Below are 576,716 nucleotides of genomic sequence, written 5' to 3'. Positions count from 1 at the left end.
CCCTCTCTCCATTGAAGGCAGTGCCGCTTGAGGCAAAGCACTCAACTTGCCACATGGTAGCTGCGCCCCTGTATAGACCCCTCAAAATAACTTCAAGTGTGATGTGGTCCCTAAAAAAATGGTGTTGTAAAAATGAGAAATTGCTGGTCAAATTTTAACCCTTATAACTCCCTAACAAAAAAAATGTTGGTTCCAAAATTGTGGTGATTTAAAGTAGGCATGTGGGAAATGTTACTTATTATGTATTTAGTGTGACATATCTGTTTGATTTAAGGGCATGAAAATTAAAATTTGGAAAATTGCAAAATTTTCAAAATTTACGCCAAATTTCCATTTTTTTCACAAATAAATGCAGGTAATATCAAAGAAATTTTACCACTGTCATGAAGTACAGTATGTCGCGAGAAAACAGTGTAAGAATCATCAGGATCCATTGAAGCGTTACAGAGTTATAACCTCATAAATGGACAGTGGTCAGAATTGTAAAAATTGGCCCGTCATTAACGTGCAATCCACCCTTGAGGGTTAAGGGGTTAATGACCTAAAGAGAGGCGGGACCACAGTCTCCAACACTACTGTTAGCAAGGGCTCCTTCTCAATTGCGAGAAATACGTCCGAGTCTCACAAGTTAAAACCCTGCTCTGGCGCCAGCACTCCAGAGCAGAGAGTGCAGCCACACAGCAATACATGGAGCTGCACGCTCCGCTCTGCAGTGCCGGCCCCAGAGCAGGGTTTTAACCTGTGAGACTTGGACGTATTTCTCGCAAGTGAGAAGGAGCCTTAACACACTATCCCATCATGGATTAAATCCTGCAGGGCATGCAAGGTCCCCCTGCTCTCACCAGCTATGTTCTGGTACATTTGAAATTTACCAATGACCATCTGGATGATCTGGAGGCATGGGAGAAGGTCATGCAGTCAGATGAAGCCAAAATAAAACTTTTGGCATCAACTCCACTCAACATGTTTGGAAGTCTGCTTTCCATGTGTGTAGCCAGGAGAAATTTTTTTCTCCTAATAGTGGACAATTAACATTTGTTATTTGAGGTTTTTTGTTCCCCTCTGGATCTTTTACCTATCTCTGGATCAACATGTTAGGGTATATATTGAACTCGATGGACTTATGACTGACACCTTTAACCTGAAGAATTATGATACTCTCAATGTGTGAACCTAGCCTGGAAGGTCATTCATTTCTAGATACTTGTGCTGTATATTTTTTAGTAACATTTTAAGGACAGCATGGTGGTTCAGTGGTTTGCACTGTTGCTTTGCAGTGCTGGGGTCCTGGGTTCAATCTCTCCAAGAACATTATTTACAAGGTGTTTGTAAATGTTCCCTATGTTTTCCTCCAATAGTCCAAAGACATACTGATAAGGAATTTAGATTATGAGCCCCATTGGGGTCAGTGATGATAAAATAATGTATGTAAAACATTGTGGAATATGATGGTACTAGATAAGCAAAGCACAATGAATAAATAATAATACTACATTTATATATATGTATTTTAATTGGTTGTTTTATGAATCAATAACGTGCATGTCATTTGTGAGAAAAAAACATACACATGGTAAATAGACTATGTGCTGTATCTATGCTTTTCCTCACATCTTTGGTTTTACAAATATAGCTTCAGTGCAATGCACTTTTTGTTTTATGGGACTCTAGGGAGATGACAAAGCTTTTTGAAAGAAACTTAGCTCTTAGAATGAAGCTGTTTTCAGCACTTAATCCAAGGAATGTGCAGGATTGTTCCCAGCTAAAAAAGCCTTTGGGACTGACCTGGATGATCCCAATAAACATGTAATGGGACTATGTCTCGCCATTGAAGCCTGACTTGCAGTTACTCAGCAATATGATTCATTTATTGGATAAGATAGCCTAGGTTTACAGCTTTAGACAAATGTTGCAAATTCTTGAAATCTAGCCATATAACTGTATTTTTATTCAAACATTTTAAAGTGCATACATTTATTAATTGTCATGATTTTACATGTTCTTTCTCACAATCTAGTTGTAATAGGTGGATAATTTTCATTCACACACTTAATAATTTACTGTATCATATAAATATACCTAATTTGGACGTGTCCATGTGTCTGTGCATAATGAGTCATCCACAGCTGAACAGCAACTTAGGTATCCATATCACATCGGGATCTGTGGAAGCGCTGTGTGCGCAAAACAGCTGTCATCCTGTGGTCAACATGATCTCCCTGTCCATATCGCACATGTCCTAATAAAGACTAATCTGTTTTAGTGGGCTTGGTGAGTGCAAACCGTTTTTTTTTCTTTTTTTCTAGGTATCCATAGTTACTACCACTAGCAGCTAACTGCCTGGGTGCAACCATGGATACCTAAGGAGAGGAGCTCTCCCTGGTGATGAATTAAGGCATAAGCCTTTTTTGCAACACTCAGGCAACACTGAGGCAACACTGCGAGGCAACATTGCAAATATGGATCAAATTGAGCACGCTGCTGCATGTAGAGAAGCAAATCGCATACGGATGCATAACCTGCATCTTAATGAAACAGAAGAAAAATTAAATTGTTGAAGAACTGCTGATGCAGCCCGACAGAGGGCAGCCAGAGCAAGAGAAACGAATGAAGTAACTGAATCATGTAGCATCTAATGCTGCACGATAACGAGCAACTCTCAATGCACAAAGTGATACACATATTTCACAAAAAAGAGAACAAGATAGAATACGTGTCCAAAAACCAAGAGCCACTCGACAATGGTAAGTAATATTTGCCTCCAGAGGACTTCTCAATCAAATTGATGAGACACGTATTGAAGAGTGCTATGCAGGCGAACTGACATTTCGATGTCAGTTCTGCCAATGTAAAAATTTCAAAGACAAAATGGCGCAGGACAAAACATTCCTTTCCTGCTGCAAGAGGGGGTGCATCAAATTTCGTCCCATTCGTATGGATGATGAATTAGTCAAGTTGATGAAAGGAGAGCATCAGCACTCCAATAACGTTATGGCTATTATAAGGCAATACAATAGCTCGCTTGCTCTGGCATCAATTGGAGCACAAGTAGCGCCACCTTCTGAACATGGTCCATATGGTTTTCAAATTCATGGACAAATTTACCACAGAACTGCCCCATTGCATGCCGCTGTGGGTAATACTCCCAAGTTTGCCCAGATTTATATCTTGGACAGTAAAGAAGCATTAAGTACAAGAAGTCAAGCAAATAAAAAGTGCCTCCCAGCACTGCTATCATCTCTTGGAGAGAAAGTGAAAGCAATTAACCCACTCGTAAGAGCCTTCACAATGATGAGGGAATTTGAAATAGAGCAAGAGAGGATTGCTTAAATAGAAAATCACGATCCACTCAAAATAACAATGTCACTTACAAATGACTACAATGATGACCAGAGGTGCTACAATGCACCAAAGTGCTATGAAGTAGCTATAATTTATCAAAATGCAATAGGTGAACCCCCATTTAATAGGGACATCAAAGTTCACCTCAAAAGTGAAAACCAAACTGTTCAAATTGGCTTTCATCACAGAAAGTGTGATGCAATGACACATCCACTTCTATTCCCATATGGGGACAGTGGATGGACAATAAATTTGACAACTCCAATTGCACTAAGTTTGCAACATCAAGGAATTGGTGACATTCATCTACCATCCATACCAGTGGATCAATATCGACAAGAAAAAAATCACCCTGTTGCAGTACTATGCATACTCGCTTGCCATTTGTGATTTCAATCCCCTTTTAAATGCTGGGAAGTTGATCCAGCAATTTATCTTTGACAGTTATGTCAAAATTGAATCCGACAGGATAGAATGTATAAAACAAAATCAAAAGGTATTACGCGTCGACAGTTATGTTGGCATTATGGATCTGTCACGGGGGAACTGGGTAGACTAAGGCTGGTTACCCGGGCCCCTGCGATATCCCTCAGGCTAGGGAAACCCTGTCTGTCCCTTTCCCAGAAGTTACACTAAAGATGTGCATGTCTGGGCCGCCAGTCCTGACCCTGACTCCTGTTTCAGCCCTAAGCTGAAACCACCACCCGCCACCCAGTGAAGAGACCACACACCAATCCCCACAGAAAGCACAGACAGGGAAAACTGAAAAACACACCACGCTGCAGACATACAGGAATACACTATAATGTGCACAGGGCAAAACAAATACAAATAGGAAGGAGGAATATGACAAAGGATTATACACCACCAGATACGATATTCCAGCAACAAGACCACCACTCCAGACTGGAATTACCAGGCATAAAGCAAAAGCTATAATCGGCGATGCCCAAAGTCCAGCGTGACTATTTAAAGGCCGTGGGCATGACCCAGCCTCCAACCTGATTACCAGCTAGATTAACCCTGAGCAAGCTGGATAAAATCTAGCTGACGCCACTGAGCGTGTAGTGGACGTAAGTGGAATTACTGCTGTCTGTCGGACGCCCTAGTGTGAACAGCGTCCGACATGACAGGATCACATCCATAATGCTGAGTTACATCAAGGGCTAAAAGCTGGAACACCAGTAATTTTACAGTCCACTTTCATTGGAAGCCAATCAATTTTGAGATATGTGCCTCAATAAAAAGTGTTAAATATCTCTTCAAATATGTATACAAAAGACAAGACTGTGCCAATATCAAGTTTGATACATTAAACTGGAATGAACCAGCCATGTACCTAGATTCTCGGTATATAAGCACCCAAGAGGGCATGTGGAGAATCAGAAAAAATAAAATGAATGATGCTTCACATACTATTAAAAGGCTTGCTGTTCACCTTGAAAACATGCAGCAAGTGATTTTCAAAGATGGTAATGTGGATATGGTTATTTTGGACTCAAAAGCCTCTACTCTGCAGGCTTATTTTGAGCTAAACAGAGTTGATGCATCCATCAGTCAGTACTTGCACAGTGAAATCCCTGAACACTATGTCTGGGATAAAAAAAAAAGCTGTACCAGAAGGATGGAAAAAACGACAGGCTCAATTTGGGAAAACAATTGCCCGAATGTATACAGTCTCGTTAACAGATGGTGAGCTTTATTACCTAAGACTCCTTTTACTTCACGAAAGAGGATCAAAGTCTTATGCTGACTTAAGGTAACAAACAGAATTTGGTCAAGCCGCACCCAATACTAACATAGTCTCCACGGACATCAGGGCGCACGTCCACACCAGGGGGTCCAGCCCAGTAGAAGAAGTCCACGATAAATATTGAAAGAGGACAGCGCCACATCAGGAAGTGATAGACAGCAATATACTTTATTCTGCCTCCTGCGGCAACGTTTCGGTCCGAGGACCTTTTTCAAGCACAGTACAAGCATGTTTCAACCACCATTATATACCAATAGGTCCACCCCCATGGTTAACAAACAGCCAATGAGGGTGTCACAAACAAATAGAAAAAAATAGCGATATTCCAAACACCATAAAAGTACATAAAAACAATACAAAATCTCCAACAAACAATACTCAACCCCCTTACATATAGGAAACCACCTCTTGATCGATCCTTTTAATGTATCCCACCTCATAAATCCAGCATACATGTTCCCGGCTTCCCTCATGTAAACATACACCATCATCCTATTGGGGCAATGCATCAGTGGTTACCATGGTTCCGTGGGTGTGTACAAAACGGGCACAGCCAAATCAGGCCACAGCGCTGGTCCCATGTGACCGCACTGTGTTCAATACACAGCGCCCATCACCCCACAGAGAGCACCACTGCATGCGCAGTAGTGGTGCTCTCTGTGGGGTGATGGGCACTGTGTATTGAACACAGTGCGGTCACATGGGACCAGCGCTGTGGCCTGATTTGGCTGCGCCCGTTTTGTACACACCCACGGAACCATGGTAACCACTGATGCATTGCCCCAATAGGATGATGGTGTATGTTTACATGAGGGAAGCCGGGAACATGTACGCTGGATTTATGAGGTGGGATACATTAAAAGGATCGATCAAGAGGTGGTTTCCTATATGTAAGGGGGTTGAGTATTGTTTGTTGGAGATTTTGTATTGTTTTTATGTACTTTTATGGTGTTTGGAATATCGCTATTTTTTTCTATTTGTTTGTGACACCCTCATTGGCTGTTTGTTAACCATGGGGGTGGACCTATTGGTATATAATGGTGGTTGAAACATGCTTGTACTGTGCTTGAAAAAGGTCCTCGGACCGAAACGTTGCCGCAGGAGGCAGAATAAAGTATATTGCTGTCTATCACTTCCTGATGTGGCGCTGTCCTCTTTCAATATTTATTATGCTGACTTAAGGACTGTCAATGGAGTCGTACATGACATGTATAAAAATACGTGCATTGATCTTCATCTTTTGGAAGATGATTCCAAATGGGAAGATGGTATGACGGATGCAATCGCTTTCCAAATGCCCTACCAACTTTGTGAATTATTTGCTATAATTTGTGTATATGGGGAACCAGCTAAACCATTGGCATTATGGCAAAAATATAAAACCGAATTTATGGAGGATTACACCAGGCGGTATACTCCAGAAATTGCGCAGTAACTGGCTCTTTGTGATATTAATGAAGTGCTCTTAAGCAATAAAAAGTCCTGTGCTGACTACGGATTGCCAACTCCAGTAAATGTTCCAGATGAAGTACTGGACCAACTAAATTAATCTGTAACGAAGCAGGAGGTTGAACAATTGAAAGCTATGCTTAATAAAGCTCAGAAATCAGCTTTTGATGCAATTATACAAGAAGTTAATGCTGCATCACTGCCAGACAACACTAGCTCACACTGTTTTTTTCTGGAAGGTCCCAGGAGGCAGTGTTAAGACATTTTTGTACAATTGCTTGCACAAGACACTACAAGCAGAAAAAGAAGTCTATTTGCTCAGTAGCTTCCACTGGATTGGCGACTACATTACTACAAAACGGTAGCACCTACCATTCCAAGTTTGGCCTTGTAATTACAACAAATGACACCACAGTGTCAAAAATTAAGCCAACCTCACTTCAAGCAAAGGAGCTTAGGGAGTCATCTGTCATTATTTGGGACGAAGAAGCAATGACTCCCTGTTTTAATATGACTGCTGTGGATAATTTGTTCCAAGACGTGTGGAAAAAAAAGACCATTTGGTGGAAAAGTTTTCATAAACGATAGTGACTTTCGTCAAATCCTACCAATAGTGGAAGGTGGAAAAAGAGTCCAAATTGTACAGTCCACCATTAAATACTCAAAATCATGGAATCAGTTTTCACAGTTCCAGTTATAATAGAATATGAAAACGTCTCAGGTAGTGTTGAGCGATACCGTCCGATACTTGAAAGTATCGGTATCGGAAAGTATCGGCCGATACCGGCAAAGTATCGGATCTAATCCGATACCGATACCCGATACCAATACAAGTCAATGGGACTCAAGTATCGGACGGTATTCCTGATGGTTCCCAGGGTCTGAAGGAGAGGAAACTCTCCTTCAGGCCCTGGGATCCATATTAATGTGTAAAATAAAGAATTAAAATAAAAAATATTGCTATACTCACCTCTCCGACGCAGCCTGGACCTCACCGAGGGAACCGGCAGTGTTCTGTGCTTAAAATGCACGCGTTTACTTCCTTCCGTGACGTCACGGCTTGTGATTGGTCGCGTGCCGTGACGTAATTTCAGGTCCTGAATGCCTATTTCTGCATTCAGGACCTGAAATTACGTCACGGCTTGCTGTGATTGGTCGCGTCGCGGTCACATGGGCGGCACGCAACCAATCACAAGCCGTGACGTAATTTTAAAATGCGCGCGTGTCCTGCCTCCCGTGACGTCACGGCTTGTGATTGGTCGCGTCGCCCATGTGACCGCGACGCGACCAATCACAAGCCGGAACGTAATTTTAAAATCCTGAATGCCTAGAATTAGGCATCCAGGACCTGAAAATTACGTCACGGCTTGCTGTGATTGGTCGCGTCGCGGCCACATGGTCGGCACGCGACCAATCTTAGCCAAGATCAAGGTGAACACTCAACATATCACTTAGTCGACATAAGAAGAGGAGGGTGTGATTCTCACAGATTACCCTGTAGAGTTTCTTAACTCTTTGAATCACACTGGGATGCCTCTTCATGAACTAAAGCTGAAACCATGAGAAGTAATTATGCTCCTACGTAATCTTAACAGAAAGCGTGGCCTTTGTAATGGCACAAGGCTTTATGTGAAATGCTTAAAAGCAAATGTTATTCATGCTGTTGCTTTAACTGGAAAAGCAAAGGGTCAGACAGTTCTTCTTATTCCAAGAATTGACCTGATTTCCAAAGATAAAAACTTGCCAGTCCAGGTGTGACGGCGTCAGTTTCCTGTCATGTTAGCTTTTGCAATGACCATCAATAAATCTCAGGGACAGTCCTTGGATATTTTAGGAATTTATTTGCCTCTCCAAGTGTTTTCACATGGGCAGTTATATGTGGCTTTCTCCAGGGGAAGGAAAAGCCAACAAATAAGGGTCAAAATATTTGAGACACAGAAGCAAGGTAAACTTATCCCTAACGGTGACAAATGGTTTACTATTAACTGTGTGTGCATAGAAGTCTTTTATTAAGCTTTTTAATAATTGTAAAGGCCAAAACATTTTGTACACAAAAGTGGGACTAACTCCTAGCCGCGGTCTACGGACCACACATTGGGCATGGGCAGGGCCTTGGGGACAGATCCCAAGTGCACTCAACCATGTGAAATAGCTTACGCTCAGGAACATTGAGGAATAGCGCTATCGGATAGCTCTACCCATTCATTTCCTTTAGGAATAGGGCTATGGGATATCTCTACCCATTCACTTTCTTCATGGATAGCGCTATTGGATAGCTCTACACGAACAGTATTAACTACAGAGCTTTTTCATACACAAGGTAGGAGTGGCAGGAGAGGTACACCAGGTATTTATGTTTGCTATTAGTCTGCACTTACGCCAGTCTGGTCCATGGGTCCACCCCATTGCAAGGTCAGTCTGCTGCGTGGTTACACCCCATTGTGTGGTTCGTAATCACAGCACGCCCCAAGGGCGCGCAATCACTCATTTATTCTAGCAACGGTCGGACAAAAGATTATTATAAACCTCATACCAGGTTTCGTGTCACACTCCAAAAGCATACTGATAGGGAATATAGATTGTGAGCCCCAATGGGGACAGTGATGATGTCTGTAAAGCGCTATGGAATATGATGTCGCTATGTAAGAAAAGCATAATAAATAAATACTAACAAATAGGACTTTAGTATTGATGACCAATCCTAAAGATAGGTCATCAATTTCAGATGAGGGTTCATAGTCTGACTTTTGTTTGTCAGCTGATTTCAGCAATGACAACCACAACACAATATACAGAGCTGTACCCCATCCAATGTGCCAAAATCCCTGTAACATAGCTGATATGTGAGTGTGGCAAAAGTAGGACTTTTACTGATCTTATATTGATAGCTTATCCTGTCATCAGTATATAAATCACAGAAATCCCATTAAACTCATTATAATATATCATTTCTTTTTGTTTCTCCGGGATTAAGAAAATAGAAGAGAATGTTCTATAATACATTAAAAGTGGTTATTTCAAGTCATTTCAGGTTAGCTCCATAGAAACTAGACTTTCTTCTTGAATATGCACAAAGTATACACATTATGGGATATAAATTTTACAATCAGTTTATAATTAACATGCAACTCTCATTAAATCGCAATTACAAGGTTTTTTGAGACAATTAATTTGCTGTCTCGTTCATAGTAGTGTGGGCTGCTTGAAGAAATCTAGCACACTGAATCATACAGTCAAATTTGTTCTCTTCAGATGCAGAGAAGTGGACAGAAAATGTACTAATCATAACACTTATTATAGTTATTAATATGTTGAATCCAGAAGTAATTAAATGTACAGTACACTCCTCATGGGCACTGAAATGACGAAGTATTCATGAGGAAAGGTCACACCTACCCTACTCCTTTGTTTATAATGTATGGTGGCATAATGTACAGTAGCCAGACCCCTCTAATCTTCATTCCTGGTACACTAGCAACGTGACATTTTTCTACACAACAAGGTCAGTCTGGATGCTGCTCCTGCTACTTTGAGCAGCCTGCATGGCCTAGACTTACTTCTATGGTCTGCAGTGTCTCTGGACTTGTCTCCCATTAAGCACATATGGAATGTCATTGGTCAGCAATTGCAAAAGCAGCTGCCAGCAGTGGGTCCTGATGATTAGTGTGCCCATGTTCATTCAGCATTGAAAAAACGTCAGACAATCATTTATAACTTAATTGTTTTTAAGCCAAGGCATCTAATTAAACATATTTTTTCACATGGAGCTCATACTCAAAACTAAATAGATCAAAATTAACATAAATTTCCATCCTGTGAATTCCTTAAGTCCACGACTTTTCCTTCTAGTTGTTGCAATTTCGATTTTGGTGCATTTAAAGAATTTTTTTTAGGTATATAGAAAATGATAAAATAAGTTCGTAAAAGATTTCATCTCTATTTTATATGTTTATTTGTAAAATGAGCGTATATAATTTCATTCATTAGACCAGGAGCCCTAACTTTAACAATATGAAACATCATCATCATTCACTGATGACACATAATATTTTACACATATCTGCTATCATTTAAAAATAAACAAATGGAATACTTTGTGCAATATGTTGTTCAAACAGGACTGCATAGCACGTGAAAAGATCGTCTACCTTCTACGTTCATATAAAAATTGAAATAATATTTGATACTTGCCTAACAATAGCATTGATTCCAAGGATAGTTATTGGCTACAGTGGTCAAAGGTCTGTATCAAAGCATCTTGGTGTACCGAACCGTTCTCAGTGCATTCGGTTCAGACTGTATGGGCATGTGACCACTAAAGCTACACACTATCAATGGCTTGTTCAATGCTGCAGTCAGTGCTTACATATCCCTGGTACCGGCAATTTAATACAACAGTTATAGATATGGTCACAAGACTTGCAAAATTATACCCAGGAAAAAATAGCATTTGAGATTTGAACCCAACCTCCCAAAGTGGAAATGTAAAATACAAGATTCAACTGATAGAAAGGTAAAGATAGGAAAGCTGGCAGTGATTGTTCAGTGCTGCTTGCCTGCTGCGTTTCAATTACACATAGTTTTTGCATTCAAGTAGAAGGAAGCCAAAAATATTGCTAAATGAAGGAAAAAACATTTAACTCAGTCACTGCCTCCAAAAGTGTACAAACTACTGATTATTTACATACTTGTTATATAAGGCTATATTAGTCAAATCTAAAATATGTACTTGTAACACCAATACTGCAAGCTGTTTCCACTGTTGTGTTTTGAGCATGTTATGTGCCTACCATTTCTAGGTCCATTCTTTTTGGTAAGAGATAAATTATGTTAAACAATTATAAAACCATAGTATAACAAATACAGTCATTTTGTTATGTGACTATCTACCCAACAGAATGTGCATGACTGTTTTATTAATAAATTTGACTTAAATTTGTTGCCCAATGAAAAAAATACATTTTAATCAATAGATCTTGGTAAAAACTAAGTTCCACAATTGGATATGTTAAAAAAGTGTCCCTGTGCTGAGATAATCTTATAACTGTGGCAAGGCTATGTACTTTGTAATGGCTGTGTCAAAATGTGAAGCAAAATAGTTGTCACATATCACAGCTACTGGGCAGGGGAGGAAGCAAAAGCGAGTATACAGACATTACAGCAGCAACTGATATCTGTGAGTTAAAAAAAAATTCCCAACCTGTATTTAAAGATCGGCAGAACAATGTTTTACCTCACAGAAATATTCAGCTGCGATGCCATATTATCCTGACTGTACAGGGTGGGCCATTTATATCAACTTCCTGTTTGTGGCACATTATGGGAGGGAGAAAACTTTTTTAGATGGGTGGTGACCATGGCGGCCAATTTGAAGTCAGCCATTTTGGATCCAACTTTATTTTTTCCAATGGGAAGAGGGTTCTGTGTCACATCAAACTTACTGAGAATTTCACAAGAAAAACAATGATGTGCTTGGTTTTAATTTTATTATTTCATGCGTTATTTACAAGTTTCCCTTTGTTTACAGCCATTGACATGTCGCAGAGGTTAACACTTGAGGAAAGGATAGAAATTGTGTTGATGTCTGGTGAACACAGTACCTGGGTCATTACAGCAGATTTCAATGCAAGACACCCTATGAGACCACCCATCTCCCATGCTACAGTTAGCAAACTGCTTACCAAATTTCGTGAAACAGGATCAGTGTTGGATTTGCCAAAATGTGGATGCAAGAAAGCTGTCACTAATGAAAAAACATCAGTAGCTGAAGATGCACTGAAGATGGCACATTCCCTGAAGATGGCATGTTCCCTGAGTTTTTCCAGCAAGACGGTGCACACATTATGGGTGTCAGGTCTGAGTATTCCTACATGAACAGTTTCCTGGAAAAGTGGATTGGTCATCGTGGTCCAGTTGAATGGCCAGCAATGTCTCCCAATCTGACCCCGTTAGACTTTTATCTTTGCGGTCACCTGAAGGCAATTATCTATGCTGTGAAGATATGAAATGTGCAGCATCTGAAACAACGGATGCTGGAAGCCCATGCTAGCATTTCTTCTGCAGTGTTGCTATCAGTTTGTAAAGAGTGGGAGAAAAGGATTGCATTGACAATCCTACACAATGGGCAGCACTTATAACACATTTTCTAAGTGGTCATAAACTTGTAAACAACTCATGAAAGAATAAAGTTACGTTAAAACCAAGTGCACCATTGTTTTTCTTGTCAAATTATCAATAAGTTTGATGCATCACATGACCGTCTTCCCATTGGATAAAATAAAGTTGGATCCAAAATGACCGACTTCAAAATGGGTGCTATGGTCACACCCTTCTTGAAAAGTTTTCTCCCTCCCATATACTAATGTGCCACAAACAGGAAGTTAATATCACCAATAGTGTTGAGCATTCCGATGCTGCAAGTATCGGGTATCGGCCGATACTTGCTGTATCGGAATTCCGATACCGGGATTCCGATACTCTTGTGGTATTGGGTATCTGGTATCGCAACAACATTAATGTTAAAATGTGTAAAAGAGAGAATTAAAATAAAAAATATCGCTATACTCACCTCTCCGACGCAGCCGGGACCTCAGCGATGGAACCGGCAGCGTTGTTTGTTTAAAATTCGCGCTATTACTTGGTTACGTGAATTCCCGGCTTGTGATTGGTCAGGTCGGCCACGTTGCCGGGACGCGGACCAATCACAGCAAGCCGTGACGAAATTACGTCACGGCTTGCTGTGATTGGTCCGCGTCCCGGCAATATGGCCGCCCTGACCAATCACAAGCCGTGACGTCACGGGAGGCTGGACACGCGCCCATTTTAAAATGAGCGCGTCCAGCCTCCCGGCTTGTGATTGGTTGACCGCGGCGCAACCAATCACAAGCCGTGACGTCACGGGAGGCTGGACACGCGCCCATTTTAAAATGAGCGCGTCCAGCCTCCCGGCTTGTGATTGGTTGACCGCGGCGCAACCAATCACAAGCCGTGACGTCACGGGAGGCTGGACACGCGCCCATTTTAAAATGAGCGCGTCCAGCCTCCCGGCTTGTGATTGGTTGACCGCGGCGCAACCAATCACAAGCCGTGACGTCACGGGAGGCTGGACACGCGCCCATTTTAAAATGAGCGCGTCCAGCCTCCCGGCTTGTGATTGGTTGACCGCGGCGCAACCAATCACAAGCCGTGATGTCACGGGAGGCTGGACACGCGCCCATTTTAAAATGAGCGCGTGTCCAGCCTCCCGTGACGTCACGGCTTGTGATTGGTCAGGGCGGCCATGTTGCCGGGACGCGGACCAATCACAGCAAGCCGTGACGTAATTTCGTCACGGCTTGCTGTGATTGGTCCGCGTCCCGGCAACATGGCCGACCTGACCAATCACAAGCCGGGAATTCACGTAACCAAGTAATAGCGCGAATTTTAAACAAACAACGCTGCCGGTTCCCTCGCTGAAGTCCCGGCTGCGTCGGAGAGGTGAGTATAGCGATATTTTTTATTTTAATTCTTTCTTTTACACATTTATATGGTTCCCAGGGCCTGAAGGAGAGTTTCCTCTCCTTCAGACCCTGGGAACCATCAGGAATACCGTCCGATACATGAGTCCCATTGACTTGTATTGGTATCGGGTATCGGTATCGGATTGGATCCGATATTTTGCCGGTATCGGCCGATACTTTCCGATACCGATACTTTCAAGTATCGGACGGTATCGCTCAACACTAATCACCAACCATTCCCATTTTGTTTTGGTGTATCCATATAAATGGCCCACCCTGTATACTCTTTTATGCTTCCTCCACTGGTCAGAAGCTGCAATATGTGCCAAACATGTAGCTGCATTGTTTTTGAAAGAATATTCCTAATTATTAGTAAAAGAACAAGTGAAAATACCAATGGATGGGGTAATGCAAAAGAAACAAAATAATACATACCACTGCATTTTTCAGTAAGAATGTTTTTTCAAGCAGGAAAAATTAAAATAGCACCAACCACCCAAGCAATAGTACTACCAAACACTGATATACAATTTGCAGAGTTGTGGTCATGTGCCAAATAACTTCTCTTCCTTCTCTGAAAATGGTTGACTCACCCTAGTCTACCAGTCTGCAGTCACTCTATGTGACTGCAGACTTGTAAGTCCTCACATTGCATGCATAGCATGCTGTGAGTTTTTTCTGATGCTGTTTATGAGAGCAGGCTTTCATGTGACCGCAAGCATGTAAGTTGCATGCTTCCTGCCACATTCTGATTCTCACACAATCACATCTAGTTGTCGCGTGACCACATGTATGCATCTGCATACTTGCAGTCATGTGCCTCCTTTCTGTGAGACAACAAAATCTGACAGCGTGCAAGGCATGTGATGTCAAGATTCACAACTCTGCAGTCATATAGAGTGACCACAGACTTGTTGCTTAGGGCCGGACACCTACTTTAACATTAAGATTCAAAGAACCACAAAGTAGCTAGTTGAGATGTGACCACAAATTTGCAAATCCCAGATGAGTGATCTTATGAACCAGCAAGCAGAGCTGAATCCTAAAATTTACTATATTTTAGCAATACTGTAAAATACAGTGCTAAATGAAAATTAGCTATGGTACAAAAAACCCTTTAAAGCAAACTTGTCAGCAGGATTTTGCTAAGTAACCTACAGGCATTGTCAGGTTGGCAGTGTTATACTGATTAAAATGTTAACTGGGGTGAAAAAATACGTCTTGTGAAATCAGTGTTATGAGTTTTCAGCTAATGAGATGCTCGTGTTCTGGGGATATCTTCCTGCTCTATCTTGCTCTAATCCAGAGAAACCAGGGAAAGACCCACAGGCTGCCCTGAAGCACAAACAGTCTGTCTCTATGCAAAGGAACATGTTTGTGCTTTGGGGTGGGCCTATGGGAAGATCTTTCCTTGGTTTCCCTGGCTTAAGGTACCTTCACACTAAGCGACTTTGCAACGAGAACGACAACGATCCGTGACGTTGCAGCGTCCTGGATAGCGATATCGTTGTGTTTGACATGCAGCAGTGATCTGGATCCCGCTGTGATATCGCTGGTCATTGCTGAAAGTCCAGAACTTTATTTGGTCGTCAGATCGGCGTGTATCATCGTGTTTGACAGCAAAAGCAACGATGCCAGCAATGTTTTACAATGGTAACCAGGGTAAATATCGGGTTACTAAGCGCAGGGCGCGCTTAGTAACCCGATATTTACCCTGGTCACCATTGTAAAAGTAAAAAAAAAACACTACATACTCACCCTCTGATGTCTGTCACGTCCCCCGGCGTCCGTGCTGCTGCTCAGAGCTTCCTGCACTGAATGTGTCAGTGCCGGCCGTAAAGCAAAGCACAGCGGTGACGTCACCGCTGTGCTTTAGGGCCGGCGCTTACACAGTGCAGGGAAGCGGACGCCGGGGGACGCGGCAGACACCGGAATGTAAGTATGTAGTGTTTGGTTTTTTTTACATTTACACTGGTAACCAGGGTAAACATCGAGTTACTAAGCGTGGCCCTGCGCTTAGTAACCCGATGTTTACCCTGGTTACCCGGGGACTTTGGCATCGTTGGTCGCTGGAGAGCTGTCTGTGTGACAGCTCTCCAGCGACCACACAGCGACGCTGCAGCGATCGGCATCGTTGTCGATATCGTTGCAGTGTCGCTTAATGTGACGGTACCTTTAGAGCAGGAAGATAAGACTTTGCCTACAGTGCTGCCCATGAGCATGGGCTTCCTATTAGCTGCAAACTTCTAACACTGATTACACAAGAACAATAAAACAGATTTCTTCACCCCAGGTATCATTCTTATCAGTTTAACACTGCCAACCTAATAGTGTCTATAGGTTACTTAAGGTACCTTCACACTAAGCGACGCTGCAACGATATCGACAACGATGCCGATCGCTGCAGCATCGGTGTTTGGTCGCTGGAGAGCTGTCACACAGACAGCTCTCCAGCGACCAATGATGCTGAAGTCCCCGGGTAACCAAGGTAAACATCGGGTTGCTAAGCGCAGGGCCGCACTTAGTAACCCGATGTTTACCCTGGCTACCAGTGTTAAATGTAAAAAACAAACACTACATACTTACATTTGCATTCCCCGGCGTCCGCTTCCCTGCACTGTGTAAGCGCCGGCAGTACAGAGCACAGCGGTGGCGTCACCGCTGTTCTTTGCTTTCCGGCCGGCACTGACATACTCAGTGCAGGAAGCTCTGAGCAGCAACGCGGACGCCGGGGGACGTGACAGACATCAGAGGGTGAGTATGTACTGTTTTTCTTTTTACTTTTACAATGGTGACCAGGGTAAATATCGGGTTACTAAGCGCGGCCCTGCGCTTAGTAACCCGATATTTACCCTGGTTACCATTGTAAAACATTGCTGGCATCGTTGCTTTTGCTGTCAAACACGACGATACACGCCGATCTGACGACCAAATAAAGTTCTGAACTTTCAGCAACGACCAGTAGGGTTGAGCGAAACGGGTCGTTCATTTTCAAAAGTCGCCGACTTTTGGCAAAGTCGGGTTTCATGAAACCCGATCCGACCCCTGTGCGTGGTCGGCCATGCGGTACGCGACTTTCGCGCCAATGTCGCGTTTCAATGACGTGAAAAGCGCCATTTCTCAGCCAATGAAGGTGAATGCAGAGTGTGGGCAGCGTGATGATATAGGTCCTGGTCCCCACCATCTTAGAGAAGGGCATTGCAGTGATTGGCTTGCTGTCTGCGGCGTCACAGGGGCTATAAAGGGGCGTTCCCGCCGACCGCCATCTCACTGCTGCTGCTCTGAGCTTAGGGAGAGGTTGCTGCCGCTTCGTCAGAAGCAGGGAGAGCGTTAGGCAGGGTCCATTAACCACCAAACTGCTTGTGCTGTAGCGATTTCCACTGTCCAACACCACCTTCGGTGTGCAGGGACAGTGGAAGCTACATTTTTTTTTTTTCCTCAGCGCTGTAGCTCATTGGGCTGCCCTAGAAGGCTCCCTGATAGCTGCATTGCTGTGTGTACGCCACTGTGCAAACCAACTGCTTTTTTCAAAGCACAAATCCTCTTGTTCCTTCCTTTCTGCACAGCTATCTTTTTTGTTTGTCCACACTTTTTATTTAATTTGTGCATCAGTCCACTCCTTATTGCTGCCTGCCATACCTGGCTGAGATTACTGCAGGGAGATAGTAATTGTAGGACAGTCCCTGTTTTTTTTTTGTGGGAGATTAAGATTGGCATTTCTGCTAGGGTGCCATCCCTGTGTGTGCCATCTCTCACTCAGTGGGCCATAGAAAGCCTATTTATTTTTTTGCTTGATTTGGGTTCTAAAATCTACCTGAAAAAAAATCACTACATCAATCAGTGGGAGAAAAATATTGGCCTCAGGGCTTGTGTGCCACTCCTGACTCCTGTGTGTGCCATCTCTCAAATTGTGGGCCATAGAAAGCCTATTTATTTTTTTGCTTGATTTGGGTTCTAACATCTACCTGAAAAAAAACACTACATCAATCAGTGGGAGAAAAATATTGGCCTCAGGGCTTGTGTGCCACTCCTGACTCCTGTGTGTGCCATCTCTCACTCAGTGGGCCATAGAAAGCCTTTTTTTTTTTTGCTTGATTTGGGTTCTAAAATCTACCTGAAAAAAATCACTACATCAATCAGTGGGAGAAAAATATTGGCCTCAGGGCTTGTGTGCCACTCCTGACTCCTGTGTGTGCCATCTCTCTCTCTCAAATTGTGGGCCATAGAAAGCCTATTTATTTTTTTGCTTGATTTGGGTTCTAACATCTACCTGAAAAAAAAATCACTACATCAATCAGTGGGAGAAAAATATTGGCCTCAGGGCTTGTGTGCCACTCCTGACTCCTGTGTGTGCCATCTCTCTCTCTCAAATTGTGGGCCATAGAAAGCCTTTTTTTAAAATTATTATTTGGTTTCTAAATTGTCCCTGAAAAAATCATTTTATCTTATTTGTTTTCTAAAGTCTCCCTGAAAAAAAATAAAAAAAATAAAACAGTGGGAGATTAATATTGCCCTTTCTGCTTGTGTGCCAGTCTTGACTCCTGGGTGTGCCATCTCTCTCTCTCAAATTGTGGGCCATAGAAAGCCTATTTATTTTTTTGCTTGATTTGGGTTCTAAAATCTACCTGGAAAAAAAACACTACATCAATCAGTGGGAGAAAAATATTGGCCTCAGGGCTTGTGTGCCACTCCTGACTCCTGTGTGTGCCATCTCTCTCTCTCAAATTGGGGGCCATAGAAAGCCTATTTATTTTTTTGCTTGATTTGGGTTCTAACATCTACCCGAAAAAAAATCACTACATCAATCAGTGGGAGAAAAATATTGGCCTCAGGGCTTGTTTGCCACTCCTGACTCCTGTGTGTGCCATCTCTCACTCAGTGGGCCATAGAAAGCCTTTTTTTTTTATTATTTGGTTTCTAAATTGTCCCTGAAAAAATCATTTTATCTTATTTGTTTTCTAAAGTCTCCCTGAAAAAAAAATAAAATAAATAAAACAGTGGGAGATTAATATTGACAGTTGTGCTTGAGTGACAGTCCTGCGTGTGTGGCATCTCTGTGATTTGGTGCCACAGAAAACAGAGTGTGTAACATTGGGCCTGATTTTCCTTGTGGTCTCACCAACCTGTAAAGGGATATTGAAATCATACTGAAGTTATAGCTCACCGTGTAAGTTGTTTGACAGCAACAAATAAAGTTACTTTGGTTAATTTTTTAAAACAATGAGGAAGTCTGGTGCAAGAGGTCGTGGCCGTGGGCGTTCATTGTCAGCTGGTAATGATGGTAGTGGTAGTGGAGCATCAGGTGGTCGTGGGGATAAAAATATTACACCTAAGTCTGGAGCTGTGGGGACAGGTTCGTCGTCTGGCTACACAAGGCCTCGAACGCTCTCTTTTCTGGGAGTAGGAAAACCGCTTTTAAAGCCGGAGCAGCAACAGCAAGTTTTGGCTTACCTTGCAGACTCAGCCTCTAGCTCTTTTGCCTCCTCTTCTGAAACTGGTAAATGTAAAAACAGCGCGTCGCTTGTGGATGTTCACGGTCAGGGACAAGTCGCTTCCTTGTCCTCTTCAGCAAAAACAACAACAAGAGAGAAGGATGCAGCAGGCGACACAACGGGTTACTCGATGGAGCTCTTTACACATACCGTCCCTGGCTTAGAAAGTGAAACACTTAACAGGCCATGCCCATTACAAGTAGATTCTGACATGGAGTGCACTGATGCACAGCCACAGCCAGAGTACTATGCTGCTCCTTTGACTCAGACCACAACATTGCCCTCTCAGGGTACTGATCCACAATCAGACCCTGATGAGACTATGTTGCCCCGCCACGAACGCTATACCACCGACCGACACGGTGACACAGACGAAGTTGCACACGAGCTCGAAGAGGAGGTAATAGATGACCCAGTTTTTGACCCCGATTGGCAGCCATTGGGGGAACAGGGTGCAGGCGGCAGTAGTTCAGAAGCGGAGGTGGAGGAGGGGCCGCAGCAGGCATCAACATCGCAACAGGTTCCATCTGCCAGTCCTGTATCTGGGCCAAAACGCATGTCAAAGCCAAAACCTGTTGGAGGACAGCGTGGCCATCCGGTTAAAGCTCAGTCTGCAATCCCTGAAAAGGGATCCGATGCTAGGAAGAGTGCAGTCTGGCATTTTTTTAAACAACATCCAATTGATCAGCGCAAAGTCATCTGTCAAAAATGTTCAACTAGCTTAAGCAGAGGTCAGAATCTGAAAAGTCTCAATACTAGTTGCATGCATAGACACTTAACCACCATGCATTTTCAAGCCTGGACTAACTACCAAATGTCCCTTAAGGTTGTAGCACCCTCGGCCAATGAAGCTAGTCAGCAACGCAACATCCCTTCCGTCACTGTAAGGCCACCATTTTCCACACCACCGGCAGTATCTGTGCAGGTTTCTTTGCCAGCCAAAAGCAGTCAGGGTCAGGGAATCACCAGTTTTGTAGGAGGAAATATTGCATCTAGGGCACCGGCGGAAACAATACCGTCTCCAACCGTCTCTCAGTCTGCCATGTCCACCGGCACACCCGAAAGTTCCACGATCTCCAGCTCTCCAGTCCAGCTCACCCTACATGAGACTCTGGTTAGAAAAAGGAAGTACTTATCCTCGCATCCGCGTTCACAGGGTTTTAACGCCCACATAGCTAGACTAATCTCGTTAGAGTTGATGCCCTACCGGTTAGTTGAAAGCGAAGCTTTCAAAGCCCTGATGGAGTACGCTGAACCCCGATACGAGCTACCCAGTCGACACTTTTTTGCCAGAAAAGCCATCCCAGCCCTGCACCAGCATGTTAAACAGCGCATCGTCCATGCACTCAGGCAATCTGTGAGTACAAAGGTGCACCTGACTACAGATGCATGGACCAGTAGGCATGGCCAGGGACGTTATGTGTCCATCACGGCACACTGGGTGAATGTGGTGGATGCAGGGTCCACAGGGGACATCAATTTCGGGACAGTTGTGCCTAGCCCACGGTCTAGGAAACAGTTGGCTGTAGGCGTTCGCACCCCCTCCTCCTCCTCCTCGTCCTCCTGCAGAAGCTACAGCTCTTCCACAGACCGCAGTCGGCCAACCACTCCATCGGCAGATGACACTGTTGCACACCAGTGGTCCCATTATGGGCCAGCTACTGGCAAGCGTCAGCAGGCTGTATTGGCTATGAAGTGTTTGGGCGACAACAGACACACCGCGGAAGTTCTGTCCGAGTTCTTGCAACAAGAAACGCAGTCGTGGCTGGGCACAGTAGATCTTGAGGCAGGCAAGGTAGTGAGTGATAACGGAAGGAATTTCATGGCTGCCATCTCCCTTTCCCAACTGAAACACATTCCTTGCCTGGCTCACACCTTAAACCTGGTGGTGCAGTGCTTATTGAAAACTTATCCTGGGTTCTCCGACCTGCTCCTCAAAGTGCGTGGACTTTGCTCACATATCCGACATTCGCCTGTACTCTCCAGCCGTATGCAGACCTATCAGCGGTCTTTGAACCTTCCCCAGCATCGCCTAATCATAGACGTTGCAACAAGGTGGAACTCAACACTGCACATGCTTCAGAGACTGTGCCAACAGAGGCGGGCTGTTATGTTTTTGTGGGAGGATACACATACACGGGCAGGCAGTAGGATGGCAGACATGGAGTTGTCTGGTGTGCAGTGGTCGAAGATACAAGACATGTGTCAAGTCCTTCAGTGTTTTGAGGAATGCACACGGCTGGTTAGTGCAGACAATGCCATAATAAGCATGAGCATCCCCCTAATGTGTCTGCTGATGCAAAGTTTGATGCACATAAAGGATCAGGCGTCTGCACCAGAGGAAGAGGAAAGCCTTGATGACAGTCAGCCATTGTCTGGTCAGGGCAGTGTACAGGACGAGGTAGCGGGCGAAGAGGAGGAGGAGGACGAGGAGGATGATGGGGATGAGTATATTTTTAATGAGGAAGCTTTCCTGGGGGCACTGGAAATTGGTTGCGTGGCAAGGCCGGGTTCTGGTTTTTTGAGGGACACAAGGGACGTAGATTTGCCTGAAACTGCCCCTCAACCAATCACAACCGGAGATTTGACAACTGGAACTTTGGCCCACATGGCGGATTATGCCTTACGTATCCTAAAAAGGGACACACGCATTACGAAAATGATGAACGATGACGATTACTGGTTGGCCTGCCTCCTTGATCCACGCTATAAAGGCAGATTGCAAAATATTATGCCACATGAGAACTTGGAACTAATATTAGCAACCAAACAATCAACTCTTGTTGACCGTTTGCTTCAGGCATTCCCAGCACACAGCGCACGTGATCGTTCTCACACGAGCTCCAGGGGCCAGCAGACTAGGAGTGTTAGGGGTGCACACATCAGAAGTGGCGTTGGACAGAGGGGTTTTCTGACCAGGTTGTGGAGTGATTTTGCTATGACCGCAGACAGGACAGGTACTGCTGCATCAATTGAAAGTGACAGGAGACAACATTTGTCCAGTATGGTTACTAACTATTTTTCATCCCTTATCGATGTTCTCCCTCAACCGTCATTCCCATTTGATTACTGGGCATCAAAATTAGACACCTGGCCAGAATTGGCAGAATATGCATTGCAGGAGCTTGCTTGCCCGGCAGCTAGTGTCCTATCAGAAAGAGTATTCAGTGCTGCAGGTTCAATATTAACCGAAAAAAGGACTCGTCTGGCTACCCAAAATGTTGATGATCTAACATTCATTAAAATGAACCACAACTGGATTTCGAAATCTTTTGCCCCACCTTGCCCGGCCGACACCTAGCTTTCCTATGAAAAGCTCTTGCCTGTGGACTACTGTGAATTACTTTTCTAATGTCTAATTTGCTGCAGCTGATTGTCCAGCATATGACATGTTTACACCTCCCTAAATGGCCAAACTCCCCACACGGGGCCGTGGTATCGCGACTTGGCGCAAGCACCCGTGAGACTGCTGTTTGTCTGAAGAGGTGGGTGTGCTCGCTTTTGGTCGACGGCATTGCTACTGGGTCCCTCATAGTACAATAAAGTGTCTCTGGTGGTGGTGGTGCGCACCCAACGTCAGACACACTGTTGTAACATGAGGGGCCCTGGGCCTGTACCACCGGCCACAAGAGAGTTCACCCACCCCCAGGTCAAACATTGCTCTACCACTTCCACAGTTATCTCTCACACTTCCACCAATGTTTAGTCTATGCGCTGACATCCTTCCATACCTGCCACTGACAATACCATTGTGTTGACATGTATGATGGTACTTAACATAGTCAGGGGCAGTGTCCTCTATTTACCACAGTAAATACTTTGCGCTAAATTAGTAGGTCTGAAACAACGCAGAGGATCCCACCCCTGAACCTAATGATTGCACCCTTTAGTGTTTTTGTTTTGTTTTAATGCGAGACATTCACATTTATTTGTTGTTTTGGACTACTAACTGGCAGACACTCATTACAATCGGCCTCCGTTGACCAGACCACTGCTGCCCGTGTACCCCTGGAACCTATTTTACAGTGCATAGAGCCTGCCCATTTTATTATGTTAGGCCTTCGAAGCCTGTCTGCGGTCCCTTCTTCCACTAGGCCTCCACTGACCAGACCACTGCTGCCCGTGTACCCCTGGAACCAATTATAAAGTGCCTACAGCCTGCCCATTTTATTATGTTAGGCCTTCGAAGCCTGTCTGCGGTCCCTCCTTCCACTAGGCCTCCACTGACCAGACCACTGCTGCCCGTGTACCCCTGGAACCAATTATAAAGTGCCTACAGCCAGCCCATTTTATTATGTTAGGCCTTCGAAGCCTGTCTGCGGTCCCTCCTTCCACTAGGCCTCCACTGACCAGACCACTGCTGCCCATGTACCCCTGGAACCAATTATAAAGTGCCTACAGCCTGCCCATTTTATTATGTTAGGCCTTCGAAGCCTGTCTGCGGTCCCTCCTTCCACTAGGCCTCCACTGACCAGACCACTGCTGCCCGTGTACCCCTGGAACCAATTATAAAGTGCCTACAGCCAGCCCATTTTATTATGTTAGGCCTTCGAAGCCTGTCTGAGGTCCCTCCTTCCACTAGGCCTCCACTGACCAGACCACTGCTGCCCGTGTACCCCTGGAACCTATTTTACAGTGCATAGAACCTGCCCATTTTATTATGTTAGGCCTTCAAAGCCTGTCTGCGGTCCCTCCTTCCACTAGGCCTCCACTGACCAGACCACTGCTGCCCGTGTACCCCTGGAACCAATTATAAAGTGCCTACAGCCTGCCCATTTTATTATGTTAGGCCTTCGAAGCCTGTCTGCGGTCCCTCCTTCCACTAGGCCTCCACTGACCAGACCACTGCTGCCCGTGTACCCCTGGAACCTATTTTACAGTGCATAGAACCTGCCCATTTTATTATGTTAGGCCTTCGAAGCCTGTCTGCGGTCCCTCCTTCCACTAGGCCTCCACTGACCAGACCACTGCTGCCCGTGTACCCCTGGAACCTATTTTACAGTGCATAGAAGCTTCCCATTTTATTATGTTAGGCCTTCGAAGCCTGTCTGCGGTCCCTCCTTCCACTAGGCCTCCACTGACCAGACCACTGCTGCCCGTGTACCCCTGGAACCAATTATAAAGTGCCTACAGCCTGCCCATTTTATTATGTTAGGCCTTCGAAGCCTGTCTGCGGTCCCTCCTTCCACTAGGCCTCCACTGACCAGACCACTGCTGCCCGTGTACCCCTGGAACCAATTATAAAGTGCCTACAGCCTGCCCATTTTATTATGTTAGGCCTTCGAAGCCTGTCTGCGGTCCCTCCTTCCACTAGGCCTCCACTGACCAGACCACTGCTGCCCGTGTACCCCTGGAACCAATTATAAAGTGCCTACAGCCTGCCTATTTTATTATGTTAGGCCTTCGAAGCCTGTCTGCGGTCCCTCCTTCCACTAGGCCTCCACTGACCAGACCACTGCTGCCCGTGTACCCCTGGAACCTATTTTACAGTGCATAGAGCCTGCCCATTTTATTATGTTAGGCCTTCGAAGCCTGTCTGCGGTCCCTCCTTCCACTATGCCTCCACTGACCAGACCACTGCTGCCCGTGTACCCCTGGAACCTATTTTACAGTGCATAGAGCCTTTTTTTTAATTTTATTTAATATAAATAAAGCCATGATGGACTACGCTGTACCACGCTATGAGCTACCCAATTGACAATTCTTTTGCGAGAAAAGCCATCCCACCCCTCCACCAGCATGTTAAAGACCACATTGTCCTTGCATTCTGTCAATCTGTGAGTCCAAAGGTACACCTGACAACAGACACATGGACCTGTAGGCATGGCCACGGAAGGTTACTTGTCCTTTGTGGCGCAATGGGTTAATGTATTGGATGCATGGTCCACACAGGGGACAGCCTGGTAAGTCTGTCTGCAGTCCCTAATTCAAGTTGTCCTCAAATGAATAAATCTGAGCTTCCACCTTCTGGCTCTCATTAAGTGCTGTTTTTTAAAAGATTGTTGGTTCCGGCCTACTAACGGTGTCTGCCCCTCCCTGGTGTTTGCTCTCAACTGAATAAAGCTGAGCTTCAACCTTCTGGCTTTGGGCCTATAGTATCAGATATTAAACTGCATTTGGCCTTCAACTTTGGTTACGGCCTACTAACGGTGTCTGCCCCTGCCTGGTGTTTGCCCTCAACTGAATAAAGCTGAGCTTCAACCTTCTGGCTCTCATTAAGTGCTGTTATTTTAAAAATTGGTGGTTAGGGCCTACTAACGGTGTCTGCCCCTCCCTGGTGTTTGCTCTCAACTGAATAAAGCTGAGCTTCAACCTTCTGGCTTTGGGCCTATAGTATCAGATATTAAACTGCATTTGGCCTTCAACATTGGTTACGGCCTACTAATGGTGTCTGCTCCTGCCTGGTGTTTGCCCTCAACTGAATAAAGCTGAGCTTCAACCTTCTGGCTCTCATTAAGTCCTGTTATTTTAAAAATTGGTGGTTAGGGCCTACTAACGGTGTCTGCCCCTCCCTGGTGTTTGCTCTCCACTGAATAAAGCTGAGCTTCAACCTTCTGGCTTTGGGCCTATAGTATCAGATATTAAACTGCATTTGGCCTTCAACATTGGTTACGGCCTACTAACGGTGTCTGCCCCTGCCTGGTGTTGGTCCTCAACTGAATAAAGCTGAGCTTCAACCTTCTGGCTCTCATTAAGTGCTGTTTTTTTTAAAATTGGTGGTTAGGGCCTACTAACGGTGTCTGCCCCTCCCTGGTGTTTGCTCTCAACTGAATAAAGCTGAGCTTCATCCTTCTGGCTCTCATTAAGTGCTGTGTTTTCAAAAATTGTTGGTTAGGGCCTACTAACGGTGTCTGCCCCTCCCTGGTGTTGTCCTCAACTGAATAAAGCTGAGCTTCTACCTTCTGGCTCTGATTAAGCTTTTTTTTTTTTTTTTAAATTGCTGGATGGGGCCTTAATACCTCTGTTTTCTGCTCCCTGGTGTTTGTCCTCAACTGAATAAAGCTGAGCTTCAACCTTCTGGCTCTCATTAAGTGCTGTTATTTTAAAAATTGGTGGTTAGGGCCTACTAACGGTGTCTGCCCCTCCCTGGTGTTTGCCCTCAACTGAATAAAGCTGAGCTTCAACTTTCTGGCTTTGGGCCTATAGTATCAGATATTAAACTGCATTTGGCCTACTAGTGTGGTTGGGCCCTTAAAACAGTGTCTGCTGTTCCTGGGTTTGCTACTCCACTGAACAAAGCAATGCCGCCTGTTTAGTCCTGTCCTGTTACCAATTTTGAACTGCATTTAGCCTACTTTATTCTTTGGCCCTATATCTGTTTCCTCCTCATCCTGCCCATTGCCCAGCCACTGCTAGATGAGTCTGCTGGTACATTGACCTAGACCACTACATTCCCCTTGCACTCTACACAGCCAGAATCTGACCCTGCTGAAAGTAAGGTTCCCCTTCCCGCATGTTATACCACCTTACACAGGGACAAAGAGGAAGGTGCAGATGAAAGTGCAGGTTCCTTCATCAGGTGGGGGGGGCATACTCGTTGGCGACGTCACTGGCACAGGGCCCCTCAGAGTACGCAAAAGTGTCGCTGCTGGTGGGAGGCGCCCCCGCCGTGCAAACACACCGCTGTGCTTTGAGGGGCCCTGTGCCAGTGCCAATGCGAACAAGTGTGCCCCCCTGCTTGCTCAGGATCACAGCACTTGCAACGTTGAAATACTTTCCTCTCCCTGCTCCACCGCCGTGACGTAGTCCACGATTCCTGGGCCCACTAAAACCTTGAACCAGCCCTACCCCCCACAAATTTGCCAAATGACCCCCAAGTTCCATTGAACAACTATTATTATAAAGTTAATTAAGATTGACAAGCTTCAGAAACAAGAATGGATGTTTTTGGCATTAAAATGGGCACTGTAGGTGTTTTCCTGGCCTCCACTCACTGTCGACTATGCTTCCCCATTGACTTGCATTGGGTTTCGTGTTTCGGTCGATCCCCGACTGCGCTCGACTCGACTCTGGACAAAGTCGGGTTTCACAAAACCCGACTCGACCTTAAAAAAATGAAAGTCGCTCAACCCTAACGACCAGCGATATCACAGCAGGATCCAGATCGCTGCTGCGTGTCAAACACAACGATATCGCTAGCCAGGACGCTGCAACGTCACGGATCGCTAGCGATATCGTTTAGTGTGAAGGTACCTTTAAGAAAATCCTGCAAACAGGTTCACTTTAAAGATAACGCTTTGGTTTTTTTTAGTATAGATGAGTGTGTCCTCAGAATTAAGTTCTCTGGTGGGCCCTTTTTTTCCTAGACTGACACTGTATGGTTGTGTGCATGCTTGAATTAAATATATGCTTGTGCTCTGTATAAATGCGAGCACATTGTATTAGCATGTCAATATTTTATATATGTGTGCCAATGTGAATGTATATTATTATTATCATCATTATTATTATTATTTGTTATTATTATAGCACCATTTATTCCATCGCGCTTTACATGTGAGGAGAGGTGTACATAATAAAACAAGTACAGTAATATTAGACTATACAAGTCACCACTGGTACAGGAGGAGAAAGGACCCTGCCCGCGAGGGCTCACACTCTACAAGGAATGGGTGAGGATACAGTAGGCAAGGGTAGAGCTGGTCGTGCCATGGTTTGGTGGTTACTACAGGTTGTAGGCTTGTCGGAAGAGGTAGGTCTTCAGGTTCTTTTTGAAGGTTTTCATGGTAGGCGAGAGTTTGATATGTTGTGGTAGAGAGTTCCAGAGTAGGGATGATGCACAAGAGAAGTCTTGTATGCGATTGTAGGAAGAAGAGATAAGAGGGGAGTTGAGAAGGAATTCTTGTGAGGATCGGAGGTTGCGTGCAGGTAAATACCAGGTAACGAGGTCACAGATGTATGGAGGACACAGGTTGTGGATTGCTTTGTATGTCATGGTTAGGGTTTTCAACTGGATTCTTTGGGTAATGGGAAGCCAGTGCAGGGATTGACAGAGGGGAGAGGCTGGGGAATAGTGGAAGGACAGGTGGATTAGTCAGGCAGAAGAGTTTAGAATAGATTGGAGGGGTGCGAGAGTATTAGAGGGGAGGCCACAGAGCAAGAGGTTGCAGTAGGCAAGGTGGGAGATGATGAGGGCATGCACTATGGTTTTTGCAGATTTTGGTTGAAGAATGTATGGATCCAGGAAATATTTCTGAGGTGAAGTCAGCAAGAAGTGGAAAGGGCTTGGATAAGTGGTTTGAAGGAGAGATCAGTGTCAATGATTACCCCGAGGTGGCGAGCTTATGGGACTGGAGAGAGTGAACAGCCATTTACATTAATGGATAGGTCTGTTGGGTGAGTCGAGTGAGATGGGGAAAGATCATGAATTCTGTTTTGTCCATATTCAATTTTAGAAATCTAGCGGGGAAGAAGGATGAAATAGCAGCCAGGAATTGTGGGATTCTGGTTAGTCGGGAGGTGATTTCTGATCCAGAGATGTAGATCTGTGTGTCATCAGCATAGAGGTGATATTGAAAGCTTTGAGACTCTATGAGCTGTCCCAGGCTTCAGGTGTAAATGGAGAAGAGCAGAGGCCCTAAGACTGAACCCTGAACCTTATGAGTGAGCAGGAGACACTGAATGTTCGGTCTGTTTGGTATGATGAGATCCAAGATAGGGCCATGTCAGTGATGCCAAGAGATGAGATGGTATGTAATAATATGGAATGGTCCACTGTGTCAAAGTCAGAAGACAGGTCTAGGAGGAGAACAGATAAGTGTTGCTTGGCTTTTGCAGTTAGTAGGTCATTGGTGACTTTAGTTAGGGTAGTTTCAGTGGAGTGATGCACCAGAAGCCAGATTGTAAGCAGTCAAAGAGGGAGCAAGAAAAGAGGTTGGAGGACAGTTCAAGATGGACTTGTTGTTCCAGTAGTTTTGAGGCATAGGGGAGAAGTGATATGGGGCAATAGCTAGATGTAGAGGATGGGTCAAGAGAGGCCTTTTTGAGGATAGGTGTGATTGAGGCATGTTTAAAACTTGAAGGGAAAAGAACAGTTGTTAGTGATAGGTTGGGTTGGGATGAAGAATGTGGTGAGTTTTGGAGTGAAGTGGGATGGGATAGGGTCAAGTCCACAGGTCGATGGTGAGATGTGATCTTGAGAGTAGAGTGGAGAGTCAATCTTCTGAAATGGTGGAGAAGTTGGTTTTGGAAGAGGAGGGCTGAGCAGTTAGGAGGAAGAGCTCTGGGGGTTGTCGACCAAAGCTGTCTCTGAAGTTATCAATCTTCTGCTTGAAAAATGAGGCTGAGATGAGTGGAGAAAGAGGAGGTGCTGGGGCATGGAGGATAGAATTGAAAGTGTTGATTAACTGTTTAGTGTTGTGAAACAGGGAGGATATGAAAGATGAGAAGTTGGTTTGTTTTGCTGCAGCGAGTGTGGCCTTGAAAGTAGTTACGGACTGTTTGAATGAAATGAAGTGCTCGTTGGAGTGGGATATTTTCCATCTCCGCTCAGCAACCCTGGTAACCCGTCTCAGTTCTTTGGTCAGGCTGGTGTGCCAGGGCTGTCTGTTGATTTTGCCAGCTTTGGTATGTGCAAGAGGGGCAACCGATTCCAGTGCTACAGCTATTGTGATGTTATATAGAGCATCAGCGGCATCCGCATTGTGTAGGGAACTTATGTCTGCAAGAGGGAGAAGGGATTCAGATAGTGAATGTAGATCGAGGAGTTTAAGATTTCCACGAGGGTGTGCAAGTTTGTGAAGTGGAGATTGTGGCCAAGGATAGAGAGGGAAGAGAATGTAAGAAGGTTGTGGTTGGAAAGAGGTACAGGTGAGTTAGAGAGGTTAGATAGGGATCAGAGGCGGGTGAAGATGAGGACCAATGTGTGGCCATCTTTGTGAGTGGCTGCAGAAGACCATTGATTGATGCCGAAGGAGGAAATGAAAGATAGATGTTTAGTGGCAGCTGAAAGGGAAGTGTCAATGGGGATGTTGAAGTCACCCATGATGATAGTGGAGAGTCAGCAGAGAGGAAATGAAGTAGCCAAGTGGTGAAGTGGTCAATGAACGTTTTGGCTTGCCCTGGAGGGTGGTAAATGACAGCCAGTTGGAGGTTGGAGGGGGAATAGATACTCGCTCGCAGAGTGCACCTCAAAGTAAGGGAGGGTAACAGAGGGTGGCAGTGGGATTGGGGTGAAGGAACAGTTATCTGATAGGAGAAAACCAACTCCTCCACCATGCTTGCTGGTGCTCCTGTTAGTAGGACTGGGCTGGGCGAATGGGTATAAGGTTAGAAAGGTTACGGAAAGTTGTGATAGAGCATGGATGGGAGGTAAAAATGACTGTGGGAATGTGGTGAGGAGGACCAGGACTTGGAGAAATATCACGGGCAGTGAAGAGGTTGAATAGATAGGCGTGTACACAGCTTTTGTAGGTGCCAGAGTAGGTTCCTACACCATTAACATATATTAAGAGACTCGGCACTCAACTTAAGTGATCAGATAATTTAATGTTGTCCACACTAGTAGTAGGTAAAATTTTTTGGTCTTACATCAGACCTTCATTAGTTACTACAAACAAGATACAAAAATTTGAAAAAAAATAAATAATAAACAAAACAAAGTATATACAAAAAACAAAGACATAGTCAAAAATAAATTGCACTAGTAATTGAGATCAATGCTAGAGGACATAGTAGCTAGAACCAGTCAGATCATCTCAGGCATGGAAAAATAGTCTCAGGTAGTGAAAAAAAAAATAAAGTGTAGAGAAATGAGGACCCTAGAAGTGAGGCCAGAAAGGCCAGAAAGTATTTGGTGGAGGAAAGGCAGGACATACCAGGGCAAAGTAAGGTTATTAGATCAGGTGGACCAATAATCTTGGTTGATCACTAGATCTACAATAAAAATAATGTAAGTCATGTGGAAGCATATAGGAACGCAGTGTACAATCTAATGATTAGCAGCACATACCATTAAACATTCGGTGACATGAAATAGTGGGGCAAGGGTTGTCAGACCTGAATGAAAGCAGATACAGATAGCTATAGTATTTACAGATAACCGGACATAAAATAAAGCTGGAGCTCACTGGTAGCAAGTTCAGAAAATAGTGAGCTATGCTGGTGACTAACCTGTGCACATGTAGGGTTAAGTGCGACGTGCTTCAGTGGCATGTGCGGACACGGTGTCCACCGCTGGTCCTGTGTGAGAGAGCTGTACAGGGGGTGGAAAAAGGGAAGGGGCAGGCTCTGGTGGCTGAGTACAGCCAATCAGCCTCATGGTGTGCTGATACAGGACATGACATCACCAGAAGGACGTGGATGTATGTTCCAAGGGAGAATTATGCATTCCACCATTGTTAATGAGCATTCCACAGCGTTCCAAAGGCAGGAATTGGACACAGTGAGGAGTTTGCAGGTTAAAGGGGACACTATTTCATAAGAGAGTGAAATAAAGTACAGTCCAGAGTGCAGTGGAGGATGATTCTTAATAAAGTCGATTCTAGGAAAAATCAGAAAAGAATTTATATTACAAACATCACTATGTCTATGCTTTATATGTACCAAACATATTTAGTGATATGGTAAATGATTAATCAAAATTGTGAAGTGACATATACATTCCGGCTACTGAGAGGAAGAACTTCCTGTGGATACCAATAACAAAAACATATTATATAAATGACAAGAGCTCGTACTACCTATTAAGCCCTTTGGGAGATAAAGTGTCAAGTGTGTGTATCCAGAATGCCTTTCGGCGTTTTAGCTGTTTTATGTGATTTCCCCCCCCCCTCTCCTAGGTTGTGGAACTTGTTCCAAGATCTGGAACTTCAGTTGGGATATTTTATATCTCTGTCGCCCTAATCCACTCCCGTCTGGACTACTGTAATGCTCTATTAATTGGCCTCCCCCTCATGCGACTTTCCCCTCTCCAGTCTATCCTTAATGCAGCAGCCAGGGTTGTCCATCTGGCTAATCGTTACTCGGACGTGTCCGCTCTTCGCCAGTCATTACACTGGCTGCCCATTCATTACAGAATACAATTCAAAGTACTTGTTCTCACCCACAAAGCTCTCCACAGTGCGGCACCCCCTTACATCTCCTCCCTCATTTCTGTCTATCGGCCTAGCCGACCGCTGCGCTCTGCAAACGACTTTCGACTAACCTCTGCACTAATCCATACCTCACACTCCCGACTCCAAGACTTCTCCCATGCTGTGCCAATCCTCTGGAATGCTCTACCCCAAGATATTAGGACCAGCCACAATTTGCATAGTTTTAGGCGCTCGCTCAAAACACATTTGTTCAGAGCGGCCTATCACCTTCACTAATCAAACTCATTTTATGTTTGTGTGTGTGTGTAGCCCATTTGCTATCTCCATCTACCCCCCACCCCCTGAAGATGGCTGGACCATCATTGTAAATACATCATTGTAAATACACACCTGTACTTTGTATCTCCCCACCTTATTGTAGATTGTAAGCTCTCACGAGCAGGGTCGTCTTATTTTGTTTTATTCTGCTTTATTACTGTATTGTTAACATTGTTACCTATGACTGTTGTGTTTGAAACTGTTAAACTGTAAAGCGCTGCGGAATATGTTGGCGCTATATAAATAAAGATTATTATTATTATTATTATTATTATTATTATTATTATTAAATGGTGGGGATAGGGAGTAACGTATTCATGCAATGAATTGTACTCTTATGTTTTGAAATGCGGTCTTTTACTGATTGTGTTGTTTCCCCCACGTACATCAAACCGCATGGGCACTTGATAACATAAATGGCAAAAGAAGTATCGCATTTGAAATAGTCCCAAATTGTATACGTTTTGCCCGTATAAGGGTGGTAAACATGTTTGCCCTTTTGTACATTACTGCACTGTGTTCAGTGCAGGCATGGGAACATTCCTACTCTAGGGCTTTGTAAAAAAGTTGTCTTTTGGTGGATCTATCAGGTCCAATGTCTGCCCTTAAAAGAGTATCTCTAAGATTGGGAGCTCGCCTAAAACATGGTAAGAAGGGTCTGGAAAAGTCAGGAATGTCGGGATATACCGCATGGAGAAGAGGCCAGTGCTTACGGATGACTTTATGAAGTCTGTAGGCAAAAGAGTGATATGAATGAACAAAGGGAATTCTATCCATTCTAGTATGGACTGAGTTGGAAGTTGCTGATTTTGATTTATTCAAGATAGATTGGGGATAACCTCTTTCTCTGAATTTGGTGTTCATTTCTTCTAGAAAGGTTACATGAGTATCGTCCTTGGAAACAATGCGATTAACGTGTTGGAATTGTGATTTGGGAATAGACGATTTCATGGGAGAGGGTAAAAGCTATCAAAATGTAATAGACTATTCCGGTCTGTGACCTTTACATAGAGTTCAGTGGACAATACCATCAGGGTTTTTAATAACCATAGTATCTATATAATTAATTCTAGATTTGTCGTGAGAAAGAGTGAAGGTTAGACCCAGCCATGAGTGGTTAAGGAAGTTGTGAAAAGCAGATAAGGACTCAAACAAGCCCCCCCATTTGCAGAATACATCATCTATATAACACTTCCATGTAATGACGTTGTCAAGGAAGAGAGGACAGGTATATATGATGGACTCCTCAAAATCAGCCATATAACTATTAGCATAGGGGGGTGCTACATTTGAGCCCATTACAGTACCACGAGTCTGTAAAAATAAATCATCCTGGAAAAGAAAGAAGTTCTTTGTAAGAACTAATGACAGGAGCTCTATACACATGTCAACCTGTTCGGTATCCATGCCTGAAGACTGTAGCAGTCGTTTGACTGATGATGTGCCATATTCATGGAGAATTGAGGTGTATAGGTCTTTGACATCTAGAATGACCAATATGCAGTCCTTGGGTATCTGACCAATGGTGTTAAATACCTGTAAAAAGGCCCCAGTGTCAAGCAAAAATGACTTAGTCTTTTTAATCAGTGGAGTAAGGATCTTCTGCAGATAGACAGAAATGGGAGATAGGATGGACTCGGTTGAGGCCACTATGGGCCTCCCTGGGCGGTGTTATAGATTTTTATGGATCTTGGGCAAAATGTAAAAGACTGGCATCATCAGATTGTGTTTAGTGAGAAAATCACAGGTCTTTTGATCCAAAATACCCATATCCTTATATTTGTGCAGGGTGTCAGCAATGAGTGTTCTGACACTATTAGTGGGATCATGTTGTACCTTACATTAGATGGTGTTGTTTTCAAGTTGCCTGCATACTTCAGAGATGTAATAGGAGCGGTCCATCACCACTATTGCACTCTCTTTATCTGCTGGCTTGATGAGTACTTTATCATCATCTTGCAGGGTTTTTAATGCTTGGTGGTTTGTTGCTGAGAGATTTGGGGGATAAAACAAATTACCTTTATCCATATCACATTTCATGTCTTGGAGAGAGTTTTGTTCAAAGCCTATGAAGGTTTCTAGAGCATGAGACCTGTGTGGTGGTCTATAAAGGCTTTTAGATCTTAGAACAAGACTTGCAATTGATAATGGATTAGTGTCGGGTATTGGTTCAGTATTTAGGACTGAATTATCACGTGGTTTGCAAACATGTACCTTAAGTCTGAGAGTACGAAAAAATCCCTGTAGGTCCATATCAAGATCAAAGATTCTACATTTATAGGAGGGACAGAAAGATAGTCCCTTTTGTAAGACATTATACTCTGCAATTCCCTATGTTCGTGAGAAGATATTTATTACTAACGGGCACATACTTGTGACCGGGTTGTGCAGAATGGATTTTCCCTTGGACGTGTGCCCCCGCCTGGTCCTCTTCTCCTTTGGGGTCACCTTTTCTGACCTAAAAAAGACAGTGGATTAGAGGAAGGGACCCCTCATTCCTGCTCTGAACCACAGGTGGAGAGTTTGGTTATTTATTTTGACCATGTCTTTGTTAATTGTATATACTTTGTTTTGTTTATTATTTATTTTTTCCTAATTTTTGTATCTTGTTTGTAGTAACTGATGAAGGTCTGATGTAAGACCGAAACGTTTTACTTACTACTAGTGTGAACAACATTAAATTATCTGATCAATTAAGTTGAGTGCCGAGGTTCTTAATATAGGGCAGTGAAGAGGAGCAGAGAAAGTGTTAGCAGGTGGGAGCAGGAGAGGGCATGAGAGGGCTGTCTGTATTTGGGGACAGAAGATTGCATGTTGAGGAACAGTTCTGAGGAGGAGGTGAGATGGAAGGAGAGAATTGAAGAAGAGATGAACATTTCCTTACTAGCTGTAGGGATTAGGGGGTTAGTATAAAGTGAAGGATTATAGGGGTGAGAGTGAAATCAAACAGAAACTGTTTACAGTGACTATCAAGTTGCCCTCAGTTCCCTTCTAGTTCAATTCTGGATTAATTCTGAGCTTCACACTTGTATGACACACACTTATATGATGCACGGGGCAGACTGACGTCTTGGCAGACTTATGCTATGCAATATATGTGCAACAAAGTACATTCAGGTGTGAAGCAGTGGGGAGTGGTCTGTACTCATCTTGGTCAGATAATTAAAAGTAAGCCATATGCATACGATCCAGGCAGAGTAAACAAAGTCATAAATAAGAGTGGGAGCATTTCAGGGGTCAGTTGAAAAGCATACCAAGTTTTGGCAACAGGCTGAGGTAGGAAAGATCAGTGTGGAAAAGCTGGATGATGTAATTATATGATGCACGGGGCAGACGTGGATGTGCAAATGCAGGTGGGATATGATGCAGGGATGCAGCCACAAGTCCTGAACAAGACTGGATATATATATATATATATATATATATATATATATATATATATATATATATATATACCATATTTTTCGCTTTGTAAGACACACTTTTTTCCCCCAAACTTGGGGGGAAAATGGGGGTGCATCTTAGAAAGCGAACATGCCTTACCGAGATCGTGGGTGCAGGCCACAGGCTGGGATGAGGGGGTGTCCAGGTGTTTCCAGGTGCCCTGAGGTTGCTGGCCTGTGCTGCGGGGGCCTCTGATGCCCAGCAGTGCTGCATGGGTGTCTGATGCCCAGCAGTGCTGCATGGGTGTCTGGCGCTGCCTGGGCTCTGCTGACATTTTGTGGCAGGCCAGAGCCCCGGCACTTCCACGGTTCCATGTGCTGTGGTCTCCGGGAATATGACCGCCGCCAGGGACGGTGCATGCGCAGATTGTGATCTCGGGGATCAAGATCTCAAGAGATGAGATTTCAGCGCTGAAATTTCTTCTCTTGAGATCTTGATCCCGAGATCACCATCTGTGCATGCGCCGCCCCCAGCAGCGGCCATATTCCCGGAGACCACAGCACATGGAACCGTGGATGTGCCGGGGCTCTTGCCTGCCGCAAAATGTCAGCAGAGCCCCGGGCAGCGCCAGACACCCATGCAGCACCGCTGGGCACTGGAGGCCCCCCGCAGCACAGGCCAGCAACCGCAGGGCACCCAGAGACACCCCTGCAGCAGCACTGGACACCTCTGCTGCAGCACCGGACACCCCTGCAGCAGCACCGGACACCTCTGCAGCTGCACCGGACATCCCTGCAGCAGCTTTCTGCACATCAGAACACCCCCTCATCCCAGCCAGCGGTCTGCAGCATCCTCAACTCCTGCCTCCTCCAGCAGCGACCCTGGGACCCCGCTTCACCGCAGCCACCATGCCCGGTAAGGAATAAGATGTAAGGACTATAAAAATCACCACTATTTTATTAAAAAATATTTTTTTCTTATTTTTCTTCTCAAAATTTGGGGTGTGTCTTATAATCCGAAAAATGTGGTATATATATATATATATATATATATATATATATATATATATATATATATATATATATATATATATATATATGAAAAAAAGAAAGACAGGACAAAAAAAATTGAAAAAAAAATATTTTTTTTTGTGCTGTCTTTCTTTTTTTCATCTATTACCAAAGACCATTTCAACAGTGGTTGGGAAGACGCTGCACTACAGTTTGGTAATATAAGATGCTGTTCCGATTTTGAACTATATATATATATATATATATATATATATATACATATATATATATATATACATATATATATCTATATACAGCTCTGGCAAAACTTAAGAGACCACCACATCAAACCCTGTCATGAGCAGCCTAATCTCCAGGCCTGAACCCCATTGAAAACCTCTGGAATGTAATCAATAGGATGATGGATGGTCACAAGCCATCAAACAAAGGAGAACTGCTTAAATGTTTGCACCAGGAGCAGTGTGAAAGACTGGTGGAAAGCATGCAAAGACGCATGAAAGCTGTAATTAAAAAATTATGGTTATTCCACAAAATATTGATTTCTGAACTCTTCTGGAGTTAAAACATTAGTATTGTTGTTTCTAAATGATTATGAACTTGTTTTCTTTGCATTATTTGAGGTCTGAAAGCTCTGATTTTTTTTTGTAATTTTGACCACTTCTCCTTTTCAGAAAAAAATACAAAATGTATTGCTTTTAAATTCAGAGACATGATGTCAATAGTTTATAGAATAAATTAAAAATGTACATTTAACTCAAAAATATACCTATAAAGAAAAAAATCAGACAATCTGAACATTTTGCAGTGGTCTCTTAGTTTTTACCAGAGCTGTATACATATGTAAATAGCTCTAGTTTATATGATAGATAGATAGATAGATAGATAGATAGATAGATAGATAGATAGATAGATAGATAGATAGATAGATAGATAGATAGATAGATAGATAGATTTTCAGGTCGTAAGTAAAGCATTCTGCAATGCTCAGATGCTAAATAAATCAATTAATAAACACAATCTTGACTTTTGCTATATGGAAGGTCATCCACCACTATTCGCATAGTTGTGTATACATCTATAGCTCTGTCGTTTGCAGCTGTGCACCATGAAATATGCTTGTTTTCAAAACTGTAAAGTTAATGCCACTGAGCAGACCGTATAAATCTAACAGCTATGGCATAGAGAAATATCAAGTCAGCTTAATGAAGCCACTGACCTCGAGTTCAATGGCATGCAGGAAAAATGTATTTGTTGTGTAAGCCATCTGCAGCTACCTCCAAAAATATTGCACGTGACGAGTGGCATTTGTAAATGATCGACGTCAGTCAAGGATGATTATGACTATGTATGCATGAAACCAGACTGTAGATTTACACAGTTTGCAAATCAACATAATTACAGCCTCCCTAGACTCGTTCACATATGTTTGTCCTACTATACAAGAAGTGATCTCAGGGTAGTCTAGCACCTCATCTTTAATTCTTCCCTTAAGCACAAATAAACTATAGATCTAGGAGACTTTATCGCTATGAAGAGCAATGCTAAAGCAACCAGTGAAAATTGCATGGATGAATAAGGAACCAAAGTGTTAGACATCACACAGATGGTGGAAAGAATAAAGATGAGGCAAATGCTTTATAAAAGCAATTTTGGAAGCAAGCCTTTTTATTAATATGAAAAGTCATGTTTTAATAGATGATTGAGTCACAGTTGATCTCTAGATAATATGACTAGGAGAGGCATTTATATAACATATGTTATATTAAAGTGCTTAAAGTGTTCTTCCTCTGGATGCTAAATATACAAATCCAAAAAAGTTGGGATGTTGAGTAACACGTAAAAAAAACCAGAATGCAATTATTTGGAAATCTTTTATAGCCATATTTTATTCCCAATAGAACATAGAGCACAGATCAGAAGGAGAGGAGAAAATTAGACATTGTTCCTTTTAATTTGAAAACTTAATTATTTTAGAAATGAATGGCAGCAACACACCATCTAAAAAAGTTAAGACAAGGTTAACATAGCTGTAAAAGTTAGTACAAATGATACTAATTAAAACAACTGAAGGGAATATTTTCAACTAAGTCTTATGACTTTGTATAAAACAAGCATGTTAGAAAGGTAGTCTCTCAGAAGCAAAAATGGATGGTGATTCACCAACAACTGTGTCCAAAAATTGTGGCACAATTTTAGAAATCTTTTCCTCAATGTAAATTTGTAAATAGTTTGAACATCCTAATATCTATAGCTCATAATGTCATCAAAACATATAGATTTTGGAGAAATATATGTGCACAAAGTACAAGGCTGAAGGGGCTGAAAGTCAATATTGTATGATTGTGATCTGTGGGCTCTCAGGTGATGCTGCATTAAAAACAGGCGTGATTTAGAATGTAAATCACTGCATGTGCTCAGCAATTCTTCCATAATTTATCTGTGAATACAGTTTAACATGCAATCCAGATATGTAAGTTAAAGCTCTATCATGCAGAGAAGAAGCCATATATCAACACAATCCAGAAATGCTGCCATCTTCTCTGGACCAAAGCTCATATAAAATGAAAAACTGTTCTATGAACAGATTGATCAAAATGTGAAATTCTTTGTGGAAACCATAGTCTTACAGGACTTAAGATGGTCTATTCAGCTCGTTATCAGTGCATGGCTCAGAAGGATGCATCTCTAATGCTATGGGGTTATATTGGTGCCTATGGCATGGTCAGTTTACATATCTTCAAAGACACTATTGATGCTGAATATTGTATACAGGTTTTAGAACAATATATGCTCCCATCCATTTAACATCTATTTCAATGAAGGTTTTACTTATTGTAACAAGACAATGCTGAACCATATATTTCATCCATCACAGTATGACTTTGTAGAAGAAGAGTTTTGGTGAACTGGCCACCTGGCAAGACCTTTTTACCAATAGAAAACATTTGGTGCATTACGAAATGAAAAATCCATCAAAGTTGATCCAGGACTGTTGAGCAGCTAGAATCCTACATCAGACAAGAATGGGCCCACATTTCTCTCCCAAAACTACCACAATTGGTCTCCTCACCAGATGAGACACAAAAAGAAGAGGGGATGCGACACAATGGTAAACAAGGCTCAGTCACAACTTTTATGAGATGCGTTGCAGACCATCAGTTTCTAAATAAGTTAATTTTGTCAAATGAAATGGAAAAATGTCCAACGATCAACTGTGTTAGGGCTAGCGGAACGCACCGATTAAATATAGATGTTATTATTGGTGCGTTCGCAGCCCGGGGTCCACCGTGCAGGAGGAACCTGCTGCTAGCGAATGGCAGCACTATATGGCGGTTTAAGCGAACTCTGCTATTTCACAGTCGCACGGAATCAAGACACTGTGCCCTGTTAACCCCACAGTAGTTCACAGCTAACTGCCGAGCTGAAGGCAGACTGTGGTCACGCAAACATACAATCTCCTCTCTGGAGGAGCCAGTATTCTAGGTGCTTATTTCAGCCGGGGCCCTAAATCCACGCACACAATCTCCTCGCCGGAGGTGCCGGCATTCTAGGGGCTTATTTCAGCTGAGTCCCTGAACACACATAAATGTGACCACACTGGTGCATGCACATAACAGATTTGATACTAGCACATGGCCGTGCGGCCATGCGAACCCTTTATAGCTGCAGCAGGTACATGACCTTCCAAGAAGGACCAATGAGATGCTACCACAGAGCCTGAGCACCTTCAGGACCTTTCTGGAGGACCAATGGCTTTTGCTGCAGTATCAAAGCATGTAACCCTCGACCTCCAATAGGAGATCTCACCCTGGGCATGCTCAGAAGGTGAAAAGCAGGACTTAGTCCCAAAAGCGTCTGCTCGCCGCTGCCCAGCTCTGGTCTTAATGGCAGAACCTGGAAGAACAGCAGTAACCAGGTGCAGAGTATCTGCCTGAGTCAGATGCTGGGACCAACGTCTCTGCTGAGCAGGCTCCACTGCGGCTGGAGAAGGATGGGAGACCGCAGTGGAGATGGCTCAAGATTCCCCCTGTGCAGAGGTGGGAACTCAACACCTAACATTACCCCCCCTTTAGGGCTCCCCCCCTCCTTGGACCTCGCTATGTTCGAATGCAGCAATGATCTGCAGAGCTCGAATATGCTCAGCAGGCTCCCACGACCTGTCCTCTGGGCCATAACCCCTCCAATCCACCAAATAAATTTTTTTGCCACGTACCACCTTGCACCCCAAGATAGCGTTCACCTCGTAATCATCCGAAGATGAACCCGATGTCCCGGCAGATGACTCAGAAAACTGGGACATGTATACGGGCTTCAAGAGGGACACATGAAAGGTGTCGGTGATACCCAGGCGTGGAGGAAGGGCCAGACGGTAGACCACAGGGTTAACCTGTTTGAGGACCTTGAAGGGACCCAAGTAGCGAGGTGCAAACTTAGTGGACTCAACTTGCAGCCTGATGTTACGGGCGGAGGGCCACACCAAGTCGCCAGGAGCAAAGATTGCTGTGGGATGCCGATGTGCATCGGCGGAGGACCTCATTCTCTCCTTGGAGGCCCGGATTGCATCCTGAGTGCGGTCCCAAATGTCCCGTGCCTCCACAGCCCAGTCTGCCACCCTGGAGTCAGCAGAAGACACGGGCATAGGCACAGGAACCCGCGGATGCTGACCATAATTAAGGAGGAATTGAGTCTGACCAGTGGAGTCGGCTACGGCGTTGTTAAGTGCAAACTCCGCCCATGGTAGCAAGGATGCCCAGTCATCCTGCCTAGCAGAAACAAAATGTCGCAGATATGTGACCAGAGTCTGGTTGGCCCTCTCTACCAACCTATTCGTCTCAGGATGATAGGCTGAAGAGAGATTCAACTCAATGCTGAGTAGACGACAAAGCTGTCTCCAGAACCGAGATGCAAACTGGGGACCCCGGTCACTGACAATTTGGTCCGGCATACCGTGTAGGCGAAAGACATGTTTAATAAACAACACTGCCAGAGCCCATGCAGAAGGTAGCCGTGGAAGAGGCACCAAATGCACCATTTTGGAAAAATGGTCGGTGATCACCCAAATAATGGTGCAGCCACGGGACTTGGGCAAGCCCACCACAAAGTCCATCCCGACCATCTCCCAGGGCCTGTCTGCCACCGGCATGGGATAAAGTAAGGCAGCTGGCCATTGTCAAGGAGACTTATTTTTGGCGCAGGAGACACACACCCGAATATAGTCTCCGATGTCACGGGCCATATGCGGCCACCAGTATGTCCTCGCCAGAAGCTCAGATGTCCTTTTGGTCCCAAAGTGTCCACCCACCCTGGACGAGTGAGCCCAAGAGAGAACCTCCGGTCGCAAATTTGCTGGCACGAAAGTCTTACCCAGGGGCACAGACTCTAGCGAAACCGGAACCACGGTCCTCAGACTCTCAGAAGGGTCAATAAGCCGAGGTTCCTCCTCCTCCTCCTCCACTGATGACACTACGGAGCGGGAGAGAGCATCGGCACAAATGTTCTTCTCCCCGGAGAGAAAATGGAGGGTGAAATGGAACCGGGAGAAGAACAGGGACCATCTGGCCTGGCGAGAATTTAGCCTCTGGCCAGTCTGAATATAGACCAAGTTATTGTGGTCGGTGAAAAACTTGGAAGGGAAAACGAGCCCCCTCCAAGAGATGTCTCCACTCCGAGAAGGCCAACTTCATAGCTAGCAACTCCCTGTCCCCGATGGAATAAATCCTCTCCGCCGGTGTGAAGGTCTTAGAGAAAAAGAAGCAGGGATGCTTCCAACCTTGAGCATCCTTTTGGAATAGGACTGCTCCAGCACCAACAGATGAGGCATCCACCTCCATTATGAAAGGTTTATCTACATCGGGGCGATGTAGAATGGGAGCACTAGCATAGTGGGACTTAATAGAGAGGAAGGCCTTGGTGACCTCTTCCGACCACAACTTGGGATTTGCTCCCTTTTTGGTGAGGGCAACCAAAGGAGCTACCAAAGTTGAGAAGTGGGGAATGAACTGGTGACAGTAAATAATGAACCCCGTAAAGCGCTGCAACGCTTTGAGAGAATGGGGTTCTTGCCAGTCCATCACAGCCTGTAGCTTGGCAGGAACCTTAGCCAATCCTTGGGCCGAGATGATATAGCCTAGGAAAGGCAAAGACTCCTGCTCAAACACACACTTCTCCAACTTGGCATAGAGGGAATTTGCCCGTAGGAGGTTGAAAACTTTGCACACATCTCTCCGGTGGGAGTCTATACCTGGAGAGTAGATGAGAATATCATCCAGGTAGACTACAACTGAGGTGGAGAGCATATCCCGGAAGATATCAATAGCAAAGTCTTGGAAAATGGCGGGGGCATTACAAAGCCCAAAGGACATCACCAGATATTCATAGTGCCCATCTCTGGTGTTAAAAGCCGTCTTCCATTGGTCCCCCTCACGGACTCGAATCAGGTTGTAAGCACCCCACAGATCTAGTTTAGTAAACACTCTTGCTCACCGAAGCCTGTCAAAAAGCTCAGATATCAGGGGCAGAGGGTACTTGTTCTTAACGGTGATGGCGTTAAGACCCCTGTAATCTATGCATGGATGTAATTCTCCATTCTTCTTCTGCACGAAGAAGAAACCAGCCCCTGCAGGTGACACAGACTTCCTAATGAATCCCCTTGCCAGATTCTCCTGGATGTACTGAGACATTGCCTCCGTCTCTGGGAGAGACAATGGGTAGACTCGACCCCGGGGAGTGTTATGAACTATACTTTTTGGCTCCCTCTTGTGGTCACTAGCGGTATGGCTCTTGGATACTCTTTCCCCAGGTTGGTAGTCACCTGGTTCGTTAAGACTCTGGGTGTTTCTATTTAAACTTCCTGGAGTCTTAGTCCATTGCCTGGCATCCATGTAATCAGTCCTTGTCTGGTTGCTCTTGTCTACTGGTCCTGATTTTTGCAACATAAGCTAAGTCCTGCTTTCTTGTTTTTTTGTTATTTGTATTATTCTGTTTTTGTCCAGCTTGTTCATAATGTGATTCCTGATTTTGCTGGAAGCTCTAAGGGGGCTGATATTCTCCCCCCATACCGTTAGTCGGTACGGGGGTTCTTGGATATTCAGCGTGGATATTTTTGTAGGGTTTTTCGCTGACCACATAAGTCCGCTTTCTATATTTCTGCTATTATTTAGTGGGCCTCTCTTTGCTGAATCTAGTTCATACTTACGTTTGTCCTTTCCTCTTACCTCACCGTTATTATTTGTTGGGGGCCTGTATCTACTTTGGGGTACCTTTCTCTGGAGGCAAGTGAGGTCTGTATTTTCTCTGAAAGGGTTAGTTAGATCTCCGGCTGGCGCGAGACGTCTAGAACCAACGTAGGTACGTTCCCCGGCTGCTATTAGTTGTGGGCTAGGATCAGGTATGTGGTCAGCTCAGTTACCACCTCCCTAAGAGCTAGTTTTTATGTTTGCAGACTTTGCTGAAGACCCTGAGATCCTCTGCCATTAGGATCACAACAGTATGCCAGGCCAGTGAATAGTTAATGCATTGCAGAAGTGGGATTAAAAGAAAAGAAGTTCTGAGTTTTTTTTTTTTTTTTCTTCCTTCCCCTTTATCTCTGAATGGCTTGAAACTCTGCTGCAGACATGAATGTGCAAACTCTGATTACTAGTGTGGATCAGCTTGCTGCTCGTGTGCAGGGCATTCAGGATTTTGTTACTAGCAGTCCTATGTCAGAACCTAAGATTCCTATTCCTGAGCTGTTCTCTGGAGATCGATTTAAATTTAGGAATTTTAGGAATAATTGTAAATTGTTTCTATCTTTGAGACCTCGTTCGTCTGGAGACTCAGCTCAGCAAGTTAAAATTGTTATCTCCTTCTTGCGGGGCGACCCTCAGGATTGGGCTTTCTCATTGGCGCCAGGAGATCCGGCATTGGCGAATATTGATGCATTTTTTCTGGCGCTCGGATTGCTTTATGAGGAGCCTAATCTTGAAATTCAGGCAGAGAAGGCTTTGCTGGCTATTTCTCAGGGCCAGGATGAAGCCGAAGTGTATTGCCAAAAATTTCGGAAATGGTCCGTGCTTACTCAGTGGAATGAGTGTGCTCTGGCCGCAAATTTCAGAAATGGCCTTTCTGAAACCATTAAGAATGTGATGGTGGGCTTTCCCATTCCTACAAGTCTGAATGATTCTATGACGCTGGCCATTCAGATTGATCGGCGTTTGCGGGAGCGCAAATCCGCTAATCCTTTGGCGGTGTTGTCTGAACAGACGCCTGATTTAATGCAATGTGATAGAATTCAGACTAGAACTGAACGGCAAAATCATAGACGTCAGAATGGGTTGTGTTTTTACTGTGGTGATTCTACACATGTTATATCAGCATGCTCTAAACGCCTAACAAAGTTTGTTAGTCCTGTCGCCGTTGGTAACTTGCAGCCTAAATTTATTTTGTCTGTGACTTTAATTTGCTCATTGTCTTCCTACCCTGTTATGGCGTTTGTGGATTCAGGCGCTGCCCTGAGTCTTATGGACCTGTCGTTTGCCAGGCACTGTGGTTTTGTCCTGGAGCCTTTGGAAAATCCTATTCCTCTTAGAGGAATTGATGCTACGCCATTGGCGGAGAATAAACCGCAGTATTGGACACAGGTGACCATGTGTATGACTCCTGAACATCGGGAGGTGATTCGTTTTCTTGTTCTGCATAAGATGCATGATTTGGTCGTTTTGGGTCTGCCATGGTTACAGGCTCATAATCCTGTTCTGGATTGGAGGGCTATGTCTGTGTCAAGTTGGGGTTGTCAGGGAATTCATTGCGATTCCCCGTCGGTGTCTATTGCTTCCTCCACTCCTTCAGAAGTTCCTGAGTATTTGCTTGACTATCAGGATGTGTTCAGTGAGTCCAGGTCCAGTGCTCTTCCTCCTCATAGGGACTGTGACTGCGCTATAGATTTGATTCCTGGTAGTAAGTTTCCTAAGGGACGATTATTTAATCTGTCGGTACCTGAGCATGCCGCGATGCGTTCTTATATAAAGGAGTCTTTGGAGAAGGGACATATTCGTCCATCCTCTTCCCCTCTTGGTGCGGGATTCTTTTTTGTGGCCAAGAAAGATGGATTTTTGAGACCTTGTATAGACTATCGGCTTCTGAATAAAATCACGGTTAAATTTCAATACCCTCTGCCACTATTGTCGGACTTGTTTGCTCGGATTAAGGGTGCCTGTTGGTTCACCAAGATAGATCTTCGTGGTGCGTACAACCTTGTGCGCATTAGGCAGGGAGATGAATGGAAAACTGCATTTAATACGCCCGAAGGTCATTTTGAGTACTTGGTGATGCCTTTTGGGCTCTCTAATGCTCCTTCAGTGTTTCAATCCTTTATGCATGACATCTTCCGGAAGTATCTAGATAAATTTGTGATTGTTTATCTGGATGACATTTTAGTTTTTTCTGATGATTGGGATTCTCATGTAAAGCAGGTCAGGATGGTGTTTCAGGTTTTGCGTGATAATGCTTTGTTTGTGAAGGGCTCAAAGTGTCTCTTTGGAGTGCAGAAGGTTCCTTTTTTGGGTTTTATTTTTTCCCCTTCTGCTGTGGAGATGGACCCAGTCAAGGTCCGAGCTATTCATGATTGGACTCAACCCACGTCTGTTAAGAGTCTTCAGAAGTTTTTGGGTTTTGCTAATTTCTACCGTCGTTTTATTGCTAACTTTTCTAGCGTTGTTAAACCTCTGACGGATATGACCAAGAAAGGTTCTGATGTCGCTAATTGGGCTCCTGCGGCCATTGAGGCCTTCCGGGAGCTGAAGCACCGGTTTACTTCGGCGCCTGTTTTGTGCCAGCCTGATGTCTCACTTCCCTTTCAGGTTGAAGTGGATGCTTCTGAGATCAGTGCAGGAGCTGTTTTGTCGCAGAGAGGCTCTGGTTGCTCTGTGATGAAACCATGTGCTTTCTTTTCCAGGAAGTTTTCGCCGGCTGAGCGGAACTATGATGTTGGTAATCGGGAGTTGTTGGCCATGAAGTGGGCATTTGAGGAGTGGCGTCATTGGCTCGAGGGAGCTAAGCATCGTGTGGTGGTCTTGACTAGTGTTGAGCATTCCGATACTGCAAGTATCGGGTATCGGCCGATACTTGCTGTATCGGAATTTCCGATACCGAGATCCGATACTTTTGTGGTATCGGGTATCGGGTATCGCAACAACATTAATGTAATAATGTGTAAAAAAGAGAATTAAAATAAAAAATATCGCTATACTCACCTGTCCGACGCAGCCGGGACCTCAGCGAGGGAACCGGCAGCGTTGTTTGTTTAAATTTCGCGCTTTTACTTGGTTACGTGAAGTCCCGGCTTGTGATTGGTCAGGGCGGCCATGTTGCCGGGACGCGGACCAATCACAGCAAGCCGTGACGAAATTACGTCACGGCTTGCTGTGATTGGTCCGCGTCCCGGCAACATGGCCGCCATTAACCAATCACAAGCCGTGACGTCACGGGAGGCTGGACATGCGCGTATTTTGAAAAGCGCGCGTGTCCAGCCTCCCGTGACGTCACGGCTTGTGATTGGTCAGGGCGGCCATGTTGCCGGGACGCGGACCAATCACAGCAAGCCGTGACGAAATTACGTCACGGCTTGCTGTGATTGGTCCGCGTCCCGGCAACATGGCCGCCATTAACCAATCACAAGCCGTGATGTCACGGGAGGCTGGACATGTGCGTATTTTGAAAAGCGCGCGTGTCCAGCCTCCAGTGACGTCCCGGCAACATGGCCGCCATTAACCAATCACAAGCCGTGACGTCACGGGAGGCTGGACATGCGCGTATTTTGAAAAGCGCGCGTGTCCAACCTCCCGTGACGTCACGGCTTGTGATTGGTCAGGGCGGCCATGTTGCCGGGACGCGGACCAATCACAGCAAGCCGTGACGTAATTTCGTCACGGCTTGCTGTGATTGGTCCGCGTCCCGGCAACATGGCCGCCCTGACCAATCACAAGCCGGGACCTCACGTAACCAAGTAAAAGCGCGAATTTTAAACAAACAACGCTGCCGGTTCCCTCGCTGAGGTCCCGGCTGCGTCGGACAGGTGAGTATAGCGATATTTTTTATTTTAATTCTTTCTTTTACACATTAATATGGTTCCCAGGGCCTGAAGGAGAGTTTCCTCTCCTTCAGACCCTGGGAACCATCAGGAATACCGTCCGATACCTGAGTCCCATTGACTTGTATTGGTATCGGGTATCGGTATCGGATTGGATCCGATACTTTGCCGGTATCGGCCGATACTTTCCGATACCGATACTTTCAAGTATCGGACGGTATCGCTCAACACTAGTCTTGACTGATCACAAAAATCTGATGTACCTCGAGTCTGCTAAACGCCTGAATCCTAGACAGGCTCGTTGGTCATTGTTTTTCTCCCGTTTTGACTTTGTGGTCTCATACCTGCCTGGTTCGAAAAATGTGAAGGCTGATGCTCTCTCTAGGAGCTTTGTGCCTGACTCTCCTGGAGTCTCAGAGCCGGCTGGTATTCTTAAAGAGGGAGTGATTTTGTCGGCTATTTCTCCTGATTTGCGACGTGTGTTGCAGAGATTTCAGGCTGGTAGACCTGACTCTTGTCCACCTGATAGACTGTTTGTTCCTGATAAATGGACCAGCAGAGTTATTTCCGAGGTTCATTCCTCGGTGTTGGCAGGGCATCCTGGGATTTTTGGTACCAGAGATTTGGTGGCTAGGTCCTTTTGGTGGCCTTCCTTGTCACGGGATGTGCGTTCTTTTGTGCAGTCCTGTGGGACTTGTGCTCGGGCTAAGCCTTGCTGTTCTCGTGCCAGCGGGTTGCTTTTGCCCTTGCCCGTCCCGAAGAGGCCTTGGACACACATTTCCATGGATTTCATTTCAGATCTTCCGGTGTCTCAGGGAATGTCTGTCATCTGGGTGGTGTGTGATCGTTTTTCCAAGATGGTCCATTTGGTGCCCTTGCCTAAGTTGCCTTCCTCTTCCAATCTGGTTCCTTTGTTTTTTCAGAATGTGGTTTGTTTACACGGCATTCCTGAGAATATCGTGTCTGACAGAGGATCCCAGTTTGTGTCCAGATTCTGGCGATCTTTTTGTGCTAAGATGGGCATTGATCTGTCGTTCTCGTCTGCCTTTCATCCTCAGACTAATGGCCAAACGGAGCGAACTAATCAGACGCTGGAGGCTTATTTGAGATGTTTTGTTTCTGCGGATCAGGATGATTGGGTGACCTTCTTGCCATTGGCTGAGTTTGCCCTCAATAATCGGGCTAGTTCCGCTACTTTGGTTTCGCCATTTTTCTGCAACTCTGGTTTTCATCCTCGTTTCTCCTCGGGTCATGTTGAGCCTTCTGACTGTCCTGGGGTGGATTCCGTGGTTGATAGGTTGCAGCGGACTTGGAATCATGTAGTGGACAACTTGAAGTTGTCACAGGAGAAGGCTCAGCGTTTTGCCAACCGCCGCCGCGGTGTGGGTCCCCGACTTCGTGTTGGGGATTTGGTTTGGTTGTCTTCTCGGTTTGTCCCTCTGAAGGTTTCCTCTCCTAAGTTTAAGCCTCGCTTTATTGGTCCTTATAGAATTTTGGAGGTCCTTAATCCGGTGTCTTTTCGTTTGGATCTTCCTGTGTCGTTTGCCATTCACAATGTGTTCCATAGGTCTTTGTTGGGGCGGTACATTGTGCCTGTGGTTCCTGCTGTTGACCCTCCTGCTCCGGTCTTGGTTGAGGGCGAGTTGGAGTATGTGGTGGAGAAGATCTTAGATTCTCGTCTCTCTAGACGGAGGTTTCAGTATCTGGTCAAATGGAAGGGCTATGGTCAGGAGGATAATTCCTGGGTGGTCGCCTCTGATGTTCATGCGGCCGATATGGTTCGTGCCTTTCACGCTGCCCATCCTGATCGCCCTGGTGGTCGTAGTGAGGGTTCGGTGACCCCTCCTTAAAGGGGGGGTACTGTTATGAACTATACTTTTTGGCTCCCTCTTGTGGTCACTAGCGGTATGGCTCTTGGATACTCTTTCCCCAGGTTGGTAGTCACCTGGTTCGTTAAGACTCTGGGTGTTTCTATTTAAACTTCCTGGAGTCTTAGTCCATTGCCTGGCATCCATGTAATCAGTCCTTGTCTGGTTGCTCTTGTCTACTGGTCCTGATTTTTGCAACATAAGCTAAGTCCTGCTTTCTTGTTTTTTTGTTATTTGTATTATACTGTTTTTGTCCAGCTTGTTCATAATGTGATTCCTGATTTTGCTGGAAGCTCTAAGGGGGCTGATATTCTCCCCCCATACCATTAGTCGGTACGGGGGTTCTTGGATATTCAGCGTGGATATTTTTGTAGGGTTTTTCGCTGACCACATAAGTCCGCTTTCTATATTTCTGCTATTATTTAGTGGGCTTCTCTTTGCTGAATCTAGTTCATACTTACGTTTGTCCTTTCCTCTTACCTCACCGTTATTATTTGTTGGGGGCCTGTATCTACTTTGGGGTACCTTTCTCTGGAGGCAAGTGAGGTCTGTATTTTCTCTGAAAGGGTTAGTTAGATCTCCGGCTGGCGCGAGACGTCTAGAACCAACGTAGGTACGTTCCCCGGCTGCTATTAGTTGTGGGCTAGGATCAGGTATGTGGTCAGCTCAGTTACCACCTCCCTAAGAGCTAGTTTTTATGTTTGCAGACTTTGCTGAAGACCCTGAGATCCTCTGCCATTAGGATCACAACAGGGGAGGCTCAGCAGCAGGCAAGAGGTCAATAGGACAGTTATAGGGGCGGTGAGGCGGAAGAGTCTCCACTGCCCTTTTGGAGAACACGTCCACATAGGGCCAATATTGCTTGGGGAGAGAGGAGAGATCTGGGGGTACCTCTATAGTAGCAACCTGAACGCATTCCCTCAGACATCTACCCCCACAAGATTCACTCCATCCCAAAATCCTTCCTGTGGACCACTCAATATGAGGAGAGTGGTACCGTAGCCAAGGTATCCCTAAGAGGACCTCATCAATTCGCTCAGGAATGACGAGCAGAGATATTATCTCCTGATGAGATGGGACAAAGATAGTGTAAATGGGATGGTCTGGTGTGTAATCTGTGAGGGCAGTGTCGACCCATTCACCACTCGTACGGTCACTGGTTGGGCAAGCATCAAGAGAGGTATTGCGTGTTGTTGGCAGAAGACATAAAATTGCCCTCCGCCCTGGAATCCACGCAAAGCTCTACCGAATGAGTGGATGGGTCAATGGTAATTGTCCCCTTAAAGGACAATTTGGAGGCAAACGTCGCCATGTCTAGTGAACCTCCACCTACTACCACTAGACGCTGACATTTCCCCGACCGCTGAGGACATCTGGTGGCAAAATGTCCAGACTGCCGGCAAACATGACAGACCCTAAGTGCGTGAGCGGTCCGGGACTTAAGTCCCGCTCGTAGCACCTCCATGGCTTCATGTGACTTGGGTGCCTGGACCGGAGATTCCAAAGGTTTGGCGAAGGTGGGAGCCAGCCGAAACCTCTGCCTACACTGGGCTCGCTCTAACCTCCGCTCATTAAAAAGGAGGTCAATAGGAGTAGATACAGCTATTAACTCCTCCAGTGTGGCGGGAATCTCCCTAGTGGCCAGAGCGTCCTTAACATGGTCAGCCAGCCTCCTCCAAAATATAGGGATGAGGACTTTATCTGACCACTCCAGCTCAGATGCTAAGGTGCGGAAGTGGATGGCAAAATGGCTGACCAAGGATGAGCCCTGAGTCAATGCCAACAGTTGGAGCGCCGTATCAGGGGTGACTCGAGGTCCTAAAAAGACCTGTTTCAGAGTGCTCAGAAACAGCAGAGCACTGCACCATATGATCACCACGCTCCCACAGCGGCGTAGCCCACTCCAACGCCCTGTCCGACAGGAGAGACATAATGAATCCCACCTTTGCCCGCTCTGTAGGGAAACGTGCAGCCAGGAGCTCGAGGTGTATAGAGCACTGGCTCACGAAACCCCTACATGATTTGCCATCACCAGAAAAATTTTCTGGCAGCGGGAGGCGAGATAGGGTCGGAACAGGAGTGGCAGTGGACAAAGCTGCTGCAGCCATGCTAGCAGCCTGAACAGCTACTGTGGTAACATGTAGCTGAGGTTGTGCATTCGAGAGCCACCAACCTACCATCCAGCTGCTGGATGTACCGCAAAGATTGCTGTTTGTCCGCCATTGCTAGCCAGACCCTGGCGCTAGTATTATGTTAGGGCTAGCGGAACGCACCGAGTAAATATAGATGTTATTATTGGTGCGTTCGCAGCCCGGGGTCCACCGTGCAGGAGGAACCTGCTGCTAGTGAATGACGGCACTATATGGTGGTTTAAGCGAACTCTGTTACTTCACAGAGTCGCACGGAAACAAGACGCTGTGCCCTGTTAACCCCACAGGAGTTCACAGCTAACTGCCGAGCTGAAGGCAGTCTGTGGTCACGCAAACATACAATCTCCTCACCGGAGAAGCCGGTATTCTAGGGGCTTATTTCAGCCAGGGCCCTAAATCCACGCACACAATCTCCTCGCCAGAGGTGCTGGCATTCTAGGGGCTTATTTCAGCCCCTGAACACACATAAATGTGACCACACTGGCGCATGCACATAACAGATTTGATACTATCAAAGCATGTGACCCTCGACCTCCAATAAGAGATCTCACCCTGGGCATGCTCAGAAGGTGAAAAGCAGGACTTAGTCCCAAAAGCGTCTGCTCGCTGCTGCCCAGCACTGGTCTTAATGGCAGAACCTGGAAGAACAGCAGTAACCAGGCGCAGAGTATCTGTCTGAGTCAGACGCTGGGACCGACGTCTCCGCTGAGCAGGCTCCACTGTGGCTGGAGAAGGATGGGAGACCGCAGTGGAGATGGCTCGAGATTCCCCTCGTGCAGAGGCGGGAACTCGTCACCTAACAAACTGTTCTATGTTTTGTTGTGAATAATGTAAGGCTAAGGCTACTTTCACACTAGCGTCGGGAACAACCCGTCGCCGTGCGTCGGGCCGACGTTCCCGACACTAGCGTGGTCTCCGCCGCACAACGGGGGCAGCGGATGCATTTTTCCCACGCATCCGCTGCCCCATTGTGAGGTGCGGGGAAGTGCGGGGAGGTGGGGGCGGAGTTCCGGCCGCGCATGCGCGGTCGGAAAAAGCGGACCGTCGGGAGCAAAAAACGTTACATGTAACGTTTTTTTCTCCCAACGGTCCGCTACCACACGCCCAAGCGTCGCAAAACGGACGCACCGTTTGGCAATGCGTCGCAAATGCGTCGCTAATGTTAGTCTATGACGAAAAAACGTATCCAGCAAGAACTTTTGCTGGATGCGTAGTTTCGGCAAAACGACGCATTTGCGACGTATTGCAGTTAACGCTAGTGTGAAAGTAGCCTAACAGAGATTTCCAAACCACTGCATTGTTATTTCCTATACATTTTACACAACTTCACAATATTTTTATATTGGAATTATACTGTAAATTTTGATGTTCCTTTGCTTTGTAAATTAAAATTACTTCTGATATTTATTTAGAAAATTTTAGAACTGATATTTTAAACAGAACTAAATCAGTGGTTGTGAGTGTATGCAGATATATGAGATTTTTATGTATCCATCAAAACTTATGGGCAACGTAAAGTGGATTTATAGCAAGTGATCCATAATCAGAAAATTAAATAACTTCTGTAAAAAGCAAATCAAGGCAGCAAAAATTGAGACAGAGAGACTCATTGCCAGAGAGAGTAAAAATAATCCCAAAATATTCTTTAACTACATAAATAGTAAAAAACTAAAAAATGAAAGTGTTGGCCCCCTTAAAAATAGTCTGGGTGAAATGGTGGATGAGGATGAGGAAAAAGCCAATATGCTAAATGAATTTTTTTCATCAGTATTTACACAAGAAAATCCCATGGCAGACAATATGATCAGTGATAACAAAAATTCCCCATTAAGTGTCACCTGCTTAACCAAGCAGGAAGTATGGCGGCGTCTAAAAATCACTAAAATTGACAAATCTCCGGGCCCGGATGGGATACACCCCCGAGTACTGCAGGAATTAAGTACAGTCATTGATAGACCATTATTTTTAATCTTTAAAGAGTCCATAATAACAGGGTCTGTACCACAGGACTGGCGTATAGCAAATGTGGTGCCAATATTCAAAAAGGGGACAAAAACTGAACTCGGAAATTATAGGCCAGTAAGCTTAACCTCTACTGTGGGTAAAATCCTGGGGGGCATTCTAAGGGATGTTATACTGGAGTATCTGAAGAGGAATAACCTCATGACCCAGTATCAACACGGGTTTACTAGGGACCGTTCATGTCAGACTAATTTGATCAGCTTCTATGAAGAGGTAAGTTCCGGACCGGACCAGGGGAACCCGGTAGATGTAGTGTATATGGACTTTTCAAAAGCCTTTGATACAGTGCCACACAAAAGGTTGATACATAAAATGAGAATAATGGGGATAGGGAAAAATATGTGTAAGTGGGTTGAGAGCTGGCTCAGGGATATAAAACAAAGTGTGGTTATTAATGGAGCACACTCGGACTGGGTCGCGGTTAGCAGTGGGGTACCACAGGGGTCAGTATTGGGCCCTCTTCTTTTTAACATATTTATTAATGACCTTGTAGGGGGCATTCAGAGTAGAATTTCAACATTTGCAGATGACACTAAACTCTGCAGGGTAATCAATACAGGGGAGGACAATTTTATATTACAGGATGATTTATGTAAACTAGAAGCTTGGGCTGATAAATGGCAAATGAGCTTTAATGGGGATAAATGTAAGGTCATGCACTTGGGTACAAGTAATAAGATGTATAACTATGTGCTTAATTCTAAAACTCTGGGCAAAACCGTCAATGAAAAAGACCTGGGTGTATGGGTGGATGACAAACTCATATTCAGTGGCCAGTGTCAGGCAGCTGCTACAAAGGCAAATAAAATAATGGGATGTATTAAAAGAGGCATAGATGCTCATGAGGAGAACATAATTTTACCTCTATACAAGTCACTAGTTCGACCACACTTAGAATACTGTGCACAGTTCTGGTCTCCGGTGTATAAGAAAGACATAGCTGAACTAGAGCGGGTCCAGAGAAGAGCGACCAAGGTTATTAGAGGACTGGGGGGTCTGCAATACCAAGATAGGTTATTACACTTGGGGCTGTTTAGTTTGGAAAAACGAAGACTAAGGGGTGATCTTATTTTAATGTATAAATATATGAGGGGACAGTACAAAGACCTTTCTGATGATCTTTTTAATCATAGACCTGAGACGGGGACAAGGGGGCATCCTCTACGTCTGGAGGAAAGAAGGTTTAAGCATAATAACAGACGCGGATTCTTTACTGTAAGAGCAGTGAGACTATGGAACTCTCTGCCGTATGATGTTGTAATGAGTGATTCGTTACTTAAATTTAAGAGGGGACTGGATGCCTTTCTTGAAAAGTATAATGTTACAGGGTATATTCACTAGATTCCTTGATAGGGCATTGATCCAGGGAACTAGTCTGATTGCCGTAGGTGGAGTCGGGAAGGAATTTTTTTCCCCAATGTGGAGCTTACTCTTTGCCACATGTTTTTTTTTGCCTTCCTCTGGATCAACATGTTAGGGCATGTTAGGTTAGGCTATGGGTTGAACTAGATGGACTTAAAGTCTTCCTTCAACCTTAATAACTATGTAACTATATATGGTCATATGCATCAGCCCTGAGCAGAATATAGTAAAAGCTGTATTATGACAGGAAATGGAAAAATTATGTTTTAAAAAAAGAGGCTAATCTTTTAGTATGTGAGGGTCACACGGGCTGACGTGTTCTGTCACAATCGAAGACAATGGTAACATGGGTCCTTCTTGGTTTTTGTGGGATGTTATTTGCTCTTTATGTTTCTTGCTATATAATAATAATAATAATAATAATAATCTTTATTTATATTTTATTCCGCAGCGCTTTACAGTTTAACAGTTTCAAACACAACAGTCATAAGTAACAACATTAACAATACAATAATTAAAGCAAAATAAGATGACCCTGCTCGTGAGAGCTTACTATCTACAATAAGGTGGGGGAAATACAAAGTACAGGTGTGTATTTACAATGATGGTAATATATACCCTCAGATGACTCAGGAACCACTGATGTAATGTGTTGGCAAGGAGGGATTCTATTCATTTTATAATAAAGTGAACTTTGCTGTTGGAACTAGTGTAACACATACAGTAGGTAGCAGCTACAAGGCTTGGTTTTTACATAATGTTCTGTTTTCACAGAGGCACAGACATATCAATTTCATGTGATGGCATATTAATTGTAAATAACATTTCAGCAATATGTCATAGGTGACTTGAATATTCCATTCTTTTTATCTATGCTTCACTAATCACAGCCCACTTCTGTGTGGTACCTGTGCCCCAACCTGGCAAGTCCAGTATTTTTTTACTCCCACCTACATGTTGCCACTTCAACCCAACTTTGCCTGTGCTTTCTCAGTGTTACCCCCAACCCACAGCCGTGCCTCCTTAGGATCCCAGCCATACCCACTGCAGCTCTCCTTCATTGTCTGTCCCTCTTTTCAGGATCCAGGATTTTCTGTCCTTATTAGGATCCAGACTACATTTTTATCCAGTACAGTTACAGGGCTTGCTACCTCAGAAATCTCCTCCTTGCACACACACCCAATATGCTACCAAGTTTGTCACACTCCCAACAACTGTCTTTGTTCTCTTCACATCTGTAGTAGCTGTTGACTCACTCTAAACAGGAAGTAACTCTCTTCTTAGGGTACGTGCCCACGATTAGGAATAGCAATGTTTTATAGCTCACCTGCACTGTGTCCAAAATGCTGCGTTCTACATTAGAAGCACAGTGGATGGGATTTATAAAAATCCCATGCGTTCTGTGCTTCTATTTTATGCAGTATAAACTCACTCGCAGTGCATGTCAATTATCTGCAGTCCCCGCTGCGTAGTCTTACCCACAGCCATTCACTGGATGCGGTAAATCCGCATGATTCAATGAACACATGTGGATTCATCTGTGTGTTTAGAATGCAGTGTTTTGGTCGCAGTGAAAATATGCTGAATCCAAAACGCTTCTATTTCCTGATCATGGGCAAATAGCCTTACTCTCAAATATTCCCCTTATCTGCAGGGCTGGCTAACTGATAACTCTTCTGTACACTGTATCTACACTGTTACTTTCACTTTGCCAACATAAATGAATAGAGGGGCAATAATGACATACATTAAACGATGGCATCAAACATCAACATATGAAAAATGCAGGAAAATAAGACATATCAGCACTATAAGGGCTTTATGAAAGTGCTCATCCTCTTACCACACTCATACAAGCAAACAAGCATACAGTTTAATACTTTTGTGAAAATTTACACAGCAAGAGAGAGATCTCTAATTCTAGGGGAGATTCTGCCTCTTGGATTAGTCATCCTGGTTGAATTCTCCCTAACTGCTATTTCAAAGTACATTTTTACAAAAATGCTGCAGCTTTTCTGAGCAAACCATACATGTCTGCAACAATGGAGCTTGTCTGATTCATGTCACCTATGGTTTGAACAGCATTAATGAACTCATAGATTCATTTTAGCTATTGTTGGACTGCCCATAGACTTGTCCTGGCAATCAGATGCTCGTTTTTCATGAGTGTGTCCTATTTCAAGTTTTCAAGGATAGAACATGTACCCTTTACAGTTTATAGAGCTGTCACATACGGTATGTTTTGTTACTGTGTTCGCAAAAACTAAAATCATGAAGACATGTCCATTTTTCATCACTGTCATGATTGAAAATCACCCATACAAGTCTATAGGTCCATGAAAATCATGGATATCACACAGGTAAAATCTCTGGACTCTCTCACAAACTTTTGACTTTTAAGTCATTCTGATCCAAAGATGACATGCAAAAACCGCAATTGTGAAATATCACAGAATGTTCTGTGTTTTTTTCATATAAAACTTGTAGCTATTATAATTTATGAAGCCGTTCAAATGTTCATGTATTTTGAGGACCAAGTCCATGATCAGATCTGACAGTGCATGGTTGCCATCTGTGTGATATCCATTTTTCTCTGAGTGATAGAAGAAGCTTCAGAAATCTACATCATTTATATTTGCATACGCAAAAATTTGATAAAACCCTGTCAAAAGTGATGATAAAAATGTACACTGACCAAACTCTGATGAAAGTCTTCTCTAAACCATGGATGCAAATATGTCTGTTTTTTGCATAGTAGAAAAATGACTGATGTTTGAGGGAGACTTAAAGGGAACCTGTCAGCAGATTTTGCCGCTATAAGATGCCGCCACAGCCTTTCAGGGCTTATCTACAGCATTCTATAATGCTGTATATAAGCCCCTAATTCAACCTGCAAGTGAAGAAAAATAAGTTACATTATACTCACCCGGGGGGGTGGTCTGGTCTGATGGGTGTCACAGGTCCGGGGTCCAGTGCCTCCCATATTCTTGCCACACCACCCTCCTGCTTCTTCCTCGCTCCCCGGCAGGTGTGCTTCTCTGCCCTGTTGAGGGCAGAGTAAAGTACTCCAGTGTAAAAGTGCTGGGAAAGGTCAGAGAGACCCGGCACCTGTGCACTGCAATACTTTACTCTGCCCTCAATAAGGCAGAGAAGTATGCCTGCGTAGGAGCGCAAATGCCAGGCAGTGGCCGCATCTTACTGCAAAATCTGCTAACAGGTTCCCTGTAAGGCTGAGTTTTAATTTATTAGTTGTGTCTGGTCAGTTTTTTTTAAGCCTGAGGTGTCCACAGCTGATTCAAAATCCTGTCATTGTGTCATATTCTATATATATTCTATATATTTGCTATAGCCAGACATGAAAAGGTTGCAGGTAGCGTTTTTTCAACTGACTCTAAAAATCCAGCGCAACAACTGATGCTCTGGGGGAATGGAAATGATTCCATTGAAAACTATGGGATCAGATCCCACATCAGTTTGTGTCCAGCATTTTTCCATCATACTGAAGGGAAAAAAAGATGAATTGCAAGATAAATGGAAGCAAAGCTTTACAGCGCATAGCTAGGAAATACCAGAAAAGAAGCCAATTTAGACATATTAATAAGTAAATTAATAACTTAAAAATAAGTCATTCTGAATAACAAATACACAAGACATAGATCTAATTACAAAGGTTAATTAATTATGCCAGGTGCCGTTTAACATTCTTTTGCATAAGATTCTGATTAAAGAGGGTAATTGAACATAATGAGAAAATACAATATTGAGAAAGTCAAATCTATTATGGAAATGTACTAAGCTTGATATGAACTACTCAAAGTCATCTTAGAGGTTATATAAAAGAGCAATTTAATCAGACCTAGAAAAAATACTTGGAAAAAAATTGTAAAAAGTAGAATTCTAATAATAAAGTTTGCTAAATAGTAGTCATACTTATGCCCAAAAGAGGGCAAACTTGGGGAGCCCCACCTGACACTAGAAGGCGGATTCATGAGTCTCTATTGTGAAAAGCAATATAGCTGTAAGAAGCCAGAAAACTTGAAAGAAAACAAAATATGATTGGCATTAGGGTTTTTTCTCCATTAAAATATATTAGATCTGCAAATGTCAACTGTCCATCTTGGTACAACAGATTATTCTTCCATTGCATAACACATAAATGTAGCTAGTCAGAATAACTCTTTAAAGTGTACCTGTGAAGTCAGATAACACAATTAACCTACGTACATAGGGTTAATATGCAGGTTAATAACATTAGAAATGTGCCCAGACACAGTACTTAAAATGTGGCACCCAGGGAATATGAATTTTTAACTCTCCCAGGAGTCACCAGCTTTCAGTCATTCAGGTGTTCCTGCATGGCTACAGATAATGTTCACAGCACTGTAAACAAGCCCCCTCACTTTGATTGAGAGCCAGCTTTGCAGTTTTGCACGCCAACACTGTTGTTGTAAGTGCTGAGGCCTGCTGGCAGCCACCGTGCTCAGTGCTGTGGTGACTGTTGCCATGCCTGTAGTATGACTGAAAGCCGACTCTCAGGAGAAAAAAAGACAATTTTCTCCTGGGTGTCACAATTTCAGTACTGCTGTTAGGCACCTTCATAACACTATAAATCTGCAGATTAACCTCATATCTGCAAGTTAATAGCAATATCCTATCTGTCAGGTTTTGATTTAAAGGGAACATGTCAACAGCAAAATACAGTTAAATCTTCAGTCATCATATTATAGAGCAGGGGAGCTAAGTAGTTTTATACATAATTTTGTGAAAAAAGATTCAGCATAACCCGTGGTTTTCATCATTTTATCATCTTCTCTTTCTGGGATTTTTAATCCAGTGGGTGGTCCTATCAGTGACTGACAGCCTTCTTTGCATAAATGTGCATACAGACATAGATGTCGATCACTGATAGAACCACCTATTGGACCCAGAAAGAGCTGAGGTCTGAGGTTTAAATGATTTAAACACAACCTATACTAATTATTTTCTCGCAAAATGTTATATCTTTCTGCTCTATCATATGGTGACTGCAGCTTCATGGTGACAAATTCCCTTTAAAGAGTTATTCTGACAAGCTACATCTCTGTAATATCCAATGGAAGAATAATCTTGTTGTAGAAAGAACAATTGCATTTACAGATCCAATATATTATAATGGATAGGAAAACAATAATGCCTGTCATGTTTTTTACTCCCATTCCTGGCCACTGCCAGCTATGTTGCTTTTTACAATATATACAAGTGAATCTGGCTTCTACCTTCAGATGGAAGTTCATAAGTTTGCCCTCTTTCAGGTCTACCGTTTGCTACTGTGCAAACTATATTATTAAAATTTTACTTTTTACTATGTTTTATTCCCAGTATTTCTTGTAGTTCGGAATAACCCTGTATCTGCAGGTAAATTACATTATCTGATCTGATTGAGCATTTGAATTTTCCATTTGCATTATGCCAAGATGGATCCACAATTGCTAAGCTTATTAACTAAAATACCATAATGGAACAAAAGACCTCAATGTGGTACACGTCAAGGACACATGAAATAGAATGGATAGGTTGAAGCCATCCCTAACACATTAATAATATGTTTTCTTTAATTATGCAGCTTGTCATTTGTTTTGTGCATATCTGTAAGCTATGGAAGCCTGCAATGGCACTGACCATGAATCATGAATTACAAAAAAAAACTACAAATGTATTCATCTATTGTGCCACAGTGACATTGCAAACTATTAAAGCTAACTTAATGAATCATTTTATGTGTGATGCAAAGCACAATATTACTGTTCAAACAAATATGGTTTTCTTTTGTTGCTCTAATTATTCCTATTGTTGGTGTATCACAAAGTTACGTGGGTTAATGCATTTAATTAAATGTAAAAATATGAACAAATATCAAAATATGTTTCACTGTACAATGGGTGGACATCTGATTTGAGAAATCTTGCTAAAAAAGTTTTCAATATTCTATTTATTATATTTAAATGTTTTTATTAAATTTTTAACATTTTAAATGGGGGAAATACAAGTAAACAAGGAAAATAGGGGAAAAAAACTTAGGGAATTGAAAGAAAGAACAAAACATTAGAAAACTGTCACAATTTCCACAGTGTTTCTGTATTTTTGTTACTTTGTGTCGAGGCAGTCAGTCTGTGCTGGGTCTGTGCTGCAATCACCTGTGTTCATTTTCCTTAACCCCTTAATCCCATATTATGTACTATCCCGTCAAGGTGACCTGGGACTTAATTCCCAGGGACGGGATAGTACATCATAACGATCGGCCGCGCTCACGGGGAGAGCGCGGCCGATCGCGGCCGGGTGTCAGCTGACTATCGCAGCTGACATCCGGCACTATTTGCCAGGAGTGGTCACGGACCGCCCCGGCACATTAACCCCCGGAACATTGCGATCAAACATGATCGCAGCGTTCCGGGGGCATAGGGAAGCATAACGCAGGAAGGGGGCTCCCTGCGTTCTTCCCTGAGACCCTCGGTACAAAGCGATGTGCTCACCTTTCACCGAGTGTCTCCTCCATGCAGGCCCCAGATCCAAAATGGACGTGGGGCTGCATCCAGGTCCTGCAGGGAGGTGGCTTACCAGCGCCTGCTCAGAGCAAGTGCTGGTAAGCCTGCAGCCCTGCATGTCAGATCGCTGATCTGACACTGTGCTCTGCAAAGCAGAGATCTGACCTTATAACATGATGCCTCCCCTGTGGCAATGTTATAAAGTAAAAAAAATATATTCACATGTGTAAAAAAAAATAATTCCTAAATAAAAAATTATATATATTGTTCAAATTAATACATTCCTTTATCTAAATTAAAAAAAAAAAACAATAAAAGTACACATATTTAGTATCGCCGCTTCCGTAGCAACCCAACCTATAAAACTGTCCCACTAGTTAACCCCTTCAGTGAACACCTTAAAAAAAGAAACGAGGCAAAAAACAACGCTTTATTATCATACTGCCGAACAAAAAGTGGAATAGCACGCGATCAAAAACACAGATATAAATAACCATTGTACCACTAAAAACTTCATCTTGTCCCGCAAAAAAAGAGGCAGCACCATACAGCGTCATCAGCGAAAAAATAAAAAAGTTATAGTCCTCAGAATAAAGCGATGCAAAAATAATTATTTTTTCTATAAAATAGTTTTTATCGTATAAAAGCGCCAAAACATAAAAAAATGTTATAAATGAGGTATCGATGTAATCGTACTGACCCACAGAATGAAACTGCTTTATCCATTTTACCAAACACGGAATGGTATAAATGCCCCACCCAAAAGAAATTCATGAATTGCTGGTATTTGTTCATTCCGTCTCCCAAAAATCGTAATAAAAAGCGATTAAAAACGTCACATGCCTGAAAATGTTACCAATAAAAACGTCAACTCATCCCACAAAAAAAATACCTCACATGACTCTGTGGGCCAAAATATGGAAAAATTATAGCTCTCAAAATGAGGTAACGCAAAAAAATATTTTTTGCAATAAAAAGCGTCTTTTAGTGTGGGACAGCTGCCTATCATAAAAATCCGCTAAAAAAGCCACTATAAAAGTTAATCAAACCCCCCTTCATCACCCCGTTAGTGAGGGAAAAATACAAAATTTAAAAAAAATTATTTATTTCCATTTAGGGTTATGGCTAGGGTTAGGGCTAGGGTTAGGGATAGGGTTGGGGTTAGGGTTGGGGCTAGGGTTGGGGCTAAAGTTAGGGTAAGGGTTGGAGCTAGGGTTGGGGCTAGGGTTAGGGTTAGGGCTAGGGTTAGGGATAGTGTTAGGGTTAGGGTTGGGGCTGGGGTTGGGTCTAGGGTTAGGGTTAGGGCTAGGGTTAGGGCTAGGGATAGGGTTAGGGCTAGGGTTAGGGCTATGGTTAGGGTTAGGGTTGGGGCTAGGGTTGGGGCTGGGGTTAGGGCAAGGGTTAGGGTTAGGGCTAGGGTTAGGGTTGGGGCCAGGGTTGGGGCTGTTATGATCCGGTGACCTTGGAGCCGCATGAGACTTTCTCAGGAGTAGGTGGAACCTGTACTGACCGCAAACCCTAAACTGTCACCACAACTAGAAGTAGCCGTGGGGTGTACCTAACACATCCTAGACACCTCGACACAGCCGGAGGACTAAATGCCCCTATAGATGGAAATGGGAATTCTATCTTGCCTCAAAGCAGAACCCCAAAGGATAGGCAGCCCCCCACAAATATTGACTTTGAGTATTAGAGGAAAGACACACGCAGGCAGAAATCAGGATTTAGCAAAAGAGGCTACGCTAGCTAAATAGAAAAGGATAGGACAGAATACTAAGCGGTCAGTATTAAAACCCTAAAAATATCCACAGCAGATGATACAAAAATTCCACCATCTAACTAAAGACATGGAAGGTACATATGCATCTCCTGAGAATCCAACTTGACTGAAATATCCAAACACAGTCTAAGCTGGACAAGAAAAAACATTGAATAGTACTGAATTGTAAAGCACACAGCATGTGTGCTGCAGAAACAAACCCAGACACTTATCTTTGCTGATTTGGCAGCAGGGCAGGAGGAACCAGACAGAGATGAAAAACCTCCAAGAACAATGGACAACTGGCAAGGGCTAATGAATCCTGCACACCTAAATATCCCAGTCAGAGCTGCAATCAGCAGGGACACCTGCCCAGGATTGCAACCCAGGGACAACTGCATTACTACCAACAACCACCGGAGGGAACCCAAGAGCAGAATTCACAACATGGGGCTAGGGTTGGGGCTAGGGTTAGGGCGAGGGTTAGGGCTAGGGTTAGGGTTAGGGTTAGGGTTAGGGCCAGGGTTAGGGCTAGGGTTAGGGTTTGGATTACATTTACAATTGGGATTAGGGTTAGGGGTGTGTCAGGGTTAGGGGTGTGGTTAGAGTTATGGTTGGGATTAGGGATAGGGGTGTGTTGGAGTTAGGGGTGTGGTTAGAGTTGGGGTTAGGGGTGTGGTTGGGATTTTGGGTGTGTTTGGGTTAGGGTTTCAGTTAGAATTGGGGGTTTCTACTGTTTAGGCACATCAGGGCTCTCCAAACATGACATGGCATCCGATCTTAATTCCAGCCAATTCTGTGTTGAAAAAGTAAAACAGTGCTCCTTCCCTTCTGAGCTATCCCGTGCGCCTAAACAGGGGTTTACCCCAACATATGGGGTATCAGCGTACTCAGGACAACTTGGACAACAACTTCTGCTGTCCAATTTCTCTTGTTAGCCTTGGGAAAATAAAAATTTGGTGGGCTAAAAAACAATTTTTGTGGGAAAAAAATATTTTTTATTTCCACGGCTCTGCGTTATAAACTGTAGTGAAATATTTGGGGGTTCAAAATTCTCACAACACATCTAGATAAGTTCCTTAGAGGGGTCTAAGTTCCAATATGGGGTCACTTGTGGGAGGTTTCTACTGTTTAGGTACATTAGGGGCTCTGCAGATGCAACGTGACTCCTGCAGACCAATCCATCTAAGTGTGCATTCCAAATGATAATCTTTAATATTCTTTATGTTTATATAGTGCTAACATATTCCGCAGTGCTTTAGAGTTTGCACTGATTATTGTCGTTGTCCCCGTTGGGGCTCACAATCTAAATTCCCTATCAGTATGTCTTTGGAATGTGGGAGGAAACCCACGCAAACACGGAGAGAACATACAAACTCTTTGCAGATGTTGTCCTTTGTGGGGCTTGAACCCAGGACTCCAGTGCTGCAAGGCTGCTGTGCTGTCCACGGCGCCACCGTGCTGTCCATATGCCCAAATGGCGCTCCTTCCCTTCCGAGCTCTGCCATGCGCCCAAACGGTGGTTCCCCCCACATATGGGGTATCAGCGTACTCAGGACAAATTGGACAACAACTTTTGGGGACCTGTTACTCTTGGGAAAATACAAAACTGGGTGATAAAGATAATTTTTGTGGAAAAAAATGATGTTTTATTTTCACGGCTCTGCGTTATTAAAATAAAACAAATTGGAGCTGAAGTAAATTTTTTGTGAAAAAAAATTAAATGTTAATTTTTTTAAACATTCCAAAATTTCCTGAGAAAAACCTGAAGGGTTAATAAGCTTCTTGAATGTGGTTTTGAGCACCTTGAGGGGTGCAGTTTTTAGAATGGTGTCACACTTTGTTATTTTCTATCATATAGAACCCTCAAAATGACTTCAAATGTGATGTGGTCCCTAAAAAAAATGGTGTTGTAAAAATGAGAAATTGCTGGTCAACTTTTAACCCTTATAACTCCCTAACAATAAAAAATGTTGTTTCCAAAATTGTGCTGATGCAAAATAGACATGTGGGAAATGTTACTTATTAAGCATTTTGTGTGATATATCTCTGTGATTTAAGGGCATAAAAATTAAAAGTTGGAAAATTATGAAATTTTCAAAATTTTCGCCAAATTTCAATTTTTAAAAAAAATAAACGCAGGTAATATCAAAGAAATTTTACCACTATCATGAAGTACAATATGTCTCGAGAAAACATTGTCAGAATCACCAGTATCTGTTGAAGCGTTCCAGAGTTATAACCTCATAAAAGGACAATGGTCAGAATTGCAAAAATTGGCCCGGTCATTAACGTGCAAACCACCCTCGGGGCTTAAGTGGTTAATCAGGCTTCTAGTTAAGAATTTTAGTTCCTTCACCCAGTGTCAATCGTACACTTGCTGCTGCCTGTGGAACATTGATCCCTCTGCGTTCTGTGCCTGAACCTGATTGACTTAATTCTCTTTGCAGACTCTGACCCTTTGCTTGTGACCTGACTTTTCTTGTGTCTGCTCCCGTATCTGTTTTGTCCCTCAGGCTTTCCTGGCCTCAGCTAGTGTATTGAATTTAGTTTCTGACTTTTCTTTGTTGTACTGTGCCATTTCCTGGACTTGACCTCACTTTCCTTACAGTTAGTAGTACATTTACTGCCGTGACTCGCATCACATTACGATTAAGTGTTAAATTTTATTCAGTTTCCCACCTATTGATCCGTTACATACTTTGTGGGATCAGGTGGCGAATCTGACTCAGTTAGTCCAAGATTTAGCCTTGGAACAACACAAACTGGCTTCCTTTCATGCTCAGTTACAGGGCCAGATTTCTGGTATTCTTAATGCCCCTCAGAATCCCTCTCCTCAGTCCGTTGTTATGATTCCTGTACCAATTGACATCTCGATCAGCCCCCTTGAACCTGCTTTTGCACTCCCTGACAAGTTTTCAGGAGAAAAGGACCCATCCAGAATTTTTAAAAAGAGTTACAAATTATTGTTTTCCTTGCGCCCCCATTCATCAGGGAATGAGTCACAGCGGGCGGGAATTATAATGTCACTTTTGTGGGGGGGTCCCCAGACCTGGGCATTTTCCCTACCCTCACTTGCTCCTGATAATCTTTTGGTGGATGCCTTTTTTGATGCTTTAGGACAGATTTATGATGAACCTGACAGGGTCAAGGTGGCAGAGCCAAGGGTCATGAACCTAACACAGGGGAACGGCACAGCAGAAGACTATTGTACAGGGTTCCTGCAGCTGTTTGAGAGGACAGGGAGCTTCTGACAATGATACTTCTTAGATTTGGGAGTATAAACTGATGATGACCTTTGACACACTCAGTTTAGGAATGAATGTGTCACATGAATTTATGTCTTTTTACATCAATTAAGGAATTTGCTCCTCAGACCATGTGGGGCATCATAACACAGTACCAGACTCATTCACTGTGGCGCAGTGGATAGCACAGCAGCCTTGCAGCGCTGGAGTCCTGGGTTCAAACCCCACTAAGGACAACATCTGCAAAGAGTTTGTATGTTCTCTCCGTGTTTACATGGGTTTCCTCCCACATTCTAAAGATATACTGATAGGGAATTTAGATTGTGAGCCCCAATGGGGACAGCGATGATAATGTGTAATGCGCTGTGAAATATGTTAGCACTATATAAAAATAAAGATTATTATTTAGAGGAGCATAAAATATTAAGACTTCCTTACCTATGAACTGTTACAATATTTATGAATATAACTGTTTATCACTCTCACATAATGGTAATTCTGCTTCAAGTCACCTGTCTTATCTATGGCATTATTTCTGTTCTGTATTGTGCATAAATATGTCATTCTTCAGAATTTATTTTAGTCTATGCCTGATGAAGGGACCTGAGTAGTCTTAAAAGCTTGCTATTTGTTACCATCTTTTCAGTTAGCCATTAAAAGGTATCAACTAGTGATGAGCGAATATACTCGTTACTCGAGACTTCCCGAGCATGCTCGGGTGTCCTCCGAGTATTTGTAAGTGCTCGGAGATTTAGTTTTCCATGCAGCAGCTGAATGATTTACATGTTAGCCAGCTTGATTACATGTGGGGATTCCCTAGCAACCAGGCAACCCCCACATGTACTTATGTTGGCTAGTAGCTGTAAATCTTTCAGCTGCGGCGATGAAAACTAAATTTCCGAGCACTTACAAATACTCGGAGGACACCCGAGCGTGCTCGGGAAATCTCGAGTAGCGAGTATATTCGCTCATCACTAGTATCAACCACTGAGGACTCTCAATTCTAAATATTTTTCTATCTACTGCATAACACGGTACCAAGATATAAATCTTTCCTATACATGTATGTGAGGAAGTTGGTACTTGCAGGTAAAAGCAGAAAAAGTCACACCAAGTTGAGTCTTTTAGGTCAGCAAGCCTGATATATATTGTGCAAGAGGCGTGGTTAGGTGAACATCATTGTAATGTAGTTAAATGACACATCGAGGCCCAAAAGGACATGACTGAAATTGAATCTGTGAGTGAAATTACCCAGTATAGAACCAAAACCCAATAGTTATGCAGACATGCCCAGAAGAGCAAAAGGGGAGTAAAAGAGAGGAATAGGTGAACCTAAATGGATAGAAGATAAGTGTCATATAGATAACAAGGAAGATGTAAAAGAAACATGAAAATATACTTATAGAAGAAAATCAAGGAAAGAAAAGGGAAAAAGCAGTGAAGAAAAGTATGAAATTATATCAGTGTGGTTGCAGCAAGCCCATGGGAACTGAGGCCAAATTAGAGGTTTCGTGATAAATGAGCTTGTGGACTCAAGAGACAGCACATATGTAATAGTGATCAGAAAGAGATTCCACTTTAATGGAATGCGGGTGGAGGTTACATACACCGCTGGACAGTGAGGACTTTACGCCAAGAAGGAAGCAACTGGTTTCTGGGATTTAGACAGGGATGTGGCTAAGTGACTTAATTCAGTTTCTCTGGCACTTGGATTGTGTAGGAGTGGGGTCTCCATGTGAAGGTGCTACATGATAGATTTAGAGCGTAACATGGGGAAGACAAAATTGATCCTGATTTCCTGCAACAGATAAATAAGTTACTACGTGAGTATATTTTTAAGACATCAGTGAGGGAAATGGAAAAAATAAAAAAACTATTGTAACATATTAAGCCCAAATGTATAAACTAAAGATAAGCTAAAATAATTTAATAAGTAATCTCATATTTTCTATTGAGACCATGTGGTTCCATTGTCTGCAAGATATTGTTTGCATATGATTCACATTTCTTGAGTTTACTGATCTTGTTGTTGCCACTTCTGGCAAACTTAAGTTGGAATATTGCATGGCCAGAAGATATAAAATGGGTGGGTATAACTAACTTGGTGTGTTACATCTAATTGTTGATTTGTGTTGCGAAATGTGATCTCAGATATGCTTGATCTGAGATCGCATGGACTTTTAATCTGGTACACAACATATGATGAGTCGCAGATGATGAAACCTTTTCTCGGGTAAGCTTTGTCTGAATGAGGATGAATAAAGAAATGTCACTTAATCAAATTTGAGCATTGGAAGCAGTGTAGGCATGGGTCAGTTCCCTGAGGCCTCTTTCACACTTCAGCGTCTCCGGTATGTGTACTGACAGTTTTCTCACGTACCGGAGACACTGACACATGTAGACCCATTCAAATGAATGGGTCTATGCACATGTCTCCGTGTTTTCACGGACCGTGTGTCCATGTTGAAAACACAGAGACATGTCCGCTTATCTCTGGCAGCACGTACAGAAATACATCCTGCACATGTGCACACGGAGAACAGTGTGCACTCTCCTCCGTGTGCATGTACCGCCCACACGAGGTACCGGAATTATATGGACGTGTGAAACCGGCCTTACATTAGGCAGTAAGAGTGCTCTGAATGCATATTTTAATTGTAGGGACAATATCAGACCTAACCAAATGTTTCCGAAGATTGTTTGGTCTTTTATTGCTTATTAGTGGTGGAGGTTGAAACTCGGGGATATTCGGACCGGCTTTGCTTAAATGACTCCAGTGTCTTAAAATGCACTGTTTTATTTTATACACGAAAGGATGGTAATTATTGATAATGGTTACTATTTTGAGATTCCTTATCTTGAGATTAGATATTTCTGTAGTTGTCAAAGTGTCCTGGAGTTATTAGTGTTATAGAATTTTTGTCGCATTACTACTTGGTATGTTATATGTGTGCATTCAAGAGGTACTATACAATTGACTCTATATTGTTGAGATTTGGGTACAGATTTCTTAACATGCAAAGGATGGCAACTTGAACAGTGCGAAAAATTGTTCTAATGAGCACAATTCATTTACTGGCAGTAGTACAGGCTTGTCCACACACATTCTATCAATGGCCGCCACTCGGTACTGTACTGCCTACAGTAGCCAGTGAGAGACACTTACCCTGAACATGGATGGAAACCGCAAACTGCTGTACATTACAGCATGACAATTCCACGGTCTCACACTATCACGCCTTCCAAAGTGGTTGTCAGCATTATATGAAAGCTGACAATTTGCAACAATGCCCACGATTGATGCTAGAGCTGTTTGCTGTGTATTTAATGCCTCTGATGTTGCTGTTAATAGTGAGGGAGGATGCTCCCTCTCTGCTTCGATCGGCACAACGTAAATGCAATTACATTTGCGGCGCCCCAGTGTCCTGGTTGTCGCAGTGATGTCATTATCCTTTCAAGGGAGAAATGATGTCATGTCTGAAGGCAATGAAAGACAACCACATTCAGGTATCACACACATGCAACATGTTCACACTCCAGACCAGAAAGGGGAGCTCTAAGCCTGTTTAGGGTGAACTCCCCTATTTTAACATCCTGATCTGGAGGTAAAGGGGGTTCAGAGTTCAGTTCCTGTCAGGCAGACAGAAGGAGAGGAGCTCTGCTGGCATGAAGTGCTGCAATTCCTGGGAAAAGACACAAAAAGGTGAACATACTGCAGAGTGTGCAGGAAAGCAAAGCACAGGAGAGAAATACCAGAGGGAGATCAGCCAAGAACAAGCTTCTCCTTTCTGAGGCGCAGGAGCCGGTAGCCAGGATACCGAGGAAGCAATTGTCTACAAGCCTTGCTTCAGAGACTGGCAGGACAGTTAATTCCACATTGGCTGCCCGACTATATACCCAGGAGGCACAGTGGCAACTGTGGGGGCCGGGGCGTCTCTAGGGTCCCTATAAAAAGCCTAAGGCCATCAGTCATACGGGTTTGTCCTATCCATACCATCTGGGGGACAGAGAGGAAGACATAACATCTAGAACATTTACAACAGTTGTGAGGACCTCACCGAGAAGCTCAGCAGGGAGGTACTACAACACACAGGTGCTAGAGGAAGGCTACTGATTTCCACCTGGATAAGGGGACTCTGGATTTGCCTTCAGACTGACCGGACTCTGTCTGCCCTGTCATCTGGCGCTCTGGGCTGAGGAAGCCATCTGAAGTCTTCAGTAAACAAGGTAAAAGACTGCAAACCCGTCTCCTCATTCTTTACTGCACCTTGCCCATATATAAATTCTTTTACTGGACACCCCTGAGGGCCACGGACTGGGTCAGCCACCGTGACATCCCCCGAACCGAAGGACCCGGTACCGAGTAGCCCATTGCCTTATCCTGGGGGCGATCCACATTGTGTTGATGATTTCCATGGTGATCATAGGTCAAAAGATGGCCACAGGGTCACCCAGATGCGGTGGACTGTAAGTTCCTGCTCAAGGCTGACACCCCTCAGTTCTGTGTGTGATACTGATCTAATGCCCTGCAATGCAAATGCATTGCAGCATACTGGGTCAGCTATCAGGGTAGGGAAACTTGATAGTCCATCCTGGGACATGGTAAAAAAGTAAATACAAAACTTTTTAAAAATTCAAAAAATATTTTTAAATATTATCCCTATTAAATACATATGTATATTTTAAAAAATAGAGAAATAAAGTAAACATATTTGGTATTGCTTTGTCTGGAATGACCTGACCTATAAAACTGTCCCACTAGTTAACCCCTTCAGAGGACAGCTTAAAAAATGGGCAAAAAACTATGCTTTTTCATCATACCGCTAAACAAAAAATGGAATAAAATACGATTAAAAAGTTGAATGGAAATAAAAATAGTATAACTGAAAATGCCATCTTGTCCCTCAAAAAACAAAAAACACTCTCTGCATAGAGTGATGGAAAGACAAATTGTTTTTATTGTGTAAAAGCGCCATAACATAAAAAAATGATATAAATGTGGTATCTCTGTGCTCATACTGACCCGAAGAATAAATTTGCCTTATTTATATCACATGTGAACAGCATAAAAAATAAACCCAAAAAACATTTCCCTGTTTTTTCATTCTGTCTCACAAAAATTGGGAATAAAAAGCATTTAAAAAATGTTATCTGACTGAAAATGATACCAAAAAAATGACATGTCCCTCAAAATAACAGTGCTCACATGTATCAAATATAGAAAAATTATAGCTCTCAAAATATGGAGATACAAAAACTTTGTTTCACAAAGTAAGCGTCTTTTAGTTTGTAATTGTGAAACATAAAAACTATATAAATCTGATATCACTGTAATCGCACCAACCAGAGGAATAAAGTCATCTAATCAATTATAAAGTGGGGGAAATAAGTAGTTGATCCCTTGATGATTTTGTAAGTTTTCCCACTGATAACGACATGAACAGTCTATAATTTTAAAGGTAAGTTAATTTTAACATTGAGAGATAGAATATCAAAAACAAAAATCCAGAAAATCACATTGTATAAATTTTGTAAATTTATTTGCATTTTGCAGTGAAAAATAAGTATTTGATCCCCTACCAACCATTAAGGGTATGCGCATACTTAGTTTTGAGCTGTGCAGATTTTTCCTCAGCGGATTTGAGAAATCCACAGGTAAAAGGCACTGCGTTTTACCTGCGGATTTACTGCGGATCTACCGTGGATTTTGTGCGGATTCCACCTGCGGTTTTACACCTGCGGATTCCTATTATGGAGCAGGTGTAAATCGCTGCGGAGTCCACACAAAGAATTGACATGCTGAGGAATGTAACCCGCAATGTTTCCTGGGCGTTTTTTTCTGCAGCATGGGCACTGCGGATTGCGTTTTCCATAATTTTACATTGTACTGTAAACGCACGGAAAGCTGCTGCAGACCCGCAGCTGCAGATCCGCTGCGGATCCGCAGCAAAATCTGCAACGTGTGCACATAGCCTAAGAGTTCTGGCTCCTACAGACCAGTTAGACGCTCCTAATCAACTCGTTACCTCCAATAAAAACAGCTGTCTTACATAGTCACCTTTATAAAAGACTACTATCCACAGACTCAATTAATCAGTAAGACTCTAACCTCTACAACATGGGCAAAACTAATGATCTTTATAAGATGTCAGGGACATGATCATAAGTGAAAACATCGTGTGCACAGTCACTATATGGTGCATAGACTAGGTTCCCAGACCATCAATACAAATCAAAAAAGAAGTCTAGCACTCATCTTCAGCAAACGTGGAATAGATTTATTTGTAGCACTTGAAACGTTTCAGTCCAAAGGGACTTTCATCAGTCACGTGCTAATGATAGCCAGTAGGGCTGTGTTCATGGGGAAAGAAACAGTACCCAATCAATGTACAAAGACGCCGCCACACTATAGGGCACAAAGGATAGGAGTAATATAACTTAGGCAGAGTGCTAGTATGGTGGGGCGATGACCACCTAGACTTGCGGTGGATTCCGTGTCTGGAGGCCGTGCCTCGCTTTCCCCTGTTACCATCATCCTCAGATTGCAAGTGTTTTACTTTATAGGTGGTCATCTCCCCACCATACTAGCACTCTGCCTAAGTTATATTACTCCTATCCTTTGTGCCCTATAGTGTGGTGGCGTCTTTGTACATTGATTGGGTACTGTTTCTTTCCCCATGAACACAGCCCTACTGGCTATCTTTTGCACGTGACTGATGAAAGTCCCTTTGGACTGAAACGTTTCTAGTGCTACAAATAAATCTATTCCACGTTTGCTGAAGATGAGTGCTAGACTTCTTTTTTGATTTATAGGGACATGATCATAGACCTGCACAAAGCTGAAATGGGCTACAAAACCATAAGGTAAGACGTTAGGTGAGAAGAAGACAACTGTTGGTGCAATAGTAATAAAATGGAAATAATACAAAATGACTGTCAATTGACATCGATATGGGGCACCATGCAAAATATCACTTCTTGGGGTATCCTTGATCATGAGGAAGGTGAGAGATCAGCCTAAAACTACACAGGGTGAATTTGTTAATGATTTCAAGGCAGCTAGGACCACAGTCACCAAGTAAACATTGGTAACACATTATGCTGTAAAGGTTTAAAATCCTGTAGTGCCTTCAAGGTTATCCTGCTCAAAAAGGCACATGTGCAGGCCCGTCTGCAGTTTGCCAATGAACACATGGATGATTCTGTGAGTGATTGGGAGAAGGTGCTGTGGTCAGATGAGAAAAAAAATTGAGGTCTTTGGCATTAACTCAACTCGCCGTGTTTGGAGGAAGAGAAATCCTGCCTATGACCCAAAGAACACTATCCCCACTGTCAAGCATTAAGGTGGAAACATTATTTTCCATGTCACCACCTGACAGCACCATGGAGGATGTCCTTCTTATCCACAGTGGGACAGGAAACCACAAGAGTTTAAAAGGACCCTCCCACTACCACCCTTCAGTGTTTTTCCTGTCCCACTGCAGATAGGAACGGCGAGAGAACATGGATCAAACCATTCCGAGTGGAGAGTGAGGGTCAGGGGCCTCGGCCTCTCCCTTCCCACCTAAAGACCTCTGTAAGCTGACACCCACCCGGTGGGTCCTTCAGCATACCCAGTGTAGCGCTGCTCCTGGAGTGTGGGTCGCTTCCTCCTGATGGGGTTCTCGACCCTTGGTGATGCCCCAGATGTACCTGAGTCGGGGCCACCTCTGTGGATGCCGCTGCTTCATCACGCGGTCTCGGGAGGGAAAATGTTTATGACAGGATATCTCAGGATGCCAAGTGCTGCAGATCCGGGTTGCGGCGCTCATCACTTCCGGGTCGCAGCCAGCAGCAGGCAGGGCAGCGTCTCCTTCTCAGATTTGGATACAGGCAGGAATGCTTCCGGGGCAGGTCAGAGGGTGCGGCACGGCGTTCCAGCTTCCAGGATCCCCGCATATAAGGAAGGCTAAGAAGTCAGGAAAATATAGGAAGTGCCCTATTTGTGCCATAAGGCTAAAAGATTCCTGGCAGAAACCCCTATGTGAGGCATGCACCCTTCTAGATTGTGGGCACGGATGAGTTCCTGGGGGCAGTAAGACAAACTAAGCAGATTGAGGAGCCCCTAGCGATTTGCTCAGTACAGGATGAGATGTTTGGGGGGCTACGTTCTCAGACCTCAAAAGTCTTCCCAGTGAACTCCCATATTTGGTCTATGATCTTAGAGGAATAGGAGGAGGCAGAGAAGAGACTAACAAATCCCAGAGACTTTAGGCTTCGCCTACCGTTCAACCCTGAGGAAATCAAATACTGGAAAGATATTCCCAAAATAGATATTCTATTAGCCAAGGTTTCCAAGAGAACGGCCATCCCCTTTGAGGACTCCTCTAATCTAAAGGAGCCTATGGACCAAAAGACAGATGTGGTCTTGAAAAGAGATTGGGAAAGTTCAGCGGCTGTCATACGCGCAAATATAGCAGCAAAATCGGTATCACATTCTATGCATTTGTGGATAGACAATCTGGAGGAGCAGCTGTCAGCCAAGACTCCTAGAGAGACTATACTGAAATCCCTTCCCCTACTAAAGCTGGCAACTGACTTCCTAGCAGATGCTTCTGCGGAGTCGGTCAGATTCACGGCCAGGAGTCAGTCCCTGTCCAAAGCAGCCAGAAGGGCCATCTGGCTAAAAAACTGGTCAGGGGATATGCAGTCAAAGAATAATCTTTGCTCTATCCTTCTCTCAGGGGAAGGGTCTTTGGGCCCATCCTCGATGATATTTTAGAGAAAGCCTCGGATGAAAAGAAGGGGTTTCCAGAGGAAAACCATTGAAAATATCAGCCATTTTGTAGATCCCATTATAGTCAGAAAACAGACTACAGGGGGAAAGGGAAGCAGGGAAGATGGAGCTATCCCAAAGTTGGGGACACCAGAGTCAGGAATAAAGATTCCATCTTCTCAGGTTCAGGATCAGGTTTCCGAAGGAAATGACACCACCAGGGTAGGGGGCATCTAGTTGGGTTCCTGGAGGGATGGCGGGAGGTTACTACAAGTCCTTGGGTCCTGCAGGTGATCTCTCAGGGATACAGAATAGAATTTCACTCTTTCCCTTCAAAATGATTCCTCGTATCCAGCTTCCATCTTGTTTTAGCCTCCCCTATGTGGTCAGACATTCAGGGCTTCCTAGATGTAGTGGCAATTGTTCCGGTACCCCCTCTAGAAGAAGGAAGGGGGCATTACTCAGGCCTCCTTTCAATAAAAAATCATCTGGGGAATCCAGAATGATAATAAACTTCAGACATTTAAACAGATGGTTAAAATACAAGAGGTTCAAGATGGAATCTATAAGATCCACGGTTCCTCTCTTAGGAAAAGGGGTGGTAATGTGTACTTTAGACCTAAAGATTGCATATTACCACATCCCAATTTACTCAGGCCACCAGAAGTACCTCTGATTTGCAGTGGAAAAGGAGGGCAGGATTTACCAACATCAGTTTCGCTGCTTCCCCTTTGGCCTAGCATCAGCCCCCAGAGTGTTCACAAAGCTAAACGTGGAAGTGGTTGCCTATCTGAGAAATCAGAGCATCACGGTTGTCCCTTACCTAGATGATTTTTTGGTAGTGGCAGACTCTGTAGGTCAGCTCAGGATTAATTGTCAGTCTTTGATCTCCACACTGCAGAAATTGGGGTGGATCGTGAACTGGTCAAAGTCAGATCTAGTACTCAAGCCAAGAATAAAGTTTTTGGGAGTTATGCTTGACTCGGGGGTAAGAATGTCCTTTTTATCCAGAAGAAATACTAACTGGCATCATGAAGAAGATTCATCATTTTGCAAGGAGACGGGTCTCCATCAGGGGTGCAATGAAGATCCTGGGACTAATGACAGCCTGCATTCCTCGTGTAAACTGGAGCCAGTTTAATTCTCGACGGTTACAGCAGGCGGTCCTCGCATCCTGGGACAGGAAGCAGAGCTTGCTGGACAGAGAAATAGGCCTATCCCCTCTAGTGAAGAGATCCCTGTATTGATGGAACATTCCCAGGAATCTCCGGGCCAGTGTTTCGTGGGTTCAATCTCCTGAAGTCTCAGTCACCACGGACACAAGTCAGCAAGGATGGGGAGGACATGTCCAAGGAATATACTACCAGGGACAGTAGGGAATCCTCAAACTACAGAGAACTACATGCAGTCTGGAAGGTCCTATCCTCCGCCCAGTCCTTAGTGAAAAACAAACACGTGAAGGTACTGTCAGACAATACAACGACGGTAGCCTTCCTTTGTCATCAGGGCAGTCCAAGACATTCAGCACTACAATGTCTAGCAGGATGGATCTTCAGGTGGGCAGAGAATTCAGTTCTCTCAATCTCGGTGGTACACCTGGAGTGTACCAGAAACCAGGTCGCAGACTTCCTGAGCAGGAAGAAGGTGATCGCAACAGAATGGGAATTGAACAACGAGGTGTTTAATGAGTTATGCTAGTGCTGGGGAAGACCAGATGTAGACCTATTTGCAGTCAGACAGAATGCAAAAGTCAGGACCTCCTACTCCTTGATCCCTCTGGGAGGCCCAGCGGGGATTGATGCCCTTTCACAGTCATAGAGCAGGGGTCTGTTGTGCACATTCCCTCCTCTCACACTGATACCAAGGACTCTCAGAAAGATATATGAGGACAGAGCCAGGGACATTCTCGTGGAACCCTTCTGGCCAAAGAGGAGTTGGTTCCCCTTACGAGAAGAAGTTGTCAGAAGGAGAACCCATTCTTCTGCCAAGAAGAAGAGACCTGCTCCATCAGTGTCCGGTTCTGTACCAGAACCCAGAAACCCTCCAGTTATTAGCCTGGATCCTGAGTGTCAGGTCCTAAAAGCTAAAGGTCTGTCAGATGAGGTTATCTGTACCCTACAAGCAAGTAGAAATACAGTGACTTCCGCAATTTATACGAAAATATGGAAGAAATTCTGCAGCTACTGTGGAGAGGCGACAGTTGATACTGACCACCCTGATATTCCCAAGATCCTTGACTTTTTACAATCAGGGTTTAGGAAAGTTCTTAGGCCCAGTACTCTAAGGGTGGCAGCCCTTAGTGTATTCTATGACTCTACCCTGTCATCACACCTTTGGATAAGTCGATTCTCCAGGGCGGTTCACTGGTTAAATCCTTTAATAAGAAAAACTGTCCCACCTTGAGACCTTAATCTAGTCCTTAGCGAGCTATGCAGGCACCCGTATGATCTAGTGAAGGACCTGAAGATTAGTAGACTTTCACTTAAAACTGAATTTCTAGTGGCCATCACGTCAGCAAGGAGGCTAGGAGAGCTTCAGGCCCTATCTATTCAGTACCCTTTTTTTGTAGGTTTTCGACGACAGTCTGGTCTTGAGACTTGATCCAGCTTTTCTTCCAAAGGTTGTCTCAGATTCAAATATAAATCAGGAGGTGGTACTTCCCTCATTTTGACAACTCCCTAAAAATCAGAAGGAAAGTTTCTACCATAATCTGGATGTTAGGGAGACAGTACTTAGATATTTAGAGACAACTAGGGCCTGGAGACAGGATAATAATCTATTTGCTCAGTTCAGGGGTCCAAATAAGGGGATAAAAACATCAAAGTCAACTATTGCGAGATGGATCAGATCCACAATTAGCTTAGCCTATGAGGCACAGGTTAAGAGTCCCCCAGAGAGTCTTAAAGCACATTCATCTAGGGCCATGGCCGCTTCATGGGCAGAGAAAGATGGGGCTTTGGCAGAACAGATCTGCAGGGCAACATCTTGGTCCAGTCTCAGTACGTTCTCTAGGCATTATAAACTAGATGTGGTGTCGACACAATTAGGGTTCAGCAGAAAGGTGCTTCAGGCAGTAGTCCCACCATAGGACCAATTTCTTTTGGTACTTCTCCATGGTGTTGTCAGGTGGTGACCTGGAAAATGGTAATTAGACATACCGGTAATTGTATTTCCAGGAATCCATCCTGACAGAACTATCAGTTTTCCTCCCTACTGTAATCACTCCATACTAATGTAATGTAACATTTGTATAATGAATTCTTTTTTGAATAAAATTCTCTTTTTTGCATCCATACCAGATGTGTTACTTTGGAAAATCACTGAAGGGTGGTAGGGGGAGGGTCCTTTTAAACTCTTGTGGTTTCCTGTCCCACTATGGATAAGAAGGATGTACTCCATGGTGCTGTCAGGATGGATTCCTGGAAATTCAATTACTGGTAGGTCTAATTACCGTTTTTTGCTGTGTTTCTCTGCTAAGTACACAGGACTACTTCAACACATCAGTGGGAGAATGGATGGAGCCCTGTACCATATAATCCTGAGTGACAATCTCCTTCGCTATGCCAGGACATTAAAAATGGGTTGTGGGTGGGTCTTTAAGCAAGACAATGACATAAAACATACAGCCAAGGCAACAAAGGAGTGGCTCAAAAAGAATCACATTAAGGAGTGGCCTAGCTAGTCTCCAGACCTTAATCCCATAAAAAACTTATGGAGGAAGTTGAAGCTCCAAGTTGCCAAATGACAGCCTCAAAATCTTAATGATTTAGAGATGATCTGCAAAGAGGAGTGGACCAAAATTCCTCCTGACATGTGCGCAAACCTCTTCATCAACTACAGAAAAGTCTGACTGCTGTGCTTGCCAACAAGGGTTTTGCCACCAAGTATTAAGTCTTGTTTGCCAGAGGGATCAAATACTTATTTCTCACTACAAAATGCAAATAAATGTACATAATTTATACAATTTTATTTTTGATATTCTATCTCTCAATGTTAAAATTAACGTACCCTTAAAATTATAGACTGTTCATGTCCTTGTCAGTGGGCAAATTTACAAAATAAGCAAGGGATCAAATATTTATTTACCCCACTGTACCACATGAGGAATGGCATAAAAAACAATTAAAAACAATTTTCACCTGCTGTTGATCTGTTCATTCTGCCTCACAAAGATTGCATTAAGGATCTTCTCACATTTATCCTACGCTCTACGCTGAGTGCTTACATTGGGGTTTCGAAGTAAATTTCTGAAATAAGTGATTCAGACAGAACCACTGAATGTAGGTAAGAGCGTTTTTACTACAGAAAGGAAAATATTTAGCCCTGACAAGTGCTATTGTTATAATGGTGCAGCAGCGGTATACAAGTAGTGCAATAGCAATATTAACCCCTTCATGACAGGAGTTTTTTTCAGTTTTGCATTTAGGTTTTTCACTCCCCTCCTTCCCAAAGCCATAATTTTTTTTTATTTTTCAGTCAATATGGCCAGGTGAGGGCTTATTTTTTGCAGGAAGAGTTGTACTTTTTAAATACATCATTGGTTCCATTGGTTTTACCATGTCTTGTACAGGAGAATGGGGAAAAAAATCCAAGTGTGGTGAAATTGCAAAAAAAAGTGCAATCCCACACTTGTTTTCTGTTTGGCTTTTTTGCTAAGTTCGCTACATGCTAAAACTGACCTGCCATTATGATTCTCCAGGTCATTATGAGTTCATAGACACAAAACACATCTAGGTTATTTTTAATCTAAGTGGTAAAAAAAATTCCAAACTTTGCTAAAAAAATAAAAAAATTGCGCAATTTAACGATACCCGTAGCATCTCCATTTTTTGTGATCTCGGGTTGGGTAAGGGCTTATTTTTTGCATGCCGAGCTGCCGTTTTTAATGATACCATTTCAGCACAGATACATTCTTTTGATCGCTCGTTATTGCATTTTAATGCAATGTTGCGAAGACCAAAAAAAAAGTAATTCTGGCTTTTTGAATTTTTTTCTCACTACGCCCTTTAGTGATCAGTGTAAAGTTTCATATGTGGGATGTACCACCAGAAAGCTCAAAATGAGAATCTCTGCATCCACCTTTGAGCAAGGATTTTAATCACGCTATATTTATATGCACCAATAAAGAATTTCAAGATTTTAGGAGCTGGAGTACACACCTTTTCCTCATCTTCCATTGCTGCACGTCTTGGTCGGGACGAAATCTCCGTGCTCCTTCGTTCTGTCGGTGAACTGGCTGTGGCTTTTAGCCTTATTTTTCTATGTATTAATATGTCCGATGTCAGTAAGGGGTTAAACCTTCCCTAGATTACTCTAAGGCCGGGATCACACATGCTAGAAACACGGCCCAGTCTCCCATGTTAATACCCGACCCTGCCGCCTACACCCCAGAGCGGAGCATGCTGCCACATAGCAATACATGGAGCCACACGCTCTTCTCCGGAAGGCAGGCGGCAGGGCCAGGTATTAACATGTGAGACTCGGCCGTGTTTCTCGCATGTGTGATCCTAATCCAAAACTTCCTCTCCACGGAATGCATGTAATAGTAGTTTTACTAGGTAAAGGAAAATATTTAGCCCTAAGATTGACTGTTGTTTTTAGGTTGCAGAAGCAGTATACCTACACACATGGTCAAAACTGTTGGTACCCCTCATTTAATGACAGAAAAAAACACAATGGTCACAGTAATAACTTGAATCTAACAAAAATAATAATAAATAAAAAATCTAGGGAAATTAACAAATGAAAGTTGGACATTGCTTTTCAACCATGCTTTCACAGAATTAAAAAAAAAATAAAACTCATGAAATAGGCCTGGACAGAAATGATGGTACGCTGAAAATAAAGTGACAAAAGGGACATGCTAAATCAAGATGTGTCCACTAACTAGCATCACAGGTGTCTACAATCTTGGAATCATTGAGTGGGCCTGTATATAGGGCTACAGATACTCAGTGTGCTGTTTGGTGACATGGTGTGTATCACACTCAACATGGACCAAAGGAAATAAGATCTTGCATTCTATGCAAGCCTGGGAGTGGCCCCCCTGTTTCTGAGCTACAGATTGTATATAAGGCTTTCCCAGACTGGTGTTTCACTGGTTGGGCCCAGTTCTTTTGTCTGCCCTTATTCACACTGAGGTCAACATTGACACATGGTAAGGTTTTAATATTAGTCAGTGTAGGTTCATCCCAATCAGAGTTACTGTACCTTGTTGTGGTGGGATATCTTTATTTTTGATCAAAAACAGTGTTACTAAAAACTCTGTCTTATTTAAATGAAGTTCCACAAAGTCAACTATCACTGAAGCCCTCTACCAGTCAGGACTTTATGGCAAACTGGCCTCATGGAAGCCTCTCTTCAGTGCAAGACATATGAAAGTCCACATAGAGTTTGCTAAAAAAACAAATGAAGGACTCCCAAGATTATTTGGTCTGATGAGACAAAGATAGACCTTTTGGGTGATAATTCTAAGTGGTATGTGTGGAGAAAACCAGACACTGCTCATTACCTGCCCAATACAATCCCAACAGTGAAACATAGTTGTGGCAGCATCATGTTATGGGGGTGCTTTTCAGAAGCAGGGACAGGATGACAGGTTGTCATTGAAGGAAACATGAATGCTGCTAAGCATAAATTGGCTGCTGTGGCTATTCTTATCCAAAGACAAATGGTTGTGGATTGTCCTTTATTTTGAGATGGGGGACACCAGGAAGAATGGTAGGTGTCTGGGTTGTAAGTCATGGGATGTCGACCTTTCCAGAGTCAAGTAGCTGTTGGACGAGACCCGGAGGGTTGGAGGTAAGCGGGCATGACACTGACAGGGAGGAAGTAATGAAATGGGGAAAATGAGAAAAAGCAGGGGGGGAAAGGAAGTGACATAGACAGAGGGTAAGTTGGGGCAATAAAAATGATGTCAATACTGAGCAAAGGGTCTGAATACTTATGACCTTGTGATATTTCAGTTTTTCTTTTACAATAAATTTGCAAATTTCTACATTTCTGTTTTTTTCAGTCAAGATGGGGTGCAGAGTGTACATGAGAAATAAAATGTTTTGAATTTACTAAATGGCTTCAATGAAACAATGAGTGAAAAAATTAAAGTGGTATGTATACTTTCCATACTTCTCTCTCTCTCTCTACATATATATATATATATATATATATATATAGTATATAATTTATATTATATATACTGTAGATACACACACACACATACAGTAGGCTAGCATCACACTAGCGTACGGGAGTGCTATGGATGGCAGCGTACTTCCTCCCTTCTTCCTCCCTGAAACCACACCTGCACTCCGCATACACCTCCTTGCGTCCTGGCATGCCCTGCGTACCTATCTTTATCATTGGCTATGCAGGGATGTACACTGTGAGCGGATGCCTCATATTCGCCATTTGGACGCTGCACCGACCGCAACAAAATGCAACGTTTCATTTGGCGCCGTCTAAACGGCGCATGTGGAGGCATCCGCAAACAGCTTACGTCCCTGCGTACCCAATGATAAAGATAGGTACGCAGGGCACCGCAGGATGCAAGAAGGCATAGGTGGAGCGTAGGCAGATCATAGGCGTGGTTTCAGGGAAGAAGAAGGGAAGAAGTATGCTGTCATCCGCAGCACTCCTGTACGCTAGTGTGAAACTAGCTATGCATATATACATATATACTTACATTCTTGCATACACATGACTATATACTTTTCGCTTCTCAGCATTCTTATGTCAGGAGTGATGTAGGGGATATGTCAAGCGTCTATCACCAATGTGGATGTGAAGTGAGATAGGTTATTGCACTACAGATGAGGACACAGGATTGCTCATCTGTCAGTTTCAGTGCTGGAATAAATGAATGACCGAGGTCAGTTCTGGGGCAGATCGCTAATAAGGATGGGTGAACCCGAACTGTAAAGTTCGGGACCTTTCCGAACACATGGTGTTCGGTCACACGGTCCTGAACATGGGTTTCCATGGGAAACAGTTTGGGTCCAGTTTGGGCTGTAAAATAAAAACAGAAAATTAACCCCTTTGAGACAAAGCCTGTTTTCACCTAAATGACAGGGCCAATTCTTAGGCTATGTGCACACGTTGCGGTTTTTACCGCAGAACCACAGCGATTTTGATGCTGCGGGTCCGCAGCAGTTTCCATTGTATTTACAGTTACATGTAAACCTATGGAAACCGCAATCCGCTGTGCACATGCTGCTGGAAAAACCGCGCAGAAATAAAGCGGTTTACATTCCGCAGCATGTCACTTCTTTTGTGCAGAATCGCGGTGATTCTGCACACAAAGGAAAGCATTGATCCGCTTACTTCCTGCATGGGGCTATGCCCACGATGCGGAAAGTAAGAGGATCATGTGCAGATGGTACCTGGGGTGGAGGAGAGGAGACTCTCCTCCAGGCCCTGGGAAACATATTTGTGTAAAAAAAAAGAATTAAAATAAAAAATAATGATATACTCATCTCTCAGCGCTGCACGCGGCCGTCCGGTTGCAGGGTTGCTGTGCGAGCAGGACCTGCGATGACGTCGTGGTCACATGACCGTGACATCACGAAGGTCCTTCTCGCACAGCATCTTTGGAACCGGACCGCCGCGTGCAGCGCCGAGGAGATCGGGACGTCAGAGGTTGAGTATATAACCATTTTTTAAATTATTTTAAACATTACTATTGATGCTGCATATTGCTGCATATGCAGCATCAATAGTAGGAGTAAACCCGCAGTGGAAACCGCAAGACAAACCGCGATAAATCTGCAGGGATAACCGCAGCGGTTTTGCCCTGCAGATTTATCAAATCCGCTGCGGGAGAACCCGCAGAGGATCCTCCCTACGTGTGCACATAGCCTTACAATTCTGACCACTGTAAATTTATATGGTTATAACTCTGGAACGCTTCAACGGATCCTGGTGATTCTGACACTATTTTTTCGTGACATATTATACTTTATGATAGTCATAAAATTTCTTCAATATGACTTGCGTTTATTTGTGAAAAAAATGGAAATTTGGCGAACATTATGAAAATTTAGCAATTTTCAAACTGTTCGTTTTTATGCCCTTAAACTAGGGAGTAATTTCACACAAAATAGTTAATAACATTTCCCACATTTCTGCTTTACATTAGCACAATTTTGGAAACATAAATGTTTTTCTTAGGATGTTGTAAAGGTTAAAAGTTGACCAGTGATTTCTCATTTTTACATCAAAATTTAAAAAAACATTTTTTTAATTTATTTATTTTTTTTCTTTATTTGGGGATTTAAAAAAAAATATTGCCCCAGGTTGGGACATCACTATATTACATATCAGCAAACTGACAGGTAGTGAAGGAGGCTTGCTGGTGCCTGTTCTCAGCAGGCACTTGTAAGCCACCTAACTGCAGGACCCGGAAGGACCACGTGACCATCTTAGGGCCAGAGGTCTCCATGAAGACCATGGAAATAACACGATCACATCACGTTATTCTGATGGAAGCGTGCAGGGAGCCCTCGTCTCTGCACGATGCCCCTATATGTTGCTGGCACTACTGACAGCTGCATCAGAGGGGTTAAATGTCCATGATCGGTGCTAGCACCAATTGTAGGCATTGCTGCGGGGTGTCAGCTGTCACATACAGCTGACACCCACACGCGGTCACCGCTGCGATCACGGCACCGTACTAGTACTGCTGCTGGCAGAAATGCAGTTCCCGCAGCGCAGTACTAGTATGACACATGTTGCGAGCTGGTTAGTAATAAACATTATAATTATACTTACCTGTCCAGTGACACATCTTCTCGTCCAGGTGTCTCCCGGCTGCATCTGCTTCCAGGACCGCTCATTACCTTCTGCCGGTATTCACTGCACTCGGCAGGCTTCATTTTTTTCGCAGTGTTCATGCAGTGACGTTACCACAAGAACACTGCTGGAAAAAGCTGAAGACTGCCGAGTGCAGTGAATACTGCCGACAGTTAATGAGCGGCCCCGGAAGCAGATATGGCCTAGAGACAGCGGGACGGGAGGACGCATCACTGGACAGGTAATTATAATTATAATGTTTATTAGTAATTTTCTGTTTTTTTACAGCTCCCCCTCTCCATCCAATAGGTGTAAATTCTGAGGTCAAGGTTCAGACACAAGTCCGTGTCATGGCCGACCCCGAACTCAAACTTTACAAAAATCTTGGGCAAACCTGCTGATCCTGTACATCAAGGGGTTCCCCCATCACTAATCACTAACAGCTAGTAAGTGTGTGGTGAGTGGGCAAAAGGCATTATTGGACTCTGAGGCCAATGGCAAGTGTACCTTGGGCTGTGAGCTTGGAAAAAAAGTCCAGTATATTACAATACAGCACAATTTATCTAAAAAATGTATTTTGAGGGCAGCCTCATTAAATTTTACTGTTAAATGTTGTTATCACTGCTTAAAAGGGTACTCTTATATAGGTATGGGTGGCTCAGTGATTAGCACTGATGCTTTGCAGCATTGGAGTCCTGCATTCACATCCAACCTAGGACAACATCTGCAAGGAGTTTGTATGTTCTCCTCTTGTTTTTGAGGGTTTCCTCTGGGTATTTGGTTTCCTCTCACACTCCAAACACATACTGAAAGGGAATTTAGCTTGTGAACCCTGACGTCACCGCACAAACAGTGCCGGAAAACGACGAAGACTGCCGAGTAAAGTGAATACCGCTGGAACTTAATGAGTGGCCCTGGAAGCAGACAGCGGGAAGGGAGGACGCGTCGCTAGACAGGTAAGTATAATTATAATTTTTATTATTAATTTTATGCTTTGTTTTACAGGCACTGGGCCCAAACCAGACCCAAACTGTAATATGGGTTTCCCATGAAAACTCGTGTTCAGGACCTTGAGACCAAACTCTGTGTTCGGGACCTTGTGACCAAACGCTGTGTTCCGTACAAGTCCAGAACTTTACAGTTCAGGTTCATCCATCCCTAGTCATGACCTGTGTTGTTTAAGAATACTGTACTTGTTTTCATTATGTACACTCCTCCTCACATGTAAAGCGCCATGGCATAAATGGCACTATAATAATAAATAATACTCCTCTCGTAGAGGAGGTTATAAGCATGTGCCCCCTCCTTAGCATATATTTGTTATATTTGGTTTGGCATAATAAAAATTATACTTTTATACTTCTGGAAGAGTTTGATGTGTTTGACTTGTTTATATCTGTATGATCTTTAGATGTCTGTGTGATTCGTTGTCCACAAGTAAGACAAATGCTTACATTAGAGAGATTTCTACTTATAGACTTTTGGCATCTATTGAGCAGCACTTAATAAGAGTAGTAAAGTCACATAGTACCTATCTTCCCCAGCTCTTTACACTTCCACAGTGCTCCTCCGCACTCTGTGTATTGTCTGCAGTGTGGACTTCTTGACTACTGCTCTTGTACATTGTAGAAAAATAATTAGAATTGAGAGTACTCAGTGGTTGATACCTTTTTAATGGCTAACTGAAAAGATGGTAACAAACTTTAAGTTTCGAGACTACTCAGTTCCCTTCATCAGGCATAGACTAATAGAAAAATCTGAAGAATCACATATTTATGCACAATACAGCCCAGAAATAATGCCATGTATAAGACAGGTGACGTGAAGCAGAACTACCATTATATGAGAGTGATAAACAGTTATGTCCATAAATATTGGAACAGTTCATTGATAAGGAGTGTGAATGTTTTATTGTCCTCTGATTGGGGTCTGGTTCTGTGTTGTGATGCCCCCACAAGGTCTGATGAGCAAATTCCTTAATTTATGTAAAAAGACATCCATGTGACACATTCATTCCTTTTTCTATCTACTGGCTAACACGGTACCAAGATATATATATTTTCTTGCACACTGTAGCCATTCAGTGAGCTAAGAGGATCTTGCCATATACGTTGGCAGGATTGTTGAACTCAATGACTGACTGCACCAGTGGTATAGAGGTGACACTTTACCACCTATTATTTTAATAACAGAGCTGATCAAAAGAGGATAGAAGTTTATAAGTGAAAATCCCTGGAAATATAACATTAATTATATTGATGTTGCCTTCATAATTATCTGAGTTATTTACATTTTCTGGCATATTGCTATTTTTTAATCTTTAATTTAAAGATTAGAATTTAAAGAGTTCTTTAGTTTTAAATCTGACTCTTTATGACCCTTTATTTCCAATTCACTTCACTTTTTCAAAATAGGGATATTAATGGGAAATGGTCTGTTTGGACAGAACTTGTTCTGCATTGATTAATTGTAGTAAAAAAGTAACAGTAATAGTCAAAAGTGCTAAAGTACAAGAAAATAAAAACGTCCATTTGCATTTATCAGTAATTGAGTACAAAAATGAGCTTGAAACAGTAATTTAAGGCAATTTCAGCAAGAAATCTTCTTTTAAGCGGTCATGCATGAATGCAGTTTTTTTCAGTAGACCAGCCATGTGGAAGACAATGAAAAAGATGCTTTAAGCCATACCGTGTAATCCCCAATGATGGTCATATAAGTATTTCTAGTACACCAGGGAAGCACTTTCTTGTACTTGTATTTGCTATTAGGAATGTCCACCCTAAGCTCTGAGACTGGCTGGCTGCATTATATACTCAAATAAACTGAGCTTTGACATGTTTGTACGAAAAACCTCAAATTTGATAGAAATTACATGGGATCTTCAAAGATTTTTAGCTGAAGGCTTTAAAAAAGATTATTAAGTTTTTGAATGGTAAATAAGATTTGAAAAGCAAAAAGAGATTTGGGATTTTATCAATAAAAGGAAGTTTCTTTGAACAGTTAGGCATGATGTGGGAAGCAAAGAAACTTGACTGAATACTAGAGATTAGATTAATGGTTTACAAGTTTTACATTTAAAAAGTGAGACGCAATATTCTTTATGGATAACTACAAAGGTAAGAAAATTTAAAATGACAGTAGTCCATACGTTAAGGTGATCCTTATGAAAACCACAACAAATTCCCATGGAGAATATGTGACAATGTGTTCTCATATATTGGGGAGAAAAATACTAACTAAGGCTGGATTCATAAATCCATGTTATAATGCCAGTGCTCAGTCACTCTTGTAGGTATATATCACATAGGTTTTGGAGATCTAGCAAGCCCCTCGGCAGGGGCAAGCAAATCCAATATAATGACAAAAAGCCAGCATCTCCGATAAAATTTTGGGAGCTTTATTACACTTTCATTAAAATCAGGTTGCAAACAGGACAGTGTTCTTGTGTTGACGCATTTTGACTTGAACAGTCTTAATCGTAACATGCCCCTCATATGTTGTTTCCTCATTTAAAAACAATAACACACTCCCTTTTCATAGAAATGAATTCCATAACAATACCAACAATAATAAAAATAAAAATATGATTTTGAATTTTGTCACCTCGTATAGCAATCAATTTAAATGCATCAAACGATTTCCTTAAAATATAACTGTCATTACTCAATCAGGATGAGGTTTTAACTAAGATTCTTGGACAAGGCTGGAGTTTTGTTTTGTAAAAATGGGCAAGTCTTTGGGAGACTTTCTTTCTCCCAGTCTTTCTGAAAATAAACGCACTTTAGCTAAAATGCATGGTTTGTCAATATACTAATATACTAATATTACCAATTATATTACCAATACTAATAAATAATAAATAATAATAATAAATATTAATAATAAATAATAATATAATAATAATAATAATAATAATAATAATAATAATAATAATAAATAATAATAAATAATACTAATAAAACCAATTTTATCAATAGTAAAATATCAAAATCTTTCAAAATCAAATATTTTATTAATTGTGATACCACACATGTTTTATATGCCATAGTATACACAGAGTGTGACTTTATGTATATAGGATGTAGCCACCAGAAAGTTAAAAACAAGGATTACGGACATTAAAAAAGAAAAAAACTGTTAACACTTTGGCACTGTCAAACTTTTTCTGAATTGCATGAAGGAAGTTTAGAGGCTTTCTCTTTTTCAGCTGTGCTATAGATATTAAACCCAAACATGAAGGGGACTGGAGAAAAATCTTATTAAAAAATGAGGCATCATGGATAATGAAATTAAATATTTGGTTACCTTTGGTACTTAATTATAGGAATTATCTTATGTATATTTATTAAAGATTTTTTTTTACGTTTCGCTGTGTTTTTTGTTTTCTTTTTTTGTTTTCTTCTTTTGTTATGTGAATCATTGTTCAATTTTTGGAGTATTGTGCATGTTTTGCCATTTTAATTTATTGATTCACTACATGTTTTTGCACATAATTTATCAATTTTCGTGATGTCACTGCGAGAGGAGTGTGTTAATGTTTTTAATGTTTTTAAATGAGGAAACAATATACAAGGGATATGTTACAATTAAGACTGTTCAAGTTAAAACTTATCAACACAGAACACTGTTCTGTTTGTCACCTTATTTTAATGAAAGTGTATTAAAACTTTCAAGATTTTATAGGAGACGCCGTCTTTTTTTCTTTACATTGGGCTCATATTGAAAAGCCCTGCCAAACTGACCAATCTCTGGGACTAAACTAGGTGACTTTTATGCATGTATGAGGCATTTAGTTCCAATCAATAGTCCTACCAGTCTGCCTTGGTATTGCAAGATAGGTTATGACACTTGGGGCTATTTAGTTTGGAAAAACGAAGGCTAAGGGGTGATTTTAATATATAAATATATGAGGACAGTACAAAGACCTTTCTGATGATCTTTTTAATCATAGACCTGAGACAGAGACAAGGGGGCATCCTCTACATCTGGAGGAAAGAAGGTTTAAGCATAATAACAGAAACAGACGTGGATTCTTTACTGTAAGAGCAGTGAGACTATGGAACTCTCTGCCGTATGATGTTGTAATGAATGATTCATTACTAAAAATTTAGGAGGGGACTGGATACCTTTCTTGAAAAGTATAATGTTACAGGTTATATATATTAGATTCCTTGATAGGGCGTTGATGCAGGGAACTAGTCTGATTGCCGTATGTGGAATCGGGAAGCAATTTTTTCCCCAATGTGGAGCTTACTCTTTGCCACATGGGTTTTTTTTGCCAGCCCTCTGGATCAACATGTTAGGGCATGTTAGGTTAGGCTATGGGTTGAACTAGATGGACTTAAAGTCTTCCTTCAACCTCAATAACTATGTTACTATGTTACTAAAAATGATCAACATAAATCACAACTAATATCCCATGGAGGTCTGGAGTTGGAATGATGCTCAAAATCAAAGTGGAAAATGAAGTTACATGCTGATCCAACTTCAGTGGAAATGCCACAATACAAGGAAATGATGCTCAGTAGTGTGTGTGGCCTCCACATGCCTGTATGATCTCCCTACAATGCCTGGGCACACTCCTGATGAGGCGATGGATGGTCTCCTGAGTGATCTCCTCCCAGACCTGGACTAAAGTTTTCGCCAACTCCTGGAATGTCTGTGGTGCAATTTGACATTGGTGGATGGAGAGAGCTATGATGTCCCGGATGTGTTCAATTAGATTCAGGTCTGGGGAACGTTTGGGCAAGTCCATAGGTTCAATGCCTTCATCTTGCAGGAACTGCTTACACACTCTAGCCACATGAGGTCTGGCATTGTCCTGCATTAGGAGGAACCCAGGGCCAACCGCACCAGCATATGGTCTCACAAGGGGTCTGAGGATCTCATCTCGGTACCTAATGGCAGTCAGGCTACCTCTGGCGAGCACATGGAGTGCTGTGTGGCCTTCCAAAGAAATGCCACACCACACCATTACTGACCTACTGCCAAACCTGTCATGCTGAAGGACGTTGCAAGCAGCAGATCGCTCTCCACGGCGTATCCAGACTCTGTCACATCTGTCACATGTGCTCAGTGTGAACCTGCTTTCATCTGTGAACAGCCAATGGTGAATTTGCCAATCCTTGTGTTCTGTGGCAAATGCAAAGCATCCTGCATGGTGTTGGGCTGTGAGCACAACCCCCATCTGTGGACGTCGGGCACTCAGACCATCCTCATGGAGTTGGTTTCTAACCGTTTGTGCAGACACATGCAAATTTGTGGCCTGCTGGAGGTCATTTTGCAGGGCTCTGGCAGTGCTCCTCCTGTTCATCCATGCACAAAGGCAGAGGTAGCGGTCCTGCTGCTGGGTTGTTGCCCTCCTATGGCCCCCTCCATGTCTCCTGGTGTACTGGTCTGTCTCCTGGTAGCGCCTCCAGCCTGGCACATTGATGTGCCATCCTGTATGGACTGCACTACCCGAGCCATTTTTGTGGGTTGTAGAGTCTGTCTTCTGCTACTACGAGTGTGAAAGCACAACCAACATTCAAAAGTGACCAAAATATCAGCCAGAAAGCTTTGGTACTGAGATGTGGTCTGTGGTCCCCACCTGCAGAACTACTCCTTTATTGGGTGTGTCTTGATAATTGCCAATAATTTCCATCTGTTGTCTGTTCCATTTGCACGACATCATGTGAAATTGATAGTCAAACTGTGTCGCTTCCTAAGTGGACAGTTTGATCTCACAGAGGTTTGATTTACTTGGAGTTATATTCTGTTGTTTAACCGTTCCCTTTATTTTTGGGAGCAGTGTGTGTATATATATATATATATATGTATATATATATATATATATATATATATATATATATATATATATATATATATATATATATATATATATATATATATATATATATATATATATATAGCAAGCACATGGATTTGCAAACTTTCTCTCAAATTTTTATATTGTTTTATACATTGAATGTAAAAATTTTGTTTAAACAAACTGCTATAAATGCACCATGTTACCCAGGAGTATATTTTATCAGAAAATATAGTAAAATATGTGAAAACACATCCTTAAACAAACTGTTTTGCATTCACAGTATAAATATGTGACTATCACTTGGCATCTAAAAATATGTTTATAGGAATTTTGGAAATAGCTGAACAGATAATACTCTATAATTCGTTTTTTTGCTTCACAGTCCAATAAGCCTTATAAAACTGAGATGACCTTTAGCGGCACTTAAAACTCACTATCCACTTGGAAGAGAAAAAAATATATAGTAGGATCACATTTTGAATCAAAGAATGGTCTTGTGCGTGAAAGGAAAGAAAATTTAGATCCTAGAAGGCACAGGTTGGCTGCTGTAGTAGTTAGTATCTTGAATCTGGTGACTTTATGACTCTTAGATTGTCAATGGTACAATAAATTTCTACACCTTCCCCTTGTTATCTAAAGGAACCCTTGATTCATTTCCTATAATAACTGTCATACCTAATTTTTTGATGTTAATAGTGTTGAAGTGTGTGAATAGCCAGACTAACATACTATCCTAGCTCAGCTACAAAGCCTAGATTTATTGATATTATGCTGAAGAGTAATATTTATTAGACAGAAATATGTGTCCTCGTGTCATGGCTTGAAATAAAAGCAGTGCTGGAGCATAAAGAATGGAGACTATTGGAAAAGTGTCTTAAAAGGCTCTTAAAGGCTCTTAGAAATGAATATTTATATGATTTAAACCTCCATTTCCTGCTCTAATATTTAGTAGCATTATAAAGAGGACACCTGTAGCATCTACAGTCAGTGCAGAATGGACAATTTAAAGATGGGGACTAATCTACTAAGAAGCTTTGTGAAATAAAAAATGTTCGGTTAATTACATGGCACTGAAGTGACATTTCACTAAAGAGCTGTAATAACCATTAATCTGTTGTTGAGATTGCTTTTGGATTTATTAACTGGTATATGTCTGAGTGTATATATGTATAAAAACTCATACCATAATACACAAACCCACTTCATACGAAACTATGGGGTCATATCATTAAAAGGGGTATTGTACATGGCAGTCTTAATGTAGGGGCATGTAGGCGCAATATGCGGCTAACTTATTAAGAGCCATACACCACTTAATAAATTAGCCACATCTTACAAATGCTGTGCATCTCCACCAGAGATCTACTTTAGCCAGTGACTAGAGTACGTTTCATGTAAATTTTCTTGAGCTATAGCTTTAGGATGCTCTATCTTGACTATGCCCTAATCATTTTGGTGAAACTAGGCGTGACATGTGTAAAAGCGCACACAAAACATATTTCTGGCATAAACAACTTAATGAATCTGCCTAAATTGGTTCACTTATATTTTCACTTTAATTCAAACTTTTTACTGCTCTTTAAAAACAAAACCTGAGGGCTGAAAATATATGAACAGCCATACTGATAAGTAGAGATGGGTGGATTTATCAAGTTTGAGTCGTCTCATTTTATGATATTGGCAAATTCGAAAATTTAGAGATTTGATTCAGGGTTCACAAAAATAGAAAAAAAAACTTGACCTGCACCATTTCCCACATTACTGAAGCATATGGGAGAAGTCAAAAGTTATTTTGCATTGCCATGCAGACTTCTACATAATGCACTGCAGCTATGACATGTTAAAGATTATTATACCTTGTACAGTGGTGGACCTGGTCCATCACAGATCAGGGGTTTCCATTGGAGCAGTGGCAGAGTATTTTTCAATCTCCTGAGTCACTGAGTAAGTCTCTTTCCCCTGTATAGTGGTATGGAGAGCAGGGTTCTGTCTCATGTAGGGTGTAAGCTGTTACGTCAGTAGGATTCTCTTTCATTTTATCCCCTTTAGGGTGTATACTCTTCTTATTAGCAGGATTTCATCCATTTCTTGTATAGTTTAAGCTCTTATGGTCAACAGAATCCACTCTCTCTCATGCAGGGTGTTAGCGCTTATAATATGCAGGGTCCTCTCTCTACTGTAGGGCATTAGCTGTTATGGTTAGCATGGTTCTCTCTCATTTTATCCCCTCCAGGATATATGCTCATATTAGTATGATTTCCTCCATTTCCTGTAGAGTGTACACTTTTATGGTCAGCCTAGTACTCTCTCTCTCTCTTCCCTTTAAAAGCGTAAGCTCTAATGGGTAGTGGCGTTATCTCGCTCTCTCCTGTAGAGTGTTAACTGTTATGGTCATCAGAGTTTTCTCTCTCTTTCTCCTAGAGAGTGTAAGCTCATGTGCAAATTTAATCACATCAAATCAATTTTTTGGAGAAAATTCAGCAAAGTCGGGGATTTTGAATTTCAAAAGATCCTCTCTCCAATCACTATTTGTGAAGAACCCGCACCTCGCAACCCTGCCTGACGTCGCTTTTATGTTGGAGATATCATGCGGTACGGTCTCCCCACATGACCAATGTGAAGTTATGTCCCCCTGGGGTTGCATAAGTTCAGCTCGGCACAGTTTTACACAGACACCCCCTCTGACCACACGTACAGTTAGGCACAATAAGTGAGAGAGTGCGGCCCACACAGCTGCGGGCATGACACAACACTTGCTCATAACCCTGACAGACTGAGAAGCCATTTTCACTAGCACCAGTGAAACAGAGCTGCCATTTGTTTCAGATGTCAGGACTTTTGACACTGCTTTTTCCATGTGCCTCCTGATGAACTTGAATTATGGAAAGGAAACACATCAAGGCTGTCTATGAGGCTGTCTATGAACAGTAGGAAATGTCAGATAAGTCAAAATTTACTGATCACTAGTGTTGAGCATTCCGATACCGCAAGTATCGGGTATCGGCCGATACTTGTGGTATCGGAATTCCGATACCGAGTTCCGATATTTTTGTGGTATCGGAAATCGGAATCGTAAGTTCCCAGTGTATGGTTCCCAGGGTCTGGAGGAGAGGAGACTCTCCTTCAGGCCCTGGGATCCATATTCATGTAAAAAATAAAGAATTAAAATAAAAAATATGGATATACTCACCCGTCCGGCGGCCCCTGGACCTTACCGATTGTAACCGGCAGCCTCCGTTCCTAAGAATGAGGAGTTTAGGACCCTCGATGATGTCGCGGCTTGTGAGTGAGTGAGTATATCCATATTTTTTATTTTAATTCTTTATTTTTTACATGAATATGGATCCCAGGGACTGAAGGAGAGTTTCCTCTCCTTCAGACCCTGGGAACCATCCAGGATAGCTTCCGATATTTGTGTCCCATTGATTTGTATTGGTATCGGGTATCGGTATCGGCGATATCCGATATTTTTCGGGAATCGGCCGATACTATCCGATACCGATACTTTCAAGTATCGGAAGGTATCGCTCAACACTACTGCTCACTTCATTATGTTTGTCTATGTATGGGGTAATTATCTTTTAAATGGTTTGTACCGTGTCTATAACCTTGGACTATGCAAGACTATTTATTTGCATTTAATATAGTCAATGTGAATCTGTTATTTTTCAGACCGTGTTAAGGTTTATCTGTTTAAATATGCTTTGGTGATTGTTTGGTATTGGTGTGACAAACCAAATAAGTGGAGGGGGGCCATATACAGTTCTTGAGAAAGAGGGATGTTGCCCTCGAAACGCGTCGGGATTGGCCCCTGCATACGTCCTTTAGTTACGGACAGGTGACGTCACCACCTTTCCACGCCCCCTGCTCACCTCCCTATGCTGTCAGCGGCGCCATCGGCCAGGACTAATGCTGACACACGGCGGCGGGTTTTGTCCGGGGGACTGCAACTTCTGGGAGGACGCTCCCATTGCTAAGGATCTTTTGGACTGTGAATGAGGACACCGACAGACAAGTGGCCATTATTTACACAGGACGACACTTCATGTTGTGAGTGCCATTCAGCGCGGCAACCTTTTACATTACACACTAATTCTAAACATACAAGTAAATGAAAACTAAAAGAAATAACATTTTGCGACAAAGACTAGCAAAATATACTAGGGAGTCAAAATGGCTCCCTTTGGTAATTAAAGGTAAATTTTGAAAAAAGGTACTCTTTTTTTTCAAAAATTATTTATTTTTTCAAAATCTTTTTTCACATCCTAAATGAGTATAAATCACCGAGTCTCAAGCCGGAATTCAGAAAAATGTAGTCATAGAAGAGACATAAAAACTGCAAGGAGTCAAAATGACTCCATCGGTAGTTCTAGTTTAAAGGAGGGAGAGCTATAAGGGTTAGTGAGAGTCAGCCATCAGTGAGCAGGGGCACCACATTGCATAAAAGCTAGGATGCCAACCTCCGCAGCAAGGTAGGGACACCTAATAGGGATATTTGAGGGTGAGCAGCCTACTAGGTCCAAACTTTACTAATCCCCTGAGCATGAAGGTTATCTACTATTTTTTTAATCTCTGTTTATCTGGTCGTTTTTATTGGTTATTGTAATTTGACTATGGGCCTTGTTATTGAATACAATCTTTGCTCTTGAATGGACTAATGTGAGTCTTATTCAAATTGTTTTTTTTTTAGAAACTCACTCTACAAATCTCTCCCCCCAACCCTTTTCTTTGACTTTTTCATCAGACTACCTGTACAGTGAAGTTAACTCCTCTGATTAAAAGTTTGGCTTTTTGAACTTACTCCTATCAAATGTGATGCCCCTTTGGTATGATATCGGTTGAGTTTATAGGGTTCTAGGGGACACTTTGGTGAGCCACCAGAGAGGGGGGTGCCAATTTGCATTAAATCTGGGAGCTAACCTCTGTTATAAGGAAGGTGTGACTCTAGAGAGGTTATAGGGTAAGTAAGGTTTTGCATCTGTGGTTGTTCAGCTGGTTCACACCACACTAATTGATTTGTGTACATTAGTGATGAGCGAGTGTTCTCGTTGCTCGGGTGGTCTCCGAATATTTGTAACTGCTCAGAGATTTAGTTTTCCTTGCCTCAGCAGCATGATTTACAGCTAATAGACAGCTTGAATACATGTTGGGATTGCCTAGCAACCAGGCAACCCCTACATGTACTGAGGCTGGCAAGCAGCCGTAAATCATGCAGCTGCATCAACAAAAACTAAATCTCCGAGCAGTTACAGATACTCGGAGACCACCAGAGCGTGCTTGAGAATACCCGAGCAACGAGTACATTTGCTCATCACTACTGTACATCATCATGTTTCGGCCAGAATTTTGACTTTTGTCTGGTTGGGCATTATATGTAGTTCTAGTTCATTTTTGCTTTTAACATTAGTTTATTAAAAGTTAATTTTTAAGGTATTAGTTTATTCTGATGAGCCTTGCTTTCATTAATCCCACTTATATAAAGTTTGCAAGCTTGCACCAATGAAACAGAGCCTTGCAAACCACCAGTTCCTTGTTAGATATACCTGTTTTTTAAAGGGATTATACTGGGCCGGAACCCAGCCCCAGTAGAATTGAAGTTAAGCCAAGAACACGGACATGTAGATTCAAGAGCCATATAAAAGAGCAGCCCATTGTTAAAGTATATATTCAATCACCTTAAGGGCACACTGGACAAAACACTGTATACACGATAGTTTACATATACAATTGCTTGATCTTCTGCCATGTTAGCTGGACCACATGAGGATCTGGGGTGCCACCTCAGAAGTGAATAGCAAGCAAGGCAAAGATAGAGAGCACATGACCTTACACATACATTTAACCCCTTGGCCAGTCACTCCTTTTCCTGCCTCCTGGATGGTCCTAATCCTTCCTCCCCTGGAGTTTTTTTTAGCTAAAATTCCAAAACCTATGAAGGATCATAACTTGCCAACGGAAGGAAACAGGGTGGTTGTCTTGATGCCATCAGATCCAGCCAAGCCCTTGTTACCCTTTTAGACCAAACACAGTTTGCTACCTGGTTCAACGAGCCATTCTGCGTATCTCTACATCCTGTGGGTGCTAGAAAGGATTGATAACCTGGCATGTGTTTGGTCATTCCAGAGATCTCAAAAATGTAACCGGTATACAGCTAAAGGGGCTCATTCCAAGGGGTTTGCGAGTGCAAGTGTTCCCATCCTTTCCTGTGGAGGATGGTGACATTAGGGAAAGGTGGGAGGAATGTGCTAGTAGATGCTCTGTGGGATTCATGGAGATACTTAAAGAGATGAACGCCAAGTCACTTAAGGAAATGGAGGTGGAGATAGAGGTTTTACAATCTACTATTAAGAAAGAGATGTCCAGTGAGACCTTAAAGAAATTCACTAATGATATGGATAAGGAGGTCCAGAAGTGGGTGGAGGACATCCAACAGATGAAATCAAAAAAATTCCAGCGTGACACCAATGATAAACAAACGAATAGAATGTATAAGTGGAGAAATGGAAATGAACGTTCTCGCTCATATCATCGTAACGAGTCACGCTCCAGATCCCGATCTGCGTCATACAAGTCAGTGGAGAATGGTCATGGAGGAAGAATGGGCCCCCGTGATGGGAATAAGGATGGTGCTCAGGGGAGTGACAGGATGATCACTAGACAGAATACCAAGAAGGGGTCAGTGGTGAAACAGTCGGATGGTCGGCCCCAGGGGGGATTACAGGTAATCAATTTGTCCGACCATGTCCTCTCCAGCAGCCAACTGAGTGTCCTTGGTAGGGGCCTTTCTTTTTCACCTACTAATGGCTTTAATTTTTTTACAGTCTTAAAGGACCTCCACCTCTTTTCTCGGAAATTAGTGCTGAAGAAGCTGCACTCTGGAAAGGGACAGGGATTGGAACCTCTGGACTGCACTGAGGAGGAGACCCTCCAGATTTTGGAGGAGTTATTGGAGGAGCAAGCAATCGCATCTAGAGGTGAGTTTCCATCGGCAATACTACCCAGATCCACAAGGTTTCCTCCCTTGTCTCTTTGCCCCGCGGTGGAGGTATTTACCAAGTTGGTAACGGAAGATTTTAAGAAACTCTCCACACGGAGGCAATTTGATAACCTGACGAGAGATGAAAGAGAAGCCGTTAAGCAGTTACAATCAATGAAAGATGTGGTTTTCAAGGCAGCAGACAAGGGGGGAAACATTGTGGTCTGGCCGTTGCAAAAATATGAAAAGGAAGCATTTAGACAGCTTCGTAATAATAATATCTATACAAAGCTCTCCTTTAATCCGGTGGTCTCCTTCTCTGAGCAGCTGCAGAGGATATTGTATCGGGCATTTGAGGATGGGACTATAAACAAAAAGGTTTTGGAGGGCCTGATGGTTGAATTTCCCAAGGTCCCAACTTTCTACCTCCTTCCGAAGGTCCACAAGGACCCGGTCAACCCCCCTGGGCGTCAGATTGTGTCAGGAATGCAGGGTTTATGTGACCCCATATGTAAGTTTATAGATCATTATTTAAAAACATTGGTGGAAACTTTGCCTTCCTTTGTTAAAGACACAACGGATGTCCTGACTACGGTTGACGGGGTCTTTGTGGAGCAGGGGACTCTCCTGGTAACGGCTGATGTGGAGGCCCTTTATACCTGTATCGATCACTCGGACGGCCTGCGGGCAGTTCGCTTCTTTCTGGGGGCCTCCGACCTGGACGGCCCTTTGTGTGAGCTTATCCTTGAGCTGTTGGAATTTGTCCTTACACACAATTTTTTTACTTTTAAAGATATATTTTACCAACAAAAGCACGGCGCAGCCATGGGTGAGGCATGTGCGCCCGCGTACGCCAACCTCTTCCTGGGCTTCTGGGAGAGGTTGGTTTTTGGTGACGCGGGGGCAGGGGCCGCCGACCATGTGCTGTGTTGGCTGCGCTATATTGATGATGTTTTGTTTTTTTGGCGGGGGACAGAACAACAGCTCAGGGATTTTATGGCTGTGCTCAATTTGAACTCTTTCAATATCAGACTCACTTACAAATATGATTATGGTACAATTAATGTTTTGGATATCTGTTTAAAGGTGGGTCCTGATTTATCTATTGAAACTGATGTATTTCGGAAAGAAACGGCTGTCAATTCGCTGGTACAATCATCATCTGGGCACAGCCAAGCCACGATTAGGGCCGTCCCGGTCGGACAGTTCCTCCGGATGAGGCGAATCTGCTCGACGGATTATACGTTTCAACAACAGGCTGATGATTTGAGTAGACGTTTCCAACAAAGGAAACGAAAAGAAACGATGATCACAAGGCCAAAGAGTATGAAAAATAACCAAATTTTATTAAATAACACCCATATAAAAACATAGATCACAGTGTAAAATAGGGGAAGCACACCTATCCATAAGACACCATCATACATAACATATTACGCGCATACCTAGGATATATGTAATGATAGCCTGCAGTGATATGTTCGGGCGGTGCAAATATACAGACTGACCAAATGGCACTAATGTAAGTCTATAATGACAACTTGCTATGACATATTGGGACAATATAGGTGCATAAACTAACCAAATGATCCTAATATAGGTCTATAATGACATGTAGCCCAATCATTGTCCACAAGATAATCTCACTCAGTCATATGCAGTATATAACTGCACAGCAAAGGCCCGTCCATAATACACTGCTGCCCAAAGTATAAACCTCCGCCCCCATACTATATAGTACACATGGCTAAAAAGCCTTGTAGTGCCCGTATAATACCTGCTCAGTGTGGTGGGGGACCGTGGTCACTCCTGCGGTAGCGCGTGCGCCCCGACGCGCGTTTCGGTCACCTTTCTCAAGGGGCCGATCTATGTTTTTATGTGGGTGTTATTTAATAAAATTTGGTTATTTTTCATACTCTTTGGCCTTGTGATCATCGTTTCTTTTCGTTTTCTATGTAGTAATTGACGATAGGCTTCTATGTCCTATTATTTCTAAGCATGGTATACAACTTGGTATTCAGTGCCTTATTGTAAATTATTGTATTACCATGGGTATGTGTCATATTTACCTTTGTTTCCAACAAAGGGGCTACAGTAAATGTTGTGTTCGATATGGGTATAATAGGGCCAGGAGGACCCCACGTAACCAATTATTATACAACAAAAGAAAGAAGGAGGGTGGGGACAAAGCAATCAGATTTATATCTGAATACAACCACGACTGGAACAACATCAGAGCCATCCTAAGAAAACATTGGCTTATTTTAAGCACTCAGCCCTCCCTGGGCCCGTTTCTATCCGACTGTCCACTTATGACTCCACGGCGGGCCAGAAATTTAAAGGATCTGTTGGTCAAAAGTCACTATATTGCACCAACTACTAGCTTATTCGGTGCATCAAGACCAATCAGGGGGTGCCATACGTGTGGCCACTGTCTGGCCTGTACCAATGTCCTGCGCAGTACCTCCTTTCACTCTGCAGATGGAAAAAGGGAATTTCAAATCAAGGAGTACATCTCTTGCAGTAGTGAGAATGTGGTGTACTATGCTACTTGTGGCTGCCCACTAATATATGTGGGTCTGACTTCCAGGGAACTGAGAGTGAGAGTGAGGGAACATGTGCGGGGCATTGGCGCAGCAAAGACAGTGGAGGATCTATCTGAGCTAACCACTATTCCCAGGCACTTTAAAGAAGTTTACAACTGTGACCCACGGAGCTTTAAGGTGCGTGGGATTGATTTGATCCACATGGGTATAAGGGGTGGTAACGTGAAGCAACTCCTGGCTCAGCGTGAACTTAAATGGATTGTTACTCTGGACAGTGTTAAGCCCCATGGTTTAAATGAAGCCCTAAATTTTGCTCCATTCCTGTAATGCCCGAATTAGGTGTAGGTTATTTTAGGGATTTCTTTTGTGGTTTTTCCCTCCTGTTTGTTGTTTTCTTTTATCTTTATTAATATTTTTTCTATTTCTTATTTTTCTTTTTGTATTTAGTGATTTTATTTTTTCGGATCTATTATCCCTGGTGAAGATGGTCGTAATTAATTTCTATCATTCTACGATGACACTATACTCCGCAGCAACTGTGGAACTGTAATATTGTTCGAATTGCATTTATGTATGCCACAATATATGTTATTTGGATTATTACCTGTGCTGTGTTAAAAATTAAAGATTTATAGCTTTTGGTATGGTGGTAATCACAGGCTGTGGAGCGCGTGCGTGCACTTGCCTCCCTCCCTTCGCCTCTAGTGTCCGGCCATTATACATCTGTGATTGGTTTGTTGGTTGCTGGGGTTACCTGGTTGCCACTTGCCGATTTCCAGATGCTGGCCGGGCCGCGGGGCTGAGGGGGGGCATGCGCCGGCACAAGCAGCATGGTGGGTATCCGGTCACATGATGGTCATGTGACTTAGGATTGATGGGATATAAGGTCCTGTAGGTTAGGAAACAACACTTCCTAACAGCAGGAATAGCAGTGAAACGCGCGTCGGGGGTGACGCCCAATCCAGGGATTCCATTATTGGGTAAGACTTTGCTTGTGCTCCGATAGGGGGGTTTCTTTGAAGCCAGGTGGTATGTTACTTACATTGCCCCTCCGGGCACCCTCCATTACAGCCTGTACTGGATCACGTTTTCTGGCCGGCCCCCTTTCAGAATTTTAGCCTTATTGGCAATCATACACTACGGTTGATATAGGGTGGTCCATGGCAACTTGGTCTGTATGTTAGGGTGGTGTGGAGGGATTGCATATCTTTCTTTTATATATTTACATATGCCAACGTTTGGCTGCTAATTTGAAATATATGGTGTATATATATATTTGGTGTTTTCATTTGGTGTCTTTTAAGTGTGTCTGTTTTTAATTGTGTCTTAATAAAGTTTACAATTTTGCTATATATACTCCCGTTGTCCTCCTTTATATATACAGCTAGGATGTACGATAACTCCATGATCTCCTTATGAAATTCTGACTGTGAAAATAAGAATGAAGCAGCTACTCAGTGTCATGTGATCCTTGTCACAAGCAAAATTGCTGGGGGCATTTTTCTTTTCTTCTTGAAGCTGATGAGGCTACACCACCAGCTGGGCCAGGTGTCCTGTTTCAGCTGCACATTTTGAAGAAGGAGTGTAACCTTGGATATGATACAGCTGATGAGCATGACATTAAATCATGTTGTTTACATTATTGATAAGCCAAACTTCCCAATGTAAAAAGAAAAATATTAGTATTATTCTTGTGCCTGAACCTACACATGTGTGTCCAATAATTCTGACCAGCTAACATCAAAGAAATTAATTAGGACTTTTGTGTGCTGTTATTCTTTGAAATTTTGGCAACAACTTGGTTTCTTTCTTACTTTTCTTCTATCAAATAATAATAAATTATCTTTGCATAATTTATGCTACATGTTTAGCATTTTGGATTGTACCCAAGCACGAATAATTAATATGTTTAATTTGAATCTCTTCTTCATCTATGATCTCAAATGGGTCTAAGTCAATTGAAAGGTGTTTCACAATAAGTAAGGAGTCTGCATCTAAATGTATTGCTGGCAATAAATACAGTTGCTTGTGTAATTTCTTGTCATATATTACACGCTTTCAATTTTTTTATTTGGCAGTTTGACGGCCTAAATGTCCTCACCAGGTGTAGTGCAATTTCATAATTCTTTTTGCACATAATTGCAGCAATATGTCTTATATTGTACTCTGTATAGAAATGTGTCTAGTTTATTACATCATATTTTGCAATATACAATATTTTGAGTCTACTGATTTCTTAATTACTTCGCCCCAAAGACTGTTTTCATCTTCTTATCCAGGCCTAAATTTACAATTCTAACAAGTGTCAATTTATTTGGTAATAACTCTGGAATAATTCAACGAATCCCAGTAACTCTGAAATTGTTTTTTGTGAGACATTGTACATTAGTAGTACATTTATGTCAACTTTTATTTTGTTTATTTGTGAAAATATTGGAATTTTGATGAAAATGTTAAAAATTTCACAATTTTCAAACTTTCAATTTTTATATCTTTAAACCAGTTAGTCATGCTATACAATGTAAGTTAGAAATAACATTTCCCAAATGTCATCATTACATCAGTATTATTTTTTTTTAGGAATTTTGAAGTTTTAAAAGTTTATAGTCAATTCCTCCTTTTTCCAACAGAATTTACAAAATGACCACATCACATTTGAAGGGACTATGAGGGGCCTATATGACAGAAAATACAAAAAAGTGACAATATCTTAAAAATTGCACTCAAAGTGTTCAAAACCACATTCAAAAATAACCAATAACCCTTTAGGTGCTTCACATGAATTAAAGAAATGTGGAAGGAAAAAAATAAACATTCTGATTTTTCCCACAAAAATGTTCATTTGTTCCCAAATGTTACATTTTTACATGGTTAACAGAAGAAACTGCATAGTACAATTTGTTAAACAAATTCTCCTGAATATGCCAATATCCTATATGTGAAGGAAAACTACTGTGTGGGCACACGGCATGGCTTGGAAAGAAAGGAATGCCATTTGACTTTTGGAGTGCAAAAATTGGCTGGAAAATAAAGTGGACACCATGTTGAGTTTGCAGAGCCCCTGATGTGCCTAAACAGTAGAAACTCCCCAAAAGTGACTCATTTTGGAAACTACACCTGTGAAGGAAATTAGCTATCACCCAATCTGAACCCACAGGTTCTTTACAAAATGTTATAATGTTGAGCAATTGAAAAATAAATTTTTACCACCAAAATGTTCCTTTAGTCCCAAATATTTAATTTTCATGGATAATAGAAGAAATTTGATAAAATTTGTTCCGCAATTTCTCCTAAGTATGCTGTTACCCCATATGTTATGGAAAGTTACTGTTTGGGCGCACAGTAGATCTCAGAACGGAAGAAGCACCAGTTGACTTTTGGTTCGCAAAATTGTCTGGAATAGAGGATGCAAAATTATGTTCACAGAGCCTCTGATATGCATAATCAGTGTTAATCCCACATGTGACTCCATTTTGGAAACTAGACCTCTTGAGAAATTCATATTGCATTGTAGTGAACATTTATAACCCTCCGTTGATTCACAGAATTGGGCTCAGTCAATTTAAAATGACTATTTTTTCCACTAAAATGTTATTTTGGCCCCAAATTTTCAATTTTCAAAAGAGATAATAGGAGAATATGGAACACAAGGTATGTTACACAATTTCTCCAGAGTATGCCAATATGTCATATGTTGTTGAAAACTACTTTTCAGGCACAGTGCAAAGCTCAGAAGGCATGGAATGCCATATTGTAGTTCAGATTTTGCTGGAATGGGTTGAAGGTGCCATGTTACATTGGTGGAGCCACTAAGGTGCGAGAATAGCAGAACCCCCCATAAGCAACCTCATTTTACAAACTATACCTCTCAATGAATTCATATAGTGGTGCAGTGATAATATTAATGCCAAATGTGTGAAACAGACTTTTATACCATTGGGAGGTGAATAAAATATACAGTGGGTATGGAAAGTATTCAGACCCCTTTAAATGTTTCACTCTTTGTTTAATTGCAGACATTTGGTACATTCAAACAAGTTCATTTTTTCTCATTAATGTACACTCTGCACCCCATCTTGACTGAAAAGAACACAAAATGTAGAAATTTTTGCAAATGTATTAAGAAAAAAAACTGAAATATTACATGGTCATAAATAGGGTTGAATGACCTTTAGTTTTTTAGGGTCGAGTCAGGTTTTGTGAAACCCGACTGTCTTAAAAGTCGAGTCGAGTGAAATCGGCCGACCACCGTGAAAAGTCGGGTTTCGGCCGAAACACGAAACCCAATGAAGGAATTTTTTTTGTTGTTGTTGTATTTTTTATGTTCTCTCTCTCTCTCTCTCTCTCTCTCTCTCTCTCTCTCCCCCCTCCGTCCCAGCACAGAAAATTTCGTATTGCACATTCCAAATCCCTACTGCGCACAAGCGATAACATGACGATAGGCGTTCACTCCCCTAAGACCTATGTCATCACTCTGCCCACACTCATTCATTGGCTGAAAAAAATGGCGCTAAACGCGTCATACGAAACGCGACTTTGGCGCCAAGATCGCGTACCGCATGGCCGACCCCGCACAGGGATCGGGTTGGGTTTCATGAGACGCCGACTTTGCCAAAAGTCGGCGACTTATGAAAATGCACGACCCGTTTCGCTCAACCCTAGTCATAAATATTCAGACCCTTTGCTCAGTATTGAGTGGCAGCAACTTTTTGAGCCAGTACAGCCATGAGTCTTCTTGGGAATGATGCAACAAGTTTTTAACACCTGGATTTGGGGATCCTCTGACATTCTTCCTTGCAGATCCTCTCCAGAACCATTAGGTTGGATGGTGAACATTGGTAGACAGCCATTTTTTGGTCTCTCCAGAGGTGCTCAATTGGGGTTAGGTCAGGGATCTGGTTGGGCCAGTCAAGAATCATCACAGAGTTGTTCTGAAGTCCCTCTTTTGTTATTTTAGCTGTGTGCTTAGTGTATTTCTCTTGTTGAACGGTGAATCTTTGGCCAACAAAGAAGCGGAAGTAAAACGTGCGTTGGAGTGGTGTGTGTGGGGGCAGAGGTGTGTCAGTTCCGGTTGGTATCGTAGTCTTAATATGCACTTGTCTATTGCTTTTTACTTATGTAGGACTTCATTTTCTTCAGGGTATTTTGAACATTTGGTTTTTCACAAATGAGTTTAATTTGATTGATTATTTATCATATTCATCATGCACTAACACATATTTAATCATGGAGATTATTTAGTATAAGCACTCTGCTTTTTATTTTAAGAATTTTTATTCATCATAAATAATTCATTTTCTTTACTATATATATTTTTTTCATATATTTATTTCACCCCCAATGGTGCATAGATTACCACTAATTATTTGATGATTTATTTTATTCCCTGCACATACAATGTAATTTAATATTTTTTTTATTGTTTATTATATTTTTTTAATTCCATTTACTATTTTAATTTTTAATCCGTTTTTAGCTGCTTTAATAAAAGTCTCATGTCTTTAATGTGATTTTTCGCTATTATGTCTTTGTGTATAAATAAAGCATTTATTAAATTATATATTTGTCTTTGATGAATATTTATTTGGGATTATATTTTGGTGAACCTTTGGCCAAGTCTAAGGTTCAAAGGACTCTGGAAGAGTATGTCATCAAGGATACCTCTGCACTTGGCCGCATTCATGTTTCCTTCAATGGCAACCAGTCATCCTGTCCCTGCAGCTGAAAAGCACCCCATAGCACGATGCTGCCACCACCATGTTTCACTGTTGGGATTGTATTGGGCAGGTGATGAGCAGTGCCTGGTTTTCTCCACACATACCTCTTAGAATTATCACTAAAAAGGTCTATCTTTGTCTCATCAGACCAGAGAATTTTTTTTCTCATAGTCTGGGAGTCCTTCATGTGTTTTTTCGCAAACTCTATGCGGGCTATGATATGTCTTGCACTGAGGAAAGGCTACCATCTGGCCACCCTGCCATAAAGGCCTGAGTGGTGGAGGGCTGCGGTGATAGTTAACTTTGTGGAACTTTCTCCCATTTCCATATTACATCTCTTGATCTAAGCCACAGTGATCTTGGGGTTCTTCTTTACCTCTCTCACCAAGGCTCTTCTCCCACGATTGCGCAGATTGGCTGGATGGCCAGGTCTAGGAAGACTTCTGGTGGTCCCAAACTTCTTCCATTTAAGGATTATGGAGGCCACTGTGCTATTAGGAACCTTGAGTACTGCAGACATTCTTTTGTAACCTTGTCCAGATCTGTGCCTTGTCACAATTTTGTCTCTGAGCTTGTTAGCCAGTTCCTTTGACCTCATCATTCCCATTTGGCCTGACATGCACTGTGAACTATGAGGTCTTATACAAACAGGTGTGTGCCTTTCTAAATCAAGTCCTTTCAGTTTAATTAAACATAGCTGGACTCCAATGAAGGAGTAGAACCATCTCAAGTACGATCACAAGGAAATGGACAGCATGTGACTTAAATATGAGCAAAGGGTCTGAATACTTATGAACATGTGATATTTCAGTTTTTCTTTTTTAATAAATTTGCAAAAATTTCTACATTTCTGTTTTTTCAGTCAAGATGGGTACAGAGTGTACATTAATGAGAAAAAAATGAACTTTTTTGAATTTACCAAATGGCTACAATGAAGCAAAGAGTGAAACATTTACAGGGGTCTGAATACTTTCCATACCCACTGTAATTATATTTTTTCCTCCAAAATTTTTGTCTTCGCTTCTGATTTTGCATTGTCCTATGGAGAAATGGGTAAAATGGCACCAACATTTGTCACATAATTTCTGCTGAAGATAGCAATTCCCCATATGCGGCTCTACAGTACTGCTTAGCTACACGGCGTAACTTCAAATGTAAGGAGTGCTATTTGACTCTTGGAGAATAAATTATTGTACCATAGTTTGCAGCTCCATATGCAGAGCTCATAAGTCAGAGAAAAGCAAAATCGCCCCTTCAAGTGACCCCATTTTGGAAATCAGTCCCCTCTGGGAATTTATCTACAGGTGCAGTAACGATTTTTAGTCTATGAATGTTTGTCAGAAACAAGCAGTAGTGAATGCTTCTCAGTGAAAATTAGAAATCTTCCATTGTAGAGCTCATACATTTAGCCCAGCACGTGCTTCTTGAGACATGCACCCCATAAATAAATTTGGTTTTCATCACTACAGAAATGCCAAATGTGGATGCTAACTGCAGTTAAGCACACTGTGGAGCTCAGAAGGGAGGAGGGATTTGAATTTGGGAGTTCAGAATTCCCTGAATTTCTTTTGGGGGACAAGGCACCATTGTGTTTTTCAAGAGTCTTTGTACCATCAGTAATGTGAAAGTCCCATATATATTCAGTCTGACCTCTTTTCAATGGTGTCCTTCTTTTCAGAGGACCTCAAATCTGTTGTTGACTGCTTTTTTATACATGCTTAAAAAGATGGACACCGCTGTATCATATTTCAGACGGCATCCATAGTGTCATTATCTACCTCATTATAAGGAATCTTCCATCACTCATTTCGTTTAAATCATATATTACAGAGATTTACAAGAAAACTCCAGTGTAAATGCTCAACGTAGAGTGCAGGAAAAATGTGAGCTGAGCCTTACTGCTATCTTTGGGAGGCAGAATTAACAAATGAACAGTAGGTACAGAATTGTTTCTTACACTGTTTCTTGCACAGTATAAGTGATTAGACAACTTTACTCTTCAGATCGGTGCAATTACATTGATACCATGTCTATATAGATTTTTTATGATTAGCTGCTACCACACACATAAAAATGCTTTTTTTACAAAACATAGTTTTTGGATTGCCATTTTTTCAGAGCTATAATTTTCTACACTTTTCTACAAAGTCACGTGAAAGCTTGTTTTTTGCGGGAGGAGTTGATGTTTTTAATGGTATCATTTTCAGTTGCATAATATTTTTGATCTCTTTCTATTCTGATTTTTGAGAAGCAGAATAAGTAGGTTGTAAAAGTGAAAGCAGTTGGCACACTGCTTGTGCTGTTTGCATGTTAAAGCCATTATTCTCTATCATAAATATATAACTTATTTACTGGCACATGCTAATTTTACCATAACCATTTCATATGTAAAATCTACTATATAAAAAAGGATAAACACGCTTCTCCAAAAACTAAAGCCTGAAGCTTGTTCATTCAAATGTATTATTTCCAGTTGTTAGATATGATTCTGCTAAATATTGTACAGTACTTTTTTCAATATGATCTGGTTCTATGTATGTTGACATGAGCCTATAATAGACCAAAGGTATGGAGCACCTGTATGGGAAAAAGATTATTAAACTTTAGCTGGCCACTGTACCAATGGTACCAATAAAAACGTCAATTTGTCCCACAAAAAACAAGATCTCATATGACTCTGTGGGACAAAATATGGAAAAATTATAGCTCTCAAAATGTGGTGATGCAAAAATGATTTTCTTGCAATAAAAAGCGTCTTATAGCGTGTGACAGCTGCCAAACATTAAAAAAATACAAAAACCTTCTCAAAATAGTAAATCAAACCCCCCTTTATCACCCCCTTAGTAAGGGAAAAATAATAAAATTAAAAAATGTATTTATTTCCATTTTCCCATTAAGGTTAGGGTCAGGGGTTAGGGTTGGGGCTAAAGTTAGTATTAGGGTTGGGGCTAAAGTTAGGGTTGGGGCTGGAGTTGGGGTTAGGGTTTCAATATGTTTAAGGCTGGGATTAGGGTTAGGGTTGGGACCAGTATTGGGATTAGGGGTGTGTTGGGGTTAGGGGTTTATTGGGGTTAGGGATGTGGTTAGGGTTGGCATTAGGGTTAGGGGTGTGTTGAGGTCAGGGTTGTGTTGGGGTTAGGGTTGTGGATAGGGTTGGAATTATGGTTAGGGGTTAGGGTTGGAGTTAGAATTGGGGGTTTCCACTGTTTAGGCACATGAGGGGCTCTCCAAACGTGACATGGTGTTTGATCTCAATTCCAGCCAATTCTGCGCTGAAAAAGTAAAGTGGTGCTCTTTCCCTTCTGAGCTCTGCCGTGTGTCCAAACAGTGGTTTACCCCCACATATGGGGCATCAGCGTACTCAGGACCAATTGCACAACAACTTTTGCATTCCAATTTCTCCTGTTACCCTTGGAAAAATAAATTTGGGGGCTAAACTATCATTTTTGTGAGGAGAAAAAAAAAGATTTTATATTTTCATGGCTCTGCGTTATAGACTTTAGTAAAACACTTGGGCGTTCAAAGTTTTCCCAACACATCTACATAAGTTCCTTAGTGGGGTGTAGTTTCCAATATAGGGTCACTTGTGGGGGGTGTCTACTGTTTAGGTACATCAGGGGCTCTGCAAACGCAATTTGACGCCCGCAGACCATTCCATCAAAGTCTGCATTCCAAAACGGTGCTCCTTCCCTTCCGAGCTCTGCCATGCACCCAAACAGTGGTTCCCTAGACATATGGGGTATCAATGTAATCAGGACAAATTGCAAAACAAGTTTTGGGGTCCAATTTCTCCTGTTACCCTTGGAAAAATAAAAAATTGGGGGCGAAAATATCATTTTTGTGAAAAAATATGATTTTATATTTTTATGGCTCTACATTATAAATTTCTGTGAAGCACTCGGGGGTTGAACATGCTCACCACACATCTAGGTAAGTTCATTAGGGGGTCTACATTCCAAAATGGTGTCACTTGTGGGGGGTTTCCACTGTTTAGGCACATTAGGGGCCCTCCAAACGCTACAAGGCATCCAATCTAAATTCCTGCCAATTTTGCACTGAAAAGTCAAACGGCACTCCTTCCCTTTCAAGCTCTGCCAGTAGTTTACCCCCACATATGGGGTATCAGCGTACTTAGAACAAATTGTACAGCAACTTTTGGGGTTCAATTTTTCCTGTCACCCTTCGTAAAATAAAACAATTTAGATCTGAAACAAAAAATTTTGTGAAAAAAAGTTAAATGTTCATTTTTTCTAAACATTCCAAAAATTCCTGTGAAGCACCTGAAGGGTTAGTAAACTTATTGAATGTGGTTTTGAGCTCCTTGAGGGGTGCAGTTTTTAGAATGGTGTCACTTTTGGGTATTTTCTATCATATAGACCCCTCAAAGTGACTTCAAATGTAAAGTGATCCCTAAAATATGGTCTTGTAAAAATGAGAAATCACTGGTCAAACTTTAACCCTTATAACTCCCTAACAAAAAAAGTTTCCAAAATTGTGCTGATGTAAAGTAGACATGTGGGAAATGTTACTTATTATGTATTTAGTGTGACATATCTGTGTGATTTAAGGGCATGAAAATTCAAAGTTGGAAAATTGCAAAATTTTCAAAACTTTCGTAAAATTTCCATTTTTTCCACAAATAAACGCAAGTCAAAACAAAAAGAAATTTTTCCGCTTTGATGACGTACAATATGTCTTGAGAAAACAATGTCAGAATCACCAGGATCCATTGAAGCATTCCAGAGAAATAACCTCATAAAAAGACAGTGGTAAAAATTGGCCCAGTCATTAACGTGCAAACCACCCTTGGGGGTAAAAGGGGTTAATGAGGCCCTCCAGTTGTTGCCTTGAAAAGTCTATGGACAACTTTACATATAACTTTTTCCTGACTTTTAACTTTGTGCAAAGCCTTTATAAGTGTAGGAGTACACTATTATTATTATTTAATATTATAACGCCATTTATTCCATGGCACTTAATATGTGAGGAGGGGTATACCTAATAAAAACAAGGATAATAATCTTAAACAATACAAGTCATGATGGGTACAGTTGGAGAGAGAACCCTGCCAACGAGGGCACACAATCTACAAGGGATGGGTGAGGAAACAGTAAGTGAGGGTAGAGCTAGTCGTGCAGCGGTTTGGTCAATTGGCAGTTACTGCAGGTTGTAGGCTTGTCGGAAGAGGTAGGTCTTCACGTTTCGATGGTAGGTGAGAGTCTAATATGTTGTGGTAGGGAGTTCCAGAGTAGGGATGATGCGCAAGAGAAATCTTGTATGCGATTGTGGGAAGAAGAGATAAGAGGGGAGTAGAGAAGGAGATCTTGTAAGGATCAGAGGTTGCATGCTGGTAAGTACTGGGAGATGAAGTAACAGATGTATGCAGGAGACAGGTTGTGGATGGCTTTGTATGTCATGGTTAGGGTTTAGTAATTGAGTCTCTGGGCAATGGGGAGCCAGTGAAGAGATTGACAGAGGGGAGAGGCCAGGGAATAGCGGGGGACAGGTGGTTTAGTCGGGCAGTAGAGTTTAGAATAGATTGGAGGGGTGCGAGCGTGTTTGAGGGGAGGCCACAGAGCAGGAGGTTGCAGTAGTCAAGGTGGGAGATGATGAGGGCATGGACTAGGGTTTTTGCAGATTCTTGGTTTAGGAATAGTGTTGAGCATTCCAATACCGCAAGTATCGGGTATCGGCCGATACTTGCGGTATCGGAATTCCGATACCGAGATCTGATACTTTTGTGGTATCGGGAATTGGAATCGGAAGTTTCCAGTGTATGGTTCCCAGGGTCTGAAGGAGAGGAAACTCTCCTTCAGGCCCTGGGATCCATATGAATGTGTAAAATAAAGAATTAAAATAAAAAATATCGATATACTCACCTGTCCGGAGGCCCCTGGACATCACCGCTGGTAACCGGCAGCCTTATTTGTTTAAAATGAGCGCGTTCAGCACCTTCCATGATGTCACGGCTTCTGATTGGTCGCGTGCCGCTCATGTGACCGCCACGCGACCAATCACAAGCCGCGACATCATCCCTCAGGTCCTAAATTCCCTTCTAGGAATTTAGGACCTGAGGGATGACGTCACGGCTTCTGATTGGTCGCGTGGCAGTCACATGAGAGGCACGCGACCAATCAGAAGCCGTGACGTCATGGAAGGTGCTGAACGCGCTCATTTTAAGCAAAGAAGGCTGCCGGTTCACAGCGGTAAGGTCCAGGCTGCGTCGGAGAGGTGAGTATATCAATATTTTTTATTTTAATTCTTTATTTTACACATTAATATGGATCCCAGGGCCTGAAGGAGAGTTTCCTCTCCTTCAGACCCTGGGAACCATCAGGGATACCTTCCGATACTTGAGTCCCATTGACTTGTATTGGTATCGGGTATCGGTATCGGATCAGATCCGATACTTTGCCGGTATCGGCCGATACTTTCTGATACCGATACTTTCAAGTATCGGACGGTATCGCTCAACACTATTTAGGAATGTATGGATCCCGGAAATATTTTTGAGTTGAAGTCGGCAGGAAGTGGAAAGGGCTTTAATATGTGGTTTGAAGGAGATCAGTGTCAAGGATTACCCCGAGACAGCGAGCTTGTGGGACGGGGGAGAGTGAGTAACCATTTACTGTAATGGATAGGTCTGATGGGGGGGTCACGTGAGATGGGGGAAAGATGATGAATTCTGTTTTGTCCATTTTCAGTTTTAGAAAACTAGCGGGGAAGAAGGATGAAATAATGGACAGACATTGAGGGATTCTGGTTAGTAGCCTTGTGTAGGGTTGAGCGACTTTCATTTTTTTAAGATCGAGTAGGGTTTTGGGAAACCCGATTTTGTCCAGAGTCGAGTCGAGTGCAGTCGGCCGATTATCGCTAAAAGTCGGGGATCGACCGAAACACGAAACCCAATGCAAGTCAATGGGGAAGCATAGTCGGCAGTGAGTGGAGGCCAGGAAAACACCTACAGTGCCCATTTTAATGCCAAAAACATCCATTCTTGTTTCTGAAGCTTGCCAATCTTAATTAACTGTATAATAATAGTTGGGCATAAGGAATTGGGGGAAAGTTGTGGGGGGAGTAGGGCTGGCTCAAGTTTTTCGTGGGCCCAGGAAATGCGGACTACGTCACGGCGGTGTTGCAGGGAAAGGTAAGTATTTAAAAGTTGCAAGTGCTGTGATCCTGAGCAAGCAGGGGGGGCCCACTCGTTCGCATTGCCACTGGCACAGGGCCCCTCAAAGTACGGCGGTGTGTTTGCATGGCGGGGGCGCCTCCCACCAGCAGCGACACTTTTGCGTACTCTGAGGGGCCCTGTGCCAGTGACGTCGCCAACGAGTATGCCCCCCCACCTGATGAAGGAACCTGCACTTTCATCTGCACCTTCCTCTTTGTCCCTGTGTAAGGTGGTATAACATGCGGGAAGGGGAACCTTACTTTCAGCAGGGTCAGATTCTGGCTGTGTAGAGTACAAGGGGAATGTAGTGGTCTAGGTCAATGTACCAGCAGACTCATTTAGCAGTGGCTGGGCAATGGGCAGGATGAGGAGGAAACAGATATAGGGCCAAAGAATAAAGTAGGCTACATGCAGTTCAAAATTGGTAACAGGACTAAACAGGCGGCATTGCTTTGTTCAGTGGAGTAGCAAACCCAAGAGCAGCAGACACTGTTTCAAGGGCCTAACCACACTAGTAGGCCAAATGCAGTTTAATATCTGATAGTATAGGGCGAAAGCCAGAATGTGGAAGCTCAGCTTTGTTCAGTTGAGGACAACACCAGGGAGGGGCAGACACCTTTAGTAGGCCGGAAAAGCCTATTGCATTTTTTAAAATGGTAATTTGGAGCAGAAGGTTGAAGCTCAGCTTTATTTAGTTGAGGGCAACACCAGGGAGGGGCAGAAGCCGTTAGTAGGCCCTAACCACCATTTTTTTTTTTTTTAAAACCACTTAATGAGAGCCGGAAGGTTGAAGCTCAGCTTTATTTAGTTGAGGACAACACCAGGGAGGGGCAGAAGCCGTTAGTAGGCCCTAACCACCATTTTTTTTTTAAAACCACATAATGAGAGCCGGAAGGTTGAAGCTCAGCTTTATTTAGTTGAGGACAACACCAGGGAGGGGCAGAAGCCGTTAGTAGGCCCTAACCACCATTTTTTTTTTAAAACCACTTAATGAGAGCCGGAAGGTTGAAGCTCAGCTTTATTTAGTTGAGGACAACACCAGGGAGGGGCAGAAGCCGTTAGTAGGCCCTAACCACCATTTTTTTTTTTTTTAAAACCACATAATGAGAGCCGGAAGGTTGAAGCTCAGCTTTATTTAGTTGAGGACAACACCAGGGAGGGGCAGAAGCCGTTAGTAGGCCCTAACCACCATTTTTTTTTTAAAACCACTTAATGAGAGCCGGAAGGTTGAAGCTCAGCTTTATTTAGTTGAGGACAACACCAGGGAGGGGCAGAAGCCGTTAGTAGGCCCTAACCACCATTTTTTTTTTTTAAACCACATAATGAGAGCCGGAAGGTTGAAGCTCAGCTTTATTTAGTTGAGGACAACACCAGGGAGGGGCAGAAGCCGTTAGTAGGCCCTAACCACCAATTTTTTTTTTTTTAAAACCACTTAATGAGAGCCGGAAGGTTGAAGCTCAGCTTTATTTAGTTGAGGACAACACCAGGGAGGGGCAGAAGCCGTTAGTAGGCCCTAACCACCATTTTTTTTTAAAAACCACTTAATGAGAGCCGGAAGGTTGAAGCTCAGCTTTATTTAGTTGAGGACAACACCAGGGAGGGGCAGAAGCCGTTAGTAGGCCCTAACCACCATTTTTTTTTTTAAAACCACATAATGAGAGCCGGAAGGTTGAAGCTCAGCTTTATTTAGTTGAGGACAACACCAGGGAGGGGCAGAAGCCGTTAGTAGGCCCTAACCACCATTTTTTTTTTTTTTAAAACCACTTAATGAGAGCCGGAAGGTTGAAGCTCAGCTTTATTTAGTTGAGGACAACACCAGGGAGGGGCAGAAGCCGTTAGTAGGCCCTAACCACCATTTTTTTTTAAAAACCACTTAATGAGAGCCGGAAGGTTGAAGCTCAGCTTTATTTAGTTGAGGACAACACCAGGGAGGGGCAGAAGCCGTTAGTAGGCCCTAACCACCATTTTTTTTTTAAAACCACTTAATGAGAGCCGGAAGGTTGAAGCTCAGCTTTATTTAGTTGAGGACAACACCAGGGAGGGGCAGAAGCCGTTAGTAGGCCCTAACCACCATTTTTTTTTTTTAAACCACATAATGAGAGCCGGAAGGTTGAAGCTCAGCTTTATTTAGTTGAGGACAACACCAGGGAGGGGCAGAAGCCGTTAGTAGGCCCTAACCACCAATTTTTTTTTTTTTAAAACCACTTAATGAGAGCCGGAAGGTTGAAGCTCAGCTTTATTTAGTTGAGGACAACACCAGGGAGGGGCAGAAGCCGTTAGTAGGCCCTAACCAAAGTTGAAGGCCAAATGCAGTTTAATTTCTGATACTATAGGCCGAAAGCCAGAAGGTGGAAGTTCCGATTTAGACAGTGGAGGACAATTTGAATTAGGGACTGCAGACAGACTTAGTAGGCTGTCCCCTGTGGACCATGCATCCACCACATTAACCCATTGCGCCGTAATGGACACGTAATCTTCCGTGGCCATGCCTACAGGTCCATGCGTCTGTTGTCAGGTGCACCTTTGTACTCACAGATTGCCAGAGTGCATGGACAATGCGGTCTTCTACATGCTGGTGGAGGGTTGGGATGGCTTTTCTCGCAAAAGAAGTGTCGACTGGTTAGCTTGTAGCGTGGTACAGCGTAGTCCATCATGGCCTTATTAATAGTAAATAAAATATATAACTAGGCTCTATGAACTTTTAAATAGGTTCCAGGGGTACACGGGCAGCATTGGTGTGGTCAGTGGAGGAGTATTGCAAGTAGGGGCTGCAGACAGGCTATCAAAGGCCTAAAATAACAAACAGTAGGCAGTCATGGCAGTTTTACATCGGTTACATGGATACACAGGCAGGCACTCCAGGCAGCATTGTGCTCAGTGGAGGAGTATTGCAAGTAGGGGCCGCAGACAGGCTATCAAAGGCCTAAAATAACAAACAGTAGGCAGTCATGGCAGTTTTACATCGGTTACATGGATACACAGGCAGGCACTCCAGGCAGCATTGTGGTCAGTGGAGGAGTATTGCAAGTAGGGGCCGCAGACAGGCTATCAAAGGCCTAAAATAACAAACAGTAGGCAGTCATGGCAGTTTTACATCGGTTACATGGATACACAGGCAGCTAGGTGGTGAGTGGAGGAGTATTTAAAGTAAGGACCGCAGACAGGCTATCAAAGGCCTAACATAACAAACAATAGGCTCATGGCAGTTTTACAGCGGTTACATGGATACACGGGCAGGCAGCTTGGTGGTGAGTGGAGGAGTATTTAAAGTATGGACCGCAGACAGGCTTCGAAGGCCTAACACAATAAAATGGGCTGGCTGTAGGCACTTTAAAATTGGTTCCAGGGGTACACGGGCAGCAGTGGTCTGGTCAGTGGAGGACTAGTGGAAGTATGGACCGCAGACAGGCTTCGAAGGCCTAACACAATAAAATGGGCTGGCTGTAGGCACTTTAAAATTGGTTCCAGGGGTACACGGGCAGCAGTGGTCTGGTCAGTGGAGGCCTAGTGGAAGGAGGGACCGCAGACAGGCTTCGAAGGCCTAACACAATAAAATGGGCTGGCTGTAGGCACTTTAAAATTGGTTCCAGGGGTACACGGGCAGCAGTGGTCTGGTCAGTGGAGGCCTAGTGGAAGGAGGGACCGCAGACAGGCTTCGAAGGCCTAACACAATAAAATGGGCTGGCTGTAGGCACTTTAAAATTGGTTCCAGGGGTACACGGGCAGCAGTGGTCTGGTCAGTGGAGGCCTAGTGGAAGTATGGACCGCAGACAGGCTTCGAAGGCCTAACACAATAAAATGGGCTGGCTGTAGGCACTTTAAAATTGGTTCCAGGGGTACACGGGCAGCAGTGGTCTGGTCAGTGGAGGCCTAGTGGAAGGAGGGACCGCAGACAGGCTTCGAAGGCCTAACACAATAAAATGGGCTGGCTGTAGGCACTTTAAAATTGGTTCCAGGGGTACACGGGCAGCAGTGGTCTGGTCAGTGGAGGCCTAGTGGAAGGAGGGACCGCAGACAGGCTTCGAAGGCCTAACACAATAAAATGGGCTGGCTGTAGGCACTTTAAAATTGGTTCCAGGGGTACACGGGCAGCAGTGGTCTGGTCAGTGGAGGCCTAGTGGAAGGAGGGACCGCAGACAGGCTTCGAAGGCCTAACACAATAAAATGGGCTGGCTGTAGGCACTTTAAAATTGGTTCCAGGGGTACACGGGCAGCAGTGGTCTGGTCAGTGGAGGCCTAGTGGAAGGAGGGACCGCAGACAGGCTTCGAAGGCCTAACACAATAAAATGGGCTGGCTGTAGGCACTTTAAAATTGGTTCCAGGGGTACACGGGCAGCAGTGGTCTGGTCAGTGGAGGCCTAGTGGAAGTATGGACCGCAGACAGGCTTCGAAGGCCTAACACAATAAAATGGGCTGGCTGTAGGCACTTTAAAATTGGTTCCAGGGGTACACGGGCAGCAGTGGTCTGGTCAGTGGAGGACTAGTGGAAGTATGGACCGCAGACAGGCTTCGAAGGCCTAACACAATAAAATGGGCTGGCTGTAGGCACTTTAAAATTGGTTCCAGGGGTACACGGGCAGCAGTGGTCTGGTCAGTGGAGGACTAGTGGAAGGAGGGAGCGCAGAAAGGCTTCAAAGGCCTAAAATAACAAACAATAGGCTCATGGCAGTTTTACAGCGGTTACATGGATACACGGGCAGGCAGCTTGGTGGTCAGTGGAGGAGTAGGGACCGCAGACAGGCTATCAAAGGCCTAAAATAACAAACAATAGGCTCATGGCAGTTTTACAGCGGTTACATGGATACACGGGCAGGCAGCTTGGTGCTGAGTGGAGGAGTAGTGCAAGGAGTGTCTGTCCCAGTACTCCCAAAATATAAATAGATGTTAATGTCTCGCAAAACAACCAAAACAAAAAAAAAGATGGCATACTTAGGTACAGGGGTGGGCTCATCTGCTGTGTTTCTGACATAGTAATTTGGCAGTAACTATTTAATGGTGCCAATATAGGACACAGACACAGACTACTTTAAGTTGCATCATAGATGTCTACAAATTTGTATTGTCAGTGCCAGACATTGAATGATGTCAGCGAATAGACTAAAGATTGGTGGAGCTGTGCGACATAATTTTGCACGTAGTACAGCCCAGTTTGAGCTGGGGTAGGGGGGAACTCTCTTGAGGCCGGCGGGACCGCCCCAGGGCCACTCATGTTACAACGGTGTGTCTGACGTTGGGTGCGCACCACCACCGCCAGAGACACTACATTGTACTATGAGGGACCCAGTAGCAATGCCGTCAACCAAAAGCGAGCACACCCACCTCTTCAGACAAACAGCAGTCTCACGGGTGCTTGCGCCAAGTCGCGATACCACGGCCCCGTGTGGGGAGTTTGGCCATTTAGGGAGGTGTAAACATGTCGTATGCTGTACAATCTGCAGCAGCAAATTAGACATTAGAAAAGTAATTCACAGGCAAGAGCTTTTCATAGGAAAGCTAGGTGTCGGCCGGGCAAGGTGGGGCAAAAGATTTTGAAATCCAGTTGTGGTTCATTTTAATGAATGTTAGATCGTCAACATTTTGGGTAGCCAGACGAGTCCTTTTTTCGGTTAATATTGACCCTGCAGCACTGAATACTCTTTCTGATAGGACACTTGCTGCCGGGCAAGCAAGCTCCTGCAATGCATATTCTGCCAATTCTGGCCAGGTGTCTAATTTGGAGGCCCAGTAATCAAATGGGAATGACGGTTGAGGGAGAACATCGATAAGGGATGAAAAATAGTTAGTAACCATACTGGACAAATGTTGTCTCCTGTCACTTTCAATTGATGCAGCAGTACCTGTCCTGTCTGCGGTCATAGCAAAATCACTCCACAACCTGGTCAGAAAACCCCTCTGTCCAACGCCACTTCTGATGTGTGCACCCCTAACACTCCTAGTCTGCTGCCCCCTGGAGCTCGTGTGAGAACGATCACGTGCGCTGTGTGCTGGGAATGCCTGAAGCAAACGGTCAACAAGAGTTGATTGTTTGGTTGCTAATATTAGTTCCAAGTTCTCATGTGGCATAACATTTTGCAATTTGCCTTTATAGCGTGGATCAAGGAGGCAGGCCAACCAGTAATCGTCATCGTTCATCATTTTCGTAATGCGTGTGTCCCTTTGTAGGATACGTAAGGCATAATCCGCCATGTGGGCCAAAGTTCCACTTGTCAAATCTCCGGTTGTGATTGGTTGAGGGGCAGTTGCAGGCAAATCTACGTCACTTGTGTCCCTCAAAAAACCAGAACCCGGCCGTGACACGCAACCAATTTCCTGTGCCCCCGTGAAAGTTTCCGCATTAAAAATATACTCATCCCCATCATCCTCCTCGTCCTCCACCTCCTCTTCGCCCGCTACCTCGTCCTGTACACTGCCCTGACCAGACAATGGCTGACTGTCATCAAGGCTTCCCTCTTCCTCTGGTGCAGACGCCTGCTCCTTTATGTGCGTCAAACTTTGCATCAGCAGACGCATTAGGGGGATGCTCATGCTTATTACGGCGTTGTCTGCACTAACCAGCCGTGTGCATTCCTCAAAACACTGAAGGACTTGACACATGTCTTGTATCTTCGACCACTGCACACCTGACAACTCCATGTCTGCCATCCTACTGCCTGCCCGTGTATCCTCCCACAAATAAATAACAGCACGCCTCTGTTCGCACAGTCTCTGAAGCATGTGCAGTGTTGAGTTCCACCTTGTTGCAACGTCTATGATTAGGCGATGCTGGGGAAGGTTCAAAGACCGCTGATAGGTCTGCATACGGCTGGCGTGTACAGGCGAACGTCGGATATGTGAGCAAAGTGCACGCACTTTGAGGAGCAGGTCGGAGAACCCAGGATAAGTTTTCAATAAGCACTGCACCACCAGGTTTAAGGTGTGAGCCAGGCAAGGAATGTGTTTCAGTTGGGAAAGGGAGATGGCAGCCATGAAATTCCTTCCGTTATCACTCACTACCTTGCCTGCCTCAAGATCTACTGTGCCCAGCCACGACTGCGTTTCTTGTTGCAAGAACTCGGACAGAACTTCCGCGGTGTGTCTGTTGTCGCCCAAACACTTCATAGCCAATACAGCCTGCTGACGCTTGGCAGTAGCTGGCCCATAATGGGACAACTGGTGTGCAACAGTGTCATCTGCCGATGGAGTGGTTGGCCGACTGCGTTCTGTGGAAGAGCTGTAGCTTCTGCAGGAGGACGAGGAGGAGGAGGAGGGGGTGCGAACGCCTACAGCCAACTGTTTCCTAGACCGTGGGCTAGGCACAACTGTCCCTAAATTGATGTCGCCTGTGGACCCTGCATCCACCACATTCACCCAGTGTGCCGTGATGGACACATAACGTCCCTGGCCATGCCTACTGGTCCATGCATCTGTAGTCAGGTGCACCTTTGTACTCACAGATTGCCTGAGTGCATGGACGATGCGCTGTTTAACATGCTGGTGCAGGGCTGGGATGGCTTTTCTGGAAAAAAAGTGTCGACTGGGTAGCTCGTATCGTGGTTCAGCGTACTCCATCAGGGCTTTGAAAGCTTCGCTTTCAACTAACCGGTAGGGCATCATCTCTAACGAGATTAGTCTAGCTATGTGGGCGTTAAAACCCTGTGTACGCGGATGCGAGGATAAGTACTTCCTTTTTCTAACCAGAGTCTCATGTAGGGTGAGCTGGACTGGAGAGCTGTAGATCGTGGAACTTTCGGGTGTGCCGGTGGACATGGCAGACTGAGAGACGGTTGGAGACGGTATTGTTTCCGCCGGTGCCCTACATGCAATATTTCCTCCTACAAAACTGGTGATTCCCTGACCCTGACTGCTTTTGGCTGGCAAAGAAACCTGCACAGATACTGCCGGTGGTGCGGAAAATGGTGGCCTTACAGTGACGGAAGGGATGTTGCGTTGCTGACTAGCTTCATTGGCCGAGGGTGCTACAACCTTGAGGGACGTTTGGTAGTTAGTCCAGGCTTGAGAATGCATGGTGGTTAAGTGTCTATGCATGCAACTAGTATTTAGACTTTTCAGATTCTGACCTCTGCTTAAGCTAGTTGAACATTTTTGACAGATGACTTTGCGCTGATCAGTTGGATGTTGTTTAAAAAAATGCCAGACTGCACTCTTCCTAGACTCTGATCCCTTTTCAGGGATTGCAGACTGAGCTTTAACCGGATGGCAACGCTGTGCTCCAACAGATTTTGGCTTTGACACGCGTTTTGGTCCAGATACGGGCCCGGCAGATGGAACCTGTTGCGATGTTGATGCCTGCTGCGGCCCCTCCTCCACCTCCGCTTCTGAACTACTGCCGCCTGCACCCTGTTCCCCCAATGGCTGCCAATCGGGGTCAATAACTGGGTCATCTATTACCTCCTCTTCGAGCTCGTGTGCAACTTCGTCTGTGTCACTGTGTCGGTCGGTGGTATAGCGTTCGTGGCGGGGCAACATAGTCTCATCAGGGTCTGATTGTGGATCTGTACCCTGAGAGGGCAATGTGGTGGTCTGAGTCAAAGGAGCAGCATAGTACTCTGGCTGTGGCTGTGCATCAGTGCACTCCATGTCAGAATATACTTGTAATGGGCATGGCCTGTTAAATGTTTCACTTTCTAAGCCAGGGACGGTATGTGTAAAGAGCTCCATGGAGTGACCCGTTGTGTCGCCTGCTGCATCCTTCTCTCTTGTTGTAGTTTTTGCTGAGGAGGACAAGGAAGCGACTTGTCCCTGACCGTGAACATCCACAAGCGACGCGCTGCTTTTACATTTACCAGTTTCGGAAGAGGAGGCAAAAGAGCTAGAGGCTGAGTCTGCAATGTAAGCCAAAACTTGCTGTTGCTGCTCCGCCTTTAAAAGCGGTTTTCCTACTCCCAGAAAAGAGAGCGTTCGAGGCCTTGTGTAGCCTGACGACGAAACTGGCTCCACAGCTCCAGACTTAGGTGGAATATTTTTATCCCCACGACCACCTGATGCTCCACTACCACTACCATCATTACCAGCTGACAATGAACGCCCACGACGACCTCTTGCACCAGACTTCCTCATTGTTTTAAAATCTTAACCAAAGTAACTTTATTTGTTGCTATCAAACAACTTACACGGTGAGCTATAACTTCAGTATGATTTCAATATCCCTTAACAGGTTGGTGAGACCACAAGGAAAATCAGGCACAATGTTACACACTCTGTTTTCTGTGGCACAAAATCACAGAGATGACACACACGCAGGACTGTCACTCAAGCACTAATGTCAATATTAATCTCCCACCTAATTTATTTATTTTTTTTTCTCAGGGAGACTTTAGAAACCAAATAATATTAAAAAAAAAAAAAAAAAGGCTTTCTATGGCCCACAATTAGAGAGAGAGAGGTGGCACAACCAGGAGTCAAGACTGGCGCACAAGCTGAAAGGGCAATATTACTCTCCCACTGTTTTTTATGTTTTTTTTGTTTTTTTCAGGGAGACTTTAGGAACCAAATAATATTAAAAAAACCAAAAAAAAAAAAGGCTTTCTATGGCCCACTGAATGAAAGGGAGAGAGGTGGCACACCCAGGAGTCAAGACTGGCACACAAGCTGAAAGGGCAATATTACTCTCCCACTGTTTTTTTAGGTTTTTTTTTTTTTTTCAGGGAGAATTAGAAACCAAATAATATTAAAAAAAAAAAAAATAGGCTTTCTATGGCCCACTGAATGAAAGGGAGAGAGGTGGCACACCCAGGAGTCAAGACTGGCACACAAGCTGAAAGGGCAATATTACTCTCCCACTGTTTTTTTATGTATTTTTTGTTTTTTCAGGGAGACTTTAGAAACCCAATAATATTTTAAAAAAAAAATAAATAGGCTTTCTATGGCCCACTGAATGAGAGGGAGAGAGGTGGCACACCCAGGAGTCAAGACTGGCACACAAGCTGAAAGGGCAATATTACTCTCCCACTGTTTTTTTAGGTTTTTTTTTTTTTTCAGGGAGACTTTAGAAACCAAATAATATTAAAAAAAAAAAAAAAAAAAAAAAAAATAGGCTTGCTATAGCCCACTGAATGAGAGATAGCACACACAGCAGTGGCACACAAGCCCTTACTGAGGCCAATATTTTTCTCCCACTGATTGATGTAGTGTTTTTGTGTTGAGGTAGAATTTAGAACACAAATCACGGAAAAAATAAATAGGCTTTCTATGGCCCACTGAATGAAAGGGAGAGAGGTGGCACACCCAGGAGTCAAGACTGGCACACAAGCTGAAAGGGCAATATTACTCTCCCACTGTTTTTTTATGTATTTTTTGTTTTTTCAGGGAGACTTTAGAAACCCAATAATATTTAAAAAAAAAAATAAATAGGCTTTCTATGGCCCACTGAATGAGAGGGAGAGAGGTGGCACACCCAGGAGTCAAGACTGGCACACAAGCTGAAAGGGCAATATTACTCTCCCACTGTTTTTTTAGGTTTTTTTTTTTTTTTCAGGGAGAATTAGAAACCAAATAATATTAAAAAAAAAAAAATAGGCTTTCTATGGCCCACTGAATGAAAGGGAGAGAGGTGGCACACCCAGGAGTCAAGACTGGCACACAAGCTGAAAGGGCAATATTACTCTCCCACTGTTTTTTTATGTATTTTTTGTTTTTTTCAGGGAGACTTTAGAAACCCAATAATATTTAAAAAAAAAAATAAATAGGCTTTCTATGGCCCACTGAATGAGAGGGAGAGAGGTGGCACACCCAGGAGTCAAGACTGGCACACAAGCTGAAAGGGCAATATTACTCTCCCACTGTTTTTTTAGGTTTTTTTTTTTTTTCAGGGAGACTTTTGAAACCAAATAATATTAAAAAAAAAAAAAAAAAAAAAATATAGGCTTGCTATAGCCCACTGAATGATAGCGCACACACAGCAGTGGCACACAAGCCCTGACTGAGGCCAATATTTTTCTCCCACTGATTGATGTAGTGTTTCTGTGTTGAGGTAGATTTTAGAACACAAATCACGGAAAAAATAAATAGGCTTTCTATGGCCCACTCAGTGAGAGATGGCACACACAGGGATGGCACTGTAGCAGAAATGCCAATCTTAATCTCCCACAAAAAAAAAACAAAAAAAAAAAAAAACTGTCCTACAATTACTATCTCCCTGCAGTAATGTAAGCCAGGTATGGCAGGCAGCAATAGGAGTGGACTGATGCACAAATTAAATAAAAAGTGTGGACAAACAAAAAAGATAGCTGTGCAGAAAGGAAGGAACAAGAGGATATGTGCTTTGAAAAAAGCAGTTGGTTTCCACAGTGGCGTACACACAGCAATACAGCTATCACGGAGCCTTCTAGGGCAGCCCAATGAGCTACAGCGCTGAGGGGAAAAAAAAAAAAAAATAGCTTCCACTGTTCCTGCACACCGAAGGTGGTGTTGGACAGTGGAAATCGCTGCAGCACAAGCGGTTTGGTGGTTAGTGGACCCTGCCTAACGCTCTCCCTGCTTCTGACGAAGCGGCAGCAACCTGTCCCTAAGCTCAGATCAGCAGCAGTAAGATGGCGGTCGGCGGGAACGCCCCTTTATAGCCCCTGTGACGCCGCAGACAGCAAGCCAATCACTGCAATGCCCTTCTCTAAGATGGTGGGGACCAGGATCTATGTCATCACGCTGCCCACACTCTGCGTTCACCTTCATTGGCTGAGAAATGGCGCTTTTCGCGTCATTGAAACGCGACTTTGGCGCGAAAGTCGCGTACCGCATGGCCGACAAGCACAGGGGTCGGATCGGGTTTCATGAGACGCCGACTTAGCCAAAAGTCGGCGACTTTTGAAAATGATCGACCCGTTTCGCTCAACCCTAGCCTTGTGGTATCTGGTCCAGAGAGGTAGATTTGTGTGTCATCAGCAAAAAGGTGATACTGAAAGCCATGAGATTCTATGAGCTGTCCCAGGCCAAAGGTATAAATGGAGAAGAGCAGGGGTCCTAGGACTGAACCTTTACGGGACTCCGACAGATAGGGGGCGAGGTGAGGAGGTGGTGTGTGAGTGGGAGACGCTGAATGTCCAGTCTGTTAGGTATGACGAGAACCAGGATAGAGACAAGTCTGTACTGCCAAGGGATGAGAGGGTCTGTAATAATAGGGAATGGTCCACTGTGTAAAAGGCAGAGGACAGGTCCAGGAGGAGCAGGACAGAGCAGTGTCGCTTTCCCTTGGCAGTTAATAGGTCATTGGTGACTTTAGTTAGGGCAGTTTCAATGGAGTGGTGTGACCGAATCCAGATTGTAAGTGGTCGAAGAGGGAGCAGGAAGAGAGATGGGAGGACAGTTCAAGATGGACGTGTTGTTCCAGTAGTTTTGAGGCATAGAGGAGAAGTGATATATAGCTAGATGCAAAGGATGGGTCAAGAGACGCCTTTCTGAGAATAGGTGTGATTGAGGCATGTTTAAAGCTTGAGGGAAAAACACCAGTTGTTAGTGACAGGTTGATGAGATGGGTCAGGGTTGGGACGAAAACTGTGGCGAGGTTTAGGATGAAGTAGGATGGGATCGAGTCAAGTGCACAGGTGGTGAAATGCGATCTTGAGAGTAGAGTGGGGAGTCGATCTTCTGTAATGGTGGAGAAGTGGGTTTTGGAGGAGGAGTGCTGGGAAGTTGGGAGGAAGGGCTCTGGGGGTTGACGACCAAAACTGTCTCTGATGTTATCAATCTTCTGCTTGAAAAATGATGCAAAGCCTTCAGCTGACATGAGTGGAGAGGGAAAAAGTGCTGGGGGCGGAGGAGAGAATTGAAGGTGTTGAATAACTGTTTAGGGTTGTGAGACAGGGAATATATGAGATATGAGAAGTAGGTTTGTTTAGCTGTGGCGAGTGTGGCCTTGAAAGTAGTGAGGGACTGAATAAATGTGATGAAGTGCTCATTGGAGTGGGATCTTTTCCATCTCTGCTCAGCAGCCCTGGAAGCTCGCCTCAGTTCTTTGGTCAGGCTGGTGTGCCAGGGCTGTCTGTTGATTAAGTGAGCTTTAGTATGTGTGAGAGGGGCAACAGATTCCATAGCTACAGCTATTGTTGTGTAATACAGAGCAGCAGCGGCCTCTGCATTGTGTAGAGAACTTATGTCTATAAGAGGGAGAAGGGATTCAGCGTGTGAGTGTACATCAACTACACATTCAAAATATTTCAATGAAGCCCTCCAGTTGTTGCCTTCAAGGGTCTATGGATGACTGCATTACCCTCCTTATAATTTTTTATGGCTTTGCACCAAGTTCAGAGTCTTTATGAGTGTAAAAGTACCACAACTACACTTTCTTAATATTTGAATGAGGTATTAGATTTTGGGCCTTCGGGGGTACATGGATGACCCTTCTTGTATTTTTTAAGGCTTTTGCATTGTCTGTAGAGCTTTTATGAGCGTGTAAGCATCACAACTATACTTTGTTTATAATATTTGAATGAGGTACTACGGTTGGTCCCTCCAATGGTGTATGGATGTTGCTTCTAATTTTATGCAGCCTAAACACTTAGTGTATTGCTTTTATGAGTCTAGCAGTATGACTACATGACAATTTGAACAGAATGTGTATGAAGCCCTCCTTTTCATCTAATACAGGGTTTATTTGAGTTTTTCCTTTATAAATTACACTGAAGTTTTAACCCCTTAACGACTGCCGATAAGCCTTTTAACGGTGGCAGTGAAGGTTACTTATTCCTCAGGGCCGCTTTTTAACAGCCCTGAGAAATAAGTGTATAGCTCCCCCAGTGTAAGAATTTCTTCAGGGTCTCGGCAACTGGGGTTACTGTGACCCTAGAGATCTGCCAGCCAGCAACCAGCAATAATGGGAAATTTTTCCTATTGGTTCTTTTTGATCAATGTGATAGACCCTACCACAGTGATAAAAACAAAAATAATAGTAAATCAAACCCCCCTTTATCACCCCCTTAGCTAGGTAAAAATAATACAATAAAAATGTATTTATTTCCATTTTTCCATTAGGGTTAGGGTTGGGCTAAAGTTAAGGTTTGGCTAAAGTTAGGGTTAGGGTAGGGCTAGCATTAGGGTTGGGGCTAGGATTAGGATTGGGGCTAGGATTAGGGTTAGCGTTAGTGTTGGGCTAAAGTTAGAGTCGGACTAGGTTTAGGGTTGGTATAGGGATAGGGTTAGGGCTAGAGTTAGGGTTGGGCTAAAGTTATGGTTGGGCTAAAGTTAGTGTTGGGCTAAAGTTAGGGTTGGGCTAGGGTTAGGGTTGTGATTACGGTTATGTTGTGGTTATGGTTGGAATGACAATTGGGGTTGGGATTAGGGTCGGGGGTGTGTTAGGGTTATGGTTGTGGTTGGGGTTGGGATTAGCGATAGGGGTTTGTTGGGGTTAGAGTTGTGGTTAGGGTTATGGTTAGGATTAGGATTAGTCACGTGTTGGGGTTAGTGTTGGAATTAGAATTGGGGGGTTCCACTGTTTAGGTACATCAGGGGTCTCCAAACCCGACATGGCGCTGCCATTGATTCCAGACAATTTTGAGTTCAAAAAGTCAAACAATGCTCTCTCCCTTCTGAGCCCTGCCATGCGCCCAAACAGTGTCTTTCCCCCACATACGAGGTATTGGCGTACTCAGGAGAAATTGCACAACAAATTCTGTGGTCCATTTTCTCCTTGATACCCTTGTGATAATAAAAAAAATTTGGTTCCAAATAAATTTTTTGCAAAAAAAGTAAAATGTTCATTTTTTTCCTTCCACATTGCTTTAGTTCTCGTGAAGCACTTGAAAAGTTAATAAACTTCTTGAATGTGGTTTTGTGCACTTTGAGGGGTGCAGTTTTTAGAATGGTGTCACTTTTTGTTATTTTTTGTTATATCGACCCCCAAAACTAATTTCAAATGTGAGGTGGTCCCTAAAAAAATGGTTTTGTAAATTTTGAATGAAAAATGAGAAATCACTGGTCAACTTTAAAACCCTTATAACTTCCTAACAAAAAAAAATTTGCTTCCAAAATTCTGCTGATGTAAATTTGACATGAGGTAAATGTTATTTATTAACTATTTTTCGTGACATCATGCTCTGATATAAGGGTACAAAAAAAATAAATGTTTGAAAATTGCAAAATTTTCTACATTTTTGCCAAATTTCCTTATTTTCATAAATAAACGCAAGATATATTGAAGAAATGTTATCACTAACATGAAGTACAATGTGTCACGAAAAAGCTATCTCAGAATCAGTTGGATAGGTTGAAGCATTCCAGAGCTATAACTTCATAAAGTGAAAGTGGTCAGAATTGTAAAAATTGGCATAGTCATTCACTACCAAATTGGCTCTGTCACTAAGGAGTTTCATTATTTAATAAAGATTTAAATTTTGCTATACTTAAAGGGACACTGTCACCCCCTCCAGCCGTTATAAACTAAAAGAGCCACTTGTGCAGCAGTAATGCCGCAGTCTAACAAGGTGACTCTTTTAGTTTTGTTGGTGTTATTCCCACAATAAAGGTATTGATAAAGTAGCTCTTTGTACCTGGAGGCGGGTCTGAAGCCTCCTCTTTGAAGCGCCCAACCGCCGTCAGTCATCTCTTCTGTGTTGATTTTCGCCGCCCCCTCAGCGCTGTTATTGTCTGAAATCCTGCACCTGCGCTCTACTCTTCTGCCTTGCGCAGGCGCATAGAGCATTTGCCATCCTAATGCTGGTGCCGGGTTCTGTTCTGCGCCTGTGCGAGCAGTGCGGCCACCCTGTTACTGAATCCCCGCCCCGCACTGTGTTATGCATTATGCACAGTGTGGGGCTGGGATTCCTGGGCATGCGCACTGCACTTGTCAGACGCTCCCCAGGTCCCCCGCCTTTCAGCGTTGCCGGAATATACAGGTATCCTTGCCGGCGTTTGGAACAGCCACACAGAACAACGCTGGAAGGCGGGGGACCTGGGGAGCGTCTGACAAGCACAGTGCGCATGCCCAGGAATCCCAGCCCCGCACTGTGCATAATGCATAACACAGTGCGGGGCGGGGATTCAGTAGCAGGGTAGCCGCACTGCCCGCACAGGCACAGAACGGAACCCGGCACCAGCGCTAGGACGGCAAATGCTCTATGCGCCTGCGCAAGGCAGAAGAGTAGAGCGCAGGTGCAGGATTTCAGACAATAACAGCGCTGAGAGGGCGGCGAAAATCAACACAGAAGAGATGACTGACGGCGGTTGGGCGCTTCAAAGAGGAGGCTTCAGACCCGCCTCCAGGTACAAAGAGAGGTATTTGAGCTACTTTATAAATACCTTTATTGTGGAAATAACACCAACAAAAACTAAAAGAGTCACCTTGTTAGACTGCAGCATTACTGCTGCACAAGGTGGCTCTTTTAGTTTATAACGGCTGGAGAAGGTGACAGTGTCCCTTTAAGTTAATATTGTTTTAAATAATTTTGAATTTTGCCTTATATTCAAGTCATTATGCAGGAAAGAATGTTTCTGAACTTTTTTCCCATATACTCCAATTTCTTATGGATTTTGAATGTTTCATTGTCAGTCTTTAAAGTGGAGTAAAAGTATGACACTGTTGTTATCAACAGCGATCTGGGAGTCAATGATGCTTCCAGGGGACTTCCCCATTCTTTTCTCCTTCAATTCAGTACTTTTTTATCCATTTCAACATTTTCACTGCCCCCAGATTTCCTTGTAGGGTCTGCTGGAAAAATTCTCGGATTTCCCATTGACTCCAATAATACTTGTTACTTGAAACAAGCATTGAACATTAGGAATTGCTCAGTTAGAGTAACAAGCATCCGAGCATTTTAGTGCTTGCTCATCCCTAATGTACATCCATTATGTCTTTTCTAAGTTGTTCAATAGGTTACCTAAACATAAATAAAATCTTTTCTTAAGAATGTATAAATAAATATTGTCAACAAATGCAAGAATCAAGATTGAAAACTAGTTTGCCTGGGCAGGAATATTTATTGGACTAATTAATCTGTTTTGCTTGATATGAATGACCTCCCATAGGACAGATTGTATAATCAAGATCATTATTCTATTTTTGCTTTAAAGCAGTGGCAAACAGCCTCCTATGACTGCTGTCAGGGCTGCATAATTAATTAACCATTAACATGAGGAACCCAATGTCTGATTCAGATTACTAGCTAGGGACTATATATTCATTTACAAACCATTTCAAGACCCTTGCTATTCTAATATGCCCTGCAACAAAATTAAGTTTTGAAAACATATTATTTAGAAATGATTCAGTATTGCTATTACTTTTATAACTAAGCCAGTGTTCATTGCCATCATAACCTATTTGACAATCTCATTTTTGTTTTTACAAGTGAAGGCTACAGTGGAAAATCTGTAATATTCAAAACAATAAATTATCAACTTTTTTTTTAAAAAAAGAAATAAACTACAAAGCAACATGTCACCCAGCATATTAAATCATTGTCATGTTCGCATTCCCTGAACCTGCAGCTGACCATAGATAGCAGGAGGAATTAATAACTGGAGGGGAAATATATTTCAGAACTATATGAATAGAACAATTTTGGCAAGTTTCAAGAACTGCTGGATTTTGCATAGTTCATTGTCATTTAAAACAAGTTTCATGGTGATTTTAAGTTTGATATTTGCCTTAAAGGGGTAATTTTCTACTGGATAATCATTTTTCAATGCCGCCAGTGAGCTAACGTCTACGTACAGCCTGGCCACTGATGGACTGCAGGCTTCATAGTTCCATCAGACACAACAGGTCTATCTAAGGGCACTGTGGAAGTTACAACACATCAAGGACCACTGATAGGCTGGAGTGTTTCCTTGCCATAAACAACATCACAAGATTACAGGAGGACTCTTTGTTTTTTCATTTAACACATTGCTGACATTCCAAAGGAAAGATTCAGTCGTTGACAATTCCTTTAAAGCTGGTATAAGTATAAAATGCTTTATAAAGCAATGATTACATGCATAACTATAATCTGTTACCCATTTTCGTTCTGGATTTTTGATTGAATATTGCAATAAAATTTTACAGGATAAAGTTCAATCTAAGTCACTTTCTTTGCATTCAACTTCAACCTGGTTGCATTAGCATTTTTTTTTTTTTTAATCTAATGTGTGTTGAAAATCCTGTAAAATAGTCATGTAACCTCACTGCCATAGCAAATACCAAACTGCACACATTTTTGTTGTGTCACAGTTGTGCAACCTTATGTTACACAACCAAAGTCTCCTCGTAACCCCCTTACTTAAAGGGGTTTATCTATATAAAACAGGTGTCCAACCCACAGCGATCAGCAGAATGGGGAACTCTTATCCCTGTAAGAATAGAGAATTAGGGCGCATGTTTGACGACAGCTCCATTCACTCCCTAATGCTGTGTTTGGCTCACCCTCCAGCAAACCCTCATCCATCCCTCATCCATCCCTCATCCATCTATCAGCAGTGTGATACCCACTATCCTTCTGTGTAGGCATGAATAAACTATTTCACATTGGTGAGGCTAAATCATTGCAACTCATATAAATAACAACAATTTTACAGTTAGATTGTGTTTTATCTGTTTTTGAATATTCACTTGAATTTATATTTTTTTTAAATTTAGTATTATTCCTCTTCACACATCCGTATAAAACACTTATATGAAAAACTGGTAAGAGTGTCATCAGGGTTTTCCATCAGTCTTTCATCCTTTCATCAGTGTGTCTGTTTCAGGCCACGTGCACACGTTCAGTATTTGGTCAGTATTTTACATCAGTATTTGCAAGACAAAACCAGGAGTGGGTGATAAATACAGAAGTGGTGACGTGTTTCTATTGTACTTTTCTTCTGATTGTTCCACTCTTGGTCTTGGCTTACAAATACTAAGGTAAAGAACATGGCATGGCCTAACCCTTAGTTTGTCATCAGTGTTTTTTCGGCATGGATAAAGAAATAAATAAATTACTAAACTGCTCCTATACTTTAAAATGTTAAACATGGACAGTACATCAACGCCATCTGTGTGCTCTACGTATTTTTCATGGGCCTGCAGACTTATATTGGCCCTTCTCATCCATGCTGCTGGAAAAAAAAGACATCTCCATGTGTTGTATATGAACTCATGGTCCATGTAAAAGCAGGGATATGTGCACATCTCCATAGGTGATAATGGGAACAGGTGGTATCCGTCAACAATATGAATAACACACTTACTGGAAAAAATGGATGTGTGAAGGAGGCCTTAAAAAGGGCCGCTGAGAAAATTCACATTATTTAATTACCAGAGAATGGAAAATAGTAATCATGGAAGCCATTTTTTATTTAAATCTGTGTGCCAATTTCTGCACAAGGGCACGAGCCAGTGCAGGGGAGTTCACACCAGTCAATCCACAGAAAATCCTAATTTTTATGATAAATATAGGATAATAATAATGAAATTAGAAACCATTTAGTTATGGATTTTTTCAATTTTTTTTTAACATTTTGTACCCCATCCTGTGCTGGGCCTCACCAAGGGAATACAAACCAGTCAATGCCCTGAAAATCCTTATTCTTACCTAGAATGATGAAGGGATAAGTAGTTATAAGAAATAAGTTGGATGCCATATGCAGCCTCACTGTAGCCTACGATTTTTATGGAAACAATGCAATTCTGTTACATAAGAAACTGTAAATGGTCTTGTTTTTCTGTTATTTGTTTGATTTCACTTGGTAAATGTCTATTTTTTATTTATTTTTTTTAATATTTTTTAACACAGTTTCCATTTTACCAAAATGACCACTCAAGAAACTTGCCAAAAAAAACAGCAGCATTAACAGGCCGTAGTATTGGTGTGTACCAATTGCAATTAATTGACTATTTGTATGCACACTTTGTGATGCAGAAAGACACACCAGTTTTGGTGACTCGACAAATACCACCACCTTTATCTACTCCTGAGCTGCATTCCACATGTGTGTCTATCATCTCTTGACTCCATCTATAAACTCCCAAAAGAACCATTTTAATTGCTTCCGTGCTGTATTTAAATGAAGATAGTCTGGTCCAATAAACATTCTCTCCTTGGCTTCTGTGCCTTCTCTCTGCTCCTAGTCACCATCCTCTGGCTATAATTGACCTGAATGACGCATCCTGAGTCATCCACATAGCGAAACAAGATTTCACACCCATGCAGTAGTCTTGCAGAGCAAAAAACATCACTGCGCAAGCGCCAAGCAACATCATTTTCAGTGGCAGGGTATGTTGGAGTTAGAAGGCGCCCCTCGGCATTTGCGCTGTGATGCTTTATGTTCTGCCCACATTAGGGTAGAGCAAATTGCACCTGCTCCTGCGCGGGCCTGCGAGGTTACTGCACATGCGCATCATCGTGTTCTTCTCTAGCTGATGCAATCATCTGCAATGTGTATAAAGGCGGTGACCATTTTAGATGATTTTCGGAAAGCTAATTACAAATTGTTCCATCTATCTTGGTTACATGAATTCCTAAAACTTTGAGACAAACTGCACATCAAATTGATTATCTCATCTCTAGTCTTCTAGTCGTCTCTGGAGTTTCATCATCTACCCTAATTGTGAATGTCCAAGAAGTAGCACCTGGAATATCTACACACTCCACCCCTTGTATTATTGTTGCAGTGCGGTGCTACAACATTGACATTGATTAAAATAACATACAGCTTAGTACCTTATCAATTACAAACAAATCAATAAACTCTTTTCCTACTTTTTCCAATTAAAAGGGCATGGAAAAAAAGAGGAAGACAAACAATGATAGCTAATCAATGGCTATTTCTGCTCCAGTAATCAAAAGGGGCAGGATGATGGGTCTTTTGTCAATAACACCGAACCTTTCTTGTAGCTTCTTCTGTCTACAATAATTCTTATCGTTTGCTTGTGTAAAGATTGAACAGCTTTTGAGTTTTAACACTTTGCAAACATTTATCACAAAAATAAAGTTTAGAATCAAAACTTCATATATTTAGAGGAGAAAGTTCAGCAATATATACACACACATATATATATATATATATATATATATATATATATATATATATATATATGTATATATAGTGTCTGGTACATTAAATAAGATCCAGTTTTTATTTGCTTTGTGGTAATTGAATGAAGAAAATCATTATGTTCTGCTGACACTTGTGTTGGGGAAGCCTCTGTCAGGGTTTTTCTTCATCCTTTCTGCAGGGTATTTATATTTAAGAAGAATAAATCCATTTCTAATGCTATAAATTCTGACTGCATGTCTGACATGACAGGTTCCTTTAAACTGTTTTGGTGCAGAGAGAAGAACTATGAATTTACCCCTTAAATTTGTAGTCAGGAGACGACCATTCCCTGCAAAAGAGAAGGTTGGATTTGCAGTAAAGCTAGAGTGGGTTATTGTATTGTTTTAAAGACATATAATGCAAGACCACTCAATCAATTGTTTAGAAAATATCAATAAATCTACAGATGGATGAGTCTTTTGAAAATGAATTTTGCCAGATTCGCCAAAATTTTCCAGGAAAATGTAAAAAGCCATCCAACTCCAATATCTGGATAACACTATTCTCTATTCCTCGCGCAATCTTCTTCTTCACAGTTATGATGTCATATATATTATCTGTGGTTTCTCCAGTGTTTTATGGCTTTTTCGTCTTATCTCAGGGGTGCAAACTGACAGCTTGGGGCGACTATACTAGACGTGTGAATGGATCCCTCTTATATGGTGACAAAGCTGCACAGTTTACATATGGTGTGTGTATATATATTTTTTCCATAATTTACTATATTATTATGTATAGCACAGACTATTATTACATAGCATCTAGTGATGAGTGAATGTGCTCACCACTATGCTCGGTGTACTCGGCGAGCACCAAGTATTTCCGAGATTATTCGGCGGGAGCTGGGGTCGCCGCCCTGCAATTCTGGTGCTCTTTAGAGTGCCAATGACAATGCAAGGATTGTCTGCCATACACTGTAAGGCCTGTCCCACACGTCCAGATAATTCTGGTACCGGAAAAAATCGGTACCGGAGTTATCCATGTCCGTGTGTCTGTGAGCTCACGTAGGCCATCCGTGTGGCACACGTGCGGCAGCCGTGTGCCGCCTGGGTACCACACAGACAGTGCAGGAGAGACAGCGCTGCAGTAAGCGCTGTCCCCCCAGCATGGTGATGAAGCCGCCATTCATCCGCTCTCTCCAGCGCTCGCTGGGGAGAAGGGATGAAAAATCTTTTTTTTGTTGTTTTTATGTGTTTAAAATAAACTTTAGGGCATCCTCCCCCCTCCCACCCCCTGTGCGCCCGGCCGCCGGCATTAAAATACTCACCCGCCTCCCTCGACGCTTTCTCTCCGCCCCGCAGATTCTCCTGCACTGAGCGGTCACATGGTGCCGCCCATTACAGTTGATGAATATGCGGCTCCACCTCCCATAGGGAGAGAATGGATTAATGGCGGCTTCAGCACCATGCTGGGGGGACAGCGCTTACTGTACGCGCTGTCTCCAGCACGGCACACGGACTGCACACGGAAAACATCCATGTGCGTTACGTGTTTTACACGGACCCATTGACTTTAATGGGTCCGTGTAATATGTGCGCTCCCACGAACACTGACATGTCTCCATGTTTGGCACACGGAGACACGGTCCGCAAAAAATCAATGACATCTGCACAGATGCATTGATTTCAATGTGTCTACGTGTGTCAGTGGCTCCGGTACGTGAGGAAACTGTTACCTCACGTAGCGGAGCCACTGACGTGTGAAACCGGCCTAATGCTGCAGCCATCCTTGTGGTATTACAGTGATTGGCTGGCCGCACAGCATCATCAGGTCTATAAGAGACCTGGCGCCGCCCTGCTCGCGTCATTCTGCTCAGAACTTAGTGAGTGTAGGGAGAGCTGCTGCTGAGATAGGGTCAGAATCGTCCTTTTAATAGTTAGTGCAGGTCTGCACCTCTTCAGTCCACAACTCCTGAGAAACCAACAGTCCTTTTTAGGGCTAATTTGGGGGTCCAGAGATTGCAGCACTAGGTAGGCAGGGGAGGCTATGTGCACATATCCACATCAGTGCAAGGTCTGCAGGCACTGTATGTGCGTACATAGCTCTCACTGCATACCTCCAAAAGCTCCATCCCTGTCTCCTGCTGCTTATTTAATATATGCCTAGCTGCAGTTTTCTCTGGCAATTTTTTTTTTCACCTTATACCTGCTCCTTTTATTCTAAAGCAATCCATAGCCCCCTTACTTCAATATTTATTTGCTTGGTCACGCTGCAGACTACAGCCAGGTTATTGTAATCGAAGAGGGTGCAAATCTAAGAATTTTTTTTTCTGCCCCAGGCATCAGATGTGAGTGCGCCAAAAAATCTTTTTTTTGTGTGTCATAGCCAACTTGTTCACAAAATTCAGTTGTGCCCACAAAAATCAAGGCCACATTTAGATCCATCTGTTATTTCAGGCTGGTGGTTGGTGTAATTGTGGTGGAAAAATCGTAGCTTTGCAGACATAAGTTTTCTAGTTTTGTCTGCTAGCCTTGTTTGACATTTTTTTTTTAATTCACCAAAAAAAAAAAAAGAATACAATCTGTTATGTCAGGCTGAGGCCTGGTGTATCTGTGTTGGAAAAATCCTAGTTTTGCAGGCATGCATAGCATAGTTCTGTGTGCTAGCCTTGTTCTACTCTTTTTTTTTCAAAAATTCACCAAAAAGAAAAATAAAAATGGACTGGTGTATCTGTGGTGGAAAAATTGTTTTTTCGCAGGCATAAGTTTCCTAGTTCTGTCTGCTAGCCTTGCTCCACTCATTTTTTTTTTCAAAAATTCAGCAAAAACAAAAATAAAAATTTATACAGTCTGTTATGTCAGGCTGAGGCCTGGTGTATCTGTGGTGGAAAAATCGTAGCTTTGCAGGCATACATAGCATAGTTCTGTGTGCTAGCTTTGTTCTACTCATTTTTTATTTGTTTCCAAATTTCACAAACAACAGGAAAAAATATATACAGTCTGTTATGTCAGACTGAGGCCTGGCGTATCTGTGGTGGAAAAATTGTAGCTTTGCAGGCATAAGTTTCCTAGTTCTGTCTGCTAGCCTTGATCCACTCATTTTTTTTCCCAAAAATTCAACAAAAAGCAAAAAAAATGTATACAGTCTGTTATGTCACGCTGAGGCCTGGTGTATCTGTGTTGGAAAAATCGTAGTTTTGCAGGCATACATAGCATAGTTCTGTGTGCTAGCCTTGTTCTAATTTTCTTTTTTTTCAAAAATTCACCAAAAACAAAAAAAAATGTATACAGTCTGTTATGTCAGGCTGAGGCCTGGTGTATCTGTGGTAGAAAAATCTCAGCTTCGCAGGCATACTTAGCAGAGTTCTGTGTGCTAACCTTGTTCTACTCATTTTTTATTTGTTTCCCAATGTCATAAACAACAGAAAAAAAATTATGCAATCTGTTATGTTAGGCTGAAGCCTGGTATATCTGTGGAAGAAAAATCGCAGCTTCGCAGGCATAAGTTTCCTAGTTATGTCTGCTATCCTTGTTCCACTCATTTTGTTTTAAAAAATTCACCAAAAGCCAAAAAAAGTGTATACTGTCTGTGATGTCAGGCTAAGGCATGGTGTATCTGTGGAGGAAAAATCATAGCTTCGCAGGCATACGTTTCCTAGTTCTGTCTGCTAGCCTTCTTCCACTCATTTTTTTTCAAATATTCACCAAAAAACAATGTATACAGTCTGTTATGTCAGGCCTTTTGTATCTGTGTTGGAAAAATTGTAGCTTCCCAGGCATATGTAGCATAGTTCTGTGAGCTAGCTTTGTTCTACTCATTTTTTATTTGTTTCCAAATTTGACAAGCAACAAGAAAAAAAATTATAGTGTGTGTTATGTCAGGCTGAGGCCTGGTGTATCTGTGGTGGAAAAATCATAGCTTCACAGGCATAAGTTTCCTATCTCTGTTTGCTAGCCTTGTTCTCATTTTTTTTTCCAAATTTCACATACATCAGAAAAAAAAAATTATACAGTCTGTTATCTGGGGCTGCGGCCTGGTGTATCTGTGGTGCAAAAATCGTAGCTTTGCAGGCATACTGATCAGATATAATTTTACTCCAAATAAATACATTTGTCTTGCGCTTTTGAAATAGTTCAGTAGTCCATTTAAAATGGGTAAGGCAAGGGGCAAGGAACGGGGAAGTGGATGTGATGCTGATGGTGCATGCAGAGGAGGAGGCCATGGCCAAGCTGAAAGTGGGCCACAACAAAGACCCAAATCTTCTCACTCGACCTTCCTGTCCCAGTTTCTAGGGGACCACAGCACATCACTATTGAAACCAGAGCAGTGTGAAACGGTTGTCGGTTGGATAGCGGATAATGCTTCCAGTCACTTAGCCAGCACCACCACCACCATGTCTTCCACTCGGTTAAGTCTGAGTAGCCGTGAGTTTGGACCAGATATTCCTCACCCTAATCCTCCTTCCTCCCACCATGCCGCTTGCCCTGAGACAACTGATCCCACACTTGGACACTCTGAAGAGCTGTTTAGTTTTCCATTTAAAGATTCCGGACACTCGGCCGGTCAACTTGAAGTGGGGCCAGATGAGATCGCATGTAGCGATGCCCAAAGTTTTGACCAGCCACGTCAGATGATGATGATGGTGGGAAAGTGTCACAAGTGGTGGACGATGAAAGCTTTCTGCAACCTGATGGCGGCGGCCATCCCAAGGTACTCAGTCCCCAGTCGCCACTATATCTCCCTGTGTGCCGTACCGGCATTACGCCAGCATGTGTCCCACAACATTAGCTGTGCCCTCAACAATGCTGTTACTGGGAAAGTCCACCTAACCATGGACACGTGGACAAGTGCTTCTGGGCAGGGATGGTACATCTCAGTGACGGCACACTGGGTTAACATAGTGACATCTAGGACCCAGTCGGACCTTGGAATGGAACACATCCTCCCCACGCCAAAGGTTGTGGGCCCTACGTCAATCAGGGTTACCCCCACAGTCTGCAGCTTCTGCACCTCCTCCTCTTCAGCCTCAATCTATGAAATCAACACATCAGTCAGAAGCTGGAGGCACTGCAGCATTGCCTCAGCCAAGCGGCAACAGGCTGTGCTGAAGCTGATCTGCAAAGGTGACAAACCGCACAATGCAGAAGAGTTGTGGACAGCGCTGAAAGAGCAGTCAGATATTTGGATGAGACTGCTGAACCTACAGCCAGGCATGGTCATGTCTGACAATGACCAGAACCTGGTGGCGGCTCTGAGGCAAGGTGAGCTCACACACGTACCTTGCCTGGCCCATGTACTTAACCTCGTAGTTCAATGTTTTCTGAAAAGCTACCCGGATCTGCCAGATCTGTTAGTAAAATCACTCCATCTGTCTGACTGTTTTATAAAGTCAGCTACAGCTTCAGCCGCCCTTGCTGTGCTTCAGCAGCATTTGCAGCTTCTGGCTCACTGACTGGTGTGTGATGTCCCCACGCGTTGGAACTTTACACTTCATATGTTGGAAAGGATTTGTGAGGAGAAGAGGGCAGTTGTTGACGACCAACATCAAAAAGGCCGTCAATATTCAGTTCAGACTCCACACATAAGACCACTGGAGTTGACATGGATGTCAGACATATGTACTGCACCATCCTACAAATCTTTGAGGACTGCACCAAGATGGTGAGTAGCAATGATGCCATAATTACCGTCATCCTGCCGCTTCTCAGCATTCTGAAAACCTCTCTGCTCACAATTAAAGAGGATGCATTGTAGGCAGAACATGAAGACATGGAGCAAGGAAACATTCAGTTGGGTTACACTCAGCCCAGCCTCATGTCTTCCCAACGTGGATTTGTAGGCAATGAGGAAGAGGAGGAAGAATAGGAGCTACTATCATGTGCTATAGACGGTACTACAAGCACAGCTGTCACAACGTCTGTTCGGGGGGATGGCCGGAGGATGAGGAGGAGGAGGACAGCATGGTCTGTCATCCTGTTGGTGAGGACACGGACATCTTGCCTGTTAGCAGTCTGGCATGCATGGCTGACTTTATGTTGTGCTGCGTTTCACGTGACCCTCACATTATAAACATTTTTGATGACACTAATTATTGGTTGGTGACACCTCTAGACCCACGCTACAAGGCGAACTTTTAATCTCTTCTGCCAGAGGCAGAGAAGTGTGCTAAAATGTTGCAGTACCAGAGGGCCCTTGTAACCGAATTACTTAAAAAATTCCCATGTGAGAATGCTGGCAGCAGATGTCAGAATTTGTTGCACAAACAAGGAGTCCAAGCAAGAGAGACAGAAGTACAATCCAGCTCAGGCAGGGGAACAATGGCAAAGTTCTGGCACAGTTTTCTCAGACCCTCCCATCATGCCGGCACAGAGGCAAGGGGTGCTGGAACAAGAAGTGCAATGTTTGGGAAGATGCTGAGGGAGTACCTTGCAGATCATACAAACGTCCTCCGTGCCTTTTAATTATCGGGTATGCAAGCTGGACACATGGCATGAACTGGCTCTCTATGCCTTGAAGGTCCTGGCCTGCCCTGCTGCTTGCGTTCTGTCAGAGCAGGTTTTTAGAGCTGCTGGTGGAATTATAACAGATAAGCACATCCACCTGTCAACTGAAAATGCTGACAGGCTGACTCTTATAAAAATGAACAAGGGCTGGATTGGGCAAGACTTCTGTACACCACCAAGTAAAAACAGCAAAACATAACCTGTAATACATTGTCTTTTTTGTGGCGGTGTATTGTCATGCACCTCTCCCCAACCACACATGGGTATCTGCTTCCTGATTTGGTCTGTTTGGTGTTATCCTCCTCCTTATCCTCATCCTCATCATCCACAACCAATACAACACCAGGATGAATGTATTCCGTGATGCTAAAGTCACTGAATTTTTGAGCAAAGTTGTTTTTATAAAGCCCGTTTCTAATTGGAAACCAAAATAAACTGCCCCAGGGGGAACTGCCATCAAAATGAGATGTACGTATATTTTTCCCATTTATTCTTATATTTTACAGTTTTAATATCTCTGAACCGTCCTTTTACGACATAGTGTATTCCTCTACAATATGAAAGTATTGAAATACTATTATATTAAATTTGTATTTATATCCCTGTCTCTGAGCTGTTGCTAGGGACAAACATATCTCCCTTTTGTTATTTACTTTCATTGGTGGGTTCACATCCTTTATTTATTTGTTTGATTTCAGTATGATTTATCTTTATGTCTCCTCATTCTCCACCACTAGATCACCAGACTTAACGTGTTCTGTGCTGCTACAGGCAGTCCAATTTTTGCAAGGGTGTCTATGATGCCCATAGTATATTTTAAAAAATGTATCCCCCTTGGGGAAATGTTTGTCAGCCCATGCACTGCGTGTATGGGCATTACAAGTCTAGGAGTCACACTCCTTTACATTGGGCCTAGTTTTTAATGAGGCATTCAGCAATATCTCCTCATTCTCCACCACTAGATCAACAGGGTTAACATGTTCTGTGCTGCTATAGGCAGTCCAATTTTTGGCAAGGGTGTCTATTATGTCCATAGTATATTTTTTTAAAAATGTATTCCCTTTGGGGAAATGTTTGTCAGCCCATGCACTGCGTGTATGGGCATTACAAGTCTATGAGACACACTCCTTTACATTGGGCCTAGTTTTTAATGAGGCCTTCAGCAATGTCTCATCATTCTCCGCCACTAGATCAACAAGATTAACGTGTTCTGTGCTGCTATAGGCAGTCCAATTTTTGGCAAGGGTGTCTATGATGCCCATAGTATATTTTAAAAAAATGTATCCCCTTTGGGGAAATGTTTGTCAGCCCATGCACTGCGTGTATGGGCATTACAAGTCTAGGAGGCACACTCCTTTACATTGGGCCTAGTTTTTAATAATGCCTTCCTCAACAGATCATCATTCTCTGCCACTAGAACACCATGGTGAACGTTTTCCGTGCTGCTACAGCCATTCAATTTTTGTGCAAGGGCATTTATGATCCCCATAAATAATTTTTCAATATTGTAACCCCCATGGGGAAATGTTTGTCAGCTCATGCACTTAGTGTTAGGGCTGGCGGAACGCACCAAATAATTATAAAGATTGAATAAGGTGCGTTCGCAGCCCTGGGTCCACCGTGCTGATATGATACCTGCTGCTAGGTAATGGCAGACAGTAAATGGAGGTATAATGAAAACACACATGGGTTAGCTACACCCGGTATGAAGGAAGAGAACCCTGTTGCATCACAGGGCCGCAATACCGCAGAGGAAACGCAAGTATAGAGTCACAGAACTCTGCCCCAAGACCCAGGATTAGAGTCCCTCTTGACCACTTGCGTTCGGCACCGGAGCTGCGGTGCCAGGTAAAATAAACACAAATAGATTTAGCGCACTGGGTGCAGCACCCCTCTGGCGGACACCACTAACCGCCTTAATTAGGGACAGGTAAGCACACTGGTTGCGCACGGTGCCGCACTGGCTAACGCTGCATATAGATGCTATTAGATTGTGTCTGGTGCTGGATGGCACTAACTGGCGCTAGATAGCTCCAACATTCGCAAGCATTCATCAACACTAGAGATAGGTATGATTCGGAGCTTTCACCAGAACAGGCATACATCCCCACACACACAATAACTGATTAATACTTGTGCATGGCCGTACGGCCATGCTAACCTTTTATAGCAGAAGATCTTCCTAGAGCATGTGACCCCCGACATCCAATGAGAGGTCATCCCTTGGGCATGCTCAGAAGAAGAAAAGCAGGACTTAGTCCCAGGAGTGCCTGCTCACCGCTGATCAGTACTGGTTATGATGGCTGAGCCTGGAAAGACAGCAGTAACCAGCTGCACAGTATCAGCTTGAGCCAGGACTGACGTGTCTGCTGAGCAGGCTCACTGTGGCTGGAGGAGAATGGGAGACTGCAGTGGACATGATTCAAAATGCCCCCTGTGCAGCCGAGGGAACTCGACACCTAACACTTAGTGTATGGGAATTACAAATCTAGTATACCCGCTCCTTAACATTGGGCCTAGTTTTTAATAATGCCTTCCTCCACAAATCATCATTCTCTGCCAATAGAACACCATGGTGATCATGTTCTGTGTTGCTACATCCATTCAATTTTTGGGCAATGGCATCTATGATCCCCATGAATAATTTTTTAATAATGTAACCCCCATAGGGAAATGTTTGTCAGCCCATGCACTTAGTGTATGGGCATTACAAGTCTAGAAGACCAGCTCCTTAACATTGGGCCTAGTTTTTAATAATGCCTTCCTCCACATATCATCATTCTCTGCCACTAGAACACCATGGTGAACATGTTCTGTTCTGCTACAGCCATTCAATTTTTGGGCAAGGGTGTCTATGATCCCTATAAATAATTTTTCAAAAATGTACCCCCCATGGGGCAATGTTTGGAAGCCAATGCACCTGGTGTATGGGCATTACAAGTTTCGAAGACCCACTCCTTTGTAATGGGAAAATTGTTTTTATGAGGCCCTCCTCCATGATTCTACTAGAGGGGATTGTGTTGCATGCAAATTTGGGTCAAGGCGGCCCTTGCATAAAGATGCATAAGGAAACAGTATGGCACGAACAACTGAAGAATGTGAAGTGGGTTTTCCTGTGGCCATCTAGTACCTGGGTTCAAAGGCTTATCGCGTTGCATATGATTTGGTAGCAAGGTAGGCCTTGCATTCAATGCAACTTTTTTCAGGAGGCCCTCCTGTACCTCTCGTGAAAGGAGTATTGGGGTGCTTTGTAATTCTTGGCAGCCCAGTCACTCACTGCATAGGCAATAATGGCATAGGAGACCCAATGTTTAATAATGTCCCTTTAAGAATATTAATGCTGCCTGATCCCCCTCTAAAAATAGGCTTTGTGATTTTAAGAGTACCTCCTTCAGAAATTAAACAAGATGTGTCTCCTTATGTGTCACACACCACATGGCCAGCTAGGGTTGTTAAATGTTACAATGACGTTTCCCAGTAAATGCATTTGTATGGGTTGAAAGCAATGTGAAAGTTGAAAAACACATCAAAAACGCTACTTGTGAACATATCCCAAGTGGTGAAGGAACATTTCAGTTTGGGGTAAATTATTTTATCTTTATATACAAGTCATTACCCTGGAAAGGATGAACCTTAACATATTTCCCAGCAAAATCCATTTTGGTTTCGTTTTTTGTATGTTTTTTGGTGCACCTGTAAAAATGGCGTGGAACTCTGACAACATTGCTTACGGCTGTGACCTAGGAGTCAGAAATGCTTCCAGGGGTGATCCCCATGATGTTCTTGTCATTTCTGCAGTGTATTCATCATTTTCAGATGTTTTTAGACCATAAAAGAACCCCCGGGTCGGGTTTTCCATAGACTTACATTGGGATCGTTGCTCGGGTCGAGTACCCGAGTATTCCAGTTTGCTCGACCCAAGCATTTTAGTGCTCACTCATCACTAATAGCATCATTTCTTGTTATGTACAGCATCATCCCTTTTTAAACAACAACCCATCATGTTATGTACAGCACCATCCTTTATTATGTAGCATCTTCTCTTGTAATGTATAGCAATGTTACTTATATAGCTTATACTTTTGTTATGTTTAAAATTTATAAGGCCCTCTTTTATTACATACTATAGCTTCCTCATTTGTTGTTAATAATGCTCTATCTTTATTTTATAGCCTCGACCTTTCTTAGATATAAAATAACTGCTGATGAAATTTGAAAGTGATTAATTTTAAATGAAGAAGACTAATTTACTTGTCTTCTGTCACTGCCTGCTACATCTATTTTATTTTACAGTATATCTAACAAGAGATGACTCTATGTAATAAAGAGTGTTGTGAATAACAAAAATAACAAGAGTGTGTGCTATGTGAGGGACAGTGCTATTAATAACAAGAGATGATAATATGCAATAAAGGGGTGGCACTATACATAACAGAGGTCACTGTATAATAAGGGGTGGTACCATAAATAACTAGAAAGGATGCTTTGTAATAAGGGATGGCACTGTGCATCGCAAAAGAGGATTCTTATAATAAGTGACAGTGCTATACATAATAAAAGGAGACTGTGTAATTAAGCACAGCTTGTTCTCTGTTGTTCCTTCGTCATCTGGTTAGACGTTTTTCGACATCTTCTAGTCATGACTAGCCTTGCCATACTGATTACCACAGCCCTGAAAATAACAAGGTCACATATATTGTATATATACATTTGCCTCCTGAATAGAAAATACCCCACAATGAGCCCTGGAATACAATTACTGTATGTTCCACACCATTTCTATACAATTATCCCTGCACAATTCAAAATACAAAATTGATAATCTAGCACTGTGCCCACCATTACCTATAATTTACGCTACCCAATAAAAATAAATTAATCAGCCACTGTGACGCTCCCTCCAATTTATCGAAGTCTTTGTATAGTGTTATAATGAATTGGGGGTTGGTAGAAAATGCTAATCAGGGACATTTAATGAATTGGTGAGGTAGGAGAGGAATCTATTGGGGACGTAAAATAAATTTGAGCCTAGAAGAAAAGTCTCTGGTAGCATTTTCCCATTTACCCCAATTCATTATAACTCCCAGATAGCATTGTATCCCTCATTTTCCTCATTGTACTTTCTCACTTTCTCTTAATTATGTAAAAAACAATCCACATGATCGCCACATGGCATTGCTTCCTTCCTCTTCTTGCCAGGTATTTTATAAATTATACATGTGGTATGATGACATCATTATGCAGCGCATATGTGCATCATGGAGAAAGCACCAGGCAGGAAGCTGAGAATGATTTCCTGTTGTTCTCCTACTATTCTCTACCATAGGCAAGAAAGCTGCAGAACGCTCTCTGTATGGCTTGCTGCTAATGATGAGGACAATGTGGCCATGGGATCCCTGTAACCTTGAGCCATGAGCAACAGGCCAGACTGCCCTCATTATCCCCTTGGTCTTTTGCCTTCGGTGGTGTTTAAATTCGAGTGTTGCCCTGTGTGAATTAATTACATCATCTCCATTGTGCTATTTAAGGCCCATTTAGACACATTCCTGTGTCTTGGGATTGAGACTCTAGTTCTATGTTCGGTGTGCTCTATGATCTGGGTTTTTTGTGTTTGTGCTTGCATTCATTCCTGATAAGTTCCACTTCATCCACCCTTGAGATTCCTGTGTGCCAAGTTCTTGCTGCCCACTTGCCTTTCTGCTTGCTGCATCAATGCTCAGGGTCCATGTGTCCACCCAGACCAGAGGCTTAAAGAATCCACCTCACCAGGTGAGCCTAAAGGGTAATCTGTAAACATCAAGCATGATCAAACATGCTTTTTTTTTGTTGCTTTAATAGTTAATATAGTAAAAATGCAGTAGCAACAGATATCAGCTTAGAAAATCTAAAAAAACTATTTAATAAGGATGTTTAAGTGTTAACACCTATTAAAGAAAGGTCATCTTAATGTTTAGCACTTAATGATTTTGCATTGGTACATTTCATTACAACAAGAATAGCTTTAACTAACTGTACACCTTTTTTTTTTTTTTTTTTTACAAACTAGATAGTTGCATTTTTAACAGAGCTATTAATTTTAGATCCAAAATAGAAACTGGTACTTAATAGACAAAGGTAGGAAGGCAAAATACAATAATCTCCACAGCATAAACAATCTTATTTCCGTTCCTTCAAACTACAGTATGCTCCAGCTGCAAGTCATCAAGCACCTTATACGAGCCGTCCATCTGTACTACAGGACTATTTTATTGCTAATATTATGGTTCCTTTATCATAGATTTATTAGCGAGAAAACAGGAAACAATTGTTTGCATACAGATCAGTCAGCCAATCAATGGCCAGAAAAGTAATTGATCCCTTGCCCTGTCTATTGTAATTTTTGTAAATTTTTAATGGACTTAAAATAAAGAAAGAACTATTTTACCAGACGCTGGAACAACAACTTTTTTTTTTCCTTAAGTATATTATCTGGTGTGGATCCACCTGGTTCCATGCAATCTGGACTTCAAATACTAGGTGAGCTGGCTTTCTCATTACTATACCAGAAAAGTAATACCTGACAATTAAAATGTATAATATTTATATTAACAGGAAAAACAAACAGATTATTAATGGCAAATGGGATTTGTGTACAACTTATTACTGTAAACTGAAGATTACATCTTAGATGTGTGTTTGTACTGAGGATTTTTAGTAGTATGTCAATGAATGGAAGAGAAAAAATGGAGTATAAAGGTACTAGTGACCATATAGTATGACAGACAATCTGAATACTATAAAATGTAATATATAAAATATTTAATATGTGAACAAAATTACATTAAAACAATTAAAAAGCAAAAAATAATGATTTTTTTTTTGCAATAGGAGAAACTAATGTGTCCATCACAAATTATGTGGAGATCCTCACCATCTCCTTACAAACCAATATGGAACAAAATACAAAAATATATACTATGATAAATAGCCAGAAGAAAAAATGAAAAACAAAATGAAAAGCAGCCAGTCAAGAAGTACAAAATAAGGAATAGAAGAAATAAAATAAAAAAAATGGTCATAGTATGACAATAGATCATAAAAGAATTGGGTAAATCTAATAAAATAATACAGATACCAGATCAAATATATGTGTCTGACCTTGTAGTGCTTCCCAGAAAATATAAGAAGGAAGGAAGGAAGAGAGTATGAGCCCCACATGTTTACACACCAGCTATTCTATTTATTGCTTTTTGGGTGTATGGCATAGTACCTTGTTATCTGGGTGGTGCTAATCCATCTTTTTTTATTGTAGCTTTTTTGTAAGTTTGCAGTGAATTGTATGGAAAAACAAGCAGAAATATATGAGTTGTATATTTAAGACCAGTAGCCATAATATAGCAATTGGGACAATATGGACATAATATGTTATGTATAGCTCAAGGTATTTTTAGTTACTTCATTAATTTAATACAGCAAACAACAGTTCAAGATTCTTCTAAGATCAACCATCTTTCATGTTTTGACCTACATAGAGATGGTAGAGCCATAGAAGTAAGAGACAGGCTGTGAAGTAGTAGAGTACTATCAAGTAGAAAACTTCTATTGACCCCTTGTAGTTAGAAATGGAAGTGTATCCCTGAGATTACTTGAGACCGGAGAATGTCTTAGGGCTCCTTCTCACTTGCGAGCAACTCGGATGAATCTCGCATGGTAAAAACCCAGCTCTGCACCCGGCACTCAGATCGGAGCGTGCGGCCACATAGGAATACATGCAGCTGCACACTCTGCTCCTCTGTGCCTGCAGCAGCGCCGGGTATTGCCGTGCGAGACTCATCCAAGTCTCGCACAAGTGAGAAGGAGCCCTTAGAGCCAAAAGGGCAGGGTTGCCAAATTGTCATTCTTGACATTCTGCCTATAGTGTGTTATGATCCTAGTGGCTTAGGATCACAAATCTAACCAGCTAAGTAGAAAATAATAGGACAAGCTCTGGGGATGTGGTAACTGGACTAACCACAAACCTGATCCTAACCGCACACACTATAGGCAGCCGTGGAACGTTTCCTGAAATCCTAGACGTCTCTTCACGGCCTGAGAAACTGACTACCCCTAAAGAGAAAGTAAAGACCTCACTAGCCTCAGAGAAATCCCCCAGAGATATAGAAGCCCCTCACAAATAATAACAGTGAGTTAAGAGGAAAAGACAAACGCAGAGATGAAACAGGTTAAGCAAATGAGGCCCGCTAACGCTAGATAGCAGAAAATAGCAAGGGATCTGTGCGGTCAGTAAAAAACCCTATGCAACAATATCCACGCAGAGAATGCGAGAACCCCCACACCAACTAACGATGTGGGGGGAGCAACTCAGCACCCCAGAGCACCAGCAAGCAGGGAAATCACATATTAGCAAGCTGGACAAAAACTCATCATATACTAGGAAACATCTTGAACACAGATGAGCAAAAATAAGCAAACAGAACTTAGCTTCTCTTGGAGAGACTGATAACGGATGTAGACAGGAGCAATCAGAATAGCACTGAATACAACGGCAACAGGCAAGGAATGAAGGACCAGGTGGATTAAATAGGAAACCTAACTAGCAGATGACGAGACAGCTGATCCTGCCAGAAACCTGCAAAATAACAAAAAGAGCCACCAGGAGGAGCCCAAAGAGAGAACTCACACAGTACCACTCATGACCACAGGAGGAAGCCCGGAAACAGAGTTCACAACAGTGAGTGTGTGGGAGTCTGTCAGGGTGGACACACTTCCATGTGTCCTGGCTGGACACTGCAGAGTGGCCTGTGTGTTGGATGGTTCCAAGTGGGGACAGACATCCTGAACAGCACACAGAGACCATATTCAGGCTGGAGAGCCTACGTGCAGGACATAGCACAGTCTGTGTGCCCACAGACCTGAGAGAGCGGAGCTCTACTATGGACATTGAGGATTTATCTGTCTGATGTAAGACTGTTTACCTGTTGTTCCTGTTGCTATGTGGTTTATGGAGCAATAAACCCTGTGAACTTTTAATGGAACGTGTCTCCTGAGTGTCACCCGCCGCACCTGAGCGAGTACAACCCCTACAATTGGTGTTTCGAATGCGGGCAACGATCCAAGGAACACATGTTGCAGCTCTGGCTGGTCTGAGCCAGAAGAGTGGATGGTCTTGACAACCGTGAGTAAATACTGACCGGGGTCAGTGAGAACTGCTGTTTATGGGATACCTCTGAGGAGAAGAGGGATCCGGGAACCTGTGTGGCAATGACAGGTAAAAGATGGAGATCCATGATGTACTGACCGGGGTTAGAGTGAAAAAAGAGAGAGACATTGTGTGTGGGCACCTCTGAGGCCAAGGGGTGTCCAGGAACCCGTGAAGGTTGCCACTGGGTAACGGTCTGAAAACCGTGTATTATGCTGATAGGGATCAGTGAGAAACTGTGTTTGGGCTGTAAAGCTGGGTGTGAACAGACAGAAGTCTGTGCTGTGCTGACTGGGGTCAGTGAGAGTGTTTTTTTTTCTATAAAGCACGAGTCCATGTATTTCTTTTTTTCTTCTCTGATCAACTTGCTGTGGCTCGGTGGGGCCACGAAGACTGAAGGCGTCTGGCGGTAACTCGGCGGGGTTACGAAGTTTGCTGTGGATCGGCGGGTCCACGAAGTCTGCGGTGCAGAGCCTTGTGAAGTGTAGCTGCAGTTGCAGAAAAAAGAGAAAAAAAAAACATTGCTGGACTAGGTCGTGCAGACTCTTAAAGGGCCAGTGCCAACCTAAAGAGACATATACTGTGGAAATATTGGGGCTTTTGAGTACTGTGGAGAAGTCCATAGGGTGTACCCCAGAGTGGGGTGGTGTCCCTAAAGGGGGTGGAGTCCCAAAAACAGAGCAGTGACCCAAATAATTATGATTGGCAAAAAAAGGGGCCGGGCATCCCAAAAAAGGGGCGATGTCCCAAAAGGGGGTAGTTGCCCAAAAGGGGGTGGAGTCCCTAAAGGGGGTGGTGGCCCTAAAGGAGAAAATAGCCCACAAGGGGGTGGTGGCCCTAAAAGGGGCAGAGTCCAAAAAGGGGATGGTGACCCAAAAAGGAGTGGAGCTTTCAAAAGGGGAACAGCAATGTTTGTGTTTTACGTATTCCGAGTGCGGCATAGACTTCCCGTTTGATGACAGGCCGCAGGTGTGTACTGTTATGTTACACCATGAAGGAGTTTCTGTACTGCTGGACTCAATGAGTCAGGTGACTCTAATGGGAACTCCTCTCGTTCTCTGTCTAACCGAGAAAACGGTCAAGGTTAGCTGCATCCATGGGGTCAGTGTGGACTATACTGTGGACAGAGTGATCATTGATTTGTTCAAAAGTGTAGAGTGCCAAGATGGCGGTATAACACCAAACTTGTTCTACCCCTTTGAGAGGGGCCGGGACTTTGTGATCTTTGAAGACATATGGGAAGTTGACGCAGTGTGTGGTTATTCAGAGGAGAGACGGAATGCTCATATTGAAGCCCCACTACAGCAGCAGGCTGTGGGGATTCCTGTTATTGGGATGTGTAAAGAGGAAGTAGTGCCACCTAATGTCAATAGTCCAGAGCTACGGGTGACTGGAAGAAAGTGTGGGTCTGACACCTGTTTAAGTGGGGACTTGTTGTTCCAGGATGACAGGGTGAGAGGGGGTGACTCCTATTCAGACTTTGACTCAAACGCAAAGGGAAAAGAGTGCAGTAAGGGGGAGCCAAGTAAAAATGACACATCTTCATCTCGTCGTGGGGGCCGCGGAAAGACGGGGTCACGTGCAGATCACGTTATCGTCCCTGATGAGGGGGTTACTTTATCTCTGACAAACCGTAGCACTGAGGTAGTTAGTGATGGGCTGGGTTTAGAACAGACCTGTAGTAGACCCACATTTGCAATGCCCGGAAAGAGTGAAGTGGCTCAGTATGATGATGGAGCAGCCCCCAAATGCAGGGCAGTGGGGTACTCAGTACCGGGTCCCTCGGTCTCGGTTCTAGGGGTGTCACGGTGGCCCGACCCAGTCCGTGGCCCTGCTAAGGGGCGCCCAAATACAGGTGTAGGTGAGAGTTTGTCAAGTGTTCATGACGCCACCTGTGGTATTCGGTCAGGATGACCGATGCTGCTAGGGGTCCGCTGGGGTAATGGAATGGCAGCTAGATGGTGTAACTTCCCACAGGTGAAGTATGTCCCCAGGGCTTCCCTTGATGAGTAGATGGTAATGGTGTAGGTCGCAATAAATGACGAGGACACAGGGTTGCAGTCTCTTTACCTTTTTACTGAAGGCTTCGGCATCCACAATCCAGAGCACTGCTAACAGGGCTGGCTGAGACCGGCCAGTCCGAAGGCACATCCAGAGTTCCCTTTGCAGGTGGACATCAGTAGCCTTCCTACTAGCGCCTGTGTTGTAGTACCTCCCTGCTGAGCACCACAGGATAGTCCTCACAACTGTCGTGTATGTTTCTGTTCTCTCTCTCCGTTTCCAGATGGTATGGATAGGACACACCCATATGACGGGGTAGGCCTGGAGTTATTTTATAGGGACCCTAGAGACGCCCCTCTCCCACAATTGCCTCCGTTGTCTTCATTAGGTGTAAAGGTGAGACAGCCAACCTAGAGTTAACTGCCCTGCCATAGTTCAAAGTAATGCGTAGAGCCTATTACTTCCTCGGCGTTCCGACCACCGGCTACTCGCCTAAGAAGGATGTTGCCAATCTTGGGGCATGACTCCTCCTGGTTCTATCACCTTTGTGCTGTGATCTCGTTTCTCACTTCTCCACAATATACTTCACTTCATGTCCTTTCTTAGGATGCCGCCGCAATGAGGTGCAGGCACGGCTCCGTAACGATCTGTCTCATGCTAGGCCACTGTCAGGATCCCACCCCTGACAGAGACCTCCCTGAGCCTTCCCAAGCAACTCTCTCTCTCTCACTAGATGTTACCTGGGCAAAACCCAGTCAGCTTCTCCCTAACTTCCTATCCGACTCCCAGTTTTACCAGAGTGTGAGGAGTGGCCTAATACATAGAACCTTTTGCTCCCCCTGGTGGCCGGAGTGTGAAGTGTAGTGTGTGACTGTGATACCTGGTCAGGTGAACTCCTTTAGTGCCATCAGACGTACCATCACTCCCCCTTGTGGAAGAGCAACAATACTGCAACAACCATGACTCTGGGGCGCTGCACTGAAGGCTCCAGAGTACCTGAAGCTGAAAAGATGGAGAACTCTGAAGTTACCAAGAGTCAAGAGGTATCTAAGAGTAAACAGACAGAGAGCCCTGCAGAGACCATAGATGTGGGTGGGCAAGAGACCTCATCTGAAAGTTCAATTAAAGAACTGGTGGTGCGACATGTGCTAGCCATAAGAGAGCAGGACCATAACATAGAGCTGCTTAAAAAAACAGTTGAAAGAGAAAGGGTCCTGAGGCAAGCAATTGAGCACAGAGTGGGTGACCTAGAGAAGGAAGTCTCGGAGCTCAGAGGTCACCTGTCAGCATGTCAAACCATAAATAAGGCCGCATTAAAAGATATGAAGGTGCTCAGAGAGGCCCAAGAGAAGAATCAGCAAGAGCTTCTCCAGAGAGAGGATGAGCGTCGCTGCTTGGAAGAAGAGCAAGATAAAGTTCTCCAAGAGCTCAAGACAAAGGAGACTAATCAACAGCTCCAGAAATCCATGGATGACCAGGAAATCAAACTGTTGCGATCTCCCGATCTGATCGCTATGAATGAGAGTGAGCTGGAGAGGCTGACCAAAGAAGGGGCCTCCACAGAGGAAGAAATCCAGCAAGGGAAGTGCCACGCAGATGGCCGAACAAAGGACATCAAGGTCTTGGAAAACTGCACTGACGCTAAGGATGAGGAGGTCCAACGATATGACCAAGAAGGCGAGACTTCGATCTTCAAGTGCGTAATGGACGTACCCAAAGACATGCAAGAAGCATGTGCCAGTGAGGAGGTGCATGAAGCATTTAAAAGGGCGGTCGAAGCATGTAGGGTGCACTGGGCTCCTGAGACTCATCAACTGGTCATATTGTCAACTAGGGAAGTCACAGTGAAGTGGGTGGCTGTCCTGAGTGAGATGCATCTACAATGCCTCCACACAAAACAAATGATCATGTTGAAGAATAAGGAAGCCGCTCGACATCTGGAGCTAGCAAGAGAAGCTCAAAGTCGGTTGGGTATTGTAGAAGATGTCGTGCAAGTGCCCAGAGGTCTGGTGAGGAATGTCATCGGAAGATTTGGCAAGGTGATGCAAGAGATGGTGAATAGGTCCGGTGTTATGAGAGTGAGCATTCCGGCTGATGATGAAGCCCAGGTCATGGGTGAAGATGGGATGGTTCCATTCCTTGTCGTCGGATCCATGGAGAGCCTTGGGAATATCCAAATGCTCCTGGGGTATCGTGTGGCATACCTGAAGCAGATAGAGCAGCTAAGACGTGAGAGGGAGCAGATCAATATAGAGCTGCAAGGATTGGCAAACAGATTGCCACCACCTTCAACTCGCGGTCTAGAGAGACATAGAGGTTCTCTAAAGACTGGAAGTCCTCAAGCTGAAGTTAACAAAGGATATAGAGGTAAAGGGAAGACCTGCTCTCCGAAGAAAGACAATAGGAGAGGTCAACAACAGAGAGAGAACCGAAGGTGGTCAGATGGAAGAGCTAGAAATAGTGACTCCTCAGTTAGTTCAGGGCTCAGTGACCGAAGCGGGAGATCCTGTAGCAGAGGAAATGACAAGGGGTCGTCTTTATCAAAGGGTGTGACGGAAATGGTTGACGAATGCCGACGAAAGGGTTCAGTAACAGGCCCTGACTTTGACAGACAGTTTGACTGTTAGGGACGACTGAGAAGGATCTCTGGTAGGGTAATAGAAAGTGCCAAGCCCCACAGCTTTAGGCAGAAGGGGGGAATATGTGGCATAGCGACTGGTCATGTGGTTAATGGGCGGTATGTATTGCAGAGGTGGGTGGCCCTGTGATGGAAGCCTGGGTGTGTTTTGCTCAAGCAGATCTACTGCTGAGGGATTTGTTTACATTGGGAAGGCTTCCAGGTGATTGGAGAGATGGGTGGGTCCAGTCACCTACAAACCCACCCAAAGAGGCGTGTTTGAACACCTAAGATGGTTTTGTGTTGAAGGACCTTTGGTGAGGTCACGCTCACCTGACTGGCCATGTGACAGGTACCTGGGTGTGGTTACACCTATGTAAAGGAGGTGTGTGTAGCACATGGTGTGAGTGTGTGGGAGTCTGTCAGGGTGGACACACTTTCATGTGTCCTGGCTGGACACTGCAGAGTGGCCTGTGTGTTGGACGGTTCCAAGTGGGGACAGACATCCTGAACAGCACACAGATACCATATTCAGGCTGGAGAGCCTACGTGCTGGACATAGCACAGTCTGTGTGCCCACAGACCTGAGAGAGCGGTTGTCCTGGCTGGACACTGCAGAGTGGCCTGTGTGTTGGACGGTTCCAAGTGGGGACAGACTTCCTGAACAGCACACAGAGACCATATTCAGGCTGGAGAGCCTACGTGCTGGACATAGCACAGTCTGTGTGCCCACAGACCTGAGAGAGCGGAGCTCTACTATGGATGTTGAGGATTCATCTGTCTGATGTAAGACTGTTTACCTGTTGTTCCTGTTGCTATGTGGTTTATGTAGCAATAAACCCTGTGAACTTTTAATGGAACGTGTCTCCTGAGTGTCACCCACCGCACCTGAGCGAGTACAACCCCTACACCAGTTTAAGGCCCGGTTCACACATTCAATATTTGGTCAGTATTTCACATCAGTATTTGAAAGGCAAAACCAGGAGTGAGACAATCAGAGGAAAAGTATAATAGAAACCCGTCACCACTTCTGTTTTTTTCACCCGCTCCTAGTTTTGTCTCACAAATACTGATGTAAAATACTGACCAAATACTGAATGTTTGAATGTGGCCTAATGCAAATTAGCTATAGAACCATTTATTTATAGCACAGGCATTTGAATGCCTAAACATGTACCATACTTTAATAGTAGGCCACCGATCACATGACTGTGGAATTATCTCCTATGGATCTGAGCACAGCTATTCAGTTGGTCATAAAAGTAATAGCTTTCTTTAGATGCGTAGCATCAATCACAGCATTCAAATTGACATGTTATTTGGACATGGCTTATTAATATTATAATATTCAGTCATTAATTACTAATCAGGTTCCTTTGGCACTTCTTAGCTGTTTAGAATAATGACATACACAACCCATTTGTCACAGATTTTCAAACTGGTAATCATCTAATGCATGATAATTAGTATTTGCAGAGAATAACTAATTTATAGCTTTTCATAAATTCTGACAACAAATATTAATTGCCATGCACGCTTTTAGATTTAAAGTAGTTTTCATAACTGTATTTCAATTAATAGGGTGTTAGTTTTCTGCCTGTTTTGATATATGCTATAGAATTTGTCATTTAAAATATATTTGTGGAATATAAAGTCAGATGCAGTACTGTAGATGAAACATGTGCTTGAATTGACAAAGCAGTTTTTACATAGAAGCAGTTTCTCTCCTCCCTAAATTGATAAAAATATAAAAATAATCTAAATGGGTTAAATAAAGATCTACTGGTTATATCTATTCTACCAGAAAAGATGATGATGGACTTCCTGTAAATAAATTATAGAGCTACTTTTTCTTATTAGAGCAATGCTGCTTATTTCATGTTCCCTTCATATTGCCCACTAAAACACTCTATATAAGCAGACCGTGACAGTCTTATAACTTTCTAAGAGATATAATTGTTATGGTCAATGTACCAGATAGTGACAACAGTATTTTTAGACTATCTGCATGAAGTTCATGAAAAGGGGTTGTCTGGTCTAAAACAATAAGTCTGCAGTCACTCTGTTTGATTGCAGACTTTTGAGCCCCCTCTCCCGCATGCACTGTGTGCTGTGAGAATTGACTGATTTCTCAGATTGAAACGGTGGTGATGTACAGTAAAGAACAAAAGTTTGGACACTCCTTCTCATTTAGAGATTTTTCTGTATTTTCATGACTATGAAAATTGTACATTCACACTGAAGGCATCAAAACTATGAATTAACACATGTGGAATTATATACTTAACAAAAAAGTGTGAAACAACTGAAAATATGTCTTATATTCTAGGTTCTTCAAAGTAGCCACCTTTTGCTTTGATGACTGCTTTGCACACTCTTGGCATTCTCTTGATGAGCTTCAAGAGGTAGTCACCGGGAATGATCTTCCAACAATTTTGAAGGAGTTTCCAGAGATGCTTAGCACTTGTTCGGCCTTTTGCCTTCACTCTGCGGTCCAGCTCACCCCAAACCATCTCAATTGGGTTCAGGTCTGGTGACTGTGGAGGCAAGGTCATCTGGTGTACCACCCCATCACTCTCTTTCTTGGTCAAATAGCCCTTACACAGCCTTACACAGCCTTACACAAACATCACTATATCAGTAACTTCCCTGAGTCTGCTGTTGGCATGTGTCATAAAGTTAGTATAAAAAATTCTATTGGATAAATAAATAACATATGTTTATCTAGCAGTTGTGCGACTTGTGCAAAGCCTGCAGAAATACGCAAACGTCTCTATTTACCAGCAAAAACAATGTCCTTACTCTGCTGTTACAAAGAGAAAAGACTAGACTAATGATGGTATGCACACCGGAAAATTAAACAAAATCAGAAAACTTTTATTACACCTCAAAAAAGACAGACACAGATAAAACCATTTAAAAGGGCCTAAGATATAGGACCGATAAGCGACACCCCTATATATCACAAATAAAGTATAGTACAACCAAAAAAACATTGTAATTATAAGCAAATATGCATAATATAATAGGCTATACAGATATAAATAACAAAATGTCTCTTGCTCATAGGTTAAATAAGTCAAATCTCCTAGTATTGAACCAAAACAAAAAGAATGTAATGACACACAATGTGCTGCAAACATATACACACATAATTGAAACCCTATAAAAAGGCATGACTATAATGAGTAACAGTGTTATCTAAGCATGCTCAATGCCCGGAAATCCCAAATACCAATATTCATATCACAATGTTAGGCTTGAATGTAGGCACAGACCCCACAATGATATATACGGCTATACATTAAATAAAAGTATTGTCTGAGCATGCTATTATATTATGCATATTTGCTTATAATTACAACTTTTTTGGGTTGTACTATACTTTATTTGTGATATATAGGGGTGTCGCTTATCAGTCCTATATCTTAGGCCCTTTTAAATGGTTTTATCTGTGTCTGTCTTTTTTGAGGTGTAATAATAAAAGTTTTCTGATTTTGTTTAATTTTCGGGTGTGCATACCATCATTAGTCTAGTCTTTTCTCTTTTTTGCTGTATCTAGTTTGCCTTACAGACTAGGTTTTGCACCCTGTATCATCATCAGTATAGGGGTGCACCCCTTTTACATATACTTACTCTGCTGTTGGCATGTGTCACAAAGGCAATATATAAAAAAATTGTATTGGTTTCATAAATAGCTAATATTTATCTAGCAGTGGTGCGACTGGCATAAAGCCTGAAAAGATACGCAAACATCACTATTTACCAGTAATTTACCTGAGTCTGCTGTTGGAGTGTGCCATAAAGGCAATATAAAAAAATTATATTGGTTAAATATATAGCGTACATTTATCAATCAGTTGTGCGACTTGCGCAAAGCCTGCACAGATATGCAAACATTACTACTTACCAGTGCCAATCATTTTCCTCACTCTGCTGTCAGTGTGTGTCATAAAAGAGATATAAAAAAAGAATAAAAATACCTATTGGTTAAATAAATAGCATATATTTATCTAGCAGTTGTGTGACTGGCGCAAAGCCTGCAGAGATATGCAAATATCACTATTTACCAGTGCCAATAATTTTCCTTACTCTGCTGTTAGAGTGTGTCATAAAGGCAATATAAAAAAATTATATTAGTTAAACAAATAACGTACATTTATAAATCAGTTGTGCGACTTGCGCAAAGCCTTCACAGATATGCAAACATTACTATTTACCAGTGCCAATCATTTTCCTTCCTCTGCTGTTGGTGTGTGTCATAAAGGAGATATAAAAAAATAATAACTTCCTATTGGTTAAATAAATAGCATATATTTATCTAGCAGTTGTGCGACTGGCGCAAAGCCTGCAGAGATATTATTTACCAGTGACAATAATTTTTCTTACTCTGCTGTTGGAGTGTGTCATAAAGGTGATATAAAAAATAATAATTTTCTATTGCTTAAATACAGAGCGTATATTTATCTAGCAGTTGTGTGACTGGCGCAAAGCCTGCAGGGATATGCAAATGTCACTATTTACCAGTAATTTCCCTGGTTGGCGTGTGTTATAAAGTCGGTATAAAAAAATCTGTTGGTTAAATAAATAACGTATATTTATTTAGCAGTTGTGTGACTTGGGCAAAGCCTGCAGAAATACGCAAACATAACTATTTACCAATCCAAAAAATGTCCTTACTCTGCTGTTGTTATGTGTCATAAAGGCAATATATGAAAAAATAATTTTCTATTGGTTAAATGAATAGCGAATAATTATCTTGCAGTTGTGCGACTGGCACAAAGCCTTCAAAGATATGCAAACGTCACTATTTAACAGTAATTTCTCTGAGTCTGCTATTGGAGTGTGTTGTGAAGGCAATATAAAAAAATTCTATTGGTTAAATAAATAGCTTATATTTCTCAATCAGTTGTGCGACTTATGCAAAGCCTGCAAAGATATGCAAACATTACGATTTACCAGTGCCAGTCATTTTTATTACTCTGCTGTTGGTGCATGTCATAAAGGTGATATAAAAAAATACTAAATTCCTATTGGTTAAATAATAGCGTATATTTATCAAGCAGTTGTGCGACTGGTGCAAAGCCTGCAGAGATACACAAACTTCACTATCTACCACTAATTTCCCTTAGTCTGTTTTTGCCGTATGTTATAAAGCTCATAGCTAAAAAAATTACTCACACATTGCTAGATACAGGGAATTTGTACATAACACCTCTGCGAGGGTACGTGTGAAAAATAAAGCCAGGATTTTTATTACGGCACATTTAATATGAGAAAGGGTGTAGTTAAGGAACAGGGACATGGATGTGATGGTGTTTGTCAATGCCGTGTGACAGATAAGAAGGTGAATTTATCTCATTCTATCTTCCTGTCAAAATTTGGTCTGCGCACTACACCACTGACGAACCAAGACAAGTGCGAGGATGTTTTGGGTTGGATGGCAGATAATGACTCCAGTGTGTTGACAAGCAGTACCACCGAGTCTTCCACATGGTTCGGTTTCAGTAGCTGAGAGGCTGGGCCTCACAATTCTCAACCACAGTTTCACAGAGCCCCCCCGCACTAGGCTAGATAATAGGCCAAGGGTGCCTTGTTCCCCTGTATGGCAGTTTTTTTATGAAAGTTCTTCACACAAAACAAGTGTAATTTGCAGCATCTAACATACCAAGCTGAGAAGAGGCAAGAACACTGCCAACCTGAGCACCAACAGCATGCAGAAGCACATGGCAGCCAAGTACCCCAGTAGGTGGGTGGAACGCCTGGGTAATAAATCTGCGTCTGAGGGTATGTGACAGGTCTACCATATGGAACTGTCCTGAAGCATAAAGAATGCCAAATTGGGTAATAAAGTGCAAGAGTAATAACATAAAACAGGACTGCCATATAATTAAGAAGTTCAGAACCTACCCATAATGTAGTATAATGCCTATCCACGATGCTACAAATGCCCCGATGCGTGTTTCGCTGATGTGCTTTCTCAAGGGGAGTGTATGTCGTATCATACCTCATCCTGTTTTTAAATCATCTGGCCAGGAATAGAGCAAATCCTGTGTTGCGAGTGTCACCACTGTCCCCGGGTCCCAGGTGCATTGTATTCAGGCACTCAGCCCCGGCGTGTGTGGAGAAAATGCCCCGTGACATCATATACACAGGCCGGAGGTTGAATTAGGCCTTTGGGCAATGCAGGAACAGCGGAGACAGTGTGCAAACACATCACCATTTTCCTGAAGCCAGATAATCACTATCATCTAGCATCCTGTGTCCGACATACTGCCCATGCGTGAGCAAGTTGACATTTTTTAGAAGTCTATTGGCGGCAGCCATTTTGGATTGTATAAAAATGGTGTATAGTGAAAAATACAAGGAAAGAAGGCTGAATAATATGCAGAAAAGGTCTCAGCCATTCATGGTAAATATAGTTGCAAAAGTGAAAAGAATCATTTAATATATATGGTGAGAGAATTTAGAAAAATGTACTATAAAGTGCAAAAAGAGAGGGAAAAAAGGGGTTATATAGGAAAAATCATAAATCAATGAAAAATACATATAACATGATATGCAATACATAAAGACTGATACATAAATAATTACAGTGTAAAACAAATAACAGATGTTATCCCAATGTACTGATGTGAAAGTTTGTGATATACAAAGGGAATCCCCATTTATTCCGGTGCTAACATCACGTTTGTCTGGAGGTTCCAATTTTCCGGATACTGACAGAGGCAAACAAAAAGACAGGATGAATGTGATTAAATTACTAAAATAGATAAGATACAAAACAAATTAATGGACAGACATAAAAAAACATAATTAAAAAAACCCTATAGACTAAGACTATAAAAATGGAGCAAAACTTAATTTCTCATTGAGTCCCAGGGGGAACATAGTTCCCAGGTCAACAATCCACCTGGTTTCAGATTGCACCAGGATTTGTTTCAAATTGCCCCCCGATACCCCCAAATACTCTGTCAATACCTCTGATTTTAAGACACCGAGGATCAGAATTGTGATATTGTCTGAAATGTCTGGGCAAAGACTTCAGCAGCGAAGGATCACCCATCTCTCCCGCAACAAAAATGTTCTCGAACCTGTTCCCTTGTTCTGACATGCAACTCTCTGGATGTTAATCCAATATATATATTTGAACAGGGGCATTGAGTGTAACAGATAACATAGGAGGTAGTGCATGAAATATAATTAGTGATAGTGAATTCATGAGCTCCATCAGCCGAAAGAAATGATTTGGCTCATTGGATATTGTTATGGTTACAAGCCATACAATTTCCTTCCCAAATTGTTAGTTAGATAGGGCATACGTATTCGTTAGCACTTTACATTGTCCAGTGCAAGACCATTGCTGGCTTTTCCCGGCTCCTAAATGAGACTTGTGTCTCTCTGTTAAACTGTTGCTTCAATTAAATTTTCAAAGTTTTGGTAAAAAATAAAATGATGATGGGGTACTGGCCAGTTTCTGTACAGTTTAAGCAGGCTGAAAAGACTAGGTTAATATGCTCCACAAAAACTATTCAGGCCACAGCCTTACACATATTGGAACATGGTCATTGCCATGCTAAGGCCTTTACCTGAGCTCTGTAACACTGCATGTCACCTGAGTAATACACTCCTCATCACTCTCTGGGACATATCCTGTAAATACTCCATAGTTGCTCAAAACCATGCAAAAAGATAAATTCTGCCTGGTTCGGTAGTTTCCAGAAGAAGTGTGTAGGCTTGTGCAGATTGGTCAATGTCACTCCTGTCTCTTTCCCTTGAGGAGGCTGCTTCCAAGTAAAATGAGGCTTGTACATGTTCCTGACATAAGTTTCAGGCCTGACAGACTAAACCACAATACAAACTCTCGCTTGCATACACTATATTCAGAATTTAATTGTAATGCTTATGGTGTCTGACAGAATCCAATTTACTGACATTGAGCATACAGCTCCCCCAACTCCTGTATATATAATACACCTTACAGCAGCTTCATGCGCTATGACAGTGGCTTTATTAAGATCCAGTGGCCAAAATGAACTGTGGAGCTGTCAAAACTCAGGTTTCATTGCATCTGCTGGCCCTCTGAAAATGTCAAATGAGATTGCATAATGACATGGTGGTGGACGTGGTGGTGGTGGCAGTCGAAGCCCAAAATTCAAATGGACATGTTATAGCTGGCACTGTAAAGTGCTGGGGAATATGTATTCCACTATATAGCTAAAAATTTTGAATGAGGGAAGGACCTCTGAAATGGAGGAGTGAGAGCGCTCCCAAATGTATGATATAGGACCACCTAAGGGCCCTTCCTAAACTCAGGTTTCACGGCACCTGTTTTCCCTCTGAAAATGTCAATCGAGAGCCGCATAGTTATATGGCAGTGGATGTGGTAGTGGTGGCAGGCGAAGCTTAAATATCAAATGGGCATGTTTTATCTGGCATTGTAAAGAGATGGGGAATATGTACTCCACTATCTAGCTAACAATTTTGAATGAGGGAGGGACCTCCGAAATGGAAGAGTGAGAACTCTCCCAAATATGATACAGGCCCTTCATAAACTCAGGTTTCACAGCACCTGTTTGCCCTCTGAAAATGTCAAGCAAGGGCCGCAAAATGACAGGGTGGTTGATGTGGTGGTGGTGGTGGCGGGCCAAGTTCCAAATTCAAATGGGAATGTTTTAGCTGGCATTGTAAAGTGATGGGGAATATGTATTCCACTATCTAGCTAACAATTTTGAATGAGGGAGGGACCTCCCAAATATAGGAGAGAGAGTCCTCACAAATGTAAAAGGAAAAGCTAAAGCCAAAATGCTCCTTGTGAACATATGCTAAAGGGGAGGTATAATTTTTTATTATTATTATTTTGTGTTATATACTTGTAATTATGAAGGAAAAAATATTTCTTAGTATTGTTCCCTTTAAAAATAATTTAGGTTTGGTTTGGTAGGTAGGTCTTCTTATAAATCCGTAAAACTAGTGAAATAGTCTGACAACATTATTCCCAGATACCATATGTGAGTCAGAAAGGCATGCAGGCATCTTCTCCATGCTGTTCCCATTTAGTTTTAGCACTTTCCCATCCATTTCAGCTTTTTTCTCAGGTCCATAGACCTGTTTGTTGGGTCCAGCAGAAAAATATTCGGCTTTCCTATTGACTTGCATTGGATTTGTTATTTGGTATGAATACACGGCTATTAGAAATTATTTGTGCCAATTTTCCCAAATCCGAATATTTCACTATTCGCTCATCACTAGTGAAGAGTAAACATATAGGATTTTATTTGGTGGGCCCCCAAAAATCACATTCCAATGCAATGGTATTATGGTTGCAATTTACGGTTAAGTTCTCACAAGTTGTTGTTGAGTTTTGTCAAAGCAAATTATCAGGAAGTTTCAAACACAAAGCAGCATTATTTACCACATGAGTTAGAAATGTAATTAAAAATCTAAGTAACCTAATGTACATAATATATGCATATATACCGCAGGAAATCTACAATGTTAAAAACTCACCAACTACTCATTGTGAGAACGTGACGTTTTATGAAACTGTGATATTTATCTCTTTTTGATTTTGTCATGTTTGAAACACATCTGCTTTCATTTCGATGCTTCTTGGTATTTGGCATTTATAAATCTTTATTGATATAGTCATGTGTAGAGTAAATGCGTTTTAAGTGTTTTTCTTCACCATAAACACACTAAAAACGTATGTGTTTTTTTCCCTTTTACTACAATTCCATGGGGGAAATTCGCAAATAAAACTGAACTTATCTACAAGAAAAGATGACATGTTGTCAATATCAAATACGCACTGCAGATTAGTTTAGGCAGCGTAAATAAAAGCACTGTGCCATGAGATTTCTTGAAAATCTCATCCACTTTGTTAAAACTGTAAAATATTGCATTTTTTTTTGCACAGCGAAAATTTGCAGCATCAAAAACTCATCAAAAATTCTTTGTGTGAATTTAACCTAAATAACAATGAAAATAAAGAGGGTGGCTGCTGAAAAGTTTTTTTTTCTTGGAATGTTCAACTTATGTCTGTAAAGTGCAGTGGAATTAATGATGCTATATAATTGAAATAAATAAATAAATAAATATTTATGGTTAAATTGTTAAGTAGAGATAAGCGAACCTTTCAAGGTTCAGTTTGGTTCGATTCGCCGAACGTTTAGACGTTCGCTAACCATGTTCGCCGAACATACCTGAACGCCATTAAATTCAATAGGACGCCAAACCAAACATATACACAACACATTAATGGGTGACATAAAGATTCCAAACAGTTAAAATTAGGGGCAGACATCATGAAAAGTGGCATAAATTGACCCACAGTCCCACAGTAGAAATCTGCAAATGGCACAGCAGCAGTCAGCCACTGATTATCAATTTCTGGGACACCATTTATAGCTTGGAATTGAAGTTTCAAAGAGGAACTGGTGATTAAGGGAGCGGTGTAAGCCATTTTAGCTGGGAGCCCTGATACCTCATGCAACACATTGAATTTTTTTTCAGCCACATTCAGATGACACAAACATCAATTTCATACAGTACTATTGCTAGAAATATGTAAAAAAAATAACACAGGTAGTAGACTGATCAATGGATCCACAGTTGAACCTTTTATAATGGCACAGAGGCAGTCATGGGCCAAGCGTGAGGAATCAGGGTTTGGCCCAGCATTTACAGCTTGGAATTGAAGTTTCAATGAGGGCCTGGTAGATATGAGAGTGGTGTAAGCCTTTTTAGCTGGGAGCCCTGATACTTTATGCAACACCTCCATTTTTTTCCAGCCACACTCAGATGGTGCAAACATCATTTTCATACAGTACTATTGGTGGAAACATGTATGGAAAGTAACACAGGTAGTTGACTGAAAGTAAGATCAGCCCTGCCTGTCTGGGAGCCCTACTTTCATAGGTAACCCACCAGATGTAGACTGAACTTGGAGTCTCCACATTTCAAAGAAACTTTGGTCATACACCACTAAAGCGGCATCAATTTCTACAAAGTAGAAACAGTATAATAGGCATCTGACACACCTTCTACTATAGGCAACCCACCAGATGGAGACCGAGCTTGCAGTCTCCATATTTAAAAAAATGATTGTCACACACCGCAAAATTGGCATCAATTTCTACAGAGAAGAATATTATAAAAAGACTCTGACACATTTTCCACTAGAGTCAATAACACAAGATCAATGCATAACACAAAAAACAACACAATCGCTTAGTCTGCCTAGTGTGCGACCAGGGTGCAAAAGTCATTGGGCATCCATGACTTGTTCATTTTGATTAAAGTTAGGTGGTCTACACTTTCAGGGGACAGCCAGATGCATTTATCCATCAGGACACCACCCGAAGCGCTGAAGGCACGTTCTGAAAGACCGCTGGCTGCTGGGCATGACAAAAACTCCAAGATGTGACAAGTGAGCTCAGGCCACTCTTCCATTTTTAAAGTCCAAAATACAAAAGGGTCCAAACATCCACTGACTTGTACTCTGTTAGGCAGGTGTATGGGCTGGTCTAAAATATGTGTGAATCGACCCACAGAAATTGCTTATGCCACTAACACTGCTGCTGCTAATGTTTTTGCAATGAAGCCTTGATGTTCCCGGGGTTGGACGTCACGAACTGGGATGCAGATTGTATGCCTCCCTGCTGTCTTGGGGAAAAGTAGAAATTTATTAAATGATAACCCCAAATTAGTATTTACCAGAAAACTAAACAAGAACTAATTTAAACAATATCTTTATTTCAACGTTAGGATAAACAAACCAACACAACCCCTTAAAAAACCCTTCTATATGAGACAGGGTTAACTACCTGGTCTGCATGTACGTGGGCAGAGGGGTGGGGTACCTATCTGAGATCTGACACCTATACGTCCCTATGGTGCCCCCTACCTATCTGCGGAGGTTGGCACCCTCTTGGACGCAATGTGGCGCCCCCGCTCCTCGACGGCTGACCCTCAGTGCCCTATGGATCCCTAGTACACAGTTTATCGTGGACACCTCACACCTGCCCACACCTAGGGCCCACACATTACAAAACAGTTACCAGATGAAATTTTCACCCAAATACCACAATGCCAAACAAGTACACTGCCTCCCAAGGCTCAATTGAGTAAATATGGCACACTTAACCGTCTGTTCTAAGCCTCCTTCACTGGCTATTACACCCTTATGCGTCCCTACCCGCACTGCCCTGCCTGACAGCGGAGCTTGGCACCCTCTTGATCGCAAAGTGGCACCCCCGCTCCTCGGCGGCTATCCCTTGGATGCCCTAAGCAGGTCCCTAAAGACAATTGAACCCGCTAGGGAAAGGTGCCTATGGGGCTGTACTAGTGCATAGGCACCTTTCCCTAGCGGGTTCAATAAGGGTGTAATAGCCAGTGAAGGAGGCTTAGAACAGACGGTTAAGTGAGATCAAGTGGGAGTTCCCACCCTACACTGACCGGTTGTCAGGACTAATTAAAGATTACTGCACAGAGTGCGTACAGCGCCGCACTGGAGGACGCCACTAACCACCCTTACAAGGGTTAGGAAAGTGCTCTAATTGTGCATGGCGCCACACTGGCGCTCGCTGCTGGTTAGGCGCAGTAAGGATCATGCTGTTGTGTTAAGGATAGCAATGTCAGGCGCTAGGTAGCTCCAACATTCGTGAACATTCAACAACTCTAGAAATGGGAATGATTAAGGAGCAATCACCAGAACAGGCATACAACCACACACACAAGATTACAGGTTTATACTAGCGCATGGCCGAGTGGCCATGCAAGCCTTTTATAGATGTAGCCTTCCGGGACCTTCCTAGTGGTCCAATCAGAGCCGCTACAGGACCTGAGCATGTGACCTCCGACCTCCAATGAGAGGTCATTCCACGGGCATGCTCAGTAGATGAAAAGCAGGACTTAGTCCCTGGAACGTCTGCTCGCCGCTGATTAATGCTGGTTACAAAGGCTGAACCTGGGGCAGCAGCGGTAAACAGCCGCACAGTATCAGCTTGAGCCAGATGCTGGGACCAACGTATCTGCTGAGCAGACTCCACTGTGGCTGGAGAAGAATGGGAGACCGCAGAGGACATGTTTCGAGATTCACCCTGTGCAGCAGCAGGAACTCGACACCTAACAGGGATTCACCCTGGGAGACATATTTTTTTTTCAGGGAATGAGTGATGTTGTCGGTGACATACTGGTGTAGTACAGGCAAAGTTTTCTTAGAGAAGTAATGATGACAGGGCAGCTGGTACTGGGGGACTGCGATGACCATCAACTTTTTGAAACCATCTTTATCCACTAGGTGAAAGGCAGCATTTCTATGGTCTACAGACTGGAGATGGTTTAGTTCAAGCTCTGAGCTTTGGCATGTTTAGGAGGAAACATTATTTTGTGTGATCATAACTGTGAGATCAAGGGTTGGCTGCTGTCCTGAGAGAGGATGGAGTATGGAGAGCAAGACAAAATGCTGGACTGTGAGTGAGGTGCAGGCAGAGATATCATGGTGGATTGAGAAAGATGTGTTGTTTTAGGTGACACCAAAACAGCAGTCATGTCCACTTCGGCAACAACTGATGGGCTCTCACTCACCCCAACTGTGGGGTGTAAAAAGGTGGAGTTTTTGTGGCCAGAGTCCTGTGTGAGAACACTTGGCATGGTGATGGAGGAGGAAGAAGCAGCACATGGGGTTGATGGGATGGCCGGTGTTTGGCGAAGCATGCTAGTCCACATTTTAGAGCAGTGAGACTCCCACACTAAGGCATTGTTGATCACGCATGTGCCAGTTCATGCATTTAGTTGTTAAGTTATTGCAATTTTGCTTCTACTGAGCTTTTATTTGCAAATTTGGCAGATAACGTAAGTTGGGTCATGCGTTGCAGTATCAAAAAAGGAACAGGCTACACAACTCTTTCCACCCCTGCGAACTGCATACTCTCGACTGGTAACAGCCAGAGTTGGGGATAAGAATGCAGTGCTTGTCACGGTTGCATCACTTCGTGACAGTGTGGGAAGCCACAACATAAATGCCTCATCTTCCTCCTCAACCTTCTCTACTGCGCTACTCAGCTGCAAACCTCTGGGTTAACACCAAGTGGGATCTACAACCTCATCGTCATCCTCTCTGTTCTCATACTCCTCGCCCTGACAATCACCTTCCTCCTCTTCCTGCCCAGATATCACAGAACAGTCTGTGTATGCCTCTGGTATCTGAGTCTTTTCATGATCAACTCCATTCCCCGTGGTTAATGTCTGTGATGGCGGTCTTTATTCTGCTCGGACCCTATATCATCTTGCCCTGGAACCATCATGAAAAAAATTGGGGCATAGGTGCAGATACTTTCCTCCTCGGATTCTATAAATCTTTAGAACAGACCTCTTATACCCATGGACTAGAATGTGTGAACAGCTGTGTAGAATGGCCCATCTGTGGTTACCTACAGTCAGTTGGCGTTTGAAATTTTGTGATACGGGTGGAAACAAGGGTGATTGGAATACCACTTCTGAGAATTGAAATGTGTGTGATGTTAAGGTGCAGGAAAAGGAGAGGCACCTTGATGCAGCATATTGCTGTGTGGCTACCAAAGAGAGGGAGTCATGTAGACAGCCAAGGAACAGATGTCAGATAGGACGAGACATTGATTTTTCAGTTGAGCTTTCATAAACAATTGTACCTAACCCACGTACACATCAAACACCAAGCCTATATCCCCTTTCACTCATGTTGTGGTTACTTCTATAACCTGATTTTTTACAACCTTATGCCCACACCTGTCAGTCACATGTCACTAAATGAATAATCACTATTTATTGTCTAAGATAGTGTGCCTGAACAGAAATGTGTACTCCTGATTCCTCAGTGTAACACAGTTTTATTACAAACTATTTCGATTAGCTAATTGTGCCTCCTGGCTGCACCTCAATATTAGGCCTAATGATATTTAAGTGGAAATCTGGCCTTCTGATTTGTCACTGAAACACAGTTTTAATCAAAGCAAAAAAGGCCAGACAAAATTGGGCATGCACACCTGTTGTTCTGCACTGAAAATATTTGGTGATGTACCCACCTGCGGAGACATGAGCAGCATGTCACATTTCACTAACTCGAAAAAAAATTTTCACTGCAGGTACCAGTGTGAATGAAGGTGCCCTTGTGGACTTGCTTGAGCAAGCAAACAACAAGCTGTCACGTCACTCAAAAATAACAGCACATTTCTCATCAAGGAGGACGACAAGGATGGTAATTTGTTTTTTTGGCCTACCCACATGTACTTGGAGGAGGCCAGGAGGCAGTTGTGCAATCCTAAATTTTACTCTAAATTGCCCTCTGACCCTACACCTGTCTTCCTCATGAAATTCCAGACTTTATTGTCTAGGGCAGAATATTATGGAATCATCAGTCCGAATGAAAAAAAAGTTCATGTGGGTTGACCAACCAATTATTTCCACTTTTTATATGTTGCCAAAGGTCCACAAGATCACCATTTAATCCACTCTGTCGGCCTATTGTTTCAAGCATTGGGAGTCTGTGTGAAAAAGCCTGTACCTATCTGGATTTTTTTATCCAGCCCATATTTCCACCCTTACTTTCATACATCAGTGATACAGCCCATTTCATACAGGTTTGTTGAGGTATCACACTGCCAGCAAGCTTCCTCCTTGTGACCTGTGATGTCGAGTCGCTTTACTCGAACATTAGCCATCAAGATGGGACCAATGCTGTTGCTTTTTTTTTTTTAAAGATGTGATCGTGTGGATCAGAGGCATGACTCCTTTATTATTGATCTCCTGAGAATTATTCTGAACCACAATTACTTTCTGTTTGATAGAACATTCTTTTGGCAGGTCTAAGGAGTGGCGATGGGGGCTCGTTGTCCTCCGGCATATGCTAATATGCTAATATCTTTCTCGGATGGTGGGAGGCAGCTACAGTCTATACATCTGACGTCTTCAAGAAGCAGGTTTGCCACTGGTATCGTTTCATAGATGACATCTTCTTTTTGTGGTTGGGTACAGAAGCAGAATGCACTAAGTTTTTGGGTGACCTTAATGTAAATTCTTACAACATCTTTCTCACCCACTCCTTGTCTTCCAGCTCTCTCACCTTTCTGGATTTAAAGGTTTTTGTGCAGGACAGCCACATGACCACGGATCTCTTCCGAAAGCCTACTGTGACTAACTCTCTGTTACGATATGACAGCTTCCACCCCACACACACGAAAGCAGGGGTCCCCATGGGCCAGTTTCTCAGGTTCCGGAGAAACTGTATGCATGATCAAGACTCTTTTCTTCAGGCCAAGGGCCTTACTGAGTGATTTCTTCAACATGGGTACCCAAAAAGGACCATGTCCACTGCCTTTCAACGGGCCCGGCGACAGGATCAGGCCTGGCTATTGTCTTCTAACACACGTAGACAGGATCCCTCTTTAAGATTTGTCACCAACTATAAGAGCAGTTGGCACCAGGTGAGGGGCATCTTATCCAAACACTGGTCCATGTGATGCTTTTGTTGATCCCCTTAATCAGAGGAGACATCTCCTCAAGTCTTACATTAACTGTAAAAGCAGGGATGTAATTTATGCGCTGGTTTGCCCATGTGACAAGGTTTATGTAAGACAAACCTCGCAGGAGCTCAGAAAGAGAACTCAGAAGCATGTGTCTACTATTCATTTGGCTGCGGAACACCAGAAGAAGGCTAAGACCCTTACTCCGGTGGCTGCCCACTTTCTATCTCACTATCAGGGTTCGTCTAGGAATATCAGATTTGTGGGCCTACAAAGAGTCACCAGTAATGGTAGAGGGGGCAGCAGTCATCGACGCTTATTACAAACTGAGTCCAGATGGATATTTGAACTACAATCTGTGATTCCTACAGGAATAGATGAGGAACTGTTATTTACTGTTTTTTGGGTTGAGTTGGGATGACTTCCACAAATCCCATTAAGTACATTTCCTTGCCCTTTTTCAGTCCTATGATCTTGGCAACTTTGGCCTAACACGGACACCATCATTTGATCCTGCGTATATATGAACTCCCCTTGAGTCACCATCTTGGTTTAATCATCTACAACTGATCGTTGGGACTCTACTTTTGGACATATACCCTGGAGGTCTCACAAGCTTTGACATCCATACATACTAGTTCCATAGCATCATTCTCTCTATGTGGAGTTCTGCTTGTCTATAGATATTGGGACCAACTTACTGATCACTGGATATATATTTGTTTCCCAAATATTATGGATTGGTATGGACAACATTAAATGTTCATGGAGTGGATGATACACTGTTTATCCCCTGGGGCATAGAGTCAGTCACCATGGTATTGATCATTTGATACTACATGTTGATTTCTATAGGGAGTTGCCCCTAAATCTCACCAGGCCTTTTAATGGTACACAGTGTTATGGAAGGCTCCTGCATGACAATCTCTGTATATATTGCCTTGCTGTATGTGGGCTGTTTCTATACCTGTCATTTGTCCATTATCCGTATGTGCATATCAGCAGTCACATCTAATATTATACCTTTAATACTGGGAGCTTCCTGCATGGTATGTGTCACATATTGCATGGTATTTGTCACCATTACTACTTACTCTATGGTCTCGTGAAATAAAGAATAATTTTTCAGATCCATAATCATCTGGACCTCTTTTTTTTCTCATTACTTTTTCCCAATTTTTTTTCCTATTTTCCTTGTACATATTTTATTATTTTTTTTATATTCATCAATTTCTCATTATTTTTGCTCTTTTTAGCAACATTGTTCCATATGCAATTGATTCATTTCTCCTTCTTCCTCTTTAATACTGCATCGGTACTTACAATATATTTCTGCAGTGTTTCCACCTAGTTGTGGGCTTCTTCCATGCTTTTATGCACACTTACTTTTCCCTGCAGTGATATAGTCTTCTATCATTGCCCATGTGTGGCTTGATGTCGACATTGGCTTTACCTTACTATGCATGCACAAGACTGCGGCATCTTCTGGGCTGACAAATGTGCTGTCATCCACAGTTTACATGTTGTTGCCACGGTCCCTTACCACACTCACCTCTGTGACCACTTGGAATCTTCTACCACATCATTAAAGAATTCTTGCTAATTTATCCTTTGGTGTATATATGTTATGTTTTGAATCCCAGGGCAATCTTTCCCTGATCAAGCTGTCCTAAGACAGCAATACGTGTGGGTTCTCCCACCCACCCCTTCAGGTACTGCCCACCATGGCAGTTTTTTGCTGCTTCCTTTGTGTCTTCAGGTATATATGCCTATGGACTTTTTCTTCAGCTCACTGGCTCACTCCTATTGATATCCTTAGCCTCTCCTCCTCCCACTCTTCCCCTTTCTGCCAGCTGACGGAATAATACATCAGCTGGCAGTATCCCCTGCTTTGAGGTGGGCTCCGGCGGTGAGTTTTCAACAGCTGACATGTACCCGCAATGGGCGTGAGCGTAATCGCAAGCCGCCTGTGCCTAAAAACTTGTTAAATGCCACTGTCAATCTCTGACAGTAGCATTTAACAAGCGCTGCCAGCCGCGCGGCCGGAAGTACGTGCACCGCTGACCCATCACATGATTGGAGGTCATCGGTGTGTTGTCATCACAACCAGAGGTCTCCTGAAGACCTCTATGGTTGTTGATGGATTGTTAAGAGCACCACCCTGTGGTTGGCGCTCATAGCAATGCTGTTATTAAGCTACATAGAGGTGATCTGCCAATCACCCGATCTATGAATAAAAAATAAGGATTAACCTGACCGCTAAACGTCGTAGCGAGAGAAAAACTCAAAATGCCAAAATTACATTTTTTTGGTCGCCGCGACATTGCATTAAAATGCAATAACAGGCGATCAAAAGAGCATATCTGCACAAAAATGGTATAATTAAAAACATTAGCTCGGCATGCAAAAAATAAGCTCTCAGCCAACCCCAGATCACAGATCACAAAAAATGGAGACGCTACAGGTATTGGAGAATAGCGCAATTTTCTTTTCTTTTTTTTTTAGCAAACTTTGGAAATTTTTTACCACTTAGATGAAAGAGAACCTAGACATTTTTGGTATCTATGAGCTTGCAATGACCTGGAGAATCACAGTAGCATTTAGTGAACCTTGCAAAAAGCTAAGCAAAAAACAAGTGTGGGATTGCACTTTTTTGCAATTTCATCGCACTTGATATTTGTTTCCCGTTTTCTGTTACATGGCATGGTAAACCAATGGTATCATTCAAAAGTACAACTCGTCCCACAAAAAATAAGCACTCACATGGCCACATTGATGAAAACCTATTAAAGTTATGGCTCTGGAAAGAAGGGGAGCAAAAAATGAAAATGAAAATGAAAAAACAAAAAAAGCTTCGGGGGTTAAGGGGTTAAATAGACATTTCTCGCCTTTCTTTGTGTTTTGTGACCTCCATACCATGCAATTCTAAACTCAGCTTACTTACATCTAACCCATTAATGCAGTGGATGACTGGGTCACATTCTGGAAATTAATAGGTCAAGTTTGATGTTCGGTCATGGTTGCTATGAATTATTAGTCATGAATTATTCTCACAATCTATTGTAATTTATTGACTTGTGATTCTGTCTTAGCTAGTGTTGAGCATTCCGATACCGCAAGTATCGGGTATCGGCCGATATTTGCTGTATCGGAATTCCGATACCGAGTTCCGATATTTTTGTGATATCGGAAATCGGAATCGCAAGTTCCCAGTGTATGGTTCCCAGGGTCTGGAGGAGAGGAGACTCTCCTTCAGGCCCTGGGATCCATATTCATGTAAAAAATAAAGAATTAAAATAAAAAATATGGATATACTCACCCCTCTGGCGGACCCTGGACCTTAGCGATGTAACCAGCAGCCTCCATTCCTAAGAATGCAGTGAGTATAGGACCTGCGATGACGTCGCGGCTTGTGATTGGTCGCGTGAGCGGTCACGCGACCAATCACAAGCCGCGACGTCATCGAAGGTCCTTCACTCCCTGCATTCTTAGGAACGGAGGCAGACGCTTGGACCGGTGAGAGCTGAGGCCGTCTGAGGGGTGAGTATATCAATATTTTTTATTTTTATTCTTTATTTTATACATGAATATGGATTCCAGGGCCTGAAGGAGAGTTTCCTCTCCTTCAGACCCTGGGAACCATTCCGATATTTTGTGTCCCATTGATATGCATTGGTATCGGGTATCGGTATCGGCGATATCCGATACTTTTTGGATATCGGCCGATCCAATCCGATACCGATACCTTTGCATATCGGAAGGTATCGCTCAACACTAGTCTTAGCATATCATTAATTGCCAGTCTTGTAAAGTTGATTCAACACACGGTTGTGAAAACTGACAGGTTCTCACCATTTAATATTGAGGGGTGCGGGTTAACCGCCATGATGCATATTTGTTTTTAATTGTTTTTGTTTGTGGATTTGTGTCCTGATGTCCAAATAAAGCTATATATTTTATTATTATCTTGATCTGAGTTTTGAAACAAGTATGCACACCCATTTGTGTCTGGTCTTTTTTGCTTTCATTCATGTTGTATTTTCAGGCACGGTGTGGCACCCTCCTACACATATTGACATGCAGACTATCTAACGGAGGTGCACCCTATTTTCTCCCCTGAAACACAGCTTTATCACAAATGATTTGGATTAGCTGCACCCCAATATTAGGACTAACAATTTTAAGTGGAAATCTGGCCTTTTGATTAGTCACTGAAATATAGTTTTACCACAAACAATATGGATTAGCTAATTGGGCCTCCTGGTTGCACCCCAAAATTAATGATTTTTTAGTGGAAATTTGGCATTCTGAATTCTCATTGAAACACAATTTTATCACAAACCATTTGGATTAGCAAGTGGGGCCTCCTGAGACTGTCACACAGTTTTTTCACAATCTGGTTAGATGCTGGAAGAACAATTTCACAAAGGACAGGATCCTATCCTATCTAACTAACTGACAAGTTCACTTGCAGCACTAACAGGAGCTACTTTTCTGCATTGTGACACTGAGAAAATGACATAAGCACAACAAGATGTCCACATTTTATATGATCAGGAACATGTGATTTCGGCAGCCAATCACAGAAGACCTTGTGTCATGACATTTTGGATGGTTTCTGCACACTGATTGGTTGCCGGAATCAACACACATAAAGTTAAGTGAAAAAAAAGAAAGATTGATTCGCTCCTCTAACCTCTGCACACCCTCTCCCATCATCACACATACCCCACCTTTCCACCCTGCCCATCATGCAGCACCACTATCATAGCCAAAGTAATAGCAAAAGCATTAGTGGAAATGTGATGATGTTTTCAGTAAAAATGCTTGTGAAACTGGACACAAATCCGAATGCGCTATGTTTATGCCAAATTTTAGATTTGTGATCATTTTCCGAACAAGTTCGCTTATCTCTACTGATAAGAACTAAGCTATGCACACATTAACCCCTTCTTGATATATGATGTACTGGTTTGTCTTATGTGAGGTACCAATGTATGGAGTGGATTGAGGTGCTGCACCATACTTGGGAGATGACATTTTTTCCCATTACTAGTAAGAAATTTAATAAAAAACATATCTGTTGTTGCCACATCCTCAAATCTATCTATCTAGAAAAAATAAGGAAGCAGCACACCTTTCCTTTAGTGCAAAAAGACTTGAAAAAAGGCTTGAAGAAGGCTCACATATAGAGCCGAAACATTGCACAAATGGGCCATTAAAATAGTCTTTTTGCACTAAAGGAATGGTGTGCTGCTTCCTTTTTTTTCTGTTATAAGGACTGGTATGTACGATGAAGCTTTGCAAACAATTGGAGTTTTTTTCAGGTGCTGTTTTTTTATTTTTTGTTTTTGTATTTATCTATCTATTTGAAAAAAAAATGGAAAAGCAGACTATTTAATCAGTGGGTGCACAGGCCTCCCCAGAAAATCATCTGAACTTGCTAAAAATATAGAAGTTAAAAAGAAAGGCAGCGCTCCAATATTTATCAAAAAAGTAAGGTGGACTTTATTCGGCCCACATGGCGTGATGATGTTTCGACTCACATGAGCTTGAGATTTTTATTTTTTTTCCATTTCAGTGCACTTTGATTTTTTTCTATTGTGCAGTATAATTGAATAATGTATTTCAAAACTGCAAGTTGTCTCATATATGTTTATGTTGGCAGTAAAATAGAAAAGTATTAACTCTTAGAAGAAGGGGAGGAAAGGGATGAAAACACAAAAAGATAAATTGTTGGTTATCAAAGAGGTTAAAGTTATTCACAGAAGTCAAACTTGACCACATGAGTTAGTCCCTCTAGGTTTTTCGGAAGATTGATTAAGTGAAGATAAATTCTGCTTATAATTGAGGTATATTTCTTTCTATAAGGTAGTAACCTTTTCAAGTGTTCCTTCAATGTCTACTGTGCATATAATTCATGATGAGTGAGAGCCATTTGTTCTTAAGTGACTTATATACATGACAAAGCTCATTTAAACAGACACACAGGACAGACATCTAGAAAAGATCTTGAGGTTAAAATAAAAATCCAGTGACTGTAGAAGTCAGAGAAGTGTTTAATTGGTAAATTTCTGTTACAGACTGATAAGCTTTCATTGATTTTCTGTAAGGAGAAGTCTTCGTTGTGCTGAACAGTGTGTCTTTTCTTTTTATGTCCCTCTCTCTAATCTGCCATTGAATGCACAAAACCTGACATCTCATCTTCAAAATGGGCAGTTTAGAATGTTTTTTCATTTATATCATCCCCAAGTCACTATTTTTGTGGACATTAATAGATTTCACATTGTGTCCAATCAATTCAAAGATACTGCACAATTCATGTCTCAATTTTACAGGTTATTTCAAGAAAATCTGTTACAAATATAAAAATAAACTGTGCACATTGTGTAACAAAAATAAAATAACACACAAGCAAATGCTTAACCCCTTAATGACCCCTGATATGCCTTTTAATGGCCGCAGTTAAGGGTACTTATTCCTCAGCGCTGCTTTTTAACAGTGCTGAGAAATAAGGTAATAGCACCCCCCAGCATCAAAAAATCTCCGTGACCTCAGCTACTGATGGTAGCCAAGACCCCAGAGAAAATGATTTGGGTCAGTTTTTACCGTTCTCAGTGGCAATAGCCATTATTTACAGAAAAACAGTGACTGCAAAAAAGAGTCAGATTTCCCATTTATTTTTCTCTCCTCTGATATGATCTAGCATACCAGAGGAGAGACAAATGGGGTCCCCGAGCCCCCCCAGTACCTCCGGCATACCTCATCCCTCGGCTCTGCCGCCTGATCCTTGGCATCTTCTTCCAGGAAGAAAATGGTGGGCACATGCGCAGTGCTCCCAGCGAGATCTGCCGGCCGGCACCTGGCAACAGTAGGAAATTTTTCCTATTGGTTTATTTTGATCACTATGATAGACCCTATAACGGTAACATAGTAACATAGTTTTTAAGGTTGAAGGAAGACTTTAAGTCCATCTAGTTCAACCCATAGCTTAAGCTAACATGCCCTAACATGTTGATCCAGAGGACGGCAAAGAAAACCCATGTGGCAAACAGTAAGCTACATATTGGGGAAAAAAAATTCCTTCCCGACTCCACATACGGCATTCAGACTGGTTCTCTGGATCAACGCCCTATAAAGGAATCTAGCATATATAACCTGTAACATTATACTTTTCAAGGAAGGCATCCAGTCCCCTCTTAAATTTAAGTAATGAATCACTCATTACAACATCATACGGCAGAGAGTTCCATAGTCTCACTGCTCTTACAGTAAAGAATCCGCGTCTGTTATTATGCTTAAACCTTCTTTCCTCCAGACTTAGAGGATGCCTCCTTGTCCCTGTCTCCGGTCTATGAGTAAAAAGATCATTAGAGGTCTTTGTACTGTCCCCACATATATTTTTACATTAAAATAAGATCACCACTTAGACTTTTTTTTTCTAAACTAAATAGCCCCAAGTGTAATAACCTATCTTGTTATTGCAGACCCCCCAGTCCTCGAATAACCTTGGTCGCTCTTCTCTGCACCCGCTCTAGTTCAGCTATGTCTTTCTTGTACACCGGAGACCAGAACTGTACACAGTATTCTAAGTGTGGTCACACTAGTGACTTGTGTAGAGGTAAAATTATGTTTTCCTCATGAGCATATATGCCTCTTTTAATGCATCCCATTATTTTATTTGCCTTTGCAGCAGCTGCCTGACACTGGCCACTAAATGTGAGTTTGTTGTCCATCCATACTCTCAGGTCTTTTTCAGTGACAGTTTTGCCCAGTGTTTTACAATTAAGCACATAATTATACATCTTGTTTGCTCTACCCAAGTGCATGACCTTACATTTATCTCTATTAAAGCTCATTTGCCATTTATCAACCCAAGCTTCCAGTTTACATAAATCCTCCTGTAATATAAAATTTTCCTCTTCTGTATTGATTATCCTGCAGAGTTTAGTGTCATCTGCAAATATTGAAATACTGCTCTGTATGCCCCCTACAAGGTCATTAATAAATATGCTAAAAAGAAGTGGGCCTAATACTGACCCCTGTGGTACCCCACTGCTAACCGCGACCCAGTCCGAGTGTGCTCCATTAATAACCACCCTTTGTTTCCTATCCCTGAGCCAGCTCTTAACCCACTTACACATGTTTTCCCCTATCCCCATTGTTTTCATTTTATGTATCAACCTTTTGTGTGGCACCATATCAAAAGCTTTTGAAAAGTCCATATACACTACATCCACTGCATTCCCTTTGTACAGTCCGGAATTTACCTCTTCATAGAAACTGATCAGATTAGTCTGACAGAAACGGTCCCTAGTAAACTCATGTTGATATTGGGTCATGAGTAGTGTTGAGTGATACCTTCCGATACCAAAAAGTATCAGTATCGGATTGGATTGTCCGATATCCAAAAAATATCGGATATCGCCGATACCGATACCCGATACCAATGCAAGTCAATGGGACACAAATATCAGAATGTAAATAAGCCCTTTCTGTTCTTCTACATCCTGTTCCGGAGGGGGGAAGAGTGTGGGCGGTCCGTGGGCAGACACTGTGCGTGTCTGTGTGTGCAGGCGGGGTCTGTGCGGGCCTGCCGGGGATCTGTACAGGCGTCTCGGGGTTCTGTGCGTGCCTGCTGGGACTCTGTGCGTGCCTGCTGGGGCTCTGTGTGGGCTGCCGGGGCTCTGTGCGGCATGCTGTGGCTCTGTGCGGTGTGCCAGGGCTCTGTGCAGCACGCTGGGGCTCTGTGGGCACGTTTTTTGTCCGTCGCGTCTGCCGTTTTCTACCACGCATTCGTGGCCGAAACTCTGCCCCATTTTCCCCGGACATCAGAATGGGCAGTGGATGCGTTGAAAAACTGCATCCGCTGCCCATGTCATGCACAAATTTCACAACGTGCGTCGGTACGTCGGCCCGACGCATAGCGACGGACCCGCACTGATGCGGGTGTGAAAGAGGCCGTAATGAGGGTTGAATTTAAAAAAAAATGAAAAAACAGCATGGGCTCCCGCGCAATTTTTTGTGCCAGAGGGGGAAAGCCGAGGGCCAATATTTGTAGCCTGCTATGATTATCAGCCTGCAGCTGTCTGCGTAGCCTTTACTGGCTATTAAAATAGGGGGACCCCCCAAAAAATGACGTGGGGTCCCCTATATTTTATAGCCAGAAAGGCTACGCAGACAGCTGCGGGCTGATATTCATAGCCTAGAGAGGGACCATGGATATTGCCCCTCCCAGCTACAAATACCAGTCCGCAGCTGCCCCAGAAATGGCGCGTCTGTAAAATGTGCCAATTCTGGCACTTAGCCCCTCTCTTCCCACTCCCGTGTAGTGGTGGGATATGGGGTAATAAGGGGTTAATGTCACCTTGCTATTGTAAGGTGACATTAAGCCAGGTTAATAACGGAGAGGTGTCAATAAGACGCCTATCCATTATTAATCCAATAGTAGGAAAGGGTTAATAAAACACACACACATTAGGAAAAAAGTATTTTAATATTCTTCATTTATCCATACTTACCATACTTCAGCGCCTGCAAAAAAACATAAAATAATAAACCGCATGCTACCTGTCCGCTGTAGTCCAATTAATAACGAGTGTCCCATGACGATCTCCCCTATAGAGCAGTGACATCGGGTGATGTCACTGCTCTATAGGACCTTCAGTGACACACTGACAGGAGACAATGGCTCCTGCAGTGCATCACTGAGTGGATACCTTAGGACAAAGTCTCACTTTATGGCAATTGCTGCCTGGGAAAATTTCTCACACAGCAATGCCAAAAGTGAGACTAGGGACAATTTTTTTTTACAGCGGTGGAGGAATACAGTGCGGAAGGATACTTTCCTCCCGTCATTGTGTTCCTGGAGCCCCTAGAGAGCGGTCGCATTAGCTGATGCTGCCGTTCTCCACGGGAGATCGACGTGGGACACTCGTGGATTTCTGCGGACAGGGAGTATATTGGTTGTTTGTTATTTTAATCTTTTTACAGATGACACTGGTTTTGGGGAACAGAGTGATAAGTGATGGTGGGTATGAAATCTATGTTTAATGTACTGTATGTCTGTATGTATGTATTGTATATAATGTATGAATGTATTGTATGTAGTATGTATGTAGTATGCATGTAGTATGTATATATGTAGTATGTATGTAGTAGGTATGTATGTTACATACAGTAGTTACATAGTTACATACAAGTGGTGTTCAAAAGTCCTGCATAGGCATGAAGAAAACTATATGTTTCATACTTCTGCATCTCTGCAGTGAAACTGGTGGAACATATGGAACATATATGTTTTTGTAATCCCTCATTGTATGCCATACTCATTTTTGAATGTCCCAAGTGTATAAATTGTTATGGTATGTGCATTTTTAATATTTTTTTTTACAGCATAACCATACCTACACCAGTACAGTGTGTAGAATGGTGAACAGTAGTGTTGAGCATTCCAATACCGCAAGTATCGGGTATCGGCCGATACTTGCGGTATCGGAATTCCGATACCGGGATTCCGATACTTGCCGCGTATCGGATACCGGAATCGGAAGTTCTAAGATTCAAAAAGCAGAAATTCAGCCAATGAGATTGATTCCAAGTGTGGGCACATCCTGTTTAGCATGGAGGGCATGAAACTACTGGCAAGGCTGTGATTGGCTGGTGTAATGATGTCATGATGCAGTTTAAAAGTCGCTGGCGCCATTTTGCGATCACTCTGCTGTGAATTCAGTTAGTGACAGGACGCTGTTTGCTGACTGAGGGACAGTTTAGAGATAGCGATTTGCTTCTTTGTGCTTTCCAAAGGCTAATTTAGCAACCGCTGTGTTCACCTACTATTCACCTTGCTTTTGCCTTGTAGCGCTGTTTTCACAGCGATCTGCAGGGTCTGTGTGTGTGTGTGTGTGAGTGCAGCCCAGTCTCCAGTCTGAGTGCAGCCACATAGGCCATCCATAGTTGGTTGTATTCAGTTCAGGGAGGGTGGTTCATTGCCTCATACTGTTCCTTTTTTTTTTTTTTTTCCCAAGTAGTGTAGTCTGCTGCTAATTTATTCAAAAAAATCCTATTAGTGTCTTTCCACCCGTCTCCAGCTAATTTGTGGAAAAACACTACATAGGATAAAGTAGAGGAGGGTTTTTGGGCCTTGCAGCGCCGTTTACGGCTGTCTGCACGGTCTCCGTGTGACTGCAGCTCGCCCTGTAATCTGTGAGCAGCTGTAGCCTGGTTGTCTCCAGCTCAGGGTTTTTCACTGCGTCATACCGCCAAATCAATTTTCTTTTTTTTCAAAGTAGTGTAGTCTGCTGCTAATTAATTTAAAAAAATCCTATTAGTGTCTTTCCACCCGTCTCCAGCTAATTTGTGGAAAAACACTACATAGGATAAAGTAGAGGAGGGTTTTTGGGCCTTGCAGCGCCGTTTACGGCTGTCTGCACGGTCTCCGTGTGACTGCAGCTCGCCCTGTAATCTGTGAGCAGCTGTAGCCTGGTTGTCTCCAGCTCAGGGTTTTTCACTGCGTCATACCGCCAAATCAATTTTCTTTTTTTTCAAAGTAGTGTAGTCTGCTGCTAATTAATTTAAAAAAATCCTATTAGTGTCTTTCCACCCGTCTCCAGCTAATTTGTGGAAAAACACTACATAGGATAAAGTAGAGGAGGGTTTTTGGGCCTTGCAGCGCCGTTTACGGCTGTCTGCACGGTCTCCGTGTGACTGCAGCTCGCCCTGTAATCTGTGAGCAGCTATAGCCTGGTTGTCTCCAGCTCAGGGTTTTTCACTGCGTCATACCGCCAAATCAATTTTCTTTTTTTTCAAAGTAGTGTAGTCTGCTGCTAATTAATTTAAAAAAATCCTATTAGTGTCTTTCCACCCGTCTCCAGCTAATTTGTTGAAAAAACACTACATAGGATAAAGTAGAGGAGGGTTTTTGGGCCTTGCAGCGCCGTTTACGGCTGTCTGCACGGTCTCCGTGTGACTGCAGCTCGCCCTGTAATCTGTGAGCAGCTATAGCCTGGTTGTCTCCAGCTCAGGGTTTTTCACTGCGTCATACCGCCAAATCAATTTTCTTTTTTTTCCAAATAGTGTAGTCTGCTGCTAATTTATTCAAAAAAATCCTATTAGTGTCTTTCCACCCGTCTCCAGCTAATTTGTGGAAAAACACTACATAGGATAAAGTAGAGGAGGGTTTTTGGGCCTTGTAGCGCCGTTTACGTCTGTCTGCACGGTCTCCGTGTGACTGCAGCTCTATCTGTTGTCAGTTCAGCCCCCAAAAAATAAATAAATAATAAAGTTCACCAAACACACCAGTTACACCACTTTACATTTCTGTAGGCCACATTAGCTCATATTAAAGTCTAGTCCACACTTTAGATAATTAGTGCTTCTTATACCTGTTAGGAGGAGTTGCTCAGGAATAAGCACACAAATCCGTTAGTACTTTTCTGCTTATCTTTATCAGTCAACCAAGATGAAGAAGGCAGTGAGTAAGGCACGGGGGCGTGGGAGCCGTCGCGGAGCAGGGAGGGGACGTGGGGATTCTGTGCCTGCTGCGGGCACCGGTGACTCATCAGCACCCACTTTCACCAGGCAACAGTCGTTCATGCGAAGCTTTGTGTCCGAGCGCCGTACACCGCTGCTGCGTGAAGAACAAATTGAAGCTGTTGTCGGATGGATGGCAGCTAATGCATCAACTTCCATTAGTGCCACATCCTCTCAGACACAGAGCACTGGAGAGCAGCCATCTGTCTCTTCACCACCTGCCAAATTGCCCAGGCAGACAGAGAGCCCAGGACAGGAGCCGTCTCTACTTCTGTTCTCTGAATCTCTTGGCTTGGAAACAGGGGGCCAGCCAAGCAGCATTGGAGAAATGGAAGAAGAGGCAGGGTGCAGTGATGCCCAACAGCTTTTTCTGTCTTCCTCTGAAGAGGCGGGTGGGCCAGTGGCTCCGGTCACCACATCGCAGGCCGCATCAGCTGATGATGACACTCAGGTGCCACTTACTGGTGCGTGCTCTGCTGCTGAGACTACCCAGGAGGAGCAGTTGGGGGCAGAGGGTAGTGTAGATGATGAGGTCCTCGACCCATCTTGGCGTGAGGGACAGGAAGGTGGTGGGAGCAGCTCTGAGGAAGAGATTCCCCGTACGGCCCAAAGAGGGAGAGGGAGGGGGAAGACTGCGGATCCTGCAGCCTCCGCTTTGGCACCCGTTAGGAGCATGTCTCTTCCAAAAGCCAAAAAGGGCGCTCCCAAGACTTGCAGTGCCTGGTCCTTTTTTGACACAGTTGCAGATGACATTTGCTATGTCAGATGCAACGTGTGTCATCAAAAAGTCAAAAGAGGGAAAAATGTCAGCAACCTCAATACCTCCAACATGTGGAAACATGTGCGCAACAGGCACCCGGCGGAGTTAGAAAAACACACTGAAGAGGTAGGCCAACCAACAGCGGCAGCTACCACCTCTTCAGCTCGTGTTGCCTCTTCCTCTACCTCACACGCAGCTGGTTCGGCGTCCTCCCAGGATCGCCGTGGAAGAACCTCTGCCCCTGTTGTCCAGAGACCTGCTGTAATTCCACCCGCAGCGCCACTTTCCCAGTCATCCACACACTCCCAGCCCAGTCTACAGCCATCGGTAGTACAGGCATGGGAGAAAAGGCGGCCTTTCTCGTCAAACCACCCACGAGCACAGGCTCTGACTGCAGGCATTGCCAAACTTCAGTCACTGGAAATGCTGTCATTCAGGCTGGTGGAGACTGACAGCTTCCGTGACTTGATGTCATTGGCAGTCCCACAGTACAATGTGCCCAGCCGCTTTTACTTCAGCAGGCAAGCCGTCCCTGCCCTGCAGAAGCATGTGGAGGGACACATAAAACACGCGCTACTGAACGCCGTCAGTAGCAAGGTCCACCTCACCACCGATGCGTGGACCAGTCAACATGGACAGGGGCGATACCTTTCCCTCACTGCCCATTGGGTTAATGTCGTTGAGCCGGGTACAGACCGTGCGAGTGGCGCAGGACGTGTCCTGCCCACTCCAAGGATTGCAGGAATCCATTCTGTACGCATTGACTCCTCCTCTTACACCAGTTCCTCAGAATCATCGCTGCAGGAGCCGTCACAGTCCACCTCCACATGGACCCGTGATGAACGTGTACCTGTTACGACCGACATGAGCACAGCCGTGGCCAAACGTCAACAGGCCGTCTTGAAATTAATTTTCTTGGGGAATCGTAGCCACACAGCGCAGGAGCTCTGGAATGCCATCAAGCAGGAGAGCGATGTGTGGTTTGTGCCAGCGAATCTCCAGCCAGGCATGGTAGTGTGTGATAATGGCCGAAATCTGGTGGCAGCTCTGGGCCTCGGCAACCTCACTCACATCCCATGTCTGGCACATGTGCTCAATTTGGTCGTGCAGAGCTTTTTGAGGGACTATCCGGATCTTGATGCACTGCTGCACAAGGTCCGTCTAGAGTGTGCTCACTTGCGGCGTTCCAGCACGGCAAAAGCGCGCATTGCGGCTCTGCAGCGCCGACACCGCCTGCCGGAACATCGCATCATATGTGACCTACCTACCAGGTGGAATTCCACGTTACATATGTTGGAGCGGTTGTGTGAGCAGCAGCAAGCTGTAATGGAGTACCAGCTGCTTCAGGCGCAAAAAAGTCGCAGTCAGCGCCGTACAGACTTCACAACCACAGAGTGGGCCACTATGAATGACGTCTGCCAGGTTTTGCGTCCCTTTGATTATTCCACGCGGATGGCGAGTGCAGATGATGCACTAGTCAGCATGACTGTCCCCCTTATCTGCCTGCTTGAAAAATCACTGCAAGCGCTAAGGGATGATGTTGTGGAAGAGGTGGAGGATGAGGATTCACCATTTCCATCATCTTCTGGACAGTCAGCGCCACGTGGTTCCTCACAAACGCGTAGGCAGGTGACCGTTTGTGAGGAGGATGAGGAGGAGTCAATGGAGGAGGAAGACATCCGTCCAGAGGAGGGAGTTACACAATTGTCCAGTACTCAGTGTGTACAGCGAGGGTGGGGTGATGACGAGCGGGCAGAGATCACGCCTCCAGCAGGGGACAGCGTTTCTTGGGCAGTTGGCAGTCTGCAGCACATGGTGGATTACATGCTGCAGTGCCTGAGAAACGACCGCCGCATCGCCCACATTCTCAACATGTCTGATTATTGGGTGTTCACCCTCCTCGATCCTCGCTACCGGGACAACGTAGAAAGCCTCATCACACCGTTGAACCGGGAGCGAAAAATGCGGGAGTACCAAGACACACTGGTCAATTCCATCATCTTCTCCATTCCAACTGAGAGAAGTGCTGCTAGTGCATTCCAAAGCAGCTCAGTGCGTCCAGGCCGTGGTGGAGGCTCTGCACAAAGAGGGAGCAGAAGCAGTGCCTCTGCCCAAGGCAAGACCAGTATGGCCGAACTGTGGCACAGTTTTCTGTGCCCGCCACAAAAGTCTACACCATCACAGACGGCTCCAGTCAGCAGGAGGCAACGGTTCCGTCAGATGGTGACAGACTACATGTCTTGCCCTCTTGCTGTACTCCCAGACGGCTCTTCCCCTTTCAAGTTTTGGGTCTCAAAGCTGGATACATGGCCAGAGCTAAGCCAGTATGCATTGGAGGTGCTGTCTTGCCCTGCGGCCAGTGTATTATCGGAACGTGTCTTTAGTGCTGCAGGTGGTGTACTAACTGACCGTCGCATGCGACTATCCTCCGATAACGTTGACCGGCTTACTTTCCTGAAAATGAACAAGGCCTGGATCTCGCCGGAATTTGCCACTCCTCCTCCTGATTGAATAATTAGGTCACTGTATACGTTATCCAGGTCTCCTGTTGTGTTCATCTTTCTACCACCTGAACTTAAATTCCTGGGCTCCAACACCGCCAGTTGAGGCTCAGACGTGCCGTCTGCACAGTCAAAACATACGACCCAGTGTTATTGGGTTTCAGTAACGTCAGCTGATCCCCAGCTGTGTAGCCGGCAATGTGTCATGCGACCGCCACGCTGACACAACAACTGAAATGTAAGGGAATCTGTCCCCCCCCCCCCAAGGCGTTTGTTACTGAAAGAGCCACCTTGTGCAGCAGTAATGCTGCCCAAGGAAAAGGTAGCTATTTTTGTTTAGCTCCTTGCACACGCAGAACTTAACACTTATAAAATGTGTCCACTGATACCGTAAAACCGTCCCGGAGGTGGGACTTTCCTTCGTAATGTGACGCAGCCCAGCCGTCATTCCTACCCCCCCGGCGCCGCGCACCGGCTCCTCAGCGTTGTTTTATTCCGTCCAGGAGCCTGCGCTGTTATGTTATCCCGTGGCCAGGCACACTTAGCGCTGCCCGTCTTCTGGCATCATTTGGTGTCTGGATGGCTGCGCCTGTGCGGCCGCGCTGGCAGAGAGCCCGCCTCGCAGTGTCTTCTGATTTAATCCCACTGGGGGCCTGGGATCCATGGACATGCGCAGTGCATATCTGAACCTCCACCTCTCACTCATTTCCCTATGGCTTCTTCAGACTGTTCGGTGTCAGCTGGTCCCTAACAGCATGCCACGGCCGTGACACCGCACAGTCTGAAGAAGCCATAGGGAGATGAGTGAGAGGTGGAGGTTCAGATATGCACTGCGCATGTCCATGGATCCCAGGCCCCCAGTGGGATTAAATCAGAAGACACTGCGAGGCGGGCTCTCTGCCAGCGCGGCCGCACAGGCGCAGCCATCCAGACACCAAATGATGCCAGAAGACGGGCAGCGCTAAGTGTGCCTGGCCACGGGATAACATAACAGCGCAGGCTCCTGGACGGAATAAAACAACGCTGAGGAGCCGGTGCGCGGCGCCGGGGGGGTAGGAATGACGGCTGGGCTGCGTCACATTACGAAGGAAAGTCCCACCTCCGGGACGGTTTTACGGTTGCAGGGGACACATTTTATAAGTGTTTAGTTCTGTGTTTGCAAGGAGCATGATGAAAAGAGCCACCTTTTCCTTTTGCATCTTTTGTGCTGCACAAGCTGGCTCTTTCAGCTACAAACGCCTTGGGGGGGGTTAAAGGTTCCCTTTCGACTTTCTCAGGCTTCGGCCTACATTGTGTTCCTCTGCTTTTCCACCTGTCCCTGGGCTCCAACACCGCTAGTTGTTGCCTGGTAGTGCTGTACGCACAGTCCCAACAGTCGCTCCTCTGTTATTGGGGTTCAGTAACGTCAGCTGTTCCCCTGCTGTGTGTGTGGCAATCCCTCCTACCTCCTCCAACCTCCTCCTCCTCCACCTGTCCCTGGGCTCCAACACCGCCAGTTGCCGTCCAGAAGTGCTGTACGCACAGTCCCAACAGTCGCTCCTCTGTTATTGGGGTTCAGTAACGTCAGCTGTTCCCCTGCTGTGTGTGTGGCAATCCCTCCTACCTCCTCCAACCTCCTCCTCCTCCACCTGTCCCTGGGCTCCAACACCGCCAGTTGCCGTCCAGAAGTGCTGTACGCACAGTCAACAGTCGCTCCTCTGTTATTGGGGTTCAGTAACGTCAGCTGTTCCCCTGCTGTGTGTGTGGCAATCCCTCCTACCTCCTCCAACCTCCTCCTCCTCCACCTGTCCCTGGGCTCCAACACCGCCAGTTGCCGTCCAGAAGTGCTGTACGCACAGTCAACAGTCCCTCCTCTGTTATTGGGGTTCAGTAACGTCAGCTGTTCCCCTGCTGTGTGTGTGGCAATCCCTCCTACCTCCTCCTACCTCCTCCTCCTCCACCTGTCCCTGGGCTCCAACACCGCCAGTTGCCGTCCAGAAGTGCTGTACGCACAGTCAACAGTCCCTCCTCTGTTATTGGGGTTCAGTAACGTCAGCTGTTCCCCTGCTGTGTGTGTGGCAATCCCTCCTACCTCCTCCAACCTCCTCCTCCTCCACCTGTCCCTGGGCTCCAACACCGCCAGTTGCCGTCCAGAAGTGCTGTACGCACAGTCAACAGTCGCTCCTCTGTTATTGGGGTTCAGTAACGTCAGCTGTTCCCCTGCTGTGTGTGTGGCAATCCCTCCTACCTCCTCCAACCTCCTCCTCCTCCACCTGTCCCTGGGCTCCAACACCGCCAGTTGCCGTCCAGAAGTGCTGTACGCACAGTCAACAGTCCCTCCTCTGTTATTGGGGTTCAGTAACGTCAGCTGTTCCCCTGCTGTGTGTGTGGCAATCCCTCCTACCTCCTCCAACCTCCTCCAACCTCCTCCTCCTCCACCTGTCCCTGGGCTCCAACACCGCCAGTTGCCGTCCAGAAGTGCTGTACGCACAGTCAACAGTCGCTCCTCTGTTATTGGGGTTCAGTAACGTCAGCTGTTCCCCTGCTGTGTGTGTGGCAATCCCTCCTACCTCCTCCAACCTCCTCCTCCTCCACCTGTCCCTGGGCTCCAACACCGCCAGTTGCCGTCCAGAAGTGCTGTACGCACAGTCAACAGTCGCTCCTCTGTTATTGGGGTTCAGTAACGTCAGCTGTTCCCCTGCTGTGTGTGTGGCAATCCCTCCTACCTCCTCCAACCTCCTCCTCCTCCACCTGTCCCTGGGCTCCAACACCACCAGTTGCCGTCCAGAAGTGCTGTACGCACAGTCAACAGTCCCTCCTCTGTTATTGGGGTTCAGTAACGTCAGCTGTTCCCCTGCTGTGTGTGTGGCAATCCCTCCTACCTCCTCCAACCTCCTCCAACCTCCTCCTCCTCCACCTGTCCCTGGGCTCCAACACCGCCAGTTGCCGTCCAGAAGTGCTGTACGCACAGTCAACAGTCGCTCCTCTGTTATTGGGGTTCAGTAACGTCAGCTGTTCCCCTGCTGTGTGTGTGGCAATCCCTCCTACCTCCTCCAACCTCCTCCTCCTCCACCTGTCCCTGGGCTCCAACACCGCCAGTTGCCGTCCAGAAGTGCTGTACGCACAGTCAACAGTCCCTCCTCTGTTATTGGGGTTCAGTAACGTCAGCTGTTCCCCTGCTGTGTGTGTGGCAATCCCTCCTACCTCCTCCTACCTCCTCCTCCTCCACCTGTCCCTGGGCTCCAACACCGCCAGTTGCCGTCCAGAAGTGCTGTACGCACAGTCAACAGTCCCTCCTCTGTTATTGGGGTTCAGTAACGTCAGCTGTTCCCCTGCTGTGTGTGTGGCAATCCCTCCTACCTCCTCCAACCTCCTCCTCCTCCACCTGTCCCTGGGCTCCAACACCGCCAGTTGCCGTCCAGAAGTGCTGTACGCACAGTCAACAGTCGCTCCTCTGTTATTGGGGTTCAGTAACGTCAGCTGTTCCCCTGCTGTGTGTGTGGCAATCCCTCCTACCTCCTCCAACCTCCTCCTCCTCCACCTGTCCCTGGGCTCCAACACCGCCAGTTGCCGTCCAGAAGTGCTGTACGCACAGTCAACAGTCCCTCCTCTGTTATTGGGGTTCAGTAACGTCAGCTGTTCCCCTGCTGTGTGTGTGGCAATCCCTCCTACCTCCTCCTACCTCCTCCTCCTCCACCTGTCCCTGGGCTCCAACACCGCCAGTTGCCGTCCAGAAGTGCTGTACGCACAGTCAACAGTCCCTCCTCTGTTATTGGGGTTCAGTAACGTCAGCTGTTCCCCTGCTGTGTGTGTGGCAATCCCTCCTACCTCCTCCAACCTCCTCCTCCTCCACCTGTCCCTGGGCTCCAACACCGCCAGTTGCCGTCCAGAAGTGCTGTACGCACAGTCAACAGTCGCTCCTCTGTTATTGGGGTTCAGTAACGTCAGCTGTTCCCCTGCTGTGTGTGTGGCAATCCCTCCTACCTCCTCCAACCTCCTCCTCCTCCACCTGTCCCTGGGCTCCAACACCGCCAGTTGCCGTCCAGAAGTGCTGTACGCACAGTCAACAGTCCCTCCTCTGTTATTGGGGTTCAGTAACGTCAGCTGTTCCCCTGCTGTGTGTGTGGCAATCCCTCCTACCTCCTCCAACCTCCTCCTCCTCCACCTGTCCCTGGGCTCCAACACCGCCAGTTGCCGTCCAGAAGTGCTGTACGCACAGTCAACAGTCCCTCCTCTGTTATTGGGGTTCAGTAACGTCAGCTGTTCCCCTGCTGTGTGTGTGGCAATCCCTCCTACCTCCTCCAACCTCCTCCAACCTCCTCCTCCTCCACCTGTCCCTGGGCTCCAACACCGCTAGTTGCCGTCCAGAAGTGCTGTACGCACAGAGCCAAACACCTCGCCAATGTGTTAGTGGGGTTCAGCACCGCCAGCTGTTCCCCTGCTGTGTATACGGCAACGTGTACTGCGACCGCCACGCAGACACAACAAGTTAAATGTAAGGGAACCTGACCCCCCCCCCCCCCAGGCGTTTGTTACTGAAGGAGCCACCTTGTGCAGCAGTAATAATGCAAAGGGAAAAAGTGCCTCTTTTCGTGATGCTCCTTGCACATGCTGAACCTAACACTTATGAAATGTGTCCCCACACAGCGTTAAACCGTCCGGTAGGTGGAACTTTCCTTTGTCGTGTGACGCAGCACAGCCATCATTTTTACCCCCTTGGCGCCGTGCGCCCCCTCCTCAGCGTTGTTTGAATCTGTCCCGGAGCCTGCGCTGTTAGGTTAGCCCTTGGCCATGCACACATGTTGCGCTGCCCGTCTTCTGACCTCATTTGGTGTCAGGCTGGCTGCGCCTGTGCGGGTGCGCTGGCCGAGATCCCGCCTCGCAGTGTCGTCTAATGTAATCCCACCGCGGGCCTGTGATCCGTGCCCGTGCGCAGTGCATATCCTGTCCTCTCACTCCCCTCCCTACGGCTTCTTCAGACTGTGCGATGTCAGCTGGTCCCTAATAGCATGCCACGGCCGTGACACCGCACAGTCTGAAAAAGCCGTAGGGAGGGGAGTGAGAGGAGAGGATATGCACTGCGCACGGGCACGGATCACAGGCCCGCGGTGGGATTACATTAGACGACACTGCGAGGCGGGATCTCGGCCAGCGCACCCGCACAGGCGCAGCCAGCCTGACACCAAATGAGGTCAGAAGACGGGCAGCGCAACATGTGTGCATGGCCAAGGGCTAACCTAACAGCGCAGGCTCCGGGACAGATTCAAACAACGCTGAGGAGGGGGCGCACGGCGCCAAGGGGGTAAAAATGATGGCTGTGCTGCGTCACACGACAAAGGAAAGTTCCACCTACCGGACGGTTTAACGCTGTGAGGAGACACATTTCATAAATGTTTGGTTCCGCATGTACAAGGACCATAATTAAAAGAGCTAAGTTTACCTTTTCCAGCATTAGTGCTGTACACAATGGCTCTTTCAGCTACAAACGCCTGGGGGGGGGGGGGGTTAAAGGTTTCCTTTCAACTTGCTCGAGTGCAGGCTTCGGCCTACACTCCGCTCCCCCTGCTCCTCCTGCTGACCCTGGGCTCTAACACCGCCAGTTTTTGCCCAGATGTGCTAGCTGCACAGAGAAAAACACCAGCCAATGTGTCAGTGGGGTTCAGCACCGCCAGCTGTTCCCCTGCTGTGTAGCCGGCAACGTGTCCTGCGACCGCCACGCAGACACAAGAACTGAAATTGAAGGGAACCTGTCCCCCCTCCCCCAGGTGTTTCTATGTTTTACAGCTACCTTGAACAGCAGTAATGCTGCATGTGTTCAAGGTGGCTCAGAAACTTATTCTCCTTGCCCATGTTGAAGTGAACACGTCTAAAATGTGTCCTCTGTGACCATTAAAACGTCCCTCAGGTGTGATTTGACTTTGTATTGACACACGCAACAAGCTCCTTGGTAACGCTGCCCGTCTTCTGGCATCATTGTTTGGCTGGCTGCGCCTCTGCGGCCGCCCTGACCCACACAACGCCCCTCGTTGTCTTATTTATTGGGACTGCGAGGGTGTGATTGATGGGCAGGATCAGTGCATCAGTTCGCCTGTCCCTCCTCTCCTTCCGCCTTCTTCGGACTGTGCGGCTTCATGGCCGTGGCATGCGATAAGGGATCAGATGACGCCGCACAGTCTGAAGCGGGTGTAAGGACCCGAGTGTGAGAGGCCAACATATGTGCTGCGCCAGGCCCTGAATCCCAGCCCCGCAGTGTTTTAACAATGTTAAGACACTGCGGGGCTGGGATTCATGGTCATCGCGAACCGCACCGGCCGACATTACATGATGCCAGAAGATGGGCAGCGCTAACGGCGCTAGGCCAGGGGATAACACGACAGCGCAGACTCCTGTACAGCAAATAACAACGCTCGGGAGGCTGCACCCAGCACCAAGGTGGGATTCTTGACACCTGTGCTGCGTCTCATTACAAAGGGAACTCTCGCCTCCATTACACAGTTTGACTGTATAAAGGGCTAAATGTTATACGTGTTCCATTCAGCGTGTGCAAGGAGAAAAATTACAAGAGCAACCTTTGACTTGCGCAGCACTGCTGCTGCATAAGCTGTGGCTCTTCTACTTTGTAACCCCTGAGGGGGGGTTAAAGGTGACTTTTGAAATCGGTTCAATTAGGCTTCGGCCTACACTCTGCTCCACCTGCAGAGCCCGGGCTCCAACAACGCTAGTTGCTGTCCGGAAGTGCTGGCTGCACAGAGCCAAACACCTCGCCAATGTGTCAGTGGGGTCCAGCACCGCCAGCTGTTCCCCTGCTGTGTAGCCGGCAACGTGTCCTGCAAAAGCCACGCAGACACAACACACCCAAAGCTGCCGCCTGTGCAGGCTTCGGCCTACACTCCCCTCCCCCTGCTCCTCCTCCTCCTGCTCCTCCTCCTGCTGTCCCTGGGCTCTAACACACCGCCAGTTTTTGCCCAGATGTGCTAGCTGCACAGAGAAAAACACCAGCCAATGTGTCAGTGGGGTCCAGCACCGCCAGCTGTTCCCCTGCTGTGCAGCCGGCAACGTGTCCTGCAAAAGCCACGCAGACACAAGAACTGAAATTGAAGGGAACCTGTCCCCCCTCCCCCAGGCGTTTTTACGTTATCCAGCCACCTTGTACAGCGGTAATGCTGCATGTGTGCAAGGTGGCTCAGAAACGTATTCTCCTCGCACATGTGGAACTGAAAACACGTCTGAAATGTGTCCTCTGTGTGACTGACCATTTAACCGTCCCGGTGGTGTGACTTTCCTTTGTAATGACACGCTGCAACCCCCTTGGTAGCGCTGCCCGTCTTCTGGCATCATTGTTTGGCTGGCTGCGCCTCTGCGGCCGCCCTGACCCACACAACGCCCCTCGGTGTCTTATTTATTGGGACTGCGAGGGTGTGATTCATGGGCAGGATCAGTGCATCAGTTCGCCTGTCCCTCCTCTCCTTCCGCCTTCTTCGGACTGTGCGGCTTCATGGCCGTGGCATGCGATAAGGGATCAGATGACGCCGCACAGTCTGAAGCGGGTGTAAGGACCCGAGTGTGAGAGGCCAACATATGTGCTGCGCCAGGCCCTGAATCCCAGCCCCGCAGTGTTTTAACAATGTTAAGACACTGTGGGGCTGGGATTCATGGTCATCGCGAACCGCACCGGCCGACATTACATGATGCCAGAAGATGGGCAGCGCTAACGGCGCTAGGCCAGGGGATAACACGACAGCGCAGACTCCTGTACAGCAAATAACAACGCTCGGGAGGCTGCACCCAGCACCAAGGTGGGATTCTTGACACCTGTGCTGCGTCTCATTACAAAGGGAACTCGCGCCTCCAACACAGTTTGACTGTATAAAGGGCTAAATGTTATACGTGTTTCATTCAGCGTGTGCAAGGAGAAAAATTAAAAGAGCAACCTTTGACTTGTGCAGCACTACTGCTGCATAAGCTGTGGCTCTTCTACTTTGTAACCCCTGAGGGGGGGTTAAAGGTGACCTTTGAAATCGGTTCAAGTAGGCTTCGGCCTACACTCTGCTCCACCTGCAGAGCCCGGGCTCCAACAACGCTAGTTGCTGTCCGGAAGTGCTGGCTGCACAGAGCCAAACACCTCGCCAATGTGTCAGTGGGGTCCAGCACCGCCAGCTGTTCCCCTGCTGTGTAGCCGGCAACGTGTCCTGCAAAAGCCACGCAGACACAACAGACCCAAAGCTGCCGCCAGTGCAGGCTTCGGCCTACACTCCCCTCCCCCTGCTCCTCCTCCTCCTGCTCCTCCTCCTGCTGTCCCTGGGCTCTAACACACCGCCAGTTGGGGCCCAGATGTGCTAGCTGCACAGAGAAAAACACCAGCCAATGTGTCAGTGGGGTCCAGCACCGCCAGCTGTTCCCCTGCTGTGCAGCCGGCAACGTGTCCTGCAAAAGCCACGCAGACACAAGAACTGAAATTGAAGGGAACCTGTCCCCCCTCCCCCAGGCGTTTTTACGTTATCCAGCCACCTTGTACAGCGGTAATGCTGCATGTGTGCAAGGTGGCTCAGAAACGTATTCTCCTCGCACATGTGGAACTGAAAACACGTCTGCAATGTGTCCTCTGTGTGACCATTTAACCGTCCCGGTGGTGTGACTTTCCTTTGTAATGACACGCTGCAACCCCCTTGGTAGCGCTGCCCGTCTTCTGGCATCATTGTTTGGCTGCCTGCGCCTCTGCGGCCGCCCTGACCCACACAACGCCCCTCGTTGTCTTATTTATTGGGACTGCGAGGGTGTGATTGATGGGCAGGATCAGTGCATCAGTTCGCCTGTCCCTCCTCTCCTTCCGCCTTCTTCGGACTGTGCGGCTTCATGGCCGTGGCATGCGATAAGGGATCAGATGATGCCGCACAGTCTGAAGCGGGTGTAAGGACCCGAGTGTGAGAGGCCAACATATGTGCTGCGCCAGGCCCTGAATCCCAGCCCCGCAGTGTTTTAACAATGTTAAGACACTGCGGGGCTGGGATTCATGGTCATCGCGAACCGCACCGGCCGACATTACATGATGCCAGAAGATGGGCAGCGCTAACGGCGCTAGGCCAGGGGATAACACGACAGCGCAGACTCCTGTACAGCAAATAACAACGCTCGGGAGGCTGCACCCAGCACCAAGGTGGGATTCTTGACACCTGTGCTGCGTCTCATTACAAAGGGAACTCTCGCCTCCATTACACAGTTTGACTGTATAAAGGGCTAAATGTTATACGTGTTCCATTCAGCGTGTGCAAGGAGAAAAATTACAAGAGCAACCTTTGACTTGCGCAGCACTGCTGCTGCATAAGCTGTGGCTCTTCTACTTTGTAACCCCTGAGGGGGGGTTAAAGGTGACCTTTGAAATCGGTTCAAGTAGGCTTCGGCCTACACTCTGCTCCACCTGCAGAGCCCGGGCTCCAACAACGCTAGTTGCTGTCCGGAAGTGCTGGTTGCACAGAGCCAAACACCTCACCAATGTGTCAGTGGGGTCCAGCACCGCCAGCTGTTCCCCTGCTGTGTAGCCGGCAACGTGTCCTGCAAAAGCCACGCAGACACAACAGACCCAAAGCTGCCGCCAGTGCAGGCTTCGGCCTACACTCCCCTCCCCCTGCTCCTCCTCCTCCTGCTCCTCCTCCTGCTGACCCTGGGCTCTAACAAACCGCCAGTTGGGGCCCAGATGTGCTAGCTGCACAGAGAAAAACACCTCGCCAATGTGTCAGTGGGGTCCAGCACCGCCAGCTGTTCCCCTGCTGTGCAGCCGGCATCGTGTCCTGCAAAAGCCACGCAGACACTTGCTCTTGTACCTTCTGCTCCCCATCCTGGTTCCAGTACCGTCAGCTGGTTCCGGGCAGAGCCTTTGGCTTAGGTGCCTCCCTCTGGGTATCCGAGTTCCACCAACGTCAGGTGGTCCTTGGTAGTGCTTTCAGGCACGGGTACCTCCTGCTTAGTAACCGGGTTCCAGTAACGTCAGCTGGTCCTCGGTAGTTCCATTGGCTCTTGGACCTTCGGCTACCCATCCGGGTTCCAGCACCGTCAGCTGGTTCTCGGCAGTGTCTTTTGCTCTTGTACCTTCTGCTCCCCATCCTGGTTCCAGTACCGTCAGCTGGTTCCGGGCAGAGCCTTTGGCTTAGGTGCCTCCCTCTGGGTATCCGAGTTCCACCAACGTCAGGTGGTCCTTGGTAGTGCTTTCAGGCACGGGTACCTCCTGCTTAGTAACCGGGTTCCAGTAACGTCAGCTGGTCCTCGGTAGTTCCATTGGCTCTTGGACCTTCGGGTAGCCATCCGAGTTCCAGTTCCATCAGCTGGTTCTCGGCATTTTCTCAGCCTTCTTGTACCTTCTGCTACATTTCCAAGTTCAAGAGACTAAACACGATGACCCGGAAGAACACCCCTAAGATGACGACGACACCAGAGACGACAACCACCGTGATGACGACGACCCTGGAGACGATGACCCTGAAGACCACCCCGATGACGACGACCCCGGAGACCACCCCGATGACGACGACCCCGGAGACGACGACCCTGGAGACGACGACGACCTGGAAGACCGAGAAGCAGAAGAACAAGAGGCTGCAGAACAAAGAGCAGAAGGACATTAAGCATAACACAAAATATCAGAGCAAAAAAATATTATGTAAATTATAAGCAGAAGAAGACTAAGCAGTGTATGGGGGTGAGTCCGTTCCTCCTCGTGGTGCCCCTGGATAAAGCCTGATGCTGCAGGCCAAACTGAACGCGGACAAATGTAACTGGTTTGTGACAGGCAGAACGGAAGGTGTAATCTTCAAACTTTTATAGATAACAACTATGGGAATGCCTGTCACAAATAAGAATATGATGAAGAAGTTGAATATGATGAAGATAATAGTAAAATAAAAAGAATATGAACAATGTAACCCAAAAAATAATAGGTAGAAGATGAAGAAGAAGATGAATAAGGTGAAGAAGTTGATGTCAAAGAAGCTGATTATGAGGATAATTAAGAAGAAAGCGTGGGAGAAGTAAAAAAGAAGGTGAAGGGCGTGGAAGTAGTGAAACATCAATATCTGACATAAAAAAAAAAAAAAAATAACATAGTCAAATTCTTTCTAACGCCGAACTTCATAAAAAAAAATTAAAAATCCTGCTATTCTATTACATTGGGCTAAACCTCTGTCCCTTTAATATCTCCGCCACGTCCCCCAATACATCCTACATTATTCTTAGTTGTTTTCCTTCATGTAGAATGAACCTACAAGTTTATAAAGGGTTTATTTTAATTCCGATATTTTCGTCCCATTGACTTGCATTGGGATCGGGTATCGGTATCGGATTGGATCCGATATTTTGACGGTATCGGCCGATACTTTCCGATACCGATACTTTCCGATATCGGAAAGTATCGCTCAACACTAGTGAACAGGTTTCTAAGTTCATTAACTTCCAATGCAAGTTCACACAGACTTAAATTTTACTTTTTAAGATTTATTATTTTTTATTTCAGAGTCCTGAAAAGGGCCTTTTGAGTGCATCTTTAGCTTCTAATACTTTATTGGCCAGCCTTTGCTCTTGAGCACCAGCTTGCATCTCTGTGGCTTTGAGTGAACAAGCTTCTGCAGATGTTCACAAGTGATGATGTGGTTCCAGGCCTGTATCAGAGCCTCAATCACCTCACTCACACAGCTCAAACACTCTGGCTTGTACTCTTCATGTGGGAACCTTCTCACATAAGACTTGCCATCATTTCCTAAAATGCAAAAAGTGCTTTCATCACTAAATAGCACTTTTTCCCACTCCTCCTTCCTCCATTTTAAATATTTCAATGCCCACAGTTTTCACCTTTGTCTTTGTATGGCTGTCATCAATGGCTTCTTTCGGGCCTTGCACCCTCTCAATCCTGCTTCCAAACATCTCTTCCTAACAGTTGATGTTGCTACCTCAATATTGCACTTTTCTTGCCATTCTCGCAGAAGCTGAGGAGAGGTGAGCTTTCGATTGGCAAGGGATGTTTTTATCAGTACTCTATCCTCCCTTTTAGTTGACTTTATGTGCCAACAAATCTGGGCCTGTCCTGGGTAATTCCAAGCTGCTTATGTTTCTGCAAAATTCTTACGACTGTACTCTGATTACAGCCGACCTTCCTTGCGATCTGAGGACAGTATAACCCTCTTCATGTAGCACCACAACTCGCACACGATCCTCCGCTGCCAAAAATCTGAAGGCTCCCATCATAAAACTCTACAGTATGATTCACTAGATAGACCAACAGATAAAACAAACAAACAAAGCAGCAGATGTGATGCAATGTAATGCAATGTGATTGGCTGCCATATCCAGGTTATGATTGGTCACAAGAACCTCATCTGTGATTGGCTAATTTTGAATCTGAAGCTGTACAATATTTAGTTGTGCTTTCAATTCCCATATTGTTGCAATAATTTCAGACAAAACTGCTTCAAAAGCTAAAAATATTACAGGGAGAGAATGCAAAATTGTATTCTGAACAAAACCATATATAATATGTCATATTAGCATCGAAGATATTCAACAAAAAACGTTTAAAACTTGAAAAATCAATTTATCCTATGGCTATGCAGGACTTTTGAACACCACTGTAGTTATTAAGGTTGAAGCAAGACTTTAAGTCCATCTAGTTCAACCCATAGCCTAACATGCCCTAACATGTTGATCCAGGGGAAGGCAAAAAAAACCCATGTGGTAAGAGTAAGCTCTACCATGGGGAAAAAAATTCCTTCCCGACCCCACATGCGGCAATCAGACTAGTTCCCTGGATCAACGCCTTATCAAGGAATCTAATATATATACCCTGTAACATTATACTTTTCCAGAAATGTATCCAGTCCCCTCTTAAATTTAAGTAATGAATCACTCATTACAACATCATACGGCAGAGAGTTCCATAGTCTCACTGCTCTTACAGTAAAGAATCCGCGTCTGTTATTATGCTTAAACCTTTTTTCCTCCAGACGTAGAGGATGCCCCCTTGTCCCTGTCACCGGTCTATGATTAAAAAGATCATCAGAAAGGTCTTTGTACTGTCCCCTCATATATTTATACATTAACATAAGATCACCCCTTAGCCTTCGTTTTTCCAAACTAAATAGCCCCAAGTGTAATAACCTATCTTGGTATTGCAGACCCCCCAGTCCTCTAATAACCTTGGTCGCTCTTCTCTGCACCCGCTCTAGTTCAGCTATGTCTTTCTTATACACCGGAGACCAGAACTGTGCACAGTATTCTAAGTGTGGTCGAACTAGTGACTTGTATAGAGGTAAAATTATGTTCTCCTCATGAGCATCTATGCCTCTTTTAATGCATCCCATTATTTTATTTGCATTTGTAGCAGCTGCCTGACACTGGCCAATGAATATGAGTTTGTCATCCACCCATACACCCAGGTCTTTTTCATTGACGGTTTTGCCCAGAGTTTTAGAATTAAGCACATAGTTATACATCTTATTACTTCTACCCAAGTGCATGACCTTACATTTATCCCCATTAAAGCTCATTTGCCATTTATCAGCCCAAGCTTCTAGTTTACATAAATCATCCTGTAATATAAAATTGTCCTCCCCTGTATTGATTACCCTGCAGAGTTTATTGTCATCTGCAAATATTGAAATTCTACTCTGAATGCCCCCTACAAGGTCATTAATAAATATGTTAAAAAGAAGAGGGCCCAATACTGACCCCTGTGGTACCCCACTACTAACCGCGACCCAGTTCGAGTGTGCTCCATTAATAACCACCCTTTGTTTCCTATCCCTGAGCCAGCTCTCAACCCACTTGCACATATTTTCCCCTATCCCCATTATTCTCATTTTATGTATCAACCTTTTGTGTGGCACCGTATCAAAAGCTTTTGAAAAGTCCATATACACTACATCTACTGGGTTCCCTTGGTCCAGTCCGGAACTTGCCTCTTCATAGAAGCTGATCAATTTAGTCTGACATGATCGGTCCCTAGTAAACCCGTGCTGATACTGGGTCATGAGGTTATTCCTCTTCAGATACTCCAGTACAGCATCCCTTAGAATGCCCTCCAGGATTTTACCCACAGTAGAGGTTAAGCTTACTGGCCTATAATTACAGAGTTCAGTTTTTGTCCTCTTTTTGAATATTGGCACCACATTTGCTATATGCCAGTCCTGTGGTACAGACCCTGTTATTATGGACTCTTTAAAGATTAAAAATAATGGTCTATCAATGACTGTACTTAATTCCTGCATTACTCGGGGGTGTATCCCATCCGGGCCTGGAGATTTGTCAATTTTTGTGATTTTTAGATGCCGCCGTACTTCCTGCTGGGTTAAGCAGGTAACATTTAATTGGGAATTTTTATCACTAGTCATATTGGCTGCCATGGGATTTTCTTTTGTAAATACTGATGAAAAAAAGTCATTTAGCATATTGGCTTTTTCCACATCCTCATCCACCATTTCACCCAGACTATTTTTAAGGGGGCCAACTATCATTTTTTAGTTTCTTACTATTTATGTAGTTAAAGAATATTTTGGGGTTATTTTTGCTCTCTCTAGCAATGAGTCTCTCTGTCTCAATCTTTGCTGCCTTGATTTGCTTTTTACAGAGTTTATTTAATTTTTTGTATTTATTTAATGCCTCCTCACTAACTACTTCCTTTAATTCTCTAAATGCTTTCTTTTTGTCACTTATTGCACCCCTTACAGCTTTATTTAGCCATAATGGTTTCCTCCTATTTCTAGTATGTTTGTATGTTTATTCCCATACGGTATATACTGTGCACAGGTCCTATCCAGGATGTTAATAAATGTCTCCCATTTTCTTTGTGTACTTTTATGTCTCAGCATATCGTTCCAGTTAATTGCACCAAGATCCTCTCTCATCCGTTGGAAATTTGCCCTCCTGAAGTTTAGTGTCCTTGTCACCCCTCTACTACACATCTTATTAAAGGAGACATGAAAACTTATTATTTTGTGATCACTATTCCCCAAGTGACCCCTAACCCTTATATTTGATATGCGGTCTGGCCTGTTGGTTAATATTAGGTCTAGTAGTGCCCCCCTTCTTGTTGGGTCCTGAACCAGTTATGAAAGGTAATTGTCTCTCATAGTTGTCAAAAACCGATTACCTTAACTGGAATTGCAGGTTTCTGTTCCCCAATCTATGTAGTATGTATGTAGTATGTATGTAGTAGTTAGTATGTAGTACGTATGTAGTACGTATGTAGTACGTATGTATGTAGTATGTATGTATGTAGTATGTATGTAGTATGTATGTAGTATGTATGTAGTACGTATGTAGTACGTATGTAGTATGTATGTATGTATGTAGATAGTATGTAGTATGTATGTAGTATGTATGTAGTATGTATGTAGTATGTAGTATGTATGTATGTATGTATGTATGTAGTATGTATGTAGTAGGTAGTATGTATGTAGCATGTATGTATGCATGTAGTATGTATGTAGTATGTATATAGTATGTATGTAGTATGTATGTAGTATGTATATAGTATGTAGTATGTATGTATTATGTGGTATGTATGTAGTGTGTATGTAGTATGTATGTATTGTTTTTTGTTTTTGTTTTTTTACATTCAACACATTAGCCGGATGATGGGAGTACTACTGTCCCATCATTGGCTAATGTGTCAATCACTGTCACTGTTGCAGGCATCGTCCAATGGGACGCACAGAGCCCTGGCATTCCACACATAGCCCAGCACAGAGCCTCAGCACGCCGCAGAGAGCCCGGCACGCCACACAGAGCCCCGCACAGAGCTCCGGCACGCCGCACAGAGCCCCGGCATGCTGCACAGAGCCCTGCACAGAGCTCCGGCATGCCGCACAGAGCCCCGGCACACCGCACAGAGCCCCGGCACGCCACACAGAGCCCTGGCACGCCGCACAGAGCCCTGGCAGACCCTACAGACCCCGCCCGCACACTCACAGTCTCTACCCATGCACCGCCTACACTCCATTATAGTGCATAATTGTACTATGGGAACTTCCGATTCCTGTATCCGATATCGCAAAAATATCGGAACTCAGTATCGGAATTCCGATACAGTGAATATCGGTGATACCCAATATTTGCAGTATCGGAATGCTCAACACTAGTCATGAGGTTATACTTCTTCAGATACTCCAGTATAGCATCTCTTAGAAAACCCTCCAGGATTTTACCCACAGTAGAGGATAAGCTTACTGGCCTATAATTTCCAAGTTCAATTTTTGTACTCTTTTTGAATATTGGCACCACATTGATCAAAATAAATAATATAGTAAACCAAACTCCCCTTTATCACCTCCTTATTTAGGTAGAAATAAAATAAAAAAGAATATTTTCCATTTTTGAATTGGGTTAGAGTTAGGGCTAGGGTTGGGGTTGGCGCTAGAGTAAGGGTTGGGGTTAGAGCTAGGGTTAGCATTGGGGATAGAGCTAGGGTTAGAGTTGGGCTAGAGTTAGGGTTGGGGCTAGGGTTGGGGTTAGGGTTGTGTTGAGGTTATGGTTGTGGTGTTAGGGTTGTGGATAGGGTTATGGTTAGGGTTGGGATTAGGGTTAAGGGTGTGTTGGGGTTAGGGATGGGGCTAGGGCTGTGTTAGGGTTGGAGTTAGTTTTGGGGGGTTTCAACTGTTTAGGTTCATCAGGGGGTCTCTAAATGCGACATGGCGCCCTTCATTGATTCCAGCCAATAATTAGTTCAAAAAGTCATGTGATAAAACAGTAGCTTTCCCCCACATGCCAGATATCGGCATACTAAGGAGAAATTGCACAACATATTTTGTGGTCCATTTTCTCCTGATACGCTTGTGAAAAAAAAACAATTTGGTTCCAAAGTAAATTTTTTGTGAAAAAGAAAAAATGTTAATTTTTTCCTTCCACATTGATTTAGTTCTCGTGAAGCACCTGAAGGGTTAATAAACTTTTTGAATGTGGTTTTGCGCACCTTGAGGGGTGCAGTTTTTAGAAGGGATGGGTAAACCAGAACAGTAAAGTTTGGGGTCTGAGCGGAATATCTAGTGGCATAGACCCCAAACACGGACTTCTTTGGCATGACTGCACAAGAAACACCTGACCCCTAGCCTAAAAATAGCAGTGCGCAAGTGTACTTATCTGCCCTGTTGAGGGCAAAGCAAAGTACTGCAATGCACAGGTGCTGGGCCTCTCCATCCTTTCCTGGTGCCTGCGCACTGCAGTACTTCGGTCTGCCCTCAACAGCGCAGATAAGCACACCTGTGCAGGAGTGCAGTGCCGGGGAGCCATGGCCAAAGCAGAAGGACGGCAATCATAAGAAGATGGGAGGCACTGGACCCGGATCTGCGACACCCATCGGACCGGACTGCCCCCGGGTGAGTATAATAAAACTTATTTTTATTATCTTTCAGGTCATATTGGGGCCTTATCTACAGCATTATAGAATGCTGTAGAAATGCCTAGAAAGGCAGTGGCCGTATCTTATATCAGCCAAACCAGGTGACAGGTTCGCTTTAAATCTTTTCAATCCTGGCTCTGAGTTCCATAGACTTGTATTGAAAGAAGTGACTTCCGCAACACACAGCGATCCATCAGCTTACGAATCCTTTTGGCACTAGAGCAACCAAACTATAACAAAGGAATTGAAAAAAACAGTCTGAAGGCGTGCTTTAACATAATTCCTCTTTCCCAAAATGGAACAATAATTCCAATTATAGTTAGTGGTAGATAAATTCCCAAAAGATTTCAGGCATAGACTGCATACATTTTTTTGTTGCAGGCAGCAAAATACATTGACTAAACAGATGCAGTTCTGTGTATGAAATGCAGACGTTATACACAGATAGCCAGTCACAATAAAATTGTTGTTTTTCTTTCAGCAATATTGGGTGACTGTGAATGAGTCACATGAAGAAATGCAAAAAAATTGAAAAAACGAGCAGCCATTAGTCAGTGCATCAGACTAACACAATGATTTAATCTGCTCTCCTATCATTCTCCCTGTCAATTAAATCTACAACCTCTGGCAAAAATTATGTAATCACCAGCCTTGGAGGATGTTCATTCAGTTGTTTAATTTTGTTGAAAAAAAAGCAGATCACAGACATGGCACAAAACTAAAGTCATTTCAAATGGCAACTTTCTGGCTACCCTGCTGTTCTGTTGGTCAAAAATGACCGTTTTTGAAATTCTATAATGTTATAAAAATTCAGCGTGTGATTCTGAGACTTGAGGGTCCCTGACTTTTCATCATTAGGGGGTACTCTCTGTGGGAATTTTTTTTTTTTTAATTTTTGTTTACTTTATTTGGTACAATTTTTTAATGTGAAATCTAAACAGAACAGCAGGGTTAAGAAATAGTAAATGAAATCCAGAACAAAAAATGTGGTAGTCAGTAATGGTGTAACCAAGCATAGGGTAAAAATTATAGAGTCACTCAATTATGAAGGAAAAAATTATGGAATCACCCTGTAAATTTTCATTCCCAAAACTAACACCTGCATCAAATTAGATCTGCTCGTTAGTCTGCATCTAAAAAGGAGTGATCACACCTTGGAGAGCTGTTGCACCAAATGAACTGACATGAATCATGGCTCCAACACGAGAGATACCAATTGAAATAAACGAAGAGGATTATCAAACTCTTAAAAGAGGGTAAATCATCACGCAATGTTGCAAAAGATGTTGGTTGTTCACAGTCAGCTGTGTCTAAAATCTGGACCAAATACAAATAACATGGGAAGTTTGTTGAAGGCAAACATACTGGTAGACCAAGGAAGACATCAAAGCGTCAAGACCGGAAACTTAAAGCAATATGTCTCCAAAACAGGAAATACACAACAAAGCAAATGAGGAACGAATGGATGGAAACTAGAGTCAACGTCTGTGACCAAACTGTAAGAAACCGCTTAAAGCATATGGAATTTACATACAGAAAAGCTAAATGAAAGCCATCATTAACAAGTTACAACTAAACAGAAAAACATACGGTTACAATGGGCTAAGGAAAAGCAATCGTGGACTGTGGATGACTGCATGAAAGTTATATTCGGTAATGAATCTCGAATCTGCATTGGACAAGGTGATGATGCTGGAACTTTTGCTTGGTGCCATTCCAATGAGATTTATAAAGATTACTGCCTGAAGAGAACATGCAAATTTCCACAGTCATTGATGATATGGGGCTGCATGACAGGTAAAGTCACTGGGGAAATGGCTGTCATTACATCTTCAATAAATGCACAACTTTATGTTGATATTTTGGACACTTTTCTTATCTCATCCAGTGAAAGGATGTTTGGGGATGATGAAATCATTTTTCAAGATAACAATGCATCCTGCCATATAGCAAAAACTGTGATAACATTCCTTGAAAAAAAGACACATAAGGTCAATGTCATTGCCTACAAATAGTCCGGATCTCAATTGAATTGAAAATCTTTGGTGGAAGTTGAAGAGAATGGTCCATGACAAGGCTCCAACCTGCAAAGCTGATCTGGCAACAGCAATCAGAGAAAGTTGGAGCCAGATTGATGGAGAGTACTGTTTGACACTCATTAAGTCCATGCCTCAGAAACTGCAAGCTGTTATAAAAGCCAGAGGTGGTGCAACAAAATACTAGTGATGTTTTGGAGTGTTATTTTGTTTGTTTATTTTTCATGATTCTGTAATTTTTCCCTCATAATTGAGTGACTCCATAATTTTTACCCTATGCTTGGTTACGAAAAGTAACCATAACTGACAACCACGTTTTTTGTTCTTGATTTCTTTTGCTGTTTTTTAAAGCCAGAAAGTTAGTTGCCATTTGAAATTACTTTAGTTTTGTGCCATGTCTGTGAACTGCTTTTTTTTCAACAAAATTAAACAACTGAATGAACATCCTCCAAGGCTGGTGGTTACATAATTTTTGCCAGGGGTTGTATATACTTTTCTGTTATCCTCATACACTTAACTTCCCTGCTGTCATGCACATCGGTAGAGTATATTCTATGTATTAAATATCTCTATCTTTATGACTGAGCTCAGAGCTTGACATGTTAAGTGCTATCCACAATCCCCGCAAAATGGCTGATGCATTTCCGGTTTCTGCTTTTATGCAAGCTATGATTCATCAGCTACAGTCCATCCTGATTGGCTGTGCAGTAGCCAATAGCATGTGATGATAACTGCAAGTCATTGTGGTGATGCAAGTCATCTGATCAGTGATGCCTGAGGTCATGTGATGTTGTGCATACATATACGTACATCTATGTACGTATGAGTACATAGAGATATCAGAGTATATGAAGAAGCACATAGTCAAGGACAGGGAGAGCAGAGAATGATAAAAAGGAGACTTGCTCTTAAGACTGCAGTGCTCATATTTTTGCAATATTTATAACAGCATCTCTCTTGAAAAGATATGAGGGAGAGGGATGGAAATGAGCAGCTAACTGTTGTATAGAAATGAATGGGTTGAAGATACCGTGAATTATATGAAAAGAACTAGAGCATGGGCTCCATGGAAGCAAGCTCTACACTATAAAAGATAAAAACTGTTATTACAGAAAAATAATAGCTAATAGAAAAAGCAAGTCAAATGCAAACTTGTTAATTTCCATGCTATCTAACTTAGTGTTGAGCATTCCGATACTGCAAGTATCGGGTATCGGCCGATATTTGCTGTATCGGAATTCCGATACTTGCTGTATCGGAATTCCGATACCGAGTTCCGATATTTTTGTGATATCGGAAATCGGAATCGGAAGTTCCCAGTGTGTGGTTCCCAGGGTCTGAAGGAGAGGAGACTCTCCTTCAGGCCCTGGGATCCATATTCATGTAAAAAATAAAGAATAAAAATAAAAAATATGGATATACTCACCCCTCCGGCGGAACCTGGACCATAGCAATGTAACCGGCAGCCTCCGTTCCTAAGAATGCAGTGAGTGTAGGACCTGCGATGACGTCGTGGCTTGTGATTGGTCGCGTGAGCGGTCACATGAGCTGTCACGCGACCAATCACAAGCCGCGACGTCATCGAAGGTCCTTCACTCTGCATTCTTAGGAACGGAGGCTGCCGGTTACAGCGCTAAGGTCCAGGGTCCGCCGGAGGGGTGAGTATATCCATATTTTTTATTTTTATTCTTTATTTTTTACATGAATATGGATCCCAGGGCCTGAAGGAGAGTCTCCTCTCCTCCAGACCCTGGGAACCATACACTGGGAACTTCCGATTCCGATTTCCGATATCACAAAAATATCGGAACTCGGTATTGGAATTCCGATACAGCAAATATCGGCCGATACCCAATACTTGTGGTATCGGAATGCTCAACACTAATGTTCAACATCGTGAAATTCTACTCTACACATGTTACAGACGCTGTAGCAGCAGCAACAAGCCCTGGTGCAGTATGTACTTTTGCATAGCCTGGGCCAATGCAGTCCGGACTTGGTGCAAATCATAATTGCAGAATGGGCACAGGTAAAGGACCTCTGCACCCTTCAGCATAGTTTTGAAATGGCTACTAAGATGGTTAGAGCTGATGATGTCATCATCAGCATCACTATTCTGGCCATCTCCATACTGATGCACACTTTGAATAGCTGCGTGAGCAAGTGAGGGTCACAGAGGAAGAGTTGGAAGAAGAGGAGGATGAAAAAGGAATAATAATATCTCAAATTTCCAGACTGGTGTCGCGCAGGCAGGTGCCATGGGAGGAAGGCTTACAGCGATCAAGGTGTGCACATGGTACCAGACAAACTGTTGGTGAGGATGGAGGAGACGAGGAACAAATTGAGGAGGACAAGGTCATGAATGCGCAACAGTCAGGAGGTGAAGAGGATAATGATGTGTTCTCTGTTGTCTGTGGTTGGTGAGAGAGGACTGAGGAAGCAACCTTGAGTGTCACCCCGCTACCAACACAGCATGGACTTGGACCTCATGGAAGCACCCGATACATGTGCGCCTTCTTACTGCACTATCTTCAACACGATGCCTGTATTCCTAGGGTTAGATATAGTTCTGACTACTTGATTGTCAATCTATTGGATCCACGTTACAAGAGTAAATTTAGCCAGGTGCTTCCCCCTGTAAAGGGATGCGCGCATGCTGGAGTATCAAAGTACGCTTGTGGCATAAGAAATTTCTGTCATTTTCAGAGCAGTCCGTGCACCAGCAGCACAAAGTACAAGACTGACACTTTGTTTGATATACAGTATAAGCACATCCAGCTGTCCCCTCAAAGTGTAGAATGACTAACTTTCATAAAAATGAACAAGTCATGGATCTCCGATGACTTTTGCACCCCAGTCACAGATTGGGAAGACTAGGCGATGGTGTCATCTTAGTGTAATGTAACGTCTCACATTTTTTCAGTCTGTGCCATCTTTGTGGTGTCTTCTGTGCCTGCTGTTGCTACTGCTGCTGATGTTACAAATAATTTTTTGAAATGTGGAGACTCCAAGTTGGGGCTCCATCTGGTGGGTTGCTTGTATTAAGAGGTATTTCAGAGGCCTATTATACTGCTTCTACTCTGTGGAAATTGATGCCACTTGAGTGGTGTCTGACAATTATTTTTTTGACATATGAAGACTCAAAGATGGGTCTCCATCTGGTGGGTTTCCTGTGGTAGAAGCTGTGTCAAAGTCCTATTATACTGTTTGTACTCACCCATGTAAGTAGAACTCCCAGACAAGCAGGCCTGCGCTCATTCAATTACCTGTGTTACTTTCCTTACATTTTCCTACCAATATTACTGTATGAAACTGATGTTTGGCCCTTCTAAGTGTGGCTGGAATGATAAAAAAAATGGAGGTGTCTCATGAGGTATGAGGTCTCCCAGCTAAGAAGGCCTTACTCCCTGAATCACCAGGTCCTAATTGAAACTTAAATTCCAATCTGTAAATGCTGTGCTAGTCCCTGATACCTCATGCATGGCCCATGGCTAACTGCTTCTGTGCCATTATAACAGGTTGTACTGTGAATCAATTGATCAGTCAATCACCTGTGTTACTATTCTTACATTTTTCTATCAATAGCTGTCTAAGTAACTGGTGTTTGTGCCATCTGCATGTGGCTGTAATTATAAAAAAAAAAAAATTGGAGGTGTTGCATGAGGTCTCTCAGCTAAGAACACTTACACTGCTCCCTTAACCATTAGGTCCTCATTGAAACTTCAATTCCAAGCTGTAAATGCTGGGCAAGACCCTGATACCTCATGCATGGCCCTTGGTTGTTGCTGCTTTGCCATTTGCAATTTCTACTGTCGCTCAATTGATGCCACTTTTCATGGTGTCTGCCCCTAATTTTAGCTGTTTGAGAAGATTTTTGTCACCCCTTAATGTGTTGTCTTTGGTTCTGCCTCCTATCAAAGCTAATGGGGTTCTGGTACATTCATCGAACAGTTCGGCGAACTGTTCGGCGAATCCTACTGAACCAAACCTTGAAAGGTTTGCTCATCTCTAGTATCAGATACCAAGTCGTGAGAACTAACCAAGTCAGTTAAGTGCTTATTATTTTACTGTTTTAGTCTTCCAATTTTATGTCACTAATTATACATTTGTTGTTTAATGTTATTAATACAATGAAACTATATATTTCATAGGTCTTTAGATGTAATCATATGTTTGCATCATTTCGTGGTGACTCTAGGGTTATATGACCAGCAGTCAACGCCACATGCACATTTTATGCCAATCTGGTACTTCATTAAAGAAATACTAATCCATGTTTTGTATTACACAGAGAGAATAAAGGCCCCTTGAAAACACTGATAACCACTAGAGGAAAAATTGATGAGATTATAAGAGAAGTGACATGCTTGTCATCGAGGGCAATATGGAGCTGCATCTAAGTATGATAAAAAGTTTCCCATGGGAAATGCGTTGCTTAGCTCGACGCATTGACATGAGTCAGATAAATATAATAAGTGAGCAACAATGTTCATAAGAAGATTAGCTCAATCATGGGGACCATTCTCTGGAAATAGTCTCAAGAGAATTTAGATGACATCCTTATGCCTTATCAAAAAAATGAATTTTTCTGTTTTCTTCATCTCTAATCATATACAAGGTCAATTTTCTCTGACCATTGTGCTGTGCAATGCAGAAAACAGTTCAAACAGGAAGGATAAACAGTTAGCTTTAAGTCTTCCTAGCATAGCAGTCTGGAACTGTGCTGAAAATCCTGAGACATTAACATTTAGTAAGTCTCTGGAAATAATTTGATGTGACGAACTCGTTTGGGGCTGTTATCCCTAAAGGATTCATACACTTTCCAGATTACCTGCTGTCTTATCACTTCAATGCTCAGAAGCCATTGAAGAATGTAATATCTTGTATTGTGTGCCAGGATACCCAGATCTGTGCAAGTTGCAGAACTAAACTTATCATATCCCTCTCAATAAACAGTGTGGTTTTAAGAGAAAATTGAAGAAATTGAACATTTAGCTTTTCTTACTATTTATTATTTTTTATTTCTCACTCACTTTGTAGAGGAAAAGCAATCTTAATCACTTCCAATATGGAGGTGTATCTTTCTAGATCAATTTAAAATATAAATTGTTTATATTAAAATAATATCAAACAAAATGATTATTGTAATAAAAATAATAATCCAAAACACTTTAAAATACGTACGTTTTATTGAAATATTGATTTGGATTGTAATCGTCAGTCATCTGAAGCTGAAGGCTAATAATCCACTTCAAGACTCCTCATTCAGTACTGTCATTAAAGCTGCCTTAACCAAATCGTAGGTGGCTACGGATGACATGCTGAAAATTTTCAATTTATTCTAAAAAAGTATAACAAATATGATACAATTATGTTTAAAAAATATATACCACTTCACTTCATGTGTCTGCTGCTTGATGGCTGCCCAGGTTTTAACACATACAGTAGCAATGTTCCTGTAGTGCATCTTCCAGAAGATGTTTGTATGCAACTATACAGTGGAAACTTGTAAACATGTATTTTCAATTATTAGATTCATTTTTTAGTGTAACATTTTTGTATGTGCATGGTTAAATATTTTCAGTTTCCTTGTTGCAGTTTAGTGCACTTTGCTGCTTTAACCCCTTAGTGACAGAGCCAATTTGGTACTTAATGACCGAGCCAATTTTTACAATTTTGACCACTGTCACTTTATGAGGTTATAACTCTGGAACGCTTTATCGGATCCCGCTGACTCTGAGACTGTTTTTTTCGTGACATATTGTACTTCAAGTTAGTGGTAACATTTTTTCGATATTACTTGCGATTATTTATGAAAAAAATGGAAATATGGCAAAAAAATTTAAAATTTTGCAATTTTCAAACTTTGTGTTTTTATGCCCTTAAATCAGAGAGATATGTCACGAAAAATAGTTAATAAATAACATTTCCCACATGTCCACTTTACATCAGCACAATTTTGGAAACAAAATTTTTTTATGTTAGGGAGTTATAAGGGTTAAAAATTGACCAGCAATTTCTCATTTTTACAACACCATGTTTTTTTAGGGACCACATCACCTTTGAAGTAATTTTGAGGGGTCTATATGAAAGAAAATAACCAAGTGTGACACCATTCTAAAAACTGCACCCCTCAAGCTGCTCAAAACCACATTCAAGAAGTTTATTAACCCTTTACGTGCTTCACAGGAACTGAAACAATGTGGAAGAAAAAAAATGAACATTTAACTTTTTTTTGCAAACATTTTACTTCAGAACCATTTTTTTTAATTTTCACAAGTGTAAAAACAGAAATTTAACCACAAATTTTGTTGTGCAATTTTTCCTGAGTACGCCGATACCCCATATGTGGAGGAAAACCACTGTTTGGGCGCACCGAAGAGCTTGGAATTGAAGGAGCACCGTTTGACTGTTTCAATGCAGAATTGGCTGGAATTGAGATCGGACGCCATGTCGCGTTTGGAGAGCCCCTAATGTGCCTAAACAGTGGAAACCCCCCACAAGTGACACCATTTTGGAAACTAGACCCCTTAAGGAACTTATCTAGATGTGTGTTGAGCACTTTGAACCCCCAAGTGCTTCACAGAAGTTTATAACGTAGAGCCGTGAAAATAAAAAATCGCATTTGTTTTCACAAAAATGATATTTTCGCCCACAAATTCTTATTTTCACAAGGGTAACAGGAGAAATTAGACCACAACAGTTGTTGTGCAATTTCTCCTGAGTACGTCGATACCCCATATGTGGGGGTAAACCACTGTTTGGGCGCACCGCAGAGCTTGGAAGTGAAGGAGCACCGTTTGACTTTTTCGATGCAGAATTGGCTGGAATTGAGATCGGATGCTATGTCGCGTTTGGAGAGCCCCTGATGTGCCTAAACAGTGGAACCCCCCACAATTGATACCATTTTGGAAACTAGACCCCTTAAGGAACTTATCTAGATGTGTGGTGAGCACTTTGAACCCCCAAGTGCTTCACAGAAGTTTATAACGTAGAGACGTGAAAATAAAAAATCACATTTTTTCTACAAAAATGATCTTTTTGCCCCCAAATTTTTATTTTCACAAGGGTAACAGGAGAAATTAGACCACAAAAGTTGTTGTGCAATTTCTCCTGAGTACGTCAATACCCCATATGTGGGGGTAAACCACTGTTTGGGCGCACCGCAGAGCTTGGAAGAGAAGGAGTGTCGTTTTAATTTTTCAATGTAGAATTGGCTGGAATTGATATCGGACGCCATGTCACGTTTGGAGAGCCCCTGATGTGCCTAAACATTGAAACCCCCCACAAGTGACACCATTTTGGAAACTAGACCCCTTAAGGAACTTATCTAGATGTGTGGTGAGCACTTTAAACCCCAAGCTGCTTCACAGAAGTTTATAACGTAGAGCCGTGAAAATAAAAAAATCACATTTTTTCTACAAAAATGATCTTTTTGCCTCCAAATTTTTATTTAACCAAGGGTAACAGGAGAAAATGGACCCCAGAAGTTGTTGTACAATTTGTCCTGAGTACGCCGACACCCCATATGTGGGAGTAAACCACTGTTTGGGCGCATGGCTGAGCTCGGAAGAAAAGGAGCGCCATTTGACTTTTCAATGCAAAATTGACTGGAATTGATATCGGACGCCATGTCGCGTTTGGAGAGCCCCTGATGTGCCTAAACAGTAGAAACCCCCCAAAAATGACCCCATTTTGGAAACTAGACCCCCCATGGAACTTATCTAGATGTGTAGTGAGAACTTTGAATGCCCAAGTGCATCACAGAAGTTTATAATGCAGAGTCGTGAAAATATTTTTTTTTTTTTTTTTTAACAAAAAAGATTTTTTAGCCCCCAAGTTTTTATTTTCACAAGGGTAACAAGAGAAATTGGACCCCAATAGTTGTTGTCCAATTTGTCCTAAATATGCTGGTACCCCATATGTGGGGGTAAACCACTGTTTGGGCGCATGGCTGAGCTCGGAAGGGAAGGAGTGCCGTTTTGGAATGCAAACTTTGATAGAATTGTCTGCTGGCGTTATGTTGCGTTTGCAGACCCCTAATGTACCTAAACAGTAGAAACCCCCAACAAGTGACCCCATTTTGGAAAATAGACCCCCCAAGGAACTTATCTAGATATGTGGTGAGAACTTTGAATGCCCAAGTGCTTCACAGAAGTTTATAATGCAGAGTAGTGAAAATAAAAAATATATTTTTTTCCCACAAAAAAGATTTTTTAGCCCCCAAATTTTTATTTTCACAAGGGCAACAAGAGAAATTGGACCACAAAAGTTGTTGTACAATTTGTCCTGAGTATGCTGGTACCCAATATGTGGGGGTAAACCACTGTTTGAGCGCACGGCAGAGCTCGGAAGGGAAGGAGCACCATTTTGGAATGCAGGCTTTGATAGAATGGTCTGCAGGCGTTATGTTGCGTTTGCAGACCCCTAATGTACCTAAATAGTAGAAACTCCCAACAAGTGACCCCATTTTGGAAAATAGACCCCCCAAGGAACTTATCTAGATATGTGGTGAGAACTTTGAATGCCCAAGTGCTTCACAGAAGTTTAAAATGCAGAGTAGTGAAAATAAAAAAATATTTTTTTTCCCACAAAAAAGATTTTTAGCCTCCAAGTTTTTATTTTCACAAGGGTAACAGGAGAAATTGGACCCCTAAAGTTGTTGACCAATTTATCCCGAGTACGCTGATGCCCCATATGTGGGGGTAAACCACTGTTTGGGCGCACGGCAGAGCTCAGAAGGGAGGAAGCACCATTTGACTTTTTTAGCGCAAAATTGTCTGTCGTGTTTGGAGACCCCCTGATGTACCTAAACAGTGGAAACCCCCCAATTCTAACTCCAACCCTAACTCCAACACACCCCTAACCCTAATCTCAACCCGATCCATAATCCTAATCACAACCCTAACGATAATCACAACCCTAACCCCAAAACAGCCCTAATCTCAACTCTAACCATAACCCTAATCAAAACCCTAAATCCAACACACCCCTAACCCTAATCTCAACCCTAACCTCAAACCTAACCCTAATCCCAATACACCCCTAACCCTAATCCCAACCCTAACCTTAACCCTTATCCCAACCCTAACCCTAATCCCAACCCTAATCCCAACCATAACCCTAATACCAACCCTAATCCAAACCCTAACCCTAATCCCAACTCTATCCCTAACTTTAGCCCCAACCCTAACCCTAACCCTAATTTTAGCCCAACCCTAGCCCTAACCCTAACTTTAGCCCCAATCCTAACCCTAAATGTAACCCTAACCCTAGCCCTAACTTTAGCCCCAACCCTAACCCTAAGGCTACTTTCACACTAGCGTCGTACTCGGCCCATCGCAGTGTGTCGGGCCGACGTACCGACGCTAGCGTTGTAAGCGCCGCACAACGGGTGCAGAGGATGCTGTTTTTTCAACGCATCCGCTGCCCCATTGTGAGGTGCGGGAAGGCGGGGGCGGAGTTCCGGCCGCGCATGCGCGGTCGGAAATGGCGGACACGTCACACAAAAAAAGTTACATGTAGCGTTTTTTGTGCCGACGGTCCGCCAAAGCACGACGCATCCGTCGCACGACAGATGCGACGTGTGGCAATCCGTCGCAATGTGTCGCTAATGCAAGTCAATGGAGAAAAAAACGCATCCTGCAAGCACTTTTGCAGGATGCGTTTTTTCTCCGACGCATTGCGACGGAAGCCAAAAAACGCTAGTGTGAAAGTAGCCTAACCCTAACCCTAGCCCTAACCCTAAATTTAGCCCCAACCCTAACCCTAACCCTAACCCTAGCCCTAGCCCTAACCCTAACCCTAGCCCTAACCCTAACCCTAACCCTAGCCCTAACCCTAACCGTAACCCTAACCCTAATTTTAGCCCCAACTCGTCTCTCCTGCCGGCCGGCAGATGGCAGCAGATGGCGGGCGCACTGCGCATGCGCCTGCCATTTTCTTTGCAGAGGAAGAAGCCGGCCGGCAAGAGGAGACGCAGGAGGATCCGGGGACACCAGGTGAGTATGATAGGGTCCCCGAATCCCCCTATTTCTCTGTCCTCTGATGTGCGATCACATCAGAGGACAGAGAATTACAGATCGCTTTTTTTTTTTTGCGGTCGCCGGTAAACAGTTAATTACCGGCGATCGCAAAACAGGGGTCGGTAAAAACCGACCCCGATCATGTTCTTTGGGGTCTCGGCTACCCCCGGCAGCCGAGACCCCAAAGATCTTCCGGGTGCCGGGCGGCGGGCGCACTACGCATGCGCCCGCCATTTTTTCCCAGAAAAAAGATGGCGGCGCCCATCGGGAGACACGAGGAGCACCGGGGGAGATAGGTGAGTATTGGGGGCTATTGGGGGCCATCGTGGACACTATTTCTCTGTCCTCCGATGTGCGATCACATCGGAGGACAGAGAAATTAAATGACAAATCGCGTTTTGTTTTTTTTTGTTGCGACCGCCGGTAAACGGTTAATTACCGGCGATCGCAACTCGGGGGTCGGTAAAAACCCCCCGAATCATGTTCTCTGGGGTCTCGGCTACCCTCGGCAACCGAGACCCCAGAGAAAATCTGACTCTGGGGGGCGCTATTCACTTTTTCCACAGCGCCGTTAATTAACGGCGCTGTGGTTTAAGTACCCTTAGCGGCCGCCATTAAAAGGCGTATCGGCGGTCGTTAAGGGGTTAAAAAAATGCACTGATTGTGTATGTTTAAAGCTGACCTAGATGGTCTTCATTTTTGCCTCCTTTTACTTGAGCACCACAGACCAAAATAATGGTCAGGTCAGGCATTACAATTAATTTTAAGAACATCCCTTGTACAGGTAACAATATTTATATTGTATCAAAACATATTTTTACATGCAAGTAGCTGAAGAATGTGCATTTCTGATGTAAGAAATGCAAACCAAAATTTTGTGATTTTTCATGATCCATAATCTACTGCACAAGTTTTTATGTGTAGTCAGAACTCAAGATCCAAACCATTCAACTGTAAATCTTGAGAGATTTATCTTTCCAACATCATTTATGACCTCAGTACGGAACACTATGAGTCATTACTCATCTGGATTCGTATGTCATAATGGCCTGTCATTGGCGTAGGATATTGTCCAGTCACCCTAGAAAAAACTACACAAAAAGTGTGAAGGTCAACTCAAGAATGTTATATTATTAAATCCAGGTAGGTTCACTCCTTCTGATGTACATATGCTGAGCATGTGATTCTTTGTAGCTAATACTTTAAACCCATCTATAAAAATATGAAGAAACTATTATAAAGGTGTTGAATTTTGATCCTATATGGGTCAATAAAGTGGCATTTTGAGCTAACTATGAAGAAAACTCTTATTAAATTAGATGTGTTGAGGTATTTACTGTATTTTTCGGATGATAAGACGCACTTTTTTCCTCCAAATTTGGGAGGAAAGTGTGGGGTGCGTCTTATGGTACGGATGTAACATGTGGGGAGGGGGCAGCGGTGAGTGGGATCACACTGAAATCCCACTCGCAGGAGGCAGGAAAATGTCCCCGCTGCCGGAATTCGGCACTGGGGAAACTACGTGGTCCCAATGCTTAAAGTGAAGGAATATTCATTAGCCGCTTCCTCGCCCACCTGTTATCACCGAGCGGTGAGCAGGGAGCAGCAAATGAATATTCCTTCACTTAAACAGTGGACCCACATGGTTTCCCCAGTCCGGTGCGTCTTATGGTCTGGTGCGTCTTATAGTCCCAAAAATACGGTCTCCTTTAAGGCAAATTCACGTACATATACATAGGGGGATGCTCTTCCTTCTTACATTCTGTCATATGAAAAAATGGGGAAAATAAGTCTTTGTTACAATGCTCATTTTACAAGTTTTCCCACCTATAAAAAATGGAGAGGTCTGTAGTTTTTATCGTTGGTACACTTCAACTGTGAGAGACAGAATGTAAAAATAAAAACCAGAAAATCACATTGTACGATTTGTAAATAATTAAATTGCATTTTATTGCATGAAATAAGTATTTGATCACCTATTAACCAGCAAGATTTCTGTCTCTGACAGACCTGTTAGTATTTCTTTAAGAAGCCCTCCTACTCTGCACTCATTACCTATATCAATTGCACCTGTTTTATCTCATTACCTGTATAAAAGACACCTTTCCACACTCTCAATCAATCACACTCCAACCAGTCCACATGACCAAACCAAAAAGCTATCCAAAGACATCAGGGACAAAACCGTAGACTTGCACAAGGCTGGGATGGGCTACAGGACAATAGGCAAGCAACTTGGTGAGAATGCAACAACTGTTGGCACAATTATTAGAGCATGGAAGAAACACAAGATGACTGTCAATCTTCCTCAGTCAGGGGTTCCATGCAAGATCTTGCCTCGAGGGGTAAGGATGAATCTGACAAAGGTCAGGAATGAGCCCAGAACTACACAGGAAAATCTGGTCAAAGACCTGTAGACAGCTGGGGCAACAGTATCAAACCTTACCATTAGCAGCACATTATGGATTAAAATCCTGCAGGGCATGTAAGGTTCCCCTGCTCAAACTTACACATGTGCAGGCCTGTTTGAAGTTCACCAATGACCATCTGGATAATCCAGAGAAGGCATGGGAGAAAGTAAAGTGATCAGATGAAACCAAAATAGAACTTTTTGGAATGAACTTCACACCATGTTTGGAGGAAGTAGGATTAGTACAACCCAAGAACACCTTCCCCACCATGACGCATGGTGGGGGAATATCATACTTTGGGGGTGATATTCTGCAAAGGGGACAGGAGAACTGTACTGTATTGAAGAGAGGATGTATGAGGTCATGTATCTTGAAATTTTAGTCAAAAACCTTCTTCCCTCAGTAACAGCATTGAAGATGCATGACAATAGCCCAAAACACACAGCTAGGACAGATAAGGAGTGATTCCATTTCAAGACCCTCGAGTGGCCAAGCCAGTCTCCAGACCTGAAACCAATAGAAAATCTTTGAACAGAGCTGAAACTTAATGTTGCCCAGTGATAGCCACAAAACATGAAAGATCTGGAGAAGATCTGTCACGGCATGTGTGACCCGGTCCGTGGCCCTGGGCATCCAATAAAAATGTGAGGGAAAGTTTGTAGGGGATTTAACGTGATGCCACCTGTGGTGTTCGCCAACAAGTGGCCGACGCTGCTTAAGGGGACCACTAGGGCTGATGGTGACACAGATGGGATGGTTCGGCTCCCCACAGGTGGAGCGGGGCCCCAGGGCTGCTGGTATAGTTGGTAAGGTATCATAGATGTTGGGGTGCAGGACTAAGGGTGTGGGAAATGACTGGAGGACACAAGGACTGCAGTTTCCTTTACCTATACTTGTTAGTTGCAGGTGCAGTTCGGGGCACAGGTAACAGGTGATGATGGGGTCCGGGCAGCCTGGAAGCATCTTGGGATCCTCCTAGACAGGTGGGTTTGAAGGCCTACCTACTGTGCTGTTCTCTTAGGTCCTTGCTGCTTTATGCTCTGGTCAAGTTCCTCTCCTGCATGTTGCTTCTAAACCTGTATGGCAGACAGCTTGAGCCTGTCACGAGCACTGCCATTTCACTGGCAGCCTGGGCTCTTGGTCTGCTGTGGTGCCTCCGAGTGTTCAGTGTGGCCAGGGAGCTTGCAGTTCCCTGTCCTCCAGATTCAGCTGTCGGGGTGTACAACACCCACACAGCCAAGGACTCTGGCATCCTATTTCGTCAGTGCTCCATTCTGGAGTGAGCTTGATTACAGCTCCACTCCCCAGGTTCTCCTCGACTTCCCTCCTCTCCTTTCAATCTCAGACTACTGACTAACTAACTCCACCTCCAGGCCTGCACTTATAGGGAAGCTCCCTGAAACCGGGTGTTAGAGCTCCTCCTTCTGGTCTGGAGTCAGGAATGTATTGGATGCTGGTATTACCTGGTAAGGGGACCCCTCCTTGCTTCTAGGTATGACATCACCCCCTGTGAGGGAGGCATTGCAATTGTGGCAACCAGACTCCTGGGTGCCTCATTCCCCCCTAGTGAAATTCAGTACTCCTGGACTGAGGAAACATAAGCATATTAACAGGTGAACAATTATAACTATTTACAAGATTTAAAAAAAAAATGCAAAAACCCAAGCTCAAAAATAGTCCTGGCGACGATTAGTCCATGTGTCATTGTCCATTGGTCATTCCTGAGCCAATTTGGTAGCTATATACAAGTAAGGTCCTGGCCAAACATAGTCCTGTGGCCCAATTGTCTTTCATCAGGTTGTTATAAATATTTAAAAGTTCATACAGCAAGTCTCTGTAGGCTCTCATGCTTAACGGTTGCAATTACACACATTATTAACTTATTTACATTATCAACACATTTATATTTTAGTCCGTATACTGGGCTGGGACCTGACCTCTGGTACTACGGGCGGATCTTCGTAGCACTGGTAGTAGTAGGGACCTAACCAGATTCACTGTGCTTGCTACCACTTGCTAACACTGGTGTAGTGCGCTCTTTATTGGCTATGCTACGGGTGACTCTACGTAGCACTGGTATACCTGATATTCTAGGACTACTCCTGCTCACTGTGGGCATGACAGATTCAACGCTGGCATGGAGTGGATTCTCTTGCTCCACTGATAATGTGGCATCTGCTGCTTGAGCATGCTGGTCTTCAGGCTGGTCTTGAGTCCCATCTCTTTCTGGCAATACTAGCTGGGGAAAAGTCAAAACAGGTACGACTATGGCCTGGTTCACTCTTGTCCAATTTGGAGGGAACTCGCTGAGTACTGTGTTCAGTTGGTCAGGGCATGGTTTTAGATGATCTCTCGACACTGCTGCTGAGGTTTCTCCTCCCTCTTTACTGATGAGGCATACCTTCGTGTTATCAAAGTTTGAAGGCATGACAGTGTATGGTTCAACCTCCCACTGATCATCTAGTTTGTGAACTCATCTCTTTCTTTTGAGTACCTGTTCTCTGGGTGACAAGGTAACTAAAGGAGCATGCTGATTATATTTTCTCTCCTGCCTCTGTCTTGCTTGGGACAAACTATTCTCTACGTATTCTTGCACTTTGCAGTATTGCTGCTGCCGCTCTGTATTCTAGTCTACATCTGGTGATGTCATTTCAGGTATTAGAACTCCCATGTCCAAGTCAATAGGTAACTTGCAAGGTCTCGCTCTCATCAGGTAGGCCAAAGTGCAGTTGGTGGAGTTTACCGGGATATGGTTGTATAGATCTACCAAGCCCGGCAACTTCTCTGGCCACAAGTTTCGCTCTTCCAGGGGCAAGGTCTTCAATAAGTCAATTACCACCTGGTTCATTTTCTCACACATGCCATTTGTCTGCAGATGGTATGGTGTCATCCTTATTTTCTTGCGGCCGTACAGGTTACTGAACTCCTGGAACACTTCTGCCTCAAAGGCTGGGCCTTGTTTGGTGAGCACTTGTTCAGGGTAACCGTGCGGTCGACAAAAATGTTCTTTAAATGCTTTGGCTGCTGTCTTTGCTGTTTGGTCTTTGACAGGCACGTCAACCAGGAACCTTGAGTAATGGTCAACTATGGTCAGAGCATAGGTGTAGCCAGTCCTAGTCAGAGTCAACTTCACATGATCAAAGCTACCAGTTCAAGCGGCTGCTTTGTGATGATCGGCTGTAATGGGGCTTGCTGGCTGTTACGGTCTTTCCTGCGCAGGTTGCATGGGCCACACTTTCAGTAACACCTCTCAATGGCTTTCCTCATGCCAATCCAGTAGAATCTCTCACGAAGTAAGACCTCCAGCTTCTTCCACCCGAAGTGTCCTGCTCCATCGTGGCATGCCTGTAAGACCATTGGCACATCCCGCTTCAGAACTATCACTTGCCAGACCAGTTCGTGTGTGCGCTAGTTGATGTTCCTCCGACACAGCTTGCCCTAGTAGATGAACAGCTTGCCCTTCTCCTTCCACAACTGTTGCGCTTCCTGCAGAGAAACTGGGCTAGGGTGTGAGTCAGCTTGTGTCAGTAACTCCTTCACTAGGTGGACTGCTGGGTCGCTATCCTGCGTCTCTGCCCATCCATGGTGGGGTAACGGCCTCTTGCATGACATAGCGCTTGTTCTTCACACAGTGGAAGCAATGGGCCACCTTGGGGCAGTGGAAGGTTGGTAACTCGATTTCTTCTAGCTCTTCTGGGTCTTCTCCCTCATCTGGTAAATTGGGCATCCTGGACAGCGCATCAGCATTAGCGTTCTTATGCCCTGCTGGGTACTTGATGGTAAACTCGTAGTTGGACAGCCGGGCCATCCATCACTGTTCCAATGAACCTAGCTTTGCTGCTTCCAAGTGAGTCAGCAGATTATTGTCCATGAAGATGATAAACTTCGCTGAAGCCAGGTAGTGTTTGATTCGCTCGGTTACAGCCCAGACTATGGCGAGAAACTCCAACTTGAGGGAACTATAGTTGTCGGGGTTCTTTTTAGTGGGACGAAGCATCCAGCTGGTGTAGGCAATCACTTTCTATTTGTTTTTCTGCACTTATGAAAGCACTGCTTCCAATCCCACGCTGCTGGCGTTAGTGTAAAGTATGAACAGTTGGTCATGGTCAGGACATGCCAGGACTTCATCTCCATTGAGAGCATACTTCAACCGGGTGAAGGATTCTTCTAGCCTGCTATTCAATGCGAACAGAGGACTCATGCTCTTGGCCTTCTTGGGTTGGCTCACTGAGATGTCTTGCAGGGGTGCGGCTATCCTTGGTGAAGCTCCTGATGAATTTTTGGTAGTAGCCTACCAACTCGAGGAACTGCCGTACTTCATGAATGGTGTTGAGTCTTTGCCAGTCCCAGATAACGATGACTTTGTCAGGGTCTGGTGCCACACCTTCTGCGCTTCAAAAGGTGGCACTTGGATGGCTTCACTTTCAGGCCAAAGTTGGACAGGGCTTCGAACACCTCGGCAAGATGCTTCAAGTGGTCTTCATAGGTTTTGGAGAAGATGATAACGTCATACAGGTACAACAGAACAGTTTTGACGTTTTTATGTCCTAGGCAGCATTCCATTAACCGCTGGAACGTTCCCGAATGTTATGCAATTGAACTCACAGAGGCAAATTGGTGTCATAAATGCTGTCTTCTCTCTATCTGCCTCTGCCATGGGAACCTGCCAATACTCACTGGTGAGATCAAAGGTGGAGAAATAGTTAGCAGATTTCAGTGCAGCTAATGATTCCTCTATTCTGGGTAGCAGGTAGTCGTCCTTATGTCTAATGTGGTCAATCTGCCTGTAATCAACACACATCCTCATTGTGCCATCTTTATTTCTAACGAGGACTAATGGAGCTGCCCAGGGGCTACAACTGTCTCTGATCACCCCAGCCTCCTTCATCACCCTTGGTACATTGATAGTGAGCTGGAGGTACAAGCAGGTACCTCTCTCTAATGAGCAGATGATCTCTAGCGGGGATATGGTGTTGGACCCCTTTTACCTGCCCAAAGTCTAGAGGGTGTTTGCTAAAGACCCCCTCATATTCTTGGACCACCTGGTAAGCCTCATTCTTTTGGTGCAAAGGGGTGGAGTCAATGCCTATGTGCAGCTTCTGACACCAATCCTCCAGCTATTCTGCAGAGCCCTTGTCCTCCACCTGGTTTGATGGAACCAAGAGTTCTACTGCATGTATTGCATTGTTACTGACAGTAAACAGCTTAGCAAGGCTTGCGTATTGACGTAAATGTGCCAATTCTTTGGAATGCTCTACCCAGGTTAATACGATTAACCCCCAATCCCCACAGTTTTAAGCATGCCCTAAATACGCATTTGTTCAGACTGGCTTATCGCCTCAATGCATTAATCTAACTATCCCTGTGTAGCCCAATCAAAAAACTGAAACCATAGTCAGATACATGGCATCATGTTTTCATATGCTTTATGCATCTAATAGCCGTTTGTGTCTGTACTGTTACATATTTAGGCTGTTGACTGGTTCATGCAGCTTTACATAAACATTAGATTCTTACATTATGGCTGGTCCAAACAACAAAAGCAATTGTTACCATCCACCTCTTGTGTCTCCCCTCTTTTCTCATAGTTTGTAAGCTTGCGAGCAGGGCCCTCATTCCTCTTGGTATCTGTTTTGATCTGTGTTTATTGTTATGCTGTAAAGTCTAATGTCTGTACAAGTCCCCTCTGTAATGTAAAGTGCTGCGGAATATGTTGGCGCTATATACTGTAAATAAAAATTCTTATTATTATTATTTTAAATGGACTTCTTTTTCCCCACAATTCAGGATGCGTATCGTTCCCTCCCCTTGCAGACATGTACTACTCCTCTGGCTGTCAGGATAGTGGGCCTATTATCAGAGTACACAGGTTCTACCAGGGCCTGGTAGTCTTTATCCCTGAGGCCTATTGCTGCTCGACACCAGATTAACATTTCACTCCTAGGGGGTATTGCAATGGTTATTGGATCACTCACTCTGACACTGCCGACTGCTCCACCAGACAGCTCTACTTGTTGTCTCTGCATCAGGGCTTTAAACTCTTTCTGCAGGACCCACTGCTCACCGGAACTGGCAGTTTCGGCTACCTGCTGCAGTAAAACAATAGCCTCACCAAGACAATTTTCTATCACATTGGTGCCTTCATTGGGTTACATTCTCGCCGGTCAATATCTACAATTATCAGACCTTGGTCTTTCAACTCTACTCACCCCACCTTAATCGTCACCTCCTTATACCTCACTTGTGGCAAAGGCTGACCATTGCTGGCGATTATTGTCAGATCATTATCTGGGTTACGGGTAATATCAGAGTCAGCCCAGTACCGTTTGTAAAGAATATATGGCATAGTCGTCACCTGGGAGCCGGTGTCCAGTAAAAAATTAATTGGGATGCCATCAATCACGACAGGCAGGACCGGCTGTCTTCCCACGTACATGTCTCGCCAGCTTTGTGGGCCTGGTTGTCCTACTCCCAGGGGTTGGCCTTCTGCCCCAGGGGTTGCTTGTTTAAAAGGCAGAATCTTGCGATGTGCCCAGTCTTTACAGCGGTGACAGATGGGTCGTCCATCCTTGTCTTAGCGATCGCTGTCTCTCCCTCTGGTAGGTGGGATTCTCCTCCGCCGTCGACACAGGATGTCATCTGGACTGGAGGCCAGCTGGATCTTCTCCTTTGGGGACACTTGCATGGACCGCACAGTTTTGGTAAGTGGAGCCACACTTTTGGTCAACTCCTGGACCTGGAGACGTAGGGTCATTATCTAGAGTCTGCACATCGGCCTCAACGAGAGTCTGAGGAAAGGAGGCCGCTTCCTGGTGGTATGTAATTGCCGGAAACCAAGGTGGCGTGATGCTGCTGGGATTTGGTTCACGCAGCACCCAGACGGCCCTATCTTTAAAGTGCGCAAAGTCCAGGTAAGGGTTTTGAAGGGCCATGATGCGCAGCTGTGTCCTGTGGGTGTTGGACAGGAGTCACTCAATAAACTGCTCCTTTAACAATCTATCCTCATCTCTCACACTGTCAGGGTCAACCTGCTGACTGGCCCACAGCACCTCCTAAAGATTAAGGACATAGACCCGTATACAGTCCTGCACCCTTTGTTTACAACCAAAGAATCTCATTTTTATCTCTGCTGCAGTGCAGGTGTCACAGGTGTCCTTCAGCCTGGCCAAGTTTTTTTAACAGTTCTTTTATCAGTGTCCTGCCAGGACTTTACCTCCTTCTGGGCTGCACCAGTTAACTGGCCAGCAAGGATGCTGACTTTTTGACTGTCAGACAGGGGGTACACTTCAAACAAACTGCATAGTCTCTCCTTGAAATCACTCAGGGTGTGCTACTCCACTGAGTACTGCAGTAACTAGGCCGCTCCCGGTATGTACGGCATTGATAGTGACATTACAGGGGCTGTGGCTGTGGCCACCGCTGGATCTCCACCCTGGTTGGACATTTTCCTCCCCCTTAGTTAACCTTAGCCAGGTTTTGGGTACCGTTACCATAGTAAATGGCTGTTCCACAGACGGGATGAATTGAGCTCCTGTGGGTGTCCAAGTCGGGCCTCCTGCTTCCCGACGGCTCATGTCCGTGCGCACAGCAGGGCTTCTCATTGCACCCTTTCTCTGGCTCCACCCATGAGAATATGCCCCTTCTGCTTCTCGCACGCCACACAGCGTGATAATAGCTGCTACCACACAGTTCGATAAAGTCTACAACACACAGGACCTGGTGGCACCGGGTTACAAAATCCTGTTCGTGATTCCAAAATAGAGCAACTGCTAGAGCCGTGCGGTACTCGGGCCTGGTCAGACAGATGTTTGGGGGTTGTCACGGTTCGTGGCATTGGGCGTCCAATAAAAATGATGAGGGAAAGATTGTAGGGGATTTAAAGTGATGCCACCTGTGGTGTTCGCCAATGAGTGGCCAACGCAGCTTAAGGGGACCGCTGGGGCCGATGGTGATGCAGCTGGGTTTGTTCGGCTCTGCACAGGTGGAGTGGGGCCCCAGGGCTACCGGTATAGTTTGTAATGGATCATAGATGTTGGGGTGCAGGACTGAGGGTACGGGACATTACTAGAAAACACAAGGACTGCAGTTTCCTTTACCTTTACTTGTTAGTTGCAGGTGCACAGGTAACAGGTGATGATGGGATCCGGGCAGCCTGGAAGCAACTTAGGATCCACCTAGTTAGGTGGGTTCAGAGGCCTACCTACTGTGCTGTTCTCTTAGGTGCTGCTTTAAGTTCTGCTCAAGTTACTCTCCTGCATGTTGCTTCTAACCTGTATGGCAGGCAGCGTGAGCCTGTCACAAGCACTGCCTTTTCACTGGCAGCTCTGGGCTCTTGGTCTGCTGTGGTGCCTGTGGGTGTTCGATATGGCCAGCGAGCTTGCAGTTCCCTGCCCTCCAGATTCGACTGTTGGGGCATACAGCACCCACACAGCCAAGGATTCTGGTATCCTGTTTTGTCAGCACTCCGTTCTGGAGTGAGCTTTGTTGCAGCTCCACTCCCCAGGTTCTCCTCGACAGCCTTCCTCTCCTCTCACTCAGACTACTGACTAACTAACTCCTCCTCTGGGCCAGAACTTATAGGGAAGCTCCCTGAAACAGAGTGTTAGAGCTCTCCCTTCTGGTCTGGAGTCAGGAAAGTGTTGGATGCTGGTATTACCTGGTAAGGGGACCCCTTCTTGCTTCCAAGCATAACATCACCCCCTGTGAGGAAGGCAATGTCATTGTGGCAACCAGACTCCTGGGGTGCCACAAGTGCACCAAAATCCCTGCTGCAGTGTGTGCAAACTTGGTCAAGAACTAAAGGAAACGTCTGACCTATGTAATTTCAAACAAAGATTTCTGGACCAAATATTAAGTTCTGTTTCCTATTGTATCAAATACTTATTTTGTGCAATAAAATGCTAATTAATTATGTAAAAATCATACAATGTGATTTTCTGGATTTATTTAAGATTCTGTCTCTCTTAGTTGAAGTGTCCCTACGATAAAAATTACAGACCTCTCCATTCTTTGTAGGTGGGAAAACTTGAAAATTGGCAAATTGGCCAATTGTACCAAATACTTATTTTCCCCACTGTATATAATATACTTAAACTGTCACCTCTCAAAATTGTATGTTGACAGTTTAATGAAAATTGCTATCTCCTACATCGTAGATATGCTGTCTGCCAGCCTGGTACCAATTAGCTTTAAGGTACCGTCACATTTAGCGACGCTGCAGCGATCTAGACATCGATCCCGATCGCTGCAGCGTCGCTGTGTGGTCGCTGGAGAGCTGTCACACAGACAGCTCTCCAGCGACCAACTATGCGAAGTCCCCTGGTAACCAGGGTAAACATCGGGTTACTAAGCGCAGGGCCGAGCTTAGTAACCCGATGTTTACCCTGGTTACCAGCGTAAACGTAAAAAAACCAAACACTACATACTTACATTCCGGTGTCTGTCCCCTGGCGCTGTGCTTCTCTGCACTGTGTAAGCACCAGCCGGAAAGCAGAGCGGTGATGTTACCGCTGTAACCTGCTTTCCGGCCGGCGCTTACACAGTACAGGGAAGCGGACGCCGGGGGACAGACACCGGAATGTAAGTATGTAGTGTTTGTTTTTTTTACGTTTACGCTGGTAACCAGGGTAAACATCGGGTTACTAAGCGCGGCCCTGCGCTTAGTAACCCGATGTTTACCCTGATTACCAGTGAAGACATCGCTGGATCGGTGTCTCACACGCCGATTCAGCGATGTCTACGGGAGATCCAGCGACAAAATAAAGTTCTGGCCTTTCTGCTCCGACCAACGATGGCACAGCAGGATCCTGATCGCTGCTGCCTGTCAAACTCAACGATATCGCTATCCAGGACGCTGCAACGTCACGGATCGCTAGTGATATCGTTTAGTGTGAAGGTACCTTTAGTCCCACCTGTTGATCACTGTGATTGGTTTGTCTATAGAGATAGACTTATGACTGAAGGAGGCTGGTTTATCAAGCACTCCCAGCTCTGCTCTCCTCCGTGTAGTCACAAAGAAGATCTTGGCCAGCTGTCCAGAATGTATGCCTCAGTGTAAACAACCTGATGCCCTGCTGGAAAGATTAACCTCCTAGATGCAGCTGTCAGTAGTGACAGTGGCATCTAGATGGTTAACAAAATGAGGGGCTCCCTATTTAACCCTAACGATCTCCCGCAACCATTATCACACAGTCATCGTGTTTTTCATGGAAACCCGAGGCCAAGTAATGGCCTAAGGAAATGCCAGTTACAGTAGCCTATTAGGCCCTGATATGAGCAAGAACTAACAAGCTTTGTCAGTGTAACACTAACAAGTCTGATGCACTTGGAAATGTTTCACTTTGGTTGCTTTTCATTAACGCTGCAGTACATATGTACATTTTCATCATACCCCCAAATTCATTTTTATTGCTTTGACGTTTCATTATCAGCTTTAGATAATCTGATGTGTGCCCTGAAGGTTCTGCAGACAGCATTATATTCTTCTTTAGATATGACCCCCTCTTTCCATTAGACTAACATTTCTTTCTTCCTTTTTAGCATTTGTTTAAGTTCTGTGTTCTTTCATCCTAGTTTTCTTACATGCTTCCTATTCTTCCCTTTTTTAGGGTTTAACGATTGTGCTTTGAGAATATCATGTCCTTAAGGACATCTAGTCATTGGATCCCTCCTATCGTCTTTCTGAGTCCCTTAAAATCTGGCTTTGTGAAATCCAACCTTGAAGTCTGAGTCTTCACAGGTCTTCCTCCTCTACTTATCCAAAATTTTATGAAAGCATGATCAATGCCCAGCACACTCCTACCTCCTCAACAATTTTCTCCCTGTTTATAAGGATTAGATTCAAGGTAGAAAATCCCCTTGTTCCCCCTTTTGGATGATAAAGTTGTCAACACCTACAAAAATGATACACAACCAATATCTTAAAATATAAATATATAGTTTATTATTATACAATAATCACAACATTAAAATACATAAGGGAACAGACCACCAGGTGGCTATAATAATAATAATAATAATAATTAATAATAATAATTTTATTTATATAGCGTCAACATATTCTGCAGCGCTTTACAAATTATAGAGGGGACTTGTACAGACAATAGACATTACAGCATAACAGAAATCACAGTTCAAAATAGATACCAGGAGGAATGAGGGCCCTGCTTGCAAGCTTACAAACTATGAGGAAAAGGGGAGACACGAGAGGTGGATGGTAACAATTGCTTTAGTTATTTGGACCAGCCATAGTGTAAGGCTCGGGTGTTCATGTAAAGCTGCATGAACCAGTTAACTGCCTAAGTATGTAACAGTACAGACACAGAGGGCTATTAACTGCATAAAGTGTATGAGAACATGATGCGAGGAACCTGGTTATGTTTTTTTTTTTATGATAGGCCACACAGGGATCGTTAGGTTAATGCGTTGAGGCGGTAGGCCAATCTGAACAAATGAGTTTTTAGGGCACACTTAAAACTGTGGGGATTGGGGATTAATCGTATTAACCTAGGTAGTGCATTCCAAAGAATTGGTGCAGCACGTGTAAAGTCTTGGAGACGGGAGTGGGAGGTTCTGATTATTGGGAATGCTAACCTGAGGTCATAAGCAGAGCGGAGGGCACGGGTAGGGTGGTAGACTGAGACCAGAGAGGAGATGTAGGGTGGTGCTGAGCCATGGAGTGCTTTGTGGATGAGGGTAGTAGTTTTGTACTGGATTCTGGAGTGGATGGGTAGCCAGTGTAATGACTGGCGCAAGGTACAGGCATCAGTGTTTTTGACAGGTTCAGTTTCAGATATAGGGAGGACATGATGTGAGAGACAGCGGTAAGACAATCACTGGTGTTTTCTAAAAAGGTCGGCGTGATAACAGGAGATGAGGTGTATAATTGGGTGTCGTCAGCATAGAGATGGTACTGGAAACCAAATCTACTGATTGTTTGTCCAGTAGGGGCAGTATACAAAGAAAGTGCAAGGTGCCATATAAGGGTATGGGCAATAAATATAGATATCAAGTTGATAATACATTTAATCAATAAAATACAATAAATACCTCTGTTATTTTACTATGCCCAAATAGTCAGATAATAACTACTGTATTTTTCGGACTATAGGACGCACCGGACTATAAGGCGCACCCAGGTTTTAGAGGTGGAAAATAGGGAAAAAAAATATTTGAAGCAAAAAAATGTGGTAAAATATTTAATAACATAAATAACATACTATTATATGTGGTGTTATTATATATAATAGTATGTTATTATGTTGGAAGCTGCAGGACCAGTGTGGTGTCTGTGAAGTACTGTATGAAGACGCTGGAGGGTGAGTATAAGAATGGGGGCACAGGGCTGATATTGAAAGCACCACTCCAGCACTGCAAAATAGCACTGGAGTGCTGCTTTAAAATCCAATGGGAGAACTATAACTCCCAGGATGTCCTGCAGATCCTATGACATGCTGGGAGTTATAGTTCACCACAGGAGTGGCAGAGTGCTTTATTGTGTATTGTAAAGACTAACCTCTTAATTGTGGCAGCCAGCCTGTGGTGAGGTAAAAGCATCCCATGGCTGCACACACAGAGCCCTCCCTCTTGTTGCCTCTCCACAGCACAGGTTATGAGGAAGCCAGCAGATTCTAGTGGAGAGCCTGAAGGACCTGTGATGATGTCAAGAAGAGGGAGGGCTCTGAGCTGCCATGTGATGCTCCAGCCCACCCACTCCTGACATCACACAGGTCCTGTTTGTGCACAGCACTCAGCATCCAGGCATGGCAGGCAGGTATCCAGCGATCTCCTCTCCCCTGGCCCCTGCTGCTGCTGCCTCCTCCCCCAGACACACAAATCTCCCTAGCTGCTGCAGCAATCAGCGCTGAGGAAGCCATGCGTGTCCCTGCTTAAGTGCAGTATTCATTTGCTGCTCTGGCTCACCGCTCAGCTGATAGGTGGGCGGGGAGCTGCTAATGAATATTCACTGCACTTAATCATCGGGACCACATGGTTTTCCCAGCGCTGATTCCGGGCAGGGGGGACATCCTGAAGTGGGATAACAGTGCGATCCCACTCACTGCTGCCCCCCTCCCCACATGCTACATCCCTACCATAAGACGCACCCACACTTTCCTCCCAAATTTGGAGGAAAAAAGTGCGTCTTATGGTCCGAAAAATACGGTATATATATAGAAAAGGCTAGTATGCACAAACTACTCACATCTCAGATTTCATCATTTAAAAGTACAAATGTCAAATAAACACTTAAGATAAAGTGAGCGCTGTGCATAAATAGTACATTTCCCCAAGAAAGTAAAAAAGAGTGGTGAATCATTAATATTAATAATGGGAGATGCCCAATGCAAAATAGCCTAGTCACTGCGATGCACTCCGTGTCAGTGCATCAGGTATAATTGTGCTGCGATAGTATATTACCATAGTTATACATACCCCGACGGTAGACCCGCACGGCCCGACGCGCGTTTCGCTTCAGCTTTGACAAGGGAGACTGAAAAACTATATATATATTTTTGAAGATATTGGTTGTGTATCATTTTTGTAGGTGTTGAGTATTTGATAGATACATGCCTGTACTAACATTTATCTGCTTGGTAAATTAGATAAAGTTGTCAGCAAGAGAGGATGACAATTTGCTGGACCTGTTACTTTTGCCTGAGAGATTCCCAGCAAATGTCTGGATAGTTGAAATCTCCCATGATCACTACTAGGGCTGCCACTAGGAATTTCGGGGGCCCCATACTGGCAACATATTAACATTTTAGGTATATTTGTGCTGCGATAGTATATTGCCATAGTTATACATACCCCGATGGTAGACCCGCACGGCCCGACGCGCGTTTCTCTTCTGCTTTGATGAGGGAGACTAAAGCGAAACGCGCATCGGGCCGTGCGGGTCTACCATTGGGGTATGTATAACTATGTCAATATACAATCGCAGCATAATTATACCTGATGCACTGACACGGCGTGCATCGTAGTGACTAGGCTATTTTGCATTGGGCATCCCCCATTATTAATATTAATGATTCACCACTAGTGTTGAGCGATACCGTCCGATACTTGAAAGTATCGGTATCGGAAAGTATCGGCCGATACCGGCAAAGTATCGGATCCAATCCAATACCGATACCCGATACCAATACAAGTCAATGGGACTCATGTATCGGACGGTATCCCTGATGGTTCCCAGGGTCTGAAGGAGAGGAAACTCTCCTTCAGGCCCTGGGATCCATATAAATGTGTAAAAGAAAGAATTAAAATAAAAAATATCGCTTTACTCACCTGTCCGACGCAGCCTGGACCTCAGCGAGGGAATCGGCAGCGTTGTTTGTTTAAAATTCGCGCTTTTACTTGGTTACGTGAAGTCCCGGCTTGTGATTGGTCAGGGCGGCCATGTTGCTGGGACGCGGACCAATCACAGCAAGCCGTGACGAAATTACGTCACGGCTTGCTGTGATTGGTCCGCGTCCCGGCAACATGGCCGCCATTAACCAATCACAAGCCGTGACGTCACGGGAGGCTGGACACGCGCGCTTTTTAAAAAGCGCGCGTGTCCAGCCTCCAGTGACGTCCCGGCTTATGATTGGTCACGGCGCCATGTTGCCGGGATGCGGACCAATCACAGCAAGCCGTGACGAAATTACGTCACGGCTTGCTGTGATTGGTCCGCGTCCCGGCAACATGGCCGCCATTAACCAATCACAAGCCGTGACGTCACGGGAGGCTGGACACGCGCGCTTTTTAAAATGGGCGCGTGTCCAGCCTCCCGTGACGTCCCGGCTTGTGATTGGTTGCGCCGCGGTCAACCAATCACAAGCCGGGAGGCTGGACACGCGCGCATTTTAAAATTTTAAAATGCGCGCGTGTCCAGCCTCCCGGCTTGTGATTGGTTGATCGCGGCGCAACCAATCACAAGCCGGGACGTCACGGGAGGCTGGACACGCGCCCATTTTAAAATGCGCGCGTGTCCAGCCTCCCGTGACGTCACGGCTTGTGATTGGTTGCGTCTCCCATGTGACTGCGACGCAACCAATCACAAAGCCGGGACGTAATTTTAAAATCCTTAAGGACCTGAAATTACGTCACGGCTTGCTGTGATTGGTTGCGTCGCCCATGTGACTGCGACGCAACCAATCACAACGCCGGAACGTAATTTTAAAATCCTGAAGGACCTGAAATTACGTCACGGCTTGCTGTGATTGGTTGCGTCCCGGTCACATGGGCGGCACGCAACCAATCACAAGCCGGGACTCACGTAAAGGAAAGAAAAGCGCGAATTTTAAACAAAGAACGCTGCCGCTTCCCTCGGTAAGGTGCAGGCTGCGTCGGAGAGGTGAGTATAGCAATATTTTTTATTTTAATTCTCTCTTTTACACATTTTTACATTAATGTTGTTTCGATACCGATACCCGATATCACAAAAATATCGGATCTCGGTATCGGAATTCCGATACAGCAAGTATCGGCCAATACCCGATACTTGCAGTATCGGAATGCTCAACACTATTCACCACTCTTTTTTACTTTCTTGGGGAAATTTACTATTTATGCACATCGCTCACTTTATCTTAAGTGTTTATTTGACATATGTACTTTTAAATGATGAAATCTGAGATGTGAGTAGTTTGTGCATACTAGCCTTTTCTATATATATATATTTATTATTTGACTACTTGTGCGTAGTAAAATAACAGAGGTATTTATTGTATTTTATTGATTAAATGTATTATCAACTTGATATATGTATTTATTGCCCATACCCTTATATGGCACCTTGCACTTTATTGCCACCTGGTGGTCTGTTCCCTTATATATTTTAATGTTGTGATTATTGTATAATAATAAACTATATATTTTTTTTTAAGATATTTGTTGTGTATCATTTTTGTAGGTGTTGAGTATTTGATAGATACATGCCTGTACTAACATTTATCTGCTTGGTAAATTAGATAAAGTTGTCAGCAAGAGAGGATGATAATTTGCTGGACCTGTTACTTTTGCCTGAGAGAGATTCCCAGCAAATGTCTGGATAGTTGAAATCTCACATGATCACTACTAGGGCTGCCACTAGGAATTTCAGGGCTCCATACTGGCAAAATTTTTGGGGCCCCCTTGAGACTCCGCTCAGGCTCCACCCCAGCTCTGCCTCCACCCCTCAAACTGTCCACAGTCAAAAGATTTTTAAAGCCGCCACCACGACAAAGTCGGGCCCTACCCTGCTCTAATCCACTAAACATTTGTTAAAATATCCAATACAATTTAGGTATATTTTTATTTATTTTTCAATTTTTAAAATGACAAATAGCACATTCATGGGACAAATACCACCACACCATGACCAGACACCATATTACCACCACATAGTGACCAAATAATAGCACATACCAGGAACAAATACCACCATGTCCAGACCACATATTACCACCATATAATCACCAATAAAACCACATACAAGGAACAAATACCACCACACCATGACCAGACCACATATTACTACCACATAGTGACCAAATAATAGCACATACAAGGAACGAATACCGTCACACCATGGCTGGACAACTTATTACCACCACATAGTGACTGAATACTACAATACTGATCAGTAATAAAAAACACAATGCTAATATCACCATAAGTGCCAGTATTCACAGGATATCTGTACTTAGTATGAAGTGTCTGTGTACCGGTAATACAGTGATCACCAGTGACATTATACACAAAAGCTCTGTATATAGTGTATAATGTAAAGGTAATACAGTGATCACTGGTGGTGATATTGTACACAGGACCACTGTATATAGTATACAGTGTATAGCATCAGTGTACAGGTAACACACTGACTCACCAGTGACGTTTCTAGGTGAAGTCCTTCATCTTCACTTTTCATCTTCATCTAGCACAGACCGACATCACTTCTTCCAGCCAGGGCTCATCTCTGCAGGAAATAACAGCTATCTAGAGCACCACTTGCAGAAAACATTACTTATTTTTTCCCAAATTCTAAATTACAACAAATGATGAAAAAAAGCGACAGTGTTACTCTGCACAGTAACAGGACCACCCCCCATTTAAAACCGTATCCTCAAAAAAAAAAAAAAAAAAAATAATAATATCCCTTAATTAGCCCCTATGGTAACAATATCCCCCATCCTGGCCCCCGTGTGTCTCATTCCTGGCTCCAGCCATATGTTCTCCTATCCTGCTCCCATGTGATATCCCATCCTGCCCCATATGATCTCCCCATCCGGCCCCATGATCCTGCCCCATCTGTCCCATGATCATGCCCCATCTGTCCCATGATCCTGCCCCACCTGTCTCCATCACATTCATCCTACTCCATGATTCTACACCATCTGTCTCCATCCTTCCCCATCTGTCCAATGATCCTGCACCATCTGTCTCCATCCTGCCCCATATTCCTGCCCTATCTGTCTCCATCCTGCACCATATCTCTATCCTGCACCCCGTGTCTCCAATCCTGCCCCCGTGTCTCCCATCTGCCCTTGTGTCTCCCATATGCCCTGTGTCTCCATTCTGCCCCCATGTCTCCATTCTGCCACGTCTCAATTCTGCCCCCTTGTCTCCATTCTGCCACTTGTCTCCATTCTTCCCCTCGTGTCTCCATTCTGCCCGTGTCTCCCATCTGCCCGTATCTCCATTCTGCCCCATGTCTCCATTCTGCCCCGTGTCTCCATTCTACCCCTGTGTCTCCAATCCTGGCCAGTGTCTCCATTCTGCCACCTGTCTCCATTCTGCCACCTGTCTCCATTCTGCCGCATGTCTCCATTCTGCGCTGTGTCTCCAATCCTGCCTCCGTGTCTCCATTCTGCCACCTGTCTCCATTCTGCGCCCTGTGTCTCCATTTTGCCTCTGTGTCTCAATTCTGCCCTGTGTCTCCAATCATGCCCTCTGTGTCACCATTCTGCCCCATATCTCCATTCTGCCCTGTGTCTCCATTCTGCCCCTGTCTCTCCAATCATGCCCCCTGTGTCTTCATTCTGCCTTCGTGTCTCCATTCTGCCCTTGTGTCTCCATTCTACCCCCTGTGTCTCCATTCTGCCCCCATGTCTCCCATCTACCCTGTGTCTCCATTCTGCCACCTGTCTCCATTCTGCCCCATGTTTCCAATCTGCTACCTGCCTCCATTCTGCCCCATGTCTCTATTCTGCCACCTGTCTCCATTCTGACCCCTGTTTTCCATTCTACCACCTGTCTCCATTCTGCCCCGTGTCTCCATTCTGCCACCTGTCTCCATTCTGCCACCTGTCTCCATTCTGCCCCATGTCTCCATTCTGCCCTGTGTCTCCATTCTTGCCCCCATATCTCCAATCCTGCTCCCGTGTCTCCATTCTGCCCCTTGTCTCCATTCTTGCCCCCTTGTCTCCATTCTGTCACCTGTCTCTATTCTGCCCCGTGTCTCCAATCTGCCCCCCTGTCTCCCTTCTTTGCCAGGCTGGATGGAGACAAATGGTCCATGTGTCTCTATCCTGCCAGTGAAACATTGCGGCTTGCCGCTTTCAGTTAAAAAATAAAAAAACCTTACTTCTTACCTTGCCACACTCCTGCGGCAGAGATCCCCCCCCGGCATTTCAGCGTACACTCGCCGGCGCATGAAAATGACGTCATACGCCGGTGATGCGTTCTGACGTCAGCTGCCAGCCTCCGATTGGCTGTCAGTTTTAACCATTGCTGTGCGGGCCCACAAGGGCCCGCAAGGCTGCAATAGAGTAACTGAATCTGTGTCTCGGACGCAGGTTCAGTTACCGATAAAAGCCTGCCACTGGGGCCCGAGCCCGATGGGCAGAAGAGATGGGGCCCGATGCGGTCTCTCTCTCCCCACTGGGCCCCATACGCCAGTCAGGGCAGTAATGCCCTGATGGCGGCCCTGATCACTACATCATATTTTTTTCATAACTTGGCCATCTAATGCATTAAGGCTGGTTTCAAATTAGCGTATCTGTGCGCAGCGTATGATCCGCGTAGATCGGCATGCGTCATGCGTTTGCATGCGTTCGCATGCGGATGTGTACGCATGCATTATTTCGCGGTGTGCAGCGGTGTCAAATATTGCGCAATCATGTGCATGCGGATTATTGCATAAGAGTGCGTTGAAACAACGCATTTCTGTCTATGGGACCGCATTGGTATTCAAAGACATGCGTACATATGCGTTTGATACACATGCGTTCTTCAGACTGCGCATGTCCAGGATTTCACCACCTCCATCATGCGCATAAAAAACGCATGCCAAAACTCATTTAAACTCTTGTACACGCAGCCTTTTTTTTGGCATCATGCATAAGATGATGTGTAGTAAAACCGCAGCATAAGCATGCATTTGTATGCGTTTTGTCATGTGTTTGCGCTTGCAGATGATACGCTGCGCACAGAAATGTTAATGTGAACCTCGCCTAAGAGTTCATCCATATATTAAGCTTGCCCAGGTGGCCTTTAGTAAATGTGTATTCTTACCCAGTTTCCACAGAAATCGGACACTCTGACGCTTCAATCTCTGTGGAGATATGTGCTTTTCTACCATACAATGTGACACCTCCTCCCCATTTATTAAGTCTGTTTCTTGCAAATAAGTTGTATCCTTCTAGCCTTGTATTCCAATTACGTTTATCGTCCCACCAAGTTTCGGTGATTCCAATGATTTCATATTTCTTTTCCTGCATTAGTATTTCCAATTCTCCTTGTTTGTTGCCCTTGCTCTGTGCATTTGTAACATCTTACTTTGTGATCAATTTCTCTTTCTCCAATATTTTTATTATTCTTTTTTGTCTTTGTTCTACCTTTCCACATCTAAAAGCAGAACTCTCAATAGTATTGGTTCGTTGTATGGCTATCAGTGGCATTTTACTTCCCTTCCCACAATGTTCTTGTTTAAAGCTCTTCTGCTGAGTCTAGCAAGGAGACTTCCAAATATGTGTTTTCCAGTCTTGATAAGGTGCAGGCCATTTCTAGGAAGCAGTCTATCATATAGGTAATTCACTCTGTGATCCAGAAATCCAAATCCTTGCTGACAGCATCATGGATGTGGTGACAACAAATGTCCTTTAAGGACCAGGGAATAAAAATCAAATGTGAAACATATATTCTCATAAAAACACAAATCTTTAATGAAAAATATTGTTAAAAATATCCTACCAGTGAAAATAGTCAAATAAAAAGCATACAGTATGTTAATAACAATAACCTGACAATTCCCTATGCTTGCCTGCTATCCCTTCCTAACAGTGGAGGTTGACATCCTAAGAGATACGATTATTTGGTGCCCCCACTCCGCAACGGCTGTCCCAGACTAGCCCTGATAGATCCTAGTATGCTATAGGAGGGAAACAATAAGCAATCCAAAGAAATGAAGGGATAGCACCATATGTACTCGAGTATAAGCTGACCCGAGTATAAGCCGACCCCCCTAATTTTGCAACGAAAAACTGGGAATACTTATTGACTCGAGTATAAGCCTAGGGTGTAAAATGCAGCAGCTACCGGTGAGGCCGGCGTCACACAAGGCGTAAGACAATACGGTCCGTTTTTTATGGCCGTAATATGCAGAAAAGTCCCCAAAATAGTGATCCGTATGTCATCTGTAGGCAGGGTGTGTCAGCGTATTTTGCGCATGGCATCCTCCGTATGTAATCCGTATGGCATGCGTACTGCGATATTTTCTTGCAGGCTTGCAAAACCGACATCAAATGGATTTATGTGCTCAAATATTCGTTAAAACATATATACAGTATATATATATATATATATATATATATATATATGTCATTGAGACACACATATATATACTGAATATATATATATATATATATATATATATATATATATATACTGTATTTATATTTAATTCAGCGTGAGATATGTGAAAAGCCGGTAATTCAATTGCCGGCTTTTTCCTTCTCCCTCACAAACCCGACAGGATATGAGACATGGTTTACATACAGTAAACCATCTCATATCCCTTTTTTTTTTTTGCATATTCCACACTACTAATGTTAGTAGTGTGTATGTGCAAAATGTGGGCGCTGTAGCTTGTAAAATAAAGGGTTAAATGGTGGGAAAAAATTGGCGTGGGCTCCCGCACAATTTTCTCTGCCAGAGTGGTAAAGCCAGTGACTGAGGGCAGATATTAATAGCCTAGAGAGGGTCCATGGCTATTTGCCCCCCTGGCTACAAACATCTGCCCCCAGCCACCCCAGAAAAGGCACATCTGGAAGATGCGCCTATTCTGGCACTTGACCTCTCTCTTCCCATTCCCATGTAGCGGTGGGATATGGGGTAATGAAGGGTTAATGTCACCTTGCTATTATAAGGTGACATTAAGCCAGATTAATAATGGAGAGGCGTCAATTATGACAATTATTCATTATTAATCCAATAGTAGTAAATGGTTAATAAAACACACAAACATTTTTTTAAAAGTATTTTAATGAAATAAAGACACATGTTGTTGTAATATTTTATTATACTGGTAATCCACCTGATGACCCTCGTCCTGTAACAAAGGAAAAATAAAAACTCAACAATATCTCATACCTTCCGTCGCTCAGGTCAAGTCCCACGAAGTAAATCCATCTGAAGGGGTTAAATTATTTTACAGCCAGGAGCTGTGCTAAAGCAGTGCTCATGGCTGTGAAACCCCCGAGAATGAATGGATTGCAGGGGAATGACCTGTAGTTACCTTGAGTTGCGGTGAGGCACCCTCTGCTGGATGTCCTCATGAACTGGAGCCTGGTAAAAGTTCCCACGCTCGAGTTCATATGAGGACATCCAGCAGAGGGCGCCTCACCGCAACTCAAGGTAACTACAGGTCATTCCCTGCAATCCATTCATTCCCAGGGGTTTTACAGCCACGAGCACTGCTTTAGCACAGCTCCTGGCTGTAAAATAATTTAACCCCTTCAGATGGACTTCGTGGGACTTGACCTGAGCGACGGAAGGTATGAGATATTGTTGAGTTTTTATTTTTCCTTTGTTACAGGACGAGGGTCATCAGGTGGATTACCAGTATAATAAAATATTACAACAACCTGTGTCTTTATTTCATTAAAAACTTTTAAAAAATGTGTGTTTTATTAACCATTTACTACTATTGGATTAATAATGGATAGGTGTCATAACTGACGCCTCTCCATTATTAATCTGGCTTAATGTCACCTTACAATAGCAAGGTGACATTAACCCTTCATTACCCCATATCCCACCGCTACATGGGAGTGGGAAGAGAGAGGCCAAGTGCCAGAATAGGCACATCTTCCAGATGTGCCTTTTCTGGGGTGGCTGGGGGCAGATGTTTGTAGCCAGGGGGCCAATAACTATGGACCCTCTCTAGGCTATTAATATCTGCCCTCAGTCACTGGCTTTACCACTCTGGCGGAGAAAATTTTGCAGGAGCCCACGCCAATTTTTTCCGCGATTTAACCCTTTATTTTACAAGCTACAGCGCCCAAATTTAGCACATACACACTACTAACATTAGTAGTGTGGAATATGCAAAAAAAAAAAGGGATATGAGATGGTTTACTCTATGTAAACCATGTCTCATATCATGTCGGGTTTGGGAAGGAGAAAGAAAAAGCCGGCAATTGAATTACCGGCTTTTCTATAGAACACCGCTGCATATTTCTCGCAAGTCACACTGCTGGTCCGTGTGGAATCTGATTTTTTCTCGCCCCCATAGACTTTCATTGGCGATTTTTTTGCGCAATACGGTGACAAACGCAGCATGCCGTAGAAGACCGTATAATATGGATAAGTAAAATACGGCTGGTAGGAGCTGGGACATAGAGAATCATAGGGCCGTGTGTTATGCGTATTTTACGGGTGTATTTTCTGCGCTCATACGTCCATAAAACTCGCCAGTGTGACGCCGGCCTAAATGTCAAAAATAAAAATAGGTACCAAAAAAAGTAAAATTAATTGAGACATCAGTAGGTTAAGTGTTTTTGAATATCCATATTGAATCAGGAGCCCCATATAATGCTCCATACAGTTCATGATGGGCCCCATAAGATGCACCATACAAAATACGCCCCATATAATGCTCCATAAAATTTATGATGGGCCCCATAAGATGCTCCATATTAAAATATGCCCCATATAATGCTGCACAAATGCTGATTATGGCTCCATAAGATGCTAAAAAACACCAGAAAACAGGCAGAGATGCTTACCTGTTCAAGCAATCAAAAAGAAGAACGCCAAAGCACTCACCGGTCTTGCAGTTCAACAAGTCTTTATTATATCATGTACAAAAAATGGAGATTCTTCACGGCACACGGGAGGACAAAGTGCAGGGTGCGGCGGACGAGACAACGGCCGTTTCGCGCTTAAGACAGCGCTTCAACGGGTCACCCGGGTGACCCGTTGAAGCGCTGTCTTAAGCGCGAAACGGCCGTTGTCTCGTCCGCCGCACCCTGCACTTTGTCCTCCCGTGTGCCGTGAAGAATCTCCATTTTTTGTACATTATATAATAAAGACTTGTTGAACTGCAAGACCGGTGAGTGCTTTGGCGTTCTTCTTTTTGATTGCTATTATCATGGACTTTTATGCCTCACGCTAGCACCTCCGCTCTTTACTGTATGATCTGGTATAGCTCTACAGACTCCACGTGATATTGTCTTTTCGCCAGGGAGGCTGTGCTGCATTGATTCTTTTGATTTTTTCGCTTACCTGTTCAAGGCCTCCAAGCAGCCAATTCCTGATTGTAGGTTGGCTGCATTGGTATTATTTGCACCTGTGTTTTTGCTATCTTTACTTGGGCCTGGTGCACCCTGGTTAGTGCAATTGTTGGAGGCCTTGAACAGGTAAGCATCTCTGCCTGTTTTCTGGTGTTTTTTTGTTTAGTATAGTGGAGGTTTTTCCTCCAATGGTGTTTTTTTAGATTAGGACTGCCAAGATACAAGGACCCTTGATGTGGGTTGGCAGCTTCAATATTGTGGCCATAATATCAACCAATACCTTGCATACATTGTTATGTTTTTGGTGCACTGTACATTTTTCCAGGGTGCAGCTGGGCCCTAGATGGCTCTGTACACTGTGGCCTCTGTTCACACAGGATGCATCATGGTTAGCCCGCTATATATATGGCGTCATTAATAGGCTTTGCACCATATATTTTGCATTCCTGTGTGAACATGCCACATACAGACTATTTTTGTGCACGGGTGCTCCAAGCAGCCAATTCCTGATTGTAGGTTGGCTGCATTGGTATTATTTGCACCTGTGTTTTTGCTATCTTTACTTGGGCCTGGTGCACCCTGGTTAGTGCAATTGTTGGAGGCCTTGAACAGGTAAGCATCTCTGCCTGTTTTCTGGTGTTTTTTTGTTTAGTATAGTGGAGGTTTTTCCTCCAATGGTGTTTTTTCTCCATAAGATGCTCCATACAGATATTTGGCCTATATAATGCTGCACAAATTCTGATTATGGCCCCATAAGATGCTCCATAAAACAATGTGCCACATATAATGGTCCATACAGTTCATTATGGCCTCATAAGATGCTCCATATAACAATGTGTCAAATGTAATGCTCCATAAAGTTCATTATGGCCCCACAAGATGCTCCATATAACAATGTGCCACATGTAATGCTCCATACAGTTTATTATGGCCCCATAAGATGCTCCATATACCAATGTGCCACATGTAATGCTCCATACAGTTCATTATGGCCCCATAAGATGCTCTATATAACAATGCGCCACATGTAATGCTCCATACTGTTCATTATGGCCCCATAAGATGCTCCGTATAACAATGTGCCACATATAATGCTCCATACAGTTAATTATGGCCCCATAAGATGCTCCATATACCAATGTGCCACATGTAATGCTCCATACAGTTCATCATGGCCCCATAGATGCCCCATATAACAATGTACCACATATAATACTGCTGCAATAAAAAAAATGACGTACCTCTCATAGCTGCCCGCTGCTCCTCAGCATTCCGTCTCTCCGCAATGACTGTTCAGGCAGAGGGCGACGCGGACACTAATACGTCATTGCACCCTCTGACCTTAACAGTCACTGCAGACACGCGGAATACGGGGCGGCGCCGGAACGAGGGAAGGTGAATATGAAATACCTGCTCCTGGTGCGGTCCCTGGCAGCTTCTCCCGGACAGATGGTCTCCGGGAGCCGGCAGCTTCTTCCACTGTTCAGCGGTCACATGGTACCGCTCATTACAGTAATGAATGTGGCTCCACCCCTATGGGAGTGGAGTTCATATTCATTACTTTAATGAGCGGTACCACATGACCGCTGAACTGGGGAAGAAGATGCCAGTGCTGGAGACCATGGGACACGCAGGGACCGCATCAAGAGAGCCAGGAGCAGATGAGTATTTGACAGTCATCGCTCCCCCACACCCGCCGACCCCCCCACCGACCATGATTCCAGTATAAGCTGAGAGGGGCACTTTCAACCCATTTTTTGGGGCTGAAAATCTCGGCTTACACTCGAGTATAAATGGTATTTATCGATAATATCATCAGACAAACAGGTTATTGTATAGGATGGAATTTTTGTACAACAAATACATAGTAATAGTCTTGTCCCTCTAAAGGTAATCAAATAGAATTAGTCAACGATACAATATCATATGGGACCTATGAGGTTTAAACAAAAAATCACAATCTCTCAACACCTGGAGAAGACATGTACAAGAGATCAAAAGGGCCACAACCGAAATTTACAGCATGGTTAAAACAGGGAACATCAAATGTCGACAGTAGTTCCCATTAATACACAATTAGAGAACATTGATGCCACAAACAAAGCCGGGAGTTATCCCAAACTTAGCTTCCAGCCTCAATGCGTTTCCCCATCCATATGGTTCATCAGGAGGCACGATACGGAACCAGCTGGATAGGGACAGGTCTGCACTCCTTAGGGAAAAAAACACTCCAAGGGATGCTCCCGATTTGGTTAGTATGATTGGTACCTATGACAATCAGGCTGAGAGGGTGTACCAAATTATGAAAAAACACTGGGGTGTATTGTTGACAGACCCGGATCTAAAAAACTATATTTCACCAACACCAAGCATCACGTATAGGAGGGGCAGATCCCTTGGAGACAGGCTGGTACATAGCCTCTACCAGAAACCTCAAAAAACTGTAACATGGTTGGATAGAAAACCAATTGATTACTAAGTGTGGTAAGTTGGTAACTGCTCAAGACGTCGATACATGTCACAATTAGTGTTGAGCATTCCGATACCGCAAGTATCGGAATTCCGATACCGGGATTCCGATACTTGCCGCGTATCGGATACCGTAATCGGAAGTTCCAAGATTCAAAATGCAGAAATTCAGCCAATGAGAATGATTCCAAGTGTGGGCACATCCTGTTTAGCATGGAGGGCATGAAACTACTGGCAAGGCTGTGATTGGCTGCTGAAATGATGTCATGATGCAGTTTAAAAGTCGCTGGCGCCATTTTGCGATCACTCTGCTGTGAATTCATTTAGTGACAGGACGCTGTTTGCTGACTGAGGGACAGTTTAGAGATAGCGATTTGCTTCTTTGTGCTTTCCAAAGGCTAATTTAGCAACCGCTGTGTTCACCTACTATTCACCTTGCTTTTGCCTTGTAGCGCTGTTTTCACAGCGATCTGCAAGGTCTGTGTGTGTGTGTGTGTGAGTGCAGCCCACTCTCTAGTCTGAGTGCAGCCACATAGGCCATCCATAGCTGGTTGTATTCAGTTCAGGGAGGGTGGTTCATTGCCTCATACTGTTCTTTTTTTTTTTTTTCAAGTAGTGTAGTCTGCTGCTAATTTATTCAAAAAAATCCTATTAGTGTCTTTCCACCCGTCTCCAGCTAATTTGTGGAAAAACACTACATAGGATAACGTAGAGGAGGGTTTTTGGGTCTTGCAGCACCGTTTACGGCTGTCTGCACGGTCTCCGTGTGACTGCAGCTCGCCCTGTAGTCTGTGAGCAGCCGTAGCCTGGTTGACTCCAGCTCAGGGTTCTTCACTGCGTCATACCGCCAAATCAATTTTCATTTTGTTTTAAGTAGTGCAGGCTGCTGCACATTTTTTCCAAAAAATCCTATTAGTGTCTTTCCACCCGTCTCCAGCTAACTTGTGGAAAAACACTACATAGGATAACGTAGAGGAGGGTTTTTGGGCCTTGCAGCGCCGTTTACGTCTGTCTGCACGGTCTCCGTGTGACTGCAGCTCTATCCGTTGTCAGTTCAGCCCCAAAAAAAATAAATAAATAATAAAGTTCACCAAACACACCAGTTACACCACTTTACATTTGTGTAGGCCACATTAGCTCATATTAAAGTCTAGTCCACACTTTAGAAAATTAGTGTTTCTTATACCTGTTAGGAGGAGTTGCTCAGGAATAAGCACACAAAGCCGTTAGTACTTTTCTGCTTATCTTTATCAGTCAACCAAGATGAAGAAGGCAGTGAGTAAGGCACGTGGGCGCGGAGCAGGGAGGGGACGTGGGGATTCTGTGCGTGCTGCGGGCACCGGTGACTCATCAGCACCCACTTTCACCAGGCAACAGTCATTCATGCGCAGCTTTGTGTCAGAGCGCCGTACACCGCTGCTGCGTGAAGAACAAATTGAAGCCGTTGTCGGATGGATGGCAGCTAATGCATCAACTTCAATTAGTGCCACATCCTCTCAGACACAGAGCACTGGAGAGCAGCCATCTGTCTCTTCACCACCTGCCAAATTGCCCAGGCAGACAGAGAGCCCAGGACAGGAGCCGTCTCTACTTCTGTTCTCTGAATCTCTTGGCTTGGAAACAGGGGGCCAGCCAAGCAGCATTGGAGAAATGGAAGAAGAGGCAGGGTGCAGTGATGCCCAACAGCTTTTTCTCTCTTCCTCTGAAGAGGCGGGTGGGCCAGTGGCTCCGGTCACCACATCGCAGGCCGCATCAGCTGATGATGACACTCAGGTGCCACTTACTGGTGCGTGCTCTGCTGCTGAGACTACCCAGGAGGAGCAGTTGGGGGCAGAGGGTAGTGTAGATGATGAGGTCCTTGACCCATCTTGGCGTGAGGGACAGGAAGGTGGTGGGAGCAGCTCTGAGGAAGAGATTCCCTGTACGGCCCAAAGAGGGAGAGGGAGGGGGAAGACTGCGGATCCTGCAGCCTCCGCTTTGGCACCCGTTAGGAGCATGTCTCTTCCAAAAGCCAAAAAGGGCACTCCCAAGACTTGCAGTGCCTGGTCCTTTTTTGACACAGTTGCAGATGACATTTGCTATGTCAGATGCAAGGTGTGTCATCAAAAAGTCAAAAGAAGTCGAAATGTCAGCAACCTCAATACCTCCAACATGTGGAAACATGTGCGCAACAGGCACCCGGCGGAGTTAGAAAAACACACTGAAGAGCTAGGCCAACCAACAGCGGCAGCTACCACCTCTTCAGCTCGTGTTGCCTCTTCCTCCAGCTCACACGCAGCTGGTTCGGCTTCCTCCCAGGATCGCCGTGGAAGAACCTCTGGCCCTGTTGTCCAGAGACCCGCTGTAATTCCACCCGCAGCACCACTTTCCCAGTCATCCACACACTCCCAGCCCAGTCTACAGCCATCGGTAGTACAGGCATGGGAGAAAAGGCGGCCTTTCTCGTCAAACCACCCACGAGCACAGGCTCTGACTGCAGGCATTGCCAAACTTCTTTCACTGGAAATGCTGTCATTCAGGCTGGTGGAGACTGACAGCTTCCGTGACTTGATGTTATTGGCAGTCCCACAGTACAATGTGCCCAGCCGCTTTTACTTCAGCAGGCAAGCCGTCCCTGCCCTGCACAAGCATGTGGAGGGACACATAAAACACGCGCTACTGAACGCCATCAGTAGCAAGGTCCACCTCACCACCGATGCGTGGACCAGTCAACATGGACAGGGGCGATACCTTTCCCTCACTGCCCATTGGGTTAATGTCGTTGAGCCGGGTACAGACCGTGCGAGTGGCGCAGGACGTGTCCTGCCCACTCCAAGGATTGCAGGAATCCATTCTGTACGCATTGACTCCTCCTCTTACACCAGTTCCTCAGAATCATCACTGCAGGAGCCGTCACAGTCCACCTCCACATGGACCCGTGATGAACGTGTACCTGTTACGACCGACATGAGCACAGCCGTGGCCAAACATCAACAGGCCGTCTTGAAATTAATTTATTTGGGGAATCGTAGCCACACAGCGCAGGAGCTCTGGAATGCCATCAAGCAGGAGAGCGATGTGTGGTTTGTGCCAGCGAATCTCCAGCCAAGCATGGTAGTGTGTGATAATGGCCGAAATCTGGTGGCAGCTCTGGGCCTCGGCAACCTCACTCACATCCCATGTCTGGCACATGTGCTCAATTTGGTCGTGCAGAGCTTTTTGAGGGACTATCCGGATCTTGATGCACTGCTGCACAAGGTCCGCCTAGAGTGTGCTCACTTGCGGCGTTCCAGCATGGCAAAAGCGCGCATTGCGGCTCTGCAGCGCCGACACCGCTTGCCGGAACATCGCATCATATGTGACCTACCTACCAGGTGGAATTCCACGTTACATATGTTGGAGCGGTTGTGTGAGCAGCAGCAAGCTGTAATGGAGTACCAGCTGCTTCAGGCGCAAAGAAGTTGCAGTCAGCGCCGTACAGACTTCACAACCACAGAGTGGGCCACTATGAATGACGTCTGCCAGGTTTTGCGTCCCTTTGATTATTCCACGTGGATGGCGAGTGCAGATGATGCACTAGTCAGCATGACTGTCCCCCTTATCTGCCTGCTTGAAAAATCCCTGCAAGCGCTAAGGGATGATGTTGTGGAAAAGGTGGAGGATGAGGATTCCACAATTCCATCATCTTCTGGACAGTCAGCGCCACGTGGTTCCTCACAAACGCGTAGGTAGGGGACAGTTTGTGAGGAGGAGTCAATGGAGGAGGAAGACATCCGTCCAGAGGAGGGAGTTACCGAATTGTCCAGTACTCAGTGTGTACAGCGAGGGTGGGGTGATGACGAGCGGGCAGAGATCACGCCTCCAGCAGGGGACAGCGTTTCTTGGGCAGTTGGCAGTCTGCAGCACATGGTGGATTACATGCTGCAGTGCCTGAGAAACGACCGCCGCATCGCCCACATTCTCAACATGTCTGATTATTGGGTGTTCACCCTCCTCGATCCTCGCTACCGGGACAACGTAGAAAGCCTCATCACACCGTTGAACCAGGAGCAAAAAATGCGGGAGTACCAAGACACCCTGGTCAATTCCATCATCTTCTCCATTCCAACTGAGAGAAGTGCTGCTAGTGCATTCCAAAGCAGCTCAGTGCGTCCAGGCAGTGGTGGAGGCTCTGCACAAAGAGGGAGCAGAAGCAGTGCCTCTGCCCAAGGCAAGACCAGTATGGCCCAACTGTGGCACAGTTTTCTGTGCCCCCCACAAAAGTCTACACCATCACAGACGGCTCCAGTCAGCAGGAGGCAACGGTTCCGTCAGATGGTGACAGACTACATGTCTTGCCCTCTTGCTGTACTCCCAGACGGCTCTTCCCCTTTCAAGTTTTGGGTCTCAAAGCTGGATACATGGCCAGAGCTAAGCCAGTATGCATTGGAGGTGCTGTCTTGCCCTGCGGCCAGTGTATTATCGGAACGTGTCTTCAGTGCTGCAGGTGGTGTACTAACTGACCGTCGCATGCGACTATCCTCCGATAACGTTGACCGGCTTACTTTCCTGAAAATGAACAAGGCCTGGATCTCGCAGGAATTTGCCACTCCTCCTCCTGATTAAATAATTAGGTCACTGTATACGTTATCCAGGTCTCCTGTTGTGTTCATCTTTCTACCACCTGAACTTAAATTCCTGGGCTCCAACACCACCAGTTGAGGCTCAGAAGTGCCGTCTGCACAGTCAAAACATACGACCCAGTGTTATTGGGTTTCAGTAACGTCAGCTGATCCCCAGCTGTGTAGCTGGCAATGTGTCATGCGACCGCCACGCTGACACAACAACTGAAATGTAAGGGAATCTGTCCCCCCCCCCAAGGCGTTTGTTACTGAAAGAGCCACCTTGTGCAGCAGTAATGCTGCACAAGGAAAAGGTAGCTATTTTGGTTTAGCTCCTTGCACACGCAGAACTTAACACTTATAAAATGTGTCCACTGATACCGTAAAACCGTCCCGGAGGTGGGACTTTCCTTCGTAATATGACGCAGCACAGCCGTCATTCCTCCCCCCCCCCGGCGCCGCGCCCCGGCTCCTCAGCGTTGTTTGATTCCGTCCCGGAGCCTGCGCTGTTATGTTATCCCGTGGCCAGGCACACTTAGCGCTGCCCGTCTTCTGGCATCATTTGGTGTCAGGATGGCTGCGCCTGTGCGGCCGCGCTGGCCGAGAGCCCGCCTCGCAGTGTCTTCTGATTTAATCCCACTGGGGGCCTGGGATCCATGGACATGCGCAGTGCATATCTGAACCTCCACCTCTCACTCATCTCCCTATGGCTTCTTCAGACTGTTCGGTGTCAGCTGGTCCCTAATAGCATGCCACGGCCGTGACACCGCACAGTCTTAAGAAGCCGTAGGGAGGGGAGTGAGAGGCGAGGATATGCACTGCGCATGGCCATGGATCCCAGGCCCCCAGTGGGATAAAATCAGAAGACACTGCGAGGCGGGCTCTCGGCCAGCGCGGCCGCACAGGCACAGCCAGCCTGACACCAAATGATGTCAGAAGATGGGCAGCGCTAAGTGTGCCTGGCCAAGGGATAACATAACAGCGCAGGCTCCGGGACGGAATCAAACTACGCTGAGGAGCCGGGGCGCGGCGCCGGGGGGGTAGGAATGACGGCTGTGCTGCGTCATATTACGAAGGAAAGTCCCACCTCCGGGATGGTTTCACGGTTTCAGGGGACACATTTTATAAGTGTTTAGTTCTGTGTTTGCAAGGAGCATGATGAAAAGAGCCACCTTTTCCTTTTGCATCTTTTGTGCTGCACAAGCTGGCTCTTTCAGCTACAAACGCCTTGGGGGGGGGGGTTAAAGGTTCCCTTTCGACTTTCTCAGGCTTCGGCCTACATTGTGTTCCTCTGCTTTTCCACCTGTCCCTGGGCTCCAACACTGCTAGTTGCGGTCCAGAAGTGCTGTCCGCACAGTCCCAACAGTCGCTCCTCTGTTATTGGGGTTCAGTAACGTCAGCTGTTCCCCTGCTGTGTGTGTGGCAATCCCTCCTACCTCCTCCTACCTCCTCCTCCTCCACCTGTCCCTGGGCTCCAACACCGCTAGTTGTTGCCTGGTAGTGCTGTATGCACAGTCCCAACAGTCCCTCCTCTGTTATTGGGGTTCAGTAACGTCAGCTGTTCCCCTGCTGTGTGTGTGGCAATCCCTCCTACCTCCTCCTCCTCCACCTGTCCCTGGGCTCCAACACTGCTAGTTGTTGCCTGGTAGTGCTGTACGCACAGTCCCAACAGTCCCTCCTCTGTTATTGGGGTTCAGTAACGTCAGCTGTTCCCCTGCTGTGTGTGTGGCAATCCCTCCTACCTCCTCCTACCTCCTCCTCCTCCACCTGTCCCTGGGCTCCAACACCGCTAGTTGTTGCCTGGTAGTGCTGTACGCACAGTCCCAACAGTCCCTCCTCTGTTATTGGGGTTCAGTAACGTCAGCTGTTCCCCTGCTGTGTGTGTGGCAATCCCTCCTACCTCCTCCTACCTCCTCCACCTGTCCCTGGGCTCCAACACCGCTAGTTGTTGCCTGGTAGTGCTGTACGCACAGTCCCAACAGTCCCTCCTCTGTTATTGGGGTTCAGTAACGTCAGCTGTTCCCCTGCTGTGTGTGTGGCAATCCCTCCTACCTCCTCCACCTCCTCCTCCTCCACCTGTCCCTGGGCTCCAACACCGCTAGTTGTTGCCTGGTAGTGCTGTACGCACAGTCCCAACAGTCCCTCCTCTGTTATTGGGGTTCAGTAACGTCAGCTGTTCCCCTGCTGTGTGTGTGGCAATCCCTCCTACCTCCTCCTACCTCCTCCTCCTCCACCTGTCCCTGGGCTCCAACACCGCTAGTTGTTGCCTGGTAGTGCTGTACGCACAGTCCCAACAGTCCCTCCTCTGTTATTGGGGTTCAGTAACGTCAGCTGTTCCCCTGCTGTGTGTGTGGCAATCCCTCCTACCTCCTCCTACCTCCTCCTCCTCCACCTGTCCCTGGGCTCCAACACCGCTAGTTGTTGCCTGGTAGTGCTGTACGCACAGTCCCAACAGTCCCTCCTCTGTTATTGGGGTTCAGTAACGTCAGCTGTTCCCCTGCTGTGTGTGTGGCAATCCCTCCTACCTCCTCCTACCTCCTCCTCCTCCACCTGTCCCTGGGCTCCAACACCGCTAGTTGTTGCCTGGTAGTGCTGTACGCACAGTCCCAACAGTCCCTCCTCTGTTATTGGGGTTCAGTAACGTCAGCTGTTCCCCTGCTGTGTGTGTGGCAATCCCTCCTACCTCCTCCACCTCCTCCTCCTCCACCTGTCCCTGGGCTCCAACACCGCTAGTTGTTGCCTGGTAGTGCTGTACGCACAGTCCCAACAGTCCCTCCTCTGTCATTGGGGTTCAGTAACGTCAGCTGTTCCCCTGCTGTGTGTGTGGCAATCCCTCCTCCTCCTCCACCTGTCCCTGGGCTCCAACACCGCTAGTTGTTGCCTGGTAGTGCTGTACGCACAGTCCCAACAGTCCCTCCTCTGTTATTGGGGTTCAGTAACATCAGCTGTTCCCCTGCTGTGTGTGTGGCAATCCCTCCTACCTCCTCCACCTCCTCCTCCTCCACCTGTCCCTGGGCTCCAACACCGCTAGTTGTTGCCTGGTAGTGCTGTACGCACAGTCCCAACAGTCCCTCCTCTGTTATTGGGGTTCAGTAACGTCAGCTGTTCCCCTGCTGTGTGTGTGGCAATCCCTCCTACCTCCTCCTACCTCCTCCTCCTCCACCTGTCCCTGGGCTCCAACACCGCTAGTTGCCGTCCAGAAGTGCTGTCCGCACAGAGCCAAACACCTCGCCAATGTGTTAGTGGGGTTCAGCACCGCCAGCTGTTTCCCTGCTGTGCAGCCGGCAACGTGTACTGCGACCGCCACGCAGGCACAACAAGTTAAATTTAAGGGAACCTGTCCCCCCCCCCCAGGCGTTTGTTACTGAAGGAGCCACCTTGTGCAGCAGTAATGATGCAAAGGGAAAAAGTGCCTCTTTTCGTGGTGCTCCTTGCACATGCTGATCCTAACACTTATGAAAAGTGTCCCCTCCTACCGTGATACCGTCCGGTTGGTGGAACTTTCCTTTGTGATGTGACGCAGCACAGCCGTCATTCTTACCCCCTTGGCGCCGTGCGCCGCCTCCTCAGCGTTGTTTGAATCAGTCCCGGAGCCTGCGCTGTTAGGTTAGCCCTTGGCCATGCACACATTTTGCGCTGCCCGTCTTCTGACATCATTTGGTGTCAGGCTGGCTGCGCCTGTGCGGCCGCGCTGGCCGAGAGCCCGCCTCGTACTGTCTTCTGATTTAATCCCACTGGGGGCCAGAGATCCATGGACATGCGCAGTGCATATCTGAACCTCCACCTCTCACTCATCTCCCTACGGCTTATTCAAACTGTGCGGTGTCAGCTGGTCCCTAATAGCATGCCACGGCCGTGACACCGCACAGTCAGAAGAAGCCGTAGGGAGATGAGTGAGAGGTGGAGGTTCAGATATGCACTGCGCATGTCCATGGATCTCAGGCCCCCAGTGGGATTAAATCAGAAGACAGTACGAGGCGGGCTCTCGGCCAGCGCAGCCGCACAGGCGCAGCCAGCCTGACACCAAATGATGTCAGAAGACGGGCAGCGCAAAATGTGTGCATGGCCAAGGGCTAACCTAACAGTGCAGGCTCCGGGACTGATTCAAACAACGCTGAGGAGGCGGCGCACGGCGCCAAGGGGGTAAGAATGACGGCTGTGCTGCGTCACATCACAAAGGAAAGTTCCACCTACCGGACGGTATCACAGTAGGAGGGGACACTTTTTATAAGTGTTAGGTTCAGCATGTGCAAGGACCATAATTAAAAGAGCTAAGTTTACCTTTTCCAGCATTAGTGCTGTACACGATGGCTCTTTCAGCTACAAACGCCTGGGGGGGGGGTTAAAGTTTCCCTTTCAACTTGCTCCAGTGCAGGCTTCGGCCTACACTCTGCTCCCTCTCCTCCTCCTGCTGACCCTGGGCTCTAACACCGCCAGTTGGGGCCCAGATGTGCTAGCTTCACAGAGCCAAACACCAGCCAATGTGTCAGTGGGGTTCAGCACCGCCAGCTGTTCCCCTGCTGTGTAGCCGGCAACGTGTCCTGCAACAGCCACGCAGACACAAGAACTGAAATTGAAGGAAACCTGTCCCCCCTCCCCCAGGCGTTTTTACGTTTTACAGCCACCTTGTACGACAGTAATGCTGCATGTGTGCAAGGTGGCTCAGAAACTTAATCTCCTTGCCCATGTTGAAGTGAACACGTCTAAAAATGAGTCCTCTGCGACCATTAAAACGTCCCTCAGGTGTGATTTTCCTTTGTATTGACACGCAACAAGCTCCTTGGTAGCGCTGCCCGTCTTCTGGCATCATTGTTTGGCTGGGTGCGCCTCTGCGGCCGCCTTGCCCCACACAAAGCCCCTCGGTGTCTTATTTATTTGGACTGCGAGGGTGTGATTAATGGGCATGAACGGTGCATTTCTTCGCCTGTCCCTCATCTCCTTCCGCCTTCTTCAGACTGTGCGGCTTCATGGCCGTGGCATGCGATAAGGGATCAGCTGACGCCGCACAGTCTGAAGCGGGTGTAAGGACCCGAGTGTGAGAGGCGAACATATGTGCTGCGCCAGGCCATGAATCCCAGCCCCGCAGTGTTTTAACAATGTTAAGACACTGCGGGGCTGGGATTCATGGTCATCGCGAACCGCACCGGCCGACATTAAATGATGTCAGAAGATGGGCAGCGCTAACAGCGCTAGGCCAGGGGATAACACGACAGCGCAGACTCCTGTACAGCAAATAACAACGCTCAGGAGGCTGCACCCAGCACCAAGGTGGGATTCTTGACATCTGTGCTGCGTCTCATTACAAAGGGAACTCGCGCCTCCAACACAGTTTGACTGTATAAAGGGCTAAATGTTATACGTGTTTCATTCAGCGTGTGCAAGGAGCAAAATTAAAAGAGCAACCTTTGACTTGTGCAGCACTACTGCTGCATAAGCTGTGGCTCTTCTACTTTGTAACCCCTGAGGGGGGGTTAAAGGTTACCTTTGAAATTGGTTCAAGTAGGCTTCGGCCTACACTCTGCTCCCCCTGCAGAGCCCGGGCTCCAACACCGCCAGTTGGGGCCCGGTACTGCTAGCTGCACAGAGCCAAACACCAGCCAATGTGTCAGTGGGGTTCAGCACCGCCAGCTGTTCCCCTGCTGTGCAGCCGGCAACGTGTCCTGCAACTGCCACGCAGGCACAACAGACCCAAAGCTGCCGCCAGTGCAGGCTTCGGCCTACACTCTGCTCCATCTCCTCCTCCTGCTGACCCCGGGCTCTAACACCGCCAGTTGGGGCCCGGTACTGCTAGCTGCACAGAGAAAAACACCAGCCAATATGTCAGTGGGGTTCAGCACCGCCAGCTGTTCCCCTGCTGTGCAGCCGGCATCGTGTCCTGCAAAAGCCACGCAGACACTTGCTCTTGTACCTTCTGCTCCCCATCCTGGTTCCAGTACCGTCAGCTGGTTCCGGGCAGAGCCTTTGGCTTAGGTGCCTCCCTCTGGGTATCCGAGTTCCACCAACGTCAGGTGGTCCTTGGTAGTGCTTTTAGGCACGGGTACCTCCTGCTTAGTAACCGGGTTCCAGTAACGTCCGCTGGTCTTCGGTAGTTCCATTGGCTCTTGGACCTTCGGCTACCCATCCGGGTTCCAGCACCGTCAGCTGGTTCTCGGCAGTGTCTTTTGCTCTTGTACCTTCTGCTCCCCATCCTGGTTCCAGTACCGTCAGCTGGTTCCGGGCAGAGCCTTTGGCTTAGGTGCCTCCCTCTGGGTATCCGAGTTCCACCAACGTCAGGTGGTCCTTGGTAGTGCTTTCAGGCACGGGTACCTCCTGCTTAGTAACCGGGTTCCAGTAACGTCAGCTGGTCCTCGGTAGTTCCATTGGCTCTTGGACCTTCGGGTAGCCATCCGAGTTCCAGTTCCATCAGCTGGTTCTCGGCATTTTCTCAGCCTTCTTGTACCTTCTGCTACATTTCCAAGTTCAAGAGACTAAACACGATGACCCGGAAGACCACCCCTAAGATGACGACGACACCAGAGACGACAACCACCGTGATGACGACGACCCTGGAGACGATGACCCTGAAGACCACCCCGATGACGACGACCCCGGAGACGACGACCCTGAAGACTACCCCGATGACGACGACCCCGGAGATGACGACCCTGGAGACGACGACGACCTGGAAGACCGAGAAGCAGAAGAACAAGAGGCTGCAGAACAAAGAGCAGAAGAACATTAAGCATAACACTAAATATCAGAGCAAAAAATATTATCTAAATTATAAGCAGAAGAAGACTAAGCAGTGTATGGGGGTGAGTCCGTTCCTCCTCGTGGTGCCCCTGGATAAAGCCTGATGCTGCAGGCCAAACTGAACGCGGACAAATGTAACTCTTTTGTGACAGGCAGAACGGAAGGTGTAATCTTCAAACTTTTATAGATAACAACTACGGGAATGCCTGTCACAAATAAGAATATGATGAAGAAGTAGAATATGATGAAGATAATAGTAAAATAAAAAGAATATGAACAATGTAACCAAAAAAATAATAGGTAGAAGATGAAGAAGAAGATGAATAAGGTGAAGAAGTTGATGTCAAAGAAGCTGATGATGAGGATAATGAAGAAGAAAGTGTGGGAGAAGTAAAAAAGAAGGTGAAGGGCGTGGAAGTAGTGAAACATCAATATCTGACAAAATAAAAAAAAAATTAACATAGTCAAAATCTTTCTAACGCCGAACGTCATAAAAAAAAAAAAAATCCTGCTATTCTATTACATTGGGCCTTTAATGTCTCCGCCACGTCCCCCAATACATCCTACATTATTCTTAGTTGTTTTCCTTCATGTAGAATGAACCTACAAGTTTATAAAGGGTTTATTTTAATTCCGATATTTTCGTCCCATTGACTTGCATTGGGATCGGGTATCGGTATCGGATTAGATCCGATATTTTGACAGTATCGGCCGATACTTTCCGATACCGATACTTTCCGATATCGGAAAGTATCGCTCAACACTAGTCACAATGTAAATGGTTCTCTAGTGTGGCCAATGGTAAATAGTTTTATATCAGAGATTTTGTCAACTGTAGATCTATGGGGGTGGTCTACAAAGCCACCTGTACATGCCCCCTTGACTACATTGGAAAAATTAGCAGGGAATTCAGAATCTGGGTTGGTGAGCACTTGGGGGATATCAGAAACAAGAGGGACACTCCTATTGCCCGTCATGTAAATGAAAAACATGATGGACATTTGGAGGAGATCTCCTTTTGCATGATTGAATTAGTTAGACCAAAACCAAGGGGAGGAGACTATAACAAGGCCATTCTAAAATGAGAGGCAGAATGGATCTTTAGAATGCAATCAGTGTCATCACGGGGTTTGAATGAATACCTTACATATGCGTGTTTCATATAAAGTAACTGCTCTTTTATGTCCTACTAGATGGTGGCCCGATTTTAACGCATCGGGTATTCTAGAATATGTATGTAGTTTATTTATGAAGTTTTCAGAATGCAATTTATACACAGGATTCGGCCGGCCGGCTGCGACCAATTAGCGAAGCGTGGTTCAAATTCCACGCCAATTCGCGGGCGGACTGCGCCTGTCACTGATTGGTCATGCTCGGCTGCGAACAATCAGTGAAGCCAGGGCCGGCTCCAGGTTTTTGAGGGCCCTGGGCGAAAAAAGTCTCAGTGGGCCCCCCTCTTTAACACATACCACGATTCATGATGCACAGATACAGCAGAGAAATATAGCACAGCCAAGTAGCATATAACACAGCCCATGTAGTATATAACACAGCCCATGTGGTATATAACACAGCCCACGTAGTATATAGCACAGCCACGTAGTATATAACACAGCCACATAGTATATAGCACAGCCACGTAGTATATTGCCCAGCCGCTTAGTATATAGCACAGCCCACGTAGTATATTGCCCAACCACATACTATATTGCCCAGCCACGTAGTATATAGCACAGCCACGTAGTATATAACACAGCCATGTAGTATATAGCACAGCTACGTAGTATATAACACAGCCACATAGTATATAGCACAGCCACATAGTATATTACCCAGCCACGTAGTATATTGCCCAGCCACGTAGTATAGAGCACACACGTAGTATATAGCACAGACACATAGTATATTGCCCAGCCACGTAGTATATTGCCCAGTCACATAGTATATAGCACAGACACATAGTATATAGCACAGCCACATAGTATATAACACAGACACATAGTATATTGCCCAGCCACGTAATATATTGCCCAGCCACGTAGTATATAGCACAGCCCACATAGTACATTGCCCAGCCACGTAGTACATTGTCCAGCCACGTAGTATATTGCCCAGCCACGTAGTATACAGCACACACATAGGATATAGCACAGACACATAGTATATTGCCCAGCCACGTAGTATATTGCCCAGCCATGTATTATATAGCACAGACACGTATATTGCCCAGCCACGTAATATATTGCATAACCATGTAGTATATAACACAGGCCATGTAGCATATAGCACAGAGATGTAGTATATAACACTGCCCATGCAGTATATAATGCAGGCCATGTAGTATAGAGCAAAGCGATGTAGTATATTGCCCAGCCACGTGATATATACCACAGTCAAGTAGTATATAGCACATCCCACATAGTATATAGCACAGAGATGTAGTATATAACACAGCCCATGCAGTATCTAACACAGCTCATGCAGTATATAGCAATGTGGGCACCATATCCCTGTTAAAAGAAAGAATTAAAATAAAAAATAGTTATATACTCACCCTCCGTCGGCCCCCGGATCCAGCCGAGGCATTTAGCAATGCTACTCGCAACGCTCCGGTTCCAAGAGTGCATTGCGGTCTTGCGAGATGATGACATAGCGGTCTCGCAAGACCGCTACGTCATCATCGTGTGAGACCGCAATGCATGGATCGGTCACCGGAGCATCGCGAGGAGTGGGAAAGGCCTCGGCTGGATCTGGGGGCCCACGGAAGGCAAGTATATAATGATTTTTCATTTTTTTAATTATCTTTAACATTAGATCTTTTTACTATTGATGCCGCATAGGCAGCATCAATAGTAAAAAGTTGGTCACACAGGGTTAATAGCAGATTTAACGGAGTGCGTTACCCATGGGATAACGTGGTCTGTTAACACTGCCATTAACCCTGTGTGAGCGCTGACTGGGGGGAGTATGGAGCGGGCAATGACTGCGGGGAGTGAAGAGCGGCCATTTTGCCGCTGGACTGGTAGTGGCCGTTTTCAGCGACTTGGGATTTTCGTGACAGAAAGACAGACAGAAGGACAGTCAGAAAGATGGAAGTGACCCTTAGACAATTATATAGTAGATTTTGACATCTTTCTGATGAGACTATCACTGCTTCTTTTGCTTTGCTCTAATGTTTTGATGTGGGACTCTGGGTCTGATCCCATTCCTAAATCTTGATATTATATTACATACCATTTATGGCTGACTAATTTATGTATTTTTTATACCCTATGTTATATCTGTGGCCCGGATATACATTTAATACGCTATGATTTATCAAACCTGTTACAATGTCTATTGACAACATATTTTACAAAGGAAGGAGTGGGGAGATAATGATCAATTTACCTTATCTTTACCAGTGCTACTAGCGAGATATCCACATATATGAGTAAAAATTCCCCCTGTGTGCGTTGTCATGGTTTATGACTACTCCTGCTTTGCGCATGTCCAGACAAGCGCAGATCTGTGTTCCATACTGAGACATTGCGTTACATATCATATAAAGTCTGGTGCCTAGCAACATCATTGTACTGCGCATGTCCATTAATGCGCTCCACCAGAAATGCATGCGTTGCACGCTGGAGCGCATAATTAAGCTTGAATTCTTGGAAACAGGAAGCTCTGTGACGCTCATCTACGTATTGTATTAATGCGACACAGGAAGTTGTTTTGCGTTCAAGCTGGAACGCTCAGCGTAACTTCAGGTAACCAATCCACTTAGTCTTTTATTTTGATACACTACTATGCTGTGCTATGTTCTTGCTTAACCATATCATTGGGAATGGGCCAAATTGACAGAAAAATAAAAAGTTATGGCTCTGGGAAGAAGGAGAGCAAAACGCGAAAACACAAAACGAAAATACCTCCAGTCATGAAGGGGTTAAAGGGAATCTCCTTTTGAGGGTACCATCTAAATCACTTTTTTAAGAGATTTACACAGTGCAGGATAAATTTTAACCAAGCCTTACTGCGATCTCTGTGAGGCAGCATGAACAAATCAACAGTGATACCACATTTATAGATTTTTTTAATGTTTTGGTTGCTTTTATACAGTAAAAACTATTTAATAAAAAAAATAATTATTATTGCATTACTATATTCTGAGAGCTACAATTTTTTGTTTTTCTGCTGATCGAGCTGTGTAGTAGATTTTTTTTTGTGGATCTCTGGAATGTAATCAAGAGGATGATGGATAGTCACAAGCCATCAAAGACGAAATGCTTACATTTTTGCACCAGAAGCAGTGTAAAAGACTGGTGGAAAGCATGCCAATATGCAAGAAAGCTGTGATTAAAATTCATGGTTATTCCACAAAATATTGATTTCTGAACTCTTCCTGAGTTAAAACATTAGTATTGTTGTTTCTAAATTATTACAAACATGTTTTCTTTGCATTATTTGAGGTCTGAAAGCACTGTTTTTTATTTTGACCATTTTTCTTTGTCAGAAAAAAAATGCTAAATTTATTGCTTGGAAATTCAGAGACATGTTGTCAGAGGTTTATAGAATGAAGGAACAATTTACATTTTACACAAAAATATACTTATAAAGAGAAAAAACAGACAAACTGAACATTTTGCCGTGGTCTCTTAGTTTTTACCAGAGCTGTATATATACACTACTCAAAAAAATGAAGGGAAAACTAAAATCCCACATCCTAGATATCAGTGGATTAAATATATTCCAGTTGTAAATCTTTATTCATTGCTTAGTGTAATGTGTTGAGAACAATAAAACCTAAAAATTATCAATGTAAATCACAACTAATATCCCACAGAGTTTAGGAGTTGGAATAATGCTCAAAATCAAAGTGGAAAATAAACTTGCAGGCTGATCCAACTTCATTGGAAATGCCTCAAGACAAGGAAATGATGCTCAGTAGTGTGTGTGGCCTCCACGTGCCTGTATGACCTCCCTACAACACCTGGGCATGCTTCAGGTGAGGCGGCGAATGGTCTCCTGAGGGATCTCCTCCCAGACCTGGACTAAAGCATCCGGCAACATATAGACAGTCTGTGGTGCAATGTGATGTTGGTGTGTGGTGCGAGACATGATGTCCCAGATGTGTTCAGGCGGATTTAGGTCAGGGGAACGGGCAGGCCAGTCCATAGCTTCAATGCCTTAATCATGCAGGAACTGCTGACACACTCCAGCCACTTGAGTTCTTCATTGTCCTTCATTAGGAGGAACCCAGGGCCAACCACACCAGCAAATAGTCTCACAAGGGGTCTAAGGATCTCATCTCGGTACCTAATGGCAGTCAGGCTACCTCTGGTGAGCACATGGAGGGCTGTGCGGCCCTCCAAAGAAATGCCATCCCACACCATTACTGACCTACTTCCAAACCAGTCATGCTGAAGGATGTTGCAGGCAGCAGATAGCTATCCATGGCATCACATGTGCTCAGTGTGAACCTACATTCATCTGTGAAGAGCACAGGTGTTGTGAATTTGGATTCTGGGCTCCCCCGGTGGCTACTGGTGGAATTGAACTTGTGACATCATCTTCCCTGTTCACCTGTTCTGATTAGATCTGGGTGTCGCTATATAACCTGGCTTCTCTGTTAGATGCTTGCCGGTCAACAATGTTATCAGAAGCCTCTCTGTGCTTGTTCCTGCTCCCAGACATCTACTAGATAAGTTGGACATTCGTCCATGTTTTGTTTTTGTATTTTGGTTCCAGTTCACAGCTGCAGTTTCGTTACTGTGTCTGGAAAGCTCTTGTTGATCAGGAATTGCCACTCTGGTATTATGAGTTAATGCCAGAGTCCTAAAGTAATTTCTGGATGTGTTTTGTTAGGGTTTTCTACTGACCATGAAAGTATGCTTTCTGTCTTCTGCTATCTAGAAAGCGGACCTCAAATTTGCTAAAACTATTTTCCTGCTGCGTTTGTTATTTCTTCTAAAATCACCGCCAATATATGTGGGGGGCCTCTGTCTCCTTTTTTTGGGCATTTCTCTAGAGGTGAGTCAGGTCTTATATTTCCCTCTGCTAGCATTATTTAGTTCTCCGGCCGGCGCTGGGCATATAGGGATAAAAAGTAGGACATGCTACCTGGCTACTTCTAGATGATGCGGTAGGTTTAGTTCATGGTCAGTATAGTTACATCTTCCAAGAGCTTGTTCCTATAGAGGCTTATGCTAGTTCTCTGGCCATGGAGATCATGACAGTTTGACCGGCCCACTAAAGGGTTAAAATCCTTGGCTGAGAAAGGAGAGAAATAAGAAGTCTGCTGAGAGTTTTTTTTTTTTTTTTTTTTTTTCTCTGTGCTCTTAATTGGATCACTTGCCAGTCTGTCTATGCTGCAGTCTTTCTTTTTTTTCTCTCTCCTTATAATCTTTGAATGGCTTTGTGTTCACCTGTTAATAATGGATCTTCAGAGTGTAACTACAGGTTTGAATAATCTCACCACGAAAGTACAAAATTTGCAAGATTTTATTATTCATGCTCCGGTATCTGAGCCGAGAATTCCTTTGCCGGAATTCTTCTCAGGGAGTAGATCTAGCTTTCAGAATTTTAGAAATAATTGTAAGCTATTTTTGTCCCTGAAATCTCGTTCTGCTGGAGACCCTGCACAGCAGGTTGGGATTGTGATTTCCTTGCTCCGCGGCGACCCTCAAGACTGGGCTTTTGCATTGGCACCAGGGGATCCTGCGTTGCGCAATGTGGATGCGTTTTTTTTGGCCTTGGGCTTGCTGTATGAGGAACCTCATTTGGAACTTCAGGCAGAAAAAACTTTGATGTCCCTATCGCAGGGGCAAGATGAAGCTGAAATTTACTGCCAAAGATTCCGTAAATGGTCTGTGCTTACTCAGTGGAATGAGTGTGCCTTGGCGGCTACCTTCAGAGAGGGTCTCTCTGATGCCATTAAGGATGTTATGGTGGGGTTCCCTGTGCCTGCGGGTCTGAATGAGTCCATGACAATGGCCATTCAGATCGATAGGCGTCTGCGGGAGCGCAAACCAGTGCACCATCTGGCGGTGTCCACTGAGAAGACGCCAGAAAGCATGCAGTGTGATAGAATTCTGTCCAGAAGCGAGCGGCAGAATTTTAGACGGAAAAATGGGTTGTGTTTCTATTGTGGGGATTCTACTCATGTTATATCAGCATGCTCTAAGCGTACTAAAAAGCTTGATAAATCCGTTTCCATTGGCACTTTACAGTCTAAATTTATTTTGTCTGTGACCCTGATTTGCTCTTTGTCATCTATTACTACTGACGCCTATATCGACTCTGGCGCCGCTTTGAGTCTTATGGATTGGTCCTTTGCCAATCGTTGTGGGTATGATTTAGAGCCTTTGGAAACTCTTATTCCTCTGAAGGGGATTGACTCCACCCCATTGGCTAATAATAAACCACAATACTGGACACAAGTGACTATGTGTATTAATCCGGATCACCAGGAGACTATTCGTTTTCTAGTGCTGTATAATCTACATGAGGATTTGGTGCTGGGATTGCCATGGCTGCAGTCTCACAACCCAGTCCTTGACTGGAGAGCTATGTCTGTGTTGAGCTGGGGATGTAAGGGGACTCATGGGGACGTACCTTTGGTGTCCATTTCATCATCTATTCCCTCTGAAATCCCTGAGTTCCTGTCTGATTATCGTGACGTCTTTGATGAACCCAAGCTGGGTTCACTACCTCCGCACCGTGAGTGCGATTGTGCTATAGATTTAATTCCGGGTAGTAAATACCCAAAGGGTCGTTTATTTAATCTGTCTGTGCCTGAACATACTGCTATGCGAGAATATATAAAGGAGTCCTTGGAAAAGGGACATATTCGTCCATCGTCATCTCCCTTAGGAGCCGGTTTTTTCTTTGTGTCAAAAAAAGACGGCTCTTTGAGACCATGTATTGATTATCGGCTTTTGAATAAAATCACGGTTAAATATCAATACCCATTGCCGTTGCTGACTGATTTGTTTGCTCGCATAAAGGGGGCCAAGTGGTTCTCTAAGATTGATCTCCGTGGGGCGTATAATTTGGTGCGGATCAGGCAGGGGGATGAGTGGAAAACCGCATTTAATACGCCCGAGGGCCACTTTGAGTATTTGGTGATGCCTTTTGGTCTTTCTAATGCCCCTTCAGTCTTCCAGTCCTTTATGCATGATATTTTCCGCGATTTTTTGGATAAATTTATGATAGTGTATCTGGATGATATTCTGATTTTTTCGGATGACTGGGACTCTCATGTCCGGCAAGTTAAGAGGGTTTTTCAGGTTTTGCGGTCTAATTCTCTGTGTGTCAAGGGTTCTAAGTGCGTTTTTGGGGTTCAGAGAATTTCCTTTTTGGGATATATTTTTTCTCCCTCTTCCATTGAGATGGATCCTGTCAAGGTTCAAGCTATTTGTGATTGGACGCAGCCCTCTTCTCTTAAAAGTCTTCAGAAATTTTTGGGCTTTGCCAACTTTTATCGTCGCTTTATTTCTGGTTTTTCGGATGTCGTTAAGCCATTGACCGATTTGACTAGACAGGGTGCTGATGTTGCTAATTGGTCCCCTGATGCTGTGGAGGCCTTTCAGGAGCTTAAGCGCTGTTTTTCTTCTGCCCCTGTGTTGCGTCAGCCTGATGTGACTCTTCCTTTTCAGGTTGAGGTCGACGCTTCTGAGATCGGAGCTGGGGCAGTGTTGTCGCAGAAAAGTTCTGACTGCGCCGTGATGAGGCCTTGTGCCTTCTTTTCCCGTAAATTTTCGCCCGCTGAGCGGAATTATGATGTTGGGAATCGGGAGCTTTTGGCCATGAAGTGGGCGTTTGAGGAGTGGCGCCATTGGCTCGAGGGGGCCAGACATCAGGTGGTGGTATTGACTGACCACAAAAATTTGATTTATCTTGAGACCGCCAGGCGCCTGAATCCTAGACAGGCGCGCTGGTCATTATTTTTTTCTCGGTTTAATTTTGTGGTATCGTACCTACCAGGTTCTAAGAATGTTAAGGCGGATGCCCTTTCTAGGAGTTTTGAGCCTGATTCACCTGGCAACTCTGACCCCACAGGTATTCTTAAGGAGGGAGTTATCTTGTCAGCCGTTTCTCCAGACCTGCGGCGGGCCTTGCAGGAGTTTCAGGCGGATAGACCGGATCGTTGTCCGCCTGATAGGCTGTTTGTTCCTGATGATTGGACCAGTAAAGTCATCTCTGAGGTGCATTCTTCTGCGTTGGCAGGTCATCCTGGAATTTTTGGTACCAGGGATTTGGTGGCAAGATCCTTCTGGTGGCCTTCCCTGTCACGAGATGTGCGAGGCTTTGTGCAGTCTTGTGACGTTTGTGCTCGGGCCAAGCCTTGTTGTTCTCGGGCTAGTGGATTATTGTTGCCCTTGCCTATTCCTAAGAGGCCTTGGACACACATCTCGATGGATTTTATTTCAGATCTGCCTGTTTCTCAGAAGATGTCTGTCATCTGGGTGGTGTGTGACCGTTTTTCTAAGATGGTTCATTTGGTTCCCCTGCCCAAATTGCCTTCTTCTTCCGAGTTGGTGCCCCTGTTTTTTCAAAATGTTGTTCGTTTGCATGGTATTCCTGAGAATATCGTTTCTGACAGAGGAACCCAATTTGTGTCTAGATTTTGGCGGGCATTTTGTGCTAGGATGGGCATAGATTTGTCTTTTTCGTCTGCTTTTCACCCTCAGACTAATGGCCAGACCGAGCGGACTAATCAGACCCTGGAGACATATCTGAGGTGTTTTGTGTCTGCTGACCAGGATGATTGGGTTGCTTTTTTGCCATTGGCGGAGTTCGCCCTCAATAATCGGGCCAGCTCTGCCACCTTGGTTTCCCCGTTTTTCTGTAATTCGGGGTTCCATCCTCGATTTTCCTCCGGTCAGATGGAATCCTCGGATTGTCCTGGAGTGGATGCGGTGGTGGAGAGATTGCATCATATCTGGGGGCAGGTGATGGACAATTTAAAGTTGTCCCAGGAGAAGACTCAGCTTTTTGCCAACCGTCACCGTCGTGTTGGTCCTCGGCTTTGTGTTGGAGATTTGGTGTGGTTGTCTTCTCGTTTTGTCCCTATGAGGGTCTCATCTCCTAAGTTTAAGCCTCGGTTCATCGGTCCGTATAAAATATTGGAGATTCTTAACCCTGTTTCCTTCCGTTTGGACCTCCCTGCATCCTTTTCTATTCATAACGTTTTTCATCGGTCGTTATTGCGCAGGTATGAGGCACCGGTTGTGCCTTCCGTTGAGCCTCCTGCTCCGGTGTTGGTTGAGGGTGAGTTGGAGTACGTTGTGGAAAAAATCCTAGACTCCCGTGTTTCCAGACGGAGACTCCAGTATCTGGTCAAGTGGAAGGGATATGGCCAGGAGGATAATTCTTGGGTCACTGCATCTGATGTTCATGCCTCTGATCTGGTTCGTGCCTTTCATAGGGCCCATCCTGATCGCCCTGGTGGTTCTGGTGAGGGTTCGGTGCCCCCTCCTTGAGGGGGGGGTACTGTTGTGAATTTGGATTCTGGGCTCCCCCGGTGGCTACTGGTGGAATTGAACTTGTGACATCATCTTCCCTGTTCACCTGTTCTGATTAGATCTGGGTGTCGCTATATAACCTGGCTTCTCTGTTAGATGCTTGCCGGTCAACAATGTTATCAGAAGCCTCTCTGTGCTTGTTCCTGCTCCCAGACATCTACTAGATAAGTTGGACATTCGTCCATGTTTTGTTTTTGTATTTTGGTTCCAGTTCACAGCTGCAGTTTCGTTACTGTGTCTGGAAAGCTCTTGTTGATCAGGAATTGCCACTCTGGTATTATGAGTTAATGCCAGAGTCCTAAAGTAATTTCTGGATGTGTTTTGTTAGGGTTTTCTACTGACCATGAAAGTATGCTTTCTGTCTTCTGCTATCTAGAAAGCGGACCTCAAATTTGCTAAAACTATTTTCCTGCTGCGTTTGTTATTTCTTCTAAAATCACCGCCAATATATGTGGGGGGCCTCTGTCTCCTTTTTTTGGGCATTTCTCTAGAGGTGAGTCAGGTCTTATATTTCCCTCTGCTAGCATTATTTAGTTCTCCGGCCGGCGCTGGGCATATAGGGATAAAAAGTAGGACATGCTACCTGGCTACTTCTAGATGATGCGGTAGGTTTAGTTCATGGTCAGTATAGTTACATCTTCCAAGAGCTTGTTCCTATAGAGGCTTATGCTAGTTCTCTGGCCATGGAGATCATGACACACAGGGTGCCAGTGGCGAATTTGCCAATCCTGGTGTTCTGTGGCAAATGCCAAGGGTCCTGCATGGTGTTGGGCTGTGAGCACAACCCCCATCTGTGGACTTCGGGCACTCACACCATCCTCATGAAGTCGGTTTCCAATCGTTTGTGCTGACACATGCACATTTGTGGCCTGCTGGAGGTCATTTTTCAGGGCTCTTGCAATGCTCCTCCTGTTCCTCCTTCCACAAAGGCAGAGGTAGCGGTCCTGCTGCTGGGTTGTTGCCCTCCTACGGCCCCCTCCACGTCTCCTGGTGTACTGGCCTGTCTCTTGATAGCGCCTTCAGCCTCTGGACACTATGCTGACAGACACAGCAAACCTTCTTGCCACAGCTTGCATTGATGTGCCATCCTGGATTAGCTGCACTACCTGTGCCACTGTTGTGAGTTGTAGAGTCCATCTCATGCTACCACGAGTGTGAAAGCACAACCAACATTCAAAAGTGACCAAAACATCAGCCAGAAAGCATTGGTACTGAGATTGGGTCTGTGTTCCCCACCTGCAGAACCAATCCTTTATTGAGTGTGTCTTGATAATTGCCAATAATTTCCATGTGTTGTCTATTCCATTTGCACAACAGCATGTGAAATTGATTGTAAAAAAGTGTTACTTCCTAAGTGGACAGTTTGATTTCACGGAAGTTTGATTTACTTGGAGATATATTCTGTTGTTTAAGTGTTCCCTTTATTTTTTTGAGCAGTGTATACATATATTATATATATATATATATATATATATATATATATATATATATATATATATATATATATATATATATATATATATACACACACTATGGTTCCAAAGTTTAGGGTCACCCAGACAATGTTGTGTTTTCTATGAAAACTCATACTTTTATTAATCAAATGAGTTGCCAAATGAATTGAAAATTTAGTCCAGACATTGACAAGGTTCGAAGAAAAGATTTTTATTGAAAATAATTTTCTCCTTTGCTTTCGTCAAGGAATGCTCCCTTTGCAGAAATTACAGCATTGCAGACCTTTGACATTCTAGCAGTTAATTTGCTGAGGTAATCTGGAGAAATTTCACCCCATGCTTCCAGAAGCCTCTCCCACAAGTTAAGGTACCTTCACACGAAGCGACGCTGCAGCGATACAGACAACGATGCCGATCGCTGCAGCGTCGCTGTTTGGTCGCTGGAGAGCTGTCACACAGACCGCTCTCCAGCGACCAACGATGCCGAGGTCCCCGGGTAACCAGGGTAAACATCGGGTTGCTAAGTGCAGGGCCGCGCTTAGTAACCCGATGTTTACCCTGGTTACCAGCGTAAAAGTAAAAATAACAAACAGTACATGCTCACCTGCGCATCCCCCGGCGTCCGCTTCCTGTACTGTGTGAGCGCCGGCCCTAACAGCAGAGCGGTGACGTCACCACTGTGCTTTTACTTTCACTTTAGGGCCGGCGCTCAGTCAGAGCAGGAAGCAGACGGCAGGGGACGCGCAGGTGAGTATGTACTGTTTGTTTTTTTTACTTTTACGCTGGTAACCAGGGTAAACATTGGGTTACTAAGCGCGGCCCTGCGCTTAGTAACCCGATATTTACCCTGGTTACCAGCGTAAAACATCGCTGGTATCGTTGCTTTTGGTGTCAAACCTGACGATACACGCCGGTCTGACGACCAAATAAAGTTCTGGACTTCTAGCTCCGACCAGCGATATCACAGCAGGATCCAGATCGCTGCTGCGTGTCAAACACAACGATATCGCTATCCAGGACGCTGCAACGTCACGGATCGTTGTCGTTCTCGTTGTAAAGTCGTTTCGTGTGAAGGTACCTTTAGTTTGGATTGATGGTCACTTTTCGCGTACAATACGGTCAAGCTGCTCCCACAACAGCTTAATGGGTTTGAGATATGGTGACTGCGCTGGCCACTCCATTACAAAAAGAATACGAGCTGCCTGCTTCTTCCCTAAATAGTTCTTGCATAATTTGGAGGTGTGCATTGGGTAATTGTCCTGTTGTAGGATGAAATTGGCTCCAATCAAGCGCTGTCCACAGGTTATAGCATGGTGTTGCAAGATGGAGTGATAGCCTTCCTTATTCAAAATGCCTTTTACCTTGTACAAATCTCCCACTTTACCAGCACCAAAGCAAACCCAGACCATCACATTACCTCCACCATGCTTGACAGATGGTGTCAGGCACTTTTCCATCATCTTTTCAGTTGTTCTGCATCTCACAAATGTTCTTCTCTGTGATCCAGACACCTCAAACATGGATTCATCTGTCCATAATACTTTTTTCCAATCTTCCTCTGTCCAATGTCTGTGTTCTTTTGCCCATATTAATATTTTCCTTTTATTAGCCAGTCTCAGATATGGCTTTTTCTTTGCCACTCTGCCCTGAAGGACAGCATCCTGGAGTCACCTCTTCACTGTAGACGTTGACACTGGTGTTTTGCGTGTACTATTTAATGAAGCTGCCAGTTAAGGACCTGGGAGGTGTCGATTTCTATAACTACAGACTCTAAAGTACTTGTCTTGTTGCTTAGTTGTACAGCTGGGCCTCCAACTTCTCTTTCTACTCTGGTTAAAACCTGTTTGTGCTCTCCTCTGAAGGGAGTAGTACACACCATTGTAGGAAATCTTCAGTTTCTTGGCAATTTCTCGCATGGCATAGCCTTCATTTCTAAGAACAAGAGTAGACTGTTGAGTTTCACATGAAAGTTTTTTTTCTGGCCATTTTGAGAATTTAATGGAACCAACAAATGTAATGCTCCAGATTCTCAACTAGCTCAAAGGAAGGTCAGGTTTATAGGTTCTCTAATCAGCCAAACTGTTTTCAGCTGTGCTAACATACTTGCACAAGGGTTTTCAAGGGTATTCTAACCATCCATTAGCCTTCTTACACAGTTAGCAAACACAAAGTACCCTAAGAACACTGGAGAGATGGTTGTTGGAAATGGGCCTCTATACACCTATGAAGATATTGCATTACAAACCAGATGTTTGCAGCTAGAATAGCCATTTACCACATTATCAATATACTGTATAGAGCATATTTCTGAATCATGTAATGTTAGCTTCATTGGAAAAAACTGTGCTTTTCTTCAAAAATAAGGAAATTTCTAAGTGACCCTACACTTTGGAATGATAGTGCATGCATATGTATATATCCATATCTATATCTGTATATATATATATATATATATTAGTGAGGCTGTGACCCCTGCTACAGCTAGGCGGTGCTGTGTTTGTGTTCTCCCCAGGTTGTGCATGCAGACTGATGAGGTCCATAGTTGTGCACGGGAGTCACAGATTTCCCATCCGGATTTTCAATGTGGCTGAAGGCCACAGGTTTGTGTGTGTTAGGCCGGCGTCACACTCAGCGTATGAAAATACGGTCCGTATTTTACGGCCGTAATACGCAGAAATGTTCCAAAAATAGTGATCCGTATGTGATATGAACTCGAGCATGGGAACTTTTCCTAGGCTCCAGTTCATGAGGACAGAGGGTGCATCACCGCAACTCAAGGTAACTACAGGTCACCCTGCTTTCCATTAATTCCCCGGGTTTTTACAGGCAGGGGCGGCTGCATTAACAGGCTTCTGCTTGTAAAATTAGTTAACCCTTTCAGATGGATTTACAATGTGGGACATATATATATACGTGGTATATATATATACCTATTCTGTGTGTAGACATTTATTCTACCTATTCTATTCTATTCTGTCAGTGTGATTTTACTGTACACCGCACTGAATTGCCGGCTTTTCTAGAGAACACCGCTGCGTATTTCTCACAAGTCACACTGCTGGTCCGTGTGTAATCTGTATTTTTCTCGCCCCCATAGACTTTCATTGGTGATTTTTTTTGCGCAATACGGTGACAAACACAGCATGCTGCGATTTTCTACGGCCGTACAAGACCGTATAATACGGATCAGTAAAATACGGCATAGAGAATCATTGTACCGTATGCAATCTGTATTTTCTGCACCTCTCATACATCCGTAAAACTCGCTAGTGTGACGCCGGCCTTAAAAGTCCTGCAGTAAGAGGTATGGGTGTGTCAGGTGTCAGGTCAGGTGTGTGAGGTGCACGTCAGTCTGATGTGTGCTGGTGTGCAGAGCAGAGGCCTGCAGAGTGCTGGCTGAGTGCATGGAAGCACAGGCCAGCGGAGCCAGCACCCAGGGCAGCTGAATAGCCTGGCACCCGCAGCGTATACAGCGATGCAAGTCGACCATTTTACTGGTCTTGGATGTGGACAGTCCTGTGCCTGGAGGTAGATGTCCTGTGCCCGTAAGAGTCAGATGTGGACAGTCCTGTGCCTGGAGGTGGATGTCATGTGCCCGAAGGAGTCTGATGTGGACAGTCCTGTGCCCGGAGGTGGATGTCCTGTGCCCGAAAGAGGACTAGCATGCGTAATGATTGCAAACAGGTGGATATGGTGCCCAGCTGCTATTGGCTGTGTGAGTAAAGAGACTGTGATAAAGCGATGCAGGACACCCACGGAACTAGTCAGAGAAGGGCTGGCGTGTGTAGTGTCTGCAAAATATGTGGCTGTGTAAAGAGACTGTGATAAAGCAATGCAGGACACCCACGAGAACTAGACAGAGGAGGGCTGATGAGTATAGTGTCTGCAACATACAGTATGAGGCTGTGTGTATGGAGACTGTAATATGTTGTGTGGTCGCCCAGGGAAACTGGACAAGTGAAGTCTGGCCTGTTTAGGGACCACAAATCTAAAGCCATGTGATATGTATTTCTATAAACTGGTGTGAACTGAACACTGATAATATACACTGGAGTTATTTTTCAAGATAGGTAGTGACCATGGCGGCCATTTTGAAGTCGGACAATTTGGATTCATCCTTATTTTTTCCAATGGGAAGTGGATCATGTGACACATCAAACATATTGAGAATTTCACTAGAAAAATGATGGTGTGCTTGGTTTTAACATAACTTTATTCTTTCATGAGTTATTTACAAGTTTCTCTTTGTTTACAGCCATTGACATGTCACAGCGGTTAACACATGAGGAGCGGATAGAAATTGTGTTGATGTCTGGTGAGTGCAGTACCCAGGTCATTACAGCAGATTTCAATTCAAGACACCCTACGCAAGAAAACTGTCACCATTCCCATGTTATTTAGATGTATTCATATAAATGGCCCACCGAAAAAAATTTCCCTCCCTCCCTGACTAGAGGGCATGGACAAGTCTGATAAATGCATGTAGGGAGATTATGGACAGTTAAACAGAGATAATTAAAAACATAGGAATGATTTATCAGCCTTCCTAAGACCCAATTGGTGTAAATCCTCCTGTTAGTCTCCCTTTGACTTTTCTAAAAAAAATGGAGTGGGGTGAGTTGGGGGTGAAAATTTTTTTTGGGTAATTAAAGTTTAGCAAATTTACCAAAATTTGATGCAGACAATTCTCTAAGTTTAGGAGGAATACTCAATTTGCATCTAACAAATTTAGCTCAAATTGATTCTGCCAGGAAGGAGTTAAAAAAAAATAATAAACTGGTATATTTAGCTCTGCTCTGTCCTCCCCATACTTGTCCAGCTCCTCTTTCTTCTTCCGATTGCCTCTCCTTTCTTCCACCAATTGCGGCCTCTTTTTTCTTCTTGTCCTTCCACTCTTCAGCATGTGCCACTGCTGACTATGTTCCACATAGTCACATGGAGAGCGATGCACATTATATAATGTTTGCCTAGGCCCACATGATCTTGTGGCATGTGAAGAACGTAATTAATGTGCATTTTGGTCCACATGGACCCTTAATGCCTTTTCAACAGTGGTGCCCAATGGAAAACCAGGTGGACAGGATGAAGTAAAAGGCCATTCTTTTTTATATGGGCTTGGAGTACTGTTAATACGAAATGCTTGTTAGTAAGTACATCGAGTTCTACTAATACGGTTTGTGTCCACACAGCATTTGTGTTTACATTTCTCTTTTCGCATGTATGTTATTTTATAAAAATATAAAATGTAAAGAAAAAATAGCTAAAAATATTGAAAGTAATTATAAATGAATAGTTGCTGTTTAGCTGCAGGCAATACTAACATGTATCACAAGTAGAGAAAACCTAATGTAAAATGATAAGTTTTTTTAAAAATCAAATGAACTAAATATGTTTTGCTTTCACCATCTTAATAGAAATTATTGCTAAACTCCCACACACTGAAAAACATTATAGTTTGCTTTACTGACTACATGCACGAGCAAGAAACATAGTGGAAATAATTGAATTAGAAATTGATAAGATGTGACATAAATGTATGACCTGAGAGAATAGCCACCAGGCCAAGTGGCGACATGGACATACAGTAAGTAGTGTAAACTGCTAATGAATTGTCAAGAATGAAAAAACTCCATTCAACACTATTATAAACTGTGACACAATGGGAGTCAATTGTTTGGGTCACATCTGCATATCTGGTTACCCCGAGGGTCCAATTACTTAAATTTTGTTGATCTCATCAACATCTAAAAGTAAGAAGGTAGAAGAAAATTAAGTAATTTGTCTGTGAAAATTTTCATTATTACAGTAATGACATTCATTATTGGATCTGTGAAATCACACTGCAAAGTTAACTTTCTCACTTTTAGTTTTTTCCCTTAATAAATCTTTTATTTTATTAAAACATGTAATGTTTCCCCCAAGCACAAATGACCTTGTTCCACGCCAACCAAGCAGAAAATCAACAGTTACAATTTTGCCAATTCAACCATGTGCTTCAGAATAACAGATCAGTGATACTGGGCTTAGTTTACTTTGACATCTGCAGGCAAACCCAAATAAAAGAATAAATAAAATATATATGCTTCTTCATACATTCCATGACCTCATGATTTTAAAACAATAGTGGTTCAGTGCACCATGCAATCCAATAATCACCTAGAGATATTTTGCAGAGTACACACAAGTAAGATGTGTTATGTAAATAAATACATTTCTATCTATCTATCTATCTATCTATCTATCTATCTATCTATCTATCTATCTATCTATCTATCTATCTATCTATCTATCATTCTAGACATGTATTTATTTACATAAAATACCTTAGGGTACTGTCACACAGTGGCACTTTGGTCGCTACAACGGCACGATCCATGACGTTCCAGCGATATAGTTACGATATCGCTGTGTCTGACACGCTACTGCGATCAGGGACCCCGCTGAGAATCGTACGTCGTAGCAGATCGTTTGAAACTTTATTTCGTCGTCTAGTGTCCCGCTGTGGCGGCATGATCGCAGCGTGTAACAAAGGTGTGCACGATATTCCCAATGTCCCGTATGACTTCTACATCGCAACTACGTCATGAAATTATTGCTCCAGCGCCGTGCATTGCAAAGTGTGACCGCAGTCTACGACGCTGGAGCGATAATCAAGCGACGCTGCAATGTCACGGATCGTGCCGTCGGAGCGATCAAAGTGCCACTGTGTGACAGTACCCTTAGTGTGGACTCTGCAAAATATGTCTAGGTATTGGATTGTATGGAGCACTATAGTTCTGAAGGGGCACTCAGGGAATTTGTTTTATATGGTGGCATTATTAGTCTTGAATGGGGCTCTCAGGCAGCATTATTAGCTCTTAAAGGTGTGTAAGCATTTTTATTTTTTCAGGGAGCACTTGGGGCATTTTTAGTTTTTTGAGGCTCATTGTAAATTTAAGGGGTCTCTCGGGGGTCATTAATACTTGATTTAGGCACTTTGGACATAGTAGCCTTCAAAGGAGCATGGAGGGCATTATATCTATGGGACACAGTTATGATTACAGGTGTTTTGGGAGATAGGTGGTAGTCATATTAATGACTTTTTTAAGTAATGGGGTCATGGTTCCATGCTACAGGTGCAGGCAGGATGGTGCATTTTTGTAGTTTGAGAATAGATGAAGATGGTGGTGGAAAATTGTAAAGTTAAATGTGTCATTCTTGTAAACTCTGCAGATGAAGAGTTGGAAGACAACTGGTATCTATTACTATATGGTTACTATTTGGGGGTAATATTGGTCATTAGGGTTGAGCGACCTTTAGTTTTTTAGGGTCGATTCGGGTTTTGTGAAACCCGACTGTCTTAAAAGTCGAGTCGAGTGTAATCGGCCGACCACCGTGAAAAGTCGGGTTTCGGCCGAAACACGAAACCCAATGAAGACATTTTTTTAATATTATTTTTTAAATCTCTCTCTCTCTCTCTCTCTCTCTCTCTCTCTCTCTCCCCCTAAACGCTGATTTTCCACATCGCTCCCAGAACGCTCATTTTACACTTTGCACATCGCTGTAATGCACGCGAAAAAAATGCCTGTTGTTGTGTACGCCCCCTAACACCTACGTCAGCACTCTACCGCTCCTTCATTGGCAGCAAAAATGGCGCTAAACGCGTCATACGAAACGCGACTTTCGCGCCTAGATCGCGTACCGCATGGCCGACCCCACACAGGGATTGGGTCGGGTTTCATGAGACGCTGACTTTGCCAAAAGTCGGCGACTTATGAAAATGAACGACCCGTTTCGCTCAACCCTACTGGTCATTTCATTTATGTGGGTTTTTTTAACCCCTTCACCCCCAAGGGTGGTTTGCACGTTCATGACCGGGCCAATTTTTACAATTCTGACCACTGTCCCTTTATGAGGTTATAACTCTGGAACGCTTCAATGGATCTTGGCGATTCTGACATTGTTTTCTTGTGCCATATTGTACTTCATGATAGTGGTAAAATTTTCCAACTTTGAATTTTTATGCCCTTAAATCACAGAGATATGTCACGCAAAATACTTAATAAGTAACATTTCCCACATGTCTACTTTACATCAGCACAATTTTGGAACCAAATTTTTTTTTGTTAGGGAGTTATAAGGGTTAAAATTGACCAGAAATTTCTCATTTTTACAACACCATTTTTTTTTAGGGACAACATCTCATTTGAAGTCATTTTGAGGGGTCTATATGATAGAAAATACCCAAGTGTGACACCATTCTAAAAACTGCACCCCTCAAGGTGCTTAAAACCACATTCAAGAAGTTTATTAACCCTTCAGGTGTTTCACAGGAATTTTTGGAATGTTTAAATAAAAATGAACATTTAACTTTTTTTCACACAAAATTTAATTCAGCTCCAATTTGTTTTATTTTACCAAGGGTAACAGGAGAAAATGGACCACAAAAGTTGTTGTACAATTTGTCCTGAGTACGCTGATACCCCATATGTGGGGGTAAACCACTGTTTGGGCGCATGGCAGAGCTCGGAAGGAAAGGAGCGCCATTTGACTTTTCAATGCAAAATTGACTGGAATTCAGATGGGACGCCATGTTGCATTTGGAGAGCCCCTGATGTGCCTAAACATTGAAACCCCCCACAAGTGACACCATTTTGGAAAGTAGACCCCCTAAGGAACTTATCTATATGTGTGGTGAGCACTTTGAGCCTGCGAGTGCTTCACAGAAGTTTATAATGGAGAGCCGTTAAAAATAAAAAATCATATTTTTTTCACAAAAATGATCTTTTCGCCCCCAATTTTTTATTTTCCCAAGGGTAAGAGAAGAAATTGGACCCCAAAAATAGTTGTGCAATTTGTCCTGAGTACGCTGATACCCTATATGTGGGTGTAAACCATTGTTTGGGCGCGTGGCAGAGCTCGGAAGTGAAGGAGCACCGTTTGACTCGTTAATGCAAAATTTGCAGGAATTGAGATGGGACGCCATGCTGCGTTTGGAGAGCCCCTGATGTGCCTAAACATTGAAACCCCCCACAAGTGACACCATTTTGGAAAGTAGACCCCTTAAGGAACTTATCTAGATGTGTGTTGAGTACTTTGACCCAAGTGCTTCACAGAAGTTTATAATGCAGAGCCGTAAAAATAAAAAATCATATTTTTTCACAAAAATGATTTTTCACCCCCAATTTTTTATTTTCCCAAGGGTAAGAGAAGAAATTAGACCACAAAAGTTGTTGTGCAATTTGTCCTGAGTGCGAAGATACCCCATATGTGGGGGTAAACCACTGTTTGGGCGCACAGCAGAGCTCGGAAGGGAAGGAGCGCTATTTTACTTTTCAATGCAAAATTGACTGGAATTAAGATGGGACGCCATGTTGCGTTTGGAGAGCCCCTGATGTGCCTAAACATTAAAACTCCCCACAAGTGACACCATTTTGGAAAGTAGACCCCCTAAGGAACTTATCTAGTTGTGTTTTGAGAGCTTTGAACCCCAAGTGTTTCACTACAGTTTATAACGCAGAGCCGTGAAAATAAAAAATATTTTTTTTTCTCACAAAAATGATTTTTAGCTCCCCAAATTTTTATTTTCCCAAGGATAACAAGAGAACTTGGACCCCAAAAGTTGTTGTCCAATTTGTCCCGAGTACACTGATACCCCATATGTTGGGGTAAATGTCATGATTCCCAATGGCAGGGAATTTGTCAACATAACACGGGCAAAAACAGGACGAGCTCTAGGGTGATGGAACCTGAGCTGACTGCGATCCTGAACCTCAACACTCAACTAACAGTAGCCGGGGGACGTTCCTGGGGGGCCCCTAGACGTCTCGCGCCAGCCGGAGATCTAGCTTCCCCTATCAGAAGAATAACAGACCTCACTTGCCTCCAGAGAAATATTCCCACAGAGATAGCAGCCTCCCACATATAATGACGGTGAAATGAGAGGAAGGCACAAACGTAGTTATGAAAACAGATTCAGCAAAATGAGGCCCGCTTAAGCTAGATAGCAGAGGATACAAAAGGTGAACTGCGCGGTCAGCTGAAAAACCCTTCAAAATACCATCCTGAAATTACTTGAACTCATGTGCCAACTCATGGTACATGAGTGGTAATTTCAGCCCACTAGAGCAACCAGCAGCAGAGAATTACATATCTGCAAGCTGGACTAAAAAACATGAAAGCAATCATGAAACAGAGAAATACAGACTTAGCTTGTCTTGAAGGCCTAGGAGCAGGTAACAGAGACACACACTGATACATTGATAGCCGGCAAGGGAATGACAGGAAAGCCAGGTTAAATAGGAAACACCCAGCCACTGATGGACAGGTGGAAACCAGAGACCGCAACCCACCAAAGTCACCCAGTACCAGTTGTAACCACCAGAGGGAGCCCAAAAACAGAATCCACAACAGTACCCCCCCTTGAGGAGGGGTCACCGAACCCTCACGAGAACCCCCAGGGCGATCAGGATGAGCTCTATGGAAGGCGCGGACCAAATCAGTCGCATGAACATCAGAGGCGACCACCCAGGAATTATCCTCCTGACCATAACCCTTCCACTTAACCAAATACTGGAGTTTACGTCTGGAAACACGAGAATCCAAGATCTTCTCAACAACATACTCCAATTCTCCCTCCACCAGCACCGGAGCAGGAGGCTCAACCGAAGGAACAACGGGCACCTCATACCTCCGCAATAACGACCGATGGAACACATTATGAATAGCAAATGATGCTGGGAGATCCAAACGAAAAGATACAGGGTTAAGAATCTCCAAGATCTTATAAGGACTGATGAACCGAGGCTTAAACTTGGGAGAAGAGACCTTCATAGGGACAAAACGAGAAGACAACCACACCAAGTCCCCAACACGAAGTCGGGGACCCACGCGGCGACGACGATTAGCAAACTGCTGAGCCTTCTCCTGAGACAACTTCAAATTGTCCACCACCTGATTCCAAATCTGATGTAACCTATCCACCACCACGTCCACTCCAGGACAATCCGAAGGCTCCACCTGACCAGAGGAAGAACGAGGATGAAACCCCGAATTACAAAAGAAAGGAGAAACCAAAGTAGCAGAACTAGCCCGATTATTAAGGGCAAATTCGGCCAGTGGCAAAAAGGCAACCCAGTCATCTTGATCAGCAGAAACAAAACACCTTAAATAAGTTTCCAAGGTCTGATTAGTTCGCTCCGTCTGGCCATTCGTCTGAGGATGGAATGCAGACGAGAAAGACAAATTAATGCCCATCTTAGCACAAAACGTCCGCCAAAATCTAGACACAAACTGGGATCCCCTGTCCGAAACGATGTTCTCCGGAATCCTGTGCAAACGAACCACGTTCTGAAAAAACAAAGGGACCAACTCAGAGGAGGAAGGCAACTTAGGCAAGGGTACCAAATGAACCATCTTAGAAAAGCGGTCACACACAACCCAGATAACGGACATTTTCTGTGAGACAGGGAGATCTGAAATAAAATCCATGGAAATGTGCGTCCAAGGCCTCTTCGGAATAGGCAAGGATAACAACAACCCACTGGCCCGAGAACAGCAAGGCTTAGCCCGAGCACACACTTCACAAGACTGCACGAAGGTGCGCACATCCCTTGACAAGGAAGGCCACCAAAAAGACCTGGCCACCAAGTCTCTAGTACCAAATATTCCAGGATGACCAGCCAACACAGAAGAATGGACCTCGGAGATGACTCTACTGGTCCAATCATCCGGAACAAACAGTCTTTCTGGTGGACAACGATCAGGTTTATCCGCCTGAAACTCCTGCAATGCACGTCGCAAGTCTGGGGAGACGGCGGACAATATTACCCCATCCCTAAGGATGCCAGTAGGCCCAGAGTCTCCAGGAGAGTCAGGCACAAAACTCCTGGAAAGAGCATCTGCCTTCACATTCTTTGAACCTGGCAAGTATGAAACCACAAAATTGAAACGAGAAAAAAACAACGACCAACGAGCCTGTCTAGGATTCAAACGCCTGGCAGACTCAAGGTAAATCAGATTTTTGTGATCAGTCAAGACCACCACACGATGTCTAGCACCCTCAAGCCAATGACGCCACTCCTCAAATGCCCACTTCATGGCCAAAAGCTCCCGATTACCCACATCATAATTGCGCTCGGCGGGCGAGAATTTTCTAGAAAAGAACGCACATGGCTTCATCACCGAGCCATCGGAACTTCTCTGTGACAAAACCGCCCCCGCTCCAATCTCGGAAGCATCAACCTCAACTTGAAAAGGAAGTGAAACATCTGGTTGACATAACACAGGAGCAGAAGAAAACCGGCGCTTAAGTTCCTGAAAGGCCTCCACAGCCGCAGGAGACCAATTAGCAACATCAGCACCCTTCTTAGTCAAATCAGTCAAAGGTTTAACAACACTGGAAAAATTAGAAATGAACCGACGATAAAAATTAGCAAAACCCAAGAACTTCTGAAGACTCTTAACAGATGTAGGTTGTGTCCAGTCACAAATCGCCTGAACCTTGACGGGATCCATCTCAATAGTAGAAGGAGAAAAAATGTACCCCAAAAAAGAAATCTTCTGGACTCCGAAGAGACATTTTGAGCCCTTCACAAACAGAGAATTGGCCCGCAGGACTTGAAACACCTTCCTGACCTGTAGAACATGAGACTCCCAGTCATCAGAAAACACCAAAATATCATCCAAATACACAATCATAAACTTATCCAGATATTCACGGAAAATATTGTGCATAAAGGACTGAAAGACTGAAGGAGCATTAGAAAGTCCAAAAGGCATTACCAAATACTCAAAATGGCCCTCAGGCGTATTAAATGCGGTTTTCCACTCATCACCCTGCTTTATCCGCACAAGATTATACGCACCGCGAAGATCTATCTTAGTGAACCACATAGCCCCCTTAATGCGAGCAAACAAATCAGTCAATAATGGCAATGGATACTGATATTTGACTGTAATCTTATTCAGAAGGCGATAATCTATACAAGGCCTCAGGGAACCATCTTTTTTAGCCACGAAAAAAAAACCTGCTCCCAGAGGGGACGAAGATGGACGAATATGTCCCTTTTCCAAGGACTCCTTAATGTAATTCCGCATAGCAGTATGCTCTGGCACTGACAGATTAAATAAACGACCCTTAGGGAACTTACTGCCAGGAATTAATTCTATAGCACAGTCACAATCCCTATGAGGAGGGAGCGAATTGAGCTTAGGCTCCTCAAAAACATCCCGATAGTCAGACAAAAACGCAGGGACCTCAGAAGGAGTAGATGAAGCAATTGAAATCAGAGGTGCATCATCATGAACCCCTTGACATCCCCAGCTTAACACAGACATTGTTTTCCAATCCAGGACTGGATTATGAGTTTGTAACCATGGCAGACCAAGCACTAGTACATCATGTAAATTATACAGTACAAGGAAGCAAATCACCTCCTGATGAACGGGAGTCATGCGCATGGTCACTTGTGTCCAGTACTGCGGTTTATTCATAGCCAATGGTGTAGAGTCAATTCCCTTCAAAGGAATAGGAACTTCCAGAGGCTCCAGACTAAAACCGCAGCGTTTGGCAAAAGACCAATCCATAAGACTCAGGGCAGCGCCCGAGTCCACATAGGCATCGACGGAAATGGATGACAGTGAACAAATCAGAGTTACAGACAAAATGAACTTAGACTGCAGAGTACTAACGGCAAAAGATTTATCAACCTTTTTTGTGCGTTTAGAGCATGCTGATGTAACATGAGCTGAATCACCACAATAAAAACACAATCCATTTTTCCACCTATAATTTTGCCGTTCACTTCTGGACTGAATTCTATCACATTGCATAGTCTCAGGTGCCTGTTCAGAAGACACCGCCAACTGGTGCACAGGTTTGCGCTCCCGTAAACGCCGATCAATCTGAATGGCCATAGTCATAGACTCATTCAGACCTGTAGGCGCAGGGAACCCCACCATAATATCCTTAATGGCCTCAGAAAGACCATCTCTGAAGTTTGCAGCCAGGGCGCACTCATTCCACTGAGTAAGCACCGACCATTTCCGAAATTTTTGACAATATACTTCCGCTTCATCATGCCCCTGAGAGAGGGCCAAAAAAGCCTTTTCAGCCTGAATCTCCAGGTTAGGTTCCTCATAGAGCAATCCCAGTGCCAGAAAAAACGCATCCACACTGAGCAATGCAGGATCCCCTGGTGCCAATGCAAATGCCCAATTCTGAGGGTCGCCCCGCAGGAAAGATATTACAATCTTGACCTGCTGAGCAGGGTCTCCAGGGGAGCGAGATTTCAAAGAAAGAAACAATTTGCAATTGTTCCTGAAATTCAGGAAGGTAGATCTATCTCCAGAAAAAAACTCTGGAATAGGAATTCTAGGTTCAGACATAGGAGTGTGAACAACAAAATCCTGTATATTTTGAACTTTTACAGCAAGATTATTCAGGCTGGAAGCCAAACTCTGGACATCCATGTTAAACAGCTAAGGTCAGAGCCATTCAAGGGTTAAGAGGAGGTAAGAAGCAGCTAGACAGCAATTAAGGGCTAGGCAGCAAAACTCTGAGGGGAAAAAAAAAAAAATTTCCCTTCAACACTTCTTTTTCTCCTGCTTCAGCCCAAACAATTAACACTTTGTGGGCCGGCTATACTGTCATGATTCCCAATGGCAGGGAATTTGTCAACATAACACGGGCAAAAACAGGACGAGCTCTAGGGTGATGGAACCTGAGCTGACCGCGATCCTGAACCTCAACACTCAACTAACAGTAGCCGGGGGACGTTCCTGGGGGGCCCCTAGACGTCTCGCGCCAGCCGGAGATCTAGCTTCCCCTATCAGAAGAATAACAGACCTCACTTGCCTCCAGAGAAATATTCCCACAGAGATAGCAGCCTCCCACATATAATGACGGTGAAATGAGAGGAAGGCACAAACGTAGTTATGAAAACAGATTCAGCAAAATGAGGCCCGCTTAAGCTAGATAGCAGAGGATACAAAAGGTGAACTGCGCGGTCAGCTGAAAAACCCTTCAAAATACCATCCTGAAATTACTTGAACTCATGTGCCAACTCATGGTACATGAGTGGTAATTTCAGCCCACTAGAGCAACCAGCAGCAGAGAATTACATATCTGCAAGCTGGACTAAAAAACATGAAAGCAATCATGAAACAGGGAAATACAGACTTAGCTTGTCTTGAAGGCCTAGGAGCAGGTAACAGAGACACACACTGATACATTGATAGCCGGCAAGGGAATGACAGGAAAGCCAGGTTAAATAGGAAACACCCAGCCACTGATGGACAGGTGGAAACCAGAGACCGCAACCCACCAAAGTCACCCAGTACCAGTTGTAACCACCAGAGGGAGCCCAAAAACAGAATCCACAACAGGTAAACCCCTGTTTGGGCGCACGGGAGAGCTCGGAAGGGAAGGAGCACTGTTTTACTTTTTCAACGCAGAATTGGCTGGAATTGAGATTGGACACCATGTCGCGTTTGGAGAGCCCCTGATGTGCCTGAACAGTGGAAACTCCCCAATTCTACCTGAAACCCTAATCCAAACACACCCCTAACCCTAATCCCAATGGTAACCCTAACCACACCCCTAACCCTGGCACACCCATAATTCTAATCCCAACCCTAATCCCAACCGTAAATGTAATCCAAACCCTAACCCTAACTTTAGCCCCAACCCTAACCCTATCTTTAGCCCCAACCCTAACCTTAACTTTACCTCCAACCCTAGCCCCAACCCTAACCCTAGCCCTAACCCTAGCCCAGCCCTAGCCCTAGCCCTAACCCTAACCCTAACCCTAACCCTAACCCTAGCCCTAACCCTAACTTTACCTCCAACCCTAGCCCCAACCCTAGCCCTAACCCTAACCCTAGCTCTAACCCTAACCCTAGCCCTAATGGGAAAATGGAAATAAATACATTTTTTTTCATTTATTATTCTTCCCTAACTAAGGCAGTGATGAAGGGGGGGTTGATTTACTTTTATAGTGTTTTTTTATATCGGATTTATATGACTGGCAGCGGTCACACACTAAAAGACGCTTTTAGAGTTATGTGAGGTCTTGTTTTTTGCGGGACGAGTTGACGTTTTTATTTGTGACATTTTCAGGCACGTGACGTTTTTTGATCGCTTTTTATTCCGATTTTTGTGAGGCAGAATGACCAAAAACCAGCTATTCATGAATTTCTTTTGGGGGAGGCGTTTATACCGTTCCACATTTGGTAAAATTGATGAAGCAGTTTTATTCTTCGGGTCAGTTCGATTACAGCGATACCTCATTTATATCTTTTTTTATGTTTTGGCGCTTTTATACGATAAAAGCTATTTTATAGAAAAAATAATTATTTTGGCATCGCTTTATTCTGAGGACTATAACTTTTTTTGCTTATGATGCTGTATGGCGGCTTGCTTTTTGCGGGACAAGATGGCGTTTTCAGCGGTACCATGCTTGTTTATATCTGTCTTTTTGATCGCGTGTTATTCCACTTTTTGTTTGGCGGTATGATAATAAAGCATTGTTTTTTGGCTCGTTTTTTTTTTTTTTTCTTACGGTGTTCACTGAAGGGGTTAACTAGTGGGACAGTTTTATAGGTTGGGTTGTTACGGACGCGGCGATACTAAATATGTGTACTTTTATTGTTTTTCTTTTTTTAGATAAAGAAATGTATTTATGGGAATAATATATATATATTTTTTCTTTATTTAGGAATTTTTTTTTTTTTTTTTTACACGTGGAAATTTTTTTCTTACTTTTTTACTTTGTCCCAGGGGGCGACATCACAGATCGCCGATCTCCAGTTTGCATAGCACTCTGTGAGATCGGCAATCTCACTCATCGCTGCAGGCTTACAGAGCTGCAGCTGCAGCCTGCTCCTGACCCGGAAGTCCTCCCTGCAGGACCCGGATGCAGCCCCGTGGCCATTTTGGATCCGGGGACTGCAGGGAGAAGATGCTCGGTACAAGGTGAGTACATTCCCTTGTACCGATCGTCTCAGGGAAGCCCGCAGGGAGCCCCCTCCCTGCGCGATGCTTCCCTGTACCGCCGGCACACCGCGATCATGTTTGATCGCGGTGTGCCGGGGGTTAATGTGCCCAGGGCGGTCCGTGACTGCTCCTGGCACATAGTGCCGGATGTCAGCTGCGATAGGCAGCTGACACCCGGCCGCGATCTGCCGCGCTCCCCCCGTGAGCGCGGCCGATCGCATATGACGTACTATCCCGTCGGTGGTCATACGGGCCCACCCCACCTCGACGGGATAGTACGTCAGATGTCAGAAAGGGGTTAATCTAATAACAACTTTGTTGTGCAATTCAGTCTTTATGCAGTGGTCGGTGAATTGTATTGTTCTTAAATTTTTTGTACAGTTTGTTTTATTCTATAGAGATGTGCTAATATTATTTATTCACAATGTTATGGTAGTGGCTATCATGTAGTAAAATCTTTTGGACCTTGTATAATAGCAAAGTGGGATTTTTTTTTCAATATTGGTCTTGGTAGTTTGTTTTTTTATGTAGGTAATATGTAGTCCTAGGGAGCAGTGGTATACATAAAATTACAGTTGTGCTCAAAAGTTTACAAAGATTTTTTCTTTCCTGGCCTTTTTTCAGAGAATATGAATGATAACACCAAAACTTTTTCTCCACTCATGGTTAGTGGTTGGGAGAAGCCATTTATTGTCAAACTGCTGTGCTTTCTCTTTTTAAATCATATTGACAACCCAAAACATCCAAATGACCCCGATTTTCCCCCCCATGAAGGGGGTAATACCCACAGAGCTTCCCAGGTTATTAATATCAGCTCACAGCTGTATACCGTATTTTTGGACTATAAGACTCATCGGACTATAAGACGCACCCAGGTTTTAGAGGTGGAAAATAAGTAAAAATATATTTGAAGCAAAAAATGTTGGTAAAATGTTGGTAAAATATTTAATAACATAAATAGCATACTATTGTATGTGGTGTTATTATATATAATAGTATGTTATAATGTTGGAAGCTACAGGTAGAAGATGGTGCTGCGGGACCAGTGTGGTGTCTGTAAAGTTCTATAATATGAAGACGCTGGAGGGTGAGTATAAGAATGGGGGCACAGGGCTTATATTTAAAGCACCACTCCAACGCTGAAAAATAACACTGGTGTGCCGCTTTAAGTTACCATGGGAGAACTATAACTCCCAGCATGTCCTGCAGATCCTAAGGCATGCTGGGAGTTATAGTTCACCACAGAAGTGGCAAAGTGCTTTTTTATGTGCTGTAATAACTAAATTTTTAATTAATTCTTTCTTGTACAGGCGGTGATCAGTGCAGTTCCTGCAGCCAGCCATGACCGCACAGTGCCCTCCCTCTTATGACCTCACAACAGATCATGTAAGACAAAGCTGCACTGTTTGCAGTGAGGTGTCTGCAGGACCTGTGATGACATCATGAAGAGGCAAGGCTTTGTGCTGTCATGTGATTCTCCAGCCCATCCTCTTCATGAGCTCAGCACAGGTCCACCACAGAGCATTCAGCATCGCATCAACGCTGTCAGGTATGCAGCATCCCTCCCTCCTGTGCCACCGTGCTCCTGCTCCTACTCCACCAGACACAGATCTCCCCAGCTGCTGCCGGAATCCAGTGCTGGGGAAACCATGTGGGTCCCCTGTTTAACTGAAGGAATATTCATTTGCTCCTCACTGCTCGGCAATGACAGGTGGGCGGGGAAGCGGCTAATGAATATTCACTTCACTTTAAGTATCATCAGAACCACATAGTTTCCCCAGCACCGGCTTCCTGCAGTGGCCATATTTTCCTGCCTCCTGCGATCCCACTCCACCGCTGCCCCCTCCCCACATGCTGCATTCTGACCATAAGAAGCACCCACACTTTCTTCCCAAATTTGGAGGAACAAAGTGTGACTTATGGTCCAAAAAATACTGTATATTGCCTTTACTGGCTATTAAAATGAGGGACTCCCAATAAAAATGTCGGGTCCTCCTATAATTAATAATCAGTAAAGGCTATGGGGACAGCTGTGGGCTGATATTAATAGCCTAGGAAGGAGCAATGTATACTTCTTCCAAGGCTAAAAGCATCAGCTCTCAGACACCTCAGAAAAAGGCGCATTTCTAAGATGCACTAATTCTGGCACTTAGCCTTGCTCTTCCCACTTGTCCTGTAGCGGTGGCAAGTGGGATGATAGTCAGGGGGTGGTTGTCACCTTTGTATTGTCAGGTGAAATCAAATCCAGAGGTTAGTAATGGAGAGGCATCAATAAGACACCCCCATTACTAACCCAATAGTCACATTCCACAAAAACACACCCAGGAAAAAGTCTCTAAATAGAATGAATGACACAGATTCCCTTAACCCCTTTCCGACATCGGTCGTAATAGTACGCCAGACACCCTCTTTTTGAAGTGGGCTCTGGAGGTAAGCCCACTTCTTTTCTGGCACATTTCAACTGTTTTAAACAGCTGACATGGCCGCTAACAGCCGTGGGAGGAATCACGACCCTCCTGCGGCTGTTAACCCATTAAATGCCGCTGTCAAACTCTGACAGTGGCATTTAACACGTGCTCCTGGCAAGCACGCCGGAAATATCTATACCTTGTGATATTTCAGTTTTTCTTTTTTAATAAATGTGCAAAAATTTATACATTTCTGTTTTTTTTCAGTCAAGATGTGGTGCAGCATGAACATTAATGAGAAAAAAAATAACTTTTTTGAATTTACCAAATGGCTGCAATGAAACAAACAGTGAATAGTGAATAGTTTCCATACCCACTGTATATTACTAAAGATAATGGCCTCTGCATAGACTTTGAATATGAAATTTTTGACCTAATCAGTATCTTTACAACCTCCTTTTGCCATCTTTTTCATATTGAGACACACATTTTTTTTTCTATTTGATTCAATATAAATACTGCACAAGGCCAAAAATACAACTAAATAATCACAAACCAAAATACGCTTTTCAGCTGAGTACTCCATGGATTAGATTTGTTTTACTTACATATGTAGCATCTAAAAATGTGCCATATGTTGTTATCGCTAGGGCACCATGTCAATAGTCTACCTGAGATTTTAACTTCAAAAATTCACTATGCAATATTACATCAAACCTATCAGTACGTAAGAGTTCAGAAAGATCGCCTTTTTCATTCAAGCCCCTGTATACACTGAGTAAGTGATTATCAGAGAGAAGTTTACACAGATCATATACACATCAGATTTTCCATGTTGATCTTTTGTCAATAGTAGAATTGTGGATTTAATTTTACCAAATCTCATCCACACACTGTGGAGAAAATCCGCTTTATAAGCTGAGCAGATCTGTGTAATTAATATGCACAATACATCAATTTATGCTACAGATTAACACCACAGAAATCCACAGTAGATTCTATTGCAAAATCTTCTCCTTTTTTTGTGGATATTTCTTGTGCAAATTTTCTGCTGTGGAAAATCCACATAGTATTTGTCTCATGTGGTTGCGTGGATAATTGACTGTCTATTCAGCTGTATGTAGCGTATTGTTAGCCCCCCCGCGTAAGCACAATAACAAATGCAGCGGGGGGTCTCATGGCCTCATAAACCCTATTTGAATTATATGGCCTCTTTACTGAGAGGTCACCTAAAGGTCAGACCAGTCAGCTGTAGTTGTGGGATTCTGGTTTTAACCGGTTTTGACTAGTTTATTGGCGCCCTTTTTCAGCCGTTTTTTATTGGCTATTGGGATGTTGGGCGCCTGATTTTGGTCTATATAAACCCTGGTTTTTGGGGATTTCATCATTCAATCAGAAGAAGAAGAAAAGAAGAAGACTTGCCTGAGGATGGAAAGCCTCCTTCAACGGATCCTGAGCAGAGCCGGCGCCGAGGGTGGAGTGGACTGGCTTCAGCGCTGCCTGGCTATAGAACCTTTGTCGGCGGCAGCTGAGTCGGTCCCTCCTCCCGCAGAAGCTCCCCTCCAGCCGCCGGGTCAAGCTCCTCTCCAGCCGCCGGGTCAAGCGCTCCTGCAGCCGCTGGGTCAAGCTCCATTCCAGCCACCGTGTCACGTATCCTCCGTACCGCCGGCATCCCCTGCTCCCGGGCGGCTTAGAAGACAGAGGGTTCCTTATTCCCCTCCAGCGTCGCCGCCTGCCCCTAGCCGCACCAGACAGGAAGTGAGGGGAAAGTCACGGTGCCGCCCTCCTCGGAAGTCTCGCAGCCCAGCGCGAGACTTCCGCAGCCATCATGAAGACAGAAGCTCGTCCTCATCAGCTGTTGCGGACGGGAAGCCCGCACATCACCGTGTCCGTAAAAGCGCTGCGGTGCCAGCGGCTCCCGCAGCAGCAGCAGCCTCAGCTTCTGTGTGTCAAGAAGACCTGGTGCCGTCCCAGTTGGATGAAGAGGAGGAATCGCCGCTCGCAGCAGCTTCCAATGTGAGCTTGCCTAACTTGGAGGGCTTGAGCTCCAGCTGCTGCCGAGATCCCAGGACCGGACATCAATCATCGAGGGGTGAGACTATTAATATACCTATGTCTGTCCCTCACTCACAACTCACAAGCTTAATTAGGAAAGTGTTAGCCGATACCTTAAAGGAAATTATTCCTTCTAGTTCATGCACAGCAGATATGCCTAGTGCTACAGGTTCTAGCACTTTGCCCCCTAACACTATTCCTAATAACACATTTAAAGAAGCTCTGACATGCGAGTTATCGCCTTTGGGATTCCACTTGAGCTCTGCTGTTAAAGAGCTCATTTGGAATAATCAGTATGTGGATATTTTTTCCTTATTACCAAAGAAAGATCAGCTTGTCAGAGCAGATAGAAAAGATGATAAAAATGAGTCAGATGAATTTAAACGCACAAATTCCAAATCCTTTAACAACTGGGTTCAAGCATTTGCCATTTTTGCTGCAGTTTTGGGGGAGAAATCTCCCCATCTCTGCAGTAAATTATTTCAGCACTTGGATATCATACTGGAAGCTTATCGGAACTTCGGCGGGTTCGCCTGGCTGAGTTACGATGAGGCTTTCAGGCACAAATTATCAGTTCATCCTGAACTCCATTGGGGAGTGAAGGATATTGGTTTGTGGATTAATTTGATGCTTCCACAAAGGCACAATAATACTAGGCAGAATCCCTCTAGCACTGTGAAACGTGGCGTTTGTTTCGCATTTAATGATTCCTTTTGAAAATGGAATGCTAATTGCAGATTCTGCCACGAATGTTCATTCTGTGGCAACTCACACCCAGTGGCCAAATGTTTCAAGAAACAAGCGACTCAGCAGCCCTCTGCCAGGGAACACATTACAACAAGCACAGACACCAGTGATTCTAGCAAACATGTCCCCTTGGTTAAGCAGATTTCCAGATCAGGAGATCAGTAAGTTGTTGTTTTCTGGTTTTTCTGAAGGATTTTTTGTACCTCATTTTAAAGGGGAGGGCTGTTTAATTGCTTCTAATTTACCTTCTTTAAAGTCCAATCCGGGAGTAGCTAGGGACAAAATTTTGAGCGAAATCCAATTAGGCAGGGTCGCAGGCCCTTTTGACAAACCTCCGTTCCCTAATTTTCGTACATCCCCTTTGGGTATAGTTCCAAAAAAAGAGGAGGGCTCATTTAGACTAATTCACCACTTATCCCACCCATTGGGTTCATCTTTTAACGATGAGGTGGATAAGTCATTAATTTCGGTATCTTACTCTTCATTTGATTCTGCATTGGAGATCCTTCGGAAATTCGGCTGCAATGCTTTGATGTCTAAATCGGACATCAAATCGGCGTTCAGAGTCCTCCCCGTCCACCCCTCCGGTTTTAATTCGTTAGGTTTTTATTTTGATGATTGTTTCTTTTACGATATGTGCTTACCCATGGGTTTTTCTTTGTCCTGTTTTTACTTTGAGAGTTTTTCCTCCTTTTTGCATTGGGTCTTGCAAACTACTTGTAAAGAAGCGGGTATCCTCCATTACTTGGATGATTTTTTATTTGTTGGTCCCTTTGGCTCCTCTATATGTGAGGACGCCCTTAATAAATTTATTCATATGTGTGAATACTTCGGTATCCCGATCGCCCATGAAAAAACAGTCGGTCCTTCTCGATCCATTGATTTTTTAGGAATTACCTTGGATTCCGAAAAAATGGAATCTCATCTTCCGGAGGACAAAATTTTGAAACTTCGCTCTGCTTTAGCTAATTTTTTGTCAAAAGAGAAGGTCACTCTTAAAGAAATTCAATCCTTGTTAGGATTGTTGAATTTTGCAGTGCGGGTGATTCCGATTGGTCGGGCGTTTTGTAGGAGTCTATATGATGCCACTAGAGGTGTATCTTCACCCCACTCTCATATTAGGATTCGTTCTGCTTTGAAGGAGGATGCCAGAATATGGCTTTCCTTTTTATCAGAGCATAACGGTAGATCCTTGTGGCAGTCATCATTTGTAAAAGCTGATTCTTTCCCATTTCTTTTTTCGGTTGACAAGCATCTCGGCGGTTGCATCCTTTTTTCTTCCCATTGGAGTTGTTTCAGTTGGCCACCAAATTGGGTGTCTGAACGGTTCGTTTTTAATTTTACAATCCTAGAAATTTTTTCTATTTTTGCCGGAATTTACACCTGGGGGTCTCTAATGCAGAATTCCAGAATTTTATTTCTTTCTTCCAACCAGGCGGTGGTTTTTGCCATTAATACTTTATCTTCAAAAAACACATTAGTAGCCAAAATTTTGAGACAATTGGTTTTTCTTTGCCTAAAAAACAATATTTGGTTGAAGGCTAAGGTTGGACAGAGTAAGCTTGTAAGTTTAATGGACTCTTTACTTAATCGTCAGTGGTCGAATTTTTTTCTACAGGTTCCTTGTGCGGATTCAGAAGCAACTCTCTTATCCCCTTCAATCTGGGAAGTGATTACCCTTTAATACCGCATTTTATTAAAAATTCTTTATCTGAAAGATCATGGGCTGATTATTCAGCCGCATGGCGTAATTGGATTAATTTTTGTGAGTTAAATTATTTTGACCCTTTGGTTTCGAACCCTATGGCAGCGCTCAAATTTGCTGCTGATATGGCCCAGAGGGGTCTGTTGTACTCCGCGATAGCAAAAAGCCTTGCGGGAGTTTCTTTTTTCCTGAAACTTTCCGGTAACGTTCCGTTAACTAATTTTTTTCCGGTAAAACAGTTTTTGAAGGGCCTCAAAAAATCAAATTTTTTGCCTGATTCTAGAAGACCCATATCTCTACCGCTATTGAAAAATGTATGCTCTAGTCTCATTCACGTCTGTTTGAATTCTGAAGAGGCGCTATTATTTAGCGCCATTTTTTCTTTATCATTTTTTGGGGCTCTGCGTATTGGTGAGGTAGTGTCTGCTAAAAAAGCTAAACCTTCAGGACTCATGTTACCAGATATTCAAATTCACGAAACCTTTTTAATCCTTTTTATTAGGAAATCAAAGACGGATCAGTTAGGTAGAGGTTCCAGGTTGAAAATTAATGCAGTCTCTGATCCTTCTATCTGCCCTGTGAATAAAATGTCTATTTGGTTGCAAACTAGACCTCTAAGTCAAGGCCCACTGTTCATTCATAGGGACTCATCACCGGTTACTGTATTCCAATTTAATTTTATTCTGAAGAAATGTTTGATTTTTTTGAATTTGAAACATTTGAACATTACTTCCCACTCTTTTAGGATTGGTGCGGCTACTGAGGCCTCTAGGGCCGGGCTTTCTGAGTCGGGAATAAAAGAATTGGGTAGATGGAACTCCAATAGATTCAAATTGTATATCAGACATGATCTTTACGATTATTAATTATCAATTTTCTTTTAGGTCCGTTAGTTATCTGGATAGTTGGACACTCTTTTGTCTTCTGGGCCCGGAAGAGGGCTAGTCAGCGAGTTTACACAGAGAACTTATCTTTTAATCCTTCATTTATTCAGGTTTGGTGGCTTGGTGTTCGAGGTTTGAGTTGGTTTTCCCTAGTTACTCAAGTTAAAAAATGGCTAGAAGAATATCCTTCTCCCGATTTAATTATTTTTCATGTTTCTGGGAACGATCTCGGAAAAATCAGGACCATGGACTTGTTAGCTACTATGAGATTCGATATGATTAGTTTTAGGCATATGATGCCTCATTCATTTTTTGTTTTTTCCGAGATCGTTCCCAGATTATTATGGCATAATAACCGCTTTTCTTTCTTGGAGAAAATACGCAAAAGATTGAACAAAGCGATGGAGAAATTTTTTCCTTTGGTTTCAGGTTTCTCTTTCAGGCATTCCGATCTTGAATGTTTCTTACCTGGACTTTATAGACACGATTTAATCCATTTATCGGATATCGGTTTGGACATTTTTAACCTTGACCTACAGTCGATTATTGAAAGATGGCTGTGTGGTGGTGGGGGGGCCATGTCTCGTTGAGACCTGGCCTGGTGGGAAAATCACCCATGTATGGGTGGATTGGTTTTATGGAGAAATTTGGAATTTTGGTTTTAAGAGATGAGTATATTTATTGGTATTTATTTAATTTATGTAACCCTAATAAACTACACGGCCATTTTTATCCATATTAAAGTGTTTGGCGTCTTTTTGTGTGAATGGGTTTTGTGAGGCCATGTTAGCCCCCCCGCGTAAGCACAATAACAAATGCAGCGGGGGGTCTCATGGCCTCATAAACCCTATTTGAATTATATGGCCTCTTTACTGAGAGGTCACCTAAAGGTCAGACCAGTCAGCTGTAGTTGTGGGATTCTGGTTTTAACCGGTTTTGACTAGTTTATTGGCGCCCTTTTTCAGCCGTTTTTTATTGGCTATTGGGATGTTGGGCGCCTGATTTTGGTCTATATAAACCCTGGTTTTTGGGGATTTCATCATTCAATCAGAAGAAGAAGAAAAGAAGAAGCCCACCCTCCCTTCCCTTTTGTTAAATGCTTGTATTTCTTTGTCGTGTAGTTTAATTGTGGGAAAATCACCCATGTATGGGTGGATTGGTTTTATGGAGAAATTTGGAACTTTGGTTTTAAGAGATGAGTATATTTATTGGTATTTATTTAACTTATGTAACCCTAATAAACTACACGGCCATTTTTATCCATATTAAAGTGTTTGGCGTCTTTTTGTGTGAATGGGTTTTGTGAGGCCATGAACATTCTACATGTATTTTCTGCAGATAGATGAGCATTGTGTGCCTAATTCATCAAAGCTTTTACATCAGATCGCTAAAAAAGTTTTAAAATGTTGCACCATTTTGGCGCAACTCAAGACTCTGCTAAAATTTTGCAACTTTTGGCATTTCTAATGAGGTGAATTAATCTCTAATATTTAAAATGATAGCTTTATTAATACTATTAAAAGAAAAAGGAAATAAACTTGGTATTTCCTATCCAACAAATTATACATATACAGTGGTAAAAATAAGTATTTGATACCCTGACGATTTTGCAAGTTTTCCCACCCAACAAAGAATGGAGAGGTCTGTAATTTTTATTGTGGGCATACTTCAACTGTGAGAGACAGAATCTAAAAATAAAAAAAACAGAAAATCACTTGTATTTTTTTTAAATAGATTGCATTTATTTGATCACTTACAAGCAAGCTAGAATTCTGGCTCTCACAGACCTGTTAGTTTTTCTTTAAGAAGTTCTCCTACTCTGCACTAGGGTTGAGCGTCTTTTACTTTTTTAGGATCGAGTCGGGTTGAGCGAAACTCGACTTTGTCAAAAGTCGAGTTGAGTGAAATCGGCCGATTATTGCGAAAAGTCAGGGATCGACCGAAACACGAAACCCAATGCAAGTCAATGGGGAATCAAAGTCGGCAGTGAGTTGAGGACAGGAAAACACCTACAGTGCCCATTTTAATGTCAAAAACATCAATTCTTGTCACTTAAGCTTTTGAATCTTAATTTACCTTATAATAACATTTAGTCTTTGAAAATTGGGGGTCATTTGGCTAAAGTTGTGGGGAGGGGGTAGGGCTGGCTCAAGTTTTTTGTGGGCCCAGGTAACGCGGACTACATTACGGCGGTAGAGCCGGGAGAGGTAAGTATTTAAAACTTTGCAAGTTCTGTGATCCCGAGCAAGCAGGGGGGGCCCACTCGTTCGCATTGGCACTGGCACAGGGCCCCTCAAAGTACAGCGGTGTGTTTGACGGCGGGGGTGCCTCCCACCGGCAGAGACACTTTGGCGTACTATGAGGGGCCCTGTGCCAGTGACGTCACCAACGAGTATGCCCCCCCATCTGATGAAGTAACCTGCACTGTCATCTGCACCTTCCTCTTTGTCCCCATGTAAGGTGGTACAGTATGCGGGAAGGGGAACCTGACTTTCAACAGGGTCAGTTTCTGGCTGTGTAGAGTGCAAGGGGAATGTAGTGGACTCTGGGTCAATGTACCAGCAGACTCATCTAGAAGTGGCTGGGCAATGGGCAGGATGAGGAGGAAACACAGATATAGGCCCAAAGAATAAAGTTGGCTAAATGCAGTTCAAAATTGGTAACAGGACTAAACAGGTGGCATTGCTTTGTTCAGTGGAGGAAAACTGTAATGAGTGGCAGACACAGTTAGTAGGCCCAAGTAATAAAGTGGGCCAAATGCAGTTCAAAATTGATAACAGGAGTAAACTGGCGGCTCAGCTTTCTTCAGTGGAGAAGAACACCAAGAAGCAGCAGACACCATTACTAGGGCCCAACCAAACAAGTAGGCCAAATGCAGTTTAAAAATTCCTATAGGCCAAAAGCCTGAAGATTGAAGCTCAGCTATATTCAGTGAAGGAGAACACCAAGGAGCAGCAGACACCGTTACTAGGGCCCAACCAAAAAAGCAGGCCAAATGCCATTTAATATCTGATATAGGCCAAAAGCCTGAAGATTGAAGCTCAGCTATATTCAGTGGAGGAGAACACCAAGGAGCAGCAGACACCATTACTAGGGCCCAATCAAACAAGTAGGCCAAATGTAGTTTAAAAATTCCTTTAGGCCGAAAGCCTGAAGATTGAAACTCAGCTATAATCAGTAGAGGAGAAAAGCAAGGAGCAGCAGACACCGTTACTAGGGCCCAACCAAACTAGTAGGCCAAATGTAGTTTAAAAATTCCTATAGGCCGAAAGCCTGAAGATTGAGGCTCAGCTATATTCAGTGGAAGAGAAAAGCAAGGAGCAGCAGACACCGTTACTAGGGCCCAATCAAACAAGTAGGCCAAATGTAGTTTAAAAAATCCTTTAGGCCGAAAGCCTGAAGATTGAAACTCAGCTATAATCAGTAGAGGAGAAAAGCAAGGAGCAGCAGACACCGTTACTAGGGCCCAACCAAACTAGTAGGCCAAATGCAGTTTAAAAATTCCTATAGGCCGAAAGCCTGAAGATTGAGGCTCAGCTATAATCAGTAGAGGAGAAAAGCAAGGAGCAGCAGACACCGTTACTAGGGCCCAACCAAACTAGTAGGCCAAATGCAGTTTAAAAATTCCTATAGGCCGAAAGCCTGAAGATTGAGGCTCAGCTATATTCAGTGGAAGAGAAAAGCAAGGAGCAGCAGACACCGTTACTAGGGCCCAACCAAACTAGTAGGCTAAATGCAGTTTAAAAATTCCTATAGGCCGAAGCCTGAAGATTGATGCTCAGCTATATTCAGTGGAGGAGAAAAGCAAGGAACAGCAGACACCGTTACTAGGGCCCAACCAAACAAGTAGGCCATATGCAGTTTAAAAATTCCTTTAGGCCGAAAGCCTGAAGATTGAAGCTCAGCTATATTCAGTGGAGGAGAACACCAAGGAGCGGCAGACACCTTAAGTAGGCCCAACCAAACAAGTAGGCCAAATGCAGTTTAAAAATTCCTATAGGCCGAAAGCCTGAAAATTAAAGCTCAGCTATATTCAGTGGAGGAGAAAAGCAAGGAGCAGCAAACACCGTTACTAGGGCCCAACCAAACTAGTAGGCCAAATGCAGTTTAAAAATTCCTTTAGGTCAAAAGCCTGAAGATTGAAGCTCAGCTATATTCAGTGGAGGAGAACACCAAGGAGCAGCAGACACCGTTACTAGGGCCCAACCAAACAAGTAGGCCAAATGCAGTTTAAAAATTCCTATAGGCCGAAAGCCTGAAGATTGAAGCTCAGCTATATTCAGTGGAAGAGAACACCAAGGAGCAGCAGACACCGTAACTAGGGCCCAACCAAACAAGTAGGCCAAATGCAGTTTAAAAATTCCTATAGGCCGAAAGCCTGAAGATTGAAGCTCAGCTATATTCAGTGGAGGAGAAAAGCAAGGAGCAGCAGACACCGTTACTAGGGCCCAACCAAACAAGTAGGCCAAAAGCAGTTTAAAAATTCCTATAGGCCGAAAGCCTGAAGATTGAAGCTCAGCTATATTCAGTGGAGGAGAACACCAAGGAGCGGCAGACACCGTTAGTAGGCCGAACCAAACAAGTAGGCCAAATGCAGTGTAATGTCTGATATAGCCTGAAAATTGAAGCTCAGCTTTGTTGAGTGGAGGACAACTGTAATGGGAGGCAGACACAGTTAGTAGGCATAACTAAGAAAGTAGGGAAAATGCAGTTCAAAATTGGTTAGTGGAGTACACAGGCGCCATAGCTTTGTTCAGGACAACTGTAATAAGTGGCTCAGACAGACTAGGCCTACAATTAATAAAGGTGGCAAATTGCAGTTCAAAATTTGTAATTTGTGAGTACACAGTCGGCATAGCGTGGTTCAGCGGAGGAGGACAAGTGTAATTAGTGGCTCTGACACACTGAGTAGGCGTAAAATAAAAAAGAAGGCTATATACAGTTCACAATTGGTAAGAGGAGTACACAGGTGGCCTTGCTGGGTTCAGCGGTGGAGGACAACTGTTGTTAGAGTCTGACACAGTTACTTGGATAAAATAAATAAGTTGGCTAAATGCTGTTCTAGATTGTTAAGAGGAGTACACAGGTGGCATAGCTTTGTTCAGGGAAGGAGGAGGACAACTGTAATAAGTGGCTCAGACAGACTGAGTAGTCCTAAAATAAAACAGTTGGCTGAATGCAGTTCCAAATTGGTAACAGGAGTACACAGGCAGCATAGCTGGGTTCAGCGGAGGACTACTGTAATAAGTGGCTCAGACAGACAGAGCCCTAACCTAAAAAAAGGTGGCTAAATGCAGTTCAAAACTGCAAGCAGGACTAACCTGGCGGCCCAGCTTGTTTCGGGGGGGGGGGGGGAACAGTTGTAATGTGTGGCGAAGACAGACAGACAGAGGCCTAACCTAAAAAAAAGGTGGCTAAATGCAGTTCAAAACTGATAGCATGACTAACCAGGCGGCCTAGCTTGTTTCGGGGGGGGGACAGTTGTAATGTTAGGACAGACAGACAGACAGACAGAGGCCTAACCTAATAAAAGGTGGCTAAATGCAGTTCAAAACTGATAGCAGGACTAACCTGGCTGCCTAGTTTGTTTCAGGGGGGGGGCAGTTGTAATGTTAGGACAGACAGACAGACAGAGGCCTAACCTAAAAAAATGTGGCTAAATGCAGTTCAAAACTGATAGCAGGACTAACCTTGCGGCCTAGCTTGTTTCAGAGGGGGGCAGAGTTGTAATGTTAGGACAGACAGACAGAGGCCTAACCTAAAAAAAGGTGGCTAAATCCAGTTCAAAACTGATAGCAGAACTAACCTGGCAGCCTTGCTTGTTTCAGGGGGGGGCAGTTGTAATGTTAGGACAGACAGACAGAGGCCTAACCTAAAAAAAGGTGGCTAAATGCAGTTCAAAACTGATAGCAGGACTAACCTGGCAGCCTAGCTTGTTTCAGGGGGGGACAGTTGTAATGTTAGGACAGACAGACAGACAGAGGCCTAACCTAAAAAAAGGTGGCTAAATGCAGTTCAAAACTGATAGCAGGACTAACCAGGTGGCCTAGCTTGTTTCAGGGGGGGACAGTTGCAATATTAGGACAGACAGACAGACAGAGGCCTAACCTAAAAAAAGGTGGCTAAATGCAGTTCAAAACTGATAGCAGGACTTACCAGGCGGCCTAGCTTGTTTCAGCGTGGGAGGACAACTGTTAGGAGTGGCTGACACAGTTACTAGGCACAAATAAGTAAGTAGGCTACATGCAGTTCACAATCGGTAACAGGAGTACAGAGGTGGCATAGCTTTGTTCAGTGGAGGTCAACTGTTAGAAGTGGCTGACACAGTTAGTAGGCCAAAATACTAAAGTGGGCTAAATGTCAGCCAAGGAATTGGTCATAAATAGTGTTGAGCGATACCGTCCGATACTTGAAAGTATCGGTATCGGATAGTATCGGCCGATACCCGAAAAGAATCGGATATCGCCGATACCGATACCCGATAACAAAACAAGTCAATGGGACACCAAGTATTGGAAGGTATCCTGATGGTTCCCAGGGTCTGAAGGAGAGGAAACTCCCCTTCAGGCCTTGGGATCCATATTAATGTGTAAAATAAAGAATAAAAATAAAAAATATTGATATACTCACCCTCTGACGCGCCCTGGTTGTAACCGCCAGCCTCCGTTCATAAGAATGAGCGCTTGAAAGTCCTTAGATGACGTCGCGGCCTGTGATTGGTCGCGGAGCGGTCACGTGACCGCCACACGACCAATCACAAGCCGCGACGTCATCTAAGGTCTTTCAAGCGCTCATTCTTATGAACGGAGGCTGGCGGTTACAACCAGGGCGTGTCAGAGGGTGAGTATATCAATATTTTTTATTTTTATTCTTTATTTTACACATTAATATCGATCCCGATACCGATTCCTGATACCACAAAAGTATCGGATCTCGGTATCGGAATTCCGATACAGCAAATATCGGCCGATACCCGATACTTGCGGTATCGGAATGCTCAACACTAGTCATAAATAAACTGGTGGCATAGCGAGGTACAGGGGTGGGCTCCTCTGCAGAGTTGCAGACAGGGGTAGTTGGTGCAAAGTATTAAGCGGTCTAAATGGAGGCCACGGCCCCTGTATTTTCTTACTATCATTGCAACAAATTTGTTATGGCAGTGCCATTTAAGAATTTAAGAGCACAGACTACACAGTGGTGGGGCAGGGAGAGGTAAGTTTTGCAAGTGGTAGAGCACAGTTCAAGCTGGGGGGGAACACTCCCTCATGGGTGGCGGTACTGGCCCAGGGCCCCTCATATTACGTCGGTGTTTCTGACGTTGGTTGTGCACCACCACCATCAGAGAAACTTCATTGTACTATGAGGGACCCTGTGCCAGTGCCGTGGCCCAAGAGTGGGCACACCCACCGGTCCAGGCAAACGGCACTCGCACGGTTGCTTGCGCCACGTTGTGACCACGGCCCTGTGGGGGGAGTCAGCCCATTTAAGGAGGTATACAAATGGCCTATGGTGGACATTCAGTACCTGCAAATGGCGGAATTGGAGCAGTCAGTAAGAGGAGGCCAAAAACAAGAAATTTTTCTGGCAAGCTACGTATCAGCAGGGGAAGGTGGAGCAAAATAATTCGAAATCCATGATTGGTTCATTTTAATGAAGGTTAGATCATTAACATTTCGGGGAGTCAGACGTGTCCTTTTTTCGGTCAGTGTTGAACCAGCAGCGCTGAAGGCTCTTTCTGAGAGCACACTAGCAGCTGGGCAAGCGAGCTCCTGTAATTCATATTCTGCCAATTTGGGCCAGGTGTCTAGTTTAGATGCCCAGTAATCAAAGGGGAATGACCTGTGAGGGAGAACATCGATATTGGCGGAAAAATAGTTGGTAACCATACTGGACAAATGCTATCTCCTGTCACTTTGAATCGATGCAGCAGTACCTGTCGTGTCTGCGGTCATTGCAAAATCACTCCACAACCTGGTGAGAAATCCCCTCTGTCCAATGCCACTTCAGCTTTGTGCATCTCTGGCACCTCTGCCATGTTGCCCCCTACAGCTCGTGCGAGAACCATAAGCGCCGCTGTATGCTGGGAATGCCTGAACCAAACGGTCTACAAGAGTTGCTTGTTTGGTAGCCAATATTTGCTCAAGGTTCTCGTGTGGCATGATATTTTGTAATTTGCCTTTGTATCGTGGATCCAGGAGGCAGGCCAACCAGTAATCGTCATCGGTCATCATTTTGATAATGCGGGGGTCCCGTTTTAGGATACGCAAGGCATACTCTGCCATGTGGGCCAAAGTTCCAGGTGTCAATTCACTTGGGTTGAGGAGCACTTTCTTGAAAATCTACCTCACTTGTGGGCCACAAAAACCCTGTACCTGACCTTGCAATGACACCAGTTTCTATTGCCCCTTGAGAAGCATCCTCCTCCCATAGATATTCAGCACCCTCCTCCTCCTCCTATTCATCCGCCACCTCGTCCCGGAGAATTCCCTGACCAGACAATGGCTGACTGTCATCAAGGCTTCCCTCCTCCTCGGCCGCAGACGCCTGCTCCTTGATGTGCGGCAAACTTTGCATCAGCAGACGCATTAGTGGGATGCTCATGCTTATGATGGCGTCGTCCGCACTGACCAGCCGTGTGCATTCCTCAAAACACTGAAGGACTTGACAGAGGTCTTGGAGCTTCGACCACTGCACAGCAGACAACTCCATGTCTTCTAAAAGGGCGGTAAATCTGCAGGTAATTAATTTATCTGATATTTCATTAACCCCTGCACAAACTCGGGTGCTGGAGAAGGGCCTGTCCTTTGCACCATCAGCTAAATTCGACTATTTTACTATGGTGAAGGATCTTGAGCTTTTTGCAAGAAAACTATCTTTCAAAAAATTTTTTATTAATCAATCTAAAAATACCTCTTCTATTGATACAGAACAACAGGCCTTGGCGGACTTGGAGGCGTTACTTGCTGAGCAAGCTGAATCGGATGACCCACGCTTTCCTACGTATCTGCACCCCAGATCGCAACATTTCCCCCCTCCAGGTACATGTTCCAATGTTGACATTTTTTTGAAATTGGTCAAGAGGGATATGGAACAAATTCCAGAGGATAGACTCTCTTATAATCTGACCTCCCTGGAAAATAGAGCTATTAGTGAACTGCGTAATCTCAAACAGGTGGTTATAAAACCTGCAGATAAAGGGGGAAATGTTGTGATCTGGCCTTGCGCTATGTATGAGCATGAGGCCTTTCGACAGTTACATAACCAACAGTGCTATAGGAGACTTGATAGCAATCCATTGATTCCGTTTAAGATGGAACCCGATGAGATGCTACAGCAGGCTAGCCAGGCTGGTATTATCACGGGTAGAATGTTGGAGGGTTTGGTTACGGAGTCACCGACGGTTCCAACATTCTACCTACTACCTAAAGTTCACAAAAATAAGGAGAACCCACTGGGTCGCCCTATCGTCTCGGGAATAGGGGGCATCAACGAGGCTATTTGCCGTTTTGTGGACTACTATCTCCAGCGATGTGTCGAAACCCTGCCTTCATTCATCAAAGACACCACTGATATTTTGACACGCCTTAGTAACATACAATTGGAACAGGACATGTTCTTGGTGGTCTGTGACGTCGAGTCACTATATACATCGATATTCCACGACCATGGGATCACGGCATCGAGGTCCTTCCTGGAAATGACAAATTTAGATGGTTATTTGGTCACTTTTATTTTGGACCTTTTAAGATTTATTTTGACTCATAATTTTTTCACATTTAAGGACAGATTTTTCCTACAGCTCCAGGGAACAGCGATGGGGGCGACTTGTGCGCCCTCATACGCTAATCTGTTCCTGGGGCTGTGGGAGAAAGAGGTGGTCTATGAAATGGGGGACTTCTCTGCCGTGGTCTCATGGTCCAGATATATCGATGATATATTGTTTATATGGCAGGGTTCCGAGACATCGCTGATTTCATTTATGACTGATTTGAATGATAACCCATATAACATTAAACTGACCTATAAATTTAGTAAACAAGAAGTGGAATTTCTTGATGTTTTGATACAGATAGATGAGAACGGGTACCTGACTACCGATGTATATCGTAAACACACGGCGGTAAATGCCCTCCTTCATGCCTCCTCGGCACATCACCCCCAGACGACGAGGGCGATACCGGTGGGACAATTTCTTCGCATGAGACGCATTTGCTCGGATGATGATAAGTTCCGCAATCAGGCTGGTATTCTCACTAGGCAGTTACAACAACGTGGTTACAATCATAAATATATACGGAAGGGATATAGGAGAGCTGCAGGTATACGGCGGGGTGATCTATTGGTCAACAAAAAGGAGCCTAAACAACAAGATAATTCTGTTAGACTGATCACCACATTCAATTCAAGATGGACTAATGTTATGGACATCTTACGTAAATATTGGCCCATTTTGCGAGCTGACGAGGATCTTAACAGCTGTCTGCCTACCTATCCCTCTGTGACGTGGAGACGGTCCAGAAATCTTAGGGACCTACTTACACGTAGCCACTATGTGGCGGTACAGAAGTCCTACTTCTCTGCACGTGCTGGTCCGGTCTGGGGGTCTTTTCAGTGTGGTGACTGCTCTGCATGTCAGTACATTGAGAGATCTTTCACATTTGACAACAGTGATGCCTCCAGATCTTATCGGATTACACATCACATATCCTGTACTACGGACATGGTGGTGTATTATGCTTTCTGCCCGTGTAAACTTATATACGTCGGCATGACCACCCGCCAACTCAGGGTCAGGACTTTGGAACACGCTAGGGATATAAGGAATGCAGCAGGGGCCCATGATCTGTCCATTTTGAAAACTATACCCAAACATTTCCGTGTCCACCACAACAGCAATCCTAAAATGTTCAAGGTTAAGGGCATAGATAGGGTACAATTGGGCATCCGAGGGGGCAACTATAAGAAGGAACTCCTTAAAAGGGAAACCAAATGGATGGTTTGCCTTGATACGGTGGCCCCCAAAGGCCTTAACGAGGCATTGAGCTTCAAATCCTTTGTTTAGTAGGCGCGAATTTTAATTTGTTGTGTTGTGTGTTTGATTTTAACTTGGTTTTTTATTCTGTTTCCAGTCACACCGCATGACTATGTATTGGGGCTTATATATTGTTCGGATCCTCTGGTGTAATCCATGCATCCAAGGCGGTTTCTGTTTAGAATTATCGGATGGACCCGTGACTCATCACAAGAGAAGACTTTGGACCAATGGCAGCGGAACGTTTCTGACCCAGTATAAGGACAGATGATTTTCTGTAACTTTTCTATTACTGCCTATATAATATTGCTGCATGCGTCATGAGTATGTATTGTGTAGTGTATTTGCTTTATATTATGGCCCAGCTTGAGTACAGATCCTTTTTGGTAATGTATTTGCTATGGATCTAACAATATTTGGGTGACCATCTTACTCCACTGGGAGTTGCAATCTGTTTATATCGGGTCTATCCCGTGTTACTGGCTATAATCAATTAGACCTTTTATAATAGGTCGTGGTGACCGTAATTTATGGCCTTTAGATATATCTTTTTTCTAGCCTTAGGGCCTGCACATGATATATCCCCGCACCTTGTAGGTCCAACCGGTGGGAACCTGCACATCACCATTGTTGGTCCGCTCACCCTTTAGCCCTTCCCGTTCTGTGGTGTGTCTTATTTTCTTCTTTTTACCTTTCTATTCATCTTCCCGGCCGGAGCGCGCACCGCGCATGCGCTGCCCCGCGCAGTGGGGGGAGCGCTCTATCCTGGTGACGCGTTGCCATGGTTGCGTGTCTGGTCATCTGACCTGGCCACGTGACATGGTGACGCGCACCTTGAGCGCCGCCCTCCACGGCGCGTCGCATCATGGCGGCAGCGCGCCGGACAAGGCTGTTGGAAATAAAATCACCTTCGCTTTAGTACTTAAAGGCAATCCCGGGCGACGCTTACTTACCTCCTGATGAAGCCACCGTTGTGGTGAAACGTGCGTCGAGGTGTTCCTTATGACGGGACCAGATCCAGGCCACCATGACCGCAGGTATCATGTGTTTACCATATCTTTGGGACGACTATTGGTAGTATTTGGGCCAGTTAGATTTGTGCAATAATAGGGTCGTGGCATTACTTTCTCAGCCGCTCCAGCACATGAGTGTAGACTAACCCTTATAGGGCTCACTACTATTGTTCACTCATATTTCTATTATTCACCCTATATTAGGGATCTATTCAGGTCCCTCCCCTGTGGTATTGCACCCTGTGTATATTGCTATTTCATGGTGTGATCTGGACCTTTCTCGGTCCTGTCGTTATGCTGCATTTCTCATTTTGCTGTCACCGGTTTATAGGTGGTTGCACCACCTGTTCTGTACTCTTTGTGATTATCTTTAGATGATTTATATTCTATGTCAGTACTATTTAAGATTTAATAAAATTTGCATTATTGGTAATTACTCCTTCTAGTGTCTCTTTTGTAGCAACTCCATGTCTGCCATCCAACTGCCTGCCCGTGTATGTGTATCCTCCCACAAATACATGACAGCACGCCTCTGTTCGCACAGCCTCTGAAGCATGTGCAGTGTAGAGTTCCACCTTGTTGCAATGTCTATTATTAGGCAGCACTGGGGAAGATTGAGCGATCGCTGATGGTTAAGCATACGGCTGGAGTGTACGGGCGACCGGCGGATGTGCGAGCAAAGTCTGCGCACCTTCATGAGCAGGGCTGGTAAATCAGGGTAATTTTTGAGGAAGAACTGCACCACAAGGTTCAAGGTGTGAGCCAGGCAAGGTATGTGTTTCATTTCGGAAAGGGCTATGGCAGCCATAAAATTCCTTCCGTTATCACTGACTACCTTGCCTGCCTCAAGATGTACACTGCCCAGCCATGAATGAGTTTCTTGCTGCAAGAACTCGGCCAGAACTTCCGCGGTGTGTCTGTTGTCGCCCAATCACTTCATTTCCAACACAGCCTGCTGACGCTTACCACTAGCTGTTCCACAATGGGACACCACGGGTGCAACACTGGCAGCTGCGGATGGAGTGTTCGTGCGACTGAGCTCTGTGGACGAGCTTTCGCTTCTGCTGGAGGAGGAGGAGGAGGAGGAGGGGTGGCGAACGCCTACAGCCAACTGTTTCCTAGACTGTGGGCTAGGCAGAACTGTGCCACTATGGTTGTCCCCTGTGGACCCTGCATCCACCACATTAACCCAGTGTGCCATGATGGACACGTAACATCCCTGGCCATGCCTACTGGTCCATGCATCTGTTGTGAGGTGCACCTTTCTACTGACTGATTGCCTGAGTGCATGGACAATGCGGTCTTTGACATGCTGGTGGAGGGCTGGGATGGCTTTTCTCGCAAAGAAGTGTCGACTGGGTAGGTCATAGCGTGGTACTGCGTAGGCCATCAGAGCTTTAAAAGCTTCACTTTCAACCAACCAGTAGGGCATCATCTCTAACGAGATTAGTCGAGCAATGTAGCCGTTCAAACCCTGTGTACTCGGATGAGAGGAAGAGTACTTTCTTTTCCTATCAAGAGTCTCTTGTAGGCTGAGCTGGACGGGAGAGCTGCATATGGTGGAAGTAGCGGGGGTGATGGTGGACATGGCAGATTGAGAGAGGCTTGGTGATGGTATTCTTGATGTGGGCCTACCTACAGTGTTTCCAACCAAGAACCTTGTGATTCCCTGACTGCTTTGGCCTTGCAACAATACCTCCACATTTGTTACTGGTGGTGTCATAACCGGTGGGCTTACAGTGAGGGAAGCAATATAGCATTGCTGACTAGCTTCATTCTGAGCGGGTGCACCAACGTTACGGGACGTTTGGTAGTTAGTCCAGGCTTGCAAGTGCATGCTGGTTAAATGTCTACGCATGCACGTTGTAATTAAATTTTTGACATTCTGCCCTCTGCTAAAGGTCCTTGAGCATTTTTTACAGATAACTTTGTGCTGATCATACAGATCTTGGTTAAAAAATTGCCAGACTGTACTATTCCTACTATCGAATACCTTTTCAGGCATTGCACGCTGTGCTACTGTCACCGGATGGCCACGCTGTCCTACAACTGTTTTTGGTTTGGACACACTTTTTTGGCTAGATACGGGACTGCCAGATGAAAGCTGTTGCGATGTTGGTGCCTGCTGCGGCTCATCCTCCTCCGCTTCAGAACTACTGCCAGTGGCACCCTGTTCCCCCAATGGCTGCCAATCGGGGTCAACAACTGGGTCATCTATCACCTCCTCTTCAATGTCCTGTGCACTTTCCTCTGTGTCACCGTGTAAGGTGTTATAGCGTTTGGGATGGGGCACCATATTCTCATCAGGGTCAGATTCTAGCTCAGTCCACTGCAAGGGCAATGTTGTGATCTGAGTCAATGGAACAGCATAATAATCTAGCTGTGGCTGTGCATCTGTGCACTCCATGTCCGATTCATCTTGTAATGGGCTGTGAACTATTTCCCTTTCTAACCCTGGCACGGTATGTGTAAAGAGCTCCATGGATTAAACTGTAGCGTCGCCTGCCACATCCTTCACTGTTGCTTTGGGTGAAGGACACAAGGAAGCAACTTGTTCCTGACCGTGAGCATCCACTGACGACTCGCTGCTTTTAAATTTTGCACTTTCCAAAGAGGAGGTGAAAGAGCTAGAGGCAGAGTCAGCAAGGAAAGCCAAAACTTTTTCCTGCTGCTCCGGCTTTAAAAGCGGTTTTCCTACTCCCAGAAAAGGGAGCCTTCGAGGTCTTGTGTAGCCAGACAATGACGCTGGCTCAACAACTTGAGCCTTAGGGGCTATTTTGCTTTTCCCACTACCACCAGATGCTCCACCACCACCACCACCATCATTACCAGCTGGCAATAACTGCCCACGGCCACGACCTCTTCCACCAGACTTCCTCATTCTTGGGAAAATGTAACCAAACTAACAACCATTATATGGTACTGTAAAACAAGGTAGAAGGTGTATGTTGTGAATTTAAATGTCCCTTTCTATATGTGTGGGAGAGCTGCAAAATTCAGGCCCACTGTATTACACTACACAGTATAAGTGGCGGAAAGTGACTGGCAGATACACGCCAAACAGAACAGACGCAGATGCACTTTGTGGCAGTTTAAATCTCCCTTTTTATGTGTGGGAGACAGCAGAAAAAAAACAGGCCCACTGTGTTACACTCCACAGTTTCAGTGGCAGACAGTGGCTGGCAGATATGCCACAAACAGGACTGATGCAGATGCACTTTGTTGCACTTTAAATCTCCCTTTTTATGTGTGGGAGACAGCAGAAAAAAAACAGGCCCACTGTATTGCACTACACAGTTTCAGTGGCAGACAGTGGCTGGCAGATATGCCACAAACAGGACTGACGCAGATGCACTTTGTGGCACTTTAAATCTCCCTTTTTATGTGTGGGAGACAGCAGAAAAAAAACAGGCCCACTGTATTACACTACACAGTTTCAGTGGCAGACAGTGGCTGGCAGATATGCCACAAACAGGACTGACGCAGATGCACTTTGTGGCAGTTTAAATCTCCCTTTTTATGTGTGGGAGACAGCAGAAAAAAAACAGGCCCACTGTATTACACTACACAGTTTCAGTGACAGACAGTGGCTGGCAGATATATTAAAAAAGGGACTGTACTACAATAACAATCTCCCTACAATGATCTCAGTCAGTATATTTGGCAGGGATGGTGAATGCTGCAAATAATTGGAGGACACAGGGTTGCAGTCTTTACCTGGTTTACTGAGATGGTATTCAGCCTCAGTCCAGGGTACCGGTAAAAGGTGTAGCTGGAGTCCAGGCAGCATGAAGACAGGTGGAAATCCCTTGACAGGTCAGTTTGGGAAACTTCCACTATACACTGGTCTGTGATCCCTTGCTGCCTGTAGCTCTCTAACAAGGCCCTCTTTCTTCCCTGTCCAGGGACAGTACCTGCACGGTAGGTAACTTGAGCCATCTCTTTTAGGTCTCTATTCATGGTGACTCTGGACTCTGATTGCTGCTGTACCTCAGGTATTATGTGTGCAAGTCCCTTTTAGTTTCCTGCCCTCTGGTTCTCTGCCATGGGGCTTGCAGTCCCCCTCAGCCTTGGGCTCTCGGTACCCGGTTTCTGCGCTCAGCTTAGAGAGGCCCAGTAGCAGTCTTTCTCTAGCTCCTAAGTACCTCTGTGCTCCTTCACTGTCTGCTACCAACCGTCAACTGTCTGCTTGTCTACCTAGCAACTGCCTAGCAACTGACTCATCCTACCGACCAGAGAGAGCAGTTCCCCTAAAGTCGGGTGTAGAGCTCCCCCTTCTGGCCTGGAGTCTGAATGTGTTCCATGTAAGGTTACCTGCCAAAGGGACTCCTCCTGTCTCCAGGCATGGCATTACCCTCCCCGAGAGGAAGGCAATACTACTGTGATACCTGAACCCCTGGGGCGCCACATTTCCTATAGTACTTGATCAAGTTTGCATACACTGCAGTAGGGATTTTGGACCACTCCTCCATGGATCTTCTCCAGATCTTTCAGGTTTCTGTCTGTGACCAAGTTTGCATACGCTGCAGCTCCTTCCCAATCCTGTCCCACTCCTTTATGCAGATCTTCTACAGATCTTTCTGGTTTCGGGACTGTCACTGGGCAACATTGAATTTCAGCTCCCACCAAAGATTTTCTATTGGGTTCATGTCTAGAGATTGGTAAGACCACTCCAGGACCTTGAAATGCTTCTTACGGAGCCACATCTTAGTTGCCCTGGCTGTGTGTTTTGGGTCATTGTCATGCTGGAAGACCGAGCTATGACCCATCTCTAATGCTCTTGCTGAGGGATGAAGGTTGTTAGCCAAAATCTTGCACTACATGACCCCATCCATCCTCCCTTCAATATGGTACAGTTGACCTGTGCCCTTTGCAAAAATGCACCCCCAAAGTATGCTTCCCTCATCATGCATGGGACAGTGTTCTTGGGGTTGTAGTCATCCTTCTTCTTCCTCCAAACTCAGCGAGTTGAATTGATACCAAAAAGTTATTTTTTGAGCTCATCTGTCCACATGAACTTCTCCCATGCCTTCACTGGATCATACAGATAGTCATTGGTAAACTTCAAATGGCCTGGACATGTGCTTGAGTGAGCAGGGTAACCTTGCATGTCCTGCATGATTTTAATCAATGACAGCATAGTGTGTAACTAATGTTAATGTTTGAGACTGTGGTCCCAGTTCTCTTCAGGTCATTGACCAGGTCCTACCATATAGTTCTGGGCTGATTACTGACCTTTTTCAGAATCATCCTTACCCCATTAAGTGAAATTTTGCATGCAGGCCCAGATTGAGAAAGATTGACAGTCCTCTTCTGTTTCTTCCATTTTCTAATAGTTGTGCCAACAGTTGCTGTCTTCTCACCAAGCTGCTTTCCTATTGTCCGGCAGCTCATTTTAGCCTTATGCAGATGTACAATTTAGTCTCTGGTGTCCTTAGACAGCTCTTTGGTCTTGGCTATGATGGGGGGGTTGGGGTGTGATTGATTGAGAGTGTGGACATGTGTCTTTTATACAAGTAATGAGTTCAAACAAGTGCAATTAATACGGTTAATGAGTGCCATCTAGGAGAGCTTCTGGTAGATCATCAAATACATATTTCATGCAATAAAATGCAATTTAATTATGTAAAAATCATACTATGTGATTTTCTGGTTTTTGTTTTTCGATTCTGCCTCTCACAGATGAAGTGTACATACGATAAAAGTTACAGACCTCTACATTATTTGTCAGTTGGAAAACTTGCAAAATTGCAGTGTATCTGAAAGGCGGCCAGGGTGATAGTCGTGGCAATGGGCTGTAGTGTTTCCACACCCTGGCACCCCACAGATGAAATACAATGTCCCTTCTGCTGCATGTGCAGCGTGCACAGCAGTACACTGACATTTACTGTCAGAGTCCCCTCGGCTTCTGTCACTCCGGCTCCGTATCCACAAGCTCCACAAACCATTCCAGAGACAATGTCCTTTTTCAACAGTTCAACTTTACTTAGCAGTAGGGTATACATCACAAATGCAGCACAGTGAGTACAGAGTTGCATCTCTCAAGCCTTCTGTCACACCCCTGGTGCAGCTTCGAGTTATAGGGTAACAGGCTCGCTGTCTCAGCTGCACCTAGTCGCTGCCGTAAGCTTTGGATCCTCCTTGGAATGGTTCTCTCTAAGCTGGTGACCGCCTGCACAACACTCAACCTAGGGCCCCTTCTTGCCAAAGCAAACTGATTCACATGGCTGTCAGACTGTCACTCCTCACTGCTGCATCTCCTCTCAACTCACTACTAACCAGGAAGTGCCTCCCTATATCACCCGGCTCTATGCTGCACTCATCTTTAACCCCTACCAACTGGAAAACCCCTAATGCTCACTATACTATCCTATCTCACCTGCTATCTCTAGTATGCCCCTTCTATTCTAATCACACTATTGTCCTATACTATCCCTAAGTTTGTAAACCTTGTAAACAGTACATATCAAATACATACACAATTCAGCAACATTACAAGAACACATTAACAATGTACCAGTCTGTCATTGTAAATTTGTTTACTGTTAACGATATCTATATCCCTGTATGTATCCCCTTTTCGTACAGCACCATGGAATTAATGGTGCTATATAAATAAATAATAATAATAACAATGGAAAGCATCAAGGTGCCGCACGCAATCCATGTGCACAGTGTCCAAAGAGGGGGAGGCATGTGACGACCTCGGTCACCTCCTTACACTCCTCCCTTCGAAAATATCGTTGTCCCTGACCCTAGCGGCACCTGTAACTTAAAACTGTTACGTTTTTTAAAACATTTATACAGTTAATACAGTCTATGTCCAACGCTGCCAGTGGGTCAACCGTGAGCCTGGTTCCACTCGGTTGGAACCCTGGAACCTAGAGTTCAAGTTCTTATAACATGGGTCCAACTGACCCTGGTTCCCCTGCTCCTGGGACCCGAACATACATCGTGCTCACTTGCAGCACTTCAGGCCCATGGGCCAGTCTTTTCCTGCTCTGGGTATCCAAACTCAGAAAGTCAATATAAACGAACACACTGGCCCAGTGACCAACTCACTACTGCTTCAACAGTCCATAAAGTCCTGACCAGGCTCACTCCTCGGGTCCTCTTGTACAAGTTTTACCCCTCCCTCCTTTAGCAGAGAACAGTCCCTTTAAAACAGGTGTGCTGCTTGTACGCTCTCAGGAACAGTACAGGGTTAAAACAACAATAGTTCAAGGTTAAAACAGTACAGTACCTAAAGCAGCCACACACACAGTCCATTCTTTTTACTGAGTGTGATTAACCCTTTCAGGGTTTTAGTCCCGTAATTCAGCAGGTAGTGCGCAACCGTGCACAAAGAAACTTAGAGGAGGAGGGAAAGCAAAATAAAGTCACTTGCACTGCAAACTGGTCCTGGTACCATTCCAGGCACCTTGCTCTCCAGTAGATGCGGAATAGTCTCTCTTTTTTGCTTCTTTTTTTTTTTACTTGGTGCAGCTAGCACAACATGTCCACTTAAAGAGGCCACCTCTATTCAATGCAATGCTGATGACCGGATAGTGGGCCGCACTTTGGCCCTGGATAATAATAAATGTGTGTTCCGAAGATCCGCTGGAGGAAGACACCCCACTGTGGCTCTGACTACTTACCTCCTCCAGCGGCCAGGCTCAGTGAACTTGGGGACTCTTGCTCCCTTGACCCGACTGCGGCCATTTTTTCCTCTAAGGGCACCTCTGCACTCCGGCATTCTGTAGGGGCTGTGGCCATTATTGACAGCCACCGATCACGCTGTGCCTGCTGTCACCTGGTCCCACTTCTGCAAGGGACCGTCATGTGTAATGGACCCAACGTTAACATAAATTTTGTCCCCAGTTTCGACCTTTTGGATGAACCCATACCCTCAGGTGTGGTTAAAGTACTTCAGCAGGCCGCATGTCATCCAGCCGGACATGGTTCCTCCACCAGGTGCCGCAGCTCCTCACGTATCCAGTGCTCCCGCGATTTCTTATCTTCTATGACACCCTTCACCCACTGAGCCTCTCTTGCTGCAGGGGCCCGAGGATCATCTAGGTAGCCGCTGTGGGGAGATGTGGGGACAAGAGAAGATGCATAGGCAGGAGCAGGTGCATGGAATGGGGTGAGGATGGGTGTCGCACTCATAGGGCCTGCATCCGACTGCGACGGTCCTCCACTGCAGCCATGTGAACTTGGGATCATGGCTGCAACGGTCTCTCTCCACAACTTCCGGTTTCTCAACCGCTTCTCCCAGCTCCAGTTTGTCTGCATCCACAGTGTTCCAGCTCCCATCCATCTTCCTTTCTGGCCGGCCAGATGGGAACCTTTCCTCCAGTTCTGCCAGTCCTCCAGTTCAACTTTACTTAACAGCAGGGTATCCATCACAAATGCGGCACAGTGGGTACAGAGTGGCATCTCTCATGATTTCCCTGCCTTCCTGGCAACATCTGTTCTTTCTGGCAATCCCTGCCTCGCTTCTGGCAATCCCTTTCTCACTTCTGGCAATCCCTGCCCCGTTTCTGGCAATCCCTTCCTCATCAGACAATCTCTGTCCCATCCAAGTCTTTTGGCCCATCAGCCTTCTGTCATTCCCCTGGACAAGCTTTAAGTTATACAGTAACAGGCTCACTGCCTCAGCTGCACCTTATCCCTACAGTAAGCTTCGGATCCTCCTCGTATCGGTTCTGTCTAAGCTGGTGACCGCCTGCACGACATTCAGCCTGGGGCCCCTTCTTGCCAAAGAACCCTGATCCCCATGGCTGTCAGACTGTCCCTCCTCACTGCTGCATCTCCTCTCAACTCACTACTAACCAGAAATTGCCTCCCTATATCACCCCGACTCTATGCTGCTCTCATTTGTAACCCCTCCCAACTGGAAAACCCCTAATGCTCACTATACTATTCTATCTCACACCCTATCTCTAGTAAGGCCCCCACTATTCTAATACCACTATTGTCCTATGCTGTTACCCTATACTATCCCTAAGCTTGTAAACAGTACATATCAAATACATGCACAATTCAGCAACATTACAAGAACGCATTAGCAATGGTAAACGACAAGGTGCCACACGCAGTTTATGTGAACAGTGTCCAAAGAGGGGGAGGCATGTGACGACCTCGGTCACCTCCTTACATGTCATAATACCTTCACCACTGTATGTGTCTGAAATATGGAAAATACATTAGATATTGAACCTCACTGAGGAAAGGGATTGATATGATTATTTGTAATCACTGTACACTGCTGTGGAATATGCTAGCAATATATAAACAACTAAAATAAATTTATCTTGTATTTTATCTACCGTATTATGCTAGTTTCATACAACAATTTGTTTGATACATTTTCTATCTATTATTTTTACAGCTAAATCATGTACACATCACAATCAATGTGTCTTTTCAGATTTTTTTGTACATCTAATACATATTGTGATAGGTTCGTGGAGATGGGAATACCATTTTAAGGGCTTGTCCACAGTAATCAGTTGCAAAGCTACTATGCACTTGATGGAGCTGTGTTGTGCAGCTCCACAAGTGATCACATCCAGAAGGTCCATAGGCAGATGAACAGCGCTCCAGCCAGGTCATGCTTGAAAAGACCAGACTGTGGTCGAAACGTCGCTTTATTATGGCTGAATAAATACTTCCTTTTTTATACTATTACACCTGGCTAGAGCGCTGTTCATCTGCCTTTTGACTGTTTGGGATATCCAGGAAGGTTCCCTGGACATGGAACGGGCACTCCAATAAGTGAGTGCTGTCAGCCCCCTCTTTATTTTCCACATCTAGAAGGTGACCGGTACTAGGAACAGTTGATCGGCTGGGGAGCCAAATATCGGGTATTGATGACCTATCCTAGGGTAGGCCATCAATATTATAGTATCAGACAAACGTTTTACCAGTTAAAAGAAATCAGTAGTGCTACAAAAAATCACTGAGTAGCCAAAGGCCTTTATGACACATACGAAAATAAAATAAAATGTATTTTATAGCTTAGCTTTAGTTACTATGATATGTCCTTAATATGTGTTTTTCTGGACTGAGAGAAAACCGGCTAGTGCGTGGGTTGTTTGAGGAACATACTTATTTGTCATAACCGACCATATGTCTTTGTTGACTGAAGAAATACTGAATGAAATAATCATCTGAAATATTTCAGAGTATATTAAAGAGCGAAAATAGCTAACTAGGGATTTAAAGAAAGTCATTTTTTAATTCTTTAATCATTTGCATTTCACACTCTAGTATCAGACCACCTTGTACTTGTATACTTTACAGTGAAAATAATCTGAACTCATATTGTGGCCATTTGAAAGCTGCTTAGCTGCTCAAATATGAATATAAATATACAGTATAGAGCTACATTTCTTTAAACAGTCAGACTGATTTTACCTTACGCTAGGTCTCTTAGGGCAAAAACAAAAATCCTATTTTAAGTTTTGCTTTCCCCGAAAGCTGGAAAGATGGACAGAAAGTCTGAGTGATGAAATTAAAACCTGGGAAAAATCAAAGATTTTGTTCTAATTAGTGGGAAATGTGAAACTCCATGTGCCAGCAGCATTCTTCATTTCCAACTTGTAGATTAAATTTACGAAAATGCAAAATTACCCCGAAACAAATTCCAGCAGCCCAATTCTATATTTGTCAATGCATGGCACAAAATCAATTAGAAATGTAAACTGATTATTTTTGAATACGGGAAAGCTGTTATTGAATATTTGCAGTAGTGAAGTAATTAAGTGACAGTTATATACTTAATGAGCTTTTTATTTTATGTGCCTCTGGAAAAAAATTACAACACACCAAAATTAAGTACTAGTAATATTACATTGACTAATTATCATTGCATAATTTCTCACTAGTATCTCATTTCCAAGCTGGGACTGGCCAAACAGATGTCTGCAGACACTCATTTTATTGTGCTGTTTCTGTACATGTCAATACAGCTACATTTCTTACTTCTGTTCATGTTCTAGAAGAATAGCGAACTTTGTGCATAGCGTCTCATTTCTCTTTTAACGTATTTTTTGTTGGCATTCTACTTTACGTTATCTAAAAGAGATTTTTGCAAGATTTAAAATTCAGAATGTATTTCTAGTTTATGCCTTACTATCATTCCCTTACTATCAAAATTGCCCAGGAGTCAGTTGTATGTACCCTTCTCTTCTCCCTATATACTGCCCCTTGCTGCGCACGTGGTTATGGAACCAATATGCCACTGTCCAGGGTTAGCCTGGAGGGACATAACTAAGCAACGACCTGGTTATTCACTAGAGCCTCTTATAGTGTGGTTAGACTTTTACCCAGGTGGACGCCAGGTACCACTCCAGAACAGGTCTCGGAGCCACAGCAGCTGACCCGCTAAGTGGTGTAGGGAGGCAGATATGAACTCGGAGAGTCAAGATGGCAAGGAACTGGATAGCAGATTGATGGAGACTGCATGACTGATAGACAGGATGGACACTGGATCACAGATGGGGAAGGTGCAGGAACACAACTGGATCACAGATGGGGAAGGTGCAGGAACACAGGACCTGGGTCAGGCTAGGCAGATGAGGGAGGCGGTAACAGGTGCGGACAAGGTGGGTCAGGATCAGGACTTGGTATAGGCAGGATGGGAACAGGAGCGGGTTCAAACATTATGGACTGGTTCAGAATTAGGATGGTGGGCAAGATCAAGTACAGACTGGGTGAACAAGATCAGAATCAGAATCAGTTAGCACAGGTACAGGTACCTTACTACCTAGGTGGACGTGTACAACATTATTGGACTAGAGTAGCTATTGCACCTCCCTGTAGGGGAGGGTGCCTTAAATACCTGATGTCCCCAAAGCCATTGGCTGAGGATATTTTCAGAAGCATGCATGCTTCAGAGCCAGGGTGCACACACACCCTAAACACATTCCCAGGAGACCTGTGTGTAGTGCAGACGCTGTGGGAACTGGAACAACATGGAAGAGTATGTTAACATGCTGGAGTACCTGCAGAGGGAAGGAAAAGGACTTGTGCAGGGGCTCCACACTCTCTTAATGCCCCTTTTAGACAAATCATCAGTAGAATTGATTTAAAGTACTCTATATGCTGATAATACCTAATTATACACATTGTCTTCTGACATCACCCCTGCATTACTACAAAATACCAATGTTCATCTGGAGCTGGCGATTTCTGTCTATTTCTGTGTTTGTGTTTTCATATTCATAGTCTCCTGTTTGGTTTCACAAACCTTAGCCTCCCCTTTGTTTCACGCTCTTGTTTGGTTAGTATATTTTTATTATTGCAGTTTTCATTTATTCATGTTTGTCTTCCCTTGTCTGCCTTAGTGCAAGCTTATATACTTCAGCCGCGCAACATCCTGGGTGTGGAGGGAACAGATAATGGTAAGTAAGGAGCATAGGAAGGCATGTTACCCTGGTTTCTCCACCTTCAGGGGTAATCCGGGGGATAGTGATAGGCTAGGCCACCCTTCAGCAAGAGGGGTAGGAAAGGAGCCCCTTTCCCCAAAAAATCATGCAACATGCACAATGACACTGAACTCCTTATGTTTCTGCCCTCTATTATCCTTCCCAAACCTAATATTGCCATTATATTGTGTAGTTCTACCATTTCTCCCCGCTGTACCAGTTCATAGACGCCGGTACAGTTGAATGCAATGATGGAGGAGAGTGCGTCTGCTGTCGCTCCCTCTCCCATCATTCCCTGCTCTGCCTCTGACACTGCGAGTGCGAGATGATGTCATATCATCACGTACCTGCTGTGTGTCGGGGGGCAGACTGCAGCTGCTGAGACTGGAGCTGGGAGCAGGGCGGAGCACGAGGAGAGGTGAGGATAGTGTTTGTTTTTAATATAACAATGAGTGATAACTGGATTGTGGGGCTATTGGGGGGGCTGCATTACATTCTATGGGGGCTGGCTGCATTACATTCTATGGGGAAGAGCTTTATTACATTCTACGGGGGCTGTGCTGTATTACATTCTATGGGGGCTGTGCTGTATTACATTCTATGGGGGCTGGCTGCATTACATTCTATGGGGGCTGGCTGCATTACATTCTATGGGGGCTGGCTGAATTACCTTCTATGAGGGCTGGCTGCATTGCATTCTATGGGGGCTGGCAGCATTGCATTCTATGGGGAAGGGCTGTATTACATTCTATGGGGGCTGTGCTGTATTACATTCTATGGGGCTGTGCTGTATTATATTCTATGGGGGCTGTGCTGTATTACATTATATGGGGGCTGTCTTACATTCTATGGGGGAGGGCTGTATTACATTCTATGGGGAGGGCTGTATTACATTCTATGGCGGTTGTATTACATTCTCTGGGGGCTACATTGTATTCTATGGGGGGCTGTATTATATTCTATGGGAAGGTGGGCTGTATTATATTCTATGGGGGGCTGTATTACATTCTATGAGGTGCTGTATTACATTGTATGGGGTACTGTATTATATTCTATGGGGGGCTGTATTACATTTTTGGGGGGCTACATTATATTCTATGGGGGGCTGTATTATATTCTATGAGGGGTGATTGCATTATACTCTATGAGGGGGGCTACATTATATTCTATGGGGAGCTGCATTATACTATATGAGGAGGGTTGCATTGTATTCTATGGAGGGGCTACATTCTATTGGGGGGCTGCATTATGTTCTATGAGGGGGCTACCATATATTATATATGCAGGGGCTGCATTATACTATATGAGGGGCTGCATTATATTCTCTGGGGGTTACATTATAATCAAGAGCTACAATATATTCTGCGGGGTGGCTGCATTATACTCTGGGGTGGCATCATTATACTATATGTGGGCTGCGTTATACTGCATCAAGGACTATGGGGAATACATTATACTATATGAAGAACTATGAGGTGCATTATACTATGGGAAGTGAATTGTACTACATGGATGACAATGGCGGGGCATTGTACTATATGGAGCACTATGAGGAATGCATTATTCTATTTGGAGGACTGAGGAGTGTATTATACTATATGGAGGACTGTGGCAGTACATTATGCTATATGGAGAACTGAAGAGTGTATTATACTATATGGAAGAATTGCAGTGTATTTTAATATATGGAGGACTATGAGGAGTGTATTATACTATATGGAGGACTGAGGAGTGTATTATACTATATGGAGGAGTGTATTATGCTATATGGAGGACTGAGGAGTGTATTATACTATATGGAGGACTGAGGAGTGTATTATACTATATGGAGGACTGAAGAGTGTATTATACTATATGGAGGACTGAGGTGCACATTATAATATATGGAGGACTATGGGGTGTTTTATACTAAACAAGCAAAATGCTGCCTAGTCATCAAGTGATTGGATTGTTTATATGGGAACAGAAATCCTTGTTCTCAGCAGCAGATCGCCGGTGTAAACTGTAGTTGTGCTGCTGATAACATGATACTGTATGGGGACAGATTGATCTAATTGTGATTGTTCTGTTCCCTTCATTCTTTCTCAGTTGGTGTAAGGAGGCCGGGAAACAAGCGAATGACTTCAGTATTGTCGATCACACTCGTTTAGTGGTCTCAGATCAGCGCATGTAAATACAACAGAAATGCTTCGCAGGGAGATGAGGTAAGGATGACGACAGTTGAAGTTAGCACCCGGCGCCTGGGAATAGCGCTAACTCTACTACTGCTTTTCCCAGCTGCCAAAGCATTTAATTCTGGTATGTGTAATGATTTTTAGGGTTGATGTTAGCTGCGTAATGTCAGCTGCTATCAATCCCTGGTGTAAGTAATGGAGAGGTGTCTATCAGACACCCCCACTACTAGCCCAGACCTGGTGAGATCCAGCGACTCTGAAGAGCGGTGACGGTAGTAACAGTACCGCTCTTTACAGTCGCTGAGCTCAGCGTAGGACGCGGAATATCTGAAGAGTGGTGACGTTACTGAGTTACTGATCTCACCGCTCTTCAGAGTCACGGGGTCTTGTGCTGCGCAGTGGAACCAAAAGTGGCTGTAGACAAAGTTTATGGAGCATCAGAATGAGGTTCCATAGCCTTTGGTCGTCTCATCCCTTCATTATCTACGAGATCCAGATATGTAGGTAAAGTAGCGGCTTTTCCTGGTACTGCAACATAGATTGTAAGCTTGCAAGGAGGACCCTCACTCCTCTTGGTATCTGTTGAATTATGTGTTCACTCTGTTAGGTCTTTATTGTCTGTACAATTACCCTTTGTAATGTGTAATGTAAATTGCTGTAAAACATGTTGGCAGTATAAAAATAAAAGTTATTAATGTGTAATGTGTTTGTAGCTCTGATCAATGAATACTACAGCCCCTTCATTTATGCAAGAAACATTGCTGCTTTATTCTAGGGGCTAAGCTATTTATTACAATCAGGTTTAATTAAAGTGATTGGGACTGTTCTGCATTAAGACCTAATTCCCTTTGGACTCATAATCTATAGGCCTTCCATTATTTCTTATATTATTATTTTCCTTTGCTTTTATCTGGGTCCTTTGTGGTTTTTAGTAACTTTTGTTATTGATCATTGTGGATGCACATGCAGCACCAGAAAATCTTTCATTTCTATAATTAAATATAAATAATATATTTTCCTAATTATTTAAACACTTACTGGCACGTTTTATCCCACTCAAATGGTGTTTTATTGAAAATTGTATTACTTAATTTCTCTAGAACATGCTGCAATCATCCTATATTGTACCCATAAATAATCCTACAACATACTTTACTGTGGGGGTTGGTGGTGTGCAAATTTTGACTTATTTTTATGCAAGACCTAGCATTTTTGATAGTTTATTGATTTAATTTGATTTTATGACACTATTGAATCTAAGGTAGAATCAAAATTAGCAAATATCCTGTAGGAAGAAATATAGAATAATAGTACATGTAAATAACATAGGGTACTTAGCCTGTTTTAATTTAAAGAAAAGCATAAAAGCCATCCCCCTACAACAAGGTGTACCCAGTCAAGATGGCATATTACTCTTGTAGTTCACCTCTCTATTTCTCACACAGATGGAGCCTTTTGCAGAGCCGACTGCTCCACTGCTCCAAACTAACACACCCAAAACCCTCCTGCAGGTTTTTTTTTTCCACTACATAGGCCACTTATAAGATTTGGCCTGGTCGGTTTAAAAAAGAAAAGCCCATACAGGGTTTTCCTGAACAATTTCCTTGGTCAAATAACTTGACCAGGTTCAAGCTTAAATTTATTCTTCCTTGTGACTCACAGGCACCGTGCTGTGACCACAAGGCACTCCAGTGGATCTAATACGCTTCTGGGCGCATCCTGGGGGACAAATAGCGACCCTCGCAAATCACACCAGTTGCTGCCTCACACCCTTTAAAAGAACGCCACGCTTCTGAGCGCTGCAAACTCCGTCCCCTCATCAAAAACGTGCCGAACGCTCATGATTAGTGTTGAGCGATACCGTCCGATACTTGAAAGTATCGGTATCGGAAAGTATCGGCCGATACCGGCAAAGTATCGGATCCAATCCGATACCGATACCCGATACCAATACAAGTCAATGGGACTCAGGTATCGGACAGTATTCCTGATGGTTCCCAGGGTCTGAAGGAGAGGAAACTCTCCTTCAGGCCCTGGGAACCATATTAATGTGTAAAAGAAAGAATTAAAATGAAAAATATCGCTATACTCACCTGTCCGACGCAGCCGGGACCTCAGCGAGGGAACCGGCAGCGTTGTTTGTTTAAAATTTGCGCTTTTACTTGGTTACGTGAGGTCCCGGCTTGTGATTGGTCAGGGCGGCCATGTTGCCGGGACGCGGACCAATCACAGCAAGCCGTGACGAAATTACGTCACGGCTTGCTGTGATTGGTCCGCGTCCCGGCAACATGGCCGCCCTGACCAATCACAAGCCGTGACGTCACGGGAGGCTGGACACGCGCGCTTTTCAAAATACGCGCATGTCCAGCCTCCCGTGACGTCACGGCTTGTGATTGGTTAATGGCGGCCATGTTGCCGGGACGCGGACCAATCACAGCAAGCCGTGACGTAATTTCGTCACGGCTTGCTGTGATTGGTCCGCGTCCCGGCAACATGGCCGCCCTGACCAATCACAAGCCGGGACTTCACGTAACCAAGTAAAAGCGCGAAATTTAAACAAACAACGCTGCCGGTTCCCTCGCTGAGGTCCCGGCTGCGTCAGACAGGTGAGTATAGCGATATTTTTTATTTTAATTCTCTTTTTTACACATTATTACATTAATGTTGTTGCGATACCCGATACCCGATACCACAAAAGTATCGGATCTCGGTATCGGAAATTCCGGTACAGCAAGTATCGGCCGATACCCGATACTTGCAGTATCGGAATGCTCAACACTACTCATGATAGAAAAAGATTTAATAAATTCAGCAGAAATATTGGTTAAAATTCTGTTTTTATTATTCCATGTTAAAAAATGTAATGTAACTTGGTTAAACCTCACAGGATTTTTCAAATGTGGAGCACATCATTGTTGAGTTTGTCAATTTGTCTCTAAGACAAATGTATTTTAATCACGACACAATCATAGGGAATTCTGTATCAAAGATTTTACTAATTGCAATGATACTTATGTGGTATATTTAATTGAATGTACCACATGTAAACTGCAATATGTGGGGTGTACAACCTCTAATTTATAAACAAGGATCCGTCGACACTTGTCTGATGCGGGTAATCCAGTAGTAGTATCATCCTCCTCTGTGTTGAAACATTTTGCTAATGTCCACAAGGGTAATACAACTGCGTTCTCATTTTGTGCAATAGAAAAAGTATATAGACCGCACAGAGGAGGAGATCACAGAAGGAAACTATTAAACAGGGAATCCTTCTGGATCTTCACCTTGGAAACCAGAAATCTGTATGGTCTGAATCACAGACAAGATTTATTTTTGCAATATTAAATAATCATCTTTTCATTTTAAAGGGAACCTGTCACCCCCCCGGGCGTTTTTAAGTAAAAGACCCACCTTCTGTAGCACTAAGGCTGCATTTTGTAAAGGTGACTCTTCTATTGTGCTCCCTTCTAATGCTGCAATATTAATTTTTGTAATTATCATGCCATGCCTTTAGTCTGTCTGGGGGGCATGTCTTTTCCTCGGTCACAACCGCTTCCCAGCCATCAGTCAGCCCCTCCGTGCGCCAGGCTCCACCTCCTCTGTCTTTCCGTTGCGGGGCGGCATCTAGGGCCTCAGCTACATGAAGGTGCGAGGTGATGTGAGTTGAAGGGCAGCACAAATGGCACATGCCTGAAAATGGAAGGCACAGCGCTGGCGCCGGGTACGTGAACAAAGACAGTGGAGGTGGTGCCCGGTGCATGGACGGGCTGACCGATGACTGGGAGGCGGTTGTGTCCGGGGGAAAAGACGTGCCCCCGGACAGACTAAAGGTATGGTGTGAAAATTATAAAAATTAATATTGCAGCGTTAGAAGGGAGCACAAAAAGAAAAGCCACCTTGACAGAATGCAGCCTTAGTGCTGCATAAGGTGGCTCTTTTACTTAAAAATGCCAGGGGGGTGACAGGTTCCTGTTATGACCCCAATGGCGAGGGTCTCAGAGGAACAAGTAAGTCTGCGAAGTACAAAAATCCAGCTCATAGGGCAGTGGTAACTGGGTTGACCATATATCTACTCCTAACACCAACACTAGAAGTAGCCGGGGAACATGCCTACGTTGGTCGCTAGATGTCTCGCGCCAGCCGGAGGACTAACTACCCCTAGAAGAGGAAAACAAAGACCTCTCTTGCCTCCAGAGAATAGACCCCAAAAGTTGGATACAAGCCCCCCACAAATAATAACGGTGAGGTAAGAGGAAATGACAAACACAGAGATGAACTAGGTTTAGCAAAGAGAGGCCCACTTACTAATAGCAGAATGTAGTAAGATAACTTATATGGTCAACAAAAACCCTATCAAAAATCCACACTGGAAATTCAAGAACCCCCGAACCGTCTAACGGCCCGGGGGGAGAACTCCAGCCTCCCTAGAGCTTCCAGCAAGGTAAGGATACAGATTATGTACAAGCTGGACAAAAATGCAAACAAAAACAAATAGCAAAAAGCAAGAAAGCAGACTTAGCTTAATCTAGCAGGAACCAGGATCAGTAGACAAGAGCACAACAGATTAGCTCTGATTACAACGTTGCCAGGCATTGAACTGAAGGTCCAGGGAGCTTATATAGCAACACCCCTGACCTAACGACCCAGGTGAGCATACAAGGGATGGCAGACATACCCAGAGTCAAATCACTAGTAACCACTAGAGGGAGCCAAAAAGGTAAATTCACAACAGTACCCCCCCTTAGTGAGGGGTCACCGAACCCTCACCAAGACCACCAGGGCGATCAGGATGAGCGGTGTGAAAGGCACGAACCAAATCGGCCGCATGCACATCAGAGGCGACCACCCAGGAATTATCCTCCTGACCATAGCCCTTCCACTTGACCAGGTACTGAAGCCTCCGCCTGGAGAGACGAGAATCTAAGATCTTCTCCACCACGTATTCCAACTCGCCCTCAACCAACACCGGAGCAGGAGGCTCAGCAGAAGGGACCACAGGCACAACGTACCGCCGCAACAAGGACCTATGAAATACGTTGTGAATGGCAAACGACACCGGAAGATCCAGGCGAAAGGATACAGGATTAAGGATTTCCAATATCTTGTAAGGACCAATGAAGCGAGGCTTAAATTTGGGAGAGGAGACCTTCATAGGAACAAATCGAGAAGACAGCCATACTAAATCCCCAACGCGAAGTCGGGGACCCACACCGCGGCGGCGGTTGGCAAAACGCTGAGCCTTCTCCTGTGACAACTTCAAGTTGTCCACCACATGACTCCAGATCCGCTGCAACCTATCCACCACAGAATCCACCCCAGGACAGTCAGAAGGCTCCACATGTCCCGAGGAAAAACGAGGATGGAAACCAGAGTTGCAGAAAAATGGCGAAACCAAGGTGGCGGAACTAGCCCGATTATTAAGGGCAAATTCAGCCAACGGCAAGAAGGTCACCCAATCATCCTGATCAGAAGAGACAAAACACCTCAAATAAGCCTCCAGAGTCTGATTAGTTCGCTCCGTTTGTCCGTTAGTCTGGGGATGAAAAGCGGACGAAAACGACAAATCAATGCCCATCCTACCACAAAAGGATCGCCAGAACCTGGAAACAAACTGGGATCCTCTGTCCGACACAATATTCTCAGGAATGCCGTGCAAACGAACCACGTTCTGGAAAAACACAGGAACCAGATCAGAAGAGGAGGGCAGCTTAGGCAAAGGAACCAAATGGACCATCTTGGAGAAACGATCACATATCACCCAGATGACAGACATGCCCTGAGACACTGGAAGATCAGAAATGAAATCCATAGAGATGTGTGTCCAAGGTCTCTTCGGGACAGGCAAGGGCAAGAGCAACCCGCTGGCACGAGAACAGCAAGGCTTAGCTCGAGCACAAGTTCCACAGGACTGCACAAATGACCGCACATCCCTTGACAAGGAAGGCCACCAAAAGGACCTGGCCACCAGATCTCTGGTGCCAAAAATTCCCGGGTGCCCTGCCAACACTGAGGAATGAACCTCGGAAATGACTCTGCTGGTCCATTTAGCAGGCACAAACAATCTGTCAGATGGACAAGAGTCAGGCCTACCAGCCTGAAATCTCTGCAACACACGCCGCAGATCAGGAGAAATAGCTGACAAGATAACTCCTTCCTTAAGAATACCCACAGGTTCAGCGACTCCAGGAGCATCAGGCACAAAGCTCCTAGACAGAGCATCGGCCTTCACATTCTTAGAACCTGGTAAATACGAGACCACAAAGTCAAAACGGGAGAAAAACAATGACCAGCGGGCCTGTCTAGGATTCAGGCGTTTAGCAGACTCGAGATACATCAGATTTTTGTGATCAGTCAAGACCACCACACGATGTTTAGCACCCTCGAGCCAATGACGCCACTCCTCAAATGCCCACTTCATGGCCAACAACTCCCGATTGCCCACATCATAATTTCGCTCTGCCGGCGAAAACTTCCTGGAGAAAAAGGCACAAGGTCTCATAGTAGAGCAACCAGGGCCTCTCTGTGACAAAACGGCCCCTGCCCCAATCTCCGAAGCATCCACCTCCACCTGAAAGGGAAGTGAGGTGTCAGGTTGGCACAAAACAGGCGCCAAAGTAAACCGGCGTTTCAACTCCTGGAAAGCCTCCATGGCAGCAGGAGCCCAGTTAGCTACATCAGAGCCTTTCTTGGTCATATCCGTCAATGGTTTAACAATGCTAGAAAAATTTGCGATAAAACGACGGTAGAAGTTAGCAAAACCCAAGAACTTCTGAAGACTCTTAACTGACGAGGGTTGAGTCCAATCATGAATAGCTCGGACCTTGACTGGGTCCATCTCCACAGCAGAAGGGGAAAAAATGAACCCCAAAAAGGGAACCCTCTGTACACCAAAGAGACACTTTGAGCCTTTAACAAACAAAGAATTTTCACGCAAAATCTTAAAAACCATCCTGACCTGCTCCACATGCGAGTCCCAATCATCAGAAAAAACCAGAATATCATCCAGATAAACAATCAAAAATTTATCCAGATACTTCCGGAAAATGTCATGCATGAAGGACTGAAAAACTGAAGGTGCATTAGAGAGCCCAAATGGCATCACCAAGTACTCAAAATGACCTTCGGGCGTATTGAATGCGGTTTTCCATTCATCGCCTTGCTTAATGCGCACAAGGTTGTACGCACCACGAAGGTCTATCTTGGTGAACCACTTGGCACCTTTAATCTGGGCAAACAAGTCTGACAACAGCGGCAAAGGATACTGAAATTTGACAGTGATCTTGTTTAAAAGCCGAGAGTCAATACAAGGCCTCAAAGATCCGTCCTTTTTGGCCACAAAAAAGAATCCCGCACCAAGAGGGGAAGAAGAAGGGCGGATATGCCCCTTCTCAAGAGACTCCTTGATATATGAACGCATCGCGGTATGTTCAGGTACCGACAAATTAAACAGTCTCCCCTTAGGAAACTTACTGCCAGGAATCAAATCTATTGCACAGTCACATTCCCTATGAGGAGGCAGTGCACTGGACTTAGACTCGCTGAAGACATCCTGATAATCAGACAAATACGCCGGAACTTCCGAGGGCGTAGAAGAAGCAATAGACAAGGGCAGGGAATCTCCATGAATTCCATGGCAGCCCCAACTTGACACCGACATTGCCTTCCAGTCCAAGACTGGATTATGGGTCTGTAACCATGGCAAACCCAAAACAACCAAATCATGCATCTTATGTAGAACAAGAAAACGTATCACCTCCCGATGTTCGGGAGTCATACACATGGTAACCTGTGTCCAAAACTGCGGTTTATTTTTTGCCAAAGGCGTAGCATCAATACCCCTAAGAGGGATAGGATTTTGTAATGGCTCCAGAACAAAACCGCAGCGCTTGGCAAATGACAGATCCATCAGACTCAGGGCAGCACCTGAGTCTAGAAACGCCATGACAGGATACGATGACAGTGAGCAAATCAAAGTTACAGATAGAATAAATTTAGGTTGCAAATTACCAATGGCGACAGGACTAACAACCCTAGTAAGACGTTTAGAGCATGCTGAGATAACATGTGTAGAATCACCACAGTAGTAACACAAGCCATTCTGGCGTCTATGAATTTTCCGCTCATTTCTAGTCAGGATTCTATCACATTGCATTAAATCAGGTGCCTGTTCAGACAACACCATGAGGGAATTTGCGGTTTTGCGCTCCCGCAACCGCCGGTCGATTTGAAATGCCAGGGCCATGGAATCATTCAGACCTGTGGGAATGGGAAAACCCACCATCACATTCTTAATGGCTTCAGAAAGGCCATTTCTGAAATTTGCAGCCAATGCACACTCGTTCCACTGGGTCAGCACGGACCATTTCCGAAATTTTTGGCAATACACTTCAGCCTCGTCCTGGCCCTGAGACATAGCCAGCAAGGCTTTTTCTGCCTGAATCTCAAGATTGGGTTCCTCATAAAGCAAACCGAGCGCCAGAAAAAACGCATCAATATCAGCCAATGCCGGATCTCCTGGCGCCAGCGAGAAGGCCCAATCCTGAGGGTCGCCCCGTAAAAAAGAAATAACAATTTTCACTTGCTGAGCGGAGTCTCCAGATGAACAGGGTCTCAGGGACAAAAACAATTTACAATTATTCCTGAAATTTCTAAATTTAAATCGGTCTCCGGAAAACAGTTCAGGAATCGGTATCTTAGGTTCTGACATAGGATTTCTGATAACATAATCTTGTATGTCCTGCACACGAGCAGTAAGCTGGTCCACACCTGTAATCAAGGTCTGGACATTCATGTCTGCAGCAAACACAAGCCACTCAGAGGTAAAGGGGAAAAGAAAAAAAAAATGAGAAAGAGAAAAAAAAAAACTCAGAATTTTCTTTCTTATAATCCCGCTTCTGCAATGCATTTAACATTTAATACTGGCCTGGCAAACTGTTATGACCCCAATGGCGAGGGTCTCAGAGGAACAAGTAAGTCTGCGAAGTACAAAAATCCAGCTCATAGGGCAGTGGTAACTGGGTTGACCATATATCTACTCCTAACGCCAACACTAGAAGTAGCCGGGGAACATGCCTACGTTGGTCGCTAGATGTCTCGCGCCAGCCGGAGGACTAACTACCCCTAGAAGAGGAAAACAAAGACCTCTCTTGCCTCCAGAGAATAGACCCCAAAAGTTGGATACAAGCCCCCCACAAATAATAACGGTGAGGTAAGAGGAAATGACAAACACAGAGATGAACTAGGTTTAGCAAAGAGAGGCCCACTTACTAATAGCAGAATGTAGTAAGATAACTTATATGGTCAACAAAAACCCTATCAAAAATCCACACTGGAAATTCAAGAACCCCCGAACCGTCTAACGGCCCGGGGGGAGAACTCCAGCCTCCCTAGAGCTTCCAGCAAGGTAAGGATACAGATTATGTACAAGCTGGACAAAAATGCAAACAAAAACAAATAGCAAAAAGCAAGAAAGCAGACTTAGCTTAATCTAGCAGGAACCAGGATCAGTAGACAAGAGCACAACAGATTAGCTCTGATTACAACGTTGCCAGGCATTGAACTGAAGGTCCAGGGAGCTTATATAGCAACACCCCTGACCTAACGACCCAGGTGAGCATACAAGGGATGGCAGACATACCCAGAGTCAAATCACTAGTAACCGCTAGAGGGAGCCAAAAAGGTAAATTCACAACAGGTTCCCTTTAAATTGTATGTCTATATTTATATTTTTTCCAGGTTTCTCTAAATGTATTGTATGTACAATCTTTGCATAATTTTGTATGTTTTCTTCGGTTTTATGTCTATGTGCATATTAGTGCAGCAGGCATGGGGCGTTATCTGAAAAGCAAACTAATTTGAATAGAATCAGCTGTGATGACTCCTAAAAATGGAGCATAAAAATCACTCAGTTTCACTCCATGCATGGCATGATTAAGATGTCAGTCGAAATGCGTTGGTTAAATGCTGCAATAATATCTACAAAAAAATTCCTATGTGGTTTACCATAAGGACAAAAAAAGTTTTTAATATGGAATAATAAAAACAGAATTTTAACCAATAATCCTGCTGGATTTATCAAATCTTTTTCTTTCCTTTGGACTAGTTGCTCAACCTTTTCCGTGCAGGAACAGATTATTATTATTATTTTTATTTATTATTATAGATGAGAAATAGCCCATATTCAAGTGAGCTGACTCTTTCTTTTCTATGAAACGCTCATGACACACCACCTTTATCGTTGCTAAAGTGTTGAAAATACTTTTGTGGCAACGCACATATTTTCCTGCACCTTTTACAGAATGTTACCATTTTTTTCTGATCTTATAAAATTTTGCTCATGTTTCTGATCACGAATCTGAATGTGCCATATTCGTGCCGAGTTTATGTTTGGCGATCGTTTCCTGAACAAATTTGCTCTTCACTAATAACTTAGTTATAATAACTGTGGGCATGACCTTAAACTGTGACATGGTCCAATCAGAGTAGAGAGTCCTAGTCTGTGAATAGTGTCAGTTTACTTGATAAATATCAAGGAACTTTCACAACACAAAGTTATAAAATAACATGATCCAAAATTGTTATTTCATGTGGAATATGATTCATGCAAAACAGAAACAAATCTATAATGTTAATAAATATTCATAGTTTCATAATTATAGTTCTTAGGTTGAAAAAAGCCACAGTAGATAACTCAGTATGTTGATTCCAAAGAAGAAATATTATTTACTTCATATTTAAAGAAAAATTCCTTCCCAACTTCAGATACGACAATCAGACTAGATCCCTGGATCAACACCACATCACAGAATGTAATGACTATGACATGTAATATTTTTTAAGAAAGGCACACAAACCTTTTTTGACCTTTTTTAGTGAATCAACTATACTATGATCAACACACAATCACAAATCTATGCTGCTAGCACAAATGTTTCACTTTGATGCCACACAATACACTGATGCCACAAAATAATCTCAGTGTTTCTAATGACAGTCCTTTTCCAAGCCTCTTCTCATCAGAGACACCTAGCTAATTGCTTTGTCTGTTTAAAGTGCAGTGTTCTTTTGAAGATGTTATTTGAGGCACTCCTGATTGAATAGGTCATAAACTCAGCATTAGGGTTTAGATTATGTCATTTCGTAGGATTGTGATGGGAAACATGATGTTTAGGTATAGGAGATGAGACGCTCTTCCTTCCTTGTCTCTGTCATTGGAATCTTTCAATAGTGAGAGTGAGAGGACTTGCTATGTTTAATTCTCACTTTGCTATGCTGATTTCCCGCTTCCTTGCTCTTACTTAAAACAGGCTATATTTCAATTGACACATATTGTTCATTTTGTTGTGACTTCCTGGTTTATCGTACAGTGGTAAAACCCATAATTTCCTCATCATGCTCTGTCTGCCTCTGTTCTAAATGATAAAATGCAGCATTGTTAACTAATCAGCACGTAATCCTGAGCTGTGTAATTTAGTAGGTGTTCTAGACAGAATGTATATGAACATGGATGCTTACACTATACATGTATAAATAGAATAATACACATTCCTCATCACTGTATAGAGATTGTTAGCACTCATAATAGTCCCTCTCCCCAATGGTTTTCTTAAAATATAATTTCCCTTTCTTAAATACACAGCACACTGTGTCCATGTTAAATTGTGCTTACATATGTCACCACTCTTGAAACGTAGTAAGGGAAGCACAAATCGGCATACAAAAATAAATTAATGTGCAAATGTGGCATGATTCCTTCTTTGACCCTTTTTATGTCACTTTCGGATTAACCCCTTAGCAACAAGCTGTGGAGCTGAGTTCCATCCATACACTGCAAAGAGCAACTATACCTGATGCCTTGCTACTATTCCCATTACGGTAAATCCAGCCTCATTCAAAAACAATTTTATAGGTACAGGACATAATTTAAATAAGTAGATTTGCTAAAACGGTCTAATTTTTAGACAAGTAGTGCTTCAGAAAATGACAACACATTGCAAAACAGGGGCTATGCAGCAGATAGCACAAATGATTGAGTTATTGCAAGTTTGAGTTAAATAATCAAAATGTAAAGAAGAGTAAAAAAAAAACTTAGAGAAAAAAATCCCAAAATCATAATCACCCCCCTTCACATTACGTAAAAAGTATGAAAAAACATTTGAACAAATAAAATATCATTATATTTAATGTGCACATTATACAATGGAAGAAAAGAAAAATCAAAATTCCAGAAATTTTTAATGATTTTCTATCACCTTGCCTCCCCAAATACTTTAAGGCTTTTATAATATTGTGACACATTTTTTCAAGTATTAAAAAACAGCCAAATAAAACCCTGTGTTTCATTTTACTCACTAATGGGGCTCACCATCTATATTCCCTCAGTTGCAGTATGTATGATTTTATAGTGTGGGAGGAAACCTACACAAATGTGGAGAGAACATGTAAACTCCTTGCCAATTTTATTTTGTTGGGATTTGAACCCAGGACCCACCGCACTGCAATGCTACAGTATTTATCACTGACTGAGCCACCATGTTGCCCAGCTATCATCATTCTGAGCTTTAGGACAAAGGTAATAGTTCTCTACTTTTTGGACCCAAAATCGCTGACAAATTCTTTTAATTTTTCTCTCGTACTACATCCTATTTACTGTGGGCCAAATGTCCACTTTGCCCACCACTAAGGGCTTATATTGTGTTTACACTGCACAGTCGCAACAGTTAGCCTTCTTGAGCCAGAGCCTGTTTTCACCTTCCTGACCGGGCCAACTTTTTTTCAATTCTGACCAGTGTCATTTTATACGGTAAAAACTTTGGAATCCTTCAATATATTTGAGTGATTCTGAGCTTGTTCTTCCATGACATATTGTACTTCACGTTAGCAGTAAATTTAGGTTGATATTTTCTGCATTTATTTGTGAAAATATAGTAAATTCGGTGACAATTTTTAACATTTCTCAACTTTCAAACTTTTAATTTTTATGTCCTTAACCCCTTCCCGACCTTTGACGCATACGCTGCGTCATGAAAGTCTGTGCCTTCCCGACCTATGACGCAGCGTATGCGTCATGGAGGGATCGCGTCCCTGCAGATCGGGTGAAGGGGTTAACTCCCATTTTACCCGATCTGCAGAGACAGGGGGAGTGGTGCTTCAGCCCAGGGGGGGTGGCTTCACACCCCCGTGGCTACGATCGCTCTGATTGGCTGTTGAAAGTGAAACTGCCAATCAGAGCGATTTGTAATATTTCACCTAAAAAACTGGTGAAATATTACAATCCAGCCATGGCCGATGCTGCAATATCATCGGCCATGGCTGGAAAACCTGAAGTCACCCCCCCACACCCACCGATCGCCCCCCCAGCCCTCCGTTAGTCCTCCGGTCCCCTCCGTCCGCCTGCCGGCTCCCCCGTCCTCCTGTCCGCTCCCTCCTTGCTCAGGATCCCCCCCCGTGCTCCGATCACCCCCCCTGTGCTCCGATCCACCCCCCCACCACCCCTTCATACTTACCAATCCTCCCGGTGTCCGGCCGTCTCCTCGCTGGGCGCCGCCATCTTGGAAAATGGCGGGCGCATGCTCAGTGCGCCCGCCGAATCTGCCAGTCGGCAGATTCGTTACAAGTACATTTTGATCGCTGTGGTAGGTTCTATCACAGCGATCAAAATAAAAAAAATAATAAATAACCCCCCCCCCTTTATCACCCCCATAGGGACAATAATGAAATAAAGAATTTTTTTTTTTTTTTCCCACTAGGGTTAGGGTTAGAACTAGGGTTAGAACTAGGGGTAGGGTTAGGGGTAGGGTTAGGGTTACGGGTAGGGTTAGGGGTAGGGTTATGGCATGTGCACACAGAGCGGATCGGCCGCGGATCCGCAGCGGATTGGCCGCGGATCCGCAGCGGATTGGCAGCGGATCCGCAGCGGATTGGCCGCGGATCCGCAGCGGATCGGTAGCGGATTGGCCGCGGATCCGCAGCGGATTGGCAGCGGATTGGCCGTGGATCCGCAGTGGATTGGCCGCTGCGAATTCGAAGCAGTTTTCCATCAGGTTTACAGTACCATGTACACCTAAGGAAAACCAAATCCGCTGTGCCCATGGTGCGGAAAATTCCGTGCAGAAACGCTGCGTTGTATTTTCCGCAGCATGTCAATTCTTTGTGCGGATTCCGCAGCGTTTTACACCTGTTCCTCAATAGGAATCCGCAGGTGAAATCCGCACAAAAAAACACTGGAAATCTGCTGTAAATCCGCAGGTAAAACGCAGTGCCTTTTACCTGCAGATTTTTCAAAAATCGTGCGGAAAAATCTCACACGAATCCGCAACGTGGGCACATAGCCTTAGGGTTAGGGTTGGAATTAGAGTTAGGGTTGGAATTAGGGCTAGGGTTTGAAATAGGGTTAAGATTAGGCTTGTGGTTAGGGTTACGGATAGGGTTAGGGGTGTGTTGGGGTTACAGTTGTGGTTAGGGTTGGGATTAGGGTTACGGTTGGGATTAGGGTTAGGATTAGGGTTGGAATTAGGGTTACGGTTGTGTTGCGGTTAGGGTTATGGTTAGGGGTGTGTTGGGGTTAGGGTTGTGATTAGGGTTATGGCTACAGTTGGGATTAGGATTAGGGGTGTGTTGGGGTTAGTGTTGAAGTTAGAATTGAGGGGTTTCCACTGTTTAGGCACATCAGGGGTCTCCAAACGCAACATGGCGCCACCATTGATTCCAGCCAATCTTGCGTTCAAAAAGTCAAATGGTGCTCCCGCCCTTCCAAGCCCCGACGTGCGCCCAAACAGTGGTTTACCCCCACATTTGGGGTACCAGCGTACTCAGGACAAACTGGGCAACAACTGTTGGGGTCCAATTTCTCCTGTTACCCTTGCAAAAATAAAAAATTACTTGCTAAAACATAATTTTTGAGGAAAGAACAATTATTTTTTTATTTTCACGGCTCTGCGTTATAAACTTCTGTGAAGCACTTGGGGGTTGAAAGTGCTCACCACACATCTAGATAAGTTCCTTCGGGGGTCTAGTTTCCAAAATGGGGTCACTTGTGGGGTGTTTCTACTGTTTAGGCACATCAGGGGCTCTGCAAATGCAATGTGACGCCCGCAGACCATTCCATCAAAGTCTGCATTTCAAATGTCACTACTTCCCTTCCGAGCCCTGACGTGCGCCCAAACAGTGGTTTACCCCCACATATGGGGTATCAGCGTACTCACAACAAACTGGGCAACAAATATTGGGGTCCAAATTCTCCTGTTACTCTTGTGAAAATAAAAAATTGCTTGCTAAAACATCTTTTTTGAGGAAAGAAAAATGATTTTTTATTTTCACGGCTCTGCGTTGTAAACTTCTGTGAAGCACTTGGGGGTTGAACGTGCTCACCACACATCTAGATAAGTTCCTTGGGGGGTCTAGTTTCCAAAATGGGGTCACTTGTGGGGGGTTTCTACTGTTTAGGCACATCAGGGGCTCTGCAAATGCAATGTGACGCCCGCAGACCATTCCATCAAAGTCTGCATTTCAAATGTCACTACTTCCCTTCCGAGCCCTGACGTGCGCCCAAACAGTGGTTTACCCCTACATATGGGGTATGAGCGTACTCACAACAAACTGGGCAACAAATATTGGGGTCCAAATTCTCCTGTTACCCTTGTGAAAATAAAAAATTGCTTGCTAAAACATCTTTTTTGAGGAAAGAAAAATGATTTTTTATTTTCACGGCTCTGCGTTGTAAACTTCTGTGAAGCACTTGGGGGTTCAAAGTGCTCACCACACATCTAGATAAGTTCCCTTGGGGGTCTAGTTTCCAAAATGGAGTCACTTGTGGGGAGTTCCTACTGTTTAGGCACATCAGGGGCTCTGCAAACGCAACCTGATGCCCGCAGAGCATTCCATCAAAGTATGCATTTCAAAACGTCACTACTTCCCTTCCGAACCCCGACGTGTGCCAAAACAGTGGTTTACCCCCACATATGGGGTATCAGCGTACTCAGGAGAAACTGGACAACAACTTTTGGGGTCCAATTTCTCCTGTTACTCTTGCAAAAATAAAAAAATTCTGGGCTAAAAAAATATTTTTGAGGAAAGGAAACACATTTTTTATTTTCACGGCTCTGCGTTATAAACTTCTGTGAAGCACTTGGGGGTTCAAAGTGCTCACCACACATCTAGATTAGTTCCTTGGGAGGTCTAGTTTCCAAAATCGGGTCACTTGTGCGGGAGCTCCAATGTTTAGGCACACAGGGGCTCTCCAAACGCGACATGGTGTCCGCTAATGATTGGAGCTAATTTTCCATTCAAAAAGCCAAATGGCGTGCCTTCCCTTCCGAGCCCTGCCGTGCGCCCAAACAGTGGTTTACCCCCACATATGGGGTATCATCGTACTCAGGACAAACTGGACAACAACATTTGGGATCCAATTTCTCCTATTACCCTTGGGAAAATAAAAAATTCTGGGCTAAAAATCATTTTTGAGGAAAGAAAAATTATTTTTTTATTTTCACGGCTCTGCGTTATAAACTTCTGTGAAGCACCTGGGGGTTATAAGTGCTCACTATGCATCTGGATAAGTTCCTTGGGGGGTCTAGTTTCCAAAATGGGGTCACTTGTAGGGGAGCTCCAATGTTTAGGCACACAGGGGCTCTCCAAACGCGACATGGTGTCCGCTAACGATTGGAGCTAATTTTCCATTCAAAAAGTCAAATGGCACGCCTCCCCTTCCGAGCCTTGCCGTGCACCCAAACAGTGGTTTACCCCCACATATGAGGTATCGGCATACTCAGGAGAAATTGCCCAACAAATTTTAGGATCCATTTTATCCTGTTGCCCATGTGAAAATGAAAGAATTGAGGCTAAAAGAAATTTTGTGTGAAAAAAAAGTCCTTTTTCATTTTTGCGGATCAATTTGTGAAGCACCTGGGGGTTATAAGTGCTCACTATGCCTCTAGATGAGTTCCTTGGGGGGTCTAGTTTCCAAAATGGGGTCACTTGTGGAGGAGCTCCAATGTTTAGGCACACAGGGGCTTTCCAAACGCGACATGGTGTCCGCTAACGATGGAGATAATTTTTCATTCAAAAAGTCAAATGGCGCTCCTTCCCTTCCGAGCCTTACCATGTGCCCAAACAGTGGTTTACCCCCACATGTGAGGTATTGGTGTACTCAGGAGAAATTGCCCAACAAAATTTAGGATCCATTTTATCCTGTTGCCCATGTGAAAATGAAAAAATTGAGGCAAAAATAATTTTTTTGTGAAAAAAAGTACTTTTTCATTTTTACGGATCAATTTGTGAAGCACCTGGGGGTTTAAAGTGCTCACTATGCATCTAGATAAGTTCCTTGGGGGGTCTAGTTTCCAAAATGGGGTCACTTGTGGGGGAGCTCCAATGTTTAGGCACACGGGGGCTCTCCAAACGTGACATGGTGTCCGCTAAAGATTGGAGCCAATTTTTCATTCAAAAAGTCAAATGGCGCTCCTTCCCTTCCGAGCCCTGCCGTGCGCCCAAACAGTGGTTTACCCCCACATATGAGGTATCAGCGTACTCAGGACAAATTGGACAACAAAGTCCGTGGTCCAGTTTCTCCTTTTACCGCTGGGAAAATAAAAAAATTGTTGCTAAAAGATCATTTTTGTGACTAAAAAGTTAAATGTTCATTTTTTACTTCCATGTTGCTTCTGCTGCTGTGAAACACCTGAAGGGTTAATAAACTTCTTGAATGTGGTTTTGAGCACCTTGAGGGGTGCAGTTTTTAGAATGGTGTCACTTTTGGGTATTTTCAGCCATATAGAACCCTCAAAATGACTTCAAATGTGAGGTGGTCCCTAAAAAAAATGGTTTTGTAAATTTTGTTGTAAAAATGAGAAATCACTGGTCATATTTTAACCCTTATAACTTCCTAGCAAAAAAAAAAATTGTTTCCAAAATTGTGCTGATGTAAAGTAGACATGTGGGAAACCTTATTTATTAACTATTTTGTGTCACATAACTCTCTGGTTTAACAGAATAAAAATTCAAAATGTGAAAATTGCGAAATTTTCAAATTTTTTGCCAAATTTCCGTTTTTTTCACAAATAAACTCAGAAATTATCGACCTAAATTTACCAATAACATGAAGCCCAATATGTCACGAAAAAACAATCTCAGAATCGCTAGGATCCGTTGAAGCGTTCCTGAGTTATTACCTCATAAAGGGACACTGGTCAGAATTTCAAAAAACGGCAAGGTCATTAAGGCCAAAATAGGCTGGGTCATGAAGGGGTTAAACCAGATAGTTATATCACACAAAATGGTTAATAAATAACATTTCCAACATGTCTAGCTTATACCAGCATCATTTTTTAAACATATTTTTTTGTTAGGACGTTAGAAAGGTTTGAAGTTAATAGGCAATTTCTCATTTTTTCCAAAGAAAATTATAAAACCAATTTTTTTAGGGATCAAATCACATTTCAAGTAACTTTGAGGGTCCTGTGTGACAGAAAACAGCCAATTGTAACACCATTTTAAAAACTGCACCCTCAAAGTACTCAAAACTACATTTGAGAAGTTTATTAAACCTTCTGGTGCTTCAGAAGAATTAATACAATTTGGAAAGAAAATAAGAATTTTATTCTTTCCCACAAAAAATTATATTTTGGCCCCAAATTTTTCATTTTCACGAGTATAAGGAGAAAATGAAACATTCAATTTGGGAAGAAGCACCATGTAACTTTTGTGGCGCAAAAGATAGCGGGCGCCATTTCAAGTTTTCAGAGCCCTGATGTGCCTAAACAGTAGAAACCCACCATGAGTGACCCCATTTTGGAAGCTATACCCCTCAAATAATTTATCTATAATTTATCTATATGTGTGATGAGTACCTTGAACCTGCATCTGCTTTATAACATTAAGATGTGAAAATAAAAAAAAATCACATTTTTCCCACAAAAATTGTTGCTTTATATCAGAATTTTCATTTTCATGCCATGTCACATTTGAAGACATGCCCCTGACATGCCAAAACAGCAGAAATCTCCACCAATGACCTCATCTCAGAAAATACACCCTGATTGACAAATGCCTCTAGGGGAGTAGTGAGTCTTTTTAATCCTTAGGCGATTCATAGAATTGCATAATATTTAACTGCATTGGCCCCAAGTTTGTAATTTTCAAAAGAGATAACAGGAGAAAACAAAAATTTATTTTGAGTAGGCCGTTACCCTATAAGTGGTCGGAAACTACTTTTGAGGCACAATGCAAAGTTCAGAAGGGAAAGAGCACCATATTAGTGGCAGATTTTGCTGTATGGTTTGCTGATGCCTAACCACATTGTCAGATCCCCTGAAGTCCCAGAGCAGCACAACCCCCCATAAGTGACCCCATTTTACAAACTACACTTTTCAATTCACTTAAGGGTGCAGTAATCATATTGATATTACAGGTATGTCACAAAATTTCATACCGCAGGACAAGGGAGAAAAAATAATTACATTTTTACCACCAAAAATTTTTTTAGCCCCATATTTTACATTTTCTCAAGGGAAAATGGGTAAAAATGGCACCAAAATGTGTCAATTTCCTTTGATTGTCGAAATACTCCTCATATGTAGCTCTACAGTACTGCATAGCCACACAGAGGGAAGGAGAGCTTTTTGACTCTTAGAGAACAAAATGTTGTAGAATAGTTTGCGGACTCCATATACAAAGACCCTAAGTGTCAGGACAGCGGAATCCCCCTCCTCCCAAAATGACCCCATTTTGGAAATTGTACCTTTATGGGAGTTTATCTACAGGTGTAGTGATGGTTTTGATTCAATGGGTTTTTCCAGAAACAAGAACCAGTGGCTTTTGCTTCTTGAAAATTGTAAATCTGCCTTTGTAGTGCCGAGTACATTGTAGTACCCATACGTTGTGCCCAGCTCCTACTTCTGGAGACATGCACCCCATAAATTAAGCAAGCTCTCATTGCTATAGAAATGACAAACATGTGGATGCTAAGGGTGGTTTAGGTACACTGTTGGGCTCAGAAGTGAGGAGGGGCATTTGTATTATTTACTGGATTTTATATTTTTTGGAGGGGAAACAAAGCCATAAAATTTTATAGAGCATTTATGCTACCAGTAATGTGGAACTATATTTCAGTTATCAGAAGATGGATCTGAGTGCGGACTTGTTTGTTTGTGGTTAAGTTTAAGCTTTTATTGGGAACATTTTACATAACAATTTGGATCAAATTTATCCAGTGCTCTACGCTGAGTACTTACAACTGAGTTTTCATTTAAATCTCTGAGTGATGTGATTCAGATGAAATTACTGAGGGACACATTTGTTATAATAAGCAAGCAGTGTTACTCTGGATTCCATCTGGCCTCTGTTCATGCAGTGTCCGTCTCTTCAGAAATGCACAAAACTGTGGTTAAAAAGACAGATACCGCTGGATCATAGTCAGTCAATGTCCACAATGTCTCCATCGGCCTCAATATAGGGAATCTTCAGCCGAACATTCTGTCTGAATCACGTATTTCAGAGATTCACATGGAAAACCCTGTGTAAGTGCTCAGTGTAGAGTGCAGAATAAATGTGAGCCATACCTTACTGCGATCCTTGGGAGGCAGAAAGAACAAATAAAAAGCAGGTCAAGAGTTTGTTTTACTTATTTTTTTACGTTGTTCCTCATGCAATATAAGTGAATATATGACTTTTTTCTTCAGGTTGGTGCACTTAAAGTGATGCCAGGTTTGTATATTTTTGTTTATAATTGGTTACTGTCACATACTAAAAAAAACACTTTTTACGCAAAAAAAGTTTTGCCTCACTATTTTTTGAGAGAAATATTTTTTTCTATATTTCTGCTGTCAGAGTCATCTGAGGGCTTAATTTTTGTTGGATGAGTTGACATTTTTATTAATACCATTTTTGGACATAATATTTTTTGATCGCTTTTTATTAGGATATTTGGAAGGCAAAATAAACAAAAACCAGTAATTTAGGATTCGTTTTTTAAGAGTTTTTAATGTAGTTCACGGTATGGTAAAAGAGATCAGACCACTTTATTCTTCAAATGAGTACAATTACAGCGATACCATATTTTTATAATTTTTGTTATATTTTGTTGTTTTTACAGTATAAAAACTATTTAAAAAAACTACTGTAGGAAAAAGATTATTTTTTTTGGTTATATTCTCAGAGGGAGGTATAACTAATTTATTTCTTCGTTGACACAGCTGTGTTTATGGCAGGACAAGGTTACTTTTTCTGCAATACCATTCTATTTAAATTTGTATTTTTGATTGCCTTTTATTTCATCTTTCTGGATGCGGCGATGCAAAATGTGTGTAATTAATTTGTTTATTTTTGTTTTTACATAAATATATGTATTTATTGTTTTATTACAGTATTTTTTAATTTGTGCCATGTCACCCCACGGCTCCCTCATGATTATGTCGTGCTCTGCTGGAGGGGTGAGAGAAGGAGCTCACATCTTCTAACAAACTTCTAAATGCCATGATTGCTGTTTATCGGGGGAAATCTAGAAGATAACACAGGGTTAACATCATTCTGACCTGAGCCAATCAGTTCCTGTTTATGTTGCCAGTCAGAGCTATCTCTCTGCTCCGGAATCCCAGCTCTTCAAAGACTCTGTGGGTCCCTCTGCAAGACCGCCGACGGTAGAGAAACATTGACGCTTAAGGGGTTAATGCATCTTCTGTGATCAGCATGAACCAATAATAGTTGCTCATTGGTTTGTTTAGACAGTCACAAGCCAAGCAGAATTTTATGTGCACAGAATGATTGTTGATACAATTGTTCTGTGCAAGTAGACCATCATGTTATCCGCAGCACATTGCCTGTTTACACAGGATGATGTTGTGTGCTGATATTGAGGAGCTATTATATAGCTTGCTGAAAAATCATTGCATTGGACGAACGAGCATTTTGTTCATTAAATGGTTCTTTGCTGATCTGTTTAGACCAGCATTTGTATGAATGCTTATAATTCGTTGATTTCCCCCTTTAAATGTATGCTTACCCATTTGGAAATATATTTGGTACTGCTATACAGGTTATGCCATGCAGCATTATCAAAAGTATTGAATTGTGAAGAATAACTAAGTAGTATTACAATGTCCATGACCACTTTTCTTTTTATGATAGGTCCATAGTGAATTATGACAGCAGATATCAGAATCATGTAAGCTACGAGTGCTTCGTTGGTATACAGTAAAAACAAACTACACAATTAAATAAATTAATTATAGAGCCGTTTTAAATCTTTGGGAAGACTAAGTTGTGTTTTCTGTTATCCGTTAAGAAAGGAATTGAAACCATGTACAAGAAGGAAAGGCAGATTATCTGTAAATAATTTCTTCAGTGATTGCTATCCATCATTGTGTCTGCTAAATGAGGGAAGAGTAGTTTTTGTGCCAAAGATTAAAGACCTCATATTACTGATGGGGCAGAGAGGACTTGTGTATGTTGAACAGTTAATTAACAATAATTCCTTATTATACAGAACCATGCTATGACTTGCTTCATTACACATGGAGATTCTCAATCAGGGTGAGGGAAAGAACAAGCGAATGTGGAGCTATGTTGTATGCACAGACAATATATCTCATCATATACTACATGCCTGCAGACATTATGACACATTTTTAATTTAAATTTCCATGTAATTGAATGTAAATGTGAAATTGGTCCAGAGATTATTTTGTTCTATTATAAAATTTAGCATGGTACCTTAACATTAAAGGAACCCTGTCTAGTGATAAGCGAATATACTCGTTACTCGAGATTTCCCGAGCATTCTCGGGGGTCCTCCTAGTATTTTTTAGTGCTCGGAGATTTAGTTTTTATTGCCGCAGCTGAATGATTTACATCTGTTAGCCAGCATAAGTACCGCATTTTTCGGACTACAAGACGCACTTTTTCCCCCCCAAAAAAGGGTGGAAAATAGGTGGTGCATCTAATAGTCGTAATGCAGGCTTACCCGCAGTGGTGTGGTGGAAGCGGCAGAGGTGCGGCGGCAGAGGTAAATGGCCGCGGGAGGTCGCGCGTGCACAGATGGAGATCCCTGTGGCCATTTTCCTGAAGCCGAGTTCGCAGATTTAGATCTTGGCTTCAGGAAAATGGCCGCCGCGATCTCCATCTGCGCCCGCGCGGCCTCCCGTGGCCATTTTCCTGAAGCCCGGGGAAGCAGAGCACTCCATCTGCGCATGCGCGGCCTCAGGAAGATGGCCGCCACCACCGATAACAACATGATTCACCCGGCTCTGCCTATGAAAGGGACCCCGCTCATGCCATATCCCTCACTGCCCACCTCCATCCCAGCACCTCTGCTGCCGACGCACCTCTGCCGGTAAGCCTGTATTAACCCAGCTCCACTGCGTCACCTCATCTGTGGAAGGAACCCTGCTCACACCATACCGCTCATTATCCCCGCACCTCTGCTGTCACCACACCACTGCTGCAACCCTCCCATGGACACCAGGCCGTGGCGTCGCCCACCTAAGCAGGAAGGGACCCTGCTCATGTGCACGCCATACCACATCACCCCACCTCTGTCGACACCATACCTCTTGTGACCCTGCTCTGCCACCGCCAGCCCTCAGGTAAGATACTGTAAATTCGGACAATAAGACGGGCCCCATCTTATAAAAAATCTTTTTTTCTGCAATTTTCACCCCAAATTTGGGGGGCGTCTTACAGTCCGAAAAATACGGTACATGTGAGGGTTGCCTGGTTGCTAGGGAATCCCCACATGTACTTAGGAGAATCTGGCAAGAGGATTAATTAATAAGAGATTTTTACTAAACTTGATCTGCAGGGTGCTTATAACCTGATTCGCTTCTGTGAGGAGGACGAGTACCTGGTGATGACCTTTGGGCTCTGTAATGCCCCTGCCCTTTTCCAGGACTTTGTAAACGACCTCTTCCAGGACATGCTCTCCACTTCGGTCGTAGTCTATCTGGATGATATTCTCATCTACTCTCCAGATATAGACTCCCACCGGAGAGATGTTTGCAAAGTCTTTGACCTCCTACGGGCAAACTCCCTCTATGCCAAGCTGGAGAAGTGTGTCTTTGAGCAGGAGTAATTGCCTCTCCTGGGCTATATCATCTCCGCCCAAGGATTGGCTGTGGATCCTGCCAAGCTACAGGCTGTGATCGACTGGCAGGAAGCCCATTCTCTCAAAGCGGTGCAGCGCTTTATGGGGTTCATCAACTATTATTGCCAGTTCACTCCCCACTTCTCAACTTTGGTATCTCCCTTGGTAGCCCTCGCCAAGAAGGGAGTAAATCCCAAATTGTGGTCGGAGGAGGTCTCCAAAGCCTTCCTCTCTATTAAGTTTCATTTCGCTAGCGCTCCCATCCTACATCACTCCAATGTAGATAAACCATTTATAATGGAGGTGGATGCCTCATCCATCGGTGCTGGAGCAGTCCTCCTCCAAAAGGATGCTCAAGGTCGGAAGTATCCTTGCTTCTTTTTCTCCAAGACCTTCACTCTGGTGGAGAGGAATTATTCCATCATGGACAGGGAGTTGCTAGCTCTGAAGTTGGAGAAAATATAGTATGGGGGCACCACAGAATGTACAAAGCTGGGATCCAACCCTGGCCTTAGAATATAGATATATAAGAAACACAGAAAAACAGCAAAGGCCATATAGATCACCAGACAGCATGAATTTGTGCAACAAACACAACTTTATTAAGGTGTGACACAGAACATGATTAAAAACATCTAAAAACAATTAGAATCAATGCCTAAAATAAAGCATATATTGCACTCCAAGTGAACCAGTTATCTAAGTGCAAAACATGCATGCTGATCATCTACCCAATAAAGCAAATGGGTATAATAACCCATGTGACACCCCTGATGAAGCCACCGCAGTGGCAACACGCGTAGGGTATTCGCTTTTTCTCTGTGACTGTTACTAACATGGGGTTATTATACCCATTTTCTTTATTGGGGAGATGATCAGCATGCATGTTTTGCACTTAGATAACTGGTTCACTTGGAGTGCATTATTGTGAGTTTTCATTGGCTTATTTCATTATTGGGACACCTAGGGTTATTGTGCCTGATATACATCTGAGTGTTACCACCATAAGTGGATCATATGTTTTCCATCTTCTATGGCCTGATTATAGGCCTTTTTTTTGGCCTTTTTAAGGCTGTTATACTGCATGCATTTCTGATTTGTGTACCTTAGTACCTATTATGTACCAAATGTATGATTCATACAGGTCTTACGTGTTTGTTCTTATGGTATATGTACCGCCAAATATGCTGTCCATATAGGAATTTGAGGACCACTTGTACACTCATATTTCTTTCATTTCCCCTTTATTTGCATACAGGCACATGCTTTATTTTAGGCATTGTTTCTAATTGTTTTTAGATGTTTTTAATCATGTTCTGTGTCACACCTTAATAAAGTTGTGTTTGTTGCACAAATTCATGCTGTCTGGTGAACCCATTATATATGGCCTTTGCTGTTTTTCTGTGTTTCTTATAGCTCTGAAGTTGGCCTTCTCAGAGTGGAGACACCACCAGGAGGGGGCTTGTTTTCCCTTCCAAATGACCACAAAAATTTGGTTTATTTACAGACTGCCAAGCAGCTAAACTCTCACCAGGGTAGATTGTCCTTGTTCTTCTCCAGCTTCCACTTCAACCTCCATTATCTTTCTGGGGAGAAGAACATGCTGACGCTCTCTCTCGCTCTGTAGTGTCATCAGTAGAGGAGGAGGAAGAGCCTTGGCTAATTGTCCCCTCTGAGAGCCTGAGAACTGTGGCCCCGGTCTCCCTAGAGTCTGTGTCTCCGGGCAAGACTTTTGCACCACCTAATTTGCAACCGGAGGTTCTCTGTTATGACCCCAGTGGACAGGGTCTCAGAGGAACGTGTAAGTCTGCAAGATACAAAAATCCAGCTCATAGGGCTGTGGTAACTGGGTTGACCAAATAGCTACTCCTAACGCCAACACTAGAAGTAGCCGGGGATCATGCCTACGGATATCGCTAGATGACTCGCGCCAGCCGGAGAATCTAACTACCCCTAGGAGAAGAAAACAAAGACCTCTCTTGCCTCCAGAGAAAGGGACCCCAAAGCAAGATACAAGCCCCCTACAAATAATAACGGTGAGGTAAGAGGAAATGACAAACACAGAAATGAACCAGGTTCAGCAAAGAGAGGCCAGCTTACTAATAGCAGAATATAGCAAGATAACTTATCTGGTCAACAAAAACCCTATAAAAATCCACGCTGGAGATTCAAGAACCCACGAACCGTCTAACGGTCCGGGGGGAGAACACCAGCCCCCTAGAGCTTCCAGCAAAGGTCAGGATAAAGATAGGAACAAGCTGGACAAAAATACCAAACAAAACAAAAGCAAAAAGCAAAGAAGCAGACTTAGCTTGAAAAAACAGGAACCAGGATCAGAGGACAAGAGCACAACAGATTAGCTCTGATTTCAACGATGCCAGGCATTGAACTGAAGGTCCAGGGAGCTTATATAGCAACGCCCCTGAACTAACGGCCCAGGTGAGGATATAGGAAAAGACAGACGCTCCAGAGTCAAATCACTAATGACCACCAGAGGGAGCAAAAAGCAAAATCACAACAGTACCCCCCCCTTAGTGAGGGGTCACCGAACCCTCACCACGACCACCAGGGCGATCAGGATGAGCGGCGTGAAAGGCACGAACTAAATCGGCCGCATGAACATCAGAGGCGACCACCCAGGAATTATCTTCCTGACCATAGCCCTTCCACTTGACCAGGTACTGAAGCCTCCGCCTGGAGAGACGAGAATCCAAGATCTTCTCCACCACGTACTCCAACTCGCCCTCAACCAACACCGGAGCAGGAGGCTCAGCAGAAGGAACCACAGGCACAACGTACCGCCGCAACAAGGACCTATGAAACACGTTGTGGATAGCAAACGACACAGGTAGATCCAGGCGAAAGGATACAGGATTAAGAATTTCCAATATCTTGTAAGGACCAATAAAACGAGGTTTAAATTTGGGAGAGGAAACCTTCATAGGAACAAAGCGGGAAGAAAGCCACACCAAATCCCCAACACGTAGTCGGGGACCCACACCGCGGCGGCGGTTGGCAAAGCGCTGAGCCCTCTCCTGTGACAACTTCAAGTTGTCCACCACAAGATTCCAGATCCGCTGCAACCTATCCACCACAGAATCCACCCCAGGGCAGTCAGAAGGTTCCACATGACCCGAAGAAAAACGAGGGTGGAAACCAGAGTTGCAGAAAAACAGCGAAACCAAGGTGGCGGAACTAGCCCGATTATTAAGGGCAAACTCAGCTAACGGCAAGAAGGTCACCCAATCGTCCTGATCAGCAGAGACAAAACACCTCAAATAAGCCTCCAAAGTCTGATTAGTTCGCTCCGTCTGTCCATTAGTCTGAGGATGGAAAGCAGACGAAAACGACAAGTCAATGCCCATCCTACTACAAAAGGATCGCCAGAATCTGGAAACGAACTGGGATCCTCTGTCTGACACAATATTCTCAGGGATGCCGTGCAAACGAACCACGTTCTGGAAAAACACAGGAACCAGATCGGAAGAGGAAGGCAGTTTAGGCAAAGGAACCAAATGGACCATCTTGGAGAAGCGATCACATATCACCCAGATAACAGACATGCCCTGAGACACCGGAAGATCAGAAATGAAATCCATGGAGATATGTGTCCAAGGTCTCTTAGGGACAGGCAAGGGCAAGAGCAACCCGCTGGCACGAGAACAGCAAGGCTTAGCTCGAGCACAAGTCCCACAGGACTGTACAAATGACCACACATCCCTAGACAAGGAAGGCCACCAAAAGGATCTGGCCACCAGATCTCTGGTGCCAAAAATTCCTGGGTGACCTGCCAACACCGAGGAATGAACCTCGGAAATGACTCTGCTGGTCCACTTATCAGGCACAAACAGTCTGTCAGGTGGACAAGAATCAGGCCTATCAGCCTGAAATCTCTGCAACACACGTCGCAGATCAGGAGAAATAGCTGACAAGATAATACCATCCTTAAGAATACCAACAGGTTCAGCGACTCCAGGAGCATCAGGCACAAAGCTCCTGGAAAGAGCATCGGCCTTCACATTCTTTGAACCTGGTAAATACGAGACAACAAAGTCAAATCGGGAGAAAAACAATGACCAGCGGGCCTGTCTAGGATTCAGGCGTTTAGCAGACTCGAGATACATCAGATTTTTGTGATCAGTCAAGACCACCACACGATGCTTCGCACCCTCGAGCCAATGACGCCACTCCTCAAATGCCCATTTCATGGCCAACAACTCCCGATTGCCCACATCATAATTTCGCTCCGCAGGCGAAAACTTCCTAGAGAAAAAGGCGCAAGGTCTCATAACAGAGCAACCAGGGCCTCTCTGCGACAAAACGGCCCCTGCTCCAATCTCTGAAGCATCCACCTCAACTTGAAAGGGAAGCGAGACATCAGGCTGGCACAAAACAGGCGCCGAAGTAAACCGACGTTTCAACTCCTGGAAAGCCTCCACGGCAGCAGGAGCCCAATTAACCACATCGGAGCCCTTCTTGGTCATATCCGTCAAAGGTTTCACAATGCTAGAAAAGTTAGCGATAAAACGACGGTAGAAGTTAGCGAAACCCAAGAACTTCTGAAGACTCTTAACTGACGAGGGCTGAGTCCAATCAAGAATAGCTCGGACCTTGACTGGGTCCATCTCCACAGCAGAAGGGGAAAAAATGAACCCCAAAAAGGGAACCTTCTGTACACCAAAAAGACACTTTGAGCCCTTGACAAACAAAGAATTTTCACGCAAAATTTTAAAGACCATCCTGACCTGCTCCACATGCGAGTCCCAATTATCAGAAAAAACCAGAATATCATCCAGATAAACGATCAGAAATTTATCCAGATAGTTCCGGAAAATGTCATGCATAAAGGACTGAAAAACTGAAGGGGCATTAGAGAGCCCAAAAGGCATCACCAAGTACTCAAAATGACCTTCGGGCGTATTGAATGCGGTTTTCCATTCATCCCCTTGCTTAATGCGCACAAGGTTGTACGCACCACGAAGGTCTATCTTGGTAAACCACTTTGCACCTTTAATCCGGGCAAACAAGTCAGACAACAGCGGCAAAGGATACTGAAATTTGACAGTGATCTTATTTAAAAGCCGATAGTCAATACAAGGCCTCAAAGATCTGTCCTTTTTAGCCACAAAAAAGAATCCCGCACCAAGAGGGGAAGAAGACGGACGGATGTGTCCTTTCTCCAGAGACTCCTTGATATATGAACGCATAGCGGTATGTTCAGGTATCGACAGATTAAACAGTCTTCCCTTAGGAAATTTACTGCCTGGAATCAAATCTATTGCACAATCACATTCCCTATGAGGAGGCAATGCACTGGACCTGGACTCGCTAAAGACTGTTATGGTTCTCAGTGGCGAGAGAACATAGCCCAGCATATATAAGAACTAGCTCTTGGAAGATGGAATCTAAACTGACCATGAACTAAACCTGCCGCACAATTAACAGTGGCCGGGTAGCGTGCCTACGTTTTATCCCTAGACGCCCAGCGCCAGCCGGAGGACTAACTAATCCTAGCAGAGGAAAATACAGTCCTGGCTCACCTCTAGAGAAATTTCCCCAAAAGGCAGACAGAGGCCCCCACATATATTGGCGGTGATTTTAGATGAAATGACAAACGAAGTATGAAAATAGGTTTAGCAAAATCGAGGTCCGCTTACTAGATAGCAGGAAGACAGAAAGGGCACTTTCATGGTCAGCTGAAAACCCTATCAAAACACCATCCAGAAATTACTTTAAGACTCTAGTATTAACTCATAACACCAGAGTGGCAATTTCAGATCACAAGAGCTTTCCAGACACAGTAACGAAACAGCAGCTGTGAACTGGAACAAAATGCAAAAACAAACAAGGACGAAAGTCCAACTTAGCTGGGAGTTGTCTAGTAGCAGGAACATGCAAAGAAAGGCTTCTGATTACATTGATGACCGGCATGGAGTGACAGAGGAGCAAGGTTAAATAGCGACTCCCACATCCTGATGGGAACAGGTGAACAGAGGGGATGATGCACACAAGTTCAATTCCACCAGTGGCCACCGGGGGAGCCCAAAATCCAATTTCACAACAGTACCCCCCCCTCAAGGAGGGGGCACCGAACCCTCACCAGAACCACCAGGGCGATCAGGATGAGCCCTATGAAAGGCACGGACCAGATCGGAGGCATGAACATCAGAGGCAGTCACCCAAGAATTATCCTCCTGACCGTATCCCTTCCATTTGACCAGATACTGGAGTTTCCGTCTGGAAACACGGGAGTCCAAGATTTTTTCCACAACGTACTCCAACTCGCCCTCAACCAACACCGGAGCAGGAGGCTCAACGGAAGGCACAACCGGTACCTCATACCTGCGCAACAATGACCGATGAAAAACATTATGAATAGAAAAAGATGCAGGGAGGTCCAAACGGAAGGACACAGGGTTAAGAATCTCCAATATCTTGTACGGGCCGATGAACCGAGGCTTAAACGTAGGAGAAGAAACCCTCATAGGGACAAAACGAGAAGACAACCACACCAAGTCCCCGACACAAAGCCGAGGACCAACCCGACGCCGGCGGTTGGCAAAAAGCTGAGTCTTCTCCTGGGACAACTTCAAATTGTCCACCACCTGCCCCCAAATCTGATGCAACCTCTCCACCACAGCATCCACTCCAGGACAATCCGAAGATTCCACCTGACCGGAGGAAAATCGAGGATGAAACCCCGAATTACAGAAAAAAGGAGACACCAAGGTGGCAGAGCTGGCCCGATTATTGAGGGCAAACTCCGCTAAAGGCAAAAAAGCAACCCAATCATCCTGATCTGCAGACACAAAACACCTCAAATATGTCTCCAAAGTCTGATTCGTCCGCTCGGTCTGGCCATTAGTCTGAGGATGGAAAGCAGACGAGAAAGACAAATCTATGCCCATCCTAGCACAGAATGCCCGCCAAAATCTAGACACGAATTGGGTTCCTCTGTCAGAAACGATATTCTCCGGAATACCATGCAAACGAACCACATTTTGCAAAAACAGAGGAACCAACTCGGAAGAAGAAGGCAACTTAGGCAGGGGAACCAAATGGACCATCTTAGAGAAACGGTCACACACCACCCAGATGACAGACATCTTCTGAGAAACAGGAAGATCCGAAATAAAATCCATCGAGATGTGCGTCCAAGGCCTCTTCGGGATAGGCAAGGGCAACAACAATCCACTAGCCCGAGAACAACAAGGCTTGGCCCGAGCACAAACGTCACAAGACTGCACAAAGCCTCGTACATCTCGTGACAGGGAAGGCCACCAGAAGGACCTTGCCACCAAATCCCTGGTACCAAAGATTCCAGGATGACCTGCCAACGCAGAAGAATGAACCTCAGAAATGACTTTACTGGTCCAATCATCAGGAACAAACAGTCTACCAGGTGGGCAACGATCAGGTCTATCCGCCTGAAAATCCTGCAAGGCCCGCCGCAGGTCTGGAGAAACGGCAGACAATATCACTCCATCCTTAAGGATACCTGTAGGTTCAGAATTACCAGGGGAGTCAGGCTCAAAACTCCTAAAAAGGGCATCCGCCTTAACATTCTTAGAACCCGGTAGGTATGACACCACAAAATTAAACCGAGAGAAAAACAACGACCAGCGCGCCTGTCTAGGATTCAGGCGTCTGGCGGACTCAAGATAAATTAAATTTTTGTGGTCGGTCAATACCACCACCTGATGTCTAGCCCCCTCAAGCCAATGACGCCACTCCTCAAAAGCCCACTTCATGGCCAAAAGCTCCCGATTCCCAATATCATAATTCCGCTCGGCGGGCGAAAATTTACGAGAAAAAAAAGCACAAGGTTTCATCACGGAGCAGTCGGAACTTCTTTGCGACAAAACCGCCCCAGCTCCGATTTCAGAAGCGTCGACCTCAACCTGAAAAGGAAGAGCAACATCAGGCTGACGCAACACAGGGGCGGAAGAAAAGCGGCGCTTAAGCTCCCGAAAGGCCTCCACAGCAGCAGGGGACCAATCAGCAACATCAGCACCCTTCTTAGTCAAATCAGTCAATGGTTTAACAACATCAGAAAAACCAGCAATAAATCGACGATAAAAGTTAGCAAAGCCCAAAAATTTCTGAAGACTCTTAAGAGAAGAGGGTTGCATCCAATCACAAATAGCCCGAACCTTGACAGGATCCATCTCGATGGAAGAGGGGGAAAAAATGTATCCCAAGAAGGAAATCTTTTGAACCCCAAAAACGCACTTAGAACCCTTCACACACAAGGAATTAGACCGCAAAACCTGAAAAACCCTCCTGACCTGCTGGACATGAGAGTCCCAGTCATCCGAAAAAATCAGAATATCATCCAGATACACGATCATAAATTTATCCAAATAATCACGGAAAATGTCATGCATAAAGGACTGAAAGACTGAAGGGGCATTTGAAAGGCCAAAAGGCATCACCAAATACTCAAAGTGGCCCTCGGGCGTATTAAATGCGGTTTTCCACTCATCCCCCTGCTTAATTCGCACCAAATTATACGCCCCACGGAGATCTATCTTAGAGAACCACTTGGCCCCCTTTATGCGAGCAAACAAATCAGTCAGCAGTGGCAACGGATATTGATATTTAACCGTGATTTTATTCAAAAGCCGATAATCAATACACGGCCTCAAAGAGCCATCTTTCTTAGACACAAAGAAAAAACCGGCTCCTAAGGGAGATGACGAAGGACGAATATGTCCCTTTTCCAAGGACTCCTTTATATATTCTCGCATAGCAGCATGTTCAGGCACCGACCGATTAAATAAACGACCCTTAGGGTATTTACTACCCGGAATCAAATCTATGGCACAATCGCACTCCCGGTGCGGAGGTAATGAACCAAGCTTAGGTTCTTCAAAAACGTCACGATAGTCAGACAAGAATTCAGGAATCTCAGAGGGAATAGATGACGAAATGGAAACCAAAGGTACGTCCCCATGCATCCCCTTACATCCCCAGCTTAACACAGACATAGCGTTCCAGTCGAGGACTGGGTTATGAGATTGCAGCCATGGCAATCCAAGCACCAACACATCATGTAGATTATACAGCACAAGAAAGCGAATAATCTCCTGATGATCCGGATTAATTCGCATAGTTACTTGTGTCCAGTATTGTGGTTTATTACTAGCCAATGGGGTGGAGTCAATCCCCTTCAGAGGTATAGGAGTTTCAAGAGGCTCTAAATCATACCCACAGCGTTTGGCAAAGGACCAATCCATAAGACTCAAAGCGGCGCCAGAGTCGACATAGGCATCCGCGGTAATAGATGATAAAGAACAAATCAGGGTCACAGATAGAATAAACTTAGACTGAAAAGTGCCAATTGAAACTGACTTATCAAGCTTCTTAGTACGCTTAGAGCATGCTGATATAACATGAGTTGAATCACCACAATAAAAGCACAACCCATTTTTTCGTCTAAAATTCTGCCGTTCGCTTCTGGACAGAATTCTATCACATTGCATATTCTCTGGCGTCTTCTCAGTAGACACCGCCAAATGGTGCACAGGTTTGCGCTCCCGCAGACGTCTATCGATCTGGATAGCCATTGTTATGGACTCATTCAGACCCGCAGGCACAGGGAACCCCACCATAACATCCTTAACGGCATCAGAGAGACCCTCTCTGAAATTCGCCGCCAGGGCGCACTCATTCCACTGAGTAAGCACAGACCATTTACGGAATTTTTGGCAGTATATTTCAACTTCATCTTGCCCCTGAGATAGGGACATCAAGGCTTTTTCCGCCTGAAGCTCTAAATGAGGTTCCTCATAAAGCAACCCCAAGGCCAGAAAAAACGCATCCACATTGAGCAACGCAGGATCCCCTGGAGCCAATGCAAAAGCCCAATCTTGAGGGTCGCCCCGGAGCAAGGAAATCACAATCCTGACCTGCTGAGCAGGATCTCCAGCAGAGCGAGATTTCAGGGACAAAAACAACTTGCAATTATTTTTGAAATTTTGAAAGCAAGATCTATTCCCTGAGAAAAATTCAGGCAAAGGAATTCTAGGTTCAGATATAGGAACATGAACAACAAAATCTTGTAAATTTTGAACTTTCGTGGTGAGATTATTCAAACCTGCAGCTAAACTCTGAATATCCATTTTAAACAGGTGAACACAGAGCCATTCCAGGATTAGAAGGAGAGAGAGAGAGGAAGGCTGCAATATAGGCAGATTTGCAAGTGATTAAATTGAAAGCACACTCAGAACTGAAGGAAAAAAAAAAAAAAAAAAAAATTTCAGCAGACTTCTTTTTTCTCTCCTTTCTCTGCCAATTAATTTAACCCTTTGTGGCCGGTCAAACTGTTATGGTTCTCAGTGGCGAGAGAACATAGCCCAGCATATATAAGAACTAGCTCTTGGAAGATGGAATCTAAACTGACCATGAACTAAACCTGCCGCACAATTAACAGTGGCCGGGTAGCGTGCCTACGTTTTATCCCTAGACGCCCAGCGCCAGCCGGAGGACTAACTAATCCTAGCAGAGGAAAATACAGTCCTGGCTCACCTCTAGAGAAATTTCCCCAAAAGGCAGACAGAGGCCCCCACATATATTGGCGGTGATTTTAGATGAAATGACAAACGAAGTATGAAAATAGGTTTAGCAAAATCGAGGTCCGCTTACTAGATAGCAGGAAGACAGAAAGGGCACTTTCATGGTCAGCTGAAAACCCTATCAAAACACCATCCAGAAATTACTTTAAGACTCTAGTATTAACTCATAACACCAGAGTGGCAATTTCAGATCACAAGAGCTTTCCAGACACAGTAACGAAACAGCAGCTGTGAACTGGAACAAAATGCAAAAACAAACAAGGACGAAAGTCCAACTTAGCTGGGAGTTGTCTAGTAGCAGGAACATGCAAAGAAAGGCTTCTGATTACATTGATGACCGGCATGGAAGTGACAGAGGAGCAAGGTTAAATAGCGACTCCCACATCCTGATGGGAACAGGTGAACAGAGGGGATGATGCACACAAGTTCAATTCCACCAGTGGCCACCGGGGGAGCCCAAAATCCAATTTCACAACAAAAGACATCCTGATAATCAGACAAGTACTCCGGAACTTCCGAAGGCGTAGAAGAAGCAATAGACACAGGCAGGGAATCCTCATGAATACCACGACAGCCCCAACTAGACACTGACATAGCCTTCCAGTCAAGGACTGGATTATGGGTCTGTAACCATGGCAGCCCCAAAACAACCAAATCATGCATTTTATGTAGAACGAGAAAACGTATCACCTCGCGGTGTTCAGGAGTCATGCACATGGTAACCTGTGTCCAATACTGCGGCTTATTTTCTGCCAATGGCGTAGCATCAATACCCCTAAGAGGGATAGGATTTTCTAATGGTTCAAGAATAAAACCACAGCGCTTAGCAAATGAGAGATCCATAAGACTCAGGGCAGCACCCGAATCTACAAACGCCATGACAGGATAAGATGACAGTGAGCAAATCAAAGTTACAGACAGAATAAACTTAGGATGCAAATTACCAACGGTGACAGGACTAACAACCTTAGATATACGTTTAGAGCATGCTGAGATAACATGTGTAGAATCACCACAGTAGTAGCACAAGCCATTCCGGCGTCTATGAATTTTCCTCTAATTTCTAGTCAGGATTCTATCACATTGCATCAAATCAGGTTTCCGTTCAGACAACACCATGAGGGAATTTGCGGTTTTTCTATCACATTGCATCACATCAGGTGTCTGTTCAGACAACAACATGAGGGAATTTGCGGTTTTGCGCTCCCGCAACCGCCGGTCAATTTGAATAGCCAGGGACATGGTATCATTCAGACCTGTGGGAATGGGAAAACCCACCATAACATTCTTAATGGCCTCAGAAAGGCCATTTCTAAAATTAGCGGCCAGTGCACACTCGTTCCAATGTGTCAGCACGGACCATTTCCGAAATTTTTGGCAATACACCTCAGCCTCGTCCTGGCCCTGAGACATAGCCAGCAAGGCTTTCTCTGCCTGAATCTCAAGATTGGGTTCCTCATAAAGTAAACCGAGCGCCAGAAAAAACGCATCAATATCAGCCAATGCCGGATCTCCTGGCGCCAACGAAAAAGCCCAATCCTGAGGGTCACCCTGTAAGAATGAAATAACAATTTTTACTTGTTGAGCAGAGTCTCCAGACGAACAAGGTTTCAGGGACAAAAATAATTTACAATTATTCCTGAAATTCCTAAACTTAAATCGGTCTCCTGAAAACAGTTCAGGAATCGGAATCTTGGGTTCAGACCTAGGATTTCTGGTAACATAATCTTGTATACCCTGCACACGAGCGGCAAGCTGGTCCACACTTGTAATCAAGGTCTGGACATTCATGTCTGCAGCAAGCTTAAGCCACTCTGAGGTAAAGGGGAAAAGAAAAAAAAAAAAAAAATGAGAGAGGGAAAAAAAAAACTCAAAATTTTCTTTCTTATAATCCCACTTCTGCAATGCATTAAACATTTAATACTGGCCTGGCATACTGTTATGACCCCAGTGGACAGGGTCTCAGAGGAACGTGTAAGTCTGCAAGATACAAAAATCCAGCTCATAGGGCTGTGGTAACTGGGTTGACCAAATAGCTACTCCTAACGCCAACACTAGAAGTAGCCGGGGATCATGCCTACGGATATCGCTAGATGACTCGCGCCAGCCGGAGAATCTAACTACCCCTAGGAGAAGAAAACAAAGACCTCTCTTGCCTCCAGAGAAAGGGACCCCAAAGCAAGATACAAGCCCCCTACAAATAATAACGGTGAGGTAAGAGGAAATGACAAACACAGAAATGAACCAGGTTCAGCAAAGAGAGGCCAGCTTACTAATAGCAGAATATAGCAAGATAACTTATCTGGTCAACAAAAACCCTATAAAAATCCATGCTGGAGATTCAAGAACCCCCGAACCGTCTAACGGTCCGGGGGGAGAACACCAGCCCCCTAGAGCTTCCAGCAAAGGTCAGGATAAAGATAGGAACAAGCTGGACAAAAATACCAAACAAAACAAAAGCAAAAAGCAAAGAAGCAGACTTAGCTTGAAAAAACAGGAACCAGGATCAGAGGACAAGAGCACAACAGATTAGCTCTGATTTCAACGATGCCAGGCATTGAACTGAAGGTCCAGGGAGCTTATATAGCAACGCCCCTGAACTAACGGCCCAGGTGAGGATATAGGAAAAGACAGACGCTCCAGAGTCAAATCACTAATGACCACCAGAGGGAGCAAAAAGCAAAATCACAACAGTTCTCTCTTGGGCTCACTCGTCCAGGGTGGGTGGACATTTTGAGCCCAAGAGGACATCTGAGTTCCTGGCGAGGACATACTAGTGGCCGCATATGGTCCGTGACATCGGAGACTATATTCAGGTATGTGTCTCCTGCGCCAAGATCTGGTCTCCCCGGCAATGGGCTGCTGGGCTACTTTACTCCCTGGGGGTAGGCCCCGGGAAATGGTTGGGATGGACTTTATATCAGCTTTCCCAAGTCTCGCAGCTGCACCATAATCTTGGTGGTTTTGGTTTTCCAAAATGGTGCACTTGGTGCTTCTCCTGTGGGTACCTTCTGCACGGGCCTTGGGGGCGTTGTTCATTGTGTACGTTTTCCGCCTACACGGCATGCCTGACAAAATTGTCAATGACCGGGGACCCCAGTTCACATCTCGGTTCTGGAGAGAGCGTTGTCGCTTACACAGCATGGAGTTGAATCTCTCTTCAGCTTACCATCCATAGATGAATTTGTTGGTAGAGAGGGCCAACCAGACCCTGGTCACATACTGGCAACATTTTGTTTTGGCTAGGCAGGATGATTGGGCATCTTTGCTACCGTGAGCGGAGTTTGCACTGAACAATGTAGTGGCAGACTCCACTGGGCAGATTCCATTACTCTTTAACTACGGCCAGCATCCGCTGATTCCTGTGCCCATGCCCATGTCTTCCATCGACTCGAGGGTGGCAGACTGGGCGGTGGAGGGACGTGACATTTGGAACCACACACAAGATGCCATCTGGGCCTCTAAGGAGAGAATGAGGGTTTCTGCTGACGCACACCGGCACCCTGCTCTGACCTTTGCACCTGGCGACTTAGTGCGGCTTTCCGCCCGTAACATCAGACTGCGAGTTGAGTCCACTAAGTTTCCGTCTAGCTAAATAGGCCCCTTCAAGGTCCTGGAACAAGTCAACCCTGTGGTCTATCGGTTGGCCCTTGCTCCATACCTAGGTATCACCGACACCTTTCATGTGTCTCTCCTAAAACCCATTCACATGTCTCGGTTTTCCAAGTCATTATAATGTATCTAATATAATATGTGGGTAGTAAGAAATAACATATACAAAAAAATGCAAAAGTTTGGTACACAGAAAATATATCGAATAGGAGGTAAAAGCGGCTAAGAGAATTGTGTGCAGGAGGTGAAGACTGTGGCTGCAGTGGACCAAGCAAGTGGGTGCACATAAGCAGGGGCGGATTATAATAGGGTCAATCTGTGTGGTAGCCCAGGTCCCAGTGGGGGGGCCCTGGGCTACTGCTCAGATTGCCTGCCGCCATCAGGGCATTACTGCCCTGACTGGTGTATGGGCCCGGTGGGCAGAGAGGGGGCCCACATCGGGCCCGTCTCATCCGGGCCCCTACCGGCGCTGTGACAGTTTCACCTATTGATGTGCGGGTGAGCACCCGCACATCAATAGTTAAGAACAGCCACCAGCCAATTGGAGGCTGGCAGCTGAAGTCGACCACAGGCGCAGTGCACACGTCGCCGGCATCTGACATCATTGTCAGTTGCCTGCGAGTGCGCACTGCTGGAGGGATCTTCGCCGCTGGAGCGTAGGTCAGATGAGGAGAACTTGTTTTTTGGGGTTTTTTTGCGAACGGCAATCCAGGGGCCAGAATGCTGGACACTGTCTGGGGGCAATATGCTGGAGACACTGGGGCAGATTGCTAGACACACTGGGGGCAATGCTGGACACACTGGGGCAGATTGCTGGACACACTGGAGGCAATGCTGGAGACACTGGGGCAGATTGCTGGACACATTGTGGGCAGGATGCTGGACACATTGGGGGCAGGATGCTGGACACATTGGGGGCAGGATGCTGGACATATTGGGGCAGGATGCTGGACACATTGGGGGTAGAGATGCTGGACACATTGGGGGCAGGATACTGGACACATTGGGGGCAGGATGCTGGACACATTGGGGGCAGGATGATGGACACATTGGGGGCAGGATGCTGGACACATTGGGGGCAGAGATGCTGGACATATTGGGGTAGAGATGCTGGACAAACTGGGGCAGGATGCTGGACACTGGGGGCAGAGATGCTGGACACTGGGGGCAGAGATGCTGGACACTGGGGGCAAAGATGCTGGACACACTGGGGCAGGACTGGAGACATGGGCAGAATGTAGATACGGGGCATGATTGGAGACATAGGGCAGAATGAAAGACATGGGGCAGGATTGGAGACAGATCGTGCAAGATCATGTGGCAGGATGGATACAATGGAGACTGATGAGGCAGGATGGGGAGATCATATGGGGCAGGATGGATACTCATGAGGGCAGGATGGGAGAACATATGGCTGGAGCGAGGAATGAGTTAGATGGGGCCAGGATGGGGGGTATTATTATTATTACCATAGGGGCTAATTAAGGGATATTATTACTGCAGTGATGTATTTATTTTATTTTTTGAGGACACTGTTTTAAATGGGGGGGGTGATCCTGTTACTGTGTAGAGTGACACTATGTCGCCTCTTTTTCTTCATGTGGTGTAATGTAGAAGTTGGGAAAAATTAAGTAATGTGTTCTACAAGCGGAGCTCGAGATAACTGTGTTATTTCCTGCAGAGACGAGTCCTGGCTGGATCAAGTGATGGCGGTCTGTGCTGGATGAAAGATGAAGGACTTCACCTAGAGACATCACTGGTGAGTCAGTGTTACCTATACACTGACACTATACACTGTATACTATATACTGAACTAAATGGTACATTGACTAAATCAATGGATGTTTGACAGGTTATAGTTTCACACAGCAAATATTTTTCTAGAATAATCTGGTTCAGGTATATTATGACCCTGTCGCATGACCCCGTCACAACCCCGTCACATGACCCCATCACATGACCCCATCACATGACCGGGGGGCCCACAGTGTCTGAACAGCCCGGGGCCCTGGCTACCCTTAATCCACCCCTGTACATAAGTATGTCATGGCTAAACCCCACAGGAAAGATCAGTAGTACCACAAATAGGAAATATGAAGCACAATACCTTAAACCCATAGACCGCAGAACCAAATGAAGTGTATAGACCGGGCGTCTCGCCTCACCCCCATAACACGCGGTTCGCCCTAAGCTTCTTCTGGGGGGTGTTCTTCCTTGGTTCCCCCTACTTGGCACTCTGTGGCTACTTTTTTTATGCTATATATTTCATCTTCTATTTTTACGCATTTATAACTAAATTCAAATTTTCATCTTCACATATGCTTCTCTTCTTCGGACTAGATATCTATGCTGGTTTGTTTTTTTGGTTATACAATTTGCTTTATGTCCCACAGTTTTCATTGACATCACTGTACATCCTGTGATTGAGCAGTTTATTGTGTTGCCGCACTTGCAAAGTTTATATTGGGAGAGCCGCACTTGCACAATGTGTAAGTGATGAGCGGCTCCTCGCATGTGCGCACTGGAGCTGTTTGTAGTTACCAGCCTCACAGATTCTGTGTGCATGTGTGCATGTACTGGAACCACTGCACGTCACAGTCAGTAAATCTGTGAACTATAAACAGCTCCAATGCGCATGTATGAGGAGCCGCTCTTCACTTATATATTGTGAAAGTGTTGCTCTCCCAATATAAACTTTGCAAGTGCGGCAACATACAGTAATAAACTGCGCCAGTACAAGACATACAGTGATGTCGGTGCAAATCACGGGACGTAATTCAAATTGTGTGGGTGGGAACAACTCTGAATGAATACACACCCCTGTTACTGAAAGAGCAGGTAAGATATAACTATATAAAATTATTTTTAATAAGGATTACAGCTGCGATTTTTAATGGAAAAAATGTGCTAGTGATGCACATTGCATCACTAACAACGCGCTGGGGACACTTTTAAATGCTACAAATGATGTTACAGGTTCCCTTTGAAGGAGTATTCCAGGCCTTTAATGTTTATGATCAAATCTTAGCATACATCAACAATATCAGATAGATGAAGGTCCAACTGGAACCCGCAGCAATCAGCCGATTGAAAAAGTATCAGTGCAGAGCTCTATATGTTATATAATGGTTACTGCAGCACCCTCCCAAACGCAACAGACCCCACCTCCACCTAAGCAAAGGAATGGGTCAGAGACAAAGGTAGCAGGACAATTAACACATCAAAACGCTCCCAGGGTCAGATACAAGCTCTAACAGCCACTTTCACTAGAATTATTACCTTTTTAAACAAAAAATACAGGCAAAAGTTAAAAAAGTTCAATAAAGTTGGGGTGTGTCTTAACAAGGTGTGCAATTTCCGTTATATCAGTTATACATAGGATTAATCATTGTTTGCAGACCATTTAAACGATACCAGGGAGAAATAGCAATTCATCCCTGACATCCTATATTTTAAATGTCAAACCCTAGGATAGTCATGGAAATAATATAGCTTTATTATAATGATGTTCATTTGGTTTCAATTAAGGTATCCAGGATTAGGCTGCCATCATACTAGCAGTATTTGGTCAATATTTTACATCAGTATTTGTAAGCCAAAACCAGGAGTGGGTGATAAATGCAGAAGTGGTGCGTATGTTTCTGTTATACTTTTCCTTTATTTGTTCCACTCCTGGTTTTGGCTTACAAATACTGATGTAAAATACTGACCAAATACTGCTAGTGTGATGGCAGCCTTAGACAAAAATCCTAATGGAAAATAAATAAACATTATGGATAAAGGGATATGCCTGATGGTGCTTACATCCATCAGGGGACAAATACAGCTTGCGACAAAACGGATGGTGGTTTTTGACCAGCATTCTTGTACTGATGGTGGTTTTGGTGACATATTGATCTTATGACAGTGGTTCTGGCACTGTATTCATGTACTACTGATGGTTGTAGTGATGTATTTATTACCAGAACCAACATCAGTATATAAACACAATACCAGAGTAATCAGTACTACATGAATACAGCACCAGAGCCACTGTCATAACATGAATATGTCACTAAAACCAAATGAGCGCAGTACCAATATCATCCTTAGAATGTGAATGCAGCACCAAAACCACTTCCAGTACATGAATACTTCACAAATGCCATCATCAGTACATGAATACATCACCAGTAGAACCATTATTTTCAATATCATCTCAGTCCATTTCACATTTGTTTTCCATGAACCTGCAATTTCCAGTATGTCCTTAACAATGGGAAAGAAATACTGGCAGTTCAGACATAACCAGACTAACACAGATCATACAGGAACCACAATAATGATGAGATGTAGTTACTATCACAAATAAACATTTACAACTATGTACTTTACATCTGATATCTACTCTGATTGGAGCCATTTTCTTTTTTTTATCCCCATCTGGATGTGGTTCAACCCCCAATATAACGTCCCACACAGCCCTCTATACAGTATGGTCACCACAACAACCTATATAGTTTGGCGATCACTGCCCCCAGTGTAATGTCCCATACAGCTCCCCATTCAGTTGTATACTGGCAGGTGCTGGATGGGGCAATGCAGTGATGTTGTCATGCTGCCATCCTACAATAGGGCGCAGGTTGGCAATAGTCTACATCTTGCATTAGAACCCGGCAAAGTCGGGAGCTTATTAGAGCTCCTCTGCTCTTGTCCTGGGCTGCGCTCACATCATCATTTGTATTTGGGTCTTAAAGACATGAATATATGAACATATAAATGCTGGAAGTGAATGATGGCCGAAGCACTGCCATTTTGGTACTCATGTGAAGACCAGGTGTGTGCTGGGCATCATAGAGGACCGTTATAACCACCTCTCCCAAAAATGCAATAAAAAGCATTGAAAGCATTGCAAGTGCACAAAAATATTTTTAATAAAATTCCCTAAATTAGGGGGGTGATATTGTTAATACCACAATGGTCCCTACTAACAAATTTTGTAGCATCTTAAAAGGAATTTAATATGCGACATGTGTTCCTTGAGAGCTGCAAATGAAGGATCTCAAAGTAACGTACACTACAGTTTTGTTGCTGCATGATATAGTCCACCACCACTTATGCCACTCACACAAATGCTTGCAACATATGCCAAATCGAATTCCAGTGAGATGTAGTAATGCAAAATAGGATTAACACGGCAAAAAAAAAGGCAAACATATTTACGGTACATGCCCAGGTCTAAGAAATGCTCTATTAGGATGCAGCAAACCCACTTAATAAAGATGGAGGCAACACACATGCAAAATACTAATGAGAAAACCACTCACAACCTACCAATTCATGGAAGTGGAGATTGCTTTTGTATTAAAATTGAGCACAAAAAGGCTGGTATAGGGCACTGGTCACACACAGGTAGTCCATAGTGTCTAGGTAACAGCCAATGGGCTCGCTCACCCTAGCGTATATTCTCACAAGCGAGAATCTGTCAGAATTTTGATCTGAGAGTCATCTGAGTGTGATCCAACTCTCTCGCATGAGAGAATCGTAGCACAGGAGCGGAGAAAATGGAGAACAAGATTTCTCCATCTTCTCTATTGTCTCTGTGCGCATATATCAGATACATTTGTGAATTTTGGAGGGAATTTTAATTACTCTTTCTGTGGCTATTTTTTGCAAAGCCAGCATGGCATTCTTTGATACATAAAAATGGTTGAAATGATCAGGCACCTTCCAGGTCTCTGCTACCATCTTCTTGAAGTGGATATATTTCTTAAAGAAATGTTGCACAATTAAATTCTGAACATGTACCATGAAGAAAGAGTGTTCTGGGCATTGCCGCCCATGAAAAATCTCAGCTGCATTGGATGGGGTTCCATTCTGTGTGATACACAGCAGCAACTCATCTGCTGTATGGCGTTTTGCTCCAATGCTTACAAGCTGTAAAACTGCTGATTTTATTACCTGTCCCGGTTGCAGTGATGAATCGCTGCCACTCAAAACATTCACCTAGTGGGCTGTAAAATTCATGAATTGTCCTTGCCCATAGTTGCTGCAAGCGGGTGGGTATGGTGCATGGCACTTTGGTATTGAAAGTTGATAGAGTGGTTGCTTGCACAAATTTGGTACCACTTTCCCAAAGGCATCCACCTACACCACTGGCATCTTGACCAGGTGTGAATTTAGTTGGTACACAAGTGACTGACTGGGATCATTCAATTGTTTCCTCTATGCATAATCTGGAAACAATATATGTTAGTGCAAGATATAGAAAAATCGAAAAAATAACCGGCGCTAGCCGAAGAGCACGGTAGGTCATCATGGGGAATTAGGTAGTTGAAGGATTGAAGTTTCACTTACTTCCTAGGGAGGAGGAAATTCCAATCCCCCCTTCCTTCCAGGTCTGCATTTCCTCCTTGCACACTGAACAATGCAGTGGAAATTTAAACCATATAAAGGAGTGATTGCCAATCCAGCAAGAGACTCACAGAATTAATCTAATAGATAAAAAGACCTTTACATCCCAATAACAAATATTCAATCAGAGTCAAATCTACAGATTTCAGGATTCCCATTCATCAATATAGACAAATAACTTTCTAAAAAATATATATATACCATATATATAAAAAAAGAATATATGTAATTTGACCTATGATTAAATAACAAACTATAAAACAATTTTTTCTACTGAGATATTTAATCCTTTAGGTGTCAAACAAATCCAGGTGGGAAATCCAGAACATCTATCTCCTGCATAAATCCTTGAATCGGCAGAGGGAATGCGGGACCTCATCTATAGGTATTACTTTCAGACAACTGAAATCACCATCATGCATTACAGAAAAAGTTAAAAATCATAATATATCTAACCATTTATTTTTGGTGTTATATCTCTGTTCGTTAACCCTTTCTCTTAGGGTTATAGTAATTCTTCCCATATACTGGAGTCCAAAAGGGCACTCCAGTACATAAATAATAAAATTGCTCCAGCAATTTAAAAACTGTTGGATTTGAAAAAATTCCCCTGGATTGTTGCTCTTAACTAGGGTTGAGCGAAACGGATCGGTCATTTTCAGAAATCGACGACTTTTAGGCAAAGTTGGTTTTGATGAAACCCGAACCGATCCTAGTGTGGGATCGGCCATGTGGTACACGATCAGAGCGCCAAAGTCGCGTTTCGTATGATGCTGTTACCGCCGTTTTTCATCCAATGAAGGAGGACGCAGAGTGTGGGCAGCGTGATGACATACTGTAGGTCTCTGTCCCCACTATCTTAGACAAGGGCATGGCAGTGATTGGCTTGCTGTCTGAGGCATCACAGGGGCTATAAAGGGGTGTGCACACCGACCGCCATCTTACTTCTGTCGATCTGAGAATAGGGAGAGTTTGCTGCAGTTAGTCAGAAGCAGGGACAGAGTTAGGGAGGAAATATAAACCCCCAAACCGCTTGTGCTGGAGCGATTTTCACTGTCCCACACCACCTTTTTGTGCAGGGACAGTGGAGGTCGTATTTTAGTGCAGCAGCTGCATAGCTGTGTGCACGGTGCTGTGCAAACCAACTGCTTTTTTCAAAGCAAAAATCCTGTTGCTGCTTTCTGCACAGTTACCTGTCTTGTTTATTTGTCCACACTTTTTTGTTCTGAAGTCCTTTTTATTGCTGCCATACTTGTCCTGAGATCATTGTAGGGACTAGGGAGTGTGTTATTGCAGTAATTTTTTTTTTTTATAATAATTACAGCCACTTTCTGCCACGTTCATAGTGTTGTGTTATACCACTGTGCCAGAGTTGTGCTTCAGTTTCTCCCCCCAAAAGTGAGATAGTAATTCTCACACAGTTTATATTATGCTGTACTGCTAGTGTGTCATAAATCAGGCAGCCACTTTCTGCCACATTCATAGTGTTGTGTTATACCACTGGGCCAGAGCTGTGGTTCAGTGTCTCCCCCCAAAAGTGAGATAGTATTTCTCACACAGTTTATATTCTGCAGTACTGCTAGTGTGTCATATATCAGGCAGCCACTTTCTGCCACGTTCATAGTGTTGTGTTATGCCACTGGGCCAGAGTTGTGGTTCAGTGTCTCCCCCCAAAAGTGAGATAGTATTTCTCACACAGTTTATATTCTGCTGTACTGCTAGTGTGTCATATATCAGGCAGCCACTTTCTGCCACGTTCATAGTGTTGTGTTATACTACTGTGTCAGAGTTGTGGTTTAGTGTCTCCCCCAAAAGTGAGATAGTATTTCTCACACAGTTTATATTCTGCTGTACTGCTAGTGTGTCATATATCAGGCAGCCACTTTCTGCCACGTTCATAGTGTTGTGTTATACCACTGGGCCAGAGTTGTGGTTCAGTGTCTCCCCCCAAAAGTGAGATAGTAATTCTCACACAGTTTATATTCTGCAGTACTGCTAGTGTGTCATATATCAGGCAGCCACTTTCTGCCACGATCATAGTGTTGTGTTATACCACTGGGCCAGAGTTGTGGTTCAGTGTCTCCCCCCAAAAGTGAGATAGTATTTCTCACACAGTTTATATTCTGCTGTACTGCTAGTGTGTCGTATATCAGGCAGCCACTTTCTGCCACGTTCATAGTGTTGTGTTATACCACAGGGCCAGAGTTAGGGTTCAGTGTCTCCCCCCCAAAAATGGAGATTCAAATTCTCACACATTGTATATTCAGCTGTACTGCTAGTACGTCGTATATCAGGCAGCCACTTTCTGCCACGTTCATAGTGTTGTGTTATACCACAGGGCCAGAGTTAGGATTCAGTGTCTCCCCCCAAAAAATGGAGATTCAAATTCTCACACAGTGTATATTCAGCTGTACTGCTAGTGCGTCATTTATCAGGCTGCCACTTTCTGCCATGTTCATAGTGTTGTGTTATACCACAGGGCCAGAGTTAGGGTTCAGTGTCTCCCCCCAAAAAATGGAGATTCAAATTCTCACACAGTGTATATTCAGCTGTACTGATAGTGCGTCGTATATCAGGCAGCCACTTTCTGCCACGTTTATAGTGTTGTGTTATACAACTGAGCCAGAGTTAGGGTTCAGTGTCTCCCCCCAAAAAATGGAGATTCAAATTCTCACACAGTGTACATTCAGCTGTACTGCAAGTGCGTTGTATATCAGGCAGCCACTTTCTGCCACGTTCATAGTGTTGTGTTATACCACAGGGCCAGAGTTAGGGTTCAGTGTCTCCCCCCAAAAAATGGAGATTCAAATTCTCACACAGTGTATATTCAGCTGTACTGCTAGTGCGTCGTATATCAGACAGCCACTTTCTGCCACGTTCATAGTGTTGTGTTATACCACATGGCCAGAGTTGGGGTTCAGTGTCTCCCCCCAAAAGCAAGTCATCTTTTAGGCAAGCTACGTGTCAGCAGGGGAAGGTGGGGCAAAAGTATGTGAAATCCATGATTGGTTAATTTAAATGAAGTTTAGCTAATCAACATTTTTGGTAGCCAGACGTGTCCTTTTTTCGGTCAGTATTGAACCAGCAGCACTGAACACTGTTTCTGAAAGCACACTGACAGCAGGGCAATCGAGGTCCTGTAATCCATATTCTGGCAGTTCAGGCCAGGTGTCTAGTTTAGATGCCCAGTAATCAAAGGGGAATGACCTGTGAGGTAGAACATCGATAAGGGCGGAAAAGTAGTTTGTAACCATACTGGACAAATGCTGTCTCCTGTCACTTTGAATCGATGCAGCTGTCCCTGTCGTGTCAGCGGTCATTGCGAAATCATTCCACAACCTTGTCATAAAACCCCTCTGTCCAACGCCACTTCGGATTTCTGCACCTCTAGCACCTCTGCCATGTTGCCCCCTGCAGCTCGTGTGAGAACCATCACCGCCGCTGTGTGCTGGGAATGCCTGAACCAAGCGGTCTACAAGAGTTGCTTGTTTGGTAGCCAATATTTGACCTAGGTTCTCATGTGGCATGATATTTTGCAGTTTTCCTTTATATCTTGTATCCATGAGGCAGGCCAACCAGTTGTCGTCATCGGTCATCATTTTAACAATGCGGGGGTCCTTTTTTAGGATACGCAAGGCATACTCAGCCATGTGGGCCAATGTTCCAGGTGTCAATTAACTGTTTCTGCTGGGTTGAGGGCCACTTTCTTGCAAATCAACATTACAAGTGTCCCGCAATAAACCTGTACCAGACCTTGCAATGTCACCAGTTTCTATTGCCACCTGAGAATCATTCTCCTCCCATATATATTCATCCCCATCATCCTCCTCCTCATCCTCTTCATCCGCCAATTCGTCCTGGACAGTTCCCTGAGCAGACAATGGCTGACTGTCATGAAGGCTTCCCTCCTCCTCGGCTGCAGACGCCTGCTCCTTAATGTGCGTCAAACTTTGCATCAGCAGACGTATAAGTGGGATGTTAATGCTTATGATGGCGTCGACCACTGCACACCAGACAACTCCATGTCTGCCATCCAAGTGCCTGCCCGTGTATGTGTATCCTCCCACAAATTAATTACAGCACGCCTCTGTTCGCACAGCCTCTGAATCATGTGCAGTGTGGAGTTCCATCTTTTTGCAATGTTGATTATTAGGCGGTGCTGGGGAAGATTCAGCGATCGCTGATGGTTCAGCATATGGCTGGAGTGTATTGGCATCCGGCGGATGTGCGAGCAAAGTCTTCGCACCTTCGTGAGCAGGGCTGGTAACTTTGGATAATTTTTGAGGAAGCCCTGCACCACCAGGTTAAAGGTGTGAGCCAGGCAAGGTATGTGTTTCAGTTCTGAAAGGGCTATGGCAGCCATAAAATTCCTTCCGTTATCACTGAATACCTTGCCTGCCTCAAGATGTACACTGCCCAGCCATGACTGAGTTTGTTGCTGCAAGTACTCCACCAGTACTTCCGCGGTGTGTCTGTTGTCGCCCAAACACTTCATTTGAAACACCACTAGCTGTTCGATAATGGGACACCCCGTGTGCAACACTGGCAGCTGCAGATGGAGTGGTAGGGCGACTGCGCTCTGTGCATGAGCTTTCGCTTCTGGAGGAGGAGGAGGAGGAGGAGTGGCGAACGCCTTATGCCAACTGTTTCCTTAGACTGTGGGATAGGCTGAACTGTCCCACTATGGCTGCCCCCTGTGGACCCTGCATCCTACACATTAACCCAGTGCGCCGTGATGGACACGTAACGTCCCCGGCCATGCCTACTGGTCCATGCATCTGTTATGAGGTGCACCTTTCCACTGACTGATTGCCTCAAGGCATGGACAATGCGGTCTTTGACATGCTGGAGGAGGGCTGGTGTCATGAATCCCCAATGGCTAGGGATAGCACAGGACAAGCAAAGTATAACAAATATCGGACGAGCTCTAGGGTGATGGAACCTGGGCTGATCGCTGCCCTACGCCTGACAAACGCAACTAGAGATAGCCAGGGAGCGTTCCTACGTTGGTTCTAGACGCCACGCACCAGCCTAAGAGCTAACTAGTACTGCAGAGAAAACAAGACCTCACTTGCCTCCAGAGGAATTAACCCCAAAGGTATAGTTGCCCCCCACATGTATTGATGGTGAAATGAGAGGAAGGCACACACATAGAGATGATGTATATAGCTTTAGCAAATAGAGGCCCGCTGAAAACTAGAAAGCAGAATGATACAAAAGGGGACTGAGCGGTCAGCAAAAAACCCTAATCAAAAAAACCATCCTGAGATTACAAGAACCCATGTGCCAACTCATGGCACATGGGGAGAACCTCAGTCCACTAGAGCAACCAGCTAGCATAGAGACATTCTAAGCAAGCTGGACCAAAAACCAAACAACTGAAAATCAGCACTTAGCTTATCCTGAAAGATCTGGGAGCAGGTAGGCAGGAACCAAACAGAGCACATCTGAACACATTGATAGCCGGCAAGGGAAATGACAGAAAGGCCAGGTAAAATAGGAAACACCCAGCCTCTGATGGACAGGTGGAAACCAAAGGCCGCAACCCACCAAAGTCACCCAGTACCAGCAGTAACCACCAGAGGGAGCCCACCAACAGAATCCACAACAGGCTGGGATGGCTTTTCTCGCAATGAAGTGGCGACTGGGTAGGTCATAGTGTGGTACTGCGTGGGCCATCAGGTCTTTGAAAGCTTCGCTTTCAACCAAACGGTAGGGAATCATCTGTAATGAGATTAGTATAGCAATGTGGTCGTTCAAATCCTGTGTACGCGGATGAGAGGATGAGTACTTTCTTTTCCTAACGAGAGTCTCTTGAAGGGTGAGCTGGACTGGAGAGCTGCATATGGTGGAACTAGCGGTGGTGGTGGACATGGCGGATTGAGAGATAGTTAGTTATGGTATTCTTGTTGTTGGCCTACATACAGTCTTTCCTACCAATAACCTTGTGATTCCCTGACTGCTTTGGCCTTACGACAATACCTCCACATTTGCTGCTGGTGGTGTCCTAACCGGTGGGCTTACAGTGAGGGAAGCAATGTAGCATTGCTGACTACCTTCATTCCGAGCAGGTGCACCAACGGTACGGGACGTTTGGTAATTAGTCCGGGCTTGCAAGTGCATGCTGGTTAAATGTCTAAGCATGCACGTTGTATTTAAATTTTGAAGATTCTTCTCTCTGCTAAAGGTCTTTGAGCATTTCTTACAGATAACTTTTGACTGATCATTCTGATCTTGGTTAAAAAATTGCTACACTACACTCTTCCTACTATTGAAAACCTTTTCAGGCATTGTGCGCTGTGCTTCTTTCACAGAATGGCCCCGCTCTCCTAAAACTGTTTTTGTTTTACGCAAACATTTTTGGCCTGATACGGGCCTGCCAGATGACAGCTGTTGCAATGTAGATGGCTGCTGCGGATCATCCTCCTCCGCTTCTGAGCTAGTGGCAGCGGCACCCTCTTCCCCCAATGGCTGCCAATCTGGGTCAACAACTGGGTCATCTGTCACCTCCTCCTCAATGTCATGTGCACCTTCCTCAGTGTCACCGTGTAAGGTGCTGTAGCGTTCGGGACAGGTGTTATGACCCCAATGGCGAGGGTCTCAGAGGAACGTGGAAGTCTGCAGAATACAAAAATCCAGCTCATAGGGCAGTGGTAACTGGGTTGACCATATATCTACTCCTAACGCCAACACTAGAAGTAGCCGGGGATCATTCCTACGTTGATTCTAGATGACACGCGCCAGCCGGAGAATCTAGCTACCCCTAGTAGAGGAAAACATAGACCTTTCTTGCCTCCAGAGAAGGGGACCCCAAAGCTGGATAGAAGCCCCCCACAAATAATGACGGTGAGGTAAGAGGAAATGACAAACACAGAAATGAACCAGGTTTAGCACAGAGAGGCCCGCTTACTGATAGCAGAATAAAGAAAGGTAACTTATATGGTCAACAAAAACCCTATCAAAATCCACACTGGAAATTCAAGAACCCCCGAACCGTCTAACGGTCCGGGGGGGAGAACACCAGCCCCCTAGAGCTTCCAGCAAAGGTCAGGATATAGATTAGGAACAAGCTGGACAAAAATACAAAACCAAAACAAATAGCAAAAAGCAAAAGGCAGACTTAGCTGATATAACTGGAACCAGGATCAGTAGACAAGAGCACAGCAGACTAGCTCTGATAACTACGTTGCCAGGCATTGAACTGAAGGTCCAGGGAGCTTATATAGCAACACCCCTAACTAACGACCCAGGTGCGGATAAAAGGAATGACAGAAAAACCAGAGTCAAAAAACTAGTAACCACTAGAGGGAGCAAAAAGCAAATTCACAACAGTACCCCCCCCTTAGTGAGGGGTCACCGAACCCTCACCACGACCACCAGGGCGATCAGGATGAGCGGCATGAAAGGCACGAACTAAATCGGCCGCATGAACATCAGAGGCGACCACCCAGGCATTATCCTCCTGACCATAGCCCTTCCACTTGACCAGGTACTGAAGCCTCCGCCTGGAGAGGCGAGAATCCAAGATCTTCTCTACCACGTACTCCAACTCGCCCTCAACCAACACCGGAGCAGGAGGCTCAGCAGAAGGAACTACAGGCACAATGTACCGCCGCAACAAGGACCTATGAAATACATTGTGAATAGCAAACGACACAGGAAGATCCAGACGAAAAGATACAGGATTAAGGATTTCCAATATCTTGTAAGGCCCAATAAAACGAGGTTTAAATTTGGGAGAGGAGACCTTCATAGGAACAAAGCGGGAAGAAAGCCATACCAAATCCCCAACGCGTAGTCGGGGACCCACACCGCGGCGGCGGTTGGCAAAGCGCTGAGCCTTCTCCTGTGACAACTTCAAGTTGTCCACCACATGATTCCAGATCTGCTGCAACCTATCCACCACAGAATCCACCCCAGGACAGTCAGAAGGCTCCACATGACCCGAAGAAAAGCGAGGATGGAAACCAGAGTTGCAGAAAAAAGGCGAAACCAAGGTGGCGGAACTAGCCCGATTATTAAGGGCAAACTCAGCCAACGGCAAGAATGTCACCCAATCGTCCTGATCAGCAGAGACAAAACACCTCAAATAAGCCTCCAAAGTCTGATTGGTTCGCTCCGTCTGTCCATTAGTCTGAGGATGGAAAGCAGACGAAAACGACAAATCAATGCCCATCCTACTACAAAAGGATCGCCAGAACCTGGAAACGAACTGGGATCCTCTGTCTGACACAATATTCTCAGGGATGCCGTGCAAACGAACCACGTTCTGGAAAAACACAGGAACCAGATCGGAAGAGGAAGGCAGCTTAGGCAAAGGAACCAAATGGACCATCTTGGAGAAGCGATCACATATCACCCAGATAACGGACATGCCCTGAGATAGCGGAAGATCAGAAATGAAATCCATGGAGATATGTGTCCAAGGTCTCTTCGGGACAGGCAAGGGCAAGAGCAAACCGCTGGCACAAGAACAGCAAGGCTTAGCTCGAGCACAAGTCCCACAGGACTGCACAAATGACCGCACATCCCTTGACAAGGAAGGCCACCAAAAGGACCTGGCCACCAGATCTCTGGTGCCAAAAATTCCCGGGTGACCTGCCAACACCGAGGAATGAACCTCGGAAATGACTCTGCTGGTCCACTTATCCGGGACAAACAGTCTGTCAGGTGGACAAGACTCAGGCCTATCAGCCTGAAATCTCTGCAACACACGTCGCAGATCCGGAGAAATAGCTGACAAGATAACTCCATCTTTAAGAATACCAACAGGATCAGCGACTCCAGGAGCATCAGGCACAAAGCTCCTAGAAAGAGCATCGGCCTTCACATTCTTTGAACCTGGTAAATACGAGACAACAAAATCAAAGCGGGAGAAAAACAATGACCAGCGGGCCTGTCTCGGATTAAGGCGTTTAGCAGACTCGAGATACATCAGATTTTTGTGATCAGTCAAGACCACCACACGATGCTTAGCACCCTCGAGCCAATGACGCCACTCCTCAAATGCCCATTTCATGGCCAACAACTCCCGATTGCCCACATCATAATTTCGCTCGGCAGGCGAAAACTTCCTAGAGAAAAAGGCACAAGGTTTCATAACAGAGCAACCAGGGCCTCTCTGCGACAAAACGGCCCCTGCCCCAATCTCCGAAGCATCCACCTCAACCTGAAAGGGAAGTGAGACGTCAGGCTGGCACAAAACAGGCGCCGAAGTAAACCGGCGTTTCAACTCCTGGAAAGCCTCCACGGCAGCAGGAGCCCAGTTAGCTACATCGGAGCCCTTCTTGGTCATATCCGTCAAAGGTTTCACAATGCTAGAAAAATTAGCGATAAAACGACGGTAGAAGTTAGCGAAGCCCAAGAACTTCTGAAGACTCTTAACTGACGAGGGCTGAGTCCAATCAAGAATAGCTCGGACCTTGACTAGGTCCATCTCCACAGCAGAAGGGGAAAAAATGAACCCCAAAAAGGGAACCTTCTGTACACCAGAGACACTTTGAGCCCTTGACAAACAAAGAATTTTCACGCAAAATTTTAAAGACCAACCTGACCTGCTCCACATGCGAATCCCAATTATCAGAAAAAACCAAAATATCATCCAGATAAACAATCAAAAATTTATCCAGATACTTCCGGAAAATTTCATGCATAAAGGACTGAAAAACTGAAGTCGCATTGGAGAGCCCAAAAGGCATCACCAAGTACTCAAAATGACCCTCGGGCGTATTGAATGCGGTTTTCCATTCATCACCTTGCTTAATGCGCACAAGGTTGTACGCACCACGAAGGTCTATCTTGGTGAACCACTTGGCACCCTTAATCCGGGCAAACAAGTCAGACAACAGCGGTGAAGGATACTGAAATTTGACAGTGATCTTATTTAAAAGCCGATAATCAATACAAGGTCTCAAAGATCCGTCCTTTTTTGCCACAAAAAAAAATCCCGCACCAAGAGGGGAAGAAGACGGACGAATATGTCCTTTCTCCAGAGACTCCTTGATATATGAACGCATAGCGGTATGTTCAGGTACCGACAGATTAAACAGTCTTCCCTTAGGAAATTTACTGCCTGGGATCAAATCTATAGCACAGTCACAGTCCCTATGAGGAGGCAGTGCACTGGACTCAGACTCACTGAAGACATCCTGATAATCAGACAAATACTCCGGAACTTCCGAAGGCGTAGAAGAAGCAATAGACACAGGCAGGGAATCCCCATGAATACCACGACAGCCCCAACTTGAGACTGACATAGCCTTCCAGTCCAGGACTGGATTATGGGTCTGTAACCATGGCAGCCCTAAAACAACCAAATCATGCATTTTATGTAAAACCAGGAAACGTATCACCTCGCGGTGTTCAGGAGTCATACACATGGTAACCTGTGTCCAATACTGCGGTTTATTTGCTGCCAATGGTGTAGCATCAATACCCCTAAGAGGAATAGGATTTTCTAATGGTTCAAGAGTAAAACCACAGCGCTTAGCAAATGAGAGATCCATGAGACTCAGGGCAGCACCTGAATCTACAAACGCCATGACAGGATAAGATGACAGTGAGCAAATCAAAGTTACAGACAGAATAAATTTAGGTTGCAAATTACCAACGGTGACCAGACTAACAACCTTAGCTATACGTTTAGAGCATGCTGAGATAACATGTGTAGAATCACCACAGTAGTAGCACAAGCCTTTCCGGCGTCTATGAATTTTCCGCTCATTTCTAGTCAGGATTCTATCACATTGCATTAAATCAGGTTTCTGTTCAGACAACACCATGAGGGAATTTGCGGTTTTTCTATCACATTGCACCGAATTAGGTGTCTGTTCAGACAACACCATGAGGGAATTTGCGGTTTTGCGCTCCCGCAACCGCCGGTCAATTTGAATAGCCAGTGCCATAGTATCATTCAGACCTGTGGGAATGGGAAAACCCACCATAACATTCTTAATGGCTTCAGAAAGGCCATTTCTAAAATTAGCGGCCAGTGCACACTCGTTCCAATGTGTCAGCACGGACCATTTCCGAAATTTTTGGCAATACACTTCAGCCTCGTCCTGCCCCTGAGACATAGCCAGCAAGGCCTTTTCTGCCTGAATCTCAAGATTGGGTTCCTCATAAAGTAAACCGAGCGCCAGAAAAAACGCATCAAGATCAGCCAATGCCGGATCTCCTGGCGCCAGCGAAAAAGCCCAATCCTGAGGGTCGCCCCGTAAGAACGAAATAACAATTTTTACTTGCTGAGCAGAATCTCCAGATGAACAGGGTCTCAGGGACAAAAACAATTTACAATTATTCACGAAATTCCTAAACTTAAACCTGTCTCCGGAAAACAGTTCAGGAATCGGTATTTTAGGTTCTGACCTAGGATTTCTGATAACATAGTCTTGTATGCCCTGCACACGAGTAGCCAGCTGGTCCACACTTGTAATCAAGGTCTGGACATTCATGTCTGCAGCAAGCATAGCCACTCTGAGGTAAAGGGGAAGAAGAAAAAAAAAAAAACTCAGAATCTTCTTTCTTATAATCCCTCTTCTGCAATGCATTAAACATTTAATACTGGCCTGGCAAACTGTTATGACCCCAATGGCGAGGGTCTCAGAGGAACGTGGAAGTCTGCAGAATACAAAAATCCAGCTCATAGGGCAGTGGTAACTGGGTTGACCATATATCTACTCCTAACGCCAACACTAGAAGTAGCCGGGGATCATTCCTACGTTGATTCTAGATGACACGCGCCAGCCGGAGAATCTAGCTACCCCTAGTAGAGGAAAACATAGACCTTTCTTGCCTCCAGAGAAGGGGACCCCAAAGCTGGATAGAAGCCCCCCACAAATAATGACGGTGAGGTAAGAGGAAATGACAAACACAGAAATGAACCAGGTTTAGCACAGAGAGGCCCGCTTACTGATAGCAGAATAAAGAAAGGTAACTTATATGGTCAACAAAAACCCTATCAAAATCCACACTGGAAATTCAAGAACCCCCGAACCGTCTAACGGTCCGGGGGGGAGAACACCAGCCCCCTAGAGCTTCCAGCAAAGGTCAGGATATAGATTAGGAACAAGCTGGACAAAAATACAAAACCAAAACAAATAGCAAAAAGCAAAAGGCAGACTTAGCTGATATAACTGGAACCAGGATCAGTAGACAAGAGCACAGCAGACTAGCTCTGATAACTACGTTGCCAGGCATTGAACTGAAGGTCCAGGGAGCTTATATAGCAACACCCCTAACTAACGACCCAGGTGCGGATAAAAGGAATGACAGAAAAACCAGAGTCAAAAAACTAGTAACCACTAGAGGGAGCAAAAAGCAAATTCACAACAGACAGGGCACCATAGTCTTATCAGGGTCACATTCTGGCTCAGTAAACTGCGAGGGCAATGTAGTGATCAGAGTCAATGGAACAGCATCACAATCTAGCTGTGGCTGTGCATCAGTGCACTCCAAGTCCGATTCTTCTTGTAATTGGCAGTGTACAATTTCCCTTTCTAACCCAGGCACGGTATGTGTAAAGAGCTCCATGGAGTAACCTCTAGTGTCGCCTGATGCATCCTTCACTTTTGGTTTGGGAGAAGGACACAATGAAACGTCTTTTTCCTGACCGGGAGCATCCACTGACGACTGGCTGCTCTTACATTTAGAGCTTTGGGAAGAGGAGGCGAAAGAGCTAGAGGGTGAGTCAGCAAGGAAAGACAACTTTTTCCTGCTTCTCCGGCTTTAAAAGCTGTTTTCCTACTCCCAGGTAAGGAAGCCTTCGAGGCCTTGTGTAGCCAGACGATGACGCAGGCTGAACACCTCCAGCCTTAGGTGCTACTGTGCTTTTGCCACTACCACGAGATGCAGCACCACCAGCACCATCAGTACCAGCTGTCAACCCCCGCCCACGGCCTCTTCCACCAGACTTCCCCATTTTTTGGGGGGAGACACTGAACCACAACTCATATTACACCGTCGTAATATGAGGGGCCCTGTGCCAGTACCGCCGTCCACGAGAGAGTGTTCCCCCCCAGCTTGAACAGTGCTCTGCCACTTGCAATACTACCTCTCCCAGCTCCACCACTGTGTAGTCTGTGCGGTTAAAACCTTAAATGGCACTGCCAATACGAATTATTTGAAATGATAGATGATAGTTAAAATATACAGGGGCCCTGGCCTCCATTTAATACTTTGCGCCTACTACCACTGTCTTTATTATTTGGGCGTAATAATGGTGTCTGCCGCTGCTTCTTTTTTTTCCTTCACTGAACAAAGCTGAACTTCAACAGTTGTCCCATTTCAAATATTAAACTGCATTTGGCCTACTTGTTGGGTTGGAGCCTACTAACGGTGTCTGCCGCTCCTTGGTGTTCTCCTGGTTTATTTTTCTTGCGCTTCAATCTTCAGGCTTTCGTTTAAATATTTTTTATATTAAACTGCATTTGGCCTACTTGTTGGGTTGGGCCTAGTAACATTGTCTGCTGCCGCCTCTTGTTTTCCTCTACTAAACAAAGCTGAGCTTGAAGCTTCAGGCTTTCGGCCTGTAATAACAATATGAAACTACATTTGGCCTAGTTCTTGGTTTGGGCCTAGTAGCGTTGTCTGCTGCTGCCTCTTGTTTTCCTCTACTACACAAAGCTGAGCTTCAATCTTCAGGCTTTCGGCCTATATTTAGAATATGAAACTGCATTTGGCCTACTTGTTTGGTTGGGCCTACTAACGGTGTCTGCCGCTGATTGTTGTTCTCCTCCACTGAACAAACCAATGCCGCCTGTTTACTCCTGTTACCAATTTTTAACAGCTTTTAGCCTACTTTTTTATTTTGGGCCTACAGTATATCTGTGTTTCCTCCTCATTCCTGCCCATTGCCCAGCCCCTGCTAGATGAGTCTGCTGGTACATTGACACAGACCACTACATTCCCCTTGCGCTCTACACAGCCTGAATCTGACCCTGCTGAAACTCAGGTTCCCCTTCCTGCATACTATACCGCCTTACACGGGGACAAAGAGGAAGGTGCAGATGAAAGTGCAGGTTCCTTCAACAGGTGGGGGGCATACTCATTGGCGACGTCACTGGCACAGGGCCCCTCATAGTACGCAAAAGTGTCTCTGCCGGTGGGAGGCGCCCCCGCCGTCAATCACAATGCCGTACTTTGAGGGGCCCTGTGCCAGTGGCAATGCGAACGAGTGTGCCCCCCCGCTTGCTCAGGATCACAGCACTTGCAAAGTTGAAATACTTACCTCTCCCTGCTCCACCGCCGTGACGTAGTCCGCGTTTCCTGGGCCCACGAAAAACTTGAGCCAGCCCTACTCCCCCACAACTGTTGCCAAATGACCCCCAAATTTTCAATGCCTAACTATTATTATAAGGTAAATTAAGATTGACAAGCTTAAGTAACAAGAATTGATGTTTTTGGCATTAAAATGGGCTCTGTTGGTGTTTTCCTGTCCTCCACTCACTGCCGACTTTGATTCTCCATTGACTTGCATTGGGTTTCGTGCTTCGGTCGGATCCCCGACTTTTCGCAATAATCGGCCGATTTCACCTGACCCGACTTTTGACAAAGTCGGGTTTCGCGAAACCCGACTCGATCCTGAAAAAGTAAAAGTCGCTCAACCCTACTCTTAACTGTTTTTCGTCTATGTGTAATCATTTCACATGTATCACACTTTTCTTTCCTACATTTATAAACCCCTTTTATATTTAACCAGTTAGTTTAAGCATCATTACTGATTTACTTCTTCTTTAAATTTGGATAGGAGGTGGTGACATTTCCTTCATTGTTTTTGCTCTCCTATAAACCATATTTGGAGTGCTACTTAAAGCCCTTATTACGTATGGATCGTTGTACAGGATCCCCCAAAGTAAGTGGAACTTCAATCCTTCAACTCCCCAACTCCTAGTGTGAACCTACCATGCTCTTCCGCTGGCACTCCTTTTTTGTTTGTTTGTTTTTTCAGCTATTTTACAATATGACACCTGATTAGGATTTCTGTACCTGGTAGCAGCAGGCTGATTGATCTGTAACAAAGTAGTCCACATTGAAAATATCTATCTAGTGTGTTTTATTGTTTTTTTTCCCATCCTCCCTCCTCAGAAGGGCTCCTATTCAGCTTTTTTTCTTGCCTTTTTCTTGTAGGATATAGAAGGAATAGTAGGAGTACTACTACTATGACAGCAGTGGAGGAAGATGATGATGGCAATGATAACACTGACCAAGCACTACTTGATGCATGGCTGACTGAATATAAAGGTATTTGAGCCCAATTTGGGAAATTCATGAGAGCCCAGGAGCCACAGTAAGGTGTACCACTTTATTGGAACCCTAACCTTAAATGTACTACAAATATTAAAAAAAACTGACCAGAATTAGTTGTAACGGCTTGCACTTGTTCACACTTGTCTTATTCTATTTTGAGGTGCTGATTAATTTTTTTATATTTGTTGTACCTTCTTCTGACTGAGCACTAAGTTTTTAACACCTTTTCTACCACCAATATGCCTTTTAATGGCGGAAATTAAGGGTACTTAAGTATTCCACCTCTCGTGTCTCCCCTTTTCCTCATAGTTTGTAAGCTTGCAAGCAGGGCCCTCACTCCTCTTGGTATCTGTTTTGATCTGTGTTTATTGTTATGCTGTAATGTCTATTGTCTGTACAAGTCCCCTCTATAATATAAAGTGCTACGGAATATGTTGGTGCTATATAAATAAAAATTATTATAATTATTACTTATTCCTCGGCACTGCTTTCTAATGGCACTGAGAAATATGAGAATAGCGCCCCCCAGCATCAGAAAATAATCAGGGCTGGTTTTTATGGTCTCCTGTCATGTGATCACCGTTATTCACCAAATAATGGCCATCATAAAAAAAACCTTCTGATTCACAATTAATTTCTCTCTCCTCTGATATGATTGAACATATCAGAGAAGAGAGAAATGGGATCCACCGAGTCCCCCCATTGCCTCCTGCAACCCTGGACCCTCCTGATCTGTCCGCAGCCCTCTGCATGATAAAAATAGCTGCAGCTAGCGCAGGGGTCCTGCCGAGATCTGCTGGCCGGTACCGGTAACAATAGGGGATTTTTCCTATTGGTTCCTTTTGATCACTGTAATAGACTCTGCTACAGTGATCAAAATAAAAAAATATTATCTTAATTAGATAACTTAAATTTTTTTTATCATTTTTATTTTCAATCCTTTGCAGTTAGGGCTGGGGTTGGGGTTAGTTTTGTGGTTAGGGTTGTGTTAGGGTTAGGGTTGTGTTAGGATTGGAATTAGAATTGGGTATTTTTCAAAAGTAAAAAAAGATGACGACAGATGGCTAGTGTTGAGCGCAAGTGCTTGCTACTCAAGTTTGCATTAGGTGCTAGGATATGCATGGAGCATGTCACTTTAACACCCACGATATTCGATGCATACCCGAGCACCTGATGCAAACTGAAGTAGCAAGCACTTGTGCTTTACAAAACGTATTCAATATGACGACCTAATTTTATCAAATTCTGTGTCATACCTGTGGGTTCAAAATACTCACTATACCCCTGGATAAAATCCTTGAGGGGTGTAGTTTTCAAAATGTGGTCACTTATGGGGAGTTTCCACTAGGGTTGAGCGACTTTCATTTTTTTAAGATCGAGTCTGGTTTTGTGAAACCCGATTTAGTCCAGAGTCGAGTCGAGTGAAGTCGGCCGATTATCGCTAAAAGTCGGGGATCGACCGAAACACGAAACCCAATGCAAGTCAATGGGGAAGCATAGCCGGCAGTGAGTGGAGGCCAGGAAAACACCTACAGTGCACATTTTACTGCCAAAAACATCCATTCTTGTTTTCTGAAGCTTGTCAATCTTAATTAACTTTATAATAATAGTTGGGCACTGGAAATTGGGGGTCATTTGGCAAAAGTTGTGGGGGTAGGGCTGGTTCAAGGTTTTAGTGGGCCCAGGAAACATGGACTACGTCATGGCGGTGGAGCAGGGAGAGGTAAGTATTTCAACGTTGCAAGTGCTGTGATCCTGAGCAAGCAGGGGGGGGCCCACTCGTTCGCATTGGCACTGGCACAGGGCCCCTCAAAGTACGGCGGTGTGTTTGCATGGCGGGGGCGCCTCCCACCAGCAGCGACACTTTTGCGTACTCTGAGTGGCCCTGTGCCAGTGACGTCGCCAACGAGTATGCCCCCCCACCTGATGAAGGAACCTGCACTTTCATCTGCACCTTCCTCTTTGTCCCTGTGTAAGGTGGTATAATATGCGGGAAGGGGAACCTTACTTTCAGCAGGGTCAGATTCTGGCTGTGTAGAGTACAAGAGGAATGTAGTGGTCTAGGTCAATGTACCAGCAGACTCATCTAGCAGTGGCTGGGCAATGGGCAGGATGATGAGGAAACAGATATAGGGCCAAAGAATAAAGTAGGCTAAATGCAGATCAAAATTGGTAACAGGACTAAACAGGCGGCATTGCTTTGTTCAGTGGAGTAGCAAACCCAAGAGCAGCAGACACTGTTTCAAGGGCCTAACCACACTAGTAGGCCAAATGCAGTTTAATATCTGATAGTATAGGCCGAAAGCCAGAATGTGGAAGCTCAGCTTTGTTCAGTTGAGGACAACACTAGGGAGGGGCAGACACCGTTAGTAGGCCCTAACCACCATTTTGTTTTTTAAAAAACACTTAATGAGAGCCAGAAGGTTGAAGCTCAGCTTTATTCAGTTGAGGGCAACACCAGGGAGGGGCAGACACCGTTAGTAGGCCCTAAACACCATTTTGTTTTTTAAAAAACACTTAATGAGAGCCAGAAGGTTGAAGCTCAGCTTTATTCAGTTGAGGGCAACACCAGGCAGGGGCAGACACCGTTAGTAGGCCGGAACCAGCAATGTGTTTAAAAACAGCAGTTAATCAGAGCCGGAAGGTAGAAGCTCAGCTTTATTCAGTTGAGGGCAACACCAGGGAGGGGCAGAAGCCGTTAGTAGGCCCTAACCACCATTTTGTTTTTTAAAAAACACTTAATGAGAGCCAGAAGGTTGAAGCTCAGCTTTATTCAGTTGAGGGCAACACCAGGCAGGGGCAGACACCGTTAGTAGGCCGGAACCAGCAATGTGTTTAAAAACAGCAGTTAATCAGAGCCGGAAGGTAGAAGCTCAGCTTTATTCAGTTGAGGGCAACACCAGGGAGGGGCAGAAGCCGTTAGTAGGCCCTAACCACCATTTTGTTTTTTAAAAAACACTTAATGAGAGCCAGAAGGTTGAAGCTCAGCTTTATTCAGTTGAGGGCAACACCAGGCAGGGGCAGACACCGTTAGTAGGCCGGAACCAGCAATGTGTTTAAAAACAGCAGTTAATCAGAGCCGGAAGGTAGAAGCTCAGCTTTATTCAGTTGAGGGCAACACCAGGGAGGGGCAGAAGCCGTTAGTAGGCCCTAACCACCATTTTGTTTTTTAAAAAACACTTAATGAGAGCCAGAAGGTTGAAGCTCAGCTTTATTCAGTTGAGGGCAACACCAGGCAGGGGCAGACACCGTTAGTAGGCCGGAACCAGCAATGTGTTTAAAAACAGCAGTTAATCACAGCCGGAAGGTAGAAGCTCAGCTTTATTCAGTTGAGGGCAACACCAGGGAGCGGCAGAAGCCGTTAGTAGGCCCTAACCACCATTTTGTTTTTTAAAAAACACTTAATGAGAGCCAGAAGGTTGAAGCTCAGCTTTATTCAGTTGAGGGCAACACCAGGCAGGGGCAGACACCGTTAGTAGGCCAGAACCAGCAATGTGTTTAAAAACAGCAGTTAATCAGAGCCGGAAGGTAGAAGCTCAGCTTTATTCAGTTGAGGGCAACACCAGGGAGGGGCAGAAGCCGTTAGTAGGCCCTAACCGCCATTTTGTTTTTTAAAAAACACTTAATGAGAGCCAGAAGGTTGAAGCTCAGCTTTATTCAGTTGAGGGCAACACCAGGCAGGGGCAGACACCGTTAGTAGGCCGGAACCAGCAATGTGTTTAAAAACAGCAGTTAATCAGAGCCGGAAGGTAGAAGCTCAGCTTTATTCAGTTGAGGGCAACACCAGGGAGGGGCAGAAGCCGTTAGTAGGCCCTAACCACCATTTTGTTTTTTAAAAAACACTTAATGAGAGCCAGAAGGTTGAAGCTCAGCTTTATTCAGTTGAGGGCAACACCAGGCAGGGGCAGACACCGTTAGTAGGCCGGAACCAGCAATGTGTTTAAAAACAGCAGTTAATCAGAGCCGGAAGGTAGAAGCTCAGCTTTATTCAGTTGAGGGCAACACCAGGGAGGGGCAGAAGCCGTTAGTAGGCCCTAACCACCTATTTGTTTTTTAAAAAACACTTAATGAGAGCCAGAAGGTTGAAGCTCAGCTTTATTCAGTTGAGGGCAACACCAGGCAGGGGCAGACACCGTTAGTAGGCCGGAACCAGCAATGTGTTTAAAAACAGCAGTTAATCACAGCCGGAAGGTAGAAGCTCAGCTTTATTCAGTTGAGGGCAACACCAGGGAGGGGCAGAAGCCGTTAGTAGGCCCTAACCACCATTTTGTTTTTTAAAAAACACTTAATGAGAGCCAGAAGGTTGAAGCTCAGCTTTATTCAGTTGAGGGCAACACCAGGCAGGGGCAGACACCGTTAGTAGGCCGGAACCAGCAATGTGTTTAAAAACAGCAGTTAATCAGAGCCGGAAGGTAGAAGCTCAGCTTTATTCAGTTGAGGGCAACACCAGGGAGGGGCAGAAGCCGTTAGTAGGCCCTAACCACCATTTTGTTTTTTAAAAAACACTTAATGAGAGCCAGAAGGTTGAAGCTCAGCTTTATTCAGTTGAGGGCAACACCAGGCAGGGGCAGACACCGTTAGTAGGCCGGAACCAGCAATGTGTTTAAAAACAGCAGTTAATCAGAGCCGGAAGGTAGAAGCTCAGCTTTATTCAGTTGAGGGCAACACCAGGGAGGGACAGAAGCCGTTAGTAGGCCCTAACCACCATTTTGTTTTTTAAAAAACACTTAATGAGAGCCAGAAGGTTGAAGCTCAGCTTTATTCAGTTGAGGGCAACACCAGGCAGGGGCAGACACCGTTAGTAGGCCGGAACCACCATTTTGTTTAAAAACAGCAGTTAATCAGAGCCGGAAGGTAGAAGCTCAGCTTTATTCAGTTGAGGGCAACACCAGGGAGGGGCAGAAGCCGTTAGTAGGCCCTAACCACCATTTTGTTTTTTAAAAAACACTTAATGAGAGCCAGAAGGTTGAAGCTCAGCTTTATTCAGTTGAGGGCAACACCAGGCAGGGGCAGACACCGTTAGTAGGCCGGAACCACCATTTTGTTTTTTAAAAAACACTTAATGAGAGCCAGAAGGTTGAAGCTCAGCTTTATTCAGTTGAGGGCAACACCAGGCAGGGGCAGACACCGTTAGTAGGCCGGAACCAGCAATGTGTTTAAAAACAGCAGTTAATCAGAGCCGGAAGGTAGAAGCTCAGCTTTATTCAGTTGAGGACAACTTGAATTAGGGACTGCATACAGACTTAGCAGGCTGTCCCCTGTGTGGACCATGCATCCAATACATTAACCCATTGAGCCACAAAGGACACGTAACCTTCCGTGGCCATGCCTACAGGTCCATGTGTCTGTTGTCAGGTGTACCTTTGTCAGTGTAGGCCTATTGGAAGGAGGGACCGCAGACAGGCTTCGAAGGCCTAACACAATAAAATGGGCTGGCTGTAGGCACTTTAAAATTGGTTCCAGGGGTACACGGGCAGCAGTGGTCTGGTCAGTGGAGGCCTAGTGGAAGGAGGGACCGCAGACAGGCTTTGAAGGCCTAACACAATAAAATGGGCTGGCTGTAGGCACTTTAAAATTGGTTCCAGGGGTACACGGGCAGCAGTGGTCTGGTCAGTGGAGGCCTAGTGGAAGGAGGGACCGCAGACAGGCTTCGAAGGCCTAACACAATAAAATGGGCTGGCTGTAGGCACTTTAAAATTGGTTCCAGGGGTACACGGGCAGCAGTGGTCTGGTCAGTGGAGGCCTAGTGGAAGGAGGGACCGCAGACAGGCTTCGAAGGCCTAAAATAACAAACAATAGGCTCATGGCAGTTTTACAGCGGTTACATGGATACACAGGCAGCTTGGTGGTGAGTGGAGGAGTATTTAAAGTAGGGACCGCAGACAGGCTATCAAAGGCCTAAAATAACAAACAATAGGCTCATGGCAGTTTTACAGCGGTTACATGGATACACAGGCAGGCAGCTGGTGATGAGTGAAGGAGTATTTAAAGTAGGGACCGCAGACAGGTTATCAAAGGCCTAAAATAACAAACAATAGGCTCATGGCAGTTTTACAGCGGTTACATGGATACACAGGCAGCTTGGTGGTGAGTGGAGGAGTATTTAAAGTAGGGACCGCAGACAGGCTATCAAAGGCCTAAAATAACAAACAATAGGCTCATGGCAGTTTTACAGCGGTTACATGGATACACGGGCAGGCAGCTGGTGATGAGTGGAGGAGTATTTAAAGTAGGGACCGCAGACAGGCTATCAAAGGCCTAAAATAACAAACAATAGGCTCATGGCAGTTTTACAGCAGTTACATGGATACACAGGCAGGCAGCTGGTGATGAGTGGAGGAGTATTTAAAGTAGGGACCGCAGACAGGCTATCAAAGGCCTAAAATAACAAACAATAGGCTCATGGCAGTTTTACAGCGGTTACATGGATACACAGGCAGCTTGGTGGTGAGTGGAGGAGTATTTAAAGTAGGGACCGCAGACAGGCTATCAAAGGCCTAAAATAACAAACAATAGGCTCATGGCAGTTTTACAGCGGTTACATGGATACACGGGCAGGCAGCTGGTGATGAGTGGAGGAGTATTTAAAGTAGGGACCGCAGACAGGCTATCAAAGGCCTAAAATAACAAACAATAGGCTCATGGCAGTTTTACAGCGGTTACATGGATACACAGGCAGCTTGGTGGTGAGTGGAGGAGTATTTAAAGTAGGGACCGCAGACAGGCTATCAAAGGCCTAAAATAACAAACAATAGGCTCATGGCAGTTTTACAGCGGTTACATGGATACACGGGCAGGCAGCTGGTGATGAGTGGAGGAGTATTTAAAGTAGGGACCGCAGACAGGCTATCAAAGGCCTAAAATAACAAACAATAGGCTCATGGCAGTTTTACAGCGGTTACATGGATACACGGGCAGCTTGGTGGTGAGTGGAGGAGTATTTAAAGTAGGGACCGCAGACAGGCTATCAAAGGCCTAAAATAACAAACAATAGGCTCATGGCAGTTTTACAGCGGTTACATGGATACACAGGCAGCTGGTGATGAGTGGAGGAGTATTTAAAGTAGGGACCGCAGACAGGCTATCAAAGGCCTAAAATATCAAACAATAGGCTCATGGCAGTTTTACAGCGGTTACATGGATACACAGGCAGCTTGGTGGTGAGTGGAGGAGTATTTAAAGTAGGGACCGCAGACAGGCTATCAAAGGCCTAAAATAACAAACAATAGGCTCATGGCAGTTTTACAGCGGTTACATGGATACACGGGCAGGCAGCTGGTGATGAGTGGAGGAGTATTTAAAGTAGGGACCGCAGACAGGCTATCAAAGGCCTAAAATAACAAACAATAGGCTCATGGCAGTTTTACAGCGGTTACATGGATACACAGGCAGCTTGGTGGTGAGTGGAGGAGTATTTAAAGTAGGGACCGCAGACAGGCTATCAAAGGCCTAAAATAACAAACAATAGGCTCATGGCAGTTTTACAGCGGTTACATGGATACACGGGCAGGCAGCTGGTGATGAGTGGAGGAGTATTTAAAGTAGGGACCGCAGACAGGCTATCAAAGGCCTAAAATAACAAACAATAGGCTCATGGCAGTTTTACAGCGGTTACATGGATACACAGGCAGCTTGGTGGTGAGTGGAGGAGTATTTAAAGTAGGGACCGCAGACAGGCTATCAAAGGCCTAAAATAACAAACAATAGGCTCATGGCAGTTTTACAGCGGTTACATGGATACACGGGCAGGCAGCTGGTGATGAGTGGAGGAGTATTTAAAGTAGGGACCGCAGACAGGCTATCAAAGGCCTAAAATAACAAACAATAGGCTCATGGCAGTTTTACAGCGGTTACATGGATACACAGGCAGCTTGGTGGTGAGTGGAGGAGTATTTAAAGTAGGGACCGCAGACAGGCTATCAAAGGCCTAAAATAACAAACAATAGGCTCATGGCAGTTTTACAGCGGTTACATGGATACACGGGCAGGCAGCTGGTGATGAGTGGAGGAGTATTTAAAGTAGGGACCGCAGACAGGCTATCAAAGGCCTAAAATAACAAACAATAGGCTCATGGCAGTTTTACAGCGGTTACATGGATACACGGGCAGGCAGCTGGTGATGAGTGGAGGAGTATTTAAAGTAGGGACCGCAGACAGGCTATCAAAGGCCTAAAATAACAAACAATAGGCTCATGGCAGCTTTACAGCGGTTACATGGATACACAGGCAGCTTGGTGGTGAGTGGAGGAGTAGTGCAAGGAGTGTCTGTCCCAGTACTCCCAAAATATAAATAGATGTTAATGTCTCGCAAAACAACCAAAACAAAAAAAAAGGTGGCATACTTAGGTACAGGGGTGGGCTCATCTACTGAGTTTCTGACATAGTAATTTGGCAGTAACTATTTAATGGTGCCAATATAGGACACAGACACAGACTACTTTAAGTTGCATCATAGATGTCTACAAATTTGTATTGTCAGTGCCAGACATTGAATGATGTCAGCGAATAGACTAAAGATTGGTGGAGCTGTGCGACATAATTTTGCACGTGGTAGAGCACATTTTGAGCTGGGGTAGGGGGGAACTCTCTTGAGGCCGGCGGGACCGCCCCAGGGCCCCTCATGTTACAACGGTGTGTCTGACGTTGGGTGCGCACCGCCACCGCCAGAGACACTACATTGTACTATGAGGGACCCAGTAGCAATGCCGTCAACCAAAAGCGAGCACACCCACCTCTTCAGACAAACAGCAGTCTCACGGGTGCTTGCGCCAAGTCGCGATACCACGGCCCCGTGTGGGGAGTTTTGCCATTTAGGGAGGTGTAAACATGTCGTATGCTGTACAATCAGCTGCAGCAAATTAGACATTAGAAAAGTAATTCACAGGCAAGAGCTTTTCATAGGAAAGCTAGGCGTCGGCCGGGCAAGGTGGGGCAAAAGATTTCGAAATCCAGTTGTGGTTCATTTTAATGAATGTTAGATCGTCAACATTTTGGGTAGCCAGACGAGTCCTTTTTTCGGTTAATATTGAACCTGCAGCACTGAATACTCTTTCTGATAGGACACTTGCTGCCGGGCAAGCAAGCTCCTGCAATGCATATTCTGCCAATTCTGGCCAGGTGTCTAATTTGGAGGCCCAGTAATCAAATGGGAATGACGGTTGAGGGAGAACATCGATAAGGGATGAAAAATAGTTAGTAACCATACTGGACAAATGTTGTCTCCTGTCACTTTCAATTGATGCAGCAGTACCTGTCCTGTCTGCGGTCATAGCAAAATCACTCCACAACCTGGTCAGAAAACCCCTCTGTCCAACGCCACTTCTGATGTGTGCACCCCTAACACTCCTAGTCTGCTGCCCCCTGGAGCTCGTGTGAGAACGATCACGTGCGCTGTGTGCTGGGAATGCCTGAAGCAAACGGTCAACAAGAGTTGATTGTTTGGTTGCTAATATTAGTTACAAGTTCTCATGTGGCATAATATTTTGCAATTTGCCTTTATAGCGTGGATCAAGGAGGCAGGCCAACCAGTAATCGTCATCGTTCATCATTTTCGTAATGTGTGTGTCCCTTTTTAGGATACGTAAGGCATAATCCGCCATGTGGGCCAAAGTTCCAGTTGTCAAATCTCCGGTTGTGATTGGTTGAGGGGCAGTTGCAGGCAAATCTACGTCACTTGTGTCCCTCAAAAAACCAGAACCCGGCCGTGACACGCAACCAATTTCCTGTGCCCCCGGGAAAGGTTCGGCATTAAAAATATACTCATCCCCATCATCCTCCTCGTCCTCCACCTCCTCTTCGCCCGCTACCTCGTCCTGTACACTGCCCTGACCAGACAATGGCTGACTGTCATCAAGGCTTTCCTCTTCCTCTGGTGCAGACGCCTGCTCCTTTATGTGCGTCAAACTTTGCATCAGCAGACGCATTAGGGGGATGCTCATGCTTATTATGGCGTTGTCTGCACTAACCAGCCGTGTGCATTCCTCAAAACACTGAAGGACTTGACACATGTCTTGTATCTTAGACCACTGCACACCTGACAACTCCATGTCTGCCATCCTACTGCCTGCCCGTGTATCCTCCCACAAATAAATAACAGCACGCCTCTGTTCGCACAGTCTCTGAAGCATGTGCAGTGTTGAGTTCCACCTTGTTGCAACGTCTATGATGAGGCGATGCTGGGGAAGGTTCAAAGACCGCTGATAGGTCTGCATACGGCTGGCGTGTACAGGCGAACGTTGGATATGTGAGCAAAGTGCACGCACTTTGAGGAGCAGGTCGGAGAACCCAGGATATGTTTTCAATAAGCACTGCACCACCAGGTTTAAGGTGTGAGCCAGGCAAGGAATGTGTTTCAGTTGGGAAAGGGAGATGGCAGCCATGAAATTCCTTCCGTTATCACTCACTACCTTGCCTGCCTCAAGATCTACTGTGCCCAGCCACGACTGCGTTTCTTGTTGCAAGAACTCGGACAGAACTTCCGCGGTGTGTCTGTTGTCGCCCAAACACTTCATAGCCAATACAGCCTGCTGACGCTTGGCAGTAGCTGGCCCATAATGGGACAACTGGTGTGCAACAGTGTCATCTGCCGATGGAGTGGTTGGCAGACTGCGTTCTGTGGAAGAGCTGTAGCTTCTGCAGGAGGACGAGGAGGAGGAGGAGGAGGGGGTGCGAACGCCTACAGCCAACTGTTTCCTAGACCGTGGGCTAGGCACAACTGTCCCTAAATTGATGTCGCCTGTGGACCCTGCATCCACCACATTCACCCATTGTGCCGTGATGGACACATAACGTCCCTGGCCATGCCTACTGGTCCATGCATCTGTAGTCAGGTGCACCTTTGTACTCACAGATTGCCTGAGTGCATGGACGATGCGCTGTTTAACATGCTGGTGCAGGGCTGGGATGGCTTTTCTGGAAAAAAAGTGTCGACTGGGTAGCTCGTATCGTGGTTCAGCGTACTCCATCAGGGCTTTGAAAGCTTCGCTTTCAACTAACCGGTAGGGCATCATCTCTAACGAGATTAGTCTAGCTATGTGGGCGTTAAAACCCTGTGTACGCGGATGCGAGGATAAGTACTTCCTTTTTCTAACCAGAGTCTCATGTAGGGTGAGCTGGACTGGAGAGCTGGAGATCGTGGAACTTTCGGGTGTGCCGCTGTACATGGCAGACTGAGAGACGGTTGGAGACGGTATTGTTTCCGCCGGTGCCCTAGATGCAATATTTCCTCCTACAAAACTGGTGGTTCCCTGACCCTGACTGCTTTTGGCTGGCAAAGAAACCTGCACAGATACTGCCGGTGGTGCGGAAAATGGTGGCCTTACAGTGACGGAAGGGATGTTGCGTTGCTGACTAGCTTCATTGGCCGAGGGTGCTACAACCTTAAGGGACGTTTGGTAGTTAGTCCAGGCTTGAAAATGCATGGTGGTTAAGTGTCTATGCATGCAACTAGTATTTAGACTTTTCAGATTCTGACCTCTGCTTAAGCTAGTTGAACATTTTTGACAGATGACTTTGCGCTGATCAGTTGGATGTTGTTTAAAAAAATGCCAGACTGCACTCTTCCTAGACTCGGATCCCTTTTCAGGGATTGCAGACTGAGCTTTAACCGGATGGCCACGCTGTCCTCCAACAGGTTTTGGCTTTGACATGCATTTTGGGCCAGATACGGGCCCGGCAGATGGAACCTGTTGCGATGTTGATGCCTGCTGCGGCCCCTCCTCCACCTCCGCTTCTGAACTACTGCCGCCTGCACCCTGTTCCCCCAATGGCTGCCAATCGGGGTCAATAACTGGGTCATCTATTACCTCCTCTTCGAGCTCGTGTGCAACTTCGTCTGTGTCACTGTGTCGGTCGGTGGTATAGCGTTCGTGGCGGAGCAACATAGTCTCATCAGGGTCTGATTGTGGATCTGTACCCTGAGAGGGCAATGTGGTGGTCTGAGTCAAAGGAGCAGCATAGTACTCTGGCTGTGGCTGTGCATCAGTGCACTCCATGTCAGAATATACTTGTAATGGGCATGGCCTGTTAAATGTTTCACTTTCTAAGCCAGGGACGGTATGTGTAAAGAGCTCCATGGAGTGACCCGTTGTGTCGCCTGCTGCATCCTTCTCTCTTGTTGTAGTTTTTGCTGAGGAGGACAAGGAAGCGACTTGTCCCTGACCGTGAACATCCACAAGCGACGCGCTGCTTTTACATTTACCAGTTTCGGAAGAGGAGGCAAAAGAGCTAGAGGCTGAGTCTGCAATGTAAGCCAAAACTTGCTATTGCTGCTCCGCCTTTAAAAGCGGTTTTCCTACTCCCAGAAAAGAGAGCGTTCGAGGCCTTGTGTAGCCTGACGACGAAACTGGCTCCACAGCTCCAGACTTAGGTGGAATATTTTTATCCCCACGACCACCTGATGCTCCACTACCACTACCATCATTACCAGCTGACAATGAACGCCCACGACGACCTCTTGCACCAGACTTCCTCATTGTTTTAAAATCTTAACCAAAGTAACTTTATTTGTTGCTGTCAAACAACTTACACGGTGAGCTATAACTTCAGCATGATTTCAATATCCCTTAACAGGTTGGTGAGACCACAAGGAAAATCAGGCACAATGTTACACACTCTGTTTTCTGTGGCACAAAATCACAGAGATGACACACACGCAGGACTGTCACTCAAGCACTAATGTCAATATTAATCTCCCACCTAATTTATTTATTTTTTTTTCTCAGGGAGACTTTAGAAACCAAATAATATTAAAAACAAAACAAAAAAAAAACAAAAAAAAAAAGGCTTTCTATGGCCCACAGAGGTAGAAAGAGAGAGAGAGAGGTGGCACACCCAGGAGTCAAGACTGGCGCACAAGCTGAAAGGGCAATATTACTCTCCCACTGTTTTTTTAAGTTTTTTTTTTTTTTATTTTCAGGGAGACTTTAGAAACCAAATAATATTAAAAAAACCAAAAAAATAAATAGCCTTTCTATGGCCCACTGAATGAGAGAGAGAGGTGGCACACCCAGGAGTCAAGACTGGCACACAAGCTGAAAGGGCAATATTACTCTCCCACTGTTTTTTATGTATTTTTTGTTTTTTAAGGGAGACTTTAGAAACCAAATAATATTAAAAAAAAACAAAAAAAAAAAGGCTTCCTATGGCCCACAATTAGAGAGAGAGAGGTGGCACACCCAGGAGTCAAGACTGGCGCACAAGCTGAAAGGGCAATATTACTCTCCCACTGTTTTTTTATGTTTTTTTTTTATTTTCAGGGAGACTTTAGAAACCAAATAATATTAAAAAAACCAAAAAAATAAATAGCCTTTCTATGGCCCACTGAATGAGAGAGAGAGGTGGCACACCCAGGAGTCAAGACTGGCACGCAAGCTGAAAGGGCAATATTACTCTCCCACTGTTTTTTTATGTATTTTTTGTTTTTTAAGGGAGACTTTAGAAACCAAATAATATTAAAAAAAACAAAAACAAAAAAAAGGCTTTCTATGGCCCACAATTAGAGAGAGAGAGGTGGCACACCCAGGAGTCAAGACTGGCGCACAAGCTGAAAGGGCAATATTACTCTCCCACTGTTTTTTTAAGGGTTTTTTTTATTATTTTCAGGGAGACTTTAGAAACCAAATAATATTAAAAAAACCAAAAAAATAAATAGCCTTTCTATGGCCCACTGAATGAGAGAGAGAGGTGGCACACCCAGGAGTCAAGACTGGCACACAAGCTGAAAGGGCAACATTACTCTCCCACTGTTTTTTTATGTTTTTTTTTTTTTTCAGGGAGACTTTAGAAACCAAATAATATTAAAAAAACCAAAAAAATAAATAGCCTTTCTATGGCCCACTGAATGAGAGAGAGAGGTGGCACACCCAGGAGTCAAGACTGGCACACAAGCTGAAAGGGCAATATTACTCTCCCACTGTTTTTTTATGTATTTTTTGTTTTTTAAGGGAGACTTTAGAAACCAAATAATATTAAAAAAAAAAAAAAAAGGCTTTCTATGGCCCACAATTAGAGAGAGAGAGGTGGCACACCCAGGAGTCAAGACTGGCGCACAAGCTGAAAGGGCAATATTACTCTCCCACTGTTTTTTTAAGTTTTTTTTTTTTTATTTTCAGGGAGACTTTAGAAACCAAATAATATTAAAAAAACCAAAAAAATAAATAGCCTTTCTATGGCCCACTGAATGAGAGAGAGAGGTGGCACACCCAGGAGTCAAGACTGGCACACAAGCTGAAAGGGCAATGTTACTCTCCCACTGTTTTTTTATGTTTTTTTTTTTTCAGGGAGACTTTAGAAACCAAATAATATTAAAAAAACCAAAAAAATAAATAGCCTTTCTATGGCCCACTGAATGAGAGAGAGAGGTGGCACACCCAGGAGTCAAGACTGGCACACAAGCTGAAAGGGCAATATTACTCTCCCACTGTTTTTTAATGTATTTTTTGTTTTTTAAGGGAGACTTTAGAAACCCAATAATATTTAAAAAAAAAAAAAAAAGGCTTTCTATGGCCCACTGAATGAGAGAGAGAGGTGGCACACCCAGGAGTCAAGACTGGCACACAAGCTGAAAGGGCAATATTACTCTCCCACTGTTTTTTTATGTATTTTTTGTTTTTTAAGGGAGACTTTAGAAACCCAATAATATTTAAAAAAAAAAAAAAAAAAAGGCTTTCTATGGCCCACAATTAGAGAGAGAGGTGGCACACCCAGGAGTCAAGACTGGCACACAAGCTGAAAGGGCAATATTACTCTCCCACTGTTTTTTTATTTATTTATTTTTTTTTCAGGGAGACTTTAGAAACCAAATAATAAGAAAAAAAATAAATAAATAAATAGGCTTTCTATAGCCCACTGAATAAGAGATAGCACACACAGCAGTGGCACACAAGCCCTGACTGAGGCCAATATTTTTCTACCACTGATTGATGTAGTGTTTTTGTGTTGAGGTAGAATTTAGAACACAAATCACGGAAAAAATAAATAGGCTTTCTATGGCCCACTCAGTGAGAGATGGCACACACAGGGATGGCACTGTAGCAGAAATGCCAATCTTAATCTCCCACAAAAAAAAAAAAAAAAAAAACAGGGACTGTCCTACAATTACTATCTCCCTGCAGTAATCTAAGCCAGGTATGGCAGGCAGCAATAGGAGTGGACTGATGCACAAATTAAATAAAAAGTGTGGACAAACAAAAAAGATAGCTGTGCAGAAAGGAACAAGAGGATATGTGCTTTGAAAAAAGCAGTTGGTTTCCACAGTGGCGTACACACAGCAATACAGCTATCACGGAGCCTTCTAGGGCAGCCCAATGAGCTACAGCGCTGAGGAAAAAAAAAAAAAAATAGCTTCCACTGTTCCTGCACACCGAAGGTGGTGTTGGACAGTGGAAATCGCTGCAGCACAAGCGGTTTGGTGGTTAGTGGACCCTGCCTAACACTCTCCCTGCTTCTGACGAAGCGGCAGCAACCTCTCCCTAAGCTCAGATCAGCAGCAGTAAGATGGCGGTCGGCGGGAACGCCCCTTTATAGCCCCTGTGACGCCGCAGACAGCAAGCCAATCACTGCAATGCCCTTCTCTAAGATGGTGGGGACCAGGATCTATGTCATCACGCTGCCCACACTCTGCGTTCACCTTCATTGGCTGAGAAATGGCGCTTTTCGCGTCATTGAAACGCGACTTTGGCGCGAAAGTCGCATACCGCATGGCCGACAAGCACAGGGGTCGGATCGGGTTTCATGAGACGCCGACTTAGCCAAAAGTTGGCGACTTTTGAAAATGATCGACCCATTTCGCTCAACCCTGGTTTCCACTGTTTAGGCACATCAGAGGCTCTCCAAACAGGACATGGTGTCTGCTCTTGATTCCAGCCAATTTTGCCTTCAAAAAGTCAAACGTGCTCCTTCCCTTCCGAGCTCTGCTGTGCACCCAAACAGTAGATTTCCCCCACATATGGGGTATCAGCGAGCTCATGAGAAATTGCACAACAAACTTTTTTTTCTGGTCCATTTTCTCCTGTTACTGTTGTGAAAATAAGAGTTTAGATCTAAAGTAAATTTTTTGTGAAAAAAGTTAAGTGTTCATTTTTTCCTTCCACATTGCTTCAGTTCTCATGAAACAACTGAAGGGTTAATAAACTTCTTGAATGCGGCTTTGAACACCTTGAGGGGTGCAGTTTTTAGAATTGTGCCACTTTCGATATTTTCTGTCTTATAGGCCCCTTATAGTCAATTCAAATGTGATGTGGTCCCTAAGAAAAATATTTAGCAAATTTAGTTGGAAAAATAAGAGATTGCTGGTCAATTTTAACCCTTCTAATGTCCTAAAAAGAAAAAAGTATATTTCCAAAATTTTGCTGATGTAAAGTAGACATGTGGGAACTGTTATTTATGAACTTTTCTGTGTGACATAACGCTCTGATTTAAGGGCACAAAAATTAAAACTTTGAAAATTGCACAATTTTCTAAATTTTTGACAAATTTCCATTTCTTCATAAATAAATGCAAGTCATATCAAAGAAATTATACCACTATCATGAAGTACAATATGTCACAAACATACATTCTCAAATCAGTAGAATCCATTGTAGCATTCCAGGGTGATAACCACGTAAAGTGACAGTGGTAACAATTGTAAAATTTGGCTGTCATTAAGGTCAAATTTGGCTTGGTCATTAAGGGGTTAATTAGAGGTGGATCTCACCTGTCTTTAAAACTGTAGGCTTTCTGTCAAGGAGAGGTGTATATTCACAGAGCTGTAGGTGAGATCAGTGCAACATAGGGTCCGGGAAGTATGACCGGTGATAAAATCAAAATTACTCACCTTTTGAGTATGTATAAAGCACATCAGCTTCAGCAGATCCACGGGTCAGTAAATGTACTTTGAGACGTGTAGAACAAACCACTATCCTTTTGACAATCTGGGATATACGTCTCATCATTGATCAGCAAGCTCGGAAATCATCCACAAGCCTCTCCTTTTCTTCCAGGAGTGGTGTATGGAATTTGGGTCCCAACAAAGGGGTGCACCTTACCATGATTGGACTCTCAAGTTTTGGCCAATTTGCACCCTAGGTATTTTAATTTTTCAAATATTTTTTATAGCAGTAATTGAGCTCTAATTTTATACATTCAATGTTTGCATAGTACAGCATTTCAGAGTGCAGCTGTATTTTATTGGTTATATTGAATATTTGTGACGGCTTGCACCTGGTCACACTTGCCTTATTCTGTTTGAAGGTGCTAGTCTTTTTTTATATTTGTGGGTGATGGAAAGATGAGCATAAGAAGAAGGGCTAGGTGGGCAACATGATGTTTGCTCTGATTGCTTGCTGACTTGCATTTCCCAAATGAGCAGCTGATGCCATTCCATGTGCTGATGGAGAGCATTAGTTAATTATCTGTGGGAATCAGGCAGCCCATGGTCAATTTTCCTCCTGCAGAGCACCAAACAATTATCTCAATGACTAAATCTTATTGTGACAATGTTATAGGTAACATAATCCTGCTGTGACTGAAAAGTGATATGACATATATTCCATTACATCCTCCACGTCCTCCAAACTGATATGACTGCAAGAGGCAAAAAGTATAATCTGCTTTTGGTACTGCTAAACTGGCAAGTGACACATGTTGTGACTGTGAGCAGTGCTGATGGTGCCACTAATAGAAGCTTGCACATATTTTGCTATGGTATTGTTTTTTTTCTTTCATACTACCACATCCAGTGCCAGTAACACTTAATTATTTTCCATACATTTTGGATATGACTATAATATTTACAAAAATGTTTTACCATACTTAGCCAACCCTGAAAAATTATACATGCTACATGGAATAACATAAAAAGTTACTGCCAAAATAGGCTAATGCAAAACAGTTTGCCAGTAATAGCAATGTGTCTGCAATCTGACAACTTAAACAGCTTTGGTTCAAGAAGATTAATTTCTCTTGTCCAAAAAGGAAATGCAAGAACACATGCCAGCAGGTAGGTACATGGCTCTGAAATATGGCACCAGCCTGCAATATAGTTGTGGGGTATACAGTTTCCAAATAGGATAATCATGCAAAGCATTTTCCTTATTGTGTACTATGTATAGTGTGTGTGTGCGTGTGTATGTGTGTAGGGTGTGTGTGTTAAAATTTCATCTCCCTTGCGGAAAACTCCATTATATTGGACGGTTATGCAAAACTTTGGGTTTTTTGGACTTTTTATTGATTTTAGTTTTAAATTATTGCCCCACCTGATCAAAATGAATCAAAATGCTTTATTACTACATTGATATGTGAAGAATCAGGAAAAGAACATGCAGCAATAGCATGCAGCATTGTTGTAAGGTGTATGGTTGCTAAATTGGACTAGTAAAACAGTTATAAGAAAATTAAAATGTGTCCTATTAAAAAGAAAAAAAATAACACCCCAAGGTTTAACCAAAAAGACTTCACAAGAAAACTAGATAACATCATGTCTCAAAATCATCAAAATCATGCACCTTGAACAGACCACTATTCATCCGCGTGGATGAGAATAATATTGGACTGTTACAAGTGTGTACACAAATGTAAAGAAAAAGTTAAAACACTCATACTTTGTAGGATAGACAGTTGCATTTATTTTTCTGATGATGAAATGGAAATGATTTGAACATTTCTAAAACATCTTGATTTATCAAGTATCAATTATATTCAAGAAAACATGCACTTACAATTCTTGGCATGCAATCAATGAGATTAATAATTATTGCGTTTGGACTGGCCTGCTACGTTGAAGGAAATTTGTCACCTCATATTGCGTATATGAACTGTGGTCACTGCCATCGGGGGCTTATCTACAGCATTCTGTAATGCTGTAGATAAGCCCCCGATGTAACCTGAAAGATAAGAAAAACAAGTTAGATTATACTCACCCAGGGGCAGTCCCGGTTCGGTCCGGTCTGATGGGCATCGCGGTCTGGGTCCGGTGCCTCATATCTTCATACTATGACGTCCTCTTCTTTGCTTCCTGCTGCAGCTCCTGCGCAGGCATACTTTATCTGCCCTGTTGAGGGCAACATAAAGTACTGCAGTGCGCAGGCGCTGGGCCTCTCTGATCTTTCCCATCACCTGCGCACTGCAGTACTTTGCTCTGCCCTCAACAGGGCACTATGTGGTGCCCATAAAACTGTATGGTGCAACATATGGGGCTCATTATTCTGTATGGAGCACTATGTGGTGCCTATAATACTGTATGGAGCAATACATGGGGATCATTATTTTGTATGGAGCACAATGTGGTGCCCATAATACTGAATGGAGGACTATACTGTCAAATTTCTGAGCTAGTGATACCACTCATGTAATGTAAGACGTAAGTGAAATCTTTGGCATTGTACTTTGCCTATAGTTCTCTTGTTATGTACTATGCATGACAATGAACTTATTAAAGGCGTAAGATTTAATTATATCTGCAGAATAAAATGATAATTCTACCTGAAAAAATCTCTATGGACATGGTTTGGCTCTTAATATCTTTCAAAAGGTATCAATCAATAAAAGGATAGATCAGTGTGGCATTCTTATCTACTAATGAAGAACTATTTCGGTTTCAATGCTTTTCTCTATGATGAAGATAACAACATTTGCCATTTCTTTTTACTTTTACTGTGCTCAAATACATGAAATGAAACAGAAGCAAACTTATAACATTTATTGGACTTGAATACATTACTCATGTTTGTACATTTCTTCTCTGTACTGAAGAGACAAAACAAAATCTCATTACATTGTAAGCATCAGTTGACATTTCTGAAATTGCGGACTGACATACATAAAGCAAAGCTCTCTGTACAAAGCAGACAGTTAGCAATGCTTCCTTTCTGAATATGAAAGCATGTGCATCCATTTTATCTCTATGGCCTAAATAAATAGATGCTTAAACACTTTTTTTTCTGGAAATAAACAGTGAAGTATATGAATCATTTGTGCTAGTTTTATTTACTGCTGCTATTTTAAAACTATTTAACTTTGACATTGATGGTTTTTTAAATCACAAGGAGTGCACATCATATTGAAATAATATACTAAACCAAACCAAATAGAAACAGAAAAAAAAACAAATTAGAACTAGAAAAGAAATAAAATAATTACAACATAAAAAGCCAGCTTTAGTGTGTTAGAAGCCAAACAACACAATTAGACGTGCAGCCAATAGAAAAAGTGGGGACACTACATGTATTATTATTATTATTATTATTATTATTATTATTATTATTATTATTATTTATACAGGTGCTTCTCGCAAAATTAGAATATCATCAAAAAGTTAATTTATTTCAGTTCTTCAGTACAAAAAGTGAATCTCATATATTATATAGAGTTATTACAAACAGAGTGATCTATTTCAAGTGTTATTGTAAGGAGATAGACCGGACCATGGGTACCTGCATTCCAGGTCCGGAACTGAAAGGGCTGCATCCTCTGTTGTCTGGAGAAGCCTGAGGGAGGCAGACCTTCCCTTGCTGCCGAATGGAGGCCTGAGAGAGATGGAGTTTCCTGCTGACAGGAGGGGGCGGGGTGAGCCTGAGGAGAGCGCGCAGCGTCAGAGACAAAAGGGGAAACAGCACGCAGAGTCAGAGTAGTGAGACACCAGCACGGGGGAGAGCAGTGAGTGGTGCACTGGGCTGCCCCTTCCCCCACCTGAGAGTACCAGGCCTGTGAAACGCCATGCTGATGCCATCCAGGAGGAAAGGGGCTGTAATGCTGGGGGGATTAGTGTGCCAGCAGAGCAGAGCTGTACCAGTTGGGCAGAAGCATGCAGAGCTGTGTGTACAGAGCAAAGCCAGTGTGGGAAAGACGAGTAGTGAGTCAGGTGCAATGTCTGCTCTCAGGCAGAGCATGTCATGCATATAGCGTGACCCAACAGTGCTCCTTCACATAGGACCACCACTGATGAACTACTAGGCGACAGACCCCCGCCATCCTCCATGACTGGAGGAGATGCAGACTTGACATCGTGGACTGTATCAGGTTTGTGATGCCGAGAGAGGCAGGTGACTAGGCCCGAGCTCTGTCACCCAGGACCAGTGTATGCCATGGAGCAAAGTATAGTTCCGGCGGTCTCATGTGACTTAGCACTGTGCCAGACACACATGGGCACAGGACAGTAACTGCCTCCAGAAAGACTACGGCAAGATGACACACGCCACAGTTGTTGGCACCACCGTTAGATCCCCGCTCATCACAGACTACCTCGGGACATCAAAAGCCGCTGTTGTTGATGCCATCGTTGGAATTCCGCTCGTCACAGACTACCTCGAGACATCTCGTACCACTGTTGTCGGTGCCACTGTTTGAATCCAGAGATGCCGCACAGAAGAAGACTGCAGTCCGATAAGTTTAACTTCTTTATTACTGAACTTCTGTTCATCCCTAACCTACCCTGCTATCCTCCCACTTCTGCCCCATTCCTTACCTCCACACTTCAACCCCCTACTCCCTGCGAGGAGTATTGCTCTTTGTTAAATAAATACCTTAACTCTTGGTCTGCTGTTGTGAATCCGCTTTTGGGCTCCCCTGGTGGTTGCTGGTGGTACTGGTGACTTGTGTGTCTTTGCTGTTTCAGTTCACCTGCTCCCATCAGTGTTTGGGAGTTTCCTATTTAGCCTTGCTCTCCAGTCATTTCCTTGCCGGTCATCATTGTAACCAGAGCCTTCGGTTGCATGTTCCTGCTACTAGTCTGCTGATCAGCTAAGTGGACTTTGTCCTTTTGTTTTGTATCTTTTGTCCAGTTTGCAGTTTTGTTATTCTCTGTAGCTGGAAGCTCTTGTGGGCTGAAATTGCCACTCCTGTGTCATGAGTTGACACAGGAGTCTTAAAGTAATTTCAGGATGGTTTTTTGATAGGGTTTTCAGTTGACCGTGAAGTCCTCTTTTGTATCCTTCTGCTATCTAGTAAGTGGACCTCTCTTTGCTAAATCTACCTTCATACTGTGTATGTCTTTTCCTCTAAACTCACCGTCATTACATGTGGGGGGCTGCTATCATCTTTTGGGGTATTTCCCTAGAGGTAAGCCAGGTCTGTTCCTTCCTCTACCAGGGGTAGTTAGTCCTCCGGCTGGCGCGTGGCATCTAGGGTTAATCAGGTATGCTCCCTGGCTACTATTAGTTGTGTGGTAGATTTAGCTCACGGTCAGCTCGAGATTCTATCACCCAGAGCTCGTCCGTTATCGTTGTGTTTTTATGTTTCCCTGCCATTGGGAATCATGACAGTATGACCGGCCCGTGTTAAAGTTACTGGCAGAAGAAAGGAGAGAAAAAGAAGTCTGTAGAGTTTTTTTTTTTTTTTTCCTATGTTTGCTCCATAGTTGGATCAGTTGTATTTCAGCTCTAATTACAGCCTTTACCTTTCTCTCCTTCTAATCCTTGAATGGCTCTGATCTCACCTGTTTAAAGATGGATCCTCAGAGCTTGGCTGCAGGTTTAAATAATCTTGCTACTAAGGTTCAAAATTTACAAGAATTTGTTATACATACTCCGATGTCTGAACCTAAGATTCCTACACCAGAGGTGTTTTCCGGAGATAGATCTCGGTTTCTGAATTTCAAATATAATTGTAAATTATTCCTTTCTCTCAGACCTCACTCCTCTGGAGATCCTGTCCAGCAGGTTAAGATTGTGATTTCTTTGCTGCGAGGTGACCCTCAAAACTGGGCATTTTCATTGACACCAGGGGATCCTGCGTTGCTCAATGTGGATGCCTTTTTTCTTGCTTTAGGCTTGCTTTATGAGGAACCTAATTTGGAGATTCAAGCTGAAAAAGCTTTGATAGCCCTATCTCAAGGGCAAGATGAAGCTGAGATATACTGCCAAAAATTTCGTAAATGGTCTGTGCTTACTCAGTGGAATGAGTGCGCCCTAGCGGCAAATTTCAGAGAGGGCCTCTCTGATGCCGTTAAGTATGTTATGGTCGGGTTCCCTGCGCCTACAGGTCTGAATGAGTCCATGACAATGGCTATTCAGATTGATCGGCGTTTGCGGGAGCGCAAGCCTGTGCACCATTTGGCGGTATCTTCTGAAAAGTCGCCAGAGAATATGCAATGTGACAGAACTCTGTCCAGAAGCGAGCGGCAGAATTACAGGCGTAAAAATGGGTTATGTTTCTATTGTGGTGATTCTGCTCATGTTATATCAGCATGCTCTAAACGCACAAAGAAGGCTGATAAGTCTATTTGCACTTTACAGTCTAAATTTATTCTGTCTGTAACCTTGATTTGTTCATTATCAGTTATTACTGTGGATGCCTATGTGGACTCTGGCGCCGCCCTGAGTCTTATGGATTGGTCCTTTGCCAGGCGCTGTGGGTTTGATTTAGAGCCACTGGAAGTCCCTATACCTCTGAAGGGTATTGATTCTACCCCTTTGGCTAGTAATAAACCACAATTCTGGACGCAAGTGACTATGCGTATGACTCCAGACCATCAGGAGGTGATTCGCTTCCTTGTGTTGTACAATTTACATGATGTTTTAGTGCTTGGATTACCATGGTTACAATCTCATAACCCAGTCCTTGACTGGAAAACAATGTCTGTGATAAGCTGGGGATGTCGGGGGGCTCATGGGGATGTACCTTTGGTTTCCATATCGTCATCTACTCCCTCTGAGATTCCAGCATTTTTGTCTGATTATCGTGATGTTTTTGAAGAGCCTAAGATTGGTTCTCTCCCTCCCCACAGAGATTGTGATTGCGCCATAGATCTGATTCCTGGCAGTAAATTTCCAAAGGGTCGTTTGTTTAATTTATCTGTGCCTGAACATGCTGCTATGCGAGAGTATATTAAGGAGTCCCTGGAAAAGGGACATATTCGTCCTTCTTCATCTCCTTTAGGAGCTGTTTTTTTCTTTGTGTCTAAGAAGGATGGCTCTCTGAGGCCTTGTATTGATTATCGACTCCTGAATAAAATTACAGTCAAATATCAGTATCCGTTGCCTTTGTTGACTGATTTGTTTGCTCGCATAAGAGGGGCTAAGTGGTTCTCTAAGATTGATCTTCGTGGGGCGTATAATTTGGTGCGAATTAAGCAGGGGGATGAGTGGAAAACCGCATTTAATACGCCTGAGGGCCATTTTGAGTATTTAGTAATGCCTTTCGGCCTTTCAAATGCACCTTCGGTCTTTCAGTCCTTTATGCATGATATTTTCCGTGAATATTTGGATAAATTTATGATTGTGTATTTGGACGATAATTTGATTTTTTCTGATGACTGGGAGTCTCATGTTCAACAGGTCAGGAGGGTTTTTCAGGTTTTGCGGACTAGTTCTTTGTGTGTAAAGGGTTCAAAGTGTGTTTTGGGGGTTCAAAAGATTTCTTTTTTGGGGTACATTTTTTCCCCTTCTTCTGTTGAGATGGACCCTGTTAAGGTTCGGGCTATTTGTGACTGGACGCAGCCTACTTCTCTTAAGAGTCTTCAGAAATTCTTGGGCTTTGCTAATTTCTATCATCGATTTATAACTGGGTTTTCTGGCGTTGCTAAACCTTTGACTGATTTGACTAGAAAGGGTGCTGATGTTGCCGATTGGTCCCCTGCTGCTGTGGAGGCCTTTCGGGAGCTTAAGCGCCGCTTTTCGTCTGCTCCTGTGTTGCGCCAGCCTGATGTTTCTCTTCCCTTTCAGGTTGAGGTCGATGCTTCCGAGATCGGAGCAGGGGCGGTTTTGTCGCAGAAAAGTTCCGATTGCTCAGTGATGAGACCTTGTGCGTTCTTTTCTCGTAAATTTTCGGCCGCCGAGCGAAACTATGATGTTGGTAATCGGGAGCTTTTGGCCATGAAGTGGGCGTTTGAGGAGTGGCGTCATTGGCTTGAGGGTGCCAGACATCAGGTGGTGGTTTTGACTGATCACAAGAATCTGATTTATCTGGAGTCTGCCAGGCGCCTGAATCCTAGACAGGCACGCTGGTCGTTGTTTTTTTCTCGGTTTAATTTTGTGGTCTCATACTTACCGGGTTCTAAAAATGTGAAGGCAGATGCTCTTTCTAGGAGTTTTGAGCCTGACTCTCCTGGGGATTCTGAACCTGCTGGTATCCTTAAGGATGGGGTGGTTTTGTCTGCTGTCTCCCCAGACTTGCGACGTGCTTTGCAAGAATTTCAGGCAGATAGACCTGATCGTTGTCCACCTGGTAGACTGTTTGTTCCTGATGATTGGACCAGTAGAGTCATCTCGGAAGTTCATTCTTCTACTCTGGCAGGTCATCCTGGAATTTTTGGTACTAGAGATTTGGTGGCTAGGTCCTTCTGGTGGCCTTCCCTGTCTCGAGATGTGCGTGTTTTTGTGCAGTCTTGTGATGTTTGTGCTCGGGCCAAGCCTTGTTGTTCTAGGGCTAGTGGGTTATTGTTGCCCTTGCCTATTCCGAAGAGGCCTTGGATGCACATCTCTATGGACTTTATTTCTGATCTCCCTGTTTCTCAGAAGATGTCTGTCATCTGGGTGGTGTGTGACCGTTTTTCTAAAATGGTCCATATGGTGCCATTGCCTAAGTTGCCTTCCTCATCTGAATTGGTCCCTCTGTTTTTTCAAAATGTGGTTCGCCTGCATGGGATTCTGGAAAACATCGTTTCTGACAGGGGAACCCAGTTTGTGTCTAGATTTTGGCGGACATTCTGTTCCAGGTTGGAAATTGATTTGTCTTTTTCGTCTGCATTCCATCCTCAGACTAATGGCCAGACGGAGCGAGCTAATCAAACCTTGGAGACTTATTTGAGGTGTTTTGTGTCTGCGGATCAGGATGACTGGGTGGCCTTTTTGCCGTTGGCAGAGTTTGCTCTTAATAATCGGGCTAGTTCTGCCACTTTGGTTTCCCCTTTCTTTTGCAATTCAGGGTTTCACCCTCGTTTTTCATCTGGTCAGGTGGAATCTTCGGATTGTCCGGGAGTTGATGCTGTGGTGGATCGGTTGCATCGGATTTGGGGACAAGTGGTGGACAATTTGAAGTTGTCCCAGGAGAGGACTCAGCAGTTTGCTAACCGCCGGCGTCGTGTTGGTCCTCGCCTTCGTGTTGGGGACTTGGTGTGGTTGTCTTCCCGTTTTGTCCCTATGAGGGTTTCTTCTCCTAAGTTTAAGCCCCGGTTCATCGGTCCTTATAGGATTTTGGAGATTCTTAACCCTGTGTCCTTTCGTTTGGACCTCCCGGCATCTTTCGCTATCCATAATGTATTCCATCGGTCGTTGTTGCGGAGGTATGAGGTACCGGTGGTTCCTTCTACTGAACCTCCTGCTCCTGTGCTGGTAGGGGGTGAATTGGAGTACGTTGTGGAGAAGATCCTGGACTCCCGTATTTCCAGACGGAGACTTCAGTATCTGGTTAAATGGAAGGGCTATGGTCAAGAAGATAATTCTTGGGTAACTGCCTCTGATGTTCATGCCTCGGATTTGGTTCGTGCCTTTTATAGGGCTCATCCAGATCGTCCTGGTGGTTCTCGTGAGGGTTCGGTGCCCCCTCCTTAAGGGAGGGGTACTGTTGTGAATCCGCTATTCGGCTCCCCTGGTGGTTGCTGGTGGTACTGGTGACTTGTGTGTCTTTGCTGTCTCAGTTCACCTGCTCCCATCAGTGTTTGGGAGTTTCCTATTTAGCCTTGCTCTCCAGTCTTTTCCTTGCCGGTCATCATTGTAACCAGAGCCTTCGGTTGCATGTTCCTGCTACTAGTCTGCTGATCAGCTAAGTGGACTTTGTCCTTTTGTTTTGTATCTTTTGTCCAGTTTGCAGTTTTGTTATTCTCTGTAGCTGGAAGCTCTTGTGGGCTGAAATTGCCACTCCTGTGTCATGAGTTGACACAGGAGTCTTAAAGTAATTTCAGGATGGTTTTTTGATAGGGTTTTCAGTTGACCATGAAGTCCTCTTTTGTATCCTTCTGCTATCTAGTAAGTGGACCTCTCTTTGCTAAATCTACCTTCATACTTTGTATGTCTTTTCCTCTAAACTCACCGTCATTACATGTGGGGGGCTGCTATCATCTTTTGGGGTATTTCCCTAGAGGTAAGCCAGGTCTGTTCCTTCCTCTACCAGGGGTAGTTAGTCCTCCGGCTGGCGCGTGGCATCTAGGGTTAATCAGGTATGCTTCCTGGCTACTATTAGTTGTGTGGTAGATTTAGCTCACGGTCAGCTCGAGATTCCATCACCCAGAGCTTGTCCGTTATCGTTGTGTTTTTATGTTTCCCTGCCATTGGGAATCATGACAGTCTGCCTCGTGTTCGTGGCAACATCCCGCATTTCTGCGATTTCTACATTATTTCTGTAAGTGTTGATGATTATGGCTTACAGTCAATGAAAACCCAAATCCCACCAAAGACAACATCTAAAAGGAGTTTGTATTTTCTCCCCATCTTTATGTTGGTTAACTCTGGTACTCCGATGGTAACAGTGATGATAATGTTTTGTAAAGTGCTGCAGAATATGATGGTCCTTTATGAGCAAAGTATAATAAATAATAATTAAATTGGTCAGACAACAGGACTATACTTAACACCAAAAGTTATGTACATAGTGGCAGTGTCTGACTGTGAAGTCTGGAGCTAAAATAGTCTCCAGAGTCATAGTCCATTTTCACTAAGATTTTTGTAAACAGGCGTATCTAGGATTGCTTGTTTCATGGTAATCTTGCAGTTTAAAAAGGCTGTCGAAAACCCAAAGAATGAGTAAAACATTGTTCATAGGGTTACATGACCTTTTAAGCTGCACAAAAGATCATAGTTCTCGACAGCGCATTATCATTTGATAACAGGACTCACTCTGCTGAGAACAATTGTGGCCTATGCACACTGAACGATCTACTACAGATTGATCAGTGAATGTCATTGAGCACAATCTGCCTATTGACTATTAAACGACCGCCGACCTGTAAATATTTATTTCTGTTGGATGCCAAGTTTCTTCTTGTTAACAAGACTTAAGCAGCAGTAACTTTTCAATATGAAAACGCTTTGCTTTTTGGCAAAAAATTGCATGACAGTACAATTAGTCACCTGGCGGCAGCTGCTTGGCCACCTTGAAGAAGAACTTGTTTGTTTTTTTTATCTCTTGTTGCTGAACTACACGGTAAAGATAGATATGGCAACAGAAAAAAAAAGAAAACAGTTGTATAAAATGAAGACAGCTTCTCTCCTGAAGAACCTGATAAACCTGTTCATATGTATGATTTTGCGACAAGCTTAGATGGAACTTTCATTTATTACAGAAAATAGAATATTTGGGGTTCTTTTTAGTAAGTGATTACAAAATTAGCTGTTTTTTTAATAAAATATTGATAAATCCACAAATAATTAAAACTTATTGTGAGCATGAGGATGACTATTTTATTAAGTGGCTTCTGTAGGTTTCAACATTTGTTCTATTAGATTTGCCTTTTATTTGTTTTGAAATATTTTTTTACAGTGAAAATAACATTAGGAAACTACAAAAGATCCTTATGATTTACTATGTGTATCACGTGGCTAATCTCATTGACTACTGCCCTGAAGAGCAGGATGTTAGAATAATTAGCTTCTCTTCTACAACAGTAGAGAACAAATTATACCGGTGTATAGGGATTGTGGCTCAAACAAGAGTGTTTTTCAATGGATTCGCTTTACGCTTGACATATACTCATTTGGAAGATATGGACATGAACAAGAAAGGAACCTCTGGTGTGGAAAACAGAAAGGATTTATTTGTAATCACAGTCTGATGTTCGTGATAGAAGTGATTTTTTAGATGGAGCAATCGATTTGATTTTGGAAATAATGTAGATGCGCAATTTACAATTGTATGATTCTAAATGTTATCATGTAACTATTTGTGTTGTTTTGTGAAAAATATAGCCTCACCATTTTTCATAATCTTATAACAATATCATTAATTGATATTCTCCTTTTTCTGAATATACTGTTTTAAATCCTCTAGTGGAATTGTAACAATGCATAACAAAGCTGACAGTAATTTTTACGATGTACTATAATTTTAATTTTGAAAACTTGATGTCCACAAAAATAACTTTTTCTAATACACTGTCTTGTGATTCGGCCTGTATACTTTTTAATAACTTATTCACTCAAGGCAGAATTCCTTTAGCCATAGCAGAGAGCTGATAAGAGAAGAATATTATTTTAATTACAAAATGTAATGAAGTCCTAAAAATAACTAATATCTAAAATTCAAATAAAAAATGAAGAAATATTAAAAATATAAATATATAACATTTAGACAAAGATCCCTTTCCTTTTTTAATATTAATAAAGAAAAGTAAGCAGATTTGTTATCGCTGCATCCATACAAGCCAATATATGAAAATACACAAGTAACTAAGGCTAGTTTCACACTAGCGTATTGCTGAGCTGCGGAGGGCTGCGGACTTCCTCCGTGAAGCCCTGCCCACTGACCGATGCCTCCGCATGCGTCGTTTTGACGATGCAGAGAAAAAAAGAAATTCCAATCAGCTGCATTCGCCGCGGGTCGCCGCATCGTCAAAATGATGCATGCGGAGGCATCTGCATACATCCGCACGACCTGCGTACCTAATGTTAAAGATATGCGGACGTAGGCAGAGCTGAGCAGAGGAGGTGCAGCCGTGGGCAGAGCTTCACGGAGGAAGTCCGCAGCCCTCCGCAGCTCAGCAAAACGCTAGTGTGAAACTAGCCTAACTCATACGTAAACACCATAAAAAGACAAAAATTGAAACACCAGTATTACAAGTTTATTTGTTGCCATATCTCCCTAAAAATGCAATAAAATGCTATAAAAATCAAGATGTTGTTTGTACCGGATAATGGTACCAACAGAAATGGCAGAATGTCACGCAGTAAACATGTCCTTGAAAAAAAAGTCAGGTCTCAGAAATCATCACGCATAACAAATATTATTTCAATAATTTCAGATTTTTTTTTCATCAGTTTAATAAAAAAAGGTGCATGTTTGGTATCATTGTAATCTTACTGATCTGGGTTATCATATTGTAAAGTTATTTTTATTGCACATTGAAAACTGTAAACAAAACCTCATAAAACAGTCAGAAGATCTGTGGTTATTTCTTTAAGATGTTTGGAATAATCTTCCTGCTGAGGTGCTTCAAAAACTGTATATGAGTGTACCTACAAGAATTGATTTTTTCCTATTTTGCAGCAATTCTAAAACTTGTGCACAATACCGTATACCTCATCCCTCTGTGCAAGTAACCTAAATTCACTTTTCTCTTGTCATCTGTTTTTCTTTCCTGTTATAACATGTTATATCTTTTTAAATTAATTAATACAATCATGCTTTTATTAAAACTAGTAGCCTTGCTTCCTTTTTTTTCATACATTCCTGCTGGAAAATAGATTGTTACTGGTAGTAATCAACAGCATGTTTAACAACGGGCAAAACAGTGTCGTATTTTTTTTGCTTTTTAAAATTAAAAAAAATCCAAAAAATGTCCCTTTTGTGGGGAATGCCTGCTTTGTCAGTATTTATTCACATGATGTTACTTTTTGACAAGTGTTGGTCTGAAAATTATTTATTTTGGGAGTAGCAAGTTTGGTATTTCTGAGCACTGTAAATATTGGGGAAGTACAAGGGAAAGAGGATGAATTATCATATAGGAGTACATACGTGCTTGAAAAAGTATATGGCAGACCATTCGTATAAGAGACTAATTGCTAAGTAGGAAACCACCGAACATCAAGGTCATAACAAATATCAGAAAAAGGACAAAAATTGAAGATATAAAATGTAATATCTATTGAGGCAAACCATGAAATATAGGTAAGTAATGCACTAATAGCACACAAAATGTGCCTGCAACCACAAAGGATCCATAGGAAAACAGCAAAATATTATAAGGAACACGGACAACATGATAAGCACAAAGTAAATAACATGTGAAAGTAATGATGATATCAAAAATTCCAAGTGCAGAAAATCAGCGTTGTGCTAAAAACATGATAGTTCATTTTGTTGGTAAGAAAATCATAAAGGTTGTATGAAGGAATAATAAGAAATATGTGTGAATAACACCAAGGCACAGGTATTTAAAGAATTATAATAATTATGTAGAGAAAAAATATATATGTGCCCCAAAGTTGTAAATGTGGCAAAGTGAAAAATAATAAATTACAGCATTATGCAGTATGAAGGTCCACAATGGGTATAATAACTGAAGATAAATTGTGTTCTGGATCACTGCGTTGAGAAACACGTGATGGTGTCTCCGCGGTGTTGGATGTTTTGATCTCCCCAAGGTCATTCATCCTTATGTTTATAGTCTTTTCACTAGGCACTGCTCCTAATAGCCAGTTTCCTACTCCACAATGATAGGGGCAAATACCCCGAAACAGCTGTCTGTGGATGGATACCATGTTTTGGCATAGGTGGTTTTCCTTTACTGGATGCTGCCCTTCCCGTGGTTGTTCCTTCCCGGTGAAAGACCTGGCTATTCATTGCTTGCGTTGAGAAACACGTGATGGTGTCTCCGCGGCTTTTCTACATGAAGATAAATTAAATCATACTGTGCTGCATGCAAAAATCAGCTTGCCAGGTGTAGCTACACGTATCCATATTGTATGGGGAGACAGATACAGGTAATAAGCCATTAACATAGTGAAGGGATTACCTGTGTGGTCAGATAGGTGGCTGCATTAATGCGCTTTGATGGGCATTTCGGAATAATCGTTCATCAGGGGGTGATGGAAAACTTGACCAGTTCTCGACGCTGATGCAATCTACTAACCAAGAAGTCAAGGGGTAGAAAAAAATTGGGGTGCACTCCGTAATGAAGCAATGAAGTGTGGTGCAAGTTGATTGCGATGATGTCCCCATAACCATAGAAAAATTCACTGCAGTATTAGAATATGAGTTGTAAGTTATTTATTGTGGCAAAATACAGAAACAGGCAAAATAGAAACATAAGGACTTTTGCTACAAATTTTTGACATTTTGATCTTGTCTGTTTCTTCATCATGTGGTTTCTGCATCCAGAGTAAGCAAACGCTTTAACACCTATGATGTGCTATGTCAGTCATAGGTTGCATCCCCCTCCCCCGCTCATCGCCAGAACCCACTTCTTTTCCGGCACATGACAGCTGATTTGATCAGCCACGAATAGAATCATTTGTTAACATTTTAAATGCCGCTGTCAAACACCGACAGCAGCATTTAAAATGGTCACGCTGGAAGCGCGCCTTAGCTCAGTGCATTGGTGCATGAGTCACATGAGCGCATGTCGCCGATGTACTGGCATGACAACAAGGGGGCTGCAGGAGGTTGTCATTGCTGAACTGCTATAAGCTCTGCTCAATGGTCAACGCTCTTGGCAAATGAGCATTTGTGCAGCACAGCTGCAGCCCTCCTATGTCTAACGCAAGCGATCACACGATCGGCAGCTTCAAGTTTCCCATAGAGCCTATTGAAGCATGCAAAAATTAACAAAAAAAAGTTTTTAAAGCTATTAAAAAGTAAAAAATATAAAAGTTCAAATCACCCCTTTCAAAAAACAAACAAAAAAAACAAACACATATTTGGTATCGCCGCGTTCTGAATCACCTGATCTACCAGGGTATAAAAATAATTAATCCAATCAGTATCGGCATAACAAGAAAAAATCAAAATGCCAGAAGTACATTTTTTTGTCACTGCAACATTGCAAAAAAATTCAACAATGGGCGATCAAAAGATCAAATCTTCCCCAAATTGGCATCAATAAATATTTTACAAGCTTTGGATTTTTTTCCCCACTTAAATAAAACAGAAACTATACATGCTTGGTATTTGTGAAATCATAATGACCTGGAGAATCATAGTGGCAGTTTTAGCATTTAGTGAACATGGTAAAAAAAAAAAAAACAATCGTGGGATTGCACTTTTTTTGCAATTTCACTGCTCTTAGAATTTTTATCCAGTTTTCTAGTACAAGATATGCTAAAAGCTATGGTGTTGTTCAAAAGTAAAATTCATCCCACAAAAAACAAGCCCCCACATGGCCATATTTACTGAAAAATAACAACGCTATGGCTCTGGCAAGAAGAGAAACAAAAAGTGGAAATGCAAAAACAGAAATACCCCTGATCTTAAAGGGGTTAAGGGCGCAAGCTCTAAACGCAGGAGCACTTGCTTGCTCTAAACTCCTGACAGTCTGGAAGCAGTGACTACATGATAAAAACCCAGGAAGATGTCAAGGTTGTCAGAGATCATGTGTATCTGACATGTGCTTCATCATGTTCAATATACTGTAATAACTGCTGCTGGCACAAGCAGGGGAGCATAGTTTATGTGGACATAGGAAAGGAATCTACAGGCCAAACATATAGTCATCAGGCATTCAGCAAAAACTTCACTGAGTAGGGAACAAATTTAATTCCCTTTTGGAAGCTGGAAAAAAAATATTTTTCAGCAAGGGTCTAAAAGCATGTCTATCTAGAAGTCTAGGGGCCTGTGAACCTGAGGGACCCAATGCCAGTGCCGGCACAGTCCCTCTACCTGTCATCGCACATTAAACGGTATCGACATTGAGGATGCTGATACAGTTGAAAGCAATTATGAAAGAGGGAAGCCATCCCCTCCCTCCTCCATCATTTTGCATCTGAAATCTGACATCTGAGCTAAGTGGGTGTGAAAATGTAACTAAATGGCACCCACTGCTTTGAGATATGCCACACACTGCAACGACCGGGGCGCATTATACTACATGTGGGATAATGTGAGGTGCACTATACCATATGGAAGACAATGTGGGGCACACTAAACTACATGGAGGGCAATGTGGGACACACAATACTACATGGATGGCAATGTTGGCCACACTATGCTACATGGAGGACAATGTGGGGCGCATTATACTGCATGGAAGACAATGTGGGGCACAATATACTACAGGGAGGACAATGTGGGACACAAATACTACATGGAGGATAATGTGAGGTGCATTATACTACATGGAGGACAATGTGATGTGCTTTATACTACATGGAGGACAATGTGGGGCGCAGTATACTTCATGAAGGTCAAATTGAGGAGAATTATACTACTTGGAGGAAAATGTGAGCTGCATTGTACTGTATGGAGGACTATGTGGGGTTCATTATACTACATGGAGGGCAATGTGGGGTGCACTATACTACATGGAGGATATTATGGGGTGCACTATACTACATGGAGGACAATGTGGGGTACATTATAACACATGGAGGATTATGTGGGGTGTAGTATACTATATAGTTGACAATGTGGGGTGCATTATACTATATGTAAGGTAATATGGGTCTCATTATACTAAATGGAGGGCTATGTGAGAGACAATATACCATATGGAGGGCTATGTGGGGCCTATTATACTATATGGAAGACTATGTGGCGCCAATATAATTTGAAAGGCTATGTGGGGCCCATTATACTTTTTGGAAGTCACTACAATGTTTAGAGAGCTATATAGGGGCCATTATACTATTTTCAGGGCGATTAGACTGTTTCCAGGACTTTGTGGGGGCCATTTTATTGTATGCAAGCATTTATACAGTGTGAAGATTTGTGTGAGGTCTATCATACTGTGTTTAGGGCTTTGTGGAAACTATTATGCAGTTTGAAGGGCTGTGTGGGCCATTATGCAGTTTGGATGGATGTGTGGGCCATTATGCATTTTGGAGGGATGAGTTGGGGCCATTATGTTGTTTTGAGGGCTGTGTATGGATGTTATGCTTTTATGGGGCTGTGTGGGGGCCATCATACTGTATGGAAGGCTGTATGGGGGCTATCATGCTGATTGTGGGGCTAGGTGGAGGCATCATGCAGTTTAGAAAGTTGTTTTCGTGCCTTCATACTGTATGGAGGGTTATTTTGGTGCTATCATACTTTGTGAAAGGTTGTGTTGGGGCCATCATACTGTGTGGAGGGTTGTGTTGGGGCCATTATACTGCATGGAGGACTGTGTGGGAGTCAAGGTTGGGGGATCATTCTGCGTTGGGTTCACCATACTTTTCCTGGGGAGTTGAGTTGAGGTGGTGTGCAGTAGGGTCATAAGACTGTGCATTTGGAGGGTACTGTGGAGATATTCACTGTGGGAGTATCATACTATATTTGGGGAGTACTTTTGTTGGCATCATACTTTATAGGGGCAATGAAAGAGAAATTTAAGGGCTTCAATAGCATGAAAATTAGTTTGTTAAGGCTGCAAAGCTGTTAGATATGCTCCTCTGTGACCCTGTCAAATATATTTTTTGGAGGGGTCTCAATTAGATCTTCTGCTATGGGTCCCTATGATTTCTATGTATGCTCCTGTTTGCCATATAACAGTTTTACAAGCTGTCTTGTTTGCTGTGGTGCATCACTACTGCTCAATGTATCAAACAACTGGACAGTGAAATAAATATAAGGTGTTATCGAACCTCCTCCAACAAAAGTAGTTGTGGCAGAAACTTTTCACAAGCTGACTGTAGAAAAAGCATATCTGATCCCGGAAGATCTTTTGACATGACATCAGCTCTGCTATTTATCACATTACACTTCTTCTTTAGTAACATCACCTGCTCATCATCCCAATCTGGTTGCCAGGCAATATCCACCACATGATCATCATCATCATCATCATCATCATCATCATCATCATCATATCTGACTTACTGCAAGAAATATTCTGAGCTCCTTGCTTCTCCTCCTGATTCCCACATCTAAGGCCTCTTTCACACTAGCGTCGTGCACTGCACGTTGCTATGCGTCGTTTGGTTGAAAAAACGCATCCTGCAAAAGTGCTTGCAGGATGCGTTTTTTCACCATTGATTTGCATTAGCGTCGCATTGCGACGCTTTGCCACACGTCGCAACCGTCGTGCGATGGTTGCGCCGTGTTGTGGCGGACCGTCGGATGCAAAAAAGTTACATGTAACATTTTTTGCTGCCGACGGACCGCCATTTCCGACCGCGCATGCGCGGCCGGAACTCCGCCCCCACCTTCCCGCACCTCCCCGCACCTCACAATGGGGCGGTGGATGCGATGGAAAAATGCATCCGCTGCCCCCGTTGTGCGGCACATTCACTGCTAGCGTCGGTACGTCGGCCCGAAGCACTGTGACGGGCCGATTACAACGCTAGTGTGAAAGTAGCCAAAAATCTGAATCTGTCTTGCAACTATACCCCTTGGTTGCCATTGTCACTGCTACAATCATCACTAACACAGCTAGATGTTTGAGTCATGTCCTCCACCTTTTTCACCTCCATCTTATCTAAGTTCAAATATTGTCTGTCTTATCCAATATATCGAGAGTACGGAAGGCTAGCACTCGACAAACGTGGAAGTGAAGGTGCAAGTGAACGGAACCGATGGTCCTCTCAGTCACAGAACATATAATCACTGCACTCATACGATGGAAATACTTGATTCATGTGAATAATTTTATTGAGAAAAATGTTCGGGTGGAGCGATAAGTACAAACGTTTCGGCCAACCCGTGGCCTTGATCACTTAATCGCTGAAACAAATAAGATAAAACATAGTAAATAACTATGTACATAGTGTCAACACAGATAATCATACATATATTATACATATATACATATATACAAATCGGAAAACATGTCAGAACCGTATGCTGTGAAGAAATATCGAGGTGCCACATGGTGTCATACCATCGGAACAAGGTAAGGAGCACAAATGACGGAAAAGGAGAAGGTTTCAAAGAAGCACAACGTATAGATGTTATTAAAGAGACGGTAAAGATTACAGCATACCCTTGGGTAGAAATTCTTTTCTCTAGAGTGTAACTGGTGCTGCTAGGGTATCAGCCAAGAAATTAAGAGTAGACAAACCTGTCAGGGTAAGAGGACATAAATGAGTCGTACAGCTGTGTTACTGGTATATTTACTACATCAGGTAAAAGCAAGCGTAAGCCTTGGACACGGCTGGCGTATATAAGTGTAAGGAGTATTCGTCATCGTCACCTTAGTTTTATTAGTGCAGCGGCCGCTGTGGGGAGAGGACGGTTGCTATGCCCATCAAAAGCTGTAGGGTAAATGTAGATACACTAAATAGTGTTGTCTTAGTGGCAACCTCTAGGAAGTACGTCCAAAATAGTAGTGGCTACCTGTTAAATTGAGGAGCCTGTCGAGGCAAGTGTCTGGTGCTTTTGAGAGGGTGGAACAGTCCTCCGGGAGAATCTGCCCGGCTATGGGGGGATAAATAATGCGAAAATACATGAGAAAACATGAAAAAACATGAAAAAATCCAAATCACACTGCCCCTTTTGTTTTGTAGTATATAGGCGAAGTGCCTGTAGAGAAGAATCATTACCTTCTTATTGTATTTTATGTTATGGGGCCAGTCCAAGCTATTAAGCGTTCATTTTGGCAAAATAAAACCGCAGTGTGAGGGAATCCGTGTAGCTATAAAGAGAGACAGATGGCATAAGTATGGAGCACAATTTGAGCTGTCATGAACTAGTAACTTATCTGATAGTGGTAGCTCACATCCGTCCTCAGGGTTCAGTACACTAGGTGGCTGGAATTCACGTTGGTGGATAAGTGGGATGTGCAGACACCGGCCGTGTCAATGCATGTGGCAGCGCTGCTTGTAAGCCAGGGATGGTGCTTATAAGAGGTCCCAGATGGTCAGTAACGCGCGCAGAGACGCCGGCGCGTGCGCAGTACAGATTCCGGCCGTTCGCGCATACGCAGTGGAAGAGAAGCTGAATCAGTCTGCACTAGAATGGCTGGGCTTGCGCAGTATGCGTGAGACCAAACATGCCGATAGCAGAGCGATCGTCGGAGTCTGCGCTGTAGGGGCAGTAAAGAGGTGTCAGTGTGTACACAGTACATCAAAGAGGAGGGCGGTAATGTCATCACTTATAATAGGGGAGGTGGGGGTCCAACTGCTCCAGTAAAGGTGAGGGATGTTAGCCTAGATTCTACCAGCGCTTATGTACTTAGGACTAGGGTATTGCCTCGGTTATGTACACAGGGAAATCGGGACACCGCAGAGCTGTTGTGTTTCGGGGCACTAATGGAAAGGATGTGAAAGGCTGATAAATAAAGCATAGTAAAGCATCATATTGAAGACAACACATATATATAGATGACATATACAGGAATATACAGTTACATTATGCAGATACATGGTAGGAGTCCAAACTAATAAATAAATAAATCAATCAAAAGTGGATGAAATGAAGAAGATGAAATGAAAAAAATGAAATGAAATGAAAAAATTAAAGTAAAAAAATGAAAATATGAGAATGAATGAATAAAAATGAATGCAATGAATGAATGAAAAAATGAAAAAAAGGGGGAAAATAATAAAAAAATGAAAAAGCGGATAAACTGAATAAATATAAAAAAATATAAAAGGGAAAAATAAAATAAATAAAGCAGGGGTACTGTTTTAAACCAGAACACACTGGGGTGTAATCTTACCGTCACGGGTGCGCAGAAGGATGAGGCTAATAGTGCAGTGAATTAATTCTAGAAGAATGGAGTAAAAAATAGAGTTAATCATACTAGCCAGTCTATTTCTCGGTTCAATCCCCTAGGATGAAGACTATCCAGAGTATAGATCCAGAACGTTTCCCTCTGTTTCAACAACTGAATATGATTACCACCCCTTCTAGGGCGAGGAACTTTTTCCACAATCTGGAACCTAAGCTGTGACACATTGTGTCTTGCCTCTTTAAAGTGTAGTGGTAGTGGTAGCCAGACCTTTCCACACCTGATTGTGGACTTATGGCTAGATATTCGGTCTTTGATGGCTTGAGTCGTTTCCCCCACATACAGTAGCCCGCAGGGGCATTTGATAATGTATACTACATAATTTGTGTCGCAGGTATAGTGTTCCTTAATGGGATATGATTTCCCAGTGCGCGGATGAACAATCTCATTGCCCCTGATGATGTTAGAGCAACATCTGCAATTTAAGCAAGGGAAAGTACCTGTTCTGCTTAAGCCAGTCAGAGTTCTGATTGATGATGTTTTTTGTGGTCCTAAATCAGCTCTCACCACTTTGTCCCGTATGTTCCTGGGTCGTCTGGTGCACATTAAAGGTGGATCTTTGAATATAGAGATTGTGGGATAGGCCTTACTGAGAAGAGGCCAGTGTCCTCGGATTAAATTGTGTATTTTTTGCATTGTGGGATGGTGGTTATGTACAAAGGGGAGTCGTGAACTCCTTTGTACCCTAGAGACTGTGTTGACTGAATCATGGAGGGCTCTGGCCGATTCCATGTCAAGAAGATCAGATGGATACTGGCGGGCTTCAAACTTATTTGACATTTCTTGTAGCCTGGTCTCTCTGGTAGAAGGGTCGGAAACAATTCTAGTTACTCTTTTGAATTGTGATCTTGGGAGACTATTTTTAATAGACCTGGGATGGCAGCTATTGTATAATAAAAGGCTGTTACAATCAGTCGGTTTTGTGAAGATGTCCGTACTTAGGTTGCCGTCAAGATCTTTCAATATTTTAGTGTCCAGGAAGGTCACTTCGTCGCTGTTGTGAACCAATGTGAAGGAGAGTCCGGGTCTGATATTGTTAATGGTGTCGTAAAAATCTAAGAGGCTGGTCTGGTCGCCATGCCAGATGCAAAAAATATCGTCTATGTATCTAAACCAGGCGAGTGAGTGCTGCTGGAAGATGGGATTAGTATATACAAAGACACGTTCGAAGCGATCCATGTAGAGATTGGCATAGGCCGGGGCCACATTAGACCCCATAGCCGTACCGCATGTCTGTAGGAAGAAATCATCCTCAAATCTGAAGAAGTTCTCTCTGAGTACCAAGTTCAGGAGATCTATACATAGCTCCTGGGAACCCCCGTCCAAGTTGGCCTCACTGAGAGTTTGAGATACAGCGTCAATGCCCATGTCATGAGTGATAGAGGTGTAAAGACTGGTTACGTCTAATGTACATAAAAGGCTATCACTTGGAATCTTATTCATGTTGCGGATTCTCGCTAGGAAGTCCCCAGTGTCCAGTATGAAGGACTTGGTGACTCTTGTGTATGGTGTGAGGAGCTTTTCCAAAAATATGGATAATGGATTAAGAATAGAGTCAGTTGATGCCACAATGGGGCGACCAGGGGGATTTTGGAGATTCTTGTGGATTTTGGGCAAGATGTATAGAACAGGGGTCACCGGGTGATGGTTAATTAGGTATGTTTTTGTCTTGCTATCAATGGTCTTCAGCTGAAGATGTTTATCAACTACTCTGGTAATCTTGTGTCGTATGGCATGGGTGGGATCACCGGGAATTTGTTTGTACGTTGTAGTGTCAGCCAGCTGTCTCCTCACTTCAGATACATAGTAGCCCTTATCCATGACCACGATGGCTCCCCCCTTGTCCGCTGGTTTGATGACAATGTTTTTATTTTCACTCAGTGAGTTCAAAGCTTGTTTCTCAAGAGGGTCGAGATTGTGGCGGACAGGGAGGAAACCTAACCGCTGGTCATGTAGGGTTTTCTTGATATCCCTATCAAGAAGATTAACAAAGGTTTCCACAGCATGGTTAGACTTAGACGGAACAAAGGTACTCTGATTTCTGAGACCCAGTTGATCAATCGTAATTCTGGGCCCCTCAGTGTGTGTAGGTGTTGGGACTGGTCTGCTAGGATTAGATGAATCCTCGAAGTGTACTTTGAGTCTGATGCTCCTATAGAACCGCTGTAGATCCCTTTCAAGCTGGAAGGAATCCCATTTAGGAGTAGGACAGAAGGATAGACCCATATTCAATACTTTTAGTTCTAAGGGAGAAAGTGTATAGTTAGAGATATTGACTACAGAGTTTGGACTCCTACCTGAGATCTGAGAGTCATGTGGCGGTCCCCGTCCCTTCTTCCTCGACCTCCGGGTTGGCGTGCGTTTTTTCCTAAAAAACGGGGACCTGATGTCTGTGCCCCGCCAGTCTCGCTGCCGGAACCTGCAGAGGAGCCCCCTGCAGGCGAGGAGCCCCCGGAGTGGTAGTTCCCTCCAGGTGTGCGGCGAAATCGTGGTCTCTGGCGCCTGGGAAAAGGGTCCTCCCATTTATAGACGTTATTAGTGAGATAATCTTCCGTATCTCTTTGGAATTTAGTCCGTTTCCTTTCTTCCAGAGTTCTCTGGTGTGTTGTCAATATGGAGTCTACTTTGCTCTTTAGTGTAGCAAATTCGGTATTGCTCAAAGTGGTGGTCAGTTGTGTCTCAATACTCTCGATTTTCTCCTCTGTGCTCTTGATCGCTTCCTGTAGGTACTCGATGGTCAATAATATGATGTCAAAGGAGCATTTGTTCAAAATCTTTTGAAACGTTGTACAGTACTTTTCGTTATCAGAAAACAGGGTTGGACGAAGATTGCAACGTAGCCCTCTGGGTATTTTACCTTGACGGTGGTATTCACCCAAAGTTGCGCAGTGTAGGTCGTAGCCGATGAGTTTCTTCTTTTCCCTCTCCCAGTCCCTTGATTTGACGTCCTTACTGGGTAGATGAAGAAAGTCTGTATTAGTCTTTATTTTAGATAGGATGGTGGAACCTGTGGCTTCGTCGTAGACATAAGTGTCGGTTGACATGGATCCAGTCGGTGCTAAAAGCCCAAGAACAATAGTATAGAGAGTACGGAAGGCTAGCACTCGACAAACGTGGAAGTGAAGGTGCAAGTGAACGGAACCGATGGTCCTCTCAGTCACAGAACATATAATCACTGCACTCATACGATGGAAATACTTGATTCATGTGAATAATTTTATTGAGAAAAATGTTCGGGTGGAGCGATAAGTACAAACGTTTCGGCCAACCCGTGGCCTTGATCACTTAATCGCTGAAACAAATAAGATAAAACATAGTAAATAACTATGTACATAGTGTCAACACAGATAATCATACATATATTATACATATATACATATATACAAATCGGAAAACATGTCAGAACCGTATGCTGTGAAGAAATATCGAGGTGCCACATGGTGTCATACCATCGGAACAAGGTAAGGAGCACAAATGACGGAAAAGGAGAAGGTTTCAAAGAAGCACAACGTATAGATGTTATTAAAGAGACGGTAAAGATTACAGCATACCCTTGGGTAGAAATTCTTTTCTCTAGAGTGTAACTGGTGCTGCTAGGGTATCAGCCAAGAAATTAAGAGTAGACAAACCTGTCAGGGTAAGAGGACATAAATGAGTCGTACAGCTGTGTTACTGGTATATTTACTACATCAGGTAAAAGCAAGCGTAAGCCTTGGACACGGCTGGCGTATATAAGTGTAAGGAGTATTCGTCATCGTCACCTTAGTTTTATTAGTGCAGCGGCCGCTGTGGGGAGAGGACGGTTGCTATGCCCATCAAAAGCTGTAGGGTAAATGTAGATACACTAAATAGTGTTGTCTTAGTGGCAACCTCTAGGAAGTACGTCCAAAATAGTAGTGGCTACCTGTTAAATTGAGGAGCCTGTCGAGGCAAGTGTCTGGTGCTTTTGAGAGGGTGGAACAGTCCTCCGGGAGAATCTGCCCGGCTATGGGGGGATAAATAATGCGAAAATACATGAGAAAACATGAAAAAACATGAAAAAATCCAAATCACACTGCCCCTTTTGTTTTGTAGTATATAGGCGAAGTGCCTGTAGAGAAGAATCATTACCTTCTTATTGTATTTTATGTTATGGGGCCAGTCCAAGCTATTAAGCGTTCATTTTGGCAAAATAAAACCGCAGTGTGAGGGAATCCGTGTAGCTATAAAGAGAGACAGATGGCATAAGTATGGAGCACAATTTGAGCTGTCATGAACTAGTAACTTATCTGATAGTGGTAGCTCACATCCGTCCTCAGGGTTCAGTACACTAGGTGGCTGGAATTCACGTTGGTGGATAAGTGGGATGTGCAGACACCGGCCGTGTCAATGCATGTGGCAGCGCTGCTTGTAAGCCAGGGATGGTGCTTATAAGAGGTCCCAGATGGTCAGTAACGCGCGCAGAGACGCCGGCGCGTGCGCAGTACAGATTCCGGCCGTTCGCGCATGCCCTATTATAAATGATGACATTACCGCCCTCCTCTTTGATGTACTGTGTACACACTGACACCTCTTTACTGCCCCTACAGCGCAGACTCCGACGATCGCTCTGCTATCGGCATGTTTGGTCTCACGCATACTGCGCAAGCCCAGCCATTCTAGTGCAGACTGATTCAGCTTCTCTTCCACTGCGCATGCGCGAACGGCCGGAATCTGTACTGCGCACGCGCCGGCGTCTCTGCGCGCGTTACTGACCATCTGGGACCTCTTATAAGCACCATCCCTGGCTTACAAGCAGCGCTGCCACATGCATTGACACGGCCGGTGTCTGCACATCCCACTTATCCACCAACGTGAATTCCAGCCACCTAGTGTACTGAACCCTGAGGACGGATGTGAGCTACCACTATCAGATAAGTTACTAGTTCATGACAGCTCAAATTGTGCTCCATACTTATGCCATCTGTCTCTCTTTATAGCTACACGGATTCCCTCACACTGCGGTTTTATTTTGCCAAAATTAACGCTTAATAGCTTGGACTGGCCCCATAACATAAAATACAATAAGAAGGTAATGATTCTTCTCTACAGGCACTTCGCCTATATACTACAAAACAAAAGGGGCAGTGTGATTTGGATTTTTTCATGTTTTTTCATGTTTTCTCATGTATTTTCGCATTATTTATCCCCCCATAGCCGGGCAGATTCTCCCGGAGGACTGTTCCACCCTCTCAAAAGCACCAGACACTTGCCTCGACAGGCTCCTCAATTTAACAGGTAGCCACTACTATTTTGGACGTACTTCCTAGAGGTTGCCACTAAGACAACACTATTTAGTGTATCTACATTTACCCTACAGCTTTTGATGGGCATAGCAACCGTCCTCTCCCCACAGCGGCCGCTGCACTAATAAAACTAAGGTGACGATGACGAATACTCCTTACACTTATATACGCCAGCCGTGTCCAAGGCTTACGCTTGCTTTTACCTGATGTAGTAAATATACCAGTAACACAGCTGTACGACTCATTTATGTCCTCTTACCCTGACAGGTTTGTCTACTCTTAATTTCTTGGCTGATACCCTAGCAGCACCAGTTACACTCTAGAGAAAAGAATTTCTACCCAAGGGTATGCTGTAATCTTTACCGTCTCTTTAATAACATCTATACGTTGTGCTTCTTTGAAACCTTCTCCTTTTCCGTCATTTGTGCTCCTTACCTTGTTCCGATGGTATGACACCATGTGGCACCTCGATATTTCTTCACAGCATACGGTTCTGACATGTTTTCCGATTTGTATATATGTATATATGTATAATATATGTATGATTATCTGTGTTGACACTATGTACATAGTTATTTACTATGTTTTATCTTATTTGTTTCAGCGATTAAGTGATCAAGGCCACGGGTTGGCCGAAACGTTTGTACTTATCGCTCCACCCGAACATTTTTCTCAATAAAATTATTCACATGAATCAAGTATTTCCATCGTATGAGTGCAGTGATTATATGTTCTGTTATCCAATATATCAACTGAAAGCCCCCACAGTGCTGTGAATTATGGCAGTAATGGCCATAAAAGAGAGAAATGTCACTGATGGAATCTGTAATTACAAATATTAACTGTTATGGCTGCAGAAGGGAGAAGGAATACTAGTTCAGTAGATAGCACTGTTCCTTTGCAGTGCTGGGTTACTAGGTCTAAATCCCACCAAGGACAACATCTGCAAGGAGTTTGTATGTGCTCCTCATGTTTGCGTGGGTTTCCTCCAGATACTCTAGTTTCCTCCCACACTCCCCGCTTGGGGATAGCATTGATAATATCTGTAATGTGCTATGGGTAGTGTTGAGCATTCCGATACCGCAAGTATCGGGTATCGGCCGATACTTGCGGGTATCGGAATTCCGATACCGAGATCCGATACTTTTGTGGTATCGGGTATCGGTATCGAAACAACATTAATGTAAAAATGTGTAAAAGAGAGAATTAAAATAAAAAATATTGCTATACTCACCTCTCCGACGCAGCCTGCACCTTACCGAGGGAAGCGGCAGCGTTCTTTGTTTAAAATTCGCGCTTTTCTTTCCTTACGTGAAGTCCCGGCTTGTGATTGGTCGCATGCCGCCCATGTGGCGGCGACGCAACCAATCACAGCAAGCCGTGACGTAATTTCAGGTCATTCAGTATTTTAAAATTACGCTCCGGCTTTGTGATTGGTTGCGTCGCAGTCACATGGGCGACACAACCAATCACAGCAAGCCGTGACGTAATTTCAGGTCCTTAAGGATTTTAAAATTACGTCCCGGCTTTGTGATTGGTTGCGTCGCAGTCACATGGGCGCCGCAACCAATCACAAGCCGTGACGTCACGAGAGGCTGGACACGCGCGCATTTTAAAATGGGCGCGTGTCCAGCCTCCCGTGACGTCCCGGCTTGTGATTGGTTGCGGCGCGGTCAACCAATCAGAAGCCGGGAGGCTGGACACGCGCGCATTTTAAAACGCATTTTAAAATGCGCGCGTGTCCAGCCTCCCGGCTTGTGATTGGTTGACCGCGCCGCAACCAATCACAAGCCAGGACGTCACGGGAGGCTGGACACGCGCCCATTTTAAAATGCGCGCGTGTCCAGCCTCCCGGCTTGTGATTGGTTGACCGCGCCGCAACCAATCACAAGCCGGGACGTCACGGGAGGCTGGACACGCGCCCATTTTAAAATGCGCGCGTGTCCAGCCTCCCGTGACGTCACGGCTTGTGATTGGTTGCGGCGCCCATGTGACTGCGACGCAACCAATCACAAAGCCGGGACGTAATTTTAAAATCCTTAAGGACCTGAAATTACGTCACGGCTTGCTGTGATTGGTTGTGTCGCCCATGTGACTGCGACGCAACCAATCACAAAGCCGGAGCGTAATTTGAAAATACTGAATGACCTGAAATTACGTCACGGCTTGCTGTGATTGGTTGCGTCGCCGCCACATGGGCGGCATGCGACCAATCACAAGCCGGGACTTCACGTAAGGAAAGAAAAGCGCAAATTTTAAACAAAGAACGCTGCCGCTTCCCTCGGTAAGGTGCAGGCTGCGTCGGAGAGGTGAGTATAGCAATATTTTTTATTTTAATTCTTTCTTTTACACATTAATATGGATCCCAGGGCCTGAAGGAGAGTTTCCTCTCCTTCAGACCCTGAGAACCATCAGGAATACCGTCCGATACTTGAGTCCCATTGACTTGTATTGGTATCGGGTATCGGTATCGGATTGGATCCGATACTTTGCCGGTATCGGCCGATACTTTCCGATACCGATACTTTCAAGTATCGGACGGTATCGCTCAACACTAGCTATGGGATATACTGTAAATACTTTATATAGGAAATGCATAGCAAATAATATTAATTACTGCACAGAACTCTGACTGTCAGGGGGTAATATCATTCTGCTGTAACTGCATTATACAGTCAATAGAGTCTTCTGCTCTCCTCTTCCTTAACAGTGGCTTGCAAAAATATTCACCCTGCTTGGCTTTTTACCTATTTTTTAGGGATAGGTTATAAAAAATATCCCATTCTCTGATGATGCCCTGGAAGAGCATCATTAAATCCATTATCATGAAATGGAAAGAACATGGTACCACAGCAAACCTGTCAAGAGAGGGCCAACCACCAAAGCTGTCAGCCCGGGCAAAGAGAGCAATAATCAGAGGTGCTGCATAGAGACAAAAGGTAACCCTGAAGGAGCTGCAGAGTTCCCAAGCAGAGAGAAGAGTATCTGTTCATACAACCATGATAGACCCTACACTACATAGAGGTGGCTTTTATGGAAAAGTGGGCAGAAAAAAGCCTTTACTTACACACAAAAAATGTAAGGTTTATTTTGAGTTACCAAAACACATGTGGGAAAATCCCCAAATGCATGAAAGATTGTGGTATGGTGTATTGCCAAGTTTTTAACACTAAGGTTTGGATATGGCTTTAAAGAATGCTGTTACTTGAGATGTAATTAAATTTTATTTCAAAGTACAAAATTAAAGGAATAGTATGATTGCGTACACTTTTGTATATTTTAACATACAAAGGTTATGTACATCAAAAGATTAAGTGGATATACCCATATCATCACCAAGGAGCAAGTTAAATGGTTAAACATCATCCATCTGGAATATCATAGAAGCAAGCACCAAGACAGTGAACTCCTTGAAATTTCATAATACTGCATGGGCGTCCCCACTTATGCATGTATTAGAACACTGTACACGTATAAGTACAGGAACTCAATTTCTGCTTCTGTCTTAGTCATGTTTCTCTGGCCTTATATAGTGTTTCACACTATGTGTATGTCTGCTTCAGCCTTGCCTTCAAGTGGCCAACCTTTGGGATAAGCTGAATCAGAGATACAAGCCAAGCATCAGACATTGGGCAATAAGCCCACACAATTCAAAAGCTCCAAATGATAACATAAATCCACAGCAGACAGAGGTTAAATAAACCTCCATGTTTTACTCCTTCAGACAATGGGAGTAAACAGTTCTCAAGATTTTGTCACTATGAATATTGCCAGTAATGCTGCTTTGTCATGGCTTGAATGCATTCTGCATATTTCAATATGGACTCAAAATATCCATTTTTATGTTCACACTGCAATCCACCCTTGGCTATTTTAAGCCAAACATTGTTTATAGAAGGTACCATACCCTGTGGGGATGGATTTAGCAGATGATTTACATAAAAAAATCAGCTGGTGTAATACTTTAAGTCCTTATGGTAATCATCTCTTCCGTTACAACATTTTCCCCAGTGCAGTTCATACAGGCATAATACTGATTGTATGTGAAGTTTTGGGTACATCTTCTTCTTCTATGTCTTCATCTTGAGTAAATACCCTTATCAGCTTTGTTCATAACTGTAAAGGGGTCGGTCCTGCCACCAGACAAATTTCTAATATATTGGTAGCAATGGTAGTCTTTGTCATACACAAATGGCTAGTGTTCATCAGCTGAGCCAAGTAAATCCATAGCTTCTGTTTGGTTTTCCTTAAAGCCCCATTTTCCATGGTTGGTCTCTCAGATTTTAGTCTGAAAATCTCTTGGGTAGTGACGGAAGTTGAAAGGACCATGCATACAGTGGCTGCAACGATGCACCATTTCCAGATTTTGATCTAAAGAAAATAATATATATTATTCTCTGAGATAACACCTGTCAGTTGGGACATGTTCACACTCATCTTGCCTGAGTTTCATAACTATCATCTCATTGTCTGCTCCATGAGCAATAACTTCAGCAGATTTTGGAGGACCTTTGTCCCTCAGTTGTTTCACCCAGATTTTGGCACCATCATTGATAGGATGTTAGGATCCAAATCCTTTATCAAATCTAACCTTATGGGCACCCCTCTGGTCTATACCTATTAGTGAGCAGCTTTTTCTCCCAGGTGTCCACAATTCTGGTGTGCCCACTGAGTCAATCTCAGCAGTCTAAGGCCATGTGCACACGTTCAGTATTTTTTGTGTTTTTTTGCATTTTTTGCTATAAAAACGTGATAAAAATGCGAAAAAAATGCGAAAAAAACTCTTACATATGCCTCCCATTATTTTCAGTGTATTCCGCCTTGTTTATGCAAATGTTGCATTTTTTTCCGCGAAAAAATCGAATCGTGGAAAAAAAAGCAACATGTTCATTAAATTTGCGGAATTGCGAGGATTCCGCACACCTAGGAATGCATTGATTTGCTTACTTTCCGCATGTGGCTATGCCCACCATGCGGGAAGTAAGCAGATCATGTGTGGTTGGTACCCAGGGTGGAGGAGAGGAGACTCTCCTCCATGGACTGGGCACCATATAATTGGTAAAAAAAAAAAGAATTAAAATAAAAAATACTCATATACTCACCTTCGATGGCCCCCGCAGTCTTCCCGCCTCTCAGGTGCACGCTGCCGCTTCCGTTCCTATAGATGGTGTGTGTGAAGGACCTGTGATGACGTCGCGGTCACATGACCGCGATGACGTCGTGGTCACGTGACCACGACGTCATCGAAGGTCCTGCACACACACACCATCTATAGGAACGGAAGCCGCTGAGGAGATCGGCTGTCTGCAGGTGAGTATAACCATTTTTTTTTTTTTTTATTATTTTTAAACATTCTATCTTTTACTATTGATGCTGCATAGGCTGCATCTATAGTAAAAAGTTGGTCACACTTGTCAAACACTATGTTTGACAAGTGTGACCAACCTGTCAATCAGTTTTCCAAGCGATGCTACAGATCGCTTGGAAAACTTTAGCATTCTGCAAGCTAATTACGCTTGCAAAATGCTAAAAAAAACGCGAAAAAAACAAAAAGAAAAATGCGGATTTCTTGCAGTAAATTTCCGGTTTTCTTCAGGAAATTTCTGCAAGAAATCCTGACGTGTGCACATACCCTGACAGTGGTATCTTTTTACTGGATTCAGCGACTGATATTTTGGCATGTTCATCTGCTGAGTTGAAGAAACTTTCCAGTATACAAGCACAATGAGTATCAACATGAAACACAGTCACTTTAATTCTTTGTACAATTTCCCAGATATTTTGCCTCAACTCTTTTCCCCATACTTCTTTGCTATATATAATAGAAGCAATCATTACAGGGTAAAATTGCAGTAAGAAGATTTCCAACCTTTAATGATATTTTTGCCTGATTTGCCTCAATTTTCTCTCCTCCTAATCCTCATAACCTTGTGCCCATTGAATTGTTTTTGATTTCCATAAATGAAACTGATCTCCACCCCCCTGTATCTACCAAAGCTTTAACATGTTTCCTGTTTTCCAGATAATCACCAAATCGATGGGGAGGAGTCTATTGATTTGCGCCGATTGAATTGTTTTGGATTTCCATAAATGAAACTGGTCTTCTCTCTTGTATCTACCAAAGCTTTAACATGTTTCCTGTTTTTATTTTTCCAGATAATCACCAAATCTATGTGGAGGCGTCTATTGATTTGCGGGGAAAGTCAATCACTCTTATTTTTTCCCCCTCATTGATCCTTTATTTTAGATCAAGACATCTTGGTAAGAGAAAATGAAAGCACCTTCTGTTAGGCCATGTGCACACGTTCAGTATTTTTCGCGTTTTTTTCGCGTTTTTTTGCAAAAAAACGTGATAAAAACGTGAAAAAAAACGCAAAAAAAACGCTAACATATGCCTCCCATTATTTTCAGGGTATTCCGCATTTTTTGTGCAAATGTTGCATTTTTTTCAGCGAAAAAATCGTATCGTGGAAAAAAAAGCAACATGTTCATTAAATTTGCGGAATTGCGGGGTTCCGCACACCTAGGAATTCATTGATCTGCTTACTTCCCGCACGGGGCTGTGCACACTATGCGGGAAGTAAGCAGATTATGTGCGGTTGGTACCCAGGGTGGAGGAGAGGAGACTCTCCTCCACGGACTGGGCACCATATAATTGGTCAAAAAAAAAGAATTAAAATAAAGAATAGTGATATACTCACCTTCGATGGCCTCCGGAGTCTTCCCGCCTCTCCGGTGCATGCTGCCGCTTCGGTTCCTATAGCTGGTGTGCGGTGAAGGACCTGCGATGACGTCGCGGTCTTGTGATTGGTCGCGAGACCGGTCATGTGACCGCTCACGTGACCGCGACGTCATGGAAGGTCCTGCACACACACACCATCTATAGGAATGGATGCCGCTGAGGAGATCAGCTGTCTGCAGGTGAGTATAAGCATTTTTTTAATTTTTTTATTATTTTTAAACATTCTATCTTTTACTATTGATGCTGCATAGGCAGCATCTATAGTAAAAAGTTGGTCACATTTGTCAAACACTATGTTTGACAAGTGTGATCAACCTGTCAGTCAGTTTTCCAAGCGATGCTACAGATCGCTTGGAAAACTTTAGCATTCTGCAAGCTAATTTCGCTTGCAAAATGCTAAAAAAAAGGTGAAAAAAACGGGAAAAAAACGCAAAAAAAACAAAGCGGATTTCTTGCAGAAAATTTCCGGTTTTCTTCAGGAAATTTCTGCAATAAATCCTGACGTGTGCACATACCCTTAGTCTTTGAATTCTTGTACCAAGGAATAGACTTTGGTATAAAAATTCTCAAACAATTCATGTACCAAGGATTTGGCTTCAGTATAAAGATCCTCAAACCTCGCTGCTCTGGGCTTTGACGGAGACGAAGAGGGTGTGGGCCCTCTCTCTCCCCATGTCCTGTCTCACCCCTGCTGTGAAGATTCAGAATCTTTTACTGTAATTAGTGTTGAGCATTCCGATACCGCAAATATCGGGTATCGGATGATATTTGCTGAATCGGAATTCCGATACCGAGATCCGATACTTTTGTGATATCGGGAATCGGTATCGGGATCGATATTAATGTGTAAAATAAAGAATAAAAATAAAAAATATTGATATACTCACCTCTCCGACGCAGCCTGGACCTTACCGATGTAACCGGCAGCTTCCGTTCCTAAGAATGAGCGCTTGAAAGACCTTAGATGACGTTGCAGCCTGTGATTGGTCGCGTGGCCTGTATAAGCCTGTATCTGTTGCATATCTGCCAACAGAGCTAACATTCTTCTTTGACCACTTCACCATCTGGCTACTTCATTTCCTTTCCATGGACATCCCCACTATCATCACGGGCAACTTCAACATCCCCATTGACACTTCCCTCTCAGCTGCCACTAAACTTCTATCTCTCACTTCCTCCTTCGGCCTCACTCAATGGTCTTCTACAGCCACCCACAAAGATGGTCACACACTGGACCTCATCTTCACCCGCCTCTGCTCCCTATCTAACCTCTCTAACTCACCTCTTCCTCTCTCTGACCACAACCTTCTCACATTCTCTTCCCTCTCCACTCCATGTCTACAATCCCCACCCCACAAACTTTCACACCCTCGCAGAAATCTTAAACATCTTGACCTACATTCATTCTCTGAATCCCTCCTCCCTCTCACAGATATAAGTTCCTTACGCAAAGCAAATGACTCTGCCACTCTATATAACACCACAATAGCTGTAGCTTTGGAATCTGCTGCCCCACTTACACATACCAAAGCTCGCAAAATCAACAGACAGCCCTGGCACACCAGCCTGACCAAAGAACTGAGGCGAGCTTCCTGGGCTGCTGAGCGCAGATGGAAAAGATCCCACTCCACTAGTTTCAAGACCACACTCGCCACAGCTAAACAAACCTACTTCTCATCTCTCATATCCTCCCTGTCTCACAACCCTAAACAGTTATTCAACACCTTCAATTCTCTCCTCCGTCCCCCAGCACCTCCTCCTTCCCCACTTATGTCAGCTGAAGACTTTGCCTCATTTTTCAAGCAGAAGATTGACAACATCAGAGACAGTTTTGGTCAACAACCCTCAGAGCCCTTCCTCCCAACTTCCCAGCCCTCCACCTCAAAAACTAACTTCTCCACCATTACAGAAGATCAACTCTCCACTCTACTCTCAAGATCGCATCTCACCACCTGTGCACTTGACCCGGTCCCATCCCACTTCATCCCAAACCTCACCACAGTCTTCATCCCAACAATAACCCATCTCTTCAACCTATCACTAACAACTGGTGTTTTCCCCTCAAGCTTTAAACATGCCTCCATCACACCTATCCTCAAAAAGCCTTCTCTTGACCCATCCTCTGTATCTAGCTATCACCCTATATCACTTCTCCCTTATGCCTCCAAACTACTGGAACAACACGTCTACCTTGAACTGTCCTCCCATCTCTCTTCTTGCTCCCTCTTTGACCGCTTACAATCTGGCTTCCAGTCACACCATTCCACTGAAACTGCCCTAACTAAGGTCACCAATGACCTCTTAACCGCCAAGAGCAAGCGACACTACTCTGTCCTCCTTCTCCTCGACCTGTCGGCTGCCTTTGACACGGTAGACCATTACCTATTATTTCAGGGCATCACAAACTTGGCCCTATCCTGGATCTCATCATATCTAACAGACCGGACATTCAGCGTCTCCCACTCACACACCACCTACTCACCTCGCCCCCTATCTGTCGGAGTCCCACAAGGTTCAGTCCTAGGGCCCCTGCTCTTCTCCATTTACACCTTTGGTCTGGGACAGCTCATAGAATCTCATGGCTTTCAGTATCACCTCTATGCTGATGACACACAGATCTACATCTCTGACCAGATATCACTTCCCTACTAACCAGAATCCCTCAATGTCTATCCGCTATTTCATCCTTTTTCTCTGCTAGATTTCTGAAACCTAACATGGGCAAAACAGAATTCATCATCTTTCCCCCATCTCATGCGACCCCCCCAACGAACCTATCCATTACAGTAAATGGCTGCCCACTCTCCCCAGTCCCACAAGCTCGCTGCCTTGGGGTAATCCTTGATGCTAATCTCTCCTTCAAACCACAAGTCCAAGCCCTTTCCACTTCCTGCCGACTTCAACTCAAAAATATTTCACAAATCCATACGTTCCTCAACCAAGAATCTGCAAAAACCCTAGTCCATGCCCTCATCATCTCTCATCTTGACTACTGCAATCTCCTGCTCTGTGGCCTCCCCTCTAAAACTCTCGCACCCCTCTAATTTATTCTAAACTCTGCTGCCTGACTAATCCACCTGTCCCCCCGCTATTCCCTGGCCTCTCCCCTCTGTCAATCCCTTCACTGGCTCCACATTGCCCAGAGATGCCAGTAGAAAACCCTAACCATGACGTACAAAACCATCCATAACCTGTCTCCTCCTTACATTTGTGACCTCGTCTCCCGGTACTTTCCTACACGCAACCTCCGATCCTCACAAGATCTCTGTAGTAATTATAGGGGATAACTCAGGAGACTTTTAAGTGGTAAAGTCTATATTATCACACGGTGATTCAAACAGGTGCAGAGAGAAACTCAAGTCCGCAACAATTGGTGTAAATATTAAACGCAGCTTAACAGTCTATAGGAAACTTCAGAGGAAAATGCAAGTCTATGAAGCACAATAATTCTTGAGGATACTTGACATGAATAAGTCCTTGTTTTAGTCCAAACACAGATAGCTATGCTTATAAGGCAGTTCAAATAATATCTTAGCACAACCAGGGAGGCCTGGGTAATAGTCTCAGGTTTTTGCAGAGCAGCAACAGCTTACATGTCCAGCAAATGCAGATGGAAGTAAACACGAGAAGCAGATGAAGGAGGATTACTGGAAACTTGTGTATGCAGCAGGAACTCAGAGCAGAGTAGCAGGATCACCACACAGGTTCACAGGAGCAGGAAGACACAGTGCACATGAGACCAAAGACACCATCTTGGAAAAGAGCAGTAATGACAATCTCCTTCTCTACTCCCCTCTTATCTCCTCTTCCCACAATCATATACAAGATTTCTCTCGCGTATCACCCCTACTCTGGAACCCTCTACCACAACACATCAGACTCTCGCCTACCATCGAAACCTTCAAAAAGAGCCTGAAGACCCACCTCTTCCGACAAGCCTACAACCTGCAGTAACCACCGATCGACCAAACCGCTGCATGACCAGCTCTATCCTCGCCTACTGTATTCTCACCCATCCATTGTAGATTGTGAGCCTTCATGGGCAGGGTCCTCTCTCCTCCTGTACCTGTTATGACTTGCATTGTTTAAGATTATTGTACTTGTTTTTATTATGTATACCCCTCCTTACATGTAAAGCGCCATGGAATAAATGGCGCTATAACAATAAATAATAATAATAATAACATTTATTGTTTATCTTCCAATTAACAGAAGGAGAAACATTGCAGCTATAAGTTAACCACTTAGCTCTTCTAATGGTCGAAATTAAGCAAAATAACCTCTAGTATTATATGGTTGGTCTGAATGTATAAATATGCTATTAGACATAGCAGAATAGATGCAGTGCATAAAAAAACAAGACTATGCATAGGACACCTAATTGCACATACATTCCATGTCATTGGAGATTCTAATTCATGCAATATTCTTTTACCAAAAAACAGTAAATGCAGTAAATACATTGCTATACAAGCTATACACTACTACTTTACATTGCATCAAAGTTTCATATATCTTCAGTGTTGTCCTATGAAAAGATATAATAAAATAGTTCCAAGAATGTGAAGGGAGTACTCACGTTTGTGATATACTCTAACTGTTCTAGCAAAGTGGATGTGATTTCATAAAAACTCGACCTACCCTACATCTAACGACGATGTTCAACTGTGTGCATTTTAGTACTTTTATTTCTATATAGGCTACTACACGCCCCCTTGAAGAAGCAGGACGAAACACACGCATCGGGGCAGGAGGTCTTTTAAATCTGTCAGCGGCACAGCATTGAATATCAGACACAACTAGGTAAAACCCCAGTTCTCCCCTTTGTTTGGCTGAAATATTATTAAGGCACCACACATACCTTTATAATACTTTCTATGTCATATTTTTTATATCTACACCAAAATGAGGGAATGAGTTATTACAGGTTGTTATGTTCAGTAATGCTTGCTTTGTTTGATAGCATTCTGTTAAAACTAGATATACGTACTATATGCCCTCTATTTTTTCATGTATATATATATATATATATATATATATATATATATATATATATATATATATATATACCGTATATACTCGAGTACAAGCTGAGATTTTCAGCCCAAAGTTTTGGGCTGAAAGTGCCCCTCTCGGCGCTGAGGCATACTTACCTGCTTCCGGGGCTCCTGGCGCTGTCCCTGCAGTCCCACCGTCTCCGGGTGCTGCAGCTCTTCCCCTGTTCAGCGGTCACGTGGGACCGCTCATTAGAGAAATGAATATGGACTCCACTCTGATAGGGGCGGAGCCGCCTATTCATTTCTCTAATCAGCGGTAACGGTGACCGCTGACAGAGGAAGAGGCTGCGGCACCGAAGACCAGCTGTCCGGGGCAAAGAGCGGGATGCCGGGAGCAGGTAAGTATGTCATATTTACCTGTCCGCGTTCACATGCCGGGCGCCGCTCTGTCTTCCCAGCGTCTCTCTCTCCGCACTGACTGTGCAGGTCAGAGGGCGCGATGACGCATATAGTGTGCGCGCCGCCCTCTGCCTGATCAGTCAGTGCAGAGAGACGCCGGGACGGGATGCTGAGGAGCTGCAAGCAAGAGAGGTGAGTATGTGTTTTATTATTTTTATTGCAGCAGCAGCAGAGCTTTCTATGGCACATCCTATGGGGCAATAATGAACGGTGCAGAGCACTATATGGTACAGCTATCGGGCAATAATAAACGGTGCAGAGCACTATATGGCACAGCTTTCTATGGCACATCCTATGGGGCAATAATGAACGGTGCAGAGCACTATATGGCACAGCTATGGGGCAATTATGAACGGTGCAGAGCACTATATGGTACAGCTATGGGGAAATAATGAACGGCGCAGAGCACTATATGGCACAGCTATGGGGCAATTATGAACGGTGCAGAGCACTATATGGCACAGCTATGGGGAAATAATGAACGGCGCAGAGCACTATATGGCACAGCTATGGGGAAATAATGAACGGCGCAGAGCACTATATGGCACAGCTATGGGGCAATTATGAACGGTGCAGAGCACTATATGGCACAGCTATGGGGCAATAATGAATGGTGCAGAGCACTATATGGCACAGCTATGGGACAATTATGAACGGTGCAGAGCACTATATGGCACAGCTATGGGGCAATAATGAACGGTGCAGAGCACTATATGGCACAGCTTTCTATGGTACAGCTATGGGGCAATAATGAATGGTGCAGAGCACTATATGGCACAGCTATGGGACCATAATGAACGGTATGGAGCATCTATTTTTATTTTTGAAATTCACCGGTAGCTGCTGCATTTTCCACCCTAGGCTTATACTCGAGTCAATAAGTTTTCCCAGTTTTTTGTGGCAAAATTAGGGGGGTCGGCTTATACTCGGGTCGGCTTATACTCGAGTATATACGGTATATATATATATATATATATATGTATATATATATATATATATATATATATATATATATATATATATATATAATAGCATTACCAGGTGGTAGAGTCATTAATTATAGTGAATATTTTTTGCTTTTTTGCACATATGTTGTTATATACTATTAAGTACTCTACCAGGCCATCAAAATTGATATAATAAAAGATTTATTTGAGGGAATTTAGGGCTACTATATCAAAGGACAAAGTTTTTCTAGTTGCTATATAACCATGATGGATATGTTATAAAGATACCTCTGTTTTCCAGTTACCTTAGTTCCTGAAATTTTAAAACATCTTTGTAAGAATTAATACAAATGTGTGTTTTATAAGAAATTCTTTGTAGTCACTAATATTCATTTTTTTGCACCCATATTTTGATGGAAAGTGCAAAACATAAGGTGGTACGTTGGTTCATGAAGTGTTGCACAGATTGGATGGGTTATCCCTATATATAAGGACTTTTTGTTTTGATCTAATAGGCTACTAAGGGTAGTCTCAAAGAATTGGATGTAAAAACGCAGTTGCATCTCTATATGCAGGATCACATTTTTTTGTACTATAAAAATGCAGGCGGAAGTGACAAAGGAAGGCAATAATCAGAGACAGCTGTTATTTAATTGCATGGTGTGGACAACTGCAGAAAATGTTGCAGATAAAAGGCAGCAGAAAAAATAATTTACACAATGTGTGAATATGGCCTTAGCATAACATTTTACTACTTTTTATGTTTTAATGGAAAAAAAATTCAATCATGCCATTTTTTTACATTATTTAATAATCACAATAAATAATCTGCTCACTATGCTGTTCAGGGTGCTATGATTACAAGAATAGCAAACACGGTGAAATAAATATTTATTTGATCCCTTGTGGATTTTGTAAGTTTGCAAACTGAGAAAGACATGAACAGTCTATAATTTTAAGGGTAGGATAATTTTTACATTGGAAGATAGAATATTAAAAATAAAATTCAGAAAATCACATTGTATAAATTATATACAGTCAATTTATTTGCATTTTACAGTGAAAAATAAGTATTTGATCCCCTATCAACCATTAAGAGTTGTGGCTCCTACAGACCAGTTAGACTCTCCTAATCAACTTGTTACCTGCATTAAAGACAGCTGTCTTACATAGTCACCTTTATAAAAGACTCCTGTCCACGGACTCAATCAGTCAGACTCTAACCTCTACAACATAGAGAAGACCAAAGAGCTTTATAAGGATGTCAAGGACAAGACCAAAGCTGGAATGGGCTACAAAACCATAAGTAAGACACTGGTTGAGAAGGAGACAAATGTTGGTGCAATAGTAATAGAAGAAATACAAAATTACTGTCAATCGACATCGATCTGGGGCACCATGCAAAATCTCACCTCGTGGGGTATCCTTCATCATGAGGAAGGTGAGAGATCAGCCTAAAGCTACATGGGGAAAAAATGTTAATGATCTCAAGTCAGCTGGGATCACAGTCACCAAGAAAACCATTGGTAACACATTACTCAAGGAGGCACATGTGCAGTCCCATCTTGCCATTGAACACCTGGATGATTCTGTCAGTGATTGGGAGAAGGTGCTGTGGGCAGATGAGACAAAAATTTAACTTTTTGGCATTAACTCAACTTGCCGTGTTTGGAGGAAGAGAAATGCTGCCTATGATTCAAAAAACGCCATCCCCACTGTCAAGCATGGAGGTGGAAACATTATGTTTTGGGAGTGTTTCTCTGCTAAGGGTAAAAGACTATTTCACTGCATTAATGGGAGAGTGGATGAAGCCATGTACCGTGAAATCCTGAGTGACAACCTCCTTCCCTCTGCCAGAACATTAAAAATGGGTCATAGCTTGGTCTTCCAGCAAGACAATGATCCAAAACATACAGCCAAGGCAACAAAGGAGTGGCTCAAAAAGAAGCACATTAAGGTCATGGAGGGGACTAGCCAGTCTCCAGACCTTAATCCCATAGAAAACTTATGGAGGGAGTTAGAGTTCCAGGTTGCCAAGTGACAGCCTTAAAACCTTAATGATTTAAAGATGATCTGCAAAGAGGAGTGGACCAAAGTTCCTCATGACATGTGTGCAAACCTCATCATCAACTACAAAAAAAGTCTGACTGCTGTGCTTGCCAACAAGGGTTTTGCCACCAAGTATTAAGTCTTGTTTGCTAGAGGAATCACATACTGATTTCTCACTGCAAAATATAAATACTTTTATTTAATTTATACAATGTGATTATCTGAATTTTATTTTTGATATTCGTTGTCTGAATGTAAAAATTAACCTACCCTTAAAATTATAGACTGTTCATATCTTTGTCAGAAAGCAAACTTATAAAATCAGCAAGGAATCAAATAATTGTTTCCTTCACTGTATGTTTGTTATTTGCTTATTTATAAAATGTAATTAAAAAAACCTGCATTAAAAATACATGCCTTTTATCTACTGTTTATAGCATTTATGTAGGGACAGCGTAGTACCCTATTCAGCCCACTAAATGGGGATATAGTTTATGGTCCTAGTGTATATAGTTAATGTAGGAGGGGCTAACAGTGATTAAGCCGAGTAGCATCCGGCATTTTTGTCAGTTGGGGCAGGAAAGCCCTGACAGGGCAGTTAGCCCCGTAACATTTGAAGACTGGAGCCCAGCCATTCAAGACCTGAGGGCCACAGATTACAGCAGTGCAGATTATTACAGAACAGATTGCAGCAAGACAGCTAGCAGCAGTACAGCAGCACTGGTCACTCATCATGTGGAGTATTGCTTCGTGGCATGATGCCCTGATGTCAGGTGCAAAACGCACGAGGGAATGCTCAACTGAGGTAGAGCTTAACAGGGAGGACGCTGTGATGCCGAACAGGATAGGACGACCCCGTACATGCTGAAATCCAAACATGATAATGAATAATAAATACCTAATAGTACTGTAAATAAAAACATTAACATACAGTACAGAAAAATACATTAAATGGGATGGAGCTTTTAGGGTTGATGGTCTCAATAAGCCTTTTCACATTTTAGAAAACTAAATTTGTACCTTCAAGTTGACTTCTCTAGCTCCAATGTACATGTTTCCTGGACTTTGAGCATAACCTAAAGGAAAAATGAGTAAGGGAAATGTTACTGACATTGCACAAGATGATAAAATCTATTGTTCTGCTAGTGAATTGCTTGTCTGTTCCTGATTGCACTTGGAACTAACAGTGATACACTGTCAAAACTCTGCTGCTGCAAACAAGGCAACAATCACTGTTAAACCATGCATTGCATGAGTACAACTATATCACTCCCAGGGCTAGTACACTACTTAACCTTTTCAGGGACTCCACCACATCTATTCTATTTACATAGATTCTATCATCTATTAACAACTATCAATCTCTATAGCTCTATCCTAGTCTTTTCATAAATGAATACTAAAGCTCCCTAGACACAAGTTGTTTCTCTTTACATGTCAGAGCAAAAATAATTGAATGATTTAAAATTTGAATTTGCCAACTTCGACAAATTTTTATAAATATCTGATAACTAACTAACTTGTGCAAACTACAATACAGCAAAGCCTCTAACTGCCTGAAAAGAACATGTGTAACACTCTGAAGTCTGCACTAACAAACGTTCTAAACTTATCAAATTGTAAAAATGGCAATTCATTTTGGGGCGGAGGGGGCTCATGGCTCACTTATTGCTGTTTATACACAAGCAACGCAAAAGGAAGCTTTTTTTTACAATGGGTAGTGCACAAATATCCCTGTTTGGGGAGTTTCAGTAGATTTTTCTTTGCTAAATTAAGAAGCAAATCTTTTTCATGAGCATTATACAAATTATCCCTTTATTTAGTGAGCAAGAACAGTGCTGCTTCTTTGAAAGTGAAGAAATAGTAGGTTATTAAATAGGAGTGAAAATATTGTTTTTTTAGATTCTCAAAATGTTTCCTATAATGACTAAACAGTTAGAAAGGCTTTTTATTAAGTTGTCGTAAAATTCTTTATTTAGTGAATATATTAGCATGTTAACTTTTTCCCAAGTGAAGAAGCATTAGCTTGTACACATAGGTGACATGATGGTCAGGAAGTAGATGCTTGCCTGGGAGTGAACCATAGGCAATGGCGGCAGAAGACCAGTGTAGAAGAAAATGGACATGCACGGAGATGGTATGGTCAATCTAATTTTTGGCATTAGACATAGGTGAATTAAAATTGGCACTGATCCATGACTGACTCATTTTGACATATGTTAAGTTTTTCACACTTGATGTGGTGAATCTGGTCCACTTGGGTGTCACAAAGCATTTGGCCATGATGAATACACTGGAGGAATTACAGTCGGCACATGGCAAGCTGACCCAGCTCTTGATATTGGTCCAATCTGCTTACCCAAAAGTCCATGGGATCAGAGCTCCGGATATCTGCTTGAAAACAGACACTGTCACGACCACAAGGGTCAGTCCAGCAGATGGCACAACAAACACCAACTACGGGGATGGAAAAAGGGAGACGAAGGCCCTATCAATAGGGGATGAGGGATGGGGCACCTCTTAGCACAGCCTGTGCCTATCCGTAAGCCCCACTAATGCCCTATGTGGGTCCTTTCCCCCACAGCCATCACATGTCTAGTATCTAGCTATCACCTCACTATACCCTGGCTAGTGCACTGTCCGGCAAGGATGCAAGCCTCACCACTGCAGATGGTATAAACACAGGGGTATAGTTATAAGTAGTGTTGAGCGATACCGTCCGATACTTGAAAGTATCGGTATCGGAAAGTATCGGCCGATACCGGCAAAGTATCGGATCCAATCCGATACCGATACCCGATACCAATACAAGTCAATGGGACTCAGGTATCGGACGGTATTCCTGATGGTTCCCAGGGTCTGAAGGAGAGGAAACTCTCCTTCAGGCCCTGGGAACCATATTAATGTGTAAAAGAAAGAATTAAAATAAAAAATATTGCTATACTCACCTGTCCGACGCAGCCGGGACCTCAGCGAGGGAACCGGCAGCGTTGTTTGTTTAAAATTCGCGCTTTTACTTGGTTACGTGAGGTCCCGGCTTGTGATTGGTCAGGGCGGCCATGTTGCCGGGACGCGGACCAATCACAGCAAGCCGTGACGAAATTACGTCACGGCTTGCTGTGATTGGTCCGCGTCCCGGCAACATGGCCGCCATTAACCAATCACAAGCCGTGACGTCACGGGAGGCTGGACATGCGCGTATTTTGAAAAGCGCGCGTGTCCAGCCTCCAGTGACGTCCCGGCTTATGATTGGTCACGGCGCCATGTTGCCGGGACGCGGACCAATCACAGCAAGCCGTGACGAAATTACGTCACGGCTTGCTGTGATTGGTCCGCGTCCCGGCAACATGGCCGCCATTAACCAATCACAAGCCGTGACGTCACGGGAGGCTGGACACGCGCGCTTTTCAAAATACGCGCATGTCCAGCCTCCCGTGACGTCCCGGCTTGTGATTGGTTAATGGCGGCCATGTTGCCGGGACGTCACTGGAGGCTGGACACGCGCGCTTTTCAAAATACGCGCATGTCCAGCCTCCCGTGACGTCCCGGCTTGTGATTGGTTAATGGCGGCCATGTTGCCGGGACGTCACTGGAGGCTGGACACGCGCGCTTTTCAAAATACGCGCATGTCCAGCCTCCCGTGACGTCACGGCTTGTGATTGGTTAATGGCGGCCATGTTGCCGGGACGCGGACCAATCACAGCAAGCCGTGACGTAATTTCGTCACGGCTTGCTGTGATTGGTCCGCGTCCCGGCAACATGGCCGCCATTAACCAATCACAAGCCGTGACGTCACGGGAGGCTGGACACGCGCGCTTTTCAAAATACGCGCATGTCCAGCCTCCCGTGACGTCCCGGCTTGTGATTGGTTAATGGCGGCCATGTTGCCGGGACGTCACTGGAGGCTGGACACGCGCGCTTTTCAAAATACGCGCATGTCCAGCCTCCCGTGACGTCCCGGCTTGTGATTGGTTAATGGCGGCCATGTTGCCGGGACGTCACTGGAGGCTGGACACGCGCGCTTTTCAAAATACGCGCATGTCCAGCCTCCCGTGACGTCACGGCTTGTGATTGGTTAATGGCGGCCATGTTGCCGGGACGCGGACCAATCACAGCAAGCCGTGACGTAATTTTGTCACGGCTTGCTGTGATTGGTCCGCGTCCCGGCAACATGGCCGCCCTGACCAATCACAAGCCGGGACTTCACGTAACCAAGTAAAAGCGCGAAATTTAAACAAACAACGCTGCCGGTTCCCTCGCTGAGGTCCCGGCTGCGTCGGACAGGTGAGTATAGCGATATTTTTTATTTTAATTCTCTTTTTTACACATTATTACATTAATGTTGTTGCGATACCCGATACCCGATACCACAAAAGTATCGGATCTCGGTATCGGAAATTCCGATACAGCAAGTATCGGCCGATACCCGATACTTGCAGTATCGGAATGCTCAACACTAGTTATAAGCATGAGACAAAGACAGGGAACAAGAAAACTTAGTTTGCAAGTTTCTGCTGCAAGCTCCACGCAGAAGAGGATACAGAACCAGGACCTCAAGCAGCTGATACACGCTGGCACCAGAGCACACCCTACTCCTCGGCTGGTCTCCAGAGAAAAACTCTATCACCAACAGTCAGCTGCTGCGTCAGGTGACTATTTAAAGGATGATGGTAGTGGTTACCACCCACATCAGCTGACCAGCATACACAGCAGCTGCCAGCAAGGAAACTGACATTAACTCTTGCTGGCTCAAAAGGAGAAACCATGTCTAAATTAAAGCAGAACCAGAGCTGTCACAACTTCCAAAAAATGAGTTGTGACAGTAAGGGTGCCGTCACACATTGAAATTTCCATCGCTACGACGGTACGATTCGTGACGTTCTAGCGATATCGTTACGATATCGCTGTGTCTGACACGCTACTGCGATCAGACACCCTGCTGAGAATCGTACGTCGTAGCAGATCGTTTGGAACTTTCTTTCGTCGCTTGATCACCCGCTGACATCGCTGGATCGTTGTGTGTGACAGCGATCCAGCGATGTCTTCGCTTGTAACCAGGGTAAACATCGGGTAACTAAGCGCAGGGCCGCGCTTAGTAACCCGATGTTTACCCTGGTTACAAGCGTAAACGTAAAAAAACAAACCGTACATACTCACCCGTCGGTGTCCTTCAGGTCCCTTGCCGTCTGCTTCCTGCTCTGAGTGCCGGCCGGAAAGTGAGAGCAGAGCGCAGCGGTGCTGCGCTCTTCTCTCACTGTACGGCTGCACTCAGAGCAGGAAGCAGACGGCAAGGGACCTGAAGGACACCGACGGGTGAGTATGTACTGTTTGTTTTTTTACGTTTACGCTGGTAACCAGGGTAAACATCGGGTTACTAAGCGCGGCCCTGCGCTTAGTTACCCGATGTTTACCCTGGTTACCCGGGGACTTCGGCATCGCTCCAGCGCCGTGATTGCAACGTGTGACCGCAGTCTACGACGCTGGAGCGATGATCATACGACGCTGCGACGTCACGAATCGTGCCGTCGCAGCGATGAAAATTTCAATGTGTGACGGTACCCTAACAGTCTAGGTTATTTCTGTTTGCTGAAGTGCATCAGGTTATCTCAATGACAGATAATACCATCATGTCACATATACTGTGGCTGTTGCTGCTGCTGACCAATTGTTATAGCCCCGACGCTGGCACAGGTGGGGGAGCATTGAGTCAGCAGTAATCATTGAGGGATCTCATGTTCATTCATGCAAGCAGCAGGTGTCCACTTGGCAATTTGAACTCGCCTTCAGAAGCTTTAAAAAATTCCTTAATTTTGCTTTTGTAGCAAGGGTCTTGCTTGATAGTAACAATACTCAAGTCTTCCCCCAAGCATTCCAGAATACATGGGCCCCTCATCTGCTACCAATGGCAATTTAAATGATAAAAGTAACCGACATTTTAGCTTGGCTGCTTTATGATATAGTCTATTACGTTCAAAGCTCAAAAATATGCAGTGCTGAATTCCATTGGGTTGTGGCATTGGAAATCAGTTGGCGCTCTGGCAGCCAATTTTATTTTTGTTTTGTTAGGAAGGAACACTTTTCAATGAAAGAACAATTAAAATAAGCTTACATTTTTCTAGCAATAGCCTGCAGCTTCCAAAAATGGGTCTATTTCTGAAATGTGGAATAAATAAATTCAGGATGTGCACAGTGCAAGGAACATGAGTTTGCCCAACCATATGCCAGCCGGAATGTTCAGTGCATTGTCGCCAATGACAGTTCCCTGCTGTATTTGGTGATGAGCTATCCAGGAAGAAATGTTCTGCTTAATTCGCAGCAAAAACTAGTACACTGTATGGATTTTGTCCCTCATACATTCAAGCTGTAAAACTGGAGCAACATAACCTACCTTGTGTGAATGAATTTGGTTTGAGAAATCAGAACTGTGCCATGTGTCTTTTGAGTAGGACTTGTCCAGGGCCAGGCTGGGACTTAAGATCAGCCCTGCCACATTGACCCCCAAGCCCATATACAATATAGCCTTTACCTAATCCTAAAAATAAAGTGCTGCATTCCCATGTCATAATTTTATTTGTCACACGCAGTGCCCACCACTCTGTTAAAGAGCTTGTATGGCAATTCTAAATTGGAAAGTGAGCAGCACTAATAATGTCATATCTACACTAGTGATGAGCAAAGGGGCTTGTCACTGCTCGTTACTTGCTTGAGCATCATGGTGCTCATGATGCTCGTTTCTTGGAGCGTATTTTGTTTAAAAGCACGAGCAGGAGCGCCAGTCCCCGCCCCACATGTTTAGCAGTTTTTAGACAGACAATAAACATACAGGATTGTCTGCTAGTCATTGTAATGCTGTAACCATCTTGGTTGTGGCGTTACTGTGATTGGCTGGCCGCAGCGTCATCAGGTCTATATAAGATACATGACGCTATGCTTGGCACATTTTTACTCCGGAAACAGACAAAGCATGGAGAGATGCTGCTGAAAGAGGGACATAATTTTAGCTGTGTATAGGTATGAATTCAACTGCATTTATATTTCTTTCCACTACAAGAACAGGCCTTTCTTAGGGCTAACTCTAATTAATATTAATACTCCTTTTAGCAGCACTTAACCCCTTTCTGACATTAGACGTACTATCCCGTCGAGGTGGTCTGGGCCCCTATGACCACCGACGGGATAGCACGTCATCACCGATCAGCCACACTCACGGGGTGAGCGCAGCCGATCATGGCCGGCTGTCAGCTGATTATCACAGCTAACATCTGGCACTATGTGCCAGGAGTAGGGTTGAGCGACTTTTATTTTTATAGGATCGGGTCGGGTTTCACGAAACCCGACTTTCTCAAAAGTCGGGTCGAGTGAAATCGGCCGATCCTATAAAAAAGTCGGGGTCAGGGTCGGCCGAAACACGAAACCCAATGCAGTGCAATGGGATACTATGGTTCCCAGGGTCTGAAGGAAAGGAAACTCTCCTTCAGGCCCTGAGATCCATATAATGTGTAAAATAAAGAATTAAAATAAAAAATATTGATATACTCACCTCTCCGACGCAGCCTGGACCTTACCGCTGGTAACCGGCAGCCTTCTTTGCTTAAAATGAGCGCGTTCAGGGCCTTCCATGACGTCACGGCTTCTGATTGGTCGCGGCCGCCCATGTGACCGCCACGCGACCAATCACAAGCCGTGACGTAATTCTCAGGTCCTAAATTCCTAGAATTAGGAATTTAGGACCTGAGAATTACGTCACGGCTTGTGATTGGTCGCGTGGCGGTCACATGGGCGGCCGCGACCAATCAGAAGCCGTGACGTCATGGAAGGCCCTGAACGCGCTCATTTTAAGCAAAGAAGGCTGCCGGTTACCAGCGGCGATGTCCAGGGGCCTCCGGAGAGGTGAGTATATCAATATTTTTTATTTTAATTCTTTATTTTACACTTAAATGTGGATTCCGATACCAATTTCCGATATCGCAAACATATCGGAACTCGGTATCGGAATTCCGATACCAGATTCAGAAGATCGCCGACCTCATAGCCGACCCCACACAGGGGTCTTTGCCAAAAGTCGGCGACTTCTGAAAATGGCCGACCCGTTTTGCTCAACCCTAGCCAGGAGCAGTCACGGACCACTCCTGGCACATTAACCCCCGGTACACTGCGATCAAATATGATCGCAGCGTTATGGCGGCATAAGGAAAAAAAATCCTAAATAAATAAAAAAAAAAAAATATATATATATATTGCTCCAATAAATACATTTCTTTATGTAAATAATAATAAAAAAAAATAAAAGTACACATATTTAGTGTCGCCGCGTCAGTAAAGACCTGACCTATAAAACTGTCCTACTTGTTAACCCCATCAGTGAACACCGTGAAAAAATTAAAAAAGAGGCATAAAACAATGCTTTATCATCATGCCACCGAACAAAAAGCGAAATAACATACGATCAAAAAGGCAGATATAAATAAACACGGTACCGCCGAAAACGACATCTTGTCCAGCAAAAAACAGCCGCCATTAAGCATCATCAGCAAAAAAATTAAAAAAGTTATAGCCCTCAGAATAAAGCGATGCAAAAATAATTATTTTTTCTATAAAAGTTTTTATTGTATTAAATCGCCAAAACATAAAAAAATATATAAATGAGGTATCGCTGTAATTGTACTGACCCGATGAATAAAACTGCTTTATCAATTTTACCAAACGCGGAACGGTATAAATGCAACCCCAAAAGAAATTCATGAATTGCTGTTTTTTGTTCATTCTGCCTAACAAAAATCGGAATAAAAAAGTGATAAAAAATGTAATGTGCCCGAAAATGGTACCAATAAAAACGTCAACCTGTCCAGCAAAAAACAAGACCTCACATGACTCTGTGGACAAAAGTATGGAAAAATTATAGCTCTCAGAATGTGGTAATGCAAAAAATATTTTTTGCAATAAAAAGCGTCTTTTAGTGTGTGACAGCTGCCAAACATAAAAACCCGCTACAAAAAACTCAGCTGTAAATAGTAAATCAAACCCCCCTTTATCAATGCCTTAGGGAAAAATAATAAAATTAAAAAAAAATATTTATTTCTGTTAGGGTTAGGGTTGGGGCTAAAGTTAGGGTTGGGGCTAAAGTTAGGGTTAGGGTTGGGGCTAAAGTTAGAGTTGGGGCTAAAGTTAGGGTTGGGGCTAAAGTTAGGGTTAGGGTTGGGGCTAAAGTTAGGGTTGGGGCTAAAGTTAGGGTTGGGGCTAAAGTTAGGGTTGGGGTTAAAGTTAGGGTTAGGGTTGGGGCTTAAGTTAGAATTGGGGCTAAAGTTAGGGTTTGGACTAGAGTTTGGGTTAGGGTTTGGATTACGTTTACGGTTGGGTTAGGGGTGTGTCAGGGTAAGGGGTATGGTTACGGTTGGGATTAGGGTTAGGGATGTGTTGGGGTTAGGGGTGTGGTTAGGGCTGGGATTAGGGTTAGGAATGTGTTGGGGCTAGGGTTGTGTTGGGGTTAGGGGTGTGGTTAGGGTTGGGATTAGGGTTAGGGGTGTGTTGGGGTTAGGGTTGGAGTTAGAATTAGGAGGTTTCCACTGTTTAGGCACACCAGGGGCTCTGCAAACGTAACATGATGTCTGATCTCAATCCACACAATTCTGCGTTGAAAAAGTAAAGCGGTGCTCCTTCCCTTCCGAGCTCTGCCGTGAGCCCAAAGAGTGGTTTATCCCCACATATGGGGTATCAGCGTACTCAGGACAAATTGGTCAACAACTTTTGGGGTCCAATTTCTCCTGTTACCCTTGGGAAAATACAAAACTAAATTCTAAAAAATGATTTTTGTCGAAAAAAAGATCTTTTATTTTCACGGCTCTTTAACCCCTTCACCCCCAAGGGTGGTTTGCACGTTAATGACCGGGCCAATTTTTACAATTCTGACCACTGTCCCTTTATGAGGCTATAACTCTGGAACGCTTTGACGGATCTTGGCGATTCTGACATTGTTTTCTCGTGACATATTGTACTTCATGTTAGTGGTAAAATTTATTCGATATAACTTGCATTTATTTGTGAAAAAAACGAATATTTGGCGAAAATTTTGAAAATTTCGCAATTTTCCAACTTTGAATTTTTATGCCCTTAAATCACAGACATATGTCACGCAAAATACTTAATAAGTAACATTTCCCACATGTCTACTTTACATCAGTACAATTTTGGAACCAAAATTTTTTTTTGTGATGGAGTTATAAGGGTTAAAAGTTGACCAGCAATTTCTCATTTTTACAACACCATTTTTTTTTAGGGACCACATCTCATTTGAAGTCATTTTGAGGGGTCTATATGATAGAAAATACTCAAGTGTGACACCATTCTAAAAACTGCACCCCTCAAGGTGCTCAAAACCACATTCAAGAAGTTTATTAACCCTTCAGGTGTTTCACAGGAATTTTTTGAATGTTTAAATAAAAATGAGCATTTAACTTTTTTTCACACACAATTTATTTCAGCTCCAATTTGTTTTATTTTACCAAGGGTAACAGGAGAAAATGGACCCCCAAAGTTGTTGTACAATTTGTCCTGAGTACGCTGATACCCCATATGTGAGGGTAAACCACTGTTTGGGCGTATGGCAGAGCTCGGAAGGAAAGGAGCGCCATTTGACTTTTCAATGCAAAATTGACTGGAATTGAGATGGGACGCCATGTTGCGTTTGGAGAGCCCCTGATGTGCCTAAACACTGAAACCCCCTACAAGTGACACCATTTTGGAAAGTAGACCCCCTAAGGAACTTATCTTGATGTGTGGTGAGCACTTTGACCCACCAAGTGCTTCACAGAAGTTTATAATGCAGAGCCGTAAAAATAAAAAATCATATTTTTTCACAAAAATGATCTTTTTGCCCCCAATTTTTTATTTTCCCAAGGGTAAGAGAAGAAATTGGACCCCAAAAAATGTTGTGCAATTTGTCCTGAGTACGATGATACCCCATATGTGGGTGTAAACCATTGTTTGGGCGCATGGCAGAGCTTGGAAGGGAAGGAGCGCCATTTGACTTTTCAATGCAAAATTGACTGGAATTGAGATGGGACGCCATGTTGCGTTTGTAGAGCCCCTGATGTGCCTAAACATTGAAACTCCCTACAAGTGACACCATTTTGGAAAGTAGACCCCCTAAGGAACTTATCTAGATGTGTGGTGAGCACTTTGACCCACCAAGTGCTTCACAGAAGTTTATAATGCAGAGCCGTAAAAATAAAAAATCATATTTTTTCACAAAAATGATCTTTTTGCCCCCAATTTTTTATTTTCCCAAGGGTAAGAGAAGAAATTGGACCCCAAAAAATGTTGTGCAATTTGTCCTGAGTACGCTGATACCCCATATGTGGGTGTAAACCATTGTTTGGGCGCATGGCAGAGCTTGGAAGGGAAGGAGCGCCATTTGACTTTTCAATGCAAAATTGACTGGAATTGAGATGGGACGCCATGTTGCGTTTGGAGAGCCCCTGATGTGCCTAAACACTGAAACCCCCTACAAGTGACACCATTTTGGAAAGTAGACCCCCTAAGGAACTTATCTTGATGTGTGGTGAGCACTTTGACCCACCAAGTGCTTCACAGAAGTTTATAATGCAGAGCCGTAAAAATAAAAAATCATATTTTTTCACAAAAATGATCTTTTCGCCCCCAATTTTTTATTTTCCCAAGGGTAAGAGAAGAAATTGGACCCCAAAAAATGTTGTGCAATTTGTCCTGAGTACGCTGATACCCCATATGTGGGTGTAAACCATTGTTTGGGCGCATGGCAGAGCTTGGAAGGGAAGGAGCGCCATTTGACTTTTCAATGCAAAATTGACTGGAATTGAGATGGGACGCCATGTTGCATTTGGAGAGCCCCTGATGTGCCTAAACATTGAAACTCCCTACAAGTGACACCATTTTGGAAAGTAGACCCCCTAAGGAACTTATCTAGATGTGTGGTGAGCACTTTGACCCACCAAGTGCTTCACAGAAGTTTATAATGCAGAGCCGTAAAAATAAAAAATCATATTTTTTCACAAAAATGATCTTTTTGCCCCCAATTTTTTATTTTCCCAAGGGTAAGAGAAGAAATTGGACCCCAAAAAATGTTGTGCAATTTGTCCTGAGTACGCTGATACCCCATATGTGGGTGTAAACCATTGTTTGGGCGCATGGCAGAGCTTGGAAGGGAAGGAGCGCCATTTGACTTTTCAATGCAAAATTGACTGGAATTGAGATGGGACGCCATGTTGCGTTTGGAGAGCCCCTGATGTGCCTAAACACTGAAACCCCCTACAAGTGACACCATTTTGGAAAGTAGACCCCCTAAGGAACTTATCTTGATGTGTGGTGAGCACTTTGACCCACCAAGTGCTTCACAGAAGTTTATAATGCAGAGCCGTAAAAATAAAAAATCATATTTTTTCACAAAAATGATCTTTTCGCCCCCAATTTTTTATTTTCCCAAGGGTAAGAGAAGAAATTGGACCCCAAAAAATGTTGTGCAATTTGTCCTGAGTACGCTGATACCCCATATGTGGGTGTAAACCATTGTTTGGGCGCATGGCAGAGCTTGGAAGGGAAGGAGCGCCATTTGACTTTTCAATGCAAAATTGACTGGAATTGAGATGGGACGCCATGTTGCGTTTGGAGAGCCCCTGATGTGCCTAAACATTGAAACTCCCTACAAGTGACACCATTTTGGAAAGTAGACCCCCTAAGGAACTTATCTAGATGTGTTTTGAGAGCTTTGAACCCCCAAGTGTTTCACTACAGATTATAACGCAGAGCCGTGAAAATAATTTTTATTTTTTTTCTCAAAAATGATTTTTTAGCACCCAGCTTTGTATTTTTACAAGGGTAACAGAATAAATTGGACCCCAAAATTTGTTTTCCAATTTGTCCTGAGTACGCTGATACCCCATATGTGGGGGGGAACCACTGTTTGGGCGCATGACAGAGCTCGGAAGGGAAGGAGCGCCATTTGGAATGCAGACTTAAATGGATTGGTCAGCAGCCGTCACGTTGCATTTGCAGAGCCCCTGATGTACCCAAACAGTACAAACCCCCCACAAGTGACCCCATATTGGAAACTAGACCTCCCAAAGAACTTATCTAGATGTGTTTTGAGAACTTTGAACCCCCAAGTGTTTCACTAAAGTTTATAGCGCAAAGCCGTGAAAATAAAAATTCTTTTTTTTTTTCACAAAAATGATTTTTTAGCCCCCAGTTTTGTATTTTCACAAGGGTAACAGGATAAATTAGACCCCAAAAGTTGTTGTCCAATTTGTCCTGAGTACGCTGATACCCCATATGTGGGGGGGAACCACTGTTTGGGTGCATGACAGAGCTCGGAAGGGAAGGAGCGCCATTTGGAATGCAGCCTTAAATGGATTGGTCTGCAGCCGTCACGTTGCATTTGCAGAGCCCCTGATGTACCCAAACAGTACAAACCCCCCACAAGTGACCCCATATTGGAAACTAGACCTCCCAAGGAACTTATCTAGATGTGTTGTGAGAACTTTGAACCCCCAAGTGTTTCACTACAGTTTATAACGCAGAGCCGTGAAAATAAAACATCTTTTTTTTCCCACAAAAATGATTTTTAGCCCCCCAAATTTTTATTTTCCTAAGGATAACAAGAGAACTTGGACCCCAGAAGTTGTTGTTCAATTTGTCCCGAGTACGCTGATAACACATATGTTGGGGTAAACCCCTTTTTGGGCGCACGGGAGAGCTCGGAAGGGAAGGAGCACTGTTTTACTTTTTCAACGCAGAATTGGCTGGAATTGAGATTGGACGCCATGTCGCGCTTGTAGAGCCCCTGATGTGCCTGGACAGTGGAAACTCCCCAATTCTACCTGAAACCCTAACCCAAACACACCCCTAACCCTAATCCCAACGGTAACCCTAACCACACCCCTAGCCCTGACACACCCATAATTCTAATCCCAACCCTAATCCAAACGTAAATGTAATCCAAACCCTAACCCTAACTTTAGCCCCAACCCTAACTTTAGCCCCAACCCTAACTTTACCTCCAACCCTAGCCCTAACCCTAACCCTACCCCTAACCCTAACCCTAAACGTGACTGAAATACGTGGCACTGAAATACGTGGCACTGAAATACGTGGCACTGAAATACGTGGCACTGAAATACGTGATACGTGGCACTTAAATACGTGGCACTGAAACACGTGGCACTGAAATACGTGATACGTGGCACTGAAATACGTGGCACTGAAATACGTGGCACTGAAATACGTGGCACTGAAATACGTGGCACTGAAATACGTGGCACTGAAATACGTGGCACTGAAATATGTGATACGTGGCACTGAAATACGTGGCACTGAAATACGTGGCACTGAAATACGTGGCACTGAAATACGTGGCACTGAAATACGTGGCACTGAAATACGTGATACGTGGCACTGAAATACGTGGCACTGAAATACGTGGCACTGAAATACGTGGCACTGAAATACGTGATACGTGGCACTGAAATACGTGGCACTGAAATACGTGGCACTGAAATACGTGGCACTGAAATACGTGGCACTGAAATACGTGGCACTGAAATACGTGGCACTGAAATATGTGATACGTGGCACTGAAATACGTGGCACTGAAATACGTGGCACTGAAATACGTGGCACTGAAATACGTGGCACTGAAATACGTGGTACTAAAATATGTGGCACTGAAATACGTGATACGTGGCACTGAAATACGTGATACGTGGCACTGAAATATGTGATACGTGGCACTGAAATACGTGGCACTGAAACACGTGGCACTGAAATACGTGGCACTGAAATACGTGGCACTGAAATACGTGGCACTATGACTGTCAGAAAATGTTCATTAAACGGTTAGGGGTGAGGTTAGGGGTAGAGTTAGGGTTAGGGTTTGGATCCCTTTATCACCTTGATGGTGGTGGGTGGCTTTTCAGTGTGTTTAAATGCATGCGTTTTTAACGCAAACAAACGCATGTGCTTAAAAACGCAAGAAAATACTGCAGGTTGTATTTCTGAAAATGAACGCATGCAGAAAAAAAACGCATGCGTTTGAAAACGCGACCAAACGCGTACAAAAAAACCGCATGCGTTTTCAATGTTAAATATAGGGAAAAAACGCATGCGTTTTTTTGTGCAAAAAACGCTGCAGACAAAAACGCAAGTGTGAAACCAGCGACGCTTTTTATAGCAAAAAAGTTTTTGCGTCTCCACATTTTGAGACCTATAATTTTTCCACATTTTGCTCCACAGAGTCATGTGAGGTCTTGTTTTTTGCGGGACGAGTTGACGTTTTTATTGGTAACATTTTCGGACACGTGACCGTTTTTGATCGCTTTTTATTCCGATTTTTGTGAGGCAGAATTACCAAAAACCAGCTATTCATGAATTTCTTTTGGGGGAGGCGTTTATACCGTTCCGCGTTTGGTAAAATTGATAAAGCAGTTTTATTCTTCGGGTCAGTACGATTACAGCGATATCTCATTTATATCATTTTTTTATGTTTTGGCGCTTTTATACGATAAAAACTAAAATATAGAAAAAATAATTATTTTCGTATCGCTTTATTCTCAGGACTATAACTTTTTTATTTTTTTGCTGATAATGTTGTATGGCGGCTTGTTTTTTGCGGGACAAGATGACGTTTTCAGCGGTACCATGGATATTTATATCAGTCTTTTTGATCGCGTGTTATTCCACTTTTTGTTCGGCGGTATGGTAATAAAGCGTTGTTTTTTGCCTCGTTTTTTTTTTTTTTTTCTTACGGTGTTTACTGAAGGGGTTAACTAGTGGGGCAGTTTTATAGGTTGGGTCGTTACGGACGCGGCGATACTAAATATGTGTACTTTTATTGTTTTGTTTTTTTTATTTAGATAAAGAAATGTATTTATGGGAATAATATATATATTTTTTTTATTATTTATTTAGGATTTTTTTTTTTTTTTTTTTTACACATGTGGAAATTTTTTTTTTTAACTTTTTTACTTTGTCCCAGGGGGGGACATCACAGATCATTGATCTGGCAGTGTGCACAGCACTCTGCCAGATCGACGATCTGCTGTGCAGGGCTGCAGGCTTACCAAGTGTCTGCTCTGAGCAGACACTCGGTAAGCCACCTCCTTCCCTGCAGGACCCGGATGCCGCGGCCATCTTGGATCCGGGACCTGCAGCCAGGAAGGAGGTAGGAGACCCTCGCAGCAACGCGATCACATCGCGTTGCTCCGGGGGTCTCAGGGAAGCCCGCAGGGAGCCCCCTCCCTGCGCGATGCTTCCCTATACCGCCGGTACACTGCGATCATGTTTGATCGCGGTGTGCCGGGGGTTAATGTGCCGGGGGCGGTCCGTGACCGCTCCTGGCACATAGTGCCGGATGTCAGCTGCGATATGCAGCTGACACCCGGCCGCGATCGGCCGCGCTCCCCCCGTGAGCGCGGCCGATCGCGTATGACGTACTATCCCGTCGGCGGTCATACGGGCCCACCCCACCTCGACGGGATAGTACATCAAATGTCGGGAAGGGGTTAAACTTTAATGAAACACTTGGGGGTTCAAAATTCTCCCAACACATCTAGATAAGTTCTTTGAAGGGTCTAGTTTCCAATATGGGGTCTACTGTTTAGGTACATCAGGGGCTCAGCAAACACAATGTGACACTCACAGACCATTCCATCAAAGTCTGCATTCCAAAACCCAACTTCTTCCCTTCTGAGCTCTGCCATGCTCCCAAACAGTAGTTTTCTCCCACATATGGGGAATCAGCGTACTCAGGACAAATTGGACAACAACGTTTGTATTCCAATTTCTCCTGTTACCCTTGGGAAAATAAAACATTGGGGGCGAAAAATCATTTTTGTGAAAAAAATATGATTTTTTATTTTTGCGGCTCTACATTATAAATTTCTGTGAAGCACTTGGTGGGTCAAAGTGCTCATCACACATCTAGGTAAGTTCCTTAGGGGGTGTATTTTCCAAAATGGTGTAACTTGTGGGGGATTTCAATGTTTAGGAACATCAAGGGCTCTCCAAACGCGACAAGGCTTCATATCTCAATTCCAGTCAATTTTGCATTGAAAAGTCAATTGGATCTCCTTCCCTTCCAAGCTCTGCCATGCGCCCAAACAGTGGTTTACCCCCATATGTGAGGTATCAGCGTACTCAGGACAAATTGCACAATAAAGTTTGGCGTCGAATTTCTTCTGTTATCCTTGGAAAAATAAAAAATTGGGGGGAAAAAAGTTCATTTTTGTGAAAAAATATGATTTTTTATTTTTACGGCTCTACATTATAAACTTCTGTGAATCACTTGGTGGGTCAAAGTGCTCACCACACATCTATATACATTTCTTAGGCCGTCTACTTTTATAAAATGGTGGCACTTGTGGGGGGTTTCAATGTTTAGGCACATGAGGGGCTCTCCAAACGTGACATGGCATCCTATCTTACAGTCAATTTTGCATTGAAAAGTCAAACGGCGCTCCTTTCCTTCCGAGCTCTGCCATACGCCCAAACAGTGATTTACCAATGGTGACCAGAAAAATGCCCACAGGAAAAATGCCCACGGGAAAATTGCCCACAGGAAAATTGCCCACATGGAAAATTGCCTACATATGAAATTACCCACACAAAAAATTGCCAATTGCAGCATCACAAAATTTCAGATCCATGATATTTGAGGTGCAAGGTGAAGAATGCCCACAGAAAATTGCCCACAGGCTGAATTGTAGGTTAAATGCTCTGTAGGACAGGGGGATAGTATATGCATGTATACATGAGATGCTCTGCAGGGCAGAAGAATAATATAGAATTATAGGTGAGAAGCTCTGCAGGACAGAGAATAGCAAAGAGATATAGGTTAAATGCTCCGCAGGACAGGGGGATATTATGCAGGTATACATGAGATGCTCTGCAGGGCAGAAGAATAATATAGAATTATAGGTCAGTTGCTCTGCAGGATAGAGAATAGCAAAGATCTATAGGTTAAATGCTCTGCAGGACAGGGGATAGTATGCAGGTATATGTGAGATGCTCTGCAGAACAGAAAATAGTATTGAATTATAGGTGAGATGCTCTGCTGCACAGAAGAATGTTGGCGAAAATTGCCCACATAAAAAACTACCAACAAGTTTTTTAAGAACAGTTTATTAAGGAGTTCTAATAACAACAATTACTTACGTTTATTTAACAATCATTGCACACCTGCAAACAATTAGCTGCCGGGTGATTGTCCTTGACTTCCATGGGCTCCATTGAAATACAATACAGCACAACACAGGCAGCAAAGAAAAGGCATAATGGATTTCAACAAAGGTCTCTGGGCCCAGTTTACTTCTCCAGGTTCTACAGGTTCAGTTCACTCGTCCCTAGCCACAGAGTATGGATTCTGTTCTTAGGAGTTGTCATTCCACTGTGCTAACAATAATTCTACTCTCATTGTGGTGTGTCTGGGCCTAGAGACCCTTATTCAAATCCACTCTGCATTTTCTTTCGTCTATGCCTGCCTACACCTGCAGTATATGTGTGATACATAACAAGGTAGGGTCTGTTCACTCTTACACTTGGTAGTCATAAGTGGAAAGGGAAGGAAGTGCATGCCCCAGATTCACTGCCACTGAAGTCAATGGGAGAGCGGAGCTTCTATGGCACTTCCGCTCCTCTGACAGATTCTGACAGAATCTCACCTTTCTGCGGTGCCTTCTGGGCTTCCAGGACCATCTATCTCAGCCAGCAGCACCCTGCTTTTGGTGGGCACCCACTGAGATGATAATGTATTAAGGCCCCGTCTCACATAGCGATTTACCAACGATCACGACCAGCGATACGACCTGGCCATGATCGTTGGTAAGTCGTTGTGTGGTCGCTGGGGAGCTGTCACACAGACAGCTCTCTCCAGCGACCAACGATCAGGGGAACAACTTCGGCATCGTTGAAACTGTCTTCAACGATGCCGAAGTCCCCCTGCAGCACCCGGGTAACCAGGGTAAACATCGGGTTACTAAGTGCAGGGCCGCGCTTAGTAACCCGATGTTTACCCTGGTTACCAAAAAAACAAACAGTACATACTCACCATCTGATGTCCGTCAGGTCCCTTGCCGTCCTCTTCCTGCTCTGACTGACTGCCGGCCGTACAGTGAGAGCACAGCACAGCAGTGACGTCACCGCTGCGCTCTGCTCTCACTGTACGGCGGCACTCAGTCAGAGCAGGAAGCAGACGGCAAGGGACCTGACGGACATCAGATGGTGAGTATGTACTGTTTGTTTTTTTTTACATTTACGCTGGTAACCAGGGTAAACATCGGGTTACTAAGCGCGGCCCTGCGCTTAGTAACCCGATGTTTGCCCTGGTTACCAGTGAAGACATCGCTGGATCGGTTATAAGAGATATCCGTAGGCACTACTATTACGGGTGGTGCGCAAGTAGGTGCCCAAACCATATAATCTTTAAAATTGACTTGGCACACACATAGACTGATGCTGAGTGAAATTTAATAAAGAGAGTACATACAGACGTTTCGGTCAAAGACCTTCTTCAATGTACTGAACAAAATAATAACAATAAAACGTAATAAATAAGGTATATACAAAATACATGAAATGCATACAATACATAAATTCGTGGTCTTTCGTAATTTCCAGATGAATACAGGAATAACTGCTAAGGCTTATCATGTGCTAGAATTGCTACTGTCTTATACTGTGCAGTTTAGAGAGAAACGTGCCAAAACTCATGCACAAAAGTTATAAGTGTTATGGAGGACTGTTGTCCTGGTGACCGTGAGAGTGAGGGGTAGAGAATGGTAAATATAAAGCGGAAGAGAGCTTACCCTCTCACAAGTTAATTTGTCCGTTACTCAGATGTGTGAGGAAAAGAAAGGGGAACCTGTAGACGTATATAGAGTAATTATAAACCTATGGAGGTCTGTGCTGGCATATTGTACAGATGGGATCACATGACATACCCCTTATAGGCTCCGTCCGGAGTCATTCATGAAATAACATGAACTGTGCAGTATTTCCGCTGTGGAGGAAAAGGGAGTACGTATTGCTTACGAGGCACTCTCCTGTAGTACCCTACAGGAGAGTGCCTCGTAAGCAATACGTACTCCCTTTTCCTCCACAGCGGAAATACTGCACAGTTCATGTTATTTCATGAATGACTCCGGACGGAGCCTATAAGGGGTCTGTCATGTGATCCCATCTGTACAATATGCCAGCACAGACCTCCATAGGTTTATAATTATTCTATATACGTCTACAGGTTCCCCTTTCTTTTCCTCACACATCTGAGTAACGGACAAATTAACTTGTGAGAGGGTAAGCTCTCTTCCGCTTTATATTTACCATTCTCTACCCCTCACTCTCACGGTCACCAGGACAACAGTCCTCCATAACACTTATAACTTTTGTGCATGAGTTTTGGCACGTTTCTCTCTAAACTGCACAGTATAAGACAGTAGCAATTCTAGCACATGATAAGCCTTAGCAGTTATTCCTGTATTCATCTGGAAATTACGAAAGACCACGAATTTATGTATTGTATGCATTTCATGTATTTTGTATATACCTTATTTATTACGTTTTATTGTTATTATTTTGTTCAGTACATTGAAGAAGGTCTTTGACCGAAACGTCTGTATGTACTCTCTTTATTAAATTTCACTCAGCATCAGTCTATGTGTGTGCCAAGTCAATTTTAAAAATCGCTGGATCGGTGTCACACACACCGATTCAGCGATGTCAGCGGGACCTCAACGACCAAAAAACGGTCCAGGCCATTCCGACACGACCAGCGATCTCGCAGCAGGGGCCTGGTCGCTGGTACGTGTCACACATAGCGAGATCGCTACTGAGGTCGCTGTTGCGTCACAAAACTTGTGACTCAGCAGCGATCTCGCTAGCGATCTCGCTATGTGTGACAGGGCCTTTAGATCTGTCCTGCAGTCCCATGTAACTCCACAGATAATACAGTGATTCTTTTGTGGGTACTAATAGCAGTGCTGGCTCCTCTAGATCATACTGCTGCTGTTTCTGCATGTGCTGCTGTTCTGGGCAGGTGGGAGGAGTAAGGCAGAATCAGTGAAAGATGAGAGCAGACTAAATCTATCTATTGCTGATAATGACAGACTGCTACAAACCACAGATCTTCTGGATGTTTGCAGTTTTGCACTAGGTCAGCTGTAAATCACAAGTTGATCACATATCATGTGAACATCCTCACCTTTCACCTCAAATATCATAGATCTGAATCATGTCATGATCAGATCATGTGATGCTGCAATTGGCAATTTTCCATGTGGGCAATTTTCCGTGTGGGTAATTTTCCGTGTGGGCAATTTTCTATGTGGGGAATTTTCCATGTGGGCAGTTTTTCATGCGGGCAATTTTCCGTGTGGGCAATTTTTCATGTGGACAATTTTCCTGTGGGCAATTTTCCTGTGGGCATTTTTCAGGGAACCATAAACACAAGTAATATCAAAGAAATTTTACCCCTATCATGAAGTACAATATGTCATGAGAAAACACTGTCAGAATCATCAAGATCCGTTGAAGCGTTCCAGAGTTATAACCTCATAAATGGACAGTGGTCAGAGTTGTAAAAATTGGCCCGGTCTTTAACGTGCAAACCACCCTTGGGGGTAAAGGGGTTAAGGAGAGATTGTGGTGAAGGGATAGTGTATGACAGGATAGGGCTAATTACACTTCCTTTTTGCTGCAACTCATACCAGAAGCTTTTCCCAGAGCTAAAATTATTATTTTTGGACTTAATCCTGCAATTTTTTTTTAAGCAATGAAATATTAACCACCCTTTTTACTGTGGCAGTTGTGCGACAAAACCAGTCAGACTTGATTGGATCTCAATAGGATTAGTATCTTTTGATACTACAGTGTAACCAGTCAATCTGAGGTGTGCAAATTTTCCAACTTTAGAAATACTGCAATGTTTTTTCAGCAGTGAAATATTATACGGCATCTATAGTGCCCCAGTTGTGCATCAAAAAGCATACAGCCAGATTTGGTTGGTCTCAATAGCATCTCTATATGATACTGCAGTGTAACAAATCCATGTGAGGTGGGCAAATTAGTGTGCTCTAGTATTCCTGACAGTTTTTTTCAGCAGAAAATATTATATGCTATTTATGCTGTGCCAGTTGTTGATAAAAATTAAAAAGCCAGAGTTGGTTGGTTAGAAATAGCATTGCTATATTGATACTGCAGAAGTCCATCTGAGGTGGGCTAATTTTCCTGTGAAACTAATGCTGCAAAATTTTCTCAGCAGGTAAATATTATATGAGCAAGGTAAAATGAGGCCTACCGCAAAAGCACAACAACCACACAAATCATGTCGACCTAACTTCCTGTCCCATTTTGCAGGGGGGCGCGGAACACAACTCTTAAAGCCAGCCCAGAGTGAAAAGGTTGTTGGATGGATAGCAGATAATGCTCCCATTCACTTTGTTAGCGCCACCCTATCTTTCACACCGTTCGATCTCAGTAGCAGTGCTTCTGGACCACGTAAACCTCACCCTGATCCTCCTCCCTCCCACCATGCCGAGTGTCTGGACACAAGTGATCCTAAACTTCGACACTCCAAAGAGCTGTTTACAATTCCATTGATAGATTCTGGCCTCTAACTCTGCCTGTTAAAAGAGGAACAAGAGGAGATCGCATGTAGCGATGCACGAGTTTTTGAGCAGCCCCACTTTCAAGAAGGTGACGTGTGAATTTGCCAAGCCAAAGGTTAGGTGTTCACAGGTCTGGTGATTAGTTAACCCAAAAAAGGCTATTTGCAACATTAGCCATGCGAGCATCAGCAGGGGCAGCACAACTACCAGCCTTATCACCACCAGCATGCTCAGGCACATGCAAGCAAAGCACCAGACTACTTGGCCCAAATGCCAGGGTCCAGAAAGAAAGTCTGGAGGTGACACCACTGACTCTTCCTTTGTTCTATATGCATGCCAATCTCCTGCATATGATATAGGCAAAGATGCCTTCCATCCTGTACCAGTCATTAGGCACTTGTAACCATCATCAGCAACCATGTCCTTGCCCCAGTCCCAGTCCTTGAAATGCAAATGTTAACACGCAGCCACCAACTAACAGGCCACAATACTAAATGGACACATTTCCAGACTGCTTGCCCTGGAACTGTTGCCATGTAAGCTTGTGGAGATGTAATCTTTCCGCAACGTCATAGCTGTGGCCGTCCCTCGATTCTCGGTGCCCAGCCACCACTATTTCTCCTTGTGTGCTGTCTCTATCTTACATAATCACGTGTCCCATATCTTCAGCCGTGCCCTGAACAACACCGATACTGGGAAGGTCCATTTAACCACAGACACCTGAACAAGTGCTTGTGGCCAAAGATGCTACATTTTCCTGACAACACACTGGGTGAACATTGTGGAAGCTGGGATCCAGTGGGACCCCTGGACGGAACCATGCTACTGACATCAAGGATTGTGGGCCCTTGTTCAATCAGGGATTCCCACACCTTCAACAGCAGTTCCTGCACCTCCTCCTCCTCATACTCAATTTCTGAAATGTCAATATAAGTTGCAAGCTGGAAGCACTGCAGAACTGCATCAGTCACGCAGCAACAGATTCTGCTGGAGGTAATCTGCTTATATGACAAACCACACACCGCTGCAGAGTCTTTGAAAGGTTTAACAGACCAGACTGATCTGTGGCTCTTATGCCTCAACCTTCAACCAGGCATGGTCATGTGTGTCAATGGCCGTAACCTGGTGGCAGATCTGAAGCTTGAAAACCTTATACATGTACTATGCCTGTCTCACATGCTAAACTTAGTGGTTCAGTGGTTTCTCAAAACCTACCCAGATCTGCCTGAACTACTTGTGAAAGTACGCCGCATTGGTAACCATTTCCACAAATCAGCTACAGCTGGTCCCGCCCTGGCAATGCTTTGTTTCCATCCATTTCTGGGTGCTTCTTGAAGTATGTTTGGAATCATTATTCTGCTGGAATACCCATGACCTAGGATGCAAACCTAGGTCATGACATTTCAACCTAAAATACTTTGGGAATCTTCACATTTCACAATGCCTTGCGCACAGTCAATATCTTTGAATCTCCACCAGATTTGACTGTAACTACTGTGTTTGTTTATTAGTGGGCCTTATTTCTTTTACAGTAAACTGTAGAATGATGTGTTTTACCAAAAAATCTCTATCTTGGTCTTATCTGTCCACAAGATGCTTGCTGGCCCTCTAAAAATAGTGGAGGCGACCTGCTGGCAATCCAAGTTTCAGACTTTACAGTATTAATACAAAAAAGAAAGTTTGCCAACCTCAAATTGATAAATTATATTGCAGTGGCAATAAACAGCTATGCAAAGCATAACAGTCTGCTGACCCTCCAAAAATGATTAGTAAGGGCTGAATGCTGGCCCTCTAAAATTAGAGGGAGGGCTGACTGCTGGCCATCTCACAATAGTGAAGGCCACCTGCTGGTTCTCTAGCAATATTAAGGGCTGCCTGATGACCCTCTAACAATAGTGGTGGCCTCCTAATGGCACTGAAAAAAATATTGTGACTTTTAGAGTCCCTCCTACATATATTAAACAGGATGTGTCTCATCATGTCTCACACCACATGGCCCCATAAGGTATTAAAATGATAACATTATAATTTCCCGTGAATGTTTTTTTTCACCATTAAATGCAATGCAAAGGTGCAAAAAGGCAGCAAAAACACTGTGTGTCAAAATAGCCCAAGGTGTGGAGGAGCATTTTATTTCTCTTTTTTGTTTTGCCTCATATACAAGTCATTATCCTGTAAAGAATTTTTAACAATTTTTTCAGTAAAATCTATTTTATCTTTGGTTTTGAATGTTTTATTGTAAGTCCGTAAAAGTGGCATAATATTCTTACAACATTATTCCCAGCAGTGAACTAGGATTCAGAGATGATTCCAATGGTCTTCCCCATGCTATTTCAGAACTTTTTCACAATTTTAAGACCCCCTCCAAATCCCCCAGGTGGCCCCGGAAAAATGCTCAAGCTTCCCATTGACTTCCATTATACTTGTTACTCGGGTTGAGCACCCGAGGATTTGATCGGCGCTGATGACGCTATTGTCACCATAACCATTCCGCTACTGTTAAAACGTTCACTGCAGAATCTCAAAGGAAGGAAGCTTTAAATGCGGAGCAAATGACTATGGAGCAAGATTTTACAGTGACTGATACCACACAGCCCAGCCTCACACAATATTCTAAAGTCACATTGGGTGATGATGAGGAGAAGGAGGATGAGGTTGAACAGGCGTTTTTGGTCTGCGCTACAGAGTGGACTCCCAATCCTAGCTTCATGCCTATCCAGCATGGATGACCTGAAGAGGAGGAGGAGGCTATGCATTGTCAGGATGAGAGGATGGTTAGTGTTCTTCATGGTGAGGACACTGAACATTTGACTATGTTGGCTATAACTATGACAAGAAGGCAAAAGTTCACCAAGATGGTGAAGGACTACTTATGTGACCATACCAGCATCCTTCCTTATTCTTCAGTGTCCTTTAACTATTGGTTGTTCAAGCTCCACATTTGGCCCGACCTCTCCTTGTACACCTTGGAGGTGTTGCCATGCCCTGCTGCAAGTTTGTTGTCTGAGTGGGTTTTTAGTTTGGCTTGGGCAATCATAATGGATAGGTGCACAAACCTGTCAATGGAAAATGCAGACAGGCTTACTCTTCTTAAATTGAACAAGGGCTGGATTTCTGGTGACTTTGTAAGCCCTACATTTGACAGCAACGTAATGTAAAAGCAGCCAAAATGATTTGTTTGGGAAGTAGTCTTAACATCCATCCCTTACCATCCAAACCAATTTTCTTCATGAAATCACCTCCTCCTCCTGCTTCTGGAATAAGTACTTAGTGGTCATGTATGTATACCCTACGTGGCTAAAGTTTTGTACTTTATGAAAACCTGGCACATTGTGCAATGGTGAAACTTGTGCTCCCTAACAATTTCCTTGCTGAAACACTCCTACAGTGGAGTAATGAAGATTATTACCCCTGCTAAATTGTCACGTCAGATTATCTCTACCCTGATTACACCAGTCGCACAACTGCTAGATAAAGATACACTATTTTTTAAACCAATAGAAAACTGTGGGTTTTTCTTTCAATCGCTTTGCTGACACACTCCAAATGCAGAGTAATGAAGATTATTGCCCCGGCTAAATTGTTACGTAAGATTATCTGTACCCGGATTGCGCCAGTCACATAACTGCTAGCTAAAGATATGCTATTTTTTTTAAACCAATAGAAAATTAAGATTTTTTTCTATTGGCTTGTTGACACACTCCAAATGCGAAGTAATGAAGATTATTGCCCCTGCTAATTTGTCACGTACGATTATCTTTACCCAGATTGCGCCAGTCACACACCTGCTAGACAAATATTAGATATTTTAAGTGGAAAATAGCAGAGAGCTGCAGCATGTGCTTGTGATGTTTAGAAAACCCTGGTGCCTGATTGCCTTTCACCCTCCCTCTTATTAAATCTCTCCCTACCTAAATCCCCACCTAACAAACATGTAATCTCTTGACAATCTTCAGCTCTTAAAAGAGCTTTTTGAAATAAATAGCGCTCACTATAACCTATCACTCTCCCTATGCTACTTTTCATTCTTCCTACATTGAAACTATGCTCTTTCTATGCTGTTTCTGACTGAAATGTGTGCAAGATGGCATCGGCAGCCTTTAAATAGTCCCTAAGACACTGGAAGGCCAGCCAATCACAGTAATGTCACATTAAAGCTGGCGCCGGCATTACTGTTACTGGCAAGCCAGCCAGCCATTTGCTGCAAATAAAGCGCCACTCATGCTGCGTGAGTCACTCGAATATGCCAATTAGTGTTAAGCGATACCTTCCGATATCCAGAAGCATCGATATCGGATTGGATCGGCCGATATCCAAAAAATATCGGATATCGCCGATACCGATACCCGATACCAATGCAAGTCAATGGGACACAAATATTGGAATGTAAATAAGCCCTTTCTGTGCTTCTACATCCTGTTCCGGAGGGGGGTAGAGTGTGGGTGGTGCGTGGGCGGACACTGTGCGTGTCTGTGTGTGCGGGCGGGGTCAGTGCGGGCCTGCCGGGGATCTATACGGGTGTCTCGGGGCTATGTGCAGGCTGCCGGGGATCTGTAGGGCATCTCGGGGCTATGTGCGGGCTGCCGGGGCTCTGTGCGGGCCTGCCGGGGCTCTGTGCTGCCTGCCGGGGCTATGTGTGGGCTGCCGGGGCTCTGTGCGGGCCTGCCAGGGCCCTGTGCTGCCTGCCAGGGCTCTGTGCAGGCCTGATGGGGCTCTGTGCTGCCTGCCGGGGCTATGTGCGGCCTGCCGAGGCTCTGTGCGGGCCTGCCGGGGCTCTGTGCTGCCTGTCAGGGCTCTGTGCGGGCCTGCCGGGGCTCTGTGCTGGCTGCCAGGGCTATGTGTGGGCTGCTGGGGCTCTGTGCAGGCCTGCTGGGCTCTGTGCTGCCTGCCGGGGCTCTGTGTGGGCTGCCGGGACTCTGTGTGTGTGTGCAGGCATTGTCCGATGGGACTACAAGTCCCATCGGACGATGTGTGCAACAGTGAAAGTGATTGACACATTGGAAAAGGATGGGACAGTAGTAGTCCCATCATCCAGCTAATGTGTGAAATGTAAAAAAAAAATACTACATACATACTACATACAAACTAAATACTACATACATACTACATACATACATACATACATACTACATACATACTACATACATACATACTACATGCATACTACATACATACTACATACTACATGCATACTACATACATACTACATACATACATACTACCTACATACTACATACGACATTCTACATACATACTACATACTACATACATACTACATACATACAACATACATACTACATACATACTACATACATACTAGATACAGTACATACATACTACATACATACATACAATACATTCATACATTACATACAATACATACATATAGACATACAGTACATTAAGCATAGATTACATACTCACCATTACTTGTCACTTTGTTCCCCGAAGCCAGTGTAATCTGTAAAAAAAGATTAAAATAACAAACAACCAATATGCTTCCTGTCCGCAGAAATCCATGAGTGTCCTACAACGATCTCCCATGGAGAACGGCAGCATCAACTGATGCGACCACTCTCCAGGGGCTCCAGGAACACATTAACGGGAGGAAGGTATCCTTCCACACTGTATTCCTCCGCCGCTGTAAAAAAAATAGTCCCTAATCTCACTTTATGCCATTGCTGTGTGAGAAATTTTCCCATGCAGCAATTGCCATAAAGTGTGACTCAGAGGTTATCATAGTTCAGTGATGCACTGCAGGAGCCATTGTCTCCTGTCAGTTTGTCACTGAGGGTCCTATAGAGCAGTGACATCACCAGATGTCACTGTTCTATAGGGGAGATCGTCAAGGGAAACTCGTTATTAATTGGACTACGGTGGACAGGTAGTATACGGTTTATTATTTTACGCTTTTTGCAGGCGCTGAAGTATGGTAAGTATGGTGAAATGAAGAATATTAAAATACTTTTTTCTAATGTGTGTGTTTTATTAACCCTTTACTAGTATTGGATTAATAATGGATAGGCGTCTTATTGACGCCTCTCCATTATTAACCCGACTTAATGTCACCTTACGATAGCAAGGTGACATTAACCCCTTATTACCCCATATCCCACCGCTACACGGGAGTCGGAAGAGAGGGGCTAAGTGCCGGAATTGGCGCATCTTACTGATGTGACATTTCCGGGCCGGCTGCGGCCTGGTGTTTGTAGCCGGGGGGCCAATATCCATGGTCCCTCTCTAGGCTATGAATATCAGCCCACAGCTGTCTGCGTAGCCTTTCTGGCTATAAAATATAGGGGGACCCCATGTCATTTTTGGGGGGTCCCCCTATTTTAATAGCCAGCAAAGGCTACGCAGAAAGCTGCGGGCTGATATACATAGCATGCTAAAATATTGGCCCCCGGCCATCGGCTTTCCCCTACTAGTGCAGAAAATTGTGTGGGAGCCCACACTGTTTTTTGTTTTTTTTTAAAATTCAACTCTCATTAAGGCCTCTTTCATGCTTGCGTCGGTACGGGTCCGTCTCTATGCATCTGGCCGACGTACCGACGCACTTTGTGAAATTTGTGCACGACGTGGGCAGCGGATGCAGTTTTTCAACGCATCCGCTGCCCATTCTGAAGTCCAGGGAGGAGGGGGCGGAGTTTCATCCATGCATGCGCTGTAGAAAATGTCAGACGCGATGGACAAAAAAAGTTCACTTGAACGTTTTTTCGTGCCGACGGTCCGCCAAAATACGACGGATACGTTGCACAACGGACGCAACGTGTGGCCATCGGTCGCGATCCGTCGCTAGTACAAGTCTATGGGTAAAAAATCGCATCCTGAGAGCACTTTTGCAGGATCCATTTTTTGCGCCGGATCCATTTTTTTCCACCGGTCTTTTCTCATAGAGTAGTATTAGCGGCAGATTGCACCTGATGGCCACACGTTTCATCCGTTGTTTAGAGGATCCATCAAAAAAGCTGTTTCCGCTGGATGGAAAACACATACAGAGGAACGTTTTTTCTGTCTGGCGAAAAAACGCACAGAGACGGATCCGGCAAAAAAAGTATGAAACTGAGATGTGAAATGATGAATCTGGCCTCTGAATCCATTTTTTCATGTGTGTTTCAATTCAAATAAAGCATATTTTCAATTTATTTATTTATTTCCAAAAACTGCATCAAAACCGCGCAAAAATCGCACCAAAAACTGCATCAAAAACTGCATCATAACTACACCAAAAACTGCATCAAAACTGCACCAAAAACTGCATCAAAAACTGCATCAAAAACCGTACCAAAACCTGCATCAAAAACCGCACCAAAAACCTGCACCAAAAACTGCGCCAAAAACTGCATCAAAAACCGCACCAAAAACCTACATCAAAAACAGCATCAAAAACAGCATCAAGATCCGCACCAAAAACTGCATCAAAAACTGCATCAAAAATAGCATAAAAAAGCACCAAAAACTGCATCAAAATCTGCATAATAATCTGCACCACAAACCGCACCAAAAACCTGCACCAAAAACTGCATAAAAACAACATCAAAAACTGCATCAAAACTGCACCAGTTTTTGATGCAGGTTTTGATGCAGTTTTTGGTGCGGTTTTGATGCAGTTTTTGGAAATAAATAAATAAATAAATAAACGGAAAATGTGCATGATTTGAATGGAAACATGCATGAAAAAATGGATTCGGAGGCCGGATTCATCATTTCACATCTCAGTTTCATAAGTTTTTTGCCGGATCCGTAGCTGTGCGTTTTTTTGTATGTGTTTTCCGTCCAGCGGAAACAGCTTTTGACGGATCCTGCAAAAATTGGATGAAACATGTGGCCATCAGGTGCAATCCGGCGCTAATACAACTCTATGAGAAAAAAAACGGATCCGGCAGAAAAAAACTGATCCTGCAAATGTGCTCACAGGATGCATTTTTTTTACCCTTAGACTTGTACTAGCGACAGATCGCGACAGATGACCACACGTCGTGTCCGTCATGCAACAGATCCGTCGTGTTTTGGCGGACCATCGGCATGAAAAATCGTTCAAGTGTACCTTCTTGTCCGTCGTGTCCGACATTTTCTACCACGCATGCGTGAACGAAACTCCGCCCCCTCCTCCCCAGACTTCAGAATGGGCAGCGGATGCGTTGAAAAACTGCATCCGCTGCCCACGTTGTGCACAAATTTCACAACGTGCGTCGGTACGTCGGCCCGACACATAGCGATGGACCCATACCGACGCACATATGAAAGAGGCCTTAATGAGCGTTGAATTTAAAAAAAAACCCGAAAAAAACAGCGTGGGCTCCCGTGCAATTTTCTGCACCAGAGGGGAAAAGCCGACGGCCGGGGGCAAATATTTGTAGCGGGCTATGAATGTCAGCCCGCAGCTGTCTGCGTAGCCTTTGCAGACTATTAAATAGAGGGACCCCCAAAAAATGACGTGGGGTCCCCCTATATTTTATAGCCAGAAAGGCTAAGCAGACAGCTGCGGGCTGATATTCATAGCCTAGAGAGGGGCCATGGATATTGCCCCCCCGGCTACAAACACCAGTCCACAGCCACCCCGGAAATGTCGCATCAGTAAGATGCGCCAATTCCGGCACTTAGCCCCTCTCTTCCCACTCCCGTGTAGTGGTGGGATATGGGGTAATAAGGGGCTAATGTCACCTTGCTATTGTAATGTGACATTAAGTCGGGTTAATAATGGAGAGGCGTCAATAAGACGCCTATCCATTATTAATCCAATACTAGTAAAGGGTTAATAAAACCCACACACACATTAAGAAAAAAGTATTTTAATATTCTTCATTTCACCATACTTACCATACTTCATCGCTTGCAAAAAACGTAAAATAATAAACCGTATACTACCTGTCCACCGTAGTCCAATTATCAACGAGTGTCCCACGACGATCTCTCCTACAGAACAGTGACATCTGGTGATGTCACTGCTCTATAGGACCCTCAGTGACACACTGACAGGAGACAATGGCTCCTGCAGTGCATCAGTGAACTATAGTAACCTCTATAGTCACACTTTATGGCAATTGCTGTGTGGGAAAATTTCTCACACAGCAATGGCATAAAGTGAGACTAGGGACTTTTTTTTACAGTGGCGGAGGAATACAGTGCAAAAGGATACCCTCCCCCCGTCATTGTGTTCCTGGAGCCCCTAGAGAGCGGTCACAACAGCTGATGCTGTAGTTCTCCATGGGAGATCGTCATGGGACACTCGTGGATTTCTGCGGACAGGGAGTATATTGGTTGTTTGTTATTTTAATCTTTTTTACAGATGACATTGGCTTCGGGGAACAAAGTGACAAGTAATGGTGAGTATGTAATCTATGATTAATGTTCTGTATGTCTGTATGTATGTATTGTATGTAATGTTTGAATGCATTGTATGTAATGTATCAATGTATTGTATGTAGTATGTATGTAGTATGTATGTATGTATGTAGTATGTATGTAGTATGTATGTATGTAGTATGTATGTAGTATGCATTTAGTATGTATGTATGTAGTATGTATGTTATGTATGTAGTATGTATGTATGTAGCATGTATGTAGTATGTATGTATGTAGTATGTATGTAGTATTTATGTAGTAGTTATGTAGTATGTATGTAGTATGCATGTAGTATGTATGTAGCATGTAGTATGTATGTAGTATGTATGTAGTATGTATGTATCATGTATGTAGCATGTATGTAATAAGTATGTAGTATGTATGTAGCGTGTATGTAGCATGTAGTATGTATGTATCATGTATGCATCATGTATGTAGTATGTATGTAGTATGTATGTAGTATGTATGTAGCATGTATGTAGCATGTATGTAGCATGTAGTATGTATGTAGTATGTATGTAGCATGTATGTAGCATGTATGTAGCATGTAGTGTGTATGTAGTGTGTATGTAGTGTGTAGCATGTATGTAGTATGCATGTAGTATGTATGTAGTATTTTTTTTTTACATTCAACACATTAGCCAGATGATGGGACTACTACTGTCCCATCATTAGCTAATGTGTCAATCACTGTCATTGTAGCAGGCATCGTCTGATGGGACTTGTAGTTCCATCAGACGATGTCTGCACAGACACAAAGACCCCCCGGCAGGCCGCACAGACCCAGAGAGGCCCATACAGACCCCCAAGAGGCCACACAGACCCCCCAGCAGGCCACACAGACCCCCCAGCAGGCCGCACAGACCCCCGAGAGGCCACACAGAGCCCCGACAGGCACGCACAGACCCCCCACGGTCCCGCACAGACCCCGCCCACACAGAGATACGCAGTCTCCACTCACGCACCGCCCACACTCCATTATAGTGCATTATTGCACTATGGGAACTTCCGATTCTGGTATCCGATATTGCAAAAATATCGGAACTCGGTATCGGAATTCCGATACAGCGAATATCGGCGATACCCAACATTTGCAGTATCAGAATGCTCAACACTAATACCGATGCGAATACCTAATTACTTGCCTAGTAACGAAAAGCCCGAATACCATACTATTTATGCGAGTAACGAATAGTACCGGATGTATTCGCTCATCGCTAATTATGTCCTGTTTGGAAAAGGTTGAATTACTGGAGTTGAAAATATTGTCAAAAGATAATTATAGTGTTGTACAGAATGAATAGAAAAAGAAAAATTAGCAATGGCTTTGGAGCAGAAGGCGTAGCATCCCCAGTATTGTCACCAGTCACCAAAAGGTAGAAGACATTATGGAACATCTTTCATCTGTCAAAACAAAATTATGTCATGTCTAACACTAACACTGTCATTGATTAAGAGGGATCATTTTTGTATCTTTTCTATTTAAAAATCTGAAAATTCTGTGCGTTGTTATTAAATGGACTGCCTTTCACTATCAGGTTCCAATCCGTTTCTAAGATGAGGTCACTTTGACATTAATATGACTGTGTTTGCGTTAAACAGATTGAAAGGAGCTGAATACACTCCTAGCTGACCTCTGAGAGTTTTACATATATTTATAGTACAATTGGCATACCTGAAGTTCACAGCAAATTTACTTGGCTAGAATCACATTTTGGGAAAATTTTCAGAAACTGACATAATCTAATTTCAAAACGTTCAATTATCTTTAGTTACTACTAATTTCTGCAGAGAATTACTCCCCAGAGTATCATGACCCACACAAAGTCTGCAGAAAAGGAAATGTTAAGTGACTTTTTTATATGTATTCTGAATATCTATGGTAATGTGATAGTCAAAGTCTCATGTCATACATATTTATTTTGTTTTATGGTACCTTTTCAGTAATTTTATATTAATGTATATTAAGTTTGGTATAGTCTTTTTTTAATGACAATATTTTTTAACTTCTACAAGTTATACTAGCAAGACTTTCATTTTGATTCAGCTATACTGTATTTTCATATTTCAAATGTTAATTGATATTTTGTGATGTTTAGGTTTGCTGGAAATCAGTATCAAAACTGTTTACTGCTATACATATTTTAATGAGCTTTTTTATTGGATTAATATAGAAAAGTCATCTTGTCAAATCTTATGAAAAATTACTTGACAACAAAAAAAATTATTATTGAAGGCCTATTAAATGCCAATTGAGAAACTCATATTTACTGAGGTCTAGCAGCTCTCCTGGAGATGTGTATCCCTTATAGGCTTACAAAAGCAAAATTAATATGATTTAATAATAAACTAATCTTTGGCAAACATAGTCTCATTAAAAATGCGTTATTTTGTATTCTAGACACTAATTCAAGAACAATGCAGTAAGAGAAAACAGCGCACTGTTATAGAACATACACAATTAACGTGAAAGGGAATCATAATGTGGAATAAGTATAATTACAGTTTTGTTTTTTAATCCTGCCAATTTATTGAAGTAATTTTTATGTGAATGTTTAATCATAAAGTAATGCATAAAAAAACAAAATAGTGCTCAATTTTTATTTATTATCTATTCTGTGTTGGCAAAGAAATATATAAAAATAGTTAAATATAGTTTTCTTGGAACAAAGAAGAGAAAATGGTTAACTTAATGTACATTTTATACGTAAGTACAGTATATATACAGTGAGGAAAATAAGTATTTGATTCATTGACGATTTTGTATGTTTTCCCACCTACAAAGAATGCAGAAGTCTGTAATTTTTTATCACAGGTACACGTCACCTGTGAGAGACAGAATCTAAAAAAAAAAAATGTTTGCTAAGGGTGTAAATGTTGTCAACGTAATGTTTCATGTATTTGTGACTTTTGATATTTGATTTTTCTATATGATTTCCAATATATTTCATTATTGCCAAAAAATCATTATGTACTGTATTTGTTTCCCAACAGCATCAATATCATTATGATTTGGGGTCACCATAATAGCTTTAACATTCTAAGATTGTGGTTTCCATGAGATCTAGGTAATTATTATGCGGACATCAAAGATGGTTGCCATTGTAACAAATAAGTCTGTTTGAGGACCATGAGAAGAGAAACATAATTGCTGCTATGATCAAGTTGAAAACATACTGGTAGACATTGTAATGGTGTTGAGGAAATTACAGCGATTGCAATTTTAATGTTATCATCGCTATGGTCACTTTTACGATGACAAGATAGATGCTTTGGGAAACATGACAACACGTTGGTTGTTATGACAATGGAGAGATTCTATTGATTTCTAAAGCAATTGTGACATAATGGCCCCTATTAAAATGATTACATCATAATTACTGCCATGACAAATGTGAAATTATAGCCGTTCAAGAAATAATATCACCATGTTTACCATGACAATCATTTAATTGTAATCATTTCAAGACAAATGATTGCAGGTAAAATATTCATAACATTACATTAACATTACTTTGACAATGATGAGAGCATTATGACTAGTTACCATTAAGGGTACATCATATACAGCATGTAACAAATTGCCTTGTAATTAATACATTAATTGAAATGGTATCATAAGCATTCACAGTTGCCTTGCCACTGGAAACTCATTGTAATTGCCATTATAGTGCAGTCATCATAACTGTAACCATGGTTCCTGTTATAAAATACTTATGCCTAAGAGTGGGTTGAGACACCACTCCACTGTTCTATTACTAGTCATTTATGCACAGTCTGCTGCCCACCATGTAAACCCACCTTCTCCAGAGGAAGATGATTGAGAGAGCCAGAATGCAGAACAAAGTACAACCTGTATTACTTCTAAATTCAACCTGTTCAACTTGTACTGCTATGTTAGGTCCCTCCATGCCATCATCTGCCTAATCTGCATTATAAACCACAATCGATGGCACAGCACTTTTTAAGGAATGTGCCACTGGCTGCAAAGCCCCTCTCCCACCCATTCCATTCACTTGGCACTGCCTTATCTCTCTGTCACGCTATTACCGGCAATAAAGGGGCAGGACGGCGTACTGGGACCCGCACCTGTCCCTGCCACTAATATGGGGCCCTGGCTTTCCCTTATCTCAGGGGTACCTATGATGGTTAGGAGGCCTGAGCGGCCAGCGTATCCCTGTCTCCTGTGCAGGCCCTATCAATGGCCCGCTCTCCCCCCCAAGGGAGGTGGACTGCACCAGTGTATAAATACAACAGTTAACAGGGTATACAGAAAAGGTAAAGGAAAACCAAACTTAGCTTAATGCTGCAGGACACAGCACAACAGGAAGAAACACCAGATTCACTGGACACAGCAGTAGAACAACAGTTCCCAGCAAGCTCCTACTCCCAGCTTGGTAGCTGAAGAATGAACTAACACCGACAGTCAGCTGATGAAACAGGTGACCTCTTAAAGGATGGAGGGAGTGGTCACCACAAACATCAGCTGACCCAGCAGCAATGCAATAACACCAGCGGCCACCAGAGGGGGAAAATCTGTATTAACCCCAGATGACAAGAAAGGAAAAAAGGTCTTAAACTGAGGCAAACCAGATCTGCCACAAATCCAAAATTGGATCGTGACAGTACCCCCCTTTCAATGAGGGGCCTCTGGACCCTCAACACTGGACCTCACCAGTAAACAACCTACAGTGAGAACGTCTCGATTCACCAGAGTTCGCCTCCTCAGTCACCTGACTCTCAGGGTTATGGTGGACACAGCACGATGGAGATGACAACGTAGGCGGCACAAATCTCCAGAGTGCCGACCTGTGGAATGAGTTGTGTATGGGCATTACAGAGGGTAACTCCAACTGGTAAGTTTTTGGACCGACAATGGCTGACACCCGATATGGCCCGATTACCCTCGAACTCCAGATTCCAGATCCACACTTCCACCTGATCTTTCTGGTGGACACCCATACGTAATCACTCACACACAGGTCCGGACCTGAACGTTTATTTTCACGCATGCATCTGCCACAAGATGATGAACTCTTTACAGAAGTGACAACAGAGGCATCCCCCTGTGTCTCCAAACTCACACCCCACAATCAACCAAGGGAACCCCCACCCTCCTCTGACCCCTCCTCCTAAGAGGTCTCTGAAATATCGGGTTAGAATGTAGTGAGGGTAGAGTCCTGCCCCTGCTCCCTTCAAGCACCTCTACTGCCCCCACTGGAGAAGAAGGGGTAGGTTGTAGAAGGACGGCAGAGATCGTAGCTCCCAGGCAGCAGTCCTTACACGACTGACCCCAGCTGACTACTTCTCTGGACCGTGAGTCTATGACCGGGTTGTGTTTTCTCAACCAAGGGAGACCTAAGACAATGGGAGTTGGTATGCTCTCCAAGATGTAGCATGACAGGGACTCTTCATGATAAGCCCCTATACGCAGATATATATTGTCTACGACTTGGGTAATGCTCCCCTGGCTGAGCGGGACAGAGTCAATGGCCTGAGCGCTTAGCGGTCTAGCTAGCGACCTACTCATCAGGCCATGGGTCTGGACAAAATGAGCATCCACCAAATTGACTCCTGCTCCACTGTCCACAAGCACCGGAATGTTCTCAGTTACCCCACCTACAACCACCTCAGCAGGTAAGGTACACTGAGACGAGAAAATGGAGGAAATATACACTCCCTGGTCGCTTCCTTCCACACAACCAGGGGGACGTGGCTCTTTAGATGGAACAGGTTTCTTGGCGCGAGCTGGGCAGACATTGATAAAATGACCAGTCTGCCCACAGTAAAAACATGCCCCCACACCATGGCAAACCCCAGACAACCCTGTTTGGGAAGCAACTCCTCCCACCTGCATGGGTTTGTCCACCTGGTCAGGTGTGTCCTCCTCCCTAGCAAGGACTACCAGGGGCACATTTGGTTTATGCCTCTCCCTCAAACATCTATCCACCCGGATGGCAAGGGACATGGCGGCCTCCATCGACTTGGGGGCAGCGTACTGTACCAGAGTATCTTGCAACCTAGGGGACAGACCCTTCATAAAATGACTCATAAGGGCCGGGTCATTCCACTGTGTGTCAGTGGCCCACATCCTGAACTCTGAACAGTAGTCCTCCGCCGGCCGACACCCCTGCTTGATCTTGCGGAGTCGGGATTCCGCCAAGGAAACGCCGTCCGGGTCACCATATACCAGCGCCAGAGCTGCAAAAAACTTGTCCACTGACCGTAGAGATGGAGAACCCATCGGCAGGGAGAAAGCCCAGGATTAAGGATCACCTTTAAGAAGGGAAACTATGATTCCCACCCATTGTTCCTCACTCCCTGATGAACGAGGGCGGAGCCTGAAGTATAACTTGCAGGCCTCCTTAAAAACCAAAAATGTATCTCTCCCTCCAGAAAACCTATCTGGGAGAGATATCTTGGGTTCTGGTTGAGCCTGTACCTGAGCTGAGGAACAAAACTCCAACAATTGCTGCAGCTGCTGCACCACCTCACCACGCAGCACCTTGCACTCATCGGTGAGAGTCTGCAGTAATTGGGCAAAGGCCTGCATTTGGGCCATGGCTCACCAGAAAAAATGTGACGGTTGGTGTTACTGTCACGCCGTTACCGGCAATAAAGAGGCAGGACGGCATACTGGGACCCGCACCTGTCCCTGCCACTAATATGGGGCCCTGGCTTTCCCTTATCTCAGGGGTACCTATGATGGTTAGGAGGCCTGAGCCGCCAGCATATCCCTGTCTCCTGTGCAGGCCCTATCAGTGGCCCCCTCTCCCCCCCAAGGGAGGTGGACTGCACCAGTGTATAAATACAACAGTTAACAGGGTATACAGAAAAGGTAAAGGAAAACCAAACTTAGCTTAATGCTGCAGGACACAGCACAACAGGAAGAAACACCAGATTCACTGGACACAACAGGAGAACAACAGTTCCCAGCAAGCTCCTACTCCCAGCTTGGTCGCTGATGAATGAACTAACACCGACAGTCAGCTGATGAACCAGGTGACTAGGGTTGAGCGAAACGGATCGGTCATTTTCATAAGTCGCCGACTTTTGGCCAGCGTGGGATCGGCCATGCGGTACACGATCTTCGCGCCAAAGTCACGTTTCATATGACGCTTAAAGCGCCATTTCTCAGCCAATGAAGGTGCACGCAGAGTGTGGGCAGCGTGATGACATAGGTCCTGGTCCCCACCATCTTAGAGAAGGGCATGGCAGTGATTGGCTTGCTTTCTGCGGCGTCACAGGGGCTATAAAGGGGCATTCCCGCCGACCGCCATCTTACTGCTGCTGATCTGAGCATAGGGAGAGGATGCTGCCGCTTAGTCAGAAGCAGGGATAGCGTTAGGCAGGGTAAATTAACCCCCAAACCGCTTGTGCTGTAGCGATTTCCACTGTCCAACACCACCTTTTCTTTGCAGGGACAGTGGAAGCAAGATTTCTGTGCAACAGCTCTGTAGCTTATAAGGCTCCCTGATAGCTGCGTTGCTGTGTGTACGCCGCTGTGCAAACCAACTGCTTTTTTCAAAGCACAAATCCTGTTGCTCCTTCCTTTCTGCACAGCTATCTTGTTTGTTTGTCCACACTTTTGACTTTTGTGTGCAGCAGTCCTTTTTATTGCTGCCTGCCATACTTTTCTGAGATTACTGTAGGGAGATAGTAATTGTAGTACAGTCCCTTTTTTTTTTGTTATATCTCTTCAAGCCACTTTCAGCCACAGAAAATATACTCTAATACAGTGGCCCAGATTTATTCACTAGTCTCCCTGAAAAAAAGAAAAAAGGGGCAGATTAAAATTGGCAAATCTGCATCAGTGCCAGTCCTGTCTGTGGCATCTGTCTTTCATTTTCTGCCACAGAAAACCTACTGTATAACAGTGGGCCTGATTTCTTCACAATTCTCCCAGAAAAAAAATAAAACAAGTGGGAGATTAAGATTGGCAAATCTGCATCACTGCCAGTCCTGTGTGTGGCATCTGTCTTTCATTTTCTGCCACAGAAAACCTACTGTATAACAGTGTGCCTGAATTCTTCACAATTCTCCCAGAAAAAAATAAAACAAGTGGGAGATTAAGATTGGCAAATCTGCATCAGTGCCATTCCTGTGTGTGGCATCTGTCTTTCATTTTTTTTAAACAGAAAACCTACTGTATAACAGTGGGCCTGATTTCTTCACAATTCTCCCAGAAAAAAATAAAACAAGTGGGAGTTTAAGATTGGCAAATCTGCATCACTGCCAGTCCTGTGTGTGGCATCTGTCTTTCATTTTCTGCCACAGAAAACCTACTGTATAACAGTGTGCCTGATTTCTTCACAATTCTCCCAGAAAAAAATAAAACAAGTGGGAGATTAAGATTGGCAAATCTGCATCAGTGCCAGTCCTGTGTGTGGCATCTGTCTTTCATTTTCTGCCACAGAGAACCTACTGTATAACAGTGGGCCTGATTTCTTCACAATTCTCCCAGAAAAAAATAAAACAAGTGGGAGATTAAGATTAGCAAATCTGCATCACTGCCAGTCCTGTGTGTGGCATCTGTCTTTCATTTTCTGCCACAGAAAACCTACTGTATAACAGTGTGCCTGATTTATTCACAATTCTCCCAGAAAAAAATAAAACAAGTGGGAGATTAAGATTGGCAAATCTGCATCAGTGCCAGTCCTGTGTGTGGCATCTGTCTTTCATTTTCTGCCACAGAAAACCTACTGTATAACAGTGGGCCTGATTTCTTCACAATTCTCCCAGAAAAAAATAAAACAAGTGGGAGATTAAGATTGGCAAATCTGCATCAGTGCCAGTCCTGTGTGTGGCATCTGTCTTTCATTTTCTGCCACAGAAAACCTACTGTATAACAGTGGGCCTGATTAAATCACTTGTCTCCATTATAAAAAAAAAAATAAAATAAAGGGAGAATAATCTTTCCAAATCTGTGCATCTGTGCCAGTCGTGTCTGTGGTTATTGTCAGTCATTTTGTGCCACAGAAACTATACTGTGATATAGTGGGCCTGATTAAATCACTTGTCTCCCATATCAAAAAAGAGGGAGATTTCTATTGCCAGTGTGTGCATCTGCGTGCGTCAGTCCTGTTAGTGTCATATCTGCCAGCCTCTTTCTGCCAATCAAACTGTGTAGTGTAATACAGTGGGCCTGATTTTTTCCTGCATTCTCCCACACATAAAGAGGGAGATTTCTATTGCCAGTGTGTGCATCTGCGTGCGTCAGTACTGTTAGTGACATATATGCCAGCCTCTTTCTGCCAATCAAACTGTGTAGTGTAATACAGTGGGCCTGATTTTTTCCTGCATTCTTCCACACATAAAGAGGGAGATTTCTATTGTCAGTGTGTGCATCTGCGTGCATCAGTCCTGTTAGTGGCATATCTGCCAGCCTCGTTCTTCCAATCAAACTGTGTAGTGTAATACAGTGGGCCTGATTTTTTCACAATTCTCCAACACATAAAGAGGGAGATTTATATTGCCAGTGTGTGCATCTGCGTGCATCAATCCTGTTAGTGGCATATCTGCCAGCCTCTTTCTGCCAATCAAACTGTGTAGCGTAATACAGTGGGCCTGATTTTTCCTGCATTCTCCCACACATAAAGAGGGAGATTTCTATTGCCAGTGTGTGCATCTGCGTGCGTCAGTCCTGTTAGTGGCATATCTGCCAGCCTCTTTCTTCCAATGAAACTGTGTAGTGTAATACAGTGGGCCTGATTTTTTCACAATTCTCCCACACATAAAGAGGGAGATTTCTATTGCCAGTGTGTGCATCTGCGTGCGTCAGTCCTGTTAGTGGCATATCTGCCAGCCTCTTTCTGCCAATCAAACTGTGCAGTGTAATACAGTGGGCCTGATTTTTTCCTGCATTCTCCCACACCTAAAGAGGGAGATTTCTATTGCCAGTGTGTGCATCTGCGTGCGTCAGTCCTGTTAGTGGCATATCTGCCAGCCTCTTTCTACCAATCAAACTGTGTAGTGTAATACAGTGGGCCTGATTTCTTCACAATTCTCCCAGAAAAAAATAAAACAAGTGGGAGATTAAGATTGGCAAATCTGCCTCAGTGGCAGTCCTGTGTGTGGCATCTGTCTTTCATTTTCTGCCACAGAAAACCTACTGTATAACAGTGGGCCTGATTTCTTCACAATTCTCCCAGAAAAAAATAAAACAAGTGGGAGATTAAGATTGGCAAATCTGCATCAGTGCCAGTCCTGTGTGTGGCATCTGTCTTTCATTTTCTGCCACAGAAAACCTACTGTATAACAGTGGGCCTGATTAAATCACTTGTCTCCATTATAAAAAAAAAATTAAAATAAAGGGAGAATAATCTTTCCAAATCTGTGCATCTGTGCCAGTCGTGTCTGTGGTTATTGTCAGTCATTTTGTGCCACAGAAACTATACTGTGATATAGTGGGCCTGATTAAATCACTTGTCTCCCATATCAAAAAAGAGGGAGATTTCTATTGCCAGTGTGTGCATCTGCGTGCGTCAGTCCTGTTAGTGTCATATCTGCCAGCCTCTTTCTGCCAATCAAACTGTGTAGTGTAATACAGTGGGCCTGATTTTTTCCTGCATTCTCCCACACATAAAGAGGGAGATTTCTATTGCCAGTGTGTGCATCTGCGTGCGTCAGTACTGTTAGTGACATATATGCCAGCCTCTTTCTGCCAATCAAACTGTGTAGTGTAATACAGTGGGCCTGATTTTTTCCTGCATTCTCCCACACATAAAGAGGGAGATTTCTATTGTCAGTGTGTGCATCTGCGTGCATCTGTCCTGTTAGTGGCATATCTGCCAGCCTCGTTCTTCCAATCAAACTGTGTAGTGTAATACAGTGGGCCTGATTTTTTCACAATTCTCCCACACATAAAGAGGGAGATTTATATTGCCAGTGTGTGCATCTGCGTGCATCAATCCTGTTAGTGGCATATCTGCCAGCCTCTTTCTGCCAATCAAACTGTGTAGCGTAATACAGTGGGCCTGATTTTTCCTGCATTCTCCCACACATAAAGAGGGAGATTTCTATTGTCAGTGTGTGCATCTGCGTGCGTCAGTCCTGTTAGTGGCATATCTGCTAGCCTCTTTCTTCCAATGAAACTGTGTAGTGTAATACAGTGGGCCTGATTTTTTCACAATTCTCCCACACATAAAGAGGGAGATTTCTATTGCCAGTGTGTGCATCTGCGTGCGTCAGTCCTGTTAGTGGCATATCTGCCAGCCTCTTTCTGCCAATCAAACTGTGTAGTGTAATACAGTGGGCCTGATTTTTTCACAATTCTCCCACACATAAAGAGGGAGATTTCTATTGCCAGTGTGTGCATCTGCATGCATCAGTCCTGTTAGTGGCATATCTGCCAGCCTCTTTCTGCCAATCAAACTGTGTAGTGTAATACAGTGGGCCTGATTTTTTCCTACATTCTCCAACACATAAAAAAGGGAGATTTAAATTCACAACAAGTTTACGTACACCTTCTACCTGGTTTTACAGGACCACATAACGGTTGTTTGTTTGGTTACATTTTTCCAAGAATGAAGAAGTCTGGTGGAAGAGGTCGTGGCCGTGGGCGGTCATTGCCAGCTGGTAATGATGGTAGTGGTGGTAGTCGTGGAGCATCAGGTGGTCGTGGGAAAAGCAATATAGCCACTAAGTCTCGAGTTGTTGAGCGAGCGTCATCGTCTGGCTACACAAGGCCTCGAACGCTCCCTTTTCTTGGAGTAGGAAAACTGCTTTTAAAGCCGGAGCAGCAGGAACAAGTTTTGGCTTTCCATGCTGACTCTGCCTCTAGCACTTTCGCCTCCTCTTCAAAAAGTGCAAAATGTAAAAGCAGTGTGTCGTCAGTGGTTGTTCCTAGTCAGGGACAAGTCGCTTCCTTGTGTTCTTCAACCAGAACAACAGAGAAGGATGCGTCAGGCGACACAACAGGTTACTCTATGGAGCTCTTTACACATACTGTTCCTGGGTTAGAAAGGGAAATTGTTAACAGGCCATGCCCATTACAAGATGAATCGGACATGGAGTGCACAGATGCACAGCCACAGCCAGATTATTATGCTGTTCCTTTGACTCAGATCAGAACATTGCCCTCGCAGTGTACTGATCCAGAATCTGACCCTGATGAGACTATGGAGCCCCGTCACGAACGCTATAGCACCGGCTTACACGGTGACCCAGAGGAAGGTGCACAGGACATAGAAGAGGAGGTCATAGATGACCCAGTTGTTGACCCCGATTGGCAGCCATTGGGGGAACAGGGTGCAGGCGGCAGTAGCTTTGAAGCTGAGGAGGAGCCACAGCAGGCATCAACATCGCAACAAGTTCCATCTGGCAGGCCCGTATCTGGCCAAAAACGTGTGGCTAAACCAAAACCAGTTGTACGACTGCGTGGCCATCCGGTTAAAGTAGCTCAGTGTGCAATGCCTGAAAATGTATCCGAAAGTAGGAAGAGTGCAGTCTGGCATTTTTTTAACCAAGATCCAAATGATCAGTGCAAAGTCATCTGTAAGAAATGCTCAAGGACCTTCAGCAGAGGTCAGAATGTTAAAAATCTAAATACAAGTTGCATGCGTAGACATTTAACCACCATGCACTTGCAAGCCTGGACTAACTACCAAACGTCCCTTAACGTTGTAGCACCCTCTCACAATGAAGCTAGTCAGCAACGCTACATCCCTTCCCTCACTGTAAGCCCACCGTTTACCACACCACCTGCAGTAAATGTGCATCAATCCTGTTAGTGGCATATCTGCCAGCCTCTTTCTGCCAATCAAACTGTGTAGCGTAATACAGTGGGCCTGATTTTTCCTGCATTCTCCCACACATAAAGAGGGAGATTTCTATTGTCAGTGTGTGCATCTGCGTGCGTCAGTCCTGTTAGTGGCATATCTGCTAGCCTCTTTCTTCCAATGAAACTGTGTAGTGTAATACAGTGGGCCTGATTTTTTCACAATTCTCCCACACATAAAGAGGGAGATTTCTATTGCCAGTGTGTGCATCTGCGTGCGTCAGTCCTGTTAGTGGCATATCTGCCAGCCTCTTTCTGCCAATCAAACTGTGTAGTGTAATACAGTGGGCCTGATTTTTTCACAATTCTCCCACACATAAAGAGGGAGATTTCTATTGCCAGTGTGTGCATCTGCATGCATCAGTCCTGTTAGTGGCATATCTGCCAGCCTCTTTCTGCCAATCAAACTGTGTAGTGTAATACAGTGGGCCTGATTTTTTCCTACATTCTCCAACACATAAAAAAGGGAGATTTAAATTCACAACAAGTTTACGTACACCTTCTACCTGGTTTTACAGGACCACATAACGGTTGTTTGTTTGGTTACATTTTTCCAAGAATGAAGAAGTCTGGTGGAAGAGGTCGTGGCCGTGGGCGGTCATTGCCAGCTGGTAATGATGGTAGTGGTGGTAGTCGTGGAGCATCAGGTGGTCGTGGGAAAAGCAATATAGCCACTAAGTCTCGAGTTGTTGAGCGAGCGTCATCGTCTGGCTACACAAGGCCTCGAACGCTCCCTTTTCTTGGAGTAGGAAAACCGCTTTTAAAGCCGGAGCAGCAGGAACAAGTTTTGGCTTTCCATGCTGACTCTGCCTCTAGCACTTTCGCCTCCTCTTCAAAAAGTGCAAAATGTAAAAGCAGTGTGTCGTCAGTGGTTGTTCCTAGTCAGGGACAAGTCGCTTCCTTGTGTTCTTCAACCAGAACAACAGAGAAGGATGCGTCAGGCGACACAACAGGTTACTCTATGGAGCTCTTTACACATACTGTTCCTGGGTTAGAAAGGGAAATTGTTAACAGGCCATGCCCATTACAAGATGAATCGGACATGGAGTGCACAGATGCACAGCCACAGCCAGATTATTATGCTGTTCCTTTGACTCAGATCAGAACATTGCCCTCGCAGTGTACTGATCCAGAATCTGACCCTGATGAGACTATGGAGCCCCGTCACGAACGCTATAGCACCGGCTTACACGGTGACCCAGAGGAAGGTGCACAGGACATAGAAGAGGAGGTCATAGATGACCCAGTTGTTGACCCCGATTGGCAGCCATTGGGGGAACAGGGTGCAGGCGGCAGTAGCTTTGAAGCTGAGGAGGAGCCACAGCAGGCATCAACATCGCAACAAGTTCCATCTGGCAGGCCCGTATCTGGCCAAAAACGTGTGGCTAAACCAAAACCAGTTGTACGACTGCGTGGCCATCCGGTTAAAGTAGCTCAGTGTGCAATGCCTGAAAATGTATCCGAAAGTAGGAAGAGTGCAGTCTGGCATTTTTTTAACCAAGATCCAAATGATCAGTGCAAAGTCATCTGTAAGAAATGCTCAAGGACCTTCAGCAGAGGTCAGAATGTTAAAAATCTAAATACAAGTTGCATGCGTAGACATTTAACCACCATGCACTTGCAAGCCTGGACTAACTACCAAACGTCCCTTAACGTTGTAGCACCCTCTCACAATGAAGCTAGTCAGCAACGCTACATCCCTTCCCTCACTGTAAGCCCACCGTTTACCACACCACCTGCAGTAAATGTGCATCAATCCTGTTAGTGGCATATCTGCCAGCCTCTTTCTGCCAATCAAACTGTGTAGCGTAATACAGTGGGCCTGATTTTTCCTGCATTCTCCCACACATAAAGAGGGAGATTTCTATTGTCAGTGTGTGCATCTGCGTGCATCAGTCCTGTTAGTGGCATATCTGCTAGCCTCTTTCTTCCAATGAAACTGTGTAGTGTAATACAGTGGGCCTGATTTTTTCACAATTCTCCCACACATAAAGAGGGAGATTTCTATTGCCAGTGTGTGCATCTGCGTGCGTCAGTCCTGTTAGTGGCATATCTGCCAGCCTCTTTCTGCCAATCAAACTGTGTAGTGTAATACAGTGGGCCTGATTTTTTCACAATTCTCCCACACATAAAGAGGGAGATTTCTATTGCCAGTGTGTGCATCTGCATGCATCAGTCCTGTTAGTGGCATATCTGCCAGCCTCTTTCTGCCAATCAAACTGTGTAGTGTAATACAGTGGGCCTGATTTTTTCCTACATTCTCCAACACATAAAAAAGGGAGATTTAAATTCACAACAAGTTTACGTACACCTTCTACCTGGTTTTACAGGACCACATAACGGTTGTTTGTTTGGTTACATTTTTCCAAGAATGAAGAAGTCTGGTGGAAGAGGTCGTGGCCGTGGGCGGTCATTGCCAGCTGGTAATGATGGTAGTGGTGGTAGTCGTGGAGCATCAGGTGGTCGTGGGAAAAGCAATATAGCCACTAAGTCTCGAGTTGTTGAGCGAGCGTCATCGTCTGGCTACACAAGGCCTCGAACGCTCCCTTTTCTTGGAGTAGGAAAACCGCTTTTAAAGCCGGAGCAGCAGGAACAAGTTTTGGCTTTCCATGCTGACTCTGCCTCTAGCACTTTCGCCTCCTCTTCAAAAAGTGCAAAATGTAAAAGCAGTGTGTCGTCAGTGGTTGTTCCTAGTCAGGGACAAGTCGCTTCCTTGTGTTCTTCAACCAGAACAACAGAGAAGGATGCGTCAGGCGACACAACAGGTTACTCTATGGAGCTCTTTACACATACTGTTCCTGGGTTAGAAAGGGAAATTGTTAACAGGCCATGCCCATTACAAGATGAATCGGACATGGAGTGCACAGATGCACAGCCACAGCCAGATTATTATGCTGTTCCTTTGACTCAGATCAGAACATTGCCCTCGCAGTGTACTGATCCAGAATCTGACCCTGATGAGACTATGGAGCCCCGTCACGAACGCTATAGCACCGGCTTACACGGTGACCCAGAGGAAGGTGCACAGGACATAGAAGAGGAGGTCATAGATGACCCAGTTGTTGACCCCGATTGGCAGCCATTGGGGGAACAGGGTGCAGGCGGCAGTAGCTTTGAAGCTGAGGAGGAGCCACAGCAGGCATCAACATCGCAACAAGTTCCATCTGGCAGGCCCGTATCTGGCCAAAAACGTGTGGCTAAACCAAAACCAGTTGTACGACTGCGTGGCCATCCGGTTAAAGTAGCTCAGTGTGCAATGCCTGAAAATGTATCCGAAAGTAGGAAGAGTGCAGTCTGGCATTTTTTTAACCAAGATCCAAATGATCAGTGCAAAGTCATCTGTAAGAAATGCTCAAGGACCTTCAGCAGAGGTCAGAATGTTAAAAATCTAAATACAAGTTGCATGCGTAGACATTTAACCACCATGCACTTGCAAGCCTGGACTAACTACCAAACGTCCCTTAACGTTGTAGCACCCTCTCACAATGAAGCTAGTCAGCAACGCTACATCCCTTCCCTCACTGTAAGCCCACCGTTTACCACACCACCTGCAGTAAATGTGGAGTTTTTGTCGCAAGGCCAAAGCAGTCAGGGAATCACCAGGTTTGTGGTAGGAAACACTGTATGTAGGGCAACAGCAAGAATACCATCACCAACCCTCTGTCAGTCTGCCATGTCTACCGGCACCCCCGCTACTTCCACCCTATGCAGCTCTCCAGTCCAGCTCACCCTACATGAGACTCTCATTAGGAAAAGGAAGTACTCATCCTCGCATCCGCGTACACAGGGTTTGAATGCCCACATTGCTAGACTAATCTCGTTAGAGATGATACCCTACCGGTTAGTTGAAAGCGAAGCTTTCAAAGCCCTGATGGACTACGCTGTACCACGCTACGAGCTACCCAGTCGACACTTATTTTCGAGAAAGCCATCCCAGCCCTCCACCAGCATGTAAAAGACCGCATTGTCCATGCACTCAGGCAATCTTTCAGTAGAAAGGTGCACCTGACAACAGATGCATGGACCAGTAGGCATGGCCAGGGGCGTTACGTCTCCATCACGGCACACTGGGTTAATGTGGTGGATGCAGGGTCCACAGGGGACAGCAATATTGGGACAGTTCTGCCTAGCCCACGGTCTAGGAAACAGTTGGCTGTAGGCGTTCATCCCCCCTCCTCATCCTCCAGCAGAAGCGACAGCTCGTCCACAGACCGCAGTCGCACGACCACTCCATCCGCAGCTGCCACTGTTGCACACGAGGTGTCCCAGTATGGAACAGCTAGTGGCAAGCGTCAGCAAGCTGTATTGGCAATGAAGTGTTTGGGCGACAACAGACACACCGCGGAAGTTCTGTCCGAGTTCTTGCAGCAAGAAACTGAGTCATGGCTGGGCACTGTACATCTTGAGGCAGGCAAGGTAGTGAGTGATAACGGAAGGAATTTTATGGATGCCATAGCCCTTTCACAACTGAAACACGTTCCTTGCCTGGCTCACACCTTAAACCTGGTGGTGCACTGCTTCCTGAAAAGTTATCCGGGGTTACCGACCTGCTCCTGAAAGTGCGCAGACTTTGCTCGCACATCTGGCGTTCGCCCGTACACTCCAGCCGTATGCAGAACCATCAGCGGTCTTTGAAACTTCCCCAGCATCGCCTAATCATTGACGTTGCAACAATGTGGAACTCCACACTGCACATGCTTCAGACACTGTGCGAACAGAGGCGTGCTGTTATGTATTTGTGGGAGGATACACATACACGGGCAGGCAGTTGGATGGCAGACATGGAGTTGTCTGCTGTGCAGTGGTCGAAGCTCCAAGACCTGTGTCAACTCCTTCAGTGTTTTGAGGAATGCACACGGCTGGTTAGTGCAGACAATGCCATAATAAGCATGAGCATCCCCCTAATGCGTCTGCTGAAGCAAAGTTTGACGCACATAAAGGAGCAGGCGTCTGCAGCCGAGGACGAGGGAAGCCTTGATGACAGTCAGCCATTGTCTGCTCAGGGAAGTCTACAGGACGAGGAGGCGGGTGAAGAGGAGGAGGACGAGGAGGATGATGGGGATGAGTATTTTTTGGATGAGGAAGCTTCTCAGGGGGCAATAGAAACTGCTGGCTGGGCAAGGCCGGGTTCAGGGTTTTTGAGGGAGACAAGTGACGTTGATTTGCCCGAAAGTGCTCCTTAACCCAGCATATGCACTGATTTGACAACTGGAACATTGGCACACATGGCAGATTATGCCTTGCGTATCCTCAAAAGGGACCCACGCATTAAGAAAATGATGACCGATGACGATTACTGGTTGGCCTGCCTCCTTGATCCTCGCTATAAAGGCAAATTGCAAAATATCATGCCACATGAGAACCTTGAACAAATATTGGCAACCAAACAAGCAACTCTTGTAGACCGTTTGATTCAGGCATTCCCAGCACACAGCGCCGGTGATGGTTCTCACACGAGCTGCAGCGGGCAACAGGGCAGAGGTGTTAGAGTTGCACAAATCAGAAGTGGCATTGGACAGAGTGGTTTTCTGACCAGGTTGTGAAGTGATTTCGCAATGACCGCAGACACGACAGGTACTGCAGCATCAATTTAAAGTGACAGGAGACAACATTTGTCCAGTATGGTTACTAACTATTTTTCCTCCATTATCGATGTTCTCCCTCAACCGTCATTCCCCTTTGATTACTGGGCATCCAAAATAGACACCTGGCCTGAATTGGCCGAATATGCATTGCAGGAGTTTGCTTGCCCAGCGGCTAGTGTGCTATCAGAAAGAGTATTCAGTGCTGCTGGTTCAATACTGACCAAAAAAAGGACTCGTCTGGCTACCCAAAATGTTGATGATCTAACCTTCATTAAAATGAACCACTCATGGATTTCTAATTATTTTGCCCCACCTTTCCCGGCTAACACCTAGCTTTCCTGTAAAAAAGGTCTTGCTTTGGGACTGGTCTTACTGATTGTTCCAGTCTCTTAATTTGCAGCTGCTGTTTGTCCAGCATACGACATGTTTACACCTCCCTAAATGGCCTAACTCCCCCCACGGGGCCGTGGTCTCGCCACTTGTTGCAAGCACCCGTCAGAGTGTCGTTTGTCTGAAGAGGTGGGTGTGCCCAATTTTGGTCGACGGCACTGGCACTGGGTCCCTCATAGTACAATGAAGTGTCTCTGGCGGTGGTGGCGTGCACCAAACGTTAGACACACTGTTGTAACATGAGGGGCACTGGGCTTGTACCACCGGCCATGACACAGTGTCCCCCCCAGCTCAAACAGTGCTCTACCACTTGCAAAATTATCTCTCACTGCTCCACCACTGTTTAGTCTATGCGCTGAAATCCTTCAATGCCTGGCACTGACAATAACAATTTGTTGACATGTATGATGCTGGTTAAAATAGTCAGGGGCCCTGTCCTACATTTACACCAGTAAATACTTTGCGCCAAATTACAATGTCTGAAAGTCAGCATAGGAGCCCACCCCTGTACCTAAGTATGCCACCCTTTTTTTTGTTTTGTTTAGTTTTTTTTGTGAGACATTAACATCTATTTAGTTTTTGGGAGTACTTACTGTGTCAGACACTCCTTCCAATTGTCCTCCGCTGACCACACCAATGCTGCCTGTGTACCCCTGTAGCCTAATTTAAACTGCATAGAGCCTGCTTTTATTCTTTTTGGCCTAGGAAGTCTGTCTGCGGTCCCTCCTTCCAATTGTCCTCCGCTGACCACACCAATGCTGCCAGTGTACCCCTGCCACATAATGGAAGCTGCATAGAGCCACCTTTGTTATTTTAGGCCTAGGATGTCTCTCTGCGGTCCCTCCTTCCAATTGTCCTCTGCTGACCACACCAATGCTGGCTGTGTACCCCTGCCACATAATGGAAGCTGCATAGAGCCACCTTTGTTATTTTAGGCCTAGGAAGTCTGTCTGCGGTCCCTCCTTCCAATTGTCCTCCGCAGACCACACCAATGCTGCCTGTGTACCCCTGTAGCCTAATTTAAACTGCATAGAGCCTGCTTTTATTCTTTTAGGCCTAGGAAGTCTGTCTGCGGTCCCTCCTTCCAATTGTCCTCCGCTGACCACACCAATGCTGCCTGTGTACCCCTGTACCCTAATTTAAACTGCATAGAGCCTGCTTTTATCATTTTAGGCCTAGGAAGTCTGTCTGCGGTCCCTCCTTCCAATTGTCCTCCGCTGACCACACCAATGCTGGCTGTGTACCCCTGCCACATAATGGAAGCTGCATACAGCCACCTTTGTTATTTTAGGCCTAGGAAGTCTGTCTGCGGTCTCTCCTTCCAATTGTCCTCCGCTGACCACACCAATGCTGCCTGTGTACCCCTGTAGCCTAATTTAAACTGCATAGAGCCTGCTTTTATTCTTTTAGGCCTAGGAAGTCTGTCTGCGGTCCCTCCTTCCAATTGTCCTCCGCTGACCACACCAATGCTGCCAGTGTACCCCTGCCACATAATGGAAGCTGCATAGAGCCACCTTTGTTATTTTAGGCCTAGGAAGTCTGTCTGCGGTCCCTCCTTCCAATTGTCCTCCGCTGACCACACCAATGCTGGCTGTGTACCCCTGCCACATAATGGAAGCTGCATAGAGCCACCTTTGTTATTTTAGGCCTAGGAAGTCTGTCTGCGGTCCCTCCTTCCAATTGTCCTCCGCTGACCACACCAATGCTGCCTGTGTACCCCTGTAGCCTAATTTAAACTGCATAGAGTCTGCTTTTATTCTTTTAGGCCTAGGAAGTCTGTCTGCGGTCCCTCCTTCCAATTGTCCTCCGCTGACCACACCAATGCTGCCTGTGTACCCCTGCCACATAATGGAAGCTGCATAGAGCCACCTTTGTAATTTTAGGCCTAGGAAGTCTGTCTGCAGTCCCTCCTTCCAATTGTCCTCCGCAGACCACACCAATGCTGCCTGTGTACCCCTGTAGCCTAATTTAAACTGCATAGAGCCTGCTTTTATTCTTTTAGGCCTAGGAAGTCTGTCTGCGGTCCCTCCTTCCAATTGTCCTCCGCTGACCACACCAATGCTGCCTGTGTACCCCTGTACCCTAATTTAAACTGCATAGAGCCTGCTTTTATCATTTTAGGCCTAGGAAGTCTGTCTGCGGTCCCTTCTTCCAATTGTCCTCCGCTGACCACACCAATGCTGGCTGTGTACCCCTGCCACATAATGGAAGCTGCATACAGCCACCTTTGTTATTTTAGGCCTAGGAAGTCTGTCTGCGGTCTCTCCTTCCAATTGTCCTCCGCTGACCACACCAATGCTGCCTGTGTACCCCTGTAGCCTAATTTAAACTGCATAGAGCCTGCTTTTATTCTTTTAGGCCTAGGAAGTCTGTCTGCGGTCCCTCCTTCCAATTGTCCTCCGCTGACCACACCAATGCTGCCAGTGTACCCCTGCCACATAATGGAAGCTGCATAGAGCCACCTTTGTTATTTTAGGCCTAGGAAGTCTGTCTGCGGTCCCTCCTTCCAATTGTCCTCCGCTGACCACACCAATGCTGGCTGTGTACCCCTGCCACATAATGGAAGCTGCATAGAGCCACCTTTGTTATTTTAGGCCTAGGAAGTCTGTCTGCGGTCCCTCCTTCCAATTGTCATCCGCTGACCACACCAATGCTGCCTGTGTACCCCTGTAGCCTAATTTAAACTGCATAGAGCCTGCTTTTATTCTTTTAGGCCTAGGAAGTCTGTCTGCGGTCCCTCCTTCCAATTGTCCTCCGCTGACCACACCAATGCTGCCTGTGTACCCCTGCCACATAATGGAAGCTGCATAGAGCCACCTTTGTAATTTTAGGCCTAGGAAGTCTGTCTGCAGTCCATCCTTCCAATTGTCCTCCGCTGACCACACCAATGTTGCCTGTGTACCCCTGCCACATAATGGAAGCTGCATAGAGCCACCTTTGTTATTTTAGGCCTAGGAAGCCTGTATGCGGTCCCTCCTTCCAATTGTCCTCCGCTGACCACACCAATGCTGCCTGTGTACCCCCTGCCACATAATGGAAGCTGCATAGAGCCACCTTTGTTATTTTAGGCCTAGGAAGTCTGTCTTCGGTCCCTCCTTCCAATTGTCCTCCGCCGACCACAACAATACTAACTGTGTACCCCTGTAACCAATTTAAAACTTCATAGAGCCACCTTTTTAATTTAACACATACTACCTTTGTCTGTCTGCGCCACTCAATCATGCTGTCCTCCACTGAAAAAGCTGAGCTTCAAACTTCAGGCTCTCATTAAGTAGTTGTTTATATAACACTGCAGTTTCCCTACTACTTTGGTTGGGGCCTAGTAACGGTGTCTGCCGCTCCTTGGTGTTCTCCTCCTCCTTGGTGTTCTCCTCCAGGTTTACTTGTCTGAGCTTCAACCTTCAAGCTCTTATTAAGTAATTGTTTATATAACACTGCAGTTTCCCTACTACTTTGGTTGGGGCCTAGTAACGGTGTCTGCCGCTCCTTGGTGTTCTCCTCCTCCTTGGTGTTCTCCTCCAGGTTTACTTGTCTGAGCTTCAACCTTCAAGCTCTCATTAAGTAATTGTTTATATAACACTGCAGTTTCCCTACTACTTTGGTTGGGGCCTAGTAACGGTGTCTGCCGCTCCTTGGTGTTCTCCTCCTCCTTGGTGTTCTCCTCCAGGTTTACTTGTCTGAGCTTCAACCTTCAAGCTCTCATTAAGTAATTGTTTATATAACACTGCAGTTGCCCTACTACTTTGGTTGGGGCCTAGTAACGGTGTCTGCCGCTCCTTGGTGTTCTCCTCCTCTTTGGTGTTCTCCTCCAGGTTTACTTGTCTGAGCTTCAACGTTCAAGCTCTCATTAAGTAGTTGTTTATATAACACTGCAGTTGCCCTACTACTTTGGTTGGGGCCTACTAACGGTGTCTGCCGCTCCTTGGTGTTCTCCTCCTCCTTGGTGTTCTCCTCCAGGTTTACTTGTCTGAGCTTCAACCTTCAGGCTCTCATTAAGTAGTTGTTTATATAACACTGCAGTTGCCCTACTACTTTGGTTGGGACCTACTAACGGTGTCTGCCGCTCCTTGGTGTCCTCCTCCTCCTTGGTGTTCTCCTCCAGGTTTACTTGTCTGAGCTTCAACCTTCAAGCTCTCATTAAGTAGTTGTTTATATAACACTGCAGTTGCCCTACTACTTTGGTTGGGGCCTACTAACGGTGTCTGCCGCTCCTTGGTGTTCTCCTCCTCCTTGGTGTTCTCCTCCAGGTTTACTTGTCTGAGCTTCAACCTTCAGGCTCTCATTAAGTAGTTGTTTATATAACACTGCAGTTGCCCTACTACATTGGTTGGGGCCTACTAACGGTGTCTGCCGCTCCTTGGTGTCCTCCTCCTCCTTGGTGTTCTCCTCCAGGTTTACTTGTCTGAGCTTCAACCTTCAAGCTCTCATTAAGTAGTTGTTTATATAACACTGCAGTTGCCCTACTACTTTGGTTGGGGCCTACTAACGGTGTCTGCTGCTCCTGGGTTTCCTCCTGTTTGGTTTTCTTGAGCTTCAACCTTCAGGCTCTCATTAGGTAGTTGTTAATGTAACACTGCAGTTGGCCTACTAGTTTGGTTGGGGCATAGTAACGGTGTCTGCCGCTGCTTGGTGTTCTCCTCCACTGAACAAAGCAGTGCCGCCTGTTTCTTACTGTTACCAATTTAGAACTGCATTTAGCCTAGTTACTTATTTGGGCCTACTCACTGTGTCAGCCTCTCATTACAGTTGTCCTCCACTGAACAAAGCAATGCCGCCTGGTTAGTCCTGTTACCAATTTTGAACTGCATTTAGCCTAGTTACTTATTTGGGCCTACTCACTGTGTCAGCCTCTCATTACAGTTGTCCTCCACTGAACAAAGCAATGTCGCCTGGTTAGTCCTGTTACCACATTTGAACTGCATTTAGCCCACTTTATTATTTGGGCCTACTAACTGTGTTTCCTCCTCATCCTGCCCATTGCCCAGCCAGTGCTAGATGAGTCTTGTGGTACATTGACCCAGACCACTACATTCCCCTTGCACTACACAGCCAGAATCTGACCCTGCTGAAAGTCAGGTTCCCCTTCCCGCATACTATACCACCTTACACGGGGACAAAGAGGAAGGTGCAAATGAAAGTGCAGGTTCCTTTATCAGGTGGGGGGGCATACTCGTTGGTGACGTCACTGGCACAGGGCCCCTCATAGTACGCAAAAGTGTCGCTGCCGGTGGGAGGCGCCTCCGCCGTGCAAACACACCGCCGTACTGTGAGGGGCCCTGTACCAGTGCCAATGCGAACGAGTGCCCCCCCTGCTTGCTCAGGATCACCGCACTTGCAAAGTTGAAATACTTACCTCTCCCTGCTCCACCGCCATGACGTAGTCCACGTTTCCTGGGCCCACTAAAAACTTGAACCAGCCCTACCCTCCACAACTTTCGCCAAGTGACCCCCAATTTCCAATGCCTAACTATTATTATTAAGTAAATTAAGATTGCCAATCTTCAGTATCAAGAATGGATGCTTTTGCCATTAAAATGGGCACTGTAGGTGTTTTCCTGGCCTCCACTCACTGCCGACTATGCTTCCCCATTGACTTGCATTGGGTTTCGTGTTTCGGTCAATCCCCGACTTTTCGCGATAATCGGCCGATTTCACTCGACTCGACTTTTGACAAAGTTGGGTTTCGCAAAACCCGACTCGACCCCAAAATAGTAAAAGTCGCTCAACCCTACAGGTGACCTCTTAAAGGATGGAGGGAGTGGACACCACAAACATCAGCTGACCCAGCAGCAATGCAATAACACCAGCGGCCACCAGAGGGGAAAAAACTGTATTAACCCCATATGACGAGAAAGGAAAAAAGGTCTTAAACTGAGGCAAACCAGATCTGCCACAAATCCAAAATTGGATCGTGACACTCTCCCTCCCTTTTCTGTTAAGAGTTAATGGTCTGGCCCACTTTATGTTGGCCAATGGAAGCTCATCGGGCTGTGTTCAACCCCCCCACCTGTACCTGGTATATAACAGCAGCAGCTACGTTGTTCCTCCTCTTCCCCTTTGGGTCCTTTAGGTGCTCGTCTGTGCTGTCCGGTGAAGAGTGTGTGATGGCTGATCACATTTTGGAAATGCTGAATGCCAGAGCATCGCAGGAGGGTGAGCACTGGGTGCAGGCCCTGATTTCAGGGATTAGTGCCTATCTTCTACCTCCTGCTGCCATGGTATCTGGAGACCAGCGGTCCACCAGGTGTCCCGCCCTCCTGTCTGACTCAGTCTTAGCCCCATTCCCACTCCTGTTTTCCAGGCCAGGCGTTCACATGACTGATGGGAAGGCAGGGTGCCCCCTGCCCACTTCAGCTCTGTGTAATGCTGTGGCTCCACCCCCTGTCATTCAGAGCACTGTAGCTCCACCCCTCATCTCATCTCCGCTATCGAAACAGCTCACCCTACAGCTGCCAAGGCCTTACTCCTGGCTGTCAGGTGCTTTTGTGCGCACCAAGCAGATGGGGAGATCTGTATAATCTTTCCCTGGCCACTCTCACTGCTCTGCGGCCTGCCAAGTCAGCACTGACACACTGGAAAAAAGAGAAAAAAAGACACTACTGGAATATATTCACACCACCGCAAATTTTTTCAAATATAGAAAAGCATATTCACTTTATTAGTACACAAAACAATTAAAACACAATTAAAATAACTAATACAATTGTCCCCCCATTATTGTAACATAATACCTCAATACATCACCCGGTAGAAGATACTATATACACTCACCGGCCACTTTATTAGGTACATCATGCTAGTAACGGGTTGGACCCCCTTTTGCCTTCAGAACTGCCTCAATTCTTCGTGGCATAGATTCAACAAGGTGCTGGAAGCATTCCTCAGAGATTTTGGTCCATATTGACATGATGGCATCACACAGTTGCCGCAGATTTGTCGGCTGCACATCCCAAAGATGCTCCATACAAGGCAGGATGGATCCATGCTTTCATGTTGTTTACGCCAAATTCTGACCCTAACATCCGAATGTCGCAGCAGAAATCGAGACTCATCAGACCAAGCAACGTTTTTCCAATCTTCTACTGTCCAATTTTGATGAGCTTGTACAAATTGTAGCCTCAGTTTCCTGTTCTTAGCTGAAAGGAGTGGTACCCGGTGTGGTCTTCTGCTGCTGTAGCCCATCTGCCTCAAAGTTCGACGCACTGTGCGTTCAGAGATGCTCTTAGGCCTACCTTGGTTGTAACGGGTGGCGATTTGAGTCACTGTTGCCTTTCTATCAGCTCGAACCAGTCTGCCCATTCTCCTCTGACCTCTGGCATCAACAAGGCATTTCCGCCCACAGAACTGCCGCTCACTGGATTTTTTTTCTTTTTCAGACCATTCTCTGTAAACCCTAGAGATGGTTGTGCGTGAAAATCCCAGTAGATCAGCAGTTTCTGAAATACTCAGACCAGCCCTTCTGGCACCAACAACCATGCCACGTTCAAAGGCACTCAAATCACCTTTCTTCCCCATACTGATGCTCGGTTTGAACTGCAGGAGATTGTCTTGACCATGTCTACATGCCTAAATGCACTGAGTTGCCGCCATGTGATTGGCTGATTAGAAATTAAGTGTTAACAAGAAGTTGGACAGGTGTACCTAATAAAGTGGCCGGTGAGTGTATATAATAGTATATAGAATAGAATATACATTACTCCCTCAATGGCTCATGGGGCACCTAAAGGAAGCTCCTATCCATGCAACCATATCCAAAAGGGGAATCAATCCCAATTACTTGTTCCTGGACTAGCCTAACTAGTACCCCATCTAGGGCAAAAAGATGCCCAAATGTCCAGCTGAACAGCAAATGAACCCACCTCAACCAATATAGCAGAAGGGTTCGTGCTGGACTAAGAACGAAGGGGAGAGAAAAGAGGGCGAAGCAATACACCCAAAACAATCCATGCGCATGGAAATAAATCCGGTTCAGAGGTCCCAGAGCGGAGGATAAGACATAGCCCCACGCGTATCGCCTCCGAGATGAGGCTTCGTCAGGGGAAGTGAGCAGTTGTGACTAATGTGCGAATATATATACAAAAACGTTCCCTGTTTCATGGCTTACCGGTGCTAGTCGCCGTAATCAGATGCTGGAAGTGGGAGTACCCGGAAGCCGCAGTAGTAAAATGATGAACGGAGAAGGGGGGAAAAAAAAACTGCGTGCAAGCACGAACCACGTCATGTCAGACGCTGGATTAGCATAGAGGCAGGGAGAGGGATTGCGCAGTCACAGAAAGCTCAGAGAAGCTGCAGCTGCGCACACACTGCACCATCATCCAAGCTGCAGTGAAGAGCCCAGAGAGTTGTAACATCACACGCTAGACCTGCATGGAGGCAGGAAGAGGGATCGCACAGCCACAGAGGGCTCAGGGAAGCCGCAGCCGCACACACACTGCATCATAGTCTGAGCTGCAGTGAAGGGCCAAGAAAGATGTGCTGATGGCATAAGTCCACATGCCACACATCCACACCCAGGCACATGACAACATACAAATCATGCACATGCGACATACACACCGGGGTAAATAGACATACATGGGCACATGAAACAAAGTAGGCTGAAAATGCAAACGCAGACAGCCACATATACATAACATAAAAAATATGTCCCAAACGTCAGAACTACCAAAGGGAATGAAATAGGAGAACCAAGGAAAATTACACAAATGAAATACAATTAAAGGCCACAGCCTAATAGCCGCACGTGCACACTATAGCATAAGGCATAAAACCTTGTTTCATTATTTCCATCACATATGAATATATAAAAAGGAGGGGGGAGGGGGAAAACGGGGGTTATGGAAGATGAAAAAGGGGGTATTAGAAAAGAAAAATATGTATAAATACATGAGCCAAAACCGGCTGGATGGATAGACAGCCGCGTAAAAAATGAATAACACGGCAAGTATCCCCATTTCAATAGATTTTCCAAAGGAACAATGTGCATACCCATTATGAGCATGGGGTTTGTTCCTTGAAACCCCACAAGTAAAGGGGGGGTAAATCCAACCCCTAATATATCCAATAATCCCCCATGCTTATGTACAATACACACAGCCAACATTCGTCCCTGGGGACACACCCACAGTCATCAATCAATCATACCCCAACAACTATTTAATTATATGTCACAACCACACAACAAATGTACAAACATATGATTATAAACATCTTTATTATAAATAAGAATATGTAAAATAGCGAGTATAATATGGTTGAAACCATAGAAACGCATAGAATAGTAGTAATAGTCATTATAATGAGAAATCCCTCTTTAATATATATTCAGTTGGTAGGAGTACAAGAATCAACCAACCCCCACTATTTCGTAGGTAAATCCTAAAAGGCCTCATATCTAGAACCATAAAAATATTTGACATAAGGACCAAAAACCAGTTAGTAGCCCTATAAATAGTATGGAAACCCACTCATACAAAAACATATGTGCAAACCCAACATCTACCAGACCCTAGCCCCATGAGCCAAAGCCTTAATATCAATGGCAATTGTTAACCTGCACTGCTCTCCATAACATGCTCATGAGCCAAAATATTGCATAGACATCCCAAGATGACAAGCCAATTCTCTCCAAGCCGTAACCAATTGGTAATACTTGGGAGGAGTTCTTGACTGTAGAGTAGTCCAAAGGTGTCTGGCCGATACGTCACTGTCGATCCTTATTCGAAATGTGGATCCAGATGAGTTATTTCGACCCATTATCAAATCATCACTCACCCCAAGAATCCAGTAAACAGTAATTCTTCATTTAATCCTGTAGGGGTAACACATCCAAGATTAGAAATCCAGCGTGATTCTGATTGTAATAAAAGCTTCGTAGGAGAAACCCCCCATCCGAAATTGATATCCTTTCCAACCCAACCACCTTTGTATTGAGAATGGCATGCCAAAAAATGGGCCGCCACCGGAGTCAATACTTTGCCCTTCAGAAGATCACCCGATGCTAAGTTTATAGTTGAAAAGTGCTTCTGCACCCTACGCCGTAACTCCTGCGATGTCTGACCCACATACACCTTTTGGCATGGGCAGATTAAGACATAGCACATTTGGTTTTACAATTGATGTAGTTTTTTAGTCTATGCCTCCTACCATCAATGGGGTTACTGAAGTGATCCCGAGTTGGATTCATGTGAGGGCAAACATTGCAGTCCCCACAGGCAAAAGACCCCCTAAGTGATATCCCCCGACGTATTTAGGTCTGTGGTCAGAATACCCCAATGTTTTTGCAAGATATTCCTCATCTGTACCCAATAGGTGTTATAGTTGGTTATAAACCTAGGGCCACAATCTCGTACCTTTTGCTTCGTGTTCAATAAAGACTCTTGTGTGTGGGCTCTGGCCCTCTGAAATGCCATAGATATACTCCTCCGAGGATAATTTCTTTCCCTGAAGCAAGAAGTGAGTTTTAAAGCCTCAGAGCGAAAGTCTTCATCACGTGTGCAGTTCCTTCTGGATCTTAAAAACTGTCCAGTCGGTACCCCATATTTGGTATGTCCGGTGTGAAAACTTCTAAAATCCAGTAGACTGTTAGTTGCTGTCGGCTTGCGGTATAGCTTAGTAGAGATTGAGCCATTGTTCAGCATAACTTGCAAATCCAAAAATGTGACTGAAGAAGGAGATATTGAATATGTCAAAAAAATGTTATATGGGTTAGCATTCAATAGATCAATAAACCCTTTACACTCCTCTTCTGTCCCCAACCACACGAAAAAGACATCGTCAATAAAGCGCAGCCAAAGGTGCACTTTATCCTTAAATAAATCCAGTTGGTACACTTTCATGGCCTCCCACCAACCTAAAAATAAGTTGGCTAGGGCCGGAGTACATGTAGCCCCCATGGCCACTCCCGACATTTGGAGGTAATATGACCTATCAAAAATGAAATAATTATGCTTTAACACTAGTGTTGAGCGATACCGTCCGATACTTGAAAGTATCGGTATCGGAAAGTATCGTCCGATACCGGCAAAGTATCGGATCTAATCCGATACCGATACCCGATACCAATACAAGTCAATGGGACTCATGTATCGGACGGTATTCCTGATGGTTCCCAGGGTCTGAAGGAGAGGAAACTCTCCTTCAGGCCCTGGGAACCATATTAATGTGTAAAATAAAGAATTAAAATAAAAAATATTGCTATACTCACCTCTCCGACGCAGCCTGCACCTTACCGAGGGAACCGGCAGCGTTGTTTGCTTAAAATTTGCGCTTTAACTTCCTTACGTGAAGTCCCGGCTTGTGATTGGTCGCGCGCCGCCCATGTGGCCGCGACGCGACCAATCACAGCAAGCCGTGACGTAATTTTAGGTCCTTCAGTATTTTAAAATTACGTTCCGGCGTTGTGATTGGTCGCGTCGCGGTTACATGGGCGACGCGACCAATCACAAGCCGTGACGTCACGGGAGGCAGGAGACGCGCGCATTTTAAAATGCGCGCGTGTCCAGCCTCCCGTGACGTCACGGCTTGTGATTGGTCACGTCGCCCATGTGGCCGCGACGCAACCAATCACAGCAAGCCGTGACGTAATTTCAGGTCCTTGCTGTGATTGGTTGCGTCGCGGCCACATGGGCGGCACGCGACCAATCAGAAGCCGTGACGTCACGGAAGGAAGGAAAAGCGCGCATTTTAAGCAAAGAACGCTGCCGGTTCCCTCGGTAAGGTGCAGGCTGCGTCGGAGAGGTGAGTATAGCAATATTTTTTATTTTAATTCTTTCTTTTACACATTAATGTTGTTTCGATACCGATACCCGATACCACAAAAGTATCGGATCTCGGTATCGGAATTCCGATACCCGCAAGTATCGGCCGATACCCGATACTTGCGGTATCGGAATGCTCAACACTATTTGACACAAATTCCAGTAGATCAATGATCAGGGAGTCATGCATTCTATCTGAATAGAAGTTGGTCAAAAAAATATAGGATAGCCGTAATTGCATCACCATGATCAATATTGGAATAAAGAGCCTCCACGTCACATGTGACTAAGAATACTTCTGATGTCAGCATAATGTCACGGCAATTCATGATGAAATGAGAAGAATCCTGTATAAACGATGGTAAATCCCTGACAAGGGGCTGCAAAAAATAGTCCAGTCCACGTATATACAGATTTTTTCACAAAGGCTACCGATGCTGGCACTGACACACTTGGGCCAGACAGAGAGCGTGGCTCCACCCACTGTGTCTCAGCACAGTCCCTCCCCACAGGTCAGCATGCATAGCATGGTAGGCGCCATTACTGAGGCACCAGTTTTAACCCCTCAGCCACAGTACTATTCACTGCAGCCCCCATATAGTGTGCAGATGGGGTCCAGAGGCAGTACCTTGGCCTCTGCAGATGACTCAGCTGAGCCCTTGCTAGTAAGCACACAGCAAACATCTGGTGCGTCCCCCCTGCCTGAAAGTGCTGTACCAGCACGATTGCTGCTAGTAATGTGGAATTGGGGGTCACTGCAGCCCCCACTGTGAATCAAGGGACATCTTCCCTTTTAGCTACAGCCGCATCTCATGAGGCCGAATCACATAGCTGTAGATGCCGTGGTTCAATTTAATCCTCATCAGAATCACCCCTTCATGGGTCCATCACCATGGACATCGCTCCTCAAGCTGGTCCTTGTGCAAAGTCCCGACGCGCATTTCGCTTGTTGCTTCCTCCTTCCTTTGACCCCCAAGGAAGCAACAAGCGAAACACACGTCGGGGCTTTGCGCAAGCAGTTTGACATCCAAATGGGTAAGAGGCTTATACACCTTTAATCTATTGATGTTGGTATGGTATTTTATTTGACCATTTGTGGCCATTGCCCATAAGACTAATGGTCTCTACTTTGAATAACAGCCATACTGACTCATGGACACTATTGAAATAAAAACTTTTTAAGGCCCTTTAACCCATTATGTGACCAGTGGTCTGCTTACCTGAGTATGCATATATTTTGTAGATGCACTATGCACTTTATTGTCTGACTGCTCTTTGGTTTTCACCATGTGATTGCATATAATGTCTCCACTTGTTGTATAGCTACATGGCTGCCCGCCTGTTTTACTTTGCACTATGGTATGGTCTTTATGTGTATTAATTGTTTGTATGTCAAACTCTTTTGAATAAATAAAGATATTTTTTTATTTTTTCATGAAGTAAAGAGTTTGGATTATTACTATTAAGAATTTCCCATACCAAAAATAGGATATTTAGAGCTCTCTTTCTTTTTTATGCATGCTATATAGTCTTTTTGAGAGTATTCCTTGAATGGAATCATGTATCTTGGTTTATTTTGTCGGTTCTGGTATGTTTTCACAGCCCAGGATATCCTCTGGATAGCAGCCTGGCGCGATATCCACCTGTTTGCAATCATTACACATGCCAGTCCTTTTTCGGGCACAGGACATCCACCTCGGGTACACCTCCGGTCACAGGACTATCCACATCCGAGACAAGTTACCATGGATGACATGCATCACTATGTACGCTGTGGGTGCCAGGCTTTTCAGCTGCCATAGCTGCTGGCTCCGCTGGCCTGTACCTCCATCCACTCAGCCAGCACTCTGCAGGCCTCTGATCTGCAGAACAGCACTCACCAGACTGACACTGGCATTGCACCTGACACCTGACACACCCAAACCTCTTACTGCAGGGTTTTCAACAAACAAACCTGTGGCTTTCAGCCACATGGAAAACCCGGACTGGAAATCCGTAACTGCCATGCACATCTATGGACTTCTTCCATCTCCATGCACAATCTGGGGAGAACACTCAGCGACCTGTCATGATCTCTGCAGGCAGAGATCATAGCAAGCCTATAGAGGGACAAGCTCTCGGAAGATGGAACTATACTGACCATGAACTAAGCCTGCCGCGCAACTAGAAATAGCCAGGTAGCATTTCCTATTTATCGCTAGATGCCCAGCTCTGGCCTAAGACCTAAATAGCTAGCAGAGGGAAATATAAGACCTGGCTCACCTCTAGAGAAATATTCCAAAGAAGACAGTAGCCCCCCACATATAATGACGGTGAGTTCAGATGAAACAACAAACGCAGCAGGAAAATAGTCTTAGCAAATTTGAGGTCCGCTTACTAGATAGCAGAAGACAGATAGTATACTTTCATGGTCAGCAGAAAAACACTAACAAAACACCATCCAGAGATTACCTTAAACTCTGGCATTAACTCATAACGCCAGAGTAGCAATCCCTGATCAACGAGAGCTTTCCAGACACAGTAACAAAACTTCAGCTGTGAACTGGAACAAATAGGCAAAACAAAACATGGACAAAAGTCCAACTTATCTAGTAGTAGTCTAGAAGCAGGAACAAGCACTGAGAGGCATCAGATAACATTGTTGACCGGCAAGAAACCACCAGAGAAATGAGCTTAAATAGCGACACCCACTACTGAAGGAATCAGGTGAAACAGGAAAGAGGATGACAAGTCCAATTCCACAAGCGGCCACCGGGGGAGCCCAGAATCCAAATTCACAACAGTACCCCCCCCTCAAGGAGGGGGCACCGAACCCTCACCAGATCCACCAGGGCGACCAGGATGAGCCCTATGGAAGGCACGAACAAGATCAGAAGCATGAACATCAGATGCATTGACCCAAGAATTATCCTCCTGGCCGTAACCCTTCCAGTTGACCAGATACTGGAGTTTCCGTCTGGAAACACGAGAGTCCAAAATTTTCTCCACAACGTACTCCAACTCACCCTCAACCAACACCGGAGCAGGAGGCTCAACTGAAGGTACAACAGGTACCTCATACCTGCGCAATAACGACCGATGAAAAACGTTATGAATGGAAAAGGACGCAGGGAGGTCCAAACGGAAAGAAACAGGATTAAGAATCTCCAATATTCTATAAGGGCCGATGAACCGAGGTTTAAACTTAGGAGAAGAGACCCTCATAGGGACAAAACGAGAAGACAACCACACTAAATCTCCAACACAAAGCCGAGAACCAACACGACGATGACGGTTGGCAAAGCGCTGAGTCTTCTCCTGGGACAACTTCAAATTGTCCATAACCTGCCCCCAAATGTGATGCAATCTCTCTACCACCGCATCCACTCCAGGACAATCCGAGGATTCCACCTGACCGGAGGAAAATCGAGGGTGAAACCCCGAATTACAGAAAAACGGGGACACCAAGGTGGAAGAACTGGCCCGATTATTGAGGGCGAACTCTGCCAATGGCAAAAAAGCAACCCAATCATCCTGGTCAGCAGAGACAAAACACCTCAGATATGTCTCAAGGGTCTGATTAGTCCGCTCGGTCTGGCCATTAGTCTGAGGGTGAAAAGCAGACGAAAAAGACAAATCTATGCCCATCCTAGCACAGAATGCCCGCCAAAATCTAGACACAAATTGGGTACCTCTGTCAGAAACAATATTCTCAGGAATACCGTGCAATCGGACAACATTCTGAAAAAACAGAGGAACCAACTCAGAAGAAGAAGGCAACTTGGGCAGAGGAACCAAATGGACCATTTTAGAGAAACGGTCACAGACCACCCAGATGACAGACATCTTCTGGGAAACAGGCAGATCTGAAATAAAATCCATCGAGATGTGTGTCCAAGGCCTCTTAGGAATAGGCAAGGGCAACAGCAGTCCGCTAGCCCGAGAACTACAAGACTTGGCCCGAGCACAAACGTCACATGACTGCACAAAGACTCGCACATCTCGTGACAGAGAAGGCCACCAGAAGGATCTTGCCACCAAATCCCTGGTACCAAAAATTCCGGGATGACCTGCCAATGCAGAAGAATGTACCTCAGAGATGACTCTGCTGGTCCAATCATCCGGAACAAACAGTCTATCAGGCGGACAACGATCCGGTCTATCCGCCTGAAACTCTTGCAAGGACCGCCGCAGATCAGGAGAAACGGCCGACAAAATTACTCCCTCCCTAAGGATACCTGTGGGTTCAGAATTACCAGGAGAGTCCGGGTCAAAACTCCTAGAAAGGGCATCTGCCTTAACATTCTTAGAACCCGGTAGGTATGACACCACAAAATTAAAGCGAGAAAAAAATAAAGACCAGCGCGCCTGTCTAGGATTCAGGCGTCTGGCAGTCTCAAGATAAATCAAATTTTTGTGGTCAGTCAATACCACCACCTGATGTCTAGCCCCCTCGAGCCAATGGCGCCACTCCTCAAACGCCCACTTCATGGCCAAAAGCTCCCGATTCCCAACATCATAATTCCGCTCTGCGGGCGAAAATTTGCGAGAAAAGAAGGCACAAGGCCTAATGACGGAGCAGTCGGAACCTTTCTGCGACAACACTGCCCCAGCTCCGATCTCCGAAGCGTCAACCTCAACCTGAAAAGGCAGATTCACATCAGGCTGACGCAACACAGGGGCAGAGGCAAAACGGCGCTTAAGCTCCTGAAAGGCCTCTACAGCATGAGGGGACCAATTAGCAACATCAGCGCCTTGTCTGGTCAAATCAGTCAGTGGTTTAACGACATCCGAAAAACCAGCAATAAATCGGCGGTAAAAGTTGGCAAAGCCCAAAAATCTCTGAAGACCCTTAAGAGAGGAGGGCTGAGTCCAGTCACAAATAGCTTGCACCTTGACGGGATCCATCTCAATGGAAGAGGGAGAAAAAATATACCCCAAAAAGGAAATTTTCTGGACCCCAAAAACGCACTTAGACCCCTTCACACATAAAGAATTAGACCGCAGAACCTGAAAAACTCTCCTGACCTGCTGGACATGAGAGTCCCAGTCATCAGAAAAAATCAGAATATCATCCAGATATATTATCATAAATTTATCCAGAAAATCGCGGAAAATATCATGCATAAAAGACTGGAAAACTGAAGGGGCATTAGAAAGACCAAAAGGCATGACCAAATACTCAAAGTGGCCCTCGGGCGTATTAAATGCGGTCTTCCACTCATCCCCCTGCCTGATCCGCACCAAATTATACGCCCCACGAAGATCAATTTTAGAGAACCACTTAGCACCCTCTATACGAGCAAACAAATCAGTAAGCAATGGCAATGGGTATTGATACTTAACAGTGATCTTATTCAGAAGCCGATAATCAATACATGGTCTCAAAGAGCCGTCTTTTTTTGAGACAAAGAAAAACCCAGCTCCCAAGGGAGAAGAAGATGGACGAATATGTCCCTTTTCCAAAGACTCCTTTATATATTCCCGCATAGCAGCATGTTCCGGCACAGACAAATTAAACAAACGACCCTTTGGATATTTACAACCCGGTATCAAATCTATGGCACAATCGCACTCACGGTGCGGAGGTAACGACCCAAGCTTGGGTTCGTCAAAGACGTCTTGATAATCAGAGAGGAACTCAGGGACTTCAGAGGGAATGGACGAAGAAATAGAAACCAAAGGTACGTCCCCATGAATACCCTTACATCCCCAGCTCAACACAGACATTGCTCTCCAGTCCAAGACTGGGTTGTGAGACTGCAACCATGGCAATCCCAGTACCAAATCGTCATGTAAATTATACAGCACCAGGAAACGAATAATCTCCTGGTGATCCGGATTGATACGCATGGTTACTTGTGTCCAGTATTGTGGTTTATTATTAGCCAATGGGGTGGAGTCAATCCCCTTCAGAGGAATAAGAGTCTCCAAAGGCTCTAAATCAAAACCACAACGATTGGCAAAGGACCAATCCATAAGACTCAGAGCGGCGCCAGAGTCAACATAGGCGTCCGTGGCAATGGATGACAAAGAGCAAATCAGGGTTACAGACAAAATAAACTTAGACTGAATGGTGCTAATGGAAACAGACTTATCAAGCTTCTTTGTACGCCTAGAGCATGCCGATATAACATGAGTAGAATCCCCACAATAGAAACACAATCCATTCTTCCGTCTAAAATTCTGTCGCTCGCTCCTGGACAGAATTCTATCACACTGCATACTTTCTGGCGTCTTTTCCATAGACACCGCCAGATGGTGCACCGGTTTGCGCTCCCGCAGACGCCTATCAATCTGAATAGCCATTGTCATGGACTCATTCAGACCTGCAGGCAAAGGGAACCCCACCATAACATCCTTAACGGCATCAGAGAGACCTTCTCTGAAAGTTGCCGCCAAGGCGCACTCATTCCACTGAGTAAGCACAGACCATTTACGGAATTTTTGGCAGAAAACTTCAGCTTCGTCTTGCCCCTGAGATAGTGCCATCAAAGTTTTTTCTGCCTGAAGTTCCAAATGAGGTTCCTCATAAAGCAAGCCCAAGGCCAGAAAAAACGCATCCACATCGCGTAACGCAGGATCCCCTGCTGGCAATGAGAAGGCCCAATCTTGAGGGTCACCCCTGAGCAAGGAAATCACAATCCTAACCTGCTGAGCAGGGTCTCCAGCTGAACGAGACTTCAGGGACAAATAAAGCTTACAATTATTTCGGAAATTCTGGAAGCTAGCTCTATTCCCTGTGAAGAACTCCGGCAAAGGAATTCTCGGCTCAGATACCGGAGCATGTACCACAAAATCTTGTAAATTTTGTACTTTCGTGATGAGATTATTCAAACCCGCAGTTACACTCTGGAGATCCATTATTGTCAGGTGCACACAGAGCATACAGAGATTAGGAGGAGAGAGAGAGAAAAGACTGCAGCAAGGCAGACTGGAGGAAAAAAAAAAAAAAAAAAAATTTCAGCAGACTTCTTATAACTCTCCTTTCTCAACCTGGGTCTTTAACACTTTATGGGCCGGTCAAACTATCATGATCTCTGCAGGCAGAGATCATAGCAAGCCTATAGAGGGACAAGCTCTCGGAAGATGGAACTATACTGACCATGAACTAAGCCTGCCGCGCAACTAGAAATAGCCAGGTAGCATTTCCTATTTATCGCTAGATGCCCAGCTCTGGCCTAAGACCTAAATAGCTAGCAGAGGGAAATATAAGACCTGGCTCACCTCTAGAGAAATATTCCAAAGAAGACAGTAGCCCCCCACATATAATGACGGTGAGTTCAGATGAAACAACAAACGCAGCAGGAAAATAGTCTTAGCAAATTTGAGGTCCGCTTACTAGATAGCAGAAGACAGATAGTATACTTTCATGGTCAGCAGAAAAACACTAACAAAACACCATCCAGAGATTACCTTAAACTCTGGCATTAACTCATAACGCCAGAGTAGCAATCCCTGATCAACGAGAGCTTTCCAGACACAGTAACAAAACTTCAGCTGTGAACTGGAACAAATAGGCAAAACAAAACATGGACAAAAGTCCAACTTATCTAGTAGTAGTCTAGAAGCAGGAACAAGCACTGAGAGGCATCAGATAACATTGTTGACCGGCAAGAAACCACCAGAGAAATGAGCTTAAATAGCGACACCCACTACTGAAGGAATCAGGTGAAACAGGAAAGAGGATGACAAGTCCAATTCCACAAGCGGCCACCGGGGGAGCCCAGAATCCAAATTCACAACAGCGACCCCTACATATGACATGAGTCACTGCCTCACATATCCTCCCTGTTCATACCTGTGGGGTTGAACACTTGTTACCCCATATGGATGAGAGAGAAGGCATCCGTATGACCCTGTGACATCCCCGCCCAAAACAACATTTTCAGTCTCTTCTGCCAGTACCTCTAGCGGGAGTCTATCGGGATTACACTCTGACCCTAGTTTGGCGAAACCTGTTGTGAATTCCGTTCTCGGGCTCCCTCCTGTGGCCGTGAATGGTACTTTGGTGAGTTCTGTCCTTGGACACCCTCTGGTGGCTTTGAGTGGAACTGCTGATCTTTGAGGTTGGCTTTCTCAGCTGCCCTCGTTTATTGCTTCTGCTCGCTTCCCTATTTAACTCTACCCAGGTCGTTAGTCCATGCCAGCTGTCAATGTCTCAGTACTTGTTCAGATCTCTCTTGGAATTCTCAGATGACCTGACTACTCCAGCAGAAGCTAAGTCCTTGCTAATCATTTGCTGTTCATTGGTTTTTTGAATATATTTTTCAGTACATGTTATGTTTCAGTCCAGCCTGCTATTATGATATTTCCTTGCTAGCTGGAAGCTCTGGGGGTGCAGAGCTGCACCTCCTCACCGTGAGTCGGTGTGGAGGTCTTTTTGCACACTCTGCGTGGTTTTTGTAGTTTTTTATACTGACCGCATAGTTCCCTTTCCTATCCTCTGTCTTTCTAGAGAAGATTCGGCCTCCTTTGCTAAAATCTGTTTCATTCCTGTGTTTGTCACTTCCCTCTTAACTCACAGTTAATATTTGTGGGGGGCTACCTTTACTTTGGGGAATTTCTCTGAGGCAAGGTAGGCTATTATTTCTATCTTTAGGGGTAGTTAGCTCTTAGGCTGTGAAGAGGCGTCTAGGGAGAGATAGGTACGCTCCACGGCTATTTCTAGTGTGTGTGATAGCATTAGGGATTGCGGTCAGTAGAGTTACCACTCCCTCAGCGCTTGTCCCAGGTTTTCTGTTTTAACCATCAGGTCACTTCGGGTGCTCCTAACCACCAGGTCATAACAGTACAGCTGGCCAACAAAGTGTTAATGCATCTCAAAAGAGGGATATGAGAAGTTCGGAGTCATTTTTTTTTCTTTGCAGCCTGTTTTGTCTTTCTTTTCCCCTTAACCTCTGGGTGGTTCAGGACTCAGGTGTAGATATGGATATTCAAGGTTTGTCCTCTTGTGTGGATCAACTCACAGCTAGGGTACAGAGTATTCAAGATTATGTAGTTCAGAATCCGATGTTAGAGCCTAGAATTCCAATTCCTGATTTGTTTTCTGGGGATAGATCTAAATTTTTGAATTTCAAAAATAATTGCAGACTGTTCCTTGCTCTGAAACCCCGCTCCTCTGGTGATCCCATTCAGCAAGTAAAGATTATTATTTCTTTGTTGCGTGGTGACCCGCAAGACTGGGCATTCTCCCTTGAGCCAGGAAATCCTGCATTGCTTAATGTGGATGCATTTTTTCTAGCGCTTGGATTGCTTTATGACGAACCTAATTCTGTGGATCAGGCAGAAAAGATCTTGCTGACTCTATGTCAGGGTCAGGATGAGGCAGAAGTATATTGCCAGAAGTTTAGAAAGTGGTCTGTGCTTACACAATGGAATGAGTGTGCCCTGACAGCAATTTTCAGAAAGGGTCTTTCTGAAGCCCTTAAGGATGTTATGGTGGGGTTCCCCACGCCTGCTGGTCTGAATGAGTCAATGTCTTTGGCCATTCAGGTTGATCGGCGTTTGCGCGAGCGCAAAGTTGTGCACCATTTGGCGGTGTCCTCTGAGCGGAGGCCTGAGCCTATGCAATGTGATAGGACTTTGACCAGAGCTGAACGGCAAGAACACAGACGTCAGAATGGGCTGTGTTTTTACTGTGGTGACTCTTCTCATGCTATCTCTGATTGTCCTAAGCGCACTAAGAGGTTCGCTAGGTCTGTCACCATTAGTACTGTGCAGCCTAAATTTCTCTTATCTGTTACTCTGATTTGCTCATTGTCGTCCTACTCTGTTATGGCATTTGTGGATTCAGGCGCTGCCCTGAACTTGATGGACTTGGAGTTTGCCAGGCGCTGTGGTTTTTCCTTGGAGCCTTTGCAGAGTCCTATTCCCTTAAGGGGGATTGATGCTATGCCATTGGCCAAGAATAAACCTCAGTACTGGACTCAGCTGACCATGTACATGGCTCCCGCACATCAGGAAAATATCCGCTTTTTGGTGTTGCATAATTTGCATGATGTTGTCGTGTTGGGTTTGCCATGGTTACAGGTTCATAATCCAGTACCGGATTGGAAATCAATGTCTGTGTCTAGTTGGGGTTGTCAAGGGATACATGGTGATGTTCCTTTGATGTCAATTTCTTCTTCCACTCCTTCTGATGTCCCTGAGTTTTTGTCGAATTACCAGGATGTATTTGATGAGCCCAAGTCCAGTGCCCTACCTCCTCATAGGGACTGTGATTGCGCTATTAATTTGATTCATGGTAGTAAGTTCCCTAAGGGCCGACTGTTCAATTTATCTGTGCCAGAACATGCTGCTATGCGGAGTTATGTAAAGGAGTCCTTGGAGAAAGGGCATATTCGCCCGTCTTCATCGCCGTTGGGAGCAGGGTTCTTTTTTGTGGCCAAGAAGGATGGCTCTCTGAGACCCTGTATAGATTACCGCCTTCTCAATAAAATCACGGTCAAATTTCAGTACCCTTTGCCTCTGTTGTCTGATTTGTTTGCTCGGATTAAGGGGGCTAGTTGGTTTACCAAGATTGACCTTCGAGGGGCGTATAATCTTGTGCGTATTAAACAGGGCGATGAATGGAAAACAGCATTTAATACGCCCGAGGGCCATTTTGAGTACCTGGTGATGCCATTCGGGCTTTCTAATGCTCCATCTGTGTTTCAGTCCTTTATGCACGACATCTTCCGGAAGTATCTGGATAGGTTCATGATCGTATATTTGGATGATATTTTGGTCTTTTCGGATGATTGGGAGTCTCATGTAAGGCAGGTCAGGATGGTGTTCCAGGTCCTTTGTGCTAATGCGTTGTTTGTGAAGGGCTCTAAATGCCTCTTTGGAGTTCAGAAGGTTTCCTTTTTGGGCTTCATTTTTTCCCCTTCTACTATCGAAATGGATCCTGTCAAAGTTCAGGCCATTTATGATTGGACTCAACCTACATCTGTGAAGAGTCTTCAGAAGTTCCTGGGCTTTGCTAATTTTTACCGTCGCTTCATCGCTAATTTTTCTAGTGTGGTTAAGCCTTTGACTGATTTGACGAAGAAAGGCGCTGATGTGGTGAATTGGTCCCCTGCGGCCATTGAGGCCTTTCAGGAGCTTAAAAGTCGTTTCACTTCGGCCCCTGTGTTGCACCAGCCAGATGTTTTACTCCCTTTTCAGGTCGAGGTTGATGCTTCTGAGATTGGGGCAGGGGCTGTTTTATCTCAGAGAAGTTCTGATGGCTCCTTGATGAAGCCGTGTGCTTTCTTTTCTAGAAAGTTTTCGCCTGCCAAGCGTAATTATGATGTCGGCAATCGGGAGTTGTTGGCTATGAAGTGGGCATTTGAGGAGTGGCGACATTGGCTTGAGGGAGCAAAACATCGCATGGTGGTCCTGACTGATCACAAGAATCTGACTTACCTCGCGTCCGCCAAGCGGTTGAACCCTAGACAGGCTCGATGGTCACTGTTTTTTTCCCGTTTCGATTTTGTGGTCTCTTACCTTCCGGGATCTAAGAATGTGAAGGCTGATGCCCTTTCTAGGAGTTTTTTACCTGATTCTCCGGGAGTCCCTGAGCCGGATGGTATTCTTAAAGAGGGGGTGATTCTGTCTGCCATCTCCCCTGATTTGCGGCGGGTGCTGCAGGAGTTTCAGGCGGATAGACCTGACCGCTGTCCAGTGGAGAAACTGTTTGTCCCTGATAGATGGACTAGTAGGGTTATTTCTGAGGTTCATTGTTCAGTGTTGGCTGGTCATCCTGGGATTTTTGGTACCAGAGATTTGGTTGCCAGGTCTTTTTGGTGGCCTTCCTTGTCACGGGATGTGCGTTCTTTTGTGCAGTCCTGTGGGACTTGTGCTCGGGCCAAACCTTGCTGTTCTCGTGCCAGTGGGTTGCTTTTGCCTTTGCCTGTCCCGAAGAGGCCCTGGACACATATTTCCATGGATTTTATTTCTGATCTTCCTGTCTCTCAAAGGATGTCTGTCATCTGGGTGGTTTGTGATCGGTTTTCTAAGATGGTCCATTTGGTACCCTTGCCTAAATTGCCTTCCTCCTCTGATTTGGTTCCATTATTTTTTCAGCATGTGGTTCGTTTGCATGGCATTCCGGAGAACATTGTGTCGGACAGAGGTTCCCAATTTGTTTCTAGGTTTTGGCGGTCCTTTTGTGCTAAGATGGGCATTGATTTGTCTTTTTCTTCAGCGTTCCATCCTCAGACAAATGGCCAAACCGAACAAACCAATCAGACCTTGGAAAGCTATCTGAGATGCTTTGTTTCTGCTGATCAGGATGATTGGGTGACCTTCTTGCCATTGGCCGAGTTCGCCCTTAATAATCGGGCTAGTTCTGCTACTTTGGTTTCGCCTTTTTTTTGTAATTCTGGTTTTCATCCTCATTTTTCTTCAGGGCAGGTTGAGTCTTCTGACTGTCCTGGTGTGGATTCTGTGGTGGACAGGTTGCAACAAATTTGGACTCACGTGGTGGACAATTTGACGTTGTCTCAGGAGAAGGCGCAACGTTTTGCTAACCGCCGTCGCTGTGTTGGTCCCCGACTTCGTGTTGGGGATTTGGTTTGGTTGTCTTCTCGTTATGTTCCTATGAAGGTTTCTTCTCCTAAGTTCAAGCCTCGTTTCATTGGTCCTTATTTCTGAAATTATCAATCCTGTGTCGTTTCGTTTGGCCCTTCCAACTTCTTTTGCCATCCATAATGTGTTCCATAGGTCGTTGTTGGAGAGATATGTGGCGCCTATGGTTCCTTCCGTTGATCCTCCTGCTCCGGTGTTGGTTGAGGGGGAGTTGGAGTATGTGGTGGAGAAGATTTTAGATTCTCGTATTTCGAGACGGAAGCTGCAGTACCTGGTTAAATGGAAGGGCTATGGTGAGGAGGATAATTCCTGGGTTGTTGCCTCCGATGTCCATGCTGCTGATTTGGTTCGTGCCTTTCATTTGGCTCGTCCTGATCGGCCTGGGGGCTCTGGTGAGGGTTCGGTGACCCCTCCTCAAGGGGGGGTACTGTTGTGAATTCCGTTCTTGGGCTCCCTCCTGTGGCCGTGAATGGTACTTTGGTGAGTTCTGTCCTTGGACACCCTCTGGTGGCTTTGAGTGGAACTGCTGATCTTTGAGGTTGGCTTTCTCAGCTGCCCTTGTTTACTGCTTCTGCTCGCTTCCCTATTTAACTCTGCCCAGGTTGTTAGTCCATGCCAGCTGTCAATGTCTCAGTACTGGTTCAGATCTCTCTTGGAATTCTCAGATGACCTGACTACTCCAGCAGAAGCTAAGTCCTTGCTAATCATTTGCTGTTCATTGGTTTTTTGAATATATTTTTCAGTACATGTTATGTTTCAGTCCAGCCTGCTATTATGATATTTCCTTGCTAGCTGGAAGCTCTGGGGGTGCAGAGCTGCACCTCCTCACCGTGAGTCGGTGTGGAGGTCTTTTTGCACACTCTGCGTGGTTTTTGTAGTTTTTTATACTGACCGCATAGTTCCCTTTCCTATCCTCTGTCTTTCTAGAGAAGATTCGGCCTCCTTTGCTAAAATCTGTTTCATTCCTGTGTTTGTCACTTCCCTCTTAACTCACAGTTAATATTTGTGGGGGGCTACCTTTACTTTGGGGAATTTCTCTGAGGCAAGGTAGGCTATTATTTCTATCTTTAGGGGTAGTTAGCTCTTAGGCTGTGAAGAGGCGTCTAGGGAGAGTTAGGTACGCTCCACGGCTATTTCTAGTGTGTGTGATAGGATTAGGGATTGCGGTCAGTAGAGTTACCACTCCCTCAGAGCTTGTCCCAGGTTTTCTGTTTTAACCATCAGGTCACTTCGGGTGCTCATAACCACCAGGTCCTAACAGAACCCTATGGCAGGTATCTCAAAATTTTTGGGTTCTATGCCCAACACAGCACATAAGGACATTCTCTGCTGCTTCCACTGCAGCTCCAGCTGCTGCAGAACCTCTTGCTGCAGCTGCAGCTCCTGCTGCTGCAGAAACTCTTGCTGCAACTGCAGCTCCTCCGCAACGCAGACTTCATGGACCCGCCGATCCACAGTAAATCTTCGTAACCCCACCTAGTTACCGCCAGAAGCCTTCAATCTTCATGGCCCCACCAAGCCACAGCAAGCTGTCTAGAAAACAATTTTCCAGCAGATTTGCACAACGCTATGCAGCACACTTTGAAGTATGCCTCAGTTCACACTGCCCACATTCTTTCTACCATATGTAAGGCTGCGGTAGCACAGTAGACAGTGAAGAGGCAGTGACCCACAAAGTTCGAACACAAAAGTCTCTTTAATGTGTTACTTCACACATAAAGGTACATAGCATTTTATAGTACATGTCATCAAAGTTCAATGCACACAGTTGCATCTCGTCTTCGTGCCCGTTTAATTGTACTACACATCATATGGCTTTTAGATTGCTGTCCCTAAACAGGCCAGACTTCCCTTTGTCCAGTTTCCCTGGGCGGCCACATGCCATATTAAAGTCCCCAAACACAGCTTCGCATGTTGCAGACACTACACATGCCAGTCCTCCTCTGATTAGTTCCCGTGGGTGTCCTACATTGCTGAATCACAGTCTCTTTACTCACACAGCCGTATACAGCTCAGGATATCCTCCAGATAGCAGCCATTTACCATATCCACCTGTTTGCAATCAATACACATGCCAGTCCTGTTTCGAGCACAGTACATTCACCTCTGGCACCTCTGGGCACTGGACTGTCCATATCCGACTCTTTCGGGAACAGTAGAAAGAGAAGAAGGCTAGCCCTTGATTTCTGTGGAGGTGACGGTGATAGTGAACAGAGCCAGTAGTCCCATTGATAACAAAATATATAATCACTGCACTCATACAGGAAAAGGTTTGCTTCAAGTGAATAATTTATTGGTGAAAAGTGAAGCAACAGGAAAAAATTAATATTTCGGCCAATCAATGGCCTTGATCACAATGTCGCCTTTCGTATGTTCTTTTCTAGAATTTGAACATGTAGTATCATTGAGGAAGATAAATATGAGAGTGTATATATACAATCCACACTGAGGGAAAAGGATGCTGACACAGACGTAGCTGCTCCTTCTGCTCAGGACTGGAGCTATGTATGGTGAAGAGATTCCTGACCCACAGGTGGGTGAAGCACTTGACACAGACAGCACACCACAAGATGCACTTTTTTTATTAATGCAGGGGGGTGCCAGGGTGTGATGGAACAACAGCAGCCCACACCACGACTACCACCCTGGCTCCTGTTACAAAGTGGCCTAGTCAGCAGGATCCAGATGCCTTGCATTTGGAAAATGGAAAACCCCTGAAACGGCAAAGATGGCGGCCGTTAAAATGGCAGATGATGGCGCAGAAGCTGAAAATAGCTCCATTGTGGGCACTCTAAACTGAAATTGGTGCAAACATTTGTCTGTGGAGAGGGTGCCTTGTGCCTAGGCCACACCCCCTGGTGTGCAGTGCGTAGGCGCAATGAAAGAAGAAGAAATCCCGCCCCCTGCAACAGATTCCTGAAGAGCAGGAGGATCCAGATCCTGAAAGTGGAGTAGCCTGAGTTGGCACCTCCATGGCCCTGAAGGAGCCAGGAAGAAGTCGCAGCGGTGGAGGAGGATACCGACAGCAGCAGAGTGGTCGCAGCACAGGCGTGTACTCCAGAGGACAGAGAATGAACTTCAATCCAATATTGCGGCCAGCATGCAGCCAGCGGGTAAGGAAAAGGTGAATCAAACACCCGAAAACCCCACCCATATGACCCAAAACTGGTCCCACCAAATTCAGGTGACAGGTTCCCTTTAAGGACTGGTCAGTGGACCTGGAGAGTCATATGGAGAACTGTCTGTCTGCCTGGGTCTCAGGAAGTGGAAACTGGGGTCAAATGGACCCATATTGATGTCTGGACGACCCGAAGGTCTTGCTGGGTTAAGCCAGGATTGTGCTCACATGATGATGAGCTGGAGAGAACTGTTGGCCCAAACTTGGGTCATGTATCTGAAAGAACTGAACTGTGTGTTCCAGGGTCCCAACCAAGTGGGACCGGTACCAGTCCTGACTGGGAATAGGTCAAACATGGTTTATTTGAACAATGTTTTTAAGTAGAATGTAATAAGTTTTGTAGTTATCTATGTGGTAATCCTAGTCTGCTGTTATATGATGCTATATGTCATAATGTGTATGTTTTTGATTTACCGGTACTGCATGGTTGGGGACGACCATGGTTTTAGGAGGGAGGTATGTAAGGGGGTGTGCAGGTGGCTGGTTTGGGCCTTGCATTCCTGTGCATACCTACCTAATGAAACAGGGTCCTTTTTGTGTTTCCTGTGTACCCTGTGTAATATAGCTGACACTGTATAGATAGCTCACAAAAAAGCAAAGCAGACTGACAGCACTCACTGTTCAATAGAGCGCTCGTTCCACATCCAGAGAACCATCCTGGATTCCAGCAAACCAAATAATGTATAATGAACAGCGCTCCATCCAGGTGTAAAAGTCTTCAAGATGAACTTTATTTAAGCCATGGTTCAATGCGACGTTTCGACCATAACATGGTCTTTATCAAGCATACAATAAAACACAGAGGGCTGTCTTAAGTAGTGTGGATGCTACACAGTGCACCAATCACCACTCAGTACCGCCCCTCCAATGCAATTAACAAATATCATAAAAACAACAAACAACAGTGGTATATATACACAAATCATAACAAGAAATACCCATACAGTGCATAGAACTTATCATGTCTCATCAAGATTGTAAGCCGATCTACCCGTACTTACACCCGATCAGTCAGCTGTCATATTCTGTTGACACCATCGCCATGGGGACAGACCACCCCTCAGCAATCCTATGGTGTATCGCGCCGTCCAATCCCGGTTCATAGCGCCAAAAAGATCAGCAACCAATCCATTTGTCCAATATAGCCCACCCCTCCATGTAACACCAATTGAAGGGACTCTAACACATTTAAATGCCCCTGTATCTGTGTACCACTACCGGGTCACCCAGGGCTCACCACCTACGTCATCAGGCCGCGCCGTCGCAAGAGGAAGCAGACGCGCCCACATCACCTGACCGCAGTTGCCGCCCGCCCCATGCCACTGCGCGCACGCGCCAACCACCGGACACCCACAGACAGGCCGCCGGAGGAGAGCGCACGCGCACAGCGCACGGCCCGAGCCGCACCACATGACCGCAATGCAGGCCCGCCCCCACCACATGCGCAGGCGCCTACACCCAACTAAACGATGCCCTCATCAAAGGTGTAGAGGGACCTACCACTATGAAGCGCATGCGCACCAGGCCTCCAAGACAAACCCGAAAATACGGGTCAATCACGGGAGCCAAAACACGCAAGCGCAACACAGCGTCGGCCCAACATAATGGAAAGTACATCCATCTATACAGAACAACTGTCCCAGTCAAATAAAGCAAACCGGGGGCTAAACTATAGACAAAATACTATGAGGCATGAAACAATTTCTCAACATCATAAGAGAAACACACATGTTTCCATAGTACCGTGCGACAGTCGGTCGGCATGAGAGACAAAGATCAAATATATAAAAGTCCATTTATCATCGCTATGGAATAAGAGTAATGTAAGTAATCCAAACTTAACACAATCCATCCAGCCACTGACTGTCACAGAGTAACCTGAAAGATAAAAAAAATATAATAAAAATAAAAACAAAATGTAAATCCAGTGTACACAAACCCACATGTATTTAAAACCAACACACATCGGTAAAAGACAACTGCACTACACAATCTAAAGTACATCAGGTACACGAATGTAGGTTAAAATCTAGGTTTAAACCCTTAGGTTGCAAGGACCCCAACGTGTAAATCCACCTCATCTCTTTCGTTTTCAACATTTGTGCCCTATCACCACCTCTCCTTAGCATAGGGACACTATCAATGACCCTAAATCGCAACTGGTTCACAGAGTGTCTCTTCTCAATAAAATGCCTAGGCACCGGTAAATCTGTCAGGCCCGTCCTTATAGTGCTCTTATGCTTACTGATACGATTCTTCACCTCCATTGTGGTCTCACCCACGTAAGTCAAGCCACATGGGCATACAAGCATATACACCACATAGCTTGACAAACAGGTGTATCTCTGTTTCAAAAATATTTTTCTACCCGTATGGGGGTGATAAAAAAACTCACCCTTCAGCATATTGTTGCAGCAAGCGCAACCCAAACATGGGAAATTCCCATGCCTGGCTGCGCTCAACAGACTTTGAGTAGTGGTCTTCTCAGGGCCGACATCAGATCTCACTAGTCTATCTTTCAAATTACGACCCCTCCTAAATGACATAATTGGAAATGCACCGAAACCCACAACCGTGGGAAGTCCCCGTTGTAAGAATGTCCAGTGCTTCTTCAGGACTTGACCAATCTGTTTACTAGCAGAGTTATATGTGGACACAAAAGGAATACGCTCACAAGATTGTCTATTAGATGACATATTCCGAATACTCCCACGTGACAAATCACGAGCCCTAGCTTTATACCTATCGACCTCCATTCTTGGGTACCCCCTCCTCAAAAATTTGGAGCACATCTCCTCCAACCGCAAATCCACCCTATCCTCATCTGATACAATGTGCCTAACCCGCAACAATTGACTCCACGGCAGGGAACTGACCATCCTCCTAGGATGATCACTATTAAATAGCAAAAGACTATTTCTGTCCGTCTCCTTGACATAAATGTCCGTCCTCAATTCAGACCCATCCTTGTATACTAATGTATCTAAGAATTGTACCTGGGAGGTTGAATGGGTAAGGGTAAACTTCAATTCCGGGTATACCCCATTGATTTCACCCCAGAACTCCTCCAATCCTTTTACATCACCTTCCCATATAACAAAGATATCATCTATATAGCGCCACCAGGCTCTGACATGGCGCCAGAGGTTGGAATTGTACACAAACCTGTCCTCGAGTACCGCCATGTACCCCCGTTGTGGGTTTCGGTGCATTTCCAATTATGTCATTTAGGAGGGGTCGTAATTTGAAAGATAGACTAGTGAGATCTGATGTCGGCCCTGAGAAGACCACTACTCAAAGTCTGTTGAGCGCAGCCAGGCATGGGAATTTCCCATGTTTGGGTTGCGCTTGCTGCAACAATATGCTGAAGGGTGAGTTTTTTTATCACCTCCATACGGGTAGAAAAATATTTTTGAAACAGAGATACACCTGTTTGTCAAGCTATGTGGTGTATATGCTTGTATGCCCATGTGGCTTGACTTACGTGGGTGAGACCACAATGGAGGTGAAGAATCGTATCAGTAAGCATAAGAGCACTATAAGGACGGGCCTGACAGATTTACCGGTGCCTAGGCATTTTATTGAGAAGAGACACTCTGTGAACCAGTTGCGATTTAGGGTCATTGATAGTGTCCCTATGCTAAGGAGAGGTGGTGATAGGGCACAAATGTTGAAAACGAAAGAGATGAGGTGGATTTACACGTTGGGGTCCTTGCAACCTAAGGGTTTAAACCTAGATTTTAACCTACATTCGTGTACCTGATGTACTTTAGATTGTGTAGTGCAGTTGTCTTTTACCGATGTGTGTTGGTTTTAAATACATGTGGGTTTGTGTACACTGGATTTACATTTTGTTTTTATTTTTATTATATTTTTTTTATCTTTCAGGTTACTCTGTGACAGTCGGTGGCTGGATGGATTGTGTTAAGTTTGGATTACTTGCATTACTCTTATTCCATAGTGATGATAAATGGACTTTTATATATTTGATCTTTGTCTCCCATGCCGACCGACTGTCGCACGGTACTATGGAAACATGTGTGTTTCTCTTATGATGTTGAGAAATTGTTTCATGCCTCATAGTATTTTGTCTATAGTTTAGCCCCCGGTTTGCTTTATTTGACTGGGACAGTTGTTCTGTATAGATGGATGTACTTTCCATTATGTTGGGCCGATGCTGTGTTGCGCTTGCGTGTTTTGGCTCCCGTGATTGACCTGTATTTTCGGGTTTGTCTTGGAGGCCTGGTGCGCATGCGCTTCATAGTGGTAGGTCCCTCTACACCTTTGATGAGGGCATCGTTTAGTTGGGTGTAGGCGCCTGCGCGTGTGGTGGGGGCGGGCCTGCATTGCGGTCATGTGGTGCGGCTCGGGCCGTGCGCTGTGCGCGTGCGCTCTCCTCCGGCGGCCTGTCTGTGGGTGTCCGGTGGTTGGCGCGTGCGCGCAGTGGCATGGGGGCGGGCGGCAACTGCGGTCAGGTGATGTGGGCGCGTCTGCTTCCTCTTGCGATGGCGTGGCCTGATGACGTAGGTGGTGAGCCCCGGGTGACCCGGTAGTCGTACACAGATACAGGGGCATTTAAATGTGTTAGAGTCCCTTCAATTGGTGTTAAATGGAGGGGTGGGCTATATTGGACAAATGGATTGGTTGCTGATCTTTTTGGCGCTATGAACCGGGATTGGACGGCGCGATACACCATAGGATTGCTGAGGGGTGGTCTGTCCCCATGGCGATGGTGTCAACAGAATATGACAGCTGACTGATCGGGTGTAAGTACGGGTAGATCGGCTTACAATCTTGATGAGACATGATAAGTTCTATGCACTGTATGGGTATTTCTTGTTATGATTTGTGTATATATACCACTGTTGTTTGTTGTTTTTATGATATTTGTTAATTGCATTGGAGGGGCGGTACTGAGTGGTGATTGGTGCACTGTGTAGCATCCACACTACTTAAGACAGCCCTCTGTGTTTTATTGTATGCTTGATAAAGACCATGTTATGGTCGAAACGTCGCATTGAACCATGGCTTAAATAAAGTTCATCTTGAAGACTTTTACACCTGGATGGAGCGCTGTTCATTATACATTATTTGGTTTACTGTATAGATAGCTGACACTGTATAATATAAAAATGGCTGACACTGTTCTGATATTTGTGTGTTAGGGTATGTGCACACGTCCGGATTTCTTGCAGAAATTTCCTGAAGAAAACCGGAAATTTTCTGCAAGAAATCCGCATTTTTTTTTTTGCGTTTTTTTTCCAGTTTTTCGCGGTTTTTTTTAGCATTCTGCAAGCGTAATTAGCTTGCAGAATGCTAAAGTTTTCCAAGCGATCTGTAGCATCGCTTGGAAAACTGACTGATGGTCACACTTGTCAAACATACTGTTTGACAAGTGTGACCAACTTTTTACTATAGATGCTGCTTATGCAGCATCTATAGTAAAAGATAGAATGTTTAAAAATAATAAAAAAAATAAAAAAAATGCTTATACTCACCTGCAGACCTCAGCGGCGTCTGTTCCGTATAGATGGTGTGTGCGCGCAGGACCTTCCATGACGTCGCGGTCACGTGAGCGGTCACATGACCGGTCTCGACCAATCACAGGACCGTGACATCATCGCAGGTCCTTCACCGCACACCAGCTACAGGAACCGAAGCGGCAGCATGCACCTGAGAGGCGGGAAGACATCGAAGGTGAGTATATCACTATTTTTTATTTTAATTCTTTTTTTTACCACTTATATGGTGCCCAGTCCGTGGAGGAGAGTCTCCTCTCCTCCACCCTGGGTACCAACCGCACATAATCTGCTTACTTCCCGCATGGTGTGCACAGCCCCGTGCGGGAAGTAAGCAGATCAATGGACTCCTAGGTGTGCGGAATCCCCGCAATTCCGCATTTTTAATGAACATGTTGCTTTTTTTTCCACGATGCGATTTTTTCGCGGAAAAAATCGCAACATTTGCACAAAAAATGCGGAATACACTGTAAATAATAGGAGGCATAGGTTAGCGTTTTTTTCGCGTTTTTATCACGTTTTTATAGCGAAAAAACGCAAAAAAAACACGAAAAATCCTGAACCTTGGCCTTAGGGACAAAAATAGGGACAGTCAGTGGCAGTGGTAGGTCAGCATTGGTAAGGGTTATGGCAGTATAGTTACGGGTTAGTGTTAAGGGGGCACTGTAGAGTAGGAGATTAGATTGTGTTAAGAACTGGTCTCTGTCAGAGTAGTGAGTTGAGAAAGGGGGCGGGGCCAGTGTAGTGGCAGGGAGAGTGCCTTCCTGAGGTAATTTTAAGCTAGTGGGAGGAGGTAAGGCAGTGTGAGGAAAATTGTTCTAGAAGGTGTTGTGGTAGTCCAGTGTGAGTTGTAGTCGAGAGAGACAGAAAAAGCACTGAAGGAAGAAGGTCTGGACATGCTAGATCATGGAGCACGTGGGAAGTGAGGCAGTCCGGAAGAATCAGTGGCTAGTCTGTGGGTTACCTCCCGTGACATCCGGGACTTATGGTCCAAACAGGAGTTGCAAAGGCAACCTGATTTGTCGCCCAAGATGGGGAAAGTGGAAGGGGAGCACTCAGCATCAGCTAGCTGGATGGTTCAGGGAGCTGCAGGCCTGGAAACCATGGAGCGGGAAGATAAGCTGAAGGAGCAGACCAGGGAAGGTGCAGGAGATGGAGTTCTCATGTATTGTGAAAATGGATGGACTGTAACTGTCATGAGGAAGCCTGAGTTCAGTAAAGTTTCAATGGAAAAGAACAAGGACCCTGATTATATTTGTGTGTGTCAGAAAAGGACTGGAGCTATGTATGCTGACCCACAGGTGGGTGAAGAACTTGACACAGACAGCACACCACAAAATGGACATTCTTTTATTAATGCAGCAGGGTGCCAGGGTGTGATGGAACAACAGCAGTGCCTCACCCCGACTACCAGCCTGGCCCCCGTTACAGACTCACCATAAATGCACGTATGTCCAAGTTTGTGGGGGATAAGTTTGGTGTGGTGGTGAGGCATCGCCAGCTGGAGGGTGACAATTCAACTTTCCTGAGGTCAGAAGGTGTCTTTCTCACTGATATCGGTTTGGATATCCTGTTGTTGGGGCTCCAAGATGGGATAGAACAAATGTTGTACTTGATGGATGGGGGTCGGAGTCCTGTGTAGTACTACGCAGGATCCTCCTTGGCTGTTTCAACAAAGGAAGCACTGGAATGTTTAGGCTAAGTAAGCTGACTTGCCTGTAGATGTTACAGGGCATTTGGCTACTGGTCTCTTGTGAAGTTGAAAGTGCTTCCTGTTATTGTTATATATACTTATATATAAAAAATAAATCTGTGACCCTCACCCAGCAATTACTTGTGTTGTCTCGTTATTGGGATATGGGGTTTTGTTTGGGAGGGGAGGGAGAGAAGTTTTGCTGGGTCACCGCAGTCTGAGGTTTTACCAGCTTCTTAGTTGGATTTTACTTTGTGTTTCTGCGGGTTTCTGCAGCCTCTATGCTACCATTTACAAACAGTAGAGGCCTCCTGTACAGGAAGAAAAATGAACCTCTTGTTTTTCACTTTCTTATAACAGAGTGAATCCTTATGCACTGTTTGCAATTCGCTAGTTGCTATAATCCATGAAATAAATTTTCTTAGTCCTTACAAGAGCTGTGGACTGTAATGAACTGTAGAAAGCGACCTTGAGGGTGGCAATGGACCAACTAAGGTAATGAGCCTCTGCCAAGTTGCACAGGTCATACATATGGTAAGTTGATCCCTGTACAGGTATCTGAGCACACCATAGGGTACTCCTTCTCTCACTATTGGTCTTTCTCTATTTTTAAGCTAGCATTTTCTCAGCCCTCGCTAATCCAGTAATAGCCCCCAAATTCTCTCAAGCTCTCACACTATTTCCATCTTGACATTTCCACCTAATTTTACAGATCCATTAGGCAATCTCAATGGTCTTGTTTATTCTGGTCTATCAATCTGGACCTCCTTTGGACCATGTTGCAAGACTCCATTTAATCTCCATTTAATCTCCTTGTCACTTTTCTTCTGCCTATAATCTACCAGTGCTCCCAACAGTGGTTGTACTCCGCTGCACCTGCTCACACCCACTGGGTATCTCCCCTGGAACCTACCACAGTTACAATGAACTATGCACTACTAACACCAAACTTTCTTCTATAAACACTTCTCCTGGTCCCATCTGTGTTCTGGTGCCAAAGTACCACCATGTAACCAAAAAGCACTCTGTGAGTTCACCTGCAAGTTGGCACCCAGGAAGCTGCTTATCCTGCTGCTCTGGAATACAGAGAGACACCAGTCATTTACATCGAATTTGAAAAGGTGATGAATCATGTGGTATACAATATAAGGGCACAAGACATGTCAGCAATAAACATTTAACATATTTAATGTAGGAGGGTAATTTGAGGGTTTTCAAGGAACCATGTGATGTATCAAGTCCGAAAATACTTTAAGGCAGAGAGGTGAGATAATAACACAGGATATCACACAACGAAGGTAAATGCTAGCAGCATATTCGTTTCAGTACATGTGACACTGGCTTACAGACGCATCTCAGCTACAGACAATGCATTTGTAAGTGTTGGATCATACTTAATGTACATACTTCATTTAAATTATTTATTAAAGATCAGATGTCCCCTTTAAAAATATATTTCCAATTACTTTACATATATAAGTAGAAACTGTGTTTATGTAATCCAAATACTTGTTTTTAAGACGATAAGAAATATGTACGTTCAGTGCATTAATCAAATTCATATACCACAAATGAAATATTATTGAACGCAGTTATCCATACCATCATCTGAATATCATAAATACTTCTGAGTCATTACATGAAACTGAGCTCTTTATGTGGTTTGTTTGGTGGGAAGTCATTTAAGTCAAACAAATTCATGGCGCCAGAAGCTTCAGTAAAGAGGATGAGGTGTTTATTGGGAGGAAATTATAATACTGTTAAATATTGAGTGTTCCAAAGTAATGTATTCACTTGAGAGGCAGAAATAGTTTATAAATGCACATGAAAATAAGATTTAAACATTTCATCTATCCACAGGATCCTAACATCAGCAGTTCTATGTTTGAATTTTCTGGAATGCTGCATCTTCTTATTTTGTTACTTGTATTGAATATAAGGGTTCTGCTGTCTGAAGCTTTGCACTCCCTTGAACTTTTTTCTTTGACTGTGCTACTCACGTCCCTGGAGCACTTCGTCATGTTGTGATGCATATCAATAAAATATTTTTTTAAGGAAAAGAAATTGCCTTGTTAACAAATTCGATATATGGCTCAACAAAATAATTTTTTTGTGGCTTGTCCCGTATTAGTGATAAGCAAGTGGAACGCCCGTCAGGGCCGTGGGGTACTCAGTACTGGGTCCGGTATTTAAAGGGGATGCCACGGTGGCTGCAACTAGGTCCATGGCCCTGGGCGCCCAATTAAAGGGGAAGGTCTTTAAGGGGATTTGTAATGTCTATGTTCGTGATGCCACCTGTGGTTTTCGGTCAGTAGGGACCGACGCTGCTTAGAGGGTCCTCTGGGATGATGTTATGCAGCAAGATGGTGACGCTTTCCTCAGGTGAAGCGGGGTCCCTACAGCTTCCCACGTGTAGGGCACTAATGGTGTGGTGGATGGTATGGCAAAGAACGATGACACAGGTTTGCAGTCTATACCTGGTTTACTGATGATAGCAGTCCTCAGTCCAAGGTACCAAGTGCAGGGTAGCTGTGGTTCGGCCAGCATTGAGGCAAAAGGGGATCCCTCTCCCAGGTGAGGACTGTAAGCCTTTCCTACTTGCGCTACTTAAGTTGGCGAGGTCCCTGCCACTTGAATCTTGGTTGCAAAGTCTCCTCTCTTCTGTCCTAAGACAGATGTCTGTACGATAGGCAGTGTGAGCCAGTTTATAGGATCTCTATCATGACCCGGGCTTTCAGTTTACTACTTCACCTCAGACTTGATGTGGGCAATTGACATACAATCCTATGCCCTCCAGTTCTGTTACATGTCCTGGAGAACAGCACGACCTTGGGCTCCCGGTACCTGGTTTCTGCGCTCTGGCTCTGAGAGTGTAATTCTGCTGTTCCTCTGCTGAGCCTCTTTCTCCTCTGTGCTCCTTTCCTCTAAGCTCCTCCAATATTCAACTCCTTGAAGTTCTCACTCTTTCCAGCTACTACGCGGCTGTGCAGCTCCTCTGTCTCTTCCAGAAGTCATTCTTCCCTCCTCACTCCTCTACAACTCACTACAACTGGCTGACTCCTCCTCCAGACCAGGATACCTAAAGTCTAAGGAAGCTCCCCTGAATCCGGGTCCTGAGCTCTCCCTCCTGGCCTAGATTCAGAAGTGTTGAATGTGAGTGCCTTAGCTGATAGAGAGAATCTCCCTTGCCTCCAAGCGTGACATCACCCTTCCTGAAGGGAAGGCAACATCACTGTAACAACCGGTGCCTGGGGTGTTACACAAGCACTAAAATGCTCAAGTGCTCAGTACTCTAATAGAGTAGGTCGGACGCTTAGGCGAGCTAACATAGTGAGACATATCCTGTTTAATTAATGAAGGAGTTACTCAAACTCACAAAGCCTATGCGAACAATTCAAGAACTGCAAAAAAAAACAGACAGAGGAACTCCAATACAATCCAATACTAAGGCCGAGGACTGCTGCTTTCTCCTCAAAGACAGGGAAGACTACTCTCACCAGCCACCACGTGGAAACCCCCGGACAAAACCCCATCCAGCAGGCTGCCTACCGGGTTTCAGAGGCTGTTCAAGACATGACAAAGAACAAACTGGAGGAGACAAAATGACAGGGAGTTGTTCAGTCATCTCACAGTTCTTGGGCCTCTCCTGTCAACCTGGACCCAAGAAGGATGGTACAACATGATTCTGCATTGATTATAGATGATTAAATGATGCCACCAAGAGTGATGCTTACCCCATGCCCAGGATTGATGATCTATTGGATCATCTGGCCAGTGTCCAATTTGTGACCACGTTAGACTTGAGCAAGGGGTACTGGCAGATAGCCCTAACGGAGTATGCTCGGGAACGATCGGCCTCCATTACTCCATTTGGGCTTTTTGAGTTCCTAGGAATGCCCTTTGGGATGAAAAATGCCCCCGATACTTTCCAGAGACTGGTAGGTTGACTGTTACAACAATGTCAGGACTTTGCCTTTGCTTACTTGTATGACATTGCCATTTTTAGCACCATCTGGGAGGAACATCTTAAACACTTGGGCATAGAGCTAGACTGTATCCTTACTGCAGGACTGACCATTCGCCCTGATAAATGCCAAATAGGGATGGCTGAGGTGCAGTACCTCGGGCATAGAGAAGGGGGTGGGACCCTAAGTCCTGAGCCTGCCAAGGTGGAAGCCATTAGCAACTGGTGTAGACCCCAGACTAAACAGCAGGTACTTGCATTTTTAGAAACTGCTGGTTACTATTGAAAATTTGTTTCTGACTTCAGCACCTTGGCCAAGCCCCTAACCGACCTGACCTGCAAGAACATGCCTAGGAATGTGACGTGGATGACTGTATGCGAGGATGCCTTTTCAGCATTAAAGACCGTCCTCATCACTGCTCCTGTCTTGACTGCCCCTGATTATAAGCGCAGGTTCCTCAACAGATGCATCCACCTTTGGGATTGTGGCAGTACTTAGCCAAGTGAACGCCGCCGAAGAACATCCTGTTGCTTTTGCCAGTCAGAAACTACTGGATCAGGAAGTTGCCTATACCACTATTGAAAAGAAGTGCCTTGCCATCGTGTGGGTGCTAAAAAAATTGCAGCCATACTTGTATGGAAGAGACTTTACAATTGTTACAGACCACAAACCCTTCACATGGCTGAACCTACAGCTTCTCCATCCAATACAAGCAGGGAAGCCAACACCAGAACGCCGATGGACTGTCTCAACAAGAAGAACTATAGGCTCCCCAGGCCGACCTACCCCTGCCACTGTACAAGGAACTATAAATGATTGAGCAATGTGGACTAAAGTGAGCAGGCCAGAGGTCTGTGTAGACCCCATGGCGTGCTCACTTATTATGAGGGGGAGAGATTGTGATGGTGTGATATGTTATGTGGGTATCATTTTGTGTATATTTATATTTTACTGATTTTCATAGTGTTCTCTTGTTGCTCTGTATCATTTAGTGTATTCCCCATATTGTCTAGAGTCTCAATTACCTTCCAAAAGGCTGATAATTGAACTAGCTCACTTAGGGTATGTGCACACGTCCGGATTTCTTGCAGAAATTTCCTGAAGAAAACCGGAAATTTTCTGCAAGAAATCCGCATTTTTTTTTTGCGTTTTTTTTGCGGTTTTTTTAGCATTCTGCAAGTGTAATTAGCTTGCAGAATGCTAAAGTTTTCCAAGCGATCTGTAGCATTGCTTGGAAAACTGACTGACAAGTTGGTCACACTTGTCAAACATACTGTTTGACAAGTGTGACCAACTTTTTACTATAGGTGCTGCTTATGCAGCATCTATAGTAAAAGATAGAATGTTTAAAAATAATAAAAAAAATAAAAAAATGGTTATACTCACCTGCAGACAGCTGATCTCCTCAGCGGCGTCCGTTCCTATAGCTGGTGTGTGTGAGCAGGACCTTCCATGACGTCGCGGTCACGTGAGCGGTCACATGAACAATCACAGGACCGCGACGTCATCGCAGGTCCTTCACCGCACACCAGCTATAGGAACCGAAGCGGCAGCATGCACCTGAGAGGCAGGAAGACATCGAAGGTGAGTATATCACTATTTTTTATTTTAATTCTTTTTTTTTACCAATTATATGGTGCCCAGTCCGTGGAGGAGAGTCTCCTCTCCTCCACCCTGGGTACCGACCGCACATACACTATGTTCCAAATTATTATGCAAATGACACTTTTCTCAGATTTTCCTAAATGGTCAGTGCAAATGACAGTCAGTCTAATAAAAGTCATCACCCGTTAGAGTATACATCGAATTTTATTGAAGAAACCTCCCAATGATAACAGTATAATCTCCAAAATGAATAAAAACTCAAAATGCACTGTTCCAAATTATTAGGCACAGTAGAATTTCTAAACATTTGATATGTTTTAAAGAACTGAAAATGCTAATTTGTGGAATTTGCAGCATTAGGAGGTCACATTCACTGAACAAAAAAGCTATTTAACTCCAAAACATCCTAACAGGCCAAGTTACATGTTAATGGAGCGCCCCCACACCGCCGCAGGGCCGAGGGGTACCCGGAGCCGGGCCTCTGGGATCTCAGTCCTGGGGTTGTCACGGTGGCCAGACCCGGTCCGTGGCCCTGTCTGTCAGTGGGGGACGTCCGGTGCAATAAGTGGTGTTGTAACGGTGCTGTTGTGGGGTGCAGGTCGCGATAAATAATGAGGACACCAGGTTGCAGTCTCTTTGCCTCTTTACTGAAGATCTCTGGGTCCTCAATCCAGAATAGGGCTCACCAGGCTGCGCAAGTCCGGCCGGTCCAATGACACTTCCAGAGTTCTCTTCACAGGAGGAAATCTGTGCCTTCCCCCTAGCGCTATGTGTTGTAGTCCTTCCCTGCTGTGCTTACGGAAAGTACCCCACAACTGTTGTGTCTGTTTCTGATGTTCCCTCACAACTCGACTAGATGATGTTCTGCTAATCCTCCGTCCCTCCCTGAGGTTCGGGTAGGAACGGCACCCGTTTGACGGGTAGGCCTGGAGTTCTTCCGGGACCCTAGAGACGCCCCTCTCCCACAATTGCCTCCCAAGACTTCATAGGTGATTTGTGTGAGACAGCCCGCCTTAGACTGACTGTCCTGCCGCTGTTTAGAGTATTGCTTGAAGCTGAATGTTATGATACTCCCTCGGCGTTCCGGCCACCGGTAGTGCGCCTCAGTAGGGTGTTGCTCCGGTCTTACAGCACGACCCCTACTGGTATGCTCCTATCGCTTGATCTCGTTTCTCACTCAGCACAATCTATCTCGCTTCTAGTCCTTTCTTGGGCCCCGCCGCTTCCCGGAGCTGGCGCGGACCCGTTACGTTCTTTCCAATGCCAAGCCTCTGTCAGGATCCCACCCCTGACAGAGACCCTACTGTCTCTTCCTCCACAACACCCTCTGCCACCAGGTGTTGCTTCGTCCAATCCAGTTAGCTTTCTGATCTAACTTCCTGCCTGACCCCCAGTTTACCCACTATGGTGGGGAGTGGCCTAATGAATAGCACCCTTAGCTCCCCCCGGAGGCCCGGCTGTGAAATGTATTGGTGTCTGTGATACCTGATCAGATGAACTCCTTCAGTGCCATCGGACGCACCATAGCTCCCCATAGTGGCGGAGCCACAGTACTGCAACGACCAGGACTCTGGGGCGCTGCATTAACATCTGAGCCCTTCATTGATATCACCTTCACAATTCTTGCATCCATTGAACTTGTGAGTTTATGGAGAGTTTCTGCTTGTATTTCTTTGCATGAAGTCAGAATAGCCTCCCAGAGCTGCTGTTTTGATGTGAACTGCCCCCCACCCTCATAGATCTTTTGTTTGATGATACTCCAAAGGTTCTCTATAGGGTTGAGGTCAGGGGAAGATGGTGGCCACACCATGAGTTTATCTCCTTTTATGCCCATAGCAGCCAATTACTCAGAGGTATACATTGTCATTCATGAAGATGATTTTGTTCCTGAAGGCACGTTTCTGCTTTTTAGACCATGGAAGAAAGTTGTCAGTCAGAAACTCTATTTACTTTGCTGAGGTCATTTTCACACCTTCAGGAACCTTAAAGGGCCCTACCAGCTGGTTCCCCATGATTCCAGCCCAAAACATGACTCCTCCACCTCCTTGCTGATGTCGCAGTCTTGTTGGGACATGGTGGCCATCCACCAACCATCCACTACTCCATCCATCTGGACCGTCCAGGTTGCTCGACACTCATCATTAAACAAGACTGTTTGAAAATTAGTCTTCATGTATGTCTGGGCCCACTGCAACCGTTTCTGCTTGTGAACACTGTTTAGGAGTGGCCGAATAGTAAGTTTATTCACCACAGCAAGCCTTTGAAGGATCCTACACCTTGAGGTTCGAGGGACTCCAGACGCACCAGCAGCTTCAAATAACTGTTTGCTGCTTTGTAATGATATTTTGGCAGCTGCTCTCTTAATCCAATGAATTTGTCTGCCAGAAAACTTCCTCATTATGCCTTTATTTGCATGAACTCTGTCTGTGCTCTGTTTCAGTCACAAATCTCATCAGAGTATGATTATCACTCTTAAGTTTTCGTGAAATATCTATTTTTTTCATACCTTGTCCAAGGCATTGCACTATTTAACGCTTTACAGCAGCAGAGAGATCCTTTTTATTTCCCATATTGCTTGAAACCTGTGACCTGCATAATAATGTGGAACATCATTTTTGAGTAGTTTTCCTTTAATTAGAATCACCTGGAAAACTAATTATCACATGTGTTTAAGATTGATTTCAGTGATTCATTGAGCCCTGAGACACAATACCATCCATGAGTTTATTTGAAAAACAAAACAATTAAATCTTTAAGACACTTAAATCCAATTTGCATAATAATTTGGAACACAGTGTAATCTGCTTACTTCCCGCATGGTGTGCACAGCCCCGTGCAGAAAGTATACAGATCAATGCACTCCTAGGTGTGCGGAATCCCCGCAATTCCGCATTTTTAATGAACATGTTGCTTTTTTTTCCGCGATGCGATTTTTTCGCGGAAAAAAATGCAACATTTGCACAAGAAATGCAGAATACACTGTAAATAATAGGAGGCATATGTTAGCGTTTTTTTCGTGTTTTTATCACGTTTTTATAGCGAAAAAAACGCGAAAAAAATGCGAAAAATACTGAACGTGTTCACATGGCCTTACTGTCTGCAGCCTGACTGTATCTATGCCTCTTGATGTCCCCCTGTAGTGCCTTAATCCCTGTGGCACCTTTGTCATGTCTGGGACGTCTGAAAACCACCCCATGTCTGACTACTAGTGTTGAGCATTCCGATACCGCAAGTATCGGGTATCGGCCGATATTTGCGGTATCGGAATTCCAATACCGAGTTCCGATATTTTTGTGATATCGGAAATCGGAATCGGAAGTTCCCAGTGTATGGTTCCCAGGGTCTGGAGGAGAGGAAACTCTCCTTCAGGCCCTGGGATCCATATTCATGTGTAAAATAAAGAATAAAAATAAAAAATAGGGATATACTCACCCTCTGACGCGCCCTGGTTGTAACCGCTGCAACCGGCAGCCTCCGTTCCCAAGAATGAGCGAGTGAAGGACCTGCGATGACGTCGCGGCTTGTGATTGGTCGCGTGAGCGGTCACATGAGCGGTCACGCGACCAATCACAAGCCGCGACGTCATCGAAGGTCCTTAACTCGGCATTCTTAGGAACGGAGGCACCGCTAAGAGCAGGGGCCGCCGGAGGGGTGAGTATATCAATATTTTTTATTTTTATTCTTTATTTTATACATGAATATGGATCCCAGGGCCTGAAGGAGAGTTTACTCTCCTTCAGACCCTGGGAACCATTCCGATATTTTGTGTCCCATAGATATGCATTGGTGTCGGGTATCGGTATCGGCGAGATCCGATATTTTGCCGGTATCGGCCTATCCAATCTGATACCGATACCTTTGCTCAACACTACTGACTGCCCCTGGACAGAAGGAGGGGGCTGGGGAGGACAGGAGCTGGGAAGTCAGTTCCTGTGTGGTGAGGATGGTGTGAACACAGCATATCAGAGAGAAAGGGAAGCGTATGTATTTTTTATCCTCTGTCTGCTGGATTATTGGACTCTCATCTCCTTGGACATTTTATCCTGTTACTGAACTGCATTTGTGTTCTCAGTGTGGTGGATTGTTTATGGACCTTTTAGTGTTGCCTATAATAAAGGTCTTGGGATTGTTCACACTTCCCTTGCTCTGTTGAGTGTGTGGTATCAGAGAAGGACCCCGTGACACCATGCAAAAAGTGCAAGGGCAGAAAAACTTTTACCTCTTGGGGTTAAATATATATATATATATATATATATATGTATATATATATACATATATATAAGCATACTGATCTCGTTGCGGTAAGCTACGTACAGATCAAAAAAGTGCAGTGAAAAAATTAATAAAAGTATCTTTATTTACTTCAGAAGAAATATACATACAAAAAACTTTAAAACCACGTGCCTCAAACCATAGAACACATATCATTAGGGAGAAAAAACCAGAGTAGTCAGCATTCCTATATAGGCGCGCATGTAGATTATACAATTGTATCCTATGCCAGTCAATTCCAATATAAATTACTCAATAAAATATTATGTTAGTGCCAATCACTTAAAATGTATATTGGGAAGTTCATAAAGTGCCTATTGAAAGTGGATTCATCATGAAACCCTATAGTAACAATGATTAAGGCTGCAATAATGTTGGTAGTTAAATATATTAAATACCATAAAGTGAATACAATGTCCCGTGCCTAATACATATTACCTTTATCTACTCTGACTCCACACATACAATTCCCCATGGCAGGTAAAGACTCCCGACCCCCCTTTTCACTAGATGCTTCTTCCAGGATGAATCCACTTTGCACGGGCACTTTATGAACTTCCTAATATACCTTTTAAGTGATTGGCATGCTTGGATCAGTATGCTTATTTATATTCGCAAGTGTAGCTCACCTCGTGTTTGAGGGAAGTGAGCATGGGTAATGTGCTATATATATATATATATATATATATATATATATATATATATATATACATAAATATATGTAAGAGAATTGTAGCTGTAGATCTTATACACATCCTGCAAAATTTATGAAGTAGAACATCATACACAGAGCCAGGGAAAAATTACACTAAGCAGGAGGGTCACATGATGTGAGGGCAGCTTCATGACCCTCTAAAGCTTTTGAGAGAGGGCTGTCTGATGACCCCATAAAGATTTTGAGTGGGGGGCCACCTGATGACCCTGTTGATATGGTGGAGGAGCAGAACAAGAAAAAGAAGGAACCATGGACCATATACCCTTTTTTGGGGTGGGAAGGGATGCATGGGAATACACCATAATAAAAAGGAACGTTTGAATTGGCTTTGTGTTCCAGTGTTGTCATCTGGTGGAGAGGCTGGGTGAAACCAGGCCTTGTTCATTTTGATAAAAGTCATCCTGTCAGCATTTTCAGTTGACAGTTGGATGCACCTATCGGTTATTAATTATTATGCTCCTGGCGGCACTAAAAACCCACTCTAATGAAATGCTAGGGGCAGGGAAGGCCAGCACCTCCAAGGCATAGAGGGACAGTTCATGCCACGTGTCTAGTATTGTGTCGCTGGGAGTATCTTATAAAACTGTCCCAGACCTTTGATAGTGTTCCCCTGCCCCTGTTGTACCTGGTGTATGTCTCCCTTGTCTCTCCTCCTTGGTTATCCAAGGACTTATGGTACCAGCATTGTCAGATGGGAACATTTATTCTAATTGTTTGACTAGGATCTTCTGTTATTTCATCATTTTACTAGCCCTCTTTGCAGCAGGAAGGGGAGATGAAAATTTCTCGTTGTAGCTTGGGTCGAGAAGTGTGAACAACCAGTAACCAGTGTTGACTAAAATGTGTATAATGGAAAGAACACAGAAAAAGGCAGCAGGACATAAACTCAGCCATGTGTGCCAGACTCCCATTAGGCAAGACTTCCCTGTACCCACCAGGAGGACAAGTCTCCATCTACTTCTCCTCCCTCTTCTCCTTCTCCTCCCTCTTCTCCTTCTCCTCTTATTCAGCCCATTCACTCTGAACATATTGGATGAAGCTGGTGTGGTTGGACCCTCTGCAAAGCAGGCAATCATATCCTGTTCCTCCTCCTCCTACTCAACCTCCTGCTCATTATCACCCAATCCGAGCTGAGAAGGTGAGATAAGGTTGGGCTGGGTAGCATCACCCTGTGTACTTTCTTCCTCCATCTCTACCTGGTCCCCATGCAAAGCTTCCTCTTTAATTGTGGGAAGCAAGCATTTTAGTAGATACAGATGGGGTATGTTTATTCTGACTATGGCATCTTCACCACTCACCATCTTGGTTGATTCCTCAAAGTATTGTAGAACCTCACAGATGTCAGACATCCATGCCCAGTCGTCGGTTTTTTATGTGCAGAGGCTGACCGGAAAATTGATGTACATGTTGTAGCTGGTATTCAACTACTGTTCTCTGCTGCTCACGTAGCCTTGCCAACATATGTAATGTGGAGATCCAGTGCATTTTCACATCGCAAACCAGTCGGTCAGCTGGCATTTGGAAGCACTGTTGCAGCACTGCCAGACCAGTGTCAGATGTAGCTAACTTGGAGAAATGGGCACACATGTGGAATGCCTTCACAAGTAGCTCAGGCAAATCTGTGTAATTTTTTAGAAACTGCTGAACCACTAATTTGAACACGTGGCCAAGCCATGGTATGTGTGCGAGCTTGCCAAGCTTCAGAGCTGCCACCAGGTTACAGCCATTATCACACACTACCATGCCTGATTGTAGGGTCAGCAGTGACAGCCATAGATCTGGCTGCTCTATTATTCCTTTCAATAACTCTGCCGTGATGTGCGGTTTGTCCCCTAGACCTATTTGGTTGAGCAGATCCTGTTGCCGCTTCAGTGCTTCCAGCTTGTGACTGATATGGATCACAATTCTGAGATGGAGATTGAGGAGAAGGCGAGGGTGCAGGAACTGGTGTTGGAGGTGGGGGAAACCCTGATGTAATTAGGACCCGCAAACCTTAGTGTCAGTAGGACGTGTGCTGTTCCACTCAAATTTTAGAATTATCTGATTTCTTCAAAAAACAAATTTTATGTAATTCTCTGTTTGCAAATTCAGAAAAATGTCCAAGCGAGCTGCCATTTTGCTAAACTGTAGAGGGCCAGCTAAAGGTTTAAAAAAAAGAGAAAAGCAACTAATACCACAGCACATCTCATCTGTCTGCATTCCAAAACCCCAGGCCTCTTTACACTAGGTCATGACGTTTTGCTGAGACCAGGTCCATAATGTCTCTGCATATATGCATCACAATGTGTGTTGCGATGTTACAACACATATTGCTGGGATACCAGGGGCAAAAGTTCAAAACTAGCATGAAGGCAAGTCCTGTTGTTTCAGCATGCAGTGGTGGTAAGAAGAGATAACAAGGACAAAAATTTGGCAGTGAGTAGCGGAGGTGGAGAGGAAAAGGGGCAATAATAGGTCTCATCTTATAACTGACATATTTTAGCTCCTGTATTCACAACATAAAATAAATGTTCATGTTGTTACATGCTGCAGTGATCACATGTGGTGAACAAGCAAGAGCGTAATGACTGAGGTCACAAAGGGGGCTGAAGAAGGCCTATCGATGATAATTTCACCTGGTTGTGCATCCTTCATGAAAAATGTATTGCGGATTAGAGAACCACCCGGTCTCTGTATTCTACAACACTCCGCCAGCAAATCAGAGGCCCGCAGCTAATGTCACTTGCCAGTGAAATCATGCACTATCTATGCTGGCATGCTGAAGTCAGCTGCCACTGAGAGCCAGGTTACTGCCGGCAGTTCTCACAGTAGCCTCTGTGTGAGCTGGCCCCCTGTGAACTCCATTGAACTCCATAAGGTTACCGCAGTTCAAAGCTGGCCAGCTCACTCGCAGAGGACATGGTGTGAGCCAGCAAGCTGTGAACTGTGGTATTCTTATTGGTATCACTGCTTGTCACTGCCACTGGTCCTCACTCTACTCTCAGTGTACTTTAGCCGCCGTGGTGAGCAGTAATGTTAATGCTCATCACAGCCTCTGGATGTAGCAGAGTTGGGAGATCATCATGGAAGATCGATGTGGATTACGGCAGACTGTTTTTTGGAGGGGAGGGAATAAATTGGTGAAATAGGATGTCTGGGTTTTAATTTTAAAATAAAGGACTTTTCTGTGTGTGTCTATTTATTGGGTTCTACTTACATAGTTAGTAATGTGGGTGTTTGACTGACCCCTTTCCATAACTAACCCCAGTGCTTAATGACAGCTATGATTCTTGACAAATCACAACTGTCAACAACCCCATATATTACCCAAATTGCCACTGCACCATGGTCCAGAATTGGAGTATCTATTGTGATGCACCATTTCTGTGGCATCTGCGGGCTTTTATTTTTTGGTTGGGGAGGATCCAAAACCATGGACCTTCTTTGAACATCTTTAATACAGAACACGCTTTAATTTCTATGCTGCATTTCACTCCATATGGATTGCACACTAACAGTACATGGAGAGCACATGGACATACAGATATGTACAGCACACAGACACATAAATGTCACACGGATAACACAAAAGTACACACGGATGGCACATGGACACAGACCACGCATTTCACCAGTACTGTTTTTTCTGTAGCAAAAGCACCAGGATGTGTGAAGGGGGCCTAACTCTAGATTTGCTGTAGTTACAGTATATTCCTCAGCAAATCTAGGCAGTAATCCTGTATCATAAGGGCATATTAATTTTGTTTGAAAAAGTAATTGTGTTAATTGAAAAAAAAGATTTGTCATGGCAAATATTGTACACAAACCATAATTCTTGTATCAATGAAAGAAAAGTCTGTATGAATCAATGGCACTTAGTAGGTAAATGAAGTACGATTTTTCACTGGGGCCCAAAAAAGTAAAAACTTTTTTCTATCAATGAGAACATTACATGACAAATATGACAATAATAATCTGGTTGTTCTTAAGAAAAGTTACAAACTAAACTATAATTAAGACTGTGATATAAGGTACTTTCAAATCTTAATTTTTGAATGCGTGAAATCAGGGGTGAACACTTTCTTAAATATGGTATTAGCCAAACAAAACAAAACAAAATCCCTTACAACTCTTTGACAACTTTATGTACCATGGCTGTCATGCTCGCTACTGTCAAGTATCAAATAAAGCCATTATCACTCTAATCTGTTCCAGATGGCATTTGTCTTTCCCTTTGAGCTGAGCCCAAGGCTGTAGTTACAGCTGGTGATGCCTCAGGCATTTCACGTGACTGCACATTAAATTAACAGTTGTGTCAACACAATAATTTTATTTTCCATTACACTAAATATCATATTCAGTTATTTTATGGTAAAGATAGTGATGACGTTAGATTCATGCCTCTATAGGTGCTTTGCCCTGGATTTACACACAACAGTTTTTTGCAGGTACCACTCAGCTGTTTGCAAATATGTATGGTTCGTCCGGCAATTGTGCTTGGGAGCTCTTGTCAATACTTAACTGAACACATAGGGTTAGAACCCAGATAAAGGGAAAAGGGGCAACATCAGGACAATAAATGACATGACTGCAACTAAACTCTAAGGCAATGTGCACATGTTGAGTATTTTGGTAGTTTTTTACCTCAGTATTTGTAAGCCAAAACCAATAGAGGAACAAAAAGAGGAAAAGTATAATAGAAGCACATCATCACTTTTGCATTCTCCTCAAACTCCTCATTTTGGCTTACAAATACTGAGGTAAAAATCTCCCCAAACACTCAGGGTATGTGCACACGTCCGGATTTCTTGCAGAAATTTCCTGAAGAGAACCGGAAATTTTCTGCAAGAAATCCGCATTTTTTTTTTTGCGTTTTTTTTCTGGTTTTTTCGCGTTTTTTTTAGCATTCTGCAAGTGTAATTAGCTTGCAGAATGCTAAAGTTTTCCAAGCGATCTGTAGCATCGCTTGGAAAACTGACTGACAGGTTGGTCACACTTGTCAAACATAGCGTTTGACAAGTGTGACCAACTTTTTACTATAGATGCTGCTTTTGCAGCATCTATAGTAAAAGATAGAATGTTTAAAAATAATAAAAAACAATAAAAAAAAATGCTTATACTCACCCGCAGACACCTGATCTCCTCACCGGCGTCCGTTCCGTATAGATGGTGTGTGCGCGCAGGACCTTCCATGACGTCGCGGTCACGTGAGCGGTCACATGACCGGTCTCGACCAATCACAAGACGGCGACGTCATCGGCAGGTCCTTCACCGCACACCAGCTACAGGAACCGAAGCGACAGCGTGCAGTGGAGAGGCGGGAAGACATCGAAGGTGAGTATAGGACTATTTTTTATTTTAATTCTTTTTTTTTTACCAATTATATGGTGCCCAGTCCATGGAGGAGAGTCTCCTCTCCTCCACCCTGGGTACCAACCGCACATAATCTGCTTACTTCCCGCATGGTGTGCATAGCCCCGTGCGGGAAGTAAGCAGATCAATGGACTCCTAGGTGTGCGGAATCCCCTGCAATTCCGCATTTTAATGAACATGTTGCTTTTTTTTCCGCGATGCGATTTTTTCGCGGAAAAAAAGGCTACATTTGCACAAAAAATGCGGAATACACTGAAAATAATGGGAGGCATATGTAAGCGTTTTTTTCGCGTTTTTATCACGTTTTTATAGCGAAAAAATGTGAAAAAAACTCGAAAAATACTGAACGTGTGCACATGGCCTCAATGTGTGCACATGGCCTAATCTCATTTGTCAGCAACAATCCAATTTTGAGATAAGGCTTTTGAGCTACTCAAATACATTTCTTTAAAAACTATCCAGTAGGGGAATTATATTGCAAATATTGTTATGGCCAAATAGCTATAATAGATTAAGCCATTTTAAAAAAAATTATTGTCATATTAAAATATAAAATGAAATTGGTTATCAGAGAACCACCGACACAGGAGAAGTCATTATCATAAACACATTTATTTAAGACATCACGCCAGCGTTTTTTTTTATTTTACCTCTGGGGTAGTGCTTTTAAACTTAGGTCCCTGACCCTACTCTTATACTCAGTTGTCGCCGTCTTCATCTTTTATCAATACTACTACCATTAGTCTTTGGCAGTTTGCGACCTATTGGATCTCTCCATGTTTCATGAGACGGAAGACATTTTTCAGTGCGAGTCTATGAGAATCTCATTGTGGATCTCATAGCCTTGCATTGAGAGGTAGCGATTAGTGATGAGCGAGTGTACTCATTGCTCGGTATTTATGACTGCTCGGAGTTTTAGTTTTCGTCATGGCAGCTGAATGATTTACAGCCACTAGCCAGGCTGAGTACATGTGGGGGTTGCCTGGTTGCTTGGGAATCCCCACATGTAATCAAGCAGGCTAGTAGCTGTAAATCATTCAGCTGCCACAATGAAAACTAAATCTCCAAGCAGTCATAAATACTCGGAGGTCACGAAGGCAATGAGTACACTCTCTTATTACTAGTAGTGATGTCACTTCTGACTTCCGCTCATTCAGAAGTCATGGTTTCAAGATGGCACCGCGGGGTCAGAGCGGCTCTAACAAAAGGTGAAAATGCCTGGAGGACCGGGAGCATGGACCTTACAGTAGAAGCACCACTCCAGCACTGAAAAAACTGGAAAGTGCTTTAAATGTTTTTTCTTCGAACAGTGTTCAATTCTGATGAAGTGCGAGCAAATCTTTCACTTCATGGCAATCTTTAGGTATGGGTGTTTTACCAACATAATACATCATAACTTTATATCCTAGTGTCTTTTATCGTCTACAGCACTGACACAATTTTGGCAGTGCAGTGGCTCATTGGTTAGCACTGTTACTTTGCAGCACTGGGTTCATGGGTTTAAATCCCACCCAGGACAACATCTGTAAGAGTTTGAATGTTCTTTCCATGTTTGCGTGGGCTTCCTGCCACACTCCAAAGGCATACTGATATTTAGATATTTGAGCGGAATGCAAACAGTGATGATGATGTCTGTGAAATATCATGGAACTACATAAATCAGTAAAATCAATAAAAAATATCAACAGTGCTGCAACCAATAACTGATCTCAGCAGTTTGTACTGCGGCAGAGCCACTAAGCTCAGCTTTAGGTTGCAGCACCATCAATGTGACATCAGTGCTGCAGACAAAAAGAAGCCACCAGGAGCAAGAGAGGAGACCCATTACCAGGGCCAGACTGGGACAACAAAGCAGCCCTGCCACACAAACCCCACCAGCCCACATACTCAAACATCCCCCACCCCCAGTCAGTGAATTTTGCTATACTTTGTCGTTCCCCTCAACAATCCTTTTAAAGCAGATATTTGAAGAGCCACATGTGAATGATCGACCACAGGTCTATTTACATGGTGCTCTTTAGAGCTCCAGTTCTCTGGATCATGGGGATCCCAGCGATTGGACCTCAGCGATTGGAAAGTTCTTGGGATAGGGGATTACTTGGGATAATGCATTAAAATAGGTTTTCCAATATATATATTTTTCCCATAGGAACACTAAAAATAATAAACCAGTATTGACCTTCCCAAAGATGAGTGTCATCTCTCCGAGAACAAAACAGGACAGGAGAAGTGGTACTGTGCAGTGCATATATACAGGACAGGAGGAGTGGTACTGTGCAGTGTTTATATATATACAGGACAGGAGGAGTGGTACTGTGCAGTGCATATATACAGGACAGGAGGAGTGGTACTGTGCAGTGTATACATACAGGACAGGAGGAGTGGTACTGTGCAGTGTATATATAAAGGACAGGAGGAGTGGTACTGTGCAGTGTTTATATATATACAGGACAGGAGGAGTGGTACTGTGCAGTGCATATATACAGGACAGGAGGAGTGGTACTGTGCAGTGTTTATATATATACAGGACAGGAGGAGTGGTACTGTGCAGTTCATATACACAGGACAGGAGGAGTGGTACTGTGCAGTGCATATATACAGGACAGGGGGAGTGATACTGTGCAGTGTATACATACAGGACAGGAGGAGTGGTACTGTGCAGTGTTTATATATATACAGGACAGGAGGAGTGGTGCTGTGCAGTGCATATACACAGGACAGGAGAAGTGGTACTGTGCAGTGCATATATACAGGACAGGGGGAGTGATACTGTGCAGTGTTTACATACAGGACAGGAGGAGTGGTACTGTGTAGTGTATATATACAGGACAGGAGGAGTGGTACTGTGCAGTGTATATATACAGGACAGGAGGAGTGGTACTGTGCAGTGTTTATATATATACAGGACAGGAGGAGTGGTACTGTGCAGTGCATATACACAGGACAGGAGAAGTGGTACTGTGCAGTGCATATATACAGGACAGGGGGAGTGATACTGTGCAGTGTATACATTCAGGACAGGAGGAGTGGTACTGTGCAGTGTTTATATATATACAGGACAGGAGGAGTCGTACTGTGCAGTGCATATACACAGGACAGGAGAAGTGGCACTGTGCAATGCATATATACAGGACAGGGGGAGTGATACTGTGCAGTGTATACATACAGGACAGGAGGAGTGGTACTGTGCAGTGCATATATACAGGACAGGAGGAGTGGTACTGTGCAGTGTTTATATATATACAGGACAGGAGGAGTGGTACTGTGCAGTGCATATACACAGGACAGGAGGAGTGGTACTGTGCAGTGTATATATACAGGACAGGAGGAGTGGTACTGTGCAGTGTATATATACAGGACAGGAAGAGTGGTACTGTGCAGTGAAGATACACAGGACATGAGGAGTGGTACTGTGCAGTGTGTATACACAGGAAAGGAAGAGTGGTACTGTGCAGTGTATATATACAAGACAGGAGGAGTGGTACTGTGCAGTGTATGTACAGGACAGGAGGAGTGGTACTGTGCAGTGTATATACATAGGACAGGAGGAGTGATACTGTGCAGTGTATATATACAGGACAGGAGGAGTGGTACTGTGCAGTGTATATACACAGGACAGGAGGAGTGGTACTGTGCAGTGTATATACACAGGACAGGGGGAGTGATACTGTGCAGTGTATACATACAGGACAGGGGGAGTGATACTGTGCAGTGTATGTACAGGACAGGAGAAGTGGTACTGTGCAGTGTATATACACAGGACAGGAGGAGTGGTACTGTGCAGTGTATATACACAGGACAGGAGGAGTGGTACTGTGCAGTGTATATACACAGGACAGGGGGAGTGATACTGTGCAGTGGATCCTCAATGGTCTGACTCGACATGTATCAGACTGCAACATCTGCTGAGAAAAAAACTACTGCACATGGATAACAAGTAAGAAGAAAATCATACCACGTTTCTGGAAGAAAATGGAACCAATTTTTTTATACTCTTTATTAGCCAATGTGGCAACATTTCACTTCAGTATCAGAGAAATGTCCAGTTATGGATCTGTAACGTTGCCACATGGGTCAATAAAGAGTCCGCCACTTTGCTCACAATTAATCTGAGAGATAGATAGATAGATAGATAGATAGATAGATAGATAGATAGATAGATACACACACATGCATACATGATAAGACACTGAGGATTATACCATTTATGCAGGTCAGGAGAAGAATACACAGCTCCACAATATACCTCATATACTCGAGTATAAGTCAACCGGAGTATAAGCCGAGGCACCTAATTTTACAACAAAAAACTGGGAAAACGTATTGACTCAAGTATAAGCCGCGTATGCATTGTCCTTTCATCCCTATCCTGGTATGCATGGCTCCCCATCCCTGTCCTTGTATGCATGGCTATCCATCCCCATCCTTGTATGCATGGCTCCCCATCCCCGTCCTTGTATTCATGCCCCTCATCCCCATCCTTGTATGCATGGCTCCTCATCCCTGTCCTCGTATGCATCGCTCCTTATCCCCTATTCTTGTATGCATGGCTCCTTATCCCCATCCTTGTATGCATGGCTTTTTATACCGTATCCTTGTATGCATGGTTCCTATAAAAAAAAAACATCCCTTCCCTGCGTGCCCTCGCAGCATCTCATTCCATGGCCCCGCTCATTAAGGTAATGAATATTCACTCCACGCCTATGGGAATGGAGAGAGGTGAATATTCATTACTTTAATGAGCAGGGACACATGATTGCACGGCCTGAAGAGCTGCTGGTGCCGGAACGAGATGAAGCAAGGGTGAGCAGAGAAGGTAAGTAGGATCTGTGCTTGAAGCCGGCTGCTGCGTCTGCAACTGTGTGCGCTATATTCAGTGCAGTGAATATTCATTTCTCTTTAGCAGCGGCACAGGTTTTAGCAGCTGCCGCCGGTTCCTGCCTCTGTGTCCTGCTGCTCCCTCTCTCCCACGGTCTTTCTGGGACAATGACTCGTGTATAAGCCGAGGGGGGCAAAACAATTAGCTAAAAAACTCGGCTTATACACAAGTATATACAGTATACTACAATCTATTATATACACAGCTGCATTTTATATACTGTACCTTGTTAAGGAATACAGAGCAGTGTATCTACTATATAGTATAGAGATGTGGCAGTGTATATAGAGTAAATTCCACACTATATGCACAGCGCCATACTATATACACATCTCTACACTATATGCTATATATACATACAACACTACAATATAATTAAGACAGCATTAGACTATATTATGATGAATAATAACATAGGAGACAAATATATATCATATAATAGACACTGATGCTGATGTACATAGGATAACATAGGAGGCACCGCGACTGCTAAATATATATCACATTGAAACTACTGTATATACAATATATAGTTGATACTGTGCCTGCTGTGTATAGCTATAGTATCACATATATATTGTATGTGATACTGTGACTGCTGTACACACATTACATAGGTGAAATGATATAGGTGAAACTGATATATATATATATATATATATATATATATATATATATATATATATATATACTGCGACTATACACAGCAGTATCACCTATATAACATATATTCAGTAGTCTATACATTATACGGATGATGCTGCAAATGCTGTATACACGATATATAGGAGATACTGCTACTGATGTGTATATACGTTATATATAGGTGATACTGCTGTGTATATACAGTATGTACGTATATATATATATATATATATATATATATATATATCATACACACAGTGCAGTGTCACCTATATAACTAACTAGCTGTACTACCCAGGTTCGCCCGGGTTAATAACTGCTGTTAGCAAAATAGAATGTGTTAACAAAAATTTATTCTGCACACAAAAACCACAAAACAAATAGATAGAAATGTAATTATTAAAAGGCAAAAACTAAGCTAATAGAAGCATTTCACAACATATATTTCAACACCAGAGCTATTCCACACAGATTTAACTAAATTGGCCAAGTAATGTGAAGTAATCTTCTACTACTTATTCGAGAGCCTTTTGATAAATGACATTCTTAGTTTTTCCTTCAGGTGCAAAGACAAACAGATTTTTGGCTGTTCCACCTCTTGAATAGGCCACATAAAGTTGACCATGAGAAAAGCATGGAGATTGTAAATCGATTCCAACTACTTTCAAGGACTGTCCCTGAGCCTTGTTGATGGACATAACAAATTCCAGTGGAACAGGAAACTGGAGGCGTTTAAAATCAAAAGGCAAATCAGATGGGATGAGAGGAATTGTTGTAATGAAAACACCTTCTCCTGTGGCACATCCTGTCAAAATGGTTGCCTCAATTACATGTGGAAACAGGTTCTTAATCAAGACTCTTGTTCCATTACACAGCTTTGATGGATCCAAATTTCTCAATAGCAGAATAGGTGCTCCAGGTTTTAGAAAGAGGTTGTGAGGAGGATGTCCTTGTGGCTCCAAGGAATTGAGGAACTCAGTTGGATAAAATAATGCTTGAGCAGGGTCTATTACTGTATCCACTGACTTGTAGGTTGTGCACACACCTGGAAGGAGATTTAGAATTTGAAGATTGATCTTGTTGACGCTGTTATTTTTGGGAGCTAGAATAGCCCTTTCACACAGCCAGCCAGAATTATTAAAGTGGAGTTGAATGTTTGGAAAAACCTTTGCTTTCAACTCCTCAATGGAAGTCACAATGCAACAAAAGTTGCTTTTGAAGGTGATCTGTCCCGTGGATGAGTTTACTGGTGCCTTGCCATCTCCAATAGTCAACAGCTGGCTCAAAAACAGTCCAGCAGAAACATCACCTGTCATGTAGACCCTCATGTTTGTGTTCAGTGACATTTTATTTACTTTTCCCCAAAGGTACGATGCTTTGAGACAGGCATTGAGTTCGTCTGCAGGGGTTGATCTTGGAATAAAAGGTAGTGTTTGGCGGAAGTCACCTGCCAAAACAACAACTACTCCTCCCATAATATATTTGTTGCTACGCAGGTCTTGCAGCAGTCTGTCCACTGCTTCCAGAGCCCTTTTGTGTGATATGGTGCATTCATCCCAAATGATGGCACTGCATTTTTGAAGCAATTTTTCCAGTCCTGATCCCTTGGCAATATTGCACACGGGGCTATCACTATGAGACAGGTTAAGTGGTAGTTTGAATGTCAAATGTGCTGTCCGGCCACCTTTTAAAAGTGTAGCTGCAATTCCAGAAGATGCCACTGCAAGTGCAATCTATCTTGTTGTCGAAATTTTGCCAGGAGCAAGTTGATTACAAATGTCTTTCCTGTTCCACCTGGAGCATCAAGGAAGACAATCCCACCTTTGTTGGTTTCACTGAAACTTAAAATGTAGTTATAGGCATCCCTTTGATGTGGTACCAATATTGTCTCTTTCTGAGACACAAATGCTGTCAGTTCATCAATATTGTAGTCTGTTTCTATGAAAGTCTCCCTACACATTTAGATGCCTTCAGGATTTCTTATTGGAGCAGGCAAACCAATCAACTGTAAGGCTTTTCCTGACATTGCTATGCATTGATCTTCAAGGAGCATTAAAGTTTCATTGAACATTTCCTCAGTGAAGTTGATAAGTTGCTGAGGATTTTCCCTTCTAATCTGCATGAGGATGTCCTCACTGAGATCAGTTTTGTACTTTGTCCAAAGCTCAAGATGATTTGAAATGCTACAGGTTGTTAGAATAATAGCAAAGAGATGTCTTAGTTGTTTTGGGGTTTGTGTGGCTGCTGCTTCACTGAGGGTCATGTCCCAGTGTCCATCATTTTCCAGAAGTCCTTTTCTATGGCAAGCTTCCCTGAATGTTTCACACACATGGCCTCCGACGGTCTTCAGGTCAGAAAATGATGTAGGGCCTTTGACAAGATGAAGAACCATGCGCAAGTAGAAGCACTCTGCATTTGACGGATGAACAGTGTAGAGGCGACCAAGAGTATCAGTTGCTTTCACCCCTGGATAGCCTTCAATATCAAGCCCCCGTTTCCTCCATTCCAGTGTTTTTCTGGAGGCATTCCAAGTGTAGTACTTTGGTAAATCACAGTAGAGAATTGTTTTTGCAAAAGGGTATTGTTGACACATCTCAAAAAATGCCAAGAGGGTGGTCTTAGGTGGTGTTACAGCTGCTGCTGCAAGTTTGCTGGGTTAAAGTAAATTCTCTGTCCATTTTCCAAGTGCACACTCAGATACACAACTAGTGGGTAGCGCTCATGAATGAAGAATCCTAGTGTTCTCCAAACAGGTTCATTGCTGCTTATGTACCTGCCCATCTGGAATGCCTCCACTTCATCAATAATAGGTCCATTTTTCTGGAGTTCAAAAACTGCTTGATCGCTTCCTTTGTGGACATATTTGCAGATATACTTGATTGATTTCACAGAGTGGCAAGATTCGACATTTATGTGGGCCTGGAAGATTTTTGAGGGCAAAGGGTTGTAAGTCACTACCCAACTGTTGTCAATTTCTATCTCTGGGAGTGATGATCCAACATGCATTTTGAGCTTTGCTGTGAAACCATCATCCCCTGTCCATCTTGTCCTGTTTGGGTTTCTTGGACCAGGGATTGTGGGTAATGCTTTGAACACCTGCCATCAATCATACAGGGAGAATTTATGTTAAGACAACCACATGGACCATGGATCATGTTTTTTTGTGTTGTGTCAAACAGCAATGGGTCAATCTGAAGGTCTGGCAATTCGGTACTGATGATATTGTCAATTTTGGTAGGCTGTATTTTTTGCTTCAGCCAGATCAAGATGTGGGCGTGAGGAATTCCTCTTTTTTGCCATTCAACTGAATACATCCAGCACTGCGTCTCACCATAAATATGTGATTTTGATTTTGTGATGAGATTAGTCATTTTTGAAAGTTTTTGTTTGAAAACCCAAGCAATAAGGTCATGGCGATTCACTGTTTTTTGGCCCGGCAACAGGTGCCCTCCAATTTCCTCAAAGGCAGGATTGCAAATAAAGGTGATGAAAAGATCTGGACGACCATACTTTCTCACATAAGTCATTGCATCCTGTGTGTATTCATGCATGTGTCGTGGGCTTCCAGTGACAGTTGATGGAAGAATAACCATTTTCCCCAACTCTTTTGGATCAGCATCATTTGCAACAGCATCTATAAGGTGAATATACTACTCTGCCCTGAGCTTCTTTTGATTTAGTCGGATATATAAAAGACATTCACTCTCAATCTTTGCATACATGTCAACAATAAATTGGTGGAAGAGGTGTTTGCATTTCAAGATGTGATTTTCCTCTGCAAATCTTGTCATGATCCTATATGCATAGAAGTCCATGGCAGACACTTTTTTTCCTGAAGGTTTGCCTGTTGTAGGATCTGTCTGAGGTATTCCAAAGTGATAGCCATCCTGTCCCTGCCAAAAGATGATTGGATATTGCAGTGCATCAGAGGACCTGTGAGTTTCTGCTACTCGTTGCAAACTATTGTTCCTTTTCAAAAGCACAATGTCACAGCTTTGAAAATCATTACCTATAATCAAGATGGCTACCTCATCAAATGTGGGAGCATTGAAATATCGCTGATGTTCACCTTGTGGTGTTTTGTCAACTCGAATGACAACCTTGTAATCGTCATTTGGCGTGCATTCAAGTGCAGTCTTGAAAAGTTGAACATATGGATTGTTGGAGTGAAGGAACTGCTGCAAAATACTGACAATATCAAGGCGAGTGTTAGGAATTAAAGAGCATCTCCGCAGAGCCTCTGCTTCTGTATTTCCCATGAAGAAGAGTTGAAGAAATTGAGGTTCTTATTGTAATGGAAGCAGTGAGCCAATTGAGTGGTAAACCTGTCCTTGAATTTTAAATGTCCACATAAATCCTGTTGTAAAAATGTCTTTTGTTGCACCAAATGATGTCATATGGAAGTAGGAGTTGTACTTCCTGATGTTGTCCAAGAAATGCTTTCATATTGTACTGGTACCTGCCATCAGAGACTTTAGGGGATCTGATGGTGACAGGAGAGGTGGAAGTTTTATCTAGCCATTTGCACAGCATAAACCTGGCGGTTCATCTTTCCATTTCAGGGCACTGCAGTACATGCAGACCACATCCATTTTTCCTATCTGAACTTTAGGATTATCCTGATAGTTTATGTCTGACTGGTAACAAAAGGCAGCATGTTTCAAATCTCCAACCATTTCCTGTACCCTAGTGGAAGAAATAGCAATTCTCTTAGTGGCAAGTCGGCCTTCTCTCTGCTGAGATGACTCATTGGCCCTTGAGGAAGCAGCTCTTCTTCCCTTATCTGCAAGCCTCGCTTCCCTCTTGTCAGAAAGTTCATTGACTCTTAAGGAAGCAGTTCTTGTTCTCTTGTCTGCAAGCCTCGCTTCCCTCTCCTCAGAAAATTTATTGGCCCTTGAGGAAGCAGCTCTTGTTTTCATGTCTGAAAGCCTCGCTTCCCTCTCCTCAGAAAGTTCATTGGCCCTTGAGGAAGCAGCTCTTGTTTTCATGTCTGCAAGCCTTGCTTCCCTCTCCTCAGAAATTCCATTGGCTGTTGAAGAAGCAGCTGCTGGTTTCATTGTGTGCCAGCCTTGTTTCTCGGTCTTCACATTATTTCTTTGGCCCGTAATGCAGCTTTTCTTTTCGCATCAGCTGACATTCGTGCCATGGAATTCATTTTCTTATGAGGCATTATTGTGGTAAAAATAGTCTGTAACTGGCAGTTTCTATATCCTCTCACATAGAGGTAATGTGACTGACATCACCCTTTCCACCAACACACCCTAACTGACATGCTATTACCTCACACAAGCTTTGTTATACTGAGAATATCCTGTGTTTCCTATATTAACTAATCAGAGCTCAGATTAATTAACTGTAGCAAAATAGAAGCTGAGCTGTGATTGTTTCCTATTGGCAGCCTGATAAATCCTCAGCCAACAGGAAGCCCTCCCCCCTGGCAGTATATATTAGCTCACACATACACATAATAGACAGGATATGTGACTGACAGCTGCCGTATTTCCTATATGGTACATTTGTTGCTCTTGTAGATTGTCTGATTATTAATCAGATTTTTATTTTTGAAGGATAATACCAGACTTGTGTTTGATTTAGGGCGAGTTTCAAGTGTCAAGTTGTGTGTGTTGAGTTGCATGTTGCGACATGCATGTAGTGACTTTTGTGAGATGAGTTTTGTGTGGTGACATATGCGTGTAGCAACTTTTTGTGTCGAGTTGCATGTGACAGGTTAGTGTAGCAAGTTGTGTGCAGCATGTTTTGCGCATGGTGAGTTTTGCGCGTGGCGAGTTTTATGTGTGGTGCGTTTTGAGTACGGGCAAGTTTTGTGTGAGGCAACTTTTGCATGTGTTGCAACTTTTGTGCATGTGGCAATTTTTTCACGTGTGCAAGTTTTGCATGTGGCGAGTTTTCCATGAGGTGAGTCTTGCACATGTGGCAAGCTTTGCGTGAGCCTAGTTTTGTATGTGACGAACTTTGCGCGTGGCGAGTTTTGAGTGGCAACTTTTGTGTTTTGACTTTTATGTGGCGAGGTTGGTGTATGTGTAGTGAAATGTGTGCTGAGGGTGGTATATGTGTTCAAGCACATGGTAGTGTGTGGCACATTTTGTGTGTGTGTTCATATCCCTGTGTGTGGTGAGTATCCCATGTCGGGCCCCACCTTAGCAACTGTATGGTATATACTCTTTGGCACCATCGCTCTCATTCTTTAAGTCCGCCTTGTTCACATCCGGCAGCTGTCAATGTGCCTTCAACACTTTTCCTTACACTTTTTCCCCATTATGTAGATAGGGCCAAAATTGTTTGGTGAATTAGAACGTGCGGGGTTAAAATTTTGCCTCACAACATAGCCTATGATGCTCTCGGGGTCCAGATGTCTGACTGTGCAAAATTTTGTGGCTGTAGCTGCGACGGTGCAGATGCCAATCCTGGACATACACACATACAGTACATACATGCATACACACACACATTCAGCTTTATATATTAGATATACACATCAGTAACAGTGTTGCCTATATAATGTATATAGACTGCTGTACATACATGATATAGGTGATGCTATGATTATATACAGCTTTAGCAGCCAGTATCACCTATATATTGTATATACAGCTGTCTATATACATTATATTATATAGACAACACTGCTACGGATGTGTATATACGTTACATATAGGCAATACTGCTGTGTGTGTATATATATACACACACATACACACAGCAGTATCGCCTATATAAGGTATATACGCATCAGTAGCAGTATTGCCTATATAATGTATATAGGCTGCTGTATATACAACATATAAGTGATACTATCTGCTACTGCTGTATATAATCATAGTATTATTATTATTATTATTATTATTATTATTATTATTTATTGTTATAGCGCCATTTATTCCATGGCGCTTTACATGTGAGGAGGGGTATACATAATAAAAACAAGTACAATAATCTTAAACAATACAAGTCATAACTGGTACAGGAGGAGTGAGGACCCTGCCCGCGAAGGCTCACAATCTACAAGGGATGGGTGAGAATACAGTAGGCGAGGATAGAGCTGGTCATGCAGCGGTTTGGTTGATCGGTGGTTACTGCAGGTTGTAGGCTTGTCGGAAGAGGTGGGTCTTCAGGTTCTTTTTGAAGGTTTTGATGGTAGGCAAGAGTCTGATGTGTTGTGGTAGAGGGTTCCAGAGTAGGGGTGATGCGCGAGAGAAATCTTGTATACGATTGTGGGAAGAGGAGATAAGAGGGGAGTAGAGAAGGAGATCTTGTTAGGATCTGAGGTTGCATGTAGGTAAGTACCGGAAGACGAGGTCACAGATGAGTATCACCTATATAATGTATGCACAGCAGTCTATATACATTATATAGGCAACACTGCTACTGATTTGTCTATTCGTTATATATAGGTTACACTGCGGTGTGTGTGTATATTATATATATATATATATATATATATATATATATATATATATATATATATATGTATACACAGACACACATATATACACAGCACTATCACCTATATATAACATATATACACATCAGTAGCAGTATTGCCTATATAATGTATATAGGCTGCTGTATATACACTATATAAGTGATACTGGCTGCTACTGCTGTATATAATCATAGTATCACCTATATAATGTATGCACAGCAGTCTATATACATTATATAGGCAACACTGCTACTGATTTGTCTATTTGTTATATATAGGTTACACTGCAGTGTGTATATTATATATATATATATATATATATACTGTATATATATATATATATATATATATATATATATATATATATATATATATATATATATATACAGACACACATATATACACAGCACTATCACCTATATATTAGATATACACATCAGTAGCAGTATTGCCTATATAATGTACATAGACTGCTGTACATATATTATATAGGTAATACTATGATTATATACAGCAGTAGTTGCCAGTATTGTAACACCCGCTAGGGCCATAGGGTACTCGGAACCAGGTCGGATGGCTCTGGTGGTCACGGCAGCAGTGACCCGGTCCGTGGCCCTGGGTGAGCAATAAAAGGGATGAGGGAAATGTTTGTAGGGGATTATTCTTGACACCACCTGTGGTGTTTGGCTAGAGATGGCCAATGCTGCTTAAGAAGACCTTTGGGGATGTTTTGACTCCCCACAGGTGGAGCGGGGCCCCAGGGCTACCAGAACAGTCTATGAGGGGTTGTGGATGTTGGGTTGAAGGAATAATTGGTGGTGACTCCGGGCTCTGATATGCGGCTGTGCCTTCATGTGTCAGTTGTGGCCAGGAGACCTGCAATCGCCTGTCCTCCGGATTTGGCTGTGAGGCATGTAGTTCCCACACAACCACAGACAGCGGTGTCTGCTTTGTTGTGCTGAATCCTGGGGTGAGCTCAGTCGCAGCTCCACTCCCAGGCTCTCCTCACATGTTTCCTGTCTCTTCAATGTCTCACACTCCACTCTCTAACCCCACCTCAAGGCCAGAACTTATAAGGAAGCTACCCCGAAAACAGGTTTAGAGCTCACCCTACCAGTCTGAATTCAGGAAAGGTGTTGTACACCAGCATACCTGATAAGGGAATCCCTTCTTGCTTCCAGGCATGACATCACCCCCAGGGAGGGAAGCAATGCCACTGTGGCAACCGGACTCCTGGGGTGCCACAGTATCACTTATATATTGTATATACAGAAGTCTATACACATTATATAGGTGTAACTGCTTTATATACATTAAAAAATTAATCTTTAGACTCATCCAGGTCCCTGAGATGAGGAGAGGATGAAGAGCTGAGGTGGGTCCTGTCCAGCATCGATCGTGAAGAGGGGAGGATCCCAGGAATTCATGAGGAGAGCAGTCTTCTCTGATGCTGGTACAGGACAGCCAGAGTCAGACACAGATGGAGGCGCCCTATGCGTGACGGCACCGCAGCAGACTTTTCAAATATCTAGCTTGACCCCGTGTGTGCACGCCTTCTCCTGCTTGCCCGCGCTGACACGGGTAGCAGCTGCGCACATGCATGAACAAGGACCGCGGCCGTGCTCGCGTACTGACACGAGCTGCCGCAGCCCTTGTCACTGCAGGCAACTAGACAAGGTGCGCACATGGGGCTTTCACTCATAAGATTTAAAGGGCCGGCGGCCTGCTTTGTGGTGGTGACCTGCCGGCCCACCAGCCATCTGCCCACCTCAGCAGATGCCCAGTCTGGGCCTGCCCGGTGCTGGAGGTGGGGAGGGTGAGTAATGTGCAGTATACTATAGCTAGGGGACAAATGTTTTCCAAAACCAGAGACCACTTTTAAATTAATTCATAGTTAGTATGACTGTGGTAGAAATATATGCAAATATTAAAATATATATATTCTAATCTGTTCAAGATTTCTCCTAGTGCTTGGAAAATATCCCATGTAGCCATTACTTTTGATTATTTTCACATTAGGGTAGATTGGTTTGTTGTTTTATAGTGATACAAATCTTGGAAATTAAATCATGTCATGTTGTGTTTCCACAGTTGTGAGCAGAAGCTGTACAAAGAATATGTCTCTGATTAAACAATAAAGACACATTTGTTTTTTAAAAAGCCTGCATCTTATCTTTCTTTACAAACATTTAAGTCCCAATCTGCCAAATATATTGACATTCATTAAAACTCAAGACAGTTCCTTCTTCTCATTGATTTTATTACTGGTATATCGTCATCATCTTCAAAAGGCTCGCTCACACAGGCGTATAACATGGCTGACTGCTATCCAATATTTTATCGGACAGCACTCAGCCTAATGTTATACTATGGGGCAGTGCTGATATGTGATTATTTTTCACTAGATGGTGGCCCGATTCTAACGCATTGGGTATTCTAGAATATGTATGTATGTATGTATATAGCAGCCACATAGTATATAGCACAGGCCACGTAGTATATAGGAGCCATGTAGTATATTGCAGAGAAATACTACGTGGCCTGTGCAATATACTATGTGGCTGCTATATACATGCATACATACATATTGTAGAATACCCGATGTGTTAATACAGCCCAAATAGTATATAACACAGCCCACGCAGTATATAGTAGCCACGCAGTATATAACACAGACGACGTAGTATATAACACAGGCCACGCAGTATATAACACAGGGCATGTAGTATATAACACAGCCCACGCAGTATATAACACCGCCCAAACAGTATATAACACAGCCCACGCAGTATATAACATTGCCCACATAGTATGTAGCACAGCCCACGCAGTATATAGCAGCCCACGCAATATATAGCAGCCCACGCAGTATACAGCAGCCATGTAGTATCTAACATTGCCCACATAGTATATTGCACACCCCACGCAGTATCTAGCAGCCACGCAGTATCTAACACAGCCCACGCAGTATTTAGCAGTGTGGGCACCATATCCCTGTTAAAAAAAAATAATTAAAATAAAAAATAGCTATACTCACCCGCAGGGATCCAGCGAAGTCCTGGCAATGCGCGCGCGGCTGCCGCCATCTTCCGTTCCCAGGATGCATTGCGAAATTACTCAGAAGACCTAGCAGTCTCGCGAGACCACTAAGTCTTCTGGGTAATTTCGCAATGCATCTCTGGGAACGGTAGATGGCGGCGGGCGCGAGCGCATCGTCCAACGACGGAAGGTGAGAATAGCCGTTTTTTTTATTATTTTTAACATTATATCTTTTTACTATTGATGCCGCATAGGGAGCATCAATAGTAAAAAGTTGGGGACACACAGGGTTAATAGCAGCGGTAACGGAGTACATTACCCGCGCCTTAATGTGGTCCGTTACCACTGGTATTAACCCCGTGTTAGCGGTGACCGGAGGGGAGTATGCGGGCGCCGGGCAGTGACTGCAGGGGAGTAGGGAGGGATTAATTGGACTGTGCCTGTCGCTGATTGGCCGTTGCAGCCATGACAGGCAGCTGGCGAGACCAATCAGCGACGCGGGATTTCCGTGACGGAAGTTGCAGACAGAAAGACGGAAGTACCCCTTAGACAATCATATATATAGATGCTGATTCGGTATGTGAAAACAGTCATAGCATGCTGCATTTGCCTCCGTTAAATCTGATCACACTCACCCATTAAAGTCTATGGGTGCGATTGAAACATTGGACTGCACTCAAATCTCATCACACATAGTCAATGGAGAAGATTAAGAAATTATGTCCTCCATCTTCACTGCACCTGTGCTGTGATTATCTCATGCGAGAGAATCTGAGCGCACTCAAATGACACTCTGATCAAACTCTGATTAGCATAATCGGCCCAATTCATTCTTATGAGAGAAAAAACGGCAGTGTGAGTGAAATCTCTTACCCAATATGTGTCATTCCTAGGGTGAAGTGGAAGATACCTCATGCAGTATATCCAAAGACACCATCCTGATCAGGTCTGTAAATGGGAAAAAGCAGGAACATTGAACCTGTTAGGCCCTGTGGGTCAATACAATAGCCTTAGAAGCTCTATAGCTCCCGCCCTCACAAGGAGAGTCCACAGCTTTTCCTAAGCTGGACTTGTCCTATATAATCTCTGCATGCCTCCCAATGTGTTTCTCCTTTAGGTCTTTAGGGAAGGACATGTGCACACATATGATAACAAAAGACCATTACCCACCCTGCTAGTTGTCAAAATAGTGCGGCTACACTATTCTGACAACAGGATGGACAGTGGTAGCAGAGTTTCAATCCACATCTCTATCCTCCACCACTGTGGCTGTCTATTCATTTATATTACCTATGTGTAACAAAGGTGTTTTCCTTTTATACTTCCCCTATGTAACCTATAGATTAAAAATTAAGTTTTGCTTTTCTCACCTTGCTACTATATTTTAGAACATGTGAGTTTTGAGAATCATTGGTTGATCAGGGCTGCTTGCTCTTTGTTTTCTTTCTGTCTCGTCCTCTGCTATGTTTTGCAAAATTGAAAGAGTGGATACAAAATAATTATGGCTGCATTGGTATTACTATAGAAAAAACAAGTGCAACATTTTTGCAAGAGTTTTGTTAAAGAGAACCTGGCATTAGGATTGTAACGACCGTTATGCCGGTCGCTGCTCGAGAACAGAATACGGCGCTGCTATGAATGACTCAGGGCACAATATGATATTAAACCAACTTTTCTTTATAACTATTGCAAAAAATGACAGAATTTCTCTCCCAACACAATATGGGCCACAACAGCCACAACTCACAGAATACAAGTTATACAGCCTGAGAGACCCCAAGTGCCAGCTTCACAGACAGGAATCCGACTACCCCACAACTATACCACTCCCTCCCTTAACTGTAACGGGCCTACACGGGGTTATACTGTGCCTGTGACACGTGGTCCTCTCAGGAATACAATCTTACACCCGCCTCCCGCCTAATTTACAATAAATCACGGGTACCCGGTTTTTCCCAACATATATATATATATCTCACAGTATATACTCAGTGTATACGCAGTGCACTGTCTTTTTATTGAGTGCTCAGAGTCTACTCTTTCACAATATATGCTTCAACGGTAAATAACTGAATTTGTTACAGACGTCCAGCAGCGGATTAAATAGGTATTTGAGCAACCAAATCTTCTGATGCAGATCCAGATAAAGTTCACAAATAATTCCAGGAATATCCCACAGCCAGAATCGTGAAGTGCAGGAATCCACACAGTGTCAATTAGTTGTCAGGCAATTCTTCATACAAAAGTGTCCTTAAACAGGCTGTGATTCCTATCTAGCTATCCCTAGCTAACTACACAGTCGGTGACCGGTCACACTTCTCTGTTTACTCACAAGAATAGCTTTCTTGAAATCACACAGTCCCAAACAGGAATGCCTCAAGATCTGGATTCCCCACTCTCCATCATCGCGCTGCTTCTTCTCAAAACGCCCAGAAACTCTCTCTGAGGTAACTGTCCTGTTTCCAGAATCTTCTTGTCTTTTACTCCTGGGTGACCTCTGGTGGCTGAACAAAATTACTGCAACAACATTGTAATTATCCTGTCTATTACTCAAGGGTGACCTCTGGTGGCTGAACACAGTTACTGTATCAACACTGTTTATGATATAAAAAAAAAAAACATCACCATTTTACAGGATCATACATGGTAAAATAAAATTATGGGCATAAAGGCACTGTTCTACTGATGTAAAAGGTACCTTCACAGTAGAAATCCACAGCCTAGTGATTCTTTGATCATCATTAGAAGTTTGGGTGTTATAGACTGTTAGTGCATCATCTGGGCTTGTGGGGAAGGACTGTGGGTAGGGTCTTCATCTCTGCCACAACCTCTCAGTTGCCTCTGGTTTTGGTATCCTCATACCGTTTAAAATTTTGACCTGGAGCTACTCTAGCCCCATACAGTGCTTTTGTAAATCAATCTGGTTGTAGGCTTCAGTAAAATGGTGCACAAACATTCCCCGGTTCCCACACTGTCATCTGTGTGACAGCATGGGAAACACCAGCTGTGATCGGCAGTAACCTTTCTGAAGTCACCGACAGTCACAGCCTCCCGGTATCATTCTCACCCTGTCATGCAGGGAACAGCGTATGAGCCAGCTGCTATAACCATAGGTGTCAAGGTTACCGCCTGTCAGGCATTGGATGATGACTACTACTCTCACCAGCTTTGCCTGCTCTTGCTGATAGCAGCGAGAGCAGGCAACAATGGTGTGAGTATTTACCAGCTGTCACCTGTGCATAGTAAGAAATATGTCAGTGATATATATAATTAGTTGCTGTGCTTGTATGGCTTACTGTACATATATTTAGCTAATAAAGAAATAAAATTGAAAAATGGCATGGGGTCACCTGCAATTTTTAATAACCAGCTGAGGGAAAGTAGACAGCTGGGGGCAAGTGTTATTATTCAGGAAAGGAGCTAACATCCATGAAGCTTTCTAGGCAATTAACCCCTTCCCGACCCATGACGCCACATAGGCGTCATGAAAACCCGTGCCAATCCGACCCATGACGCCTATGTGGCGTCATGGAATGATCGCGTCCCTGCAGATCGGGTGAAGGGGTTAACTCCTATTTTACCCGATCTGCAGGGAGAGGGGGAGTGGTGCTTCAGCCCAGGGGGGGTGGCTTCACCCCCCCGTGGCTACGATCGCTCTGATTGGCTGTTGAAAGTGAAACTGCCAATCAGAGCGATTTGTAATATTTCACCTAAAAAACAGGTGAAATATTACAATCCAGCCATGGCCGATGCTGCAATATCATCGGCCATGGCTGGAAAACCTGAAGTGACCACCCCCCACTCCACCGATCGCCCCCCCACCGCTCCGTTTATGGGGTCCGGTCCCCTCCGTCCTGTGCTCCGCTGCCCCGTGCTCCTGCCCGCTCCCCCGTCCTGCTGTCCGCTCCCCCCGTCCTCCGATCACCCCCCCTGTGCTCAGATCCACCCCCCCACCACCCCTTCATACTTACCGATCCTCCCGGTGTCCGGCCGTCTCCTCGCTGGGCGCCGCCATCTTCCAAAATGGTGGGCGCATGCTCAGTACGCCCGCCGGCCGGCAGATTCCTTACAGGTACATTTTGATCGCTGTGGTAGGTTCTACCACAGCGATCAAAATAAAAAAATAATAAATAAACCCCCCCCTTTATCACCCCCATAGATAGGGACAATAATAAAATAAAGAAAATATATATATTTTTTTTTTCCCACTGTGGTTAGGGTTAGAACTAGGGTTAGGGTTAGAACTAGGGTTAGGGTTACGGGTAGGGTTAGGGTTATGGCATGTGCGGATTTGGCAGCGGATCCGCAGCGGATCGGCCGCGGATCCGCTGCGGATCGGCGGCGGATCCGCAGCGGATCCGCGGCGGATCGGTCGCGGATCCGCAGCGGATTGGCCGCTGCGAATTCGTAGCAGTTTTCCATCAGGTTTACAGTACCGTGTACACCTATGGAAAACCAAATCCGCTGTGCCCATGGTGCGGAAAATTCCGTGCAGAAACGCTGCGTTGTATTTTCCACAGCATGTCAATTCTTTGTGCGGATTCCGCAGCGTTTTACACCTGTTCCTCAATAGGAATCCGCAGGTGAAATCCGCACAAAAAAACACTGGAAATCTGCTGTAAATCCGCAGGTAAAACGCAGTGCCTTTTACTTGCAGATTTTTCAAAAGTCGTGCGGAAAAATCTCACACGAATCCGCTACGTGGGCACATACCCTTAGGGTTAGGGTTGGAATTAGGGCTAGGGTTGGAATTAGGGTTACGGGTGTGTTGGGGTTAGGGTTGTGGTTAGGGGTGTGTTGGGGTTATGGTTGGGATTAGGGTTATGGCTACAGTTGGGATTAGGATTAGGGGTGTGTTGGGGTTAGTGTTGAAGTTAGAAATGAGGGGTTTCCACTGTTAGGGCACATCAGGGGTCTCCAAACGCAACATGGCGCCACCATTGATTCCAGCCAATCTTGCATTCAAAAAGTCAAATGGTGCTCCCTCCCTTCCAAGCCCCGACGTGTGCCCAAACAGTGGTTTACCCCCACATTTGGGGTACCAGCGTACTCAGGACAAACTGGGCAACAACTGTTGGGGTCCAATTTCTCCTGTTACCCTTGCAAAAATAAAAAATTACTTGCTAAGACATAATTTTTGAGGAAAGAAGAATTATTTTTTATTTTCACGGCTCTGCGTTGTAAACTTCTGTGAAGCACTTGGAGGTTGAACGTGCTCATCACACATCTAGATAAGTTCCTTGGGGGGTCTAGTTTCCAAAATGGGGTCACTTGTGGGGTGTTTCTACTGTTTAGGCACATTAGGGGCTCTGCAAATGCAACGTGACGCCCGCAGACCATTCCATCAAAGTCTGCATTTCAAATGTCACTACTTCCCTTCCGAGCCCTGACGTGCGCCCAAACAGTGGTTTACCCCCACATATGGGGTATCACTGTACTCACAACAAACTGGGCAACAAACATTGGGGCCCAATTTCTCCTGTTACCCTTGTGAAAATAAAAAATTGCTTGCTAAAACATCTTTTTTGAGGAAAGAAAAATGATTTTTTATTTTCACGGCTCTGCGTTGTAAACTTCTGTGAAGCACTTGGGGGTTGAATGTGCTCATCACACATCTAGATAAGTTCCTTGGGGGGTCTAGTTTCCAAAATAGGGTCACTTGTGGGGTGTTTCTACTGTTTAGGCACATCAGGGGCTCTGCAAATGCAACGTGACGCCTGCAGACCATTCCATCAAAGTCTGCATTTCAAATGTCACTACTTCCCTTCCGAGCCCTGACGTGCGCCCAAACAGTGGTTTACCCCCACATATGGGGTATCACTGTACTCACAACAAACTGGGCAACAAACATTGGGGCCCAATTTCTCCTGTTACCCTTGTGAAAATAAAAAATTGCTTGCTAAAACATCTTTTTTGAGGAAAGAAAAATGATTTTTTATTTTCATGGCTCTGCGTTGTAAACTTCTGTGAAGCACTTGGGGGTTGAATGTGCTCATCACACATCTAGATAAGTTCCTTGGGGGGTCTAGTTTCCAAAATGGGGTCACTTGTGGGGTGTTTCTACTGTTTAGGCACATCAGGGGCTCTGCAAATGCAACGTGACGCCAGCAGACCATTCCATCAAAGTCTGCATTCCAAAACGTCACTACTTCCCTTCCGAGCCCCGGCATGTGCCCAAACAGTGGTTTACCCCCACATATGGAGTATCAGTGTACTCAGGAGAAACTGGACAACAACTTTTGGGGTCCAATTTCTCCTGTTACCCTTGCAAAAATAAAAAATTCTGGGCTAAAAAAATATTTTTGAGGAAAGGAAACACATTTATTATTTTCACGGCTCTGCGTTGTAAACTTCTGTGAAGCACTTGGGGGTTGAATGTGCTCATCACACATCTAGATAAGTTCCTTGGGGGGTCTAGTTTCCAAAATGGAGTCACTTGTGGGGAGTTCCTACTGTTTAGGCACATCAGGGGCTCTGCAAATGCAACGTGACGCCCGCAGAGCATTCCATCAAAGTCTGCATTCCAAAACGTCACTACTTCCCTTCCGAGCCCCGGCATGTGCCCAAACAGTGGTTTACCCCCACATATGGGGTATCACCGTACTCAGGAGAAACTGGACAACAACTTTTGGGGTCCAATTTCTCCTGTTACCCTTGCAAAAATAAAAAATTCTGGGCTAAAAAAATATTTTTGAGGAAAGGAAACACATTTATTATTTTCACGGCTCTGCGTTATAAACTTCTGCGAAGCACTTGGGGGTTCAAAGTGCTCACCACACATCTAGATTAGTTCCTTGGGAGGTCTAGTTTCCAAAATGGGGTCACTTGTTAGGGAGCTCCAATGTTTAGGCACACAGGGGCTCTCCAAACGTGACATGGTGTCCGCTAATGATTGGAGCTAATTTTCCATTCAAAAAGCCAAATGGCGTGCCTTCCCTTCCGAGCCCTGCCGTGTGCCCAAACAGTGGTTTACCCCCACATATGGGGTATCATCGTACTCAGGACAAACTGGACAACAACATTTGGGGTCCAATTTCTCCTATTACCCTTGGAAAATTAAAAAATCCTGGGCTAAAACTCATTTTTGAGGAAAGAAAAATTATTTTTTTATTTTCACGGCTCTGCGTTATAAACTTCTGTGAAGCACCTGGGGGTTATAAGTGCTCACTATGCATCTAGATAAGTTCCTTTGGGGGTCTAGTTTCCAAAATGGGGTCACGTGTAGGGGAGCTCCAATGTTTAGGCACACAGGGGCTCTCCAAACGCGACATGGTGTTCGCTAACGATTGGAGCTAATTTTCCATTCAAAAAGTCAAATGGCACGCCTCCCCTTCCGAGCCTTGCCGTGCACCCAAACAGTGGTTTACCCCCACATATGAGGTATCAACATACTCAGCAGAAATTGCCCAACAAATTTTAGGATCCATTTTATCCTGTTGCCCATGTGAAAATGAAAAAATTGAGGCTAAAAGAAATTTTGTGTGAAAAAAAAGTACTTTTTAATTTTTACGGATCAATTTGTGAAGCACCTGAGAGTTTAAAGTGCTCACTATGCTTCTAGATAAGTTCCTTGGGGGGTCTACTTTCCAAAATGGGGTCACTTGTGGGAGCGCTCCAATGTTTAGGCACACGGGGGCTCTCCAAACGTGACATGGTCTCTGCTAGCGATGGAGATCATTTTTCATTCAAAAAGTCAAATGGCGCTCCTTCCCTTCCAAGCCTTACCATGTGCCCAAACAGTGGTTTACCCCCACATGTGAGGTATCAGTGTACTCAGGAGAAATTGTCCAACAAATTTTAGGATCCATTTTATCCTGTTGCCCATGTGAAAATGAAAAAATTGAGGCTAAAATAATTTTTTTGTGAAAAAAAAGTACTGTTTAATTTTTACGGATCAATTTGTGAAGCACCTGGGGGTTTAAAGTGCTCACTATGCTTCTAGATAAGTTCCTTGGGGGGTCTAGTTTCCAAAATGGGGTCACTTGTGGGGGAGCTCCAATGTTTAGGCACACGGGGGCTCTCCAAACGCGACATGGTGTCCGCTAAAGATTGGAGCCAATTTTTCATTCAAAAAGTCAAATGGCGCTCCTTTCCTTCCAAGCCCTGCCGTATGCCCAAACAGTGGTTTACCCCCACATATGAGGTATCAGCGTACTCAGGACAAATTGGACAACATCGTTCGTGGTCCAGTTTTTCCTTTTACCCTTGGGAAAATAAAAAAAATGTTGCTAAAAGATCATTTTTGTGACTAAAAAGTTAAATGTTCATTTTTTCCTTCCATGTTGCTTCTGCTGCTGTGAAACACCTGAAGGGTTAATAAACTTCTTGAATGTGGTTTTGAGCACCTTGAGGGGTGCAGTTTTTAGAATGGTGTCACTTTGGGGTATTTTCAGCCATATAGAACCCTCAAACTGACTTCAAATGTGAGGTGGTCCCTAAAAAAAATGGTTTTGTAAATTTTGTTGTAAAAATGAGAAATCACTGGTCAAATTTTAACCCTTATAACTTCCTAGCAAAAAAAAAATTTGTTTCCAAAATTGTGCTGATGTAAAGTAGACATGTGGGAAATGTTATTTATTAACTATTTTGTATCACATAACTCTCTGGTTTAACAGAATAAAAATTCAAAATGTGAAAATTGCGAAATTTTCAAAATTTTCGCCAAATTTCCGTTTTTTTCACAAATAAACGCAGAAATTATCGACCTAAATTTACCACTAACATGAAGCCCAATAAGTCACGAAAAAACAATCTCAGAATCGCTAGGATCCGTTGAAGCGTTCCTGAGTTATTACCTCATAAAGGGACACTGGTCAGAATTGCAAAAAACGGCAAGGTCATTAAGGCCAAAATAGGCTGGGTCATGAAGGGGTTAATATCAACATTCTGAGCTTTTTAGAAAGACCCATTATTTCACAAATGTTTACAAGTGGAGACTGAGTTGTTAGGTGATTGATAAATTTACATATGTGGTAATATAAATGAATTAAAACTCTAAACTCAATAATTTTTAGGTTTGTTCCAATACTGCTATTAATACAGTGTATTAGATTCATGCTTTATTAACATGCACTAAGTTCTCTAAGCACTAATTCCATAGTTGAAATAACCAGAGCAATAACTTGAATATCCAGAGACAAAATAAAAAATCAGTAGCAGCGTTCCCTCTTGACATGGACAAGTTACAAAATGGTGGTGTCTTCCTACATGGCATTAGGGTGGATGCAACTGATCTCTTTGAAATAGTTTGAGTTACATTAAGTAGTATTTCTACCTAGATAAACTTACACTATATTTGCATGGTTCATAGACTGCCATTTGTTACATCCAAATCACATGAATGTGTGTATTGAGCAAAGGAGTTCATGAATACGTCATAAAAAAACATTAATTTGACAAATGCTTTGTTGTATGATAAATGGTAAATGTTTAGTAGAAGAGGCTAAAGTCAATTAATAGATTGTTATTCAAAGTCTCCAGGAAAGTCATACGGCTGTCATCTGTGGGTAATATGTCTATTGATTTGTGCGAGCCTGTATTATCATATTTTCCCAGTATTCATAGTGTTTCAAGGTTGAAATAATTATACACTATGGTGCTTATGTATCGAGCAATAAATTATCAATAAAATAAAAGATCATTGCTACCCATCTTCACTTCCCTAAACTTTCCCTTAGATTAGATTGATATACAATAACCTATCCTGTTTATCCAAGGCCATATTATACCACAAAATGACAGGTTCTACATGCAATTATCACTCCCTTATCACATTTATTCATTATTATTTTATTGTTTCAATGTAATTCTTTCATTAGTATTTTTGTGTGCTTTTTCTTTTATATGAAATTCTTTTATACAGAATTAAGCTCCATTGAATAATAAGGAGATGTGATGCAGCATCCAGTGGAACATGAAGAGTAATAGGATATGGGAACATATAATGGAAATATTGCTAAGAAATCACACAGACGTGTCCATTACCCTATTACACAGTTATGCCTCTACTCCTAAGTAATATACACCTACACAATTTTCGTTCAAGTGAATGTAATAAAATATATGAGAGCTTACTCACATGCCATTGTTTGGTCAATGAAATTGCATGATGTTTAATTATAAGTAGTGTTGAGCATTCCGATACTGCAAGTATCGGGTATCGGCCGATACTTGCTGTATCGGAATTCCGATACCGAGATCCGATATTTTTGTGATATCGGGTATCGGTATCGAAACAACATTAATGTAAAAATGTGTAAAAGAGAGAATTAAAATAAAAAATATTGCTATACTCACCTCTCCGACGCAGCCTGCACCTTACCGAGGGAAGCGGCAGCGTTCTTTGTTTAAAATTCGCGCTTTTCTTTCCTTTACGTGAGTCCCGGCTTGTGATTGGTTGCGTGCCGCCCATGTGACCGGGACGCAACCAATCACAGCAAGCCGTGACGTAATTTCAGGTCCTTCAGGATTTTAAAATTACGTTCCGGCGTTGTGATTGGTTGCGTCGCAGTCACATGGGAGACGCAACCAATCACAGCAAGCCGTGATGTAATTTCAGGTCCTTAAGGTTTTTAAAATTACGTCCCGGCTTTGTGATTGGTCCGCGTCCCGGCAACATGGCCGCCATTAACCAATCACAAGCCGTGACGTCACGGGAGGCTGGACACGCGCGCATTTTAAAATTTTAAAATGCGCGCGTGTCCAGCCTCCCGGCTTGTGATTGGTTGACCGCGGCGCAACCAATCACAAGCCGGGACGTCACGGGAGGCTGGACACGCGCCCATTTTAAAATTTTAAAATGCGCGCGTGTCCAGCCTCCCGGCTTGTGATTGGTTGACCGCGGCGCAACCAATCACAAGCCGGGACGTCACGGGAGGCTGGACACGCGCCCATTTTACAAAGCGCGCGTGTCCAGCCTCCCGTGACGTCCCGGCTTGTGATTGGTTAATGGCGGCCATGGTGCCGGGACGCGGACCAATCACAGCAAGCCGTGACGTAATTTCGTCACGGCTTGCTGTGATTGGTCCGCGTCCCGGCAACATGGCCGCCCTGACCAATCACAAGCCGGGACTTCACGTAACCAAGTAAAAGCGCGAATTTTAAACAAACAACGCTGCCGGTTCCCTCGCTGAGGTCCAGGCTGCGTCGGACAGGTGAGTATAGCGATATTTTTTATTTTAATTCTTTCTTTTACACATTTATATGGATCCCAGGGCCTGAAGGAGAGTTTCCTCTCCTTAAGACCCTGGGAACCATCAGGAATACCGTCCGATACTTGAGTCCCATTGACTTGTATTGGTATCGGGTATCGGTATCGGATTGGATCCGATACTTTGCCGGTATCGGCCGATACTTTCCGATACCGATACTTTCAAGTATCGGACGGTATCGCTCAACACTAATTATAAGTGAATAGTTTTATTGAGCAAGAGAACATGTAAAGAAATTATGAAATTACAATAAAATTGATTGGCAATCAATAGTGATGAGCAAACCCGAATATAAAAGTTTGGAGTTTGTACCGGACAGTTAGTGTCCAGAGCTAAACGCCGAACACAGACTTCTCCCGGAAATCCATTGCCATGTTTGATGTTCTGGAGTAGGTCCGGGGAGAGAGAAAATTTTTCAGCTTAAAAGTCCCGTTCCCAATTCTTTTCAATAGGGTTCTGATTCAATTTTAATACTTTGAAATAAACCTCGGGTCAGGTACCAGAACAGAAACTTCCATGGGTCCGCTCATCCCTAGTAATCAACCATTTTTCACAGTTTTTAAGCCCTGAGGTCAGACTGGCTCTCCAGAAAATTGTTCTGGATTAGAAATGGGAAAATCTATTTGCAAAACTCCGGTCTATTGGCCAGATAAGTAATCTGTGACCAATGAACAGGAGCTTTGCAAATCTTTTTACCTTTTTACATTTCTGGCACTTGTCTTGATTAGCGGGGCTGGCACAACATCATGCATGTGTCTTGCTGCAATGATGACGTTGTGCCAGTCCAAATAATCAAAAGAAAAACAGAGCATATCAGAAGGTAAAGAGAATTGCAGAGCTCTCATTTAGCTGTCATAGATTACTAACTTGGTCGATGAAATGGAGTCCTGCAAATTGATTCTCTCATCTCTAGTCCAGCCTGTAACAAAATAATGAAATCAAATCAATTACACTATTGGAATTTTCCATTCGAATCTACCATGTACCTCTAGCTACTATTTCTTATGAGAAGATTTACTTATTTGGAGGTTATATGTGGGGTGCATAGAGTGAGCTCCAAACTGGGCAGACACCAGGTATATTTCATAATCAACAAATGCTTAAAAAAATGAAGCTCTAATCTAGATTTTTACTCCATTTTCAGATATAATAATTCTGTCTAAAACTGATTTTTTTAAATTTTTATGCTGACCCCCCCCCCCCCCCCCCCGGCCACCTACCAGATTGAGATTGAGACTTTTTCAAAGTTAAAATAGATAAATCTGGTTTACATCTTATTGCAAAGCCAACAATGCTCAAATAAGCACCCTCTTCTTAAAAGACACAAATTTTGGGCAAAAACAACCTACAACAAAAGTTTGTCTTTTTATAATACAAAATTGGTTCAAAGATGGAATCCATGATAAATTCCTACTTTAGACATGGATGCAGTGCATAATAATGTGCATGCAGTATTTGCTTCAGTACAGAATTTTTAGGATGTTTTCCTTTTCTTTTATATCTTTAATAAATCCACACAACTGTGGTCTTGATTGTCAATGCAGTATGCTTTCTTTCTAGTATTGTTGCTTGCTAATTTTTGTCACAACATCACCTTTCACAAGTAATAGCTCAGATATGTTTTCGGCATTCGAAATTTTGCTGAACACAATATGACGCAACTTATGCCCCTTACGAGTCTTAAAACCTGACTTTTGGAATACATAATGTGGTTTGTTATAACAGGGAGTCATCCTTGTAACATCAAACTCGTCTTCCGTTCTCTAGGGACTAAAGTATGCAAAATGATATACACTATAACTAATTCATAACAACATCCTATTAGCAAGAAGTATTTATCAACAGTAAGATCAGAAACTTTTCATGCTTTGATCTATAGATTTTCAAATTACACTGACATAAATTTATCAATATTCTCATTGGTAAGCAGCAACACAGCTCGGTTTTAGGATGTGTCGCATTGCTATGAGAACTAGATAGAACTTGCAAGTTGCAATTGAAGGATCGCTACCTGCCGCATGAGGTGCTCATGCCTCTTAAATGGTGGTATTTAAGTATACAAATTGTACAGGCTGAAATTTCCATACAGACCTTAGGAAAATTGTCATGTGCACTTGCACATTGACTAATGTAAGTCTGTATGTGCTCAACTGTGCATACATACAGAACAATGACCAAAAAGTATGCTTTTATGATCTGGCCTATTCGGCATGGCTTCAGTATGTCATCAGTATTGCATTCATAATCCATCCATTTTGTAGAGGGGCCATCATATGTTATTAATTCTTCTCCCTGAAAGACAACTCATCAATATCAGGGATCAATAATATTCAACACCATGTAATAAAGAAATATCATCTGTAATAAGTCTGTATAGGAATATCGTACTATGCATGGTTACCAATAAGCTAATGTTAAACAGTCCTATTTCAGTTGGAGGATCTTTATTTTATAGTGTTGATAATGAATGCCTCCCCTTTTAAAAGTGCCATCTGGTGAATGTTAACCGTGTCCCACTGGGCGGTATTCATTTCAGTTGTGTTTTTAGTTATGCTACATGCCCATAATATGTTACATATAGTCATAGTTGTTTTTAGTCAAAATTACTTTGAAGGATAAAAGAAAATCTGAAAAAGATGAAAACTCTTTCCTTGTTAATTGGCCAATATTTAATATAGTAAACAGACAGCACAAATGACTTGCTGATTAAAACCTGGTTTGTGTTGTAAGATCCCATCTCCTTGTAGAGGTCTACAAAAAAGACAAAAAAAATACATCCACCTAATTAACAGCAAATGTTTAGCTGGAGGTGATTGCTTTTATTGACTCTAAAATATGTTAACTAATGTTCATCTTTTGATCCTTAGTCTGACAGACATGAAGAAACAGTTAACATTTTTGTTAAATCGATGCTCCCTCCAATACCCTTTAAAACACAGGAACTTATCATTAAATGTAACTTATAATTACAGCGCTCATAACTTTTGGTTACCTTGTAAAGCTAAATTTAAGATCATAACATGTATCGTACAGTATTTCACAGGGTTGTAAATTCCTTAAAGCAAGGCTAATTAGAGTGGAAATGCAATAAAGCTTTGTGAAATAATGGTGACTTTGTGGCACAACTGTAGATGGAAACCAATAATAAAGATTAACTTTTCCCATCCTGAGTTTATCATAAGTTTTGTGCACAACAAATGTTCAGATCTTTACATATATACGAGTCCCATTATCTGTCTTCGGTCACAACTTGTCAAGTGCTGCAATTACATGAATAAACATCTGAAAAAGAAGCAAAGCAACTTTGTACAACATTTACAAACAAAGAAAGCACCACAAACCGACCATACACTCCAATGTAATATAATTTAATTATATTGCTGTATAAATCAAGTAAGAGGGGGTACAGACTGGAAAATAAATACAGGTAGAAAATAAAGGTACAAACCACAACGCAAAAGTACAAATTGTACAAGAAAAAGGACGCACACCCAGTAGTAAAACAAGATGAAAATGAAACTGGGTGAGACACAATGGTGTATGGAGTAATAAAGATGTGTCACAGGTGTTACCCTGGTATGAAAAAAAACATGGGTATAAGTGTAAATCATACAGAGAACAGAGAAGAATCAGCAAAAACACACAAATTTGTGAAACACACGTTGTGCAGAGGTGAGAAGGTCAAACAATATAATAAAATGATCAAATAGTGAAACACTGAAGAAAATAATAGCATAGGGTAAGTATAAAAGTGAAAGGAGGGGTAGATGATCACAGTATAAGGGTATGTGCACACGTAGAATTGTCCACTGCGGATTTTTCCGTAGCCGATTGGATAAATCCACAGGGCAAAAACACTGCGTTTTTCCTGCGGATTTATCGCGTATTTACTGTGGATTTACTGTGGTTTTTGTGCGGATTCCACTGTGGTTTTACACCTGCGGTTTTCTATTATGGAGCAGGTGTAAAACCGCTGCGGATTCCGCACAAAGAATTGACATGCTGCGGAATGTAAACTGCTGCGTTTCCGCGCGTTTTTTTCCGCAGCATGTGCACTGCGGATTGCTTTTCCCATAGGTTTACATTGTACTGTAAACGCATGGGAAACTGCTGTGAACCCACAGCTGCAGAATTGCTGCGGATCCGCAGCAAAATCCGCAGTGTGTGAACATAGCCTAAGTGTAAGAATTGGTAGCAAAGTGGGAAGTCCCTCACAGTAAGGCCGGCGTCACACTCAGCGTAAGACAATACGGTCCGTATTTTACGGCCGTAATACGCAGAAAAGTCCAAAAAATAGTGATCCGTATGTGATCCGTAGGCAGGGTGTGGCAGCGTATTTTGCGCATGTAATGTTGCGTATGTAATCCGTATGACAACCGTAATGCGTATTTTTCACGCAACATGACAAAATGGACATTTAACGGTTTTTGAGGCTGTAATTGATTTAAATCACCATCAGAAACCCTATTTAAGGCCTCGACAACAGGTGCCACCCTCCCATATGGCCATTTGGTGCTTGTGCATTTGTTGGTGTGTTGTGGAAATGTTTGCACCATGTCTGACCTCCTTCACTTCACCCCAACGCAGCGGGTTTTGTATAACTGGCTCTTGTCCCGTTGCTTTGGCCAGCCATATCCAGTTATTGCTGATTCGCGAAGGAGGAGAACCAGAATGTGGGTGCATCCTCTTCTCACGAAACGCCTCACTAAAGGACATTTCAAGAGGCTCTATACAGCTCTGCGTGCACATCCCGACAAATTCTATCTATACTGTCGCATGACCATCACAACATTTGATAGATTGTTGGAGATTTTACGTCCCGGTATAACCTATCAGGACACAAGGCTGCGCAAAGCCATATCCGCAGAGGAGCGTCTTCTGCTAACCTTATGGTATGTATTCACCATCCTCACATACTGTTTTTTTTTTTTTTTAAAGTTGTTATTTATCAGTTCTTTACAGGTATGTGTGTACAGTAGGTCACAAACATATATATAATATTTTGCAAAATTTACTAGTGAAGTTGCCTAAGTAAATATTTTATTTTAAAGACCTTATCCTGTTTTTCAGGAAACCCATAAAAATTGTGCCTATTCATGTTTTGTGTGTACTGTTTTAACCTAGCTAATATTTTTTTTTTACATTTTCAGCTTCCTGACAACTGGATTGTCATATGCGGGACTTCACCTTGAGTTTTTGCTTGGACGCTCAACAATTTCGGGCATTGTGCATTTAACCTGTTGCCAAATATGGGAGAAACTGAAGGACCTTGTTATGCCTGAGCCAAAGCAGGATGATTGGCTACAAATAGCCCGTGGTTACCAGCAAAATTGTGACTTCCCTAACTGCATTGGAACCATTGATGGGAAACATATCAGGGTACGTAAGCCGCCGAACTCTGGCTCCCAATTCTATAATTATAAGCAGTTTTTCTCTGTAGTTCTGTTAGCTGTAGTTGACAGTAACTACAGGTTTATAATTGTAGACATTGGGGCCTATGGCCGAACTGGAGACTCTAGGGTCTTCAATTCGTCCATTATGGGTCGGCGGCTACGTGACAACCTGTTAGATCTCCCACCACCACAACAACTCCCAGGCTCCAGTGCGGAAGCAGTGCCTTTTGTTTTTGTTGGAGATGAGGCGTTCCAACTGACCAGACAAGTCATGAGGCCTTATCCACGGCGCAACCTCGACCATCGGAGGAAAATTTTTAATTTACGGCCTTCTAGGGTGCGGAGACTGGTGGAGTGTGCCTTTGGAATTCTGGTGGCCAAATGGCGTGTTCTCCAGTCTGCCATTCAGCTCAGTGAAACTTCTGTGAACGAAGTGATCAAAGCATGTGTAATTTTGCACAATTACACCCGCATACATGATTGCTCATCAGATGCTATTGGTGAACACATGTTGAGAAATGTGATTAGGCCTACACCACATGGCCCTCCTACGCGCCGTCCCCTTTCTGGCATAAAAGATAGGTATGTTTTCAGCAATTATTTTGTCTCTCCTCCTGGTGCCACTCCCTGGCAAGAGTATGCTGTGTCTCAGTTGTGATGTCATTTTTTTCCACTTATATTTGTTAAATACAATTTACTATGCCATTTTATACGGTAACGTGTGTGTTTGATTTCCTTAATTACCAGAGATTTTGAGCAGACCATATGTGTATGTTGTTTAAATGATTAGTCCACAAACATCATTTTGTTTTTGATGTTTTTTTGTCAAACGGACCAAAAATTTTTGGCCAAACTTGCCACAATATTCTTGTTATTTTTTTGGTTTGGGTTAAACAACAAACAAAATAAACAAGCCAGACACTACAAATCAACAACAGCCATGGTTTGGCTAAAGATATATGGACCTCCCCCCAAAAAAAAAACATTACAGATCCCTGTAAGTAGGTGGGGGAGATAGCGGCAGCTCTGGGTCCTGTTCAGGGGGCCTTTGTTGGCGCAATTGTCCTTGATCCTGTGAGGATGCTGTTGGTTGCGGAGCGGAACTCTGCCCTTGTCCATATTGGGCATTTGGTTGTTGGCCATAAATAAATTCTCTCTGCAACTCCTGCTGATGCAGATATTGGGTGTAGTCATACCCCATCCCAAAATGGCCATGTTGTCCAAATTCAGGTTGGGACCAGCCTACATCACTGGGTCTGGAAAAGTGGCCATATTGGGAATGGGGGTTGTACGCTGCCATTTGCTGCAGTGCTGGCCTTTGCAGATTTTGGGGTGGGATGGGCTGAGTTGGAGGCATACGTGGAGTAGGTGGTGCAAATCCTGATTGATCCTGCACCTGTTGAGGAAATTGAAGGCCAAGAGGTTTGTTTGTGAAAGCTGCCTTCTCTCAATTCAAATACCTCATAGGGGTTATTTGGAGGGGTGTTGTGAACTATACTCCTTGGCTCCCTCTTGTGGTCACTAGTGATTTGGCACTTGGATTGTCTTTTACCAGGTTGGTACTCACCTGCTTCGTTAGGCCTGGGGTGTTGCTATTTAAACTTCCTGGATTCTCAGTCCAGTGCCTGGCATCGTTGTAATCAGTTCATTTCTGTTTGCTCCTGTCTTCAGGTCCTGGTTCTTTGCAAGATAAGCTAAGTCCTGCTTTCTTATTTTTGATCATTTGCATTGTTTATATTTTTGTCCAGCTTGTACAAAATGTGATTCCTGATATCGCTGGAAGCTCTAGGGGGCTGATATTCTCCCCCCACACCGTTAGTCGGTTTGGGGGTTCTTGGATATTCAGCGTGGATATTTTGCAGGGTTTTTGCTGACCATATAAGTCATCTTACTATATTCTGCTATTAGTCAGTGGGCCTCTCTTTGCTAAAATCTAGTTCATTCTTACGTTTGTCTTTTCTTCTTACCTCACCGTTATTATTTGTTGGGGGCTTGTATTACTTTGGGGTCTTTTCTCTGGAGGCAAGAGAGGTCTTATTTTCCCTTATAAGGTTAGTTAGTTCTCCGGCTGGCGCGAGACGTCTAGGATCAACGTAGGCACGTTCCCCGGCTACTGTTAGTGTTTGTGCTAGGATCAGGTATATGGTCAGCCTAGTTACCACGTCCCTATGAGCTGGTATTTATGTTTGCAGACTTTGCTGTAATCTCTGAGATCCTTTGCCATTGGGATCATAACAGTATGCCAGGCCCTTGAATAAGTTAATGCATTGCAGAAGTGGGATTAAAAGAAAAGGAGTTCTGAGTTTTTTTTTTTTTTCTCCTCTTTCTTCCTTCCCCTTTTTCTCAGAGTGGCTGTAAGCTTTGCTGCAGACATGAATGTTCAGACCATGATTACTAGTGTGGATCAGCTTGCTGCACGAGTGCAGAGCATTCAGGATTTTGTTGTTAGCAGTCCTATGTCTGAGCCTAAGATACCTATTCCTGAGCTGTTCTCTGGAGATCGATTTAAATTTAGGAATTTTAGGAATAATTGTAAATTGTTTCTATCTTTGAAACCTCGTTCGTCTGGAGATTCAGCTCAGCAAGTTAAAATTGTTATCTCCTTTTTGCGTGGCGACCCTCAGGATTGGGCTTTCTCGTTAGCGCCAGGAGATCCGGCATTGGCGGATGTTGATGCGTTTTTTCTGGCGCTCGAATTGCTTTATGAGGAGCCTAATCTTGAAATTCAGGCAGAAAAAGCTCTACTGGCTATCTCTCAGGGCCAGG

This window comes from Ranitomeya variabilis, chromosome 4 (genome assembly GCF_051348905.1).
Source record: "Ranitomeya variabilis isolate aRanVar5 chromosome 4, aRanVar5.hap1, whole genome shotgun sequence".
NCBI classification, from domain to species: domain Eukaryota; kingdom Metazoa; phylum Chordata; class Amphibia; order Anura; family Dendrobatidae; genus Ranitomeya; species Ranitomeya variabilis.
This window is presented reverse-complemented; position numbering follows the sequence as displayed.